Consider the following 561,213-nt stretch of genomic DNA (forward strand, 5'->3'; position numbering starts at 1 on the left):
AAAACCCTCTTTTCTTCTGAGATTGTTTCAAGTAATCACTCATGTAAGGTACCCAAACCATTAGATTTTTCTCAGGTCTTATCCATAAATTAGAACTTCCCAGAATGAATATCCAATCCTTATATCATATACCTGCAATGCACTTCACTGCCCTTAAAAATATAACAGCAATGTCAAGAGCTCCATATTTTCAACCATTTTAATGTAGCTCAAAATGACAACTGAAACAAATTTCAAATATGTAGTATATTGCATTATTTCTTTGATTGACAAGATTCCCTTGATTTTTTTCCTTACTTGGTGTTTTCAGATAATTTCTTAGATGTGTCTTACATATTTCTTTTATTATTGTTACTTTGAAATCTTTGTTTGGAACATAACATATCACAAACACACTATTAAAAACTTGGACATAAGCCATGTAGACACTGCATTCAGGATGAAAGGGAAATAGAAGCTACCACTAAATTGGGTTTCTACTTTATAGGGCTTCCTGCCCCATTTAAAGAAATAAAAATTATTACACTCAAGATGTATAAATCACAGCCAATTCTCATTCTGATAACAACTTTATGAATATTAACATATTCTTACTGATAGATATTTTTAATTATATTCTTCTTATTAAGCATTACTTATAAACAAGAGTTTAATATCCACTTGCAACTTTTAAATCCCATATATTCTGTGCTTTTATGTTAAACATTATATCACAAATACATAGAACTCTACCTTTATATACTGAAGAACCCAAGTTGGCACTTTCAAACAGTCACGTCCTAGGATGCACATTCCTAATCAATGGAAACCATGCAAAAAGAACACTGCTGGCTGAATAAGTACAGGCCTGCTTCCATTCAAACTTTCCATAATATACTGTTACATATTTGGAACTTAACATTCAAAACTTTACTCCATTAAAATGTCCTTGGTTGTTACCTGAATGAAAAAGATTTCCTATTAATCATGATATAACTTCATGTACCAATGGTCATCCCCGTGCCTAGGGCAAAACCCACTGTCATCTAGACCTAACGCATAAATACGCTTATAGCCTCTCGTTTACATTTTTGCCCTTTTTCCTTTGGAACTCTTACTTTTCTAATTCTCCATTAGTTTTGAACAGTTTCATCAGAGCCAAGTAGACAAAAACCACATAAAAATAAAAACAAATTTTAGTAAGTAAAATGTACCCTACGATCCTAGTATCACTGTCTAAGGACTACTTTGTAAATACTCCCACAATTTTTAAGTTTTGGCTAGAATTCAAACTACCCATCCCCTCACCCCCACCCCAGGATATCATCTATGATATTTGGCTAAGTGTCTTCCCACCCATCTATTCCCACCACCGAAATATTTTCGTACTGATTAGAAATTTAGGTAATGCCTCTATTTCCACGGATATGATTGCATTCTAAAGCTAGCATTAAAGAAAATACACAGAAACCTGAATGTTAACATTTATCTTCTTTCAGGCCCAATGCCCTGGCTGGAGGAATGATAAGGCTGTTTATTTAAATGCCCTCACTTAACTAAATAATTTCATTTTATCTCCAAATATGAAAAATGTCATGAAGTCCAGTAACTGACTCTCAACTCCAGACATGGGTACATTGCAGGCCAGAAGTTCTGTTCTCCTTACTATTATTCAGCATCAGTACCTGAGATTATGTCTACTCTTTTGAGTAGATCCATGTAGAATCATGGAATCATATCATCATGTTTTAGGTTTCATCAAAAAAAGAATGAGGAGAGTAAATCCTTATAGGTATGCTATTATGCACAATAAGGAAGAATTCAGGGTCTGTGTAATGTGAATATTTCCTATTCAATATTAAATGTTCCTATTATAAATATAAATGAGTATACTTTTATGGTAAAGTATTAAAGTTGCCTATATTTGCAATCAAACAGCAGATCTTCAATAACTGCCAAATGGACTCCTAGTCAAAGCAGACGTTCCTTAGTCCAAGGTCTGTGAGGATCCACAGATTGGGCTTCAGGAACTCTGGTTTGCTTGAAATATTATTATTGGTTTTATATGGCATGTTGCATAGGTACATCGTGGGGAGAGACTCCACAGCTTTGGTGAGGTTCTTAAGGGGATCACTGACCCAAGAGACACTGAGGAATCCCTGATTTTGAGGAATTTTGTGTCTTTCAATATATATTTAGATTCAGCTGATATTTCCTCCCTTAGATCCAAAGGTCTGAAATAATTAAAATTTAAGTATTCTTTTTTCCCTAACTTATCACCCCTTTTTCTCCTATACATCACTTTTCAGAAATTTGGGTAACATTTTTTTTTTTAAAGAACTTAAATGAGAATTCCTCTTAGACTTTGTGGTCATACATGTATGCCCACAGGTTTTCAAATAAAATCACTTAAGTATCATTTTGTGCCACACATGTAAGACCTCTGAAGATTTTTTTTTTCTTGGACTATCTGAATATCAACTACTAACATATGAAACAAGATGTTCTGTTAAGAATGCATGCTTTGTGAGAATATAAAGATTAATGTCTGTGTTAACTGCTATATCCAACGGTCCCGGGACATAGTAGGTGCTGGATAAAATATCTGCTGAGTAAATAAAAGGGGCTTCAGTGTTTAAAGAAAAAAAAACCTGATTTTTTAAGGACAGTTCTGCAGTCTGGATAAAGTGTCATGGTTCATTCATACATTCCTATTAGGGCTCTAGTTTTAAAGGCTAATACATGAGCGTTTTCATTTTTGCCACTTAAGTAAAACAACATTAGAAGTTTTTCTCTACTTTTCTAGGCACAAAGTAGTTCTGCCATCAGTACCCTAGAGCAAAATGAACATAAAAGGGTACTTTTCCATGTGATTGGTGTTGGCTTACAGCATCCAGGTTCAAAAGATACTTCATATAGGAAAGTTTAAAAGTAAAAAAGTAACAAAATCAGGTCAGTAAGTTTAGTTCTCAATGGTCTTTGATTTAAACTTCAAAACTGAACTGTAGTTTTAGTTTCAGGAATAATTTAATCCCCAGTGATAACCACAGAAGAAATACGAGCAGATGGGCCAACCTAAGGACATGTTCAAATTTCCAAAAGCAAAGACAGCTGCAGATACAGATGGATCAGAGTCCAAGGACACTTCTGAAAGGTCGGGAAACAAGAGGCAGAGAAATGTATTTGGGCAAAGGAGCTGAGGGTGTAACATACTCAGAAAAGAAAAAGGAAAACCAAGCCTGGCACCTGACCTAGAAGCTCTTAACAGGCAAGGGGCCAGCCTGAGCAGACACTCAGAGTCCCTGGGAAAAGAGCATCCGAACACGTTGAACAGAACACGGGTGAGGCCAGAAATTTCAGACGAGGCTTTCCAGATAGGCTCAAGAATTTCACCCAACACGGAGTAGCAAACATCGAGGCAGGGCGTGGAGAGCCAAAATTCGATGCCAGGGAAAAGGCAGCCCACACAGGATTACAGAGCTCTGAGTGAGACGGGGATTCCGGGGTAGAATCCCTGGAGGGATGTGAGATGGTTCTGACTGTCTGAATTAGAAGAAAGAAGGAAGTTGGAGGAGTTTGAGGGAACAAATCCAAAGCCCCCCGGTCTCCTCCTCCTTATCCTCAAACACACAAAACACACGCACACGCTCCTCTCGGTCCCTAAAATTACCCAACCTCCGGGCTGCAAGTGAAGTGAGATCAAGGTTAGCTTCTCACTCCATCCCTGCCAAAACCCTTGAACCCTGGAAAAGCCGGGGCTGTAGCGGCTAGCGGGAGGCGTGGCTCCAGGCTCCCGGCCGGGAACAGCCTCCGCCGCCGGCGGTCCTTAGGAACCTGCGCGCCCAGGTGACGGCCGGGGCGCGGTCTCAGGAGGGAAGAGCGGTCCCTCCCGGCCCGCACGCTGACTCCACCGTCTGGGTTCCTCGTCTCCTTCCTCCAACCCCCCTCCCCCCGGCTCTAAAATCAAGTCAGAAGTTGAGAATTCGATGGAGCAACGGAAACGGTCCTCCGAGGGCCGTCGTCAGCGGTTTGCCAGCGGCCGGCCCCACGGGGAGAGCCTCCGCTGGCCGGACAAAGGCGCTCCGGGCGGCGCGCGAGTAGGAGCCCGGGCGGCGGAGGAAGCGCTGCCCCGGCTGGGAAGCAGCTGGGGACCTCATCCCGGGCCATTTCCTGAACGGAACCCAGCCCGGGCGGGGGGGAGCAGAGGAGAAGCGGGAGGGGGTGGGCGCGGGCGCTGTACCCACCGGTTCCTCCCAGGCCGGGCTGCGGGCGCCGGGCGCGGGGCGCACGTGCTGCGGCTCCATCGCGCCGCCCGCGCCCGCCGGCCGCCCGGGCGCGGGGACCCGGGCCCCCGCCGCCGCCGGGGCCGCTGGATGCGCTTCCCTCGCCGCGGTCCTCTCGGCCGCTGCCGCCGCCCCGGCTCCTGCCCGGGGCCAGCCACCGGCGCTCCCGCCGTCTCCGGCTTCCGCCGCGCTGCGCTCTCCCGCCCCCGCGCCGGTCCCTTCCTCCTCCTCCACCGCCTCCTCCTCCTCCTTCTCCTCCACCTCGGTCCAGCTCCAAGCGGTCCGCTCCCCGCCGCCGCTGCCACCGCCTCCCACGGCCACAGAATCCGCCCCTCGCTCCTTCCTCCGCCCCCGGCTCCCTCCCCTTTTCCTCCCCGCTTCCCGCCCCTCCCCCCCCGCCGCCCCCTCCTCCCAGCGGGCGGCCCGGGACGCACGTGACCCCCCTGTCAGGCCTTATAAGGCGCGGAACCGAAAGCGGCCGCCGGGTGGTCACGGGCACCGGGCGGCCCGGCGGGCAGGAGCGGCCGTCCCCGGGGCCGGGCGCCGAGCCGCGGCCGGGCGCGCCGGGAGCGGCGGGGAAAGCCCGGGCTGGGCGGGCCGACGCGCCGGCCACGGGAGCGGCCGTGGCTGAGAGTCCCGGGAGACGCCTCCCAGCGCCCCTCTCCCTCTCTCCCTCTCCCGGTGCTTGCAGCCCGAGCCCGCCTCCCTCCGAACGCCGGCTGCCGGTGCTGCGGGCACCTCCCCCTCCTCCGGGCGCCGAGGCTGGAACGAAGCCACACTGGACAGTTACCGACTTCCACAGAGCAAGGGAACTGCACTCCAGAGCCGCTCCTGAACCAGCTGTGCAGGGATGGTTTATTCTCTGTGATGTTAAAGAGATTGCAGATGGGTTAGCATCTGCAGGAGGGTTGAAGCTTGAAGGAGTGCTTCTTTTACTCATGTTTAATGATTAACGGTTTCGTGGAAAGAACAGGCTACGGAGTCGATCTGCCTTCCAATTCCAGCAATACATTCAAATTTGGGAGAGGGACTGGCTCACAGTGAGTGCTCAATAAATGGCAAGTCGCCTCCTCCAGCCTTTGAAAACAACGTTACAAATGGCGTTTCTGATCATCTTTGTGGCGTAGAAATCGGTTTCCATCTAGTTCCAAGCCAAGAATGGCTTTTCACAGGTTATTCCCTAGCTTGGACTTCAGGCTCCTTCTATCAGCATCTTCCCAGGGCTCTTAATCATGTCAAACACATTCACGCATTTTAAAAACAAACTGCAAAAATTAAAAAAAAAACACACAACAACAACAACACTTACTTGATCCAGTCCCCACCTTCTCAACAGCCAAGCTCTTTTGGAGATAAACACCTGTTCTCATTATTTTCACATCCATTTCTTAATCTACCACTCATTCTTCCCTGCAGACCAACTTTCACGAGGTGACCCTGACAAAGGTCATTTATGGCTTTAAAAAGGCCCTAAACAAGTATACTGTTGTTGTTTTTATTTTCAATTCTCTTCTTAATTAACCTATCTGTAGTGTTTGTCATTGGGGACCAGACTTGAAACTATCCCTTCCATTGGCCCCTATGACACTTCCGTCTCTAAGTTCTCTGTTTCATGCTCAGCCTTCTTGCCACCTCTTACATGTTGGAGTGGCTAAATAATCTGCCCTTGGTCCGTTTCTAACACTGCTTGGTCTTTCCACACAGCACCCATGACTTCAACTACCAACCATGTGCTGATAACTCATAAACACCCACCCCTATCCCAGATCTCCAGTTCTGTAAAGCCAATTTCTTACCAGAAATTTCTATCCAGACATCCCATGGGCCTTAAACTCAGCTTGACTAAAACAGAAGTTAATTTTCCTGCCATCTGGCTTTTCTCTGTAGTCTTATGCTCTCAATAAATACCTTCACGATCCACCCAGTTATCTAAAGGAGAAATCTGAAAATTGTCCCAGCTTCCTTCTTCTCTCTCCCATTTGCCCCCTCCACACACCAGAGGTTCCTGTATATCACCTTCCCTCCAATGTCACTGTTCTTGTCTGGTTTCAGATCCTGTGTTTCAAGCCCCTGAAACATTGCATTTCTTCCCTTATTAGTCTCACTGCCTCAAAGCTGGTAGGACCTTCACCCCTGCCATCTCTCACATTGTGGCCAAAGTAAGCCTTCTAAAATACAAAACTGAGTGGGTCATTCCCTGGATAAGCCCTTCAAATGACTCCCCATTACCTGTAAGATGAAGTCCTAGTATCTTAGCCAGTACCTATTTCTCCAGTCTTATCAAACAACTCTGAGGTCCTTGCATGCAGTTCCCTGTAAGGCCACTTAATTTTATGCTGTGCTCTCTCATGGGATGCCCTTCCTCTTACTCAGCCTGTCCAAACACCTGCTCATCTTTCAGGATGCAACCTAAGGGCCGCTTCGTTATGAAATCTTTTGACACTGCTGCAGGTTAGAACTAGCCACTCACTCTAGATGCAATGCACATCCCCTACCCCATTGCAACGCCTCGGAAGATTTTATTAAACTCATTTTTTAACATATAATATCCCTGATGACAAGTATTATGACTGATTTATCTCCATCTTCCTAGTTCTCAGTACAGTTTCTGGTGCATCAAAGGTGCTCAGTAAATGTTGAATGAATTATGTGATAGAATTTGAGTTTCATCTTTTAAGGCTATAGAAAATCAGTTTCCTGGGCAACTGGGTGGCTCCCTCGGTTGAGCATCCAACACTTGATTTCAGCTCAGGTCATGATTTCATGGTTCTTGTGAGATCCCGACCCAAGTTGGGCTCTGTGCTGACAGGGCAGAGCCTGCCTGGGATCTCTCTCTCCCTCTCTCTCTGCCCCTCCCCTGCTCTAAATAAATAAATAAACAAAATTAAAAAAAAAAGAAAATCAGTTTCCCATCATTATCTCATTTAATTCTCACATTTCAGCAAATAAAATATCATCAACTGTTATAGAGATGGAAATTGAAACTAGACAAGAATAAAGCAATTTGCCCAAGGTTTCACTGTATAAATCGCAAAGCAGGACTATAATCCAGTTGCCTAGGCAAATTCATTACATGCTTATCTGCCCATTGTTTTTCACCTTAAATTTATTTTGCGTGATACCATAGCTTTCTTTTTGTTAGTGGTCGCCTGGTATATATCTTCTCATCTCTTTATTTCCAACCATTCTTAGTCACTATGTTTTAAGTATGTCTTGTAAAAAACAGTTGAATTTCGGTATTATTAACTCATTCTGAGAGTCTGCCTTTTATTTTAATCAGTTTTCATTTATCATGTATATTAATTAGGGTAAAGGGTTATTGTAAGAAAGAGATCTTCCTCTCTGACTCCTCTGAAACATAATGTTTATTTCTCTCTCCTGAAACAGTCTTAGGATAAGTGGTCCAGGTTGTCAGGGTGGCTCCTCTGTTCCATATCTCTATTCCATTCCTCAGAGCATTGCCTTTATCTACTTGGTAGAAGCTTCTTAAGGCCTGGATCCAGAAGTGACACACTTCTCATTTGCTCATATCCCATTGGCCAGAACTTAGCTACTTAGTCACACCTGGTAGCAAAGGAGCAGGAAAATGGAGCCATTATCTGGGCAGCCATGTTCCAACCACAACTCTATTACTATGGAAGACAGAAAACAGATTTTAGTAAAAACTAGCACTCTCTTTACATCATGAATACCCTCTTTGGATTTATTACCACCTTCTTGTTTCATATTTATTTAATTTTCTTTTTCTTTCTTTTTTTCTCCTTTCTTGCTTTCTACTGGATTAATTGAATTTTCTTTCATTTACTCTCTTTTTCTAAACACTCCTAGTGTTTTGGAATTTATACCTTTTATTTCAATCCTCAGTGATTACCTTTAAAATATTAACATTTATACCTAACACCCAAGATTCCATCAGTATCTTTAACTCCTTCCTTTAAAGATAATCTTAAGCAACAAAAATAAATAAAATACTTTAACTCCCAATTCCCCTCCTATAAACTATGTATTGCTATCTAGCATTGTTTAATTTCCTATTTATTTTTCAATTCTTTACTAAATTAGTCATCACCATTACTACATTTATAATTATTTAATTAATTTTCCCAACATATTTCATCAGTGTGTTTCCTTACTATTTGCTCTTTTTATACCATTCTCTCCTCCTGGGCTCAATTTATGTCTTGGTGAAGCATGTTCTTTAGTATTTTTTTCATCATATCTGCTAGTAAAATTCTCTGTTTCATATAATCACTCTCATTTTATTTTCTCTCACATTCTTGAATCAGAATTTCATCAGCTAAGGAAATCTAAGTTGACAATTATTGACTTCAACACCTCGATGTTTCTATTTCATGACTTTCTGGCATCTACTGTGGGTGATTAGAAGTCTGGTCGGTCTCATTGTTATTCCTTTACTATAGATTCTTTTTTCACCATAGTAACAATATTTTCTTTTTTTCCCCCAGTTGATGTTTACATTAGTGATTTGTGTCTAGGTGGATTTGTTTTTTAGATATCTTATTTGGGACTTGATATGCATCTTCAACCTGAAGACTCAAGTCCTTCTTCAGTTTTGGACAATTTTCAGCCCTTATTTGCTTCAAGTATTCCTCCCCCGCACCCCAACTCCCACCCCATGCATTTTTTTGTCTCTATTTTATCTTTCTGGAACTCGTATTAAATAGGAGCTTGAGTTTCTCTTTTTCTCAGGTCTTCATTTTTCTTTCATATTCCCCTCTTTTTCTCTGTGCTGACCTTGGGTGATTTTCTCAGATCTCTCTGATTCTCTTGCTCAGATTCCCCTTGCGGTTGTATCATATAGTCTTTAAAATGGACATTGAATTTAATTTGTTTACATTTCTAGAATTTTTGTTTCTTTTCTTTTCAAATCTACCTGTTCTTTTTTTTTCATAATATCTTACTTTCGTATTAGTCTATCCTTTTCCTTTATCCCTTTGAACATTCTAAACACATTTACTTAAAAGTCTTTCAAACTGTTCTAATATAGCACACTTATCATGATGAGTAAGGCATAGAATTATTGAATCACTATATTGTACACCTGGAACTAATAAAACAATGTACATTAACTATACTGGAATTAAAATTAACAACATAATTTAAACATTGTTCTAATATCTATAGTTAATAGAGTATCAATTCTCCCATTTGTTGCACTTACTGAGTCACAAATGTGGTGGCCTGTTTCCTTGTGTGCTTTATAATGTTTCGCTGTGAGTTCCTCTTCAATGGGACTTGTTTTCCGTGATGGTTATGCACACCCCATGAGGTGTTACATTTGACTCTGCCAGGGACCTGTAGGTTGTCCTGGCTCACTGTGAATAGCAGTGGATGCTAGAAGACTCAGGCAGATGAGGGCTGGCACAGCCTGGGGCTCCTAAGGTCTCTCTCACTCTTTCTAATAGGCTTCTCCACTACTCTTCTCGGTATGGTGGCTTCAAGATATCTGGTTTGACTTCTTATATATAGGATCAGGGTTCCCAAGGTGTGTGGCAAGAGGGAGCAAGCCAGACGGATGCTATATTCTATTATGACCTCACCTCAGAAATCACATAGCATCACTTTCACCAAATGAATTGGAGTTGTCGCAAAACCCTGCCCAGTTTCAAGGGTATGGAACGTACAGGTCTCAAACTTGTCAGTGGGAGGAGTATCAGAAACACTCGAAGAGAAAAGTTTGGGATGAGACATACATACTTGTGCAGTCCTCTTTGGAACATACAATCTCCCATAATGGTAGATCTCAGTAAGTTTCAGGGTCGTGTTTCTCGGCAACCAGAGGTTCATTCTCAAGTTAGATTATATTCATAGAGGGATATTCCTCGTCTCTGACCCAGCACCTGGAGGACATGAGTTATCATTCATGAGGAATACAGCCAACTAAAATGCAGGCATAGAGTGCTCTTCACATTGAAGAAACACAGAGCAGATCTTTTATGGAGCATATTGGAATCTAACAAAACTTCCCAAAGAAGTAATCTGATAAAGATTCTCTGCTTAAGGATTGTGCTTGAGGGTTCCCTGGATGGCTCAGTCGGTTAAGCGTCCAACTTCAGCTCTGGTCATGATCTCATGGGTCATGAGGTCAAGCCCCACACAGAGCTCTCTGCTATCATCACAGAGCTCACTTCGAATCCTCTGTCTGTCCCCCTTTCTTTCTGCCCCTCCCCTGCTTGTTCTCTCTCTCTCTCTCTCAAAATAAATAAACTTAAAAAAAATAAGGATTGTACTTGAAGCAAGTCTATAAACAGATTACATCTTAGTAATACTGTACCTACCTAAGACAAGAAATAGAAACCGCAGCCCTCATTCCACTTTATCAAAGTAGTGTGGGGCGCACAAAAAGAAGAGCCATAATAAACCCAACTCTCTGTGGGTCACATTGGCTGTTATACCTGCTGCCTTAATAAAAGCACCCTTCATGGTTCTTCATGTAGCAGGGTGCTGGGGGGTGTTTTCTGTTTATTACAGACCACAATTTAAGTGTACAAATTATACAAATGATTTTATCTCATTCTTCTGCCCTCATCCCACACAATATCAAGAGAAAAACATTTAAAAATAATTAAGCATTTGTTGACTGTGAATCTAAGGATACTAAAAATACAAGTGAAAAGGTAGGTTTTAGGGGCACCTGGGTGGCTCAGTCGGTTAAGCGTCCGACTTCGGCTCAGGTCATGATCTCGCAGTTTGTGAGCCCGAGCCCCGCGTCGGGGTCTGTGCTGACAGCTCGGAGCCTGGAGCCTGCTTCGGAATCTGTGTCTCCTTCTCTCTCTCTCTGCCCTTCCCCAACTTGTGCTCTGTCTCTCTCTATCAAAAATAAATAAATGTAAAATAAAAAAAAAGAAAATGTAGGTTTTAAAATACAATGTATAAATAAAATGTAAATATTATGTGAATATGTATTAAGAAGTTTGGCAGGATATACCTCAAGGTGTTTAGTGATTATTCTCAGGCAGTTGGATTCCATAATGTCAGATATTTATTCTTTCTTTTTGATGTCTGGTAGGATTATGCATATTCTTTGACTTTCTTATTTTGCCCACAATAAGTATTTATTGCTTTTTAGAGAAGAAAATTGTTAATAATTGATCATATTTAAGTTAATAAAAATCAGTATATTTAGGGAAATATAAATCCTTAAATGCACAAAAAGAGGTATACTGAGACTAGGGAATAAAGCAGAGGAAAAGTGCCAATTACAGGGGCCTAGGGCTATGTCTTCTAGGCCAGATGAGGGTGAAGAGTTGGGTCTAAAAGTTAAAATAAAATGTGACAAATTTCATTGTGACTCAAACTGGTGAATTGTGGGGTTCCCACCAAGTGAGCAGAGCTGAGGATGGGGCTTTTGTGATCCCTGAGAATACATTCAGTGGACTTCACCTGGGTGGTGGCAGGTGCCCAGCCCCTTTACATTCAAGGTCAGAGTTCTAGATCCCAGAAGGAGGCTGTCAAGAACCAAGTATCAGAAATCAATCAAAGCAAAATGCTGGGAACTGGGGCAACAGACATGAAGGGAACGCTGACCAGGCGGCCCAGCACCCAATTCAGTGGCCCTCAGGGATGTGCGATCGGGGGCCAACAGGCTAGAGAGGGCAATGGGAGCCAGTGGTCAGTGGTGGCCTTCAACACTGGGGATACAAGCAGAGAACCTCAAGAAAGCTACCCCAGATTAAGGGACTAATATTTTTACAGTGGTTTTCTCAGAGCAGATTAAGAATATAGTAAAACCTTGGACTGCAAGTAACTTGTTCTGTGAGTGTTCCGCAAGATAAACAAACATTTCTAATAAATTTTAACTCAATAAACGAGCCTATGTCTTGCAATTCAAGTAGTACGTGACGCGGAACCTCACATGATTACAAGTGAGCCAATGGTTCCTTCTCTCTCTCTCTCACTCTCTCTCTCTCTCTCTGCGGGATTGTGGGTGATTGTCTCCCATGCTTGGATGCTTGCTCTCAGGCCGTGGTGTTTGGCAGAAATCAGTGATTTTTCAGAGTGTTGGAAGGTGCCCAAAACTGGTACTAGTGTATTTTTTTTTTTTTTTTTTTTTTTTGTCACTTCAAAGCACCAGTGGACAGTCCTTTGCTTTTCCAAACAAGAGTAAGCTTAGGAATGATTTGCTTCTTTCTTGATCAGGCATCCAGCAGATACAGACCCTTTCCTCTGCTGCCTTATTACCAGTTACATTAAATACACTGTATGACCAGAGTTTACTAATTCTGTACTCTAGTCAGCATCCGTGTGAGCATATACAAAGGCCCCCATGCAGAAAAAGATTCCATTGAGCTAATAGATAGCAGTGATTCTGTTAGTGATAGTGAAAGTTGTCCTACACAATAACCCTCCTCTCTCTCGTCTCCCTCACACCAGCCACAAAGGTTTTCAAGTGTAAGTGCAGGTTAATTTGTTTATTTTCTTTATATTTTGTATTTTCTTTATTATTTTGTATTATAGCATTAAAATCATTTTTATATGAATATTTTTGGGTTGTGGAATGAATCATGTAAGTTTCCATTGTTTCTTATGGGGAAATTCACTTTGATATATACAAGTGCTTTGGATTACAAGCATGTTTCTGAAATGAATTATGCTCCCAGACCAAGGTTTTACTGTACTTTCTTTTGGAAAACTATACAAGGAAGAGATGAAGGCAAGGAGAGTGAGGTTTGGCACCTTGTCATTTGAGGAGCACTAATATTTAGTGGAAAGCACGTGCCATCTGCTGTTAAAGAGAACCGTGCTCAAACTCCTGCTCTTCTACTTACTAACCGGAGACCTTGGGCAAATTGTTTCCTCCATTGTGAAAGGAGCACAATAATACCAATTTCTCAGTACTGTTTAAGGGACAAGGGAAATCCTGTACTAAAAATGTCTGGTATAGTATAGGTGCTTTTTACACACGTGAAAGTTCCAGCTGAAAAGGAAAAGAAATAAGGGGAAAACTACTTTGCTAAATCTACGTCACCTAGATTAGATGGGGAACATTGTCTTTCATTCCTTCATGGGGGATGTCATACAGTCTTCGACATCAGCAGCTACCGGAATGAGAAAACCATAGATTTTTCAAAAGTTTGCACATACAGGTTTTTAAAAGTGCCTTTTAGGTACGTGACACTTGGCTTTGATCATCACAACAACAACATGAGGTAATTGTCATCAGCCCCATTTTACAGATGAGGAGAGTAACGTTCAGGGATTGAGCAATTTGCCTGAGGTCACAGAACTTGTCAGAGCTATAGAGCTGGCATGTGGAATTCTCACCATGTAAAGGTCCCATGAAAGAGGTGGAAGAAGGATCAAGAAACAGAGATACAGAGGAAGGACCAACAAGGACCATGGACTACATACACCTCAAGAATTTTGCTGGGGGAAGTTAGCGCCATTTTACAGCATGGGGAAATAAACAACTGTTTATAGAGTGGGCAGGAATTAGTCCAGGGGAAATGATGGAATGCCAGAGAGAGAGAGACTAATTCCTGGGAAAAGGTCTGATGCACAGGTTGAGGAATAAGGCTTCTGAAACCCTGCTTCTTCAGGGCCAAGAATAAAGGAGTCAAGGAAGAAAAACACGCCATAAATGTTGACTGTTATGAGCTGACTGGAATCCAGGTCTAAAGTGTGTATTTCTTTCCTGTCACCCCAGGGTACAGCACCTGCCCGCAGTACAAAGGTCTTAGACTGGCTGGGTCCATTCTTGGTCCTTTTCCCAGACTCTTGCACATCAGGCCCACTTTCCTAGACACTGCTTTGACTCTGTCTCCGGCTCCACCACCTTTCCACCCTGCCAGGGGCCTGGCCAGTCTACCTTGGGTGCCCCTTCCTCTCCTCCACCTTTCCAACTCTAGCCTTTTTAGTCCAGAAAGGGACCTGCAGAATCACAAGCAGATAATGGGATGGGAGCTCGGGAGCCTTTCCTGACCCAGCTGGCGTTGCCTTACGTCTCTGCCACAAGTGGGTCCCAGTTGCACCCAAGCCCAGAGCAAAGTACCTGCCATTCTGTCTGCCCAGTCCCGCCTCTCCCCCTTACCTGGCCCCGCTCCTGTGAGGCTGGCAGCAGTCTGGGAATCACAAGGATGGTGGCCAAAGGTGTAGGGAAAGGGTGGAAACTGGAGCTTGAGGACTGGGGCTGTTTGCATTTAATCTTCATGGGGATGGGGGCCATGTGCCCTGCAGCAAGTCAGGGAGGATATCTTGGGCCCCTAAATCTGATGTGAAAATCATTTAATGACACCTCTGCTTTTTGTGTCACCAAGGAAGTGTATCAATACCTTACGTTTTAATTTCTTTACCAATAAGAGTTCATTGAACACTTACTTTGTGCAAATCATTAACATTGGCTTGTTCAGAATCATGTTAAACAGTTCTCATTAGGTAAGTGTCTCTGGTCACAAGGTGTGGAACTTTTAGAACTTTACAAACTGTTAGACTGAAGTTAAAGTTACAGTTCATTTCGTGTCTTATTTACCAGTGCAATGTGTTTGAATGCGTTAAAGAAAAATGTTTTTTAAATCATGGTTATTCCATGCATGCACGCATTCATTCACTCATTCATTCATTCAACAAATATGTGTTGAGAACTTACTACACCTGAGGCCTGGTACCAGGGAGACATCTGTACTTTTATAAAATAGTGTGGTAAGCGCCACGATGCAGGGAGTACTGGAGCACATAGAAGCGATGCGCAAAGCCATCCTGAGTCATCAAGGGAGGCTTCCTGGAGGAAGTGACATGGAAAGTGAGACTTAACTCTTATGAATTAGCCAGACCACGTTGGATAGGGAGGGGCTGTGAGGCAGGAAGCCGTCCTGTGGGGGAAAAGGAACTCTTTATAAAAGTCTAGAGGTAAAAGAGAGCTCTGCTGGTTCTTTCAAGTTCTGAAAAGAATGGTAATATTATTGTTAACTATAGCATGAGGCAGTGAATGTGAGATGACACTGAAGAAGTGAGCATATGATGGATCATGAAGGGCTTAATACAGCGGCAAAGACTTTATGGGTTCACATCTTTAACACAGTAATAATAGCAAGCAGTGAGCACATCAGTTGATTGACTAATTAATCCTTTTAACTCCTAGAAGGCAACGGAGGTTGGATTATCACAATTTACTATCTTCCATCTCGAACACCCTGATATTATGTCTTCAAAACTAGAGGGCACAGGTACCATTTTAAAATATCTACTTCTCTTCTCTGATTTCTTTTTTGAATAAAGGCTGAAGGAGTGGAGAATCACAGGAATGATGATTGAAGGGGGAGGGAGCCATTTTGAACAGGCTTAGAAATCATCTGACTAACCAGTCTGGCATCTTTGAAGATCTAGAAATTAACCGTCTCCTCCAGGGCAGAGTAAGAAATACATGCTGGAACAGGCTTTACCCTTTGGAGAGCGGGTGAAGGATGAGGTTGGAAACTTATTTCAAACACAAGATTCTTATAATTTCATTTTTTAAAGCACACTGCTTTGAATAAAGAAATCAAAATGAACAAACAATTGCAGGTTCGACTGGCCTATTATTAGAATATGATATTCTTGCCTCACAATCTAAAAAAATACCCTGTCTATGACTAGACATCAGATGAATGTACCTTCAGAGTGAACTTTCCTGAAGAGAAATTTCCTGTTGGAATCAGTCAGTGACTAGGCCGCAGAATTAGTCATGTTGTTTAATTTGTTTAAGCATATCATTAACAAGATTAAAAGCTTTCCAAAAGCCGGGATTGAAGGTCAAGGGTCATTAGCATTAAACGCTTACACTCCAAAAAAATGAAGTGGTGATTTATGATATTAATATTCTAATGTTTTGTTGTCAGTATTGAGGATAGGCATAGGTTAGGTTTCTCAGTGAACAGAGAGAAAAACAGACCAATTATCCTGCCCCACCATGGCCAGCCCTCCCCGAAGCTTCTTCAGAGATTAAAAAAAAAAAAAAAAAAAAAAAAAAAGGGTGAAAAGGAGCAGTGTGCCTCTGAATTACTATGAAGCTTTGTCCCAAACTGTGATGAGGTCCTTTGCTAAGTTTTGGTGGGCTAAGGCAGGTCTAGAGTCAAAGGCCTTCTTCCCTTGCTACTCTAATGGTGAGGAAAGAACAGTCCAAAGAAAATAGTCCCTGTATCCTCACCTCTCCTTAACCCATTTCTAATCCAGCTCTCTGTCTTTCCCCCACGACAGAAGCTGGTCTTGTCAAGCTCACCGTCATCCTCCATGTTACCAAATCCAATGGACACTTTTCAGTCCTCACCTCACTTAGCTTTTCAACAATACTTGACCTTTCAACACAGTTGATTACACCCTACTTTTTAAAATACTTCCTTCTCTTGACTTCTATGTTTACAGAGAACCATGAAACTACCCTCGTTTCCTTTTCTTCCCACCTCACTGGGCATTCTTTCTCAATCTCCTTGGCTGGCTCCTCCTTTTTAGCTCAAACTCTGAATGAGATGAGTCCCAAGGCTCAGTTTTAGGCCTCTTTCTCTTCTCTATCTATACCTTCTTCCCAGGTGCTTTTGTTGGGTCTCATGCCTTGACTTTTAAATTATATGCAGAGGACATCTGTATTTATATTTCCAAGCTGACTCTTCCCCAAGCTCTGTTCTTATACACCCACCTACATACTTGACATCTCCATTTAGGTATCTAATATGTGCATTAGGTTTAATATATCCAAAATAGCTTTCACCTATAAACTGCTTCTCTCTCATACCAGTAAAAAATACCAATATTCACACAGTAGCTCAAATAAAAAGGCCTAAAATGAGTCCTCTTTTCCCCCTGACTCCAATATCCAGTCCATCAGCAAGTTCTGTCAACTTTTCCTCCAAAATTGATCTATCCATTTCTAGCTGTCCCTACTTTCCTTTCGTGTGAACCACCACAATCTCTTACTGATTATCGTGCTGGTCTCTCAGCGGGCCTCCCTGCTTCCACTATTACCCCTCCTGTACAATCCACATTCAATACAACAGACAGAATGTTTTTGGGTTTTTTTACAGCATAAATCAAGTCATGTCAGTTATCTGCTTAGCATTTACTAATGGTTATGAACACTACTCCGAAGATATTTGAAATTCCAAAATTCTCAGCATCCTTTTACTGTCACCTGCCTACTTTTCTGATCTGATGTCATACCACTTTCACTTCATTCTCTGTACCCCAGTTATACCGCCCTTCTCGTTCCCCAAACATGTCATGTCCTGTCTTGGCATTTTTTTAATTGAAGTATAGTTAACATACAATATTCTTTTAGTTTCAGGTTTATATCATAGAGATTTGATATTTTTATATGTTATGAAATAGTCCCCACAATAAGGCTAGTTACCATCTGTCATCACACGAAGTTATTACAATATTATTGACTATATACCCTCTGCTGTACATTACATTTCCATGACTCATTTGTTTGACAACTGGAAGTTTATACCTCTCAATCCCCTTTGCCTATTTCGCCTACCCACCCCCAAATGTCTCTCATATCTGGTAACTGACAGTTTCCTGGATCTATGAGTCTGCCTTGGTTTTGTTTGTTCATTTGTCTTTATACTCCATCTATAAGTAAAATCATATGGTATTTGTCTTTCTCTGACTTATTTCACTTAGCATAATACTCTCTAGGTCTATCCATATTGCTGCAAATGGCAAGATTTTACTCTTTCCTAAAGCCTATTACTAGGGCCTAGTAATATTCCATCACATATATCTCACATCCTCTTTATCCATTCATTTAGTGATGGACACTTCGGTTGTTTCCATATCTTGGCTATTGTAAATAATGCTTCAATGAACATAAGGGTGTGTAAGTACCTTCTCAGTCTCTCTCGATCATTCACCCTGTTTTATAGTCTTCATAGCACTTATCACTGCCGATTACTTTATTTGTTCATTTGTTTACTGTCTCCCTTCCAGAATGTAAGCATTGGACAAACACACACCTGGTCCTGTTCATTGCTTTCTTCCCAGTATTTAAGTGCCTGACACGTAGTAGATGCTCAATAAATTATTGTCGAATAAAGACTTTACCCCAAGGCTTACCAGCTAACACTTGTATAGCAGCTGCTATGAGCCAGAGGCTGTTATAAAAGTTTTACACATATGCCCTCATCTCAACCCCAAGCAACCCTAGAGCAAGGTACTGCTACTTCTGTACTTTCCAGATGAGGAAAATACAGCACTGAGAGGTCACACACCTAGCAAGGAGCAGAGCTGGGATTTCACCCAAGCAACCTAGCTCCAAAGCCCATGCTCTTCAATACTGTATGACATTGCTTGGCTTAGGTTGCTCACCTGTGGCCTTCTCAGGTCAGGAAAGGACCCTCTTGCCTGTCAACCCTAACATCCCTGAGGGAGAGAGAACCCTAAGGCAAAGTAGTAAGAGCTGAACACTGTTAAAGAAAGAACACGCCAGCCTGGGCTAGAACTTTATGGCTTTTCTTGACATAGTGGGGTGCTCTAAACACTGTGTGCTTTGATACAACATGCAGAGTGTATGTGCATATGGGCATTCACCCCCACCACACTCCACTGCCAGTGCAGAGAGGGAGGAAAGGTGATCAAGAGCCAACATTCCTCTGATTTTTGCTAAGTCACAGCAATGGTAAGTCAGAGTGGAGGAGATCGGTACAACAGCTGAAGAACCCTACCTGTATCTTCAAGAGGCTGCTGCTCATCTATGTCTTTGCCCATGAGTTATCCACCCAGGATCCATGAAATGGAGGGACTCAGCTTCTCAGGGTCCCCATATGATCTTTCCATAACTCTCAAGCCACAGAACTCAGAGGCCACCTTTCATCTTTCGAGGGACCTGAGATGTCTCTTCAGCAGGGATTCCAGTTTCCTCTCTGAGATCATCCTTCCCCCTCTAGAAACCATGCGCAGTCCAGTCACCAGCCCTGACCGCAGAGCAGTTAAGTGCCACTGCTTCTACCAGGTCTCATCTTGAAAAGCGGTTGGACCCAGATATGCATTCTTCCCCCTTTCACACGGGACAGCCTGACCACTAAGATCTCGAGCCATCACCTCTCTGGATCCTTGTCTCCTGTGGTGATGTCTAAGGCTAAGATCGTTTCCTGGGAAACAGCGCTCTGTGCATTTGTAACACCCAGTGCCACTCTGCCAAAGACATCCTGCAGTTTCTGTACCAGCCTGGCTCCTCATAGGCAAGACTTTCAAATACAGGGTCTTTTTTAGTAATATTATTGATGGCTAGTTTTTTCCATGGTCTAATTAGTCTTGCTTCTCCCTAAGAAGAAATTACTTTTTGCTACATGGCAAGTCTGCCTATTCTTTTGTATCTGATCACTGATGGGCTTTATCACACTGGGACCCTGAAATCCATGCCCACAATCTAGGTTGACCTAACACCCATGAGGACCTCCGTGAATCCTGATGTCAAATCATATGGACAACCAAGACTGGCCTTGTTGCTTACTTCTCTGACTAGCTCTCCTCTTAATTATAGAGAGCAGAGGTCTGTAACTAGACCCACCTTGAGAACTTACAGGAGCAGGTTCAAAGAGACCAGTGATAAGCCCCAGGTATTCCCACAGTTGAATACTACCCTGGCTCCTTCCTTGATCCTGGATTGGCTCTAAGATGTTGGCGAAGATAGGAAAATGGTAAGGAATATTTATAACAAGGAGCATGACCCAGAGCAACCAATCCAGAAGCATATGGAATTAACAATTACAAGGTCAAAATTCTCACACACCAAGACTGTTTATCTGAGGGTGACCTATAGCGATCACATGGAATTTTACTACTACTGCATATGGCCAGCAGTAGGTAACATGCGGGCAAGACAGACAAAATTAGATAAAGGGAAAAACCTGACTAGAAGACAGAATTTCAATTTTGTCTGTGGACATACATATATATTCCAGTGAAATTACTTTTCTCCTTCAATGGCACACTATTGCTCACCAAATCAAGTTCAAGTTCTATCATGTGGTATCTGAGGTCTTCAATAATTAAGCTTCACCCATGCTCCCTTTTTAGATTATTATTTGCTCACCAGAGTTCCCAGACTCTGGAATTTCATAAATGAGAGAAATTTTTAGTTGAGAGATCAATAGGAGGATGTTAAAGTGAAGAGCACTCATTCATAGCTGCCCCAAATCTTTTGAATAACCTTTCCACAGTGTGATAATTGTATACTTTCCCTCCCAAAGTCCATAAAGCTCCATTTCCCAGCGTCTCTGTTCTCTAGGCTTCAGACTTTAGACTGATAAGACATATCCCCAGGAGACTTTGATCCAGGCTCGTTCAGAGGGTTGGTTCCAACTAGGCAGTGTGGTCCGTGTCAGCAGCCTGTGATGGTGGTGGTGCCTGACTGGATTCCTGATCCTGAGAGAAGCAGCAGTTCATTTGGGAGGCCAGTTCTGCAAAGTGGTTCTGGGAGTTCGAGCTAGAGTTCACCTGTTTAGGCTTCAGGACAAGCTGTCTATATAACTTAATAAATCCCTTTGTACTTAGATTAGCTGGAGTGAATATTTTTGTTTTCAATCAAGAATATCATTCAAGAGAGGTGTTTATTATTTTAGTTTGCCAAATGAAAGTATTCTTTTTTACAAATTTTTTTAAGCTTTTATTTATTTTTGAGAGAGAGAGAGACAGAGACAGAGACAGAGTATGAGTGGGGGAGGAACAGAGAGAGAGGGAGACACAGAATCTGAAGCAGGCTCCAACTCTGAGCTGTCAGCACAGAGCCCAATGCAGGGCTTCAAACCACGAACTGCGAGATCATGACCTGAGCCGAAGTTGGATGCCTAACAGACTGAGCCACCCAAGTGCCCTGACAAATGAAGGTATTTTAAGAACAAACCAATTTTGCCTTCCATTCAGTTGGCAACATAGATTCATGTCTGTTTATGACTTTTGTTCTCTGGGGACATAAAGGCCAAATGGCAGTTATTATTCAGAAATATGTAAGTTGGAGGATGTAGTGAAGTGAGATGTGATCCCGTATCAGTCCAGGGAGAGTTAATAAACATGGCACCAGAGAACAACATTAGCTTCTTTTAGACAGTTTCAATAAAGGCAAATAGCACAGGCATCTCACTTCCTCTATTTTTCCCTTACTGCTGTCCTATGAATAATACCCAGCCTGAGTTCTGCAGCTGAGCTCCCAAAGAAAAGATCTCTACAATGAAGACAAGTTGTCACTACCAACTGTCTGTATAATCTGTTCAACTGCTATCGTAGTTTACCGTTACAATATTCTGAATCCATTACCCTTGATGATTTGGACATTTATTTTTCCATTAGTGTCTTTTTCTCTAAGATCCTTGTCTTAGACAGAACAAGAAAAAAAGAAGAAAGAAGCAGATAGATCATAAGGAGAAGTTAGAACTAAGGGGGTTAGGAGAGAAGAACACCGAGAAAGAGAAGGAAAGAACATATTTCAAGTCTAGAGAACATCTAAAACCTAATTCTCTTTTCTCTTTGCAGAGCTAACTTATATTTTCATGTTTGCCTCCAGCTTCTGGAGGATTGGGTCCACCATTTGCCACCTGGGATGGGAAATGAGCAAAAATACTGCTTGTGGGGTACTATGTTGACATACTTAATTCTAATAACCATCATTTAGGTGGTAAATGGAATTTGATTTCATAGATCCCACCTAAATGAGGCCAGTGGATGTGCCATTTCCTTGAGACTGCCTTCCCTGACCCCTGAACTCAGGTTGGTCCCTCTTTACAAACTCACATGGTACCGCATCTGTCTTCATTTTAGTACTGATCATTACTTTGAATAAATAACCAATTGTGCAGAAAGACACTATCTACTATCACTATCACTTAATAACAAGATATTTAGAAAGAGACAACTTTATTTTGAGAAGATAAAAATGTTGTCAAATGTAGAAAAATCATACTATAATTTAAAATATACACTTTTTGTAGTAGTTTTTTGATACAAGTTTGTTGACTTTGGCACTTTATAGACACTGCAATAAGGAAGAAGAACTCAATGTCCACCTGGTTTTAGTAGTGTGGTTTTTAATAGGTTTACCAAAGGATTTCAGTCAAATGGATGTCATAGTCTCACATGATCCAAAAATATTCCGGGTGGAGTGAGAAAGGCTATGGAGCAACAGTCCCCACACTTTTCACTGCTGTGTCTGTACTGTCCTCAGAGCATCAAGCCATGTGTCTGGCTGGTCAGGGCTGCAAGAAATATTCTGCAGAAGACTCTCTGCTTAGGGCTGTCCAGCTCAAGCCTCTCATGGCCCTGAACAGTCAGAAATCCATCCCAGAGAGATTCTGTAGGCCAGAAGATAAGGGGATGAACTGGCATTCGTAGGGGACCAGCATTTGAAGACTACCTTGTTCAGTCCCCCTAACTATTCTCTACACATGCACCTTTCACTTCATTCTCCCTGGGTGTTGAGTTAGGAGCTTGTCTTTTATTCATATATAGTTTAGAAGTATTTAGACATGTTTAGTGATTTTTCATCTTTGTCATTTGTCAGCCATACTGCATAACTATGCTATTTTCCAATATAATTTCAAAGTTTAACTGAGGTATTTATAATTTACTTTGGCAGATGCTCTGTAAAGATCATAAGGCTGTTCTTAGTTTGTGCATGAATTTATAAATGGCTTTACCATTTGTTGGAAGAAACATAAAAACAATCTCTCTTAATTCCATATTACTATGCTTTCCATTCTATGCTTGACTTCTGTAAGGCTTGGTTGACTTCCATACATCAATTTGGTAGAATTAATTCAAACAGTAAGCACAATATACAAATCAGGTGTTACTAATACATAACTAGCTCTAACCTTAAGATTTATCAGAATGATGTTAAAGGGCTTCTTCAATAAATATAACAATTTTACAACTGTCAATTGCACATTAGTATAAAGATCCAAAAGATAATGATTGAATCGGATGTTAGATTTTCACAATCAAATTTCTTGAGAGAAATGTTCAAAAAATCATCCCAAAATTGATGTGCTCAATAACCGTTTGATAAACTTCAACACCCATTCCCAGCAACACTCTGCATAAGCTAGGAAAGGAGGGAAACTGCCCAACTTGTAAAACGGCATCAATCAGAAACAACAGCAAAAATCACACTTAATATTTATCCATTAAAGCCAAGAGAGCAAGACAGAAAATGTTCACTATTACTGCTACAGACACTCTTTTACAGAAATCAATAGCAATAATCAGTTGTTTTTTTAAAAAAATCTATTCATGGGGCATGCGGGTGGCTCAGTCGGCTAAGTGTCTGACTTTTGATTTCATCTCAGGTCATGATCTCACAATTCGTGGGGTTGAGACCTGTGTTGGGCTCTGCGCTGACAGCATGGAGCCTGCTTGGTATTCTCTGTGTCTCTTTCTCTCTGCCTCTCTCTCTCAATAAATAAATAAATAAATAAATAAATAAATAAATAAACGTTTTTAAAAATCCTATTCATAATGGTAACAAAAGACATAAAATACCTAGGGTAAATAGAAACAATTAAGATTTATATGAAGAAGACTATAAGGGGCAGTTAAGAAGATATGGATATATCTAATTCCTTCATGGTAAGACTTAAAAATATTATATATTTAAATATTTATGTTATTATAAGTTATTTATATAAATGTTATATAATGTTAATTCTCCCTCAGTTGATATATAAAATCAGTTCCTAAAACCATTTGACTACATCCATTCATAGACATTAACATGCAAAGATGTACCTAGTATATTTAAAGGCAACTAATGGGACAATATATACAGTATGGTGCCACAGTTAAAACAAACAACAAAAAAACCTCTGTGTGTACATATAGACATGCATACAAAAAAGCTTGGAAGGTTGCACAGTAAACTATTAGCAGGGTTTTATTAATTCAAGAAAAATTCTAAATATCTATCCACATCAATACAATTAATAAAACCAAATCTATTTCTATATATATAAAATCTATAAACTTATTATATCACATATAATCAATCAATATAACTAATATTAATTTACCCAATAAATCATGTACTAAAATTTTATATTCATTAAGTATCCATTTCATAATATACCAAAAAGTTGAAGCTCCTTTTAAGAATTTTTTTTAAGATGAACCTTCCTTTTTTTTTTAAAGTTTTTTAAAGTTTATTTATTTATTTATTTACTTATTTATTTATTTTGAGAGAGAGAGAATAAGCAGGGGAAAGGCAGAGAGAGAGAGAGAGAGAGAGAGAGAGAGGGAATCCCAAACAGGCTCTATGCTGTCAGTGCAGAGCCTGATGCAGGGCTCAAACTCATGAACCATGAGATCAGGACCTGATCCAAAACCAAGAGTTGGACCCTTAACCAACACAGCTACCCAGATGTCCCTAGAATTTTTTGCTTAAGGTTTTTACTTTTGAATACTTTGAGGATTACTTAGCTAATTTATTTAATATATTTTAGGCAAACAAGTAGATTTCACACTACTAATTGGAACAAAGACCAATACTCTTATAATAATAAAATTAATCAGAGCATTTACATTTCTTTGTCATCTCCTTTATCTTTTTGTTTTGTTTTGTTTTGACACAATGATGAAGAGGAAACAGAGATTGAGTATAAATGAGGCAATTTTCTCTGGTAAACTATAAATGAGCAATTAGAATCATAGTTTATGGCATATTACAAAATGAACTTGGGTTCATTGGGGAGTTGAATGAAAATAATCAATTTTGCAATTGCCTCTGACCAAGAAAATAATTTTACAGCAAAAGGAGTGATACAATGGGTTCATGTCCATGGAATTCACTGATCTTCCCAAGTCTGCATCATCTAGATGCCCCTAGGGAATGCTGATATGGTACAAGGTTGGAGTGTGGCCCTATAGGATGGAGTACATGCTTTGAATCCATGATCAAAGTGATCAATATACAGCAGTGTGTCTCCCAGAGCCAGAATGCCCAGCCCAGGAATCAAGGTTTGGGGATGGGGATCTATCCTTTCACTATCATGTGTAAGGACCCACAAATGTTTGCCTCCCATCCCTGCAACTTTAGGTTCTGCTGGTTTAAGGTCATGGTTCTCAAGGAAGTAACACTCTCTTCAAAACCTACAACTACATTTCTTCTATTGAAATGGAAGGTGAGACTGTCACTTGGCCATTGGGAACTCTACTGAATTAACCTGTAAGGAAAAAATGAACAACATAGGGGCCACCTCCATCCTAAGCCCACTAAGACAGCAGTAGGTATCTTTAAAAGTTCAGCAGTTATAGAAAATCAAATTCTAAGAGAGATGATTTTAACATTTAAAGCAGTTCAAAAGAAACCTATTGACCTAAAGAAACATCTCGCTAATTCAATCTGTGAATAGTGTTGCCAGAGAAAAAGAGGAGAAAATTATCACAGAGATCATATGGAAAGAAATCACCGAAACTAACTCGTCCTCAGTTTTGAAAGAGCAAGAATATCTGAGTCTCTGAGTATCTTGAATATCTGGAGAATTATTCCTGGGTATCTACTTGTCAAATTCTTGAGCTATAGAGACATGTGACATTTAATGGAAATAGATAAAGAGGAGAGAAAGCTATCATTCAAAGATTCAGAGTAAAAGATGTTTGAATTTATGTAATAGAATATAAGCAAGTCCTAAGAATAAAACTGCCACGAATCTCTTAAAAACACTAGATTCTCACTACAAATCCATTATAATGCACTTTAAAATATATATATTAGTTGATTTCTTAGGGCTTTTAGTTGTTTGTTTTGGTTTAAGGCAGACAAAATATTTGGCAAACGTAGAGCCTGAAGGCATATTTTAACACAAACTGCATCTACAAAATAAACTACAGAACATTGGGGTTATCTGGAGGAACAATAAACTTAAGTGATTTAGATGACTATCATAGCAATAGTAATTAAGTACCTTAAGTAAAGTATTATTGTTATGAAATCCAGGACACAAAAGGAGAAGAGTGTGAAAACTATTTCTGAACCAAATTTAAAGTATGAAAATAACACTAAGGGAAACATAATCTTGATGTATACTAAAACTTGGTACGTAGTAGAGAGCTCAATAAATGTTAATTTCCTTATTTTTCTATACCAAAAGTATTTGGAAAAACAGAAAAACAAAGCAGAGATGGGGGAAAATATTGGTTTTATAAAAAAATAAAGACATCATATTGAGAAATTAGAAAGCAATTTTATTGATAGACTGAAGCAAGAGTGTTTTTTTTTGTGTGTGTTACCAAAATTATTCAACAACTAGCAAAACTAGGCCAAAAGAGAGAGAAATCAAATTTAAAAATCTAAAATAAGGGGAAGCCTGGGTGGCTCAGTCAAATAGGCATCCAACTCCTAATTTTGGCTCAGGTCATGATCACATGGTTCAAGTGGGTTCAAGTCCCACATGGCGCTCTGTGTTGACAGTGTGGAACCTGCTTGGGGTTCTCTCTCTCTTTCCCTTCCCCACTTACCTTCTCCCTCTCGCTCTCTCTCAAAATGAATAAGCATTTTTTAAAAATGTGAAATAAGGAAGGATCTACAATAACTGATATGAAAAGTGAGTAGAGACTATCATCAGCAATTTGTACACTCATTTTTAAACCTAGGTGAAAATTCCAAATATAAAACTGCCATGATATAAAACAGATAATTATCCTATTGTTTCAAGTCTCAAAAAATCTTTCATTTCCAGAAGTCTGAGATAGAGTCAATTACATTGTCTTCTCTTTGTAACCTAAGTTACATTGATTCTTCTCAGGTCTCCCAAAGTTTTGGGATGGTCCCCAGAAGGTACTTCTTGGGAGGTGTAGTCAGTCCAAGGTGTTGTCACCTTTGCTTATTGTCAGGTTCTGCAGATCACATTGCCCTTGCCCTCCTGAGGTGCACATCTCCTCAAAGCTCACATGTTGTAAGAAACTGGTGTGTTTGAGTGAGTGGCAGCTCTCTTCCACCTAAGTGAGGTGTGTTAAAGGGATCCTACAGTAGATTATTTGGGTGTAGAAGTGTTCCAGAGTTTGTTAAGTTCCCTCTTTTGGTTTACACACAGCTTTTTTTCCCCCTCAGGACCCAAATTATCCGACTTGGTTGAGACTCACTCATGTTGTGGCCATTACTCTCTTTTGACTCTCAGAGTCTCTTCCTCATGGCACCTGACTCCGTTTTTATGGTGGACTCTCTGCCACAGGGTCCATATTCTTCTAGTAATTTATCACCTCTCATCACAACCCCTACCCTCATAACCCACCCACACATCAGTTCTCCATGTGTTGACATCTGTGTCTACAAGGCAGGTAGAAGCGAGATTTCATGTCTCCGCAGGAGTCTCTTGGCTTCCGTAAAAGTCAGTGATGCACGTAGAGGTGGGCAGGGATAGTAAGCACCACCTATCTCCACCTACCCAGTGAATTCAAACTTCAGTCATGACCTAGCTGTTGTACCTTGTGTATTAACGAGAGCCAAATCAGGAACACAGAAACCACTCTAGGTATTTCACCAGACAGGGCTTAGTACAATGATGAAACACACGTTAGAGTGTTTATAAACACCACACACAATGGACCCAATCTTAATTAAGTCACCAATGAACTCTTAAATGCCAATCTATCAGAAGTTGATAGCATTAACATACTTAATCTCTTTGCAATAGCTGATGGACATTTGCTACCTCCTGAAATTTCCCCTTGCTTTGGTTCTCTGATACTTCTCTGTTCCCTTACCTGTTCAACCACTCTCTCAGACTCTTCACATGGTCTTCTTCTTCCACCTACCTTATTATTTGAGAACTATTTGCTGAGCAAATTAAGTCAGCATTGATCATCAGAAAGATTCATAATTTAATATAAACAACCTTTTTACAAATCTTTCACCAAAAAAATTTAGGCTATCAATGCTTAAGCACTTGGCCCCAGAGGGAGTGAGTGAGCAAGTGAGCAAGGGAGCAGTTTGTTTGTTTGTTTGTTTGTTCATTTATTTTACTTTGCTAAACAGGAAACCTGGGCATGAGGGAAGTCATGCATTTATATCTACCAAGTGATTGAAAACAAAAGAGCCAGCAGCATTTATACCAGCCTGATCCCTGGTTCTGATCTCTCATTTGAGACAATGGGGACTCTTCAAATAATAAGCAAATAAGTATTGCCAGGGAAGTGACACAATTCAATCAGGCACTTTTTCCCTGTCATTATATTGTTTCTGTTTTAATTTACTTGTTTGTTCTGTGAGAAAGAAGTTAAGAAAAAGCCATATACATGCATATTTCTATCTTGCCCACCTTTTTTCCTCCTCCACCCTTAATACTATTTTTGGTTTTGAAAAGTAGTTTCATTTAAATAGGTTTAATTTAGTGAGGTTATGATATAACAAACTTCTTCATCTGGATATGTTTAGTTTACTCAATAGTATATTTATTTAATAGTTTAACATTGGATTATTTCACTGTAAATACCCATCCTATTTTGTATTGGATAACATTAATTCCCAATTTGATTGACTCTCCATGAGTTACTTAAATGAACCATTTTAGTGCGAGAAGGATGGGTTTTTAATAGTCTTTTGGACTATGAAAAAAAATAATTAAAAAAATTAGGTGTGATGGCTCCATAATTTGAAAGTAGGCTTTCAAGGGGCACCTGGGTGGCTCAGTCGGTTAAGTGACTGACTCTTGATTTCTGCTCAGGTCATGATCTCAGGGTTTACGAGTTTGAGCCCCATGTGGGGTTCCACACTGACAGCACAGAGCCTGCTTGGGATTCTCTCTCTCCCTCTCTCTCTGCCCCTCTCCCACTCATGCTCTAAATCTCTCTCTCTCTCTCTCAAAATAAATAAATACACATTAAATAAAAAAAAGAAAGTAGGCCTTCAAGGCCCCACATGATCTGTGCCTACCCCAACTCCTTAACTCTCTGGCCTTTTCTCCTTCTACTTTCTCCTCATTTATGTTGCTCTTCGTTGCTATACCTTAAAGCCCAGTCATGTCCCACCTGAGGACCTTCACAAGGGCTGTTCCCTCTGTTTGGAATGTTCTTTACTCAAAAGCCCTTATGACTCACAATGTTGCCTCTTACACACCTTTGTTCAAATGTCACTTTTCGAGGAAGCCTACTCTGACGGCCCTATTTAGAATTGCAACCTGTCCCTCCATCCCCAAGCATGCGGGGTCTCCCACACACCCTATTCTGCTTTGCTTTTGTCCTTAGCATTTGTTATCCTCACACATTCCCTGTAACATTTATGTTCATGATAAGTTTGTGGGTTTCACGGTCACTGTGAAGGAATTTGGAGAGAAGCTGAAGGCTCACTCCCACTCTTGAGAAAGGTGAGAAGACATCACCACCTGTTTACTCTGCTCAGAAAGTGAAAGCCAAGGAGGAGGGAAGGTGCTTTAGGCTCGGAACTCCAAGGGGTGTATTTTCCGCATTTTCAGGGCAAGCATTTTGGCTATAACTTGCTCAGAATTGCGACACTGTAGAAGTCATGCAACCTTCCAGCAGAACAGCCTGCTACGTTACTACTAACACCTGTGGCTTTAGCAATAAGCCTTACACTGCTAACAGAAATTGTGAACCTTTGACAAGCAGGACCTTTCTGGGGAGCATCCATCTGTATCCGTTCACAGGAGCTCCTGTCCTTTGGGAGGAAGGAGAGGCAAGTGCTATCATTAGGTTTGGTCTCCTCTCTTCTCCTCTCCAGACACACATAAAAGCAAATACTACTTCTGTCTACCTTCTGGAAGAAATTATATTCTGAAATATTGGGAAAAAGGAGGAAGAGAAGACACTGACCTTGATTACTTTAGATACTCCAAAAATTATTAAGACTAGATTATATAGGGGTACTTGGGGGACTCAGTCAGTTGAGCGTCCAACTTTGACTCAGCTCATGATCTCCCAGTTCGTGGATTAGAGTCTCGCATCGGGCTGTATGCTGGCAGCTCAGAGCCTGGAGCCTGGCTCGAATTCCGTGCTTCCCTCTCTCTCGGCTCACACTCTGTCTCTTTCTCTCTCAAAGATGCATAAACATTAGAAAAACTCTAATATATAACCAAATTTAGTACTTCTTCCTGAAATATACAAGATATATGATATTCAATAAGTGGGACCAAAACATTTGGAAAAAGATAACATTATAGCCCCACCTACACCTTATGCCTTACACCTGAATAAATGCCAATAAAGTCTAAAATGGGGAAACAAAAGAGGAATATAGTGGTATATAAATTAATATTCATTTATTATGAGAATGGAATATGCTGTTCCTTGGTGTCATGAAAGGTAGAAATGTACAGATTTGATAGATTTCATAGATTTTACTCTAACAAAACATAAACTTTTTATAGAAAAAAAAGACATAAACAGAGTTAAAAACAAAGCAAAAAAAGAAAACTATTCAAAGGCATAATTTCCTTCACATATAAAGACCTTGTACAAATCAATAAGAAAAAAGAATGTTTAATAGAAGAAAATAGTTTCAGGAAATTAATGAGCAATTTACACAAAAAAAGAATCCCCAAAGAAACCAAGAACAATCTCTAGTTCAACAAATGCCTAGTGCTGGTAAATGTTGTAGGGAATTAACATTCTTAAATGCTTTTGGTGGGAATGTAAATTGGCACACATTTTTAGAGACAGTGTGGCAACAAGAACCAAACTGTAAAATTGATATGTTCTGTGATAGAGCAATTTTATTTCTAGTAAAGTATACTATGGGTATCTCATATAAATAACCAGATATGTATTTATAAGTATGCTCATTGTTGCTTCGTTTGAAAAGCTAAAACTTGGAATTACTTAAATATCCATCAACAGTGGACTAGTTAATAAACAATAGCATATATTGAGGCAATGACATAGATGCAAATGTGAAAAGGTATGAGGTAAACATACATGTACTGATTTGGAAACAGATACCTGGTATTTCATTGAGTGGAAAAAGCAAATTATAGAACAGTGAGAATGGAGGGATTGTACTTGTGGGCAAAATAGGGCTATCTATAGGTGTGGTGGGATAATCCTTCAAAATATTTACGATGCACCCCGCCCCCTGTCATCACCACCAGGCCGTGCCCCTCCACCCACCACAGGCAGCACTGGGGCAGCCCAGGCCTCAGGGGAGCGAGGCCACATGGAACAGAGAACAAAAGAATCAATTCTTCGCTTTTTAGTTTCAAAATAGACCTTCTGGAACTCTTGGCAGAGACAATAGGTTAAACAATAGTTTTGAAAAAATGAATGTTGATTTAAGAGCCAATTTTCCTGCTTTAAACTGGATAAAATACTCCAAGAGAGAAAGGAGAAGCAGAGAGGAGAGCTGGCCGGAACATACAGTGATGAGGGTCAGTCAGCACACTGCCCACCTTGGCGTGAGACCCGCAGCGTGGGGGGCAACGAGAAGGAAGAGCGGTGCCCAGTCTCCTGTCTAGGCCTCCTATAGAATTCTCTTTGGTGTCAGGACACAGAACAGGGGAGAGGCAGGTATAAGTTCTGCCAGGCAGATGGGCCTGGGACAGCTTCACTCACTGGCTGGGACCAGGGAGCAGCCTCTGGTTTCCTGCAAAAAATCAACTGCCAGTTGAGACCTCTGGCCGTCAAGAGACAGCCCCATCAGCAGCTGCCGCTTCAGCTACCTGGCGTGTACCAGATGCCAAGATGGAGGACTCATAGGCGGCAGCAGCCGGGCACCGTGGTGGGTAACATGGTAAATGCCTGCGTGTTCAGAGCTGGCTGATGGCTGGCCATCTCTTCTGCAAAACTTCTGTTCCGTCCCCCTGTGATCTAGAACAACAATCCAAGGCAGGCAAGCAGAGAGGAAGCTCCTTACTTGATTGAGAAAACCTTCAAATGCCTGCATTTCCCTTGCATTGACGAATATTTTCTGCCACTTGATGGAACTGATACTCAAAGCTTACGATGTTATTTGTTTGTTTGTTGTTGTTTTAGATGTTATTTTTTTAAGTTATATTTTTGCACCCCTAAATGTGGTATCCTGAAATCACGCCTGCTGTGTATAGACATATGCTTGTCTATAAATAGAGAAATTCAGAAAGGCATTCCAAAATTTAACAGGGGACACCTTTGGGGGGGTAGATGTGAAGGGATGGAGATATAAGGGATTTTTCACTTCTGTACTATTTGAGTTTTTGAGCATGTACTAATTTTATAATAAATCTTAACGACCCCATCTAGAAAGCACTCAGAGTGTGTGAGGTCAAGCAGACAGTTGAAGACAAACTTGCAGCAGAGTGTGATACATGCTCTCTTCCAATGCCCACAGAAGCACACATGAGACAGAACAAATGTTCCTTAGAGGTAACTATGCCAGGTTCGGATGAATCTTTGAGGACCCCAAGACATGTAGTAGGTGCAGCCTCCATTAGGACTATTTCAGATGTTCCCCGAGGACCAATCTGTGAGAAGAGGGTGAACTAAGAATTACATTTTTGACCTAAATCCAGGAAGAAAAGAAAAGGATACTTGAGCAGTCCAGATGTTCCAATTCATTCATTCCCTTACATTGATCCATGCAAAAGCTTGCAAATCTAACTCTTTTTGAAGAATATTTTTGGAGTTAGTTTTAGGTTCATAGAACATTTGAAGGGAGGTTAGAGAGTTTTCCCATCTACCCACTGCCCCCACACATGCACAGCCCCCCCATTATCAACATCCCCCATGGGTGGCACATTGGTTACAACTTAGGAATCTACACTGACACATCATGATCGCCAAAGTCCTTAGTTTGCCTGGAATTTACTCTTGCTGTTGTACCTCCTATGGGTTTAGACAACTGCATAATAACATGTATCTATTCATTATAGTATCATACAGAGTATTTTCATCAAATGTAACTTTAAAAAAATATCTAATTAGAACCAGTTTTGCAAGTAAGTGACCCCCAAACTGTATCCTCGAAACATTTTTCATCATGTGAATTCCCCAGGGTCGTACATGTGAGACAGTAAAGAACATGTGTCCTTAACTACTGCTTTTACACAGTTTAAATCACACTGAGTGGAGGTACCATTTGTAGAACTTTAAACAATGGCAGGAAAGATAATGTTTTTATTACTATTGTTATTATCATCAATATTCTTCTTCTTACTGGTGGAACTGGGGAAAGTGAAAAAATGAAAAGTATCATCTCAGCAAATTTCAGAGAGATACACGGGAGAAATTAATTCCAAGTTGAGGGAATAACAAAAGCCACAATGTGGGAGCCTGAGGCATTTGAGGAGAGCAGGAAGCCACACTGGTCAGAAAGCTTACAGGGAGCCAGGCGTGAGCGTGACATTTCAAGGACTCAGGTTTTACCCTGACTGAGACAGGAAGCCAAGGAGAGAGATGGCTGTGCAAATACAATTTAAAATCATCACTGGGCTGCTATGATCCGAGTGGACCATCGTTGGCAGGGGATAGTGACACACACACATTCTGGGTAAGACAAAGCATTTGTCTTTCCCCTTTGGTGCTCCTAAACTGCCTCCAGGTGTCTTATTTCTCTTTTTAAGGCAGGCTTCATTATTCACCATGATTTAATCTCATCAAATAAAAATGGTCAAGGTGGGTGATTAGCCCACAGAATCTTTTACCCCTGTAATGTTCATAAAATAACCTCTCTCAGTTATGACTGAAAGCTATAGACAGGGAGACCAGAAAGATGGTAGTCAAGGCAGCAGAGAATGAGGCAATTAGGAAGGGACCAGACAGCCTTAAGGGATGAGGCAAAGACTGAGGAGTCTGAGTTCACCAACTAAGTCTGTGTGGATAGTTAGAGGAGTTCAGAGGCACTGGCTGACAATTCAAAAACTTAACGCCATTTTTAATCAATGTATTATAACGGCATTTGGAAAGCACTGGGCTTCTGTGGAGATTTGGGGATGGCCCTTTGTGCATCCTGACGTTGCTTCAGCAGTAGAATTATAGCAAGAAATCATAGTTACTCAGAACAGGAGGAAACACTTTCCTCAAGGGCTGCCCTAAATAGAATAGGTAGTAAGGAGTGAGTGTTATGTTCCCTGACACCGAAGAGCTTCAGGCCAAAGCTGCAAAGATCACTCGGAATCCATGTGTGTTCGCCTGCTCTGGCCGCCATAACAGAATACCACAGACTGGGTGGCTTAGACAATAGAAATGCATTTTCTCACAGTTCTGGAGTCTGGAGTCCCTGATCAAGTATTGGCAGGTTTGGTTTCCTCTGAGGCCTCTTGGCTTTGCTGGCAGATGGCTGCCTTCCTGCTGTACCCTTGCATGGTCTTTCCTCTGCATGTGCACATCCCTCATGTCTTGGTGTGTGTCCAAATTTCCTCTTCTTATAAGGGCACCAGTCAGATTGGATTAGGGCCCACTCGTACGACCTCATGCAACCTTAATCACCCCTTTGAAGACCCTTCTCTAAATACAGTCACATTCTGAAGTATTGGAAGTTACAGCTTTGACATATGAGTTGCCAGGGAGGGGGGTGTCACACAATTTAGCCCAGAACACAATGATTCTGTATGTTTTCAAGAACCACAAAGACACATAACTAAAAATGGATTTGTACTCCAAGGGATACATGTAGAAGAATAGAGATGAAATTTAAATGTGCTAAAACACATTGAAAAGCAAAGCAAAGCAAAAAAAAAAAAAAAAAAAAAGCTTAGTAGTAAGTTAAAGAGAAGCATTTCCCCAAAGAGTTAAATCACTGTCAAATCATTTCAAGCCAGTGGTAAGCTGGGTTAATTGTCAAATACTTCAGCAAGATCTAGTGGGGGAGTTAACTGCAGTTATTATCTTAAAAAGAACACATTTCTTTGAAATGCTATTATGTTTTAGAAGCACATAAAAGGTTTCCAAGGAGAGTCCCTTTTGTGTAATGATGCAAATTGAGCTGAGTGGTATGCATCATTTCTGGGGTGACATCTGTGGGTAAAGTCAGAGAAATCCAAAGGCTGCACACGATGTTAAGGTAAATCTTCTTGAACTGGAAGAATTGAGACCACTTCTGAAGATGGGACACACAAAGCTTTGTAAAATAGAAATAATAAGAGGGAAAATAGCAGGTTTTAGAACCTTGCAGGTTTCCTGCTGTTTATAGATCACAGATCCAAATATAGATGTATTTTAAGTTTTTAAAACATTCATTTTGTGTGAAAATCCTTCTCTGCAGATAGTCTGCTTCAGTGAAATAGGCCAGGAAAGGAATATATCTGTTAACCTCACAGATCTCTTTAAAAGGAAAAGGCTTGTGCCAAGGAGCCCTGGCTCTCTCGACTTTCTGAATATAAACGAAAGAACTAGAGAAAGAAGGGCAGAATGAAAAACATGAAAGTAGAAGAAAGGAAAACGAAGTCACAAATTATTAAAAATTAAAAGGAAAAAAAGATCAAACAAGAAATAGAAGCATGTGCTGTGACTAGTTCTTACTTCTCCTAAATTACCATTTTATTTCCTGGCACTACTCCCCTTCAGAGACCAAGAACTTCTAGCCCACTTTTTTATGCTCTATTACCATTATTTCTCCTGAGATTTGGTATTTGGGTAGTATGAAACAAGTGAGCATTTGCAAGTGCCTTGGCAGTGAGTTTTTTGTTGTTTTTTTTTTTTAAATGTGAACCCATTAAACATCTGCCTTTATTACATTTGTAGATGCACCCTGAGTCTAATAAAGCTCTCGGTGCATCCAGGCCACACATCCAGTATCTCGGAAGTGTTTAAGTGCCAGTGTGAAAACTTCATAAATAATTATATGCTAGGTTATCACATTATTCACTAATGAAGCTTGCTCTCTTTAAAGCAAGCTTTAAGTGGTTGTGAAGAAATCATCTGTGAAATTCCAGTAAAAGATTCATCGGGCTTTTTTTTTTTTTAATACCCTCTAAACCCAGCCTACTTTGGCTCTGGTCTCCCATACTCCATCTTGCTTACAAACATCCTGAGGAGGTTGAAAAGCGTTCAGTGGTGTCGCCTCTGTTGATTCCATCTTTACCGCTGTGTCACAGGTACTTTATTAGAATTGCATCCCCCAAAGAACCATTGCTCTGTTTTGTTCACAGCAAGTCTGAGACAGTGTATCACAGTTCCAAGGAGGGGCTTAGCCTCATAATCACCTTAACATGAATGAAAAACAAAACAAAACAAACAAAAAGCCCACCCTGTGTCTGGGTCTTACTTTGTGGGTGATTTTTCAACAATATTCTATATTGGCAATGTGCTATTCAAATTTTGTACTTTCATAAAATGAAATGTGTAGCAGTAGGACTAATCAGCACCAAGAAGAGCGATGTTGGCCAAAGGGTCTGTCTTCCTCCCTTTCTTCCATATTTCTTTTTCCTCTTTCTTTCTCTCTCTCCCCTCTCTCCTCTGCCTCCCCCCGCCCCGCCCCGACTCCATCTGCTTTTACATATTTTCCATAATGTCTATTTTAATCCAGGCTCTATATAAGGGCACTGGGCATTAACGATGCAAAGATGATTAAGGTAAAGCAGCAATGGTAATATAATGAATGTGATGGCAGAGGGATAGACTGGATACTCTTAGAGCATGTCTTAGTTTGGGTACCCCCACCCTACTAAATCAGAGCCTACGAAAAATATTTGGGACAGGTAGTTTATTTGGTGTCATGCCAGGAAGCAGGGTTGAGGAAGTGTGGAAAGTGAGCAAGAAGGAGAAAAGCTAATACGGGACAGCGGTGAGCAATGATGACCTGGGGTCCAATCCCACTGGAGACCCTCAGAATAGAAAGGACCTGAGATCAGCGCTTGGAGGATCTACTGATTCCTGTCCCCTGTTAATTGGGAGCTGGCTCTGCAGGTATTAGCTTCTGCCACACTTCCACGTTGCTCCTGCAACCAGGCTGAGCAGTTAACTTCCTGTCGATTCAGAGAAAGCTGCAAAGCAGTTAAGTGCAGAGACACTTCAGGGATGATTTGAAGTGAGGAGTGGGCACAGCACGTACAGCTGTCCCCAGGGAGGCTGAGTGGATGCGGCACAGTGCACCCGCGTACCTGCCACAGAGAGCATCAAGGGGCTCCTAATTTGATCTTGGAGGAGGTATAGGAGGTTTCGTGGAAACAAGGTCTCAGCTAAATCTCAAAGAAAGAGTAGGAGTGCGCAAAAGAGAAAAGGGCATCCCAATCTACAGAGGAGCTTGAACAAAAGAGGGAGATAGCACACTTGTTGAAGTGCAGGTGTTTTGGTTGGCTGGGATAATGTGAGACAAAAGGAAGAGATAAATCCAATGAGCTTTAGGAAGTAGACTGATAAGACTTGTTAAGGACAAATAGTGTTTTAATAGGAGTAAAAGGGAGGAAGAAGTTTCTGGTTAGGGTGACAGAGCAGGTGATACAGACGGAGGCATAAAGAACCCACTTGTAGGGTGAGGAATACGATAAATTTGCTTTGCACAGGAGATGTCTAAGGTGCCTGTAGAACATACAGGTGGATATCTGGATCTTTAAAAATATGAATCCATTAGATACTTGCCTTTATTGCATTTATGAAAGCACTCTTGAGTCTATTTAAGCTCTGGGTACATCTGGCCATACATTAACTATCTCTGAGCTCAGGGGAGCAATTAGGGCTAGAAATGCAATTTATGTAAACCTACCTTCAGGGATTACCCAAGAATGTAGATGTAAGTGAGATTGTGAAGGGATAGTATGTGAAATAATGAGAGAAGAGGGTCATAGGCAGAGCCTTGATGTTGAAATGGCAGGCAGAGGAAGAAAATTTTTGATGGGTATTGAGAGCCTATGATTAGAGGTATAACATGAAAACCATGAGAAAGTGGTAAAATGGAAGTCAACAGAAAAGAGACAGTTAAAGAGAGAGAGGTCAACAATGTCAGACATCCCAGGAAGGTCAAGGAAGATAAAGGTGAAAAGTAGCCTTTGGGTTAGTGACCAGGAAGTTGGTGGTGGTCACAGCACGGTGAGAAAACTGCTATTCCTATTTTGTACCAGGCCCAGGGGTAGGTTCTCTGTGTCCATTCTTTCATTTAATCTTCAAATCCACCCTCTCAGTTGTTACCACTATTTTTGGCTGGGTTTGACAGATGAGCTGGGGCGGGGGGCGGGGGCGCACAGAAAGATGATGTCATAAGCCAAGGAAATGGTAGAGCCAAGATTGACATCTAGGCCATCTGATTCCCAAGCCCAACATTATATTGTCACACCCCATAGATGGCATGACGTGGAGAAAGGGCACCTTTCCCATTGAGACAGAAGGAAAGAAGGTAAGAGATGGATAGAAGCAGATGTTTGTTGTGTGGAAGTGGAGAGAGCTTTTGTAATTCACATCAGCCTCTGTTCTTTTTATTAAGATGCCCTGAGGCAAAGAAGAGCAACATGAAGATATGGTGGGGACAAAACTTTGGGATAACTGGTTGAGGTAGGAGCAAACATGTCTAAATCTGGGACCTCAAAGCCCTTCAGCTTTTGAGAAGTATCTCATCTGTCTTGCCATCTTTCCAGCTGCAATTGGGTCAGCCATGTTATGATTTTTAGCCCACATAACATAAATGCTTTAGTAGTCATAGGTCATCCACTTAGGCCGATGGGTGAAGCTATTCACCCATCAGGTGAATTCAGATATTCAGGATTTGGCATCAGGTTCAGTGCGGTGATTCTGATAGGGTAAGCTGTTGCCCTCACACACTGGGCGATGCATGTTTTAGATGATGGGGCAGTCGTGTCATGTATGAATTCCATGCACACTTGTAAGCACTGTCCCTGATAGCCAGTCTTGCCCAGAAATTCGGTGACGCTTGTTGGACTTTACAGGGCTTGTGCCCACAGTGGCGGCACAGCTCCAGTGGGATGGAGATGCCATGTTACAATTGACTTAACCTTCTGAAACCATCTCTCTTTGAGCATAAAGACTGTGACATATAAAAGCCTGAGGGATGTTGGTGGCTGTGGGGTTTCAGGAGAATCGATATATAAAACATATCCACCTAAGCTCAGAACCAATTGGGAAATAGATGCAGGACTCAGATAATCAGAGATCAAGATATCATATTTATGACTGATCAAAGCCAGCCTGGAGATCAAAGCAGAGTGTGTAACACACAGTCCTGCTCATGCTCCACCCCTAAATTAAAGAGAATTACCCACCCAGCCACAGGCACAGCTGCATGCGAGCTGGCTCCCTCCATGTGTCTAATCCTTTAAAACTTATTGCTTGGAGGAGTGGAAAATGTGTGCTCCCTGCGGGCTGACTGATCTCAAAAGGAAAGGAGGAAGGACATAGCTGAGCCACATTTATCCAATCCCTTTCCCCAAACTCACAAATCACACATTTTGGGGGGGAGGCACTTGAGGAGTCAGGCTGCAGAGAAATGGAAGGAGTGTTAGTTACAGCAACGCCACCCCATGGAAACAGGAAAAGGGCTGAGAATCTCCCCACCTCCCACCCGGGCACTCTCTTTCCAGGTGAACCAGAGAAGCAGATGAAACTGAGAGAGACAGAGGCAGAAACAAAGCAGATGAGATGCGGGGAGAGCCCTGATAGTATTTGACTCTCTGGTTTCAGTAGTTCCTACTACCTATGGATTTTTCCATTTTGCTGTATTTCACGAAAATCATAACAAAGTGCTCAAACTCAGGTTTTGGCTTTGCTCATTTGGCTGTAATATTATCTTCCATGCATTTTCCCCCCCAGCAGTCACTGAATTGGATCATCATCAGAACCACAGTATTGTATACTGGAGGCTGTCTTCATCTGAGCTCCCCATAAAGCAAAGCCTCAAGCAAACACTTAAGTTCAAGTACTTTACAGAGGAGTGTGATTTAGAGAGTAGGAGTGAAGGACAGGGGAGCAAAGCAGGGAAGTGGGGAGAGCCAACACAAAGATGGATTCCTGTCTGCTCACTCACTCCCTTACTGGTGATTTGCCTTGTGAAACTCAGGGCTACACAACCAGGGCAAAAAGCAGGAAAATCATTTATTGATAGGCTCCAGTCCATCAAAAGTTTGTCTCTGCCCTTCCAGTTTGTTGCATGCTGTGGATTCCCACTGTGTCTCTGCCTCAGCATCAACAACAACCCCTAGAAGGGGAAGCCTGTGCCTGTCTGGTTGTGTTTGTAGGAAAATGGAGCGTGCCCAGAACTGGCTGCCACAGTAGGGGTTGGAATAAGAGATAGGTGGGGCCGAGAGAACTCAAGTTGTGCCCAAGAATTATCAGATACAAAGACCTTCTATCTTCATGATGAAATAGACTCAACTGACTAGTATAAAAAAGTAACATACTTGTCTCTTAAAGATATGCTATACATCTCTATTTGGAAATCTAAAAAACCCAACACAGTCCTCATGCAGTTGTAAACAGACTCTTCTTTTCTGATAGGTTAAAATAAAACCATTCATAGATTATCATTGTAAATTATCTTATATTTAATAATATGTCAGGCTCTTCCCCCATTCTCTTCACCCCCACTGCCCCAACCAGTCAAGCAAAAGTTAGGTCTTTTTTGTCATCATGCAACATTTACCAAACAAGAAGAGTGTATCTAAAAACCAACGAACCAACCAATCAAAGGATTGACATTAAGATCCTTTCCCTGACACAATCTACTAATTCCATTAAATGTACAATAAGAATACCAGTACATTGCCATTTTAAGACCACCCCTCAGCCTAATGGGAGTCCAAAACAAGCACATGAAAGGGATATTACGGTTGGAGTATGGAGTTTTTAGGATTCATCCTTGACAGATCCTCTAGCAGGCCTGGTACCACAGCAACTATGGACTCTTGGTTAAATTGCTTTTTCTTTTGTTCCATTAAGTGTTCCTAAAGTTGTCCACCATTGGGTAAATTCACCTTCCCTGTTTGGCTGTGCAACAATTTTTAATAGTCCCTATATTAAATCTCCTCTGTTTGAATACCTCAAATATTCTTCCCCCTACCCCAAAAAGGACACTGACTAGTGTGTATATATATATATATATATATATATGTAATGTATATGTAATGTACATATATACATGTACACATGTATACATGTAATGTACATGTATATACATGTAACGTATATATGTATACATACATGTGATATATATTACATGTATGTGTATTACGTGTATGTAATATATACACATACATGTATATATACACGTATGAGTGTGTGTATTTGTGTGTGTGTGCATGTATGGTTAAGATATTTTTTTTGAGAGAGACAGAGAGAGGGAGAAGTCATGGGTAAGCAGGAGGGGGGTAGAGGGAGAAGGAGAGAGAGAATCTTAAGCAGGCTCCAAGGCCAGCATGGAGCCTGATGCAGGGCTCAATCTCACAATCCTGAGACATGACCTGAACCAAAATCAAGAGTGGGGTGTTTCAAGTGGCACTCTTGACTGAGCCACTCAGGTGCCCCCACGATATATCCTTTTATTTGTACTGGTGATATCAAACTATTCCTATTGTCCTCTATTTCAATGTTTTAATTAATCATACACTTTGGAAATCTTTCCATATCAGCTCATCTCGGCTAGGTGCCTCATTGATTTTAAGAGCTACAAAGTATTCCCTTGGTTAGATACACCACCATCTCTATAACTAGGACCCCCACTGTGAGCATTTAGTTGTTTCTAAGTTTTTCACCATTACTAATGGCTGTAACTAACAGCGTTGCATGAATATATTTGCATACTTATGCAAGTAGATTTGTACAATGACATGGAATTTTGGGTTTGCTTCCTGCCTGTGGCCTACTTCTGGTAATTGGGTCACAGATTTGCTTTTCCACTTGGGAGTCTTGCCTTTCTTTTACCAGTACTCCAATCTCTAAAGAACCAAGACCTTGCTCTGCTTTTGTCATTTCCCCACCAGAGACCAAAATCCTGCATCTGAACCTCTAGATATCTCGCTATCTTTCCACCTCCTAACAGATTTCTCTGATGTCTACTTGAATCTTGAAATATTTTCCATACCCCAATTTTTTTTCCATGCTTTGTCTGCCTATTGGGATACCTGTTGTATCCCATTGATGCTGTTTACATTGACTACCATTTTTTTGCTTTAGTTTTTGGATACCCCTTTATCTACTGAGCTGGATTATTTGTATCTGCAAGTGAACTTTTGAAAACACAAAATTATATATTATCTTTTTGTTGTCTGCAGGCCTGTCTCATGATAGGGGTTTGTTACATGCAACGATGCACTTGTGAATCTGAGGATTATCAAAGATTAGAGGATACGGCGCTTGTGAGTACAAAGGATATACTGTAATTAGAAAAATGAATTTAGGATTAGGATACAAAAAGGAAGTAGAGAGGAGTGCAAAAATAGAATTCTTGTAATTCTGGGGGCCAGAGAAATGAAACTGATGGTGTTCATGTCCTGGTTTTAGTGCTACAGTCAAAGGAAAGGCAGAGCTCAGCGGGTTGGAAGGAGAGAGCATAAGAGGATCTGTGGTTTGGTATGAAGTGATCAGCAAGGTTATATAACCTCTTGGTACCGGGGAGTGGTTTGAGGAACACCTCCTCTGTTCCTACTGTTCTCTGTGCCATCCAAGTGGCACTCTCTGCAGAATAGGAGAATAGGAGGCAGGAGAAGAGTCAAAACCTCAGAGTTAAAAGTTATAAGAATCCTGGACTATATAGGGGAATACACACACACACACACACACACACACACACACACACACGTGCGTGCCCACAGGCACAACCTCTGGAACAAAACCAGGAGAATTTTACAAGCATCTCACTAAAATTGCAGAGGAAGGAAATCCTTAAAATTTTCTACTTAGCAAAGCGTGGTAAATACAGAAAGCAGACTGCCAATCATTAATCGCTGCCAATATTGTGTAGAATATAATTGTTAACTGTCTTTATCTGATAAACTTCGTGTGTTATTTCAAGGAATATAAAACATCGACGAGTACTTTTATACATGTATTCTCACAATTTCAATCTTTATAATCTTATTTTTGTCCCCATATAATCTTAGGATTGTTAATTGAAAATTCTTCCAGTGGAATTTATCAGGGCACAAATTCCTACAGTCAAAAGGACTAATACACAGTAAGTCTGCCTCGGGAGGATAGTGACATTTTCTGGCAGTAATGCCTGAGATAGATCTTGAACATGAAGAGTAGAGTTTGTCCATCTGAACAGGTAAGAAAGGATATCCTAGGTGAGCAAACTTCATGAACAAAAGTATGCAAGCCCGACAGCAAGCTATGTTCAGGAAATGCAAGTAGAGAAGTATTGTTGGAACATAAAGGGGCAGTGTGCTTGTTATCTATTGCTGCCTTACGAACTGCTCCAAACTCAGAGGCTTAAGACAACACCTGCTTATTATCTTAGTTTCTGTTATTCAGGAGTCTGGCACATTTTAGCTGGGTCCTCTCCTTAGGGTTTCCTGAGGCTAAAATCAAGGTTTTGGCTGCTGAAACTTCACCTGGAGGCTCGACTAGGGAAAGATCAGTCACCAAGCTCTCTCAAGTTCTTGGCGCTTGTAGGTCTGAGGTCTCCGTTTTCTTGCTGCCTCTTGGCTGAGGACCACTCTCAGTTCCTAGAGGCCACTCTCAGGTCCTCACCATGTGGCCCCCTCCATTCTAGCAATGGAGATCCTGTCTTGTAGTGGATCCCTCTCACTTTGAATCTCTCTGACTTCTCCTTCTGCAATGGGAAGGAGAAATCTCTCTGCTTTTAAAGGGCTCACGTGATTAGTTTAAGCTAACCTGGACAATCTTCCTATCTTACTATTAAGTGTTTAATAAGCTTGATTCCCTCTGCTGTCTTAGAATTCTGCCCAGCACAGTTAGAATCTTAGGAAACGATGCTGAACAAGCAGCAGTTTCAGATGCCTCATTTTGAATGGATATTGACCACCTACTAGAGAAGAAGACCACATAAAATAAAGTCTGTTACTTCAGCAAAACTGAGGTGTTTTGCCTCAAGAAGAGGAGACAAAGTCAAATGTTAAAAGGCTGTCAAAGAGGATGGATTGGCTTTATCTCTGTAGCAGGTAGCAGTGGGTGGAAGTCACAGGTAGAAATAGCACAGTGCAGTGCAAAGAAGAATTTGTATTCTCTGCATTCTTTGCATTTGTTTAAAAAGGCTCTTAAAAAATATTGATTGTGAGACCTTACCCAAATAGGTGGACTCCAGAATCTCTGAGAGCAGAGCAGATAACTTTAACCTAGAGTTGAAACTGCCTCTTCATGCCTCTCTCTATACTTAGCCCACCACCACCGCTAACACTACTCTGTTTTATTGGGTTTCACACCCTAGGCAAACTTTCTAAAGTCCCTTAGAAGAAAATTGATATGAAATATTATATAGATATAAAAAATTAAGTGTTTGGAGCTGCTTTCTTTTCTGCTCAGCCACCAAAATGGGAGACTGTAGACACATCGTACAACATGCATGAACCTTGAGGACATTATGCTAAGTGAAATAAGCTTAACACAAAAGGATAATGTATGATTCCATTTACATGAAGTACCTAGGGCAGTCAAATTCATAGAGACAGAAAGTAGAATGGTGATTGACAGGGGCTGGGGGGAAGGGAAAATAGAATTTCAGCTGTATTGGGTACAGAGCTTCCATTTTGCTAGATGAAAAAACTTCTGGGGATGGACGGTGGTGAGGGTTGTATACAATGTGAATGTACTTACTGCCACTGAACTGTGCACTTAAACATGTTTAAGATGGTAAATTTCATGTTATGTATATTTTACTGGAATTCAAAAAAATGTTTTAAGGGAGACCGTACCAAGGAAAAGTTACAAGAGTTCCTTAGCAAGCTTCTTTCCCCGAGGATTCCTACTACATCCTCATAGAACTAAAACACTTTGAGAGAAAATAATTTCTCGCTCAATTTAATGATTATAAGAACCCAGAGCTTCAGTCATAGGATAGCCATGTTTTGGAGCGTGGCTCCTTGAATATAGCAACATTTAATAAATTTATTTCATTTTATTTGTGTGGTATAGATTATTAAACAGGCACTTGATTAGACTGTGATATAGAAAGGAAACACAAACACCAGGACTTGTTTTCAACAGGCAAGTCTTCACAGAGTGAGAATAGGGTGCATAGAATAGGACCACTTCCTCCTCTGAAATAAATGTACAAGTAAATAAATTTTAGAGTTCCAAATTCCACCTACTTCCATATTTGTGTCTAGGTGCTGAATTTGCCTTGTTCTAGTTATAGACAGAGGGTTAAATGTCATACATACTCAAGTCCTATCTTGAAACAAATGCTGTTGTGCATACAGTGCTAATCATTATTTTATCAGGAGAACTCTTATTTTATAGTCCATTTCTACACCATGGGTTAATCTCCTTTTTATTTTTTATTTATTTTTTTAATGTTTATTTATTTTCGAGAGAGAGAAAGAAAGAGTGCAAGTGGGGGAGGGGCAGAGAGAGGAGAGGGAGACACAGAATCCAAAGCAGGCTCCAAGCCTCCAGGATCTGAGCTGTCAGCACAGAGCTCAATGTAGGGCTCGAACTCATGACCACAGGATCATGAGGACCTGAGCTGAAGTCAGACGTTTAACCAACTGAGCCACCCAGGAGCCCCAATCTCTCTTTTTAAAAAAAAAATCCTTCTTCCTTAAATTTTCATATGTAATATTAGATTTTAAAACGTCTACCCTCAAGCAATTATTAAATTTGACATCAGCATAGTGTTTGAAGTTCCATTCTTTCAGAAGCCATCAAATGTGTCATGAGACATACTGAAATTCCCCTTCCCCTGCTTCCCAAGCTCATCTTTCCAACACTCACAAAGATTTTTCAGCAAAGAACCTCACCTTATTGGGCTACATGTTTTCTACAAGAGCCTTTCTTATTTTATAAGACTAAGAAAAGAACACCAGTGTTTTGTTGCAACTCATGAATAGATCTGATAGTAAGAATAAATAAAATTTTAGTCTTTCCTAGGGAAACTAGATGTAAAATAGCTACTAAAAGTCAGTAAAAAGTTCACATAAAATCATGTATATAAATGATGACATCAATACTTGTTTGTTTCTGTGGCAGGGGTTTAGAGTCATGTATTTTCTGATTAATCATTTTGGCTCATGCCTAACTCTGCTGTAGAGGCTACTTAAATTCTCCACCCTTAAGTCAGAGAGACTGCCTTCTACGAGTTAAATATGATACTGTGGTTAATTGCATTCACAGAAGCCACCCTCTTCTTGCGCCCGATCTGTTGGCAGTCACATATCCGCATTGTGGGTTTTGGGGCCAAGGCCTCCACTGCTTCTCCAATGTCATCATGAGGATAGCCGTATTTGGCTATTGTCCTTGTTGGGTGTTTCATCACCATGACTCTGCATGTGAATATGTGTACATGATATAAAATTAGTACAGGCTTAAGGTACTTGAGAATGTTCTGCTCACTGACCAAAAATTTTAATGAAGCATATAATCTGAACTTGGGTTCTGTTCAATTATTTGATTTCTCAAAGTCGTTTGCCTCTGTGGAAACTTGTCAGAAGTTAAGATGCAATGGTTGTTTTTTTTCTTTCTCCCCCTTGGCTATATGCCGAAGCTACTGATTTCTTTTGAGTTCGCATCGGTAGCTTACAGCATCATAAGCTGGTTATTTCCTGCCCAGTTGTGGCATATTTAAAAAAAAAATTCTTCTCTGTAGTATCTCTAGATGTTTCTAAGTTTACTTTTTTTATTATATTGTTTTCATTCCTTAAATATGTGCAGTTATTATTCCTTTTTTTAAGAAATCAAACTGTTTGGGGTGCCCGGGTGGCTCAGTCGTTTAAGCGTCCGACTTCGGCTCAGGTCATGATCTCGTGGTTTGTGAGTTTGAGCCCCATGTCAGGCTCTGTGCTGACAGCTCAGAGCCTGGAGCCTGCTTCGGATTCTGTGTTTCCCTCCCTCTCTGCCCCTCCCTGGCTCATGGTCTGTCTCTCTGTCTTTCTTAAAAATAAAGATTAAAAAAAAGAAATCAAACTGTTTTTTATTTTAAAAGCTTTGCTATATAACTAAAACATTTTTTCTTAATTAATCTATATGAATAAGAAATTACAATATGGATTTTTTGTTAAAGGGAAGGGCTTGAATTAATAAATGTTCAAATTAATAAATTAATAAAGGGGTAAGGCAAAAACAACCACTTGGAAGGGTGTTAAACTGAAAGCATGGCCTTACATGTATTTTATTATTTATATTTCACACTTGAAAATTCAAACTGATAAGCTTAGTTGGACAACACAGCTAGAATTTAACACAAGAAAAGAGAATGTTGGCATTTTCCAAAGTGTATTCCATAGAACCTTAGTTCCTTAACATGTTCATGGCCAAAAAGTGATGGATAACTTTTCATAGCATAAAATGTTCTGCCTCAAAAAATTCTTTTATCCAAAAAAATTGGGAAGCAGTGGGTTAAACAGAGTTAAACAAGCTTATTTATAGTGTGCCTCTTAGGAATATTTATTTCATTAGTTTTTTTTAAAGATTTTATCTTTAATTCATCTCCACACCCAGTGTGGACCTCAAACACATAACTCTGAGATCAAGAGTCACACACCCCACGACTGAGCCAGCCAGGCACTCTTTGGGAACATTTAAAATGTCCATGTGCACTGTAGAGCTCTAAGGGTCCAGTATAACAGGCAGCATCTCTAACATGTGTTTGTACCCGTGTTTTATCTGATAGGACTGGTGTTCTATAATGCACACTTTGAGAAATTTTGGAATATGGAAAAAATTCTTAACCTAGAGAACAGTCTGGCATGGTACAGACTTAGTTGAAGTCATGTTCTAAACCATTTTAGTTGCTTTTTAGAAGCCACTGAAAAACTTCTTAAAAAGTCTTAAAGTCCTAAATTGTCCATTTAATTAGTTAGCTTCATGTTCTTATTCACACAAAGACAGGTGAGACATGAAGGTGTGTGGCCCACGTTGAGGGTGGGACACAAAGAGAATGGACAACAGTCAGTGCTGCCCGGAGAATATCTAAGTTAGATTCTACACCGTAGATGTCCTTGTGATACCTCATGGGAGAATCCGTTTCAGCTTGGACAGCTTGGACCAAATGGAGAGCACCCTCCCCACCCCACACCAGTGACTCACTGCAGGCAGTGCTGGTGGAAGGGATTTAAGTATAAATCTGCCGGTATACCTTTTCTCCTTCTTCCTCTGCACACAATACTGACCTGTGGCTGGGCCAGGCAATAGCCATACAGTGATCATGAGATACTTAAGAATAAAAGCTGATGAGGTAAGGATGGCAGGGCAAGGTGGGGGACAGGGGGGCGGAGAGAGAGAGAACAAGAGCGCATATGGGTCCTTGACAGTCTCCTTGAGCCACTGCACTGGCCCCAGCCTGCTATGTTTGAATGTTTTGTAATGAGACACAAATGAAATCCTATTTGTTTAAGCTACCATTCATTAGTCAGGCTTCGTGTTATCTGCACTGGGAACACCTCCTTAACCAAACCAATGCTCTGTCTTGGCTGAGAAAGGGCTACTGTGGAAATAATGTATCTGTATAGCTGAGAAACTGAAAATCAGATGTGTCTGAACATATTTGACAAAACAGTGGGATGAGTCTTCCAGAAGCACAGTTTCCTGTGCTCTGAAAAGCCTCTTGGGGGAAACTCATCCTGCACAAAGCAGATGCTAGACATTGTAAGAGCTTGACTCCAGTAAGAGAGCTTTGGTTGTTGGAGGAGGGGACTTTATGGAAATAGCCTTGATCCTCAAATATCAATCTCAAATATCCAATACTGATAATGAAATGTGTTTCCTGACCCAGAACTCATTAGAGTTTACACTGGGTTATTAGGAGGAGGGAGTCTGTAAAAGAAAAGGAATGGCGATAACCTCATGGGACAAGCTTAGCTTTCCAGCCCCTGTAAGGGTATAACACGTAAGGGGCACAGCACTCTCCTGCTTTGGAACACAACACTGCAGTGTTTTAACATCTCAAAAGCTCTGTGTCCTCAGCTGTTTCAGGAGGTGCTAATGCCCCAGTAAGGTGGCAGATGCCACGTGTGAGAGGGAATTTGTTTGCAAAGGCATATAAGATTGTCTGGGGGCTCCCAGAAATATCTAAAGGAAGCTTTGCAGGACTCATAGGTAAACTGGATGGGGCAAAAATCCATTTACCGAAAGAAATTTGGTAAATGCTATTAACATAGCCTTATCTATACCTGTAGCCTGGTGAAACTAAGGCAATTTATGTTATAGAATGTGCAAAGGTGTTAGCCCCCACAGCTTTACCCCTTCATTACAGCCTCCTCAGAGAGAGGCTCCTCAGGGTGGAAGGCTACAGCACCCAGCTGGCGGAGAGACAGGATCACAAACGTCATCTTGCTCTCTCCTTTCTTCATGCTTTTTCTCTTGCAGAATAAGGCACGAGCTGTACATGCCATCTTAGCAGTATCTTTGATTCTGGAATTTTAAGAGGAAACAAGGTAAGGTCAAAGAGAGTAGGATTTACTACTCTCTTAGTAAGGCTAAGGTTGGCTGCTTAGCGCTGGCCACTGGCTTAGGAAGAGGATACACTGCATGTCAAGTATGTATATTCTCCAGCTAGTTCAACAGGATAGAAAAGCAGGCGAAGATGTAGGGATGAAACTCTAGAAGAGTGCGCTTGGGCTGGAATAATTCCCTGTATTGTATATCTTATATATCATAGCACAGCAATAGGCAACAGGCAGGATTCAGGCTCATCTAAGTTGGGAACCTCGATAATTTATACTCAGAAACTGAATGGGGAGGGGGCATTGAGACGGTTTCATTTCTCCTTCCTCCTGAGTGTGTGTGTCTCCTGCCTCGGATTCTATCTGTTGACGTACATAGGATGCTCACACACTTGACGGTTCCCCAACTCTGCTAAGACAGCAGCTCTGCCCAGTGGGTGGGTTCCACTCACCTTGATTTTAGTTTCCCTGAAAATCCCTGTAGGTGGTGAAAACCTTTGCTGCTGCAGGAAGGCAACTGGAGCTGATGAGAACTTAAGCTTGGAAATGGAAATGAATTTAGTAGTTTTTCTATTATTTTACTTTTCCTCCCAGAAATAAAGTGAAATCTAGGCTTTCGATTTGTCTCCAGTCCACTAAATGATAGCTTTCCTTTTTCCTGTAACTGATTTCTGTCTCTAGAACTCACACATGATCCCTGTTTTTGGAAGACGCACTTGGACTTGCCAAATCGAAAGAATGAGAAGAGCTATATTGCTCCCAATATTGTCCTGGGAGCTGCTCAGTCAATGGGGGTGGCCCTGTTTCCCTGAGGAAATGGCCACACTCTTATCCAAGGGTTTTTACATCCCTGCAATGTAAGAAAGTCTTTTTTTTTAATGTTTGTTTATTTATTTATTTATTTATTTATTTATTTATTTATTTTTTATTTGTGAGAGAGAGAGAGCATGAGAGGGAGAGCGGCGGAGAGAGAGGGAGACACAGATTCAGAGGCAGGCTCCAGGCTCTGAACTGTCACAGCACAGAGCCCGATGCAGGGCTTGAACTCACAAGCTGGGAGATCATGACCTAGCTGAAGTCAGATGCTTAACTGACTGAGCCACCTAGGTGCCCCTGTAAGAAAGTCTTAATGTCTCCATATCCTTGCCAAGATTTGTCTTTTTTATTATAGCTATCCTAGGAGTGCGAGGTGATATCTCTGAGTGGTTTGATTTGCATTGCCCTAATGACTAATAATGTTGAGTACGGTTTCATGGTTTTATTAGACTTTTAATATCTTTTTTTTTTTTGAGAAATGTATATTCAAGTCTTTTGCCTATTTTTAAATTGGATTATGTTTGTAGTTTTTATCTTTAGGTTGTAAGAGTTCTTTAGATATTCTGGATACAAGTCTCTTATCAGTTATATGCTTTGCAAATATATTCTCCCTTTTTTGTGAGCTGTGTTTTCACTTACTGGAAGGTATCTTTTGAAGCAATAAGTGAGCATAATAGCAAGTTAAAAGTTAAAATTGAGTATAGCCATCAACAAAATTAATAGCAACCTACTCAGTAGAAGAAAATATTTGCAAATCATATACATGATAAGGGATTAATAACCAAAATATATAAAGAACTCATACAACTTAATAGGAAAAAAAGTCATCTGATTTTAAAATGGGCAGAAAATTGAATAGACATTTGTCCAAAGAAGACATAGCAATGAGCAATCAGCACACAAAAAGATGCTCAATATCACTCATCATTAGGAAAATGTAAATCAAAACCACAATGAGATATCACTTCATACCCATTAGAATGGCTATTATCAAAAAGACAAGAGATGACAAATGTTGGCAAGGATGTAGAGAAAAGGGAACTCTGAGTACTTATCCAAAGGAAATGAAAACACTAAGTTGAAAAAATACATGCACCCCAATGTTCACTGCAGCATTATTAAAATAGCCAAGACTTGGAAACAACTTAAGTGTACATCTAGATGAATGGATAAAGAAGATGTAGCATTACATGTATAATAGAATATTATTCAGCCATAAAAAAGAAGGAAATCTTACCATTTGCGACAATGTGGGTTAACTTTGAAGGCATTATGCCAAGTGAAGTAAGCCGGACAGAGAAAGACAAATACCATATTACCCCACTTACATGTGGAATCTAAAAACAAAACAAAACCAGACTCAAAGACACAGAGAACAGATTGTGGCAGCTGGGGTGGAGGGGTGGGGAGTGGAAAGGTACACAGGGTGTGGGGGGCAAATGGGTAAAGGTGGTCAAAAGGTACAAACTTCCATTTATAAAATTAAATCCGTCATGAGGATATAATGTACGGTGTGGTGATTATGGTTAATAATACTGTATTGTATATTTAAAAGTAGCTAAGAGAATAGATCTGAAAAGTTCTCATCACAAGAAAAATTATAATTTTTTGTGGTGATGGGTGTTAACTACACATATTGCAGTGATCAATTTGCAATATATACATATATGGAATCATTACGTTGTACACCTGAAACCAATATAATGTATATGCCACTTATACCTCAACAAAAATTTAAATAATAAAAAACAGAAACAAAAAAGAATGAGTATAACTTTGCACATCACATTTAAGAGCATCATTCATGAATTAAATAAAGTGGACAGATATTGTAAACCATAAAGAATGGCTGAAGGAGGAGTCAGTGCTGACCATGGAAGGAAGTAAGGAGATATGTACCTCAATGGTTAAATATATAAAGGGCTGCAAATGTCCATTGGATAAAGAAGATGTGGTATGTGTATATATATATATATATATATATATACACACACACACACACACACACACACACACACACACACACAATGGAGTATTACTCAGCAATCAAAAAGAATGAAATCTTGCTATTTGCAACTATGTGGATGGAACTGGAGGGTATTATGCTAAGTGAAATTAGGCAGTCAGAGAAAGACAGAAATCATATGACTTCACTCATATGAGAACTTTAAGAGACAAAACAGATGAACATAAGGGAAGAGAAATGAAAATAATATAAAAACAGGGAGGGGGACAAAACATAAGAGACTCCTAAATATGGAGAACAAACTGAGGGTTACTGGAGGGGTTGTGGGAGGGGGGATGGGCTAAATGGGTGAGGGGCACTAAGGAATCTACTCCTGAAATCACTGTTGCACTATATGCTAACTAATTGGGATGTAAATTTAAAAACAAACAAAATAAATAAGTAAATATAAAAAGGGTTGCCATAAAAACCAGAGAACAGACATGATATGAGTTACTCCCGAAGGAAAAACTGGTACCAAAGATGGAAGTACTAGAGCAGATTCGGGTTCAAAGATTTTAGATGTTAGACTTGTTCAACAAAAACGGGGTTTCAGAGGAGCTCTCTACAGTGGACACATCCAAGTTAAAACGGTCACACCTCAACGACGTATTAGAGAGAACTGAACATTCTCTGGGAAGTTAAACTAGATAATCTTGTGGTTTTCTTCTTGTCTAAATTCTATGATTCTTTTAAAGTACACATTTTCAAATCATAAGAGATCATACTGGTCAACAAAAAGAATTTTTTCACTTAATCAAGCTGTGTGAGAATTTTGAATAGTCATGTTAAAATTATACTAAAAATATCCATTCTCCCCCCAAAAAGTCATCCAGTAGAAGCCATTCTAGAAACACTGCTCAAAACCTTAAAAGTTTGAAAGTTTCAGGGGTGTCTGGGTGGCTCAGTCAGTTGGGCATCCGACTTTGGCTCAGGTCATGATCTCACAGCTTGTGAGTTCGAGCCCCACGTCGGGCTCTGTGCTGACAGCTCAGAGCCTGGATCCTGCTTCAGATTCTGTGTCTCCCTCTCTGTGTCCCTCCCCTGCTTGCACTCTGTCTCTCTCTCAAAAATAAATAAAGATAAAAAAATTTTTTTAAAGTTTGAAGGTTTCAGTATCTCAGTAAAAACAGTGTTATACAATTAATTATTTCAGAGTATAATAGTGCCTGTCACATGTTAAATACAAATAATAAACATAAAAGACAAAAATAAACACGAATCTTCCCCAGTTAACTTATTATTATTATTATTATTATTATTTTTGCCTCTTAGTTGCAGAGGTCAGGTCAAATTATCTTTATAGAACAATACTACTCCATTTTCCTTCTGTGGTCATGACAGGTAGAAGGAAATTGCTAAACTGTTCACAGAGCATAACAACCAGGGAATAAAGTTCCAGAAAACACTGGTTAAAATATTTCCTGGCTCATGATACAGAGAATAAAAGAAAAATTCCTTTAGACACAGAGTGGTATAAAGAGCTTGCAGCACTATAAAATTCAATAACATCATTGTTCATTTTCCTTGAAAAAGATAAAAAGTCCAGGAGAAAATTGAGCATGAAAAAGAAATCCAAGGATAATTATTTTTACTCCTATAAAGCAGGCTTAGCCATAACCACTCAGTTGTTTGCCCAGGGCAGCTGAGAATTTATACCAGATGAAGACATAATGAAGAATCCGGAATATTTTACTCTGCTTTTCTTTAATGTTTATTTATTATTTTTGAGAGACAGAGAGCACGAGCAAGGGAGGGGCAGAGAGCAAGGGAGACACAGAATCCGAAGCAGGCTCCAGGCTCTGAGCTGTCAGCACAGCGTCCGATGCGGGGCTTACACCCAGGAACTGCAAGATCATGACCTGAGCAGAAGTTGGATGACTAACTGACTGAGCCACCCAGGCACCCCTGACTATTTTACTCTTATGGGAAGGCTTAGGTAGCCGAAACAAAATCAGAAATTTGTAATATTTTAAACATTTTCACTTTTGTGTAAGAAAGATGTGACGGCAGAAAAAATAAAATTCCCAGAGGAGCTAATGAAAGAAAACAAGTTACAACTTAAAAAACAAAACAAAACAAAACAGAAAACAGAGTGTGAGCTAGTAGAGCACAGACCCTTCCAGGGTTTAAACAAAGGAGATTCACCACAAATGTTAAAATGCAGCAACAGCGACACAAATTGGGACAGTCAAGCAAAGAAAAGCTAACCGAGTAATGGAAAAGCAACGAAAAAAGCGAGACAAGTGCAGCATTACTTCTAACAAGTTCACCAGAAAGGGAAAAGGACAAGGCATTCCTTACCTGTAAGGAAATATTTGTTGCAGGAAATAACGGATTCTGAGGGGAGGCCCGAGAGTAGGAGGAGTTACGTGGATCAAAGGGAATCAAACAACTGGGTTCAAAAAACTTAGAATTACTGGGAAAAAGGATTTTAACCTTAAATTTCTTTTAAATAATAAACATATTTAAAAATACCTGCTCATTTAAGTCTTTCAACAGAAAGTCCTTTCATAAGATGGATGAGAGTCAGAAATAAAACCATGGGGGAAATGCGTACTTTTTCTTTTTTTTAACTTTACTATCACAGACTCTTGCATCCCCTATAAAACTTAACTTACTGCGGTCTTGTTTAAACAAACAAATTCACTTCCTGGTAACACTAAAGGCATCCAATAGTGAAAGAGTGCCATGGTGCTGCTCTTTAGAGGACTGACTGCCCCACCTAAAACATTAAATTATTTCAGACCACTGAGATGCCCTTTGACATTAGACTCAATTATTTAACAGGAAATGGTGACCCGAGAGTTACGCTGTTTTGAAAAGATGGAGGGGGGGGGGGCTATTATGGGATAGTGAAAAGAATACCTAATTAACTTCCAGAATGGTATCTCAATTTTTTCATCTGCAAAATGGAGATAATAAAATCTATCTACCTTTTGGGTTCTCATGGTGCAAATCTAGTGGACTGCAACCCAGGACTGATGGCATAAGTCACCCCTGGACTTATTACTGGGAACAGAGACCTTCAGAGTGACCCTAGCTGTCTGTGAGGGGCCCCCACAGGGCTGCATAGGTGAGCTTTGGATCTGAGCCCTTGGGTCCTCCATTCCAACCTCTTTGTTAAGCTGCCATCCTGCTGCTACAAGGATCAAAGCTCTCCTGAGATGTTCCCTCTCTGCTGTCCCAAGGGGTGGACTGTTTCCCCTTCCTCACAACATGGTGGATACTGGCATGTGCCTTTTAGTGAGATTTTCTGACATTTAAGGGAACTTAGAAAGTATGACACAGAGAATGATCTCTGCACAGGCCCAGAGCCATTCCAGGGCTGCTTAGAGTGACCACTCCCAACTGTCTCCTAGTTGGCTTCCTTGTGGTGGTGTGTGTCAGATCCTTTGGAAAGCAGATGTGGGCTTGGAATTGGCAGTGCAAAGACTTTACTGGGGAATAAGACCCACAGGAAGATTGGGATTGGGTAGAAGAGCCATTAGACTGGGATAGAGATCTGACAAAGTCTCTCTTGTCCAATGGGAGCTCCAGAGCAAAGACTGTCTTTGTTGAGGGTGACCTGAAGGAGCTAACAGCTGGAAGCTATCAGCTGACCATACTCCTCACAGCTGGGCAATGAGTCTTTCTTGAAGGGGTCTCTGAGCAGCGTACATTCCTGTGTCTGCACACAACTCAACACCTCTAGGTATTCACTCCACATCATCAGAAAGGCCACTGCATCACTTGGCCTCCCAAGTGACCAAACTGACCCCTCACCCAGAAAGGAGAAAAAGTCTGAGACCTGATTCCTTTATCTTCAGGTCCTGCCTCATGCCCTACAGACTCCCCCCTCCACCCCCACATGACTGACAATGGAAAAGTCTATTCCACTCATAGAGACATACTGCCATCCACAAGAGTGTGGCTGGTCTATGGCCCTAATAAGACAATCACACAGATATCTAGTAGTAGTATATTCCCCAAATATGGGCTATTCCATCTTGAAAAGTACCACATGTGGCATTTCAGCAGCTAATCCAAATGGCACTGTGCCAACCTCAATAAAGATCCTTGCCAGTCTCTTTTCTTCAAGGTGCCATAATCTTGGAATCCAGTTGTATCCAGAGGCACCTTATTTAAAAAAACAATATATGTCTAAAGTGCTTTGAGACTCATTTTCTATGTAAATGCAAGAAATTATCCATATAGTGCCAAATATTTATGGATGTATGAAAACATTCTTGACTGAATTTCTCACTTTCCTTCTAAATATAGCTATCATGCACTTTCAAATAGTGAGTAATCAGCAAGAACATGCCAAAGTTTAAGAAGAGAGCATTTAAAGCATTTTTTGATTTTCCTCTTCAGAGCATATACTTAATATGGTTAGTCTCAAGCTCAAATACAGATTTTTTTCAAAAGTTAATTTTAAGACATGTGTTTGAAACTCAGAACATATTTCCCATTGAAACAAGATGACATCTACTTTCCTGGGTGAACCCACAGCAGGAAAAGTACCTGGAACTGTAAGGACTTACCTCTTCTTCAATTATACAATATTCTTAGGGGTATGATGCATATCAAAACATTTTTAAAAAGACAGATCATTCACCTCCTTCACCATTCAATTCAACCTGGCAACTTACAGTGTAAAGAAGACTCAAAACATTGGAACAGAAACTCAGAAGAGAGGAAGAGACAAGGCTTTGGAAGGTGGACTTGAGGAGGAAGGCTAAGAGGAATTACCCCCTCCCCCATGCCAATCTCAATTTGTCTTGGCTTTCACCATTTCTTACGTCCAACATAGAGTCCATCCCCTAGCAAACACAAACCCGTGCTTCCAGCAGTGGCGTGAGGGCAGTGATGAGAAGTCCCTCCCTCCTTTTCTCTCCACGCCTCTGCTCTTTCTCCCTATTCTACCTCTCACCTCCATTTTTCCTCTTCATTCTCCTCCATCTTCTGTCTCCCCCCTCTCTCAAAAGTCTTCTCTATTCTTCTTCCTCCCTGAGCCACATGTCCCATCATGCCTTATGTTGCCTCATTTCCACCTTTAAATTCTTCTCTGGTCTATCTCTTTCTTGTACCCATGGCCACTGCCTGGATCAGGCTCTCACCATTTCTCCCCTGCAACCCAAATGATTCTCCCTGTCTCTACTGTCAGGTGTCCCATCCATTCTCCATCTTATAGGTACAACACATTTCATCACGTTGCTCTCCTCCTTAAGGACCCCAATACTTTGGGGGATCAAATCTAAATCCCTCATAGCTGGCTCCTGCCTCCTTTTGGGCCTCATGTCCTTGCCACACCTGCACCCATTTCATCTGACTGAGTCCTTCCTGACCCCTCAGGCTGGATTGGGCAGGCCTCCTTGAGCCTTCCTTAGTGTAACACCTTTAACTTAGCATTGTTAGTTGCTTCCTTCTGTTTCTCCTATGAGATGGTGAGCACTTTGAGGATGGACACTAAGGCTGTTGTCTGTAGTGCAGTGTTACAGAATCAAATCCATTCTACTACCAGTTTTGGGCACAGTGATAAGAGGAGTGAGGCCCTGGATGAGACGAGAGGTGACCAGGAGTGATGAGTTTAAGGAACAGCAGCACACGTGACAGTCATGTGTCACTCTGGACTGCAGAGGGCCTGCTTTAGCATGAGGGAAAGGATCCAAGTGAAGGAGGGAAATTCTCAGCAGCTGATGTAAGAGAGAGCCACTTTTACAGCAGGCGGCTAGAGCACAGGCGAGCAACTTGGACTAAATTGAGCACAACTAAGTCAGGAAATTCCTGTATTCTCATTTTAATATATCATAGCATCAACAAAAGCAAATGTTGATAATCAGTATCACAGCTCAGATGCTTTAGACGAGATGTCCCATTGAAAATGAATGCTAAATATCTATCTTGTTTTAAAAATTCTTTGAAATGCAGTAATTTTTGTGAAAAAAAAATCTTCCTAGGATACTTTTGTAAGTCATATATATTGTGAATAATGTACACAATATTGTGTATATGAATAATGTACATTCTGAACCAAACCTTGCTGAATGGTGCTGAATGAGCATTATTAATAAGGAGTATTAATTAAGATCCCTTTTTGTATTAGAATGCCCTCCTTCAATCTATGAAGCTTCTTCCTCCCAGGCAAATCTTGTCTTTAAAAATAGTACTTTTGGGGTGCCTGGGTGGCTTAGTCGGTTAAGCGTCCAACTTTGGCTCAGGTCATGATCTCAGAGTTCGTGGGTTTGAGCCCCGCATTAGGCTCTGTGCTGACAGCTCAGAGCCTGGAACCTGCTTCGGCTTCTGGGTCTCCCTCTCTCTCTGCCTCTCCCCCGCTCACACCCTGTCTCTTTCTCTCTCTCAAAAATGAATAAAAACGTTAAAAAATTTTTATGAAAAAAATAAAAATAGTATTTTTGACCAGAACAACATAAGTAGCCCCAGATTCCTGGTAACACAAACATTTGCCAAGAATTTTTCTTCCTTAGGAGTTGAGAGTGGCTGTGTGTTAACTATGTCAGGCTACAAGGGAAACACTAACTTGCTAATTCTGGAGCAGAAATTCCTTTCTCATTGCTGTTTTTCTATCTACACCTGCCGATGCACAGCAGCAACAACAGAAATCAGTCAAGGGATACACAAATATGTAGCTTAATACAGGTTTTAAAAAGAGAAAGTGTTCCATTTCATGCTTTAGTACAATAAATATTTAATAAACAGAGCAAACAAAAAAATGCTTTTGTACTTTCTTTGGGTGACAGGGCAGGCAGAGGAGAAGGGAGGAGGAGGAAGGGAACAGAATTAGACATAAACAAGAGGGAAAGATGAGAGACAGATAGGCACTGAGAAATCAATATACAAGCGGGAAGATAGATAAAGACAAAAGCAGAACCAGATAGGTAGAAGGGCTAAATTTCGGTGGTTGATTGAATGAGAGGGGTAAAAAGAGAAGACACAGAGGTTTCAAATGTCCGCATAAGGTGGTACCACTAACCCTGGTGAGACAGACCAAGAGAGGAACAGGGTAGCGATGAGGCAGAATACTGAGTTCTGTCTCAGGCATAACGTGTTTGAAGGACCTGTCCCAAACCAGGCTGAGGTTGCCTTTCAGGAGTTGGAATTACAAGACTCAGAGAAAGGGAATTAAATTCAGAGTTCATCCCTTTCGAGATGGCAACCAACGGTGTGAAACAAAAGGAACAAAGTGGTAGGTGGAGAGCAAAGGCAGAAGAGACCCACAGTGAATGCTAAAGAATGACGTTGTTAAACTCTTGTTAATAGCTTTTTCCAGCGAAAGCCATGTGATGGAATATGCTGCATTATTGTGCAAACATTTGGGTTTGACATTTTGTGATACGTTGATCTAAATGTCTATTGCTAATTTGATTTGTGGCTTTACTCTGTTTTAATGGTCCAGGATCTCACAAAGATACACAGAATCAAAAGGAAGAAGCAGCACTTCCTAAATAATGACACTCATTGTCTATCCTATACATTAATTATGCAGAAGTATTTGCTGAAATCCAGGTGGTCGATTTATATCTTCCCTGATATCAATTGGTTGCTCTCTCAAATTGGAAAGTGTATTTTAAAATTTGTAACAAATGGGTTGAAAGCCTACTGAAACTCTTCATTGGGTAGATGTTTAAATGGGTTAGAAACTTATATTACCAAGTTTTCCCAAATATTTTTGGTGTGCAGATACGAAAGTTTTAGCAGGTGTCATGTTTACATGGATTAGACAAGAGAGTCACTTAATGGTGGAGACATTGCCAAACTTCTGTTTTCAAAATGCTCTCTACATAACACAAGTTTCTTGTGAAAAGGAATTAATTTCTCTCTCTTTAGTTGACTTCATTTCAGATCTGTTTAGTATGTGATTGCTTACCCCTCCCAATGTGGCTGATGAAAGAGCACTTACTAAAAGGTCAGTTCTGCCATTTCATAATCTCTTGGCTCACAATATTAGCACCATTTTTAATCAGCAGCTTCTCTGCAGTGATTTTTTTTAATTTTACTTAAATTCCAGTTCGTTAGCACATAGTGTAATATTAGTTTCAGTGGTAGAATTTTATGATTCATCACTTACATACAGCACCCAATGTTCATAAGAACAAGTGCCCTCCTTAATGCCCATTTAGCCCATCCCCTACCTACCTCCCCTTTAGCAAACCTCGGTTCTCTATAGTTAGGAATCTCTTATGGTTTACCTCCCTCTCTGTTTTTATGTTATTCTGTTTTTCCTTCCCTTCCCCTATGTACATGTTTCATTTAATTCCACATATGAGTGAAATCATGGTATTTGTCTTTCTCTGACTGACTTATTCTGCAGGCTCCATCCACATGGTTGCAAATGGAGAGATCTTATTGTTTCTTTATGACTGAGTAATATTTCAGTGTGTGTGTGTGTGTGTGTGTGTGTGTGTGTGTGCATCACAACTTCTTTATCCATTTGTCAGTCAGTGTTTGGGCTCTTTCCATAATTTGGTTATGATGATAATGCTGTTATAAGACATTAGGGTGCATGTGTCCCTTTGAATCAGTGTTTTTGTGTCCTTTGAGTGAATACCTAGTAATGCAATTGCTGGATCATAGGGTAGTTCTATTTTTAACATTTTGAGGAAATTCAATACTGTATTTTAGAGTGGTGGCACCCCTTTGCATTCCCATCAACAGTGTAAGAGGGTTTCCCTTTCTCCACATCCTCTCCAACACCTGTTGTTTCCTGTATTGTTAATTTTAGCCACTCTGACCTGTGTGAGGTGATATCTCGTTGTAGCTTCGATTTGTATTTCCCTGATGATGAGTGATGTTGAGCATCTTCTCATGTGTCTGTTAGGCTTCTGGATGTCTTCTTTGAAAAAAATGTCTTATTCATGTCTTCTGCCCATTTATTAAGTGGGTTATTTGTTTTCTGGGTGTTGAGTTTGATGAGTTCTTTATAGATTTTGGATATTAACCTTTTATCAGATATGTCATTTGCAAATACCTTTTCCCATTCCAAAGGTTACCTTTTAGTTTTGTTGGCTGTTTCCTTCACTGTGCAGAAGGTTTTTTTTGGTGTTTTTTTTTATCTTGATGAAGTCCCAATAGTTCATTTTTGCTTTTGTTTCCCTTGCCTCCAGAGACACATCTGGTAAGAAGTTGCTATGACAGATGTCAAAGAGGTTGCTCCCTGTGTTAACCTCTAGGATTTTGATGGTTTCCTGTCTCACATTTGGGTCTTTCATCTAAATGATCAAGACAGTATGGTATTGGCACAAAAACAGACACATAGATAATGGAAAAACTGGAAATGGACCCACAACTATATGGTCAACTAATCTTTGACAAAGCAGGAAGAAATATCCAATGGAAAAAAGACAGTCTGTTCAACAAATGGTGTTGGGAAAACTGGACAGCGACATGCAGAAGAATGAAACTGGACCGCTTTCTTACACCATACACAAAAATAAATTCAAAATGGATGCAGTGATTTTTTTAAAAATGATTTGTCCATTTTTTGAGGGTTGGTTTGTTTAGAGGTGTATATTATAATCCATAAATCCATGTAAACAGTGGTTTGTGGTAGTATGCTGAAAGCAGGTGAATGAATGAGATCACAACGGTGAACCTCCTCATTATGCAAGATGTTACAACCTTCCCTGGAACATTTTGTGTACCCACGTGACACAGATGGAGTGGAGGCAACAATGTTATTCTCCATATAAATATCGGGAAAGCCTTTAAACTGAACTTCCAAATGTTAGGAAAGCATAATTTCCTTCTCATCTGGAAATTAAAAAAATATATAGATAGGATTTCCATTATTTTTTTCCTATACCCTAGTGGTTTTGTCTTCCAAAACCCAGGGGGACACGTGTTACCACTTCAGAGACCACTGCTTCAGAGCCATGGTTCTCACACTTTAGGGTGTCTAAGAACCTTTTGGAGGTTATTTATTCATTTATTTAGGTAGTTTATTGAGAAATAATTTACATATAGTAAAACTTACCTATTTAGGCATATAGTTCTAGGTGGTATGGAACTGCCACCATAGTCAAGATATGGAAACATCAGCAGGTGATAATCCTAGCATCTGAGAGACAGAGAGAGAGAGAGAGAGGCAGAGAGAAAGGGAGGGAGAGAATCCCAAGCAGGCTCCTCACTGTCAGTGTGGAGCCCTATGCAGGGCTCGACCTCACCAACTGTGAGATCATGACCTGAGCTGAAATCTAGAGACTGACACTTAATCAACTGAGCCACCCAGGTGCCCCAGCCCCAAAGAGGTTTTTTTTTTTTAATGTTTATTTATTTTTGAGAGAGAGAGACAGAGTGCAAGTAGGGGAGGAACAGAGAGAGAGGGAGACAGAGAATCTGAAGCAGGCTCCAGGCTCTGAGCTGTGAGCACAGAGCCTGATGTGGGGCTTGAACCCAGGAAACGTGACATCATGACCTGAGCTGAAGTCTGATGCTGAGCCAAGCCAGGCGCCCCACCCCAAAGAGGTTTCTAAGCAGAACACTACAGTATCCACTACAGCCCACTTTTTATGCCCCTCATACCCATATGCGTTTTAATGGCAAGTTCCCTTGGTCTGTAAACAGCCTACCCGGGATTCTGGTAGGTCTTGTTTCCTGTGGAACTTAACAAAAAAAGGTCATTGGGAAGAACAAAAGCCTCTACTGCCACAGTTGATCTGGAGACGGTACTAATACTTGATACCCACCTCTTCCTTTGCCCATTCCCCTTAACCTCAGCCAGGAGCTATGCCAGTCTAGGTGGCTTGCCTACTACAATGACCCAGACTCTCATTCTTGAGGGGTCTGAGCTCCTGTTACCATGATCCTGCAGCTTCTGTATCTGTGAATTTGTTATTAAAGTGGGGCAACTGATGCTTTGATTTCTGTGTTTCCCTTTCTTTCTGCCCCTCCCCAACTCATACTCTGTCTCTCTCTCAAAAACAAAGCATTAAAAACATTTTTTTAACGTTTATTTATTTTTGAGACAGAGAGAGACAGAGCATGAACGGGGGAGGGTCAGAGAGAGGGAGACACAGAATCTGAAACAGGCTCCAGGCTCTGAGCTGTCAGCACAGAGCCCGATGCAGGGCTCGAACTCACGGACCGCGAAATCATGACCTGAGCCAAAGTCGGCTGCTTAACCGACTGAGCCACCCAGGCGCCCCAAAAATTTTTTTTAAAAATGGGGCAACTGAGAACCAAGAGATGCTTCACATGGATTACTTGAGCACCAAGCATATTCTACCCTGCCCTCCGTTGTGTAGCAACAACTCATAACCACCCCTGCAGCTCAACGTCAACTACCCACCCATCTTGCTATAGCAGGGAGGGGATTTCGACAGAAACTATTATAATATTCCTTAAGTCGATGGAGCCTTAAGAGACTGTGATGTGCCTTGAAGATGGTATAATGTATAACTTGTTTACTGGGAAAAAATAATTTCTGTGGAAAGGAAATAATTTGGCAAAATATTTCTGAGCTGCTCTGTCCTGATACTCCAAGCCTTTTCCATTCAGAAACCAAAACTCTTCATTGATTCTGAATCCTTGTCTAGCAACTTCCCACCCCTTACTTTTTTTTTACAGCCAAAATCTTCAAAAGATGTCTCTGCCAGCATTTTCCAAAGCATCCAAGCAATACTAGTTCCATGGTATTAAAAAGCAATTTTAGGGTAAATGTATTTGGAAATTTTAATTATCACTAATAGCTAAGATTCGCTGATGGCTTGCTACAAAGTAGGCACTATGCTAAGAGATTTCAGAGTATTAGCTCATTTACTTTATTCAGGCATTCATTCATTCAACAAATATTTACTGAATTCATACTATGTGCCAGTCACTGTAATAGATGTTGGGAATATAATAAAATAGAACAACCACAAAAGACATAGTTGTTACCCCCACAGGGCTCACACTTTAGTGGGAAGACAGGTATTAATCAAAGAATCACAAATAAGTGTAAAATTGCAGTGTTGTTGAATGCTATAAAAGAGAGATACATGGTAGTATAAAAGAATATCATCAGGAAACTGACTTTGTCCAAAAAATTATGGAAAACTTCCCCAAGAAATTGGAAATTGGGCTGGGGTTTGAATAATGAATATACATATACATATGTACATATGTGTGTGTATATGTATATGTATATGTATATGTATATGTATATGTATATGTATATATAAAGGTGTGGAGAAGAGATGAGAGAGTGACAAGATTGGGGAGAGAAAACTCTAGGAGGTTCCTGCAGCAAACAGAAAAGGCAGCATTGAGGTCTGAACCAGAGCAATGACAGAGGGACTGAGGAGAGGGAAGAACAGATGGCTAGGAGAGAGGTAAATTCAACAGGATTTGCTTATCATTTGGATGTAAGAGGTAAAGGTATAAAAAGGTTTAAGGGGTACCTAAGGCTTCTAAGTTGGTTTGAAGGTTAAAACGGGTTACTATTGACTAAGATAGGGACATAGGAGAAGCAAGTTTTGAGAGAGATGGGATGAGTTCAGTTTTGAGTCTAAAATACCTGTGAGTCCTTTAGATTAAGATTATTCCATTTAGACACTATTGGCATTTTACGCCAGATCATTCTTTTTTTGTAAGATCTTGTCCTGTTCACTGCGTGATGTTTAGCAGCATCCCTAGCCTGGGACCCACTAGATGCCAGGACTACCCTATCCCTGGTCCTGAAAATCAAAAATGCCTCCAGACATCATCAAGTGTTTCTTGGGGGACAAAATCTGTGTTGAGAGTCATTGGTTCAGATGGAGGCTGTTCCCAGGGTTTCAACTGCCTTGCATATGCTAACATACTCATATTTGCATCTCAGCCCACACCTTCTTCTGAGCTCTGGACTCAGACAATAAACAGCTTACTAGACATTTCCAGATTGGCTGGACAGGATGAGGGCCCCATTCAGTGCAGGATGATATTTACATCCCATCTGCACAAAGTCCATTCAGAACCCCATTCAAGGTGCCAGTTCTTTAAAATGCATAAGAGGCATAAACTTGTCAAATTCTTGTCTGTAGAGAGAAACAGACAGAAATAGAGGAAAATGAGAAAGGAAAAAAAATTTTTGGAGCTCTCTTTTTTCCTGGGAGTAATGGCCCCTTAGTAGCTAAATAGGTGGATCTTTCAGGACCTTAGGGAAATCTATGAATTCAGAAACAGACTGTTCAATTGGTGAGATAATAGGGTTGTCCTAAATTCATGGATTCAAATGTGTCAAGGAGAATTCTTTCTACGTGGGAACAGACCTGATTCTTTCCCTCCATTTTATTAGCTTCTCCAATAATACAATGAATATATATTTCTTGTAGAAACATTTTAAAACATAAAAAGGATAAAAAATTTACAATTATTCATGAATTGACCATTCAGGTGTATTCTAGATTTTATATCCTCATTATATATTTTTAAAAATTGGAATCATGTTGGACATATGGTTTTGCTTTCCAGCATTTTAAACATTATATTGCGAAGATCCTATGATCATATCATAGATATTCCTATTGAGCAATTAGCTTTCAATATTTTAAAATTATAAATAATACCGCACAAAACATTCTTAGGCCAAATCTCTGATAACATCCCTGTATATTTCCTCAAGCCAGAGCCCTAGAGGAGCATAAAATGTTTCTAGGTTCCTAATCCATGCTGTCATATTGCAACCCAGAATAACTGTGCCACTTTATGCACCTTCCTGTAATGTGTAAGATGAGCCTCTTACCCCATTGTCATGTTTATCATCAAGGCTTAAAAAAAGATCTTTGCTGGTCTGATATGCATAATCATTCTTTTCCACCTTAAATTAGGCAATAAGATTTGTGTTATTCGTTGTTTCCTAAGGGGTACAGCACTCATTGTTAAAGCAGGCTCATCTGCTGCTGGAGAGCCCAGGCCAGGTCACTGTGAGCAGGGCAGCGAGGTGAATTTGCACCCCCAAACTCCTTTAAGCACAGGTGCCTCATCCAATCTCACCTGTCTTGGGGGCATCCAGCATCTTTATGCTTTTTTCCTCTATCAGATTTTGCTCTCAAAAGGAATTCATCAATGTTGGGGAAGGCAAAATGTCTTAACCATTGATGGGTATTTGAACTTCAGTTTTATTTCTTTTACTTACAAACACAATGATATATTTCTTCTGTCCATATGGGGTCCTACGAGCCTTGGAGGGCTTAAGACAAGATCCCTGTTCCTGGAAGACTGCACTGGTCCTGAGAGAGTGAGATCAATGCCTGTAGGTTAAGTAGCTATTCCTGAAACCTGTCGCCAGTGTCTGAGAAGAGGGAAGGGAGTGAATATTTCTGCCTTCCGTGGCTGGCAGACCCGTAGACGGAAGCACTAGCTTATTTCATTGACTTGCTCCTTAGGTTTGGGATTGTGGGGATGGTGGTGTGAGAGATTCCTTCTTGTCTTCCACTTTCTCTCACTTCGCTCCCTTCCTTTTTCAAATTACAAAAACAACACTCTTGTTTGAACCTGCATTTGTTACAACAAGCATGTGTTGTTTTTGTAATTTAAAGTAATATCAAGGGAAATAGCAAAAGTTTTTCTATTATCCCTTCATCTATGCCTCTGAGGCATTTATGTTAACAGATTGGTATGTGACTCTCCACACCTGTCCCTGCTCTTACAAAACATGTACCAACATGAGCATGGGTACGTGCTTTTCCTTTTACTATTATGCCTATTGTTATTATTACGATTATGCCCATTACTCTGCAGCTTGCTTTGTTTACTTAACGCAGTAAGTAAACTGTGCTGACAGCTCGGAGCCTGCTTCAGATTCCGTGTCTCCCTCTCTCTCTGCTCCTCCCCTTCTCATGCTCTGTCTCTCTCTCTTGCTCTCTCAAAAATAAATAAACATTAAAAAAATTTTAAAAAGCTTTTAAATGAATAAAGTAATAGATGCATATGGTACAAAGTTCAAACAGTACAAATGTATATAGTGAAATGTTTGCCTGCCTTCCACCCCAGACACTCAGTCCTCCTCCCCAGAGGCAGCAACTGTATATAATAACTGGGAGGTTAAGAAGGATTTTTCCTTTCTCCCTGGAATTGGCACGTAGGGCCCAGAGCTAAGGACAAAGAGGCAAAATGACTCCACATTCTAAAGACTCCTACCGGGGCGCCTGGGTGGCTTGGTCGGTTAAGGGTCCGACTTCGGCTCAGGTCATGATCTCACGGTTCGTGAGTTCGAGCCCTGCGTCGAGCTCTGTGCTGACAGCTCAGAGCCTGGATCCTGTTTCAGATTCTGTGTCTGCCTCTCTCTCTGCCCCTCCCCTGTTCATGCTCTGTCTCAAAAATAAATAAACGTTAAAAAATAAAAAATAAAATAAAATAAAATAAAATAAAATAAAAGACTCCTACCAACATCTGGAGCAGGACACTTTGTCCAGAGCGGGCAGAAGGTACCTTTGCACCACCAGCAGGCACTGGCCCAACTCCCTAGCGTGTAAGAGGAGGGCAGGAGAGGTGAGAGGAAATGGGAGCTTTGGCACTGTCCACGGCTCAAGGGGAGAGAAGACAGTGTTCTTCTACGTACTACCCCTCCCGCCTCCACAGCCAAGAGAAGAGGGAAGGGTCCAAAGGAAGGACAGTGACTGGAGCTGGCAGTGACACAGTCATTTCCTCATGACTTTACTCAGTGAGGGTGCTGGAGTTTCCTGTGAGTCAGGGACATTGTTGCATGCAGCTGAATGAGAGCCATATGGCTGTTCCACCCCAGAGGGCAACCCCAGCTGCAAAGGCTGTGGAATGTGCCACGCGGCAGGAGCTCAGCTGGCAAGGGCTGGATGGTCTCCTTGGGACAACATGTGGCAGAGAGGGGCCTCTGAAGGAGCTGGGCCTGCGGCACTTTAAGTGCCTGCATTTGGACAATAGCTACGCAGGGCAGTGATGACCACAATTTAGCTAGAACCACTGATAAGCAACAAGGAGAGTAGATGATAATTGTACCAGGTAAATAAAAAGACCTTTGTTCTTTGCCCTAGATGTCTTCTCTGTCTGGGAAGCACAGAGCAATAGCTCCTATCTGGAGTAGTAGTACCTTACAAGGTGTAGCTTGGAAATTTGTGGAGGTGGTTTTTGGAGTTTCCACAATGACAAGGAACAATTCCTGGCCCCGTTGTCAGAGACTAGGGATGCTAGATGATCTGTCGTGCACAGATGCTATCCGACTATAAAACTTGTCCCACACAATTATCCAGTGTTTGGCTCATTCATGTCAGAAACCTACACAGAATTATCTGAGCCTAGGACCTAACTATGCTTTAAACAGAAATATTTTTATAATTTCATTTGAATATGTAACTGTAGAAATATTAAATACAAAACCAAAGGTTATTTGCAATGTCCTAATATATGCCGAATTTTCTCATGCAGTGATTATGGGTTGTGATTTAGTGTGACCCTTCTCTGAAAATCCTGAACTTTTAGCTAGGGTACATGAAGCACACTGTAGCATTTCTGCTATAATTACAGTATCTCATGGGGGTGGTAAAAGGGTCTTAAAAAACAGGGTAGACACTGAATAGGCTCATGTAGTTGAGTTGTTGTTTTGGGTCCCCGATCATTTTTCCTTTGTGCTCTAACTGTGCACACTAGGGAGAAGGAAAGGGGATTATTATCTGTTGAGAACCTGAAGCGTGCCAAGATGATGCTGGATAACTAACCTGGAGTCCTCGGGTCACTAGCTCTCCACTTTATCGATGGGGAAGCAAAGGCTTTAATGAAGAGTAAAGAGCCTTTTTCCTTACTCCCCCTTTTCGCTCGCATTTGAACTTTAAATGTTTTTGTTTCTCTTTTATGCAAAGTAATCACCTTTCCTCAAAGTGACATCCTTCTTCTTTTGTGGCTTCCCATGTTCCCAAACACTGGTTTCATTTGGGCGACAACCTTAAGTTAGCTTTGGCTCTTCTTTCTCTTTTGATTTTCACAGATAATTAGCCACCTGGTAATTTCTCTTCCACAGTGGTTCTTGAATTTAACGTTTTCTTCATGACAGTCAAGCCCCTAGCCATTTCATGTTTATATATGGGTAAGTTATTTATCCCCTCTAAGCCTCGGTTTTCCCATTTGTAAAACAGAAATAACAGTGAGTGAAACTAAATAAGCACTCAATAAAGGTCACTCAGGAAGCGAATAAGAAAGACAGGATTTACAACTAGTGTGGAGCCTCCCTCTCCTCCTCTTCCTTTGTAGCCCCCGAAGGGGCTCTCTTCTGACATCAACTGGTGTACTACAATCGAATTCTGACACCAACCACCGGGAGTTAGCCCAGACCCCACAAGCTGAAGGATACAGTCCACAGCACGACCATCCTCACCTCACATCAACTACCTACAAATCTGGAGGATTTGCATGACCCCTCTGAGGTATGATAATTTGCTAGAATGGTTCATAGATCTCAGGAAAGTGCTACATTTAAGATTAGGGTTTTATTCTAAAGGATACAAATCAGGAACAGCCAAATAAAGAGACGTAGAGTGAGGTCTGGGAGGATCCCGAGCAAATGGATTTCATGCCCTCTCCCTATGGTACCAGGATGTATCAACCTCGCAGCTCATCAATGTATTCACCAACCAGGAAGCTCCCTGTCCAGAGTTTTGGCCATGTGACTTGGTGATCAGTTTTTATAGGAGCGTTGACTCCATTATTAAACTCAATCTCTAGCCTCCCTGCCGCCCCAGAGGTCAGGAAGTTGGACTGCTATCATGTGGCTCAAAGACACAACCCTCCAATCATACCATTGGTCTTTCCAGCATGGCCAGCCACCATCAGGTTATTGAGGGGCCCACCGTGAGTCTCCTTATTAGCATAACTCAGATGCAATTGGAGGGTGAGTTTAACATTTGAATCAGCAGAGTGAGTAAAGTGACTTGTCCTCCCTGATATGAATGTCCAGTCAGTTGGAGGCCTAAATAGAATTAAAATGTTGACCCTAACCTCTGAATGCCTGATTCTTTGAGCTGGGACATCAGTCTTCTCCTGCCTTTGAACTCAAAGAGAAACATCAGCGCTTCTTGGGTTGTGAGCCTGCCAGCTTTTAGGCTGGAACTGCATCATCAGCTCTCCTGGATCTACAGCTTACTAACTGCAGATCTTGGGACTTCTTGGCCTCCATAATGGTATGAGCCAATTCCTTATAATAAATCTCTTTGTATCTAAATCTAAACCTATATCTATACCTATGTGTATGTCTACATATTCTGTTAGATCTGTTTCTCTGGAGAGCCTTAATACATATGAGGTACCTAGAGTAGTCACATTCATAGAGACAGAAGGTAGGACGGTGGTTGGCAGAGGCTGGGAACAGGGAGAATGGGGAGTCATTGTCTAATGGGTACAGACTATCAGTTTTGCAAGATGAAAAGACTTCTGGGGATGGATGGTGGTGATGGTCGCGGAACAATGTGAATGTACTTAATGCTACTGAACTGTATATTAAAACATAATTAAGATGGTAAGTTTTATGTTATGTGCATTTTGCCACAATTTTTAAAACTTTTAAAATGTTAAAAAAAAACCAACTAATAGTTTTAACTATTAAACATACCAAAGTTAGCCGTGATGACAACCAAATGTAGCAGTGTGACTGTCTTTGTATTATTTACCAACCTCATTATCCATGGTTTGTGTTATGAAATCTGGTATTGGTGGGTGTGATGGCAGTTATTATCAGCCTTTGCTAATTTCTTGAGATTTGTTAAGAATGTAGAAAAAAGAACATTTTCATTTATTCAAAAAAATATTTAATGAGCACTTAATCTGCCAGGTCATGTGCTAGCCACTTGGGAGAAAATGCTCAGCCAGACAGCCTCCTGCAGCTTAGGGCCCAGTGAAGGACAGAGACAATGAAGGGCATACAGCACTTACAGGTTGTGTTAAGGGCAATGGGATATAAAATAAGGAAGGAGGTCTCCCTTGACAGGGAATAGGGAAGCTTCTCTGAGAAACAGCTCTTTAAGCTGGGACCTGAGACAGAAAGAAAAGCCTGTAGAAGTATGGGGGAAGAGAATTCTGGGAGGAGGGAATAGTGATAGTAAAAGCTCAGCAATCACTGAACTACTGAAGAAAGTGGTACTTGTATATGTAGTTGCGTACCTTGAATGGTGCTGAACGAGGGGGACTTCCATAAGGTTAGGAAAAATAAAATAAGAGATATGATGTTTTCAGCTATAAGATATGAGGCTAATAATATTCTGTGGTAACTAGGTTCTTTGGAAGAAATTTAAAAATAAATTGTGTACAAAAGAAAAAATATCTAAAATAAAGAGAATAGTTCTTGAAAATATGGACACATGTTGATTTTTATCAATTGATTATATACACCATGGATTGACAATTTTAAAGGAATCTTACAGATAATACTTTTATTTCTAAAAAACATTTTTTAATGTTTATTTTTGAGAGGGAGACAGGGCATGAGCAGAGGAGGGGCAAAGAGAGGGAGACACAGAATCTGAAGCAGGATCCAGGCTCTAAGCTGTCAGCACAGAATCCGATGGAGGCTCGAACTCATGAGCTGTGAGATCATGACCTGAGTCGAAGTTGGAGGCTTAACTGACTGAGCCACCCAAGTGGCCCTATCCTTTTATTTTTATTATTTTTTTTAAGTTTTAAAATTTATTTTGAGAGAGCCAAAGACAGTGCAAGTGAGGGAGGGGCAGAGAGAGAATCCCAAGCAGGCTCTGCATTGTCAGTGCAGAGCCTCATGCAGGGCTCGAACCTATGAAGCCATGAGATCATGACTTGAGCCAAAACCAACAATTGGATACTTAACCGACTGAGCCACACAGGTGCCCCTATATAATCGTTTAAAATAGTGAAAATTGGTCTCTAATTTAATTTCTTGATAAGCTCATATATGGTGAAATGAATTTATGATTGTGGTTCTCAGACCAAACACGATATTAGAACAATTGATGTAACAGCTATTAAATCAGAATCAAAGGGTAGTTCTGGGAAATTGGGTTTGTAGAATGCTGGACAGTGTGGAGCAGGGACACTTGGGCTCACTCTGCTCTCCCTGCTGGCCTTTGCTAATGCAGGAATGAAGTCAAGGATCAAAAAAGCTTGACATAAGTATTTCCTTTAGCTTGAAATATATAGATTGATAACATTTTTCCTGAATAGGCCTTGAACATAATGAGAATTATGGTGCTACAGGAATTGAGCTTTCCACACTTGGCAACACCCTACCTCGAATGAGCGGTTGTGCTGGAAGGATGTGCCCCCATTAGGGATTTTGGGGGCCAAAGGAAATACACATGTATGGCCATCTTGCTTCCACCAAGATCTTTTTCCTTTGTTAATAAATTAGGAGCTTGATGTGACTTACATTTATAATCTACAGCGCACCATATTTTCCCATATAGAGAGAGGTACTGTAAAGTGGTTGATACCAAGGACAGCCACATCTCTTAGCCAAGCCACTCCTGCAAGGCTTCTGGGCTGGAAAGGGGTGGTGGGAGAGCTGGCATCAGTCAGAACTCTTGAAATCACAAGTAACAAAAGCTAAGTTAAAGTTACATTAAATAAACATTTATTGGCTCATAGACGTCTAAAGGGGTGGTTCAGATTTGGCTGATTCAGAATTCAAAGTATATTGCCAGGACACCTTGTTCTTTGTTTTAATCATTTGCTTTGCTTTTCTCTTGTCTCAGGCAGGCTCTCTGAATCACAGCAAAGATGGCCTCAGAAGTTCTTGAATTACAAGGGGGATATAAGCACCTGTAATCTGAGTAAGGAAGAGTCTCTGTACCCATTGCCACCCCTGATGAAATTCTCTGACTGGTGCTGGGTCAAGCTCTATGAGCATGAGTCATATGCCCAACCCTCTGCCTGGTGAGGTAGGATAAGGTGCTTCACAGCCTTACCAGGTCTGGAAGATGCAGGTGCCCAAAGGAAAAGGGATTACTCTCATTAGAAAAAGTGGAAGGGGAGTTCTGGCAGGCAAATATAACAGACTATCTAGCAGAGAAAGAAACCAAGAAATTGTTCCTTTGGAGGAAAAGGGCCAGAAGACTGTTGTACCCTTTCATATGCTTTGAAAAAAAAAAAAATATATATATATATATAAAACAAAAGCTACTTATCATAGTAATCAAGACTTCTAGATCTCCCCTCCCCTTAATTTACATTTAATATCTACTTAAAATTCTTTAAATTGTCAAGTTGCCTCATGTCCAAAGCTTGGCTACTCAAATTGTAAACATTTCCTGAAAACCTACCGGTGATCTGCTAGACACTTTGCATTTATTAGTGAATTGTCACAATACTCTATTAAGTATTATTTATATTTTATAGATAAAGATATTGAGGCTCAGACAGTAATTTTTCCAGTATCACACAACTAGAAATGAAGTGTAACCAGATTTGCCTGGTTCCAAAGCCTCTAGTTTTACTACTTCACATTCATTCCTTAGTTCAATGTATTTGTTGACAAAGATTTGAGGATTGAGCTAGATAATGTAGTGGAGGGAAAGAGCTATGTAACTGTATCGACAACCTACTAAAAAAGTGTCAATATTCTTAATATGGAGAGCTCTTAAAATCAAAACAATATTTCAAAAAGTACATGAAGAATTAGACCAGTTAGTAACAAAAGTGCAAATGACTTTTAAACGTATGTATAAGTGCTCATCCTCACTGATGACCAAAGGCATAAACATTAAAATAACAGTTTCAGTTTGGGGGTACCAAATAGATAATGATCTTCTTTCTTTTCCTTTCCTCCCTCCCTCTTTCCTTCTTTCTTTCCTTCTTTTAATTGTGATATCCTGTGTAGGAAAGGGATCAGGGAAGCAGAGACCCTCATACAAACTGATGAGAGTAAATATTGGCACAATCCCTTTATCTTCCCCAAATCTAGTTTTTGTGATTGCTATGAGAAAACATCCAGTCCTGAAGCACCCTCCCCATCAATCCATTTCCCACATGGTGTTCATCTTAACTCTTTTTTAAAATTTTTTACTTACATCCAAATTAGTTAGCATATAGTGCAACAATGATTTCAGTAGATTCCTTAGTGCCCCTTACCTATTTAGCCCAACCCCCCTCCCACAACCCCTCCAGTAACCCTCTGTTTGTTCTCCATATTGAAGAGTCTCTTATGTCTTGTCCCCCTCACTGTTTTTATATTATTTTTGTTTCCCTTTCCTTATGTTCATCTGTTTTGTCTCTTAAAGTCCTCATATGAATGAAGTCATATATTTGTCTTTCTCTGACTAATTTTGCTTAGCATAATACCCTCCAGTTCCATCCACGTAGTTGCAAATGGCAAGATTTCATTCTTTTTGATTGCTGAGTAATACTCCATTGTGTGTGTGTGTGTGTGTGTGTGTGTGTGTGTGTGTGTATATATATACATATATATATATGTGTATATATGTATATATATTTATAAAATTTGTTCTTCCTATCCAGGAGCATGGAATCTTTTTCCATTTTTTTGTGTCTTCTTCAATTTCTTTCATAAGCTTTCTACAGTTTTCAGCATATAGATTTTTCACCTCTTTGGTTAGATTTATTCCCAGGTATTTTATGGTTTTTGGTGTCATCTTAACTCTTAATATCTCTTACAACATGCTTATATTGCTACTTTGTGAGTTTTCAATTTTAGGTGTTTTCTTGAGTTTTCAGTTTTAGGCATTATCTATTGATTTTTTACTTTAATAGATGGGAATTTAGCTCGGCCCTCACCAGTCACTATCCTCCTATCTTATTAGTGCAGTTATAATTTCAGCTAGCTTAATATTCAATGTTTATATTATTATCATTACTAAATATCAGTCACAGTTAAGCCACATACTATATCATCCTTTACCTTTCCTGCACATTTCGTTTTCCTTGAAATTTATAATTTGTTCATTTAGTTTTTCATGGCTTCATTATTAACTCATTAGCTAGGGTTGTTTTCTATTTTCTTGATAATACTAAATGACTTTGATTTTCTTGAAGTCTCTTTGAACGCTCTAACCAGATCCTGTGGAGACTATGGCCTTTTGGCCTGCCACATAGCCATCTCCTTTGGATCTCTCTTCACTGTCAGTTAGGAATCTCCTTTTCCTTTTCCCTGTGCTACATCTTTATCTCCCAAGGTCACATGTCTTTCTCTTTCTTGGCTTCCTCTCTCTCTTCCTGAGAAAAGGTGCATTGAAATACATTGTTTTTGAGATTTTTACCTGTCTGAAATGTCTCTCTTCTACCTTCACTCTTAATTGACAGTTTGGCTGGGTATATAATTCTTGAAAATAATTTTCTTTCAGAATTTTGAAGGCATTGCTTCATTGTCTTCTGGCTTCCTCTGTTGCTATAGCAGGCAAATATCTCCCTGGGGACAGATGTAATGTATAGAGAGTATACTTTTTGCTCTAATGTACCCATAAATAAAAAATACACCATGTATGCATTCAACATTCAAAAAATTTAAGTATTTTAACTCGGCGCAAAAGTAAAATAAAAAGTTACCTTATTGCCATCCTAGTTATGCTTTAATAAACAGGCACCTGGAGTTATATTGTCTCCCTCTTTTCCTTTTGGGTATGACTTTGGAAGTTCAATGTTATTTTGATTCTTAATTCTTGATATAAAGCCTGATTTTTCTTCCTGAAAGCTGGCAAATTTTTTTCTTTCTTGTCAGTTTACTGAAATTTCACAAACAGCTTCCTTTGGCTAAGCCCTTTTAATTTGAACACTTGCTTCCTTCATTTGTGGGAAATTTTCTTGAATTTTGATGATTTCCTTCCCTGTTCATTCTGTTCTTTATTTCAGAAACCCTTGAACTCTGAAACTCATATATTAGAACTCCTGGAATGATCCTTTAATTTTTAAACCTTTTCTTTTTCTTTTCTTAATATTTCTGTTCCTTTTTCTGGGAGACTTATTCAACTTTATTTTCCAACATTTCTCTTGAGTTCACTTTATTTCTGCTACAAAAATTAGTCTTTACACATAACTAAATTTTGTTTTTGCTTATTCTTTTATCTTTGCTTTCCATGTCATTAATTTTTGTTTGTCTTTAGTATTCCTTCTTTCAACTTCCTTTGGATTTAATATGTTATTCTTTTTCATACTTTTTAAGTTGAAAGGTTAGTCCATTAAATTTTTAGCCTCTAAGTACAGGAAAACTTTAGCTGCACATCACAGGATTTAATAGGAGGCATTTTCATTATTGTTAAGTTCCAAGTGTTTTCTAATTTTATTTTCTTTTTTGACCCATGAGTACACAGAAACATATCTATATCTGAAAAAAGTCATAAAATTGATTTCTCACTTAATTGCATTAAGATCTGAAATTGTGTTCTCTGTTCTTTGATTTTTGTTGAAACATGCTTTATAGCCTTTAACATAACTCATTTCTAATGTTCTATTTATTCTGGCAGATAATGTGCACCCTTCAACTTATGCTTGCCATTTTTTTGTACATTAGTCAAATAGAGCTTATTAATTGTGCTGTGCAAATATCCTATATAATGACTGAGTCCATCTAAATTAAAATTATGGCTTATATTTTTCTTCACAGCAATCAAATCCTGTATATTCAGGCATCAAACCCATCTAAATTTCAGGCAGAAGCCACAAAGTCTTAAGGAAAAAAATCTATCTAGAATCAAGCAGATAGATGTGATGCCTTTTTGTCTACCTCAGCAATTTCCCCCCTAGTTTACCATTTGTGTAGACCTTTTCCCATCCTGGTTTATGCTGGGGTCTTTAGTCCACTCCCTGTCCTGTGTGTCACCTAAAGCTATAGGCACCTGGGACAGTAGAGGTTTTCAGGGCATCCAGCACCTTTGGTGATTCCTCACCCTCCCAGACTCTTCCAGATTTACTCGTTGATTTACAGAATTTTCCCTACTTTCTCATAAGCTTCCAAGTTCACTTTAAGTGCTGTTTTAAACTATTTTTTCCAGCATTAAGTGTTTGCAGGGGGTGGGGGTTCTTCTAGTGTATCTTTCTTACCCTTTCTTACCCTTTTCATCTCTCTCTCTCTCAACTTCTCATGTTCTTGCTCACTTTTATTTCATAAAGGCTATGTATTCTTGTATCCTTAACCATGGCAAGTGGCATTTCCCCCCTCAGCAGGGTAATAAATTTTGAGTGATTTATGTACCTCCTAAATTGACATGCTACTTTATTTTCTTTGTTCCATAGTATACTATTTTTAAAATGGATTCCATTATCCTCTTTTTTTACTTAATTTTGGATACAGAATGTTCTACCTAGCCTGACCTGGTGTTTGCCAGCAGACAGACTGGTCAAATTGTCTTTGGCCCTCGTTTGTCCACTTGTGTGCTGGTGGAATCCCCTTCACAGATCTTAAGATCTAGCAGGGTATGGATCTTGTGGTTCTGTTGGGTTCCTTCCCATTCTCTGAACAAATGGGAGTTCAAGAACTCTCCAGTTTAAAGTCTTCTCAGGGCTGCTATTCTTGCCATGTCTTTGTCTAAAATCATTTCATGATGTAAAGGGGCCATCACCTGTTCTTTCCTCTCTTCTCCAATTCCCTGTTCAGATTTTATTTTATTTTATTTTATTTTATTTTATTTTATTTTATTTTATTTTATTTTATTTTATTTTATTTTACTGTGGATAAGGGGAGAGCACTCACAAATTGTTTTAGAAAAAGTGCTGAAGAGGATGAACAGGTGGGACAGACATAGAGCAAAACAAAACAATGGAGAGAACTGTTATCTAGTTTTATGACTAATCATGTGTGGCATGCAGGTTATCTCTTATAGGTATTGCCAAGAATGCACATTCTTGGGCCTTTTCAGACCTACTAAGTCAGAATCTCAGGGTGGGGAGTGAAGCCTGAGAATCTATAGTTTAACAAGTTCTCCAGATGATCAGGATGCACACTGAATTTTGGGAAGCACAGGTGCAGACCTGTGATTGCCCAGGAGGGTGAACAGTAAGGAGGGATGAAGCACCTACCTTTTAAAAATAAGACATAGCATTATTAGATTATTATTATTAATTATTAATATTATTAGCATTATTAGATTATATTATATATTATAGATTATAATATATATATTATAGATTATTAAATGAATTTTCCAATGAGTTACATTAATATGGTAGGAAAAATATTTCTTCTGGACTCTGGAAAAAGGTTAACAATCCCAGTTTTTGGTAGCTTGGCTTTTTTTTTTTTTTTTTTTAAGTATGTGACCAGTTATTTTAGTGAGAATTTGAGAGAAATTACACAGAGGTTGTGATAGACGTCTTTTTAAATCAAGGACCTTTGGTTTATCTTTCAAACATTGCTGAGGTCTACTTTTCCCCATTCAGACTCATTGCCACCAGCTGGGGTTCACTGTTTCAAGCAGAGACTATTTTTACTGCCACATAGCTAGAATTTGATGCTTCCTTTCTTACTTACTCAATTCATAATTCATTTCGTATCTAAACCATGATCAAAACAACCAGGGGACCCAATCTACCTATATGATGAAGTCCAACTTTCCAACCTCATCAAGCCATTCAAGGTTTTTCATTGTATAATCTTTTCCTCCCCCACTCGTGCTCTCCTAAGATTATGCCTTTTTCACCTGGCTGGTCTCTTTGTCCCTATAAATTGACAATGCTTATCAGGACTCCAAGCCCCTGCTTCTGCTCTATACCCACTTCTTTGTTTATCCAAATCTAAAGTGGAATTCAACATAAAGCTCAGGTGTCATTTTTTCTCTGGCTCAAATTTCCCCTCATATTGCAGATCTGTCACTCTAAAATATCTTCATTTTCCCATTTCCTGGAGGTTAATATGTAAACTCTTTCACCTCACATACAACATGGCCCCAATTTCTCTTTCCAGGCTCATCTCTACAAACTTTTATGTACTTGACCTCCAGACACAGCAAATCACTGATTCTCAGTCTTGCCATGTATATTCAGCTTTCTGTACCTTTGTCCATGCTTTTCCCACTGCCAGATGTGACTTGCCCTTTTCTCCACTTGAAAAGATCTCAACTATCCTTCAAGACCCATTTTAATCATTAAATTCTCTGTGAAACCTCACTGACCTCTCCCTGGTGAAGCACTCTAGCCCAGAGTACCTTGAGTCTAAACATCCTAAACATGTAGTATCCTACACATTGTATTATAACTCATTTGTGTATTTGTCTTCTGCACTTGATGTGAGCCCATGACTACATAGTACCCAGAAGGGTACCATTTATACCACAGTTGCTTGAAAAATGTTGTCTGTAAACCTGTATTGATTTCCCCATTGCCTCGACTCCAAGAGCTTTTAGCACTTTGCTAAATTACCTTACATTGTTTTTCTACTGTTTCAAGTGTGCACTGGATTCCAGTAAGATTAAGTAGAGATGTCCTAATCAAGGAACTTAATTTCTCCAGCCTCAGTTTCTTCACCTATGAAACAGGATAGATAATAAAGGCCTGTGTGAAATGAAGTAATGCTTTGAAGTATTTAGCATAATACCTGGCACACAGTATGAACTCACAGTGGGAAAAACATTTCATAAACTCCTACATCTTACATTTCTGTCTTTTTCTCCTAGCAGTCTCATAGGGCTGTAGTGAAGATTCTACGAGAACATGCATACGAAACCATGTTGCAATGTACTATGCAAACATTTACCTTGATTTTCAGCCCCTTAACTAGGTTAGAAGCCTGTTTCGGCCTTCACCGTTTAGGTCCAAGGCCTCGACAAGATGCACAAAGCCTTATCCAGCACTGCTTTTCTTTTACAGCCACCCATCACCTCTCAGCACCTGTCACAGGGTTATGACACGGCAGGTGCTCAATATAGATTTACAGATAGGGACAACTCCAGAATTACCAAGGCCTTTAACTGCAAGTGAAGCCTTCTGCATTCTTTTGGTTTGCTGTTGGTTTGGAGTAACCTGATTTAAACATTTTGCGTTGGCCAATTCACTCCTGACATTTTGGAGATGCTGTGGAGACATTTGGAGATATTAGGCTTAGTCTGCTTTGTGGTAGGACCTCTTCTGCCTTTGGCATGTGTGACAGGGAGTCAGCTTTAACCAGTGTCCTACTTTTTTCTCTTACTAACGACATAAATTATGTTTATATAACACTTCCACCGCAGAATGACTGAACAAGCACTTGATTTGGGTCCTTTCTGACATTTTGACAATTTGTATAAATCACCAAGATGTGAGTTTTGCCTTTAAAATACAAGACAACAAGCATACAGGGGGAAAAAAAAAGATAAAGGACAAGGCTTTCAAATGCTGTATGGAAACATAGGTATGGTTACAATGCATCGAAATAGGTGAAAGTTCCCACAATCTCCAGGGTACGGACTCAATTTCTGAAAAGGATTTGAAGCAGCCTACAGGAAAAGGGCAATATAGTAAGACTGGGCCATTAACCAAGAAAGGAAGGGAAGACTTGGTAAAAGCATCTGAAGAGCCACACCATTAAACAGTCCTAGTACCCGGGGGCATTTCCTGAACTCCGAGTTTACAGGACTACAGGGGAACGACTGGAAGCCGGCCTGGTGAAGCCAGGTGAACCGACGCAGGTGCGGGCGAGGCCCGCACCAGAGCCAAGTCCCCCCAGCTCCTCCGCAGAGGCACCCGGGCGGCCTGCAGGACTCAGCGCTCAGCCGCACCTGCTCCGGGTCGTCCCTCGGCGGCGGGTGCGGGCTTCCCGGGCTCGCGCTTCTCGGGCTCCCTCAGCCCGCTTGGGGTCCGGCCGGCCCGAGACTGCTGAGCCGGCCGCGCCGGGGGAAGGAGTTTCCGGCGGACGCAGCGCGGAGCCGCTTCCTGTCCCGCTCGCCGCGCCGCCTCACGCTGCCCGTCCCGGACGCGGCTCGCGCGGGACCCGCTCCCCTGCCCCGGCAACACGTCCGGCCCCATGCAGTCCCGGCTCCTGCTCCTCGGGGCGCCCGGCGGCCACGGCGGCCCGGCCGCGCGGCGCATGCGGCTGCTCCTGCGGCAGGTGGTGCGGGGCAGGCCCGGCGGAGACGGGTGCGGGTCGGAGGTCAGACTGCTGCATGCCGGGGCGGGGGCCGACACAGGTAACCCCGGGACGTCCCCGCCGCACCTGCGGTCTGTGCGGGGCCCCTGCGGTCCTCTGCACCCCACTCCCTCCTGCTTCGCTTGGGAAGGAGCGCCGCGCGGGAAGCCAAGACATAGACATTCTAGTTTACATCTCGCGGCTAATGCTGTGTATCGCGAGGCAAGGCGCTTGCACTCTCTGGGCCTCATTCTGTAGTCCGAGGGATCTGGGCTAAGGCTTATGATGACCTGGAATAGTGCATTCGCCTCCCCCCGCCCCCCGCTGCTTTTATCCCTGGGATGCTGATTTGGACTGCAGTACACGCTGGGGTTTAATGTAGGAGCCCTCAGAAATTGTTGAAACCTGGGATTGACCTTGCTCTCAGAGTGTCAAGGGCCTAGAAGCCAGTCTGTGTCATGTTCCAACCAGGGCTAGTGGCGGCTTAGAAGTGTACGTTCTCGCCAAGGATCCCATCGTTAACAGTGTTTTAAATGTATACGCAAGCCTTTCTGAATTTTCCAGGAGTTTTCCTTTCCCAAAGTGTTCACATCTTATTAGAGCTGAAAATCACAACTTAATTTTAAAACTCCTGACTGTACCAATGAGATAATTTAGACCCAGAAGGGAAAACTGGCTTGCAGATCACACAGCTAGTGACTGCTTTAGAATCACGTGTCTGATTTCTTAACTCAGGCTTTTTTTTTTTTTTTTTTTTTTTTTTTTTCCCTTTTGGTTATACTAGAGCTGGTTTTCAGAATCTTTTTTTGTTACATGCTGGAGTTAGAGCATTTGTGCTGGTTAAGGGGAAGGGATGTATGTTGTTGGCTGTTCTTAAACGGCAAAGTGATTCTAGGCAAGATTTTGTCAGTGTCATTGCTGCTTAGAATACCAGAGGTTTTTACTTGGAAGTTGTAGGTTTCATTGTTCTTGCAAAGACTGGCCCCAATAATTTTCCTTGCCAGGTTTAGGTCCCGTATATTCCATCCATTCATTCATTTACTGAACAAAAATTTTTTTTTCGTTTTGTGTGGAGTTGTGATTTCAAATTTTGCTCCTTTACCAGTTATTGTGACTATTGTGATATTAAGAGTTTTTTGTTTGTTTGTTGCTTCTTTGTCCTAGAAAGCAGGGAGGACAAGGGTGGAAGTGCAGCATAATCTGTAACTTGGGCTTTGGAGTTAAACAGTATGGGTTGGAGTCCATTTCTGCACCATCTGGATATGGAGATCTGAGGGTGGGTTGCTTAATTTTGTGTCCCAGTTTTCTTAACTCAAATGAGGATAAAAAGAGTATATTTGATAGGATTATTATGAGGATTTAATTAGTTCATATAATTCCTGGCACATGTTAACATTCAATAAAAGTTAGCTTATTATTCTTAGTATATATATTTTTAGCTATGGGAGAATTGTTCTGTTTCCTTGGCTTTAGATGAAATGAAACCAGTTACTTTAGGTTTAAAACTATCAGCTAGCTGGCTAGGCATACGGGAAAAAGTTAAGTCATATGACCTTTAAAAAAATTGGTCTTTGTACATGAATAATACGTGGTGATTATAAAAACATTAAAACTGTCCTCAACACTATGTCCAACAAATCAAAGTACAGGCTTTGCTTAAAATGTGAGACTCATGAACACATTATAGACAACATATTAACTTTAGACTTAGTCATTGACTGGCAGAATCAGACCACAAGGAGTAAATTGTGCTAAACTTACTTGCCTTGCTGTTGCAAAGATGCCCAATGTTGCAGGTGTGAAGACTGAGTAAATTCATTTGGAAACTTATGAGAGATCTGGACTCTATTAAGAACAGCTGAGAGCCAGGTAAATCGGAGGCAAGCTCTTGGCTACCCCGGGACATAATGTTGGTCATAAAGGTTGGAGTGTCTCATTTTGAACCAGAGGTCATACATAGACAAAATAAAAGCCACAAATAGCACTGTGATGTAATGAATTACAATTTAGATTGGAAAGATGCTCCCAGCTGCATATACACATGTGACCAGTAACTCATCTCTGCATGTAATTGACCTTGCTTCCTTGTAGATTGGAAAAAGAGCACTGGGGTACATAAGCAGTAGATTCATGTTCTATACTGTTCTTATCTTTCCTGGACTGTATGTATGTCTTATTTATCTTTATATTCCTTTGGTACCTGTCAACACTTTGTATCGTGTTGACACGATACAAGCACTCAGTGACTTATAATACTAAAATTCATACAGAGAAGGAAACCAGGTACTGTAGGTTTAAAACTATCAGAGTTTTAACTATCTCCTTCCAGGAGAGGCTGGAATTGCCTTGTTGGCTTTCTTTTTTTTTTAATTTTTTTTTTTTTCCAAAACGTTTTTTATTTATTTTCGGGACAGAGAGAGACAGAGCACGAACGGGGGAGGGGCAGAGAGAGAGGGAGACACAGAATCGGAAACAGGCTCCAGGCTCCGAGCCATCAGCCCAGAGCCTGACGCAGGGCTCGAACTCACAGACCGTGAGATCGTGACCTGGCTGAAGTCGGACGCTTAACCGACTGCGCCACCCAGGCGCCCCGCCTTGTTGGCTTTCAAGATAGGAGCTTTATAAAGCCTGGTAAAGAAGAGAGGGTCATTTATGTTAAAAAAAAAAAAAAAAAAAAAAAAAAAAACAAATCCCAAAACCCACTGCCTTTTGTCCTTTGCTATTGGATAGTTTTAAGTATCGATAATTTGTAAATTCTTTGTATCTCTTTATGCTTCAATTGGTAGTGTTGTCTCTTAGTTTTAGGAACAAAGAGGCTTACAAGGAGGTTAGCTACTGCAAAGAATTTTCAGTAAAGATTATTGCAGGGTTTCACAGATGGAGGCAAGTAAATTGGCTCAGTGGGACTCTGACAGTAAACTGTTTAGATATACCATGGAGCAGGCTCAAATGATAAACCTGGAAGCATAACTCTATGTAATCCACCATGACATGTTTAGTGCTGTCATTTAACACCATTGTTATTAAAGGGACTCTGTTTTATCTTTTATGACTTTTGTATATTAATAAATTTGATCAAGGAATCTTTAAAAATACTTTTTGTATAAGAAATTGTGTTCATTGTTGAAAAGTAAAGTGCAGACAAATCCCCTGAGATATAATCTCCCATTCAAAGTCATCATTGTCAACTTTATGGTGTTACTATTATCAGATTTTGTGAAATACATATAATATTTATTTGTACAACTGCACATTTCTTTTTTAAAAATAGGATCATGTATTTTTTATAATTCTCACTTAACCATTATTGTAACATATTAACAAAGTGGTAAATATTGCTACACATGTTCATTTTAAGTAGATACTAAAGTCATATATTTATTCATATAATTTGTTTTACCAGTTTTTCATTGTTGGACATTCAGGTTGCCTACTTTTATTTCTATTTTTTTAAAAGAAATCTCTACACCCAATGTGGGGCTCAAACTCATTACCCTGAGATTAGGAGTTGGATGCTCTACTGACCTGAGCCAGCCGGGTGCCACAGGTTGTCTGTTTTTAAATATATAAAAAGTGCAATAGACATCCACCCATAATGCATTTTTTTGTGATTTTATTCCAGAGCTACAATAGAAGTAATGACTTTGGGGAGGGGAAGTAGAGAACTCCTGCTTCATGAAGAATAGAGTGTAAAGGGAAAAACTACACTATGATGGTTCAGGTCTTAGCTCTGTATTTACTAGGTATTGAACTTTGGGAAAATTATTAACTACTTTAAACTTGCAGTAGGCTATTTTGACCCTGAGGACATTGTGGCCCTTCTATATTAAAGCATTTAGCAGTAAAATCCCAAAACAATTGTAACTTAATAAATCATTGGGAAGACCTGTGTTAGGAACATGCAGACTAATCTGGAAATTGCTGATATATTTGGTTTTCTCTTGGGTCTAAGTTTTGTATTAAAAAAAGTGGTGACACTAAACCAGTGGTTTTTAACCAAGAGTGATTCCCTTCCCCCAGGGGAAAACGTGCATAGAAAAACATGGTGATGGGTTCACATAGGTGGGAGATCTAATGGTTTCAGGCTAGATGTAGGATGTTCAAAGATCTTTAGGGCTTGGACCCTCTCTGCCCTTCCCCGTGCCGCGCCCCCCCCCCCCCCCCCCCCCGGCCTCCTTTCTACTCTCCATTTGTTGGATTTGATTTTTGCTGTATTGGTTTCAACAGCTGTTGGGATTTCTTCAAGTGGTAGCAATGATAGCCTTACTGACAGCCCCAGATTTTGATGGTCCTTACACTTCACACTGTTAGAAAAAGAGGGGGATGCCTGGATGGCTCAGTTGGTTAAGCAACTTTGGCTCAGGTCATGATCTCACTGTTTGTGGGTTCAAGCCCCACACTGGGCTCTGTGCTGACAGCTCAGAGCCTGGAGCCTGCTTCGGATTCTGTCTCCCTCTCTCTCTGCCTCTCCCTGGCTCACACTCTGTCTGTCCACCTCTCTCTCAAAAATGAACATTAAGAAAAAATTTAAAAAAAGAGAAAGAGAGAACATCTTTTCCTTGAGCTCTGACAAAAATTCTTGCGAGAACTCTTACTGGCCAAGCCTGGATCATGTGTCCATCTCTAAAACAATCACTGTGGCCAGAGAGTGGAATATTCTGACAAGTTTGTGCAGGATATTCACTTCTGGAGGTTTTGGTGCAGGGGTAAAGGTTGGGATTAATGGTATAAACTCTACCCAAACAAGATGGGGTGGGTTCTCCACTGGACAGAGGGATTCTGTTGTCAAAAGGGAAAGAATATTGAGTAGGTAAAACAAAACAGCTGTCTACTAAAACTCAAGTGTGTAATATCCAAAGGGGTTTTACAAGAATAAGTGTTATTTAGAATACACTATTGGGGCGCCTGGGTGGCTTAGCGTCTGACTTTGGCTCAGGTCATGATCTCGCGGTTTGAGTTCAGGTCTCATGTCAAGCTCTGAGACTGGAGCCTGCTTCCGATTCTGTGTCTCTCTGTCTCTGTCCCTCCTCTGCTCACACACTTTCTCTCTCAAAATAAATAAATATTAAAAAAATAAAATACACTATTAATTATTATTTGAATATAGAGATTATTTTCCTATAAACCTTTGGGAAATTCCTTTAAAGTAGGATGATTGCAAGTGATAAAATCAAACCTTATTACTTTAAATGAACCTTAAAGTTAATTTCATTTGGAAGGTTTTATCTTTCGGATTCTTTTCAGGGCTTTTAATTTTCAAATCGATACTTTCCATGCCTGAATAAAATATATATCAGTTTATTGGTGGTAGTATTTGTGTGAGAGTTTCTTTGCTGTATACAGGGATTTAAGTAATCTGAGTTACATGTGGTTGCTTTTTTGCATTATTTGTAATAAATGTAATTAAGTGTTAAGCAGTATATTCTATAACAATCTGTACTTGTTAACCCATTCTAGTTATTCTAGTAGTTTCCATTATGAGTATCTTATATCATTAACTACAGTGTCTAAAAAAATGATTGTATTGAACCAAAATAGTGTATTTGAAGAAAGGTATACCTTAGTTTCTTCTAAGTTGTATTACCTATTGTGTTATATAAGTATTTTCACTTCCCTTTAGAACATACTTACACTACTTCATTTAAATCAAGTCTTTACAAATGACTTGATTTCTGAGCTTTTTGAAAGATAGGCTGTTCTCAGTGCAGAAAATCAGTGAACTAGGGCTTAAAACAACACTTAATTAAGAAAACAGTATTTAATTAAAAGCTGTATTCATTCACATATTCATTTACCAAACATTTCTTGAATACCCAGTTGGTTTAAGATATTATTTTTGGCTCTATGAGTACAAAGGTGATTAAAACATAGGCCCTGCCCACAAAAGGCTGCACTTTTACAGACTGAACAGTGGTCTTCAAAAATTTTCACACTTACCTCCTAAAAGGATTTTGAACATATGTATCCCTTTGTATATTTTGAAGTTGATATCTAGAAATTTTCCTGAAAAGAATAAATAATTGCAGAGTACAGTGTTTCCAGTGTGTTGTAAATATTGACCTTTAAAATAAAAATTTTTAACAGTCTTGAAAGTGTATCTTTTAAGTGAAATTAGAATATCCTAGTAATATGTTAGCCACTATCTCTGTTTTGAAAAATAGATTAAAAAGCTCATGTTTAACTATCAGGAAGCTCATGTTACTTTTTTTTATCTCCTTGAATTTATATTTCAATTACCACTACTCATCATAATTTTATCTTAATATTTTTACTCTTAAAATGTTTTGTCTTTAGATTTCTCTGCACAAAAATGTTTAAGTGTTAAAACATACCTATCACTACAATTATTAAAGCATAATTGTTCAAAAGAACATCAATATGTTTCAAATTTCTTAAAAAAATGTAAAATTTTGCGGAAATATACCTGTTAACAACATGAGTGGTGCTTTTCCCCAGTTAAATATTAATGTAATTAATAGCTCCTAATTGAGTACTAATTTTGCTGCAATGTATATAATTTTGATATAGAAATATCACTCAGTTCTTTACAGACTTTTTATATATGAGCCAAAAGTAATATGTTGATTAATTATCAAAAATGTTATTTTTAGTGGTCTATCAACTGACAACTTGATTATAGCCTTTTCAGTTTTATTCATAGCCAATAATTGGAAACCACTTGACTGGCAGGTAGAGTCACTGACCTAACCAGCCAGTACCATCACTCTGCCTCAGTTTCTGGAAGATTCACCAAAAAGGCTTTACCAAAATTTATCAAAAGGTTATGGTTTTTTCCTCATGTAGAGGCTGCTTGTTTAATGTACTCAGAAAAGAGGTGATAAAATGAACCCTTCATTCAGCATACCTTTGCCAGTATAGTATTTGAGAAAATGCTTTTATCATGTTTAAATACTTTTTTTTTAATATATGAAATTTATTGTCAAATTGGTTTCCATACAACACCCAGTGCTCATCCCAAAAGGTGCCCTCCTCAATACCCATCACCCACCCTCCCCTCCCTCCCACCCCCCATCAACCCCCAGTTTGTTCTCAGTTTTTAACAGTCTCTTATGCTTTGGCTCTCTCCCACTCTAACCTTTTTTTTTTTTTCCTTCCCCTCCCCCATGGGTTTCTGTTAAGTTTCTCAAGATCCACAAAAGAGTGAAAACATATGGTATCTGTCTTTCTCTGTATGGCTTATTTCACTTAGCATCACACTCTGCAGTTCCATCCACATGCTACAAAAGGCCATATTTCATTCTTTCTCACTGCCACGTAGTACTCCATTGTGTATATAAACCACAATTTCTTTATCCATTCATCAGTTGATGGACATTTAGGCTCTTTGCATAATTTGGCTATTGTTGAGAGTGCTGCTATAAACATTGGGGTACAAGTACCCCTATGCATCAGCACTCCTGCATCCCTTGGGTAAATTCCTAGCAGTGCTACTGCTGGGTCATAGGGTAGGTCTATTTTTAATTTTTTGAGGAACCTCCACACTGTTTTCCAGAGCGGCTGCACCAGTTTGCATTCCCACCAACAGTGCAAGAGGGTTCCCGTTTCTCCACATCCTCTCCAGCATCTATAGTCTCCTGATTTGTTCATTTTGGCCACTCTGACTGTGTGAGGTGATATCTGAGTGTGGTTTTGATTTGTATTTCCCTGATGAGGAGCGACGTTGAGCATCTTTTCATGTGCCTGTTGGCCATCCGGATGTCTTCTTTAGAGAAGTGTCTATTCATGTTTTCTGCCCATTTCTTCACTGGGTTATTTGTTTTTCGGGTGTGGAGTTTGGTGAGCTCTTTATAGATTTTGGATACTAGCTCTTTGTCCAATATGTCATTTGCAAATATCTTTTCCCATTCCGTTGGTTGCCTTTTAGTTTTGTTGATTGTTTCATTTTCAGTGCAGAAGCTTTTTATCTTCATGAGGTCCCAATAGTTCATTTTTGCTTTTAATTCCCTTGCCTTTGGGGATGTGTCAAGTAAGAAATTGCTGCGGCTGAGGTCAGAGAGGTCTTTTCCTGCTTTCTCCTCTAGGGTTTTGATGGTTTCCTGTCTCACATTCAGGTCCTTTATCCATTTTGAGTTTATTTTTGTGAATGGTGTAAGAAAGTGGTCTCATTTCATTCTTCTGCATGTTGCTGTCCAGTTCTCCCAGCACCATTTGTTAAAGAGACTGTCTTTTTTCCATTGGATATTCTTTCCTGCTTTGTCAAAGATTAGTTGGCCATACTTTTGTGGGTCTAGTTCTGGGGTTTCTATTCTTTTCCATTGGTCTATGTGTCTGTTTTTGTGCCAATACCATGCTGTCTTGATGATGACAGCTTTGTAGTAGAGGCTAAAGTCTGGGATTGTGATGCCTCCTGCTTTGGTCTTCTTCTTCAAAATTACTTTGGCTATTCGGGGCCTTTTGTGGTTCCATATGAATTTTAGGATTGCTTGTTCTAGCTTTGAGAAGAATGCTGGTGCAATTTTGATTGGGATTGCATTGAATGTGTAGATAGCTTTGGGTAGTATTGACATTTAAACAATATTTATTCTTCCAACCCATGAGCATGGAATGTTTTCCATTTCTTTATATCTTCTTCAATTTCCTTCATAAGCTTTCTATAGTTTTCAGCATACAGATCTTGTACATCTTTGGTTAGATTTATTCGTACATATTTTATGCTTCTTGGTGCAATTGTGAATAGGATCAGTTTCTTTATTTGTCTTTCTGTTGCTTCATTATTAGTGTATAAGATTGCAACTGCTTTCTGTACGTTGATTTTGTATCCTGCAACTTTGCTGAATTCATGTATCAGTTCTAGCAGACTTTTGGTGGAGTCTATCGGATTTTCCATGTATAATATCATGTCATCTGCAAAAAGTGAAAGCTTGACTTCATTTTTGCCAATTTTGATGCCTTTGATTTCCTTTTCTTGTCTGATTGCTGATGCTAGAACTTCCAACACTATGTTAAACAACAGCGGTGAGAGCGGACATCCTGTCATGTTCCTGATCTCAGGGGGAAAGCGCTCAGTTTTTCCCCATTGAGGATGATGTTAGCTGTGGGCTTTTCATAAATGGCTTTTATGATGTTTATGTTCCTTCTATCCCGACTTTCTTGAGGGTTTTTATTAAGAAAGGATGCTGAATTTTGTCAAATGCCTTTTCTGCATCAATTGACAGGATCATATGGTTCTTATCTTTTCTTTTATTAATGTGATGTATCACGTTGATTGATTTGCGAATGTTGAACCAGCCCTGCATCCCAGGAATGAATCCCACTTGATCATGGTGAATAATTCTTTTTATAAGCTGTTGAATTCAATTTGCTAGTATCTTATTGAGAATTTTTGCATCCATATTCATCAGGGATATTGGCCTGTAGTTTTTTGTTTTTTTTTTATTGGGTTTCTGGGTCTCTGTCTGGTTTAGGAATCAAAGTAATACTGGCTTCATAGAATGAGTCTGGAAGTTTTCCTTCCCTTTCTATTTTTTGGAATAGCTTGAGAAGGATAGGTATTATCTCTGCTTTAAATGTCTGGTAGAGGGGCGTTTGGGTGGCTTGGTTGGTTAAGCGTCCGACTTCGGCTCAGGTCATGATCTTGTGGTTCGTGAGTTCAAGCCCCGCGTCAGGCTCTGTGCTGACAGCTCGGAGCCTGGAGCCTGTTTCTGATTCTGTGTCTCCCTCTCTCTCTCTGACCCTCCCCCGTTCATGCTCTGTCTCTCTCTGTCTCAAAAATAAATAAACGTTTAAAAAAAATTTTTTTTTAAATGTCCGGTAGAATTCCCCAGGGAAGCCATCTGGTCCTGGACTCTTACTTGTTGGGAGATTTTTGATAGCTGATTCAATTTCTTTGTTGGTTATGGGTCTGTTCAAGCTTTCTATTTCCTCCAGTTTGAGTTTTGGAAGTGTGGGGGTGTTTAGGAATTTGTCCATTTTTTCCAGGTTGTCCAGTTTGTTGGCATATAATTTTTCGTAGTATTCCCTGATAATTGCTTGTATCTCTGAGGGATTGGTTGTAATAATTCCATTTTCATTCATGATTTTATCTATTTGGGTCATCTCCCTTTTCTTTTTGAGAAGCCTCGCTAGAGGTTTATCAATTTTGTTTATTTTTTCAAAAAACCAACTCTTGGTTTCATTGATCTGCTGTACAGTTTTTTTAGATTCAATATTGTTTATTTCTGCTCTGATCTTTATTATTTCTCTTCTTCTGCTGGGTTTGGGGTGTCTTTGCTGCTCTGCTTGTATTTCCTTTAGGTGTGCTGTTAGATTTTGTATTTGGGATTTTTCTTGTTTCTTGAGATAGGCCTGGATTGCAATGTATTTTCCTCTCAGGACTGCCTTCGCTGCATCCCAAAGCATTTGGATTGTTGTATTTTCATTTTCGTTTGTTTCCATATATTTTTAAATTTCTTCTCTAATTGCCTGGTTGACCCATTCATTCTTTAGTAGGGTGTTCTTTGACCTCCATGCTTTTGGAGGTTTTCCAGACTTTTTCCTGTGGTTGATTTCAAGCTTCATAGCATTGTGGTCCGAAAGTATGCATGGTATGATCTCAATTCTTGTGAACTTATGAAGGGCTGTTTTGTGACCCAGTATGTGATCTACCTTGGAGAATGTTCCCTGTGCACTCGAGAAGAAAGTATGTTCTGTTGCTTTGGGATGCAGAGTTCTAAATATATCTGTCAAGTCCATCTGATCCAATGTATCATTCAGGGCCTTTGTTTCTTTATTGATCATGTGTCTAGATGATCTATCCATTGTTGTAAGTGGGGTATTAAAGTCCCCTGCAATTACCACATTCTTGTCAATAAGGTTGCTTATGTTTGTAATTGTTTTATATATTTGGGGGCTCCCGTATTCGGCGCATAGACATTTATAATTGTTAGTTCTTCTTGATGGATAGACCCTGTAATGATTATATAATTCCCTTCTTCATCTCTTGTTACAGCCTTTAATTTAAAGTCTAGTTTGTCTAAGTATGGCTACTCCAGCTTTCTTTTGACTTCCAGTAGCATGATAAAGAGTTCTCCATCCCCTCACTTTCAATCTGAAAGTGTCCTCAGGTCTAAAATGAGTCTCTTGTAGACAGCAAATAGATGGGTCTTGTTTTTTTATCCATTCTGATACCCTATGTCTTTTGGTTGGTGCATTTAGTCCATCTACATTCAGTGTTATTATAGAAAGATATGGGTTTAGAGTCATTGTGATGTCCATAGGTTTCATGCTTGTAGCAATGTCTCTGGTACTTTGCCTCACAGGATCCCCCTTAGGATCTCTTGTAGGGCTGGTTTAGTGGTGATGAATTCCTTCAGTTTTTGTTTGTTTGGGAAGACCTTTATCTCTCCTTCTATTCTAAATGACAGATTTGCTGGATAGAGGATTCTCGGCTGCATATTTTTTCTGTTTATCACATTGAAGATTTCCTGCCATTTCTTTCTGGCCTGTCAAGTTTCAGTAGAGAGATCCGTCACTAGTCTTATCGGTGTCCCTTTGTATGTTAGAGCATGTTTATCCCTAGCTGCTTTCAGAATTTTCTCTTTATCCTTGTATTTTGCCAGTTTCACTATGATATGTTGTGCAGAAGATCGATTCAAGTTACGTCTGAAGGAAGTTCTCTGTGCCTCTTGGATATCAGTGCCTTTTTCCTTCCCCAGATCAGGGAAGTTCTCAGCTATGATTTCTTCAAGTACACCTTCAGCACCTTTCCCTCTCTCTTCCTCCTCTGGAATACCAATTATGCGTAGATTATTTCTCTTTAGTACATCACTTAGTTCTCTAATTTTCCCCTTATAGTCCTGGATTTTTTAATCTTTTTCTCAGCTTCTTCTTTTTCCATAATTTTATTTTCTAGTTCACCTATTCTCTCTTCTGCCTCTATAATCCGAGCTGTGGTCATCTCCATTTTATTTTGCAGCTCGTTAATAGCATTTTTTAGCTCTTCCTGGCTGTTCCTGAGTGCCTTGATTTCTGTAGCAAGAGATTCTCTGCTGTCCTTTATACTGTTTTCAAGCCCAGCGATTAATTTTATGACTATTATTCTAAATTCACTTTCTGTTATATTTTTTAAATCGTTTTTGATCAGTTTGTTAGCTGTTGTTATTTCCTGGAGGTTTTTTTGAGGGGAATTCGTCCGTTTAGTCATTTTGGATAGTCCCTGGAGTGGTGTGGAACTGCAGGGCACTTCCCCTGTGCTGTCTTGAATAACTTGCATTGGTGGGTGGGGCCGCAGTGAGACCTGATGTCTGCCCCCAGCCCACTGCTGGGGCCACAGTCAGACTGGTGTGTGCCTTCTCTTCCCCTCTCCTTGGGGCGGGATTCACTGTGGGGTGGTGTGGCCCATCTGGGCTACTTGCACACTGCCAGGCTTGTGGGATCAGGCTGGGGATCTGGTGTATTAGCTGGGGTGGATCGGCAAGGTGCACAGGGGTGGGAGGGGCAGGCTCAGCTCGCTTTTCCTTCGGAGAGCCACTCTGGGAGGGGCCCTGCGGCACCAGGAGGGAGTCAGACCTGCCGGAGGGATGGATCCGCAGAAGCACAGCGTTGGGTGTTTGCGCGGTGCAAGCAAGTTCCGTGGCAAGCAAGTTCCATGGCAGGAACTGGTTTCCTTTGGGATTTTGGCTGGGGGATGGGCGAGGGAGATGGCGCTGGTGAGCGCCTTTGTTCCCCGCCGAGCTGCGCCCTGTCTTCCGGGGCTCAACAACTCTCCCTCCCGTTGTCCCCCAGCTCTCCTGCTCTCTGGGCAGAGCTGTTAGCTTATAACCTTCCAGATGATAAGTCCCGCTTGCTGTCCAAACACACTCCGTCCGGCCCCTCCGCTTTTGCCAGCCAGACTCGGGGCCTCTGCTTGGCCGGCGGGCTTCCTCTCTGCCCTGGCTCCCTCCCGCCAGTCCGTGGAGCGCGCACCGCCTCTCCGCCCTTCCTACCCTCTTCCGTGGGCCTCTCGTCTGCGCTTGGCTCGGAGAATCTGTTCTGCTAGTCTTCTGGCTGTTTTCTGGGTTATTTAGGCAGGTGTGGGTGGAATCTAAGTGATCAGCTGGACACTGTGAGCTCAGAGGCCTTCTACGCCGCCATCTTCCCTCAGGTCATTTTTATCTCATGCTCTTCGGGCATTTTGATCATTTTACCTCAGTGCTGAGCCACTTATGGATCTCTAAGTTGTTTTGAGAGAGAAGTGTAAAGTGAGTTTACAAATAGCAGCCAGTTGAAACATAAATTCTTAAAAAAATTTTTTTTGTTAGTGTTTAATTATTTTTGAGAGAGAGAGAGAGAGAGCGCGTGCCTAAGTACTTTTTAATCAAATTTTAGTTTTCATAATTAAAAAAGGTAGCCTGTATTATCAATTCAATCAGCTTAATTAGGCTTTCTGACAGAAAAAAAACATTTTTCCTTTCAATTTGAATGAATGTGTTAGTATGTATAATAAGGAATGTTATAAAAACCACTGAATGAGAAATTGCAGGCCACATTTTATAGGCTAGATTACTAAATGCAGTAAAATTTAGTGGTCACATATTTAAGTCATCGATTTCATAATGTATGCTTTGCAGTTTTATTTTTTAGTATAATTTATAAGTAATGTAATAGTTAAAGGAAGTTATTTATGTAGTGAGGTCTCTGATAGAAGACATGATATTGTTTTATTAAATGTGTAATAAACTTTGTTGATGCGTCTTAGAGAACAATTAAAACCATGTATAAAAATCAGAAATAAATGCATCAGTTTGTTTAAACCTCATGATCCAGCTTTGACACTGTATTTAGTGAAATGAGAACTAACTGGTTCAGAAGGTAGTATGTCCTTTTCACCGTAAGAGTTAGAAAATAGCCATTTTATAAGATGAGGAATGACTGTAATTGGAATGAATGGTTCATGATGACATTCGAGAAGAAATTTTTAGCAGGCTTTTGAAAGACACATATCTGATCTGAAACAGACATTTAAAAGTTTTTTCTGTGGTTTTTATCCACCATATTGTGAAAATCTTGGTAGTACTGACAGTTACTTCAGTGACATTAAAACTGAGCAGCGTCAATTATGTGTGCTGCTTCAGGTGTTCAGAAGTGCCTTCTTGTGTGTGTGTAGGAATAGTATGTGTTCTCAAGGTAAGAATTGAGGAGAGCTAAAAAGCAGCTTGCCTTTAAGTACGTAAAAAGCAAGGTTTGCACTCTGAGCTCTCCCATCTTGGATTATTTGACAGTATTAACTCCCGCTTCCCTACTCTGCAATATACTGTATCTGACACAGGCCAAAAATACTTCAGGCATTTCTAAAGCTACTCTTCACTTTTAGTAGGAATATGGAAGACATGGAGAAACTATTCTGAGGCAGTTTATGTTGACTTGAATAATCTTTAAAGGAAGCTTCTCCTAGACCATAATTGAAAATGCCTCATTTGTTTAGTCCACTGGAGCAGTGCACCATCCACTGTAGAAATGTAAGGGGGAGGGCTTCTGAAAGAGCCTCTGGGAACGAAGGACCTGCAGGGCCAGTTCTGTCAGGTCAGCATTCGGGAAGAACGGATCTAGAAACTGATCTCCTTAAGACTGCCGTGCTCTGGACCCTTAGGAAGTGTGTATCCTAACCTAAAGAGAATTATTGCAGAGGAACAATAATCAATACTTGTAATACAGTGTGAGAAATGCTATTACAGAAGCATGAGCCAGATACTGTGCTAGCAGAAAGACAGGAATGAGAGGATCAATTCTTGATGGAGGTGGAGATCATGCAAAAGGAAAAGTTAGGGAAAGTTCAACGGGGAGATGAAGAGATTTGAGGAGTAGGGGTCTGAAGGGAAAGGGTGTGAGAGAGTTGTGGAAGAACTTTCAGGCCAGGGAATAAAGCATCAATCACTGAGATAGGAATAGAAGAGGTAGAGCTGGTCGGACATAATTGGACAACACACACAGAAAGTAAAAAGTTCTGATTTTCTCATGTTAAAGTTGAATTATCTCTAGAATATCTAAGCATGTCCAGTAGCCTGCTGATAGATACGGATCTCAGGAGAGAGATCTGAGCCAAAGGGGAGGTTTAAGACTTTAGTGTACAGAGGTCAGAGTTGGGCCATTAGCAGGGATTAGATGACTCAGGAAAAGTATAGCATGGTAACAGAAGGTGGCCAAGAACATCAGCTTTGAGGCAGGAAGGTCAAATACCTACCGCCTATGAATGTCATTTTCTTCTTTGCCTACAGCAGGCATGACTAGATCTCTATCCTTATTTCTTCACAAGTCCAATTTTCATTGTGATTGCTTCTTTGGGTTTTTTTAGAAGCCTTTGGTTTGATTTCCAAATGTTGAGAGATTTTCCAGTTATCTTTTAGTTATTGATTTCTAGGTAATTACATTCTGATCAGAAAACATATTTTGTATGATTTCATCCCTTTGACATTTATTAAGATTTGCTTTGCGGTCCAGCCTAAGATCTAGTTTGGTGAATGTCTCATGTGTATTTGCAAAAAATATGTATTCTGCCCTTGTTGGGTGCAGAGTTCTGTAAAAGTCATTTATGTTGAATGGTTAATCGTGTTTTCAGATCTTCTCTATCCTGTTTTCCAGTTGGTTTTAGCCGAAGGCTGAGGAAGAAATATTCTTATTTCTATATCCTTCTATTTTTTTCTTGCTCTTCATGAAGTGCTGAGATATATTAAAATATCCAAGTATGATTATGGATTTATCTAGTTCTACTTTTAGTGCTGTCAAGTTTTGTTTCCTGTTTATTCCCCAGCCTCCTCCTTGCCAGGTCACCACCATAGGTTTGCTGTATTCCTCCACAAAGGGTCACAGTTCACTTAGGAAGCTTTCTAAATATACTTTCTCTGCAGGCACTGTCCCCTTCTACTTGCACTAGGTCCTTACAGGCCTAGTGGTGGCCATGGCTTCCTATTATTGCTAGTCCCAGGATACTGCACTATCCTTGCCCCATCTTCACAAATGGTTGGGCCCTGATTGCTAAATGAATATGTGTGGGCAGAACATTTCAGTCAGTAGGAAAATCCAGTGCAAAAGCCTGAAATGAGTATGAGTCTGATATGTTGATGGAATAGGGAGGAGGCCAGTGTGGCTGGAGTAGAATAAGTCAGGAGGACACTTGTAGGAGATGAGGTAAGAGGAAATGGGGGAGTGAGATCAAAATAGCCTTTTGGACCATTGCAAAGATGAGGATTGAGCAAGGACTTGCATTACTTGACTCCTATTTTATTATGATCACTGTGGCTGCTCTGTTGAGAATAAACAGGGTGCAAGGGTTGAGGCAGGAGATGTGTTAGGTGAGAGAAAAGAATGGCTGCAAGATTTCTGGTTTGAGCCCCTGGAAGGAGTAAGTTGCCATTTGCAGAACTGGGGAATACTGTGAGTAGGGCATATTTTGGTGTAAAGATCAGAAGCTCAATTTTGAATATGTTAGGTTTAACATATGTTAGGCATCTCAGTGTCTGTTGGTATCCATGTTTGGAGTTCGGTGGTCTGGGTTAGCGATACAAATTTGAGAGCCAGCAATATATTAGTTGCATTGAAAGATGTAAGACTGGGTGAGCTTGTCAAGGAGAGGTGGTAGGTGGAATAGAAAAGAGGCTAGAACTGGGCCTCTGCACACAGTGTTAGGAAGTTGAGGAGAAGAGGCAGAGCAAGCAAGGAAGACTTGGGGTCATGGTGAGGTAGGAAGGAAAGAGAGGAGGTGATGGGGCTAGGAGATGGGGGGAGAGGGAGAAAGTGTAGAATCCCCTATGGTGTAAGTCTTGAAAGGAGGCAGCGCTCTGACTCTACCCCAGAAATCACAGTGGTCAGCTCTTCCTCCTGCCTGCCTCCTGCAGCCAGGCTGTGGGTAGTAACCTTGGCTCCGCCAGTTAACTGCCCTGCCCAGGACTCTTGAGTCATGAGGGAATTACGCAGAGGCTGTATGAACAGTTTACCTGTGGCGGTGTCCTTATTGTTAGAAGATGTATCTGAAGACTAGATTACAGATGAAGAATCATGATTTCTGTAATTTAAGATAGTGTTTTTCCAGCTTTCCTACAGGTTTAAAAATTACCAAAATGAAATGGGGGAAAAAGTTGTCCTCTGGTCATGATGTCCCAGGTGTGGATCTAGTGGTACAAGGGACAGTGTCTCAGTCAGCTTTTCCTAAGATGTGACTTTGTGTGACTTCTGTTTCTCCTTTGCCTTCTCTACCATGCTGTAGACTAGTAACTGAGTCGTGGTCTCTTCAGTAACCCATGGCTCCTGTGAGCTATTTCCTATAACTGCTGTAACAAACTCCAGTGCCTTTAAAAAAAATTATTTAAATTCAAGTTAGTTAACATACCGTGTAGTATTGGTTTCAGGAGTAGAACCCAGTGATTCATAACCCAGTGCTCATCCCAACAAGTGCCCTCCTTAATGCCCATCACCCCCACCCACTTCCTCTCCAGCAGCCCTCAGTTTGTTCTCTGCATTTAAGAGTCTTTTATGGTTTGCCTCCCTCTGTTTTTATATTATTTTTCCTTCCCTTATGTTCCTCTGTTTTGTTTCTTTCCACATATGAGTGAAATCATATGGTGTTTGTCTTTCTCTGACTGACTAATTTCACTTAGCATAATACCCTCTAGTTCCATCCATGTAATTGCAAATGGCAAGATTTCATTCTTTTTGATTGCCGAGTAATACTCCATATATGTACCATATCTTCTTTATCCATTCATCCATCAATGGACATTTGGGCTCTTTCCGTACTTTGGCAATTGTTGATAGTGCTGCTATAAACATTGGGGTGCACGTGCTCCTTCGAAACAGCATACCTGTATCCCTTGGATAAATACTTAGTAGTACAATTGCTCGGTCGTAGGGTAGTTCCATTTTTAATTTTTTGAGGAACCTCCATACTGTTTTCCAGAGTGTCTTCCCCAGTTTGCATTGCCATCAACAGTGGAGAAGTGTTCCCCTTTTTCTGCATCCTCGTCAACATCTGTTGTTTCCTAAATTGTTAATTTTAGCCATTCTGACAAGTGTCAGGTGGTACCTCATTGTGGTTGCAATGCCTTTTTACTATGCTAATTTGAGGTGGGGTTTCTGCTGTAGCAGTTATATGAAATAACTCCAGGAATCACAGGTTGCTTAGAGCCAAGATTAAATGAAGTAACATAAATAATGTGTCTATAACAATATTTGCCAAATAGCCAGTATTCAGTAAGTATTAGCTGATGTCTAGACTAATTCACAGGAAAATTCCTTTGATTTACACTCTAAATATACACATATTCTGTACGAAAAGGTACACCTGAGTTTTACATGATGTTTCTACTTTTCTCTCAACTTTTCACGTAGCTATAATACATTTCTTCATCTATAAAATCTTTTTTAGTTTTTTTTACAGAGTTGCCGATTTCCTCATTTGTAAAGCCTCTGTCTCATATGGTTATTCTGGGAATGTATAAAGTATTTAGCAGATAGTAATCATTCAACAAATGTTGGCAGTTTTTGTTATTACGATGATTTAAGGCCTTAGTCTCTGGGACACCTAACTAGCTCACAACTGGCAATGTTGAATTTGTGTTTTGCACAGCTACTTTTCCTAAGTATCATTGAGCCCTTTACAAAGGAAGTACCAGGTGCAGATGGGATCAGTATGTCTATTTTGCTGTTGGAGAGAGCAAAGCAGAGATTGTTTGGTTTAGTCCTGCACTTTAGAAGATCAGCCACAGCCACAAATTAATGCTACTTAAAATTAGAACCATGTAGAATCTACTGAGAACTTTTGCCTGTTTTGTGCTGGTTTCATGTAGAAATTCTTGGCATATAGGCTGGGGCTTTCCTAGAAATACTGAATTTTTGGATTATGTTGCTGGGGAACATGTTTATAGAAAAAATAGGAACCTATAAAGATGTAATAAGTTTGTAATTTGTATTAAAGATGCCACCTTTTGGATGCTTTGGATGATCTTAAAATGCATTCTTCTGTATTGTTGACTTTATTAGTGTTGCTATTAGTGAGAAAATAATAAATTGATAAATTCTGTAGTACCTCATCTTTTTTTGCTAATGTAGCATTTAAAATCTGAATTTCCCCAGTGCTTCACTTCTCCATTATATAACTTATACTTTGGATACAAGTTTTAGAGCATAGTGGCTGACATAGGTGTGTCGATGGGGCCTAACATAGGCAGGCATGTGCATTTCTATAAAGTCCTCAGGGCAGTCATTGTTGGGAAAGGCATAGTGTGTTGTTTTATTGTCTCTTGTAAAGGTGTGTTTCCTTTTTCTCTTTTTAGGTGATACAGTTAATATTGGAGATGTATCCTACAAGTTGAAAACTCCTAAGAGCCCAGAACTTGTGCCACAGAATTACAGTAAGAAATACTCATTTATTTATGAGTGAATGCCTTTTAACTTTTCATTATGGGAATTTTCAAAGATATCCAAAACTGGAGAGAAGAGTGTAAACGTGATGTACTTATCATTCAATTTTAACGTTTATCAGTGTATGCCAGTCTTCTTTTAACTGACTCTTCTAGTCTTTGTTCTGGAGTATTTAAAACTTATCCCAGACAGACATCCTATCACTTCACCCCTGAATATTTCAGTAAAACATTTATTTTTCACATACTTTTCTTTCTTTTTTTTCAATTGGGATCAAATTTACATATAATAAAATGCAGAGACCTTAAGTATTCATTTTGGTTAGTTTTGGCAGTTTTATAAACTTGTATAACCACCAAGATTACTTGCATTACCTCTGAATATTCTTTTGTGCCCCTTCCCCTCTGATTTGCCCTGGAAGCCAATGGTCTTTTTTCCTACCATGATGGATTAGTTTTGCCTGCTCTTGAGCTTTATGTAAATAGAATCATATAGTATAGTTTTCCTGTGTGTGTATTTGGCTTCTTTCCATCAAGGTAATGGTTTTAAATCCATCCATGGTCCTGTACTGATCACTTTTTAATTGTTGAGTAGTGTCCTGTTGTATAAATAACAGCATAATTTATCTGTTCTGTTGATAGGCATTTGGGGGTTTCCATTTTTAGATTGTTGCAAATAAGGTTCTATGAACATTCCTGTACAAGTCCTGTAGTCATGACTTTTCACTTCTCTTGAATAAATAATGAGGAGTTGGGTTGATGTGTCATTGGGTGGATGGCTGTTTCGCTTCATGAGATACAGCAAACTGTTCTCCAAGGTACTTGTGCTGTTTTAGCCTTTGACCGACGGTGATGTTCTGTATCCTTGCCGACATTAGTATTTCTAATCTTTTTGATTTTACTCGTTATACTAGGTGTGAAATAATAACTAGTCATGGTTTTTGTTTTGTAACAGCTTTACTGAGATACAATTAATATACCATAAAATTTACATTTTTTAAAAACTTATCGTCTTAAAATGTACAACTCAGTGGTTTTTAATGTATTCACAGAGTTGTGCAACCATGCCACTCTTTAACTTTTGAACATTTTCATCACACCAAAGAGAAACCTCGTACCATTAACTCCTTGTTTCCTTCTCCAACAACTTCATACACCCCACACCCCCCCATCCTTCAGCAACCGCTACTATATTTTCTGTATCTATAGATTTGCCTACTCTGAACATTTCATATAAATGAGATCATACAATATGTGGCCTGTGTCTGGCTTTCTTCACTTACAATGTTTTCAAGGTTCATCCACGTTGTGGCCTGTATCAGTACCTGATTCCTTTTATGGGTAAATAATATTCCATTGTGTGGCTATACCACATTTTGTTTATCCAGTCATTGGTTGACAGACATTTGGTTTTTCTCTATTTTTAGGTTGCTATGAATAATACTGTTATGGACATTCATATAAGTTTTTTGACAGACACGGGTTTTCAGTTTTCTTGGGTATATATTTAGGAGTGGAATTGCTAGGTCAGATGGTAGCCCTCTGTTTAACATTTTGAGGAATTATCAAACTGCCCTCCGCAGAGGCTGCCCCATTTTACGTTCACACCTGCAGTGTCCGGGGGTTCCAGTTTCTCCACATCTTCACCAGCATTTATTATTACCTGTTTTTATTACGGGAAGTGGTATCTTGTTTTGATGTGCGTCTCCCTAATGCCTCACAGGCAATTTTTTGCTCAAAATCATGCCACTTCTTTTCTCACAATTCCTTAAATGAATCCTAATACTTTAGGAACAAAGATCATTCCTTACCTTTCATGATCTAGTCTCAGCCTCATCTCTTATGACTCCCCTTCCTTATTTATGTTCCAGTCATTGGACAAAACGGCTATTTTTTTTTTTTGGTTCACTTTTCAGATTCTTCAACTAGACTATGTGCTCCTTGAGGGAGAATGTCTCACTTTCATCTGACATAAGTTTCCAATGACTCTGCCTCCTGAATGGCTCTGCAGACTGTCCTCTCCTCTTTGCCTCACTTTTATTTTACTGCATTTTTTCTTTTTTTTGAGTTATTTTCTCAGTGGTCACTCCAGGGATCACAATTACCAATTTAGCTTAAAACAAACTTGTTCCTATTAATAACTTAATTTCAGTTGTGTGCAAAAACTTTTTCTAATGTAGCTCTTTTCCCTTCTACTTCCTTTTTGCTATTATACAAAATAGGTCTTTAAAATTTTTTTTAATGTTTATTTTTGAGAGAGAGAGAAAGAGAAAGAGAGAGAGAGAGAGAATGGGGGAGGGGCAGAGAGAGAGGGAGACGCAGAATCTGAAGCAGGCTCCAGGCTCTGAGCTTTCACTACAGAGCCCCATATGGGGCTCGAACTCACAAACTGCGAGATCATGACCTGAGCTGAAGATGGACGCTTAACCGACTGAGCCACCCAGGCACCCCCAAAATATATATTTGTACATTAAAATCTATCATCACAATTTTATAATTATCACTATATGAATTTGTCTCTTAAGTCAAGAGAAAAAAGGAATTACGAATAAAATATGTTCATACTGTCTTTATATTTACATATTTACTAGTATTCTTTGTTTCTTTGTGTGCATTTGAGTTACCATCTAGTGTAGTTTCATTTTAGCTTGAAGGAGGGACTCACTTTAGTATTGCTTGTAGGGTAGAGCTGCTAGTGATAAATTCTCTCAGTTTTGGTTATCTGGAAATTTATTAATTTTACCTTTGTTGTTTGATGAATTCTTGATTGACAGGTTTTTTTTCTCCCCAGCACGTTCAATATGTCATCCTACTGCCTCTGGCCTCCATAGTTTCTTTTTTTATTTACTTAAAAAAAATTTTTTTTTATGTTTATTCATTTTTCAAAGACAGAGACAGAGCGCAACCAGGGGTGGGGCGGAGAGAGAGGGGGACACAGAATCTGAAGCAGGCTCCAGGCTCTGAGCTGTCAGCACAGAGCCCGACGCAAGGCTCGAACTCACCAACTGTGAGATCATGACCTGAGCTGAAGTTGGATGCTGAACTGACTGAACCATCCAGGTGCCCCAGGCCTCCATAGTTTCTGATGAGAAATCAGTTATTGATTTTACCAAGAATCCCTTCTGAGGATGAGCCACTTCTCTGTGCTCTCATACAGTCCATTTATCTTTGTCTTTTGATGGTTTGACTATGATGTGTTTAAGTGTGGTCTCTTTGAGTTTGCCCTATTTGGAGTTTGTTGAGCTTCTTGGATATGCATAGTAATGTTTTCCATTAATTTGGGGGAGTTCTTTGTAATCATTCTTCATTATTATTTCTTCCCTCCTCTCTGTCTTTCTGGGACTCACATGATGTGTGTGTTAATATACTCGAAGGTGTACTCTAGCTTTCTGAGGGTCTGTTAATTTTTCTTTATCCTTTTTTCTTTCTGTTTCTTGGGCTGGATAATCTCAATTGACTTACTCAAGTTTGCTGATTATTCCGCCTGCTTACATCTGTTGTTGAGCCTCTTTGGTGATTATTTTTCATTTCACTTATTATAGTTTTTAACTTCAGAATTTCTCTTTGAATTTTTTATAATTTGTATTTATTGATATTTTTTAGTGAGATATCGTCATACTTTAAATTTTTAGACATGATTTCTTTTTGTTCTTTGAACATGTTTGTCATAGCTAATTTAAAGTGTTTGTCTACTAAATTCAGTGTCTGGCTTCCTCAAAGATTTTTTTTTTTTTTTTTGACTGCTTTTTTCCTCTGTATATACTATACTTTCCTGTTTCTTTGTGTTTCTTATCATATTTCTTTTGAAAAGTAGAGCTGTTAACTAGTATAATTGGACGACTCTGGAAATCAGATGCCCCCTTCCCTAGGCTTTGGTTTTGCTCCTGTTTGTTTAATGACTTTTGTAGACTATTTTTCTGAAGTCTATATTCTTTGCCATATGTAGCCATTGAAGTTTTTACTCAGTTAGCTTAATGGCCAGCCAGTGATGGAAGAGAGATTTCTTAAATGCCTCAAAGAAATCAGTTCTCTTAGCCTTTGACTAGGGTCTCTTGTGTGTATGCTGGACATGATTTCAGGGCTTCACAGGCAGCTTACAAGTTTGCTTGTGTCTTCCTGCTTGTGCAAATCTTCAGTGTCAGCTGAAGGTGAGCGATTAGGCCCTTCTCAGAACTTTCCCAGACATGTGCATGGCCTTCTAGATTCCTAGTTGTACACTGTATGCCTTGGACATCTTACTCCCAGTTTTTCCTTTTAAGTTTTTTGTTTGTTTGTTTGGTCATCCTCTTGTTAGCTCCAACTAGTTTTGGTGCCTCCAACTGTGATGTTAAACAGTTGTTGATTTTTTGTTGTTATTTGCACACTGGGAGCTCCGAGTGGGTCACATGAAGTCAAATTCTAAAAAATGGAGCTTTTCGGCAAGCTGTTAGATAAGTCAAGTAGGGATAGTTTTCTGGGGGTGGGACTCCTAGGAAGCTGCAACCCTGTTCTGTCCCCTCCAGTGGTTGCCAGGCTGCTCGTTTTCACCAGCATTGTAGACAGTTGTTTTTCAAGGTTTCCAGAGAGCTGGGGAGAGAGATGGGGAAAGGGCAAGTTAAAATACCACAGAACTTACTGTTCATACTAAGGGTCACCTATTTTTCTTGGATAAATGATCGCCAGATTGTTAGAAGTCTTGTTAATTTCTAGAGTTCTGAAAAAAAATTGATTTTGACAGTTTTTTGCAGTGTTGCCATTGGTTTTTTGGAGGAGTGGATTTTCAGAGGTCCTTACTCTGCTATTCCAGGAGTGCATGTCCTCTCACTGTGGTTGTAATTTGCATGTCGCTGATGAGTAATGGTGTTCAAGATATTTTCCTATAATTAATGGTTATTTGCATATCTTTCATGAACTATCTTAAAATATTTTGCCTATTGAAAGAAACTGAGTTCACCTTCTTATTGTTGATTTGTAACAGTTCTTTATATACTCTAGACACAAGTCCTCTGTCATGCTTACCTATTATGAATACTTGTTTTCAGTCTCTGCCTTGCCTAATCGTTTTCTCAGTGGTATCATTTAGTTGGCAGAAGTTTTGGTTACATACAGTTTATCTTTTATTGTGGCTAGTGCTTATTATGTCTTAGAAATCTTTGTCTACTTCAAGGTTGTGAAGATAAGTCTGTTGTTTTTTTTTCCTAAGAACTTTAGAGCTGTGTTTTATTTGAAAGGGATAGGTCCATTTCATCTCAGTTTTAAAATTTATTGGCAATTTTTTCATAATGTAGCCTTTATTATTCTTTAAATATCTGTAGAATCTGCATTGCTATTCCCTTTTTTATTCCTAATATTGGAATGAGGGTTTTTTTTTTTCTTTCTCTTTAATCACCCTAAGGAGTTTATCAGTGATATTAACTTTCAAAAAAAATAGCTTTTTGTTGATTTTTCTCTGTTGTTTGTCCATTTGTTATTTCACTGATTTCCACTCTTTAATACTTCCTTACTTTTATTTACTTTGGTTCCTATTCTTTGTCCAACTATTTAACATAGAGGTTCAGATTTCCCCCCCCTTTTTCCCCCTAAATTAGATCTCCAAAGCTATAATTTTCCATTGAAATAGTGCTTTTGCTCTACCTCATAAAAGTTGATATGTTATGGTTTCATTATTATTTCTCTCAAGATATTACTAAAAAATCACAAATTTTTTCTTTGGTTAGAGTTATTTAGAAGTGTGTTTGCTTCATTTTCAGTATTTGGTTTGTTTTTCTTTACCTTACAGTTATTGATTTCTAATTTAATACTATTATGATCAGAGAATATTCTCAGTTCTTTGAAATTGAAATTATTGAGACTTATGATCAGCATATGGCCTCTTTGAGTGAGCATTTCATGTAAACTTTGAAAAGAATTAATGTTCTGCTGATATTGGCTGTTGTAGTCTATAAATACAGATTTGGTCAATGTTGACAATATTGTTCAAGTCCTTTATGTTTTTATTGATTTTATCTACCTCTTCAGTCAATAAAGTGGTGTTAAACTGTCTGTTATGATTGTAGATTTGTCTGTTTTCCCCTTTATCCTACTCATTTTTATTTTGTATATTTTGAACCTCTATAATAGGTATGTACACATTTATAATTGTTATGTCTTCTTTGTGAATGGTCCTTTTTATTATGCAATGCTGTCTTTTTCTGGTAACACTGTTTTTCTTAAAGTTTATTTTGTCTGATAATAATGTGAACCATACCATCTTTCTTGTGCTGTTTGTATGGTATGTTCTTTTTCATTCTTTTACTTTCAGCTAGTTGTGCCTTTATATTTCAAGTGTGTCTTTTGAACAGCTTGTTCATCCATTCTGACAAGCTCTTTCTTTGAATTGGAATGTTCAGCCCATTTACATTTAATATAATTATTGATTTAGATGTGTTTAAGTCTGCCATCTTGATGTTTTTTTGCTCTTTGTCCTGTTTGTGATACATCTTTTCTTGTCTTCTTTTCAGGGACAATATATCCATGTTGTCTCTTTCATAGGCTATCTCGTTATGCCTCTTTTTCTAGAGTAGCTCTGTCCAATAGAATTTTCGGTAGTGATGGATATGCTTTATATTTGTGCTGTCCAATATAACAGGCACTAGCCACATGTGGTTAGCCATTCAAAATGTGATCAGTGCAATCAAGGAAAATAATTTTAGATTTTATTTCATTTTAGTTAATTTAAACTCAAATTTAAATAGCAACATGTGACTAGTGGGTACTCTATTGAACAGAGATGCTCTAGAGATTATAATATGCATCTACAACTTACCATAGTCTACTTTCAAATAATACATCTATTTTAGGAACAATGTGATCACTTTTCAACACTGTGCTTTCATTTACTTCTCACACCTTTGGTAGTCTCGTTTTCATATATTTTAATTTCGTTAAAATTAAATATGCTAAAACACTATGATATTATTATTTTTTTACTTTAGGCAATCAATGGAATTTTAAAGAAATTGAATATATATATGTAAAATGGAGATGGTTTTTAAAGTTTTTAATATTTATTCATATTTTGATGCTTTATGCTTCTTTTCATTTCGTTTTGCAGATTCAGACATCTCTCTGAAGGCATTTCCCTTCAGCCAGAAGAGTTTCTTTACCACTTCTTTTAGTAGATTTGTGATATGAATTCTCTCCTCTGTTGTCTATCTTTTTTTTTTATTTTTATGTTTTTTTTTTTAATGTAAGCTCCATACCCAATATGGGGCTCAAAAACTCATGACCTGAGATCAAGAGTCTACTCTGCTCTACTGACTGAGCCAGCCAGGTGCCCTGTATCTCTATAGTCTATCTTAAAATGTGTTTATTTTACTTTCATTTTCAAAGGATTTTTTTTTTTTTCTGGATACAGAATGCCAGGTTTTTGTTTTGTTTTGTTTTTTATATCTTCTGGTTTCTGTTGTTTCCAACAAAACACCAGCTGTCATTTTTGTTGGGCTCCTATTTGCAATTTGTCCTTTTTCTCTATCTGCGTTTAAATTTTTTTAACCAAAAATTTGGCTTTGATGTACTTAGCTGTGGTGTTCTTTGAATTTAACTTCTTTGTGTTTTTCTGAGCTCCTTGAATCTCTGGGTTAATAACTTTAATCAATTTTGGAAAATTCTTGGCCATAATTAAGTTAATTGATTTTCTTTTCAGCTTTGTATGATCTTGTGTTAGTCCCTTTTGATGATTCATTCATTTCTGTTAATACATTTTTCATTTCTATGTCCATTTAGCTTTTCTTTATATTTTCCATCTCTTATGCTGGAATATATTCATGTTTTCCTCCTTTTCCACAAGTATTTTAACATATTTTTTAGGGTCTAATAATTCTGGCACCTAGACTATTTTTAGAACTGTTTTTATTGATTTTTGACCACGGATCACATTTTCTTCTCTGTCTCATAATATTTTATTGTATGCCAGATATTGTGTATAAAGGAACAGTAGAGATTGAAGTAAATGATATTTACCCCAGAAAAGGGCATGTCTCTGCATCTGCTAAGCCCCATGTAGGGAGTTGGAGGTGTGGTGGAGGTGGGGGTGGGAGCATGGGAGGAGGGAGTGTGAGGTGAGTTGGTCTAATATGTGCTTGACTTGGGACTGGCCTTTGTTTTAGCTTAGTTGCATTCCATTTATCTCTACCTTTAAAGGTTTTGAGAAAGACATCAGGACTTTCTTTATAGCAATGTTCAGGATGTGAATTCTGGTGAGATTCCAGAGCTTTCTTTATGGTTTATAGCTGAATCTCTAGCTCTACCAGCCATGGCTAATCTCTCTTAGCTTTATAGCTGCATCTTTGGATTGCTGGGGAGTTTAGTCATTTAGTCCTGTATTCTGCTTTCTCCAACCCAGATCTCCTTTATCCTGTTGCCCTGCCTCCAGCCTCCAGAGGACATGTCAGTGAAGGCCAGGAGTGCCCCAACAGGATTTATCTCAGCTCTTCTGCCCTAATGCCTTGAGTGTGACTGCTCCCTAATACCGTATAAGGCCATGAAGTGCCTTGGAGGGATTTCTGTTGCTTCTGTCCCACTCCCAGCCTTCAATGGGTTGTTGCCTTGCACTAAGAAAAGGTCCAGCATGCTTCAGGAAGAATCCTCTCAGTTCTTGCCCTGCGCCTGGTTTTTAGTGTGCACTCCTGTGTACTCAGTGAGGGCCAATGGGAAAGAGTTGGTGGGTAGGTTTAGACTCTCTTTGTGGCTAAGGCTTCTCAGTAGACTAGTTCATCGTGTCAGCTCGTGTGAGGCCATTGTAAGTTTTAAAATTCAGTTTTAAAGTTCAGCTTGCTGGGGCGCCTGGGTGGCGCAGTCGGTTAAGCGTCCGACTTCAGCCAGGTCACGATCTCGCGGTCCGTGAGTTCGAGCCCCGCGTCAGGCTCTGGGCTGATGGCTCGGAGCCTGGAGCCTGTTTCCGATTCTGTGTCTCCCTCTCTCTCTGCTCCTCCCCCGTTCATGCTCTGTCTCTCTCTGTCCCAAAAATAAAAAACGTTGAAAAAAAAAAAAAAATTAAAGTTCAGCTTGCTTATCCTGATACACCTATGGCAGATTCTTCCTTCTCCTGCCAGTCTACTAGGGGGAAAATTAGCTCTGGGTCTCTTCTCTTCTTGAAAGTACTCATTACTTTCTAGAATTTGGTTCATTCAGGTTTCTTTGTATTCTTAGCTGTATGATGGGTTTTAAGAAACTGTGATTTGGTGGGCCCCCAGGGTGGCTCTGTCGGTTAAGCATCCAACTTTGGCTCAGGTTGTGATCTCGTTGTTCATGAGTTCAAGCCCTGAGTCATGCTCTCTGCTGTCAGCACAGCATCTTCCTCGGGTCCTCTGTCCCCCCCTCTCTCTATGCCTCTCTTGCATGCAGTCTCTCTCAAAAATAAATACACATAAAAAATTATTAAAAAAAAAAAAGAAACTGTGAGTTTTACAGATCTACTGCCTTGTTCTGGTTGTTAGGTTGAAAGTAAAATTCTGTTGCAATTCTCTTCATCCTAACTAGAAGTGGGAGTCAGGAACATTTATTTTTAATATTTATTATTTAATGATTATACCTAATCATATTATTATACTTGATAGGTTTTCTGGGGGTAGGACTAGGGACTTAAATCTTGAACAAGTTGTTATGTTTACCCAGAGAAAAATTAACAAAATAGATTTAAAACACCTTACATGATACTGGTATGTGATAATTGAAGAAAACACTCATTTTTTTCCCCCTGATTCCTGGATCTTATCTTATTATGAATGTAGCTAACTTTTACAATTAACTTTTAAAGTGAGGAATAATATCCACTCTTGATAGATGATAGGAAGACTGATGCATAGTTTGGGTTCTATATGGAAACATCTATTTGAGAGGGGGAGGATTAGGTTTAAAATTTTGTGTGTACTGTTTCCTAGATAAGAATTTCTTCCCTTCTTTTTCTTTTCTTTCTTTATGTTTTTTTTTTTTTTTTAGATGTGTGAATTTCTGTAGTCATTTAACTGCTCCAGATTTCCTTGACATTATGGGAACGATCATTTCAACCTTATGGGTATACTGTAAGGATTGAATGAAATAGCTTATGTGACATGCATGGCATCGTGCCTGGCACATGGTGCTCAATAACTATATGAGTCCCTGACACAACCATTTCCTCAGTCTCCTGATTCTGTTCCTTCTCATTTCCCCATTATCCCATGTCTGTAACACAGTTGTGTATGGTTATTACTAAAGGCTGCTATGATTCTGCTTAAGAGATATGCTAAAAATATTTTCATTGTCATTTATAGTCTTACCCTTAAAAAAAAATGAATCTGGAATGCATCTTCTCTAGATTTGATTTTGAATTTGCTCCTACTTAGGTTGTTTCCAGAATCACACGTGGTGGTGGTAGGCTCTTCAAAAAAGCTTCAATATTCTTTTAAAGGCAAACACTTCATGTGTTTACAGTGTGGAAAGAATGTTGGCCTTTCAAGTCTCACCTAGACAGGAAGCATCGTCATTGCCTGACAGCTCTCAGCAGGGGATAGCACTATCCTTCTCTTCTTTTAACTTAAACTAAGATGCCATAGTCTCCCTCCTATTGGGGGTCTGCTAAAATATTTTATTGAAGCCCAAATGCTAAGTTATTTGGGGGATCTTATTAAGTAAGAGAATGTATAATAAGACTATACTAGCTTTAAGGATTCAAGGGATCTCAGTAATAATATCAATTTTAAGACTTACATGCTTTGAATGAATGTATTTTCATATTTTGCAAATGACTAGGGGGCAATACAGCAGTGGCTGGCTCAAATCAAGTTCCAGGTATAAACGATATCTGTTTTTAAATATAGCAAAACTATAAATTGCCACCAAAAACCCCAGAAAAGCAAACAAAGAAAAACCCTCAACATTTTATGGCTTTATATACTTATGATTTTTATTGCTGTTTTCATACATCTCTTATGTAGTCAAAATTTTTCATTTCTTTTGTGTTTAGTTATTAGTAGCTTTCCCTTTGAAATTTATCAGAAGAGAATTTATATTGAAAACTGTTGGATGGTGTATAGGCTCCAACTTTCATTTTCTGTGCTTGCTATCCATTCATCATTGTTCCCACCATATTCATAATACAAGTATCCTTAGATATATTATTGTTTGTATATCAAAATGACGGTAGCACGTTTTACCCACTAGGAAATACTAACGTTGTCTCTACTAGTCTTTTGTATGAGCATCGGTACCCAGATGTAAGGAAAAGACTATTTGGAGTTTGTTTAACTTGAAGTAGGAAAAATGGCTGAGCTAATAAGTCAACCCAAATCTTACATACCCACATAAGCATTACATGTTGCTACATATTTATTAGGTTAGATATATTTATTTATTAATGAAACATGTTTTTGTGCATCTACTTACTATATTAGGTTCAAATATCATATTCTTTAAAATATTTCTCCCTCTCTCAGACTATTTCCAAGATGGGAAACTTATAATTCTTTGACTTCACTCTTGCTATTACATGACTGATTAGAGATTATGGGTTTTTGGCTATGAGAGAACGTTGATAGGTTTTTTTTACCTCTTTTGGAGTTACTTTTTATTTTTATTTTTATTTATATATTTTTTTAACATTTATTTTTTGAGAGTCAGAGAGAGACAGAGCACAAGCAGGGCAGGTGCAGAGAGAGGGAGACACAGAATTGGAAGCAGGCTCCAGGCTCTGAGCTGTCAGCACAGAGCCCGACACGGGGCTCGAATCCACAAAGTGTGAGATCCTGACCCAAGCCAAAGTTGGTCGCTTAACCGACTGAGCCACCCAGGTGCCCCTCTTTTGGAGTTACTTTTTAAAATATTTTGGGGCACCTGGTGACTCAGTTAGTGAAGCATCTTACTCTTGATTTTGGTTCAGGTCATGAACTTGCGGCTTGTGAGTTTACGCCCTGTATCAGGCTCCACGCTGATAGTGCAGAACCTGCTTGGGATCCTCTCTCTTTCCCTCTGTCTCTGCCCCTCCCCTGCTCGCTCTCTCTCTCTCTCTCTCTCTCTCTCTCTCTCTCTCACACACACACACACACTCTCTCTCTCTTTCTCAAAATAAATAAATAAACTTAAAAAAATATTTTAAAATATTTTGACAAAACAGATGAACATAGGGGAAGGGAAGGAAAAATAAGTGAAAACAGAAAGGGAGGAAACCATAAGTTCCTCTTAAATACAGAGAACAAACTGAGGATTGTTGGAGGGGAGGTGGGGGGGGGGTGGGCTAAATGGGTGATGGGCATTAAGGAGGGTACTTGTGATGAGCACTGGGTGTTATCTGTAAGTGATGAATCACTAAGTTTTATTCCTGAAATCAATATTATACTATATGTTAACTAACTTGGATTTAAATAAAAATCAATAAGTAAATAAATAAATAATATTTTAAAATATTTTCAAAACAGTATTTTGTTGAAGTTTGATACCCTCTTACTTTCCTATCCATATTTATGCTTCAATTCAGCTCTTCGTGTTTGGGTATTCAATATTTTGTTAAGGAAAGGAACTTTAGCTATTATTATCCTCTCTAAAACTCATTTCATAACCAGGAAAATAGGACCACAAGAAAGAGGTCAGAAGACTAATTAATTAGTAGCAAAGCCCAGATTCCCTGACTTCCGTTTGGTTTTCCTTTTATAGTTTGCCACAGTATCTCTGGCTACTTTTCTTTAGAGGAAGTCCTGTAATGAAAAGAAGAATGGTATGTTAGATAATTCTTTTGGAATTTAAGAGTGTGAAAAATATTGAAAAAATTGAAATCACTGAGACATGGCAGTCATATTTTATTTCTTTTTCAGAGTTATTCAGAGCACTGAAAATCAACTGTTGTCTTTTAGTAGTGAAGAAATAAAAATCACAATGTTGGACCACGAACCCTGATATTCATATATAACATCTATTTGATAGAAGTAGTAGAAATCCTGTTAGCTGGCAGAGATGCAATAGACTGAGAATATTCTTAAGTGGAAATCTAAAATTCAATTTATGTATTTATTTAAAATGTTTATTCATTTTTGAGAGAGTGTGAGTGGGGAAGGGGTAGAGAAGGAGGGGGACGTAAGATCCGAGCAGGCTCTGTGCTGATAGCAGTGAGCCCAATGTGGGGGTCGAACTCAGGAACCCGGAGATCATGACCTGAGCCGAAGTCAGACCCTCAACCAACTGAGCCACCCAGGCGCCCCTAAAATTCGGTTTAAAACTACGTGAAAACAGCATTACTTACGAAAGCAAAATTTCTTAATTCCTTGGCCATCTGATTGAGCTGACAAATATATTTTGTAGTCTGTTGTCTGCTTCTCATTGAACTATTTCTGTCTTCACAGTGTTGGGCACAGCAGGGTGTCTTTCTAGCTGCAGCATCTAGCCCAGTCCAGTGCCTGGCACAAAGCAGACAAAGGAGTTGTACTGTTCTTCAGTTTTATTATCTAGGTCTTGTCACCTCCTGCCTTGACCATTATAACTCCCGCTTATCATCTTAGTCTCTAGTCTCTTCCCTGCAAGTGCTGAAGTGGATAATTGAAGATTTTTGCTTTTTTTGTCTGAAAAGTGAATCTCAAGGCTTAGATGAAATTGTCAGCTGTTGAAAAGGGGTTCCTTCATGTTTTTGTTCTTGAAGTTAAACTATATTGAGTCAAGCTGGTATTTCTTTTAGTGTTTGCCTTAAGAGGTGACGCTCCAGGGCGGCGGGTTTTCAATAGATGCCTTCAAAGTCGACTTCAGAGTTGTATTTCTGCTTCCTTACATAATCTTCTTGCTGCAGTCAGCGGACCAATTATATGTGAGGTCATTTAAGGTTTACTGGACACACTGAACTTTTATCCAAGCAATTAGCACCCACAAAGGTTTTCTGCAAGAATTACAACATTGTACTCTTAAAATGATGGTTTTTGGCATAAAGTCAACAGTGTGAAAGGTTTTATGGGGGAGGGGGGACATTTGTAAATAATTTTAAGAGGTTTGAGAAATTCATCAGCATGTAAATGACAGAATAGCATGGAGAATCTATGCCATTTTTTTGTCTGTAGATAATGTGGAACAATCATTGTGGCACTCGTCAGTTTTAATGAATGACTGACAAAGCTTACACATAAGGCCTCCAGGAAGGTGTTAACTAAGGTTTCCTTACAGAACAGAAACTTATTATACAGAACTTAGCAGAGCCTCCAGTCCTTAAGATTTACCCTATTTTCAATAGCACAGTAATTGCCACTCATTACATGAAAATTTACTTGGAGAAAAGGATTTAATTTGAGATTTCTTTATATAAAATAGAGCCTTCAAAGGGGAGTGTCCCATCAACTTTTCAGGCTCTGTAATATGACCTGAAGTCTTCTCCAGCTTGTCTACAGCAATCTTTATTCAGTGCCTAAATTTTCTTTAATCTTCTTTGTCTTGGGCACCACACTGAAGATAACATTTCTTGATGCATTTTGTTGCTTTTTATTTTCTGTTTAATGACTGTTGTTGCTTTCTGCAACTTTCATTGCAGATGTACAATTTTTGAACTGTGTAATATATAAATAGTCTTCTTCAGGTGTATGTGGTAATACTTTAACCGTCACTTATGACATTATTTGAATGAAAAAATGAATTCAAGTAGTAAACCCCTAGCTTAAAACTCACATTTTAGTGGATATCTAACACATGTGATAGAGGATTAATACCCTCAATAGACAAATATATCTTACAAATTGATGAGAAACACCATATCATCCAGTGGAAAATAGGCAAAGGATTTAAATAAGCATGTCACAGGAGAGGAAATCCAAAGGACCAATAAGTATATGAACATATGTTCTAACCCTGCTTAATAGTTAGAGAGATGTAAATTATGCAATATCAATTCTATGCATCACCTGGGCCAAAATTCAGAAGTATTATAATGTCAAGTAACTACAAGGTTGCAGGGAAACAGTGTTGTCATTCGTTGTTGGTAGAAGTCTGAGTTCATATGGCTTCTTTGGAAAGTAATACTGTGGTAGCTATTACAATTAAAAATATTATATACCTTTGGATGTAGCAGTTTCTTTTTCAGGTTGTATTCATTAAAGAAAAAAGTCAGTATATAAAGGATATTTGTACATAATATATATTCCAGCATTTTGGTGTTATTGATAGTGACCAAAACTAGAGGCAATGAGTATATCAGTAGAGAATGGTTGAATAAATTATTGCTTACCCATATTATGGAATCTTCTGCAGCTGTTAAAAAAGAATATATTTATATCTGTGGACCTTGAGATGTCTATACCATATTATTAAGCAAAAATTGTAGATTGCAGAGTAGTATGTAAAGTATGATACTATTTTTTTTTTTAAACAACTTAAACACCTTTTGCAGGTGTATTGCATGTCTTTCTGTATACAGAGAAAAGTGTGGAAGGCTATACTCCAGGTTCTTAATTTTGAGTTTTATGGTGGGGGGGGCATTGGGTTAGGAGTAAGGCCAGGAATGATAGGGATCAAGAGAGATAATTTTTCTTTTTACATTTTTGGATTTTTTTTTCTTTGTTATAGTAAGCATATATTGGATTGTAATTTTAAAAATAGTTAATAAAACCCTCATGTTTAAAGTGAAACCTGATTAAGGAATACATCTATTATAACTGCTTTTTCTGTAACCTGACTCATAAAAATAAAAAGTTCATGCTGTATTCTTAAATAACTTGGACTCATTTGACAGGACCTAGAAATTCTTGGATCTTCTGAGATGTGTTTATAACTAAAGGTTATTCCTTTGGTTTCATTTTATGTTTTTGGTTGTTGTAAGTCTTGTGATGAATATGACTAGCTACACTAAGACCAACAAAGATGTCTTCAGTGAATTATCACAGTGTAACAGTGTCTTATCGATAAGAACTTTATAAGAAGCTGAGTTGCAAATTGAATTTTGGGGTTAAATTGTGATGTATTGATTAGTCAAAATATTCTAATATATGTTATGTATCATATTACAACTTATCCTGTGTATCACAGTTATTCTCTGCTTCCCGTTTGGCTGTTATTACTTTGCAATGTGGTTTTTCAAAAGAAATATAATTTTTTGTTCCTATTACAAAAATAAAACATCATCAATACAGAGAACCTGGGATACTGAGAAACGAAAGGATAAAACTGAAATCATTTATAAGAACATTGTTGACATTTCAATGTGTTATTCTAGTCTTTTAAAAATAATATTAGTAAGTATAATTTACATACAATAAATTTCACATAGTTAAATGTACAGTTTCACAAGTTTTGACATAAGTATGTAACCATGAGACATCACCGTAGTCAAAATATTGATCAAATAAATTCATCACCCCCCCAAAGTGTACCTGTGCCTCTTTAGAATATCCCCTGGTTCCTCCTTTTTCTGGGAATGGCTCATCTGCTTTGTAGATATATTCAGATTTCCTAGAATTTTATATAAATAGAATTCTGTAATATATACTCAATTTTTGTCTAATTTCTATCACTTCGCATCATTATTTTGAGATTCATGTTGCGTGTGTCAATAGTTTATAACTTTTTATTGCTGCTTAGTATTTCATTGTATGGAAATAATTGCAGTTTGTTCATTCATTCATCTGTTGATGGACATCAGTGTTATTATTTTGAAGCTCTTGAAACAAAGCTGCACTGAGCATTCATGTATAAGTCTTTATATGGCCATAGTACTTTCTTTTTTTCTTGTGTAAATACCTAGGAGTAGAATGGCTGTATCACACAGAAGATGTTTAACTTTTCAAGAAACTACCATTCTGTTTTCCAAAGTAGTTGTGTCATTTTCTATTTCTGCCAGCGATGTGTGAGATTTCCAGTTCTTCCACATTCTTGCTAGCTCTTGGTATGGTCAGTCTTTTTAATTTCAGCCATTCTGATAGGTGTGTAATGGTATCTCATAGTGATTTTAATTTGCATTTCCTAGTGACTAGAGATGTTGAACACTTATTTATGTGCTTACTTGCCATCTGTATATCTTTGGTGAAGTGTCTGTTTAAATCTTTTGCCCACTTTTTTATTGGGATGTTTGTGTTCTTTTGAGATTTGAGATTTCTTCATACATTCTGGGTAAAAGAAATTTATCAGATATAAGATGTACAAGTATTTTCTTTCAGTGACTTGTCTTTTGATTTTTTTTTAATTGAATCTTTTGAAGAGCAGGTGTTTTAAATTTTAGTGAAGTCCAATTTATCAGTTTTTACCTTTATGTATTGGGGTTTTGGTATCATACCTAAGAAATCTTTGTCTAACCAAAGATCATAAAGATTTTCTTCTTTTTTTTTTTTTTTCCTAAATGTCTTCACAGTTGTATACATAATTTACATTTTGGTCTATTATCTATTTTAAGTTAATTTATTATATATGGTATGGGTCAAAGGTCATTTTATATAAGTATGGATCAAAGTTCATTTTTTGCATATAGATACCTAATTGTTTCAGCACCGGTTGCTTAAAAGACTATCATTGTCCCACTGAATTGCCTTTGTACCTTTGTTCAAAATCAGTTGTCCATATATATTGTGAATCCGTTTCTAAACTGTTCCATTGATCTCTTAGTGTGTCTTGACACCAAAGTCTCACTATCTTGATTAATATGGTGTTACAATAAGTCTTCAGATCAGGTAATGTTCGTCTTCCATCTTTGCTTTTTTACAAAGATGTTGGCTATTCTAGGTCCTCTGCATCTATATGATTTTAGAATCAGCTTGTCAGTTTCCACAAAAAAGAACTGTTGGGATTGGGATTGCATTGAATCTATTATCATTTTGGAGACACTTGATATCTTAATAATATTGAGCTTTCCAATCCATAAAGGTGTATCTCTCCATTATTTAGATCTTCTTTAATTTCTTTCAGCAGTGTTTTGTTGTTTTCAGTGTACAGGTCTAGCATATATTTTGTCAGAGTCATCATTCAAGTATTTATTTTTTAATGTTATCGTAAGTGGTATTGTTTTTTAATTTCAACATAGAAGTACAATTGATTTTGTATATTGATCTTGTATCTTGGCACCTTGCTAAACTCACTTGTTCTAGAACTTGTTTTGGTAGATTTCATCACAGTTTCCGTATAAACAATTCTGTTATATATAAATAAAGGAAATGCTACTTCTTTCTAATCTGGAAGGTGTGGTTTTTTGTTTTTTGTTTTTGTTTTGGCCTTACTGTATTTGTTGGTACCTCCAGTAAATGTTGAATAGAAGTGGTCAGAGGAAGGAATATTATTGTCTTATTTCTGATCTTGGGAGAAAGCATTGAGACTTTTACTCTGACGTATGATAGGCATAGGTGTTTCACGTTCGTTGTGTATCAAGATGAGGAAGTTTTCTCCCATTTGTGCTTTGCTTAGAGATGATTTTAATCAGAAAGCTATATTCTATTTTGTCAAATGTTTTTTCTGTGTTCTTGGACACGATAATGTGGTTTTTCTTTTTTAGTTTGTTAATATGATGAATTATATTTGATCGATTTTTAAGTGTTAAGCTAACTTTGCACTACTGAAGTAAATCCCACTTGGTTGTATTGTGTTGTTGGTTTTACATATTATTGGTTTTAGTTTAAGAAAATTTTGTTTGGAATTTTTGCATCTGTATTTCTGAAGGATATTGATCTGCAGCTTTCTTTTCATCTTAGATCCAGCTGCTCTAACAAAGCATCATAGTTTGGGTGGCTTATAAAAAAACCTGAAATTTATTTCCCATAGTTATGGAGGCTGGAAGTCTGGAATCAGGGCACCAGTATGGTAGGGTTCTGGCAAGGCCCTCTCCTTGGTTGTGAACTGCTGACCTCTTGTATCCACACATGGCCCAAAGCGTGGAGAGACAGAGAAAGCTTCTGTGTCTTTTCTTATAAGGGTATTAATCCCATTATGAGGGCTTCCAATCACCTCCCAAAGGCCCCGCCTAATACTACTGATCATATTGGGAGTTAGGACTTAAACATGGGAATTCTGGAGGAGCACGAACATCCAGTCCATAATACCTTCCTTGTGATATCTTTGTCAAATTTTGGTATTTGGGCAATGATGATCTTATAGAATGAATTGGGAAGTATTTACTTCTTTCCGTTTTCTGACTGAGTTTGTATAAAATTGGCATTTTTCCTTAAATGTTTGGTAGGCTTCACCTTGAAGCTGTCTTGACTTGGGGTTTTCTTTGTGGGAAGGTTATTCACTAATTCAGTTTCTTCGTTAGATATGGTTATTGGGGTTACCTTTTCTTATGTTAGCTAAAAAAAAGCTGACTTTTTAAAGGAATTTGTCTTTCAAGGAATTTGTCCATTTCATCTAAGTCTTGGAATGTATTGGCATAAACTTTTTCACAATATTCACTAATTCTCCTTTTAATATCTGCAGTATCTGTACTTCATGTCAACCCCAATCTCATATTCCTGATTTTGGAAATTTGTATCTTCTCTTTTTCCTGATTAGTCTTTCCTGATTGGTCAATTTTATTGATTTTTGTCAAAGAACTTTCTTTCGGTTTCACTGATTTTTTAAAAATTATTTTGTTTTGGGGCACCTGGGTGGCTCAGTCAGTTAAGCGTCCAACTTTGGCTCAGGTCATGATCCCACGGTCCATGGTTCGAGCCCTGCATCAGGCTCTGTGCGGACAACTCAGAACCTGGAGCTTGCTTCAGATTCTGTCTCTCTCTCTCTCTCTCTCTCTCTCTGCCCCTCCCTTGCTCATGCTCTGTCTCCCTCTATTTCAAATATGGATAATAAAACCTTAAAAAAAGTTTAAAAATTATTTTGTTTTCTATTTCATTGATTTAAGTTCTGATCAGTAGAATTTCATTTCTTGGGGTTTCACTTGCTCTTCTTTTTCTAGTATCTTAAGGCAGAAGCTGAGGCCCTTAACTTGAAGTCCTCCTTTTTCTATTTTTTTTAATGTTTTTTTTTTGATAGAGAGAGACAGAACGTAAGGGAGGGGCAGAGAGAGAGAGAGAAACACAGACTCTGAAGCAGGATCCAGGCTCATAGCTGTCAGCACAGAGCCTGGCTCAAACCCATGGACCATGAGATCATGAAAGTCAGACGCTTAACTGACTGAGCCACCCAGGCTCCCCAATCCTTCCTTTTTCTCAATACAGGTATTTAGTACTATAAAATTTCCCCTAAGTACTGCTTTAGTGGTATGCCATAAATTTTGATACATTGTGGTTTCACCTTTGTTCAGCTCAAAATTCTTGGCAATTTCCCTTTGGATTTCTTCTTTGACCCATGCGCTATTTACACGTGTGCTGTTTAGTTTCTAAATATTTGGAGATTTTCCCAAAGATCTTTTTATTATTAATTTCCAATTTAATTTAATTTTGGTCAGAGAACATAATTTTATGAGTCGAATCTTATAAATATACCCAGTATTTTTTAAAATGACTATATTTTGGAGTGCCTTGGGCTCAATTGGTTAAGCCAATGACTTGGTTTTGGCTCAGGTCATGATCTCACAGTTCATGAGTTCAAGCCCTGTGTTGGGCTCTGTGCTGAGAGCATGAAGCCTACTTGGGATCGATTCTCTGTCTCTTTCTCTCTGCCCTTCCTCTGCTCTCTCTCACTCTGTCTCTCAAAAATATAATAAACTTCAAAATAAAAATAAAAATGACAGTATTTTGTGGGGTACCTGGGTGGCTCAGACAGTTAAGCATCAGGCTTTAGCTCAGGTCATGATCTCACAGGTTGTGGGTTTGAGCCCATCATCGGCTTTCTGCTATCATCACAGAGCCTGTTTCAAATCATCTATTCCCCTCTCTCTCTGCCCCTTCCCCCCGCTCTCAAAAATAAAACATTTAAAAAATGACTATTTGCATACATCATTTAAGAAAATATTCTTTGTTGCTATTTTGTGACCACTTCCACAAAAACTATATATGATATAAATTTTCTTGTGTCAAGTATTTTCTAAAACTTGACTTTAAAAAAGTAACTTAGCTTTTTGTGTGTGGAAATAATACATTTATATGGTTCAGAAGTCAAAATAATATAAAAAACTGCACATTGAGGAATCTCAGTTTCACTCCTATTTTCATCTACATTACTTGCCATGTTATTAGTTTTAGGGGTATCTTTCCTGTATTTTTCTATGCAAGTACAAGAAACACATGCATATATATTCTAACATCTCAACACAAAAAGTAAACAACTTGACAATCATTGTGTATGGATATGCTTTAATATATTTAATGTATATTGATGTGTTTTTCTAGTTTTAAGAAAAACTGAATAACTTCTCTATGCTGAGTACTGTGCTGGCCAATATTGTACTTCTCATTTAATTTTGATTACAGCTGTATTGGATCAGACTCCTCAGTCTACATTATAGATGAGTGGCTTTATGTAAACTGAGGCTCTCTATGTATGCAGTGGTTTCCTTTGACACATTCAGAGGACCTTTTGTATTCATTTTGCTGTTCTTGGTGCTAAGCATATATAGTAGATCCTTAATAAATGCAGCTGTGTGAATGATGTAATTTCTTAGTTCAGTTAGCCCGTGTGGTAAATAACGAGGACTTAAGTTCTAAACATAACTGTATTGTGTCCCCTCCTCTCATGTTTTCTCCCTTGTCCATTATATCCAAGTACAGAATGATGTATGATAGGTGACAGTTTAGTAAATGAGCATGTACTTGCAGTGAGATTCATTGCGATTCTTTTGAAATCTCTCATTGTGATGAGGTAGCAGGAGTGAATGCAGGGGAGTGTGGCAGGCCTGTGTTGAGATTCTTTCTGAGCTATTTTGTAGGACGACTATGGTGAATAAGATGAAATGCCATGAGAAGGTACCTGACATAAGCTCTACTAGTCAGGGATATGGTAAATATCGGGTTCATTCTCCTTTATCTCTTCGGGGTGGGCTGTATGTAGGCCCAGAAGGTAGTTTGAGTATAAACTCGGAAGCCCATTCATTACCACCGAGTCCACACTGTACATACAGCCTGCTATCTAGGACACACACCAGGTAGAGGACTTTGCAGGCGAGGATAAGTCTTCAGTATCCTTCCATTCGCGGTTCTCACTGGCTGAGGGGTTTGACATGGTGCTTTACCTGTAATCCTCATACTAGCCGTTCTTGTTAAGTATTATTACCTTTATTTTGAAAATAAGAAAAGCCCGGAAGATTCAGAATTCTTGTCCAAGGACACTGATAAAGGACAGGATGAGAAATCACAACTAGATCTGTTTGGCTTCAAAGGCTTTTTTGTTTTGTTTTTTTTTTCCTCCATTATATTATGTTTCCTCTTCGGATGCTTAGGAAACACCATTAGTTTTAAAGGATTTATTATAATGGGATGAGAACTTAGCATAATTTTCTGAAATGTTAATTTTAATCTTTATATATATGACAAATTGAAGTCTGTGGAGGGAGAAAATTATAATTTGGATTACTTTGATAGACTTATTTTAAAGTCCTTGAATACGCCCGGGCAAAAATAGTACACATTTTTTTTAAAACAAGTATCGGCTAGGGATTGAATAAGGAATGTAGCCCAACATGAACCAGATGTTTGATTTTTACATAGAGAAGGAAATGTTAGACTATAGGATCAAGCTCTCCGGTATTATTTGGACATCAGTTTATCATTATGTGGACTCCTGGAAGGTAGCATCTTGTGCCTGAAAACAATGAAGTCAGGGATTTCTCTTGCGCACAGGGCTGTGTTTATATTAGGTTATGCGTGGCAGTTTGGCAGTTTGTTTTGCAGATGTTCGTAATGTACAGTCTTACATCTTGTTTCTATTTCTAGAATGCTTTTAAGTATGACTCATGTTTTCTTGAGGCCATCCTAAAAATACAGCTAGTTTCAAGCATTAATGTAAAATACACCACAGACACCACACGGCACTACATAATGCGTTCTCTCAGTAGTTTAATGTAATTTTTTGACAAATTAAATATTTTCTTTGACAAAATATACTATCCTAAAATATGAGCAAGTGGAAATGGGAGGCTTTTTAGAGAAACAGCCCTCTCATAACATAATATAAAATAAAATGAATTAGAAATTTCAATAAAAGGAGAAAAACATGGTATCGTTGACATCCTCAAAAACCAAGAAATAAAATTGATGGCCAGAAAAGCAACTCCATTAAGTTCAATGGAGCCCCCATGAGGCACACACTTGTAGGGAAATTCTTGGATCTGAAGGTAGAGCCTGTTAAAAAGATTTTGGAGGGGCAATAGGACATAACGGCTATAGTGCAAACTTTGAACTCAAACACTGAGATCTAAGTCTTGGTTTATGCACATACCAACTCAAGACTGCACCTCAAGAACTTTGATTTTCTTATTTGAAAAACATAGGGAATGAATATTTAATGAAGTGCTTATATGACACTTAACTATTACCAGTCACTGTTCTAAGTGCCTAACTTAATCCTCATAATAACCTTATAAGTAGGTATATTTATTATATCTGTTATACAGATGGAGAACCTGAACACAGAGAGTTTAAATAGCTGATTAAGTTTACATAGCTGGTAAACAGCAGAGTTGGGATTTGAGCAGTCTGGCTTGATTCCATGTCTGTACACAGTATAGTCTGCTAAATCCCAGGGTTGTCATGAGATCCTGTATGAAAAGTCATTTGTATTTTGTCTGGCACATGAAATGAATGCACTAAATTATAACCATTATTATTACTGTTTATTGGGTAAAGAAAAATAAGGGAAAGGAAAAACTGTTCTTGAAGATATGGCATTGACTGCAAGGCCAGCCACACGATTCAGAAGCTGCTTATACATATTAAGAAAATTATGTAGAATTGGAATGTGATGATGAGAGCCTTAGATATTCTGACATCTAACATCTCAGTCTACAGGTAGAACTTAAATCACTCTTGAGTTGCCTCCCTAACAATGTCATCTTTCAGAAAATAGGGGAAACTAAGGGGAACTCTTCCTCTGGGCTTACTTGTGACTAAATAGAAATAATGCATTTGTGGCATGCAAGCAACAGAAACCCTGAAAAAAAAAAAAAACCCACACATGTCAACCCAGGCACAGTATTTCTCAACAAGGGTGCCATTAACATACTGGGCAGATGGGACTGTCTTGGACATCATATGTAGAATCACTAAATGTCAGTAGTGCACCCAGTCATCCCTCGTCCCCCAAGGCTTTGCAACAACCAGAAGTACCCCGGACATTTCCAAATGTCTCTGGCGGGCATAGCGTGATGGCGGTATTGCCACTAGTTGAGAACCACTGCTGAGTGGCAAGAGGAAAGGAAGGGATTGCTGAGAATTGTCAGATGTGCCTTAGGCCAGCGGTCCTCAACACATTAGGATCACGTCGAGTGGAAGAACACCTATGAGCATCCTCGCAATTATACTCAGTTCCTAGAATTCCTGCTTTAAATAACTATGCCTTTCTCTCCTACTTAAGAAAGTACGTGGTATACAAACTGCTCTGTAAATACAGGCATAATTGATGCTTCTTGACTTTGCTAAAATATATATATTATTCCGAAACCTCAGCACTTTATCGACACTGACAACTTAGGAGAGGCAGACCTCACATTTGATTAGGAACTGGTGCCTTCAACTTTAAAAAAGCCTTGAAAATGTATACAGTTCCAAGGTCAAGGCATTCAAAATGGAATGGAGCTATATAGAACTAAATGGAGACTCTGTAATTATGAATAGTTACAACAGTTATAGATAATAGACAGTGGAAGGAAGTTGAAGAGACCAACTTGGCTTTACCTTCTAGAACTTTGGAAATGTCATATTTTAAGTAGTCAAGTCCAGGTAATGGAAGGTCAGGCACATTGCCAAAGCTGAATACAAAGGAGTGACACTGAAGTGTAGAGAAGGCCTGTGGCCAAAGTAAGTGAAGATTTGTAAAAATATAAAGAAAGAAATCCCAGAAATGTTTATGTTTTTAATTATGTATTTGATACCAGTGTAAGAAGAGATAATAGATCTGCAGGATAGGGAACATTGTGTAATTTATGATAGAGAAGTTAGAACTTAACTTTTATCTTGTGTCATCCTTAAACAGCAAGCAGACTGACTCATCTTGAAATAAGAAAGAGTAGACTATATATCACAAAGGTGGATTTAAGCCTGAAGTAGGAAAGGAAATAGTTAAGTGGACATTTGATAGTTATAAATGAGGTTGAATCTCCGATCTCGGGTGAATTGCTTCCATTGCATCATGAAACTCCTTGATAGATTCTCAGAGGTCTAGGTCTCAGAGCAATGTTTCTCAATATGTTTTTCATTATTGCTCTACTAAAGACATTTACCTCCCCCCTCCCCATTGTCTTTCCCCAATCTCATGAAACGTCAGTACCACAGATATACCGTATATCTTTTATGCACAGCATCCCTTTAGTGGACAACAGACCCTTGTCATATCTAAGAATTCTTTTCAACCCCTCTTTAACTTCAGATTTTGCCCCCTTGGGGTGATATGCTCCCTATGCATGTTGTAGAGGATTCATAGAGGACAGGAGAGAAACCAAGCACCTCTGATCAGGTGTTGAGTCTCCTTATTTTTAGACATAGAGGCACTTGATTTGGGGAGATTACAAGATGCTTTGGTGTGATCCCAGTGACATGATAAACCAAGCAGGCTGCCCCAAACCTTGTTCTTGACCGTCTCACCCTGATAAAGAAAATCAGAAATTTATCTTTATTTTTTCCAATGATTAAATGTTAGCTTTGGGGGATGGGTTAGGGGGATACTACCCTTGTAATGTGCTGTTGAAGGTGGTCGGGGAAGCATAGCTTTAGCCTTGGCAGGTGTTCTTAGTTTGAATTCTTTCATGGCCTCACTGGGTGATTAAACAAAGTGTAAAAAGTATGGAATATATTCAGTACATGTAAAGGACTTTTAGGATACGTGTGTGTGTGTGTGTGTGTGTGTGTGTGTGTGTGTGTGTGTTTATCTGTAAAATGCAACACAATAATAAAGCAAACACTATAAGCCATGTCCAGTATAGGAACTAGAATATTACCAAAATCATTGAAGCTATCTGTGAGAATCTCTGATTCCATGCCCAAGTGTCCATTATTCTCAGTTTATCATTCTCTTGATTTTTTGCTTTTCAAGCACTGTTTTATTACATGTGTATGTATTTCTAATGAATTCAGTTTGCTAGTTTACTGAGCGTTATCAAAAATAGCATCATATGGGATTTATTCTGTGACTTAATTTTTTCGCTCAATACTATACCTTTAAGGAATTAATATTGTTAGAAGTAGTGGTAGTGCATTCTGTTTTTGTTGTTATGTAATATTCCTTCATGTGTATTTTATCCACTAACAGTCTCCAGTTGTATTTTTATTTTTTAAAGAATTAATAAGCTATATTTTTCTTTGTTGTATTCAGTTTGTTTTGAATAACACTCCATGATTATTCTATATGTCTACCAATGTACAAGGGCGAGAGTTTTTCTTATGTACCTAGGAATGCACTTTCGGGGTCACTGAGTGATTTACAAATGAGCAAACACAAATTAATTGTGTTAATTCAAACATTTATAAAATGCTTAGGCAGATGAGCAGATTGACAGATTTAATAGTAGACTTAGAAGGGCATTGAATGAAGTAGTCTTCTATTCCCAACAGTTGCACACGTAAGTCTTCAAACCTTCTAACTGTGAAGTTTGAGAGATCTCACAACCCATTGCCAACTTAAGTTATAATATAGTTTTCTTAAAATTTTCAAGACTGTGATAATCATTAATTGTCTGGGATGATTTAGTCATGTCCCTTTTAGAACAAAAGCATTGGGCTATAGAATTGTGATAATGATTCTAATTCCTTATATCACCCTTGAATATCACTTGTATTTCTTTAGTGACACTTAAACGTGACCATTCGAATGTTCTTGTAAGCTTTTAAATGTGATATCAAAGGCACCTGGGTGGCTTATTAAATTAAACCTCTGACCCTTGGTTTTGAGTCAGGTAGTGATCTCCCAGTTCATGGGTTTGAGTCCTGCATCAGGCTCCATGCTGGCAGTGCAGAGCCTGCTTGGGATTCTCTCTCTCTCCCTTTCTGTTTGACACTCGCCTGCTCATGCTCTCTTACTCCCTCTTTCTCAAAATGAGTAAATAAAGTAAATAAATAACAAGTGTGATATTATGTGATTCTTTGTGATATCATAAGCTTTGTCCTGTTTTAACATTGGTAACAATGGTTTTAAAGCAGTAAAGCAGTGTGAGAATTCACCAGGTCAATGTATTGATGAATATGTGTGTTGTTCATGTATATAGAGAGATAGACACACTTTTTAAAATATAATACACTATACGCCTTGATTGCTTAGAGGTTTATAAGTAGTAGTCTGATTGGTATTTCACTTCATCTTGTTTTTTCGTGCTTGAAGTTTCAGACTCTCTGGCTCAATCTGTAATTCAGCATCTAAGATGGATGATGCAGAAGGATCTTTTGGGGCAAGATGTCTTTCTCATAGGACCTCCTGGGCCTCTTCGACGCTCTATTGCTATGCAGTACCTGGTAAGCAATCAATTCTTATGGATTCCTAAGGGTCTTAACTTTGATTGATTGTGTTCTAACATAAATTAAGATTAAGAATTTACAAAAATATCAAGATTGTTCATTACTTGAAAAAAATTTTAATGTTGAAGGATGCTTTCTTTAATAAGGAGTGTGGAATAAGTTATTTGGGAAGCAGATGTATATTGTTCATAGCTTTAGCAAAATTTTGTTGTCACTAGAAAGTTCTCAACTTCTGGTAAAAAAGAAATACAAATTCAGGCAATGAGTAGCAGATAGAATCAGCAGCTATGAGGTTACAAAACAAAACTTAGTTTTATATTACATTATATAATATTATATGTTGTATTACATTATTATATGATTTTATGTTATATTAATTTCATATTATATATTTTATATTTATATTACTCAAGAAATATCCTTTTTTCTTTTTTAAATTTTTTAAATTTTTATTTATTTTTTTAAAATACAATTTATCGTCAAATTGGCTAACATACCGTGTGTAAAGTGTGCTCTTGGGTTTTGGGGTAGATTCCCATGGTGCATCGCTTACCTACAACACCCAATGCTCATCCCAACAAGTGCCCTCCTCAATGTCCATCACCCATGTTCCCTTCTCCCCCATCCCCCCAACAGCCCTCAGATTGTTCTCTGTATTTAAGGCCCACATTTTAAAAAGCCAAATAATTCTCTTGACTTTTTGTTGTTATATGGTCTTTAAGGAGAGCCTACAGTTTGTCAAATATCTCTTATATGTTACACAGTTTTTTCCTTCACATAGATGAGAAAACAAGTTTATGAAATAACTCACTCAAGCTTTTTTCCAGCTAGTAAATGATAGAGCTAGACTTCAAGTCTTCTTTCTGACCTGTTATCCTCTTACATGTTTGTAGTTTTCTGAATACAGTTGTGAAGTGAGTTGAAATATTAAAATCTCAGTCCAAATAAGAAAAAATTGTATAAGACCTTTTCCCCCAGTTTGCCTGCATTAATAGGCATTGCTGTATTGATGGGAGGAAGATTGCCATCAGGTGAAGTTGTTCTGTCTGAAGATATTTTTTAGGATGAAGGGGAAGAACTTTACTTTAAGCTTCCTTGTGTTACTTGATATTGAAGAATTGATTTCTGTGCTATTTGAAATATGCTTCATGTCCTCTTTTATTTCAGTGGTGAATTTATTTTGGTACTTCCAAAATCATGTAGGGTGAGGATGATCAAAATACAATGGACAAATCAGAACTTAACTCTTTCTAGCCCGTACCTTCCATATCTTTTATTTGCTTCTGGAATGAGCTTGTGAGGTATAAGGGGTCATCGTAGTATTATCCTCATTTTATTGATAAATAAGGCAAAAGCGGCTTGCCTAAGAATGCAAAGTCAGCTACCGAGAATCCATTCCGCCTGGTTCATTTCAAAGACCATAATATCTCACTCTGATTTTGTTTCTGGGCAAGATTCTGAAGCTTGTTAGGAATGTGGAATGAGAAGGGCTAGGACATTATAGGTGTCTTGTGGGTTCAAAGATGCAATATAACCTGTATCTTTAAAAAAAGAAAACAGCAACAAACTTTAAATTGTGAATCAGAGCTAAGGCAGCTTAAGGATGTGGAAATACACATAAGAAAACAGTAGCCTAAGCTGCCTTGCAAACTCTGCCCTGGGTACTGTTGCTGTTAGATATAAGATCCCATGCTAAGTAATATCCAGAGTAGATGAAGTCTTTACAGGCAGAGATTTGGGGGCATAATTTGATAGTTGTGTTTACTTTATATTTAATTTATATAGAAGGAGTTGTATAGATAGCTCAACAAACTCAACACACCCCTGCTGCCTCCTCGATCTGCTGCTCCTGGTACTGTTTGAACTTGCTCATACCATTTCTGGGAAGCAGCATCTGAGGAGACGTTGGCGTTTGTCTTGCCTGAGGAACCAGGATTATATCTTCAGTGTGGCAGTTCAGGGTGTTACTAGGTACAGTTTAACAATAAGAGGCATCGCTTTGTCAACCAATTTTGACAGGGTTTTTCAGTGATCACATTCAGCCAATCAATGAAATAGACATGAAGGTACCAATGATATGTTAAGAAACAAAAAGGAGGCATCTGCTAAAAAGAGAAATTGTGTCTTTAGTCCAAAATTGTGCTTTCAGAGGCAATTCATTCTTATTTAGAAAAATATTGTTTGGTATCAACACATCTTTACCACTATGGCGTGTGTTTTCTCTATTTAAAATGTTTTCTACTTTCCATACATACTTAAATTTATAGCGCATGGGAACAGGCATATTTTATAAAACCAAAATGACAACTATGATATATTTTTATCAACATTATATGGCAGAGAAAAAAAATTCTGTTGCGTGAAATACCCTCTTTTACCGTTAATGGCGTGCTCATTCAATTTTTTCCCTTATACTTCAGTAAATTAATTTGTTCTCCCTGTTTAATAAGAACATATTGTATGCCTTACTCAACTGGAGAACATCATTGTTTTTAATTCAATGTTATAAAACCAAGGCTAATGTTAAAACCTGTTTGTATATGGTTGTCACATGCAGGGAAAAATGACGTTAGGGATGGATAAATTATTCTAAAAGAAATGGATTCTGGATGATTTCTCCTTCAAATCAAAAATGTTTGTTTTCTATGAAAGAATTCTTTTTTTCCCTCTCCTCCTGCTTTCATCCTTCTTCATCTTTCTCCCCCTGCATAGCTATCTATGTATGTCTTCCTTCTCTCTTCTGTTGACCTGACTACTGGTATTTACCTTATTTTCACACTCGGTAAAGTGTGATCTAATGTATCACAGACAGTTGGTAAACATTGGTTAATGGACTTAATGTAGATCACCCTTTAAAAAGAAGGTGAACATTACTTACTAAAATGGCTATCATTTGTAAAAAAACAAAAAAACACCAAGTTGGCAAGTTATTACTCGTGATATTTGAAAAGAATTCTATAGAAGACATTAAGATTTATAATATCTGATTATAATAATAATTGCTAAGGAAGTACATAATTATCAAGTAGTCAACTATTGGTGCAGTAGAGCTCTGAGGAGAGGTACATACATGTTTTGATTAATGCTCAATGTTTTGCATTTTTCTCAAAGCTAAGACTCATGATTTCACTTAAAATGCTCATCTCTAGGGCAGTGGCATTGTCAGATAACTGGCTCCCAAGAATATGTTGAGAATTTGTTTTAATTCTGGAACAATTTCACTCTCTGCTCACAGGAGCTGACCAAACGGGAAGTTGAATACATTGCCCTATCAAGGGACACCACTGAAACTGATCTCAAACAGCGACGAGAGATCCGCGCAGGCACGGCTTTTTACATTGATCAGGCAAGTTCTTATCACACTCCAGCACATGAGTGTTTACTCCAGGGCTAGGCAAAATTGATTTTTAAAGTAGAAAGAGATTAGCTCACATAATAGTGAAAGAAAGATGTACAGTGCTTTCTCTAGGCAGATTTAATTTAGATTTTTCGTTTCCTTGTTCTTAGAAATGCCTTCTGGGTTTAGCACTAAATAAAAAACTGCAGATGAAATTAGTGGTTCTAAGATGTTACCTAAAGAACACGATGCTGATTTCTTAATTTTTAATTGTTTCCTACTACTTGCACATAGAAATTTGAATTTTTTTTTTTAATTTTTTTTTTTTTTTTTAATGTTTATTTATTTTTGAGACAGAGAGAGACAGAGCATGAATGGGGGAGGGTCAGAGAGAGGGAGACACAGAATCTGAAACAGGCTCCAGGCTCTGAGCTGTCAGCACAGAGCCTGACGCGGGGCTCGAACTCACGTACTGCAAGATCGTGACCTGGGCCGAAGTCGGCCGCCCAACCGACTGAGCCACCCAGGCTCCCCAGAAATTTGAATTTTTAACAAAGAATTGAGATTTTAATATAGGAAATTCTCTAGCACATTTATAACAGTATTCTCATTTTAAAAGTCAAGGAGTTAAAGGTATACTAAACATAATGAAACTATATACTTTCAGGAACTATAGCTTTGCTTGAGGGAGGGTTTCTTAGGTACAGATTACCAACTATAATAATATTTTATGAATATTATAATGAAGTTTATTATACATTTCTTCAAACACATAGCTTAAAATATTAAATATTGTTATCCATTAGGAATACCTAATAGAAAAAAGGACAGAGACCTTATATAAGCAACTCATAGAGGAAAGATTTCAAATGTCCAATGTATTCATGACAAGATAATAATGTGTAATGTGTATTTAGGAAACTAGTTAAACTAAGTTAAATAAATAATGGCAAGTAGAATTCTTTATAGCCATTAAAAAGAATGAGATGAATCTATGTGAATCTATATAGATTACTATATGTAGTAATAGGAAAGAAGTCCAGGATAAAGCATAAAAAATAAAGTTGCAAGACAACATAGATAATATGATTGTATTTATGGTAAAAAGAAAAAGAAATATATAAATGTGTATGTGTTGGAAATTTCCCGAAGGATGCACAAGAATCAATTAAAAGAGCTGACTTCTGTGGAAATGTGACAGCATCTCGGGTGGGGCGAGGAAGGAATTTTCGTAGTTCTTTAAATTTGAAGCTTCCTCATGAGCACACTATTACTTTATAATTAAAAGAGTATACGTTTGACCTTTGAGCAATGAAGCAGTTAGGGGTGATGACCTCTGCATAGTCAAAAATCTGCATATAACTTTTAGCTCCCCCAAACTTAACTATTTACTGATAACTTATTGTTGACCAGAAGACTTACCAATAACTAAGTCAATTAATGTATTTTGTATATTATAAGTATTATATACTGTATTATTACAATAATGTAAGAAAAAATAAAATGTTATTAAGAACATCATAAAGAAAACACATTTATAGTACTGTACTATGTTGACAAAAATCTGCATATAAATCATCCGGTTCAGACGCATTATTCAAGGACCACGTGTAACTATAAAACAAAACAAAACAAAACACAGAGTGAAAGAATTTTTGGACACCAGAATATTCATATTGTCTCATAGATTACATATTAATTAGAAAAGAAAAAATGTGCTTAAAATGGAGACATTTGGCCGTCACCACATGAAATGATGGTGATCACATTTAGCATCCTGTAGTGAGAAAATCTGAGAAGTTCATGTTTCCAATTAAAAAGTAATCTTTTGTAGATGAAACACACAAGTACATTTTAAAGAACTCTGTTTTGTTCACATAATGCCAAGGTTCACTTTATACATAGTTTCTAATTACTCCTGGGAAAAGATGTACCTTTACAATGCCTGCTTCTTTTCTGAACCCGTGAGGCTGGGAGTAAGGAACTGGGGAGAGAGCTTAGAAAACAAGACTACAGCCTAAATAGTGCAGAGGAGATTGGGATAGATTTAATGACACCGAAAGAATTGGCTTTGTTTGGTATAGATTTTAAAACATACTTTTTGAATGAATTTTATATCTGGATTGATTATTGCAATGCAAATAGTGAGGAAGAGAAAGTGGACTTTTATATGCTTATTATTTTAAAGGCACTTTAAGACTTTGTATTTCTTGAGGCATAAAGTAAATTATTTATGTAACACTGTGTAATATACTCTTCCCTGCTGTTCTAAAAAGCATATTTTTAGGTGACATTTATTTTACAGTTTATAAAATATTTGAAGTGCTATTATAAATGTATGGTAGTATTTTTTCTTTGTTTTCTTGGCAAATCCTTCTTGTTATGACGAAAATCAGTTGTTCAGGATGTAATGCATTGACACCTTCAGAGCCTGTGATCATGGTATAGGAACATCGGTCCTTTTCCTGTTACTTCAGACTTGAGACTGTATCTGGTTTTCATATTTTTTCTTTTGTCTCTTAATAATCTTTATTCTTTGTTCATAATCAGATCTTAACAGTTCCTTGCTTACACCTGTGCAGTCTCATCACACCCAGAATAAAATCCAATCCCTTTAATATGCCTACAGTATTCTACAGGACTTAATCTTGTCTACCTCAGCTCCTTTCCCTCTTTCCCTTGCTTTCTAGGCTCCTGCTTACATGGTCTTGTTCTCTTAAAAATAGATTGAATGCTTTCCAGCTTCAGAACCTTTGTACTTAATGTTCCCTCCGCCTAGTATGATCTCCCAGATTTGTATATTCCTGCTTCCTCATCATTCAGATTATAAATTCTCAGAACATTTAACTAATCACTGATGATGCCCACCCCCCTGCCATATATATAGCCCTATCATATTACACAATGTGATCTTCTGAGTATCCATCACTATTTGAATTTACCTAATTATTTCTTTGTTTCCATGTTTATTGTCATATTCCCCACTAGAATGTAACTTTCATGCTTAACTCTGACATCTAAAAACTGTCTGGAATATAATTGACACTTATATTTAATGACAGATTTCTCCTTTGGATAATCAATGTTGTTAAATTTTCAAGTAAATTAAAAATTAAATTTTTAAGTAAATTTTTTTTAAGTAAATAGGTTCTGGATAAGACCAGGATGCTCACCAGTGGAAAAATATTTGTCTTTTTGACGTCTGTTTGGAGTCCTCAGAATGAATAATTCCCATCTGAATTCTAGATGAAGTTGCCAATTGATTACCAGCTAGTCATATATTTGTTAGACTGAAAGGTCTTTATTTAGAAATTTCTTTCATTTAATATTGTTAACCATAGTCATAGAACAGTAAGAATAATAAATATTCTTAAATTGATGTCTGAGATCAAGGGAAAGGCAGTATCTTCATTCATCAGTAGGTGATGGCTCTAACTTAGGTGGGCCAACATAGTTGGGAAAAATACCTGTGGCCATCAGGTGGGTGCTGGGAGAGGTTTGGATTTTTCAGTGTGGTCAATGTATGCACATATGACTGATGTTCAAGTAATTACTAATTGACATTTCAGCCAGAAACCTTGCCAAAACCTCCGATTCCAATTGAGGGTCATGACCATCAACCTAATCACTTATTTTCCTGCAGGATTAAAGATGATTAATGATAAAGTAAGAGGTTAAACTGAACTGCTACTCTTGAAGGTTGGAATTAGGTTAATAATTCTATAGTAGGGAATTTGTATTATTTTTTTCCGATGATATAAAAAATGTGGGGCACGTGGGCACCTCAGTCGGTTAAGCCTCCGACTGTTGATTTCAGCTCAGGTCGTGATCTCACGGTTTGTGTCTTAGAGCCCCACATGGGACTCTGCTCTGACAGTGTGGAGCCTGCTTGGAATTCTCTTCCTTCTCTCTTTCTGCTCCTCCCCTGCTCTCTCTCTCTCTCTCAAAATAAATAAATAAATAAATATTAAATAAATATTAAAAATGCTTTTTGTAGCTATATGTGTGTGTTTATATATATGTATAGTATTAATAAATATCAAAATGACTCCTATGTGTCAGGCACTATTTACGGACAGTGAGCAAAAGAAACAAATTCCTGTCATTATGGAGCTTATGATTCAGTGGGGGAAACAAAAACATAGTAAAGAAGGATGGTATGATAAGGTAAATGCTAAAGGGCATTAGGAGGAATATAAAAATTACTTTTTAGGGACGCCTGGGTGGCTCAGTCAGTTGAGTGTCTGACTTGATTTGGGCTCAGGTCATGATTGTAGGGTCATAGGATCGAGCCTCCTGTCGGGCTCTGTGCTGACTGTGGAGCCTGCTTAAAATTCTGTCTGTCTGTCTGTCTGTCTGTCTCTCTCTCTCTCTTTCTCTCTTTCTCCCCCTCCCCCTCTCCCTCTCCTTCTCCCTCCCCCTCTCCTCCTCTTTCCCCCTCTCCCCCTCCCTCCCCCTGTCCCCCTCTCTTTCCCTCTCTCTCTTTTCCCTCTCTCTCTCCCCTTTTCCCTCTCTCTTCCCCCTCTCCACAGCTTGCGTGCTCTCTCTCTCTCTAAAATAAAATAGTAATAATAAAAAATAAAATTACTTTTTATCTTCCCCTTCAAGACTGACAGTGTAAACATTTTTTCTTTTTTTAAATTTTTTTAACGTTTATTCAATTTTTGAGAGATAGAGAACAGTGAGCGAAGGAGGGGCAGAGAGAGAGGGAGACACAGAATCTGAAGAAGGTTCCAGGCTCTGAGCTGTCAGCACAGAGCCCGAAGCAGGGCTTGAACTCATGAACCATGAGATCATGACCTGAGCTGAAGTCAGCTGCTTAACCAACTGAGACACCCAGGCGTCCCAGTGTAAATATTTTCTATATTATTTTCTGTAATGCCTATATGCATATCTATTTATCAAGTACAATAATTTTTACAAAAAATGTATACCATGTATATAAAATTTTATAGTCGCTTTTTTAAAAACCTGATATTTTATAAGGAGCATCTTCTTATGACATTAGATATTCCTCAAAAGTATAATTTTTGGTGTCCATACAGTATTTCATCAAATAGGTGTGCTATTATTTATTGAACATTCTCATTTTATCCACATTCCCATTGTTGGTAATTTAGGTTCTTTCTAAGTTTTCACTCTTCTAAATAACACTTTGGTAAATATCATTGTACTTCTATCTTGTAATCACTGATTATTTTTTAGCTTGAATGCTAGAAGTGTAATTACTAATCAAAAGGTCTAGACATTTTCAAGAATAATTCAAGAATAATATATATTGCCCAGTTGCTTTCCAGGAAGTATGTTCATGGTTTCTTGTCAGTGTTGGGTCTTTCTTTATATGTACTTTGCCAAATTGATAGGTTTTAATTTGCATTAAAAATTACTAAGTAGGCTGAATCTTTTTTATATGTTTTTTTGGCTATTGCTTCTGTAAAACATCAGTGAATTGAGTGGATTTGGGAAAGGAGAAAGGGACTGATGAAATAACTTACAGTCTGTCGAGAAAATGTTGAAATTTACACTATGCTTGTCTATGTAGATATTTGCCAAAACGTATCCAATTGTTGATGTAAAGATAATTTAAATATTTTTTATATAATTGCCTTGCTAAGCAGATTATAGATTAAGCTTCTTAAAAAGAATTGGTTAGCTGTTGTTTAATATAGTGCTAGAAGTTCTAGCATCAGCAATCAGACAACAAAAGGAAATCAAAGGCATCAAAATTGGCAAAGATGAAGTCAAGCTTTTGCTTTTTGCAGATGACATGATATTATACATGGAAAATCCGATAGACTCCACCAAAAGTCTGCTAGAACTGATACATGAATTCAGCAAAGTTGCAGGATACAAAATCAATGTACAGAAATCAGTTGCATTCTTATACACTAACAATGAAGCAACAGAAAGACAAATAAAGAAACTGATCCCATTCACAATTGCACCAAGAAGCATAAAATACCTAGGAATAAATCTAACCAAAGATGTAAAAGATCTGTATGCTGAAAAGTATAGAAAGCTTATGCAGGTAATTGAAGAAGATATAAAGAAATGGAAAGACATTCCCTGCTCATGGATTGGAAGAATAAATATTGTCAAAATGTCAATACTACCCAAAGCTATCTACACATTCAATGCAATCCCAATCAAAATTGCACCAGCATTCTTCTCAAAACTAGAACAAGCAATCCTAAAATTCATATGGAACCACAAAAGGCCCCGAATAGCCAAAGTAATTTTGAAGAAGAAGACCAAAGCAGGAGGCATCACAATCCCAGACTTTAGCCTCTACTACAAAGCTGTCATCATCAAGACAGCATGGTATTGGCATAAAAACAGACACATAGACCAATGGAATAGAATAGAAACCCCAGAACTAGACCCACAAACGTATGGCCAACTCATCTTTGACAAAGCAGGAAAGAACATCCAATGGAAAAAAGACAGTCTCTTTAACAAATGGTGCTGGGAGAACTGGACAGCAACATGCAGAAGGTTGAAACTAGACCACTTTCTCACACCATTCACAAAAATAAACTCAAAATGGATAAAGGACCTGAATGTGAGACAGGAAACCATCAAAACCTTAGAGGAGAAAGCAGGAAAAGACCTCTCTGACCTCAGCCGTAGCAATCTCTTACTCGGCACATCCCCAAAGGCAAGGGAATTAAAAGCAAAAGTGAATTACTGGGACCTTATGAAGATAAAAAGCTTCTGCACAGCAAAGGAAACAACCAACAAAACTAAAAGGCAACCAATGGAATGGGAAAAGATATTTGCAAATGACACATCGGACAAAGGGCTAGTATCCAAAATCTATAAAGAGCTCATCAAACTCCACACCCGAAAAACAAATAACCCAGTGAAGAAATGGGCAGAAAACATGAATAGACACTTCTCTAAAGAAGACATCCGGATGGCCAACAGGCACATGAAAAGATGTTCAACGTCGCTCCTTATCAGGGAAATACAAATCAAAACCACACTCAGATACCACCTCACGCCAGTCAGAGTGGCCAAAATGAAGAAATCAGGAGACTATAGATGCTGGAGAGGATGTGGAGAAACAGGAACCCTCTTGCACTGTTGGTGGGAATGCAAATTGGTGCAGCCGCTCTGGAAAGCAGTGTGGAGGTTCCTCAGAAAATTAAAAATAGACCTACGCTATGACCCAGCAATAGCACTGCTAGGAATTTATCCAAGGGATACAGGAGTACTGATGCATAGGGGCACCTGTACCCCAATGTTTATAGCGGCACTCTCAACAATAGCCAAATTATGGAAAGAGCCTAAATGTCCATCAACTGATGAATGGATAAAGAAATTGTGGTTTATATACACAATGGAATACTACGTGGCAATGAGAAAAAATGAAATATGGCCTTTTGTAGCAACATGGATGGAACTGGAGAGTGTGATGCTAAGTGAAATAAGCCATACAGAGAAAGACAGATACCATATGGTTTCACTCTTATGTGGATCCTGAGAAACATAACAGAAACCCATGGGGGAGGGGAAGGGAAAAAAAAAAAAAAAAAAAAAAAAGAAAAAGAGGTTAGAGTGGGAGAGAGCCAAAGCATAAGAGACTGTTAAAAACTGAGAACAAACTGAGGGTTGATGGGGGGTGGGAGGGAGGGCAGGGTGGGTGATGGGTATTGAGGAGGGCACCTTTTGGGATGAGCACTGGGTGTTGTATGGAAACCAATTTGACAGTAAATTTCATATATTAAAAAATAAAAAAAAAGAATTGGTTAGAGAACAAATAACAAAATTTATATGACTGGTATTTTGACACCCATGCAGAAATAAGGAGACTAAAAAATATTTTGTTACCATATTAACTTTCCTTTGCCTCAGAAGATGAAATAGCCTGAAACAAACCCCTAAGTCATTGATATTCTAACTCTTTAAAATTCGATTACTGTATTTGTTTTCTTACCTTAGTTGTTGACATTCTCTTTATTAATTCTGTGTATTGCCATGTGACTCCAAAGAGCTGGAGTGGAAGACTTTAAGTCAATAGAAGATTGCTTGCATTACCGAAGTGTGAGCCAATACAAATTAAGCTACAAATAAATTACATTTAAACTTTAATGTCTGGCTGGGAGGAGACACTCAAGATAATCTGGGGAGTAGAAAGGCAGGATGGGAAGTTCAAATGATTTTCTGTAGCTTTTTCTAAGCCAGGAACCCTTTTCACATTAGAATCTTGTTAATTTGTTTGACACGAAACTGCAGTTCCATAATGTGTGATATATGTGTTTAACGTTAAGCATAAGAATGCATTTTAAATAATTATATAATATTAAAAATTTATTTTTTATTTATTTATTTTTTTTGAGAGAGAGAGAGGGCAAGGAGTGCGTGCTCATGTGAGCAAGGGAGGGGCCGAGAGAGGGAGACAGAGGATCTGGATCAGGCTCCATGCTGACAGCAGAGAGCCTGATGTGGGGCTCAAATTCACGGAACCACAAGATCATGACCTGAGCTGAAGTCGGATGTTTAACCGATTGAGCCACCGAGGCGCCCCAACAATCATATAATATTTTAATGTAGTCTCTTCTGTTTTGGCTTATTCTAGAGTCTCCCTTATTTAATAGAAAAAATTAGGGTTAACCTTTTTATAACGCACTGCCTGAACATTGTAGGTCATTGAAAGCAATTCCTAATAAATTGAGTAACAGTGCTATTGATCAGAAAATAAGATTTCTATTTTGTGAAAATGCATTTTACTTATGTTAGCAAATGGGGAAAAACATTTACTTGTCAACTTAATCCTATTTGTGGATGCTGAAGCCACTTACCCCACGTAATCACTGTTAAAATTACAAAGTTGTATTTCAGAAGTTCATTGATAAATGAAGTATTCCGAATAAAATATGTATTTAGTATTCCAAATAAATATTTATTTCAAATAAGCTATCTGGAATTTGGAAGGCATCACCTACAGAAACAAGGCTATTGAGAGTGGCCGAACTCTGTTACTTGCCCCAGGCCCTTTGTAACCATATGGTTATAATATGTTCTCATTGTCACTTGGATTGTTGGAAAAGGTCTCCCTATGTTCTGGCCTCTGTGTTAGAACTCAGGCCTCTGCTTCTTACCGTGTTGCCATCTTGCTCAGGCCAATTTTTATGTACTTATACGATGTTAACTGCTTGGCAGATTTGTGTAAGTCATTAAAAAGATCAAGGCACATAATATAACGCTGTAGGTTAACTATAATGGAATTTAAAATAAAATATAAAAATCAAGGCATAAAAACAACTTTTACTGAGACCTCTGTGCTTCATGTGGCTGCATCTAATCCTCAAAACATCCTTAGGAGGGAGGTGACTTCCCCGTTTCTAAGTAAAGCAACCGAGTCTTGGAGGGCCATGGTCACACAACTGATAAATAGCAGAGGTGGGATTTGAACCAGGATCTGTCCAATTCCAAAGTTTAGGTTCTTTTGTACCATATACTGTTTCCCTGAAAGAACAATGATGATGATACTGCTAATGGCCACAATGACTACAAGGATTATAGTATTGCTAGTAATAACAGCTAATCATTTTGTAAAGCTTTACTGTGAGCCAGAGGTTATGGTCAGTCTTCCCCATAATCTGTGAAATAAGCACCACAAATAGTGTAACTTTAGAAAGAAGTGGAGGCTCAGAGAGGTAAGGGACTAACCTAAATTACCCACAGCCTGTAAGTGGTAGAGCAGTGAAAAACCAATTTGATCCTATTCTGATACTTTAAAATAAAGAACCTAAAATGTAAGTGTTTTCGTTTTCCTTTGGCTTCATCAGTGCTGTTACACTGTAGCCATTCTGAGTCATTTGGAACCCTTTGGAGTCTATTTTCATTGAATTATGTCTATATTAATAATAATTTCTATTTATAGATTCGATCGCTTTAAATTTCTTTTTCCAGTACTGCTTTCTTTCATAAATAGTGACATTGTGCCGTACCCCTTGAGGATATTCTCATTTAGTAAATGAGGACACAGACCTCCAGACTAATTGTTTGCCTGAGGTCTTGTATCAAATCAGAAGCAAATCTAGAACAGGGGCTTAGACAGTTTTTGATTTTTAGGTCATACAGCATCTTTTATCTTGAAACCCTTCATGCCTATGTGTTGGGTTGTTTAAAGCTGTGATATAAGATGGTTTGTCCAGAAGGATTCTTGCTGCATTTTTCTGGTTTCTCTTTGAGGAAATTAGGTCTCTGGAGGTTCTGTAGCTGGAAGGGCAGGAAAGGATTCTATGGTTGATGTATTTTCTACTTTGAGTAACTATCACAAGTATTCACTCTACATAAAATATGTATGCATTGCTCCCTTTTTTTTTTTTAGATTTCAAGAGAAAAAGTATACCACAATTATTTTATTTAAAAATCTGTATAGAAAAATTTTGAAATATGTAGCCTAAATCTCTCCTGCTGATAGTTAAACTTGTTCTGTTCTGTTCTTGTAACAAGTGTGGGCACGGATAACTATTATCCTTCATATAAAAATTCTTCCTGGGGCGCCTGGGTGGCGCAGTCGGTTAAGCGTCCGACTTCAGCCAGGTCACGATCTCGCGGTCCGTGAGTTCGAGCCCCGCGTCAGGCTCTGGGCTGATGGCTCGGAGCCTGGAGCCTGTTTCCGATTCTGTGTCTCCCTCTCTCTCTGCGCCTCCCCCGTTCATGCTCTGTCTCTCTCTGTCCCAAAAGTAAATAAAAAAAAAAAAAAAAGTTGGAAAAAAAAAAAATTTTAAAAATAAAAAAAAAAATTCTTCCTAAACTTACATAACAGCATCTTTTAACTGAGCCATTACATTTTTATTCCATAAACACTAAAAGCCCTCTGTGAGCCACTTTTGCTCCAGCCTGACATAAAAGGCAGGGTTCTCACCCCCTGAGGACCTGAGAATCTTGCTAGGGAGATGAAACAGGCATATGGGAGAACTAGGAAAACTTCAGCATTGTGGTTCCTCACATATGTGCTGAGCAAACAGAGGGCAAAGAGGGCACTAGTGTAAGGAGGGTAAGATGTTTGGATCTTTCTTGGGCACAAAATTTGTAAAATCTTTTTTTTTCTCATGCATCTCCAATTAAGTTTGAGACTGACAGCAGGGTACAGTATGTACTATTACTTAATGGATTTCCTATGTAGCTGTTTTTAACATTCTTCACCGATGTGATGAGATTGTATTAATAAAGTTTGACAGTACTTATTAAAGTATTTTCATCATTCTATAGACTATTTTAAGGAAGGCTACAGGAAGCAAGATGATACTGAATTAATAACTAGCATAATTTCTATAAATTCAGTGATTCAGATTTTGTTACTAAAAAGCATCTTCATAAGGTTTTCTCCTTTTAGCCAGTGTTCTTGCCTACATTAAAAAATTTTAATTTGCATATATATACTGGGTCTATAACCACGTAAATACAGGGCAAGTTGAGAAGAAAGTTAAAAATCTTGGGTGATCCTTTGCATGATAAGTTTTTTCTTTTCTTTTTTTTTTTTTTTTTTTTAAATACCACTCTTACACATTTATATTCCTCTTCTTATAGTCCTATCTCCTATAGTCCTATAGTAGCCATTCTCATTGCCACTTAAATTGTGTGTAAAATAATTAATAATTTAACGTTGAGTTAATAAGAAAAAAGCTTAGGAGGATTTTTAAAAATAATATTCTTAATAATGTTGAGGTAAGTTGTGCAATCATAGTTCTTAGTGTTGAAATAGAATTTACAGATTGCATGATTCAGTTTCTCACTTCCAGCAGGTAAAATACCATCATCTTTAGGACAACTGAGAATTAGAGATATTGAGATATGGTGCCTGTTCCAATTGACTCTTTTAGTAAAGCGAACAGGAAGTGAATGAAGGCTCCTGTTGGGATGGTGGATTGTGGATGGGAAGGGTGATGGATGCATGAGATATTTAGAGGTTATACTTACATTGTTTGAGACATGAGAAGTAATGAATTCTGTATGGCAGAAGAATCAATGAAATTTTAATTGAAAAAGATATCAGGAAAAAGGCCTGATTTAGGAAAGAAGTCATGATTTGATTCAGCATGTTGAGTTGAACACCTTATGGAGATGTTAAAAACAATATTTGGAAATGGGAGTGTAGAGCTCAGGAGGAAGGTTAGGATCTCACAGTATATTTCTCAAGAATAAGGAAATAAAGAAAATGAAACAACTGTTACCTGTTGTTGTTGCTGTTTAGTTGATGTAGCACATAACATAGCACCTGCCATATAATGGGTACTAGATGAGTGAATGAGGATTTGTGGGAGTAGGCTAGGTCTTTGCCAATGAAGTAACAAATGAGAAAAGAGGAGGGGAAAAGGTTAAGGGTAGAGCCTTGGGAAATGCTTGCTTTTTTTCTTTTCTTTTCTTTTCTTTTCTTTTCTTTTCTTTTCTTTCCTTTTCTCTTTCTTTCTTTCTTTCTTTCTTTCTTCTTTTTTTTTTTTTAAGACAGCAGGAGTCAGAGGAAGGGCTGGGGAAAGGCAGAGGGGAAAACCTACTTAATAAATGTTTAAGGCAGAAGATGAAGCATAAGATAAGATCAAGGGAAGAGGGTTGGAAAAAGGACATGAAGATCAAGAAAATACCTGATTTTTGGCTGTTTGATTTTCAATGCTTGCAAGTGAACAGTTTGAGTAAAATAAGGGTAATGGAGGCTTATTAGAGGCAGTGTGTATGTGGACTGTTTTTCAAGGGGCTTGAAGATGAAGAGAGGATCTTAAGAGGTATCAGGAGACTGTAGGTTTATTCAAGTACAGACATGTTTGTAGAAGAGAAAGAATTTGAAAATGCAATTAAGAGGTCATATAGTTGGTGGAAGATTTTGGAGGAGGTGGGAGGGGCTGCCACTAAGCTCAAGGTAGGTAGAGGTAGTCTTAGAGCCAGGGTGGGGGGTGGGGGGGAGGAGTGATTGTCAAGAACAGAAATCAGAGTAGAGTAGAAAGATGAGGACACAGAGGGGCTGTGTGATGGAGGGAAGAAAAGTCATGGAATCTCAATTCAGATGACTTGAATCATCATGGGAAAGTACTGGACAAAATCATGTGAAAGAGTTGAAAAAGACTGGCAGCTTGGCTTGGCAATAACTTTTATAGGATGTGAAGGAAATTCTTTCTAAATAGTAGTGAGGATTTAGCTGAAGTTGAGCAATGCGAATTTGTAGTGGCCTCTCCTCACGTTTTATCAGAGATTTGTAATAGAGCTAATGGAAGGAACAAATGTTCCATCTCTAGAACATTGTGATTGTCTTCCCCAAATCATCCCATGGCCTTATGAATTAAGGACTTTTAAAATAAGGTTCTTAAAAGAAGAAGCATATTTACTTGGGGTTTAGTAATTAGGTAAGAAATTGCATAGTTCTCTTATTCTCTTTCTTTTATTCCTTAGTCCTAGACAGGGGATTATAGCCTTTTCAGTATATGACACATTGTGGACCTTTCTGTAGGTTAGTAAAGATAGGGCTAACTCATTATTTTTGATAGCTGTGTAGTAGTCCATCCTATTGATTTATTAAGGTCTTTTTTGCCAATCCTCTAGAGTGGCATTTGGGGATTTTTTGCAATTATAAAATTGTTTTCATGTATCACTGTATATTTTCCTGACTATTCTCTTAAGATAAAGTCCTTGAAATAGAATTGTTGGATTAATGAACATAGCCATTTACAATTTTTAAAATATTGTGCCAAATTATTCTCTATAAGGTTGTCATTTTGTACATAGACCAACCACAAATGAAAATGCCAGTTTCCTCCTAACCTTACCAACACTGGGTATTATCATTCTTAAATCTTTGCCAGGTTGAAGTTCTAAAAACATCTTGTTTTACCCTGTAGCTCCTTGTTAACCAATGAAATTGAAAATATTTTATTATGATGTTCATTGGTATTTTATAGCGGTACTATTCATTTCTTAATAATCTGAAAAAATCTTTTTATATTAAACATTTATTTGGCCTTTGTTATATATGTTGCAAACATTTCTTCTAAGTTTTCAGTCTGTGTTTTAATTTTTTTGTTTACTATATGTAAAAATTTTAATGTAATAATTTTGTCTTTTTCTTATTGGCATCTGCTTTTGAATTAGCAGAAAGAATTTCTGTGCTTTAAGATTACTTAAAAAGTCATATGTTTTCACGTAGTAATTATGTGGTTTTACATTTACCATTATTTTTTTTAATTCATTTGAATTCCTTTTCCAAATTCCTAATTTCCACTATTTTGAAATGCCATTTTTCTCATATATTAAAATCTTTAAGAATTTTCGTTAACTAGGTTTTAAATATGGAAAAGGTAGTCCATGTGATCAGGCAAAAAAAAAAAATGCACGTGGTACACAGGATTCACATGAAAGAATCTCTCACCCCTTATTCTCCTTTCCTAGTGTTTCTTGTTCACACATTAAATTTCTACATATACTACATCATACCATTTTATTCTATTCTGTTCATTTGCCTATGTATTCATTTTTTTCATCTATTTTTTAAATTAAAGTCTCCCCTTTATTCTTTTACAGACCTTCCTGGCAGTGTTTCTAATGAATTATTAAGGGGAAGTTAGAGACATTTAGAAGGCACTGTCAGAAACTGGATCCTTGCCTGATTCGTTTTTCTTACATTAATATTTAGTTGGGGAAAGAAAGAACTTAGGTAATTTTTTGTAAGTAAAATAAAAAAAACAATTTTGTTAGTGAAACAAACAAAAAAAAAAGAAGCTTAAACTAGAGTTTGTTATATTTTCAAAACAATTTATCAAGAAGTGTCAGTTACTGGTTGCATCACATAGGGATCATAGTACAATAATGGGTTATGTTGAACCACCTCTTTCTCTAGGTAAATTTAGGCAAAAGACTAGTTCACTGCTACTCGGTTCCAGAGATTTCTTTGATTTGACAACGTACTGCCACTAGGATTTGTAGTAGTAGTCATGGGTTTTCTGCACCAAGCAGTTCTCCAGTTCCCTGCAGACACCAGCTGGGTATCCCATAATTTAATTCCATTCGGACACTAACTACCTGGAGTTAACACAGACCCCACAAGTTAGGGGTCAGTCCAAGACTGGCCCCATTTCAAGATGCCAGTCACAAGTTTGAGTCATCCATACTTCTGACTGTTGGGCTGTATGTAAGTGATTCTCACAACCCCCTCCTCCAGTTTAATAATTTGCTAGAATGGCTCATAGGACTGAGGGAAACACTTCTATTTACTGGTTTGTTATAAAGGACATAGTAAAGGATAGAAATGAATAGCCAGATGAAGAAGAGCATTAGGTGAAGATAGGAAGGGTCCTAAGCGTAAGAGCTTCTGTCCCTGTGGCATTTGCAGTGTGCCACCCCCCTCCCCCCCCCCGACATGTGGATGTGTTCACCAACCTGGAAGCTCTCCAAATCTTACTGTGTAGTGCTTTTAAGGGGGTTCCAATACATAGACATGACTCATTAAATAAATCAGTGGCCATCAGTGATTAATTAAATCTTGCCTCTCTGGGGCTGGGGCCTAAAGTTCCAGCTCAAACTATATGGTAGGTTTTTCGGGCAACCAGCCCCAACCCTAAAGCTATTTAGGGGCCATTCAGGATATGTCTTATTTGCATAAACTCAGATGTGTTTGAAAGAGGTTTATTTTGAATAAAAAAGACTCCTCTCACCCCTATCACTCAGTAAATTCCAAGGGTTTTAGGAGCCTGCAGCAGGAACTGGGGATGAAGACCAAATATATATTTCTTATTATATCACAATATCACAATTGATTTGAAAAATAATATGAATTTGGGGAAATGTGATTGTAGTTACCTCTAGAAGTCTTTAGGACATGCTGCAGAGTCACATAAACTTTGAGTTGAATGGAATCGCTTGTGTGTGTATAAATGTATTGTGCAGATTTTGTTTTTCTAAATAGGCACACAACAAATTCCAAGGCCTAGTAAAACTAAACTCCGAAGTTATAATCATCTGCGTTTGCATTATTCATTGACCTCTTCTTCATCGACTCCATTTCTCCATCACTTAAGGATAGGTTAAAATTTTAGCATTACCATTTTCAAACTATATAACCTGTCTTCACTTGAACAACTAGGTAAGATATTGTGTACTTTAATTTTTTTTAATGTTTATTTTTGAGAGAGAGAGACAGAGCAGGGGAGCAGGGGCAGACAGAGAGGGAGACACAGAACCCAAACGCAGAATCAGAGGCAGGGTCCAGCCTCTGAACTGTCAACACAGAATCCAGTGGGGGGCTCAAACTCACAAACCCTCAGATCTTGACCTGAGCTGAAGTCCAACGCTTATCCGACTGAGCCACCCAAGCACCCTGATATTGTGTACTTAAGAGGACTGTCATGAAGATTAAATTAAATAACATAAATGGAAGAACTTGATACATACATGCCAGTTACTACTCTGTAGAGACCCTACCACTTTCCCTTTCAGTAGTTGGATCAAACTATCTCCAACATCAAGTACCAACTTCTTCAATTTTATTTCAGTAATTATGCACTCTCTTTTCTGTCTTTCTCTACCAGCTCTTCCTCATCACCATTTGAACGTGTTCAATTTCTTGCTTCATAAAAAAAAAAAAAAAAAGGCTACCATCATCCACACTGTCCCCAGCTGGCAGCAGCCGGCCTCTCCCTTCTTTTCATGGCTAGTCATTTTGTAGAATGTTGCTCAACTTGGGCTTGTCTTATGTTTCCTCATGAGTTGATTGAGATCATGCATTTTTAGTAAGGATACTGTAGAAGTGATGTTGTATCCCTCTCAGGGCATTATATTAAAACTTTAGTACGTGAAATTGATACATCTCTTTAGTGGTAATGTTAATTTTGATCACTTGGTTAAGGTGGTAACTACCAGCTTCCTCCACTGTTGCATTATTTTTCCCTTTGTCTCTTTGAGTCTCTACAAATATTCCATTTCTCGTCATACTTTTACCCACTAATTTTACCATCCATTGATGATTCTTGTTTCCAGTAGTTACTGTTATGGGGATTTTCTATCAGTTTTTAATAGTAGAGGTTCTTAACTTGCGGTTTCCGTGGTATACATATTTTGTATCCATATACATATATATTTCGTTCATGCATTTTACTCGGAGAAGAGGTACAGCATTTGTCAGGTTTCCAAGAGGTCTTTAGATAGTATTTTCTTTTTTCATCTATCACTACTTTCTCAACTTTATGGTCACAGCACCTGTATCCATTAGAGCAGATGAAAGGAATTCCTTATGTATTTGGCTTCTGTTTCTGGTCTTTCACTGTAGCTTATTCCACATCTCTCTGAAAAGATTCTGTACATAAGAAACCAAAATATACCTGAGGTGAATAAAAGCAGTATTTGTTGTTGTCTTATGTTGTCTAGACTTTGTCTTCCCTGGCCCACAATTGGGAAACCATTAAATTTTGATATCTGTATTTCTAGTTTTATGTCAGAGAACATGTATTTTCATCTTTATGAAGTTTTTAAAAGTCAGATACAGAATTTAGCCTGTCTTGTAACAAAGGTTGATAAAACTTTTTAAAAGAATATTGCCACAGGTTGTGATAGCTTAATTGTAATTGTTTCTCTTTTATTGCAAGTTATGCTTTCTTGGAGTAAATAGATTCTCATGAAAGAAAGCTTAATTGAGACCTTAGCTGAAACATGAATTTTTATAAGAAGTAGTTTATGTTTTTATTTTTAATTCCAAAAACATTTCTATGGTTTTGTCTTTTATGCAGCTGGCAAAAATGAGATTCTTATATTTTTGTTTTTTAGGAAATACTATATCACTTATATGCATGCATTTTTTTTTAAATAAAGGTATTACCACAAGATGGCTAGTTTGGTAGAAAAGAATTAAAATATATGTGATAATTATAATTCTGAAGGATTATGCATGAATTTATGTTATTTAATGGGATTATCATGTTTAGTCTAATGTAGTTTTCACAAAAGTTTATATTTAAACAAATTTTTTTAATGTTTATTTATTTTTGAGAGACAGAGAGAGACAGAGCAAAAGCAGGGGAGAGGCAGAGAGAGAGGGAGACACAGAATCCGAAGCAGGCTCCAGGCTCCAAGCTGTCAGCACAGGGCCCAATGCAGGGCTTGAACTCACAAACCATGAGATCATGACCTGAGCTGAAGTCGGTGCTTAACCAACGGAGCCAGCCAGGTGCCCCTAAAAGTTTATATTTTTAAATAATACATAAATATCTTACATAAACTAAATTCTACAATACATTGTAAAATTCAACATTTTGTTGCAACAATGCTTGATTAAACAATGTCTGTTTTCTTTTCCACACTTGGAAAGTCAATGCTTTGCTGTTTGAGAAATTTCTTAGGAAATTTCTTGGGGAGCTTGGACTTAGTAGGGAGGAGATCTGAGAGGTAAGGGGGGGCCTGAAGTAGAGAGGTGGTAGAAGGGATGAGTTCAAGAAATATTAAAGAAGATAAATCATCAAGGACATGGTGATAAATTGAATACAGGAGGTAAGATAGAAATCAACGATCCTGGCATGGGTGAATGGTCTTCCCACCTTAAATAGAAAGTATGAGAGGAAGAGCAGATTTGGGGGAAAAGATGATGTGCTCAGTGTTGCACAGGGAAGGCTGAGGTGAGCTTGTGGTTGGGGACATCCATGTGATGGGGGACTGTGGTCGAGCTTGGAGGAGCTCAAGATTAAAGAATCATCTGCATAAAGGTGATTGGAACTTTGTTACTGAGTGAGATTACTCAGGCCAGACCTCATAGAGTAAGAAGAGTTGTGGGTTAAAGATGTGATTCTTGGATTACCTACATGCAATGGACAGGCAGAAAAAGAGAAACAGTTTTGTAAGAGAATGCAGTGGCATGGATGCCGAGGAAGGAGACTTTGAAGGAGAGAGTGAGAACATACATTTAGCACATTAATCCTCTGCCTGTTGTTGAATGAGCAGGAGAAATGTCATTGAGGTTTTCGTCCTCTTTTTCTTAAATCAGATTTTCAAGGGTTTTGACCCAAAAGTAGTTTTTTTCTATTTTGTTCAGGATTTATCAATTAAAGAAAGATACTTTTTTCACATCTTTAGTACGTTTTTGTATTATAGTTTTCCTGTCTCTTACCATTTGGGACCCACTTTATTTCCTATTTTTCTCTATTACTAATTTTTTTAACTTTACATGGAAGACTTACAGGACTATGGTTATAACCAGTCTGACGTAAAACCTGACTCTTTCTGGTTTGGTAAGTTTGTAATGTTGTCAGCATTGAACATTACACTAAAGCTGAATTCATTTTGTTGGTGACTCTGTTTAAAAGCTCACAATCCCTGCGAGTGCTCACCTACCTGATTTGATCCTCACCAGAAGCTTATGGGATAGATACACCAGATTGTAATCTTCATTTATTTGTTCTAGTTAAGGAATTCATTTTCTTGTTTAATTATGTGACTGATTCAAAGACAGCTCCTAGTTGTCTATTTCACCAGGCATATGTCTAAAGTGTTGCAGCTGAAAGAAACCTCAGAGATCATTTCTTCTCATCTCTCCATTTTATTACTAGTGAAACTAGAGAATCACTTGCCTAAGATCACATGGGCAGATAAAGCAAAATCAAGGTCTGGAACCCAGCTTTCCTGATTTCCTGGTCCCTATAACAACGACCACAAGTGTAATTTGCATTACAAGTAAAATTAGGCCATGCTCTGGAATCTTCAATATGCTCATGTTGCTTTTGTTTCTTGGAAATAGTGTGCGGTTCGTGCAGCCACAGAAGGCAGAACTCTCGTTTTGGAAGGCTTGGAAAAGGCGGAGAGGAATGTTCTGCCTGTTTTGAACAACTTGCTGGAAAATAGGGAGATGCAGCTTGAAGATGGACGCTTCCTAATGTCTGCAGAGCGTTACGACAAACTTCTCCAAGTAAGAAAAGAAAACTCTGGCTCCCTTATCTTGGCTATTGAGCTATGGATGGTGCTGTTTGTTGCGAAAGACATGATTGTATCAGAGTGAGGACAGTGTTCAGGTGGCTCATGTCTGTGGTGAATTGCTGCAGTTAACGGTCATGAGTTTGCAGTTTCACAAGGTTCTTCGGTTTGCAGATCATATTAGACGACCTCTCAGATTTTTAGTTTTTTTTTTTTTTTTTTTTTTTTTTTGCCCATGTAATAACTATTTTTTCTTTTTTCCCTCTCCTTTAAATTCTGTCTTCTCTTTTTCCCTCCTTTCCTACCTTCCTTTTCTGTCCTTCAACAACTATGTACTGAAAGTCTAATGGCTTCTAGACAGTGCTGGGAAGACAGAGCTGAATAAAGTGTAGTTCTTGCCCTCCAGAAGCTCAAACTCCAGGAGATATTGCCAGAATTGAATATGATATTTAAAAGATACCTAGATGATCCAAGCTATCCATATCTGATGCCTGGATAATTGTAAGAGCCTCTTAAAAAGCCCCAATTTCATTCTGGCTGCCCCACAGCAGTCAGTGATCACTTTAAAACATGGGACGGATTAGGTCAGACTTCTCTGTTCTAAACCCTCTCCTCGCTATGAAAAAAGTTTTACAATGGAGAATAGGGTCTTGTCTGATCTGGGCTCTTACTGCCTCTTTGGGCTTATCACCTGCTATCCTTTTTTATTCCACTCCAGCTGATAGTATTCTCTTTACTAAAACTTAAACCTGCTGGGTAGGCATTCTCCTAGTGCTTTGCCAGTCACTTTGCTCTTCCAGAATGGTTTTTCTCCAGATATCTGCCTGGCTCACTTCTATACTCCTTCAAGCCTTTGCTCAAATGTTACGTTATTGATGAAGTCTGCTCTCACCTCCTATTTGACATTGCATTGTCCTCTCTGCCCCCATGCTCCCTGACCCTGCTCTATTCATTGCCTTAGTCTTCTGACATCCTACATGATTTACTGACTTGCAATGTTTTAGTTCATTCACTGCCTCCCTCCACTAGATTGCAACTTTCACTAGGACAGGGCTTTTTGTCACTGATGCTATTTCAAGCTCTTAGAACAATGCCTGGCACTTGGTGGATGCTCAGTAACTATTTGTTGAATGAATGGATGGATAAGTGCAATACTTTAAATGCTGTGATGCCAGTTGATACAAAAAGGGCAACAATAAGAGAGTGTGGGGCCCTTTAGAGGCTTTGGAGAAGGGCTTCACGTGACGTCACAAAAGGACAAAAAAGGGCTCATAGAGCCCTTGCTCTAACCGAGAGCTCTGCCTCTGTATTCCATGACTTAGAGTCTCTCTGACACCTGTGCTGTCATGTGTGAAATACATATGTATGCTAATTTTATTGCCCCAAGTTGGCTACAGATTGCTGAAGAGCAGAATCTGTGTCTTATGTTTCTTGTAGATACAGCTAATACAAGCCCAGGACACACTAGGCACTAAATGATATGTGTTGACACCAGAGGGTCTGATTGACCTGCTGCTCCAAGGCTGGCAGGACCGGAAATATCTCTTTCTGATTTCCACTGTGCAAGTCTGTTTTCTCAGAAATCTGTCTTGCTATCCTTTTAGCACTGTTTCTTTACTGTTTATGGGAGTTTCTAGATGCTGTTTTCATTGTGCGGTATAGTTGTCTTGTTTTGTACCTCTATCTGAAGATGGCATCATGCTAATATAATTAGAAGGGGATAATTGAGGATTTAATTGGTAAGAAAAGTTAAATTTATTCATTCATTCATATTGCTGTAGTTAATTTACTAAAAGATGATTCTTTATTTAAATTTATTTTAAATTTTAATTAATATTTTACAAATAAAATGACTTCAAATAAATATATTAATTTATATTTATTACTTTTAGAGTAGGTACATATTGGTGTATGCAAGACATTTTCTCTTTAGATACTTTCTAATTATAAAAGAACTATTATTTGCCCCTGTATAGTTATTTGCCATTTTTTTAGTTATTTCCCATTTTTAATAGATTTTTAAAAAAATATTTATTTTTGAGAGAGGGAGAGAGCACAGGAGAAAGCAGGGGAGGGGCAGAGAGATAGAGAATCTCAAGCAGGCTCTGCACTGTGAGTTCAGAGCCCGATGGGGGCTCAAGTTCACAAACCATGACATCATGACCTGAGCCGAAATCAAGAGTCAGACACTTACATGTGCCCCGTTATGTGCACATGTTATTTTTAGTAAATGATTTAGAATTTAGTAAATGCTTTCATATTCAGAAATGGATTTTTTTTAAGTATAGAAGTTACTTCACAATAAAAGTTTGATATATTCTTTGTGTGAGAATTTTTGCAGAGTTATTGAACATTTTACTTTATGTAAGAATTTGAGATACGGGGTCAAGAGGGTTTTAGTATACAAGGAGTGCTTGTTATTATTGAGAAGGATGTATTACATTGTTTTTCCCAATGTAAATATCAGTATAAATACATAGTTTTAATTCATAATTGTCATTTCTATATTTATAGAATCTGTCTCATAGGAATGTCATAGAATATAGGCAAGATCCCTTCACAGAACATCACCACCTTAAGACAATTTCTATGATAAAAGGATTTCAACACCATTTAAGTCCCACTTATTTCTAGCTAGATTCAATGTACTAAATTTGAATGTCTCAAAATGTTAATGGTTTCATAGAGGTGTTTGTAGTAGAATTTTGTTATTATGGAAAAACGGATATAATCAGTCTGTATAAATTTCATTTATATCCAGATTATTATTTTTGGGTAAGTGGAAAATAAAAATATTTAGCTCTCTGAAGATTACACTCTTGGCTTTTCAGATGGTCTAGATCCAGACTCTTGTTTTCTAGCACATGTGACATAGTATCACTGTTAGTCCTGTTAATTAAATGTGGGGTCATACGTTTGGTTATGTTTTAAATTACTTCATGCAATCAAAAAACATTTGTCCTATTATGTTTAAGAGGTAATAAGTCCTCTCATGAGCCTGGATCCAGCATGAGGTGGTAATGAACAGAAGTCAGTGCACACATGCATAATGGTAGAAGCTTGCATAGGATAGAGCGGAGGGGTACAAAAATGGTTCTGATGGAGGGAGGGGTTAGAAAGAGGCCCATTTTAGTGACGATGTTCTTTGTGCTGAGCTTTAAATGACGCTTGTATTTCTGCTGTGCGAAGTGGAAAGGCGTTCCAAGCAAGTGGGGCAGTGTTGGTGAAGTATCATGGTGTGTCTGGAGAGCCACCATTGTGACATGAACTGGAGCACAGGGTTGGGGAAGGCAGGCTAGGGGGTGGCTATGCAGTGGTTGATGAGACTAGGAGATTCGGACATGAATCCAGCCAGGAAGGGCCTTGAGTGTCCATTAAGAGTTTCTACACTGTCATATGGGCTGCATCCCCCGACCCCCTGAAGATATACTGGAAACTGAGGACTTGTCTCTCAGAATGAACATGTACACGTTCTTATAAACTTTATAAGTTCCAACAGCTGAGGACAGTGAAGAGCCATTGATAGGGTCAGGCAGAGAGGGAAGGCATGACATCTAACCGGTGCCTACTGTGGACCAGTTGCTTTCACATACACTGTCAAGTTGAGTTTTTATAATGGCCATAGTAATGCTGGTGATATTATTCCCACTTTATGGATGACAAAGCTGAGGGTCAGAGGGTATAATAAAATGCTCTTGGTCACTTCACTAGAGTTTATGCTGAGCGCTAGAGCCAGGATTTATCACTCCAAACCCTGTGCTATTTCCATTCTCAACTCCAAAATATGCTAGTTGCTGGACAATGGGGAGTTATAGAATTCCTTTGAACATCAGTTTGCTCATCCATAAAAAGGAATTAAGTGTTTATTTGCATTCTGATAAAAATTAAATGAGTAAAATTCTTTGAAAGTACTTACCGTGTAGTGAGTTTTCAGCACATGTTGGTTGTTATTATTAATATGCTTTGGCAGAAATGTACCCATACATGTAGTTGTCTATTTGAGGTCCACGGGGCAGTCTCTTCTCTGCCAGTAAGCGGTAAGTCTGTCTAGGACTACCTTTTTACATTCTCTAGTCTGAACCAGTATATTTTCTGACTCTCCTCACTCAGTTTCTCTGTGTTAATGACTACAGCTTGAAGGTCTGACCCACATTTTTCTTTGTTCCTTGATGTGTTAGCTACTTGTCTGTTCAACACCAGTTTTCATGTCATGAGCCTTCCCTGGCACCCTTCTCCTGATTTGACTTTGTTTCCTTCCTTGATGGTTTGGTCTTGAGGTTGTTCTCAGATACACTTTACTCAGCAGTCAGGGCCTAAATTCCGCAGCTGGGCAGCTCTTGCAGTTGTAATCTGCATCATTGGTGCTGTGAGTTTTGATCTCTTTCTTTTAGGATCATACCAAAACAGAGTTGGATGCTTGGAAGCTTGTTCGAGTTAGTGAAAACTTCCGAGTCATTGCCTTGGGTTTGCCAGTGCCTAAGTACTCTGGGAATCCCTTAGACCCCCCGCTCCGTTCTCGATTTCAGGCCAGAGATATTTATTATCTACCCTTTAAGGTAAGTACAAACAAGAATAATTTATTTTTTAAACAGTTTGTCTATTTGTATTTGGTTACTATAAAAATGTTACTAGGTTTGTATGTCCCTCTCAGTAGTTAATGGAGAGAAAAGGATATGGGGTAAAGAAAATCTCTGGAAATTCAGAAGAAAAATTATTGGGGCATTACTTATCTGATGGGCTTAAAAAGGCTAATTTTTAGAAAATGATGTGTATCAAACAATGTTTTTTTTTTGCTATTACTTACATAGTGTCTGCTTAATTAAAAGTATGAAGTGTGTCTATAAAATTTGCTTTTGATTTGTTACATTCCTTATTGATTTGGTATGTTTCTGTGTTATTTTAGGACCAACTTAAACTGTTATATTCAGTTGGAGCCAATGTTTCTGCTGAGAAGTAAGTATTTCTGCTACATACACACACACACACACACACACACACACACACACGCACACACTTTTATATAAATATCTGGACACTTAACATTGAATTTGTTTATTTGTTTTGCACATTGATTAATTCATCCATTCAACAACTATGCTTTGAAGAATTTTTTAGTAACTGTGGTAAGTGCTGATGATAAAGTTAATAAGACATGATCTTTGGAGACAAGAAACTCAAGATCTAGTAGAGTTTAAAGATATGAGAATACATTAGTTTAGCATTATATAGTAAGGGCCATAATTTCAAAAAGGCATTGGCATTTGAGAAGCATCCTAAAGAATGAGTAGGCTTTTGCCATATAAAGAATGGAATTAACGAATCCTAAGAAATTATTTTTAAAGCATGGGATATGAGAGTGTATGCCTTGTTCTTGCGGCTATAAAAAACTCCTGGTGGCTGGGGTTCAGGTTTGGATTGAGAAGGGAGGGAGGTGAGGCTGGCAGGATAAATTTGGGCCAGGTTGTGAAAAACCTCACATGTTGTGATAGATTTAAGAAATATGTCTGTGTATCTAGTCAGCCTCTGAGTTTTAAACAGAATATTATAATATGAAGCTGTTGTTTCTTAAGAATTTAATAGTAAACGTCAGGGTGCCTGGGTGGCTCAGTCAATTAAGCGTCTGACTGGCTCAGGTCATGATCTCACAGTTTGTGGGTTCGAGCCTCATGTTAGGCTCTGTGTCGACAACTCAGAGCCTGGAGCCTTCTTTGGATTTTGTGTCTCCCTCTCTCTGCTCTTCCCCCACTCATGCTCTGTCTCTCTCTCCTTCAAAAATAAGTAAGCATTAAAAATTTTTTTTAAAAAAGAATTTAATAGTAAATGTCATTTTGTATCAATTAAGATGCCTCAGCTATTTTATGTTTAACAAGTGAATGCATTTTATGCATTAAAACTATTAGAATAGCATTTAACATTACTTAATTTTTTCCCCTAGAATCTCTCAGCTCTTGTCCTTTGCCACCACTCTCTGTTCCCAAGAATCTTCTACTCTCGGACTTCCAGATTTTCCTTTAGATAGTTTACCAGCTGCAGTTCAAATCCTGGTATGTATAAAATAAATTAATGACTTGTATACCCAAATGTGGCAAAGAGAACTTAAAAGTTAATCCTTGGGGATTCATCATTTCAGTTTGCCTTGTCATATTCCTCTAAAAATATTACAAGACCTGAGATTCGCCGACCCATGCCGTGCAGTATACTGTACGGAGACCAGCAATGTGTTGTGAGCCCTTACTGAGCTCATAGCCTAGGAGGGAGGTAGGTAGACATGCAGTTCAGGTAAAAACTCCACAGAGAGAAGGATGACTCAGCCTGGAGAGGCCTGAGGAGCCTGCAGAGGCGGCCTGCAGCCTGAGGCAGGGAGCTGGGGCTTTCGCACTCAGGCACCAGCAGTCATTGGTCAGTGGGTCATCACAAGGGACACAAATTTCCAGGCACTAGCTGCTTTCTTGGCTGTGAGCAAAGCTGGCTTTGGGAGTTCAAAAGTAGTCTTCTTTAAAAGCCCTGCAGCAGCTAGCTGTTGAAAGGGAAAGGTGGGAGGCTCAGAAAAGATAAAAACAGATCCGAGGTGTTTGGTAGAGTGTAAACATTGTCCACTACAGTTTAACAAAGGTTGTGACGGTCATGTCAGGATTGGTGGAAATGCCCTCCAGGCAGAGGGAACAGCATGCACAGAGGTGTTGAATCACAAACGGGCTTGGTATGTTTGAAGAATGATAAATTGTATCGTTAGAGCAAGCGTGTAGGGTGAAGAGAGAGGTGAGAACTTTATCGTGAAGTGTTTTGCATGGTGAGTGAAGTTGTCTGGATTTCATGGTGTGGAGGAAGTGGCCTGTTAGATATTACTAAGTAGGTGAAGCGTGGAGTAATCAGTTCTATGTTGGAGGAAGATACCTCTGTGGGCAGGGAGGAGGGACGGGGAGAGCCTGGTTGCATACGGACCAAATAGGAAACTGTTGTAACAGTCAGTGAGAGACTGTGCTAAGGAGAGCGTAATCCCAGGTAGTACGGATACTGCCGAGACAAGAGACTTATTTTTAAACTTTTGTTCCTATTCATTTAGGTTTCCTGAGACTCAGTGAGTTAGGTTTCACAGGTATTGTTCGCACTGTCCTCTGTGTTTAGAACAGCTTTTCTCTTCCTTTTTATCACATCTGCTTTTTGTTCTTTTTGTTTTTGCTTGGAACATTTTACTTTGATAGTTCTCAAATCTAAAAATAAAAGTTCAAAAACAGTAAAATGAACATCTATAACCCCTTCAAGTAGAATCACCAATTTTTAACATATTGCCACATTTGTTTGCTCTCTCTCTCTCTCTCTTTTCCGAACCATTTGAAAGTAAATTGTGATCAGTATTTTTATATACTTTAGTATGCAACTTGGAAAAAGTCGTAAGACCTTCTTCTGCATAACCAGAACCATTATCACACCCTTCAGTATGTTGACAGAAATGCTATAATATCATCTACAGGACAACCTATGCTGAAATTTCTCTAATTGTCCCTGTTGGGAAAGCAGTTTAACTTGGAGAAAACTTTTGAGAATAATAAACACTTTCTAACTTTGTAGTTATAACTATGAAACTAAGTAAATGTGGATGTGATTAACTCAGATTAGGAATAGCGGCGCCTGGGTGGCTCAGTCGGTTATGCATCCGACTTCAGCTCAGGTCATGATCTCACTGCTTGTGGGTTCAAGCCCCGTGTCAGGCTCTGTGCTGACAGCTCAGAGCCTGGAGCCTGCTTCAGATTCTGTCTCTCTTTCTCTCTTCCCCTCCCCACCCATACACTCTGTCTCTTTCAAAACTAAATAAACATTAAAAAACAAGGAATACAAGTGAAGAGCGTACTTTGGGATGAATAGGGTAGGGAAACATGTTCAGACATGTAGTTTCAGGCATGTTGAATGGAGGTCAATGGGATATCTAAAGGGTCACATTTGGGCAATTGAGAATTCGAGTCTATAGCTCAGGACCAGATACTGAGACATGGGAGCCATTAACAGATAGATGGTAGCTGAAAGATGGGGGTGGGTAGGCTTACCCAGTGAAAGGGTGTGGAACAGGAAAAGAAGAGGGAGTAATGAATATTTTTTGTGGACTTGTGGAAAATATGAGAAACCTCTTGGTTATTTTTTATAATCATATATACATTTTGGATATGTCATATATGTCAAATATGCATTTCAGATAAATTTTTTGTGATTATTTTGGATGTTCTTCACGCCTGTGTATTTTTGCTCCTAAATAGGATTCCTTTCCTATGATGTCAATCAAACATGCAATCCAGTGGCTTTATCCATACACTATCTTACTAGGACATGAAGGGAAAATGGCTGTGGAAGGTGTTTTAAAAGTAAGTATCTGCTTTACTTTTCTTTCTTTTTCCATTTCTCTTCTTGTCCCTTCTTTTCCTTTCTTCCATTTCTCTCTTCCTCCTCTTTCCTTCTTTTTCTCTTTCTGTCTTTCCCATGCCTTCCCTTACTTTTCCTTCCCTTTTTCTTCTAGTCCTGGAGCCACTGGCATGCCAGTGACAGGGAAGCAAGTACAGAGGTGGCTGCTGTGGTTGGGAGACTGGTTATATTGAAAAAATGAGTAAATCAATTGAGAAAATGAGTGAATAAATTGAGGATTATAAGAGCTATGTTTCTTACCATTGGGAAAGGAATTTATAAGCATAGAAAGGGAGAAGAAAAGAAAGACCCCTGAGGTGTTAGATTGGAATTGGAGGCATCAGTATGAACTCATGTTTTTTTTTTAAATATTTTAATATATATAAGCAGAGTAATAGATATAGATACTGTGTATGTATGAATATACAGACACATATTTTCTAGCTCTGTCCCCTTAAGAGGGCCTGAAAACTATGACATTCCAGTGGCAATGATCATACCAAGTGCCAAGACATTGGTTTCTAAATACCACACTTCCTAAAAGGAATCAGGATTCCTAGAAAGTAGTGCTGGTTCAAGGCTCAACACAGGGAAAGTACATGATGAACCTGGATCATCTTATTGTGCCCAAAAGTAAGGAAATGTTTAACAAATGATGTTGACATACCAAAGTGACAGAGGAGCCAGCTTGAGGTGGCCCCCATTGGCCAAAATGTGGGACAATTTTAGCATGAAAATAAACAAAGATAGCAATTGTTTATAAACCATTAAACAAAATAGGAATCCCTGAGTTCATATTGATACAAATGAGTAAATAAAGGGGGAGAAGAAAAATCTCTTCTTAATATAGAACACCTATGAATAAATGCAGAAAAGTCACCATTTGGCAGCCACCAGTGTGGAAGTTGATTTAGGTAGGAGTCATCAAAGGTTTTAAAACTGGTGGGTGGAGGGTCTATGAAGAATAGGATATTGATGTAATCTAAGAATATCTCCTACCAAAATACTCACTTGACTACAAAACAAAAAAATGGCATTTTTATAGTAAATACCAACTTGACCAGGTAGGACAAATCGACATTATGTGTCTCTTGACTGTTGAGCTGAGAAGGGCTCAGCCTCATTTCAGGATATTCTGGATAAGAATTCACTGCATGAATTTGGCCATGAGAAAGTATTGTATAGACCTAGGTTGAGGGCCCTCTTACATAATGAGAGGCCTGTATTCTTTAGAATTGTCCCGTTCATAAAAGAAAAAGAAAAACTGAAAGACTGCTTTAGATTGAAAGAGACTAAAGAGATATGACATGTGATCCTGTGTTGGATCCCGGACTAGATAGGAAAACATGACATTGTTAGCACATTTGGTTAAAGTTGATATGGTCTGTGGATTGAATGACAGTGTTCTATTAAAATGATTTCCTGATTTGGAAGCTTATGTGGTGAATATGTTGGCCACAATTCTTGTTTTAGCAAATATGAACTAGAATATTCAGGGATGATGGAGCATCATATCTGTGGCTTGCCCTTAAATGGTTCAGAAAAAGACCAATTATAATGGGTGTGTTAGGGATGCTGGCGGCAAGAGGGAGGTAATAAATATGCTAAAATGGTAATCTTTGAAAAATCTGAGTGAAGGCAAAATAGAAGTTCTTTCTACAACTGTCCTGTAACTTTCCTGTAAGTTTGAAATTATTTCAAGATAAAAAATTTTACAAAGTGAATATTCATTATAACTCATTTCAAAATAAAAAAAAATTAAACGAATATAACACTTAAAATTTATCTGCCTGTAACTTAAATTATTAACTTGAAAAGTAAGGACTTCATATAAAACTATGGAAATTGCTTGTAGACCTATCATTTAAATTGATGAAGTTCTTATTTTTGTCAGAGTGGTTCATAATATATGGAGTTGATTTTCTTTCAAAATACAGATGCCATAATTTCCTCATTGTATAGTTAATGGTAGTGTTTTCTAAAGGGCCAATCACAATATATATCTTATGACTATATATTTAAATGGGTTTAACTCCTGGCAGGAATTTATTGACTTACCCAAATTGCTTTTTACAACAGACAGTTTTTGTTTTTCTTTTGCAGTTTGGCTCAAAGAGCAGATTTCTAAGGAGTAGGTAGAATGTGAACACTAAGCTGTTGGCTCTGTGTATAGGCCCTTCGTTTCCTGGAGGCCAGGAGTTTACAACCTTACACAAATGGAGTGGTATTTGTTTCTCCCTTATTCCAATATCTACAAGGGGAGTACAGAAAGAGGTATTCTTTATGCAGCTACTAATAGTGAGAAGAACTCGGAAGTAGATGCTAGGTACTTCAGCAGGTGTTTCCCACATACCAGCTAGCCAAAGAAACATTATTTTCATTTATTGGTGATGTCAATAATGATAACAATAATAGTAACAATAAAAAAATAAAACTAATGAAAAGTTCTTCCCCATAGATGCTGAGAAGTATCATTGGGGATAGAATCTAAATGAAAAGCATAAAGAAGCAAGGAGAAAATATAACCATATAGTTCACTTTAAGTTTATTCTAGACATTGACAAAAAGAACTAGAATTCGTCTTTGATTTAATCAACATCTGAACTAAGTTGGCATTGGTCATTGAATAGAGCACCTAGTGTTGATGAAAAAGGCTGTAATTCCAGATGTGCTCCCTCATTGCCCCTCAGCACAATGCCCAATGCCTGGAGAACAATGGTAGGTAGATAGGGATGAAGAAGATGTCATGGGAAGGGCTGATAAAATGAAGCAAAGTAAACTTTTTCATGACAGAGCTGAGAGAAGATATTCAGTGCCTAGAAAAGTCAGTTATGAACCAAGGCCTTTATTTTTATAAAGAAGCCACTTCGATGTGCTTCTGAGGTCTTATTTAAAAAACTAGTCACACAAATTAGACTTCCAGTGATGATAGTGGAGTAGGAAGATCCTAAGCCCACTTTGTCCCACAGATACAACTAGATAACACCCACATTCGTGTAAGTAACCCAGAAAACACCCAAAGACTGGGAGAACACACTATCCACAGTTAAATGAAGAGAAGAGAGCACATTGAAGTGAATAGGAAGGGTGAAGATGTGGTCGGGAGCTAAATGGCGGGACTGTCTGTGGAACAGAGGGATGTCTTGGGCACAAAAGAGGGGAAAAGAGCAGACCCTCACACCAGGCATCCCAGGCATGGGAGACCAGCAAAGGGAAGATGAATCTCCATAACATTTGGCTTTGAAAACTAGAGGGGCTGAATTTTGCAAGTTCTTATAATTAGCAGGGCTTACCATGTGGAACTTTGAAAATCTGTGGGCTCAGCTCTGGGAGGGTGATAGGAATCTAAGTCCCCACCATTGTAGAAACAGCATGACAAATAGCCCCACAGAGATACAGCATAGAAACAGCAGTTTGGAAAATGCTGGGGTATATGGGAGGATTTGTTTGCCAATTTCAGAGCACATGCTGGAGGGGTAGGGATCTTTGGGAGACTTCCTCAAGAACAAAAGAGCTGGCAAATACCATTTTCTTCCCCCACCCTCCCAGCCTAGATACATGGCCATCTTTAAGAACCAGCACAGCACCAACATGCCCTGCCTAACTTGCTAAGAGTGCACCCAGGTCCTGCATTCTGCGGACACAACCCCTGCAGTGCATCCTTGGCCAGAGCACACCCAGAGTGGTGCCACAGGATGGCAGTGTGCATGCAGTCCCAACTGTGAGCACCACTCCAAAGTGACTCTTGCCCCAGAGAGAGGAGAAGATAATCGCACACACTAGTCCAACTGCAGTCCCAGTCATGGTCTGGAGGCAGACATCTGGTTGATTGCGGACTCTGCCCACCGACAAAAGCTTCTCAAGGGACAACACAGGGAAAGCACTCTGCAGTTTGGTGCCACTGCATCTCTGGCAAATCCCTGGTCTGACTCAAATCAAGCCCAAGGCAGCCTCAGGCTGGCTCACTAACAACACAGGGATCCAACCCTGCCCACAAGGCAAAAAGACACATTGCAAATGACTGGATTGAAGGCAAAAGTAAAAGTGGCTCAGCCAAAACAGTAGGGTGCACACAACACACATAGGAGACACCTGAAGTGCCAGGTCTTGGTAAATAGGGGACATTGCACTGCAGAGCACTATAGATCTTCTTCATAAGTCCACTACTTTCAAGAGTAGGAGATGTAGCTGAGTTTCTTGACACGTGAAAACAGACACAAAGAGTTAGACAAAATGAGTAGACAGAGGAATATGTCCCAAATGAACAAACAGGACAAAATCACAGCAAGAAAGGTAAATAAAATGAAAATAAGTAATATGCCTGATAGAGAATTTAAAGTAATGTTCATAAAGATGGTCACAGGACTTGAGAAAAGAGTGGACGACATCAGTGAGACCCTTACCAAAGAGATAGAAAACAAACAAAAAACAATCAGATGAAGAACTCAATAACTGAAATTAAAAATACAGTAGGTAGAATAAATAGTAGATTAGAGAAGAAGAATGATCAGTGACCTGGAGGACAGAGTACTGGAAGACAATAACACTGAACAGGAGAAAGAGAAAAACATAATAGAAATGAAAATAGACTTAGGGAAATCAGCAACACCATCAAGCATAATAACATTTGCAACATAAGAAAGAAAGAAAGAAAGAAAGAAAGAAAGAAAGAAAGAAAGAAAGAAAGAAAGAAAGAGAAAGAAAGAAGAAAGGAAGAAAGGGAAGAAAAGGAAGAAAGAAAGAAAGAAAGAAAGAAAAAATGAAAGAAAGGATGAAAGAAAGAAAGAAGGAAAGAAAGCAAAGGGTCAAAATTTATTTGAAGAAATAATAGCTGAAAACTTCTTGAATCTGTGGAAGGAAATAGAAATTCAGATCCAGTAAGCACAGAGAGCCCCCAATAATACATTAAAAAAAATTATTCACCACGATCAAGTGGGATTTATTCCTGGGATGCAAGATGGTTCAATATTTACAAATCAGTCAACATGATACCTCACATCAATAAGAGAAAGGATAAAAAACATATGATCATTTCAATAGATACAGGAAAAGCATTTGACAAAGTGCAACTTCCATTCATGAGAAAAACTCTCAACAAAATAGGCTTAGAGGGAACATACCTGAACGTATTAAAGGCCATATCTGAAAAACCCACAGCTAACAATCATATTAAGTGGTGAAAAACTGAGAGCTTTTCTTCTAAGATCAGGAATACAACAACGATGTCCACTCTTGCCACTTTTATTCAACGTAGTGCTGGAAATCCTAACCACAGCAATCAGACAAGAATTGGTAAGGAAGAAGTAAGACTTTCACTATTTGCAAATGACATATAAAGAACACCCTAACGACCCCACCAAAAAACTACTAGAACTAATAAATGAATTCAGTAAACTCACAGGATACAAAATCAATATACAGAAATCCTTTACATGTCTTTAAGACTTAAGAGCAGAAATAGAAATTAAGAAAACAATCCCATTTATAATTGCACCCCAAATCATAAAATACCTAGGAATAAACTTAACCAAGGAGGCAAAAGACCTGTACTCCGAAAACTATAAAACACTGATGAAAGAAATTGAAGATGACACAAACAAATGGAAAACATTCCATGTTCATGGATTAGGAGACCAAATATTGTTGAAATGTTCATACTACTCAAGCAATCTATAGATTTAATGCAATTTCTATCAAAATATAAACAGTATTTTTCACAGAACTAGAACAAACAATCCTAAAATTTGTATGGAACCACAAATAGCCAAAGCAGTCTTGAAAAAGAACAAAACTGGGATCACAATCCCAGATTTCAAGATATACTACAAGGCCATAGTAATCAAAACAGTATGCTACTGGCACAGAAATAAACACATAGATCAATAGAATAAAATAGCCCAGAAATAAACCCACAATTATATGATCAACTCATATTTGACAAAGGAGGCAAGAATATGGAATGGGGAAAAGACAGTCTCTTCAACAAATGGTGTTGGGAAAACTGGACAGCTTGTACATGCAAAAGTATGAAACTGGATCACTTTCTTGTATCATATACCAAAATAAACTCAGAGTAGATTAAGGACCTAAATGTGAGATCTGAACCATAAAAATCTTAGAGATCATAGTCAGTAATTTCTCTGACATCAGCCATAACAACATTTTTCTGATATTATCTCCTGAGGCAAGGGAAACAAAAGCAAAAATAAACTATTGGGAACACATCAAAATAAAAAGTTTCTGCACAGCAAAGGAAATAATCAAGAAGAAAACTAAAAGACAAGTTACTTAATGGTAGAAGATATTTACAAAATGCATATTCAATAAAGAGTATCCAAGATAAAGAACTTACACAACTCAAAACCAAAAACACAAATAATGAATTAAAAAATGACCAGAAGACATGAATAGGTATTTCTGCAAAGAAGACATACACACATGGTCGACGGAAGTATGAAAAGAAATGCAGCATCATTCATCATCAGAGATATGCAAATCAAAACCACAATGAGATATCACCTCAGACCTATGAACATGGCTAAAATCAAATACAAGAAACAACAAGTGTTAGTGAGGATGTAGAGAAAAAGGAACACTTGTGCAGTGTTGGTGGGAATGCAAACTGGTGTAGTTATATATACACAATGGAATATTCAGCCATAAATAAGAATGAAATCTTGCCATTTGCAGCAACGTGGATGAAGTTAGGGAGTGTAATGCTAAGGGAAATAAGTCAGAGAAAGACATATACCATATGATTTCACTCATATGTGGAATTTAAGAAACAAAACAAATGAACAAAGGAAAAAAAAAAGACTAACCAAAAAACATACTCTTAACTATATGGCACAAACTGATGATTACCAGAGGGAGATGGGTGAAATAGGTGAAGGGGATTAAGGGCACACTGAATAATGTGTAGAATTGTTGAATCATTGTATTGTACACCTGAAACTAATGTAACATTGTATGTTAACTGTACTGGAATTAAAAAAGCAAAACAAAACAACTAGTACAAATGAGTTAAAGTTATAGAATACCTTTAAGGAATTGAGTTTTTTAAAGAAAGTAGCTAGTATTGCAGTGTTTTGTTTGGCCTTTATTTTGCCCTTTATGATACAGGGGAACATAGAAAAATGATTGAAGGACTGTATTACAGACAGGAAATAATTTAAATTTCAGAGTCTAAAAAATTGAAAAAGGAATGGTATTACTTAGATAAGATTAGAAAAAGTGGTTATCTTTTCTTACGTGTGTGAAGAGCTAGTTAAGGAATAGTTAACTTCTTTTTCTAACTCCTCAGTAGATAAATAAGGGTGGGTGGGGACCTTAAATTCATTCATCTGAACCTAAAGAAAAACTTTCTTTTTGTAAGATCATTGTGATACATACAACCAGATTAGAGTGTTAAATTGTTCTCTTTAAAAATGGTGACAGTCTAGTGATTGGTATAATTTTTTTGTAATCTGTTCTAGGACAGTCCATGTGGTTCATTTGTTATTCTAAGTGTCTCTATTTTCTCAAGCTAATGTTCACAGATGGACAAAATTTTATGTATCCTCAAATGATTTTGAATTAAGAGAGGTGAAATTGAAGGCAATATTGTCGAATGGGAAAAAATATTGAATGAGGGAATAGCAATATCTATTGTAATTGCAAACCAGGAAGATACATATATATGTATAATAACTTTTCCTTGAGAAATAAATCAACCTCTCAGGTCCCTGGGTGGCTCAGTGAGTTAAGCATCTGACTCTTGATTTTGGCTCAGGTCATGATCTCACTGTGAGTTTGAGTCTCGCCTCAAGCTCTGCACTGACAGCGCGGACCCTACTTGGTATTCTTTCTCTCTCTCCTTCTCTCTCTCTCTGCCCCTCCTGTGCTCCTGTACTTTCTCTCTCTCCCTCTCTCTCTTCTCTCCCAAATACATAAGTAAACATAAACAAAAATTTTTAATTAAAAGCAATAACTTCTGACCTACATTGTCATAGAAATTCATAGATATTTGCGTATGAATTAGATATCTGTTTGAATTTTAGTCTAATCCCTTAATTAGACTATTTTAAGGAAAAGTTATTACTCACTGAAAAATGCAGTAAGCTAAAATTCAGAACACCTTTGTTTCCCAAAACAAGCAATAAAAACGGTTAAAATGTCTTTCATTCCTAAGATGGTACTTGTCGTATGATCTTGGTACTCTAAAAACATGTTTCTGTGGTCATATATTACTTCTAGCTTTTAGTTAAGGATGTCTTAAAGAAAATACTCTCACTCTGAATCTGCTCTACTTTGAGAATAGTACGCTTTTGTTACAGGATAGTGACAAGTACATTTGGTCTCCTAGTAGCATGTCTTGGCTCTCTGTTCTTCTTAGGTAGGACCAGTTGGGTCTGTCTAGTACACTTGAAAACATGGATGTGGATCTGGAGCTATTTTGATATTAGAGATAAACACTTGGGAGCTAGTAATAAATATATGGGTGTTAGTTGAATTGATCACGTAAATGAAAGAACTGAAGAGGAGTGTATATGGTGAGAAGTATTGTCTGAAGACTAAACCCTGCAAGAACCAACATTTAAGGATTGGACAGCACACAGAGAACCTTCAAATTAGAGAAAGAGTAGTCAGAGCATGCAAATGGTTCGTAGTCTGAAACTGGATGAGATTACTTAAAAAGTGAACACCAAGCAAACATATAAAAGATCCACTCCTGAAGTACCCTGATGGGCACTGGTCAGGTAATTGAAGAAGAACCTGCAGAAAAGACTGAGAAGAAGGGAACAGTAAAATAGGAGGAAAACGAATTTATTTATTTAGTTAATTTGGTGAGTAGGGTATTATTGGTGAACTTAACGGGAACAAAATGTTAGTGGAGTGGGGGGAATGTAAGCCAAAAATCAGTCAGCTGACTGGTAAATCAGAGATGAGAAAGCAGAAACAGTGATTATATACTACTTGTAAAATAAGTGTGATGGTGAGAAGCGAAAAGATAGTGTTCACTCAAGGATTATGTAGAATCAAGAAATGACTTTATTTGTTTCTTGAAATGGGAAGACAAACATCTTCATAGGAAGAGGGGATGAAATCTGTGGAATACATGGAGAATATTTATGGATACAGCCTGAGAGAGGCAGGAAAGGACATTTCCAGAGCGCCATTCTGCCTTGGTTTGGAATGATGGAAGACCATATTTTTCCACCCTGCAGCTGAGGTGATGGAATTATCATTAACCGAGATGGAGAAAGCAGACTTCCAGTGGCTTTCCACTCACTCATAATTAAAGCAGAAGTCCTTTCTACTGAGACACTGGGAAAAGAAGTGAGGATTGATGAAAATATAGAGGATTTTGAGGACTAGGGGGAAAGAATTTTGTGTGTTCATTTAACAAACCTCTGTTGACCGCCGACTGTGCCCCATGTATGATTCTAGATTCTGGAGATTTGGAGTGAGCCAAATAGATACATTATGATATTATCCTAATGGGGTTTATTTTCAAGCAAAGAATGGAGGAGTACGTGCATGAAGGCTCTGTTGTGGGTGGAGGAGGCAGCTAGATGACCAGCTGAGATAGGAATGCATTGGTTCAGAGGACCCCTAAGGAGAGTGATGTTTGTTGGCATTGGTTGCTGATTGGCACTGGAAAGAGAGCCCAGCAGAGACTGGGGGCTGCCTACTTTTTTGGTAGTTAGGAAGTATGGTACGGAGACTTTCTTTCTTAGTTCTTCAGAGCCTAGAAAAAGGTATGAGGAAAATGAATAGCTTAGAGGGACAGGACTGAGAATAGTGAGGGTGAATATGGAGGCCTTGCAGGCCAACACGTAATTAACATTTTCTTTTATTACATTATATTTCACAGTTCAAATAATGCAATCCCAAAGAAAGTATATTAAAAAAAAAACATTAGTATTGTTTAATTGAAATTCAAGAATCAACAGGAACTACTCATTAATGTAAAATGGTGAGGCAAATAAACTTTGATTTTCTACTTCTTGCTAACATATGGTCTATGAGAATTATATATGTATTTTGTTTCTTATTTACCTTTTTGGTTAACAGTTCTTTAAACTTCCCATGCCAGCAGATGGTAATTCATCTTGCAACTTGAGTTCTTTTATTTAGGGTGTTCATAGGGTCTTCTAGCCTACTAGGTTGATTCTATTGATATATTTTAGCTTGAATTATTTAAAATGACATAACCAGTTATAGCAAGAGGTTTGAGGCATTAGTATTCATTTCTGGAATATAATTGCTCTGCAGTCAATCCTGTATCAGGTTAGACTGACGTTATTATAGCTGGAGTTAAAAGCATACCTTTAAGCTAATACATTTGTTTTCTTAGAATTTAACGACTCTAGATTCTAAATTCTAAAGAACTTAATTTAATTCTAAGGCTTACTCCTTTCCTGTTGAACTTCCCTTAAAATACAGTGTAGCATTTTTTTTTGCATGAAATTAAAGTGTCAATAATTGTTATTTGTCTACAACATAGAAGCAGCTCCTACCAAATTATGTAATACTATGGGACTTTGCATGTATAAAATGCATAAAACATAAAACATATTTTTAAATGATAGCACAAAGAGACAGTTTTTCTTAGGTTTGAGGAATGGAGTAAGTGAGTGTCTTAAGTACTTAGGACACCAAAAAGACTTGAATTGGGTTCCTATGCTTAGAACATTGAGTTTGAAAATGATTTTCTTCCCCCAAATCTATTTTCTGGAGTTGTGGCATTCTGTTGAATAAGCAGCGATCTGCCCTTGCATTGAGGTTCAACTCTTTCACAATAGTGATAATGTTCTAAAACTGTGGTAGGATTTTGAGGGGTTAGTTTCTGTCTGTTTATACTGAAAATGAATTAAGCTTTTCATATTGAACATGCTGCTAATCTAGGGCATAGGATTTAATTAATTTTCTATTAGTATTCTCATTTTCCATATACTTGTTTGTGTTCTTTGTGTGCATTTTTATATAACCAGCTGGTATGAGGTGTGTAAACAAGTGTTAGAACATTGATAATTGTTCTCTATGGAGAAAGAATCAATGGTCTTAGTCTTTATACTCAGTTTGACAAGTACTGAGAACCTACACCATAGAAGGCACTGTGCCAGATACTGTGGAAATATCTGTGATTGTTGTCATATATTGTAATCAGTTAAGCTAATCACACAAGCCAACAGCAGAATGGTGTCCAGGAAGTTTGGTTTCATGAATTTCAGGCAACATCAACATCAGTTGATTTAAGAAATCAACCAAAGTAAGTTTTATTTAACTTTAACATGCTGTCGAGAGTCTCATCATCCTTTCCTGGAAACTGGAACTTTTGATCAGCAAGAAATGGAGGCTGTGAACTTCTAGCAGTTCAGGAATTAAGTGACTTCATTACTTGTCATTGAGTAAATCTTAGGAGCGATTTGCATATCACCTTTAGTAATTGGCTTAAGTAGAATGACTTTTGTAAAAATAGGAAAAATTCTCATTAATTTTTTACCTCTACTTTTTAATATAGAGTTTCAGTTCTAATTAAGATGAATCTTCCAGATATCCAACATTAATACTAAAATAAAAAGTAAAGGGGCACCTGGGTGGCTCAGTCGGTTGAGCGTCCAACTTAGGGCTCAGGTCATGATCTCATGCTCATGGGTTCACGCCCTGCATTGGGCTCTGTGCTGACAGCTAAGGGCCTGGAACCTGCTTCGGATTCTGTGTCTCTCTCTCTCTCTACCCCTCTGTTCATGCTCTGTCTCTCTCTGTCTCAAAAATAAATAAACATTAAAAAAAATTAATACTAAAATAAAAAGTAAATTACATGATTTTCTTGTAATTTTGCAGCGCTTTGAACTCCAAGATTCAGGAAGCCCTGTGCTTCCTAAAGAGGTTGTGAGAGTGGAGAGGCTGACTGAAAGCCATTCCCCCCAAGCTTCTGTGACTGTCCGGATTGCAGAAAAAGAAGTGACCATTCAGGTAATGGATAAAGTTTATACTTTCTGAGATGTGCTTTGTTCTGCCCATTTATGATCCCCTTTTAAATCTTCTTTGGCTCTATAGTGTCACATCTGTATATCTGTATCTGTATTTATCCATGTATCCACAGTCATGTATGTTTGTAAACTGGAAAAGTTCAGGAGAAACATAAGCGTAGTTTCTCATAAAAAACTAAAGTTGATCTCTGGGAAAATCAAATGAAGTACCGAATAAAGTATTTTGTATTCTGAGTCCTTGATAAGAAATAGTGTTTTCAAACATATTTTAGCGGCTGTGGAACACTCTTTTCAAATAAAATCTTTTGTAATCACATGCAACAGTTAAAAGAGGAGCTGTTCTGGTTGGAGAGGTTTTAGAAAAGGGAAGGATATTTGGTCACAGGGCTCTATATGCTTGCTCTGCCTCCCTTTCTTCCAACCCTTTGAGAGCCCTGAGAACCCCTAGAGGGGATGGGAAACTATCACAAGGAAACACAGCTTGAAAAACACAGACTTAAATGAATTGTAAGTGAATGTGGGGAAGAAGAAGGCTTGCCTTCTTATGTGCCACAGCACACTTTAATTATATAGACTTTTTATGTGCTCTAATGTGATATTATTAATACTTATTAATTAATGTTGCTGCATTTATTCATTTATCAAGCTGAACATTGATTAATGTCTACTCTGAGCCAGGCTCTGTATTAAAAATTATTAGTGTCTACTGTGTATTAGTCACTATATTTGTCTCTTGACAAATATATAATACCATAAATACATTATGCCATTAAATCCTCCAATAATCCTGGAGGCAAGTTTTATGATCTGCATTTTATAGATTGGAAAACAGATGTAAAGAGGATAATCAGTTCATTCATGGTTGCTAGCTAAGAAATGTCACAGATAAGACTTCTAGACAGGATCACTTTCCACTACACTCTTCTGTCTACTTCAGATGAATGACCTCATTAAGCTGATGGTCTAAATAGAGGCAGATAAGTAAGGACTGCATTGGAATGGCTGTGGGGATATAGAATGAGCTGTCTTCAAGTATGACATAGGAGTTTTCCAGTAGCTCAGGAGTGGAAAGGTGATAGGACACTTCAGCACACTTCAGACATGTCCAAAGGCATGAAATGGGAGCAAGCTTTCATTGTTTGCTTCTTTTTTGGTGATGGCTTTCTGACTTCATTGCCTCCAGTCCTTCCGGTCAGCCTTCTATGTTACCACTATGATGATCTTTCTTAAATGCAAATCTAATCTTGTCACTTCCAAACTTATAATTCTGTAGGGTTCCTGTTATGATGGGCCCCGAGTCCTCTGCAGAACATGGAAATCTCCTAGTGGAGTCCCCAGGAGACAAATGAGGAGGAGATAGAAAATAAAAGAAGCAGGTGTGAAGGATGAGAGGAGAGATTTTAAGACCAGATACTTCCGAGTTGTAAACTAAGAGTGGAAAAGGATTTGTGGACATGGATTTTAGAAATCAGGACATCATTGGTGACTTTGGAGAGTCCCAGTAGACTGACTTGAAATTCTGTACTGAGCACTGGAACTTGGACAAAAAACTTCATTCTCAAGTAGTGACATTGTTATTATAAGTTATAAATAACCCCCAAATGACATGATTATTATGAAAATGTCTGACAGCACAGGGCTTTAATTTTAGAGGGATGATTGATTTGGAGGGTTGATGATAATGATAATCAGATCTGTGAATAAGAAAATAGTTGCTGCTCTATTGAAATATCAAAAACAGTACAGAATTGAATTGAGCAAGGGATTATTAGGGGCTTCTAAATGGCAGTTATGTTCTTTCATTTACTAATGTTTTGAGAAACACATATGCATATTATATTTACTTCTCTTTAATTATAGGTGCCAGCTGGGACCAGGCCAATAAGTCAACCTTGTGCATCAGAGCGTTTTGTACAGACTTTAAGCCATAAACAACTACTGGCTGAGATGATGCAGTCACACATGGTTAAGGACATATGTTTAATTGGAGGAAAAGTAAGAATAGCAGCAGTCTCACTGCGGATTTCTGTTTCCCAACTTTTGGTTGTTTTGACTTCTCCCTTGAATGATTGTGTTTCCATTTGTAGGGTTGTGGAAAAACGGTCATTGCTAAGAACTTTGCAGATAACTTAGGATACAACATAGAACCCATCATGCTCTATCAGGTATGATGTTCATTTTTAGTACTTGGACTATAAACATATATATTTAGACCATCAGTAGAAGTTATGGATATTCTTCCTTGAGTTATGTATGACCTGTTAATTTTGGTCTACATAAATAACTGAAATAAAAATCAAATTGGAGTACAATTGTAATTACTTGCAACTTTTGAAAGTGCATTTTAGACTGTTGAATGTGCACACCATATCAGCACCTGTGTCTGTTTTTCAAGAGAGATTCAATTTACCTGCATGTGCGCACATACACAGACTGCATTTAGTAGTAATTTGGAAATCGAAATAAAATGGGTTTTAGCAGCAATGGGAGATAAGTAGGTATTCACTGAATAGAGTATTTTCTTATTGTGGAAAAATACACACAACATGAAATTTGCCATTTTAACTGTTTCTAAGTGTACAACTCACTGGCTTTAAGTATATTCACAATGTTGTGTAGCCATCACTACTATCTATTTCCAGAACTTTTTTGTTTCCTTCCTGCATCTCTTGTTCCCTTTGACCCATTTTGTCCATCGCCCTCCCTCCTCCCCTCTGGCAACCACCAGTTTGCTCTCTGTATTTATAGGTCTGTCTTGGCTTTTTGTTTGTTTTGTTTTTTAGATTCCACATATAAATGAGTTCATATGGTATTTGTCTTTCTTTGTCTGACTTATTTTTAGAACATTTTGTATTCCAGATAGAAACTCTATATTCATTAAATGATAACTTCCCATCCCCCACCCCAGACTCTGGTAACCTCTATGGTACTTTCTGTCCCTATGAATTTGCCTATTCTAGGTACATCATTTAAGTAGAACCAAGCACTTTTTTGTCATTTTGTCTCTATTTTACCTGGCATGATGTTTTCAAGGTTCATTCATGTTATAGCATATATCAGAATTTCATTTCTTTTTATGGCTCAATAATATTCTGTTGTATGGATATACCGGCTTTTGTTTATCCAAATATTGGTGAACACACAGTTGTTTCTAGCTTTTGATTTTTGTGAATAATGTGACTATAAACATTGGTATATAAGTATCTGTTTGAGTCCCTACTTTCAACTCTTATTATATATATACCTAGAAGTGATGTTACTGAACCATATTATATTTCTATTTTAACTTTTTTGAGGAACTGCTATACTGCTTTCTGTAGCAGTGACACCAATTTACATTCCCACCAGCAGTGTGTGAAGTCGTAACTCATTGTAGTTTTGATCTGCATTTCCCTAATGACTAATGAAATTGAGCATCTTCTCATGTACTTATTGACCATTTGTATGTCTTATTTGGAGAAAAGCCTATTCAAGTTCCTTGCTTGTGTTTCAATTGGGTTGTCTTTTTGTTGTTTAGTTGTAGGAGTTCTTCATATATTCTGGATATTAACCCATTTTCTGTTATGATTTACACATGTTTTTTTCCCCTTTCTGTAGGTTGTCTTTTCACTCTCTTTATACTATCTGTTGATGCACAAAAGTTTTAAATTTTGATGAAGTCTAATTTATCTTTTTGTTATTGTTGCCTATGCTTTTGGTGTTATATACAGTAAATCATTGCTAGGTCCAATATCATGAACTTTCTCTGTTTTATCCTAAGAGTGTTAATAGTTTTAGATCTCACATTTAGGTCTTTGATCTGTTTTGAATTAATCTTTGTATACAGAGAAAAGTAAGGGTCCAACTTTAAATCATTTACATGTGGATAGCCAGTTTTCCCAGCACCATTTGTTGAAAAGACAGTCTTTTCCTCATAGGATGGTCTTAGCGTCCTTGTCAAAAACCAGTTCACTATATATGTGAGGGTTTATTCTGAGCTCTCTCTTCTATTTCATTGCTCTGTCTGTCCTTATGTCATTCTCACACTGTTTGGATTTCTATAGCTTTATAGTAAGTTTTGAAATAAGGAAGTGTGAGACCTCCAACTTTGTTTTCTTTTCCAGGGTTGTTTTGGATATTCAGCATCCCTTGGGTTTCTATATGAATCTTAGGATAGGTTTTTCTATTTATGAAAAAAAAATGCTATTGAGATTTTTATAGGAATTTCACAGAATATATAGATCACTTTGGGTAATATTGTCATCTTAATATTTAAGTCTTTCAATCTGTGAACATGAATGTCTTCTCATATATTTGTCTTCAATAATTTCTTTCAGCAATAATTTCTTTTATAGTTTTCAGTGTACAAGTCTTTTATCTTCTTGGTTAAATTTATTCCTAAGTATTTTTGAATAGATTGTTTTTGTGAATGTCCATGTTGTATATGGTATGATTAAAAATCAAACTTACAGCTGGTGTTTTTACACAGTAAATTTTTCTCTCGTGTATTTGTTTGTAATGATCACTCCTAAGACATTTTCATACTGCGTAATTTATCGATTCTATATGTTAGTCTTTGATTATAGTATCTTTTTACTTACGGCAGAGTTTCCATTTTTATTTTTGAACAGTTTGGGGAGTGGATGTGATATTATTTACTTACATTTTAGATTGTAGTTTGCCTTTTTAGTTTGTTTTTTAGTTAACTTTGTTATTATTACTGACACTAAATATACTTATGTTAAAATGTTTTTATTTTTGAAAAATGATGTTTAAACTAGTTACTTATTATGACTTTGGATTATAGAAAATGTTAACAGCTCATACTTTAAATGATTCTGTTGAGAAGATTCCTTTCAATGCTGCTTTAAGGTACTTTGTGTCTATTGGTTAAATTGGCCAGAGTTTACATAAAATCTGTGAAGAAGCATATGATTTATGAAATCACTAAGAAAAATTCAGGTGAAGAGATTAAACTAGTAGTGATATCCTTGGTCTTTAGATATACACGTGTAGGGAAAAGAATGAATTTCTACACTCTATAGAAGGTGGCAAGTCTTGGAGCTCACTGAAAATATATTTTGAAATGAGTTTTTATGATTTGATTCTAGGTCTACTGGCTTTTTAAAGATAGTTAAGGAAATTGAGAGAGAGTATATCTTAAACTTAATTTATGGCAGATGCCATGAAGAACACCCTCCCCTCTTATGAATCAGTCCTCTTGGTGTCTTTGTCAGAGATCAGAAGGCAGATGGTTAACTCAGTATGCTACTTCATCTGTCTATATCCTTCCGTTAGCTCTTTAGAAGTGATCTGAGGATGATATTTTATCATCTCACCAACCTGTTAATTATCAACTTTTTAATTTCCAATGAAAATACTTTTCTACCAAGTAATTGGGAGGGGGGGGGGAACACCCAAATCATCGATATATTTGTAAAATAAGTTAAATTGTACTATAAATATCTTATATTCCATCTATAGATTAAGGATAAATACAAGCACAGTGTATTTCCCAAGTGCCACTACTTCGAATCATATGGAGAAGAACTTTTGAGGACAATATTTCTTTTCTTTGTGACTCTAACTTAATTTGTTAATAGTATTATTTCTAGAATTATACACATGATTATTTTCTTCATGTTAAAATAAAAACACTCATTCTAATGAAAGCTGGAACTAATTTATGCCTCATCAATTTTTCCACACAATACGGTTTCAGGTTTTTGTAGTCACTTTATGGTGATTTGGTAGTGGTAAATCATCCTAAAATTATATGTTTGAGCTGTGTGAAAATTATGGTCACCTCATTCTTCCCTTCATTAAAAGAAGAACCAAACAAGAGAGTATGTATGTATCCATCATCAGATCTCAGCTCCACTGGAAAAGTACCCAAAGTATCCTGCCATTGAGAATGTTATCTGTACATTTGAAAGCATTAGTTTAAGAGGCTGAGAACAGACTTCTTATATATTATTGGAGAATGACAGCAAATTAACAAAAATACTATTTTAATGTGGTTTTTTTACTCTGTTGTTAAATTTGTTGATTTATGGATAAACAAAGGTAGGAAGATGCTACCATTGAGGATTGGGAAAACTGGCACAGAGATAAGCAAATAAACCACATATTCTGAAACTCCTTTTCCAATTTTGCTTTTCTGCTCATTAGTCTTTATAGGAATATCTAGAAGAAAAGTGATTTTTGAAAGCATAGACTTCAGAAAGGGATAGAGAAGTGTAAAAATGTAGGTGAGTTTGTTTCTGTCTGTCTGCATGAACTGGATCAAAGAATCAATAGATACTGTATTGACATTTGCAGATTTTTTAAACTGTTAATCAGTTGGTTTTCATGATAGAAACCAAGCCCCTGAGATCAAATATAAGACTCTTTGTTCATACTTTCATATTTATTAGTAGAGCTCATTGAGCTCTCTGGGACAGAGGAACTAATTTAATAGAATTCAAGACAGGTTTGGGTTTTATAATAATACAGTCCATATTAATGAAAAATATGGAAAAAATTCTGGAAGTTTGACCCAACATAGAGAATTTAGTGGGAATAAGTAACCCAACATCTGTTTTCCTAGAAGATGTGGAGATTTCCCTGTTATTTGTACATGTATAAAGCTACACTTAATCTGTGGGTTTTGCTTTATTTTTAGACTTGACTATTTTTAGAACTGGATTTCATATGAAGAAAAAGAAAAACAGAGCCTTAACACAGATTTGTGGCAGTACATAAAGTAAGTTTTATAATAGGTTATAAAAATCTTAAATCACTTGGCTCAAGTGTTAGGTCAGATTCTTTTAACTGGTTATTCTTTTTTTAGTGTTGAAGCCAGTGATTTCATAGTGTCAAAGAAATCCAAGTTATTATTCTTTTCCTTCACAACCAGATAAGGGCATGTTTCCAGATTTCTTTCCACATCATCATAAACAGCATCAGATCTGAGATATCTTTCTTTTGTTAAAGTACTATTTGTATAAAAGCCAAGTCAGCTCCAATAAGAAATTTAAGCACAAATAAGTTCATGGGACCTGTAATGAAAATAATCACTATCTAAAACAGATCTTAGAATCATTTTGATTTTTCAGTTAAGTTTTTCTTCCTAGAGCTAAACTCAAACCAAATTCTCTTCTCTATCTTTAATCTACAATTTCTACTTCTTCCTGTTCATCCAGATACAGAAGTATCTTTATTTCTTTCATTCTCTCTCCTTTGTTTTCATTGCTGTGTGTCTTGGATTTATTTACTTGCTTCTTGTCTTTGCCTTGACTTTGTACTTTTCTCTCATCAAGATTGTAAGATAGCTGTATTTATTTAAATGGTTAATGTTCAACCTTGGAGGCTGACTTTCTGCATGATTCTGTGTAACTCATCTTGTTTTCTTGATTTCTTATTTTGCTGCAATCTGTGATCCTTCCTGTCTTCTTTATATTTTTTTCTTTCCCCACATAGACTAACCTTCATAAAGCTAAGAATTTAAGTAGTTTGCTACACTTTAAGAATTTACTTACCTCAGCTCCTTTAAATTTCTTACATTATAAAAGTTATTTTCAAACAACAATGTATGTCATCATCATCAAAATTGTTGACTTGAGCAATCCTTTTCAAGTCCCAGGCTCACCAAGGCTCCTGTCTCATGTGTTTTTCAGTTTCTCCTTGATAATGAGGTTGTCTTGTCTCCTACCTCCTTTGTGTAGAATGTGCTTTAAAATTTATTGTAGTTCATCAAAGTTTAAAATTTAGTGCAATTATAAAATTTTAATTTTTTTTAGTGTTTTATTTATTTTTGAGACAGAGAGAGACAGAGGATGAGCAGGGGAGGGGCAGAGAGACAGCAAGACACAGTATCCGAAGCAGGCTCCAGGATCCGAGCTGTCAGCACAGAGCCCAACACCAGGCCCGAACCCACAAACCATAAGATCATGACCTGAGCCGAAGTCAGACGCTTAACCGACTGAGCCACCCAGGCGCCCCAATGCAATTATAAAATTTTAAAAGTTAGCAGAATAAAACGTCCCTTCTAATTTGAAGGGACATTTTTATTAAATATGATTTCATATTTCTTGCCTATAATATCAGAGTCATGCTAGGAGGACCAGTAACCATAATGTTCTTTGTCATAATTTCATAGATAAGTTATAGTGCATAATGTTATTTATAATTATAAGATTATAAATATTATACATTGTATAATTGTATGGAATAGTTACCTCAGTAGATTTCATCAGGGTGCTACTAAGCATGTGACAATTGCACACATAGGGAATTTTGCAAATTAAATTGTAAAGCCACAAACTACAACCTCATTCCAAGTTGCTTCACAAATATACTTTATTAGAACCAAGAGAGTATAGATAACTCTCTGTAATGTATCACCATTATTGGAAAAGGTTATTCAAGTTTATACTCAACTAATTTTAAAATCATCATTGTGATTATTGCCTATGCATACTAACACTATTACATTTCTTCATTTTAAATATTAATAATGAAATGAGTGCAACTCATATATATCAAAATCATTTGTAGGCATCTGGCATAATTTTTTTCCTTACCACATTTTTAAATTTTTCACATAGTGCCTGTGCTTGATTTTTATGTAAAAATGCCACAAGCTTTGTTATCCATATTTTGCAGCTTAAAATGAGAAGTGATATCATCTCTAATTATTTGGATGCACGCTTCACACTTCAAATACATGGGAAAGCTAGTTGTTTCATGTAGAAGTTATATAAAGAAGCAGTTTTATAGAGTGTAGCTAATTACTTAAATAAAAGCCAGTGTCATGTCACTTCAACAAGAAAAAATATTGGGGCTCCTGGGTGGCTCAGTCAGTTAAGTGTCCAACTCTTGACTTCAGCTCAGATCATGATCTCACAGTTTATGAAATCGAGCCCTGCATCGGGCTGTGTCCTGACAGGGCAGCTTCTGTCCTGGGATTCTGTCTCCCTCTCTCTCTGCCCCTCCCCTACTCACTCTCGTTGTCTCTCTCTCAAAAATAAATAAACTTGAAAAGAAAAAAATAGGAGGGGCACCTGGGTGGTTCAGTCAGTTAAGCCTCCGACTTCAGCTCAGGTCACGATCTCGCGGTCCGTGAGTTCGAGCCCCGCGTCAGGCTCTGGGCTGATGGCTCAGAGCCTGGGGCCTGCTTCCGATTCTGTGTCTCCCTCTCTCTCTGCCCCTCCCCCGTTCATGCTCTGTCTCTCTTTGTCTCAAAAATAAATAAATGTTAAAAAAAAAAAATTAAAAAAAAATAGGAAAAAATACCCAACAAATACATAATTTAAACAATAGGTTGAATTGGAAGATGCGGGGATTATAACATGAGGATTTTGTGAACATTTATAAAAAGAAATCTGTGGCTATTATTTAGAACTGAATATATACTCTTTCCTTTTGGGAGATTTAATTCAGGATCTATTTAGAAAACAACTCATTTCTTGGGCGCCTGGGCGGCTCAGTTGGTTAAGCGTCCAACTTGGGCTCAGGTCGTAATCTCATGGTTCATGAGTTCGAGCCCCGCATCTGAGCTGTCAGCACAGAGCCTAGAGCCTGCTTTGGATTCTGTGTCTCCTTCTCTCTCTCTGCCCCTCCCCTGCTCATGCTGATGCTCTCTTTCAAAAATGAATAAACTTAAAAATAAATAAATTTAAAAAAAGAAAGAAAGAAAACAACTAATTTCTTTCCTCCAGTTAGTTTGAATAGAGTATTTATGCACATTCTGTTATTGTCTTCCTTTTCGTTTTATGGACAATTAAGTTTTGTTTTGTTTTGTTTTGAATGAGAACCATACAAATGGCTGACAATACTCTATAACAGGGTTGATGAACTTTTTTTAAAGGGCTGGATCATAAATATTTTGGTCTTTGTGGACCATGTGGACCTTGTTGAAACAATATGATTCTACTATTGTAGTGGAATAGCAGACGTTGGCAATATGTGAATGAATGAGTGTGGCTGTGATCCACCTTATCACATTTTTTTTGTGTTTATTTTGAGAGAGAGAGAGAGAGAGAGCGAGCGAGAGCACTTGCACAAATGTGTGCAAGCTGGGGAGGGACAGAGAGAGAAGGAGAAAGAGAATCCCAAGCAGGCCCTTAACATCAGTGAGCCCAATGTGGAGCTCGATACCATGAACCCTGAGATCATGAGCTGAGCCTAAATCAGGAGTCTGACACTCAACCAACTGTTTTTTCTTTCTTTCTTTCTTTCTTTCTTTCTTTCTTTCTTTCTTTCTTTCTTTCTTTCTTTCTTTCTTTTATTGAGATATAATTCATGTGTAGTAAAATTCAGTTCATTTTGACAGATACATTCGGTTGTATAACGACTACCCCAACTGAGGTAATAGGACATTTCCATCAGCTCAGAAAATTCCCTTGTGCCTCTTTGTAGTCACCCCCTCCCTGCCACCTGGCAACCACTGATCTGTTTTCTATCCCTATTTTGCCTTTTCCTGAATGGTGTATAAATGGATTTAAATAGCCTTTTGAGTCTGGTTTCTTTCACTTACATAATGCATTTGAGATTCATCCACACTGTTGTATGTATCAGTAGTTTGTTCTTTTTAATTGTTGAGAACCTTAACACATTTTTATTGGTGTTTATGTGAGTACTTCTCTATGTTCCTGCTACAGTAGCTTTACTTCTGGAGCTCAGCCCTTTTCACCTCACTTATCAAGCCTCCTAGGCTTTCCACCTGTTTCCAGCCTGGGTTTTTCCCAATCCATCCTTCCAGCTCTGAATTTTGTTTTTTCTATTTTCCCCCTGCTTTTAGCCTTTGAATCGCTTTGTGTAGTTTGTAAGATAATATTCAAATTCTGTTGCTTAGCACAGTGCTTTTTTTTTGTTTGGTGTCCCCCCCAGGCCTCTCTTAGCCAGGTTTGAGGCTTCAACCCATACAGCTAACATTCACCTTTGAACTCCAGTCATAAAGAATGATTTGTGGTCTCCTCAGCATGACTTGATGTGTTAGGCAGCCATGCTTTCTTGCACCATTCATGCTCTATGAACCTCCTTCTCCTGAGGACCAGTTGGCTTGCTCTTCAAAACTTAGCTCCTAGGGTGCCTGGGTGGCTTAGTCGGTTAAGGGTCCAACTTTGACTCAGGTCATGACCTCATGGTTTGTGAATTTGAGCCCTGCGCCAGGCCAGGCACGGTGCTGACAGCTCAGAGCTTAGAGCCTGCTTTGGATTCTGTGTCTCCCTCTTTCTTTGCCCCTCCCCTGCTTGCTCGTTTTCTCTCTCTCTCTCACTCTCTCTCTCTCTCAAAAACAAACATTAAAAAAAAAAAACCAAAAGAAAAAAAAAGCCTTAGCTCCACTGCTACCATCTCTGTGTTTTCTGTTAAGTCCCCAGTTTGATTTATATGTACTCCTTTGTTTCAATGGCCCTTAAATGTCCTTTTGGATAGCACTTATGGCTCTGTCCTGTGATAATGACTGTATTTCATTAAGTCCAATGTGCCATCAATTATAAGACATGCCATTATTTTGTGTTCCAATAAGAAAGTAGTGCAGCAAATTAAGTTATGACATAAGACTATCAGTTAGCAGTTTTATTTTATTCTTAATGAAAGAACTCTTTCAGATTTAATTTAGATTATCTATCTCTTGTGCATGCAGAAAAAAGAAAATACAACTGGGATGAATGGTTGAAGCATTTCTAAAACTTCTTTACCTTCAGAGTATGACTTTTTTTGGTTCAGCTGTAGATGTTCATGTCACTTCACATACTATTGTCTGCATCCTGTGTGCTTTGTCAACAACAGACATTTCCAGGATATTCTTCCAAGCTACTGATAGCCATTTAGGTTTCAATACTGGTACTTTCTTGATTTTAACAGAAGGTGTTGACAGAAATGTTTTAAGGCAATAGCTGTGATTCCTTTTCCCAAGTGGTCTTTAATTTGTTGACTAAACCATAAATGGGTTATAGTTATCCCTTTTTGCTACAGAGAGATATACAAAGCCAGGTTCAGACATGGTCAGAGAATAATTAGCTGGCCAGCAGTTGTAAGATTCTGTCCACTGAAGGTGCATCCTGATTTCAGAGATGTAAAATGTATTTTGGAATTGATGGAATTTAGCTGTTTGTCTCTCCCATCCTTTGTAAACTCCTTGGAGGCAGGGACAATGTGCTGTTTAACTCTCTGTTCCCTTAATGGGCACATAGTAGATGTTGGGATGAAAAAGTGAAGCTTGCAAATTCTGTGTCCTCTATGAATTTTGTAACAAATTGTAAACTGAGGGAAGTTGCTCTTTCCTTTTCATAGTGATTGTCCTCATACTTCATTTGTATTTGCCTATTATTAATGCCCTCATATGGACATACCAGAGTTTATCTAACCAGTCTCCTAAATATTAGTTTTATCCCCAACATTTTATAATTACACACGAAGTTGCAATGAATAACCTTGTGCATACGTGTTTTTATATTGTTAGAAGTATATCTTCAGGATTAATTCCTAGAAGTGGGACTGTGAGGTTACTAGGTAAATGCATATGTAGTTTTGATAGAAATTGCCAAATTTTCTTCTATAAAGATTATATTATTTTGCATTCCCATCAACAATGTCAACAGACAGGGCTACCAAGCTTTTTAATGTTTTCCAATTTGATACTTAGAAATGGTATCTAAAGAGTAGTTTTAATTTGCATTTCTTATATTGTGAGAGAATTGAAAATTTTTTCTATTTTGAAGGGTCATTATATCATTATATCATGTCTTTTCTTACTGAATTATCTACTCACTTTTTTTGCCTGCTTTCCTGTTGAGTTTTTGGCCTTTTTTCCCATCAGTTTTTGAGTTTATGATGTATTAGCCATTTTGCTTTTGTCTCTGATATATGCCGCACGTATTTTCTCTCAGTTTGTCAGTTGTCCTTTGGTTGTATGTATGAATAAATTATTTTGTGCCCCAAAAAATTTTAAAAAAGATTGTTTTGTAGTTAAATTTATTAATATTTTGTCTTATTATGTCTAGATTTTGAGTCATGGTTAGAAAGTCTTTCCTTATACCCAGGTTATGGAGGAATTCGCCTGTGCCTTTCCTGTTTCAGCTTCTAGATTGAACTCTCTCCAGTCCTTGCCCAGAGCCCTTATGTTTCAGAACCAGCAAGGGAGCACTGAGTGATCATGCTGCCCTCTCTCTGACCACAGCTGGGAAAGGTCCTGCAGCTTTATAACTCATGTTATAAAATTGGGCCCACATGGGTAATCCAAGATAATCTCCCCTTCTCAAGGTCCTTAATGTAGTCAAATCTGCAAAGTTCCTTTTGTCATGCAAAGTAATGTATTCACAGGCTCCTGGACATCTTTGTTTGGGGGCATTATTCTGCCTACCACACTGACCATTTTAGAAGATCATGTCACTGAAAGCATTGCCATTCATGGTATTTGAGTTACAAATATAGCACACCTGCATCAGCCTATACTGTTTTCATATCCATAGTGGTTCTATATCTGTAGCTATAGACATCTGACTTCATCATTATGTGTTTTGGTGTAGTTGTGCCCATATATCTGTTTGAAGTTATGTACTACTTTATAACAAGTTACTTTCTCCATACTGAAGTTTAGGCATTATCCAATGTTTTTATTTGAAATTAGGTGTGTAAGTACATTGTATTACCTATGATTTTTTCAGGCTTATAAAGCAAATGTTACAAAGTATTGTTTATAAAATAGGGGTATTGAGCCCAGCAGAACTGAGAACCGGTGGGCTAGACCACAGCACAGTGTTTGGCATGAAGAAGATACTCAGTTAAATATGCACCATCTTTGAGGCTTGGGAAATCTAAAAATATTTTAAGTAGAATGACTTTTATTTTTATGCATGTCAGGGATAGGTGTGATTCTTCAGACATTGTTCTCATTCTCATAAAAACATTTCAGAGCTTCTCTATTTATAGCATTCTGTAATATAGAAAAAGGGAGATTATTTAGATCGACTTCTGATTTCTGAGAATAAGTTCTTATAGGATAAAGCAGGAGACTCTATTCTGAGACAAACTCATTTTGGTTCTAGAGTTATAAGTTTCTATGTATTTCCAATGTTTTTCCAAGATAAAGTTTTGTGATAATTTAATAATCTCTTTTTGCAGCCTCTTTGAAGTGGTCAAAGTTATTTACCAAAAGTTAACTGACTAGTTACTCTAAAATATGCCAGTGAAGTGGAATTTCCTGACTTTCAAAATTAAGGATGAGAAAGGTTAAGTGCCAGAGTTTATACCTCATATTAGCCAAAGCTTGTACAATGGTTTCTAGCTTATTAATTTTCAAGCCATTTTTTTTTTTTTTGCCTGCTAGATTGTACATCTTTAAAAACAATAAGCAGCAGACAATGAGGCTCACTCTGAGATAACAGGGAACTGGGCTGAGGCCCTGCACAACCATCTGTTTTTATTTGGAATGCTTTCTTTCACATTAGCCTCATTTGCTTTAGCATGCTAGGATTCTTGTCACATCAGTTTGGTTTTCAGTATTGGTCTGTTTTTCCACTTGCCAGCTTTTTAAAAACAACATAATGGAATGGAGGAATTTCAAAAAATTAATGGTTGTCTTCAACTGACAGAAGTCCATCTCAAGAGTGTGTTATTTTTATAACTGAAACCTTATAAAATGTACCTTAGGCTCTCATTTTGACAGAGACAGAGTCAAAAGTTGAGGGCAGTGACGCTTACAGTGTTTTACCTTAAGCTCACAACTAGAACTACTTGGACTGTGTAGATGACAGGATGCAGCACAAAGTTAATGTGTTGAAAAGGCTGGATATTTGCTGGCTTAACTCATAATCTTTTAAACTTGTATACTGCAAAAAGGCAAAGTGTGCCTTAATGTTTAACTGGGCAATTATAAAGGTTCATCTTGAAGAACTGCTTTTGTTACACAAATTTTCCACTTAAAAGACAATAGATTTTATATATATTTTTTTAAGTATCCAAATTTGATATTCAGATCTTTTATAATTTTTTTAAAACTCTGCACTGGACTCCTTTTTTTAATTGAAACCATGTACTTCTTAAATAATGGACAAAATCTTTTGTGTTATCTTAACAAATTAAGTTATCATGAGGTATTTATTAGATTTCTAAAAACGCACTAAGGAGGCCTTTGGGCATGTGCATAAAAATAAACATTACAATAAAACCAAATCCATTAGCCCAAGGAAGAAAACAAGTGACCAAGGAATCCTACCAAATAAGGAACTTTAGTCTGACAGGTATTTCATTTACCATCATTGGTGATCCAAAAACATGAGATCCGTAAACTTGAAGAGGGAAGGAATCTCAAATTTGGGGATTCTCTGTGGAATGGCTCCAAATTTAAGGACACTGTGTAATAAAATCCGGTACTATTGGTAAGAACACATTGTTATACTTGACCCTCTGTGTTAGCCAGTACTTTGGTTTTAAATTTACTTTACAGTAATTTTGACTAGGGTCTTGAGGTAATCTTTTTTTTTTTCTTTTTCTTTTTTTTTTATTTGAGTATAATTGACACACAATGTTATATTAGTTTCAGGTGTACAACATAGTAACTCAACTTCTCTATGTGTTATGCGGTGTTCAACACAACGTGTAGCAACCTCTATCACCGTACAACGCTAGTACAATATCATTGGCTATATTCCCTGTGCTATGCCTTTTATTCTTGTCACTTATACTTTCCATAACTGGAAGCCTGTATTTCCTACTCTCATTCATGCATTTTGCCTATCCTCCCTACCCGCCTGACAAGCATCAGTTTGTTCTCTGTATACATAGGTCTAATTCTGCATTTTGCAGGTTTGTTTTGTTTGACATATGAATGAGATTATAAGGTATTTATCTTTATCAGTCTGACTTATTTCACTTAGCATAATACCACCTAGCTCCATTCATGTAATAGCAGGTGGCAAAAATCTCATCCTTCTTTATGGCTGTGTAATAGTCTATTGTGAGCGTGTATGTGTGTGTGCATGCACACCACATCTTCTTTATCCATACATCTCTTTACTGATGGATACAGTTTGCTTCGATTTCTTGGCAACTGTAAATTATTGGCAATTGTAAATACCACAGTAAATGTAGGGGTGCATAGATCTTTTTAAAATAACGTTATTTAGAGAGAGAGAGTGCAAGCAGGGGAGGGGCAGAGAGAGAGGGAGAGAAAGGATCTCAAGAAGCCGTGCTGCCAGCACAGAGCCCAACACAGGACTCAAACTCACAAGCCATGAGATCATGCCCTGAGTCAAAACGAAGAGTTGGATGCTCAATCGACTGAGCCATTCAGGTGCCCCACATATATCTTTTTGAATTGGTGTTTTCATTTTCTGTGGGTAAATACCCAGTAGTGGAATTATTGGATTGTATGGTATTTCTATTTTTAATTTTTTGAGGCACCTCTCTACTGTTTCCTACAGTGGCTGTACCAATTTCCCACATTTCTGCCAATAGTGCATGAGGGTTTCTTATTCTCCATATCCTCACCAATGCTCGTTACTTCTCGTCTTTTTTATTTTAGCCCTTCTGACAGTTAGAAGGCGACATCTCCTTGTGGTTTTGATTTGCATTTCCCTGATGAGTGATGTTGAGTATCTTTTCATGTGTCTGCCATCTGTATGTCTTCTTGAAAAAATATCTGTTTGGGTCCTCTGCCCATTTTTTACTCAGATTATTTGAGGGTTTTTTGGTGTGGAATTATATCAGTTCTTTATGTATTTTGGTTATTAACCCTTTATCAGATATATTGTTTGCAAATATCTTTAACCATTCATTGCATTTTTTTGATTGTCTCCTTTGCTATGCAAAAGCTTTTTATCTTGGGGTGTCTGGGTGGCTCAGTCTGTTAAGCGTTGGACTGTGGCTCAGGTCATGATCTCACGGTTCATGGGTTCAGACCTCGTGTCAGGCTCTGTGCTGACAGCTCAGAGCCTGGAGCCTGCTTCAGATTATGGGTCTCCCTCCCTCTCTGCCCCTTCCCCATTCACTCTCTGTTTCTCTCTGTCTCTCTCTTTCTCTCTCTCTCTCTCAAAAATAAACATTAAAAGACTTAATTTAAAAAAAAAAAAAGCTTTTTATTTTGATCTAATCCCAATAGTTTATTTTTGCTTTTGTTTTTCTTGCCTTAGGAGACATATCTAGGGACAATGTTGCTAGGGCCGGTGTTAGAGAAATTATTGCTTGTTTCTCTTCTAGAATTTTAATGATTTCAGGTCTCACATTTAGGTCTTTAATCCATTTTGAGTTTATTTTTGTGTACAGTATAAGAAAATGGTCCAGTTTCATTCTTTGCATGTAATTGTCCACATTTATTGAAGAGACTTTTCCCTACTGTGTATTCTTGCCTCCTTTGTCATAGATTAATTGAACCTATAGATGTGGTTTATTTCTGAGCTCTTATTCTGTTACACGGATCTGTGTGTTTTTGTGCCAGTACCACACGGTTTTGATTACTACAGCTTTGTAGTATGTCCTAAAACCTGGAATTGTGATATTTCTAACTTTGCTCTTCTTTCTTAAAATAGCTTTTGCTGACCTACCCTATGACCCAGCAATAGCACTGCTAGGAATTTACCCAAGGGATACAGGAGTACTGATGCATAGGGGCACTTGTACCCCAATGTTTATAGCAGCACTCTCAACGATAGCCAAATTATGGAAAGAGCCTAAATGTCCATCAACTGATGAATGGATAAAGAAATTGTGGTTTATATACACAATGGAGTAGTACGTGGCAATGAGAAAGAATGAAATATGGCCCTTTGTAGCAACGTGGATGGAACTGGAGAGTGTGATGCTAAGTGAAATAAGCCATACAGAGAAAGACAGATACCATATGGTTTCACTCTTATGTGGATCCTGAGAAACTTAACAGAAACCCATGGGGGAGGGGAAGGAAAAAAAAAAAAAGAGGTTAGAGTGGAAGAGAGCCAAAGCATAAGAGACTGTTAAAAACTGAGAACAAACTGAGGGTTGAAGGGGGGTGGGAGGGAGGGGAGGGTGGGTGGGTGATGGGTATTGAGGAGGGCACCTTTTGGGATGAGCACTGGGTGTTGTATGGAAACCAATTTGACAATAAACTTCATATATTGAAAAAAAATAGCTTTTGCTATTTGGAGTCTTGTGGTTCCAAAATACAACTTTTAGTATTATTTGTTCTAGTTCTGTGAAAAATGCTGTTGGTATTTTGGTAGGGTTTGCATTAAAGCCGTAGATTGCTGTGGGTAGCATGGACATTTTAGCAATATTAATTCTTTCAATCTGTGAACAGCATGGAATGTCTTTTTCCATTTGTGTTATCTTCAGTTTCTTTCACCAGTTTTCAGGGAACAGGTCTTTCACTTGCTGGTTAGGTTTATTCCTAGGTATTTTATTCTTTTTGGTGCAATTGTAAATAGGTTTTTTCCCTTAATTTCTCTTTCTGCTAAATTGTTATTAGTGTATAGAAACACTACCAATTTCTGGGTATTAATTTTGTATCCTACAACTTTACTGAATTCACTGATCACTTCTAATAGTCTTTTGGTGGAGTCCTTAGGATTTTCTATGTATAGTATCATTTCATCTGCAAATAGTGACAGTTTAATTTCTTCTTTACTAATATGGATGCCTCTTATTTATTTTACTTGTCTGAGTATGATGGCTTCAACTTCCAGAACTATGTTAAATAAAAGTAGCAAGAGTGGACTTCCTTATCTTGTTCCGGATGTTAGAGGAAAAGTTCTCAGTTTTTCACCATTGAGTATGTTAGCTGTGGGTTTTTCATATATGGTCTTTATTATGTTGAGGTATGTTCCCCCTAAACCTACTTTTTTAAGAGTCTTTATCATGAATGGATGTTGTACTTTGTCAAATGCTTTTTCTGCATCTAATGAGATGGTCATTATTTTTATCCTTTATTTTGTCAATATGTATCATGTGAATTGATTTGCAAATATTAAACCATTCTTACATCCCTGGGATAAATTCTACTTGATCATGGTGAGTGATCCATTTAATGTTTTGTTGGATATTGGCCTGTAGTTTTCTTTTTTGTGGTATCTTTGTCTGGTTTTGGTATCAGGGTAATTTGATGTCATAGAATGTATTTAGAAACTTTCCTTCCTCTTCCCTTTTTTTTTTTTTTTTTTTTTGAATAGTTGGAGAAGAATGGAAGAATGGGTACTAACTCTTCTTTTAACTCTTCTTTAAATGTTTGGTAGAATTCACTTCTGTCAATCCTTATGGTCCTGGCTTTTATTTTTTGGTAGCTCTTTGATTACCAATTCTATTTTGTTACTAGTAATTGGTCTGTTCAGATTTTCTGTTTCTTCCTCATTCAGTTTTGGAAGACTATATGTCTCTAGGAATTAATCCATTTCTTCCATGTTGTCCAATTTGTTGGCATATAATTTTTCATAGTATTTTCCTATAAACTTTTGTATTTCTGTTGTGTCAGTTGTTATATCTCCTCTTTGGTTTCTGATTTTATTTATTTGGGTCCTTTCTCTTTTTCTGAATGAGTCTGGCTGAGGGTTTATCAGTTTTATCTTTTCAAAGAACCATCTCTTGGTTTCATTGATTTGATTTTTTTTTCAATTTTTATTTAATTATTTTTGGTCCCTATGCCATTTATTTCTGCTCTGATTATTTCTTTCCTTCCACTCACTATAGGTTTATTTGTTCTTCTGTTTCTAGTTCATTTAGGTGTAAAATTAGATTGACTTTTTTCTTGTTTCTTGAGGTAAGTCTGTATTGCTGTATATTTTTTAGAACTGTTTTGGCAGTATCCCAACAATTTTGGACCATTGTGTTTTCCGATCTTTATTTGTCTCCATGTATTTTTTTAAATTTCTTCATTGGCCTATTGGTTGTTTTAGTATCATTTATCCTCCATGTGTTTGTGTTTTTTCCAGTTTTTTTCTTGTGATTGATTTCTGGTTTTATACCATTGTGGTCAGAAGAGATTTCAGTCTTCTTACATTTATTAAGACTTGTTTTGTGGCCTAACATGTGATCTGTTCTGGAAAATGTCAACATGTGTTGAAAAGAATATGTCATCTGTTGTTTTTGGATGGAATGTTCTGTTGTCTCTGTTAAATTCATTTGGTCTAATGTGTCATTCAAACATAGTTTCCTCACTGATTTTCTGCCTGGATGATCCATCTATTGATGTAAGCGGGGTGTTAGAGTCCCCTACTATTATAGTATTACCATTAATTTCTTCCTTTGTATTCAGTAATATTTGCTTGATGTGTTTAGGTGCTCCAGTGTTGGGTGCATAGGTATTTACAATTGTTATATCCTCTTGTTGGAGTGATCCCTATATCATTTTGTAATACCCTTTTTTTATCTCTTGTTACAGTCTGTTTTAAAAACTATTTTGTCTGGGATACCTGATACTATACTATACCTATTGCTACCCTGGCCTTTTTTTTTTCATGTCCATTTGCATGTTAAATGTTTTTCCATCCCTTAGCTTTCATTTTGTATGTATCTTCAGGTCTGAGATGAGTCTCCTGTAGGCAGTATATAGATGGGTCTTTTTTTTTATTAGAGCATTTCGGCCATTTATGTTAAAAATTTTTTTTTAATGTTAATCTTTGGGAGACACACACACACACACAGCATGAGTGGGAGAGAGGCAGAGAGGGAGACACAGAATTGGAAGCGGGCTCTAGGCTTTGAGCTGTCAGCACAGAGTCCGACGCTGGGCTCGAACTCACGAACCGTGAGATCATGACCTTAGCCAAAGTCAGACGCTTAACCTACTGAGCCACCCAGACACCCCTCGGCCATTTATATTTAAAGTAATTATTGATAGGTATGTAGTTATTGCCACTGTGTTCATTGTTTTCTGGTCATTTTTGTAGTTCTTCTCTGTTCCTTTCTTCTCTTGCACTCTTTGTGATCAATGAGTTTCTGTAGTGGTATTTGGCTTTCTTTTTCTTTATTTTTTGTGTATCTGTGATAAGTTTTGGGTTTGTGGTGTCCATGAAAGTTAACTTACAACACTCTATAGCAGTCAATGTTAAGTTGATGGTCATTTAAGTTCAAACACATTCTAAAAGAAAAAACAAAAACTTTTTTATTCCCTCCTCCATGTCTCATGTATATGCTGTTATTTTTTATATATTTTTGTTCCTAATTTTCTTATATCTAATCATGGCCATTTATTTTCCACTTAAAGAAGTTAGGGAAATCCTTAGGGCAATCTTTTAAGGGTCCTGAGGCATTTATAGTCATCAAAGATTACGGTAAGAATGAGGAGTTTGCTAGAAGTTAGTGAATTTAATGATGATGTTATATATCTATATTCTTTTTATGAGGAATATGTCAAAAAAAGAAAAGAAAGAAGGATATAACTTTGATTTGGTTTTGAAATTCACAATTTTTGTATGTGCCAGTGTATTTTGTAAACATTTTATACCTGGAAATAAAAAGGAAATATATCCTTCTAATCTTTTTTGTCTAGTTGCCTTTTTTGATTCCTAAATGCTTTGTTTGTCTGTTTTTCCTCTGTTCAAAAAATACATGTACTTAGGATCCAAACCACTTTCTGAATATGTAGAACTTTATTGCTGATTTACAAGCCAGTCTCATCGTAGAAACAGGGCTTTCTGAGGTATTTGAAATAAAAGCCACTCGACAAAACTAGAGAGATAGTGAAAACGGACAGCAAAGGGAAAGGTATTCTTTACCAGAGCTCATTTAGTGCCATTGGGGCCTTAGAATTGAAGTAGCTGGGGATTTAAGATGGTAAAAGTTGCCACATTCCTGATTTTATGTTCTGTGGACTCCTGTTAAGAGATTAACAATCTGAAGGGGGCCTTTGGCAGTTCCCAGATCCTGTGATGCTTCCTGTGGTTCCCTTAAACTCTTTCAGAATTAGGTCGCTGCAGGCAGACACGCTCTACACAGGAGAGGAGTGATATCCATTAACGCCCTCGCCCAGGTGAGAAGGTGAGCCACGTGAGGTTGACCGCTATTTCCATCAGTCTGTCTCTTTCCTCTTGGCAAGCCTCCTTCTGTGCTGCTTCGGGCAGGAGACTCCACATTGATCCCTAATGACCCTCCCTGAATCCATCAACTCTTCCCTGTCTCTCACCTCATGAAGAAGTGCTTGTTTCCCTGCTGCACAGTGTCTCTCCCATGGGGATCAGTTTAGAGAGAGCAGCTCTGGTTTTGCTGGGAAAGTGCCACAGGGTACACATTAAGCTGATCAAAAGAGTTGTCAAGTAATGCAGCCATAGCACACTTCTTAGCCTGCTCCTCATCCACCCTAACCCCCACAGCCAGGTAGCAGTCTAGCATCATTTGCTTTTGCCAGGATCTACTATAGTGATGAACATCTCCAGTAGCTCCAGCCCACTATCTGTAGACCCATTGTTGAGAATTTGGTGGAAAACGTATTTGCCATGTGGAATTTTACTTCATTGGATTTTTAAGAACACATCAGTTATGTTGGTTGAATATTTGTAGGTATTTCTCTCTCTGTCTCTGTCTCTCTCTTTGGATAAAAACATTGAAGTTCTACTCTTTTCACAAGTATCAATTATATAATGCTATAGTCATCACATTTTACATTGTATCCTCAGATCTTATTTATTTTATACCTGAAAGTTTGTACCCTTTTACCAGCCTCTCCATATTTCCTCTCAGCCCCTGACAACCAAACCACTTTTCTACCCTCTTTTTCTAAGAGTTTGACTTTTTTTAAAAGATTCTACATGTAAGTGACACCATAGAGTATGTATTTGTCTGTGTCTGATTTATTTTACTTAACATAATGCCCTCGGGGTCCATCCATGTTGTCACAAATGGCAGGACTTCCTGCTTTCTCATGGCTGAATAATAGTCCATTATATGTGTAAAAACATATTTTCTTTACCCATTCATCTGAGGATGGACACTTAAGTTGTTTATCTTGGCTCTTGTGAATAATGTCACAGTGAACACAGGAGTGCAGGTATCTCCTGCACTAGGAGTGGGATTGCTGGATCACACGGTAGTTACATTTTGAATGTTTTGAGGAACCTCCATACTCTTTCCATAGTGGCTGTACATTCAATTTACATTCCCACCAACAGTGCACAAGTGTTGCCTTTTCTCCACATCTTTACCAGCATTTGTTATCTCTTGTCTTTTTGATAATAGCAGGTATGAGGTGATCTCATTGTGGTTTTATTTGCATTTCCAGATGATTAGTGATGCTGAGCACCTCTTCTTGTACCTGTTGGCCATTTAGAAAAATGTCTGTTCAGGTCCTCTCCCCATTTTAAAATCAAATCGTGTTTTTTTCCCCATTGAGTTGTATGAGTTGTTCATATGTTTTGGATATTAACCTCTTATCAGATATATGACTTACAAATATTTTCTTAATTCAGTAAGTTGCATTTTCATTTTGTTGGTTTTCTTTGATGTGCAGAAGCTTTTTCTTTTTAGTTTGATGCAGTCCCACTTGTTTATTTGGGGGTTTGTTGCCTTTGCTTTTGAAGTCACATTCAAAAAATCCAATACTGGGGCATCTGGGTGGTTCATTCAGTTAAGTGTCTGAGTAGGATTGAGCCTCATGTTGGCTGTCGGCACAGAGCCTGCTTGGGATTCTCTCTCTCCTTCTCACTCTCTGCCCCTCCCCGCTCATGCTTGCTCACACTCTTTCAAAATAAATAAATAAACATTAAAAAAAATCCAAGACTGATGTCAAGGAGCTTACTATCTATATTTTCTTCTAGGAATTTTGTGGTTTCAGGTCTTAACATTCAAGTCTTCAGTCCATTTTGAGTTGATTTTTTATGTATGGTCTAAGATAGAGGTTCAGTTTCATTTTGCGTACAGCTCTACAGTTTCCCTCATACCATTTATTGAAGAGAATATCCTTTCCCGAATGTATGTTCTTGACTCCTTTTGTTTTTTTTGTTTTTTTTTTTTTGACCCCTTTGTTATAAATTTGTTTACCATGTATGTGTGGGTTTATTTCTGAGCTCCCTATTCTGTTCCATTGATCTATGTGTCTTTTTATGCCAGTATCATATGGTTTTTATTACTTTAGCTTGAAATGAGTAAGTGTGATATCTCCAACTTTGTTCTTTCTCAAGACTTTTTGGTTAATCAGTGCCTTTTGTGGTTGGTTCCATACACATTTTAGGATTGTTTGTTTGTTTTATTTCTGTGAAAAATGCCATTGGAATTTTGGTAGGGATTACATTGAACCTTTAGATTGCTTTAGGCTTTGGAACATTTTAATAATACTAATTCTTTCAATCCATGAGCATAGAAGATCTTTCCATTTATTTGCCTTCTTCACTTTCTTTCATTAATATTTTACAGCTTTCAATTTATTTATCTTAAAATTTATCTCTTTTGGTGAAAACATTTAAATTATACTCTTTTTTGTAGATATTAAACATGTGTAGGTATTTAATTAGAATATATTGCATCCCATAATCTATTCTGTAAGGAATAGGAGAAGTAAATCAGATCATGTCATTTCCCTGCTTAGAATCTGTCAATAGCTTCCTGTCATACTTAGAATAAAACAAGAATGCCTTACCCTCACTTATGAGCCCTCCATCACTGCTTTTCAACTTTGGCTGCCTACTAGAATCACCCAAGGAACTTTGAAATCCTTCCAGGGGCGCCTGGGTGGCTCAGTCAGTAAAGTATCCAACTTTGGCTTAGGTCATGATCTCACAGTTCGTGGGTTCGAGCCCCACGTCAGGCTCTGTGCTGACAGCTCAGAGCCTGGAGCCGGCTTCAGATTCTATGTTTCCCTCTCTCTCTGCCCCTCTCTATCTGCCCCTCCCCTGCTTGCACTCTGTCTCTCTTTCTCTCTCTCTCTCTGTCTCTCAAAAATAAACATTAAAAACAATTTAAAAAAAAAGAGAGAGAGAAAGTCTTCCAGTGTCTAGGCCCTATCATCAGACAGTCTGATGTATTTGGTCTGAATGGAACCCAGACTTCAGTATTTTTACAGAAGCTAGCTGGTAATTCTAACAGACAGTCAAGGTTGAGAACCACCGCCCATTTCTGCCTCTCCAGCCTCCTGGCTCCCTGCTGGACCCCCTGCTGATTATGTTTCACCCTCTTGCTACTTTCAGTCCCTTATATCTGTCTAGCTTCTGCTTTAGGGCGTTTGCACAGGTTGTTGCCCAGGCCTCTAACCCCTGATTTCACACGGACTCTTGTCATTCAAACTGGCAACTTAAATATACTTTGAGAAAGCATCCTTGACCCAACAAGTCATTTGCTATCACATTACATGATATTTTCTGTATAGCCCTGACCCACTATGTGATCTTTGTCTCCTCCCTCCCTTCCTTCCTTCTCGTCCTCTGTCCCTTTTCCTTTGTCTATTTTTGTTCTTTTCCCCCTGGAATGTAAGGACTGTTTATTGTTCCACTGTTGTATCCTCAGTACCTGGAACTGTGCCTTGCATGTAGTCAGCAGTCAATATATGACGGAAAAGATAAATAAATTTGGGGTAATTCACATCACTTTTAAGAGACCAGCTCAAATTTGACCTCTGTCAACTTTTCTTTACTAATTCCTACTCGTTTTCCTGTTATGTTTTCTTTAAATCCTAAAATAAGAATATCTTCTGTCATATAGCATTGTTTTATGACTCCTATTAGTATCCTGAACTGTTAACTTAGGTTAAATTTTAATGTATTTGTATTGTTTTTTCTCCACTTGGTTCTAATTCAGCTGTTATGTATTAAATACCCACCAAATGCCAGACATCTCATTTAATTCCAAAGATATTTTACTCACGTCATCCATTTATCGCAAGGAAGTGGCAAATTTGGAATTGAAACCCAGCCTTCCTCATTCTGTACCTGCTGTTTCCATGTTGGCTGATCGGAAGGGATTTGAGTGTTGAATGAGGCCAAACCTGTTCCAGCTGTCTTTACTGAATACGGAACTGCTTGTTAGTACTTAAAACAACAAGATTTTATGATCTTGTGACTTGCTTTTAAAAACTAATTTAGTAAAAGGCAAATATTATTGCAAATATTTAAGCTAGAATTGATTGCACCTTTCTCACCTGTTCTTCTAACGGAGTCATACCCCTGTGATAAAATGCAGGAAAGTTTGCCCTACCATTTGGATAAAATGTGGTTCTTCAGTTTGTGTGTGTTGGGGTTCTACTCGGGAACATCTCTGCCTTTTACCTTTCTTTTTTGAAAGTCTTCTCATTCTCTGTTATATACTTAGTTGTCCATGAGCATTTCTGCACGAGCTTTAATAAGTTGCTCATTCTTAAAATATTGTTGTCTTTAGCTTGTGGTTTTTGCTGCGGACCATGGCATCCATCCTAGCTGTCTAAAATGGAGAGGGATTTCTCACTGGGTATCAGGTAGCATACAAAATTTCTGGGAGAGACAGGGAGCAGTGTTTAGATTTTACCCAGATGGAGATGACGGAGCCAGGAGAACTGCAGCTGTAGCTACCCTAGTCCCCTCTAGCTGGCTGTCACCTAATCTCATTGTTCACTGCAGTTCCTAGTTGTGCCTATGCAAGAATGCTTTAGTTGCATAGTTAGAACTTTAGTTGCAAAGCATCTAAGAAGTAATGTTTCCAGTTTTCTAGCCTCTGTAGTACAAGAAGGATAGAAGGGTATTTGATTGGGTATCTTGACTGAAGACATATGATATCTTTTATACCTACAGTGACCTTGACTTATGTTTTATTTTGCAACTCTATTAAGATGTTCTTTTGTTGGGTCAGTTGTTAGTGAGACAGTGGGTTTGACATCTGGTTAGCTTTAGTGAGAAGAATTTTGTTCTGTGTTCATAGAATAAGTCTTTGACCAGAGGAGATCATCTTGTATAGATCCCACTGGTTACAGTGAATAGAGCTATAAATTATTCAAATCGACTTTTTCCCAATGCTAGCAGAGTAACTTAAAACAATCATGGTAGGCTTGTAAGGCCATCATTGTGTACATAAAGGAGGTATTTATTATACGTGTGATGGGTTAAAAATAGTTCTTTAAGAGAAGAACTTGGGGGAGAAGCATGGAAGGGTTTATAAATAATTTTACAATATGTAAAACGAGAGGCTTCTTTGAGATCAAACATAAATGACACTAAAGAATGTTGGCAACATGCCTTGCATTCTGTTCAGTGAGCATGCTTAGACTGTAAATAATGGCTTCATTTCTATTCTAGGACCTAAAAATTATTAACATTCTGTGTTTATACAGTATTTATGCACTATGCTGCCACTAATAGGTATGGACATAATTAATCCCTTATTGCAAAATTGATGGCTTACATCAGCTAGTCTTGGTGTATTCTTTTGTGCAGTTAAGTCCCAGATTTTCTTGGTATTTATACTCTACTGACAGGTATTTTTTGGCAGGGTATTTTTACTTACTTGAGCAAAACTTATTTCAGATAGAGCTGGAAAGCCCACAGAATTTCAGCTAGTTTCTTTTGGGGAGAAAAATCATTAATACTACTTACCCCAATCAAAAAAAATTAAATGCCCATAGTTTATAAATATATATGAATATATATAAATAAATATATATATATACATATATATATATATATATATATATATATATATATATATATATATCTTTATTTAATTTTGAGAGAGAGAGAGTCAGAGCGTGAGCAGGGGAGGAACAGAGAGAGGAGACACAGAATCCCAAGCAGGTTCCAGGCTCTGAGCTGTCAGCACAGAGCCTGATGCGGGGTTCGGACCCACGAACTGCGAGATCATGTCCTGAGCCGAAGTCGTACGCTTAATCGACTGAGCCACCCAGGTGCCCCTCACAGTTTATATTTTTGATTCAGAAATAAGAAAGTGAAGAATTATGTAATTACTGTTAACTAAAACATCTTTATTATAATCTTTTATACATGTATTCAGAGATATTTTTAAACAACAGTGTAGACTAGCTGTGTTTAGGGACATCTTGGGGTGTGGAAACATCACAGTCACCAATTTCTGACTCTTCTCAAAGAACTTGATTGAGAAGCAGCGTTTGTGGAGGGTAGGTAGCCTGAGAGGTGTACAGTTGCTACGTTCTTATATTATCTCTGCAATATATCCATGTACTGATCAATCCAAACTAGCCCCTTCTCTGTGGAACTTCTTTCACTGATATTTATTGTAATATTTTTGAGGACAACCTAGCTCCTCTGCTTATTAGCTGCGTGTCCTTGATCGGGTGAGCTAACCTCTTCATACCTTAGTTACTTCATCTGTACGATAAAGGCAATAATTGTTCTTATCTCTGAGGGTTATAAGATTACACAAGTTAATTTATGTACAGTTCTTGGCACCTAGTAAGCTCTCCATAAGTACTGGTGGCTATAATTATTGTTATTTCTATTTTTAAGTTCTTAACATGTTGTTCTTTATATGATGACCTGACCCATGGAAGAAATTTTCCTCTGTCTCATCACCAAGAATTATAGTACCGCTTCTTTTTGGTGTCAGTGCTATGGTTATTAGGACTTACATAACTTTTTTTTATGTCACTTGTTTTGTGTGTGTGTTAGATATTAAAAAGATTAGATCCGCATTTTAGATTCTTCTTACAATGCATGCTTTGTGTATTATCTTTACCTTTCTTCATTTCATCTTCCCTTGTTTAGTTTTCTGTATCCACTTATTTCAGATTTTATAACATACATCATACATATTTTTGCAAGCCAACTTTTAAACCTTTCTGAAATTCTGGGTTCATATATGTGGTGGAAACGTGTATTTTTAATCTAATTAAAGCCATATTCTATATATGCTTTGAATACTACATTTGCAATAATTTAAATTTTCCATCAGAAAAATTACATATGCTTTTTACTGTAAAATTTTACTTGATTATCAATATTTGCATTTCAAGACAGGTAACTTTGGGCTCCTGGGTGGCTTAGCTCGTTAAGCATCTGACTTTGGCTCAGGTCATGATCTCACGGTTTTTGAGTTCAAGCCCTGCATTGGGCTCTGTGCTGACAGCTCAGAGCCTGGAGCCTGCTTCAGATTCTGTGTCTCCCTCTCTCTCTGCCCCTTCCCTGCTCACACTGTGTCTCCCTTTCTGAAAGAAAGAAAGAAAGAAAGAAAGAAAGAAAGAAAGAAAGAAAAGAGGAAAGAAGGAAAGAAGGGAGAAAGAAAGAAAAAGGAAGAAAGCTCAAATTCCTTTATATGCTGAAAATTTACTATAATATTTTTATATATCTTTCTGAATGATATTATGCCTTGGACAAGTAATTCTAGTCTTATTCTAGCTCCTTGACACACAGATGCTTTTGGAACTTATTCCATCTAACTAATGACTTACATCCAGGTCTCTCAAGGAAATGTCAGAAAATTAGCATATATCATTCAAAGGTGCTAAAAACCTTAAGGCATATAATTGCCTTAGGGTTCAGATCTATGTTTTATGATACATTTCATGCAGTTATGCTTCTCATTGTAATAAAACTTTTTTTTCAGTAGGGTTTTTCCCTACTGAAAAATGAAAAGAGCAAAATTATTAATAAAAAAAAAGCAAAATTTCAAGTGACCCAGAATCTTAAGAGATATTCGGATGTTTTCCAGGAATCTGAATGAGAAGGTGAAGTGTTGAAGGTTAGACAATGGTAGCTCTAAAGGAACTGGATTTCATGTCCTGTTGTTTTAAAATTTTTAAGGAAATGCAGAAAGAGGAAATGGTCCGGGCTCTATGATATCATTAGTACTATTTTTATTCTCTTAAGTTCAAAAGTTTCAAGGATAAGAAAAATATATGCAAAAACTGGGATGTGCATCTTTTTTTGGTTTTTATTAGTGTACCTTCAAAATAATCATATGGAGCAAGCACATTTTCTTTTTTTAATTTTGGCCTTCCACTTGCTTTGGGGATGTGTGAGTAGGCAGGAAGAATAAAGAAATGATATATTTTCAACAATTTCATGACCCAGTATATGTTAAAATAAATACAGATATTATAACAATTTCACGGTACTAAAATCCAAATATTCTATTGACAGGAACACTTGAAAATGCTGTTACTCTATTTTAGAGATTAGCCTGTTGTTGAAATTAATTCATATCACTGAGCAATTCAGACTATGCTGAAAAAAAGCCTATCAATATAATTAGGTTTGATTAGTTTGAGTTGGATGAAAGTTCAGCTTTATTTTGGTGTTCTTGCACTCTTGCACAATCAAAAATAATTTCTGATTTTAACTCATATTATGGAAAGTGGGGACAATTATCTCTTTAAGGAAAAGCTGGAATCTCCCTCTTTTCTCCCAGTATAGGCTTTTAATTATGAAAAGTAGAAGCTTGTATTAAAAGGAATGTTTTCTTCTCTTTCTCAGGAGGATTTTTATTTTAATGCTAAGTCATACTAGAAGTGAAGAATGACTCTTGTTTTGCATAGTAGTGTAAGAGAGTTTAGGTGGTAAAACTGAAGTGAGCTAGTCTTCCAAGAAATGCCAAGTGTTTTCCATTTTTTTACTCCTGTAAGGATTGAAGAAAGGGAGAGTATTTCTGGTCTGTAGTTGTGGCTGGCTGGCATTAGCAGCACTGAGCTCTGTTGATCTATGACTGCTCCTTATGTAGCAGCAAATAATCTTGTTTTACTTCAGTCAGCGATGGCTGTCTTACTGGTAAATATTTACTCATTTGAATGAGGCAAGTTTTGGTAGGCATTGAATGAATTAACAAGATGTGAAAGTATTTTGGAATCCTCATCAAATGAAGCAGTGCTTTTTTGTAGCGTTCACAGAATGGTGATTGAGGGTATCTTGGTATGACAGTAAGGAATTTTCTCTACTGAAATTAAAAAAAAAAAAAAGTTACCAGTTGCCAGCCTCAGCCACTTAGGAGTCTGAACATCCCATGGCACCGTCCCATTCCTCACCTCCTTTTCCTGGGCCCACGCAAAAAGACTCAAGAGCTCAAATGGGTCAGGATACCGTCTATTTGCAATATGAAGCTGGCATTTTCAAAATTAACACCCATCCATTCCTTTAAAAATATAGTATCAATGGGATGTTCTCTTCATCCCCTCTGAATACCAATAGGAACACCTGAAGGAAACAAGGCCTACTCCTTCCTTTTTTTTTTCCTTCATTTTTTTCACCTCTTAATTTATACTCTTTTGCTACACATTTTGTACGTCCTTGTATAATCTCATAATTCCTACTAGAATAAGAAAGGGGTATAAATAAATAGGATGAGACAGACTTTCACATTGAGTCAATGTTACTATTTTAAAGCAGTTTCCCACTTGAGGGGGCATTTAAGTTACCATGTAATTAATGTTTAATTAAACATTATAAGGTAATGTTACAAGGTGGTGAGCCCCACCTTGGATCTGCTGAATCCAGATCTTCAGGGTGAGAGGGGCTTATGCTTATGCTTATGTATTTTCCAAAATTTCCCCCAGCTATTTCTGATATATATCTTTGACTTAGAAGTACTGTGCTAAGACATGTTTTCTGTTTGTTTTATTCTCTAGAACAATACATGATGTAACTCTATAGTGAATATTTTTCTGAAATAATTATTGCCAAGAATTTTTTTGAATTTACCTATTTTATATTAATTTTAGAAAGATTTATTTGTGTATTTGGTTGTTTTTCAGAATTTGATTATGAAAATGACCCACAACGATTTATTTTGATTTGTCCTATTTTTATCCATTTCTTGTTCTTACATGGCATACCCATGGGTAGGAGTGATCTCATTCTCACTCTGAACCATCTCAGTAAATGCTGACGATGGTGATCAATTTAGTATTGACTATTGCAACTATCACTGGCCACATAGAATGCCATGCTCATATAATTTGCATAGAACTTAAAATTCATAGTTGAAGAATTAAATGAAATTAATGAGCTAAGCCAAATTTTGATAAGGTGTCAATGCCAGACCTTTAGGGCTATGGGGACTTGGTGAGTTTGAATGTTACTGTTTTCAGGTGCTTTTATGATTCAGTATAGGCCTATTCACACTTCCTAAGTCAGTACTTTTTTGATAGTGAGAAAACTGAAATGATGAATACTTACATTTTCATCTTGGCTTCAGTGTAGATCTGTTGCCATTGTGAATATAAGCAAATGTATTAGTTTTCTGTCTTCTTGAAACTGGAGTCGGATATCAAAGAATTTACAAAAGACTTTAAGTTTCAGGATAAAATCGATTGTAAAAGTTGAAATTTTGTTTGCTATAAGTTGCACAAAAGTTATCTGAAGGTGATAACAGAAAGCAAACTATTATCTTCACCATTAATACATGTAAGAAAAAATTATTCATGTTACATGGCACCTCGAATTTTTTAAAGTAAGCAGACATTTATATGCCACTGCTATTATAGTTTGCTTAAATCTGTTACACTGCTTTAACACAAGCGCGTTGCGTGTGTGCTTTGAAGACTTGCTTGTGAGTGCCATGCTATTGTTTGTCAATTCCTGTACCTCATCTGACGACTGTCCTCCTTGGCTTCCTCCATTTTCAGACCTCTTTAAATACACTGAGTCATTGTGATGGGTTCCTAGCATGGTTTTTCAGGAGACTTTAACTATAAGACAATGCACATTATTGATAAGCATCGCCTCCCATTGAGTTTGTATGGCCTCTACTTCTTAAAAAGGAATCCACACATTTTGATCCTTGCAAAAATAAAGCTGATTGAATTGAATTTCATTACAGTCAAGTGGAAATGAATGCCATCTAAATGAGCCAAATGAACATTTCAAGGGAGGAGGAAAATGCTTAATAAGAAGGAGAGGGGGAAGAGCCCTCACTCTTACTATGTTATGTGGATGAGTAACAGGACCAACCTCAAATAACCAGGAGAAGCTTTTGGATATCTCGCTCTTTACTGAATTGGAGAAGACGACTTCCCAGTTAGAGTGTGGAATGTTATGTTCAGAGAGGTACCTAACTCTAAAGCTAAGTAAGCCACCAACCTTAGTTTCAAAACTAATTCTGCATTTTCTTTGGTGGGTGGTGGCACTTGGTTCCAGGATATGACAGCACGTGATCTGCTACAGCAGAGATACACTCTTCCCAATGGAGACACTGCTTGGCGGTCCTCACCCCTTGTGAATGCCGCTCTGGAAGGAAAGCTTGTCCTCTTGGATGGCATTCACCGCGTCAACGCCGGCACACTCGCTGTATTGCAAAGGTTTGCGTGAGTCACACACACGCAGAAAAACACACCATGGAAACAGTGGGTGGGGACTCTATCAGTCTTTTTAAACTGGGTTATGTAGAGACTGAGAAACTTAATTCTGTAACCACCCAGAACAGAAGATGTTTCTTCGTTGTAAACAGTAGCGAAACTTCAAATAATGAACATTTTGGGAAAAACCACTGTCAGAGCAGCAGTCTCTGTATAAGAGTGGGAAAAAAAAAAGCTGTCAGGTAGTAATTTTGAAAGACCTCGTATATGCTGGTTGATACATGCAATAAGTTACACAGCTGAAGTTTCTACGATTTGTCAGTCACTGCTTCACTGTTTATAAACTCCTTATGAATCATAGATCTAAATTATTCGTTGGTCATGTTGGAATTTTTTTTGAGAGAGAAAGGGTAGTTCCTTATATAAAATGTGTAATAGGTGTTTGATGATATTTTATATAGACTAGAAAACTCACTTTGTGGTTATAAACTTGAACATTTATGTAACTATTGTTTCCTTATTTCCCTTTAGGTGGGGAAAACATTTCTAATTAACTTCTTTAGAGTGTAATGTTAAGAGAAAACTTCATGTGTAACTTTCATGGGAAATATGTCTATCCCGTTATTTAAGAAGATGAATGATACCAACTTTTTGTTTATTCTGTCTTGATTCTGTCATTTGTAGATTTTTTTTAACTATGGCATAAGCCATTTCCCCAACTAAATATTCAAAATTTTTTGTCACATCCTGAGTATAATTAAAAATTCCAAAAATAAGGGTGCCTGGGTGGCTCAGTTGGTTGAGTGTCCGACTCTTGATTTCAGCTCAGGTCATCATCTCCTGGATCACTAATTCAAGCCCCACATCAGGCTCTGCGCTGACACCACAGATTCTCTCTCCCCACTCTCTCCCCACTTGCACTCTCACTCTCTCTCAAAATAAATAAATTTTACAAAACTTTCCAAAAACATTGTTAGTCCTAATTAGGTTTGAGAGCATTTGAAAATAATAATCACAACCTTTCAGTGATTTGCCATAAATATTCCATAGATTTACAGTATTTTTTTTTCTTCTGAACGGATAAATACAGACACAAACAAAATAATAGCCCTCTCCTTTTATTGGTTATCCCTTGCCCTTAGGCCAAGCACTTAAGAGGAGTGGCTATGAGTGCTTACTCTGTACTGGGCATTGTGCCAGGCCAGTGCTTCTCAGGTTCTCAGCCGTAAGCACCTTCCAGGGATGGGGCTTTAAAACTACTGAGGCCTGAGCTCTGCCTCCTCAAATTCATATATAATTGATCCAGGGTGAGGCCCGGAAATGGGCATTTTCAAACCCTTCCTAGGGGATTCTAATGTGCTGCCAAGATTGACAACAACTGTCATAGCGTCTGCCTTACATTAGGTGTTTACTTTTCACAGCGATACTAGGAGGTTGGTATTATCGCCCTAATTTTATAAAAGAGAAAAATTTAGAGAGATGGAGTAGCAGTTCTCCCCCTCCCCAGGCAGCTTATAAGGTGCCGAGCTGGATTTGAACACAGATCTGACTTGAGTCTGCTGTCCATGCTCCTGACCCCTGCGTTATGCAGTCTCCCCTCTCCTTGGTGTTCACCGAGTGGAGGTCCTTGTGGGCCAAGTGTAATGCAGGCTTCAGGAGACTTCAGTGGTTGGTGCTTTTCACCTTCTGCAACATCTGGAAGGGAGTGCTTTTGGTGCTATGGATGGTCAGGTCACCATCGTAGTTTGTAGATAAAGCAGCACCAGTTATTTCATTATAAAGATCTTTGATATTTTAAAATCCTATAGTTCCAAAGATAGAAATTTTTTGGAAATACTATCCCTTAAAGACTTAAATTAGAGTCAGAGCATGTACCACTTGCCTTGGTCATTAATATGCACCTCCTGATGGTCCTGAGTCGCTCATTCGGCTGTTTCCTTGCATCTCCTTCCTCCTTCCCCTTTCCAGCTTCTCCTCGTCCTTCTCCTCCCCACTGTCCACATCTCGTAACCATGACGACCGCTCTCCAGCACAGAAACCAATAGTTTTGCCAAGTACAGCAGTACTAGCCAACTTGAAGTTTCAAAAGGCGCCGCTAACAAAATTGTTAGACTCCATTGCCCATAAGAATAGACGTGATTAAAATGTTAGCTGATTCTACCTCCTGTAACTTCAGCATTCAAAACAGATGAATTTGTTCCCTGACTTTCGCCTCTCCCATTAGGTTGATCCACGACCGGGAGCTAAGCCTGTACGATGGCTCCAGGCTGCTGAGAGAAGACAGGTATATGCGCTTAAAGGAGGAGCTACAACTGTCTGACAAGCAGCTGCGGAAGAGGTAATGTTGGGTGCACTGCCCTCGTCCTTGTGGTCAAGTGTGCCTTCTTTTTATTATCCTTCTAAACCGAGGGCCAAGCCAGGCTAACTTCGAAGAATTTAATAGTTTGCTGTCCTGGGCATGCTCATAATCTGGCATTTCTTAAAACTTGGGTTTACGACCCAAGGTATGTTCTGCCCTCTCAGCCGAACTTTCACCTAAGTGTTTGAACACTTCATAAGCTGCTTAGTGCTCAGAAGGTAACCCCTATTCATTGTCCTGGTGACTCAGTTTTTGTCCCGTACTTTGTTTCCCTTCAGCAAGACAAAAACAAAACAAAAACAACACAAAAAACTCTCGTAATTTACTGGGTCCTCCCTCTCAGGAAGTGATGGGTTATTACTGAGGTAAGCCACCTGATACAGGTGTACCCTTTGTGGCTTATTTATATATTCCCTCCTAGAAATGTCACAACCAAATGCTCTGTGTGAGGCTTGCTCGGATCCTGAATCAGGAAATAAAATGGAAACAGCTATAAAAGATACTTCAGGACAATTGGGAAAGTTAAATTTGAAATATATACTATATCATATTGAATTAGTATTAATTTTCTTAGATATCATAATGGTATTCTGGCTTTGAAGGAGAATATTCCTGTTCTTAGGAGATGCACACTGAGATATTGAAGGGATAATGTAAAAAAATGTCGGTGACTTACTTCCTGACGTTCCAGGGGGAAAAAGACATGTACGTGTGTGTACATGCACACAACACACACACACAGAGAAAGAACAAGTGGGAATAAGAACACAAAGTGGTAAAATCTTAATAAGTGGTGAAACCTAGGTAAAGGATGTATGGGTGTTCATATTCTATTCTTTCAAATTTTCTGTGTGTTTGAAAGATTTCAAAACATTTCCTCCAACTACACACTACTTTCCTTCAGAGGAGGTTTGGCAAATATAAGTTTTCTGTCTCATTCCATTTCCATGGATATTTTGACATAATTAGAGATTGCTACCTTGGCAAATATGTAGTGACTTAATTGAATCTTATTTAATTAAAGCTTCCCCTCCCCACAAAGGGCTTGCTGACATACTGAAAACGTTAAAATTTTACAAATGATAATTAAGTGTGTTTCTTATTGTGTTTATGTTTTAAGGAGAATTTTGTTCAAAAATTTTCTTGGAAGTTTTTATAGAGAGGAAATATTAAATTCCTTACTGCTTCTGTGTAAGTTATTAAAAAATGCACTTGATTATACACAGCTATTTATGCTTCTAGGATAGACATCCTTGAACTCCTCTAGCCCAGTGAATAGTTTAGTTGAGTGTCTAGGGAGGTAAGTTTTAAGCATTCCTCTCATTTCATACCTTTTGTATTTTGTATTTTCAGGGAGCTGGATCAAAACAGTGGGGCAGTAGCAAGCCTGCTTGTCAGGCTCCCTTAGGACTTCAGGAACATTTGTATTTGTAGTCAAATGTCCAGGAAATGACAGCCCTGTTTCCTGAGAAGGACCCAAGTTCTCCCTGATGGTCACAAGCGGTTTTACAAATGAAAACCATTTCAGGAACAGAGTGGCCTGTACATCGTGTTGAGGTTGTGGCTCAGACTGGTCACTAGGACTTCCTTCTCAAAGTGTCCTATCTTCATCACTATTGATTTTCATCACTCCCATGAATACAAACCAGGCTCAGTTCTATCTCAAGAGGTTTCTCCGAGTAGGTGGAAACAAGTCATAAGAGTGTTGCTTGGTTTCTGTCATTTACTTTTTATTTTTGTTTGAATTTTGTGTCATTGTTAACCATGCATGAAACTTGAGCCAGATAGTTTTTCAAGGCATCTGGCGAAAAATACCAGTCCCCTCTCATCGATCCTCAGACACTTTCCCATTTCCCACACCCCAGAGACTACTACTTCTACTCTGAGCTGTTTCTTCAAGGTACTTACCTCCATATCACTAAATAATATACTTTTTTTTTTTTTGTAGTACAGTTGACACACAATGTTACATTAGTTTCAGGTATCCAACATAGTGATTCCACAAGTTTCCATATTATGCTGTGTTCACCACAAGCGTAGGTAGATACTATCTGTCCCCATACATCACTATTGCAATATCATAATGTGCTTTCATTGATACTTCTTTATCTTGCAGTATTTAGAACTTCACTCAATGTCTGCATTATTATCACAGTATAAGCACTGTATACAGTCGAGTCATTTAGTAAAATACAGTTGTTTTTCCTGTCTTGCATACATTTTGTTTTTCCTAGAGTTATCGATTGTATACATATGAAGAGAGGCAGATATGTAGGTAAATAATTACAATGCAGCTTTTTTTTTTAAGTTTATTTTTGAGAGAGAGAGACAGAGCAAGCAGGGGAGGGGCAGAGAGAGAGGGAGAGAGAGAATCCCAGGGAGGCTCTGCGCTGTCAGCATGGTGCCTAATGTGGGGCGCGAACTCACAAACTGTGAGATCATGCCCTGAGCTAAAACCAAGAGTCAGATGCTTAACCAACTGAGCCCCCAGGTGCCCATTACAATGCAGCTTTTAAATGTTAGAACAGAGATCTCTACAATAATGCTATGGGAACACAGAGGAGGAAATGACCCTGTTTTCCATGTATTTATCACTTTTTCATTCCAGATATTTCCCCTCTTGTCTCAATCTCCTCTCGTCGTGTGCAGGCACATCAGGCTTTTATCAGGTTTCCATCTTGTCTTTCGTAGTGCATCCTGACTAGCCCTAATCCGGACCTGCTGTCCTTCATACTTACAGCACAAATGTCATGCTAGATCTCTGTCCACTCCCACTTACCCATTTCCTCCAGTTTCTCCTTCTGCAACTTTGATCTGTTAGGTGTTGAACCTCTTGGGCTGAACTTTTAATTTTCTCTCTTATGTTCAGCCAGTTTGTCAGGACTTCATTGACTTTTCAGGGGCAAAATGTCTAGGAGTTGATACTTCTCTGTCTGAAATATTTCTACGAGTTGAAATCCTAATTCCTTTCCTTATCAGTATTCCTCCTTTTTTGTTTTGTTTTGTTTTGTTTTTTTGTTTTTTTGTTTGTTTGTTTTTTGGCCTGAGAAACATGCTATTTATTTTCTTATGAACATAAACAGTTTTTCTCTATTTCATTGTTAAAGAGTCATGTTACAGAATCTTCTTTACTCTGATGGATGTGGATTGTTAGTAAATTTCTTTATCTTTTCCTGGCTAAACTTGATTTAATTTTGTGGCCCATTTTTGTCTTACTGAGAATAAATATGTTCTCTTTTAGGGTCATAATAGGTTATAATAGGGTAGGTTATAGTATGTTAATGCCATTGACAGTATTTCTTTCAAGCCTGTGTTTATTAGGTAGGAAGAAGACAGTTTGACCAAAAAGAATACAGCATAGTATAAAGTGGGAAATTTGTACTCAGTGAGGAAATTGATTTATTTCATGAGTTGTTCCTATAAGTCATATGACCCATTATCTAGTGTGAGTTGATCCTATATGCTGTGCATATCTAACATGTTACTCTTGGCATTAGTATTTGAATTCTACATGAGAAACTCAGCGTCTGAATCATCTATCCCTTTATTTCTCTACCTAAGCACAGACTTGAAGTTCAGTGAAATCATTATTATATCTGATAGCCTTTAAACAAACTCAGCTATGAATGCTTTGTTTCCTTGGGGGATTTTGAGATAGAGGAAAAGTCAATGTAGAATGAAGGGAAGGCAGATTTAAGAGCATCTTTGCCTCTGGACCCACTTTGATAAATTTGGATACCTGTCTCTTTTCAGATAGGACCAATTTTCATATTTGTGTTTAGCAAGACTTCTTTAGTTACAGGTAACAAAAAAACCGTAAATTTTTGCAAATCATGTGTTCAAAGGAGAGGCAAGGATGCAGTTGGACCTCAGGAAATAACTGCAACCCAGGACTTGAATGTTGCCAGGACATTGTTGCTCTGTACTTCATCTCTTTGTCTCTAACATCACAGCACCTGGCACATAGTAGACCACTTAGCAAATGTTTTTGGGCAAGTGAGTAAATCTTAACCTAGTATAAATTCTAGGAAACTCAAGGTAAAGGTAATTCCATTAATCCAGTTTTAGACAACCTTCTGAGCTAGCAAATGTTTCTGATACCACAGTGCCTAGTAATTAACAGCTACTAGCAGTGGGTTACTGTGCCTGTCAACTTCATAGTGTGAAACCCAGTTTCTAAAGAATTGTACTTGACTCCTTTGCTGACCTCTGTTGTATTCTAATTCTAATTCTTCATGAAGATCATATGTCTTGATCTGAATGCTCTGCAGGCATTGTCCGCAAGTAACTACATAGCTAATGTGCTCTTAAATATGGTGTAAGAAATGTTAGCAACTTTCCTTCCCTTGCTGCAAGACACCAAGAATACAGTGGACGTGGTGGTTAGAAATAGCATGATGGCCATGCACATCAGACACCATGCCTGCATTTCTCACAGGAAACAAGGACCAAAATAGAATTGCTTCCTTTGATGAGAAAAACTTCTTTGGGGAAAGGGAGAGTACAAATACTATAAGCTGCTAAATATGTCCCTTCCTGCCATCGGTCAGAGCCTAGATGAGGGGGCTGAGAGTTTCTGTGCATTACTAATAGTTTGTTTTGCCAAGAAAGGGTTTATGGTTATCTCAGGGAAGCAGTAAAGATTAGTGGCCTAGTCTCAGTTATAATTATATATAGTCTGGTGTTTTGCATTTTTATTGAATATTTTATTAGTATTAATTATGAGTGAACATCGAAAATGGTTTACAGTCTCCAGTTTTTCTAGGTCGGTATTGAACCATAACTGGACGTTGGGCGTAATCCTTGATAGATTAGCTTCTCTAGACCCTTTTATTTTTACTCCTGTGTTAGAAGATAGGTAGGATCTCAGCATTCTCTCCGCCTCCCCAGAAACCTCAGCATCTTTTTAGTAGCAATGTAGGCCACGTAAATTTTAAAATTCAAGATAGACCCAGGATTTTCTGCCCATGTCTTTGTGTTTGATTCTCAGCAGATTCTGATTTTGAAAAATTACCGTTTTGTTTTTTTTTTTTTATGGTCAAGGAAAAGTTCTAAACTCTGTGTCTATAAAGAATCTAATTATTATTGTATGTTGTGGTTTTGTCTTTTTGATACAGAGGATGCACCTTCTCTAACAAATTAATTCATTTAGATGAGCTGCTCTGCTTTGGGGTAGAAAATCATTATTCTCAGTCCTTATCAATTACCTCCATTGTCCTTGACATCAGAGGTCTTCAAAAAGTTTCTTGCTGTGATGGTTCTTAACAACAGTAATATATTTATTTAGTTATTTAGCATCTGCTGTCATCCAAGTACCACCCTAGACCTCGTGTGCCATAAAGAAGAGCAAGAAATGTGCCCATGCAGTTTGCTACATTGCATCGGGGAAAAAAAGGTGAAATATGGGCTGTAGATAGAACTACATAGCCTGTAGGTTCAGCACTAGTCTTATAGTACAGAAAGCCAATTACAAGATCCTCTTCTGGTTTATGATTAATGTCTTTATAAAAACCTTCTATGTCATTCTCAATATACACATTTGACAAAAATGTACTGTATAATTTCCTTCCAAAGATTAGACTTTACTGAAGTCTTTCTTCTTTTATTAAATGAATAGCTTTTTTTGACGTATAATGACATATAATAAACTGTGAATATTTATAGTGTACAGTTTGATAATTTTTATATTTATATATACTTATGAAACTATCATCACAGTCAGGATAATGAATACATCTGTGACCACCACCCCAGAGTATCCTCAGATCTCTTGGTAATCCCTCTCTCTCTTGACCCTTGTCACCCTCCTCTGCTACCCTCAGACTCTGCTTCAAGTTACTTGATTTCTCTTGTATTTTCTAGAACTTTATATAAATGGGATCACACAGTATATACTCTTTTTGATCTAACTTCTTTTATTCAGCATACTTATTTTGAGATCTTTCATGTTGTTATGTATATCAATACTTCATTCCTTCTTATCGCTAAGAAGCAGTGGAAAGTGCTTTTCTCTCTAAAACTTACGTGCCCAAACATGTTGACCCCAATACTTCTATTTCTGAAATCTTTTTAAAAGAGCACTTTGCTTTTCTCATCTTTAATTCTTATGAAATAGTTATTTATCTCAGTCAAGCCATATCTTTAGTTTCATTTGTTATTTGTTGTTGTTAGATTGTAGTAAAATGAACATTAATCTTAGTTTTAACTTTTGATAGTGCTTGTTTCCTAATTCTCAACTATTTACCACGTATTCAGCCTTTGTATTACACACCAGTGTCTTAAAGCACCTGAAAGTACATGGCAGATCTTTAGGAGTACTCTACTCAGCGGCTTTCAGAGGTGGAGATCCTATCACCATCAGGAAATGACTTTCCATATGACCTATTTATATGTAAGGAAGCCTTTGGGGTGACCTAGCAACAAAATGGTCCTTATCCTGTTATTCAGTAGTTTGCTGGCTGTTTTCATAGTCAGTATACACTTCTCTGTCTGATACATCAACAGTCTCGGAAACTGCCGCTCTTTAAATTGGGCCAGCTCACTTGGGTGTACCCAGCTAGAGTCAATACCAAAAAGCAAGCCACAGACAATGTATGTTCCAAGCAATGATCATCACCTATTTAAAGTCAACCCCCCTAGCTTGCTCTCATGTTGCTTGTTCTCATGTTAATTGCTCTTCTGGTACTAAATCCACAGCTCAGCTGTGGTCCCTGCTTCCTGATCTTTTGGTTGAAGGATATAAATTAGACTTCCTCTTTTGGCTTACTTGTTGGATTTTGGCTTTGTTTATTCCCTGATTTAGTATCCCTCATTATCTTGAGTAAGAAACTGCATCTGCAGATTTAATTTTGTGCAGTGAAAGCACAAAAAAGCAGCTCTGTCTCTCCCACCTTCTTTTGTCCCAGCTAGGAAAGAGGAGGAGCAGGGATGAATCCAACATCTGTTGTTGGGCCACGAAGCAGGAGTTTTCTGGATTGTAGCAAACCACTTGGCAGGAGTGGAAAATGGAATAACCTTCCCTTTTAGCTTTTAGATGACAGGATTCTCTGTGTCCAGGTTCTCTTGTGTGACTGTCTAATTGCTGGCGGTCCTCAGTGATCATGTTATCCTCAGGCCTTCCGGGCACTGCTCATGCTGCTGTTCTTTCCTGTTTTCCCAGAACAACTCCTTTGGACAGATCATTCCCATGCCCTGCTTGAATATCTGTAAATAAGGATTTTTTTTTTCCCACCTGGAGAAATGAAATGATATCTGGTAGCTTTCATGAATTCCTCTAGACCTTTCTCATATGACCATTTCCAAAAACTGCTTTTCCCTGGTTTACAAATCAGGGAGTGGCCTCTAAATGTACAGATCACATGGTCAGAGAGTCCGTGGACCTACCTGTTTTATTGGGAGGACATGGTCTTATCTGAAATCTTCAGAGTACTTATCTGATTCTCTCCACACATTTCCTACCTCCTGATATTCTAGCCGCCTAAGCACTTAACTATTGGTTTCTATTATAACAGTTAATGGCAATGAGTATTCCATTTCTGGAGAAATGCCAGTTATGTACCTATATTTTTGTTTTTGTGAAGATCTTGGCAGGTGTTTGAGTTTCATATCTTCTTTCACATAACAAGGATGATACTACCCTCTAAAGTTGTATTTCCACTGGGGTTTAGAGTACAGTTCATAAGAACTGACAGTATCACCCCATGATTAGATCATGATAAGGGGTGTCTAGTCCCTTCTCCAAAATATATTAAGTCATTTCATAAACCAAGGCAAGTCTTATCTTCTTCCTCTGTGTCCCCTAGAATATTTACATCGTCAGATTCCCTAGCAGAGATTTATAAAAGATCACTTTAAAAAAATCACAATATTTCCTAAAAAATGACAAAAGAGTGAATGATCTAAAAGTTGAATTTTCTCTACTTTTTGAAGACTATTCTTATTGTCAATTGCAAATTTTAAATTTAATCCAGCCCCTGTGCTGCTTAAATTTTCTGTGTTGTAAAAAGCCTTCTCATCCTGGATCATACTTCTTGGTCTTTCTACGATTTACGTAGAGTGGGCTCCTTGCAAGACAGGAGATTTTGAGGGGATTTTGAATAAAGAAAAGGAAGCTGTGTAATGAATGTGAATTGGAGGGGATTTTGTTCTGAGGGACTTTGGAGAAATTTTGCTGGATATGTAACAGCATATCCCAAACGGTGGTTTGTGCAAGGCATGGAGACCATCAGTGGAAATAATCCAACATATTTTAACAGTAGGTGATTCTTTTTTTGTGTTAATAATAGGTTCTTAGGATGTCCTGATTTTTTTCAAAGCTTGTTCTTTGGATAATAGCTTTGACTATATTAACAGCAACATGATGGGGTTATCACTGCCTAGGCTTTAGCTCCCATGACCTAATTTCTAATATGAATGATTATGTTTGTTTGTTTTATTTTTCCCCCCCTTAGATCCATTTTTCCTGTCCACCCCTCCTTCAGAATCATCGCCTTGGCAGAACCCCCTGTCTTTGGAAGCACCACACAGCAATGGCTGGGACCAGAATTCTTAACCATGTTCTTTTTCCATTATATGAAACCACTTGCCAAAAGTGAAGAAGTTCAAGTGATTAAGGAAATGGTAAGAGTGAGGCTAGCTTTAGCCTGTGGCCTTCAACTGTTCCTTTTTTAAGGCACTCTGACACCTGCTGGAGCAGAGTTGGACATTCCTGGCTTTTTCTTCCCATTTACTCCCACATTTCCTGATATAACGGTCCTCATACTTCAGCATTTTTTCAGAAACATATGGAGGGTCTGATAAAATACAGATTGTTGAGTGTCTAGGTCTGGGGTGGTACACGAGAACTTGGCATTTCTTAGGTGATGCCGATGCTGCTGATCTGGGGAACATACTTTGAGAACCATGGATGTAAGCTAGCTCTTCACTTTCCTCATATGGAGGCAGATTTGGATTCCTTTTCCTCTTCTAATCAGCCAAAGATGATCATTTTAAGTTCCTATACAGGGAGGCCAAATATATCTTAGTTCCTTAGATTTTAGAATATATAAAGTAATGCTGTTCCCCTCGATACTGTAATATATCCTGTACTTACCTGACCAGTTACCTGGTGGCTTGCAGTATACATAATGCATTATTTCAATGTCTGTCTTAACCAAGTATTGTGCTTAACCCTTGTGGAACTCCAGAACTTCACTGTTCAGTGTAGCTCTAGCCACATTACAGATATTTTAAAAGTTCAGTTTCTCAGTCATGTTTCAAGTGGTCAATAACTATATGGGGCTTCTGGTTACCATGTCAGACAGCATAGGTAAAGAACATTTCCATCATCATAGAAAGTCCTCCTGGGCAGTGTTGTTCTGAGCTGTCAGCACAGAGCCTGATGTGGGGCTCGAACTCACAAACTGTGAGATCATGACCTAAGCCGAAGTCGGATGCTTAACCTACTGAGCGACTTAACCCAGGTGCCCCCAAACAGCTTGCTTTTAAATGCCAAATCTGCTATTTATTAGCTCCCAGATCTTGGGTAAATTACTCAACCAAAGTTGGGGATATATCACAGGACTGATTAAAAGAATAAATGAAATAAAGTATATACTGAAAAGAACTTAGAATTTTCAAGTTCCAGTCACTTAAAAATCATCAAAGGAATCCTGAGCAGTTTACTTCTGAAATGGTTGCATCATACCAGTCATTGTTCTAACATCTCTGTGATATTTTTATTTATTTCAAATGTTTATTTATTTTGCGAGAGAGAGAGAGAAAATGAGAGAATCTGCAGTGTTAGTGCGGAGACTGATGTGGTGATCTCACAGTATATGACCTGAGCTGAAATCAAGAGTCAGATGCTAAATTGTTACAGTTCAGGCAACAAGTGTGTGTTATTTGGGCCATTGTTCTTCACAGTTCACTGATAAACTGATTATACCCCTTAGGTGTGTGGTTTAAAAGCCCTTGAAAAAATGAACAGCTTGAACATCCAGTCTTTGTACAAGGATACCTTATGTCACTTTGTAGATACAAGATGATGATTAAATGAGGGAGTTTGGTTTCAGTACGAAAAAATGCTGAAATTAGAATTAAAAAAATCATGCTGAAGCTAACAAACAGGGAGATCATTATGAAAAGTTTTTTTATGGGCACACTTTATGCCAGTTTTTAATTGAGCAATTCCTTTCATCTTTTATCCTCGTGATGGAAGTGTAAATGAAGGGCGGCTTCGCCTCAGTTACCTGATCCTTAAAGAGAAAGTAGAGGTATAAGTGTTTCCTGAGAAAATGAATAAGCAAATTTATCTAGGAGTTAAACATGTTACCTATCATCAGAGACTTTCTAAAAATGTAATTCTAATATCGTTTGCTAACTAGCCATAATTTCTGGTTGATTGATCAGATATCCCAACTTATTCTTTCTTTCTTTTCTCAATTCTCTCATAAAATAGGTCCCAAATATACCTCAGGAAGCTTTGGACAGATTGTTATCACTTGCACACAAACTCAGAGAGACACAGGATCCCACGGTAAGTCTGGGCTTTTTCCCATAGGATTTTTCGTTGTTGACATGCTGCTGCTTTATGTTCTCAGAGTTTAATGCTTAAAAATCTATTTTTCGAGCTGGTATTTTTATCTCTTATGCTGTGCTTTGCCCTGTGCATATATTTCACTCTCTTGGTGGTTTGAACATTTACTCCAGCCACTCGTGGCTGGTATCATACAAAAACCAGTAGCTCTAGAGGAGTGCTTGATGTTCTTAGGGGTTTCACTTCTGCTACCCTGGTCTCCTGTGCTGAGTGGTCTCACCTAGTCCTTTGGCTTCAAGTATGACCTCTTATGTTAACGCCAACATATTTCTCTTCAGCTTCTAGCTCTTCTTTTCTCATTGATTCTCTGTTTCTAACTGTATTTCCATCTTGGGATGGTATAGGGGCAGAAAACTTTCCCTTTCCTTCCTTCCTTCCTTCCTTCCTTCCTTCCTTCCTTCCTTCCTTCCAGGTTCTTTGGTCAGCCTAATGATTAAATGGACATGAGACAGATTAACAGGAGAAAACCCAATTTGATGTCATATGTACGGGAGCCCTATAAAAATATTAGACTTAAAGAAATGACCAGGGGGGGTTCCGGAAGATGGCGGCGTAGGAGGACGCGGGGCTCACAGCGCGTCCTGCCGATCACTTAGATTCCACCTACACCTGCCTAAAGAACACAGAAAACCGCCAGAGGATTAGCAGAAGGGAGTCTCTGGAGTCAAGTGCAGACCAGAGGCCCACGGAAGAGGGTAGGAAGGGCGGCGAGGCGGTGCGCGCTCCACGGACTGGCGGGAGGGAGCCGGGGCGGAGGGGCGGCTCGCCGGCCAAGCAGAGCCCCCGAGTCTGGCTGGCAAAAGCGGAGGGGCCGGACGGACTGTGTTCCGACAGCAAGCGCGACTTAGCGTCTGGGAGGTCATAAGTTAACAGCTCTGCTCGGAAAGCGGGAAGGCTGGAGGACAAAGGGAGGGAGAGCTGCTGAGCCCCCGACGGCAGAGCTCAGCTTGGCGGGGAACAAAGGCGCCAGCGCCATCTCCCCCGCCCATCCCCCAGCCAAAATCCCAAAGGGAACCAGTTCCTGCCAGGGAACTTGCTCGCTCCGCGCAAACACCCAACTCTGTGCTTCTGCGGAGCCAAACCTCCGGCAGCGGATCTGACTCCCTCCCGCTGCCACAGGGCTCCTCCTGAAGTGGATCACCTAAGGAGAAGCGAGCTAAGCCTGCCCCTCCAGCCCCCGTGCACCTTGCCCACCCACCCCAGCTAATACGCCAGATCCCCAGCAACACAAGCCTGGCAGTGTGCAAGTAGCCCAGACGGGACACGCCACCCCACAGTGAATCCCACCCCTAGGAGAGGGGAAGAGAAGGCACACACCAGTCTGACTGTGGCCCCAGCAGTGGGCTGGGGGCAGACATCGGGTCGGACTGCGGCCCCGCCCACTAACTCCAGTTATACACCACAGCACAGGGGAAGTGCACTGCAGGTCCTCACCACGCCAGGGACTCTCCAAAATGACCAAACGGAAGAATTCCCCTCAGAAGAATCTCCAGGAAATAACAACAGCTAATGAACTGATCAAAAAGGATTTAAATAATATAACAGAAAGTGAATTTAGAATAATAGTCATAAAATTAATCGCTGGGCTTGAAAACAGTATACAGGACAGCAGAGAATCTCTTGCCACAAAGATCGAGGGACTAAGGAACAGTCACGAGGAGTTGAAAAACGCTTTAAACGAATTGCAAAACAAAATGGAATCCACGATGGCTCGGCTTGAAGAGGCAGAGGAGAGAATAGGTGAACTAGAAGATAAAGTTATGGAGAAAGAGGAAGCTGAAAGAAAGAGAGATAAAAAAATCCAGGAGTATGAGGGGAAAATTAGAGAACTAAGTGATACACTAAAAAAAAATAATATACGCATAATTGGTATCCCAGAGGAGGAAGAGAGAGGGAAGGGTGCTGAAGGGGTACTTGAACAAATTATAGCTGAGAACTTCCCTGAACTGGGGAAGGAAAAAGGCATTGAAATCCAAGAGGCACAGAGAACTCCCTTCAGACGTAACTTGAATCGATCTTCTGCACGACATATCATAGTGAAACTGGCAAAATACAAGGACAAAGAGAAAATTCTGAAAGCAGCAAGGGATAAACGTGCCCTCACATATAAAGGGAGACCTATAAGACTCGTGACTGATCTCTCCTTTGAAACTTGGCAGGCCAGAAAGGCTTGGCACGATATCTACAGTGTGCTAAACAGGAAAAATATGCAGCCGAGAATCCTTTATCCAGCAAGTCTGTCATTTAGAATAGAAGGAGAGATAAAGGTCTTCCCAAACAAACAAAAACTGAAGGAATTTGTCACCACGAAAACAGCCCTACAAGAGATCCTAAGGGGGATCCTGTGAGACAAAGTACCAGAGACATCACTACAAGCATAAAACATACAGACATCACAATGACTCTAAACCCGTATCTTTCTATAATAACACTGAATGTAAATGGATTAAATGCGCCAACTAAAAGACAGAGGGTATCAGAATGGATAAAAAAACAAGACCCATCTATTTGCTGTCTACAAGAGACTCATTTTAGACCTGAGGACACCTTTAGATGGAGAGTGAGGGGATGGAGAACTATTTATCATGCTCCTGGAAGCCAAAAGAAAGCTGGAGTAGCCATACTTATATCAGACAAACTAGACTTTAAATTAAAGGCTGTAACAAGAGATGAAGAAGGGCATTATATAATAATCACAGGGTCTATCCACCAGGAAGAGCTAACTATTATAAATGTCTATGCGCCAAATACCCGAGCCCCCAGATATATAAAACAATTACTCATAAACATAAGCAACCTTATTGATAAGAATGTGGTCATTGCAGGGGACTTTAACACCCCACTTACAGAAATGGATAGATCATCTAGACACACAGTCAATAAAGAAACAAGGGCCCTGAATGATACATTGGATCAGATGGACTTGACAGATATATTTAGAACTCTGCATCCCAAAGCAACAGAATATACTTTCTTCTCGAGTGCACATGGAACATTCTCCAAGATAGATCATATACTGGGTCACAAAACAGCCCTTCATAAGTTTACAAGAATTGAAATTATACCATGCATACTTTCAGACCACAATGCTATGAAGCTTGAAATCAACCACAGGAAAAAGTCTGGAAAACCTCCAAAAGCATGGAGGTTAAAGAACACCCTACTAACGAATGAGTGGGTCAACCAGGCAATTAGAGAAGAAATTAAAACATATATGGAAACAAACGAAAATGAAAATACAACAATCCAAACGCTTTGGGATGCAGCGAAGGCAGTCCTGAGAGGAATATACATTGCAATCCAGGCCTATCTCAAGAAACAAGAAAAATCCCAAATACAAAATCTAACAGCACACCTAAAGGAAATAGAAGCAGAACAGCAAAGGCAGCCTAAACCCAGCAGAAGAAGAGAAATAATAAAGATCAGAGCAGAAATAAACAATATAGAATCTAAAAAAACTGTAGAGCAGATCAACGAAACCAAGAGTTGGTTTTTTGAAAAAATAAACAAAATTGACAAACCTCTAGCCAGGCTTCTCAAAAAGAAAAGGGAGATGACCCAAATAGATAAAATCATGAATGAAAATGGAATGATTACAACCAATCCCTCAGAGATACAAACAATTATCAGGGAATACTATGAAAAATTATATGCCAGCAAATTGGACAACCTGGAAGAAATGGACAAATTTCTAAACACCCACACTCTTCCAAAACTCAATCAGGAGGAAATAGAAAGCTTGAACAGACCCATAACCAGCGAAGAAATTGAATCGGTTATCAAAAATCTCCCAACAAATAAGAGTCCAGGACCAGATGGCTTCCCAGGGGAGTTCTACCAGACATTTAAAGCAGAGATAATACCTATCCTTCTCAAGCTATTCCAAGAAATAGAAAGGGAAGGAAAACTCCCAGACTCATTCTATGAAGCCAGTATTACTTTGATTCCTAAACCAGACAGAGACCCAGTAAAAAAAGAGAACTACAGGCCAATATCCCTGATGAATATGGATGCAAAAATTCTTAATAAGATACTATACAGCATATAAAAAGATATAATAAGATACTATACAGCATATAAAAAGATATAATAAGATACTATACAGCATATAAAAAGAATTATTCACCATGATCAAGTGGGATTCATTCCTGGGATGCAGGGCTGGTTCAACATTCGCAAATCGATCAACGTGATACATCACATTAACAAAAAAAAAGAGAAGAACCATATGATCCTGTCAATCGATGCAGAAAAGGCCTTTGACAAAATCCAGCACCCTTTCTTAATAAAAACCCTTGAGAAAGTCGGGATAGAAGGAACATACTTAAAGATCATAAAGGCCATTTATGAAAAGCCCACAGCTAACATCATCCTCAACGGGGAAAAACTGAGAGCTTTTTCCCTGAGATCAGGAACACGACAGGGATGCCCACTGTCACCGCTGCTATTTAATATAGTGCTGGAAGTTCTAGCATCAGCAATCAGACAACAAAAGGAAATCAAAGGCATCAAAATTGGCAAAGATGAAGTCAAGCTTTCGCTTTTTGCAGATGACATGATATTATACATGGAAAATCCGATAGACTCCACCAAAAGTCTGCTAGAACTGATACATGAATTCAGCAAAGTTGCAGGATACAAAATCAATGTGCAGAAATCAGTTGCATTCTTATACACTAACAATGAAGCAACAGAAAGACAAATGAAGAAACTGATCCCATTCACAATTGCACCAAGAAGCATAAAATACCTAGGAATAAATCTAACCAAAGATGTAAAAGATCTGTATGCTGAAAACTATAGAAAGCTTATGCAGGTAATTGAAGAAGATATAAAGAAATGGAAAGACATTCCCTGCTCATGGATTGGAAGAATAAATATTGTCAAAATGTCAATACTACCCAAAGCTATCTACACATTCAATGCAATCCCAATCAAAATTGCACCAGCATTCTTCTCGAAACTAGAACAAGCAATCCTAAAATTCATATGGAAACACAAAAGGCCCCGAATAGCCAAAGTAATTTTGAAGAAGAAGACCAAAGCAGGAGGCATCACAATCCCAGACTTTAGCCTCTACTACAAAGCTGTCATCATCAAGACAGCATGGTATTGGCATAAAAACAGACACATAGACCAATGGAATAGAATAGAAACCCCAGAACTAGACCCACAAACGTATGGCCAACTCATCTTTGACAAAGCAGGAAAGAACATCCAATGGAAAAAAGACAGTCTCTTTAACAAATGGTGCTGGGAGAACTGGACAGCAACATGCAGAAGGTTGAAACTAGACCACTTTCTCACACCATTCACAAAAATAAACTCAAAATGGATAAAGGACCTGAATGTGAGACAGGAAACCATCAAAACCTTAGAGGAGAAAGCAGGAAAAGACCTCTCTGACCTCAGCCGTAGCAATCTCTTACTCGGCACATCCCCAAAGGCAAGGGAATTAAAAGCAAAAGTGAATTACTGGGACCTTATGAAGATAAAAAGCTTCTGCACAGCAAAGGAAACAACCAACAAAACTAAAAGGCAACCAACGGAATGGGAAAAGATATTTGCAAATGACACATCGGACAAAGGGCTAGTATCCAAAATCTATAAAGAGCTCATCAAACTCCACACCCGAAAAACAAATAACCCAGTGAAGAAATGGGCAGAAAACATGAATAGACACTTCTCTAAAGAAGACATCCGGATGGCCAACAGGCACATGAAAAGATGTTCAACGTCGCTCCTTATCAGGGAAATACAAATCAAAACCACACTCAGATACCACCTCACGCCAGTCAGAGTGGCCAAAATGAAGAAATCAGGAGACTATAGATGCTGGAGAGGATGTGGAGAAACAGGAACCCTCTTGCACTGTTGGTGGGAATGCAAATTGGTGCAGCCGCTCTGGAAAGCAGTGTGGAGGTTCCTCAGAAAATTAAAAATAGACCTACCCTATGACCCAGCAATAGCACTGCTAGGAATTTATCCAAGGGATACAGGAGTACTGATGCATAGGGGCACCTGTACCCCAATGTTTATAGCGGCACTCTCAACAATAGCCAAATTATGGAAAGAGCCTAAATGTCCATCAACTGATGAATGGATAAAGAAACTGTGGTTTATATACACAATGGAATACTACGTGGCAATGAGAAAAAATGAAATATGGCCTTTTGTAGCAACATGGATGGAACTGGAGAGTGTGATGCTAAGTGAAATAAGCCATACAGAGAAAGACAGATACCATATGGTTTCACTCTTATGTGGATCCTGAGAAACATAACAGAAACCCATGGGGGAGGGGAAGGAAAAAAAAAAAAAAAAGAGGTTAGAGTGGGAGAGAGCCAAAGCATAAGAGACTGTTAAAAACTGAGAACAAACTGAGGGTTGATGGGGGGTGGGAGGGAGGGCAGGGTGGGAGGGAGGGCAGGGTGGGTGATGGGTATTGAGGAGGGCACCTTTTGGGATGAGCACTGGGTGTTGTATGGAAACCAATTTGACAGTAAATTTCATATATTAAAAAATAAAAAAAAATAATAAAAAAAAAAAAAAAAAAAAAAAAAAAAGAAATGACCAAAGCAGGCAGCTTTTATACCTTTCGGACAAACAATAAATTTGTGAAGAATTGACAAGACAAAAAGTTGGAGCTTGGGAAGGTAAATTAGTGACAAAGTAACAAAGTTTGTTTATATTGCCATCTTAGCCCTTTGTTCCCTATTTCTGGCATTAAGGATGCGCTCTACCCTCCTGGGACAGACAGGGTGCCTTTCAGGTGGGAGATTTATTTCCTGCTTTTGGGGGACAGAGGAGGGTCAGAGTGTCCTTCTCACACTGACTGTTTCTTAAGTGACTTTAATTCAAAATAATAAACATGTCAAAATGGCATACTTTGGGGTGGCATACTGTGTTCCCCCACCCTTTTTAAAATTTCTTGCCCAACGTTTATTTCAGCATTCACAGCTGAAAACATTTTTGCACTGTTACAAAAACTCCCCCCTGTCAAAAGTCCAATACACTCGGTATAATTCATGCGCTATCAGGGGTGAAATGAAAAGGTGATTCGTTTTTAATCTGAAGTCTTCAAGCAATAGTTAATATTTTAAATAGACCAAAGCAAGTTGTATATTTTCCCACAGAGGAATAAAAGGACTAATGAAAATGTTATTGGCTTTGGGCTGGAATTTTAATACCTAAGCCTGGTTATATTATGCCAATCAGAAACACGATTGGTGACTATACATGCATTTGAATAGCAAAAAATAGAGAACCAATTCTTTAATAAATGCAGCTTGGTAAGCAAAACCTTTTAAAACACAGGGTACAGGGGGCACCTGGGTGGCTCAGCTGGTTAAGCATCCCACTCTTGATCTCAGCTCAGGTCTTGATCTCAGGGTCATGAGTTCAAGCCCCACACTGGACATGAAGCCTACTTAAAAAATACACAGGGCACATGGGGAATAAAAATAAGGGACTTGGTGCTTAAAACATTGGAAATCACTGTGTATGTTGGAAGGATCAAGGACTGTCACTAACTCTATGAATCATCTGTAAAATGGGAAGTGCCATCTACTTCATAAGGATGTTGTGATGATTAAACATGAAAATGTATGTGAAGAATCCTTTTCTTGGTAGCTGCTTAATAAATGTTCATTTCTTTCACTGCTCAACGGGATACTCTGGGATTGCTGTAAATTCAACCTATTTTATACAACTGAACTGTCTTTCCCCTTTAAATCTATTCCTACTTCCTTTTTTAATCCCCCGACTTTGTTAATAATCTGTCTCCTTGCTTTCCCACTATCTCTACTCTCCCTGAAAGAAAATCTCATCAATTTAGCATCATGATGTCTCATCCATTCTCTTACCTATTATCAGAATTGTCCTGGTATTTGGTTTCATAATCTTTCTCCTGGAATATCGTTATTTCCTTTTGACTGCCCTCATCACCAACAATTCATTCCTAATATGACCCTGTGTTACTTTCCTGTGCCTGTTTAACAAATTACCATAAATGGTTTGTAACACTGGAAATTTATTTTCTCAGTGTTCCGGATGCCAAAAGTTTGGAATGCGTATTACTGAGTTGAAATCAAGGTATTAGCAACACTCCCTCAGGGGCTCAAGGGGAGAATCTGTCCCTTGCCTTTTCCAGTTCTGCTGGTGACCAGCATTCCTTGACTTGTGGCCTCGTTATCTTAACCTCTGCCTCCGTCTTCACATCACCTTCTCTTTTGTGTGTCTGTGTCAGATTTTTCTCAGCCTCCCTTTTATGAGGATATGGGTGATTGCATTTAGGGACCACCCAAATAATCCAGGATAATCTCTTCATCTCAAAGTCTTTAATGTGGTCTACAAAGTCAGCGTTGCCATATAAAGTAAAATTCACAGGTTCCAGGGATTAGGATGTGGGTATCTTGGGGTATAGGGGGTGGGATCATTTTCTAGCTGTCACAGGCCCCCTATTAATAACTCCTGGGACCTCATCTGCAACTCTGCTTCCTTATTTGTTCTTTTCAGCTATACCATTCTCTTTCTTGTTCCTTAAACCCACTAGTGTCTGCCTCAGGGCCCTTGCCACTCAGCATTTCCTCTGGCTAGATTGTTCTTCCCCAGATAACTGTAGCTTTGCCCCCTCCCCCTTTTGGATTTGCTCAGATGTCACCTCTTCAGAGAGGCCAACCTGAAGCACTCTATTTAGAATCACACTTTCCGCCCTTTTCATTCCCAGCTCTCTTTGGGCTTTCAAGTTCCTCCTGAGGCTTAACCCTTTGACATAATATATGTTGCACTCACTTTTTTAAATTGTCTGTTTTCCCTGACTCAAATTTATGTTCCAGGATGACAGGGATTTTTGTTGTGGTCCCCGCTATATCCCCAGCATCTGGAACTTGCCTACTGTGTAGTAGATGCTCAACAAATATCTATTAAATAAATGAATGAGTGACTCTTCCTTGTCATCTCTGGAGTGGCCTTTCCTGAACTGTTAAGGGCTGAATTCTCCGCGTATAGACTGAAGGACAACCGCTAAAACATGCATGCCTGCCAAGTTCCATTTGGCTGTGTGCTGCCCTCCTCAGCCTCGCTCTCTAGAGCCTCTCTTGAAGCACCCTCAGGCCTCCTGCACTCCTCTTCTTACTGGTTCCTGAGCCCAGCACATAACCAGATGCCTCCACATCAGGTGATGCCCGAAATGTGCTTTCTCCCTGTCTGCTCTCCCACAGGTCCTTGTTCCGTCAGGTCTCTCTCAGCCCCTCAGGCAGAAGTAACCTCAGTCTGCAGTCTGTTTTCGTGACACTTGATGTAGGATTCTCTTACGGACCTGTGGTGGCTCTATCTCTGTTTATTTTTATCTCCCCAACGACTGTTTGAACTCCTTGTTCATTCTTTTAGTTAAAAATTTTTTTATTACATTTATTTATTTTTGAGAGATAGAGCAAAGTGAGAGTGGGGGTGGGGGGACAGGCAGAGAGAGAGGGAGACACAGAATCTGAAGCAGGCTCCAGGCTCTGAGCTGTCAGCACAGAGCCCGACGCGGGGCTCGAACCCACAAACTGTGAGATCATGACCTGAGCTGAAGTTGGACACTTTACCGACTGAGCCACCCAGGTGCCCCAGTGTTCATTCTTTTATTCCCGTTTCCCAGCCTGGTGCCTGGCACATAAGAGACACTTAATAAATGTTTGATGAATGAATGAATAAAATGACTAATCAACTAATTACTAATTTATTAACACATTGTCCCTAGAGTTTTCTCTCCCAGAGAATGTTACATTTTCATAAAAGAAATAATTCTTTAAGAGGAAAAAGAGAGAATTTATTTGAAAAAATTTCTGATCAGAACCTTCATATTTTTAAGCTGAATTACTGGTACTAATCATGCTAATACAAAAAACCCTTGAAGTGTGCTCTTAAACTCCATAACCATGGTAACTAAGAGAATGTGCTCATATCCTCACATTCTTTTTTGCAAGATGAAACTGCACTTAGAAATGTAATGTTTTTTTTTCAATGTATGAAGTTTATTGTCAAATAGGTTTCCATACAACACCCAGTGCTCATCCCAAAAGGTGCCCTCCTCAATACCCATCACCCACCCCCATCAACCCTCAGTTCTCAGTTTTTAAGAGAAATGTAATGTTATAAACGTTAAACATGTTAGGAATTTTGTAATTAAAGTGCATTCTCAATTTCTAATTGATAATGTGAGAGAAGAAATAACCAAACCCTTTATTCAACACTTAAATGACTCAACATAAAGCTTTGTTCTGATTTTTTTGACACTGGATGTTGTCATAAAGCATTTCGGTATTATCAACTGAGAAAGCTCGTGTTTTTCAAATTCATGAGAAAGTCCTTACCGATCACTGGAATGAAATGTGAAGCCTGAATTCAATGTCATTCTTGGATGAGATTAGAATATTGTATACTAGGAAGTTACTGTACTGTTTATTGGGACTCTTGTCATGAGAATGCTCGGGTTGGAGTCATTAGTCATACATTTTCCATGATGAAAATAGGGATTTTTGTGGACCCAGGTGTTAAGAATGGGAATTGCTGAATCATATAAGGCTTCTGATACTTTAAATCATACTGGCTGAAATAACCTTATCCTCCCTTCTTCCTTCTTTCTCATATCCATCAGGTGCCAAGTTCTCTGAAATAGTTGTTGATTCCTTTTCTCTCCTCCTTTTTGCCAGTGACCTTACTGTAGTACCTCATCATTTTATAGACAGATCATTGAAGGAGCTTTCTGTTTCCTATCTCAGTTCCCCCCGTCCTTCACTTATTTTGCATGCTCCTGCCAGATTAATCTTTCTAAAATCATATTACCACTTTGTGCACAAAAGAAGTCCTATTGCCTTTCGGGGTAAAGCCAAACTCCTCCAGGAGTCAGGTCTTTGTTACTTAGGAGCAAGTTCTCCAGCAAGACCCTGTGATAGAGCTGGGCTGGTTTCCTCACAGTCTGCACGATTTCTGTTTCTTTTGCTTTCATGCCTTTGTTCATAGCCTTTCTCCTGCCCACTTGAACAATTTAATTTTAAGCCCCTATAGCAGTTGTCAAGTGCTTCACTTGCTTTGGCATTAAATTATATGCTATTTTGAATTGCAATTTCTACTTTCTTATATTTAAATATTGCCTCCATGTCTAGAATGCAAATTTGTTGAAAACAAGGATGAACCAAATGTTTGCTTACAAATGAGTTCTTTGAGACATCGAATGTGTTTTTTAATAGAAAAAAGGGTACATTGTAAATGGTGATCTTGCCCCCAACCTAGTCCCCAGAGGACTATTTAACCTATGTTGTAGCTGAAATATAACTCTAGTATTAGCATAACAGCATCTCATGGAGCCGTGAAATACCCAAGGGAGAGAAATCACTTCCTTTTGTTCTTCCTTGGAACATGCAGAAATCACCTCAAGTGAAATGTTGAAACAAGCAAATAGACTGTGTCTCTGGCATTGTGGCATCCTACCACCATCCATCCTGAACCCTCTGTTCACTTCTTGGGGTCCTCTTCTGTGTTCCCTTAGGGGCTCACATGTGCCCTCATTTCACCCTGGCCTGTTCTTTAAAAGTTCTTCTCTCTTCTGATTTTCAGTGAAAACTGCTGTTTCCTAATGCTGCTGATCTAAATCCAATAATAATCTGATACATTAAATTCATACTAAAGTGTAGGTCACATCACCTTCCTGTTAGATTTTCTTCATTTTGAAGAGGCTGACTTTTAATAATAATTGGTGACATTTGTTGAGCATCCATGTGACTGACCTCTGCTAAGAGAACAATTTTCTCTTTTTTCCTTTTTCTTTCTTTTTTGTTCTTTCAAGTTTTTATTTTAATTCCAGTTAGTTAACATACAGTGTAATATTAGTTTCAGGTGTAGAATTTAGTGATTCATCACTTACATATAACATCCAGTGCCCATCAAAACCAGTGCCCTCTGTAATACTTACCTATTACTCATTTTTAACCCATCCTCCTCCCATCTCCCAGCAACCCTCAGTTTGTTCTCTATAGTTAAAATCTACTTTATGATATGCCTGTCTTTTTCCCCCATGTTCATCTGTTTTGTTTCTTAAATTCCACAAACGAGTGAAATCCTATGGTATTTGTCTTCCTCTGACTGATGTATTTTGCTTAGCATTATACTTTCTAGCTCCATCCACATCATTGCAAATGGCAAGATTTCATTCTTTTTTATGGCTGAGTAATATTCCATTGAATATAAACACCACCTGTTCTTTATCTATTCATCAGTCAGTGGACATTTGCATTCTCTCCATACTTTGGCTAATGTTCATAATGCTGCTACAGACATTGGGGTTCATGTATCCCTTCAAATCAGTATTTTTTTATCCTTTGCATAGGTATCTGGTAGTTCACTTGCTGGATCATAGAGTAGTTCTATTTTTAAATTTTTGAGGAACCTCCATACTGTTTTTCAGAGTGGCGATACCAGTTTGCATTCCCACCAACAGTGTAAGAAGGTTCCCCTTTCTCCACATCCTCCCCAAGAGTTGTTTTCCTATGTTGTTAATTTTAGCCACTCTGACCAGTATGAGGTGGTATCTCATTGTAGCTTTGATTTGTATTTTCCTGATGATGAGTGATGTTGAGCATCTTTTCATGTGTCTGTTAGCCATCTGGATGTCTTCTTTGGAAAAATGTCTATTCATGTCTTCTGCCCATTTTTTAATTGAATCATTTGTTTTTTGGGGTGTTGAGCTTGATAAGCTCTTTATGGATTTTGGATATTAAACCCCTCTTAACAATCTTAAAGGTAAAGGCATTATTATCGCCAACTTAAAGATAAGGAAACCGAGACTTTAAGGTGTTAACTAATCCACCAAGCTAATACATGGGAGGGAGCCTGATTTGTCTGATTCCGAAGCTTGTGAACTTTATATTATGCTGCCCACTAAGATAATTTCAAAATCAACAACAAATATTATTGGTACTCACATGTCTTGATTTCTATACTAGCAGCTCTATTAATTTTAAAAGTGAAATTATTCTGACAATGTAGGGAAAGGATTTCAAACTGCAAGCTGCTGCCCAGGTGATAACACTGGTTGACACCTCTGTGATCAGCAACCTGAACTGTCCACATTTTCTTTTCTCCCTTTTAGAAACCATCGATTTACTTAAAGCTCTAAGCATTTTCAGGATATCTTAACAGTGCAGCTTTGTGTAGGCGGTGGGGGGGGGGGGTTGGGGGGGTGGGGGGGGGAAAGAACAAATAATTCATGGCACAGAAAAGCTATTTGTAAGTCAGGTGTGAACTGTATTATGTAACATCTTTCCTTCCTCCAACCTCTTCCCCCCCAACCCCCAAAACGTGTGTATACAGCACTTAGCTCAATGAAAACACTTCTATCGAATTTAACTTATAAACACTTTTTATAGATTTTTTTTAAAAACCTATCTTTAACAATTTTTAAAAATTTTTTTTGAACATTTATTTATTTTTGAGACAGAGAGAGAGCATGAACAGGGGAGGGTCAGAGAAAGAGGGAGACACAGAATCTGAAACAGGCTCCAGGCTCTGAGCTGTCAGCACAGAGCCCGACGCGGGGCTCGAACCCATGGACCGCGAGATCATGACCTGAGCCAAAGTCGGATGCTTAACCGACTGAGCCACCCAGGCACCCCTCTTTAAGGATTTTTAAAGTGTAAATCGGCTTTTGTTTATTTTTATTTGTAATTCATTAACAGTACATATTTATTTTAAGTCTGGCCTTGTCCATCAGGAATAATGAGCTGTGCCCTGATACTCATCTAAAGGGACTTTCAGCAGGCAGAAACAAGACTGTCATCAGGCTGTCCTTGTCTTTTGATAGGCCCAGTCATTGGCAGCATCACTATCTACCAGACAGCTGTTGCGGATTTCTCGTCGGCTGTCACAGTACCCTCATGAAAATCTTCACAGTGCGGTTACTAAAGCCTGCCTTTCCAGGTAACCATATTCCCCTTTCTCACTGAATTCAAGCTCCTGGGTCTTTGCTAAAACGATAACGTAAGTTTAATTGGTAGTCAGTTCTCACAGGTCTGGAGAATGTATTGTCTGAATATGTAGCTATTTCAACCTTGTGTTCAGTTTTTAGAACATATTTTATCGTACACATAACAGCAATTTTAAGAGATAGTTTACAGATAAGAAAACTAAGTCACTTGCTCTAGTCAGAGTAGTGAAGAAGTAAAGGTGGATTTGGGATTCAAATGCTGTGTGTCTTCTGAGCTAGTGTTCTTAAGCACTACACTGAGCATCTCCCAAATTAGCTTGGGAACCTTCCATGCTTGATATACTGTTCTGTTGCCTAAATTTAACAAAACTAATGTCTTTTCAGTCTATGCTAATAATACTTTTATACCTGTTTGGAAATTATTATAAAATACTGGCTTAAAGAATTTTCTTACAAAATCACACTTACATGAAATCATTTAAAAAAAAAAATTTTTAACAGGCACCTGGGTGGCTCAGTCAAACATTCGACTTTGGCTCAGGGCTCAGGTTATGATCTCACAGTTTGTGGGTTCGAGCCCTGCATTGGGCTCTGTGCTGACAGCTCAGAGCCTGGAGCTGCTTTGGATTCTGTCCCTCTTTCTCTCTGCCCCCCACCCCAAAATAAATAATAAACATTTAAAATTTTTTAAAAATTTTTAACATTTTATTTATTTTGAAGAAATAGAGAGGGACAGAATGTGAGTGGGGGAGGGGCAGAGAGAGAGGGAGACACAGAATCCAAAGCAGGCTCCAGGCTTTGAGCTGTCAGCACAGAGCCCTACACAGGGCTCAAAACCACGATCTGTAAGATCATGACCTGAGCTGAAGTTGGGCACTCGAACCAACTGAGCCAACCAGGCACCCCTATTTTAAAATTTTTTTTTTTAACGTTTATTTATTTTTGAGACAGAGAGAGACAGAGCATGAATGGGGGAGGGTCAGAGAGAGAGAGGGAGACACAGAATCTGAAACAGGCTCCAGGCTCTGAGCTGTCAGCACAGAGCCCGGCGTGGGGCTTGAACTTACGAACCGCGAGATCATGACCTGAGCCGAAGTCGGATGCTTAACCGGCTGAGCCACCCAGGCGCCCCCAGGCACCCCTTTTTTAAAATAACAATAAAAAAAAGGATTAATAACAATACCCAATAAGCCCAGAGTTTTCTTTTAGGCTCTTTTCATATAATCTGGCAATTATTTTTATGGTGGTTCTGACTATTGTCCATTCATTCCTTGATATATAAAAGGAATTAAAAGAATCTATTTTCATCTTACAAGAATTTATAATTGCCTTCTATCAATCTTCAGTTTGGTGGACAATTTTTCTTATAGTTTAAGTAAGCTTACTGCATTGCAACTTAAATTTGTTCTCTCTATGCTGTATCCAGCTAAAATAAAGCTCCTTTCCAGTGTCTTTAATTTTTTGAAAAACTGGTAATCCAAAGCATTTTACAGACCATTCCACAGAACAGACAAACAGCAATTCACTTTTAATCTAGTATGATTTTGGTAACTGAACCAGACAAGAATAATGTATGAAAGGAAAATTACAAATCACAATCATGGAATAGGTGCAAAACTTTTAAAAGAAATGCTAACAAACTAATTCTAACTAATTACATATATACATATATATATGTATGTGTATACATATATATATAAAATCATGAGCAATTTTGAATTATCTCAAGAATGTGAAGGAAGTTTAATATACTGTTTTTTAGTTCATTATATTAACAAATTAGAAAAAATATTATTTTAATAAATGAGTAAAAAGGATTTGATGAAACCTAACAACCAAACCTAAAAACAAACCAAAGCAAAAACACCATTCTTAGTAAACCAGGAATATTCTTAGTAAACCATGAAGAAAAGGAAAATTCTTCAATCTGATAAAAGGTATATACCCCAAATTTAGAGCAAACATATTTATGATAAAATACACATATTTTCTTTAGAATTAGGAACAGAACAAGAATGTCACCTATCTGTCCTTTCAGTCAGAGCATTTGCCCAAAATTATCTAATTGGCTACATAAAAAATTCAAAAGGAGCACCTGGGTGGCTCAGTTTGTTAAGCATTCGACTCTTAGTTTCAGCTCAGGTCATGATCTCATAGTTCATGGGTTCAAGACCCATGTCAGGCTCCACACTGGCAGTTTGGAGCCTGCTTGGGATTCTCTCTCTCTCTCTCTCTCTCTCTCTCTCTCTCTGTACTTCCCCCTCTCAATCTCTCTCTCTCTCTTTCTTTCAAAATCAAGAGAAACTATATATAAATCATTAGAACAAATAGAGATTAGTGAGATGACTTATAAATCCATATCAGTGACTTTTCTATATTCTACTAACAATCAACTGAGGAAGTTTTTTTTTTTTAAATAATCCTATTCAAAATAATAGTAGAAATCTTTGAGCACCTAAGAACAAATCTAATGATATGTAATACTTTTATGGAGGAAAGCATAAATCTTTATTGAAAGCCATAAAGACTTAAATAAAAGGGAAGCTATACCATATTCATGAAAAGGAAGATTCAGAATTATAAAGCTATTATACTCCAAACTTATATATAGTTATTATTTGGTCAAATTCCACCAAGGTTATACAGAATTTGACAAGCTGATCTCAAAATTATCATGGAAATAATAACAAAGGAAGTTTTGGGGAAGATTAAGGAGTTGTACTTTATCAGATATATCAAGATCCATTATGAAGCTATATTCATTATTACAGGATGGGATTGGTACAAGGAAAGACAAATGGACTATTAGAATAGACTATGGAGCCCAGAAGCAGACCCATATATTTGTGGAAAGTTAGTATATGTTAGAAGTAGCATTATAAATCAGTGTGGGAATGGACATACTTATCAATAAATGGTTAAAAATTAAAAATACCCATTTTATCCCTTACAAAAAAGTAAAATATGTATATATGATATAAACCCTATAAGCCAGTCTACAAGTTATGAGCCACAAACTAAGAGATGTTTGATAAAATTTATAATCACAAAAGGATTGGTATTCAGGGACTATAAAGTATCCAAATTAATGAGATGAAAGAATCAACCATAAATGGGCAAAGGATGAATAGACATGCACAGAAGTTAATTCAGATGACCAATAAATATTTGAAAAGATGTTCAACTTTATTATTAATTGGGGAAATGAGATTTTAAAATAATAATCAGCTATCATTTCATACTTTTATAATTTTTACCTGTAAAAATTAACATTTTTTGTCAATAGAAGAAAATGGAATTCTATTAAAGCTGTTGGGATGGAAGTCTCCTCACTTTAGAGTTGCCTCACATTATCTTTATACTTAAGTATATTAATACTCTATGATTTGGCAATTCTTTTTCTTGATATCACCTCAGAGAAAGACTTAAATGAATGTATAGGAGGCATATGTAAGAATGTTCACTGCATCATTGTTTGTAACAGTGAAAAATTGGAAACAACCCATCTATCCATCAGTAGGGAATGAATATATAAATTGACATATTCACATAATGAGATAGTACACATTAGTTAAAATGAAGTAGGTCTGTCTGTAATATCAGGCAGAAAATGGGCAGTTTGCAAGAAGAAATTTGGGATATGTTGCCATGTATAAAAATGCTAAATGTGACAAAAATGCAATATAGTTTTATTCATACTAATATAGCAAAATAAAAATGTGGACAGGAGAGATACATAACACTTTCAGCGTGAGAATTACCTCCAGAGATGAAAAGAGATTAATAGACTATTTAATATCCTCTGTAACTTTTTATATGCTTGCAATATTTCATAGTTAAAAAAATTCAAAACCTTAAAATTACTTACTTTTAACACTCATAAATATTTTACTGAATTAAATAGTCAACTAATTTTTCCAGTGTTATCACCTGACCACAATAAAACTCTCTTTGTCACCACCCTATGGCACTTTGCAAAAAAGTAAAACAGCTATCTTGTTTATTCATTATCTGTTGACTTTAGCAAGGCTACAAACTCAAAAACCTTTTTTACTAACCACCTATTCAAGATAGCACAATTGCAGGAAGGAAAAAAAAAAATTATGGGCACATAAAGTTTTTTCCTTTTTTTAGTGACCTCATTCCATATTGAAGCACTGAAAAGAAATTGAGTTTCGCAAAAAATTTTTATTTTATTTTTTTAAATATTTTTATTTATTTTTGAGACAGAGAGAGAGATAGAGCATGAGCAGGGGAGGGGCAGAGAAAGAGGGAGACACAGAATCTGAAGCAGGCTCCAGGCTCTGAGCTGTCAGCATAGAGCTAGATACGGGGCTTGAACTCAGACCATGAGATCATAACCTGAGCTGAAGTCGGACGCTCAACTGACTGAGCCACCCAGGCACCCCCCCAAAAAAATTTTTGAAAGTTGACATAATTTGGGGCACCTGGGTGGCTCAGTCAGTTAAGCATCTGACGTTAGCTCAGGTCACGATCTCATAGTTCATGAGTTCGAGCCCCATGTCGGGCTCTGTGCTGACAGCTCAGAGCCTGGAGCCTGCTTCAGATTCTGTGTCTCCTGCTCTCTCTGCCCCTCCCCCACTCAGGCTATGTCTCTGTCTCTCAAAAATAAAATAAATAAACATTTTTCTTTAAAAAGTTGACATAATTTATATTAATGAAATCTATTATTTAGCAGACACAATCCAAAGAAATTCTCTAGTTTAAATTTGTTAAACATTATATTTATTAAGTATTAACTTGGCTTTTAAAAATCTTGTTAATTTTGGGGTGCCTGGGTGGCTCAGTTGGTTGAGTGTCCAACTTCAGCTCAGGTCATGATCTCACAGCTTGTGAGTTCGAGCCCCGCGTCAGGCTCTGTGCTGACAGCTCAGAGCCTGGAGCCTGCTTCAGACTCTGTGTCTCCATCTCTCTCAGCTCCTTATTCACTCACGATCTGTCTCTCTCTCTCTCTCAAAAATAAATAAACATTAAAAAAAATCCTGTTAATTGAATTTTTAAAATGCTTTTCATTTATTTGGGGGTGCCTGGGTGGCCCAGTCAGTTAAGTGTCTGACTGTTGATTTTGGCTTAGGTTGTGAGATTGAGCCCCATGTTGGGCTCCTCACAAACATGGAGCCTGCTTGGAATTTTCTTTCTCTCCCTCTCTCTCTGCCCCTCCCATGCTTGCATTCTCTCTCTGTCTCTCAAAATAAATAAACTTAAAATTTTTTTTTTTATTTACTTGTGTATGGCGGTTGAGTTCAGACTGGAACATTTCTTCATCTGAGGGAATGGTTCGCTAAGTGCCTTATCCTCATATCCTATAATATATACACCAAGTCTTGGAGCTAGATGTATATTTAATTTTCTGGATAGTTGAAAACCTAAGAAGCCAAAGGAAAGAAACTTTAGAAGATTAGGAAGTTATTAGGTATTTTACATTTTAAAAGTTCTTTTATTGTGGAAGAGTTAATCAGAAGTTCCTATAACAAGGGTTCTACTCCATGCAAGTATTTTGTATTCCATTACATTATCTGCTTATAGAAAATCTTGGGGTAATGATCCTTTAGCATAGAAACTTTAGGCAGAGCTATAAGAATTAGAAATGAAGATTAACAGTCTCTGACATGGAGGTAATGAGGAAATTTTCCCAGTCACCAAAAACTCAGTTTACAGACAATATTTTTCAAGAATTCCCTGTAACATAAAATGAATGACATCTATATAAAATTTCCACTCTTTTTGCATTATTAACCAATTAGTTTTTAAAAAATCATTAAGCCTGATAGAACTAATCATACACAGTGTTAAATGATTATAAGGATTATCGTTGATGTGTATTTTTTGTTCTGAAAAATTATTTTTCTTTCTGGAGAGACTAGCGATTTATTTCTGGCTTTACAATTGCTGTTCAGTGTTTTAAGGGTATAATTTCAAAAATCTAGATATTCTTTACGTGTTTCTATTATTCAACTTACTCTTATAAGCCTAGCAGATATGAATTATTTTTATAGGCCTTTGAAAAATGTTTGATTCCATTTATCTTCCAAATATCTTGGCTAAATTAACTGTCTTCAAATATTTGAAATTTCTCGATAAACTTTATGTATGCTATTTCCTTTTAAGTACTTCAGATAGCTTAATTAACAAACAAAACCTTTCCAGAAAAGTAAATAACTCACAAAGATAATGAACTAACTTTATAAATAGAATGAGCCATAAGTTACTTTAAATATTCAAGTGCTGTTTATAAACTTAAGATTAAAATCACAGGTATCAATTAATTAATTACACACTCTAAATAGAAATCACAGTCTACCTGATAGCCCCTGACTCCCACAGTCTTTTTCTCCCTCTCTTACTACTCATAGTAATACCTCTCTTTCCTGCACTGGTAATTTGGGAACATCCCTGTCCTTACTCTAGCTTCTCATACTACCATCCTGAGAAACCCTATCTTACTCCTTAATCCAAAGATTGTATCTCACTTTCAGTTAGCCTAGGGAAACTACCTCTGTTTTTGTTTCCTAGAATGTGGTTGAATATTTCTTTAGTTTTTTGTTCAACCAAGACCGTAGAGACTGGAGACTTTCCAATTCTATTTTTACTGATAGTAAATGAAGATAATTTCCAATTCTATTTTTACTGATAGTAAATGAAGATAATGACAATAATGATTTTAAAAAGGCATTATGGTGCTCCTAATAGTGATAAATACCCTTGAAAACTTTACAGCAGAGTATGTGTTTGTTTTTGTTATAGGGAAGTAGGACAGAAAGAGTGATGTTTCATTCATTCACTCACTTATTCTGTGAAAGCCCACAGAAGGAGAGGAAAAAGCAGGTAGAAAATATCAGTGAGCAATGGGAAAAGAAGCTGTTAACTAGAAAAAAATCAAAACCTAGAAAAAATTAAGGTTGACCTAATACAACCTGACACACTTTATTTTCTTCATTTGTGGGATGAGCCAGTATCTTTTTTTTTTTTACATTTATTTATTTATTTATTTTGAGAGAGGCGGAGACCGCACAAAAGGGGGAGGGGCAGGGAAAGAGGGGGAGAGAGAATCCCAAGCAGGTCCGTGCTGTCAGCACAGAGCCTGGTACAGGGCTTGAACTCAAACTGTGAGTTCATGAAAGCCGAAACCAAGAGTCTGACACTTAACGACTGAGCCATCCAGGTGCCCTGAGCCAGTGTCTTTTAAAATGTAGGTTCTAGAAGTGGGATATTTTCAACTTCCATACTACCTCTGATTATTTGGTAGTTGTATCTGGGTGTGAGGTTGAAAACAGTTCGGAAACATGTTCAGTAGAAAAGAGTATCACATTGGCAAGCAATGCCTGCCACTGCTATTGGAAGGGAGACATGCATACCTTTTGCAGTTCTCTACAGGCTTTGGAGGGCAATCTAGAAATGTTTCAGTACAGGGGCAAAGGAAAATGTGTCGACAGCAGACTGTATAGATGAAAGGGGTTTGGGGGGATGGTGATGGAGTCTCAGCTTGCAAGTGGTTATTGTCAATCACGATGGTCTGACAGGAAGTAATGGAGATGGAGCTGCAGGGCCTAATGTTACCAGGCCAGACTCCAGTTTGTGGTGTAGAGGAGAGAGGAAAGGGGGGCATGGTGCCAAGATAAGGGCTCAGGAAACAAGATAAAAGCCCAGTTATTGGGTCTGAGAGAGAAGGTGAGGCCTTGGTTTTGGACACAGTCTAAGAACTGTGATGAAAGGTCAGAGGTGAGCAACAGTAAGTCCTACTTGATGCTGAACCAATGAGCTACTGACCTAGAGTTATAGAAATCCCCCTGTCATAGCCTGGAACCAAAATGATGCAGTAGGTGGGAGATAGTGTCAGATATGTGGATTATATCACAGGGTCAGGAAATCTATCAGTTCTTCACACGCTCATTCATTTGCCTTCTCACTCACACCAACATCTCTTTTATTCGAGCGCACACTCAAGGCTGTGGGAACCACCACCAAGGATTTAGAGCTATGGAAAGCCTAAATTAGAAGTGTTACGTTCTTAGTATGTTTATTTGGAATATCGTGGCACACAGTGGTTAGTTTATAGTAGTATAACACAGGTAATGGGTTAAAAATGATTTCTGTGGGCTCATTTGGGATCATAAGTTCCAGATATAACTTTATTTGTGTGGCTGGGAAACTCCATTTTCATCATCCAAGCTCATGATGTTCGTACAATCTACCTGTAGATGAAGAATGCCTCTGTCACTCACCAGATTATTATTTTGACAACATTCATATAGTTTAGACAAGCAGGTGTATTTTTTTTAAATGGAAGGAAAGACCAAGCTGGATAACCCTAAATTGAGTAATTTGTATTAGAAAGTAAACATCATTAATCCGCTTCCACTAATTTGAATTTCTGATTGCCAGGTTGGAGCAGGTTAAAGCGTTATTTTATCTATTTAAGAAAATTTGATAATCCAGTTAAACAGTTAAACAAGATTTATGAGGCACACTGAATCCATTTTAAGAAGTAAATTATTTTAAGTCTTGTCCTATAAAATATTGTATATAAATGAATACTGCTAATTACACATAAATTTTACTTATTAAAGGAGTTCAACAAACATACTTCATCTTCACAGGTGCTTGAAATTTATATTCCAAAATTTTTCATGGGTTTCACAGAGCAAGACTGACACTCCATAAATGGTTATATTGAGATAGAGAGGGAGGAGAGAAAGAGTTTGCGTGGGTACGTGCCAAAAGATATTTAGGAATCACAGAAACCTTTGACTTTACATTATATCCTTCCCCACCCCCTCCCCCCATCCACCAGGTTCTTACCAAGCCTTGCAAGGTCGGCATTAGAAAAAAACCTGGCAGATGCTGCAATAGAAATAAGTGCTGATAATAATCAGGAACCAGAATTGGAGGATTATAAGTGTAAGTATTAAATTTGTTTCTTAAGTGAAATAGTAATTATCGGATATTTGTATTATTGTTTTAATTTCAATAGAAAAATGGTTTTGTTTTCCATCTACTTTGTTTTATGCGTTGGGTTGAAGAAATGAATCTTTCCTTTAAAAAAAAAAAATTGAAACCCACATACAAGTTAGATCTTAGAATATTTCCTTTGTTTCAATGCATACCAGATACCGGTCCTTCAGTCACAATTGAGACAAACCTGTTCAAGGCCCTGAGAATCCCTGCCATAAATAAACTTACGTGATTTTGTTTTACCTTTTTTTCCAAACGTATTTCACTGTAGAATCTAGAATTCTGTTTCCTTTGCACAACATTTACATTTTGAGGACCACTGGTGCCCTGCAGGATATGTTTGGGAAACTGTTCTAGTTTGATGTAGACTAAAATATTCAGAGTACCATTTCATGCCTTCTTATCTTTCCATTTCCACCCTTACTGTCTTTTGTGATTCTCTTCTTCTGGATAACCATTTAAGTATAATTTTAGGGAGGTTTACCCCTTCCTATAAATGTTCCCTGTTCTTCAATTAAAACACAACAAAAGGTTCTCTATTTTTAAAGGTAATTACCTGTTGTATGAAAAATTCATGTGACCACTGTCTAATGAGGGCTTATTGTGACTCTCTTTGTAATAGATGTTTTTAATAGTTGGGGCTACACCGAGACAGGAATTTGGTGTTGAAGAAATGAGATGACTTTTTTAGAGTAAAATTATAAACTCCACATACCAATGGATCTGGGCACAGATAGGCCCAGCCACCTCAAGGAGATGGAATAACTCTGGGGCCTGGAGACTCATATGTTACTTGACTAAACCTTTTAACATATCCAAAGAAAGCCCGTGTCGTTCTGACTGTAGATTCTTGTTCAGTCTTGGTACCAGGTCAGTGTCAGCAGTTCCCATCTGTGCCTTGCGTAGGGGATAAAGAACCTAAAAGACTTTTGACTCATATGGTTCCATTTATCTTTGATGTCATCTCTCTTGAGGAGAATTCATTTAATGTACTCTCCTTGTTCGAAGGACAAGGTTCACCAAATAACCTTCTGATGAGGATTTGGCTTTCCGTGTAGGTCTCCCCCTCTGAATAATATGCTGCTATGGCAACCAGTGTACCCTGTGGTCCATAGGAAAGTTGCAGTTTTCATTGTGTTGTAGTATTTTCAATTCTTATTTTATATATCAGAATTTATGTATAGATCAGAATATGTGTGTTTAATAATATTCTCCTGGGAGTTAGGTTTGTGTCAGTTGACATGACAAAATCAGGTTTTGAGTCTACGAGACTGAGGACCTTGACAAATGGACCAAAATAATGCCATCCTATGAGATTTCTTAGCAGACACAGCTAGCCACCTTTCTCCTAGGAAGTATAAGTATGACCATTCTCTGAGTGCATTTCCCTTTTCAAGCTTCAAATTTTAACAACCAACGTGAGTTGGGTGAATTACATTGTTCTAAAGCCCAAAACCAAACTGAACAGATGTGTTCCATAAACTAAACCATAGATAGTTTCAGATGCTACTTGATTCTGAAATTATATTTGTCATCTCATCATAAAAGTATATAGTTAAGTCACTGCCACAATTCTGGTCTTTCTCTGTACGGTTTTATATTGGGTCTGTTTCAGAGACCTGATGGTAGTAAATAAACAATAGATTCTCAGCGTGACATCTCATCGTTCTTCTCTATAGAACTTGTAAATAAAAGGGAAATGTCAAGGATCTATTGGAGAGAGAGGTCTACTTTGCTTTGGCAAACGTGTGGCACTCAGCACTTGATTAAACAGGGTGACAGTTTCATTATTTTTAGCTCAAAATAGTTCACAGCACTGCAAAACACAAATGTTGCTTTCCCCCCACCCCCCTCCCTGGTCTTTCAAAATGCTTTAGCACAAAAGAGCAGTTTTCTTATTTGAAATGGGACGGGGTCAGGAAGAAGACAGGTCAGTTGTTTAGGCATTGTAATTATCTGTCTGCTTGCTCCAGTATTTCCACAGGATGGAATATTATTTGGAGTCAAAGGAGTAAACGTACCCCACTCAGCAGAAAGAACATTATACTTAGTTCTATTTTTAGCTCTACCCATGTTAGCTGGGTGGCTTTAAGCAAATTACTTAATATATGTCCTTAGCTTCCTCATAATTCTTGTCTCATTGTTAAGAGAATTACATGAAATTATATGAGAAAGCATTGAAGCTTCTAGTTTGAGATCTGGACTGTAGAAGGTCCTCAATAAATTATGGCTTCTGTTGTGATCATCGAAGTTACTTTAACAACTACCACTATTAATGTTATGATTGGTAATCTTGGAATATGTCAGGCAGTGAACATGTATATCTCTTTACTATAGAAATACATATGAGATGTGTTCCGGGACTTCAAATTTATTATTATTTTTAAGGAGCTCATATTCTATTCCAGACCAACTATATAAAGCAAATAGAAGACAATAAAATAGTAATTATCACGGAATAACAGTGTGACACATGGGGTTCTTACTTGAAAATACAGATCTCCTGGACCATCCCGGAAAATAGTAATTTGAGAGGTCTTGGGTGGGGAGGTTGGTTAATCAATATTTTTTACTAAAACTCTAGGCAATTCTCATTTGGAGTTTTTTCAAAGGGTAGGTTCCCAAATATTCAAAGTACTTCAGAGCTTTTGAACGTGTATTCAGCCTTGTTTATGTGATAGTCTCTGATAAAAGAAGCTTATGAAGGCGGCTTGACTGAGTTCTGGTGGGGGGAGCAGTTCTTCTGTAATTGTGTCTATATGCTGTTTGCTACATACTTTATTTTAAATAAGTTTTATTATATTTTGCAACATTTTAAACATTTTATGTAGAGCTTTGGTGTTTTATTACCACCTTCAAGCTTACTTCATTTAGATGTTAATTTAGAAGTCCTTAATGAACCCACAAGATGTTAAAGATGCTGTATTGCATTATGTCACATTGGACTTGGTTCCTCTGAAGACAGTGCTACGAGTAATCCTCTATCCTGTGGGAAATGTTTAGGTGAAGTAGCTTCTGGATCTCTGAGGATTGGAGCTGTTACTGCACCGATCTATAATGCCCGGGAGAGAATGAAAGTGCCTGATGTTCTGTTCTATGACAACATCCAGGTAAGATCACTGCTTTGCGTTTATGGATAACACCTCTTACATTGTGGTAATCAACTCCATGGTGAAGCTGATATTTAATTAGTTTTATAATTTGCCAAGTTCAATTCACATGATGCAAAATGAGATGTTGAAACTTTTTTTTTTAATTTTAATGTTTATTTATTTTTAAGAGAGAGAGAGAGAGACAGATAGAGCATTAGTGGGGTAGGGACAGAGAGAGAGAGGGAGACACAAAATCCAAAGCAGGCTCCAGACTCCGAGCTGTTAGCACAGAGCCCAACGCAGGGCTCGAACCCACAAGCCATGAGATGACCTGAGCTGAAGTCTGATGCCCAACTGACTGAGCTACCCAATTCCCCCGGAACATCTTTTACTAAGGCATTGTAAACTTTTCAGTTCATTCCAAAGACACTTGAAAATTGGAAGAGTTGCTGCTGTGACGAGAATCATATGTTTTCTATGTGCACATGCACTACACTCCAGGTAAATAAAATGAATGTATCATGAAATTAAGAACAAAAGGAACTGATACTCATCCTCTCCTTTGCTTTCCTGTCAGTTAAATTATCTCAACAGTTCAAAGAGGATGTGTCCTATGTATTCTTTTTCTCATATTCCTTTTCTTTTCCCTGAAAAGTCCTAATATTTTCCTATCCTTTTCCTTTTTTTTTTTTTAAGGGAGAAAGATAATTTCTCACTTGTAAACTAATCAATAATTACAGACCTTCCACTAAGCCCCCAAAATAAGTGTATACCCAGAAAGCTTTACTGTAGACATTCACCTTAATAAGAATGTTTTCCAGAGAAAATTACCCATACTATAAAAGGAGATTTTCCTTTTCCAGATTTTATGTCAAGTGGTTATATATTTAAATTTTTCTCTAATAATTTGTCCCTAATCTGCATGTAGATAATAACCTTACATTATGTTAGAAGAACTTCTACTTGCTGTTTTTACTATATTAAGGAGTTAGAAAAATTAAAAGTTTTTTTGCTGCCATTTCCCATATTTGTTGTTCAGTTAGTACCGTAATTTATATCCCTAGATGATATTAACAATGCAGAAGGTATCTGGGAAAATTTTTCTTCCTCAATAAAAATCTTGATTAAATATTTTGAAATCTGTCAAAACTGTAATTACTATCTATGACAAAGACAAAAGCATAACCTGAATTTATTTTGTATTCGTTCTATGGCCCACTAACTAATAACATAGGTCTGATTTTTCTTCTGAAGCATTAATACTCTTACGCAATCAGTAGACAAATATGCAGACAAGAAAGTTACTTTTAGGATACAGAAGGAAAGGAATCTTGCCTATCAAGAAAGACAGAAACATGGTTGTAAAGAAAATATACTATTCCCAAGCATTGATAGTAATGTACTCTGTTCATGTAGTCAAGAGGAATAAAGACAAACGAATCAGGAAATCTTATAAGTGACAATTTGAAAAAGTCCGTGGTAGCAAAGGTTGAAAAGACTTCCCAGCGTTTAAGAATGTAGAAAATTCAGTAACAGGGAGGGCCATTGTGCCCTTGAACACTGTCTGTTGCCATGGTATTTGTGACACAGACTTTGAGGACCACAGGGCTGCTATGAACTTTACACAGTGGCCCTGAGGGATTTTCTGCAGCCTGTCTCCAAATGTACCTTTTCTTCATAAAGCATTGTGAATTAACCATTAACAAAAAATTTTAGCTGTATCAATTCAAGGAACCATGGCTTTTGATCAAATTTGCTTTTATTGCATATGTTACTTCCTTTTATGCTGTACTTCCATTTTGAAGCAGTAATCTCCACTGTCTCTTAAATATTTAGGGGCTTCTATACCATTCTATTCTATGCCCTGAGGTCCCTTTGCCACATTGTATTGAAATTGATTTTTTTTAAGTTTATTTATTTATTTTGAGAGAGGCAGAGACAGTGCAACTGGGGAAGGGGCAGAGAGGGAGAGGGGAAGAGAGAGAATCGCAAGCAGGCTCCACACTGCCATCATGGTGCCCGATGCAGGGCTCAAACTCACAAAACCACGAGATCATAACCTGAGCTGAAACCAAGAGTTGGACATTGAACCCACTGAGCCACCCAGATGCCCCTGAAATTGATTTTTTAAATATGGTCTCTATACCACTGAAGTAAAGTCTATGTTTTCTTTAGTTTGAATCTTCACCAAATATCATGTGCCCAGCACATTGGGAATGCTGAGTAAAATATGTGTTGAGTGGATTAATAAAGAAAGAGTAAGATTTTGAATGTTCATAATCAGGAGTATTATTCTATTAAATGGGTCATTAAGAAATGTTACACTTCCAGTAGTAAGGAGAAATGGGAGGAAAGGAAAATAATAGCCTCTTAAACCTAAGGAACTTTAGATCTGAAAAAATGTTTAAAATATCTACCATGTGTCAAGCCTTGTTTAAGGTATTTGGATAAAGATATTAAAATACCCACACATACGCAGCTACACATAGGTAGCTCCAGGGCCCACATTGCCTAGGTCCATCAGCAGAGAAAGAAAAGAAAGGACACATGATTACTGGATAGTGTGACGAAAGTGCACACAGGTTACTATGGTAGCATCGATGAGATGATAGTCCCAGATTGAGCCACCCAAGTGCCCTGAGACATCTTTTACTAAGGCATTGTAAACTTTTAAATTCTTTCCAAAGACACTTGAAAATTGGAAGAGTTGCTGCTGTGACGAGAGTCATATATTTTCATAGAAATGAAAATACATCATGGAAAATGATGTGAACCCGGCAAAGTTGAGAGACTCTCTCAGGCAGAGAGACTAACATTTGCATATGTGACTTAGCATATGTGACTTAGCTATGTGTAGTTAGGAAACTACATATAATTAATTATCACTGGCACAGAGCTGAGGTTGCAAACAGAAGAGTGACAGGCGATGCAGCTGATGAGTTAGAAAAGGGTCAAATCATTTTGGCCTTCTAGTTAAGGAATCTGGATGCTATTCGTAAGAAGTGAGGAAGCCATTGGAAGATGTTAGGCACATTTCCACTAGCTAACTTTGCATTCACTCTTTAATGTTGTCCATGTGTTGGAACCAAGACAGAGAGAGACTTGTTAGGCGGCTGTTGCAATAGTCCAGGTGCAATAGTCAGGTCCTTATGAAGGATCTGAACGAAGAGGGTGACAGTGGGGATAGAGTGGAGAGAACAAATAGCAGGGCTCTTTAGGCAGTAGGTAGAGTCAATGGAACTATGTGTGAGATGAAAGCCAAGATTCTCCCTCAGGGAGCACATAAGCCTGGTGGAAAAGTAAACAGAAGAGAAGAGAGTAAATTATTCTAAATTTTTGGCTGAATATAGTGTGGGAGGAGAGTGACAGGAGAGGAGGCCAAGACTAAATCAAGAAGTTGAGAAGGGGAGGGCGGTTGAGGGGAGTGGCTACATTGGTGAAAGGAGTTAAGTACAGACTTCCAGTTATAAAATAAATAAGTCATGAGGATGTAATGTACGGCATGGGGGAATATAATCAATAATATTATATTAACTTTGCAATGTGACAGATGGTGGTGATCATTTCACGATGTATACAAATGTTGAATCACTATGTTGTACCACCTGAAACTAATTTAACATAATGTCGATTATATCTCAACACATAAATAAATAGCCTTTAGCAAAGAAAAAAAAGGGAGGGAGGGAGAAGGGAAGGATGAACCTTTGTTTCAAAGGTATTAGGAGTCATTTAAGGAATTTTAAAAAAAGAAGTGACTTTTTTTTTCCTTCCCCTCCCCCATGGTCTTCTGTTAAGTTTTTCAGGATCCACATAAGAGCGAAAACATATGGTATCTGTCTTTCTCTGTATGACAACAACAACAATAAAGTTAGGGAGGGAGCCAAATCATAAGAGACTTAAAAACTGAGAATAAACTGAGGGTTGATGGGAGAAGAGGGGTGGGAGGGAGGAGAAAGTGGGTGATGGGCATTGAGGAGGGCACCTGTTGGGATGAGCACTGCATGTTGTATGGAAACCAATTTGACAATAAATTTCATTAAAAAAGAAAAAAAAAGTGACATGATTTTGAACAAAGAAGTGATTGTCAGTACTATAAAGAGCACATTGCCTCAAGGAGAGACTGAAGTTAGAGAAGCCAAATTGGTGATAAAAATCTAGGCCAGAGATGTAAAAACCTAAATGAAAACTGGGGATAGAAAGAGAGGGATAAATACAATTGACTTTTGGGTGACTTAATAGCTTAGACTTGGTGTTTAACTGGCTCTTGATAAGGAAGGAGTGAAGCGTGCAAGATGATGGTAGAGGTTTGGTCGGATGGTAGGAAATGATGCTATTAACAGTGATAAGAGATACAGGAGAAAAAACAAAGTTGAGGAGAAAGTAATGAGACAAGTTTTGGACGCGGTGAGTTTGAAGAGACTGGGAAATAACCAAGTACATGGTTTGATAATTGCTCAGAATATGAGGCTGGAGCTGAGGAGGAGTCTTGCTGTTGAAGATCATCATAGAGTTGGTAGCCGAAGCAGTGGAATAGGTGAGAGTATTTAGGGAGAGTAGTCACACGTAGCTCTTCAAGCACTGACATGTGGGTACCCAACTCTGCACACAGCCCTCCCTCCCCCTTCGGTGGGTGCCCGTGTACAAGTAGGCATGAGCTACTCTGCCCTAAACCTTGACCCCAGGAGACCATGTAAAAAGGTACTGAGAGTGATCAAATGAAGGAATATGGAAGAAATCAGTATCCAAGGAATTGCTACAACAAAAAGATCCAACCTGAAAGACTGTGGAGAGAAATTGTTAGAGAGGTAGGAGGGATTCAGGAGAGGTGAACAAGTGGAAGGGGCAACTTTTAAGAAACTGTCTGTGGTACATGAGTGGGCCAAGAGGTTAAGAGAAGAATTACATAGGCAGTGTGACCTTAGCCTTAGCTAATGTTTGTTGATTTGAATACTCTAGTTGGATGGAATGAGGGCATTAAGTAGGAGAACATGAGTACACTATAGAAGAATACAACTATAGTTTGAATTTTTCAGTATTTACATGGCTTTTCTTTATCTGGTGATACAGGTGCTCCTTCTAACTTTTCTGTCTATTCCTCATGTGGATTAGCCCTTTTGTTACTGGAAAACTTTAATGTCTGGAAATTGGCACTGAGTTTTCATCTTAGAAGGAAGAGGTCTCCAGACCACATTACCAGTAGAACCCAGATTAGAGGGGTATTCTAGGCCTCCCTAGGGTAACCACACACATTGGCCTGCTTAAGATAATCCCTAAAATAGTCCCTGTTTACATTTGTTGCCCATTATTATTAACGATATCTCTTTTTAGTCTTAAAAGTGCCAGGGTGGACAATAAATTGATGTGCCCACCCTACTTCAAGCTTTGTTAAAACTCTAGTGCAACAGCGTATCTGAAAGCTTTTTAAAAAATAAAAACTACAAAGGTAAACTTTAGGAAATACTCATCTGTTTTTGAAGGAAAGAAAAAACTTTCTCAGTTTTTCTAAGAAAGAAACTCTGAAAGAAAGTATGGCTTAATTTGACAAGTAAAAGGAAAATATTCAAGATGTCAAAAAAAATCCATAAGAAGTTAAAAAAAGAAAAGCAAGCATAAGCTAGAAAAATATCTGCAGTGTGTATTAAATGCAGTTAATTTGCCTTTTTTACAAATGAGGAACTTCAGTAACTCAGTACTTATGAAGCTGTTATTGTTTTGATACAGAAAACCACGAGAAAGAAATAAGGATATTAATTGTTCTAGGATATATTTCTTCCCCCCAACCCCCGCCCCTGAGCCTTCGTGACCTACTTATGGTTGTCCTATTTTGCAAGATACAAAAGAGCAATGTAATTTCCTCTGTGGCTATTGTGAGCAACCTTAATCTTGTTCTTGTATTATATTGTGGCCTAATTCAAATAAAAAACATGGAAACTAAGTCATGTATTTCTAATTCTAAAGTTACGCTTCCTCTGAAGGTAATCGTTAAGAGCAAGTTAGTGTAACATGTTCCGTGGAAATCTCCAATTATTTTAGAGAGCCTTTGTATATTTACATTATTAGCAAGTGTTAATTTAAATATTATATTAAATTATAAGCCAACCCTAATAGAGCAATAGCTAAAATATGTTAGGGTTAAATTATGCAAACTCTGAAATAATGGTCAGTGGCTTAGTCTTGCTTAGGTGGACTGTTGCAAGCTTTCAGTGTCAGTGACCTAATTGGTTATATAATTTACAACCAACATTAAATTTTTTTAAATCAAATTGAGTATTGTCGGTTACAATAGATGTTTTACTTTCTTTTGTATTCAGTTTGTTTAAACTAAAACATAAAAATTTACCCATTTCTCCCACCCCTACCCCCTGCCTCTAGCAACAGCCAGTGTATTTTCTGTACCTATGAGCTTGATTTTTTTTAGTATATATATGTTAAATGTATTTTATTTACATATTATAAATATACACATATTTTTTAGATTCCATATGTAAGAGATCATACAGGATTTGTCTTTCTTTGACTTAAGCTTCTTCTGCATCTGTTGAGATGATCGTCTTCATATCTACATTAGCTCATTTGCAGATTATTCTTATTATTATATTATTATTATTATATTATTATTAATATATTAATATATTATTATATTATTATTATATTATATATATTATTATTCTTATATTCTCTTCTATTTTTTGTTATTTCTTTCTAGTTACCATGAGGCTTACATATATCTACAACAGTCTATTTTAAGTTGATAACAACTTAGTTTAATCCCATTATAAAGCTCAACATTCTTGTTCTTCCCCCTCATGTTTTGTTTCTGCTGTCACATTTTTTATCTTATATGTCAATTAATTATTATAATCAAAGATGTTTTTACTACCTTGCCTATTAACCTTCATACTATCTTTGTAAGTGATTAATCCTCTATCTTTACTATATATTTACCTTTCTGGTGAAATTTATTTTCATGTGTGTCCTCGTTACTAATTAACACCTTTTCTATTCAGCTTAAAGTCCTTTTAATATTTCTTGTAAGGCTCAGTTAGTGGTGATGACTCATTTAGCATTTGCTTGTCTGGAATACTCTGTTTTTCACTTCTGAATGATAACTTGCTAGGTAAAGTATTCTTGGTTGGCAAGGTTTTTTTTCAGTCCTTTGACTACCTTGTGCCATTCCCTCTGGCATGCAATATCACTGCTGAAACACCTGCTCATTGCTTTATGGGTGTTCCCTTCTATGTAACAAGTTGTTTTTCTACTGTTGATTTTAATATACTCTCGTTGTCTTTAACTTTTGACATTTTGGGAGCACCTGAGTGGCTTGGTTGTGTAAGTGTCCAACTCTCAATTTTGGCTCAGGTCATGATCTCACAGCTCATGAGTTCAAGCCCCGCATCAGGCTTTGCGCTGACAGAATGGGAATAAAATTCCAAGACCTTTATATATGCTTTCTCCCTCTTTCTCTGGTCCTTCTTCTCTCTTTCTCTCTCTCTCTCAAGATAAATAAATAAACTTTAAAAAATGACATTTTAATTATAATGTGTCATGGTGTGGGTCTCTCAACTCCTCTTCTTCGGAACTTGCTGGGATTCTTGGGTCTGGATGTTGGTTTCCTTCCCCATGTTAGAGAAGTTTTCAGTTATTATTTTTTAAAGTAAGATTTCTGCCTCTTTAACTTCTCTTTCCTGGGGCCCTATAGTTCAAATGTTAGTTTGTTTGATGTTGTCCCTTAAGTCTCTTAAACTATCTTCACTTTTAAAAAAATTCTTTTTTCTTTTTGATGCTTTAATGGGGTTTGTTCCACTGCCTTGTCTTTGAGTTGACTGATCCTTTCTTCTACTTCATCTGTTCTGCTGTTGAACTTAATTAGCTCAGTTACTATATTCTTCAACATTGTGACTTCTATTTGATACTTTTTATATTTCTCATCTCTTTGTTGAAGTCCTCACTGTGTTCATCCATCCTTTTCAGTTTTGGGGGGTGGTTTTCCTTATGACCATTACTTTGAAATTTTATTGGGTAAATTATTTATCTCCATTTTATTAAGATTTTTTCCCGAGGTTGTATCTTGTCCTTTCATTGGAACATATCCTTTGTTCTGTTTTTCATCTTGCTTAACTCTATTGGTTTTATACAATATATGAAATAACTACCTCTCCCAGTCTTAAAAGAGTGGCCTCATGTAGGAGATGAACCTTATCATTCAATGCTGCCTCAGCTCTTGATTGTCTCTTAAATCTATATGCTTGTTCAAGCTGCCCATTATATTTTTAATAATTCCCAGTACCTGAAGATGTGCCAAGACCTCTTGTCCCATAGGGGAGGATCTCAGCACTTGGACTCAGGCTGACTGGAAGCCACACCCTCAAGCATTAGCTTTTAAAAGTATGCAAATATATACAGTCCTGTGTACCATAACTATAGCCTCTCTGACCATGAGAACCAGGTGATCTAGAGGTGTCCACTGGATGACAGCCATAGAGATTGGGGCTACAAACAAGTGTCCAAGCCCTTTTCTAAGTGATACTAGGGAATTGGAGCAAGGCCAAGAAAGAGAAAGCCAAGATGGCATCCATAGCCTACATTTCTTGATAGTGCTCCATGGGCTTCTAAATGTGTGCCAAACTGAAGCTTGTTCCTCAGGCTGAAGCTCCAGGACAAGCAAAGAGGCCTCCTTCACAGAAGATTGAAGAGTATGCCTCAGTCCGCTGTCTTGCAGTGTCCTGGGCTGGTAGCCTCCCAAGCACCATCTTTATGATAGCCACAGTCTCATGGGACCCAGAAATGCAAGCCCCCCCAAGATACCAGAGCCAAATATTAAGGAGTGTCCCTGGGTGACAGCTGCATTAACCAGGGCACCAGACACAAAAACTAGGGCACCAGATGTGTGTAAAGCTCCCTTCCAGGAGACACTGGTGCTTTGGAGCATGATAAAGTGTGAGTACAAAGATAGCGCCTGCCCTCCAAGGTCTCTAGACAGGATTACAGCCAACCCTAGGATGCATGTTTTATTAGAATACTGCCCCCTCAGGCCTCAGTCATGATGATTAGCTAATAGTCCTCCTTCCTAGAATAACCGAGCTCCTGAATTTGTTGCCTATTGCTATGCCCTAGGGGTGGTAGCTTTTTAAGACCTCTCTGTCCTTTGGTTACAGTCCTGTGGGACTCACTGTATAAGCCCCACTGGCCACCAGAGCCATGTGATGTAGAGGTATCTTCTGGCAGAAGTCACAAAAATCAGGGGCCACATAGGGGTATGAGCTTCTTTCTGGGTGATGCCAATTATCAGTTGTATGGGACCAGGAATGCAAACTCCCCGGCCTCCAGAGCCAGGTGATCAAGAGGTGACTCCCAGGTCGTAGTCACAAAAATTGAGGCACCAGACCCATGTAAAAGCTCTCTTCCAGGAGATACTGGTGTTCTGGAATATGGGAGAGGGAGAGCATGAAGATGGCCTGTGCCAGTCTCCATCCCCAGAGAGTATTCCAGCAGGCTTCTACATGTGTGTATTAAGTTAGATGCCTGTACCTCAGGCCAGTTCTTTAATATAAGCAGGTGAGCCTCCTTCACTTTAAGTCTGGGCACAGTCAGCTGCCTCTGAGCTGGGCCCCGGGGCAGGGGAGTCTGAGCGCACAATCCTCTAAGAGCAGTTTCTCAGATCACTAGAGTCTTGTGGGTCTCAGGATGTAAGCCCTGTTGGCTTTCAAAGTTAGATGTTTTGGGGGGCTCATCTCTCAAGTATATGTCTTAAAAGTTGGGATGCTCAGTGTGGGGTTCGGACCCTTCGTTCCTCAGGGTGAAGCTCCACATTTTGAGATCCCTCCCAGTTACAGGATGCTGCACTGGGGGTGAGGTTTATGGTGAGACTGTGTCCCAGCCTCTCCTCCCTGCTTTGATGGTTTTCTTCTCATTTGCCCAGTGTGTAATCATCAGGCAGCTAGCCTTTAGATTTTTCTAAAAGGAAATTATTTCATCTGATGCTGTACAATCTGTGTGTCCACGGGGGGAAGTGAGTTCGGGATCTTCCTACACTGGCCATCTTGAATTGTCACCCTAGATGTTTTACTTAGCACAAAGAGGTATTTATTGTTAACTTTATTATTTCACCTTGATTATGCAAAACACAATTAACCTCTAGTTCTTTTCTCTCTAGCACATGATAGTGATGGAAGACATGCTGAAAGACTTTCTTCTTGGAGAACACCTATTATTGGTTGGCAATCAGGTGAGTTATGGCTGGAACTCAGGTACTAATGAATAAATGATAGTAACAGTTTAAAAGCAGTAAGTCTCTTCTTGTTGGAATATGTTTTTAGAAGTGATTCTTCTTTTTCCTACCAAAATGACTGATTTAATTAGGCAAAGAGGGCCTTCTACCTTCTAAGTTTTAGAATTATGTCCGGGCTTAAATCCCCATTCAGTCACCCATCAAGTTCTGTCCCTTCTACCTCCTAAGTATCTACTCTTCTTTCCTGTATCTGTCACCCTAGCCCAGCTCGCCGTCGCCTGTCACCTGGTCTACAGCAGTACTTTGCTAACATAGCTCCACATCAACCTTACTCTCACTCCGATCTACTCCTCACTCTGCAGCCAGGTTGATACTTGTCAAATTAAAATCTGATCAGGTCTCCCTTTTTCGCTTAAATTGGCTTTCCATTGCTCTTAGGTATAGTCTTCAGTATGGCTTACAGTGTCCTGCAGGATCTGGCCTCTGCCCACCTTTCTAGTCCTAAGCCTTGGCTCCTTCCTTTCTCTCACTCCGTGTTAGCTTGAGCCACTCTGAACTTGCTTCAGTTTCTTATCTCTGCCCTGGTCCTTGCTGCCTGCCCTTCTGTCTACAAGGAGCACTCCCAGTCCTCTTCCTCCGCCCCTTTCCCCTAACTCCTGAGAGGTCTCCCCTTGTCCCTAGCTGAATTCAATTTATCCTCCTTCTACACCCTTCTATGTTTCTGTCCTCACACTAGTCATGTTACTGTGTCTATGTGTAGAATGACTGTCTTTCCAACTTGTCTATATGATCTTCAAGGGCAGGGACCATGGTTTTCTTGCTTCTCTCTGTGTCCTTGGTTACTAGAACAGTGTCTGCTACATTGTAGATACTCACCATGTGTTTATGGAGGGACGGGATGGATATTTTCTGTTTAGAAGGTTCTGATAATGTTCCCCAGTTGAATTGTCAGATTCACAGTGAACAGCACCTTTGGTTTTTTTAAATGGGTCTTAAATTAATGATAAACTTTCAGAAGGAGTTTAGCCTTTATTTTTCCTTTTTTTTTTTAAACTTATAAAGACAACACACGTTCTTCATATATTTAGTCCCTCAAACTTATAATTTTAAAGTGTTGGGTTTTTTAAGTTTTTATTTATTTATTTTGAGAGAGAGAGAGAGAGAGAGAGAGAGAATACACGTAAGTGAGGGCAGGGCAGAGAGAGAATCCCAAGCAGTACAGAGGCAGATGTGGGGCTGGATCCCACGAACCGTGAGATCATGACCTGAGGTGAAATTAAGAGTTGACAGTTAACCGACTAAGACACCCAGGTGCCCCAAAGTGTTGATTTTTTTTTTTTTTTTTTTTTTTTTTACTAAACGTGGGCCAATCGAATGGCTTACTGATCGAGTACATAGGTTTAGAAGTTAACTGGTTCAAGCTGCAATAGCAACCCTGTCACAGATGGCTGTGACTGTGGGAAAATTGCTTATCTTACCAAGGCCCAGTGCCCTGATATCTAACCTGGAAGTGAAAAGAGTATGCACTCAAGTAAGAACCACAGGAGGTAATGCGTGGAAAGTACCTCATGCAGTGCCTGCCTCATAGTAGGTGCTCAGTTAAAATTAAATCTCTGTATCACTGTGCTGTTAAAAATGACTTTAATATTTTCTTGTTTCATTTTTTTCTAAATAAGAATTACAAGAAGTGTGATAAATTATTCAGGTTTTTTTTTCCCACTGTTTAAAAAGTCCTGCCTACCTTTATGTATTGAAAAATCATTTTCCTCCCTGAGTAAGGATGGAGAGCAATTATCCAGTATTCAGTCCTTGATTTCAAGTTTTTCATCTGTCTCTGAAAAATGGTGACTCTCTGAAAATTTCTGACTATCTAGCCCAGAGTATTTCACAAACATTTTATAAGTGGTTAAACCTTGGTGCACTCAGTGTGTCCTTTTTGGGACTTCTGCCATCACCTGGATGACCTTAGACAGAGACTCTCCTGGCATCTCAGCAGCAGCAGGCCAGACCAACAATCTACAGAACTGGGACTTGGGGAATAATTTTGCCGAGAAGCAGCTTTTCAAAAGGAAGGTCCCTAGAGGTCAAGCTGTGAATTCAAGCAGCACGGAAATATCCTAGGTTATACTGATGCCCTAAGGGTTTAGTGGGTGGGATGGAGTAGAAGTGTCTTGCTAAAGGCAGAGTTGACAGTTGAGCAGCTAAGAGAGTCAGGGTTTCAGAAGAGTTGTCTAGGTTGAAAGGTTAAAGTTAGAAGCTAGCCAGTAACCAGAAAGACAGGAATCACACTCTAATCTCTGGGAGGGGAGGGGGGCTGAGGAGAGCTACGCAGGACGAGGGTGAGGTGGAACAGAGGTTTGCTTTTACTTTGTGGTAAGTGGAAAAGAGGCAGTGTGCTTTGAAATGACGCTAGAGTCATGTTGGTGGGAAATCCGGTAGGCTATCTCTAGTTGATTTCCAGTCCCAAAGAAGAGAACAGGACAGTAGGACACAGGGCCAGCCAGTGGGGTGGAGGCAAGAGCAGCTACCGCTCTGTAGGCATGTGCCTGGCATCACGAATGTCTCTCCATCACTGCTGTCACAAACCGTGCCTGTCATCAGCGGGTCTTGCCTTCTTTCGTCCTTGTTCTGCACCCACTTGGGAGAAAGAAAAATTGACCAAGGGAGATTGTATTCAGTGTTAAATTTGGTATGTTTAACTGGCCTTGTTCATATCAGAAGGGTTTTTCTGTTCATCATTATATACCTTTAAGACCATCAGTCTCATATAATAAGACTCTTAAATACAGAGAACAAACTGAGGGTGGATGGGGAGGCGGGGGAGGGGGGAATGGGTGATGGGCATTGAGGAGGGCACTTGTTGGGATGTGCACTGGGTGTTGTATGTAGGTGATGAACCGCCAGAATCTACCCCCAAAACCAAGAGCACACTTTACACACTGTATGTTAGCCAATTTGACAATAAATTATATTAATAATAATAATATTACCAATGTTGAAGGAACTTTCAGATTTCCCAAGTCAGTTCTGCTTCTGTGTCCATTAAATTATCTAATGAACAAAACTAACTCTCTTAGTCTGTTGTTTGATATCCTCCTGTCATTTGTCCATTATCTATTCCTACCCTGCTTGCAGCCTACTGTCTCATTCCTCCCCCTCAAACTCTTGTCCTCAGATAAATATAACTGCTTTCCAAACATACCTTTGTATCAGTGTCATATTCCAACCTTTGATCTTATCAGCCTGCTCTCTTATTTCCCCCATCTTTGCCTTTTGAAATCCTTCCAACCCCAGAGTGGCAATGTGCTATCATAGAAGAGCGAAAGCTGGGAATCCAAAGACCTACCTTCTTGTCCAGACTTTACAATTCTCTAGGTGATATTAGGTAGATTGCTATTACTCCTTAATGGGCTTTGTCTTTTTTCTTCTCTCTCTCTTTTTTCCCTTATCTGTTAAATGATAGGATTGAAATGGGTATTTTCTTTCTTTTTTTTTTTTTAAATTTATTCATTTATTTTGAAAGAGACAGTGAGAGAGAGTGAGAGAGGAAGGGGCAGAGAGAGAGGGAGAGAGTGAATCCCAAGCTGGCTCCATGCTGTCAGCGCAGAGCCCAATGAGGGACTCAATCCCATGAACCATGAGATCATGACCTGAGTCAAAATCAAGAGTCAGACGCTTAACCAACTGAGCCACGCAGACGCCCCTGGAATGGGTATTTTCTAAGGTCCTTCTGGCTATAATATTCTATAATATGTTTCTTTAATAAAGTCTTCCTGAACACAAGCCTGAAGCTTTGGCCCTATTCCTTGAACTGTTACAGCAGGTCAGTTATTGATTTCTTTTGGCTTCTCTTAGACTTATGCCTCTACCTGCCATCTCTCTACTAAACCGAGAGAGAGTCCCTTGAGAAAAGCCTTAATTATTTTTGCCTTGCATACATAGATAGTCAACAAATATTTGCTGAGTAAATTGCTGGATTGTAGAAGACTAAGAATAAATTCCCAATGAGTAGTCAAAATGATTTAGAAGTAGTATGAATTTAAAATTCAGGTTAACTCGGATTATTTTCAGGAGAGTCTAAGACAGATGGACTGAATTCCTTATTTTGTAAATTTGTAACTATCAATGAAGGAAACAAATTAGGTAGAATCTAGGGAGTGCCTACTTAAGAGAGTAAATAGTTAAGTGGCCCATTCAACTGGATATGTTTATATATACTGATGGGATCAGAGACTGGAAGCATTATCACTAGAACAGAATAATGGAATAGTAATCATTTTTAAATTTCAAATAATAATTAAATGGTGATTAATATTTAGCTAATTAAGTGACATATAACATTGTGCCTGCTTACATTTACCAGGTCAAGGAGTAGAGATTGAACCAAAGTGGCTAGTTAAAATTTAAACAGAACTTTTTAAATACTTTAGCTAATTTCAGTTCCTCTCACACTTGTTTTCAACCATTGGTGTTAAGATCTGGGGCGCCTGGGTGGCTCAGTCGGTTAAGCGTCTGACTTCGGCTCAGGTCACGATCTCGCGGTCCGTGAGTTCGAGCCCCGCGTCGGGCTCTGGGCTGATGGCTCAGAGTCTGGAGCCTGCTTCCGATTCTGTGTCTCCCTCTCTCTCTGCCCCTCCCCCGTTTATGCTCTGTCTCTCTCTGTCTCAAAAATAAATAAACCGTTAAAAAAAAAATTTTTTTAAAAAAAGATCTGAGCAAGATTCTACAATTTGACTCTTTTTCTCTCCCAGCCTTATTGAGATACAATTGACAAAATCATAATATATTTAAAGGGTACAATGTGATGATTTCATATACATATACATTTTGACAAGATTCCTCCCACCTAGTTGATTAAACATTCCACTGCCTCACATGTTTTCTTTTGTCATACGAACATTTAGATTCTACTCTCTTAGCAAATTCTATTATGTAATACAGCGTTATCAACTATAGCCACCATGTTATACATTAGATCTTCAGAGCCTGGTCATCTTATAGGTGAAATTTTGTACCCTTTTCCCAACCTCTCCCTATTACCCCACCCCCAGCCACTTTTCTATTCTGAGTCTGGCTTTTTCTTTATCTTTTTCTTTTGTAGATTCCTCATATAAATGATATCACGCAATATTTGTCTCTCTTTCTCTCTCTGGCTTATTTCACTTAACATAATGCCCTCCAAGTTCATTACAGTTAGACTGTTGACTGCTTCCATTTAGTATGTACAAGGGAGTGTAAAGTCACCTACACGATTTGTTGGCAAATAAATGCAGAGCAAGTACGACCCAGAGATGTGTTTTGCCAAGGATGGAGTTGTGTGTTCTCTTTCCCTGTGCTTTCCTCAGAATTCTGAGCATCTAGGAGGTTTCTTTTTCATGAACGTACTTTTGCAGTCATACTAACAGGCCCTTCATCAATGGCTTCGAAAATGCCTAGCTTCATTTATCAGTGGTATTTCAGCACCTCTGAATATTTTATGCACCTTCTCATCTTCACCTTTATTTCTATCTTGTAAAACAAAATAATAAATAAAGGAAAAAGGAGAGTGAAGGCATAGCTGGTAGGTTGAGGACTACTGACAGTAGTGGTATCATTGTTTTTATTAGTGTTTTTTTCCTAAATGCAAAGTGACAAGTGGGAAAATGCCTATTTTAATCACATGAATTATTCTGAAACTAAGTAAACTATTTGTAGCAATTGATCAGGCTCCTTTCTTTCTTTTTTTTAAATGTTTATTTTTATTTTTGAGAGAGAGAGAGAATGAATCCCAAGCAGGCTCCAGGCTCTGAGGCACAGAACCCAACACGGGGCTCAAACTCACAAACCAGAAGATCATGAGCTCAGCCGAAGTCAAGACACTTAACCGACTGAGCCACCCAGGCACCCCTTTCTTTCTCCTTCTAAGATATTACATGATGACTACTCCAAAAAAAAAAAAAAAAAAAAATCAAAAGTGAAGCTTTGAGGATTAAGTATTGGCAGAGAAACCAGCAGTGGGCTGGCAATAAAGTGTGATGAATGCTCTTAATACAAACTATCTATGGATACATTCAGTCTACCCAGCCTTCTGTTTGCAAACTAGAATCTGGCTGAAGTCCATGAAAAAAACTTTTAAATAGTTGAAGTTGTAAATTTGGAGATGCCTTGAAAGATTTCTCTGTCACCAGTAGCAGCTTTTACAGTGAGGAAGTTAAGGAGTAAATGTTGATTTTGAGATATCTCACGGTTTATTGTCTTTATAAGCCCAAATCCACCTTTTCTTTCCATATAATACTATATTTTCTAAGAAATCTGATATTAGACAAGATTTTATAACTGTTGGAAAGCTGAAAACAGTTCCATAAGTGTCACTTATCGTAGCAAAATTAAGTAACCCACATCTTATTTTGGTGAAGTGAATTGATTTTTGTTACCCTTTCGATTTTCTATGTAGGATTTTATGGCTCAGTGCAGCAACTTTCCAATAAGAGAAGCAGAATGGCTGCCTGTTAGCCAAAAGGGACAGGTGCCTGAAATGACACTAATCTGATGGTCCCTTAGTACATAATGCTGCAGAGTGTAGAACCACTTTAGTATGCCGCCACATGCATTATTTTCTACTTACTTTAATTATAACATTACATGTGCCTTTCGTGCAATTAGGAGTTTTCGTGAAGGCTTTTTCTTTTTTTTTTTTTTTTATCCTAGCATGACTTTCTATTTATTTAAGCTTGACTGAGAGGGAAAAAAAGAAATGCCTATTTATTTTTGAGTCAGTGATGCTTCTTCTGTCCCAACTCTACTGGAGAATAAGCTTCTTTTCTTCCCAGATTTTCTTTTCTCTTGATTTATAGAGCTATATTCTATTTGATAGGCAAAATATTGATTGTGGGTGTTTGGTGTTATAGAATCAACCTATAGGTGCGTAGTTTTTATTGTTTTTTAAAAACTCCCTAAGAATAAACTTACATTTTTGTGTAAGAACCCTTGAGTTTTGAGAGACAGTTGCATTTTATCAGATATTAAAAGGAAGAAATATTTCAGCAATATGGTGTTCCAAAGTGCTCAGCTATCCCTACCTAAGAGTGTTTTTCTAATATGCAGTATTTTAAGAGATGAAAATGTAATCATCTATATATAATGTGAGATAAAATTGCAAAGCAAATCATCACATTTTGATTTATGTTTAATGAAACATAATAATTTGTAGTCACTTCTAAATGAATATAATCCAGTAATTTGCCAGATCTTTCTTTTTTCTCTTTCTTTCTTTCTTTCTTTTCTTTCTTTCTTTCTCTTTCTTTCTCTTTCTTTCTTTCCTCCCTCCCTCCCTTTCTTTTCTCTTCTCTTTTCTTTCTTTCTTTCTTTCTTTCTTTCTTTCTTTCTTTCTTTCTTCCCTCCCTCCCTTCCTCCCTCCCTCCCTCCCTCCCTCCCTCCCTCCCTCCCTCCCTCCTTTCTTTTCTTTTCTTTCTTTCTTTCTTCATTTTAAACTAGCTTTTTGTATCATTTTACCAATAATAGTGGTCTGGTGAAAATTTTATACTTAGGCTCTCCTTGTATTCCACAGCCCATACTTTTGCCCTTATCAAAATTCTATTGTGTTATGTCTTCCTTATAAAATCAAAAGTCAGCTCTGGCTGATTTTTCACATAGGATGTCTTCTCTATCCCTGACTTTCATGTGCTTCATGTTTTTACAGTACTGATTCTTTAGATATTCTTTTCACTTCCTTGACAATTTCTGATCGATCAGCAGTGAGATAAATCTTAGAAAGTATCTCTTAATTTTATTTTCCTGGTAAAAGTTGTAAGTGGCTCTTCCTTGCTTATCAGATAAAGTCTCCGAGGGAGACACTTAAAACGATCTGTAACCTGGCTCCAAACTCCTTGTATAATTTTAAGTCTTCCAGATTTGAGTTTCTTAGCCTCCCTGAGTAAACCAGGCCCTTTTGCTCCCCCAGCCATTTTTCATATTGTTGGCTTCACACAGTACTTCTCTCATCTTTGCCGATGAAAATCCTGCCAGTTTTCAAAGCCCAGATATTTCTTCTTCAGCAAAACCTTTCCTAGTCTTTCCCAAGTAGAAATCATCTTGGGGTGCCTGCCTGGCTCAGTAAGTAGAGCATGCAACTCTAGTGTTGGGGTTGTGTGATCAAGCCCCACGTTAGGTATACTGATTACTTAAAAATAAAATCTTTAAAAAATAATAATAATCTTTTTTTCTGAAATTTTATAGTATTTTTCACTATTTTGATACTTTTTTTAAGTTGTGATGTGTATTTGATTTTATCTACAACTGTAGATTTCATCTACAAGTTTCTTACGAGTATGGTAATATTTGTACATTTTACAATTTCCAATATCCTTTTTTTTAAAACCATTTCATTTAGTTCTACACCAGTCTTTTGAGGTAAATGTTTTTAGGTTCCACATTTTACAAATAAGCCTTCTAAAACTCAAAAAAGTTAAAATATTTGCTCAAGATCACATAGCTAGTTAGTGGCAGAATTAGGGCTCCGACCTCAAAGTTCACACTTATTTTTCACCATACCACAGGAATGCTTACCCTAGGAATAATAATGGTAACAGCAACAAGAATAATAATATGTAATTGCTAACTTTGGTTGAGTGCCACAGGCTAAGGAGTATGCTTTACATACAGAGTACAGGGCGTTTTGTAATTTTCTATAAAAAGCGGAGTATGTAACGAACCCTTTTACTGGTTACTTAGCTTTAACAATTAATAGCATTTTATCTAACTTGTTTTATCTATTCCCCCAACGCTTTTTTATGTTGTCTTTTCAAGCATTATTCTTTTATTTTTTTTATTTTATTTTTTTTAACGTTTTATTTATTTTTGAGACAGAGAGAGACATAGCATGAACGGGGGAGGGGCAGAGAGAGAGAACACAGAATCAGAAGCAGACTCCAGGCTCTGAGCCATCAGCCCAGAGCCCGACGCGGGGCTCGAACTCACGGACCGCGAGATCGGGACCTGAGCCGAAGTCGGACGCCCAACCGACTGAGCCACCCAGGCGCCCCAACATTATTCTTTTACATAATGCGTTTTTCTCATAGCCATCCCAGTATTTATTTCTAATATAACCACAATTCTGTACACCTAACAAATTAATAATAATCCCTGAATATATTCTGATACCCTTTTTTCATTTTTCCACAGCTATCTCCAGACAGTCATTTTACACTTGGTTTATTCCAATCAGCATTTAAACAAAGGCTGGAAATTATATTTAGTTGACGTCCCTCCCAAGTCTCTTTGAAAAAGGAATGCAATACTCTCCTGTCCTCTTTACCCTGAGCAGGGTAACAAATTTTCACGAATGTAAACATTTTATTCAGAACTACACCAGTGTTGATGAACGTCTGAGGAAATACTGTCTAGAATAAATTTTGTTAAGCCAGTTTAAGTCCCTCATTAATTTGTACAACAGTGACCTCAAACCATATCCATTTTTTTCCAGGTTAGAAATAACTGCTTTCTTTTCTTGATTTTCATAGCCTTTGACTTTGAGATATTTATACATTATGAAAATCAGTAAGCGTATCTTTAGTGCCAACTAAGCAGAACTCTATGCACGTTGTTACTACATAACCGTATATAATCCTTTGTATCTTACTCCACCCATTAATCATAGGCTTCTTGTGATCATGGACTTAGTTTTTCTCCTGGTAAAGTCATGTTTGTTGAATTATTTAATATTGAGATGCTGTGAATATTTTATTGCCAAAATTAAAGAATGTGTGAATTTTGCTAATTAATAATTTGAACTGAGCCCTAGCAGATTGCTACTGTGCAACATTAGAAATATAGCACGTTGCTATGCCAGCAGAATTGTCTGATATCTGTAACGGGACTGAACAGTTTGTCCAGAAATCTTGTCTGTAGTCCCCAGCTGGTAGTGGCAGCAGGGAATTTGATAACTAAATGTGCTATGATTCTAGGAGCTCTAGCAGCCTGGGAGTCCCAAGGGTATGAAATACTTGGGTTTATCAAAGATAAGGACAGTCATCTTTATTTTAGATTGTATTATGTTGTGTCCCTTCTCCAACCCCTTGCTTCCTAATGAAGTTGTTTGTATTACGATCTGGAAATTCTTGACCATTCAGTGTTTCTTAGTGAATGTTCTTTTGCACTTATTTTGAATTTGCATGTTGTTCTTGCACACATATTGATTTTTCTTTTCCCTCCACAAGATTTGTCATGGTTGCTTTGGTCATACCTAATGACCAAACTACCTAAGAGTATACCTTTGCCATTTATAGCAGCACAGTATTTCAAAGAGGAGTTGCAGGGATGTGGATTTCATCATTCCTGTTTGAAAAAGAGATTATGACTTTGACAGAAAGCTTTATAAGTAAGTGTGTTTTCAAGCCATGCAAACTCATAGTGCAGTTGAAATGTATGTCTTTCCGTCTGGCTTCTGGGTATGTTTATTGGCTCTGTTACGAATAAGCCACTTGTGCACATGTTTAGGATTGTTTACTATTCAGTTTTAATAATTTTTTTCTGATTACCTAAGTAGTGCAGGTTCACTGAGAGAATTTGGAAAATAAATTTCCGGTGATTTATATAGCAGTAATCTCACATTTTACTATGCGATTACAGAATATTAGAATAAAAGTGTTTAGGGATCAGCATGTCTAGGCCCTCTTTATTCAAATGAACAAATCTAGGCTCAGATGGTGGTAGAAACCTCCATCTGGAGAGAGATAAAGCAGAGATCATAATCCAGGTTTCTTAACTGCTAGTATATTAAGTATATTTTCAGGCAGAAGCAAAGAATTAGAAGGTTCAACATTTGATAGAACTTTTAAGGCTTAAAAAAAGCAGCCACAATTTATTTCTCTCAATTTACTGTAATATTAGTCTCTTTGTTATTTTTTTTATTGCAGTTGGTATTTGTTAATGGCATTCATATAGTAGCTTTTTTTTTATTCTTTTTTTTTTTAACGTTTATTTATTTTTGAGACAGAGACAGCATGAATGGGGGAGGGCCAGAGAGAGAGGGAGACACAGAATCAGAAACAGGCTCCAGGCTCTGAGCCATCAGCCCAGAGCCCGAGGCGGGGCTCTAACTCACAGACTGTGAGATCGTGACCTGAGCTGAAGTCGGACGCTTAACTGACTGAGCCACCCAGGCGCCCCATATAGTAGCTTTTTTAAAAAGGAAATTAGGACACTGTGCAGAAATTATCTGTAAATATTATACAAACTGGCCTAACTGTATGAATGTTATTAAAGAATTAGGGAGAACTGGAAGGAATGCCCTAAGTTGAGGGAAACACATGAGAGAAAGCAGAGCACTGGCAGTGGTAAACACTCACTTGGAGTCGATTTTAAAAATTACTGCAGAAGGAAAGATCGAACTTGACTTTCTCACTGTTCTCCCTCCTGAACCTTGGATTCTATACAGGGAGTTGCTGGACACATGTTTTAGTATATCATAACTGTGGAATGACTGATCTTGACTGATGTATGACATCAGGGTATAAACTCCCATGTAAATCAGTTCAGTGAGGCTACCTCCTGACATTTTGTTTTGCAATATGGTGAAACAGAAAACAGCCCAATCTGTTGAATCAGAATGGATATGCCTTCAAATCCCATTGTGTGCTGGGTTCTTAACCACTTGAAATTTAAGTTTGCTTCTCTCCAAGCAGGTACATTATCTCCCGCTCACATGGGCTAGCGTGAGGATTCAAGTGATTAAGCACTGAAAGGGTGTGTATGCATACAGCAGAGGGCTCCATAAATGTTAGTTTCCTCCTCTTTGTTTGCACAAAGGGAGCAGAAGCTTCCTGGAACAGCTTTCTACCTCCTTTTGCAAGAGCAAGTCGCATCACTTCCCTTTCCTTTCTTACTTTCTTCTTTCCTCAAATTTTAGTAGTTATTCCCTGCAGGTTATACGTGAGGTGAGTGAGGTGTGCGAACTGGGGGACCGATCCTGACCTCAGGGAGGGAGTTTTCCCTCCCAGGCACCAGACCTGTTGCTAAAGTACAGTGTAGTGAGTGCTGTAAGACAATGGCTTGGGAGCCCAAAGGAGGAGATTGTTCTGATGCTCAGGGAGAGAAAAGAATGGGAGAGTCAGGCAAAGCTTCCGAGAAGCGAGACATTTGATCAGAACACTAAAGAGTGAGTGGAAGAATTTGGATAGATGGGGGAAGGATGGGCTATTCTCAGAACGAACAACGTAAGCAAAGCTGTGGGAGCGCGAAGGTTCAGGAGACTGTTGGTTGATTAAGAACACATTTGAGTGAGGGTTGCAGAGGGCTGCCAGCAGCTTTCAAGTTTACCTGCTATGACATATCCTTCAACATCTGGACTGGCCCAGGTCTCATCCCTGGATTCATTTTCTCTTACCTGCTCTCCATTCTGCTTTAGGTCTTTTCTCCTGCTCCACTCCTATCTCCCCCTCCCCGCTTGATGGATACAGATGGAGTTTCCGAAATTCTACAGCCTTTTCCTTTAAAGGATTTTACCGCTAATCTCTCTGAGGAAACAGGATAATTAAAATAAGAAACCTGAGGAATGTATAAGAATTCCAGAATCTTTCAAGTCCTTTAAGTCATGGTCCCTGATGTTTTCTCTCACAGAAACTGGAAGCATGTTCACTTCCTATCCTTGGTTTGATTCGTGTCTGTGGGACGTAACATGTTCCCTGCTTCTCTTAACCCTGTAGTTGAAGGACCATCAGACTCTTACATCTGCGAAGGTCCTTCTCTCCAGGATATTGCCACAAAGAACACAGTGAGACGGAACAGTAGTGATACAAGAAAGTGCATTCTCATGAGACATTTTGTATTTTCTCAGACTTCTCATTCCACAGCTTCCTTCTCCCTTTTTAAATTTTCAACTCACTAAATATTATCCCTAATATGAGTTAAATATGATGTAAAAACTGTTAACTTCATGCTAATTTCTATTAGAGAATACACATTTTATTTACAGAATAATGACAACTGAACATAAATTCTCAGAGGCACAAGATGAAAATGGTAGCAGGTTTGTTTTAGCAGCTGCACGTTGTATAACGTTTTGTTTTTTACATTTCCCAGTGAGAAAAATGAGTGTGTGTAACTTTTATGATGGAAAAATAAGAGACTATTTATGTATTTATTCAATTAAAGTAATCCTGAGGATTTTGTGTTCTAGGCAAAAACTGATTGGAAAGCACAAATCGCTGTAACTGGTCCTTTCTGCTCCGCATATTTATAGAAATTCCTTTTGAGGTTATGCTTTTAGCATTTCCTCGAAGGAACCATCAGAGCTTTCAAAATGAAGTCAGAAATGACCTGATGAGATCTCTATTTTAGAAAAATAACTAAACAAATTGTGGGCTGGCCTATTGTGAGTCCAGAGGAGGGAGACCAAAAGACTCCTGGCACAACGATGGGCTGCCCTTGAGTAGTGACAGTGAATTGGAGAGGAAGGAGCAGATATGGGAAGCAGGCACTTCAAAGTAAACAAATCCAAAATTAAACTGCCTTTTTTAAAAACTAGGCTTCCCTCCTCCTCCCAGCAAATCCACTTCTCCTCCCCTGTTTCATTTGTCAGTAAATGGCACCACCTTCCACCCTGTGGCCCCAGATAGAAACTGACTCCTCTGTCTCCTCATCTCCACATCCAGACCATCACCAGATCCCATTAGTTCTTTTCCCTAAATACCTCTTAAATCCATCCATTTCTTCTGCTCCTTAGTTTAAACCACCATCATCTCCTGCCTGGATTTTTTTAAGGCATTTCTAGGCTGCTTTCTTAGGCTTTCATTCTTTCTGTCTGCCAGATCATTCTACAGAGTGGTTTTCCAAAAATCAAAATCTGATCCTATTACTCCTCTACTCTACTTCTACTTTTGGGAAACAGCCCAAACTCTTTTAACTGGCTTCCAAGGCTTTGCCAGAGCTAGACCCTGCCTGCCATTCTTGTTTGATTTCTTACCATTCCCTTCCTCATTCCTGCTCTAGCCTTTGCCCTCTCTCAGACCTGTCCAGCGCTCCAGCTCACGATTGCCCTCAAGTCTTTACACATACTCTTCTCTCCATCTGGAACACTCTTCCGCCTCCTCCTCCTCCCCATTACCTCCTTAACTCCTTGACATCCCCACTAAACAATATTATGTGTGGTGGGCCTGCCTGAGCCCTTTGCTAAAATCTTCAGGCATCTCGGATATCCCATAGCATAACACTTATTATAGGTGTACTCGTTATATTTGCTTAATTGTCTTTGTTTCTTACTGGATGGTAAGCTGTGAGTGTGACCATGGGCCATGGCTATTTTATTTACCATCATATCTTGCTCAGCTAGTACATTACCTGTAACGTTATGTGTTAAAATAGTTGACTTATTGGACAAGGGAGGGAGGGAAGATAGGAAATAAGGAAGAAAAGGAGAGAAAGGAGTGAGAAGAAAGAATAAAAACATTTTGCAGGTAGAGACTACACAGGTTGTAGTGACATTGAATGGGGTCATAGGAAAAAGTAGACTAGTCAAAAACGTTCCAGGGTTCGTTCATTGAGTAGCAGGGTACATGGTGATACTCTCTTATACTGGGATTAAAAAGAAAAAGGAGTGGGTTTCGGTGGCAGCATAATGAGTCCACTATGAACATCTGGTGCAGAAGTTCAGTTGACAGGGATAAGGGATCTCAGCTGGAGCTTCGGAAAGAGGTTTGAGCCCTATGTGATGACTCCAGTTATGGGAGTGGGTGAGATTGCCCAGGGAGAGTATATGGAGCAAGAAGATAGCTGAGCTAGAAGTTCTGAAGTTCTAAAGACTCTAACATAAAGAAAAAGAGATCCCCGGTGGCAGCTGGGGATTTCATGTCACGTCCCACATCTCTGGGACTTGTAAGCCCCTAAAACAGTGTGTTGCTCCAGAGCAGTTTGAAAAGCATGGCTGATTAGGTAACTTTGGAGGTGGGCAGGGAGCAGGAACTCCTGGTAGTAGCTTTCCATGATCTGTTTCTATCAGGAGATCCTTTGTATTTCTGACATTACAGTGCGTTTATGATACTTGCTTTCTGTAGATTCTTTGAAGTTAGCAGACTTGATATGTTAACAAACACATTTTACTCTTCTGAATGTATCTATTTAAAATTTTATGTTTGTTAGAACATGCCATTTAAAGCTTACAGAGCTTTGTAGTATATGTGCAAATGTGAAAATATTTTCCTTCTCTTTGTTCCTGTGTTAGACTTGGAACTATCTGGGGAGAAATCCAGTTAGATATCAAAAAGATTCCTAGAAGATGAAATGATCCATTGTTCTTACATCAGTGAATTTGTCAGTTTGACAGCTCTAATAACGTTGAATCTTTTGTAGGTGAAATGTGTAAATTGGATCATTGCAAAACTTGGCCAGTTTTTACTAGTCTGGAACTCATCACAGTTTCCAATATTCACTATCTTTATTAACATGATCACAGTTCATATCTTACTGGGATTTTATACCCTTTTCCAGTACTTTCCAAATTCTTTGTATTCATTCATTGGACAAATGTTTATTGAATGCATTATTGTGTCAGGCTCTGTGCTGGGCTCTGGGCAAACCAGCAATAAATAGTCCTGGACCCTGCCCTCAGGACATTTTCAGTTCACAGAACAGTGGATGAGAGAGACTTTATAAACAAGTTGTCACCCATATAAATCCTACTTATGCTTAAGAAGGAAAAATAAAGGGTAGTGTGGGAGGTGAGGAAGAGCCTAACTTACACTGGGAGGTAGGAGAAGCCTTTGTGAAGAAGGGAATTAAGGTAATGAGTGTGAATGACTAAGATGGTGAATGATAGAAAAGCTCCCCAAGGAGAAGGATGTGCATGTGCAAGGCCCCTGAGGTAGGAAGAGCTTGGAATCTTTTAAGGACTGAAGGAAGCTGAGTGTGACTAGAACAGTGTTTGGGTGGAGAAGAGTGGACACTGGAGGCCTGGAGGAATGAGTGGAGGCTAGAGCATGTAGGACCTTACAGGCCACAGGAAGAATTTTCACACTTACTCTAAATGCAGTGAGAAGCTACTGAGTGGGGTTGAGCAGAATGACATAATCTAATTTATCTGTTAAGAACATTACTCCAGCTGGCAGTGTGGAAAATACATTCAAAATAGCATGAATGAATGAATAGAATGAACAAATGAATAGAGTGAATGAATGAATGAATGTAGGGAGCTCAGTTGTGAGACTATTGCAGGTACATATTCTTGCTGCACAAAGTCTGTGGATGAGCAGTGTTGGTGCCACTTGGAAGCATCTTAGAGATGCAGAATCTCAGACTCCAGCCCAGACCTACCAAATCATTCTGCGTCTTGTTAAGATCTGAGAGGTGATTCATTTGCTCATCAAAGCTTGAGAACCACTGTTCTAGACAAGATAAGATATTCCTTTGGTTTAAGATGATTCCAGAGAAATTTGACAGACTTAAGATCTATTTTGGAGATAGATATGAGAGGAATAGTAATGAATTGAGAGGGAGTCAGAAGTACTGAGGATGACTGGGGTCACTGCCATAAACATCTGGGGAGATGTAGATATCATTAATTCATTAGACAAATTAGCTGAGCACCTATTTAGTGTGAGCACCGTTCTAGACACTAGCAATACAGTAGTGTACAAGACAAGCTTCTTGAGCTAACATTTCCAGTCCGGGGTAAAGGTAACACACAAGCAAATAAATTGACGGAATGTTAAATGATAATAAATGCTTTGGAGAAAGATAGGGTTAGCTCTTGATTTTTCCTCCTGAAAAAGGTCTTCCTCCCCTAGTCTTTCCTATCCATTTGCTCAAGGAATTATCTAGAAGTAACCTTTGATCTTTCTTTTCCTTTACCTTCCCTTATCCAGTTCGTGAGCCAGTTTTGTCAGCTTTACTTGCAAAACAAGTTGAATCTGTCTTTCTCCACTTGTACCTCCCTAATCTAAGCCATCACTGTCTCTTGCCTGGATTCTGGAAGTAGCATTCCAACTGGTTCCCAGTTTCCATCCTTACCCCCTCCCTTATAATTCACTCTCCATACCTATGTATTAGTTCATGTCACTTCCCTGCTAAAAAATCTTGTAATGGGGGCTCCTAGGTGGTTCAGTTGGTTGGACGTCCAACTTTGGCTCAGGTCATGATCTCACAGTTCATGAGTTCAAGCCCCACATCAGGCCCTGTGCTGACAACTGAGAGCCTGGAGCCTGCTTCGGATTCTGTGTCTCCCTGTCTCTCTGCCCCTTCCCTGCTTATTCTCTCTCTCTCTCTCTCTCTCTCTCTCTCTCTCTCTCTCTCTCTCTCAAAAATAAATAAATAAATATAAATATATATATATATATATATATATATACACACATATATATATGTGTGTGTGTATATATATATATATATATATATATATATATAAATGGCTCCCTATCGAATAGAATAAAATCCCACTTCTTCACCTTGACTTGTAAACTTGGTTGGTTAGACCCTACTTACTTTTATTTCTTTATCTTGTATATTCTTCTCTTGCCTACAACACTTGAACACATGGGCTGCTCCTCAGATATCCTAAGCTTATATGTACTTTAGGGGATCAGCTGTAGCAACTCTTCTCCTGGAATGCCCCTTCTGGAATCTTGATAGCACTGGCTCCTCGTCATCTAGATCTCAGCTTAAAGTTACCTGAGGAAAGGTCTTGACTTCTAAATCAATGTCAATAACCACCCAGTTAGTATTACCTCACCCTATCTTAACTGTGTGTAGAGAACATCACTGCTTGATAATTTTCTTTATTTTGTTAGTTGTCTAGCTATATGTTGCTGGCTTTCTACCTACTTTTCTAATCTACCTTCCAATCCTTCTGTCTCCACACTTCTGAAATGGGAGTTCCAGAAGAGTGGAACCCTTATCTGTCTTGTTCACTGGTCTCTCTCCTGACATGTGCCAACACTCAGTAAATGTTTGTTTATATGTTGAGTGGATAAACAATCAATCTCCTGGATTCCAGTCTCTCCTCTTTCAGTATAGTTTGCATATTATCGTCATATTGTCCTTCTTTAAATATTGATTTCATTCTGTTTCCCTGAATTGAGGGTATACAATGGATCTTAATTGCTTGCTACTGTGTGTTTCTGTGTGTGCTTCATATCTCTGTCGTATTTATTAATTGGTAATCATTCCAGCCCTCTTAGTCTCTCTTGCATCTGTCATCTTATGACATATTTAGTGGGCCAAAGAGAAGAGAAAGATTCTAAGGTTATTAGAATCTATGTCATATAAGTTAGCAGTTATTTATCTACACTGGCGACTTGTCTTCTGTGCTCCCTGTGTATGTATCTTGCCTCCTTTTGAGAACTGTGAGGGACAACTTCTCATATTTTCTTTGCGAATTTGTTTATCTTAGAGGAACTGTCACAGTTCTTGGACTATGAGAATGCTCAATAAATACTCATTTGATTGATTTGAATTTCTATCCTCTGTACTTGTAGAATGCCTTTCTTTACAAGATATTTGAGCGTGTAGCAGAAATACCAATGCCTGCTTCCTTCTATTGGGGTCCTGCTCTTACTGCTTAGCGCCATGCATTTTCCTGATCTGCCTAATGATTTCCTTAGGATGGACTCCTAGCAGTAGGGGAGGAGAAAATTCAAGGCCCCATTTCCCTAAATCAATTCCAAAGTGAGAGAAATATAATCCATAATGTTGGGACTAAAAGCATGAGCATCAGAATCAGACAGACCTGGATTTGAATCCTGGCTGTGTGACCACGAACATGTTGCTTGGCTTTTCTGAGACTTGGTGTCTTGATTTGTGAAGTTGGAATAATCAAAATACTTACCTCATAGAGCTGTTATGGTAATTAAATGAAAGAACACAGGTAAATACCTAGCATAGAGCTTGGCAGGGAGGGTATAAGATATCAGTAAGTGTTATTTATCGCTATGACTACATATGACTATGGAATTTAGCTTTTTGACGACTTCTACTCTTCCCACACAAGTTACTTGTTAAAAGAGTCACATTCCGTTAATAGAGTATTCCACCTCTAAGAGAAAACTTTAAAATGGGGAACTAGCAGGGGAGTGGTTTCCATTTTTAACAGTCTGTCTTCTACAAAAGGATGGCAACAACTCTCAGCATCAATAAGTGGTAAGGACATGAGGACGTTCCTAACAAGAGCAGATATAGTTGAAACTTTTTTTTTTTTTAAGAGAGAAAGAGTGCATAAGAGCTGAGAAGAAGGGAGGGAGAGAGAGAATCTTAAGCAGGTTCCATGCTCAGCACAGAGCGCCACGTGAGGATCCATCTCATGACCCTGAGATCATGATGTGAACTGAAATCAATAATTGGACGCTCAACTGACTGAGCCATCTAGGTGCCCCGAGTTGAGACTTATTAATAAACCTTGGTTATAATTTAGGTTTCCAAGGTTTTAAAGGACTGAAAGGGGGATAAAAGGAGAAAAATAAATGAGTGATTAACACCGAAGTACGGTGTTGTATTCATCTGTCTTCAAAAACCATACTTCTGAAGAACCACTGGCAAAATCGTTGTTTTTATACTTAGTTTATTGCCTTTGATGCCATTCTTCAAATTTGAAATAATTAATATTGTACTATAGCATCTATATTTAAGTGTAAAACTGTAGAACAGAAAAAACAAGCTGTAGAAGGCTAAAAGTTATTATGAAGTTCTTGTAAATAAAAAGAATGCGTTTAGTGTATTTTATGTAAATTAACCTAGTGTACTTAGAAGTAACTTTTTAAAAAATCTTTCTGTCAGAAGTTGTGCTGTATTTGTTTGCTGTATGTAAACATATATACATATATATATATATATATGTATATATGTATATATGTATGTTTTCATTAACAATAAGCTGAAACAGTACAACTTTGAGAAAGTACATGTTGGCAAAAGATTCTTCTGGTTTGTTTTACCTCCACAAAAGTCTCTTTTTGTTTAACGCTGCTTGTGTAATTACAGGGTGTAGGAAAGAACAAGATTGTTGACAGATTCCTTCACCTGCTCAACAGACCTCGAGAATACATTCAGCTGCACAGGTAAAAGTGTAAGACCCACAACCTCTTGAGATGTAGTTTAATTATTTATTTTTCTCCCAGTACAATTTAAAAATACTTTTTTAAAAGCCCATTTTATAAGCCAGTTTTATTTCTGTTCCTCCTGTCCTTATCTTTCTCCTCCTTAAAAGGCAATAAAACATGGCAAAATTTATTTTTAAAGTGACTAATGCTTTATAAACATGAATAAATAGATATTTTGTGGACAGAGAGTGATGAACATTACATTCTAGGAGCAGATTTCATCAACATAAAGGCCCTTAAATTGGAATAAAAATATTAGAGGCTAAGCCCATTCACTAACAGGAAGCTAAAATAGCTCACAAGGAGAAACAATATACTATATGATCTCAGGAATGAGGTAAGAAACCAAAAATATAGAATAAGTTATTGGTCTCCTTGCCTTCCTTATAAACACTTTGTGGATTATTTAGTTTTGTGTGGTCAGAATGCTGGTTCAGGGATAGCTTTTAATCAAATAGATTTTCTTGACATGAATTGTTTTTACCTGTATCAGCCAACCTGCTCTAAATCTTTCTAAAATAAAAGTAAGTAGCAGATTCACCAAAATAGAGACAGAGACAAAGAGATGGGGAGAGAGAGAGAGAGAGAGAAATAGAGAAATCAAGGAATGTACCAAGTAATAAGCAGGTTAAAACTAGATTTAATTGTTATTTTAATCCCAGGAGATAAAACATATTGTGTAGTGGGTGTTACTCAGTTACTCACTTAAGCATCTGACTCTTGATTCATGCTCAGGTCATGATCTCACAATTCATGAGATCAAGTCCCACATTGGGCTCTGCACTGACAGTGTGGAGCCTGCTTGGAATTCTCTTTCTCCTTCTCTCTTTGCCCCTTCCCCACTCACACTCTCACTCTCTCAAAATAAACATTTAAAAATATGTATATATTGTGTAGTGGAAAAAACATTGGATTGAGTTGCAAGAATTAGTTTCTCATTTGAGTCCTTCTATTAAATAATATGTTCTTGGGAGAAAAATGTAAGAAAAAAGAAAGCAGAATTAATGAGTCATGAAAGAAAGAGAAGAGAACCAAAGTAAAGCTGAGAGATAGTAAAAAACAAAAAACAAAATCTCCCTCTTGGGATTTATACCTCTGGCTATTATGGAGATGGAGTAAGTGGTACCAGATTAGTCCTACCATAGTAAAGAATTATAAAACTGCACAAGACTCACAAATACTGGGAAACTTACAACTACCTGGGATCTGTGAGCTAAACAAGTACCAGAGGTCCCACATGATTAGGAGCCTCCATTAAACACTCCTGGCATTTGGAAGATATTCTATAGAGTGTGTGCTTTAGAAGTACAACCAGTCTGTCTGTAAAATAAAAGCTGCTTTATGCTCATCCTTAATAAGTTTAACTGGGTGTTGTATGGAAACCAATTTGACAATAAATTTCATATTAAAAAATAAAATAAATAAATAAAAATGAAAAAAAAAAGCCTTGAGAAAACAAGGATGCTTGCTATTTAGCAGTATTTTTGGACGCTTTTCTCATGCACAATGACTTTAAAAATTAAAGGGATGGATGTTAGGGGGGAAATGTCTTTAAAAGATCCGTCTAATTCACAAGTACATTAACTGCCTAGCCAAACAAACTTCACATGAAATGAAGGAAGACTGTAAAATCCATTCAACAATATATAGCATCCATAATGTCAAGCATTCAATAGAAAATTACTAGACATACAAAGAAGCAGGAAAATTGGTCAGTAGAAATAAAACCCAAAATGACAGACGGTGGAATTAGCAGACAAGGACTATAAAACAATTGCCATAAATATATTCAGGCATTTAAAGGAGAAAAAATGAGTATAATGAGGGAATACTTAGGAATTCTCAATATAGACATGGCAACTCTAAAAAAAGCAGTCTCACATATGAGCAATCGGAGTCTCAAAAGAAAGGAGAAAGAATGAGTCAGAACAATATTTGAAGATATAATGGTGGAAAAATTCCCAAATTTGATGGAAAGCATAAAATCACCAATCCAGGAAACTCAGTGACTTTCAAGTAGGATAAACAGGAGACCTCAACAAAGTACACTATATTTAAATTGTTGAAAATTGGAAGATAAAAATCTTTAAAACTGCCAGAGAGGAAAAAAGACATATTACAGGGGAAAAAACATTACAGAAGGAAAATGATAAAAATGACTGCTGATTTTTCATATGTAGTAAATACAAACCACAATTCAGTGAAATGATTATTTTCAAAGTGCCAAAAGAAGAAAAAAAAGTGAGAAGTGAGTGTCAAATAGTGTGTTTGGAAAAAAAAATCTTTAAAAATAGATATTTTCAGATAAACAAGAGCTGAGGGTATTTTTTCAACAGCAGACCTGCATAATATAAATAAATTACAGCGCAGCATTTTCCATGAACATAGATACAAAAATCTATAAACAGTATTAAAAAATCAACTTCCAGAATATATAAAAAGGATAATACATCGTAATCAAGTGAGTTTTATCCCAGGATTGTAAGGTTGACTTAACATTTGAAAATCAAACAATGTGACTCATTCAATCTATAGCATAAGGGAAAAGCTATGTGATCATCTCAATCATTGCAAAAAAAAAAAAAAAAAGTATTTGGTAAGATTTAATACCCATTCATGATAAAATGTTGTAACACATTACAAATAGCAGGAAACTTCCTCAACTTAAGAAGAGACATTTATGAAAAACCTGCAGCTAACTTATATTTAATGGTGAAAAGCTAAATGCTCTCTTTCTATAATGGGGGAAAAAGCAGAGATATTCACTATTCGACATTATGCTGCAGGCCCTAGTCAGTGCAATAAGACAAGAAAAAACTAAAGCTAAAATACATATTTAAATGAAAGAAGTAAATTGTCTTTATTTAAAGATGACATGATTGTATATATAGAAAATTCTAGGAAATCTACAAAAAAAAAAAAGCCATCAGAATAAGTGAGTTGAGAAAGATCACAGGATACTAGGTCAATGTGGAGCATCAGTTTTATTTTTATATAATAGCAATGGACAAAGAAAAGTAATTTTTAACTATTATTTATAATAGGATAAAAACATAAAATACATAGGAATAAATTTAACAAAATATGTGCAAATTTTAATTTGCTGATTTTAATAGGGCATAGCAAGGCCATCTCAATCCCTTAACTTGCATAGGTCACCTGCATAGTTTTGGAAATTTTCTAGCCTATTCCTTCATCTTCTCATGGTTCTTCTTTATTTGAATAATAACTTATATAAACCTAGGAATTTCAACTCACCTTTTTTAGGAATTTACTATGTCAAGATTATAGAACTATGTGTTTTAGGGGATTTAGAAAGGAATAAGAAACATGATTTCTATCTTTAAAGAGCTATAATACTGTCCTTGTTTATAGTTATTTCAATATTTTATGTTCCCCTGAATCTGAAGAACTACCTTTTCCCCTTATCCTTAAGCTTTAAAACAAGTTTTTCTTCCTACATGGACAAAGTTTGAAGAAAATAATGAAAGAATCAAAGTTTGACTAGTTTGCTAGTTCTCACCTGAATAACTTTTGTTTATAACATCACAGTTCTAGTTTTTGAGCCTTAAAGCACATGGCAAGACCCATATTTTATATTTTTAAGGATGATAGAGTGAGCATTGCAGTTGTTCATTCTTAGAATTTGTGCTATTTTATTTTGGTTGCATTGTGTTTAGTTTCTACTGTTTAGTGATGCCCTTAAAAATATGTAATTACTTGGAAGTTTTAATTAGTGTATATTCCCATGCCACTTAAGCATACAATGTCAATTTGAGCAAAAACATATGAATTTAAATTTTAGATTTTAAAATAAGCAGAAAGCCAACTTATTTTAAAGATGACATCAGGGCGCCTGGGTGGCTCAGTCGGTTGAGCGTCCGGCTTCAGCTCAGGTCATGATCTCGCAGTCTGTGAGTTCGAGCCCCGCGTCAGGCTCTGTGCTGACTGCTCAGAGCCTGGAGCCTGCTTCGGATTCTGTGTCCCCCTCTCTCTCTGTCCCTCCCCTACTCGTGCTCTGTCTCTGTCTCAGAAATAAATAAACATTAAAATAAAATTTAAAAAAAAAAAAAAGATGACATCAAAGATTGAAATTGGCTCACAAATTTATGCCCCAGAAATAAGGAAGTCACTTTATGTGAGAGTCCCTTTGTATGATGGGACAGTTTTTCCATTTCTATATATTGGACACCAAAATACTTTAAAAGAAATAGGCTGTGTTAGGCTGAATTATATCAATTAATTTTGATTGTGAATTATGGAGGTTACTTAGCACAATCAGTAAAAAAGAAGACAAAGAAATAAAACAGGTACTTAGTAATTATTCCTGGGTGTATGTCATCATCACACTGATTGTAAACAGGCCTTTGTTTATTATTCATTATCTTCAATAGTTCTAAGAGGTTTTGATCTTATTTTTCTAGGAATTATTCATTGTCTTCTAATTATTGGTATAAAGTTGTTACAATATCATCTTATGATATTTTAATGTCCTTAGGCTCAGTAATGATGTCTTCATTTTTATACCTGGTATTGGTTACTTGTCTTCTCTTTCTTTTATTCGTGATCAGTTTTTCCAGGAGGTTATCAATATTATTGGTCTGTTCAAGCAACCAACTTCTGGTATTACTGAACCTCTCTTTTGTGTGTTTCTTTTCTAGTCAGTATTTTCTGATTTTATCTTGATTATACCCTTCCTTTTATTTCCTTTGGATTTAATCTGCTTTTCTGTTTTAAACTCTTTTATATGAATGTTGAAGTAATTGATTTTTTTACCTTTTATTTATGTATGTTTGAGGGTATCTATCTTTGGGTCTCCCTTTGGCTCTCAGTTCCTTCATCTCTGATTAAGAAAGGTAGACAAGGTAATTTGTAGCATCTTTTGGCTCTATATCCCAAAATCTTTGAATAAGCAAGAAGAAGATGGTATTCAAGGTACTTTAGAAAGCTGGGAAGATTAGCGGTGCCTGGGTGGCTCAGTCAGTTAGGGTCTGGCTTCGGCTCAGGTCATGATCTCACAGTTCATGAGTTCAAGCCCCATGTTGGGCTCTGTGCTGACAGCTCAGAGCCTGGAGACTGCTTCAAATTCTGTGTCTTCCTCTCTCTCTGCCCCTGACCTTCTCACTGTCCCTCTCTCTCTCTCAAAAATAAATAAGTCATTTTTTAAAAAGTTCGGAAGATGAGAGAGAGATACCACATGCATTTTCTGCCTACAATACATTTTATACCTACTTTTTGTCTTAAGGTAACAAATGATCCATAAATAGTAAAGAATTGTGTTCTGCTTATTTGTGTTCTGTGGTAAATTTGACATTGGCCACATAAATGTATAGATGTGTTATCTATGAAAAAACTTTCTAAATTAAAAATGTAATAACAATTTCAAAGCCTAATATTTGTATAATTTTTGTTGATAGTACCCATTGCTACATTACTGACTGATGATTTATTATAAATAAAATATCTACTCACTATAACAGGGACTCAGGTATCTCTATTTTGCAATATTTGATACTGAATTTGTTATATAAAGTTGGAAGTAAAAACTCTCCATTTCTATTTAAAATATGTAATATTAATGGATTTTTATTAATTAAATTTGACCTTCTCACAAAGTTCAATGTGGGGAGTTTTTTCATTATACACAGCTTTGGGGCTATATTTGACATAAAATTTAAAGTCATAAAATTGCTTTAAGAGAAACATATGTTTTAAAAGACCTAAAAATAGCAATCAAAAAAATATCCTGGACTTCTCTGATCTACGGGTGACCTACATAACATCTTTACTTTGTTTATTTTAGATTCCTTTTAATGGATTTGTGCTATTACCATCTAAATAATAAGTCACATTCAATTTAGTTTATAGATGCCATTCCAACAAAATTAGTTATGGGCCACTCAAACATAATCTTGATAAGCAAAAGCATCACCAAACATACATGAATAAAACCTACAACCCGTGTATTTTTTAACTATTACCATCTTATGTTTTAATGATCAGATCCCATAAAATGAGGAAGCTGGGCAATTTAATTCATGTCTTTAGTTAAAATCAGGATGTTGTCCTGAGTATGATTTAGGTAATTTAAAAGATTAATGGATATAATTACTTTTACGGTGCGTATTGCAAATAGAAGAGACTACATGGCTCATATTTGTGAAGTACATCTGTTTACTTGTTTTTCCACAATGTCATGTTACTTTGAGGTTCAAGAGGACACTTGATATGTCACCTTTTGCAGCTGTATTTCCTCTGTGGATAAAAGTACACTTCTATATTAAGAATTATCTTAAGGCTTTGAAATACTTATTTTACCAGGTTTTTTTTTTTTCATTTGCTAACTTTCATATATGAAGATGATGGCACAGATCATCATTAGCATGACCTATATGCTCTTGGTTATTTTTTTTAATAGTGACGCCCATTGTAAATATAGAGATCCCAGGTTCTCTGTATAGTTCAAACTTTCTCTTTAGTAGGATCTTCCTCATCTATGCTCACCTTATTTCAGACTGGACCATTCTATGTCCTACTCACAAGTTTTGAACTTGTAGCCATGCCTGTCTTTATTTTGTCATCTAAAATGCACTCTTTCTCATGGGGCGCCTGGGTGGCTCAGTCAGTTAAATGTCTGACTTTGGCTCAGGTCATGATCTCACAGTTCATGAGTTCGAGCCCCACATCAGGCTCTGTGCTGACAGCTGAGAGCCTGGAGCCTGCTTTGGATTCTGTGTCTCCCTCTCTCTGCCCCTCCCTTGCTCACACTCTGTCTCTCTGTCTTTCTCTCTCTCTCTCTCTCTCTCCCAAAAATAAATAAATATTTTTAAAAATTTTAATAAAATAAGTAAAATGCACTGTGTTTCTCTCCTAATCCTTCAGATTGGGCCCAGTTTTACTTCTACATGGAATCTTTTCTGATTTGTCATTCTGGGTGTAACCATCCCTTCCTTTGAAACTTCATAGTATGGACTAAATGTGTACCATTGTGAAAGAAAGAACGTGAGTTTCAGAGATCAAGTCCTATCTTTACCACTAACTTTTTGGTGGCCTTGAACTTCTTGAGTCCTATTTTCCTTACTTACCAAATTTAAATAATAATATTTCAATATTATTATTACGGATAATATTCAATAAGATTATTATGGATGGTTGTGAAAATTAAAGGAGAGAATGTATGGAAAGGAGCGTTCACATGTCTGACATATTTTAGGCACTTAAATATGTAGGCAAGCTAATAAATATTAGTTTCTTGCTACATGCCCCACTTTTTTTTTATCTCACTCTGATTTGCATTATAGTTAATTTCTATATCTCATTTCCATCCACTCCACTTTCCCCAGTCAAGCCTCCCCATCTAAATAGGGAATTTTTTGAGAGCAGGAGTCTGGTTTATTCATTAGATATTAATTCATTTATCTAATATGTATTTATTAGATTCTTACTGCTTGTCAGTGGCTGTCTTAGCACTGATGCCCTATAGATGATGATACTGATCTTGACCTAAAGGAGCTTGCTTGCTTGTCAGTGGGTAAGACTACAACATTTGCCATACAGTGTTGAATATAAGCTATGAAAAAGGCACTTGCAGGTTCTGTGGGAACCTTGAAGAGAGGTGCCCAACAGTCTGTGTACCCGTGTGTGATATGGGAAGGTGTCTGGAGAAGGTGGCACTCAAACTGAGTGTGAAAGGAGAAGTAGGAGTTTTCTAAGTGTAGAGCAGAGCATGGGACATCATGGTTATTAAAAACATGCTATCTAAAAGCCAGGAGGTGAGAGAGGCAGCGTGGTATGGCATGGGTTGTATGTGCATAGATGCAAGAGTTGTTGCCAAGAGGAAGATACGGGCACAGCATAATTGAACATGTAAGACTTATCCTCAGGCTGAAGAAAACTGAATATGACAGCATAAATTTAGAAATTCACAAAGTCCCAGAGGGAAAATAGATGTATCGACAGAAAATAGAAGAACTGAAAGCTTTTCTAAGTCTCATAGAAAAAATTATTTTTGAGCCATCAAGCCATCCTTAGCACTGATAAGAGCATTAGAGAATTGGAGGCACGTCACGTGTCAGCTGCTACGCAAAACCTTCTGAGATACTCCTGTCTCACCCTACCCATTATGAATTTGAAAATCTATTTTAGAAGCTGCTATTTTATCAGCAGTTGGACAGTAGTTCTCCCACTAAGAATGCCTTCTGCTGCCTCTTTTTCACTAAAGGATTTATGTCAGTCCCTCCAACCTTTCCATGTAGATCTTTAGGCTTGTAATAATTTTTTACTCTTTTCCGGATGATCTTCAAATCCACTTATATTTCCATATTATTTTGGTTTCTTTATTTAACAAATATGTACATAGCAGCTACTCTGTACTGAGCATTGCTGTAAACTCTTTTCAGATTGTAACTCATTTCTGCCCACTGCAACTCTACAAGATCAGTACTATTCCCATCTCTGTTTTGCCAGTGAGGACACCGAGGCACAGAGAAGTTAAATAACTTGGCTGAGGTTACAGAGCGGGCTTCTTACAGTCTGGGGTCAGCCATGTGTTCTAATCACTGCACCATGTTGCTTCTTGACTTTGTTGTGCTAATCAAATAGTATTTTAGGGATGATAGTGTTTTAGTAAATTCCTTACTAAAGTACCAGCCATGTGGAAAACTGTCATATAAGTCTTACTTTCTAGTCTTACTTTCTTACTTTCTAATCCATGTATATACTAGCTTGATTTTTTTACTTCTACCATCCTATTTCTAATCCTTGCTCAACTTGACCCCAAGTTCTTTCCTTTGGCCAGTTTTCCATATTTTTCCATTTTTTCAATAGTAATCTCTTAATGAAATTTCTTTTTCTGTTTTCTTGACCACTTTTCCAGATTATTAAACTGACTTTGCCTCCTCATCACACCTCCCCTGGGGTGTATCATCAACCATCACCCAGGTAATTCATAAAAACATTAACCAAATTAATTCTCGTGGCCTTTTACGTGATGTCCCTCCTGGGCCGACACTGCTTCTGACCTCTCGTGCTCCCGCCGCAGATTGAGGGTTAGAGAGGTGGCTGAGTCCAAGCTGCACAGACACCCCTGAAACTAGGAGAATCAGCGACCAGCATGCTCTAGGCTATTTTGGAAGAGAAGACTGGAAAGAAGGAGGAGCTTTCATTTCTACTTCCTAAGTCCCAAGCTAAATAAGCTTGAGAACCACCAGTGCCTTGTGCATTTTTTCTTAGTTCTGTTCCATCCCTTGCCATTAGAGAAGAGCTACATTCCTTTCAAGTGTTATGTACTTTTTTTAGATTGAGAAAAACTTTAAAAATCCAAAAAATGTAAATAGAACTATGTAACACCTACCCAAACTTACCCCTGAGATTTAACAACTGTTAATATTTTTCTCAAATTTGATTCTACTCTTCCTTTTACAGAAATAAAACACTGTGATTAGAGCTAAAGTCCCCTTCAGCCACCACCCCAATCCTATCTCCCCTTCTTCAAGTCAATCACTAATGTCAGTTTAGTCTATAACCTTCCAACCCTTTGTGGGTGTTTTTCTTTTAACTTGTAAAAGACATTTTTGTTAAGAGAATTATTATCTCACACTGACTTCCATTATAGAATTAGTGATACTCTGATGGGAGAGAGATCAAAGAAAGTTTCAGTCCTTAGCTGTAATAAAAATCAACTCAAACTTACAGTTGTTTCAATATCAGATTCTCTGAACATGCTTACCATCACATCCTAACCACTTAATCTGCTCTTCTCTCTTTGGGCCTCTCCAGCTAGCATCAGTGGCTGGTTTCTCACAGCACCCTGAGAAGCAGGGAGAGTGAAGAAGTATCTTGAGCTGGTGCCTTATACTTCTCACCAGTCTTTTTACTTATTAAAATCTAAAATGCTTCATAAAGCGTGGCTCCTCATAAGGAAGGCAGGTATTGCTGTGGCCAGACACTCCAGATGATGCCAACAGTGACAACATGAGCAGACGGGGCTGGCATGACATGTTTAGATTAAGTAAGCCGATTTGTGTGTCTCACTGGGATTGCTCACTTCACAGCTCCATTAAGTAATTTCTATTAACTGAGATGTAACTATAATATTTCATACAGGAAGAACGAAGAACATCGCTAGAAAAATCTAAGAATTGTTGTTTGCATTTTTACATCATTCATGCCTTCAGGCCGTCAACAAATATCTAGGCTAGGTATTCTAGAACCAGAGCCAGAGATGGAAATGTTTGTGTAAGTAATTTTAGAGGGAGAGCTTTGAGGTAAAACTTGCAGGGAGGCCAAGGAGTTAGGTAGGATACAGCTGTGGAAAAGAGAGGTTTTAGGCCATCTGGCCTCAGCCAGAGAGCTCTGGAGCATGAATGGTACTGCTCAGCTATCCCATTTGGAAGCAAGATGGGCCAGCCTTTTTTGCCCCCATATCAGTAAGTCATTGGTTACAGGCTGTCCCCTAGGGGAGGTTAAGGGGGACCCTCTAACTCCCAGGCATTTCTGGGCAGAGTAGCTCCCCAGTGGTGGAGGGCAGTTCTTTGGAGAAGGGTGCAGCTATGAGTTGTCAGAAGTCATGCTGCAGTAGCCGGGGGCCAGGTGTATTTGGTGGTAAAGGAGATCTGTGCAGGGTGCCAATGGCATATACTGTAAGGAACCTTTTCTGAGGGACAGCACAGTCCATAGCACTGTTCTAGGCCTTGAGAAATACAGCATTGAACAAGACAGCTGAGGTCATTTCTGTCATGAAGCTTTCTAGTGGTAATGAGGAAACATGCAGTAAATAACACAATAAACAGGGAAGTATCAATGCTGTGAAGGAAATTATGTGAAAATGTTTTAAAGGCTGATGTGATAAGGAGTGAATGGGTAAGCTTGGCAGCAATGACCATCTTCATAATTGTGGTGGAATTTGCAATAAGACATTCCAGCATTTCAGTAGCTTTGTCTGTTCTAGAGATTCAGTGGATGAATTGACCCAGTGTAAGATGAATCCATAAAAGATTGCAGATGACCGTGAGCTGTGAGAACATGGGCTAGTGATAGGTTGGAATAACACTCCAGCCAACAGCCTGAGGTCCCAGGCCTAGCTAGGGTCTGACCCAGGGTGATAGGATTAGAGGAAATAGGGTACCAGGGATACAGATACCAAGGGGAGTATTGGTGTGATAATCAGAAAATGGAGAGAACAGAGGCAGAAGTATATGCAACTTGTTATAAATCCCCAAATATGAGATTTATAACCTCTATGGACAATACCAGTGAGTCATGTGTCTTATCCCCTGATTAGAATAGGAAGTCAGGAACTGAGCAGGGCTGAGCCTATAGCCAAGTGAAACTGAATAAAGCAAGGGACAGGACTACAAGCTTTGCACTCCGTACCAACAAAGGTGTCTTCTGTATTATATACACACACGCATTCTGAATGTGAGGGTTTTGTTTTATTTTTAACCAACCTTCAGGGGCAGCTGCATATAATTGAATATCATTTTCCACCGAGGACTTCAGTTCTGCTGCTGCATCACTGGAACTAGTAGCACTTTTTACCGGTTTCTGCTCATAACTGGTTAAATGACAATAATGCTACAGTCCAGGCTATGAGTATGTTCTCAGATACAGTTTTTAGGAATGCCTTGTGTCAAAAATCAGAAACCATTTGTTATACAACTGGGCTAAAATAAAATGGAAGCCTCACATTTTTGAAGGAAAGCATGAGTTTGGGTAACTTCTTTGAGCCCAAAGTTTATCAGAGAGTTATTATAAGGATTAAATGATATATGTCACATGTAACTAGGACAGTGCCTGGTATGTGGTAAGGAGCCAGTTAAAATTAAACCTCCTATCTATAAGTCTGTATCATCTTCTATCCATATATAGGTGAGAGCCACATCTTCTGCCCCTTCTTCTATTCTTAGCTTTAGATCTGCATTTTTCTTTTACAAATATCCACGTAAGTATCTCTGGGGCATTTCAAATCCAAAATATCCATCTCTTCTTACCAACTCTTCTTTTTCAATGTTCTCCAGCCCCCTTTCTAGACCTGGTTCATGGCAGGTGTCAATTATGGAATTGGTGAAGGAAAGAATAGATGTTTCCTCTCCGTGCTTACAGAGCCCTGTATCCAGTCACCTGGCCTGTAAGCCCGGTACCTTTTGTCTTTCCCTACTCTTCACCTTGACAGTCATTCATTATGAAATCATGTCTTCATTTTTTAAGGTCTCCTAAATATCTTCCTCTTTTCCTTTCCCACAGCCACAGGCCATGCCCGGACTATTACATTCGTTTATTTTCCTGCACTCCAGAGTTGTAAACAAGTCCTTTCAATTCCATCCTTCTAATAGATATAGTATCTCCTTCCCTCCTTCTCTGGGCCATAATTCCATTCCTCTTCTCTTGCTTAGATTATTGTGGTAGTCTCCTGGCTAAGAACTCAGCCTCCAGTCTATCTTTCTTATGTTTCCCATTGTTCCAGCCAATGAAGTTGATAACTTATTGTCCTGCTCAGAACCCTCTAATGACTCCCATTGCCAACAGCATCCAGTCTGTACTCCTTAGTTTGAGCCTCATCTGCTTCACTGGTCTTACTTCCAGCCTTTTTCTCCCACATACTTATGCTTAAGCCAAATGAACTGCTTATGATTCCTGAGTATCACGTGCAGCTCTTATAGCCTGGAGTGCCTTTCTCATCAACTCTGCCTGGGAAAGTCTTACTTAACCTACTTTTAACTAAGCTAGCCCTCGCATAATGGACAGTGGTTTTAAAGATTCTTGAAAAAGAACTCCAGTTTGAAAATAGTATTAACAATATAAGCATAAATGAAATGAAACCGACAGAAAATTGTGTAAGTAAAACCATCAGATGGTGCATCTGATTTGATTGAAAAGAGAAAAGACTCTGGAGTAAGGTTACAGAGGACACCACACATGAATAATATTCTCTTCATAATGATTCAAAACAAAACATTGCTGCAGAGAAGTTGAAAGTGGACTTACACGAAGTCCTACAGGATGACACCAGCTTGATACCATATTTAAAACCAAGACTTTTAAAATAAAGCCATGGGGCACTCTGGTGGCTCAGTCAGTTAAGCATCCACTCTTGGTTTCAGCTCAGATCATGATCTTGAGGTTTGTGAGTTCAAGCCCCATGTCAGACTCGGTGCTGACTGTGCAGAGCCTGCTTGAGATTCTCTTTCTCCCTCGCTCTGTGTCCCTTCCCCACTCGCTCTCTCTGTTTCTCTCTCAAAAATAAACTTAAATTTAAAAAAAAAGTAAACTAAAGCCAGAATTATTTCAATATCTTGTTATGAGATAGGAACTAACAATGAAAATCTTTTATACTACAGTCTCACTTAAAATTTTATCGTAAAGTATTTCAAGGATCTGCCAAACCTACACATTCGTCTCTTACAAAGTCAAGAGGTCAGCTTGTTGATGTGTGTTAAACGACTGTCAGAGAGATGCCCCATAAACAAATATTTTAAAAATGAAAAAAAAAAAAAAAAACATTTAATTTGGTCCTTCAAGGTAAAGGTCATGCTCTAACAGTAAAGTAGAAAATAATTACTTTAAAAAATCTCTGGAGAGAGCATTTTAAAATCAGATGTTTATAAGTGTTTCAGTTGCTAGGCTTTTTTGTTGCTGAAAATAATACATATCACCCTGTGATATTGTGATGTAATAAGAAAAATATATTTCATCTTCATTCTCATTTCTGCCACAAGAGCTTCTAAAACCCCTGTAATTTCCTGAGAAATAAGGGTTATCTTTCTGTTATGACACTGATCTTCTTTCCCAGTTCTAAAACCCTTGTAATCTCTGGAGTGAGAAGACTCTTTTTTTATGCAAATAAGGTAACTCTTGGGGCCCTGGATAGCTTCAGACTGCCCCCCCCCCCCATTTCCTCAGGAAACCATGTGATTGGAGGGTTGGAACTTTCAGCCCTGCTCCCTAGCTCTGGGGAGAGGAAAGGAGGGGTACTGAAGATTAAGTTAATCGCCAATGGCCCATGATTTAATCAATTGTGTCCACTTAATGGAACCTCTGTAAAAATCCCAAACAGTGGGGTTTGCAGGGCTTCTGGGTTAGCAAATACGCTGAAGTACTGGGAGGGTGCTGTGACCAGAGAGGACATTGGTCCTCTCAATGCACAGCCCCTCACGCCCCATTACTTGCCTTCTGTATCTCTTCCTTTTGGCTGTTCCTAAGTTGTAGCCTTTGTAATAAATCAGGAGTAGTACATAAAGTGCCTTCCTGCGTTCTGTGAGCTGTTCTAGCAGATTATGGATCCCGAGGAGGGGATCGTGGAAACCCCTGACTCAGAGCTGGTCTGTCAAAAGTAGGGGAGGCCTGAGAGTTGGAATTGGTGAGTGAAGTGGGGACAGTCTTGTGAAACAGAGCCCTTACCCACTGGGATCTGTGCTAGCTCCACCGTGTAGTTAGTGTCAGAATTGAATTACCTTGTAGACAGCCAGCTGGTGTATGCAGAAACTTAGAGATTGTCGGGTCTGGAAAACCCACGTTCGGTGTCAGAGTGCTGAAATGTAGAAATAGATCATACGGTCCTAAAAGGTCTCTTCTATGCGCTAAAACAGTTTGAAATACAATTTCCTCAAATGATTAAAAGCCTTATAAATGAAGATTTTCAATGATGTTTGAACCCATTGGTTCAAAATATAAAATGTGGCACTGATTTGTTTGCCAAACCACTGATAGACTTCAGGAAGGATGGAAATTCCCAAGGCTAATAGTACTAAAATCCTTTGTATGTTTGATAAATGAGTGAAAAGTGTATGTCGTGCTATAGGGGTGCAGTGAATGCTGCATTTCTATTTGGATCTGTATGTCTTTGTGAGCTCTTTTTCAGCTATAATAACCATTAAAGCAGACATTGAAATAAACTGAACTTAGGACTAGACCTTTTAATCACACAAATAATAATAAAGTATATCAACCACGTTGTTCTCCCAAACATGTATTTTATTTTATTTTATTTTATTTTATTTTATTTTATTTTATTTTATTTGTTAACGTTTATTCATTTTTGAGAGACAGAGACAGAGTATGAGTGGGGAAGGGGCAGAGAGAGAGGGAGACACAGAATCCGAAGCAGGCTTCAGGCTCTGAGCTGTCAGCACAGAGCCCGACGTGGGGTTCGAACTCACGAACTGTGAGATCATGACCTAAGCCAAAGTCAGACGCTCAACTGACTGAGCCACCCAGGCGCCCCCAAAAACGTCCTTTAATTTTTAATAAGAATGAAAGTTGTTTGTATTATCAACAAATAAAGTCCAAGAGCATTTTTTAGATATTGTTTTCCATAGTTGGCTCAGTTTTTGTTACTGTTTTCATATATTTTACAGTGTATCTTCTCAGAAAAAAACTTTGATAGTATATTTAGAGCTACTGACCTAGAACAGTCTCCGCTATTGTACATGTCATTCTTTATCACAATTACGTGTTCCCACTTCTGTCTCCCTGGCTGATCAGTGAGCTCTCCCTGAGGGCAAGGATGGGTCTTTGAACTGCCTCCTTCCAGCACAACGTCTGGAACATGGTGGGTGTTTGATAAACATTTGTTAAACAAATGAATAAATGTAATATCTCTTCCTTCCCACCCATCTTTGAGACATCTGCTTAGAGAGTCCTCTCTCGGAAATGAACAGGTGATTGGTTCTTCGTTTCCATGAAATGAAAATCAGCCTCTTGAGCATGATATTTAAGAAAACTGTGCACTCTGGCTCACCTCACCTGGCCAGCTCGACTGCCTTCTGTGCAACTATATTCTAGACATACTCTTGTTCCCTCAAATTTCTCTTGTATCTTGACCTTCTACATGTTTGTCTGTTTCTCTGTCTGGAAGCATTTTCTACCCATACCTATCAGTTAAAATCATATTGAATCATCAACACTCTGTTCTCTTTACTCAGAATTAATTGCCTTCTCCTCTGTGTTCTCACTGAACTTTTGATTTAATTTCTATTATTGCCCTTATCACCCTCTGACATGGATTATATTTGTTTTACATCTATCTTTCTGTCATGTGTGCTTCCTGAGAACAGAATCTCTGATCTTTTATAATCGTCATACCTAAAAGTCTGCCTTATACATTGGAAATATGTAATATTTGTTTAACACACTCTTGCCTCATTCATTCTTTGAGTGAACATTGATTGCATGCCTAGAAGGTATGAGGTGTGGTGACAGGCACTAGATATATAGGTGATACCCCCTTGTGTATAGATGGTATGCCTTGTCCTCACAGTGAAGGACAGTCATAGGAACAACTAAAAAGTTTCTTAAGTATAAAGTCCTTTCGAGCAGTTAGTTCAAGTGGAAGGATAGAAGTGAGAAACAAGTTATCGTTCATTTATTTGAATTTGGATTCAAGAAATATGATAGATACCAGAAGAGCCAAAGTGGCCAGGGGCAGAACTTTCTCTGCAGTGTCCACTGTCTTCAGCTCAACCCTGTTTCCTGCGGGTGTTGGCTCAGCTCCTTGTTGCTGTCTTCCTACTGGTGACTGAAACATTTTGGTATTGAAATACCTAGGTATGTTATGGAATAGCTTTCAAAATCCCTAGCAAATTTTAAGATAAAACATAAGATCGCAAAAAAAAAAAAAAAAAGAAGAAGAAGAAGAAGAAGAGCTTAGAGCTCTGCTCCAGTCCCCTGACCTCTAAGTCCTTGGAGGTGTTTGTTCCTTCTCTGCCATTCAAATAATGCTGGAAAATGACTGTGACTGAAATGAATGAACTCTTTAACTTTTGCTTCTGAATGTTATATATCTCATTTTTCTTATGATTCAGTAGTGTCTTCCTTTAAGAAAATCTATCATAAAAACTTAATAAAATAGGTACATTACAGAAAATTTAAACATGGCTCTCCTTGAAGAGTTGTCCAAATATGCTTATTTACATACTATTTTCTATTTGACTTGAGTAGTTGAAGTGTGATAAATTTAACACTGAGCATTGTGAGTTTTTTCAAGTTGATGAACAGTCAGAAATGAGGATAAAAATAATTCATGATTATAATATACCAAATAATATTATGATATATGTAAAATGCAACTTACATAGTGAGTTTTAGGCAATAAGTGTTACACGGAAAATGTATTTAGGGTTGTTAACCATGAGAGACGTGCTAAGCCGGTCTCACGGAGAGCTGGTGGACTTAAGTCCTCTGATGGATTTCCTTAGCAGCAGGCTATTTCTCATTTGTCTTAGTGATCAAAAATAGGTATTTCAGGGGTGCCTGGGTGGGTCAGTTGGTGAGGTGTCTGATTCTTGATTTCAGCTCAGGTCATGATCTCAGGGTCCTGAGACCCAGCCCCACGTCGTCGGGTTTCACACTGAGTGTGGAGCCTGCTTAAGATTCTCCTTCTCTCCCTCTGCCCCTCCAGCGCGTGCTCTCTCTCTCTCTCTCTCTCTCTCTCTCTTTGAATTGCCTCTGGTAAAATATCTTTCGATATTTAATCTCATGCAAGATCTAGTTCATACTGTACCAAAGATGGTACATTATTAGTATGATGAGTTAGGTTCGCTTAAGTATATTATGAGTTTAAGCTCATCAGGGGAAGGAATGTCTACCTATTTTGTTCACAGATACTTCAGCATCCAAAGCAATGCCCATGAATAAATGCTGAATACAAATTTATTGAATAAAAGAGTAGATAATATCCTGATATGAAAAGATATTCACATTAATTTTTGACTCTCTCATGCTTTTCTGTTGTGACCCAATTAATGAGACTTTTAAAAACTATAAACTACTCATTACTGTATTTTCTGATAAAGCTTTACTCAGTGGACACAGTGTTCCCCAGCCTCGCGCTCTGGTTTCATCTGTGTGTACATCTTTGCCCACTCATTAGTTTTGCATTTAATCTGCATTTTTGTTCTTCTATTCCTTTTTTAGAACTGATTAGAAAATGCATTGTTTAATGTTAGGAGCAAAGGGTAATAAAGGACCTGCATACTGTTTTTCTTTTGGGGTCTGGAAAAGAGGAAATGAAGTTCCCACAAAGAAATTAGGTCATCTTGAGTTCCTAAGATTTACCAAGCCAGAAACCTAGCTTTCAGAGGAAAGACAAAAGATCCAGTTTTTAAGTATATCATTTTAGTAGATTTATTTTTAAAGATTAGACAACTCACATCTTTCAGATTTTGTTAAGAGATTTGATTATCAGCATGGCTTTGAATATTAGAGGAGTTTCTTTTTAAATAAGTGTTAATACAGTGCTAGGAGATGTGGGGAGGGAAGTAGATTTTGAAAACTAAGCATATTTTGAAATGTTTAGCTTCCATCAGATGACTACTTTGCTGTGGCTATTTTCTACCTGTTGTTCCCAGTAAGAAGCTACCCCTGAAGAGAACAGTGTTGCATCACAGTAGACTTCCTTCCATAAATATTATCCCCCTAATGTCTTCCTTTCTTTTATGGTTTGTTAGGATTTTTTGCATCTGGACACATTAGTGATGAGTGATTGACTGCTAAATAAACTATTTGTCCTCCAAAACAGCTATTTTAAGAGCTGGAGTCTTTTCAGTCACTTTGGCAGAAATAATATTTTGCTTATCTTATTAAAAAGACTTTTCCCTCAAAGCATTCAAAGCACATATAACAATAATATTCTTTCTGTCTCCACTTTATCTTCCTTGCTTTTTACTCTACTCTGCTCCCTCATTTATTCTCTTTTAATTCCCTCTTTAGACACGAGTAATCTTGAGCTTCAAGAGGTGAAGTGATTGACCAACGTCCAAATCTGGACTCAGAGTCAGGCCAGTGGTGGTTTTTAACAAACACTGCAATAATCACAGTTAATTTGTGTCTTCCTTTTTTTGTATTGTATGGTAACACTGCTTATATTAGTGGCCCTTTCTGTTTGACGTCCTTGAGAAGTTTCTCTTCCAACATGGCAGAAATACATTTGCCTTTTACAGGCAAGAGTAAGAAAGGGTGTGTTGCTATTCAAGAGAGAGCCCAGACCGCTTGTACACATTGTTTACAACTTAACGTTTGTTTGCCTCAGCTATGTCTAAGTAGCACTCTGTTTTATTTTTGAAAATTATCAGTGCCCCTTACCTTCATTTCATTGATAGTTAAAATAAGCCTTTGGAAATGATATTCTTGATGATGCCATGAACTCTTTTCCACTTGGCAATATCATTCAGCAGCGTTACTTCTCAATGGGTAATGTTATGCTTATCTCTTATTGGCCGAAATTACTATTTACTTCTATTTTCAGGACCTTCCCTCATTTAGAAATATTTGGCAAATATTTGTTAAGTGTCTCCTATGTGCCATGGTCCAGCTTTCCTTTCCCACGTTTGACTTCTATTAATGACTAGTCTATTCCTACAGCCAATTTTATTTAATGAACCATAAAGTTAGAGATAATTTTTGTTAGCTATTTGAAACTCTTATATGTCGTCTTTCTTCTTTCACTCTTATGTTTAACTACTATTGCATTTCTAAAAGAAAGCTAACCATAAGCCAATTTAAACACAGCTTACTAAAATATCATTTTTAAAATAAACATCACTATTTTGAGATCATTTGCTCTTCAGTAAATTAGCAGATATTAGCTTAATGTACCTTTACAAGCAACATTTCAAGAACAGATTGTGCTTGCTCTCCAGAGGCCAATTTTCTTTCCTTATTTTGACAAAAACCTAGTCTTTATACAACTTAATTATTTTTATTGCATGTAGAATGATTTTAAATTACTATCAAGACATTAATAACTCTATTTAAAAAAAACTTTAAAATTACAGGATTAAGGGGACTCTAAGGTGACTCAGTCAGTTAAGCATCTGACTTAGGTTCAGGTCATGATCTCACAGATAGTGGGTTTGAGCCCCGCGTTGGGCACTGTGCTGACAGCTCACAGCCTGGAGCCTACATCAGATTCTGTGTCTCCCTCTCTCTCTGCACCCCTACCCTGCTCATGCTCTGTCTCTCTCTCAAAAATAAATAAACATTAAAAAAAATTTTTTTAATCACAGAGTTAAAAAAAGAATAGAGTTTAGCACCATATTCCTTTGAGTAGCTCCTTTATCTACACAGGCTTTAATTGATAGAAAACTTTAGTTTGCAAGATAGTGAGAAGTGAGAACATTTATGTCAGCGATTAGCTAAACATTCTAATTAATTCAAGCATTACAGATAATAGTTATGTACTGAAAACCATTTTTTAAATTAAACCGTAGGCTAAGAAAATGTGATTTAGATGTGTTTTAAATTCCCTTCTCTTCTCTATTGTTGAAATTACTAGTTCTATTTAAACTTTTATAAGCTTATATTTCAGAGATGTTCTTGAGAGGAACAAATTGTAATAGAATTGAAATTGTAGCAAATAAAATACTCTCTTAGGGTTATTGCCTATTTGTGTGGAGAACTAATATCTTTTGATCCAAGATGCTCCTAAACACAGAGCAATGATTTTAATCAACTTTTCAGAAAAATAATCATTATATTGGCTTTAAGAGTCAATTCATATGCTGCTTGTGACAATAATGCTTATCACTTCACTAAGTTGAAATTTATGATATTGTAAGATACCTTGAAAAACCAGCTTTCTCTTATTGTATTAAGTACTATGCAAGGATAGTAGGTTATTTGCCACCCTTACATCACCAGTGAAACTTAACTGACATATAAGCCAATCCATTTTTTAATAGCATATCATTTTACACATTATACTAACCTCTGCTTTTCCTTTGATGTATATGATGAAAGATCAATAAAAAGAACAGAACAAAACCACCTTTTTTCTATAAATTCCTCTTTCTCACAGACTACTCCACTGAAAGCCATGATTTCCATTTGTGTTTATTCTCATTTGTAATCCTTTTTAGAAATCATCTGATTTGTGCATGTTCCCTCAAACCTTTGGTTTTTAATTCTAGCACAAAAGTCTTTTGATAAATCTAATTTGGCAAGTTGTATCTTATCAGAATTCAAGTGTTATAGAACAATTTCATTTGCCTTTTTAAAATTGGAATTCAGCTTGAATTTCCTTCCCACTGACAATGATACAAGAGTTCCTTTTTCCATTTTGGTGCTTGAAGGTGTCATGTTGTTGCCCATTAAATATGTGACAAATGAAGTGAGAAATTCATTATATAGCTATAAAAATCTGTGTGAACACACTCTTTCTCTTCCTCACCCAACCCCCCTTCTGTATTGCTAGAATATTAACAACAAATTTAAGGGAAATTAGTTAAACTGTGTTCTTGTTTGCTTAAAACTCTAAAAATTAATTTTTTAGCAGAAGATAGCATGAAGTATGTCCTATAGGAAACTTGTAAGACCCAGGAATAGAGAAAATGGACATATGACTAGATATCATTACACTGCATAAGAAACATTGTGTTCATACTAAAAGTGGATAAGCACCAATAAATTGTCACCGTATGTTTTGTTTTCACTTTTCTTAACATCCTCAAGGCTTTATTTCAAACACATCTGAATTTGAATTTTAGCCAATATTAAAAGTAGTATCTGATTCTTTGTAAAGTGTTAGTGCTTGGGCTATAGGAAGCAGTAGATAATAAGGCAGGTATCAGACCCATGAGAGCCAGAATCATTGGGGTGGGAGCTTGGAATAGAGGTCAGGAAGAGCAATAGACCAGACTCCAGGGAATTAGCTCAAGAAGCCACTTGCCGTTTAGTCAAATTAGAGGGAAAAGCCTTTCAAGCTAGGTGCAGATAAGTTAGGTAGTCTAGAAATTATAAATGTCAATAATTGTATTGCCAACGTACCTGTTCAAGCCCTGGTAGGTGAGGACACTGATGGAGGAGTTACTCACTACAATAAGTCTAAATTCAACTCAGTTGGAGTCCATGATGGATGTAAACAAGGTCTTCCATACTCCCTTGACTAGTCAACTGCAAGTGTACTTCTCAATATGACTGTACTTTCTAATAAACACTTATAAATTAATAAAAAAGATTTCTTATATCTAGTAGAGTCAGCCTTAATCTAACCCAACATTTACTGAAGTGGATTCTATAGTTCCAGATTCTCTGTTTAAAAAAAAAAAAGGGGGTCCCTGGTCCAATAAATTTGGAAATCCACATACTATATGTTGTGTTATAAGCCACAGTGTTGACTTTTAACTTTTAGCATTTTTGTCATTTTATTCATGCATTCATTTATTCAGAGAATATGTATTAAATGCATTCTATGTGCCAGATATCCATTAGATGCAGGGAACTGGATGAGGGACAGATAGATATGGTCTACCTTCTTAAATCTTACAGTCTATGTAGAAAGATATTAAGATAAGTAATTAGAATATAGTGTGTTAAGGGTTGAAATAGAGGAGATCCAAGGCTCAAAGGGAACATGCAATAGGGTCACCTAACCTGGTCTTTTTAGAAAGGGTCATGGTGGGGATTTCCAAGAAACACCGTCTACACTCAAGACCTGAAGATCAGGTAGAAGTTAGACAGGCAAGAACTTTCAGTCCTAACAGCAGAAATAATGATAACAAACTGGTAAGGCTGATGTGTAGTTACACTCTTTATATCTGCCATATGCTGTGCTAGGTACTTTCCAAGTGTTCTGTCATCAATCCTCCTGGGTGGATTGTATTACTTACCCAAGATCAGGTGGCTAATAAGTGATAAGAACTAGAATTTGAATCCTGATTGGTCTGACTCCAATGTCTTCTTTCTACTACCCCACTGCTGCCTGTCAAAGCAATTCACTTATTTTGATTAAATTTGTTTTGCTAAAGCAAAAACTTACTTGAAAGATATCTTAAGTTTGCTTGGTTTGTCATTGTCATATAGTATTTATCAGTTTTTTAAATAAATACACATTTTATAATTTTAATAGATGGTGATAAATGTTAGCATTTGGGGAGAAGTTTCAGAAGCATATTATAACACTAAGGTCTGAAGTTCACATTCCAAGTATGGCCTCACACATAGTAGGTACTCAAAAGAACACAGGTATAACTCCACATATTACTTGGTAAGTGATAAATTTGAAAAGGCAACCTTCAATTCTTATAAAGAAAAGTGCTACTCACATTTTAAAAGTAATTTAATTCTCTACATGATATGATCAAGATGGCCATAGAATTTTTTATTTTAAAGAGAGCATATATGTAGAAGATGAAGATATAGAATTGATCCCCTTAAATGTGTCTGGACCTGCCTATCACCTGCAGCTTATAAACACATTTTTGGTAAAAGTAATTCATAGATGATATGAATTTCCTATCTCATCATGTGAGAACGTATATAACATCAAGAGAGCTCACTATTAATAATTTGAATATTCTGATCTAAAGGAAGGTCTGGCACACTCTAGCAAATAGATTTAAGAAAATGGAATGGATTGTCTTAATCCTAGCAGAAATGTTCAAAAGCCTATGGTTGCTGGAGGGAGGTAAGACAGTCTGGCTTTTTGCACATGCTGAGGGCAGATTAGGCCAGAATGTGGAATTCATACACTTGCCTTAATTGGTCATGTCAGGATGCCAGTCATCACCAAAGTCACCATCAAAATTCCTCTCAAATAATATAAATATTATTTCTCTAATGCAAATATATATGTTTTTAATTTCTCCTCCTCACCCTCAGGAGGTGATTTTGAGGAGTGAAATGGTCACAAAGGAAATTACTAGAAAGGAAAGGAGAAGTAAAGAACCTGGATAATCTGTAAACCTGGATTGATTTCCAAACCCTATAATTCATATTTACATCCACAAAATACTGTTGCTAAATGGAATTTCATTTGTTATTATTCATTTTGAGAAAAGTGGGTGGTGAATAAAAATTTAAAAAGAAGTCCTCCTGTGCTATATTTTTATTCATGTCTGTTTATTTTCTTACTAACTATAAAATGTTTCGGTTTAACTTCAGGGACACCACAGTACAAACCCTTACTCTTCAGCCTTCTGTTAAAGATGGACTGATTGTATACGAAGACTCACCTTTGGTTAGTAATCCAACTATATGAATATTCTCAACTCTATTTTTCTGAATGATAGTTGTATTTCAGCCTTTGAGAGGGATTTGTAAATATCCCATAGATTTCAATGAATTTCAGTCTTAACTGGAAAACACTCATTCATATGTCATTTGGGGAGTAGATATTTAAATACAAATTATTGGAAAATAAAATGTTTCCTTATTCTGTTCTTTTCTCTTCCAGGTGATTTAGGGAATGATAGAAATCCTCTAATGGTTTCTTTATCATTCCAGAATTAAGGAAAAAAAACTTTGCTGTTTTCAAATGTGTAGTGTTTAAAATTAGATAATGTTTCTAGAATTTTTTTTAATGATTTTAATGAATAAAATATAGCCCAGTGTTTTGGGTAGCTGGAAAGACCCATCCCTCAACTTCTTACATAAGACCCAAAATAATCCTGGCCTGCCAGGCCTGTCCGTCTGTGTAGATAACTCCTTTGTGGTAATGGCACAAATATGCCAACATAAGAACCTCTCTGGTCCAGAGCTTTTTGAAGTGATTGAAGTCTTTAGAATCTCACTCCTGAATTCTCCCAGGTTGGGTCTGACTTTCCCTGAACAGAGATGTGAAGGCTGGAGTTGGATTAGTGTTTGAAAGCTATATGTTTTCTCCCTCTTTTTTAATTCAGTTCATTTTTGCCCTAAAATTAAATGGAAGAACCCTTATCAGTTTTTTTAGAATATGAATATTCATTTGTGGTAGAGGCAATCATCTGTTTCTCAATCTGTAAAATTATTTGTCAAAACTATGTAAAGAGGAAAATTTATTATATGGTTCATTAAAAAAATAAGCTTTGGGTTTGTATTTAAATTCATTGAGTATTTCCCCCATCTACTCTCTTAAAATGTTTTTTTTTTTTAAGTTTACTTATTTATTTTGAGAGAGAGAGGGAGAAAGCAGGGGAGGGGCAGGGAGGGAGGGAGAGAGAGAGAGAGAGAGAGAGAGAGAGATTGAGAGAGATTGAGAATCCCAAGCAGGCTCTGCACTGTCAGCCTGGAGCCCAGTGCGGGGCTCAGACTCATGACCCATGAGATCATGACCTGAACTGAAATCAGGAGCTAGATGTGTAACCAACTGAACCACCCAGGTGCCCCCCTCTTAAAATGTTTTTAAGAGTTTTTCCTAGCTTTTATTTTTACCTTTCTCTTCATAACATCACCACTTATTCAGACACCTAAGACCTAGGATTCTTTCTTATTTTTCCTTTCCTTACTTCCCATGTAATCAGTTGCCAAGACTATAGATTATATGTCCAAAAAACTTCAGATCAAGGTGCCTGGTTGGCTCAATGGGTTAAGCATCCAACTCTTGATCTCACCACAGGACATGATCTCACAATTCATTAGATCGAGCCCCACATCAGGCTCTGTGAGCCTGCTTGGGATTCTCTCTCTCCCTCTCTCTCTCTCCCCCTCTGCCACTTGTGCCCCCATGTGCACTCTCTCTCTCAAAATAAATTTTAAAAACTTAAAAGAAGAAAACTCTTCAGATCAATTTAATACTTTTTATTTCCACTTTTCCATGCCTCTTCCCTTAAAACCAGGTCCCTCAAACTGCTTTTTTACCAGATTATTATGGTAATCCCCTTTTAGTCTACTCTGCATATCGCTGCAGGATTAAACATCCTAAAGTGTAGTTCCAGCCTCCATTCCTATCATGCCTAAACTCATAAATCTTTACGAATTGATTACTTAATGAGATAAAGTACATATTTGTCACTCTGGTGACAAATTAACAGAGACCTGATCTACTCTTTCAGACCCTGTTTTCTTTTTTCTTTCTTACATTTAACCTCTGCTTCAGCCAAGATAGACTACTCATATTCCCTCTTCCCTCAATGTGCCTCAGGATTTCTTGAGTTTGACCAGTGATTCCCTTTATATTGAATACCCACCTCTTGACCATCCATTCTGATCTATTGAAATCCCCCACTCCTTTAGAGCCATAACAAATGCAGTGTTCGGATATCCACTCTTGATTGTGATGTCTCAGTCTTCTTAACCTCCATGGAACTCTAGTTTCTGTATTTGTTTCGCTTGTTTTAAATCTCCCCTACTCTGGGGTGTAAAATGTGGACATTACCAACATAGGAATAATTATGTTGCCAAAGGGGAATAAATTGATTACTGCAGAGTTAACAATTTGGTAACTATGTGAAGCTTTTAGAGGTGATCTATAAATTTTGTTTCCAGCTCTGCTACACATTTTTTTTTTGTGATAGTGTATCCATAACTTAAGTAAAACTAGCTACTAGTATAAAGCCAAAGCAATGAGTGAAAAAATTTTAAAGACATTTGCTTTTATTTTTTTGTTTATGATAAATGTTCTGTCTTCAAAGGTTAAAGCAGTAAAGTTGGGTCATGTTCTGGTGGTAGATGAGGCAGACAAAGCCCCAACAAATGTCACCTGTATTTTAAAAACTCTAGTAGAAAATGGAGAAATGATTCTAGCAGATGGAAGACGCATTGTTGCAAGTGAGTATAAAAAAGCTTTCAATATATGCAAATTTCACATCTTTGGTATCAAATCACACACTTAGCTGGCCATTTTTCTACAAGTAACAAACATAAGTTCCATATAACCAAAGTTGTCTGCATTGACAGTCATTTATAAAACTCAATACATCTGAATCAATCTCTGTCTCACATTTTTATAGTCAGAGAGCATCTGTGAAAATTTTCATAGTAGTTTTAGGTCAAATCAGCTTTATATTTTTCTACTCTGAGAATACTAAGATATAATTTTTTTAATGTTTTTTAACATTTATTCATTTTTGAGAGATACAGCGTGAGCAGGGGAGGGGCAGAGAGAGAGGGAGACACAATCTGAAGCAGGATCCAGGCTCTGAGCTGTCAGCACAGAGCCTGACATGGGGCTCAAATCCACGAACCATGAGATCATGACCTGAGCTGAAGTCGGGCACTTACGTGACTGAGCCACCCAGGCACCCCTAACATATCATCTTTATTATACTCATTTGTCCATGATTTGTATGTAATTTAATTTCCTTCATCATTATCTGAATTTTTTAAAAAGCTCTAGCATGTTCTATTGCTTATAATGTTAAAATTAATGTTACTATTACTCATTATAATTAGAAAAATTGCCACACATTTTATTATATATATATATTTGTCATACATACATGTGAATATGTGTACACACACACACACACACACACACACACACACACACACACACTCCTACCACGGGAAGAAGTTATCCTCTGTTTTGGACTACCTTCTTCCTTTTATTGATTGATTGATTGATTGATTGATTGAATTTTTTCTTGTTAGCAAAAATGTAGATCGATGAATCTGATCAGTCTGTTTAACCTACAAAGAAAAACTGTCTAATGTAATGTCAGAATATTTTCTAGTTTCTAAATTTTTAAATTTTTTTTTACATCTTATTTATTTTAGAGAGAGAGAGAGAGAGAGACCGAGCACAAGTGGGGGAGGGGCAGAGAGAGAGAGGGAGACACAGAATCTGAAGCAGGCTCCAGGCTCTGAGCTGTCAGCACAGAGCCCGATGCAGGGCTTGAACTCACACTGTGAGATCATGACCTAAGCCGGAGTTGGACGCTTAACCGACTGAGTCACCCAGGTGTCCCTTTTCTAGTTTCTAATTTAATTTTTTTGTGTGATGAGAAGACTTGAACATCTATAACTAGTCACTGAAAATATATATAGCTGATAGCAGGGTAATCAAACAAATTGAGACTAATAACTAAAACCATCAGTATGCAAAGTGAGGATGTAAAGAAAACCCCATTAAAAATGTGCAGGTGCATCACCAGAGGGGTTTTTCTTAGATGTTAGTATTTCAAGATGGCTATTTCTGAGCCTAGGAAACTCAGCACTAATAAAGATATTCTAATATTTCAACTTCACAGTGAATTTGTGGGAGAAATGAGCATTTGAGTTAGACAGCTTGAATACGAACTCCTAGATCATTCAGACTTTCAGGATTAGAATTCTGCCTGACTTTTGGGGTGCCTGGGTGGTTCAGTCTGTTGAGCGACCGACTTCAGCTCAGGTCATGATCTCACGGTTTGTGAGTTTGAGCCCCACGTCGGGGTCTGTGCTGACAGCTGGGAGCCTGGAGCCTACTTCAGATTCTGTGTCTCCCTCTCTCTCTGCCCCTCCCCCACTCATGCTCTGTCTCTCTCGGTATCAGAAATAAACAAACATTAAAAAAAAAAATTCTGCCTGACTTTCATAGATGCATTTTGAAAACAGTAAATGGATAACAAGAAAGAATTGCTGAAACAAAATTGTAGTTAAAGAGTAATTATCTCTTGGTAACCCTTTACATTATCCAATACATTTTTGGAGAATAGTCTAGAAGAAAAAGAGTCGTCCTAATTTTTAAACTCAAATTTAATTGTAGACAACATTTTAAACACAAGAGCCCCTGAAGCTCTTCTGAACATGGTTTCATAAAGCATCACTTCTCAGGCTATGTTTTCCATTTTCTTTCCTTTTTAAGTTTTTATTTTTTATTGTCATTTTCATTTTAATTAACTAACTAATTAAATTTTGCCTGTGACACATACTGGTTTATTTACCACTGCTAAATTAATGGAGATCAAACATTAAGATTGTTGATTGTATTTAGTACACGAATATATGGCATATTTGAAAGATTATATTAAAAAGTAGAAGTGTAGGTTCGTACAGGCTGATCTCAAATAAAACTGCAGGTGCTACATAACTATTCATTTTAAAAGCTGGAATTTAAATAAACCCAGATGACAAGTGTTTCTTCTTAAAATAATCACAATAAAGTTTTTACCATCTGAAATTATTGTCCAGACTAGCAGTTCTATCTGAAATGTACATCAGCCAGGAGAATATCATATTCAGTTTCCTTAAGACAAAGAAACCTTCAGTCAACTTGAAACTATGTATTTTAGGGGCGCCTGGGTGGCTCAGTGGGTTAAGCGTCCGACTTCGGCTCAGGTCATGATCTCACGGTCTGTGAGTTCAAGCCCCGCATCGGGCTCTGTGCTGACTGCTGAGAGCCTGGAGCCTGTTTCAGATTCTGTGTCTCCCTCTCTCTCTGACCCTCCCCCGTTCATGCTCTGTCTCTCTCTGTCTCAAAAATAAATAAACGTTAAAAAAAAAATTTAAAAAAAAGAAACTGTATTTTAAGAACTAAGGTAGAATCCTTTAATTAGAAATAAATCAACATTGCACGAATGAGCTGACTAGGTGTTCAAGACCTTTATTCTGTGTTAAGTTTCAGGGCACATAGTCTAAACCAGGAATCACTTCCTAGCTGCATGATGGCAGGCTGTTAGCAAAGTGATGCAGCTACTGATTTGATGAAAATAGAAGGATGTTTGGATTATCTTTTGGGTATCCTTTGGATTATCCTTCGTTATAGATTCTTACCTCTTTTTTTTTTTTTTAAGGAATAATGTATCTCAAGCCAAGTTTAAATACTGTAAGATAATATTTGGGCAAGTTTGCTTTTTAGATTTACATTGAATTTACATAAAAATATAAGTTCCTGTAAAATTCAGTATATGCGTAATCAGTGTTCTGTTCTTAAGCAAACTTTCTCAAGGAAGTTTTTTTTTTCCCCATAACCAAATTGACACAACCAGATTTTTAGGGTTTTTTTTAATTGACTACTTATATTATTTTAAATGCTGTAACGAAATTCTTAAGAATTATTAAATATCAATAAAGACTAAGGAGAAATTATGTTTTTCAGATTCTGCTAATGTCAATGGAAGAGAAAACGTTATTGTGATTCATCCTGATTTTAGAATGATTGTTCTGGCCAACAGACCTGGATTTCCTTTCTTAGGCAATGATTTCTTCGGCACTTTAGGTAAAATAATAATGATAACAATAACAAAAACAATAGCAATAACAATAATAATATTGTCTCAGTAACAGTATGAGGTGGCTGTCGCTGAATGCCACCATGTGCTGTGTCATCATCACAAACACCTTGTGAGAGTATGTGTTATCTCCTTTTGAGAGAAGGAGAACATCAGATATTCAGAGAGAGTCACCTTTTCTGGAGTCACTTACACAATGAATATGAGAATTGGGCTTCATATCTAAGTCTGTCTGATTCCAGAGCCTGTAACTGCTCAAACAGTTATACTATGTTTGTTGCTTGGGGTCTCTTAGAATAAAACACAAAATCAGAAATGATTTTCAGTGTTTGGTTTTTGTCACATCCCCGTAAGTACGAAAGAGTTTGAGACCAGCTCTGAGGAGACTGATTAACACGGATCAGAGAGGCCCTGAGACAGACTTCATCAACAAGAGCCTTTAAGAAGGAATTCACTTCTCTATGGCAAGTAGGTGATTCTAGATACCAGTAATTTTCATACTCAACATGGAGCAGGCTCAGTAGGATTTTTGATCTAGTAATTCTGTATCAGTGAATTTTTTCAAGAGAATTCACCCATGCAATGATTGAAATACAAAGATAGGCAATATGGCATTGTTTATGGTAGCAAAACAATGGAAACAACCCAAATGTCCATCCAAATGGGACTGGATAAAGAAACTCTGTGCTGTCCACACACTAGGGTGCTATGCAGCAGTTTAAAAAAGAATGGGGTAAGTTTACCTATGCTGATCAAAAAAAAAATCTTTAAAATATATTAAGTGAAATAATAAGTCAGAAGAGTAGTCTAACATTTGTATTAGTTAAAAAACCAAAAGGCAAGAGGGATATGTATATATGAATATGTTTGTACCTGTGTAGAATTTATACAGAAGAGCATTCAATATGTCTCCCACATCCTCTTATCTCCATGACTTCATGTCGGTTCTATTCTATGATGCTCTTCCCGTCACTCATTCTTTTTCAGCCATTCTGTTCTCCTGTGTCTTCCTTGAACGTATGAAGTATGCTTGCCTTGGGGTCTTCACTTTAGCTGTACCCTCTGCCTGAAGTGCTCTTTCCCCACCAATAGCTGCATTTGCTTAGATGTTACCTTCTCCACAAGGACTACCTGACTCACCTCCACCATCATTACCATTTCTGATATCCTATAGTATGACTTTTTTCTTCTCTGAAACAAATGGTTTCTAATATTTATACTTTCTGTTCATTGCCAGAACATAAACTTCATGAGGACAGGAACTTCTGTGTTTTTGATCACTGATGTATATAAAATAGCTAGAGTAGTACTTGGCTCATGGAAGATACTTAATAATTACTTGATGAAAAAATAATAATAATTACTTGATGAATGAATGAGTGGTTAATTATCATTTTACATTCATGTTACATTTGATCTTCAGCAAAAAAATATACTTTGTGTTTGTGTTTGAACAGGTTTAGTCTATGAGCTACAAGCTTGAAGTTATCATGGCTTGTGTTTTATTCAGTTACTTTTATAAATATGTAATAATGATAAATTATGATTTGAATGATTTTTGAGAACTAGAAAGTTCTTTCTAAAATGAACATATTGGGGAACCTGGGTGGCTTAATCAGTTAAGCACCTGGGTGGGGAACCTGGGTGGCTTAATTTCAGCCTAAGTCATGATGTCATGATTCATGGGATCAAGCCCTGTGTCAGCTCTGCACTGACAGCATGGAGCCTGCTTGGAATTCTCCCTCTCCCTCTCTCTCTGCACCTCCCTGACTTACATGTATGTGTGCACACGCTCTCACTCTCTCTCTCTCTCTCTCTCTCTCTCTCTCAAAATAAATAAATAAATAAACTTAAAAAACATAAAATGATCATATTAAATAATGCAAAGCTATTTACTCTAACTTCCTTCGGCCCCCAATCTCTTGGTTTGTGCATCAGTAGAATTACATGAACTTTTAATATGAGAAACCCATCTCTCTTGAGCATAGATTATATGGTACTAGTATAATTTCAGTTGCCTAAATTATGGTTGAAATATTTTGTGTAAGTTCTAGCAATCTGCGCAAGATATAAATTGCATATAGAGCAGTGATACTAATTCCCCCATCTTGGTATACATAAAGAAACATGCATATGAGATAGATGTATGTCATTTCTGAAAATGTTCAACATGTGTTAAAATTAAAAATTCCAGAACTGTATGAAGAGTATTTTCATACAGTTCCAGAACTGTATGAAGAGTATTTTCCAATTAATAGAAAATGAATAAATCACCAAAATTGTGTTTGTATGTATGTATTTTTTAATTAATTTATTTATTTTGAGAGAGAGAGAGAGAAGGAGAAGACATGCACACATGGCGTGTGCACAAGAGGGGGAGGGGCAGAGAGAATGGGAGACAAAATCCCAAGCAGTCTCCACACCATTAGTGCAGAGCAGGATGTGGGACTGGAACTCATGAACTGTGAGGTCATGACCTGAGGTGAGATCAAGAGTCTGATGCTTAACCGACTGCGCCACCCAGGCGTCCCATGTATTTTTAAAAAGACTAATGCAGTTATGGAAGAACAAATACTGAACTGTCAATATTGGGTGCCTGTGGGGGAAAGGAGTGGAATTGGCAGAGACACAGGCCTCTCTATTTTTGGCTTTTATATTTGAGCATCTCCCAGTGAAATTGTATTTAAATATTATATAATTTTTAACAGAAATCTATGAAGAATAAATCACACATCTGTCAGTTTCCTTTTCTTTTGTTCTAGTCATTTCTTCTCTGTACCGTTCTATCATTGGACGGGCTTTCTGTGCAGTTTTATATATTTAAAAATAGAAGTGCTTTGATGAACAACCAAGGTCTCTTTAAACGACCATTCTGTATCTCCTATGGCATTATAATGGATTACTTGCATACTGAATGTGAATCTTTTTTTTTCTTACAGGTGATATCTTTAGCTGCCATGCAGTTGATAATCCCAAACCCCATTCAGAGCTTGAAATGCTCAGGCAATATGGACCAGATGTGCCTGAGACCATCCTTCAGAAGCTCGTGGCTGCCTTTGGAGAACTGAGGAGTTTAGCTGACCAGGGGACTATTAATTATCCTTATTCTACCAGAGAAGTCGTCAACATAGTGAAGCATTTACAGGTATGGCACGTGCCTGTGCATAAAGATTTAAAAGAAACCATCAGTCTTCTTTTTTTTTTTTAGACTGCTTAATTTATACCAAGTCTTTTAATTTCTAAAATATAATACCGATTTAGGTGATATAATAAGAAGTATTTGTAATCTAAATTTTAAATCTGGAAGACTGATGAACATTTTATGTTTAAGCCTTTGAATTGATGTAAGTGAAGGTCTGTGCCATAGCCATTACCAAGGAGCTAGGAAATTTGGTGGAGGTTTTTTGGGGGGTGAGGGAAGACAGAATGAGACAAGCAGGGAAACTTTACCACTATTTGACTTGATACAACAAGCATGAGGTATCTGAGTGAAAAATATTTTCATTTTGAAAACAAAAGATGTGAATATAGAAAACACAGTAAGAACAGTATTTATTATATGCCTGTAAATACTGTAAGAAAGTTTTATAAGATAGAATAAATGGGCAGGAGAATGTAATTCTTTGTAGCTGTGTACAATATATGGTCCACCTTCGTAAAGAAAACAAAAAACCCAGGTCAGGTCTACTTTTATAACAAATAATGGTCTTTAAGCTAAAAGTCACAACCTAATGACTCTTGACCTCTGACCCATCCTCAACTCGCTAAGGAAAATCTAGAAAGGGAAATAGAAAGCTTTATTCTGCGTATTAAAACCATGAAAAGTCCAGCTCAGACCCCAGTGCCTAAAGAAAATCAAGACACAGCCAACAAGGGACCCAGAGTGCACAACCAGTGTAAATGTAGCTGTTAGTAATATTTCTTTCCCTCTGCCATTTGGTTTCTTTATTCACTGTACTTTTTATATTCTTCTTCCCTTCTTTTCTTGCTCCTTTATCTATTCTTTCATTTATTCATAGACCTGTGACTTCTCTAAATACTTCTGTACAGATATTCAACACTTTGCTCTATCTATGTAAATAGCATTTTTTTTTTTTTAATTTGGTCAATCTGCTACTCATTTTAAAGGCCGGAGGTTTCAGAAAGCAATGGAAGTCACCAAACAGGATCTGAGCACTGATTTAACATTTGAGGGAAAGAACTGTTCCCCTTCAAATTCTAATATTTATTTGAAAAGGAAAATACCAAGATCACAGCAAACATTAAAAAGAAAATGTATATATTACCTCCTATCTAATTATCTGACCAGGCTAGTAAACATCTGTTAAAGTTTATTTGATCATTATTGTTCTATCAGTTTTATAAATTTTTATAATACTGTGTATTTTATCACATGTGTAATAAGGAAATTTTTTTTTAATACAGAAATTTCCCACGGAAGGTCTCTCCAGTGTGGTTCGGAATGTGTTTGACTTTGATTCCTACAACAACGAAATGAGGGAGATTTTGATTAACACTTTGCACAAATATGGGATACCTATTGGAGCAAAACCGACCAATGTGCATCTGGCAAAGGAGTAAGGCAAACTAATTATTGATAAAATACTCTTGAGGGTTATTGTTCTGATTCTTAAATGGTGACAATTCTGAATCTACTGTTACATGCTGCTAAACTGACCTGGTGTGGAAATTCCATGAGTAAACTTTTCAAATGCGTGTTGCTATTTGCTGACTGGATTTCAGTTAAATAGCATTATTTGTAGGCCTGTAAATTGAGAATTTCAATTACTTTGAATATCCCATGAGTAGATGTAATGTAATCAAATAAAGGGAAATATTTGTTTCTTTAACAGTCTCTGTCCTTTTGTTGAATTACTATGACTCTCATTATTTCCTAGTCTAGTGCAAAATCATTGCACAAACATGGAAACTACTTAAAGGGCTAATATGTATTTAGTTAAGATGTTCTTATTTGTGTCACCATATATTTTTCTGTTATGATAGTTTTCTAAATTTATAATCATATTAACTGAAGAGAATGTTGGTTACTTATTTCAGCTCAATGGATGAAAGAGGTAGTGAAAACAAGTGGGTTTGTTTCATGTAGGCCAGTTGCCTTTTATTTTGTAATTGTAGACTACATACTTAACCTTAGTAGAGAATTCTTGCAAATATGTTATTTACCAGAATGATTGTTGATGTAGTTTACTAGTAATTAAGTCAGTGAAAATTCAACAGTTTTAGATACGTATCACTTAATTGATAATGCATTTAATGCCACCTTTGTCTATAAAAAATAGTTAATTACCATAATTCTTAAGGGACAATAATTACTTTTAAATTATTATTTAAATTTAATCTCATACAGGAGGTACTCTCTACCCTCCTTAGAAAAAATTGTTAAATATAAATTGATGATTAGTCCATCTATACACACACACATATATACATTTACATCCTAAGTTTAAATATCATCCTTATTTATTTCTTCTTTGAAGTTATTATAAAAACTTGTCAGGATAAGTACCAATAAAAATAAGTGGTTAAAGCTTTAACAGTTTCTTCAAGGATTCTTAAAGAGAAACAAATATTTCCCTTTTGTGGTAAAAGCACAAGATGCAGTTATGTTTGAAATTATCGGTGAATTGGTTTATATTATTAATGAGTGAGTAAATTTTTCTTTTTGAAAGGAGTGATTTGGTGTCACTAATCACTAAGTTGCTAATACAAACAATTTTCTCTAAACTATTGTTTTACTGATTGATTAGCAGTGTTTGTAGGCATTTTGAAGCTCGTTTGCTAATTTAAAAGCATACCTTCTATGTTAGAGTTCAGGAAATTATCTTTAATATGGAAACCTCTGTAAGCACTCATGTTTTTTACTTCCCTTTTTATAAACTGGATCTTTTTTTTTCAATTGGAAATAAGATGGGTTTGTTGTTGTTTTTTTACCACTAGCAAATTTCTATAGAGTTCTGGCTTCATGGAAACAAGGCTTATGATTTTAAAATAACATCTTTTGTACACTTGTACAACTTGAAATAAAAATTAAAAGAGACATCAGTTGGTAAGATCAATCAAAAGGAAATAGAGAGCATTTTAAGTTTCTAAGGAAGACAGATAAAATGATTTAACTTATGCATTACAGTTCTCACTTCTAAACTGAAAAAATTCTTCATGGCAAGTTAATTCCAACTCTAGTACTTGTGAGTGGAAACAGTATATTGAGCCTAGAAACGAGATGGTCATGCTCATGCCTGACATGGGGATGGAAACATCTAGCTGTCCACCCACTGCATGTAGCTAACAGTAGACTCAGAGATGTGGAGGATGAGTGGATTTTCCCTTGTGGTGGAGTTAGCAGTAGACCACAGTTTGACATTCAGGGCATTGTTTCCACGTTGGTAAATTGCAGTGACTCGGGCAGCTCTAAAGTAGCTATGTCATTTTGTTGCCCTCTAACTGAAATCCACAGCTTCCATATGTCTGTTTCTACTGAACAGTCAGTCCTGTACGTTGATAGAGGAGAATGGTAAAGTGACGAAGCAATGGCCTGGGAGCTCAGCAGTTATATATTCAACCTGTGTGGTTGGTCAGTGACGGAGAAACAGATTTTTGGCCTGTTGGTAAAATGAGGGCATTTTATTATAGACAGCATAACCATATAACTTATCTAATGAGTACATGTTTAACAATGGAAGGGGGTGCTGTTAATAATAGCTCTGTAAAAAGAGGTATAAAATAAGACTGTCCTAGTGAGGCTAGAATATAAGGTCCTTTTCATAAAGTTAATAAGGTTAACTTTATTAATAAGATTCCTTCCTATTCTAACATCCTTTGCATTTTAACGTAATCTTATTTTTCTCTCGTTGGAAAAACAAAAACGAATAAGAAAGGAGTGATGCTAATGTTTTCTTTTTCTCTCTAGAGTAACACACTGTTAATAGTAATCACATAGCCCTCTGAAGATTTAAAGTTGTCCCCATGCAGTCTTATGATTTGCTTTGACTTTTGTAGACCTTTTGCTAAACCTCGTACTAATTACCTAGACCTTTTACTAAAGCTCGTACTTCACTAGACTTTTTGCTAAACCAGCTCCTGCCCACCTCTGCATATATACTATGTCAGTGAAGAAGCTCCACAATGGGTTTCTGTTCTGAAGAAAGAAAGACAAAATGTTTTACTTATTGTTAATATCCTTTTGCCCCAAATGAAAAATTCTTGCTACAGCCTCTTAATTTTCTTGTTCTCTAATCCAATCATAGTGTTTATTGGTTAGGACCAAAATTCCACTGAGTCCGAATAGGGTGTTCACATTCACATTCAAGTTGGGGATGGAAGAATAACTGGCCACCCACTGTATATAACTAAAAAGAGAGGTATGGCAAAAATTGTAGAAGGAAGTTTTCACCTGGGCAGAGATGACCGCTGTTGTTACAGTCTTCTACAGCACCTTCTTCCTCAGCTGAAATCAGGATATACTTTGGCTGTTTGGTGGTGTCCAATTAGTGATCTTTAGTGAGTTCCCAGAAGAGATGCTGTCACTTCCCCTTTTGTTCTCCTAAAGAGTACAGTGATAGTACCTATCTCATAGGTCTCTGGACATTCTTAAAAGGCCCAGTGTCATATTATGAGGTGAATATGACTTACCTTCTTTACTAAACCTTTGCTAAACCCACTATTAGGCTGAGTCTTACCAGGTGCTTATTTTACCTAGCTCGGGCATGCCATAATGCAGCTCTTCTTCCTGATCTACAACACACTCCCAATTCTTAGTGCTGAGATCAGAATTGGCCACCTAGACTCCCACACGACATTGGCCTCTTCCCACTGGTACTTCCTGAGATTCTTTTTTACTGTTCCCTTTTCAGTTTCTAATATACGAGATAGGATAGGCCAAAGAGATGGCAAACACAGCCGAATAAGGAGGCACACTGGGAGAAATTTAGGCAGAGATAGGAAGATTTGGGTTAAAATCTGAGCTCTTTAAAAATAATCTGAGCTATTGAGTTTCAAATGTCGTGGGGGGGGGGGCGGAAATGAGTGCAAACACACATAATTAGGTCCAAACATCCAACCAAAGGCGTATCGATTATCTACTGTAGTAGAGATAGGTAATAAATTTCAAAGTAAAGTTTTTTTGTTTTTCCCTAAAATGAGCTTTTATTTCTGAAGTTTCTTTTATCTGAGAGTAAACATACAGCTAGTGCATTAGTTCTTCTTAATTTAAAAGTGTGTTTCAGAGCAATTTATGAGCTCTAACATGCAGGAAAACATTTGTTTTAAAGGAAGAAAAAAAATCTTATTTTTTGTAACATAATTTTAAGTGACTTGTATAATATTTTATCTTAAATATGTATGCCACTTTCAATTTGACATTTCTTAAGATGAGAGAATTGTCATTTCATAAATTCACAGGAGAGTATACTCTACCTGTGAACATCTTAATTAATAACAATAATGATGATGGTAATACAAGCAACTTATAGAAAACTACATGCCCAGCACATTCCCAAACACTCATTTTACATGAATTTAGATAATCTTCATAACAAACCCATAATAGGTAATGTTTTATGTATACGTATAATATTAGTATTACATTTTGTAGATGAGGAATTTAAGACACAGAAAGGTTATGTCACTTGCCTAAGATTAGAAAGCTAATTGGCAGTGGGGTTGGGGTTGGGGTTGGGGCACCTGGGTGGCTCAGTGGGTTAAGTGTCTGCCATCAGCTCAGGTCATTATTTCACAGTTTGTGGGTTCGAGCCCCACGTCGGGCTCTGTGCTGACAGCTTAGAGTCTGGAGCCTGCTTCGGATTCTGTCTCCCTCTCTCTCTGCCCCTCCCGTGCTCGTGCTCTGTCTCTGTGTCTCTCTGTCTCTCTCTCTCAAAGATAAATAACGTTAAAAAAAAAAAAAGCTAACCAAGATTAGAGCTGTAATATAAAGACTAAAATAAGCACATTGATATGCAAATTATAGGTAATTTTAAATCAGTTACTCTTTGGATACTGAAAATTACTGAAATTGGTTTAAAAGGGCCTTAAGATTTGAGGTAAGCACCTTGGAATCATTATTGACTATGATGTCCTACATGTATAATGCACAAATTCTTCACAGAGTTATGAAAGATTCAGGTAGGGGGGAGGGGGCTGGCCCCCAATGATATTTCACAAAGAAAAATGAGTCAAAAAGTGGATTAACATAGACTTTTGGCATACAGAGATCATTTTAGAGACCTCTTCATTTCCCAGTTAAGTTTTCTCTTTGTTCTTTGTTGTTTTGTTTTGTTTTTTGACATAGTGAAGGATCATGAAATAAAACACTAGGTAATTCATTTAGAAAAATAAAAATAAATTTGAAAACTTTATTTGGCTGCCATATATAAAAAACATACTAGCCATTATCCTTTCCTGATTTGGAACACAAAACTAATTTGTGAAATCTTCTCAAAGGTTGTGGTCATTTTTAAATAAATAAAACATTAGAGAAATTATCTCTACCCTCTGAAGTTATTGTTACGTGTTTTTCTCTCCCTGTCTTCCCTAGGAGACACACATCTACAAAATATTGAAATGATCATCCTCCTTACTCTAAATTCTTTGTCCTCAACTCTGTTGATTTCCTTTAAAAAATTTTTTTTAATGTTTATTTATTTTTGAGAGAGAAATAGAACGTGAGTTGGGAAGGGTCAGAGAGAGAGGGAGACACAGAATCCGAAGCAGGCTCCAGGCTCTGAGCTGTCAGCACAGAGCCCGACATGGGGCTCGAACCCACAAACCGTGAGATCATGACATGAGCTGAAGTCAGACGCTCAACTGACTGAGCCACCCAGGCGCCCTGTTCATTTCTTTTTTAATGCTGCTTAATTTTTTCTTAAGCTAGCATCTTTTTTTCCAAAGCATTTACTGCCTATTTGTCACTGGCAAATTATAATCTACCAATCATTTATTTGTATTAGCCAAGTGGAATAAAAAACTTGAGGAGATTAAAAAGGTTTTATATGTAGGATTTCTTTATGATGCATTTACAAAATGAAAAATAATGTCCCATTCATTTTTAAAGTAAATTAGCAAAAAGGCAGAACACTTACAATTTCACCATCCAGAAATAACCATTGTTAAATCCTTCTAGATCTTTTCCTATGATTCTATGTGTTATTGCACACACACAGAAAATATTCTTTTCAGTTTTTTTCTTTTTTTTTAATGTTTATTTATTTTTGAGAGAGAGAGCATGAGTGGGGGAGGTGCAGAGAGGGCCAGAAGATCTGAAGTAGGCTCTGTGCTGACAGCCGAGAGCCTGATGCAGAGCTCAAACTCATAAGCCATGAATGAGATCATGAGCTGAAGTCAGACACTCAACCGACCGAGCCACCTAGAAGCCCCTGAGTTGTTTGTTTGTTTGTTTGTTTTTCCTTAATAAAAGAGACATTGAACAATATGGGGATTCGTGGCACCAACACCAAGCATGCAGTCAAAAATCCACATATAACTTTTACTCCCTCTAAAACTTGACTATTAACAGCCTACTGTTGACCAGAAGACTTATCAGTAACATAAACAGTTGATTAACACATATTTTGTATGCTATATGTATTATTACTGTGTTCTTAAAGTAAGCTAGAGAAAAAATGTTCTTAAGAAAATCATAAGGAAGAAAAAATACATTTACAGCACTGTACTTACTGTATTCTTTGAAAAAAAACTGCATGTAAGTTGGACCCATACATTTCAAACCCATATTGTTCAAGGGTCAACTATATATCTATAATAAATTAGATTTGAGAATGTATGACACTCCTCCCCCAATCCCACTCTTTCTCCATTCTTATTGTTTCTTGAGATTTTAGGCCTACTTATTCATTTATTCTAGGCTTAATGAACACATTCATAAAGCATGTAAGATATTCTCATAGAGAATTGATATCAACAACTCTCTTTATATATGTGTTTAAACATCATTATCCTGTTCAGATATATAAAAATGCTGTTGCCAGACAGACTGCCCCTCTAAAAGTGTTATGTGTGACTACACGTAAAGATTGTCCCATAGCTGGGGCACCTGGGTGGCTCAGTCAGTTAAGCATCCCACTCTTGATTTGGGCTCAGTCTCAGGTTACCATCGCACAGTTTTGTGAGTTTGAGCCCCACGTCGGGCTCTATGCTGACCCTGCAGAGCCTGCTTGGGATTCTCTCTCTCTCTCTCTCTCTCTCTCTCTCTGTCTCTGTCTCTCTGTCTCTGTCTCACTCTGCTCCTCCCCTGCTCATGTTCTCCCTGTCTGTCTCAGAATAAATAAATAAACTTTAAAAAATTATTTAAAAAAAAACTCAGAGCTGATGAAGAAGCCCTATTGGAGTCTTGAATTACTCTTCTGATGTCCTATTGACATCTGTATTCTCTCTCTGCTTTCAAATGCTTAAATTTTTTTAATTTTATTTTTCAGGCAAAATAAAGTAACTTTGAATTAATAAAGTTTAGTTCCATATTAGCCAATATTTTTATTAAACTTCTTAAATAGGTTCACAGTTTAAACAATTTAAAGATACCATTGTAGCTATTGATAGTAGTTGCCTTTGAGAGAGGCCCTGGAGTAGAGAAAAGAGGCTCTACTTTCTGTACCCTTTTAATATTCTAACATGTTTTTATTTTCTATATTTTATTTTTTAAATGTCCACCCACTATCTGAGCACTGGAATTTTGCATTTTTTTTTCTTATTTAAATAAAATAAGAACGATAAAGTAAAGGTCTTTTCTGAAATTGCTATATTTGGGGACCTTTGCCTCTGGCACAGCAAAGCTTACCACCACACTGCAATGCCTACTCTAAGGGCAGAACATTGGCTCCCTTACCAATGGCAAAGGAGAAATCCAGTTAACTAGGCTTTTTTTTTTTCAGTTTATTTATTTTGAGAGGGAGAGAGAGAGAGAGAGCAAGCGCACGAGCCAGGAAAGGGAAGTGAGAGAGGGAATCCCAAGAAGGCTCCACCACAGCGCAGAGCTCGACATGGGGCTCAAACTCACAAACTGTGAGATCATGACCTAAGTCGAAATCAAGAGTCAGACGCTTAACCAACTGAGCCACCCAGGCGCCCAACCAGGCATTTCTATTGCATTTCCACACAGTATAAGTAAATTTATACATTGGTAGACATCAACATAAACGTATCAAGTGAGGAAAACACTTTTAAAGCAGCAGAAATAAAAACAGTTGTGTGCATTTGCAGACAGAACAGCTTCATCTATAGTGAATGTCCTTGAAAGAGTATTTGCCTAGAATTGGTTTCCTGCTTTAAAAACTTGTTCGGTGTAATTGGGACATCAATAGCAGTGGCTTCTGCTCTGACCACGACCAACCATGGGGTACCAGAGGCATCGAAGAGAACGTTCCAGCCGGGGCCTCTCTTTGGAGTAACTTCATTAGGTTTGTCTTTGAAACTAGGAATGATTATTAGTTTACTGTTTATCGCATTAAGACTCTCTTAAAGTTTTGTGGCTCACGTTCCATTTTCCAAGCTATAATATGCTATCATTTTCTTTTCATGTCTTGGTTTTTACAAAAGAGTACATAGTACTCATCATGGAGTTCTAAGGTGTGCAATTCCACTCTGCATGATGATGGACTTCCATTTCATAAAAGAGCTTAGTTTTCAAAAATAATAAGATTTACATAATGACATTCCAGAACTATCATAAGCAAAAGATGGTATTAGATTTTATAGTTTCATAGCCCTTTGCCCTATATTCTCTTGGTATATTATTAAAGTAGCTTCACAGCCATTTCATTTGTTTTTAATTCCTTTATGAAGGTACAGAAAAATTTTAAGTATAACCAATCTGTATATAGAAATTGTCAAGAGCTATGAATCTTCTATCATACTTACCTTAAACAGTCTCACAGAACTATCCTTGGATTCCCTTAAGCATCTGTAAGTGGTATCTGTCACTTGGCTGCATAGACATCCCCAGTCCCTATCTATAACCAACTCTTCCCAATATACCTGCCAAAGTAGATTGCATCATCTGTTGAGGGTAATGTAGTCAGGATGCAATGGGGGAAGAATGAATGCTATGGTGGTTTGCATCTTGCCAATGAGATGAGAGATAAGTAGGTAAGTGAAGATGTTGACCGTTCTAATGCAGCCAAGCATTCACTTAGCAAACACTATTGAGCATTTATGTGGTAAACACTAGGTAGGGAGTCAGAATTAGAAAGGTGAATGAAGGAAGGCTTTACCTCCACCTTCAAGGAGGTCACAGTTGAATTGGAGAAGCACCCAAGTAAAGAGTGACTTGTGTTAGAGCCACACTAGAGAGAATCAAAGAGGTAGGCTTGCTGCCTTCTGCCCTTGGGGGGAGAGTCAGGGAGGATAACAGGGCTGAATGCTTAAGGGATTAAAGGAGAAGAAAACATTGCAAGCAGAGACACTTTTAAGAGGCTGTGGTGCATTTTGGAAACTGCAAGTAGTTAGGTGACTAAAACAAAGGGTTAAGTGAGGGCATGCCCCATGATGAGGCTAAAAAGGGAGAGAAGAGTCAGAGGGAATCCCAGAAGAATTTTAAGCCTGACAGTAGCATGGTCAAATTCATAGTCTCTTGGTTTGAAAGGCAGTCTCTTGGTTTGAAAGGCGGTGAAGCTGGCAGCAGGAAGACCTGTCGGGAAGCAGCTGCAGTAATCTTAAGTGACAGTCAGGGAGGCCCTGCTGGTGGCAGTGGGAAGGAAAGGAGGCCCACGAGCAAGAGAGATTTCAGTGGCAGAACCGATGGGTTCCGAGTGCCAGAGAGTCAAGGATTCAAGTAAGATGTAAGCCTTACCCTCAATGAATTAACAGTCTTGCGGTCTTTTTGTCAGAAATAACAGAGGTTTCTTGTGTATGGTGTGGGGGGAGGGTAGGAGGGGGTTAAGTTTCCAATTGGGAAAGATTCAACCCCAGTCATCATTCTTGATGTGGATAATTAGAAAAGGAAAGAACTTAAGGTTAGAAAATACTCAGATGTGGTTGGTAAAGCAGATGGCAGAAAAAAGCGAGGTTTTTGCAGTAAAATTTCGTGAAAGAGGAGAGAAAGGAAAGCCAGGCCCCAGAACCGTACTCAGGCAACTTCTGTGAGGAGAAGGAAAGCCAGAGATGTGTGGAGCAAGCTGACAATATCTGCTTTAGCACAGAGTGACGCTAGGCACCAGCTCTAAGACAGCACAGTGTCATTCTGGATCTTGGGGAGCATATTTGAGAATTGTCAGCCAAGAATAGTAGGGTTCCCCAAATCTTTTTCCATCTCATGCATCCAAATGAGTCATTTCAGTGGCGTCAGTGGGACCTGGGTGGCTGAGGCGTATACGTCTAAGTTATAAAGTGGAAACCATCATGTCTAATGCAGAGCCACCCAAAGAAAGGAAAAGCATACACATATTTGTTGTGTGCACATCACTTACAATGAAACAAAGTTAATTTACCAGTAACATGTGAGATTATAGGGAAGGGAGATTCAGAAGCTTCTAGCAAACAAGGGAGGGTAACTGGGAATAGTAATACCCATTATCACCAACTTAAAGCGTTTTGAGGGTTTTTTTTCTATTTTCTCTTTTTAAGTATGCTGAAACTGTTTATTTTAATAAATATAAATATTTGCAAGAGACTCACTTCTGACCTTGCCCCCTAAAACTTTATTTTCTATCAGGCCTTAAACCTGAAAATTGCAAATTTCTATAAAACTGTACCCTAAGAGTTTCTAACAGTTCCAAATGTGCAAATTTCCATGGAAACACAGAAGAGCAAGAGATTCGTTCTGCCCAGAAAGAAATCTGGGCAAGAGATGCAAGGGGAAGTAATGTTTGAATTGGGCCTTAAGAATGAGAAGGATTTCATCAAAGAGGCAGTAACAGCGAGGAGTTCTGGGCAGAGGTAATGGCCTCATGGAAGCATGAAAATGGGTAGCATGTTCAAGAAGAGCAAGTAGCAGTTCAAGGTGGCTAAGGCCTAAGTTGGCTGGAGAGTAAGAAGAAGGCATAGGAGCCAAACGTGGAAATGCTTGTCAGGGTTATTCTGTGAAAGGCTCTAGCAAACTCAGTTGGACAGTCGAACCTAATTTTTACCAGAGGTTAGATTTAAAACATTAGGAGTGAATGAGGACTGCTAAAATCGGAGCTGTTCTTTTCTTTTCCAAGATGGTAGTAATTGATGAAGTTTGGGGAGTTGGCGGAACTACCCTGAGAGGTTCCACTATTCCCGTGAAAATTAGTAGTTGTTGTGGTAAGGAGATATTTTAGGAATTGTTGACAATAGGTACGTCAACAACTTTTAATTGCATAATGCCCCTAGAAAGATCCAAATCTTTTTCGTGTGTTTCTTTCCGACTCCAGAAATAGTATTGGCAAATGTTCAGAGAAGGCAGAAATTTGCCAGAACATACTCTTCAAAACCCCAGCTCACCTCTTTATGGAAACAATCTTAGACAAATCGCTCGTGTGTCATTCAAACTGTATTACTCGGCTTTGGTGTCCATATGCATCATGTTATGAATTGTATGCATGCTTAGAAAGAAAATTTTTTTCTTTTTGTAACTTGCTCAAGTGCTATAATTTGATCTGAGTCATAATTTTGGTGTCCACCTTTCTTTTAGTTAAAACTTTTACTTCCAGGCCTTTATTAATACTTCCACAAGGGATTAAGAAACATCACAACATATGAATTGAAATACTTCATTGTTTTAAAAAACATAAATTCATGAATGACATTGAAGATAAAAAGTAATGCTATTTATAGGCCTTAAATTCATCCTCCTCCCCCTTCAAATCAAATCCAGACATCAGTCCAGCTAAGACTTTAATGGAGTTAAATAATACAAGTGTCAGGATCTTAAAATCATGGAAAGTATCATTGTCATTTCTGTCACATCAGTGTGGTTAGAGTTAGATGACAGATTTCAGTAATGAAATATAGGGCCTTTTGTTTAGAGTTAGGTCCAAATTAATGTTGATTATGTTTCTAATTCCAAAGCTTGCTCATTCACCCAAATACAATGCTTCCCCTGTCTCCTGGCTATTAACTTATTGAAGGGGAAAGAGTTAGTAATAGATTTTTGCACAGCTTACTGAGAGTACTTAGTCATGAAAAATAAATGAGGGGCTTTGGTTTACCTCAGCTGGCCAGTCTGGGGCCCACAGGAAAAGACTTAGAACAACACTTCGTATTACCAAGGAGCAGGATGGATGGAGTCAGTTTGTTGTACAACTCCAGAACACCCCACATGTGTCTTTCTTTTATAGCTACTATTGCATTTGCAATTTTGTTGTGTGGTTCCAGAATCGTTTCTATATGGGGTACCTGAAGGTCCTTCCCATACCCTGCCAACCAGTTAGTGCTATATTTAGATGGAAACAGGCAGCCTGTAATTTCTGTATTAATGTAGATTGAGTTTGTAAGTTCAAACCAGATTTCATGAGTATCCCAGAAACTGTCCATAAAAACTGGAAGCTGAATAAAGTTACATTTTCTCAAAGGGATGAAGTGTTTTTTTAAGCGTCTGTATTTTTTGTGAGATTATTAAGGGATATTTTAGATCCATTGTTTAGGGTAGATAGCAACCTGTCAACCAAGGATCATTTTGTAAAGCAATTGTCCACTTCTAATTAGATTTCAAGATGTGTAACTTTTTCTGTTGTCTTCAAAGAGCTAATTTGGGGATGTATTTAGAGTCTCTTTTTATAAGCTTTAAAAAAGCACATACCTGTCTATGAGGGCACTGATTCTATTTGTAGGTATAGGTATTTTCACTCTGATTACTTTTAACTTCAGAGCACCAAGGTGATGCAAGACTATTGAATCTAACACTGAGGCTTGCCTCTACTCACTCCAGTGATCATCCAAGATTCCTCAGGCTGTGAGGACCTTGCAGATGACACCCGTCATTCCACAGAGGAAGAAATTAACACTCAGAGCAGTTAGCTGACTGTTCCCTTCCCGGATTTGTAGAGCTGATTAATAAAAGAACTAGAACTAGAACCCGGGTCTCCTGCATTTTGTTACACTAAGTCTTCTAGGCCAGAGGGAAATTAGGTGTGTCGTTCCTCTGTTTTCTCCTTCTCTATTTGAAAATCTAACTCTCCTTTAGTGAACTGCCGAAAGCGAGTGAAGAATACTGTTTGTTCCCTAAACAAGAAGAGAGAGTTTCTAGTCTGCAAGATGTTTTCAGGATCTGCCCCTTTGACACAGAAATGTGTTTTTATTACATTTAAAAGAGAGAACACGAGAGCCACAGGGTGGATCAGTCGGTTAAGCATTTGACTCTCGGTTTTGGCTCAGGTCATGATCTCACGGTTTGTGAGTTCAAGCCCCACATGGGGCCTGCCTGGGATTTCTCTCTCTCTCTTTTCTTCTGCCCCTCCCCAGCTTACTCTCTCTCTCTCTCTCAAAAAATAAACATAAAAAAAATTTTTAATAAAATAGAGAACACAATAACCGTAAATCCCATAACTCAGTGCCCCTCCCACCTCATTTCCAGTTAAGACAGGGAAGTGGGTGACCAATCAGGATAATTGTCCAGACACTTAAAATGTTATTTGAGGTGATAGATAAATAAGCACATATGTCCTTTTGAGAGATTTATGTCATATGAATTAGAAGAATTTCACTGTAAATTTCTTTTTAATTTATTTTGTGTATATGTTAAACATTAGCATTTCAAAGAGACAAAACATATTCCACCAGAATGTTTGGTTCTGTTATTTTATGTAAACAGTATCTGAACCTTACATGGTCTTAGTATGCATATGGAAATATTGTGTATTTTACTGAAAATAAAATAATTTCTAAATATAAATCTATACCCTTTTAATGATTATCAAACTCATTCTGAGCATGCATTTTAACTTATAGCCATACATGCATTATTTTTAAACAACTTCTTAACTGTGAATCATTTTTTGCTTTATTCCTTACCACAGAATAAGAAATTTATAATAAATTAAATGACAAATTAATGGTTCTTTTTTTAAAGATTTGAAGAAAATATAGTATGATTAAAATGCAAAGGCTTTCTTCTCAAAAATTTGTCTGTGGTTTTATAGTTTAGCATTGCCATATTTTGACAAATCACTTTATTTAAAAATCACTTTAAATAAAAAGGAATCTAAACACAGAATAATTCCATTAAAGTCAGGACAATAACTCCCTTGGTGGAGGTAATGACCTGGATACACAGGTGTGTTCAGGGCTAAGTGACACATTTATATGAACGTTTCTGTATGTATATTATACTTCAAAGTAGAAAAAAAAGTTTAAAGAGCTAAAATACTCTCTGAGACTTGCCTTGTACAACTTACAAATATGTGATTGGTAGTTTTTTTACTGTTTATTATTTGATGCCAAATTTAAAAGAATAGAAGTGCCTGGGTGGCTCAGTTGGTTAAATGTCTGACTCTTGATTCAGCTCAGGTTATGATCCCATGGTTCATGAGTCCGAGTCCCTCATCAGGCTGTGCTCTGATCGTGTGGAACCTGCTTGGGATTCTCTCTCTCTCTTCATCTCTCTCTGCCCCTCCCCTGCTTGCACGCTATCTTTCTTTCTCAAATAAATAAACTTAAAAAAAAAAGAATAGACTAAAAATATGGTTGGATTGCTTCATTTTTTTCTTTAAACCCTTCCTATACTCTGCTAGGAACTAAGATGTTAAATTGCTAAGTATTTTACCCATTCAAGGAAAAATATGTAAACCTTAATTATGTTTGTCATCAAGATAAAAACCAAATAGGACCTTAGCTTCTGAGTTTCAGAAATGTGAAGTCTTTTTTTTTAACTTTTTATTTTAATTCTAGTTAGTTAACATACAGTGTTGTATTAGTTTCAGGTGTACAATATAGTGATTCAATAATTCCATACATCACTCAGTGCTCATCGTGACAAGTGCACTCCTTAATCCCCATCACCTATTTAGCCCATACCCCCATCCACCTCCCCTCTGGTAACCATCAGTTCTCTATAATTAAGAATCTGTTTCTTGATTTCTCCCCCTCTCTCTGCTTTTTCCCTTTGCTGATTTGTTTTGTTTCTTAAATTCCACATATGAGTGAAATCATATGGTATCTGTCTTTCTCTGACTGACTGAATTTTGATCGGCATTATGCTCTCTAGCTTCATCCATGTCATTGCAAAGAGCAAAAATGAAATCTTCTTCTTAAAGTATATTCCAAGTGTTGTATCATAGACTTTCTTTTAATAAAATAAAATATAATTCACTTGTAAGTAAAACATTCTTCAAATTTACTTGTATAATAGATAGGTTGGGTTTTTCCTATGACTCGGAAACAAGAAATGTTTACTTTTCAAATCATCCTTGACAGGTTGCCTCTGCCAGAGCAGACGTTCATGGGCTTCTGGACGTTTGGTCAGTCAAGAAATGGAAAGCAAAAACTGTTGTGTCCAGCAGTAACTCATCACATAGACGTAAAGGTTGACACCATCATTTCTTCATTCAAATACTGAATGTTACAACTTTTTCTATATGTTTCCTGGGGAAAACTCCATACAATCTCCAAAATAACTTGTTCTGAGGTTATTTTAGATTTAACTTCCACTCCAACTCTCAAGCCAGCCTGGCCTCTGAGGAACTCAGTGTAGGTCATTGTCAGTGACTAGTAGAATTCCTAAGAGCCAACGTGAATTAGAGTCAGGTATGTTGTGTGTCCTCCTAAAAGAGTTACTCCATGATCCTTGTTTTCATGTAAAAAGGCAAAGGAAAGGAGTATCAGTTGTTAATTACAACAGAAACTCCTTTAGGTATTCAAGCAGAAAGGGATTTACTGTGGGGAATTGGATGCTTGTAATATCATTGGAAAGGACAGAAGAAACAGAAGTCAAGGGGCCACCACTGGACTTTTAGTCTCAAGTTCAGTGTGTCTGCTTCTACTACCATCCCTGCTGCTGGCAGTGACACGGCGAAGCAGGATCAGCAAACTTTGTCTGTAAAGAGCCAGATGGTTAATGTTTTAGGCCATACAGATTCTGTTGCAGCTACTCGACTTTACTGTGATAGCATAAAAGCAACCATAGGTAATAGGCTAACAGATGAATGTGGCTGTGTTGTAGTAAAGTTTTATTTACAAAAGCAAGCAATGGGTCACACTTGACCTGTGTGCCATTTAAGTGCATTTAATTGGCAGAACCGAAATCACATCCAGAACCCTTACTGCAAGGGAGTTTGAGGAATGTTGTTTCTAGATTTCCAGCTCCAGAGATACAGACTAGATAGAAAGGGGCAGGATGGAGGATGGCAGGGATGCCACAACAGTCACCATCTAACCCAGACATTTTTGATTAATTAAGGACTGGGGGCACCTGGGTGGCTCAGTCAGTTAAGCATCCAATTCTGGATTTCACCCGAGGTCATGATCTCACAGTTCATGCTGACAGCATGGAGCCTGCTAGGGATTTTCTCTCTCCGTCTCTCTGTACCCATCCCCTACTTGTGCATGTGCTCTCTTTCTTTCTTTCTCAATAAGTAAATAAACTTTAAAAAAAGGACTGTATGGCATGGGAATATTGAAAGTGTAGTTACATCTATATAATTCTTCTATATAGTTGTTTTCTTTAAGTACCAGCCCTAATATCAATAATATTATTAAATTAGATTCTCTGCTTATGTTTATATTGAATAATTTTCACTATGTGTATAATATTCTACCTTTTGTAAACAACAGTAGTTATCAACAAGCTTTTTTTTATTTCAAAGACTGAAGTTTAGCCATTATATTCTATATAATGGTATAATAATCATTCTTTACAATGGAACTATATAAGGCCCTGATTCATGCATTTACAGATTATTTTCCTAGTTTGGCCAGCTCTGGGTCCCAACACTTGGAGTTCAAGCCTTGACCATTGTTTAGGAAGGAATAAAGTAATCAGAAATCCTATGGGGTTTTTCAGCTGGTGTACCTTGTGAGTAAAAAGAAAAGAAAGTGAGAAATTAAGATAGGACAATTGAAAGCATTTATAAATGCAAGTATATGGCATTATTATTGTTATAGGTACCATGATAGTCAACAAAATAAGAAGAGGTATATCAAGATGTTGGGTATTTGAATTTAAATTTCATATTTTAGAAAAACTTCAGTTTTTCTACATTTTAGTAACTATCCAAATTCCTTAACTCAGACAACTACTTTATTATAGGGTCCAGCACTTATAAACATACAGGAATATCCAATAGAAAGATATGAAGAAAGATCCCAAACCTTTACTGAAGAATGTGCCTCCTGCAAATTACCATTGGATGAAATTAACTTAATCTGTGACATTGCTACGTCATGTGGTATGTCAATTTATTCTTTTGATTTTTCCTTCCTGTACTTACTTTTTTCTAAAAGAGGGATTGAAAGAATCTCTAGACATCAAAAAGTCTATGATAGACTCAGTAACTGTGTCATATTGGATTGGATAGTAATTATATGCAATTTAGACCTAATTTCCTATAACAACCTAACAAAATACTATTGTGGAATCCACATAAGCACTGCTAAGTTTGTATGCATATGTCTGTTTCTCATTACAACTGTAGCACAAAGTTAAACACACCCAGGCATGTGCTAAAAATAGAAGGGAACAAGAAAAAGAGAAACATTGGATTTGGGGGCTGGGATTCCAGTTTGATGATGGCATGAACCACCAAAGCACGGCTGGAGTGCTTTGCAGTCATTACATTTATTTTAAAGAATGGCAAATGAAGGACGTGAATTTTTGGCATCTACATTTCTGGACTGCTGCCATTTCCTACTGACTCATACAGTGTGCCCTGGGTAGTTTTTGGCAGAAGTTTTCAATCGAGGGCAGTTCCTAAGGTCCTATTAAACAGAGGTGATGACAGAAGAAAGGGAGAGAGTTTCTAACTTGCCTAGGATGGGGATTGTTGAGGGGAAAATTCAGAAGCAAGTTTTTGTTATCTAAGTTCTATGAATATTATTTATTCCCAAAATCAGCTTTGTGGAATAAAAATATATGCTTTAAAAATATACAAGGTTTTGGGGCACCTGGGTGGCTCAGTCTGTTAAGGGTCTGACTCTCGGTTTCAGCTCAGGTCATGATCTCAGGATTCACCAGTTCGAGTCCCACATCGGGCTCTGCGCTGACAGCCGGCTTGGGATCCTCTCTCTCTGCTCCTCCACCCCACCCCCATCAAAATAAGTAAAATGAGGGCAAAAAATTATATATATATATATATATATATATATATATATACATATATATATATATATATACACACACACACACACACACATATATGCACATATATGTATGTGTATATACACACACATATATATATACGTGTATATACACATATATATGTGTGTGTATATACGTCTTTGTGTGTGTGTGTGTGTGTGTGTGTGTGTATATGTATGTATGTATGTATGTACATATACACAGGGGTTTTTGGTAACAGACAGGTGCTCTTATGAAGATATTTTACATTCACCAGTAGAGAATAAATACGGATTTTATGCATAAAGCTTGAACTTTGGCCCTTGTCCCATCTTTCAGAATTGGAAATAAGTATGCTGTGATCCTCTGCCCCATGCCAGTGAGAGGCATTGCTAACCAGGAGCGCTTTTCTGGTTAAACCTTGTCCTGGCCTCATGGTTCTCAGAACAACATTCCAGGCAGCTGCCATCAGTCAGAATTGGCCCATAAAAATAATGCTGCCCTTTCTGTAATTGAACTCTCTGTTTCAGTATTGTCCACTTATGCAAACTAGAGTTTTAATTGTTTTTTGTTTCTTTGTTTTTATACCTCTTCTGTATTTTTGGGAGAAAAGAGCATGTTGGGAGGTTAGAATCAAAGTTAATTGATATATATACATAACGTATGTATATCCTAATCAATCCATCTACAGTTTGTCCACTGAGTTCCAGCTGTGTGCTCAGTCTCATGATTCAGATTTCACTGGACCTCTTGACCATTCAGAAAATCTACTGCAGATCACACAGTTAACACCTTTTTGTCATTACAGAAAATGAGGAAAATACCCTCTATGTAGTTGCATGCAATCCCATCACCTTATACTTTCTGAACATGACGGGGAAAAGTGGCTACATGGTGGACCTCTCTGACATCTTCCCAAGAATGGCCAGTAGAATTTGGCACCCATTTGTGACAGTGGCACCACTGGGAAATCCCCTCAAGGGTCAAGTGGTTCTCCACGAGCAGCAGGTAAGGCATCCCGGGCTACTCACATGGTACAATTACGCCAAGAGTAAGCTGTGTGAAGAAAAAGGCAAAGGTGATTCGCAACCTACAAGTGAAAATACGTGCTTTCATAAACATCAAGGAGGGATCAGAGCTGTGTTTTGTCAGTACCACAAAGGCAGGCTAATATCTTCTCTGCGGAGACTTCAACATGACCTATAATTCTGGAAGCATGTAAATTAGGGTTTCTCAACGTCAGCACTAATGACATTTGAGGCCGGATAATTCTTTGTTGTGAAACTTGCATTCTCTTTGGGGAGACAGACCATAAAGTAAGCCAACAAATAAATATGCTGATTTCAGGCGGTGATAAGTGCTGTATAGAAATGAGACAATGTCCTGGGGAGTGATAGGGGTGGGGGAGGAGGAAGTGGAAGGTGGAAGTAACAGTATGAAGGGGTGCTCCCCTTAGGAGATGCGTTTTATTTGAAACCTGAATGACATTCTTAATGTAGACACAGCCACAAACATATAGTGAATGGACTTGTCTTGGTCTTGTTTGGGCTACTATAACACAAGTAGCATAGACTAGGGAGCTTATAAACAACAGAAATTTATTTCTCACAGTTCTGGAGGCTGGGACGTCCAAGATCAAGAATAAGCAAATCTGGATCTGGTGTCTGGCGAGAACCCACTTGCTAGATAGCTGTCTGTTCATTGTAACCTCACGGGGCAGAAAGAGCAAGGGATTGCATTGGTGTCTCATTTATGAGACCGCTAATCTCATTCAGGAGGACTCCACCCTAATGACCTAATCACCTCCCATAGACCCCTACCTCCTAGTAATCCTAAATGCCAGGGTTTAGGATTTCAACATATGAATTTTGGGAGGACATAAACCTTCCGTTCACTGCAAGATGACACTGAACTCCTTTGGTATGTAATGAAGCTCAAGTTTTAACCATCACTACTAGTGTAAGATAGCACTAATTAAAAGTACAGGTGTTTAGGGGCGCCTGGGTGGCGCAGTCGGTTAAGCGTCCGACTTCAGCCAGGTCACGATCTCGCGGTCTGTGAGTTCGAGCCCCGCGTCAGGCTCTGGGCTGATGGCTCGGAGCCTGGAGCCTGTTTCCGATTCTGTGTCTCCCTCTCTCTCTGCCCCTCCCCCGTTCATGCTCTGTCTCTCTCTGTCCCAAAAGTAAAATAAAAAACGAAAAAAAAAAAAAAAAAAAGTACAGGTGTTTAGAGTCAAGCTTAAAATAATTCCAGGGGCACCTGGGTAGCTCAGTCGGTTAAGTGTCTGACTTTGGCTCAGGCCATCATCTCACACTTCGTGGGTTCAAGCCCTGGGTGGAGATCTGTGCTGACAGCCCAGAGCCTGGAGCCTGTTCAGATTCTGTGTCTCCCTCCCTCTCTGCCCCTCCCTGCTCGTGCTCTGTCTCTCTCTGTCTCTCAAAAATAAATAATAAAAAACACTGATTTAAAAAAAATAATAATAATTCCAAATAGAAGGTATAGATCAAAAAGCAGGCTGTGTCTCAATTAGTGAGAATTCTGAAGGTCTAAGTTAATCTGTACCATACCAATAGAAAGGAGTGTAATGCTTTTGCATGTTTATTATCCACCTAGTATCTACCAAATACCATACTATTCATTCAAGCATATTATTCATTCAACAAATTATATCATGTGCCTATTACTGGGGATGCTGCAGCAAAGAAAACAACAATAATTTTTGTCCTGAAAAGCTTACATTGTGGTACAGGAAGACAGACAATGAGCAAAAGAAGTAAATTATATCTCAAGCTAGAAGAGGAGAAGCAAGGCTGGCAGGAAGATTTCCATTCAAAGTAGGGTAGATGGGCAGGGATCGCCTAACTGAGGAAGGGATATTTAAGCAAAGGCTTGAGGGACGTGAAGGGGAGAACAGATATCTAAAATAAGGGCATTCCAGGCAGAGGCCCAGAGGCTGGAGCATGCTTTTGTTCCATCTTTAAAGAAGTGTGGTGGGGAAGATTGAGCAAGGGGGAGAGAGCATAAGGAGGTGAGATCACAGGTTACTCAGCTAGTTGGAGCAGGGACGTGGTGCAGGGAGTGAGGAAGCAGACTGTGCAGAGCCTCGTAGACCATTGTAATGTCCTGGGCCCTGACTGTGGGTGGAAGAGGAAGGTGTTAGAGCATCTCAAGCAGAGGAGTAGTGTGACCTGACTTATATATTTAAAAGATTTCTCTGGCTCCTCTGCAGCAAATAGTGTGTAGGTGGTAAGGCAGAATGAAGGAGACTAGTAAAGAAATTTTTGCAGTGATCCAGCAAGAGGTAATTGTAGTTTAGGGTATGGAGGTTGTAAGTAACGATGGGTTCTGGATATATTTTGAAGGTAGAACCAACAGGATTTCCTAACAGATCAGATGCATGGGTGAGAGAGGATGGAGCTAATTAAGGGCAACTTCAAAGTCTAGGGCATGAGCAACTGAAAGAACAGAGTCACCATCAACTGAGATGAGGAATTGATTTGGGAGAGGGTAGACCTTTGATTAAATGTGAGATGCCTGTTAGACATCCCAGTAGATGAGCCTGGAGTTCAGGGGAGAGATCAGAACATTTGGGAGTCTTGGCATGTACATGTTACTGAAAACCATGAGGCTGAAAGAGGTCACCAAGGGAGTGAGTGTGGGCAGAGAAGTCCAAGCCCTGGGGCAATGAAATATTAAGAAATCAGGGAGATACGGGAGAATCAACCAAGGGGATTGACGATGAGTGGCCAGTGAAGTAGGTGGACAGGGCAGGGAGTGTGGTATCCCAGAAGGCTAAGTGATGAGCCTCGCAAACAGAAGGAGCAGTTATTAAATGTTGGCAGTGTGCCAAATGAAAGATTACATACATCATCCCATGCTATTCTTCCAGTAGCCCACTGAGATACCTGTCAGCCAGATTTACATTTGAGAGAATGGAGGCTCAGAGAGTTTCATAACCTGCCCGGTAGCTACATAATGAACTGAGATTCAAACCAGATTGGATTGGCCCCCCCAGAATTAAACTCCATCCACCATCTCACTCACTATAGCTACTTGGGGAAAAGAATAGTGTGAAAACTTAAAAAGTATTCATAATAGGAAAATATTAAAGAAATGCAGTGTTGCTATTTACGAATACTTAAAGTCACTAGGAGAACAAAGTGTTACCAAGAAACAATACTTTTAGACTGTGTCTAATCAAGAGGAAATGTTGCATAAATAACATGTCAGTGTTTCACTGAGTAAATAAGTCAACTTTAACTTTAGGCCTTGCGTAAATAATTATCATGAATTCTGAGTTAAATTTTTTCAGGTTTTCACTTTTTTTTTCATTTTCACTTTCTCCTGCAAGCAGAGTTTATAAATATCCACATATTGCTTATAAAAGTTTGTATCCATCACATGGAATAAGGGTTTTGCTTTATAGGTTCTTTTTTTTTTTTTTTTAGTTTATTTATTTTGAGAGAGACAGAGAGAGAGAGAGAGAGAGAGAGACCATGAGCATGAGCAGGGGAGGGGCAGAAAGAGAATTCCAAGCAGTCCCTGCACTGTCAGTGCAGAGCCCAACGTGGGGTTTGCACTCACAAACTGAGATCATGACCTGAGCCAAAACCAAAAGAGGGATGCTTAACCGACTGAGCCACCCAAGCACCCCTTGTGTTATAGGTTTCTAATAAAATATCAGTGGCATTGAATTGAATTCTACAATGAGAAGAATCTGTCATAAAAAAACACATGCTATCTTGATGATTTTTAATTCAGCAAGTCAATTGAGTAAGAATTTAAATTTGGAGTATTTATTCAAACAATCCTGCCAAATTTTCAGCTGTCAAATTAACTTCCAATTTTACATATACCAATTCTTGGAAAGTACTAGATTTTTAGATTCTTAGCAAGTATTTTATTTTCTCAGAAGATCCGATTATTTGGCAACATTGCCGATTAATACTCTGTTCAGTGTAATACTCTGTTCAGCATTTTACAACTGTCGTGGCCAGACTGTCAACTTCCATGGCCAGCACTTTGTCTCCTGACATTCTGACTTGTCCCTTTGACCACAGCCTGAACAGTTTTCTAGAAAGCTACCTCAGCACCCTGAGAAGGCATGCCTAGCTTATAGGAATACTCCCACTGTACCCTCTGAACTGCCTCTTCTTTTCCCAAAGAGGGTATCGTAGCCATCATATTAAAACCCTGTTAGGAGGTAAGACCTCTTTAATTTCAAATGAACAGCATGCGTCTGTAAAATTGGACAAATGATAAATAATTCTAATCAAATAACAAATGTGTGCACTGCCATCAGTTCCTCCTTCCCCATCCTGCCCTCACTGAGAGCAGAGCTAAAATATTGCAGAGAATCACTGCCATTAATTCCACTATCCCTTGTCTAAAGCTTGCTATGGATGCATTTCCCTGGTTAAAGAAGTTGTTCAAAGCTTCCTCGCTAAAATAAAATCTTAAGTGAGGAAAGGGAAACTTGGCCATGCCTAAAAATAAAGACCCTCCACCCTTCCCCCTCTCCTGCCATGAGATTACTTATTACATCTGTACGAAGTTTAGAATTTCAGACTTTAGGACATTGAGGTCATCCAGAGGTTACTTTTCTCCCAGTCAGATACAAACATAATAAAATTGCTCACTTCTTCTCCCTGCCCCCCTTAAAGGAGCACCAAAGCCACAGTTACATGTACTCGTGTGTGACGCAAAATTCTATTTTTAAACTCAGAATATATCATTAGTCATTTACAGAAGGAAACCATTAACATCCAAAAGGATGGACCAACAGAACTCCTTCATGTTGCCAATTGTTTCTAAAACTAATTCTAAGTCCAACGATGGCTGCAAATACATATATGCTTTCTGTCGTTCAGAAAGGCACAGGTTTTCAATTTGCTTATGCCAAGTTATGAGTATATAAGTATTAGACCCTAAAAAGGAAGAAAAATGCAAAACCATACTTATTTTTCTGCTTAATCGTATCTGTTTAATCATCTGCTTATTCTTCTGCTTAATTATATTTTGGAATCAAACATTATTTTTAGAACCTTCTTTTGCTTAGAAAAGTTAATATTATCCCAAACTGCTAAAGCACTAAGAATTCATGTTAATGTTGTTCATATTTATCACACAAGAAAGAGTTTCTCCTTTAAAAAAATACTTTCTCAAAAAAAAGATTTAATCTAGAATGGAATAAGACTGTCACTTTTTAATTTGTTAGTTAATACATTTTCTTAAGTAACTTTAAGGTACTTTAAGGTACTGCCATCCTTTTCAAACTTTCAAAGGCCAGAAATAATACCTCTCGTATGAAATGATTTTAAAAAGAATATCTGTAACACACGTCCTGAATGGAAAATTGCCTGTCATACCAATGATGCATTCTAAGAGTGATGTTTGTGGAGAAGTTTAAACTCTGTCAACATGTTTAATAGAATTTTTTAACAGCCAGGATTCAGTGAAGGAAACTGCACGGTACAAATACTACTTTAATTTTTGAGCACTTCAGTACAATTAGCTGGTAAAATACACTTGAAACCGCACTATGAGATCCCAGGTTAGTGGATGAATCATCAATCTTTCTGCCTTTCTTTTTATTTCTTTTTTCTAACTTTAATATAATTTATTGTCAAGTTGGCTAACATACAGTGTATACAGTGTGCTCTTGGTTTTGGGGGTAGATTCTCATAATTCATCGCTTATATACAACACCCAGTGCTCATCCCAAGTGCCCTCCTCAATGCCCATCATCAATCTTTTTGCCTTTCTTTTTATTTCTAACTGTACCACATAAGAGAGGGCAAGGGTCATGGTTAATTCATTATTGTGTTCTCCTTTGTGCTTTAAATATAAGCTACTCAGTAAATACTAAGATACAAGCCAACAAACATTTTTTATTTTGTCTCCTATATTTCACAAACTATACAGTAATTCTTTGGGTGCTTTATGACTTCATTTTCCCCAAAGAAAGTTTTTGAAATGAAAAGTTCCTAAGGGTTAGGATAGCTGGAGAAGCCCCAAATTTGAAACAAAACAAAACAAAAACTTTCTAGAAAAAGACCATTGCATAACAATGAGGCCTGACAAACAGCTTGTACGTGCCTTTTTGCGAACCTTTTTGGGGCTCTCGGAGTTTTTTTATTTTTGTTTTATTTTAGAAAAAGAGTGTGTGTGAGTGGGGGAGAGAGCAGAGGGGGAGAGAGAGAAAGAAAGAGAGGGAGGGAGGGAGAAAGAATGAATCCCAAGCAGGCTCCATGGTCAGTGGTTCAGCATGAGTCCAACATGGGGCTCAATCCCAAGACCCTGGGATCATGACCAAGAGTCAGACGTTCAACCAACTGAGCAACCCAGGTGCCCTGCAAACCTTTTTGTCTAATCTTCAAACATGTTTAAATTTTAACTTAAAAAAAAAGCCAAGCTAATAGCATCTCTTTAAAATATTTAATCTTTTCTGGCTTTCTCAATTTTAAGTTCTTATTCATGTATTTCTGTTCATTGATTGTAATGCTTGAGATTTACTTAAATTTTTTTTCTTGAAAAAACACTGCTAATTACTGGGAGATTATTACTTCATTTGCAAAACTGTGATTAATACCGCTGGAGAGAAATCTCTTGTTTGTACATTATTACAGCACCAACTGTGAGTTTTGAAATGAAGACACATTCATTATGAATTAAGTTCTTGAGATCCTGATATTTTCTTGCTAACCCATCTATTTATCATGTACACATTTTCTGAAGTAAGTCTGGATTTGTGAAAAGCATGAGTGAGATTTAGTTATGCACAATGTAAGACAATTTTCAACAAAACACTCTTGACATGTAAGTTTTGATAGTAAATGGACTTTAAAAAATATCAATCCTCTTAATTTCAAGTATATAATAAAACAGAACCATGGTTAAAATAGCCTGTGTATAGAAGGGGATGGTTTTAAGATAAAATCTTCAAAGAGACTCCCTCTGCATTACATAATTGAAATATTTTCACAAAACCATCTACTACCTTAAATTGTGTATTAAGGAAAACCATTTAGTATCTTTATGTTGTCTCTTAAGTATTTCAATATTGTCATCTTCCTTTCGGTTTACCACTATATGTTTTATTCCCAGGTTGTCAAGAAGCTGCTGCTTAAAAAAAAAAAAAAAAAGAACATCTTGAGCTTTTTACTGTTCTCTTTATTTCCAGAGTAATGTCATCCTCTTGTTAGACACCACTAGCCGAGCCCTTCGACGTCTCATCCTCCCTTCCGAAGAGGTTACACCTAAGAAATCTTCCTGGTGGAACAAGGAGGAAACTGTAAGGAATACCCAACTTGTCCAGCAAGTTGCCAAGGACTTCTGTAGTTTTCTACCTTAAAGATGCATGCATGCCCATTCTTCTCAGGGCCTTTTATTTACAGCACAAGAGAATTCTCTTGTTGTGCGCTTGTAGATTTTAACGCAATATGAAAAGACACTGATACACATATAACTAACACCAATAGCTTTTTTTTGTATACATCATACTCACATGAAGACTTGTCAGGACTGAGCTATAATAATGATAGAGCTTCGTGGGCTTCTTGAGGGTGATATTCATGACAAATTCCTAATCATGCAGTCACTGAACTGTTTTTGAGTTAATATGTTTATGTTTTGGATTTATATGATAAACTGACAAGTATGACACTCGAGTGCACCTACTAGATGAATAAACATTTGAACTTATTAACTAAATTAAACTAGTAAATAAGTTTCAGGCCAACCCAAGAGAATTTATTCTGCCATTCAGAGAAAGGTAATGGATATAAAATACGACTTACCTTCTGCCCTGCAATACATAAGTCTTAAAAGACCATGGAAAAAAAAAAGAGATGTTTTAAATGCCGTAAATACATCCAAATCTACAAAAAGCAGTATTTCCTTTATGTCTATATTATCGTATAAATTCCACAGTTACTCGCCAGATAGCATATTTATCTCTAACCAGTATTTGGCATTATTTTTTAAACTTTTATCCTAAAAGATGTTTTAGCACATAGTTCACAATAAATTTTGAATTATATTTAAATCCACATCACCGTAAGAGCCTTGGAGTAAATAAAGAGGCGGCTTCTCACAGAATTACATGTTTTACACGTTGGAGAACTCTTTTTAAGGGAAAGCAACTAAAGAGACATGACTGCATCTCACACATTTAATGTGAATATTTTGTTTGGTTTTGTCTTTAGGAAACTTACAAAATGTGTAAAGAATTTTCGCACAAAAACTGGCTAGTATTCTACAAAGAAAATGGGTGAGTGCTTTGCTATAGAAGATTTAAACTGGGATCCTTAGTTTGCCCATTCTGTTTCCTCATTTAATTATACTTGCTTATTATAAAACCAATATAACCACATTACAAATATGCTATTGTAAAAGCAACTCATCCCACATTGCGAGAACATTTAAATCCAGACCTAAGAAAAGACAGTGCTCTTAATTTCAAAGTACCACCACTGCCAGCTTGGTGGTTATCAGCATCCATTATTTCTTCTTATGCATACCCCTACAGAGTTTAGAGTTTTATAGATCTGTTTTCTCAATTAACATTTCTCTTTATTATTATTTAGTCTTGAAAACATTCTCTTTAGGGTTGCATGAAGTATCATGAAATGACTGTGCCATCGTTACTCAATCGTTACCCTCATCATTTCCTTTCAGATAGTTTTCTTCTCCTCTTTCAGGAACAGCCTGACTGTGCTGGATGTTCTCGAAGGGCGAACACACACCATCTCACTTCCCATCGACCTCAAGACAGTCTTCCTTGTAGCGGAGGACAAGTGGCTTCTGGTGGAGAGTAGAACACACCAGTGGGTGGATTTACGTAGCGTCTCATAGAGCATTTACCCAGCATCCTTACTGTTCTGTCTTCCAGTCTGTCTTTTCACAGTTTCTGAATTTGGCATCTCTATAGGTGAAAGAAAAAGGGGAGGGAAAAAATGAAAACCAATTAAATATCACTTCACGGAGTAATCATGAAAGTGTTTCAGAGAATGACATTGAAATGAACAGTAGAAACATAATGACTTTTATGTCTGATCCATATTTCTTTGGATTTTTCCTATTAGTACATTGAGAATCCACTGTATTCTTACCAAACCAGAGATGCTTCAAAATAGATTTTTATTTTATCCTCTCTTCAGAGGATCATAGTCTCTGCCCTAGAGCTGTTGCCTTTTTGGAACTTCACAGAATTCACCCCTTAGAAGTTTCTTCTTCATTCTATCTTGATTGCTCTTAGTTATGTTCGTGTTTGTGTTGCCTGCCACCATTGGACTATATACACTTCTTGATGAAAGGGCCATTATATGCACTTGACATAAATAGGGTGCACAGTAAATTTTAAGTCCCCCTCCCTCACACATTACCTCTACTGGCTAAATACAGACTCTTCCCCTCGGGTCACAAGCAGAAGTAGCCTGCTGCAAAAGATTTCTGCCTATTTATACATCCCTATTTTAGAAATCTTAAAAATAAGTAGATCAAGGGGATTACAGTGGTTACAATGGTTAGGGCTTCTGTCCCTCAGCTGGTCAGAAATCAGAGACCAGGCTCCCACTTGACTGACTGACTGATGAAACAGTCATGTCAATAGCGGGTCCCATGATACAGGGGTGGGGGTAGTTTCTCATTAGAATTGCTTTATTTATTTATTTATTTATTTTATTATTATTATTATTATTATTATTATTATTATTATTTTTGCAGCCCTTCCTCTTACAGGAAGTGTTAGATTTTTGTTCATATTTATTAGTGCATTGTTATTATGCGCTGCTCCTTATACACAGTGTTGAGAAGTTATTTGTTAATTCATGAGGTAACTCAGAAACTACAAATTTTACTCTGAATATAAAAAAGAAGCCTTGGGGGAAAGGGGTAGAATTCTGATTTTTCATAGCCTGGACTCACAATTATTAAAAAAGAAGGGGCGCCTGGGTGGCTTGGTTGGTTGAGTGTCTGACTTCGGCTCAGGTCATGATCTCACAGTCCGTGAGTTCGAGCCCCGCGTCAGGCTCTGTGCTGACAGCTCAGAGCCTGGAGCCTGCTTCCGATTCTGTGTCTCCCTCTCTCTGTGACCCTCCCCTGTTCATGCTCTGTCTCTCTCTGTCTCAAAAATAAATAAAAACGTTTAAAAAAAAAAAAAAAAGAAGAACTTTTTTCACTTAGATGTTTTGTTTGTTTGCAGGAAATATCTTTTAACTAAGCCTGCACACATCAAATCTGAGGACAGCGGGGTTTGCCAGTTGTACGCATTGAAAGAGGAGCTGCCTAGCACAGGATTTGGAGTCATACAAGGTAAATCCCATGTTCTTTGTGTTTATGACCGTATGGGTACGTGCTTACAGTCCCCTAGAATCCTTTTAAAGCAGTAACATCAACATATGTTAAGTTCATACTAAAAGGGAAAGCTTAGTAACTACTTTAGAAATAGTAAATGAGAATCTACTCTTTTTTTAAGTTCTGTCATTGATTTTTCTAACTGAGAAATCAGAATTTTTATATACATTCAGGTGCCAAGTCTAATAGTCTTTTAGGGTAGCATCTTTTCTTTTTTTACACAGACCATCAGATGTCTACTTAATTCATCACAGTTTTGGGGGGTGAATAGTACTTATGGAAAAAAATCTAAAACATACCATTACCAGCACTGGTTGGGGCAGTTTCACATCATTTCTGCAGGGTGCTATTAGTGATAATATGCATCGCTAATAAATTTTTTTAATGTTTATTTTATTTATTTATTTATTTTTAATATATGAAATTTATTGTCAAATTGGTTTCCATACAACACCCAGTGCTCACCCCAAAAGATACCCTCTTCAATACCATCACCTACCCTCCCCTCCCTCCCACCCCCCATCAACCATCAGTTTGTTCTCAGTTTTTAAGAGTCTCTTAAGCGCTAATAAAATTTTGAATTCAGTAAATACTTGCATTCACTTAGAGAAGATGCCTTGACTGTAAAAACGGAGTTTTCTCAAACAAAAGGCCATGAATATAATTAAACTGTTTTCTCTTTTTTAACTTGTGCTTTTCTATTTGAGTTGGCAAGAATGAAATCTTGCAAAAATTAATTCCTGGAGCATTGTAGGGGCATATGGTATCTAATGTTTCTCTGCCACTGCAGAAACAGATTTCAGCATACCTCATAAAATTTCAAGTGATCAACTATCATCTGAAAATCTAAGTTCAGCAGTGGGACAAAAGATTGCCTCTCCTAACCGAATTCTCTCAGATGAGACTAGTTATGCTACGGTTGTTGTTGGTTTCCCAGATCTCATGGTAAGCACCAATATTTTCAATTATTCAATAGATGTTTTTTTTCTACTTGGTTTAGCCTCTAATCTATAAGGCTAGTTGAGGAGTGATTAAAAATGTAATGATATTCTGGTAAACATTTTAGATCAAGACTATATTCCAAATCAGTCATTAAAAAATGCATTCTACATAAAGAGTTTCATTGCTTTTTTAAAATTACCATTTATAGGGTAATGTAATTATATTGGTTCGTAAGGGAAAGCCCGTATTCTCCATACATGGAAGTTCATGTGATACAGTTAACTGCTTAACCTACTGATGGTAATTTTATATCATATTGTCTTGTTGTGTGCTCGTGTAATCTGTCAAGAGGAACATTGGAAACTTAACAAAATAACATGTCTTCCGGAATTTTTTAAAGTTAAATTTGTTGGGGTCTCATTACTGTCAATTAAATTTTTTCAACACTCACGAACATCTATTCACCTTCCGCTGAGTTTTGCTCTGACTTATTGTGTCTTTGCAGCATCCAGATTATGGCGATAGTCTCAACTTAAATCTGCCTTAGATGGTCCCTCCTACCATTATGTACTGTTATCTGTAAAGAAGGGACTATTTGTAATTGACTTCAGGTGAAGCTAGGTCCCATCTTCCTCTGATGGAAATGTGGGAAAATGAAATATAAAGGTGATTTAAGTCCATGTTGCCATCTAATAACCTTAGAGGTAGCTCCATGTGTTTTGATTAAACATTTAATTTTCATAATTTCCTTTGTAGCTTTTGTTTTTAAATAGAATCATTTAAAGATAAAAACATGGGCTCTGCACGATGGTACACCAATCTCACATAAGCTCAACTTTTTAATGTAATTAATGAATGTTGAGTACTTCAGGGTACAAGGCATTTGAAATCCAAAACCCAGTGGATAATATCTGGCTTAGGATTTTGCCATATGTCTTCCTAATTATCAAGGAGAAAGCATTTGCTATGGTATTATGTAACTGAAAATGAAACATGTTGTTGGAATATAATATCTACTGCAGCCTTGACTGAATGAGAGTTGTGTTTAGTATGCTTTCTTAATGAGTGCTGTCATCAATAGAGAAAATACTAGAGCTATTTTTCTGAAGGTGGAATCATTTAAAATACTGATCTTCCAATTGAAGAAACTAGTATAGAAATGTAATGTCACTATAAAGATTTAGAAAGTAAAAGTATTTTACACTGAGTGTAAGACACCATTTGTATTAACCTTATAGGAATCCTTTATAGCCTGTAGGACTAGTAACCTTGTTAAATTAAAAGCTCTATCCCCACTTCTCCCTCTCCTCTCTCTCTCTGCCCCTCCCCCCACTCAGGTCCTCTCTCTCCGTCTCTCGAAATAAATAAATAAACATTAAAAAAAGCTCTATCTCCCCCTACTTAATATGGCACACAACATACAGGAGGTGTTCAGTGAATATTTGTTAAATGAAAGACTAGGGTCAGTTAAGGAGCCTTTCAACATTTTATGGTAACAATCATACCTTTTAGGACCTAACACAAAAGTCAGGCATTGCACTATTCTAAAACCTTTCATGCATGATAATTAATTTTTAAAATAATTTTACAAGGTTTTATAGATGAAGAAACAAACAGAGAAGATATATCTCCTGGGCCACACAAATTATGAGTGAGGGAGCTGGGATTTGAGGTCAAGTGTGACTGACCCTCAAATCTGTATCCTTTCTCTTGTATCACAGTGCCTTCCTGCTTTTATGTGAATTTCTTTTAATCCTTCATAAAGCTATCAATAAGGGGGTATGTCACCTCTCATTAACTTTTTATAGCATTATCAGAGGTACCTAAATTATTATAAGCTTATTATCACTTTCCTAACTTAATGCCACATAGCCACAAAAACCTATAGCAAACATCATCCTCAATAGTGAAACACTAAAAGCATTCCTTTTCACATCAAGAATAACACCAGGATACCCATTATCGCCACTTCTATTAAACATTGTACTGAGAATCTTAGACATAATCCATAACAAAATTTTTGATCAATTGAATTTCATCAAAATTTAAAGTTTTAGCTCTGTGAAAGACACTGTTAAGAGAATGAAAAGATAAGGCTGGGAAAAACTATTGGCAAATCACATTTCCAACAAAGGACTTGTATCTAGAACATATAAAGATTTCTTAAAACTCAAGAGCAAGTTGGAGCACCTGGTGGCTCAGTCGGTTAAGTGTCTGACTTCAGTTCAGGTCATGATCAGTTCAGTTCATGAGTTCAAGCCCCGCATTGGGCTCTGTGCTGACACTCAGAGGCTGCAGACTGCTTCAGATTCTATGTCTCTCTCTCTCTCTGACCCTTTCCCGCTCGTTCTCTCTCTCTCTCTCTCTCTCTCTCTCTCTTTCTCTCTCTCTCAAAACAAAACACCTCTAGAGCAAGAAAACAAATATTCCAATATAGAAAACAGGCAAAGTGGCCCAGTGTGAGGTATCAGAGGTTAGAGACTGAGCAGGTGAGGACATCCGTGATGGGGGAGGGTGTCGTCACTCGTGATGGGAATTCACTCCAGGCAGGATGCAGACGGTGCCCATGAAGATGTAGAAGTAACATGGTGTAGGCGCCCAAGTAAGGCAAGGAGGGCATCCTTTCATGAGCGTAGCCCAGTGTGGACTGTCAGGACCAAGGAGAGTAAGGAGGGCATTTGCTCAGGAGGGAAGGTTAGTAATGGGATGGGATATGACTCACATACAGTAGAAGTGAGCAAGAAAGTAAATATATTAAAGATAATGAAATCTAGTTTCTCATTAGAAGGGGGTTACAGATAAAGAAAGGAAAAAAACTAAAATGAATCTCATAGTTGTTGAATTGGAATTGGATTTATTTGTGTGAACTTACAGTTTTCAATATATTTAGATAGATATAGAAATAACTTTGGAGGTAAATGTGAAAAAAAAAAAGGGCAAAAGACTTAAACAGAGACTTTACCTAAGAGGATACAGAGATTAAGTACATGAAAAGATGTTCACCATCATTAGTCATTTAGGAAATGCAAATTAAAGTCATGATGTGAGGGACACCTTAACTGACGCAGTCAGTTAAGCATCCGACTTTGACTCAGGTCATGATCTCACGGTTCATGAGTTCAAGCCCTGCATTGAGCTCTGTGCTGACAGCTCAGAGCCTGGAGCCTGCTTCAGATTCTGTGTCTTCCCCTCTCTCTGCCTCTCCCCCACTCACACTCTGTCTCTCTCGCCTTCAAAAATAAATATGAATTTTTTATTGACAATAAATTATAATAAAAATATTAAAAATAAAAAAAATTTTTAGATCATGATGAGATACTATACACGCCTTTGGAATGGCTAAAATAAAAAAAATACTGACAGTAACAAGTGCTGACAAGGATACAGAGCAAATGCAACTTTCATACATTTTTATGGAAAAGCAAGGACAAGTAATAATCAAGACGTTGCTGAAGAACCTACTAAATGTCAAGGTTTATTATAAAGCTTCAGTAACTAAGTGTGGTATTGGCGTGGGGGAAGAAAAATAAATAAGAGAGCAGAATGAAGTACCCAGCAACAGATGCATGCATATATAGAACTGTATTTTATGATAGCAATGTTAATCAGTGCCATTTAGTATCTGGTGGTATTTGGACAATTAGCTATCCATGTGAAAAAAGGATGAGTATGAATCCCTGCCTCATGCCATTCACAAAAATAAATCCCTAATGGGTTAAGGATTTAAATGTGAAAGACAAACTTTAAAATGTTTAGAGAATACATAGGAAAATGTCTATGATCTTGGAGTAGGAAAGGACAAATACATATTTGGTAAAAATTTGAAGTCAAGCAAGAGGGAAAAAATAACACAAAATTCCAGAAGAGTTATAAACATCTAGGGCAGACAGGAGATATGAATGGGATACAGCATTCAGGGCCCTCAGAATGCTGGTAATGTCCTGTTCCTTATGCTAGAGAATGAGTGAACCAGATATTTGTTTCATTTATTTCAAGGTAATATATATATATATATATATATATATATATATATATATATATATATATATGTTATGTGTGTGTGTGTGTTTTATATTTCACATTTGCCTAAAAATTATAATTATTGGTGAAGCAGCTATTTTCTACACCAGAAGGTCAAGAAATAATTTGGTTTTCTTATACTTGTGAAATACAAGTTTACCACCGGTATCTGCTTAAAGGGCTGCATTGTAGCAGGTATGGTGAGTATAGTTTATAGTACCATAGCCCCTTGAACAACAAGAGGGGATTTAGGGTGCTGACCCCCTTCACACAATCACAACTCCACAAATATAACATCTGACTCCCCAAAACATAACTACTAATAGCCTACAGTTGACTGGAAGCCTTACTGATAACATAAATGATCAACACATATTTTGTATGTTATATACATTACATATGTGCAATAAAGTGAGTTAGAAAAAAGAAAATGTCATTAACAAAATCATAAGGAAGAGAAAATACACTTATTGCAATTAAAGAAAGAGAATCATAAGGAAGAGAAAATACACTTACTGTAATAAAAATCCACATGTAAGTGGACCTTCACAGTTCAAACCTGTGTTGTTCAAGCGTCAACTATGTTTCGGTACTTTAATCTTTTTTTTTTTCTTTCAGTCACCCAGTGAAGTCTATTCTTGGAAAAGGCCATCATCTCTTCATAAACCAAATGTCACTGACACAACATTCTATGGAGGAAAGAAAACAAGTGAAAGTCCAAAGCAGAGCAATTGTGTGACTCTTTTAGATACTAATCAGATAGTCAGGATTTTGCCCCCAGGAGAAGTCCCTCTAAAAGATATCTACCCAAAAGGTAAGAAACTTACCAATTCCTAATTTGCCAAAGTAGTAAACCTAGTTTTCTTTTGGTAGGGATATTTAACTTATCATTGTCATTCTGTATTTATAAATGTGGATAAGTCTACCAGGATCTAGCAGCTTAAAAAGTCCGAGGTGTGGGCTCATAAAGCTTTCAGTCAGTTTCTCGCAGTCTCTGATTGAAGCCACTGCTGTTAGAACTCTTTTTCCTTTGCTTTATAATCTGAACAATAACTTAACTTAGAAGATGTTTTCAAAGGGACTTTTAAAAATTCTTAGACTACTAGGCATAGAAAATGGGGCCCGACTTATGATGAAAGACCAGGGACTCATGCAGACTGATTCACTTAGTAGTTCTCTCAAAGTCGTCTTATATTTATTACCGCAAGATATATGCCAGGTCCTGTGCCACTTTTCCTCATATACATTTATTTAATCTTCAAATCCCCATTCTGTAATCAGTGTACTCTCTAGCTTATATGCAGGGAAGCTGACAAAGGAAGGCAAGATGGCGTGCCAAGGGCCACACCACCGGTGGCTGGTAGAGCCCAGATCTGCACTAAGGTCTTCCTGTCCCAAGTCTAGAGCTACTTTTGCTGGACCACACAGGCTTTCATCATAATGGATAATTATGAAAATGTTTGATCTTTGAGCCACAGATTATTATTTGCATCGTAGTGGTAGTAATATGTTGTCCTGTGTTTACATTCATTATATCACCGTGAACTTAAGAACTATAATGCTACATGTATTATAATCTATTACTGGGTTTGGAAGTCCTGGTTATATGATAATATTTAGAATTCACTTCTTCCAAATAAATCACCATTTCCTCAAAATGTTTTTTACGGTAGAAGAGGCAGGTGAAGAAAGTGACAGTCTCAGTACAGTGCCATGGTAGGAATACTCACAAGGTGATCTATGAAAGGGGAGGCTTACAGTCCAGACTGGTGATGATGAGCTGACCCTTGAAAGGATAAATGGGATTGAATCAAATGAAGGAATTGTTTCAGGAACAGGGAATCCTATGTGAAAGGTACAGAGCCATGAAGTCATCCCAGGAAATACAAGAAATTCTATACCAGAATTTAGTGTTACCTCCAACTACCCAGAAACCTGGGAGTCAGCCTTGATACTTCTTCTTCATCTTCCTCTCTATCTAATCCAATTACAAATCATCATGTCCTTTTGATACAGCCTGACTACTGTATTTTGTATCTACCCACTTGACTAGAGTTCTATTACCAACATCCGAATCACTGCCATCTTGCACCAGAATATTGCAACAGCCTCTTGAGAGTTTCCTCTTCCAACTCTTTCCGCATCCTACCCATTCTCCACACATCAGACAGAGTGATATTTTTAAAGTATGCATTTGTTCTTATTAAGTTTCAGATTATACAGAGTAACATTCACCCTTTTTTGTATATAGTTCTGTGAGTTTGACAAACACATACGGTTGTGTAACCATCACCTTAACTGAACAGAGGACAGTTCCATCTTTCCAGAACCCCCTCCCCCTCCAGTGCTTCTTTGTGGTCAACCTGTCTACCTACTCCCTAACCCCTGACTGATCTGTTTCTGTCCTTATGGATTTGCCTTTTCCAGAATGTCATATAAATGGAATCATATAGTATATGGTCTTTCAAGTCTGGCTTCTTTTACCCAATATCATGTATTTGAGAATCGTTTATATTGTTTTGTGTACCGGTAGTTCATTTTATTGCCAAGTAGTAATCTGTTGTGTATATGTGCATGCTTTGTTCATGCTTTGTTGGTAGATAGTTGGATCATTTCCACTTTTTGACAATAATGAATAAGCCTACTCTGAACATTTATGCACAGATCTCTAAGTGAACATCAGTCTTTGCTTCACTTGGGTAAATATGTAGGAATGGCATTTTTACATTATATGATAAAACTGCCAACCTGTGTTCCAAAGTGGCAATCATTTCGCATTCCTACCAGCAATGAATGAGAGTTCTAGTTGTGCCTCCTCACCGGTTCTTGGTGTCGTCAGTCTTTCCGGCAGGTGTGTAGCAATAGCTCATGATGATTTTAATTTGTATTTTCCCTAGTGCCTAATGATGTTGAGCATCTTGTCACGTGTACCTTCTTTAGTGAAAGGTCTGACTGTTTGCCCTCAGGTTATTTGGTGTTTTTGTTTGTTTGTTTGTTTATTTGTTTTAGGAGTTTTGTGTGTTCCTTATATATTCTGGATACAAGTCCACTATCAGATATATTCTTTTCAAACATTTTCTGCCTTCTTGATGAAGGGAAAATCTTCCCTTCTAGAAATTTTATAGTTTTAGATGCTCCATTTTGAGATAATATTTTTTTAAATGGCACAAGGTGTGGATTGAGACTCATAGTTTTGTATGGAGATACTCACTGTTCCAGCATCATTTGCTGGAAAACCTGTCCTTCTCCATTGAATTGCAGCATTCAGACCTCTGCTGAAAATCAACTGACCACATATGTCTGGGTCTGTTTCTGTATTTTGTATTGTGTTCCATTGATCTCTGTATCTATCCCTTCACTAACAGCACATTCTTGGTTATTTCCCAGCTTTGTAGTTTATAATGAGTGTCAAAATCAGGTAGTATAGATCCTCTAACTGTTGGTAGGGATCAGTGGATAGAAAATTACTAAGAGGAAATCAGGGATAAGGAAACCTATGGGCTAAATCGACCTAACAGGATTCTTGCTGAAGTCAGGCCAGGGTGATCAGACCTTACCTGGGGGGAGTAGAGGATGAGGAACCTGATCACATATTGAGGCGGGGGAGAGGATTCTTGCTAAACTTACTTATTAGCAGGACTCTCGCTGAAAGTGGACAAGACAGAGATGGACACAGAAGCCCAAAAGTCGGGGTCTGTTTGGGAAGAGGATCCAGAAGAGCCTGACTAGAGTTTGGTCAAAGGAGATAATCTTTGTCACCATCCATGTCAATAGCACTTTCATTTACTTTCACTGCTGCACATATTACAGTTTATTCATCTGGTCTTTGTTGATGCACAGTTAGGTTCTTTCCAATTTTTGCTGTTACAGATAGTGGGCAATGAATATTCTTATATCCCTCTCCTTGTATATATGCTGAGAATCTGTCTATCTATCTATCTATCTATCTATCTATCTATCTAAAAGTAGAATTATCAAATTGTTTCCCAGCATTGTTCCAGCAACATAAAAGGGTTCTTGATGCCCCAACCTTATCCACTCTTTTTTTTTTTAATATATGAAATTTATTGTCAAATTGGTTTCCATACAACACCCAGTGCTCATCCCAAAAGGTGCCCTCCTCAATACCCATCACCCACCCTCCCCTCCCTCCCACCCCCCCATCAACCCTCAGTTTGTTCTCAGTTTTTAAGAGTCTCTTATGCTTTGGCTCTCTCCCACTCTAACCTCTTTATTTTTTTTTTTCCTTCCCCTCCCCCATGGGTTTCTGTTAAGTTTCTCAGGATCCACATAAGAGTGAAACCACATGGTATCTGTCTTTCTCTGTATGGCTTATTTCACTTAGCATCACACTCTCCAGTTCCATCCACGTTGCTACAAAAGGCCATATCTCATTCTTTCTCATTGCCACGTAGTATTCCATTGTGTACATAAACCACAATTTCTTTATCCATTCATCAGTTGATGGACATTTAGGCTCTTTCCATAATTTGGCTATTGTTGAGAGTGCTGCTATAAACATTGGGGTACAAGTGCCCCTATGCATCAGTACTCCTGTATCCCTTGGGTAAATTCCTAGCAGTGCTACTGCTGGGTCATAGCGTAGGTCTATTTTTAATTTTCTGAGGAACCTCCACACTGTTTTCCAGAGTGGCTGCACCAATTTGCATTCCCACCAACAGTGCAAGAGGGTTCCCGTTTCTCCACATCCTCTCCAGCATCTATAGTCTCCTGATTTGTTCATTTTGGCCACTCTGACTGGCGTGAGGTGATATCTGAGTGTGGTTTTCATTTGTATTTCCCTGATAAGGAGCGACGTTGAACATCTTTTCATGTGCCTGTTGGCCATCCGGATGTCTTCTTTAGAGAAGTGTCTATTCATGTTTTCTGCCCATTTCTTCACTGGGTTATTTGTTTTTCGGGTGTGGAGTTTGGTGAGCTCTTTATAGATTTTGGATACTAGCCCTTTGTCCGATATGTCATTTGCAAATATCTTTTCCCATTCCGTTGGTTGCCTTTTAGTTTTGTTGGTTGTTTCCTTTGCTGTGCAGAAGCTTTTTATCTTCATAAGATCCCAGTAATTCACTTTTGCTTTTAATTCCCTTGCCTTTGGGGATGTGTCGAGTAAGAGATTGCTACGGCTGAGGTCAGAGAGGTCTTTTCCTGCTTTCTCCTCTAAGGTTTTGATGGTTTCCTGTCTCACATTCAGGTCCTTTACCCATTTTGAGTTTATTTTTGTGAATGGTGTGAGAAAGTGGTCTAGTTTCAACCTTCTGCATGTTGCTGTCCAGTTCTCCCAGCACTATTTGTTAAAGAGACTGTCTTTTTTCCATTGGATGTTCTTTCCTGCTTTGTCAAAGATGAGTTGGCCATACGTTTGTGGGTCTAGTTCTGGGGTTTCTATTCTATTCCATTGGTCTATGTGTCTGTTTTTGTGCCAATACCATGCTGTCTTGATGATGACAGCTTTGTAGTAGAGGCTAAAGTCTGGGATTGTGATGCCTCCTGCTTTGGTCTTCTTCTTCAAAATTACTTTGGCTATTCGGGGCCTTTTGTGGTTCCATGTGAATTTTAGGATTGCTTGTTCTAGTTTCGAGAAGAATGCTGGTGCAATTTTGATTGGGATTGCATTGAATGTGTAGATAGCTTTGGGTAGTATTGACATTTTGACAATATTTATTCTTCCAATCCATGAGCAGAGAATGTCTTTCCATTTCTTTAAATCTTCTTCAATTACCTTCATAAGCTTTCTATAGTTTTCAGCATACAGATCTTTTACATCTTTGGTTAGATTTATTCCTAGGTATTTTATGTTTCTTGGTGCCAACCGTATCCACTCTTGTAGGCATCTGACCCCGTTATTGTGGTTTCAGTTTATCTTTCCCTAATTTCTAGTAACTTGAAGAATCTTTTTACATGTTGCAATTTACTCTTCTGAGAATTGCTTGTTTATATCTTTTACCATTTTTCTCTTAGATGCCAGGAGTTTTGTTTCCCCTCACTTGTTTAAGTAGAATTCCTTAAATATTCCAAACATATATAAAGTGCTTAGCATAGTGTCTAACACACAGGAGGAATTTTATAAATGTGGGCTGTTAAAACAAAAACAAAAACTAGGAGAATGACAAAAGGAGATACCAGGATGATAGTTGTGCACAGATCTAGGGATCAACCCATTCAGATGAGAACATATGAAAAAAGAATAAATATGTGACTAACAAGCATTATCATAAGGGATAAAAAGTAATGAAATTTTGTGAAATTTTAAGAAGCATATATCAAAACTATGAGATAATTATCATCCACAAGTTAGGAGAGGAGTAACTGATGTTAAAGTGTTCTAGTGCCTTACATTGTTCAGGAAGAAGGCAATGATACTAAGTTGATGTGTTGGTAAGTTAGGAATTGAGTATATAACTTCCAAAGTAGTAGTGAAAAGATCATAGCGTCAAAAATACTTTTGCTGGTATAGCACTGCTAGGAATTTATCCAAGGGATACAGGAGTACTGATGCATAGGGGCACCTGTACCCCAATGTTTATAGCGGCACTCTCAACAATAGCCAAATTATGGAAAGAGCCTAAATGTCCATCAACTGATGAATGGATAAAGAAATTGTGGTTTATATACACAATGGAATACTACGTGGCAATGAGAAAAAATGAAATATGGCCTTTTGTAGCAACATGGATGGAACTGGAGAGTGTGATGCTAAGTGAAATAAGCCATACAGAGAAAGACAGATACCATATGGTTTCACTCTTATGTGGATCCTGAGAAACATAACAGAAACCCATGGGGGAGGGGAAGGAAAAAAAAAAAAAAAAAAAAAAAAAAAAAGAGGTTAGAGTGGGAGAGAGCCAAAGCATAAGAGACTGTTAAAAACTGAGAACAAACTGAGGGTTGATGGGGGGTGGGAGGGAGGGCAGGGTGGGTGATGGGTATTGAGGAGGGCACCTTTTGGGATGAGCACTGGGTGTTGTATGGAAACCAATTTGACAGTAAATTTCATATATTAAAAAATAAAAAAAAATTAAAAAAAAATTAAAAAAAAAAAATAAAAAAATAAAAAAAAAAATAAATAAACGTTAAAAAAATTAAAAAAAAATACTTTTGCTGGTTAAGAAGCGATCTTTGAGCTGATGCTGGTATAAAAAAATAGATAATTTTTTTTAAGTAAATAGAATCCAACCATCTATCTGATTAGCCAGGAACTAATGCATATCAGCCTTTTATTAAAGAAATCAATAGAAACCGTAAAGGCTACTCTCTTGGTGGCTTTTACAAAGATGGTATAGCTTTTGTTTAATGCAAACGAGGAGAGATTTACTGCTTTCTTCCAATCATTTTTCATCTAGGGAAATGTTAGCTGTTTTTGGTTTTTTTTGTTTTTTTATCACAGTTCTCGGCTCTTTAAGCACAAAATAATGACTCTGGATTGAAATTGATGCCTGTGTTTTGAACTTTGAGTAAATTCAAAGATTTGGCATTGGCACGATTGCAGGGCACACATGACTCTTAATCTGTAAACACAGAAGTGCGTTAAACCTGGCAGTTAACAAATGTCCATCAAATTACATTGCTAGAAGGAGTGAATTTTTTAATATAATTTCATCTTCCCTCTGAATGTGTTCGTGGTTGTTTTGTCTGACAGCTTTTATACCTCCTCCTAACCTTGGCACTGTGCACATAAGCTGTCCCCACTGTTTGCGGGAACTATGCAGGAAGCACTGCAGCCGTGACTTCCCTTTAATCATTAGTGAACTCATCCTCTCGCATAGCTTACACCTATCTTGGAAATCCACCTGGATTATAAATGTAATGGAAATTTACTGAGCCTCCGTCCTCTCTACAGCGTTGAAACATTTAAAACGGATTGACAAGGATTTGGCTAAGTTTGTAGGGAAGTCTGGCCACGATTTTCACTTCCTTAATTCAATCATGTATTCTAAGCTGATTCGTTTTCAAATCAGTAAACATCAACTCTGATCATTTTTCAAGCACTTACCATTATCACCGCTACCATTACCCTTAATATTGCTTTGATATGCTTTATAACCATGAATTGCCTTTTCTAATACATGAAAATATTTTTTAGCACCAGGAGTAAAATTCTTGCTTTCTCCTTCTTGAAATAGACACAGTCATTATTGCATTTTCTCACCCTCTTTATGCCATGGAATTAATTTGCACAGTGAAAGAAAAAAACGATGTAGGGAAAAAAAATATTTTAAAATAAGTTGACTTACTTTGTTTTCACAGGCCATCTAAAAGCATTGATGGCCATAGCTCAGCTTCATTCTGCTATGTATGAAAAAAGTTCCCATGAGTGACAAGCCAAAAATATAAGTCTGTTAACTAGACAGCTCTAGGCATCCCAACCTCTTCAGTAACTGGTCATTTTTGGCAAAGAACCTGGGTCCATAAATAATTCAACCTACTTCAGCTGGGTCTTAGCCGCAGGAACTGTCAAAAATGATAGATGGTGCAAAACTTTATCCGAGACTGACCGTCTATCCTAGGCAGCATTTCCAGTGCAGGCCTGTGTGACAGATGATAAGCATGCTTGTTTTCTGTAAATGGCCATCAGGGGACAGCCAATTGAGCTGGGTGGTCAGATTACCATAGTAACTCTCTTGTCTTACCCTCTGTTATCCCTGGACATTACCTCCATTTCCTCCTAAACCTCTGACCCCTGGCACTCCTTCTTGCCTTGCTCTGCAACTCATACCTGGCCCCAGGCCCATGAGTCTCACCCTGGAGTCTTTTCCAAGTCCCGAAAGGCCCTCGGTGGGTTGGATTCGGTCTGGTTTGGTTAAAAGGAACTTTCCTCATTGTGCTGTGGGCTCCTTGAATAAGGGAGGAATCAACCTCCTTCTTCTCTATCCTCAGTGCTTTGTATAGTATCTGGTGCAAAGTGAGCTTAACCATGTTTGTTGAATAAATAAGAGATATTTTGAGTTTTGAATTTTTCAGATGGTCTAACTCAGAAATCTTCAGCTAAAAACATGAAATAAAAATGCCAAGTTTTTAATTTTTTTGTAAACTACATTGGATAAATCCAGTGTGAACATCCTGGATATCTCATTCTAATCTGGAATTGTAATAAGATATAGACAACCGAAAAAATCTTTTAGAGTAAGGGTTCTGTAGAGGCGCCTGGGTGGCTCAGTCAGTTAAGCATCCAACTTCAGCTCAGGTCGTGATCTCCTGATTCATGAGTTTGAGCCCTGCGTCAGGCTCTGTACTGACAGCTCAGAGCCTGGAGCCTACTTCAGATCCTGTGTCTCCCTCTCTCTCTCTCTCTCTCCGCCCCTCCTCAACTCGTGCTCTGTCCCTTTCTCTCTCTCAAAAATAAACATTAAAAAAAAAATTTTTTTGGGGGGCGCCTGGGTGGCTCAGTCGGTTAAGCGGCCGACTTCGGCTCAGGTCATGATCTCGCGGTCTGTGAGTTCAAGCCCCTCATCGGGCTCTGTGCTGACAACTCAGAGCCTGGAGCCTGTTTCGGATTCTTTGTCTCCCTCTCTCTGACCCTCCCCCGTTCATGCTCTGTCTCTCTCTGTCTCAAAAATAAATACACGTTAAAAAAAAAAAAAAAAATTTAAAAAAAAAATTTTTTTTAAAGTATGGGTTCTGTGTAAGGGAGATTTTTTTAAGAGACACTGATAGCCAATATTTTGTAAAACAATTTTAAATGTTGCCCTAGGGTCAGCCTAGGTAGGAGCTGTGTAGAGTGGTGGACAGAGCAGAGACTTCAAAGCTGGAACGGCCTGGTTTGAAAGCTGCCTACATCACCCTCCAGCTATGTCGCCACAAGCAAGTCACATTATTACCATAATTCTGTAAGCCTCAGCTTCCTCATCTCTCGAGCAGGAATCATAAGTCTTTGTTGTCAGTATTAAAAATACTACCTGTAAAGACTAAGCAGAGTCTGGGGCACCTGGGTGGCTCATTAGGTGAAGCGCCGACTTTGGCTCAGGTCATAATCTCACAGTTGGTGAGTTTGAGCCCTGCTTCGGACTCTGTGCTGACAGCTCAGAGCCTGGAGCCTGGAGCCGGCTTCAGATTTTGTGTCTCCCTCTCTCTCTGCCCCTTCCCCACTCCCACACACTGTCTCTCTTTCTCTCTCTCTCTCTCTCTCTCTCAAGTATCAATGCACATTTAAAAAAAAAAAAAAAGGGCTAAGCAGAGTTTCTGACACAGCAGTGGCAGCTAGGGATGATGGGTGGTGTAACTCAAGGCTTTGGAAAAGAAATCAGCAGGCCCCTGGAATCCTCCTGGAAACACCTCCAGAACTGGAGATGGGAGCTCTGGCCCCTCTATGTCATTCCCCTCTTCTTCCCCCACCATTTCATAGCTTCCGTGATCCAGAGCCCTCACCCCACTGGCCCATGCTCACCTCACCCTCTCCCGTCTTGCATGGCCCTCATCACTACAGGCACCGTGTGTTGAGCAACTGCTAATTAAGTGCTTTGCAATTACCCAATTCATCTGACCCCCCAAATAATGTTTATGATGCTCAGATGCTGTTGTTACCCCCATTTCACAAATGACAAAAGCAGTGAGATCATTAACTTGACCAGCCAAAAACGCAATTAGGACATATCAGAGCCAAGATTTTATACCAGGCCAGTCTGATTACAAAGTGGGTACTGATTCCACTACGTTATACTGTCATTGTGACTTCCCAGGAAGGAAAAACAGAATTCACGTGATGAAATAATTTCATATAAACTCTAAGTGCTGAAACTTTTCATCTTGGGAAGCTAGCAAAGACAATGAAAAGAACTTGGGTAATTTTCTGACAGTAAAGAATCATAGCCTAATATGCATGTATTTGACAATCTTTGTGTTTCCTTGACAAAAACATAACCTAGAGACTAGACTTGGCCCAGGACCTTGTCAGGTGGGTCTCAGAGTTTTGCCTGAGTGTACTGGTAACTTCATTCCACTTTTAGCAACATTCATGCTTTCTTTTGGTCTTATTTTGCTATCCTGCTGTAATTTAATACTCTGCTCAATGCTGTGACTTGTTTGCAGATGTTACCCCTCCACAAACAGCTGGTTATATGGAAATCACTGACCTTCAATCAAAGAAACTCCGATACATCCCTATTCCCAGGTAATTCACTTTCACCTTTGTCCTCCGTTTGTATGTCAGATAGAAAGTGAGCCAAGTCTTCCCAAGTGCTCTGAATAAATGTGTGCTTTTGCTTCCTTAAATAGCAAGCTCTTTTTTCCCCCCAGTTGCACTTGGCTTATGTCTTGCTGCTGTTCTGCATGGTTTACTGCTATTTTTATTTTCATTTGGGAAAAATGTCATATAGGTATAAGTCTAACAAACTTCAAGGCTTCATTTCTCTTTTTTGATCTGTCCTAATGATAAGTTTTTCTGTAACTGAAATAGCATTTTCAGTATTGCAGAAATCTTTGGGGTTCTTAAATGTTTTTAAGTTTTTATTTAATTCCAGTTAGTTAACCTACAGTGTAATATTAGTTTCGGGTATAGAATATACTGATTCAACAATTCCACATATCACCCGGTGCTCATCACAAATGCACTCCTTAATCCCCATCACCTATTTAACCCATCCACCCACCTACCCCCCACCTCTGGTAACCATCAATTTCTTCTCTACAGTTAAGAGTCTGTTTCTTGGTTCATCGCTCTCTCTGTCTTATTTTTTTCCCTTTGCTTGCTTGTTTTGTTTCTTAAATTGCACATGTGAGTGAAATCATATGGTATTTGTCTTTCTCTGACTGTCTTATTTTGCTTAGCATAATACTCTCTAGCTCCATCCACCGTATCTATTAACTTTACATATTAGTTTTTGGAGGCAAATGTGTTCAAAATGTCAAAGGAATTTAAATAGCATTTGTTTAATATTGTTTTTAAATGTGCTACTGTGCATCTGTGGTTGTGAAGGCTATGTAGTAGCTAAAGGCTTCCAGAGATTTAGAATGAAACTCGTGATCATTCACTGCTCTTATTATTGTCCAATGATGGAAGCAAAGTATTCAAACCAGTTGGATGGACGATACAGAAGGAAAACAACGTGTTTGGTGTCTACCCTTGAGGAGCACAGGTGTCCTCTCCAGTAGCCCATCCCTTTCTGGATGCATCCATGCCTGATCTCCCTCTCTCAGCCTAACTGAGCCCCTGCTCTGGTCCACCTGGCCTAGATTCTTCCTTACATTGCCCCCCCGGGGCCAACTACTCCTTCTTCTAATTTTTTACTCTGCTTTGGCCTAGATTGACATCACATCCCCTACTAACATATACTTCCTGACAGGCAACTGAGACCTCACAACACAGGGGTGAAAGCCTCAGCTGAGATGCCAAGCAGAGGACCCCGGAGAGCCATCCAACAGGAGAGAAAGGCCAGCCACACCAAGGCTGTCAGTCATCCACGGCACCCGCAGGCCACCTTTGCACCCATTCCTCTAACCCCTAGAAGTAAATAGCTCAGCATGACAGTACACAGTAACTCAGAAGCACAGCTTTGTTTCTTAGGACCCTTACTCAAGGTCAATAAATATGAAGAATAAAAGCATTACTCAAAAAAATAGGTTTACTTGTTCCAACATATAGAAGTATGGCTTCTTAGAGCATCTCACCTTGTCAATTTCATGGAAAATGGCTTTTGGTCATTTGGGAAATTCCTTACTCCATATGAATTATATGCTTATTAAAATATACTATTAGTTCAAGCAACAGAAGCAAAGAACAACTTTTTGCTTTTTACATTTCTAAAGCATTAATAATCTTTTCCAATATTTCTCTTAATTTCTCCCTCATTGGCCCTAGGCTTTATTTTGTTGTTTTTCCGTTTTAACTTTCTATGTGGACCATGTTCTACCTGCCATAGGAACAACATCTGGAAGAGCAGCTGTGTATATAGCCAGTGCCAACTGGTCACTGTAATGCATTCATTTAGAGCTGTACTGTCCACCGGAAATATAATGCAATGTCATTTTATGTTCCTTCCTAGCCATATTCAAAGAGGAAAAAGAAATCGGTGGAATTAACTTTAACTAAACATTTTATTAACCCAATGTATTTAAAATGTCATCATTTTGACACATATTCAATATAAAAGTTTTAATGAGATATTTTACATTCCTTTTTTCTTCTAAGTCTTTGAAATCAGTATTTATTTTACACTTTGGGAACATCTCAGTTTGGACTTGCCATATTTCAAGTGCCACGTGATTTAGAGTCTGTTCATTATCAGTATATCCTGAATTTCTCTTGAGATTAGCTATTGCCATTTTTGGCATATATGCAGTCCAAGAGAACAACCCATCTGGATTTCAGTTTTCCTGCTAGTTGCTTAAATTTAGCATTCTGCTAGATAGCTGGAATTTTCCATCTGATGGCTAACTTCAGATAACAGAAAATACAGTGACACTGCATGTAACTACAGAACCAAAATGAGTACATCACTTTTGCCCCCAGTAAAATTTGAGTATTTTTCCTCAAATTTTTGTATTATTTCCATCTGTAAAATGATACTGCCTACCTCTCATGTGTGGGTGTATGTAAATCTGGGCTTCCCTCTACTATGATTCTATGTGTTCCTTAAAGACCTTGCTATTATGTATAAAAGAGAATATGCATTTAAAACAAGGTGAAGAAGGGGCGCCTGGGTGGCTCCGTCAGTTGGGCATCCGACTCTGGATTTCGGCTCAGGTCATGATCTCACAGTTCGTGAGTTTGAGCCCTGCGTCAGTCTCCACAAACAGCACAGAGCCTGCTTGGGATTCTCTCTCTCCCTCTCTCTGCCCCTCTCCTGCTCATGCTCTCTCTCTCTCAAAATAAATAAATCTTAAAAAAAAAAAAAAAAAACAAGGTGAAGAAGAGATTCTAGAGCAAATTGCAGTAAATGTGATTTTTTCACCCTTTTTTTGACATATTTTGACATTAATCAAGTTTCATACTATGAAGAGTTAAACATTTAGCCAGTAGATACAGTACTCAACAGTCATACATCTTGAGTGCTCTTGGAAGAATTACAAACATTATTGTTTCACGTAGAAAAATTTCATTATTCTTGAATAGCCCTTTACTTCACCATGTGTACCTATTAATTTTTTTCCTAAGGCAAATATTTCTGGCAGAGCACCGTGAGATAAATCCTGTATTATGTCAAATGTTGCCTTCTTTGAGTCCTTCTATTATTGTAAAGTAGCTCTGAAACACTGAAGCAGTAGTTACCATCTTCTTCATGTAAACATATTTTAAAGCTTCTGTGTCCCAGAGTAGCTGGCTGTGTCACCTGTGTTTAGTATCTACTAAGGCAGACTGGGAAAAAAAAAAAAAAAAGGTCAGGTAGTCTCGGTTTATTCTTTAGGAGGTTATAAGATTTGACCCAACACATAGTGGTTTTGTGGTTTCCCAAATCTACATTGATAGTTTATTATGTTTTTATTATCTGATGAGACTCCGCCTTTAGACCATTTATTTTACATAGAAAATATCAGATGTATTTAGAGAGCCAACGCTGGTAATTCGAATTTCTAATCTGTTTCTTTTGTATAGTGAAGGCTATGCCTAGAAAAAGGAAGTGTGCAGTTGACTCATAGAAGCAAAACTGCATTCCTAGAAATGAATATATAGCAAAGAAAACATGTATATGTATGAAATATATATAATATGACAAATATATAAATTCCTTGTTATAAATTCTTGTGACTTCCTAAATTAGAAAATGCAAAATATTAAATATAAATGCAGGTAAAGCCCATAGAAAAGATATCAGCTTTAGCACTTAGACTGAAACTTAGACCCCTGAGGAGTGAGTCTAACATTGCAGGTGCATGAGATATGAGTTGGTTTAGAGTTCTTTTCTTTCTGACAGTGAACGCCAATACAATCGGGGGTCCACAAATACAGAAAAATGTAAGTAACCAATAGATATCTGTGCATTTTTTTTCTTACAGATGGATCTCTTGGTATCTTTTAATATGTTTACTATTAGAATTCTTTATAGCAAGTTTAATGAACCACAATTAGGTAAACTAGCTTCGTTATTACCAACTGATTGACTACTGTAATTTCCTTTTCAGATCAGAGTCTCTCTCACCATATACCACATGGCTGTCTACTATTTCGGACACAGATGCACTGCTAGCTGAGTGGGGCAAAGGTGCTGTTATTACTGTCGATATGGGAGGTCACATCAGGCTTTGGGAAACTGGACTTGAACGTCTGCAGCGATCACTCATTGAATGGAGAAACATGATTGGACAAGACAGTGACAGACATATGCAGGTACCACTCTAACCCACTTTCCCTCTTAAAGGTGCATATTTACGTATAAGGTTAGTTCCAAATGGAAGTAAACCTCTGGCCTCAAAACTTAAATATAGTTACTTAAATACCTAATTTCTCATAATAGAAAAAGACGTGTCTTTTTCTAGATAGTGGGAAAGTTAAAAGGTGCCCTTTTTGCGGTCAGTGCTTAAATATACAAGTTCCTCACATCACAGCATGAGAATACAAGACAATTGCTTCTGTTTGACCCCAAGCATTAATCAGCTTCTAGCATCACCTTTGCATTTGTTCTTTTACTACCATCATCTTGGGCATCTCTGCATGCTATGCTACCAAGGAGGCAGAAATACTGATATAAAACGCAGCACATTACCATAAGGTCAAAACCTTTAGACTAGAGAAGATACGTATATTATGCATCCAGCAAAGATGTGTTTTTACCAACTTCCTTATCTCCAGATAATGCAAACTTAGCAGTAGATAGACCCAGCCCTGCCCTGGAAAGAGATATGGAAATAGGTCACCAAAGTGAGAGGAAACTCCAGAAATGACTCAGTCACCACCTAATCTAGTTGGTCTGGAACCAATGAGGAAAGCTGTGTACCCATAAATACTAAAGCATATAATAAAAGGATTTATTTGTAATTGATTTTAATCTTCAGAAGAAAACTTCTCTGTTTATGCTTCATTCTTATCCAGCAAGATGGTAAAGAAAGGCGGGTTCCTGCCAGCTGTGTTGCTCTGCAGAGAGCCAATTAACAAGATAAATTTCTACAAACTACTCCATTGATACTTGATTAATAATTACTATTTTGTGTGGTTATTTTTCTGATTTCCCTTAAAGGAGAATAATTGTGAATGAATAATACATATTTCTCTTAGATTCTTAAAACCTTATAGGAACATTCTGAAAATTCGACACCAATGTAGGCAAGCAACTTCAACTTCTTTTGAAAGGGTATGAATATATTAATTTAATTAAGCTAAAACAAATGTATTGCTCTAACATAAACATGCCATTAAGTGCAATGAATCTATCATAGCAACAGACTGAATGTTGGTCACTATCCATAACAATAATTAGAAAATTAATTAACTATGGTTCTGATTCTCTTATTATCCTGAACATTAGTTTCTTCTCCCTTTGACTTAAGCTCCTCTTTTCATTACAGAGATTGGTAAATACTATTGTATTTAAATTTCTTGTATTTTATTTCAATTCCTCATGTGTCATAGAGATGAAAGGTCATATTTTTCCTATGGTCAAGAGTGTGGCCTAAATTAAGTGTCTTCTACAACAGAACTTTAAAAAAGAATTTTACACATGATTTTCATAACTAGTCTTGACTGCTACAAAAATTAACCCCTATTTGTAGTTTAGCCATACACTCTTTTTTCCCAGCGACTTCCCTGACTCTGTTGTTCATCTTTCTATTCCCAGCATAGTGACTGATACACAACAGGCAATTAATATATTTGTGTATGCTCATACTCATATATCCTAATTGCACTAGCCTTTGAAGCTATTTGACAAAAAATGGAACTGTTCTTTTAAACTGTCACAAGTTATTCATTCGTTTTTGTGTAACTGAATAAATATTTATTGGATGAATATATATAGTTATTAAGTTAGAAATGAACAGAAATATATTATCTAACATCTCAAAAATAATCAAAAGGTTTGGCTGCAGTATGCAGAGCAACATCTGATCCTTCCCAGACCTAACATTTTCCAGAAAATGCATAACTTTATGTCTCCTGTTCAAAGTTCAGCTATAACAGAAATAAGACTTATTCAGAAAGAAAGTTACACAATTCAGAAGTGAATGTTAGTTTCATTTGGAAAATTAGAATAGCTGTTATCCAACCTTCTCCTAACATCTCTGATGTTCTTTGATCCATTTTGGTCGATATTGAAATATATATTTATCTACATACTCAAACTGAGAAACAAATTGTAAGCATACGTCTTTATGTCTAAAGAGACAGGATTAATTGCCCAGATGGTCTGACGTCGTTTTATTTTTTGGTCGGATCTGTCCTCTTCTCCCTGCTTGGTCAATAACGAGACAGCACAGGGACGCCTGGGTGGCTCGGTCGATTTGAGTGTCCCACTTGGGCTCAGGTCATTATCTCACGGTTCGAGTGTTCGAGCCTCGCGTCAGGCTGACAGCTTGGAGTCTGGAGCCTGCTTCGGATTCTGTGTCTCCCTCTCTTTCTCTGCCCCTCCCCCGCTCATGCTCTGTCTCTCAAAAGTAGATAAACTTTAAAAAAAAATTTTTTAACAATGAGAGTATATTTAACTGCTCATATGCAGACCAGTTCTTGTTATTATTTACAAGTAGTGTACACAACCAGACCTAAATGGGAATCACTGTGGAGCAGTAGTAATAAGAAGCAAAATATGTCTTTTACAGTTTCCCGTACGGTGCGATCCCTCAAGCTCTTCCTCATTTATGGGCCTTTTATTCAGCATATGTCTCCTCCTGGTTCAGGAGCTTGAAAAATGCCTTTCTAGAAATATTGAGAAAAGAGAATATGTTCTTAGTACCATACTTCTCGCTGGCTAAGTTCCAGCCCTCTCCCTGTTCCTGGCAGAGTAACCCGATCTCCATCTAGTGGCAAAATGGACTTACTTTACATCGTAGAAATTAAAAGACCTGCTTTGCATTCACTAGTTTAAGGAGGTTTACACACACCTGTATTGTTTGGTTCCTGTTGGTCACGAGATGCTCCATTAGGTCAACAGTGAAGGCTGGGCAAATACCCCACCACTTACTGACCCACTTTTTTCCTTGAGTCTTTTGAATGATAGCAAAAGAACTGTTTATATTTAGATTAACTATGTCAGTTACATGCTTTACCACTTTCCTTTATATCTTGCTTCACTTCAGCCTTCTAGAGTTATCAATTCTGAAGCCATTGTTGCTTTGAATTTTAGTTTTTGCTTAATGAATTCATTGATAGTTCTCCTTCATGAGTAGTTTGCAAGAGAGTGTTTATTGAGCTCTTCATATAAAATGTGTTCATTAATTTTACATGCTATGATAGGAAGTGTGTTTTTCTTACAGCAAACAACTATAACAAATTCAAAGTGTCACTGTAGCTGTGGTTCTAAAAGCCCATGATTAAGAATTCATATTTATTACTTTTAGACTTCATATTTTCAGAAGCATGTGTTAATTATAAGCCAAAATTTTTCTGACCATGCTTCATAGTGTTCTCTCTAAAGCATATTTTTCATATTTTTATTTAGTTACACTTGGATTCATCCCAAGAAGGCTGTTAAAGCTACACCACAGGTTTCTTCAGAAATCAAACCATCTTCTTTAAAAAGCTCCTGGTGACTATTCTTGTGGGAACACAAAAGCTAAAAGGTTATAGCTTTCAAGCGTTATTGTCTGATTACAATAAACTAATTCGAAAGTAAATCCTCTGTATGTTACTGGTAGAATCTCTTTGAGGCCCTTGAATAGTACTTCCTTATCTGTATACTTTTAAAATGGATAGGATCTTTGAAACACAGTGTGGGACTACAACTTACTCATTCTTACAGTGAAGATAGTGCCTGGTACACAATAGATACACAGTAGAGGCATCAGAAAACATACTTAGAAAAGATAACTAATTTATATTAAGCACCACTAAGACTTTCCCCCTTTTAAAGAAGATATTCTAGGAATATGAGTAAAGGTAGTTGTTGTACTTTGGTAAACAAGACTGGCCTTTTCTTTAACTACAAGCCCAACAGTAAGGATTTTTTTAAGATATCAGTAAGATGGTAAGTCCTTCTTCCGGTTTTGGAAACCACTAGATCATTTCATTGGAGCTGTATTAGTACCTTTAGGTTTTCACTATGCAGACTATGTTTTCTCCACATACGCTGAGAGGGTTTACAATTTTTTGTTCTTTTTTTAAAGAAATTTTTTTAATGTTTTTTTTATTTTTGAGAGAGAGAGAGAGAACAAGTGAAGGAGGGATAGAGAGAGAGGGAGACAGAATCTGAAGCAGGCTCCAGGCTCTGAGCTGTCAGCACAGAGCCTGATGCGGGGCTCGAACCCATGAACTGCGAGATCATGACTTGAACTGAAGTTGGACACTCATCCGACTGAGCCACCCTGGAATACAGACGAATTCTTTCTTCTTTTTAAGGGTAGCTTATAGTTTACTCTTGCACCACGTTCTTCACTTTGGCCAGTAACTGAAAATACTTAGCAGTCTGATTCAGTGGGTCATTATCATTATCGTACATATAACAATGTATATTTCATAGGATTGTTATATGTACATGTATCTTTGGGGATATTCCTTGGCCCAAAAAGGCAATGCTTTTTTTTTTTTAATTTTCATAAAAACATTCGGCAAGATGGTCTAGCCATTTGCCTATGCGGTAGCATTTGAGCAATGCCTCTAATGATTTTCCCATGTTTATTCCTGCTAGAGAAATTCCCAGCCATGGAAATCCATTTTGAATCTAGATCTTAAATAAGGTTTTCAGACTTGAATAAGGTACACTGGGAGTGTACTACCCGGTGGTGTGCTGATAGACCAGCCCTCTGGTGAGGTAAAGGTGGGGCAGTTTATAATGTTTGCCAATTTCCCTGGTGTAACTACTCCCTCCGTGGCCGATTTCATGCTTCCAAAGGTTAATAATCAACTTGCTCAATTTCTGAGTATTTAGCAGCCATCAGAGAAAGGAAAGAAGTACTAGGAACACAGACAAGATGGTGCCATCTTATCTCTGGGAAGTACTGAAGCCCATAGTTGTCCCAGTTACAGACTGGCGATGCTCTTTTTGAACCACGAATACAGTTTGAGCAAAGAATTAGAAAGAAGTCTGCAGTCAAGTAGGATGACACTCATGAGTTCACAAGTACAAGCCTCCTTTCTTATAAACATCATTTCAGAAGGAAATTACCAGATTTTTACAGTCCTCCAGAAGCCGTGCTTCCGTTAGATCACAACTTTGTCAGTGATTGCTAAATATAACTAAAATTAAATGAGCAACCACCTCCCTCAGACAAGCAGATCAACAAGCTTATGACTTTCAGGGAGGCCATGAGTTTTCATTAGCCTTTTGTGCATATCCAACAAAAATAATAATCCTACAAATTATAATAATTGGAGGTACTATAGAGTCTTAAACTAATATTAAAAACAGAAATAGCACCTAGCTTTCTCATTATAGAAAAGACCTAACCTTAGGAAATTGCTTTTCAAATCATCACTGACAGAAGCATTTCAACTCCTTTCTCTCATGACAGGCCTTAAGATCATTCTTTTATATGGTACTATATCTTCAGTGCGTGTTATTTAACAATATATCAGCCAGTAAAGAAGTAATCTTAGGAATATTTAAAGTATAAGGAAAACAAATTAATTCTGTAATATATCAGTTATAAATTGAGATGTCAAATTCAATGAATATGTTGACAATTAATGGCTCTAGAATTTTTATGATTCTGAGCCTATTATGTATATAGTTACATGTAATCAACACATCACATTGGCTACAGAAATAAAATCCTCCTGTTATATTTATAAATAAAATTGTAATTTTATTCATAAGCAGGCATAGCCTATTGGCTATGCTTTCCAGTTAAAATATAAAGATAATACCATTGTACCTTACAAAGTTGTCGTAAGACTGAAATGCATCAGTACCTGGCACAGAGTAAGTAAACAAATAACAACTAGAAACTTAGAATTTAGAATTTGGGCCATAGAATTCTTTAATGCTTATATGGAAATGCAAAGCCAAATTAAAAGGAAGCAGTGTTACCCAGTCACCTAATATTAAATCATGACCCAATGAGTTACATAATGCATCATCTATCTTTGTGTTATAAGGTGTGAGGTTTGTTTATAATCCTATTTAGGAAAAGTTTTGTCAGGCCCATAAAAGGAATTTTGGTCTGTGCCTAAACCTGTCAACTTGAGGAAAAGCAGGAAATGAATGATAGGACAATTGTCAGCAGAGGATTATAGTGTTTAGCCTTATTCAAAAGACAAATTAGAACAGGACCAGAAAACACACAGCAAATATATACATCATCTTTAGTCCTGAGTTCTGAGAACAGTGAAAAGAGCAAGTCAAATTTGGAGTTGTCTCTCTTAATTTTTCCATATGCAGTACTCTTTGGTCTCTCCTTATAACATTCCAAAAATGTCTCTCTTTTTATTTTCTATTTCCTCACAAGGTCAGGCCACAGGTACCATTCTCTAACCTCTCTGAATAATCCCACCCATTCTTTCATTTATTTAATTAACATTTGCTTAGTACCCAGAATTGCTAGGATAAAGAAATAAATAAGATACAGGTGCAGACCCAGGGAACTTACAGTCAAGTAGAGCTATAATGAAATAAGTTGTAGTGCAATATGGCAGATAAACTGATAGGAGCATGATCAAAGGATCAGAAAACAGCCTAACCCCAGTTTTTCAGGAAGGGGGAAGGAGCTCTTGATAAATCAAACGCATGTGACTAGTTTTGTCTCTTGCCAAAATCCCAGTAAAAGAGCAATAAAGGATCAAAAAACAGTCCCAACCCACCAGGGCAAAGAGAACTACAGACGCAGCAGCGCTTTGGAGGATAGAAAATAAATGGGTGGGTGATAACGGAGTTATCAGCTGGAGAGAGCTGAAACCTATTCTTCCAGAGGGGGAAGCCAATAAGATGCAAGCTGCCGTACTCTGCAGAAGCCCACAAAGCATCAGGGCTTGAAGGCACCATGTACCTCTGAAGGTTGGAGTGCAGGGTGGCACCAAAAATTGGGAGATGAATTGAAATTCTGTATAGAGACCATTTAGATAGCCAGATTTTCTCCTCTATTTTGCACCTGGGCCACTGGCTCTTCTCTAGGCTTACCAAAGACAGGAGCTGTAATGGAGATTTGTACAATTGAGGACAAGAATGAGACCACGTAGACAGTGAGAAGATAAAGTGAAAGTTTACTTTTCTTACATAGATTCCATGAAGCTGACTTCCACATTTATACCCTTTGAACAGAAGAGTAGAAAAATCCTTTCTAGAAACTGACATATCCAAAAGAAAACCTTTCTGATCTAATATTTGGAAGTTTCTCCCTAGTAATCTTACAAGAAGACCCACTTATTGTTGAGACCAGCCTTTATGCAAAAACTTCAGTCCACTTTTTAATGCCTTCTTCTTAAATATTAATGGATAGCCTCTTATACAGAAAAAAAATGGAAATGAAAACAAATGAACAGAGAAAATAGAGATGATGCAGAAAGAAGAAAAACATGTCACAAAGTGACAATTGACATTCTCAGACAGGCAAGAGAAAATATGATGATCATAAAACAAAAATGTGATGCTTTTTTAACATAGGAACCTTCAAAGAACAAGAAAGGTGTCTTGGAAATTTAGCACCGAGTAATGTATAGAAGTGTTGAATCACTATATTGTATACCTGAAACTAACATAACACTGGATATTAACTGTACTGCAATTAAATAAACAACAAACCAATCAGACATGGTATATGGAGAAATAAAAAGTGGTAGCAAAAATAAATTCAATAGGAGGCGTTGGACATTCACTGGCTAGTGCTTCGCTTAACCAAGTCAACTTTCAGAACTGCATTCATTCAATGTGTTGTCTCACATCTCTATAACACATTTTAAGTTTTAAAAGTTAAGGGGCACCTGGGTGGCTCAGTTGATTAAGTGTCCTACTTCAGCTCAGGTCACTATCTCTCAGTCTGTTGAGTTCGAACCCCTCATTGGGCTCTGAGCCCAGAGCCTGGAGCCTGCTTTAGCTTCTGTGTCTCCCTCTCTCTTTACCCCTCCCCCACTCACACTCTGTCTCTTTCTTTCTCAAAAATAAACAAACATTAAAAATATTTTTTTTTTAATTTAAAAGTTAAAAGACACAAGGCCTGATTGGGGGTTAAAATGATTTTCTAGGGGCACCTGGGTGGCCCAGTCAGTTAAGCATCCCACTTCGGCTCAGGTCATTATCTCACCATTGGTAAATTTGAGACCCGCATCAGGCTCTGTGCTGACAGCTCAGAGCCTGGAGCCTGCTTCAGATTCTGTGTCTCCCCCCCTTCTCTCTCTGCCCCTTCCCCACTCATGCTCTGTCTCCCTCAAAAATAAACATTAAAAAAAAATGCAATAAATAAAATGATTTTCTAGAACTAGTTTCATTTGAACCTCTGTAGGACTTGCTGATAGGAAGATAGGGGTAGGAAAATGGATCTTCTCCCATGGACTTCTGCTCACTTTCCAGGCAGAGCACAGCCCATGTATTTCCCCCTTGACCTATATAGCCAAACAACAGAGCTGTCGATACTCTCTGCTTCCATCAGAAAACTGCTAAAAGCATTGGATCCCATGGAGAAAAGCACACTGTATCTGGAACAGGAGTGTGAAACCTTCAAGCTATAGGGCAGAGCAGACAACCGGCTGGGACCCAAAAGCCAGAGGAACTAGACTAGTTGGTCTGTCCTAGAGGAAGCAGGCATTTTATTCATTTAGAAGTTGCTTTTCTTTTCCAAACTGCTGTGTTCTCATGATTTTATTTAACCAGTCAAGTATCAATCTTATTTCAACCATGTTTGTATACCCACAAAAAACGATCACTGCATCTTTTCGATTAATTGATTTATCAGTAATTGTCTGCATATAAATATAGTGAAAACCTTTAAGTATATTCTCAATAGGTACTAGTGAGTCACCTCCCAGCAACAAATTTCAACCAACATTTGACAACTACAGATACAAATATAATTACATATTTGTCATCATAAATACTTTTTTTAGTGAGGAAGAAGTTTTCCTGTCATGTCATTATATCTATAATCTAATGGCTGTATTAGTTGAATCTCAGTTCCTTAAAAGCTCTGTTGGTTCCCCCACCTGCATCTGGTATTTCTAGTTGATTTTCATATCACAACAGTGTATATGCTCTAGACCTGGCTTCAGGAAAATAGCAAACCATAATTTCCTAGGGAGATGGTGGTGATCCAAGCTGTAGAATTTCTTTGTGGGATAGGCAGGTGGTCATCTATTGAATTACAGCAATTCTGGACAAACAATAGATATTTGAGTCCCTTGGGAACTCAAATATCTATTCCCATTTGAGAACCACCATCCAGAATGTTCTTGTGGAGCACTTGCTCTGTACCCACCAATGAAGGACCTGTGGGGAGGTGGTGGAATACTAAAACATAAAGCATGGTTTCTACCCTCAGAGAGTTTATTCTATGTGATTGGGGAGTTGAGGATGATCGTCATGAAACAGCAGCATGTAGTACAAAACAATGTGTATTTCAATGGTAAATTGGGGAGTTTTGACCCTGTGCTATAGTAGTTCAGAAGGGAAGTATATATGTATGATGAAAGTTGTAAGTGAAGGAAATGGGGCTTGGGTTGAACTTTTATTTTTGTCTTTAGATAGTTCAAAAAGAGAGGTCAGAGAATTCTAGACATTCTGAAAATCATACCACAGGCATAGATATAAATGAGCACTGTGTGTTTCCTTAATAAGAGGATGATTTGTGCCATAGGCATGGATCACAACAAATCCAAGAGTGACCTGATGCAGATACCAGAGGAACAGTAAGCAAATATCACAGCCAGTGTGATGCTCGCACAAAGCCCAGGGGGCAAATCCAGGTTGAATACCAACTATCCCAAGGAGACAGTGGAGGGGATACCAGAGCAGGGGTGGGTATTAAGAGCTGGGTCTGGGACCACCAGACACATACCCGCTGGAGGATCTTAGAAGACAGGGTGCGATTTAGTTTCAGCACAGTCTTGCTGGCACAGGACACTTTTAAAAGCAGTTGAAAGGATTTTGGCCTGTTTAGGCATATCTGTAGCATATTCTAAGACAAACAACTAAAAGCAAAGGGTATCTTCTGGGGAGTGGTGTAAGAAGGAGTCACCCAAATAGGAGAAATTAGGATGTGTGAAGATCCAATGAGGCTTTTAGGTTCCCTACTCCTAGGATTTGCGGAAGGTCCTTGAGTAGGAAAAATATAATAGTGGCGGCTAGATTAGAAAGAGGGACTTGGTAGTGATGTGCAGTCTGGGAAAGAACCCCGAGTGAACTAGGGCAACTGTGAGGGCGGGTATGGTTTGGTGGGGAAAAGCTGAATACGGGTCATGGAGGCAGACATTATGGACATTTCTAGTTTGGATATCTGGCAAAATGGCAGATCATTGTAGGAACCAGGAAAGTTGGAGAGGAGATAGGATTCAGGCATTTTGTATATGCTGAGTCTCAGGTAATGGTGAGATACTTCATTAACAGTGTGCGGTTAGTAATTGGAAATAGATTATTGGGCCCAAGATCAAAGCTAGTGAGAGTTACAATGATGTTTAGCATGGAGCTTTTAGCTGAAACCATGAAAACAGTTAGATGCTAAGGAGAATAGAGAGAAAATGAGCAGAACAACTGAGCTTTGTTTTTAGAAAAACGTACAGTTGTTTTTGAAAGCATATTCTCAGAACCCTCTTTAATAAGGAATCCATGTTCAAGCTGTTGGAAGACACTATAACTTACTAGCCTCTTAGAGATGAAATTACAATTAGTGAATATCTGGCTTTGAGAAGTCCCAGTAAAGAAATCTCCTTAATTTATTTAACTGAGTAGTCCCCAAATGTATTCAGAGTCTTTTTAATACTTCAACAAGTTGCCAGTCTTTATATTCCTGGTTTTCTTTGCTTCAGTTCGCCATGCACGCTGTGTAGTAGATCTCTTAGGACAAGACCTTTATGCTAATTCTAAACCTGACTCAGGATACAAGCATGTTGCATGACATTTATGACTTCAGAGAATAAATCTGGAATGCTAGGGTTGACTGTTAAAAGAAGAATGTATCCCTATACCTTTGAAGAGAGAACCTAGGCCTTAGGCTCAGCTCAAACCAAGGGCTCAACGTACATCATGTGACCTAGTCTCTCTCCTCTTGGCTCTGCTTTTTTCTGGCTTCATTGTTACAAAGCCTTTCTCCATTTAGTGGCAGCAATAGCCCTGATGGCGCTAGGTAATACATGGCTCTCACAGCTGGCAATCTCAGTAAAAGGGGCACGTCTCTCCGAGTAATTTCAACACAGTCTTTAGGGGTATTACAATAGGCCCATGAGGTCACGTGCCCATCCTGAACCAATCACTGTGACCAAAAGGACAGAATACTCTTAATTGGTCAGATTTTGGTCATGCATGTCTTCACTCCTAGAGTTTGGGATGAGCAAGGGCTGTATCAATCCCATCCGAACTACAAAATTATGAATTAGGAATAGGGGAAATACCCCTAAAGAAATACTGAATAAGCAAAAAATTTGACCATGTGTTTTGGGGGCGGGGGGGTGTTGTTGTTTTTGGTAGTTTTGACAGCTAAAGCCACCCTCTTGCAAGTGACAGCTGATAACCTTTCTAGGTTTGGGCTTCCTGGAGACCAGAACTATCATCAGATTCATTTTGTTTTGCACTCAGCACAACATTCATAAAACATGACTTTTACCAGATGCAATATGAAGGTAATTAGACCAGTGATGACCTATAGCATTCATTAATTTCATCTTCCACTTAAGTCCTGGAGTGAATACTTCAGAAACACATACTTAACTTTCTAAACACATGTAAGGCGGACATAAATATTCTAGTTACAATTGTCTTATGAGACTTTCCAGTTGCAAGAGTTCTGAATAAAATTGTCAGGTCTGTCTTGACAGTGCTCTGATGGCATTACGGTGGGTTTTTCCCCTAATGAAAAGAACTTACTAATATTGGATCATTTTCATTTTTTTTTTTCCTTTAGATATTTCTGTTTTAAGAAGCAAACACAACACTATTAAAGGCCCTACATTTCACATTGCTGGTATGGGTTGAATAATCCTTTCCATAAAGAGGAATGACATCTATAGAGCCCTAATAGGAAAGTCTAAAACTTAATAGGTTTTGTGCTAGCCAAAGGGGAAAGTGCTGCATTTGACTATGAGTCATCATTACCTCAACCACTCTGCCATCATATTTACATATATAAGTCATTGCTCAGAAAGGGAAAACCCTGACATAATATCAGAAACAAATTTCACGTGTTCTGAATCTGGTTGGAGTTAACCCGTAGAACTCCCAACAAATATATAAGGACTATTTAACAGCAATAAATAGAAGTTATTATTGTTACTATGACTCTCTTAATACTAAAATATAATATTTTTCCTATCCTATATTCCAAATTACTTAGAAGTTTAAAAATCAGTTGATTATAGGGATAAGCTTCTGACTGCTCCCAAGATTAAACAGACTTCAGACTTCTGAATATAATTCTCCTCACTCAGTTTGAGAAATATTTAGGCAGGTAGGTACGTAGGTAGATAGGTAGGTAGAAATATTTAGGTAGGTAGGTACGTAGATAGATAGGTAGAATAGAAAGAACGTTTATATTTATTTATTTTTATGTTTGTAAATATGAGACCTATAATATGTCTTTATATATATGAATGTGTATATATATAAAACCTTTCTAAAGTTGCAATAGAATATCTTTTACGAAATAGGCCTTGATTCTTCCACTCTGAGTTTTTCACTGTTTCTTCTAAACTTTGGTGAATTTGAAAGAAGCATATTGTTTGTTTAGGACAACTGCTGATAAAAACAATAGAAAAGTGAGGCCTCTGGGTAGCTCAGTCAGTTAAGCATCCAACTCTTGGTTTCAGCTCAGGTCATGATCTCATGTTTTATGAGTTTAAGAACCACATAGACTGCCAGGGATTTGCTCTCTCTCTCTCTGCCCCTCCCCCACTCATACTCTTGTGCATGCTCTCTCATAAATAAATAAGTAAATAAATAAATACTTTTTAAAAAAACAATAGGAGAGGTGCCTGGGTGGCTCAGTTGGTTAAGCGTCCGACTTCAGCTCAGGTCATGATCTCGTGGTCTGTGAGTTCAAGCCCCGCTTAGGGCTCTGTGCTGACAGCTCTGAGCCTGGAGCCTGCTCCTGATTCTGTCTCCCTCTCTCTCTGCCCCTCCCCCACTCATGCTCTGTCTCTCTCTCTCTCTCTCTCTCTCTCTCTCTCTGTCAAAAATAAATAAACATTAAAATAAATAAACAAACAATAGGAAAGAAAAGCATTCCCTTCAGAGCCTTAAATCCATGCCTATTTATAAGTTCTGTCTTCAAGTATAGACAAATAATTTAATTTTTTATTTTTCCTCACCAAATCTAATTACATATTTTAAAACTGTTTATCTTTCTCTCCATATATTTTTTTCCATGAACCACTTGAAAGTAAGTCAGAGACATGATACCCCATTACCTCTGAATGCTTCAGGGAGTATTTCCTCAAAACAAAAGCACTCTCCTACATAACCACAATACAGACCTCAAAATCAGGAAGTTAACGATGATACATCATTAATGTCTAATCCACAGAGTTTATTCAAATTTCACATGTCCCAAGAGCATCCTTTTAGCACAAAGAAGCAATCCAGGATCATGTTCTCTGTCAATCCAAAAGTTTCTCATCTTTCCTTGGCTTTCATGACCTTGACATTTTTGAAGAGCTTAGGCTAGTTACTGTATAAAAATATCCCTCAACTTGGGTTTAACTAATGTTTCTGCATTGTAGATCCAGTTTATGCATCTATGGCAGGAATATCACAAAAATGATGCTATATTTCTCTCAATGTGTCCTATTAGGTGGCACAGAGTATTGGTTTGTCCCATTACTGGTGATGTTAACTTCAAATATCTGGTTAAGGTGTTATCTCCACTGTGTTTCTCCACTGTGAAGTTAATATTTCTTCCTTTGATAATTACTATATGTCTTTTGTGGGTTTACATTTTGAGACTATGTAAATATCTTATTTCTCATCAAGCTTTCTTTCATTAATTTTACCATCCATCAATGATTCTTATTTGAATCAATTATTATTACTGTGGTTGTCAAACAGTGATTTTTTTTTTCCAATTGCATCATTTCTTCTACATTAACAGTTGGCATTCTAAACTAAGGAAGGACCCTCCCTTCTTATCCCTCTGTTTTTTTTTATTAGTATTACCTCATGGATTTCTACCTTATTTGATGGGTGATAGTCTATTGCCACTCTTATTTATTTTGATGTTCAGATTGTTCGTTTAGCCAGTGGGGACTCCTTCAAGCCAGTTCCTTTGTCCCTTTGACATGCTTCAGTCATTTTTTTAGTACTTCTTTAATTTGTGGCATAAAAAGTAGATCCAATTTCTTTTGTCTCGATTTTCTGTGCTGGTATAAATACTGTTTCATTAGGCGGTTTCTCTGGGTATTATCTGTTGACTTAGATCACCCTGTTAATAAAAAAGAAGCATTCTAACCAACTTCCATTTAACCAACTCTCCAAATTAACCTGCTCTCTTGCATGGATGTCCAGAGCACCCTGAACATTCACAGCTCATCAGCTTCCCTCCAATATTCCCTCATACTTCTGTTCCCACTAGTTGAATTGTGCTTACATTTGACAGGAAACGTTTTAGCAGAGCCTTCAGGTTGAATGACCCATGCATAACAGTTATATTCAGAGAGTCTCAGAATGTTCTGTCGCTCATAATCATGTATATTGGAGAAAAATCAACAAAGATGTGAGATCATATAGCCACCATATATGTTGAATATTTTTCTTCATGTTATTACAGAGTTAGGTTCTGAATAAGGCCTAAGAAATCATCCATTATAATCTTTCAGTCTCATTTGGTCAGAGAGAGAGAAATAATTCTTCCTCTGGCCATTGGCCAGGGCGTAAAATAATATTATTATAGGGACTCCTTATTATTGTTATTTGATGCCTATCTACCCATCTTGCTACACTTTATCATTAACTTTAAGTAGCTTCAGATTTTTCTTGTTCATTTGGCTGGAATTATTATTTCTACTGACCACACGAGGGTGTCTGTGAGCTTAGAACAGGAATATTTCAGGTAATTTCAACAACTAATAGAACTTCCATAACTAATAACTGTTGTCCTTTCACTATATTTGGAAGTTATAATTTAAAAAGTAGTTGAGGTAGCCAGAAGACATGAGTCAATGCTCTCTCCATTCGAAGACCTTTGGCTATTACATGAACGGCATTTATGAGAAGAATTCAGAACTTCTAGTGAAGTTATGCTCACAGAATTTTCTCAGGTCAGGAATTAAGAGATCCAGATCCTCTTCCTGGTTTCACCACTAATGTGTGACTTTAAGCGGTCACGCTGTCTCTGGACCTTAATTTCTTGTTCTATAAAATGAGATAGATTGTAAACTGATCCTTCAGCCTTTCCACAAAAGGCAACAATGAAGATAGGATCTAAAAATAAGACATACATCAGGGCATCTGGGTGGCTCAGTTGGTTAAGCATCTGACTCTTGGTTTCGGCTCAGGTCACGATCTCATGGTTCATGAGTTCAAGCCCTGGATCGGGCTCTGTGCTGACAGCACAGAACCTGGTTAGGATTCTCTTTCTGTACCTCTCTCCCTGTCCCTCCCCTGCTCGCGCGCACGCCCTCTCTCCCTCTCTGTCTCTCTCTCTCTCTCTCTCAATCTCTCTCTCTTTCAAAAATAAATAAATAAACTTTTAAAATTTTTAAATTAAGGTATACATTGAAGAACTTCTCCATACTAGTGATTTTCTTTTAATTGACTGCTTAGGATATGCTAGGTGCTATCAATACATAACCACCATTATATTGTTCTATTCTGAGGTTAGATTAAGTACTTTGCCCCAGATCACTCTCCTAAACAACGAACAAAGCTGAGATTTCAGCCTAGCTCTCTCCAACTCAGAAGCCCATGTTTTTATTCCTCTTCACCACATGGCTTCCCTAGGTCCAAAAGACTAGTTTCAGTGGAGATTGTACCCTTAGAGGAGAAAGTCATTCTTTGTCTGTCCTGGAGACCAAATGCTTACAGGTGCTGGATAGGGAACACAGATCTGGAGGGTCTGAGGTAAACAGGAAGTCATGCCCCTTCGAACTAAGAGGGCAGTCTCTACTTCGCTGTGGCCATGTGAGAATGCAGGCTCAACTTGGACAGTTTCAAGAGAAGACCAAAATCCAGACTTTTAAATGAAATCTCATTAATTTGAAAATTTGGCAACAACTCAGCATTTTTTTGTGGATAGAGTGATGACAGAACACTCCAGGACCCACAGATCTCTCTTTCTTCTCACCAGGTTGGGGATGTATCAAGAAATGAAACCCCATTCGCTTACAAGCTTTTTTCAAATAACTTACCTATGTTGGTAAATTCCCTTACTTGCTCTATAAAGTTTTTAAGTTCTCCTAATGAAATTAGGAGAATTCTAAACCCCCAGGTTTAGAATAAAAAGCCAAAAAGATGGGCAATCTACTGCCATGTTGTATACCTACCCTGAAATTTAAAAAAAAAAAAAAAAAAAAAAAAAAAAGGAATCTAGCTAAATCAGAGGAAAGGAAAAGGGGGAAACAAAGGGAGAAAAGTAAACATAAATATCTCAAAATATTATCCAGGCATAAAGAGATAAAAATTATGTTTCTTCTTCCTAAGTTGTGTGCATATCCTCTAAGAAAAGCCATAGTATATCAAATGTACTTTTTTTTTTTAGTTTGTATGCTGTTTAAGTTATAATGAGGAGTAATGTAGCTCTTGTTTTTTTTTTTTTTTAATGTTTATTTATTTTTGAGACAGAGAGAGACAGAGCATGAACGGGGGAGGGTCAGACAGAGAGGGAGACACAGAATCTGAAGCAGGCTCCAGGCTCTGAGCTGTCAGCACAGAGCCTGATGCGGGGCTCGAACTCACAGACCGTGAGATCATGACCTGAGCGAAGTCGGACACTTAACCGACTGAGCCACCCAGGCGCCCCATGTAGCTCTTAATTGTAAGGGGAGGAATCTAACTGGTCCCAGGGTGGTTTTGTTTAATGCATTTTATGAGTGACAAAGCAAAATTCTCTACTCATGACAAGAATGAGAAGGATGAAACTAGAAGGCTCTCCACATAGCTCTTCCACATGCATTTTCATGTCCTGTGTCTTCCCTCACATTGTCCCCTCTGGCTGGGATGCCCATCACCCACTTCTGTGTCTCACCCTTCAAGGGTAAGCACACATGGCTCCAGCCTATCCACCCCCAGCTGAATTCATCCCTCCTTCCTTGGTATCGCTGTGCCCTGGCCGCATGTGATCTCTAACTGCTGTGTGTCAGAAGGGCAAGCTGCCCCACAGCAGAATTTGTGTCCCATTGAGGCATCTGCCTGGTAGCCTGACATGGGACCAGAGCTCAATAAATTTGTGATGAATCAGTGAACCAATAAATGAATGTATGATTAATTGGGGCATTAAAGCTTTTATAAGATCCCTGCGAGGGGTCATAAAAGCTGCACACTCCTTTGGTGTTTCTTAGAAGGCTACATCTTTTGTTTCTGTAAATGAGCTCACTGTTCACAAGCCAAATATTGCCTAAGTTGGCAGAGAACCAAATGGTAATAAATCTCCCACCCTTCCTTTTTTCCTACACTTGTTACTTTGTGGCTGCATAATGAACACCTGTGAACCAGGTGGCCAAAACTGAGTTTAATTCCCAGTTGTGTCCAGTCCCTTAGGCAAGTCATTCAACTTCTCTGGAGCTCCATTTTTGCATCTGTGAAATGCAACTACTCAGAGCAGCTACCTCACAGAATTGTTGTAAAAACCAAATGAGATAACATATGTTCAGGCGCTCTGTCTACAAACTGTAAAGTAGTCTATGAATGTGAGATGTATTATTTATGATAATTAATCTGTATGATAAGTAAAGGAATGAGTATAGAGCATGGGGAACTAATTTTAAACTTCATAAAGAGCTATTGAATTAAATTTGAAATTTTTAGGAATCCTGTTGAGTATATGTAGTAACCCTTTTATTGGAGGGAGAGGGTGATACATTTGATCCTAAATTAAATGGATTGAGATGAACAGTCCAAGGATTTAGGTTCTTTCCTGTCCCAGCCAGTTTTGTGGAGGCATGATATTTGTCTCAGTGATCATTTTAATTTACCTCTCGCTCTTGCAAGAACCACTGGTAGTAGAATGTCTTCCTTGTGAGATGTGAGGCTGAGTGTATACATAAAGCATTCTAGTATATCTCCTTGACCTCTAAATTCTATGCTTCAATATGTCTTTTTACTGGAAATAAATTTTTTTAACACTAAGAAAAATTATAAAGTTGGAAGTGCATCTTGGTAGAAATAAAATGCTAATTTTATTAATTAAATTAATAATTTTTGTAACAGAATATATTTTATTATACAATAAATATATAACATATGTAATAATTTAATAAAAATAATTTTATTTTATTATTTTATTTAAATTTTCAAATTAAAAAAATTTTTTAATGTTTTTATTCATTTTTGAGAGAGAGAGCATGAGCAGGGGAGGGGCAGAGAGAGGCGGGGACAGAGGATCTGAAGCCGGCTGTGTGCTGACAGCAGTAAGCCCAATGCGGGGCTCAAACTCGCAAACCACAAGATCGTTACCCAAGCCAAAGTCAGACACTCAACCAACTGAGCCACCCACACACCCCACCTTTGGTAATTTTAATATTGACGGAAAAACAATAACCTGGTAATTAAATACTAACAATAAAAAAAAAAAATCCTTAACAATACTCAAAATACTAAGAACAAAAAACCTGCTATACTTAAAATTATTCACAAAAAAACATAAAGTAAAAGTAGCCCATAGGAAATACAGCTAATATGATTTTCTGCCTGACTCTAACTCATAGGTTGTTCATCTAATACAACAAATGTGCCTCGCTAGCATTCTATCATAGTATTCTCGAGTAACTAAAGAGTTACATCACAATATCTAATCCTTGCCTAAAAATGGAAATGTGCTTGAGGTCCGGAGTCCTCCTACTCGAATCCATTCTCCATAAACTGCTGAATTAAATGCTCATAAATAGTAGCTCTGAACATGTCACTCTAGGTCAGAAACCTTCAGAAATCGCATCACTGTCAACCTGAGGTAGAACCCGCTCTTGCCGGGGTTCAGGGCCTCCACAGCATGCTCCAGCCTAGAAGCAGCCAGTTTCCACCACATGCTAAACTAGTGGCTATTTCCCAATAGAGCCCATCCTTGTTCCTTCTGTGCTTAGGCTCATGCAGACTTTCCATCCGCAGCACACTCCCTTCTGCCGTTCTTTCTTTCCTCTTTCTGTGGGTCACAGCCATCCAGTCTCACAGGTCCATCCCAAATGCTACCTCCCCTGACCCACCCCACCCACTAGGTCCTTTCATATGGTACTTATCACGACCTACCTTGAATTGCTTGTGAAACTGCATTACTCTTCTTGGTAAGCTTTTGAAGTATTTGAAGCCAGGGATTGTGTTTTCCTCATATTTATTTTTTCTAGATCCTGGTATGTATTATACTTAACAAATTATCAATAATTTTAAAAATTAAACCACTTAATGTCCAGCAATGATTGGTATTGGCGGTTTAAGCTGAGGTGTTTCTCTTTAATGACAACTTTATTGAGATATAATTCACCCCTTAAAGTACACAATTCAGTGGTTTTTAGTATATACTTGGAATTATGCCACCATCAGCACTAATTCCAGAACATTTTCATCACCAAAAAGAAATTCTGTACCCAGGAAGTAGTTGTTAGCCATTCCGTCTTCCCCTCAGCCCTGGCGACCATTAATCTACTGTCTATCTCTGTTGAGAGTCTGACTCTTGATTTTAGCTCAAATCATGATCCCAGGATTGTGGGATCAAGCACTGCATTGGACTCCATGCTAAGCGTGGTGCCTGCTTGATTCTCTGTTTCCCTCTCCCCTTGCCCCTTTCCCAACTCATGCTAGCTCTTGCTCTCTAAAATTAAAAAAAAAAAAAAAAGGAATCATACAGTATGTGGTCCATTTTCACTGGCTTCTTTCACTTAGCGTATTTTCAGGGTTCATCCATGTTGTAACATGGATCTGTACTTAATTTCCTTTATTGCTGAATAGCTTCCATTTCATATATGTACCATATTTTATTTATTCCATTCCTGGACATGTGGGTTGTTTCCACTTTTTAGCTACTGTAAACAATACTGCTATAAACATTTGTGTACAAATTTTTGTATAGATAGATGTTTTCAGTTCTCTTGCATACATATCTATAGGAGTGGAATGGCCAAGCCGTATGGCAACTTTATGTTTAACTTTTTGGGGAGCTGCCAGACTATTTTCCAAAGTAGCTCCACCATTTTATATTCCCACCAGCAATGTATGAGGGCTCCAATTTATCCACACCTTTGTCAACAGTTGTATGTCTTTATTATGGTCATACTAGTAGATCTGAAATGGACCTCATTGTGGTTTTGATTTGCATTTCCCTAATAGTTAAAGATGTTGAGTATCTTCTCATGTGCTTGCTGGCCATTTGCATATCTTCTTTGGAGAAATAAGTATTCAAATCCTTTCTCAATTTTTTAATTGGGTTGTCTATTACTCAATTATAAGAATTCTTTATACATCTGGATGCTAGACCGTTATCATATATATGATTTGCAATTATTTCCCCCGTTTTTAGGTTGTCTTTTCACTTTCTTGCTAGTATCTTTTGAAGCTTAAAAGTTTTTTAATTTTGATGAAGTCCAATTTATTGACTTTTTTCTTTGGTTGCTTGTGCTTTGGGTATCATCTCTAAGAAACTATTGCCTAATCCAAGGTCCTGAAGACATAACTTTTGTTGTCTTCTAAGAATCTTATATAGTTTTAGTTCTTATATTTAGGTCTTTGATCCATTGTAGTTAATTTTTCTATATGGTATGAAGTAGGGTTACAATTTCTCGTTTACATGTAGATATGCAGTTTCCCCAGTACTACTTGTTGAAAAGACAGTTCTTTCTTAATTAAGTTGTCTTGGCATCCTTGTCAAAATTGATTGACTGTAAATGTATAGGTTTATTTCTGGACTACCAATTTCATTCCAATGATCTATATGGCTATCCTTATACTACCAACCACATAGTTTTGATTACTATAGCTTTTTACTAAGTTATAAAATTGAAAAGTATGAGTCCTCCAACTTTCTTCTTTTTCAAGATTATTTTTGCTGTTCCAGATCCTTTACATTTCTATATGAATTTTAGGATCAGCTTGTCATTTCTGTGAGAAAAAAAAGAAAAACACCAGCTGGGATTTGAGCAGGGATTGAATTGAACTTATTGCTCACCATTCTGGAGTCTGGCAAGTCCAAGATCAAGGAGCCATCCTGGTGAAGAACCTCTTCATGGTTCATAGCCAGCATTTTCTCATTATGTCCTCATCTGGTGGAACGGGGTTAGCAAGTTCTCTGGGCCTCTTCTATAAAGGCACTAATCCCATTTATAAAGACTCCATTCTCATGACCTAAGCACCTTGTAGTGACCTGGTCTCCTAATGCCATCACATCAGGCATTAGCATTTCAACATAAGAATTTGGAAGAACAGAAACATTCAGATCATAGCACAATCTAAACATTAAGCCTCCTGACCCATCAAAATGAAGATACTTCTATTTATTTAGTTTTTCTTTAATTTTTGCAAGAATGTTTTATAGTTTTCAGAGTTTAAGTTTTACAGTATTTTTTGATGCTATTGCAACTGGAATTGTTTTCTTAATTTTATTTGCAGACTGTTCATTGTTTGTGTACAAATGTATAATTGACTTATTATCGATCTTGTATCCTGCAACTTTACTGAACTTGTTCATTAATTCTAATATATTTCAGTGGATTTCTTAGAATTTTCTAGAAATACAAGATCATGCTATCTGCAAACACAGATGCTTTACTTCTTCCTTTCCAATCTGGATGTTTATTTCCATTTCTTACCTAATTGCTCTGGCTAGATTCTCCAGTAAAACATTAAATACGTATGTCATGGACATCCTTATCTCGTACCTCATCAAGAATGAAAACACTTGTCTTTCACCATGAAGTATGATGTTAGCTGTGGGGTTTTTGTAGCTACCCTTTATCAGGTTGAGTAAGGTCCCTTCCATTCCTAGTGTGTTGAGTGTTCTTATGAAGTAGTGTTGAATTTTGTCAAATGCTTTTTATGCATCTACTAAGATGATAATGGTTGTTTTTTTTTTTTCCTTCATTCTACTAATGTGGTGTATTACATTAATCAGATTTCATGTGAAACCAACCTTGCGTTCCTGGGATAAAGCCACCTTGGTCATAGTGTGTAATCCTTTTATAATACATTACTGGACTCAGGTTTGCTATTATTTTGTTGAGGAGTTTTACATCTATATTCATAAAAGGTATTGGTCTGTAATGTTCTTGTGATGTCTTTTTTGGTTTTGGTACCAGAATAATACCAGCCTCATAAAATCGGTTGAAGAACGTTCCTTCCTCTTCAAGGAGTCTGTGAAGAATTGTTACTAATTCTTTAAATACTTGTTAGAATTTAATGGTAACGAATCGGGGCCTGGACTTTCCTTTGTGAACAGTTTTTAAGCCACTAATTCAATCTCCATACTTGTTATAGGCAACCTGAGATCTTGAAGGTATTAGATATTAGGCAAAGATTTAGGAATGCCTTACATATTGCTTACACTTTCTGTCTTCAGGATTCCCAACCAAGAGATCTATAAATACAAGAAAACTAGCCAAATGGGACACCAAGTACCAATGTATATGATTTAATTTGTTAGTAAATGGACCAGCACTCAGCTATCCTCAATGCAGGAATAGTTAAAAACAAAGAAAGCAAAACTTGAGGCTGCAGGCTGAAGTGGGTTATTGCTTCCTCCCCTAAACTTTAAGGGGAGAAGCACCAACCTGATCTCCCCTCTCAGATGCAAGCACGGAGAGGTAGAGCAGAAAGAAAAAGATTGGTTGGATCCCCATGATGGAGATAAGTCCTTTACCGGTCAGCTCACTTCACCAAAGTAGGAACTACCAGGGAGCCTATTACATGTTTAATGCACAGTGACTCTGCACACTCAAAATGTAGCCCAGTGGATGCCCTGGTCTTTGCCAAGTCAGATTGGCAATTCTTCCCAGGGAGATATGGCAGACAAAACCTGAAGGAAGTTTTGCTCTTACAAGGAGCAAACCTGTAGCTTATGTCTAGTTTATTATTCTTGTAGAGAAGTAATAGTTCCTTTTCTGTAACAAATGACTCACACCTGTTCATTATTGTGAAAATCATGGAATGGGGCAATCTGGCATAACGCCTAAAAGGACCAACTCTGGAATTGAACAGACTTTGAATACTGGCTCCACTCCATACAAGCTATGACTGTGAGTAACTTACTCTATTTCTCCAAGCCTCAGTTTCCTCACATTAAATGAGAATGACAATACTTGAAAGAGGAGCTATAAAGGTAAAGGAGATAATCCATACATAGAGTCTGTTTCATCATATGGCAAATATTAATGCTTAGTAAATGTTTAGTATTGTTACTGACTCCAGGAACCTCAGGGATCATGAGGCACTCGAGTAAACTGAGCCCCAGAAAGATTAAGTGAATTTCCTGAAAGTATACATTTACTTCATGGCAGAAGCTGAAAAGGCAATTCTGTATTTTTAGGAAGCTTCCTTTCCTTAAGAAAAGGGAACTGAGGAAGAGGGAATCTGAGGGATTGTTCTTTCTTACTGTTTTTAGGACATGAACTCTATGACTCCTCTGCCTAACTCAGTCCATTCCAGGAACCTGAAATCACATGCTCCTCCCCCAGGAAGAGCACTGGACCCACTCAGGCCAGGGGTGGTTTCCAGGAGATGTCATCACCGTTTCTCGATATCATACTCTCTTTCGTCCACAAGGAGTAAGTCACTCAGGATCTCCTCAGTGTCCCCTACTCCCAGGGACTCTGAGGAAGCACCAAGCCCCTGTCTCAAGGATTTGACTAAATGACACATTCCTTCCATGATCCTGGTTAAGAACTGCCATGGCACAGACCCATGGGAGTGAGGGTACAGAGGGAATGTCACACAGAGGCTGATCTCTGAGGCACAGTAACCTTGCCACTGCCCCCACTCTCTCACCCCAAACCAGAGGGTCCCGGAGAACATCTTATTGAAATTTTATACTCGTCATTTGAAAATAGAAAGCCCTAAATAGATTCTCCACATCCTCTGACCCTGAGTTTTACTCCTTATAGATCATTTACTAGAACTTGTCCAACCCTCCTGTAACGGTGGGAGAGAGAACTCCAGCAGCTGGCTACAATAGGATTTGGACTGATAATAGTAATAACCATTTGATTTAAATAATTTAAAAAAATAAAATCTGCAGATAAGGAAGGAAAGATCTCTGACCTTCCCATAATAATTCTATAATTTGATTATAGCATATAGTTCTGTTAAATATTGTAAACGTCATTATCAGGGTCAATTTTAAATTTATTTATTAGAACCCAGAGGTTGGCAAAGAATAAAAGTTTAATAAAAGGGAAAGTTGAATATTTACTTTAACTGATATCTCATGATTTCTGTCAGTTTAAAATATTAATAAGTCCTCTTCTATGATCATAACAAAATCTGCTTTAAAAATCTAATACCCTGTAAGTTTTAAACTCTTATGCTAAATGGAAAATATCAGCCTATTATTTTAAACTTTCTCCCAAAACATTTCCTTATTCCTAAAGACTCTAAGCATAGATGATGTTATTTGTAATTTATAACATTACTTGCCTTTAGCAGTACTCTGATCTACATGTTATTATTGCTGTTATGAAGGTAATTGTAATTGTATCACTCCTGAGACGATAAAAAAGTTTTTGTAGGTCTGTATGCAAAGTGTCTGAAGAAAAGATTATTTTACTTGCCTGCCAAATGTAGCTTCCAGCAAGAACTATTGTGCAGGACCTTTTATAGACATAGATGAAATTCCTTTTGCCATTTGAACAGTATTTACATTCAGGAAAGTTCACAGTTGAGTCTTTGACATACTGTGAAAGGATCTTTTGTTCTCTAGAAAAACATACTTCCTCATCCTTTGAGTCACCTTGTTTTTATTCCCTTGTTTGCTTTTCGGGGGGGAAATAATGCCCACCTCCCAAGTAATGTCAAGGGAAGAGCTGCTTCAGAAATCAAGGTTGTTCTCTGTGAGGAAAGAGGGCTTGGTTGTTGGCAGAAAAAAATCAGAAATATTTTTAAAACCCGAAAGAGATAAATAATGTAATCTCAAGCTTCAGAAAAGTTATTTGGATGGGATGTTTTCCAAGGCTAAAAAAAGGGAATCTTTTTTTATTGTCATAATTAACAGTGATCAGGCTCAGGAAATAGGAGACACTTTACTTGGGGCTACATAGTCCAAAAGCACTTTTCTATTGTGTCGGGAAAGAGCCCCTCTGCTAATTGTGTTGATGCTGTAAGATATTCATAGGTCCATGTTTTCTCCTCGTTGGTGGGATCCAGAACTAGTTTTATGATCGATTCAGGCTAAGACCACTCCAATCCGAATTCTCTATGTTATTTATCCAACCACAAATACTGTGACTGATCCCGCATGTATGTGAACTGGCTTTGAAAGAGACAAAACATTGCTGTTTTACTCATCACCATATGCCCAATGCTAACACAGTGCCCTGAGCTTACTGGACACCCACTCGACGTTTGTTAAATGAAGGAATGAAAAAACTACATCCACTTTCAGGATGACAGTTTCAAATTACAGTCTTTTAAATGAACATGTGTTTGTTTGTTTGTTTTTCAAATCTTATTGGTCCAAAGGTATACTCTATGTGTTTATCAGACCTTACCTCATTTGCATAAGTGGGAGATTACTTGTGCTTTAGGGATTAGCCATTCAAATCCTTCTTCAGTCACCCTAAACCTGAGTCATCTAGAAGCAGTATCCTAACAGCTTCTAATCCTTATTTATGTCTTCTATTTTACCACAAGCAGGGCATCAAAGGCAGTGATCTTCATACTCTGGCACATTTCCACTGGAGGTGTTTTTGGTCTGTAAATGCTAAACAGGGGTATGCTTTACTAGCATTGTTAGAGAAGCTGAGATGTTGTGGTGGGGGGCGGGAGGGAAGAGGCTGAAGCATGCCCACCACTGTTAAGCACTTCACGTACTTTCCTCCACTTACTCTTTGTAGCTCTCCATGTGGTAGGTAATGATATCCCCATTTTACAGATGAAGAAACAGAAGCTCATTATGTAATGTCCTGTGGCCAGCAAGTGACACTATCAGATTTGTGCCACCAGAGCAGGCGTTGAGTTTGCAAGTTATGTTCAAGATTGCCTGCTGTAAAACTGGCTCAGACAGTATGTACATACTATATTTTGCTAGCCTTCTGAAAACCATACTAGCCCTTTGATCTGGTGTCCTATTTCCTGATACTCATTGTTTTCTATAAATCTGATGTATATGATAAGGGAAAAAGCAGTTGCTTTTGAGAAATATTCCTTGCTTTCTTAAACTGTGAGATGCTTTATAAAACACTGAATTCTATGACTTTCAAGAACCCATTTGTTATTTAAAGCTAGTGTGATATAATAAAAAGAATCTAGTAAACCTGGCTTTGGGAATGAGACGGACTGGGATCTGAATCCTAGCTCCACCGCCTGAGAGCTTGGTGACACTAAGTTGTTTAACTTCTCTAGGCTTTAGACTGCTGGCCCACAAAGTCAAGGTAACAATGCCTAATATGGAGAATTGTGAGTATTAGGAATAATATGTGTGAAATACCTAGATTGTGAACAGCATGAGGGCAGGGATCATGGATGTATCATCCACATTATCTTCCTAATGCATGGACAGGCACAGGAGGCCCTCACCACCAGTATTCACTGAGTGAAGGAGCAAGGGAATGCGTGAAGTCTCTTCAGCAACCAGATCAGGTAGTTTCTGTTGTTCAACTCCACGCATATTAATAAGGGAAACTTCTATAAGAAGTTTTAGCAAGAGGAAAAATAGTACACATTTTCACCTTTGCGTTGTTGGAAATGCCTTTCTGTCCTCCGGATGCACTCAGGAAAATAGGAAGTCAATGCAAAATTCACACATAATATCATCTTATCTTACTTTATTTTATCTATAATATCATCTGCTTTTAAAAGAGAAATGTTTAATCTAACAAGTGAACAAATAAGGTACACTGAAGTGAAAATCCTAACTGGAAATTTGTAGGCAAAGAACTGCCTTTTCCTTGACACTCCAGCCCATTTTATTCTCATTTTCTAAGGTATCCATTTCTCTCAGGTCTTGCTTGGAGCAGCTTCATGGCTGGAAATGTGAGTCCCCTTCATGTCATATCTTTTGCGGCTGAGAGCAAACATGTTTTGGGGAGCTCTGAAGGAATCGAGTTTTCATTCTAGCTGCCAGAGCCATAAAAGAGGCCTCTGCATTCTGGGCAGAGCACTGCACTAGGAAACATCAATTTGGTATTTGTAATACTTGAGCAGCATTGAACTTCCTGTGTGAGATCATGAATGAACAGCAGATCGTGAGTGTTAGTATAAGAATCGGACAGTGTTGAATTCTCATTCAACTTAAATTTCAGAAAATATCTTTGATTAAAACCCTGAGTTACTTTTTCCACAGTGCTGATATTAACATGATATATATCTGGCACATCTCTACTGAAAAATAAATGTTTTATACTGAGCAATACCTTTTTCACTCTCAGAAAATAAAGCAGGGGTAATAATAGCTAACCTATATAACACTTACTATGGCCAGGCTCTGTTCTAAGTGATTATGTATACTAATTCTTTTTAACCCCCATAGTGACCCTATGAGGTAGGTACCGTGCTTATCCTCATTTTACAGATGAGGTGCCTTACCTAGCTAGCAAGTGTTAAGAGCCAACGTTTGAATCCAAGCAATCTGGTTCCAGTGTCTATGCTCTTAACCACTACCTCAGAAGACATTTTTGAGTAGTAGTAATAGAGAGCTCTATTAAGATTGGTCTCTAGGGGCCTGGGTGGCTCAGTCAGTTAAGCATCTGACTCTTGGTTTCAGCTCAGGTCATTATCTCATGGTTCATGGGATCAAGCTCCGCATTGGGCTCTGCATTGACAGCATGGAGCCTGCTTGGGATTCTCTTCTCTCTCTCTCTCTCTGCCCCTCCTCTCTGTCTCTCTCTCTCTCAAAATAAATAAATAAGTAAACATTAAAAAAAAAAAAAAAAAAAAGACTGGTCTCTATTTGACCATCCTAGCGAAGTGCATATGGGCAGGCAAACCACCTCCCTACACTCTATTTTTCTTCACGTGGAACATGCCTAGGTTTCACGTGTAGATTAGAGGCTGAAATGAAGAGAGCCTACCAAAGAGCCCTTCAAGGGTTCTCCCAAGGCAAAGAGTGTTCACCTTACTTTCCTGGGAAAAAGATGCTTTTATACAATTGGCACAATAAAAACATCTGAGTTAGCTATCACACTGAAGTTCTTTAAACTTGGATGGCGTCTATCTTTATGAACTTTCCAACAAAGCAGTCAGGTTTTACCTATAATAAGAAGCAAAAAAAGGAGATAATAGACTCACTCCTTCACACGTGCTTGTTCCTTAAGAGCTGCCCTTGCCAAAACTCGGGTCAAACATTTCTTCGTGGAAGTGAGAGCCCTAAGAGAGCCTCTTCCAGCACACCTGGTCCACTGTATACAAGTGGACAGAGGTTTTCCCACAGGGAGGATGGATTGCCAAAGGGCCATCTCTGGACAAACCAGTTAGGGGAAAAACAGAGCCTCCTTCTCTAGGCTGTCCTCCCATGCCTGGAGCTGGCAACACGACCATGGTGTGAACCTCAGCCCTGCTCACACTGCCTCAGCCGACACAGCAGCAGCCCAGTGAGGGACCAGCCAACCACCCGGGCCCCGGCATCCTCTAAACTCTGTGTCTGTCTTGTCTCATGCAAGAGGAATAGATACAAACAACATTAGCTCCCTGAGCCCTGTTTAATGTCTATTTATTTTTGAGAGAAAGAGATAGAGTGTGTAAGCCAGGAAGGGGCAGAGAGAGGGAGACACAGAATCTGAAGCAGGCTCCAGGCTCTGAGCTACCAGCACAGAGCCCAATGCGGGGCTCGAACCCACGAACTGTGAGATAGGGACCTGAGCTGAAGTTGGACACTTAACCAACTGAGCCACCCAAGCACCCCAGAGCCCAGTTAACGATGGAGAGAGCCAGGGTGGAAGTGGCCCTTGTAAGGAAACACAGGCTCAGTCAACAAGAAGAAGCTGCAGCATTCATCCATCCTTCATTCACTTAACAACTGTTTGTGGAGAATCTACTATGCTCCAGGCGATGCACCAGATTCCAGCTCTTCAAAGGTGACAAGTTCTGAATGTCTAACCTTACAGTCAGCACAAGCAAAGTAGAGTCAAGAGTGTGGTGCCTAACAATGGCTGGGAGTCCAGGTAGGAAAGGTTCAAGATCACGCAGAGAGATCCCTAAAACTCCAGAGAAAGGAGAAGTCAAGGAACCAAAGCAGAGGTTCATACAGTAGGAAATGGAACTGGAGCCTGGTTACAAGACGAGGGATTCAAGTCGGGGCTTGTTCCCCAGGAAAAAGTCAGAAGGTTGGTTAAGACTTCAAGTGGAAAAAGAGAAGGGACCTGCGGCAGGACTGGTCTGAGGCTGAGTGGCATCTGGGGCTGAGTGGCCAAAAGCTGTCAGACCACCTTAGTCTAGAGCCTATAGCATTATCTTAAAAAGCTGGAATTTTCTATTACCTTTTCATAAAGAGGCACTGTAAGAAACATACCAGAAAATTTGTCTGTAAATTTTGAAGACAAATTTAAAACTTTAAATTTTTTTATTTCAAAATTCAAAAACTTCTGCATTCAAAAAAAACCTGCTATTAATATGAGCCTGGAATAAACAGATATGTATAGACAAAGATAGACAATCACGTACACATTGTTCTATCAAATGGCAAGACATGTATAATCCAGTATGACCCTTGGCAGTTGCTGTCCAGAAACAGAGTTTAAGTCAATACCCAAATGGAGTCATAAACTCCTCCAAGGGGCTAGGTTATATGTACAATCCTCAGTTATTACAGGATGATTGTATAATTCCACTTATGAGACTAAATTGGTGCTATTAATAATTACCCTGGGACAGCAGGCATTAACTGGGACTGTCCCCACACAGCAGGACATATGATAAACTGGTTATTAGTCATTTTATTTCCATTTGTTCTATTTTATTTAGAATGCAGTTTTGTAGGATTCCTCTGGTATTTTGGAAATATGAATCCAGAACATAAGATCATATAAGACATTTGCATACCAAGAAAAGATTTTGCCCACCCCTCCCACTTGCTGCTTTTTTAAATAAAAGTCTTCTTTGCATTATAAATCTATAATGCATTCTAGAACACTACACAGTGTGAATACAAATTAGCTTGTCTAGCTCACCACCTAAGATCCTGAAGTTGCCAGGGGAGATATCAATCCCATGTTCAGAATCTCCCAAGATTGATGGAAATTGCTTTCTTTTAATAGTAAGAGAACATGGAGCACCTGGGAGGCTCAGTGGGTTAAGCATCCAACTTTGGCTCAGGTCATGATCTTGCGGTTTGTGAGTTCGAGCCCCACATCGGGCTCTGTGCTGACAGCCCAGAGCCTGGAGACTGCTTCAGATTCTGTGTCTCCTCTCTCTGCCCCTCCCCGGCTCACACTCTGGCTCTCTCTCTCTCTGTCTCTCAAAAATAAATAAACGTTAAAAAAAATTAAATAGTAAGAGAACATAACAGCCATCTTAAAACTAATAGCACCACAGCAGTACTAGCCCCTCACTAGTATATAGATGTTATAATAACTCTTTTCAAAAAAGCTGAGCCAATACAGATAAGGAGGTTCAGAATTCCAGACAAACTTGACCTTCTATGTGTGACCCTAAGCAGGTCCCCCAAAAATTAAATTTCTAAAGAGATTCCAAAGCGAAATAATCTACCTGACTTTGGCATTGTAATTCTCTTAAAAACCAGTCATCTCTAAATGCTTTGAAAACTAATTGTTCATCATAAAATTAATATTGTAGTTGGCACTGGTTTTGCTTTATGAATATTTAATATTACCTTTTTTCTAAAAGAACTGTATTTATTACTTTACTTTTACACTCTGGTATATACTTTCCCCCAGAAAATGCCCCCCCCCCACCCTTTTATCTGTATCTTGTCCACAAACAACAACAAACCTCCCCCTCCCCTTGCTATTCCTCCTTATCCTTTGTCTTCATTCAAGCTGGTGCTTGAGATTTTTTTTAAGTATGCATGTATAACTTGGGGGAAAGAATGAGGGTTCTTTAGAACGGAACGTGTGCTGTTCAGTATCCACAAGCTGTTGATAAACTCAGTGGTTATCAGAGATAGAGACTGGATAGGAGGACTTCTCAGACCGTTTCCCTCCTGCTTCCTCCAACCTGTTCTTGTTTATTTTGTCCTCTTTGTTTTTGTGGGGGTTTTTTTTCTTGTTTTTTATTAAGTTTTTAATTTTAATTCTGGTATCATCAGCGTATTTTTTTTTCTTTTAAAACATAAGAATAAAGCAATTAACTGTTTGGATACTTTGCTCCAATAAATTAGAAATACCCCTTTCCCCCCAAATCTAAGATTTTCATCATCATCAGAATGATCAACTGGATTAATTTATTCTCTGGCAATAATTGCCACCAACCAATAGACAAATCTATAAGAAGCCTCGGATTCTGAAATTCACTCTACCTTCTATTTTGAGTATAAACAAGACAGAAGCTCCAGTTGTAGCATGAAATGGCCAAATCACTAGAGAAAGCTCCTCTGGTGTGTTTTAAAATAGGCAGAAAACTAGAAAGGGAGATTTTTAACTAGCAAGCATATGATTTTTAAATCACTGAATTTGATCTCTTATATGTTTCAGTTAATCTACCAGCACTTTGAATGATTACTTTTTCTTGCCACATTGATTTATTTTCCCTTGTAGTCAAGCTATCTTTCAAGTTTAAGGCATTCAGGTTTATTGAGTAAAGGGAATATCCTTAAAAAAATCACTGCATCTTCGTTTATGTAAGTCTACCAGCAGGAGAATTTTATCACTCCCCGGGGGTGAGTATGAGCCATTCGGGTCTGGCCGCCTGCTAAACTATGCCTATTTATTTATGGTCTATGTAACATGAGGGAGAACAAAAGTTGGCTCCTGTGAGCATTCTCGAAGCCTGGACATGGCTTTGCTTCTGCTAAAAACACTGACGTGAATAGACTCTGTCACAGACTCAAAGGTCACTTTTCCATTTTGTTCATATTGAGAAACAATTTAGATAATTATCTGTCTTTTGTATCTTAGAAGAATAGGAGCAGGGGGAGGGAGTTGTTTCATTTCCTTGAATTTTCTTTGCAAGGCTGCATCAGGCTCTTGAAATTGTAAAATGGAGCAGAGATGTGGCCCACGTAAAGAGCACATTGCTTCCAAGTGTGGCCCACCCATTTGTTATGTTGCTGTTTCTAGAAATCCTTTGTTCTTACAAAGATACCTGACTTAATGCCATGAGAGTCTTCTCCAACATGTAGAAGGCCAGTTTGTATACATCAGATACCATTTCCTCTTGATTATATAACCATTTCAAAGTTTGCAAACATGTACTGAAAGACGCACTGTACAGTTAAGCTTTGGCAAGTGGGCTTTTGCTTTTAAAGTACCTAGAGGTTGGCATGTGGAAGGGACACACATGTGTTGTCAGATCGTTACGGCACAGAGGAAGGACAGTATAGTGAAGGAGTGCTACAAGAGCCCAGAGGAAGAAAAGCATTTTTTGTTTGGGAAATTCAGGAAGGAACAACTTCTAGAAGGAAGCATTTGCAGGATCGCTCTCCTCATGGCCAGATATTTGCAGTTTGTCCAAATGATAGCTTTAGATTTCACTAATCTAGCCTCCTTATCTTTTTTCCACAACCAACATATCTGTCTAATACTCAATCTCCAAACAGATGGTTATACTCCACAAAACTCCCATTTAAAGGATCATATTTGGAAATCTTAAAATTCTTTTGAGATGAAAAAAAAGTCTTTTCAGCCTAATCTCCATAATGACTTTCATACAGTCTCTACTTTCTTCAAACTTGAAGCTACTCTCTCCCAGGTTCTCAGGCAATATTCTAGTCTCATGCTTCCCAAGTATAACAGAAGCCACCAGAATGCAGCTCTTCCTACTTCCCAAGCTCAAATGAGCAAGCCCATCTGCAGATGTACCTGCCTCACCTCCCACCTTCTCGGGTACATGGCTCCATCCTGTGACTCCTTTTTCTCAGGTATCCTCCTTCTCTCTCCCTCCGGATCCTTCTCATCAGCATTGAAACCTGCTCTAATATTCTCTGGACCCCACAGATCTTACTTGCTAGTACTCGAACTCTAATCTGCAGAACTCTAATCCATTTCACAGCAAACCCTCTTAAAAGAATCATTTCCATGCACTGACTCTACTTCCAGACCTCCACTCATTCCTCTCTCCTTCTCACATGAATTCTGGCCCCTCCTCCCCATCTACAGAATTGCTCTCGCTAAAGTCACAAGGACCTTCAATGTTGCTAAATTCCATGGGCCTTGCTCGGTCATCACCCTATGTAGCCCTCACTTGCTCTGAACTCCGCATACTCAGAGTTGAAGCTCAGTCTTCCCTTGGCTTCATGATAGTCACAGTCTCCCCCTCGCTTCCTTCCTGCCTCTCTGCTTCCTCTCAGTCTTGTCTGCTGTTTCGTTTCCTGGGCCACTGCCCTTTTCACTCCACATTCTCATTCAAGGCAACTTCACTTCCTTCCATGATTTCAGGCGGTTGGTGCTCGTAAAGAACCCTAACAAATGAAGAAGCCAGCGAAATGGCAGGAATTCCTAAAAGTGCATATTAAAAAAGAGAACGAATTCTCCCTTCTCGTCTGTTTTATTTGGGAACAATAACAATACGTCTCAACTGCCTCACATATTTGAATGGGACTTTACATTTTGGGAAAGCGTCTTTGCATAGACACCCACATAGACATAGACATAAACGACATGAGGGATCAGGTCTGAATCAACCCCCTTCATTCCGTTGATGCAGAAACTGAAGTCCAAAGACAGTGAGTACGTCTCCTGGAGTCACATAACTGCTTCACACCTTGTTTGAACTTCACAAGAACTCCGGGAAGGCATGTGTACTTCTTCCTATTTAAGAGAGGAGAACACTGTGGTTCTAAAAGTTTGAATCTTGCCCACTGTTGCACAGCTCATAGGTAGAGACCAGAGACCTAGAACCAGGACTCAGGTCACCTAGTTTCTCAGGCTACTGTGATGCACCGTACTGCTTCCCCACATTCCTAACATGGGTGCAGTTAAATAGCTATACTTTTAGATTGGATTGTCTCTAAATAGAGAGAGGCAAACCCACAGCAACAACAAGTGCACTGTGTACTACTGTAGCACGGTGTGATTACGGGGAAGAGAGGCAGGGAGGAGGAGTTTCACATAGTAAAAATTCTAAGTGTTTATCCATGCTCAGAGACTCAGTTAGGCTATTTGTTTATTTTTTTAATTATTTTTTTAATGTTTATTTATCTTTGAGAGAGACAGAGCGCAAGCGGAGGAAGAGCAGAGAGGGGTGAGAGGGAGACAGAGAATCCAAAGCAGGCTCCAGGCTCCGAGCTGTCAGGACAGAGCCTGACACTGGGCTCGAACTCACAGACCGTGCAATCATGACCTGAGCCGAAGTAGGATGCTGAACCAACTGAGCCACCCAGGCGCCCCTGTTTGTTTATTTAAATGTACATACTGAATACAGGTGAACTGATTCCACAACTATATATACATTCCTGCCTGATGTTCTTCAATAAAGGAGAATAAGTATAGGTAGGAGTGATGATGAGCCCTAACTTCTTTGGTCAGTAGGATTTTCACATAAACCTGTGTGTGCTCAGATTCGTTTATTCAACTTAGACTTGGCAGAATGGGTGGACTTTAGGAGGAGGTGTTTCATCATCATAATCCTCATGAATATGTATTACACAGGTGGATGGTCCTGGCTGCTCAGCAAGAGCTGTATTAGCATGAACAAAGGGCTCTCCAAGGCTGCTATCATGTAACCCCCCTTGTTTTTCAATCCAGCGCCCCTACTGCCTGAAATCTCCAGCCTCCTTACACTTCCTTCAAGATTCTCCTTGGGCATTACCTCTTCCAGGAAACTTCCCCTAATAGTTCTCCTGACCCTCAGTCTTAGGAGCCCTTCCAGTATGTTCTAACACACTGTGCTTACCCCCAAACCCCCACCGGCATGGGGCTCCACCCACTCTCTGCGATGATTGATGAGCACAGAGGCTGAAATCTCCCCAGGGTACAAAACTGGGTCACGGGTCTTTGTATCCTTAGCCTCTAGCAGAGGGTCTGGCTCATAGTCCTTGCTTGCTGAAAACTACTCCAGGCAGGTAGACAGTCTGACAGGAAAGGAGGAAAAGGAGGGAACTGAAAGTTCATCTAAGCTATATATATGTACATAGATTTTAAAATCAAATTTAAAAAACTTGTGAAAAATGGTTCAGAGACAAACACTTTAAACTCTTTTTGCTGACTTATTTTTTTGCCCTCATTATCCCTCAATAACATGTTTCTTCTTGATTTTTCCATTTTAAGTATTATCTCTTCACTTCAGCCACGGGAGTTCAAGTTTGACACTCTCACGCTTTCCCATCCCACTCCGTGATGCACAGTCCACATCTCCCTGTCCCTGCTGTGTGATACATGCCTCCCCCAGCAAACTTGTGCTGGAATTTGGGTTAGACCATCATTCAGGTTCCATGTTCTACTAACTATGTAAAATGTTATCAGACAGAAGAACTATGTAGTGTACTTGAATTACATGTCTGCTAGTCACCGCCCCCCCTCCTTTTCTGGGTACAGAAAGCTAAGAGAAAATAAGTAACTTTAGCCAAAACCATTCCACCAGTTAGTACCAGAACCAGGATCAAAAGCCAGCCTTCTATTTCCCAGTAAAATGGTTTTTCCATGACATCAAGCTGCCTCTCAAAAAACTTTTTTTTTTTATTTTAAAATCTTAGTGAACCGATGTGAAGAAGAGCCTAGCGTTTATGTGACTGTATCAAAGTATTCTTTACACTTAACTGGCTTTTGTCAAATTGATCCCTGGTGACAGCTTCTATTTCTTATAAACTAGAACTAGAGATAAATGTAGATAAGGGCCCACGTAAAGAACTTAGAGCTAGAAAGAATTTCGTCTTGTTTTTCATTTTGAAGACAAGAAGACTAAGGCCCAGAAAAGTTAAATGACTTGATGAGTATCACACGGCGAGTTTGGAGCCCCACTGGGCTGAAATTCCAGTTCAGCTTTCAGCCCATGCTCCTTGGGCTGGGGACCCCCAACCCCCCAGACACCTCGTACCTCCTCTTGGACACTTTGCTTCGTTTAAAATCTCTGTTACACATGCCCAAGCCCATTCTCTACATTAAACTTACTCATCCCCAAAAGCGACATTAAAGCCTGTCAGAGTAAGACAAAAGTGAGGCACCTGGGTGGCTCAGTTGGTTAAGCATCCAATTCTTGATCTCAGCTCAGGTCATCATCTCCCGGTTCCTGGGTTCGAGCCCTGCATTGAGCTCTGTGCTGACATTGTGGAGCCTGCTTGGAATTCTCTCTCTCCCTCTCTCTCTGCCTCTCCCCTGCTCCTGCGCTTGCTCTCTCTCTCTCTCTCTCTGTCTCTCTCTCTCAAGATAAATAAACATCAGAAAAAAAATCATTCAAAGCAAGTAAAAAATGGGATATAAAATACATTTTTTTAATTTTTTTTTAACGTTTTATTTATTTTTGAGACAGAGAGAGACAGAGCATGAGTGGGCGAGGGGCAGAGAGAGAGGGAGACACAGAATCGGAAGCAGGCTCCAGGCTTTGAGCGGTCAGCACAGAGCCCAACGTGGGGCTCGAACTCACGGACCGCGAGATCGTGACCTGAGCTGAAGTCGGCCGCTTAACCGACTGAGCCACCCAGGCGCCCCTAAAATACATTTCTTAAAACCAGGGTTGTGTTAGGCTACCTCGCATGGCTGCACAACTAGAACACCACACTGTGTGAGGACCCGGAAGACAATGATGTCAGAGGATGGAGACCGACATGAAAACATTCCTAAGTGTCATGAACAATTAATTTCATGAATAGAAGACAGTACCGGCACCGGGAAGGCACAGAGGAAGGACTGGCTGCCACCCCGCTCACCCCAGTTCAGCCCCAAGGCCCCAGGTTAACTTAGTCTTTACAGTGTTCCCTCCTCTCCCTTCCCTGTGATTCCCTTCATTTCCTGGGACCCTGTTGCGGCACCCCTGGAACATACACAGCTTCAGGCTCCGGAGTCCGTGCTGCCTTCTGCCGTCGGCCTCCAGGCCCGCTGGAGGAATCTTTAGATCTGGGGCACAGAGCAAGGTGCAGGGAGAGAGGGGGAACCACGGGAGACAGGAGCACAGGGAACTTGTTGGGAAAGCATTCAGGGCTTTTGTCTTTTGGGGCATAGGAGTTTGGGGTATAAATGGGAAACTGACAGATTCACACTGTTGAAAAAACTGGAAAACTAACACAAAGAAAATGGCAAACTCGTGTTTGATGATATCAGCCCCTAATTAATTATAGCCCTTATAGGAATCATTTGTTTGTATCTAATTACCATGTAGCTCAGTATCGATGAAACATAACATAATTTGTGTCCTATAACTATGCCTGAAATTTCATAAGCCTTACCTGTCAGTGCTTAGCGTTCTTAGTCTATTGCTCACGTCGCCAGCACAATTCAAGTTAAAAGAATGTTTCATAAAGCAAAATCCAATCGTATTCTTTTCTCCTGCCCCAAAGTTCCTGCTTTGCAACCTGCCTCCTTAAGTTCCAGGAGAGCAATCATCAGGATTATATATTATCAGAATTATATACTCTTGTGGCATATACACCACTGGAGCTGCCCTGCAGCTTTGAAATGGCCACAGTGGCTGTGCCAGCTGCAGAAGACGATACACACAGGTTATTACCTAGTCCTGCCCTCTGCATGGCCACAGCATAGAATCCACACCAGTTTACCTGTCTGGCCACACATTCCAATATGCCCCAAGTGCCGATTCACTGTAATGCTATTTATCACTTAAAGAAATCTTTTCTTTTAAAAACGTACTATCACAAAAATGCACATCACAATCACTTAACATGTGTATTTTGCCCAGGTTCCACATAGTGTTCTACACTCTCAGCCCATTTGAGCTAGTGCAGCAGCCTGGAATGTTCCCTTGCTCAGTGAGCCTTAGAGCCCCAAACCATAAGCGCCCAGCAAATGAGCAACATAACACCGCATCCTGAGTTTTATGTGTGTGCAGCGCGTGCAGCTTATTTCTCTCTGGCCTCTCTTGGTGCCGTTGATTTTGCATTCTGATGACTGCTTCTGGCCCAGAGTGGCTGTCAAAGTGTGTGAGAATGTTGGTCCTGTTGGAAGCAAAGGACGATGCGTTGCCAGATGTCACAGCGCAGGTTCCACAGGAACCGCATGTGCCTGAGGAAAAGGTCAAGGAAGCCCAGGGTAAACGGCAGTAGGCAATACCATAGGAACATTATGAGAGCCTGAGATGTGGAGCCTGTCTGCAGGATAACTGGAAGAAATAATCGGCAGAATGCGACTTCAGCGGAAACAAAGAAAATGGAAAACCGGTTGCCAGTGTTTGATACTCCACAGGAAGTATGCTATAAGGACCTGCCAGCACTGATTCACTTAGCGCTCCTCTTTTCAGAGAATACCTATGTCAAGTGCATTTGCATGAGGCTGTGATCATTGCTTCCAAGAACTTTTAGAACGTAGGTCATATTAAAAGCCCCTTTTGCTTCTAACCACTCAGTGGTAGGAATGGCTTTTCTATCCATCCTTCCGGTTCCTTAGCTACACAGCACCTCAGAGAATCCTGTTGACATGGAAAGCACAATAGCTTTAAAAATTGCTAAATAGATGGTGTGTCTTAGAACACAAAAGTTCGGTCTAAGACTGAAATCACCTGGCCAGGAAATGGCACGAGAGATCACTTCGCGGCAGTAATGATAAAGTCCACGGCAGTAGCTGTCTCTTGCCAGGACCACCTCTCATATTTAACAAAACCAAAGCAGCTGCGCACGATTTGCTGTAGTTGAGGTGACCTTGCATCACTAACCTTTGCCTTGACTATGGACATCGGACGACCGGGCTTGAATTTACTCTAGTGTTGAATGTTAACCTGTCGAAGCCTCCTGAAAACAAAAGAGGCAAAAATAGAAAGGGTGGAACATGTAAAGACCTGACGGTTTGCCCTGCCTCTGCTGTCTCTGAATTGAATTAGCACTTGATTCCGTGAGGACGCTCAGATCACTGGATGTGCTGGCAGGTGGCAGCAGGAGGGGGTGCGTTTCCGTGCCAGGCAACTGCCGCCATGCCAATTATTTGTGGTTTCTCAACATGTGTTTTTGACACTCACCTACGCACAATGATAACATTTGGTTTCCCTTAAAGATTTGTTTGTAATTACAGCCTCTTTTCTCATGAAACATCCTCCCAACTCCCTCATGTGCGTTCCATATTCTCACATTTTCCAAAAGCCTCCTTCATCTCAGGGCACCGGGGTGGCTCAGTTGGTTAAGTGTCCAACTCTTTTTTTTTTTTTTTTTTTTTTTTTTAATTTTTTTTTCAACGTTTTTTATTTATTTTTGGGACAGAGAGAGACAGAGCATGAACGGGGGAGGGGCAGAGAGAGAGGGAGACACAGAATCGGAAACAGGCTCCAGGCTCCGAGCCATCAGCCCAGAGCCTGACGCGGGGCTCGAACTCACGGACCGCGAGATCGTGACCTGGCTGAAGTCGGACGCTTAACCGACTGCACCACCCAGGCGCCCCAAGCGTCCAACTCTTGATCATGATCTCGTGGTTCATGGGATCGAGCCCCGTGTCAGGCTCTGTGCTGACAGCTGGAGCCTACCTGGGATTCTTTCTCTCTCCCTCTCTCTCTCTCTGCCCCTCCCTTCCTCCCTCATTCTCTCTCTCTCTCTCAAAATAACCAAATAAACTACACAGTTTAATTTCATTATTTATTGAGAGAGAGAGAGAGAGAGAACATGAGCAGGAAAGCATGGAGCCTGACGTGGGGCTTGAACTCAGGAACTCCAAGATCATGACCTGAGCTAAAGTCAGATGCTTAATTGACTAAGCCACCCAAGTGCCCCAAAATAAATAAATAAACATTTTTTTAAAAGTTTTCCTCATCTTTTGTTTCTATTTGAATTTAAAGAGAAGAAAGAGATGAATAAATACTCTAAGTAAAGTGAGAGGTTGCTTTGGATGGATTCTGCAACCTTGTAATTTTATTTTGGAAGGCCATTCAAAGAGCTCTATCTGGGTCAGAGAGCAAGGAGGCCACTACCCACGACAGGGAGTCATCCCAGGCCCAGTGACAGGTCCAGCCAGAAACTGAGCTGAGGCCTTGCAGGGATCAGAGTCAAGCGGAGGGAGGTGCAGGATCAGGAGTTAAGAACAACCCCGAGCCCACAGGGCCATGTGTTTCCTGCCTCTATGAGGAGACGGCTCTCTGTTGCCCATGGCTGAACCCTGCTGTGCTATTTGCCAATTAGAGGCTGGCAGGAAGGAGCCAGGAAGAGTCCCAGCAGACACCCAGCTGACAGCTTATTGTGGAGAGGTTTGTACACAGAAGATTAAACTCATTTCTGTTGCGAGCAGCCTCACACATGTGCATTTAACATATTTATTAAGCATCTATTATGTTTAAGGATGTACGTATAAGCCACTGTGCCAACTACTGCTGTCGGGTAATAAAATGTAAAATAAAACAGTAAACTGATACGTGGCCCCCCCTTTTAGCTGAAGCTGTGAAATCTTTACAGTGTCATTTATTTTAATCAGACTGGGTATTTTTGTTGCATAATAATAGACTTAGTGAAGAGGGGCATTTCAGTGAGAAAGTTCTTTATCAGAAACTGTAAACTCAGATAAAGAAATAACATAGGATATATATAGGTATGTGTTCCAGAACATCATATCAGATAGAGGAAGAGAGATGTTTTAGATTATCATTTCAAATGTTTAAAAATACTTACCAAGCACAACACTCATGCCGGAAAACAAAATACACCCAAGTCTCTAGGAGTGGTCAAGCAGAAAGGAGGAGGGTAAGACAGAGTTTGGTTGAGTCTGGGGAGGTGGGCCAAGTGGTCCAGCCCACAGTCAGGAGAAAGGAGCTGCTCGTTGGCTTGAAAAAGCCCATGAGAAAGGACGGGAACCCTTTCTATGCCAGAAGACTCCACCCACCCCATCAGAGCAAGAGTGTCTACAAGATAAGACCATAGACCACCTAGTCTGTGTCTTACATGTAGTATTACAATCACCCTAAGAGGCATTTGTCTTCAGGGCCAGGGAACAGACTTAGTATAACCCCACCCTTGCCCCATATGTTCACCTGCCACCTCTGCCTATTTGCTTCTTCCTAGACTTTCAAACAAAAGAAAGACCTAATTTCTCAATTAGGGACAAAGGCACTTAAAATGTGAATACCCTTTGGGGTTATTCAGTATGGATGTATATCAGCTATAGTGTAATTTCTTAACATCAATGAGAAAAAATCAGGCCCTTCCCTGCTTTGTGAGAATGAACAGGGATTAAAGAAGGCAAGGGGTCACTGAGTATTTGAAAGCAAATGTTGCCACCAGCCAGGGAAGAACTGAAGATAACTTCTTCAAAGTTGATGGCTTGCCAGAGATTGAAATTGAAACCCATAGAAGGTACCTATGGACAAAGGGATCTTTGTCATGCATTTCATTATAGAAGCTACATGTTATTTATGAAAATTAGGTGAGGGTCACCTTTTTTTTTAAGCCAGTTATCTTCATATGAAAGACCATCATCATTCCTCAAGACATAGTAATGTGTCTATCGTTGTGTCTATCAGGGCAATTTCTAATCTGTAAGAATAACCTCAGACAGTAATACGTTTTAGGCTAGTATGCTCAGTGCCTTATTATGGCCTGTATCACCCTGTGCTGTGACTTTGTTGCCCTTTATAAGTATCCTTCTAGAAGCAAAGATCCTGTTTCATGTACCTCTGTGTCCCAGTAAATAGCAGATGTACCATAAACATACCCAGAAATGTTGGCATAAGAGAATGAATAAATCCGTTCATTCAGTTGCCTGTGAATCAATCAAGAAAATTGTAGGCAACTATATTAAGTAGGATTTCTGTGCTGATATTATTATGACAATTTTGACAATTTTGATTCTTTGCAAGAATGCAAATAATGTCTTCTTGTTAGAAATAGGACATCCTCCAAAAGGTCAGGACAATAGCTTCCGCCCTGCTGCCCGTCATTCATCCTTCAACATATGAATTTATTAATGTGCGTGCAATTGACTCCAAGTAGCAGAAAACCCAACTGACAGTAGCTTAAACCATAAGGACATTTATGATTTGCTTATGTGGAAGACCAGAGTTACATGACTCCGGGCTGGTTCAGCAGCTCAACAGTGCCATTTGGGGACATTAGCTCCTCCATCCTTCCATCTGCCACTTTCGACTTATTTCCACATGGTTTATCAGATGTAGGCTGCAGCTCTGGGCATCACATCCTGACTCTGTTTCCCAAGGCAGCAAGTGTGTGCGTGTTCCAGGGCAGAGAAGGGCAGTGCATCCGGGGCAGCGAGAGAGCTCTCCTTTTACCTGGGAGGAAGATCTTTCCCAGAAACCTCCTGATAGACTTTCTCTTCCATCTCAGGTCTCATGCCTTTCCCTAAACCAGGCACTGGCAAAAGGGAATGCTATGTTTAATCCCAGTCAACAATGATTCATCTGACTCCCGTTTAAAAAGAAGAAAGAGGGAGTGGATGGGTGTTGGGCAGGCAGCTAAAAATATCTGCTGTGCCCCACCTAGTCTCCCGCTGGAAAATGAGAATCAGCTATGGTGGCCAGTCATACCTCCAAGGGCTAACTCTTCTTCCAGCATTATAATCTGACTATTTATATCATTTTACTGATGGTTTTTAAAAATCCTGAACTTGAGGAGGAGCCTAAAATATATGAGCCTTGCCCAGAATTACAAGGTTTTAGTGAGTCATGTCCCTTTCCTGCTCTGACTTTGGGTTGCTTTACTCTGGAACATTTTTATGAGTTATATGTTACAAGATTCATGGTTTTTTTCCAATCTAATTCATATGTAAGAGGACTCGTAGGATTACAGCTTTTAGGATTACAGCACACTTCCCTAAACGGAAGTAGATTGTGTCAGCCGTGAGAAACACATCAGAGGTCTTGGCACATGCATCAGTTTGCATCAAAAGCTGTAAGGGGCCATGATATTTGTGGTTTGGGGGAAATTTTGATCCATTTAATGAATATAGTAATGTCTATTTCAGTAATTGGAATGATTTACTTGAGCTCTTTCTAGGTGAAACCATCCCTCACAGGAAATGTATTCCAAATCCTCAACACAAACTTCAAAGTATTCAGTAGTTTATCAACTTTCAGAATGACCAGTGGCTCCATGACACATGTCTGTCCCCAGGAGACAAGCTTCCTCAAATGATAGGCCTTCCCAAGTATCTGTTTCAGTTTCTGTCCTGGGTTGGACTGACCTAGACTTCCTGCCTTGTACTTATTATGAATCATTGTCAATTCATGTAAGAGATGCCCTAAAATGCCTTTGAAAACCCCTTGGCAGATATGCTAGAGAAATATATTCCTGTGAGTCTAATAGCATTCATAAAGTGACACAAAATTAGATAAACTTCCCAAAATGCCTTTTTTTTTTTAAGCAAGTGTCCTGGAATTTTGTGGTATGTATTTCTCTGGAATAAATCACGTTTGGGCTGATAATTATTGTTAAGAATTTGTCAATTTTGAAGCATCTCTAGACTCCCACTTGGGATTGGTGTATGGCTGTCTTCTTAGCAATGTACGCAAGGCCATCTCCCTTTCCCAGCAGATGGCCTGGGAAGACACAGGCGGCAAAGAACATACCAGTTCCTTTCTCCCCGGGAATTTCATAGCCAATTTTCTGCCTCCATGATGGCCCATTTTGATTGAGTGTCTTTGCAACTCCAAGAGCATGATTTCGGAGGTCACAGAGGGACAATTTGCAGGGCTTTTCCTTTTATCTTGTGCCATCATTTTTAGTATTTGTTCTTAAAAGACTGTTCTCAAGGCTCAGTTGGTTGAGCATCAGACTCTTGCTTTTGGCTCAGGTCATGATCCCAGGTTGTGGGATCGAACCCCACATCAGGCTCCATGCTGAGCATGGAACCTGCTTAAGTTTCTCTCTCTCTCCCTCTGCTTCCTTCCCCACTTGCACTCTCTCTCTCAAATAAAAGAAAATAATAAAAAAAATTAAAGACTATTCTCTTACACTAGAATATCTGGATTGTAGGAAATATCTAAAGAAGATAACTAATTTTTGTTAAAGTTACTAGACACATAGGAATTTGCTTTCTTTTTCTCTTCTGAAGTTTTTTTATTGAATTTTTTTTTACATTCATTTATTTTTGATAAACAGAGCACAAGTGGGGGAGGGGCAGGGAGAGAAGGAGACACAGAATTCGAAGCAGGCTCCAGGCTCTGAGCTGTCAGCACAGAGCCCGATGCAGGGCTCGAACTCACAAACTGTGACATCATGACCTGAGCTGAAGTCGGACGCTTAACTGACTGAATCACTCAGGCGCCCCTGAATTTTTTTTATTTTTAAACAACATACCTGAATACACATGCGTGTGCGCGCGCACACACACACACACACACACACACACACACCTAAAGTGAAGAATGATATTCAGAACAATTTTTCCAATAATGCTGTCATTGCTGAGACCATTTTTGGAACTTCATCTTTTAGAATTGGCCTAAAGAAGACTCACAACTCTTATAAGCAAACTAGTCTCATCATTGTGTAAGTGTACCTTGTTTTGACTAAAGCCACAGATTGATCACCTTATTTACAAGGTTTGGAATCACTGAAATCAGAGCATCTCAACACTAGGCAAAATGGCAGAAATCATTGAGTTCAACTCCCTTAGTTCTGATGAGAAAGTTGAGGGCCAGAGAAGTCAATTGACTTGCCAACAGGTACATAGCAAGTTAGAAAATAGTTTATACCAGAAATCAACTCCAAGTCTCCTTTTACTGTTTATTAAAAATCAAACCTAGTTTTAATACATATTTTCCACCATTAAAGATATTAAAGAAGAATCTGTCATGGACTCTGTAGATCCTTCCAGAACCAGTCCACAATTTGTTTTGAGCAGTGATAATATTGTAATCAAAGCATCTTTTAAAAAGTTTATATTATTATTATTATAGTAATAATAATATGTAAGTTCCATTGTATTTGTTTTTTAAAAAAACCTGTTAGACTATAGGTTTAAAAATATTTTTTAATGTCTTTATTTTATTTTGAGAGAGAGACAGAGTGCAAGCGGGGGGAGGGGCAGAGAGAGAAGGAAACACAGAATCTGAAGCAGGCTCCAGGCTCTGAGCTGTCAGCACAGAGCCTGATGTGGGGCTCGAACTCACAGACTGTGAGATCATGACCTGAGCTGAAGTCAGACACTTAACCAACTGAGCCACCCAGGCTCAGCTAGTTACAGCTTTTATATAGATTTCTTAAATTCAAAACAGAATAAAACACTATCCCAGTTTTTAAATGTTCCTTGTTTTTCTCATTTCTCATGGAGAACGTCTACAGAATGCTCCAAAGTGCTCCAAACAGTATCTGCTGGGCTGAGGCAAGCTTGTCCTTGTGCTGTGCTGTCCAGTGAAAAAGCCGCTAGCCACATGTGGCTATTTAAATTTAATTTTTAGTTAACTAAATAAAATGTAAACGTCAGGTCCTCAAGTACTCAGTGGCCACATTGGGCTACTAGCTACCATATTACACACTACAGCTGTAAACATTTCTATCAACATAGAAAATTTTATTGATTAGCGCTGGTCTAGAATTCTTACAGTTCGTAAGTATTTTAATCTACTGTTTATCTCTTATATTACCTCTGGATAAGTTAGAAGGTGGTGACAAGTTCTGGGAAAGTTTTTTAAATGTTTATTTGTTCTCTGAATGTTTCTAGCTTTTCTGCATAGTTTAATTTTAAAAAGGAGAAAATATTTACTTTCCCCCATTTTTAGAGCATGATTGTGTGTGTGGAATTCATATCAATTGTCTTGTCCCGGCTGCTGAATTTTCTTAAAGTATGCTAAAATTGTGGCCAAAACCCTGTTAATGCTGCCAAAGCTATTGGCAGAAATCTCTTTACGATGGTCTAACATTTGAAATTAACTAGTCTGGACATAGACAAGGGAAGTTATGTTGAATTCATTCTTAATAGCCATTTTACTTGCAAAGACTCTATATTACCCACCTACCTTCATTAATCCAACATCTAGAATGAAAGTCCAGGCACTGACAAGGAATGGATCAGCTCTAAAGACTGATCTGGCATCATGCTTCTGGTCCAGGTGCAAGCCCCACCCTGCTCTACCCTCAGCAATTAGAGAGCAGTGACCAATTCTCCATGGCTTTCTACTTCGTACGATGTCCTGCCAGAACATCTTCCAGAAGACTTTTTGAACAAACAAATGCATATTTGATTTGGTCTGCCCTGAAAACCATTACATTTAACAGCAGACTCATAGGATTCATGAAGTGTGACTGCTTTGAGTTCTTTTTATTGTGGAACGGTATCCACTGAATGAACTTAGTACGACTGGAATTCTTGGGTGATTTTCAGCCCTTTTGCTGAATCTGTGCTGAGTGAAATTAGGGACCAGTGAGTCACAGGCTATCATGGAAGAGGGCTAAAGTGCAGCTTATTCTGTTTGCCATTGCAGGAATAGTAAATCCTGTATTAAAATAAAGGTGAATTAGGAAAGCTACAAAGTACCATAATAAATTAGAGAGGGTCCAGAAAATAAGTAAGCAGTTTTTAGTTTCTGTGTGTATAACTTTAATATACCACTGCAGCACACACAGATACATTTGCTATTTTTGTTTTCCACATGTGTTATACAAAGTATTTCTCAAAAGGATCGAATGTCTTTGAAAATTAAATAGGTAAATGTGTATCTGCTGAGACTCAGCTGGAACAGCTGGGCAGTGATCCTTTTAAACCGTCCAGAGAGTGTCAGTCTCTGGTGAGATCCACTTTCCCTGCTTCTCGAAGGTGTTTGTTGTTCCTGGTGTGGTTGCTCGAGGCACGTGCTGCCCCAAGAGAATTCTGAAGCTATAACTCAGCCCAGTTTCTTTTCTTTTTTTGCTTTTTCAAAGAATTTTTTTTTTTTTAATCAAATGTCTCCTTGCCAACTGAATGGATGTGAAATCTGATGAAGTTGTTTGCCAAACTCTAAACAGCATCTATTGTGTCCTGTTGCCTGAGGTTATTCTTCTTTCTGTCCTGCAGTCTCTGGGGTTGCTCATGAGATAGTGATAATGTCTCAATTCTCCGTTTGTAGATAACAATCAACAGAGATAGTGGTGAAGACGTGAGTTCCCCCAAACACGGGAAGGAGGACCCAGACAACATGCCCCACGTGGGCGGGAATACTTGGGCTGGTGGAACAGGTTGGTAGCACCCGCATCCTCCTGGGTCGAGCTTCCCAAAACCTCACAAGCCCAGGTAGAATGCACACCACCCCTGAGAAGGCGCAGGGACCTCTTCCTTTCTCTGCCTCCCCCGTTGGTCAGCAGGACTGTGCTTTTGCCCTGAGTCCCAGTGTGACATCAACACGTGACAAAGCTCTAGCCTTTGGAGCCCCACAGATGCTGCCACCTTGTGACGGGAGACCATTCTGACCCTCCCAGGGTGGCTTCATCAGTAAATTGGAAAATACTACCTGCCTTACCAGGTTGTGGTGAGGATTGAATGAAATCACGATTGTAAAGTGCTGCGCACAAGCCCTGGTCTGAAGAATGTATTCATTAAAAATGTTAACCCCTTCTAAATTCCATGCCCTTGGGATCATGCCAGCAATCTATAGTAAATTCTTTCTTGACCAGCTGACTTGGAAAAGAAGTGGTCCTCGCCTTCCACATCTCAGAAGTGAGTGTGTTGAGGATGCAGGATTTTGAGATAAGAGAGTCGGCTGCAGTTTGAACTGATGGCCGTGGTCCGTTCCTTCCTCTTGGCTGCCTGATGAGAGCATTGTTCCCATGACTGCTGCCTTCCTCTTTCCTCTGCGGCAGCTGGACACACACATCTGCTGGGCCTCAGGAATAGGGCCAGACTGTGTGTGCACCGTCTGATCTTATCTCTGTCTCGTGTTGGCACGAGCTCCATGCTTCTCCTTCCCGAAGGATGGTGTGTGCCTCTTGGCCTTGACAGCCTCGGGAGGAAATGGGTTTCTGTGCTGAGACAATGTGCTATCAAATAGGCCCGCAGACTTCTTGCCTGTTCTGTTTATTCATCAAGCATCAGCTTTAAAGAAAGGGTATTTTTAGAAATGTCCTTTGATCTCGAAATCAGTGTCAACGCAGCACGATTTAATCCATGTGGAATGCGTTGTGAAATGAGCTGGCCCGACGTACATTTCCCAGCAGTGGACTACTCTGGAGCCGAGGGTCTCGCTTGTTAATCACATTGAACAGAGTCCTGACCCAAATCACCTGATCCCTCTTTCATCATCTGAGCCCCTGCCTTTCTTGTTCTCCCCATACCTTAGGAGCTGATTTAAGTTGCCTGAGATTAGCTTCAAGATGATGCCTTGAAGTCTAGAACCTCTGACCAGTGTTTTCATTTAAGTCATACAAGTTAAAGGCTCTCAGAAGTAGAGGTCATGAAGAGCTCCCCCCTGTTGCCCTCTCCACCCCCATGGGACTTCCCTGAGGGCCCCTGTGACTCATGCTGACTACTCACACCAGCCTCTGAATGGTTGTCATCTCAGCACCTAGGAGGTGTTAAGCTCTAATCATGATCCACCCATGCCTAAGGAGAACCTGTAGGAAGGGAGTCAGGTCACAGAAATAGCTTTTCTACCTCTGTAGCTCATCGTCATTGTCCAGTTACTGGTCCCCTCTGCCTACAGGCTGTCGCTGAGTGAGAACCAGCAATCACACCATCTAAGAAGAAATTTTCCACCATCAGTTTCCAAATAAAAATGAAGTCAGATATTCTCAAATCAAAGGGTAAACATACTGTAATTAATAGGCTGTTGTCATGGTGCTTCCAAAAGGAAATGACCTACCTGGACTTTGGTCAGGGAAGCAGTACATGCTGAGTTCTTACTTTTAGTTTATTATACCAGTTAAGGCTCCGAGGGGGAAAAGGTCAATGTAACATAATTTAACAAAAGCCTAAAAGCTTTCAAAATTTCCACTTTGTGAAACTTAGAAATGACCTCATTCTATGTGATGAGAGGTTGTCTAATTAATAATAGTAACAGCAACCACTTCTATATTTTCCACCAGATACTGTTCTAAGCATTTTAGCTTCATGAAAATCCCAAGAAGTTAAGTAGTATTAGTATCTCCATTTTACAGATGAAGAGACTGAGACACAGAGAAGTTAAGGGACTTCCTTCAAGGACACATGACTAGTGCATTGGAGCCAGGATTCAAATTCAGCCTGTCCGCTTAACTGTACAGTGTTGTATTATATAATACGGGTATACGATACGACACGATGCGATACTGCACTGCCCCTCCCAATATTGAATTCTCTTCTGAGTGCCCAAGTTATGTGTGAGTGAACAAAAGAAACTGATTACTAGTATTTTCATCATTATAAAACAGAGGTAGCCCAGAGGCCGAATCTAGCCAATACATGTATTTTGAGGACCAACACGATATTTTAAATAACTTGAATTTGAATGTATTTAGACAAGGCAAGTTTGCTCTAGCTAGCCAAAGGCGTCACCAGTTTTTATAGTATTATCTACCTGGTCCTCTAGGCATTTAATTTATATTTACAACACAAACAGTTTCTGTAATATTACATAACACACACTTACAAGCATGCAGACTTGGGTTTATATTGGAAAGCTGTCCTGCTGCTGACAGTGTCTAAAGCTGACTGGATCTATATCCTGGCTGTCTTTCTCTTATTTTAAGGAAAAGTAAGGTAACGTGCAAGGGACAAGGAGCGGTGCTCATTTAGTTGACAAATACATACCAAGTTATCTATGGTGCCCAAGCCACTCTTGTAGGTGCAAAGATTTAAAATTATGTAAGATATAATCCCACCCATCATTAACAGTTGGTGAGAAAAGAAAAAATAAATATTAAAGGGTAACAAATAGTGGCCAGGAGTGATCCCTGTGAGGTAGTCATCGGACGAGATGTCTTGAAATATGGGTAAACTTTGGCTGGACAGAGAAGACAAAAGGCACCCTAAACAGGGGGAAACTCTTTGTTTCCAGGAGACAACTCATTTGAACATTTAATCACTAAGTGGGTGCCATTCATATGCTTCACAGGACTGCTTTAAAGGTACAATCTGACTTTTGTCTTGTGGTCTGCATCAGTCTTGTCACCTGGACTTTCATGGTTTCCTTCCAGGGGGAAGAGACACCGCAGGCCTGGGCGGCAAAGGAGGTCCTTACCGGCTGGACGCGGGCCATGCGGTGTACCAGGTGTCTGAGGCCGAGAAAGACGCGGTTCCCGAGGAGGTGAAGAGAGCCGCCAGAGAGATGGGCCAGAAGGCCTTTCAGCAGCGGTGAGTGGGCCGCCGCAGTGAGAGCAGGGCGGCTGCTGGGGTGTGGTGTGGCGGCAGTCCCCATGTAGATCCCGCGTCCCATGATTTTCCACCTCATGCAGCAGCGGCGACCACAAACGGACACCCCCACGCCTGCCTCCCGGCAGAGGCCAAATGAACATACTCCCTTGTTCTTTTTGCTTGATGTGAATATGTTAAATGTATTCATTACGTACAATTGTGTAGGAAAAGGAATTGAGCACATTGGAAAGTCAAACCAAAGATACTGCTCTGAAGAGGGGCGCCTGGGTGGCTCAGTGGGTTAAGCGTCCAACTTCAGCTCAGGTCATGATCTCTCAGTTAATGCATTTGAGCCCCGTGTCAGGCTCTCTGCTGATAGCTCAGAGCCTGGAGCCTGCTTCAGATTCAGTGTTTCCTCCTCTCTCTGTCCCTCCCATGCTTATGCTCTGTTTCTCTCTGTCTCTCAATAATAAATAAACGTTATGGGGCACCTGGGTGGCTCAGTCAGTTAAGCGTCCGACTTCGGCTCGGGTCATGATCTTGCGGTCCCTGAGTTCGAGCCCTGCGTTGAGCTCTGTGCTGACCGCTCAGAGCCTGGAGCCTGTTTCAGATTCTGTGTCTCCCTCTCTCTCTGACCCTCCCCCATTCATGCTCTGTCTCTCTCTGTCTCAAAAATAAATAAACATTTTAAAAAATTTTAAAAATAAAATAAAATAATAAATAAATGTTAAAAAATTTTTTAAAAAGATACTGCTCTGAAGAAAAATTAAAGTTCAAATCACTCCATCCACATCTGTTCTGTTCCTAGGCCCCATAGGAAATTTAGAAAACTCTACGTGATAGTCGATAGTGCCTTCCTGCCCTCGGGAATCTTGTAGATGTGGGGATAGGACTAGTAAACACACACACACACACACTCAAACTTGCACACTCATGCCCACATACACTCCGGAAGTTAAGGTTGCAGTCACGTGGTACAGAGCTGTGCCCCTGCCAGTACGGAGAAGGGTGAGGTCGGTGAGGTGGGGCCTGAGCTCAGCCAGGATTTGGCTCTTCCAGGAAGGGATAACACCAGAGTAGAATGAACATAGTGTCTATGGCAGAGAGAGCCAGCTTATCTATCCAGCATAACGGGGTACCAGCTGGGGTGGAGGGGAATGAGGTTGAATGTGGAGTCCCTCTCAAAGGGCAGAGGCCTTGAAATCCAGGCCAACGAGCCTGTGGCTTTTACACGATCCGGAACCATTCTGGGCCACTTTGATTGGAACCATCTAAAAAGTAAGAATCCACATGATGCTTTCACTAGGCATCCACATGTCTAAAAGCAAAAAATACCAAAGGACCCGCAATGTCTCCTTCATGTTTGAGGGAATTGGTAGTGGTTCGGGAGGCTGGTTTACATTGTTGTGCTCACTGAAAGGGCTGGGTACAGTCGGAAGAAAGCACCCTCAAGTGTATGTGAGTAATGAAATTCCTCCCACGTAGAACATCTGGTACTACGTTACATGCTGTGCTTACACATCCTGCAAGTAAACAGGACAGAACAATAGGGACAGAAACGCAGGCCCCTCCGGCCGCACCCTCAGGAAACCCTGCCAGCAGTAGGACCCTCATATACCCAGGAGGTCAAACAAGGCAAAGTGTTCCTCGCAGCTGTTCTGCTGCCATCTCTGGAGGCCTGGAGCAGGTTATTTATCCTCACCGGGCCTGACTTTGCTCTTCTGGGATGGGGGACTTTCTTCTCTCTTCCTCTCAAAAAAGCTATGGGGGACAGATAACTATGTTAGATGTGAGAGCAGTTTAGGGGCGCATGGGTGGCTCGGTCCATTAAGTATTCCACTCTTGATCTCAGTTCTGGTCACGATCCTACGGTTCATGGGATTAAGCCCCAAATCAGGCTCTGTGCTGGTAGCAGAGAGGAGCCTGCTTGGGATTCTTCCTCTCTGCCCCTCCCCGACTTATACTCTCCCTGTCTCTCTCAAAATGAATGAACTTTAAAAAAAAAAAAAAAAAAAAAGGAAATGAGAGCAGTTTAAACTTCTTAAAAAAAAAAGTGGTAGGAATGCTACATGGAAAATCTTGCTGGGATTCAAATACTGCTCTACATTTCATACAAACAATAAAACATCCATTAGGAAAAGAACCAAAACCACATTAGGAACCAAAACCACATTAGGTATGCATCGACTAATAAGTTCCTATTGTTGCTACCCTCAGAGCCTCATAAGTAATTATCCCGTCTCAAGTTTTGCCTAAGTGGACAAATAGATTACTTTGACACACACATAGTTCATGGGAGGAGGCAGAAAGACCTTTCAGTAGTGCTTGGGCACAAGTATACAACCCCCTCTCTAATCTCTGTAATAGGGAGAAGGAACCTGGTTCTGTTAACCACTGCTGACAGGGAGGGGAAAGAAGCATCTGTGATAATAAGGCAACTAAATGTAGTAGCTACAAGAGAGGAAAGAGATGAAATGTGGAAGAGAGTGAGAAAACCATACACGTCTACTCATTACTGCAGAGAAGAATCTAGTCCATGTAAAAGAGAAATCCATAAGGTGGTTGAAAGACGAGAGGTGGACAAGAGTACGAGAAAGGAGAGGAAGAAATAAAAACACATGAAGATCCTGAGAAAGACAGGGCATAGCAAACACAGGAAAGAGGGTGCTTTCTGCTTTCATGGAGTAAATACTCCTATCTGGTGAGTATCCAGGTTAGTCCCGCTAAAGATTTTCTTTCGCTTTTTAGTATGAAACTCTCAAACATAAACAAAAGTGGAGAGAAAACTTTAAGAACCCTAAGTACCTGTTCTCCCAACTTCAAGAAGAAAAATCTGGCTCCACTCCTAGTCCCCACCCTTGGTTTGTTTTGAAGCTAATCCAAGATGTCCTATCCTTTCATTGTAAATATTTCAGAGTGTATCTCTGAAAGATAAGGATTTTTAAAAAATAAAAATAAAAACACACAATACAATTATCGTGTCTTTAAAAAGTAATAATTCTTGGGGCGCCTGTGTGGCTCAGTTAGTTGAGCAATTGACTCTTGATTTCAGCTAAGGTCATAATCCCAGGGTCATGAGATCAAGCCCCCACGTTGGGCTCCTTGCGGGGCATAGAGTCTGCTTAAGAGTCTCTCTCTCTCTCTCTCTCTCTCTCTCTCTCTCTCTCTCTCTCTCTCCCCCTCTGCCCCTCCTCTGCTCACATGCATGCACTCTCTCAAAAAAAAAAAAAAAAGAAAAGAAAGAAAAAGTAATAATTCTTTACTATCATCAAATAGTCTGTTTTAAAGCTATTTTGCAATGCTAGGCATATGTGGAATGAGGTCAGGTCCCTCCATTTATGCTTTTATATACCCTGGACCTTTTCTCCATAGTTCTTATTCCTCTTTCCCTTTATATTATTATTTATATGAAAAGTTGATTTCTCCTCCACTGGCTTTAAGTTCCTTGATGGCAGAGTATTGTGTTCTGTAATATATCCCCAGTACCTATACCCCAAACCTAGTGCATGGCAAACACTCGTACACTTGTGGAATAAATAATATGCACAAATAATGCTTTATTCAAAGACGGGCTGATACTTAATTCAGAAACTGGCTAAAACTAGATGGAGTGGGGCAATGGGTTAAATAGGTGATGGGGATTAAGGAGTGCACTTGTGATGAGCACAGGGTGATGTGTGGAAGTGTGGAATCACTATATTGTACAGCTATAGCTAATATAACACTGTATGTTAAGTAATTGGAATTAAAATTAAAACTTAAAAAAAAAAAGAAACTGGCTAAAACCAGACTGAAAGCCAGACTCATCCATCAGCCTAGAGGTCCCCCATATTACCTTGAAGAGCCTAATACTCCTGATAGGTTCTTGACATCATCAACATAGCCTCTAGTTAGCATTCATTTGTATCTGGATTCCAGTTCAATACCTGTTCCTATGCATCAAGAATTGATTGATATTGTACACTGAAACTAATATTATGCTGTAAATTAACTGGAATTTAAGAACTTTTTTCTTTTAAAAAAAAAAAGATTCATTCAGGAAGACAAGCATAAGACATGCAGAAGGCAGAACAGAAACATTAAAGCAACAAAACCTGAATGAAATCGATGGTGAGGTATTTCACGTGCCTAAAAGAGTATTTAAGGTGGGTGCCGGCTGTGGAATGTACCTACTACCATTTGTAAAACTCATCAGCCTCACACCATAGATCTCAACTTATGTTTGTTTTCCTCATAACTGATCCAAAATTATAGTATTTAAGGCTGACCTATAAGAAAAGTAAAATGAGAACTAAAATTCCCAGACTGTTACGTAACAATAAATATACCCTTTAAAAATATAACGTGCCAACAAAATGCAGTTAGTCCACATAGATTACTAGGATGTGAAGCAGCTGTGCCCTGCAGTTTTGATCAGTTAAAGCAGCAAAAAGACATATTTCCAGATAGTTTTGTGGGCTTGAGAGTATTAACACCAGGAAGCTTATCTGGTCCAGAGGCTAAGATTTCCTATTTTCTTTCCCCTTCCCTGCTTCGGTCTTCATCTTTCAGAATTTATCAGCTTTGAGCACCTTGTAGGCGATCTTTCTGAAAGCTGAAACAACCTGGAATATGATTTCCAGACTTCTTCATAATTAAAACAGCATGTGATGTGTTTTAGGGTGCAATGTGACCGTGCCAGAAGTAGCCCTATCACTGGAGCGGATTCTGATCTCACTACAAAGACCAGTCCGCCCAAGGTGACTTACCAACTGCCTGACTCCTTTCCGTGTGTGTGTGCGTGTGTGTGTATGTGTGTGTGTGTGTGTGTGTGTGTGGGTTTCTCCCTGCTAAGGGCAAGCTATCTACATTTTTTTGTACTAACCTCCCTTCTTTGAAAAGTATTAATCTCCCTTCTATGGGACAGAGCGTATTAGCTTCCTATGTATGAAAGAGGGGAAGTTGCATGTCCCACAGTATTCATGGTGCCCAGCTTCTGTCAGCCTTGAGACTTGAGACGTAACTTAATCTAATGAAAATTTATAGAGAGGTTTAAGAGATTGCCAAAAAGCAAACATAAGAGGTATTGTTAGGAGGTCAAGTGCTATACTCGTATTCCTAGCTGTTCTTCAGAACAGAAAGTAAATTAAATTTAGAAGGCCCCTTGGCATGTCACCTTGGGGAACACCACTCAGTTATTATTTACCTTTTGATAGTCAGTGCTTTCAAATTGCTGTCTGATGGCATTTATTGAGTGCTACCATGTGCCAGGCATTGCGCTAGGTACTGGAGATTCAAAGAAAAAATAAGACTATTTCTTCTCTCAGAGGAATAGAAGAGAAAATATCCATGTAGTAAATCACATGTAATAAATGTGTTTTTCATTGTATTTTTGGTTTAGTTATACACACACGTGCATACATACTTGTGTGCACTGGATCTCAACGTAAAGCATATTTCCTCCTGTGGAAAATAAAGTTTGAGAGACACTATGATAGAGGGAAATAGACCTATGTAGTAAAAGCAGTAATGTGCAGAGGTTTCATAGTAGATAGCTGTAGAAGATTTATGAATAGGAATGATCCGTTTTACCAGAGGGATCAAGCAAGACCTCATTGGATGTGGCCTTCAAGCGGGATCTTGAAACCTGAGTTAGTGTTAGCTGACCCCTCCAGGTGGTTGGGCAGGAACTGCAGATCTGCCCTTGGCAGTGTAGCCCTAATGTTATGTGATTCTAGTAAGCCTCCAACACTCTGCCCCATGATGGCTGGATTCTTCCCGGTGCTTGGCCTGACATGGAGGAAGAGACACCGTTCATTCTCATCTTGCATCTGGGGTTTCTGTTCCAGCCTGAGATAACAAATCTAGATTTTAGATAAGAGTTTCAGCTGTGCACACAGGATCCACACCTGCCAGCACTACACACACGTATACACGCCCATGCACACATGCAGAGCAGTTTAGAAGACTGTGCCATTGCTAGGCTTTGTAGACATGCATTCATTAGTGCCTGTCCTAGTATCAGAACCCTTTCATTTATAGAAATTTCTAGAAACGTGATCAAATTAGCGTATTATGAATGCAACACTGTAAAGTCCAAGAGAGCCTCATTCCGTGAAGGAACCTTCTCCTTATGATTAGTTTGAGATGCTGCATTTTAAATAATCCTGAGTCTTATTTTTATTTCAGTCATTCATTTGATTTCATTTTGAGCACCTATTATGTGCTAGGTACCATGGTAGGCACTGCACATATAAAAATGAGAAAGACTCAATCCTTCTCCTAAGGGAGCCTAGTTGGGGAGACAGGTGGCAGACACATATAGCATGAGTAGTAAATGCTCTGATAGAGGGAAGCCCAAAATGCTCTGAGGCTACAGAAGACAGACCTGGGATCAGTGCAGGCTTCCTAGAGGCAGTCCTTATTGAGTTGAGTCTTGAAGAGTAAGTGGGAATAGAGACAAAGAGGCAGAGAAAGGAAGTTCCCAGTGGGGGAGAAGCCCAAGCTCTGGGTGTACAGTGTGTTCAAGGATTTGTGAATGTCCTGCTGGGGCTACAGTGGAAGCTGATGATAAAGAACAATAAAAAGGAGCACCGTGCTGGCAGGTTAGAACCTCAAAGCCACAATAATATGAAAACATAATTATCCTATTAAAAGTACACAGCAATTGCAGAAAACTCTTGTATTCTACATAGCAACACATTAAGTTACATTCTTTGGGCCTGAACTGTTATCTTGGTCAACCAAATATATGTCCTTGGTCTCTAAAAGCAACCCACGGAGCTCTTCTAGGAACCTGCCACATGAACTGACCAGCTGCCAACATCGTGACACGTCTTTGGGATATGGCAGTGGTTTGCTATAGAGCTGACTCACTGGCTTATGAGAGCCAGTTGCGCACATTCTTTTCCAAGTCAGTGCTTGGTGATCTTACTGTTAGTATTTTGGAGTTGATCATGGTGGGAGTATCTACACCACAGAAATCAGCAAATACTATAAATCAGAGTTTTTTGTTGGTTTGGTTTGATTTGGTTTGTTCTAGAAACCTACTTGTTAACTTTTTACCAGCCTACCACTAGACATTTTCTTCCTTAGACTCTCCTAACTGGAAACGTTGCTTCTTGAGTTTTCTCCTTCAAGGCAACATCAGATACCAAGGACCTTGCTATAGTTCTAGCAGAAGACGAATGGACGCAAGGGACCACATACACATGATTTCAGCTACTGTCTTTTTCACGCCCTCTGATTACAGGCTAAAGGAGATCCAAATGAGTGAATATGATGCCACAACCTATGAAAGGTTCTCAGGTGCTGTTCGACGGCAGGTGCGCTCCCTCCGAATCATCCTGGATAATTTACAGGTAATCTCCAATAATGGGCTAAGAAAATAATCTGGGCCCAAAGCTGGGCCCATCCCAAAACTACTGGAGAAAAGTTACCTAAACCCTAATCAACCAGTCAGAAAAAAAGTAATCAGTGCCAAAATGTTTGTGTAAAACTGCAGATCACTCCCTGGCCTTCTTAGGTCAGTTCTCCAAGGAAAATATTTGACCTCTCCTATCCTGTCCAAGAAGCAATAATTTGACCAGCAATCCTAGAAGACCCCAGACTCCCTGATTCCCCTATATATAAGATCTATGAGCGTCCCACCTCTACTAGAAATCCACAGATAGAATTCTTTTCCTACAAATCATTTCACTGTTGTTGACTATAGACAGAGGAATATTTCTGATCATCCAGACTGTGCACTCTCTATGTCTCCTGGCATCTCCTCCGATGCTCCCCCTGCCCCTGCATTGCCTGCCTGTTTTTTCAGTTTTAGACTGTGGTTTCCTCAGAATAAGTTAATATTTGCTCTTGCCCCTTAAAATACTAATTAAGATGCTTCAATATTTCCTAAGCAAAGACTTGTTATTTGGAGAATTTGCTTTAAAAAAATAAATCCATATGCAAATTGTGTGAACAAAGTAACATTGAATGGTTGGATTTTTTCCAGTAAAGGCACTCACTTTACCAGTGCTCATCACCCTGGGCATCGAAGGCAACTTCTAGGTGGGCTCTGATCTCCATGGCAAGGCAAAAGGTGAATAAGAGCCAAAATGAGTGGTTCACACGAGATGAGGGCAACAAGAGATAGTGTTTATATTAAAACTGAAGAATGAGTGGTTTAGTCAGTCATTCATTTCTTAAGTTCTTGATGCACACCAGACATTAGGGATAGAAAAATAAAGTGCAGGGGCTCCTGGGTGACTCAGTCGGTTGAGCGTCTGACTTCGGCTCAGGTCATGATCTCACAGTTTGTGGGTTCGAGCCCTGCATCAGGCTCTGTGCTGACCACTTGCTCAGAGCCTGGAGCCTGCTTCAGATTCTGTGTCTCCCTCTCTCTCTGCCCCTCCCCTGCTCATGCTTTGTCTCACTCTGTTTCTCAAAAATAAATAAATGCAAACAAAAAATCTTTTAAAAAAGAGAAATAAAATGCAGCCCCTGCCCTCAAAGAAGGATTTCAAAGAAGACAAATAGGCAAATGATTTCTTACATTCGTAGGGAAATATGTGCATGATTCTATGGAATGAATGAAGAAGGGCTTCGTGGAGAATGTAATGCTTGAGTTCACACTTGAAAGAGGCTAAGGATTTTCCAGATGGTTGAGGAATCAGGGCATTCCAGACATAGGACACGTGATGTACAAGTGCAGGTTGTTCAGTTTGACTCTGAAGCACATGTACGTGGTGGGGGACAGTGGCAAAGGAGAAGGCTATCAAAATCACAAAGACCAGATCATGATCTGGCCCTGGCTTCCACGAGAACATGCAGACAACACTGGGTTTTACCCTGTGTACAAATAGGCCATTAGATTACTCATAGTACTGGAGAGAAATACAAGAATACATTTTATTTTATTTTATTTATTTAAAAAAAATTTTTTTTAATGTTTATTTTTGAGAGAGACAGACAGAGTGCGAGTAGGGGAGGGGCAGAGATGGAGGGAGACACAGAATCTGAAATAGGCTCCAGGCTCTGAGCTGTCAACACAGAGCCTGATGTGGGGCTTGAACCCACAAACTGTACAATCATGACCTGAGCTGAAGTCAAACACTTAACCGACTGAGCCACCCAAGCACCCCGCGAATATATTTTTAATTGAAGGAACGAGAATCCTCATCTGGTATTAGTTCATGTCTTGACTGGTATTCATTGGGCACCAGGCTATAGTTACTTTTACAGACATCGCCACATTCAATCCTCACATCAGCTCTTTGAGATAAATGATATTATGTTCACCAGATCAGCCAAAGGACGAAAAGGCAGACCCACTACTGTGACTTCTTCAAGTAGGAATCCACTTATACCTGGGTTAGAATTAGGGTTATCGTTAAGGAATGACCCTTCTGCTAAAGTCCACAGCAATGAGACCAGCATCAGAAACTGCCCAGTTTTGCTTTCCACCCTCAAGAGAGAGGTGAAAGAAAACTGTGAAGGGCTCAAAGAAAAGCAACAAATAAGATGAAATGGATGGGAAACAAGAAATTGGCACCTATTAAAAAAACCATAAGGGGATCCATAACTTTCTAGATATCCTCAAATAGAGTAATTATTTCAGGGATGTTTTTCTTCTCTTCTTCCTTGGAAATCTGAAAAAGAGAAAATAGGCTTAAATAATAGCAAGAAAGAGTTTTAAGATATAAGAAAGGGAATAAAAGTGATGTAATCCTTGGATGAGGACCTAAAATGGTTGTAGAACTACCATCCCTACAAATCTTCACAAATAATACAAGCATTTTAATAACAGCAAACATTTACTGAGCAATTACAATGTGCCAGAGACTCTACTAGTTGTCTTACATTATCAACATCATTATCAAGATCTCTTCCATCACCATCACCACCACCACCACCACCACCACCATCATCATCATCATTGTCATCACTTAGTGACTAATAGTGCCAGCCCTGGAGCCAGACAGCCTGGGTTCTATAAAATGGAATGATAGATAATAGGGCAGTTATGCAGATTAATTCAGATGAGACATGTAAACCATTTAAAACAATGCCTGGCACATAGCGTTCTCTACAGAAGAATTTGTTTCATCATTACTTCCGTTGTATTTGCTAATATTCATCAGCGTGGACTGCAAGCCAGTCAAATGCTTTACATTCATTATGCTATTTAATCCTTATGATAAGCAGTAAGGACTATGTTGTACATTTCTTCTGAAATGTAGATATTTTGTTCCTGCAATATCCTGTAGATATTTTGAGGAAACGGAAGACTAGAAAGATGATGTAATTTGTCCTGGGTCATGTGGCTAGTAAACCAGGTATCTGGGCCCAGAGTTTGGGTCCCTATTACCTGTGAGGCCTCTGTTATCTGCTGCCAACTCTACAATTCTGTGAGAAGTATCATGCTCACCTATGCTCACGACGCACTTTGCATCATTATCCTGATGCCGACGTAGCATTGTCAAGTGCTTCCCTTATTGCATGTAGGTATTTTTGAAACCCACAGGAGTGTTATTCTCAGGTGAGCCTTCTAGTCCTCAGTTTAGAGAGATGTGCTAGCTGAAAACGCAGCTACCGGCCAAGGACAGACAGGGCCTCCTGCAGAATATGAATCTTCAGATTGTTACCAAAACAAGATGGCTTTGTTTGGTCCCCTTTTCGCCATCTTCTGACAGTCCTGTGTGGCTCTGATTGACTAATAGCTCCCAGCTGTGTTGAGGTTGCTGTGTAATCCCAGTAACTATGGGTGTTTCCTTGGTGAACAGCAGAAAGTCTGGCCAGGAACTAGCAAATCATCATTTGAAATGACTTTTCAAAGTACATTTTCAAGCCCACGCATTGATTCCGGGTGGCTGTGCTGAGATTTGAGGAAAAGGAATGTTGTTGCCACTCCTGCTAATGTCTGCTTCAGTGAGTGTGTCTTTGCAACATGTGTCCTTCTTCTCAGTTGAGATAGCCATCACCAGTGACCTCTCTGCCTCTTGACTAGATCATGGAATATCATAGAGTCCTGGTTTTATTGGACCTTTTATGAATCAATAGCAAGAATCTTCTTATTAGAATAGAGTTTATAATAAATTCAATTATACTTGGTTCAGAATCTGAATCTCTTGATTCCAGCATTCCCTAACAAAAGAAAATACCCATTCCACAAGAAGCCACTGATTTTAATCATATCTTCTCTCCAGTGTTTTGCTGATCTACAATCAGGCTAATTTCATTCTCAGGCTGAACGAAATTAGCCTTTCCCTGACTGCTTTCGCTAGCATGATATCTACGTGAACCAACAATTATGTTCCTTTTTTTTCCTTTAGTAGTTCAAAATGAACATTAACATTTGGCATGCACTGTGTTTGGCACTGAGGGCAAAAAGATTCATAGGATACTGTCCTTGTACTCAAGAGGGCTGTAGTTTTGAGGAGTGGGAAAGACAGGTACCTGAACACATGGTTTCAGTTGAATATGGTGTCTTGGTAGACAGATGCATAGAATGCAGTGGAAGCCCAGAGGAAGGAGATTCCAGGATGGATTTTTCAGGAAAGGACACATGAGCTGGCTCTTGAAGGATACACAAGTATTAACCAGTTAAAGGAAAGTGAAAAAGTGCCCCAGCAGAGAATATGGCATAGACAAAAGCATGACACTGTGCAGTCTCAGGGGTATGCTGAGGGCTGGTCTCCAGTATGAGCAGGATTCCATTCAGCCTAAAACGCATACAGAGACTTGGGGCTAAGAGGCAGGTAGATGCCAGGCAAGGAATTTAGACTCTATTCTGAGCACCCACTTCGCTCATATCTAAAGAATGGAAAGCATTTCCCCATTCCTTTTATTTAGTTGATAATAACTGTATTTCATCCAGTAGACATTTATTGGATATCTCTTTTGCCTAAGGGTTCTTGCCTTCAATGACTGACCTAGGAAAGAAGATACATGTGTAGTTATAATAGAAGACACAATATGGTGAATGCCACAGCAGTGTTTTAAATAAAGTGCTGTGTTATGTAGACAAATGTGTGTGCAATTTCTAGGCTGCACAGTTAGGGAAAACTCAGAGGAAGTGCCGTTTGAGCTGGACCATGAAGGATGAGTATGGTTTTAATTGGTAACTCTTCTAAGGATTGGCATGGAAGGACAGCCTTGACCAGAGCTTCTCAAACCTTCTGTGGAGAGAGGCCAAGTATTTTTCATCAATCATGGGCTGAGGCTTTTATAAAATAAAACAGAAATGAACTACTGAAAAAAGAAGATGTAAAAATTAGCATACAAGATACAAACCCATATTACTTAATATGAGATTCAGCAAGCATGAAAGCACTTTTTCAAATTGCCGTATAGGTTTTTAAATGCTTACTGTTCATTTCTGTTACTGATTTCATCATGGACCAGTAACAAGTGTTTACTCACCAAAGGCAGTTTGCATAGCTCCGGGCTGGACAGAAGGAATCTATGAGCAGAGGAAGAAGCCTTGAATACAAGGCTATTTGGAGCGTGACAAACTGCCTAGAGACTAGAGCTCAGAGTTTGGGGATGAGGCTGGGGGTAGTGGAAGAGAAAATGAAGGAGAAGGTGAACCCCCAAGGGCCTAGAGCACCATGCTAACTGAATTCTCTAAGCAGTGAAGAGTGTGAACATGACTGAGAAAGGGAGTGGTATAGTTAGTTACATCTTCTTTAGGAGGCTTCAAAGCCATGGAAAAAGAAAGTGTCAGAGAAAGAAAAGAGAGAGGTGGGGGAACCTGGAAACCAAATTATTAAAATTACTTCAGTTATCCAGGTGACAAGTGATAAGAACCCGAACCAGGGCAATCAAAGTGAAAAATAGAAAGGGTGGGACAGTTTGGAGGCTGGACAAGAAGGTAGGTAAGAAGACAGTGACTGATCGAATGTGAGGTAAGGGGAACAGTGAGGTTTTCAAGCCCTAGAGGCCAGAAATAAGGAAGCCAGGAAGAGGAGAGGCTTGTGGAGAAAGCAGATGTTTGCTTTGGACGTTATCATGTTTCTCTCACTACTGGGACTCCTACGTAAAAATGTCAAGCGTGAGATTTGAAGAGTTGAAGATGTGAATCTGGAGTTCAGGAGCAAGGTGAAGACCAGATAGTGTTGCATATCCACATGCATATCTACATCTGCGTTCTTATCATCATCTGTGTAGAGCACCAGCCCACGCCAAGAGAGAAGGTGTGTTGACTAAGGTTGAGACTACGGAGCAGAGAGAGGAAAGGTAGAAACAGCATGTCAAGGAACATCTGCATGTTGGGGAGAACAGTAAGATGCCAGTTACTCTTCTTAGCACCTGAACGGCTCATCACTCAGCACAAGGCATCCATAGCCACTAGGGGACAACATGGACGAAGTGCAGCCATCAAATACAGTCCTGACTTCTAGGCTACTTGAGCACAGGCATCTAACTCGGTCTTCACTGGATGACCATGAGAATGTTAAAATAACAAAAAGCTGTAAACAGTGAAAAACCATATGACAGCAGAAATTAGGGAAGAGTGCTAGTGACGTGCAAGAAGCTTTGAAGAATATTTGCTAAATGGATGGTGATGAGCCCCTGTGAATGGTAGCACTAGCAACAACTCAAAAACCTCCCTAAGGAATGGCATTACTAGGAAGGAAGTGCATGAAACCCAGCAGAATCAAACTGACATCCCTTACTTGGCGAGGTGGAGAGTAGACGCGAGAGCCCTAAAGCTGGTGGGAAGCAGATGACTTGACCTCCATTTTGTCACTGCCAAGCAGAAGCAGTTGAAAGTAGCAACACTGGGAGCAGTGGGGCTGGGGAGATCTAGATTTTATGCAGTGGCTACGACAAACAGAAAGCTGGAAGGGGAATAACACCGGGAAAGGGGCCAGCCCAGCCTTAGCTTATACTTGGCCTGAAGACAAGATGAAACAAATGCCAAGTGGCCCCATTGCGATGGCTTTGCCAAACAGTAAGAAATGATGTGGAGATGAAGTTCTCATGCTGTGACTGTCCACAGTTCCAACTCCTTCCCTACTGAGTTCCTGAGCTAAGTAGTAAATAGATTTAGTTCCACTACGGACACCAGTTCAAAATCTTCAAGGAGAACTCTAATAATAACAAAATGGTAAGTGAATACAAGAAAGGAGAGTCTATCCAGTCTGTTCCTAAACAGTTTTATGGGGCCATCTCATCATTCAAGAATAGGAACACCCAAAAATGAAATGACGTGGGATCTATGAAATGATTCTGCAGTGAGATAAAGTAACAAGCATCCAAGATGTAAAGGCAGAAGGTGCCACTGGGCTAGAATATTTTCTTCAGAAAACACTGGATTTTTAGAAAACATCTGCTTTGTGTTCTCACAATTCAAAGAAACTTGAAGTATGTGAAATGAGACGTAGATTTAAAAGGGTCTGGCTAAGAAGCAAGCAGAAATAATAAGGGAGTTGAATGCAATAAGGAAAGATTATTTTAAAAACTAAAAATGCAATGCCAAAAGTGAAATCTACATTAAAAGTAGAAGGAACAGACTCAATCCAGTCCTAAGTCTAAGTACTAACATGAGTGGAAACTTGGAATTGTTATTCCAGACTGTAGAGGAAATAAAGAGATAAAACACAAAAGAAAGCTGATCAATAAAAACAGAGCAGAGAGCTAACACACAGAACCATGATCCATCCCCAAACGTAGAACCTTGGCACGTAGAAGTTGTGCAGTAAATACACGCTGTATGAGCCAATGATATTCCCAAAGAGGACCAAAAGGAACACATAAGCAATAATCAAAGTAACAACAACAACAACAACATAAACTGCACTGAGCTAAAGACCGGCCTAAATCTATGGAGGAAAACAACTTCACTGAGTACCAGGCAAAAATAATGAAAAGAGGTAAGTGCCTTTTTACAGCTTCATGGAACGTTAACATCTCAGAAACAAAGAAAATATCCTAAAAGAATGCCAGCAGACAAAAACCAAGCTATTATTAGAGACAAATTAATCTTACATTAGTTGTCAGAATGTTTGCAAGATCTGGGGGACAAGGGAAAGTTGTGACCTGAGAATGCTATACTCAGCCAAAGTACAAAGAGATAAAAAGACATTTTCAAATATCGAGAGACTTAAGTACTTAAGTACTCTTTTTGAAAATGATTTTGAGGTAAATATATATACACACATGTGCACACACATACGTATGTAAGCACATATGTATAAATATTCCAGCCAATTAAGAAGAGAATCTGAATTCTTTAAGAATGGGAAATTCATGGTGTAGAAGGACTAGCAATGAACCTCAGAAGTCAGTTAAACACAGAATCAGTTCTAAATAATTGTGGAAAATGCATTTCAAAGAAAACTCAAATATCAAGAATAGTGCTTTGAAAAAGATGCACAATATTAAAAAGTGAATTTAATGATAATAGTAATAAGTGGGGCCTAAATTCTCATGGTACCTCAAAAATGAAACAACAATCAAGAAGTTGTTACAGATGAGGGACAGAAGTAAGTGAAAAGTGTGATCATTTGTACTACGTGCAACAGAGACAAATACTACTTCGTTCCTGAAAATAACTAGAGAAAGAGAAGTTCAGTTGGGCTTTTAAAAAATTTAATCATGCCGGAATTTTTTTTTTTATGTGTTGCCTGCAAATTACAATGTGTTATTCTAAAGATTCTTCTGATTCCTGTGTTGAGAGAGGACCATGGGGGCCAGGAGAGAGGCAAGGAGGCAGGGAGGCCAGGGAAGAGGCTACGGCAGCAGTCCAGGGAAGAGAGAAAGATGTTTGCACTGGAAATAGGCCCGGCCACGGGAAGAGACGGTGGGTACACGGGAAGCCACGGGGGTTGGCCGGCCCACTAGGCATGAGCTATGAAAGAAAGAGGAAGCAAAGATGCCTCTGTACATGCACACTGACGTGTGTAGGTCCCAGTTTCTTTATTCATAAAAACAAATTATAAAATGATGGTAAGTGATGACTCAAAGTCATAGTTTAGTTCCACATCGGCATCCAAGAGAACAGACTCTTCTAACGAAGGTCGTCTTTGTTAAGTACATGAATCACTAGTTAACCTTGCCATGAGATGTCCCTTCAAGAACTGGGGGACTCCTTAAAAAAGAAGGTCTGCATCTTCTCTTGTCTGGGCAACACTGTTTCCACCATTTAGAGCAGCCAGCAACCTAACGGGTATTTAGGAAAATATTTTTTGCTATGTCAAAATACTAAGAACCACAGAGAAAATTTTTTATTGTTTTTATTTTTTATTGTTTCCATTGATTTATAATTTGTCATTTTATAAATACTATATAAAAGTTTACCTCAATCCAGCATGTTATTTTTTTTAATTGTGCAGATTAATAACATAAAAAGTATATCTTGGTGGAACATGACTAAATGTTAAAAATAATGGGAGCTAATAATGTTTAATAAAAGAATCATTGTTCCCAGGCACGTATCCTCAAACACCCATTACATTTATTCATTGACACAATGTTTATTGGTGAATATCTCTATGCTTTATTCTATAGAATGTATGTGCTTTCTACAAAAACTGCTACTTAAATCTTTCTAATCTCTTCATTAAATTTTGAAGGAATAAGAGAAAACTGACTTACCTGTAGAGTTTATAGGTAAAGGAAGCCTTGAGTAACCGTAACCCAGATAAGTGAAGACTTAAGATTAATCAGAATACTTTCAGTGCCAAAATCACAAGATCGAGTGTCACAAACCACAAGATAACTGGTTTTTGTCAAGTGTATTCCTCCTAATGTCCTCACTGCTACAGATGAGTGTGTGTGTGCTTTCTGGTTAACCAGTTTTTTTCCCAGAAAATGAATTAACCAGAATACGTCATCCTCTGAGCATTTCAATTAGTCTTAAACGTCCCTTACATGAACATAATAAAACTATGTTTTTTTTTTCTAGAAAGCCTGTAACGTATATTTTTACTAGGGAAACATAGCTTTATGTATAATAAGTTCTCATTAGTTTGGATGTATTGCATAATACAAAACAGATGGACATATTTATAAGAATATTTGCAATAGGAATATACAATAAAGATCATGTTTGGCCCTTTGTTATAAATGAAAGCATATATTTAAATACAATAGGAACTTACTTGTTAAGTATGTATCTCACTGAGATACAATACACAGTCTATAATAATAAATATTTCTGTTCCATCCCACAGTAAGTTTTTCAAGTGCTCCCCCACTTGCCCCTTGCTTCCAAGAGTATCCATTCTGACAGGCCTCTTCCTGTTTTGAATTTCCAAATATTGGCGGGCTGGCTAGATGACAGATAATAAATTATCTGCCCGTATTTATCTGCAAGTTCTAGGCTTGAAAACTAATGAATAGTGCTACTATTATAAAAATGTCTTTGTGCCCAGTAGTTCTGGATCAAAAGGCTAGCACATATTTTCACTTCTCAAAATCAGAAACTACTGGTTCATGTTCCTTAAAAATACCAATGACGCGCAGAACCAACATTCATTTTTCCACAGATAAAAATAAAAAGGAAGGGAATATGCTATATACCCACCAGAATGGCTAAAAATCTTTTTTAAAAAGCCACCAGTGTCAAGTGTTAGTGAGGGTATAAGCAAATGAGACTTGCTTATACACTGCTCATGGGGATGTAAATTGGAAAAAACACCTTAGAGAACTGTTGAGCAGTACCTACGACAGCTGAATGTATCCAGGATTCCTACCCAACAGAAATACACACACATCTGCTCCAAAGACATGTTCAGGAACACTCCTGGCGCCATGATTCGTAATAGCCCCAAACTGGAAACAGTGCCATTGTAGAATGGATAAATTACGACTAAATCATAGGATTGAATATCATTAGAGCAGTGAGAGAGAATAAAGGGCTGCTCCACAGCTACATAGGGAACCTCACAGGAGTTATGTTGAGCCAGAGAAGCCAGACAGAAAAGAACACCTACTGTGTGATTCCATTTTTATGAAGTCCAAAGCCAGACAAACCCAATCCATGCTGATAGAAGTCAGAATAGGAGGTCACCTTTGGCAGGAGGAAAATAAATTCCAGAAGGAGCCCTGGGGGCTGTGGACATACAGGTGGTTACATGGGGTGTTCACTTTTATTTTTTAATGTATATTTTATGTATTTTGAGAGTGAGAGAGAGAAAGAATGAGAAGGCGTGTACAAGCAGGGTGGGGGCAGAGAGAGAGAGAGGGAGAGACAGAATCCCAAGCAGGCTCTGTGCCATCAGCACAGAGCCCGACGCGGGGCTCGAACTCACAAACCATGAGATCATGGCCTGAACCAAAATCAAGAGTCAGACACTTAACCAACTGAGCCACCCAGGTTCCCATGTTCACTTTTAAAGTTCATTGAGCTCTACATTTAAGAATCATATACTTTACTAAAAGTGTGTTATAATTAAATTTTAAAAGCTGACCCCAGGGCACCTGGGTAGCTCAGTTGGTTAAGCGACTGACTCTTGATTTCAGCTCAGGTCATGATCTCATGATTTGTGAGTCCGAACCCTTCGTTGGGCTCGCTGCTGACAGTGCAGAGCCTGCTTGGGATTCTCTTTCTGTCTCCCTCTCTCTGGCCCTTCTCTCTCTCTCTCTTTCTCTCTCTCTCTCAAAATAAACTTAAAAAAAATAAAAGCTGACCCCAAAAAAGAAGAAAGAGATAGCATATTAATTGGAAAAAGCATATTCCTTCCCTCACTCTCACCCCAAATTTTACTAAGTTTTTTTTTTCCTTCCATTGGCACACATAATGGAAATAGTCTTCAAGCTAGAGAGCACATTACAGGATGATAATCATATATAGGAAAAGAAGCAACATCGGCCTAAGAAAATTAAGACCTAAAATCCCTAGGTTCTTACATGATGCTGAATCCAGACACAGCAGACAAACATAATATTCTAAGAGAAAAGTAAGCATTTTACAATTCTGTAGCCTCCCTACCAAGGGCATTAATAGGTCTCCTAAAAAGGACCCCTTTTTATCATTTTTACTAATTATTAGCAAAAAAATTCTGCAGTGATGTTGGACCAGTTATTTAACAAAACCTACTGAATCAAAAATTGCATTTTGTGGGCCTCCTGGGTGGCTCAGTCGGTTAAGCATCCGACTTCAGCTCAGGTCATGATCCCACAGTCCATGAGTTCAAGCCCCATGTCAGGCTCTGCGTGGACAGCTCAGAGCCTGGAGCCTGCTTCAAATTCTGTGTCTCCCCCTCTCTCTGCCCCGCTCCTGCTCACACTCTGTCTCTCTCTCTAAAATTAAATAAAACATTTTTAAAAAATTTGTAATTGCATTTGGTCAAGATCTGTAAGTTATTTGTATGCACATTGAAGTTTGAGAAGCCTTGCTTTCCATAACTTGCAAACTGGTCTCAAAGATAATATTTCATTAAAATATAAAGGAATTGTTTTAAAACTTTTGACAAAAAAAGAACTCATTTTTGCTTATTTCAGATTATAAAACTCACGAGTTCATTATATGAAAATTAGAAAATACAGAAATTAAAAGGGGCACCTGGGTGGCTCAGTAGGTTAAAGCGTCCGACTTCAGCTCAGGTCATGATCTCACAGTCCGTGAGTTCCAGCCCCACATCACACTCTGTGCTGACAGCTCGGAGCCTGGAGCCTGCTTCAGATTCTGTGTCTCCCTCTCTCTCTGCCCCTCCCTGCTCCTCTCTCTCTCTCTCTCTCTCTCTCTCTCTCTCTCTCTCTTTCTCTCTCTCAAAAATAAACATTAAAAAAAATAAAAGAAATTAAAGAAAACAGTTATCATCCATAACCTCACAACCCCAAAATAACCATGGCTGTTAATGTTTTGTTTTCTCCTGCATATTTTTCTTTGCATGTATATAATGTACATGCATACACAATTAAGATAATACTGTATAGACATGCTTTTCTATCATATGCTTATCACTTAACATTTCTTAGTGGTAACTTTCTGTCAGTAAATTTTTATTGAACACCAACTATGTATCAAGCAAGCACTGCTCTAGATGCTGCAGTTACATAAGGGCTCTTATCCCATACACCTTACTTTCTAATGGAGCAGAGAGCTAATAGAGATAAAGAGATAATAATACATTTGTAAACAGTGATAAGAATGAAGAAAGTAAAACAACGATGAGCTAAGAAGTGACACAATGGTTTTTTTTTTTTTTTTACTTTTTTAATAACCTATGCTCATTATCTGAACCTCTTTGATTCCTTTAGGTTTGACATGTAACTTTTAGCCTTATCAAAAACTGTGATATTTGGTATATTTGATATGCTATTTGGTTAAGTTGAGAGTTCTATATTGTACTTAATTGAGTTACATATCACTGGAAATGTAACAGGTTCCCTTGAACTTCTTCAATGTCATTGCCTTGTCAATGTATTGATGAAAGTTTGAAAATCAAGACTAATGATAACAGTGGCACAGCTGTTACATTACATGCCACATAATCTTGTTTCTGTTGTAATCCCATATTCCTCTTAACCCAGCTCTAGAATACAACCTCCATGTCACTTTGATGACAGCTAAGTATTGCTCCCACATTCTCTAGTATTTTTTGCAGTGCTTATTTTCCCAGTCTAGACTGGTCTGTGAAAGTCTGTCCTCATCTATGAAAGGCATTAGAAGCCAGTGCTCTGCAGTTTCATATCTCCAAGAATCATAGAATCTCAGAATTGAAAGGTAGCTCAGTGCTCACCCCCAAACGCATTTCCCAGCATGAAGTATCCTGGAAACCTGAGGAATGATCCTACTCCAGACATCAGGAATGATGGGGAAGGGGAAATAGAAGCTGAGAAGAATAATAGCCTGAGAAGGAAAATATCCTGAGAAGGATAGCACTGTGTGGTCAAACTTGTCTGTCTGATTCATAGCCCAGTGGGAAAGGATTCTAGAAGACTCCGTTCACCCCTTCCTCCTACCACCTATAGCTGTGTATCTCACAGAGTTGCATGAGCACGTTGAACTATACTCCAAGGAATCCCATTTTCCTATAAGATCATGGGGTTCTTACCAAGAACACACATTAGAAAAAAAACATAGTCCCGAGGGGCACACGTAAGATAATTCCTGGAATTAACTGCCCACCAAATGGTGGTGACTTTATGCTGCTTAGGACTTTCTCTCTCTTTGTTTCACATTCACATTAATATATTTGTATTCAAATGAGGGAATTTTGCCCTTGTTTGCAGCAAGGCTATCAGGAACAAGAAATTAATATTATATAGCCCTGCCTAGAGTAAAACTGTGTGGAGCTTCTTTGTGTAGTGGTTGGTCTATGCCTAAAGAAGCCTGCCTAAAGCTTGGCTTTGTATTTTCTTTCTTTTTTTTTTTTTTTTTTAACGTTTATTTATTTTTGAGACAGAGAGAGACAGAGCATAAACGGGGGAGGGTCAGAGAGAGAGGGAGACACAGAATCTGAAACAGGCTCCAGGCTCTGAGCTGTCAGCACAGAGCCCGACGCGGGGCTCGAACTCACGGACCGCGAGATCATGACCTGAGCCGAAGTTGGACGCCCAACCGACTGAGCCACCCAGGCGCCCCGTGGCTTTGTATTTTCAATGACAGTACTGTCATACAGGCACTCCCAATGAAACCGTGATGGAAGTATGCTTAAGTTAACGTGCACTTAGTTGTCCCTAATGTGTCTCACTTGATGATAATGGCGATGATGATGATGATACCAGCTGACATAGATTGCCAGGCTCTTTCTCAACCAGTTCCATGTAGTATCTCATTTACTCTTCACAATCACTCAAAGTAGGAACTAGTGTTATCTTTATTTTAGAGCTGAGGACACTGACATGCAGACAGGCTAAGTAACTTGCTTGAGGTCAGGTATCTGAGCATGGGGAAGGGAGGATCGGAACCAGGCTATCTGACTCCAGAGCACATGATCTTAACTACTACTCGCATTTGCACACATAAAAATATTTCAGATATTCTTCCCACTTCTTTTTTTTTTCATTTACTTATTTTTTTTAATTTACACCCAAGTTAGTTAGCATATAGTGCAAAAAGGATTTTAGGAGTAGATTCCTTAATGCCCCTTACCCATTTAGCCCATTCCCCCTCCCACAGCCCCTCCAGGAACCCTCAGTTTGTTCTCCATATTTATGAGTCTCTTCTGTTTTGTCCCCCTCCCTGCTTTTGTATTATTTTTTTCTTCCCTTCCCTTATGTTCATCTATTTTGTATCTTAAAGTCCTCATGAGTGAAGTCATATGATATTTGTCTTTCTCTCACTAATTTCACTTAGCATATTACCCTCTAGTTCCATCCACATAGTTGCAAATGACAAGATTTCATTCTTTTTGATTGCTGAGTAATACTCCACTGTGTATATGTGTGTGTATACACACACACACACACACACACACACACACACACACACACCACATCTTCTTTATCCATTCATCTGTCGATGGACATTTGGGCTCCTTCCATACTTTGACTATTGTCGATAGCATTGCTATAAACATTGGGGTGCATGTGCCCCTTCTAAACAGCACACCTATATCCCTTAGATAAATACCTAGTAGTGCAATTGCTGGGTCATAGGGTAGTTCGATTTTTTTTTTTTTTTTTTTTTTTTTTTGGTATTCTTCCCACTTCTTAATGTAAATAAAGTCCTTGGCTGTAATAAACCTATCTATGTCTTGATTGGGATATTGTCATTCTTTATTGTTTAACTACCTTCTCGGTCCCCCTGGCATAGTTATAAGTTATTGTGGGAAAGTATTACGTGGAAATACCTTTGGGAAAGTAATTCAGAAGATTTCTGATCAGGGAGACATGGGGGACACAACATGTTCATGAACTATTGTTTTCAGCTGTTTCCACTTGCACGCTAAGTCACAGAGAGCTCAAGTATCAACTTCTCTTCTAAAAGGAAGAGTTCTGAAGATCACATTTTCTCTGCGCTTGCAGTCATTGTTAACAAGTTCAAGCTGATTATTTTGTTACCTAAGAAATCTGCTAGGTGTACCGTGACAGAAAATGCTTAAGAAATGCATCGCCACTACTACATTTCTGGATTTTGCACATCTCTCCAGGGGCCCATTTGCATACTGTTTTCCCACTCGTATGTGCGTTGAGTTCATTTTATCATTCCATGTGTTAAAACAATTAAAATTGACAAAATCTACACAGAGGGCATTCTTTGTCAGCAGAGCGGAGACCAGTCCATTTGTGAAACTGTGTTCATGCAGAACCATCACTTATTTAAAAAGATCCTGTGTGTGTTTCCTGTTTATCATGCAGAAAATGTGTCACGTACCCTGCAGAAGTAATTAAAATAAGGAGTTGTGTGTGTGCATGTCGTTGTAGGCTAAAGGTAAAGAAAGACAGTGGCTAAGACACCAAGCTACGGGGGAACTAGATGATGCCAAGATCATCGATGGGCTCACTGGAGAAAAAGCCATCTACAAACGCCGGGGTGAGCTGGAACCACAAGTAAGTAATGGTGAACTAGTAGCCTCAGGTAAAGTTCAGTCTTCTTTACAGACAAATGCTTTCCAGAGTTGCCATCTTTATCAAAACACCATAAACCCTGAATATGGCAATCTGGTCTCCTGCCAGGGCCTCCCCCCAGCAGAATCCACCAGAAGCTTGCAGCTGAGCAAGAGGCTGATGCTTGTCCCTGCAGATCAGCTCCCAGGACACAGAGCAGGGTGCCTCTGGGGGGAGGGGAAACTGAAGACACTCAGTGTCCATGAATCCTGGAGGACTGTGCGAGTAAACACTGGAACACTCTTGGTGGTTTTCTGCTATCCTGTTACTTCAAAGATCTGTGCCCATCCCAAAACTGAAGAAAATTTTAGAAAATAAGAAATTCTCTCTTAAATAATTCCAATTGTAGCATGTAAAGCTTTAGACAGCCATAATATTAAAGTGTTTGCAGTCCCATGGCAAAAAAAAAAAAAAAAAAATGGCAGCAGTTGAAATACTGAGTCTCTTGGAGGGCCCCGTGGCTTCCTGTATTCCTGAATAACCAAAATTGCTGAGTAGCCACTGAGAGCTGGGGGTGCAGTGACTGGTGGGGAAAAGCAGTCACTTACTCCATTTAAATGTTTATTCAGAGAGGATCTTTTGGTAATTTGGGCAGTACTCACTTCTGTGTCACTGGCATGAGTCAACAACTACTTTCTATACTGACTCATTGCGGTCAACAAATGTGTTTAGATATATCTGAATTGTGAGTGGTCATGGAATCATATGTGGCTCTGTTCTTAATTTAGGCAGACACAAGTTTTTAAGAAATATACTGAATTCTGTCTGAAATCACTGCACTCCAATACCCACACAATCTTTTTGAAATTACTGATTCTGCTCATTAGCCTTCATACCTGACAGCAAGCATATAATAACAGAATAATCTGGAACTTTTCTTCTTCCTTTTTTCCTATAAGTAAAACTGACAAACGTACTTTTGTGTTTAATTCTGCAAATTGGCAGGCATGAGTCCACAATCAAACTGAAACTTAAAGGAGTTTTATGTTTTAATTGACAGTTGTTGCTAAATAGCAGTTAGATGCCACTTGCACGCTTTAACTGCCAAGAAAAGGAAAGAGAATTAGAAATGCAGCGACTGGAAGGAAGCAGAAACCGAAAGCTTGTAATGACAAAAGACACTGATGAAATCTATTCCCTCTGTTCTTTGCCAGACGCCCTCTCACAGAACCTTGTTTTAGGAATCTAACATTTCTCACAGGCTATGTGGAAAATGATTTGCAGGACACTACATAAAAGGCACTAGCAGAATCAACGTGGCCTTCCAAAACAACTCAATCTTGCTAGTGTAACTGACTCCGAGGCATGACATGAAAATGACATGTTGGGGTTTGTATCTTTCCAGATTATTATTTTTAAGAATAACAGCCTCAGCAAGGCAGTTTTACTAGACTAGGTTAGGCCTTGGAAGGCCCATATTCTAAAGGAAAATCTCTCCCATATGGCCCCAGCACAAATGTGAAATTCCATCTACTGAAATATAGTCCTTTCCACCTGCCAGGACAGCCTCGAGCCACACCCAGCCTCCAGCTGATCTGCCTGCCTCATGGCCGGCACGCCGGGGCCGGTGTGGGACCCTCAGAACTCCAACCAGGGGTGGTTTCCTGGCTCACGAGGCTTTTCTGTTGTTCCTCCCTCAGCTGGGCAGCCCCCAACAGAAACCCAAGCGCCTGCGCCTGGTGGTGGATGTGTCTGGCAGCATGTACCGCTTTAACGGGGTGGATGGCCGGCTGGAGCGTTCAATGGAGGCCGTGTGTATGGTCATGGAAGCCTTCGAGAACTACGAAGAGAAGTTCAAGGTATGGCATGAACTGAGGATGATGAGGGGCACCACTGACCACTTATGCCCACAGGTCACTCCGGGTTAGGGCACGGTGGTGGTAAGGGGGATGCAGGCTCCACCGGAGTGAACAAAAATCTTCATCTCCTCATCAGCTCACTTATCAGCACGGAGGAAGAGAGCCTTTTGTTTCCTCTGCCCTAACCATCAGAAAACGATAATACCAGAATTCAAAGAACCCATTATCAGAAGAAAGCACTGCACTTTGCCAGTGTGTGATGTTAGCCATAATGTTAGGGGCAATAAGCAGGCATTTAGAAATACCACAGATCGGGGCGCCTGGGTGGCTCGGTCAGTTAAGCATCTGACTTCGGCTCAGGTCATGATCTCGCGGTCTATGAGTTCGAGCCCCACATCAGGCTCTGTGCTGACAGCTCAGAGCCTGGAGCCTGTTTCAGATTCTGTGTCTCCCTCTCTCTCTGCCCCTCCCCTGTTCATGCTCTCTCTGTCTTAAAAATAAATAAGCGTTAAAAAAATTTTTTTTAGAAATACCACAGATCTCTTCCACAAATTTCTAGAACCGCCATCCTCATCCCAGTTTCCTCCACAGCCCATTCATCCCCATCACCGAGCAGACAGCCTTCCCAAGGGTTGAGGACACCCTCAAAGAGCACTATTCTCAGCCTTGCTTTCCCTTTCCATGTGGGCGAAGATTAAACAGTAATAGATGACCCTCCACTGGGAATGAAGACAGCAACCCTGGGAGAAATGCAGTTGCCCGTTTCAACTGTGTCCATTTTGCTGCACCCTCCTTCAGAGGCCTGAGTGTGGAAAGGGGATCCCCTAGAGCCATGTGACTGCCCAAGTTGCCCATCGGTCCACTCTTAATCGGCCACAGGAGCACCTGCACTTCTGGCCCTTTACTAGAGCAAATAACACAGTCACATGCTGGGTAATTATTATCAAAAGTGCAGGGGGCAGAAATGGTATATGTGCAGACATGTATAGAGGGTGCTCAGTCTATCCATAGGTATTCTAGATCATATGCAGGATCCAACATGTCCTTCAGAAATAGGCAATCGTAGATCATTATTTAGCTTGACATCCCACGTAGAGGATTACTATCTGTGTATTACGGTCTCTATTATCTTTTTACTTTAAAGATCTGTGCCGGAATGCACAGCAAGCAATAGATCAATGTAGCCCATCATTGCATTTACTTCAAGCCCGTTTTTGAGCTCCAACTCTCCCAGGGTCCCTTGCATGAAGCTCTGTGTGAGAGATTCCTTTTAGAATTAAGTGGTAGGAAAAGGCAGCTTTGGTCAGGGAGTGCTGTGGGTTGCCAGGCTCTGTACAAGTTCAGGATACAAATACAAATAGGATGTAGACTTTCACGGTAGGGAGCAGCTTTGTTTCCCTCCCAGAATGAAGAACAGGGTTGTGATTAGTGAAAACCATGGAACTGTTCAAGATTCCCTCTTGGTTTCCGTTGCCAGAAAGGTCAAAGCCAAAAATCAAAGACCACTCTGGCAGCTTTATGTCCTGTGGCTTGTGCACTAGTATTCAGCCTTTTCCTTCCCCTGACCCTCCCTCCCTTCAGATGTAAGTGTGTCTTCGTTTTAATTTTTGTTTTTTTATGTTTTAGGGGTCTCTGGGAAATATTTATTTTAAAATATTTTAGATCTTGTCTAGTAGGAGTTTGAGTATAATTCCTAAATCACTTGGACCATGGATGACCAGCAGATGGTTAAACATCTATCCATCAAATCAGCATAAGTCTCATTGAATGTTTTGAAACCCTTGGGTTCTACTAATATTTGGATCAGCCCATCTGCCTCTTTTGTGAGTCTTGAAGGTCAGCGTTCCTTAGCTTCTTTTGACTTCTATGGAAATTGTGATCCATTATAGATGGTAACCAACATATCACTATTAAAATTGGTATACATACTCACATTATCTAGAATAAAATTTCCAGTTAGAGGATTTTTATGCCTTTGAGAACAGAACCGCTCCGATAGGTGAGACTACTTCTTCTAAGTTTTTAGGAACATTTTTAGGAGCTAACCAAGAAATTGGTTGACTCAGCTCCCCAGGACTGTGTAAAGAATTAGACAGAAGGTAGAAGGTGGCAAAGCTAATACGGAAATCTGAGAACCATTCCAACAGCCTGCAGGTGGATGATGTGACTATCAGGAAGCGTGTTGACTATTTCATTTCATCTCACACAGCGGAGTGCACAGAGAGATTGGTATTTCTCCAGTTCTCACTGTTAAAAGGCTGGCATTTGGGACAACATTAATGAGACTGGACATGTCACACCAAAAAGAAACAATATCAAGGAAAATCAGCCTTTCACAAGCTGTTGTTTTGTTTTGTTTCTAATTGGCAGTTACAACCCAATTGTGGCCATATAAGTGGATTTTAATAAAATTACAAACATAAATTGAGCACTTGCTAAGAGGATAGTACTCTGCTAGGTACAGAGTTCCCTGCCATCCTTGAGCTTATAGCCTAGTGAGGGAGACACATAAAAAGTACCAATTCTGATAGAACATTCAATGAGAGATGTGCAGTAACAGAGGCACATAGAAAGCATGCTCATCTCCAGACACCCCACTTCAGCACATATTTTGCTTATAGTCTCGAATTCCCACAATAGTGTAAATAATTTCCCCAGTCTTTATTAGTAAAACCACAGATATATTGAGAAGATAACCATGGTAATATATGACTAACAAATCCAGTCAATATTTAGAGCAAGAAATTATAGCAAGACACCAAGATAAGATAAGCTTTATTCAAGGTTTGAAGTATCTTTATTGTTTTTTTTATGCTATTAGATTCTTAATTTTTTTTAATATTTTATTTTATTTTTTAAGAGACAGAGCACAAGCAGGGGAGGGGCAGAGAGAGAAGGAGACACAGAATCTGAAGCAGGCTCCAGGCTCTGAGCTGTCAGCACAGAGCCCGATGCAGGGCTTGAACCCATGAATATAAGATCATGACCTGAGCCTAAGTCGGACACTCTACCAACTGAGCCACCCAGGCACCCCTATGCTATTAGATTCTTAATAGCACTTTTATGAAATGGATTTTGTGCATTTTCTTGTACTTCTAAACATACTCCCTACCTTCACTATAGTTCCTTTAGAACTTTTTTAAGAGCATAGAAAGTCTCCACTCCATTAAAATCTTTCCAAGAAAAGACATCAAGATTTCACAAAACAAGCTCTGTGAGGAAAAATGGCTTTGGGCGAGTATCTCGAGGGCTAGGGAGGGATAGGAGACGGGGAGAACATAGGAGTCCTGCTCCTGCAAATTCATTACCATGTCCATGGACTTCAGAATTCACAAGTCAATACTCAGTCTCCCCAGTCCTCAGACAGGAAACTGAGACCCAGGAACATTAAGGACTTTTTCCCAAAGTCAGAAGGCTGTTGGAGACAGGACTCCTCTCCTGTTTGTTATTCCCTTTTGGTATTTTGATTTGTTTTTAAAATTTCCCCTTTTTATCCCAACATTTTTATTCTGAAAAAATTGAAACCTACAGAAAAGTTGAAAGAGAAGTAAAATGAACACCCATATGCCTTTACTTAGATTCGCCAAATGTTAATATTTTCCCTTGTTTGCTTTATGTTTCTCTCTAAATATATACTGTCTTCCTTCTTCTAAATCATTTAAAAATAAATCATAATGCTTTACTACTAAATATTTTATTATGCTTCTCCTAACAGGACATTCTCTAGCACAACCTCAATACCATTATCACATCTAAAAATATTGTCAGTAATTTCATAATATCTTCTAGTGTCTAGTCCAAATTCACTTTTCCCAACTATCTCAAAGGTGTCTTTTTTTAAATGAAGTAATTAACATACAGGGTTATATTGGTTCCAGGTGTACAATATAATGATTCAACAGCTCCATGTATTACTCAGTGCTTACCACAGGAAGTGTCTTTTCTAATTGGTCCCCCCCCCCCCCCGCCACAATCCAGGATCCAAAATCCACACTTCATTTTTGGTTGTAATGTCTCGTTAGCCTCTTTTCACCCAGAGCGGCCACGTCACATCCACTGCCACTACCATCTTTGCTTGTCCTGATGCTTGCTCTTGAGAGCTCAGAACAGTTGTTCTGCAGAACGTCCTTTATTCTGGATTCATCTGGCTATTTCCTCATGGTGCCACTTACCTTATCCCAATATTCCCCATGTTTCCAGAACTCCCGACAGCTTCTCCCCTGCACTGGGTGCACTGGAAACTTTGTATAATGTTCTCACCACCCCTGCCAACATGTCTGAGTTTAGAGTGGCCACTGGCCACCCAGTCTCTGCTGGGGTCTCTCCAGCCTCCTTTTGTAGAGTGTATGAAAAAAGTGGGGTGGAGCCACCTGACATTCTGTGAGAGCATTTAATTAAATACGTTGGGGTAAATGTGTAGAAGGTTCAAAAAGGAGCGAAAGTGAAGCCCTCTGTGTAAGCCTCTGACCCCTCTCAGCTCCCACTTACCCCTCCGGTGTGGATTTTTTTGTGGTGTCTTCTCAGAGATATTTGACGCGTGTACATCAAATGGCAGCATTCCATTCACTGTGTTCTGTATCTGTACACCATCTGGTCACGTCCAACTCACTCTATCTGTGCTTTCATTTTCCCATTTGTGAGAGACGCATAAGGACTAGGAATAACTAATGAAAGTATGTAATTTTCTCAGCAAACATAAAATGATGCATGAACAAATGACAGTTTTAGGAGTTCCTAGTGAAAAATTTATATTCCGTAGCCCAGGATGGCATCGCGTGTGGTATCTTTAGGAATTCGGCAATGTGCTCTGAGACTTCCTGCTCCACAGTTCCAGATGGCTTTTAGCATGGTCTTCTTGCAGTTGGATCCCTCCTTCGTAAAGGTGTCTAGTCTATATTTGCTTTGAAACCTTCAGAAGCCACCGACCTGGCCCAGTGATCTGGACTCTTCCCCGAAACCTCTCTTTTGGCATCTGTGTTGTATCTTGTTTGGCTTGGGCTCAGCTCCCAGGCTCTGGGTCATTACAGTCCAGGTCCAGGAGGCTCATTTGGAGTCAGCCTCCACTTTCTGTTCCATCCTAGCATGAGCCATGCCAAACCACAGGGACCCTTGAGTAAGAATTACTGAGAAGAAAAGGTAGTTCAGTGGCAGGACACATTTCAAAGCCATCTGGAGTTTTTAAAGTTTCTCATAATTGGTCTACCAATAGAATTCAGTTATTCGCAGAAGCAGCATATATAGTCTGGTCTCTTAAGATGAAAGTGACATTATTTGCTAATAATCATCATAAACTCCTCTAGTCTTAAGCAGCAAAATTTTTAATGTTCACAGAGCACTGAAACACGGGAGTGAAAAGTGGAATGGTAACTGTTGTGCGAACCATTTTATTTCAGTCAAGGAACATTTTTTCCTTCATCTCATGATTTCTTGTTTGTTCCTTGTGATTTCTGCAAGCCCATGGGAATGTTTTACTAAAACCCTAAAGTAGACCTCCTTTTCAAAAGCTCTTCATGCCTTTATTTTTTTTCTTCAAAGCACTCCATAACATCAAGAGTTAGGTGACTGTCTCTCCACTGAGCACTCAAGTGGCGAGTCCAGAGAAGAGACAGATTTATTTAGTTTTTGAGAAATGGGACTTTGAAAAGTAGTGTTCAAATTTTTTTTTTTTTTTTGGTGGAGAATAACTCCTATTTTAAGGCCATGGTTTCCTAACAGTGTAACAAGGAATGCTTGAAGGGTGTTGGGGGTTTGATGACGAGCAGACAGGACTTTTTACCCTTTCCCCTTCCATCTCCAATTAAACCAAAACAATTCCATTTATATTAATTTTGTGTGATGTTTCATAATCTGGGCTTTTGTGCAGTGTTTCCATTGGAGAAAGACTTCCACTAGAGCCAGTACTGGATTGTTATTTCTTGTAGACTCTGAGAGCTTTCATTTTAGAAAAGACTTCATCAATCCTCAGGTAGATTTAGGTGATTCATTCCTTTGACAAGAGAAAGCAAGGCACAGATTTTCCTATGAGAAGGGAAGCAGACTTTTCCAGTCTGTTTCTAGAGTGAACCATTGACTTTTCATAGAACCTTAGGAGCAGGAATGGTCTTGGCAATTATTTTCACCAACTTCTTTGTTTTACAGATGAGAAAAATCAGGATCCAGAGAGGTAACATGCTTTGCTCAAGGGCACACAGCTACACGGTAGAAAAAAACAAAACAAAACAGGACTTCTGACTCCTACTTCCAGGCCCTTTCTTAAGAAGTTGATGTTTTATCCCCGTTTTTTTGCAACCATTTTACTTCTGCCCAGTCAGTATTTTTACAATGCTGTAATTCAGGAGCAAATGTACCATTTACATAAAAGACTCTATATTTTCCTTCCCTTAGCACTTCTTCGTCCAAGTGAGGTATAGTAGGCATAACTTTTCTCAAAGATATCTTGGTCAGAAAGGCTGGGTTAATTCTCAGAAGGATGTGAAAAGATATGATTCACAAAACTAGCACCTGCTGGGAAGATTCCTTCTATCAAAAACTTAGCTCTGTGTCTGTAATTAACCTTTTCCCCATGCCTCAGGAATGTTTCACACATTTAGAAATGGAAACCACTTATCTTATCAGGCTTAGGCTTTGAATAAACTCTTCTTGGTACATGGAGATAAGACCCAAGAAAGGGGTACAGAGTTCTCTGAATCCATTCACAGTGAAACAAGAATTCAGAATTGACCCCGTTGTTGCTATGGAAGTACTGGCCAAAGAGACTGGGGAGGGGGATAGGGAATGATTATTTCTCTACAGAATCAGGGCACCTGGGTCTGGCTTCCACCTCTGCCAACACTACATCTCTGAGCTTAGGAAAGGCTGTTGACCTCTCCAAGCATTAATTTCTTCATTTGTAAAAAGAGGTAAGTAATTCCCACCACAAATCCTGTGAAGAGAATCAAGATGAGTTGAGACATGAAGAACTGTACAAACATTGACATTATACTCATTAAATGTATTGTCCTATACTTTCAGTGACCCTGTGAGGTTAGATAAAACAGAGATTATTCCTATTTGCCAGAGAGGTTAAGTGACTTCTAAGCATATAATGTTAGAGGTCATTTAAACCAGCATTATTTACAAGATAGAAACAAGATTTACAAAAGTTAAGTGACTTGTGCTAGGTCAAAGAGGTTGTTAATATCAGAGCTAAGCCTAGAATCCTTGACCTTCAGAACATTATTTTTTTGTTAAGTTTATGTATTTTGAGAGAGAGCAAGAGAGAGGGGGAGAGAAAGAATCCTAAGCAGGCTCCATGTGGTCATCACAGAGCACAGCTCAGGGCTCGAACTCTTGAACCAAGCCATGGGATCATGACCTGAGCCGAGATAAAGAGTTGGCTACTTCACCAACTGAGCCACCTAGGTGCCCCAGAACAGTATTCTTTTTACATTGACTTCTAAGATACAAAGAAAGGTTAGCTAGCTACTACTATAGCTTATCGGCTCACTAACACCTTAGGGGTTCTGTTGGCACTTCTCTTGACTCTTTTGATCACATATTCATCTTCTAATCCTTTGCTGCCCACTGTCAGTGGTGCCACCTTAGAATGGTGTACTTGGATTTGTAGAAGGAGATTAAAATTTCACACATCATCAGTCTTCAGAAATAGCCTCAGACGATTGTCTCATACCTAGTTATAATGTGGATGCACAATAAAGCATAGCCTTTCCTAACTAGCAGATGATTATCCTTCCCCACAGAAATCTAAACATAAATCTCACTTGTTAAAAAAAAAAAAAAAAAAACACCAATAGCTCTTTGTTCTAAGCAGACATTTCTTTGCAACCTATCACAAATCAGCCTTCTTATTTCCTAATACATCTTTGTGTCTTAGACTGAAACTCAGCATTCGTTTTCATTTGTAAGACCTTTCTCTAAGTGAATGCGATTTTCAAAAGAAAATACAGCAAGGGGGCATTTAAACAAGTTTCCAAAGCAAAGAAGTATTAAAATTGATCTTCTATAGTCAAAGTTTTTCTTACAACTGTGGTTTATTATTTATGTTTATGCTGCAGTGCAAGACCCCACAAGGACTTATGGGAGGCCGTGAGAAGCGGTCATTTTCGTGACCATAAAATTTTGAGCTGCTCAAAAAAGTTATGATCTGAATGTTAGGTGGTTTGGTAATGACAGTGAGGCTCTTGTTTAGTGACTTTGTGATTCCTCCACAGATGCGTGCTTGAGACCCTGTCAAGTCTGATTTGACGGTGGTCACAGCAGAAACGAACCAGACTGGGTGAACAGTAGGATTAAGTATCAGAGAATGGAAAAGAAGGAGTTTATGTACCTTTTTTCCTTTAGCCCAGCCCGTTTTGAGGATTAGCAAATCTCTGCCTGTAAAACGTGTTGGGATCCTTGGATAGCAGATACTAGATAATTATGACATAGAAATATTGTTTTTAATGGAAGCTTACACTGATCTACAGTAACACCAGGGAATGTTCCACACTTGGATGTGCTTTGGATTCCTCTCAAGCATTTTATTTACTTTGGGCACAGAATAATCCCCAAGCCTGTCTGGAAAATGAAAACCAGAGCCTGCAAACCATTTTATAAGCCTCATCCTGTCCCTTAGGTGTGTCTTCTCAGCCTTTGCAATGCTAACCAGGCACAGACAAAGGCAGATCGTTCTGCAAATAGAAATTTCCTTACTACAAATAAAGAAAGGAAGGAGGAAAAGGAGAAAACAGAAGAAGGAAGAAAGGGAAGAAGGGAGGGAGAAGAAAGGCAGATTGGCAACTTACCTTTCTCTTACTTGTATGAAAAAGTATAGTATGCTTTGTTCTCCTGGACAAATAAAGTGGTTGGTAGGTAGGTAGGTAAATCAGTCCAGGGAATGATAGATGGATAGTAACTAAAATGTTCCCGAAGCCTTTAATCAGCCAGTATCTGTTTTTGAGAAAGAGCTCATTTGACTGCTATTTGTGTAATAATCAACTTTTTTCCTCACAGTAACCAGTTACGTCAACCCTGTGAGCAGACCATATGGTCAAAGATGTATTCATATAGTCTCATCCATGGTCATCTGATTAGTAAGAATTTGCATCTCCAGTTAAAGGGAAGGAAAAAGCTTAATACATTTATAGCCCTCTTGCCTCAGCCAAAAAGGAGAAACCTACTTCTGTTTCAAGGAACTGATCTTATCCCCTCCTGTGTAAGATCCTGTTTAACAGATTACTTCACCAGCCCCGTAACGAAAGCAGTCTGCCTGGCACCTTCTCAGGAGAACTTTATTCTTGGCTTAAAATAGTTCCGGCCGTGACCATTGTCAACTGAGACATGATAGGGCCTCGAGCATGCTTCATGGAGGAATCCGACAGGCTTTCTCCATACCCGCCCCAGCACTGAACACGTGGGTGACCTTAGACATCTACTGAAGCCAATACTTTACTAGTTGCCATTGGCAAGAGCTGTACAGCTTTTAGGGTTCAAATTCTGTTACCTTTTCATAAGATGGATAACAAACTATCCAAGGAGATTTTTTTTTCACATATGGAATTTATTACATCCTCTTAAAAAGCATTTATTATCAAGCCTTTTTATTGTATTGGTAAATTTCCCTTACAATTCTTTTGTATCATCCTTTGCATAAATTAAAAAATCTGAAAACCACACCCAAGATCTCACTCTGGTCCTCCCCTAACCATGTCCCTCCCATGAGGTAAAGAGCCTATGGGGCCAAGGGGGTATACTCGGTTAAAGCCAGTTTCTGGATCATGTTCCCAGTTTCTGGGCTCCCCAAGAAACCTCTGATGACCCCCCAAGCCTGCTTCCTATGTGGTCCCCTTTCTTATGCCCATCTTCATAGGGCAGACTGGCCAATGGTATAAACACCCAGGTCTGAGGTATGGCCAAGGGGCAACTGTAGGAAGGAATATGATGGCTGGGTGTCCATACATATGTGAAGCGCCTCATGGAAATGGGACAGAGCCGACTATAGCAAGCCAGGGGCCGGTGCTGCCCACACCATTCTGTTCTTGCACAGAACTTCAAGGACTCCTGGCTCTCCAGGTCATTATAATCTGTATTTACTTATCAAAGGAGGACAGAATATATTTTATTTAACAATTTATATCCTGATTTACAGGTTTTAAATATTTAGGCATCTTACATCGGCCTTCATTTGTACACTTGTCCCTTCCAATTACACACTTATCTCTGTCCATTCCCATTCTTTCTGCTCGTTTTCAGTCTCAGAAAAAAGAGTGTCCTCCTTCCTTCTCCAGACTAGACACTCTGACTCTGACCATGATCTCCTTCCTGACTGCCTCCTCTCTGCCACCTGTAACATGCCCAGACACCTCCCCGCCAACACCCCTCTAGATGCTGTTCCATTTTACTTTTTATCCCACAGACTTTTCACTAACCTTGTCCCCACAAAGGTGTCTGTTGATTCTGAGGCCCAGAGGTCACTAGTCCCCATTCTCTGGGATGGCTGACGTTAGTGTGATTCAGCACACTTGCACAACCACTTCCGGAGACCCTCCACACAGATTCCCCAGGGCCATCCGCTTATCCTACTTTGGCAAGTGCTGTCTCCCCTGTCTTCCCCACTCAGCTCTGTGTCCTTCTTCCACCCACCAAAGAGGATACTCCTCAAAGTTCAGGTGAAGTGTTCCTCTGCTCTTCTCTGTCTCTGCATTTGCCCTTGGCAGTCATGTGTCCCTCCTGGGCAGGGACAGCCACATCTCTGACTCCATGAAATACACTTCTACTCTGATACCTCCCTGGATGCATAATTTCAGCACATCCAAAATGGAACTGATCTTCTGCAAATAACCCAGCTTCTCTCCTGGCTCCCTATCATCGCATAAAAATTATTTCAACAGAAATTCTTCCACTTCTTTTCATTTTTAAATACAATGGTTTTGGTTACTGTATGGGCTTTTTGGTCAGCCAGCTTGGGCTAACCACCATTTATCACATGGTGGCTATGGGGGGTGGGGGGTGGGAAAATGCATTCCAGCTTCCAAGCAGCTTATTTGCAAAAGAATGTAGCCCACATGGGAAAGGAAACCTTCTTATTGCCCCAACATGATTACATTTTTGCCATAAACACACCAGGCACACTCACAGATACTAAAATTTGAAGATGAATAAGATATGGCCTCAAAGAGCTCAACAGTTAAAAAGAAATAGACATGAAAAGAAATAAGTGCATTCCCCTACAATGCCTAGAGTCATGTTTTGCACATGGTTGGTGCTCAAAAGATAGCTGTTGATTGATGGGCAGTTGGTGAATAGAAAGCAGTGATTCTAAAGCATTTTGTCCCTCAGTAGTATTCCAGATATTCCTGAAAATCTTTTGCCCCAGGCCCACACTCAGAATTTTCTTTCCAGATGCCCCAATTGCCCAGATACCCTAACATCTATTCTAACTTTCACATCAGAATCACAAAAATTCTTAGAGGGACGTGGAAGGGGAGAAGGGAATTGGGGAGCAAACCCCAATAGTTAGAACCACCTTGCTCCAGTTATGGGGTTGCTTCAGGTCCCAAACTTCTTTCCAGATTCCATTCAAATGCTGCACCCCACACTCAGCTCTAGTTTTCTCATGTGCATTGTGAGATAGAGAAATAGAAAGGTAGTTCCTAAATTTTAAAAATACATGTCATACACTAAAGTAGAAAAGCAGAGGGGCACCTGGGTGGCTCAGTTGGTTAAGCATCTAACTTCAGCTCAGGTCATGATCTCATGGTCCATGAGTTCGAGCCCCATGTAGGGCTCTGTGCTGATTGCTCCAAGCCTGGAGCCTGCTTTGGATTCTGTGTTTCCTTCTCTCTCTCTGCCCCTTCCCCTCTCGTTCAATCTCTCTCTCTCTCTCTCTCTCTCTCTCTCTCTCTCTCAAAATAAATAAACATTAAAAAATGTTTTTTAATTAAAAAAATAAAGTATGGGAATGCACACTGGTGCAGCCACTCTGGAAAAAAGTATGGAGGTTCCTCAAAAAACTAAAAATAGAACTACCCTACGACCCAGCAATTGCACTACTAGGCATTTATCCAAGGGATACAGGTGTGCTGTTTCAAAGGGACACATGCACCCCCATGTTTATAGCAGCACTATCAACAATAGCCAAAGTATGGAAAGAGCCCAAATGTCCATCGATAGATGAATGGATAAAGAAGATGTGGTATATATATACAATGGAGTATTACTCGGCAATCAAAAAAAAATGAAATCTTGCCATTTGCAACTAGGTGGATGGAACTGGAGGGTATTATGCTAAGTGAAATTAGTCAGAGAAAGACAAAAATCATATGACTTCACCCATATGAGGACTTTAAGAGACAAAACAGAGGAACATAAGGGAAGGGAAACAAAACTAATGTGAAAACAAGGAGGGGGACAAAACAGAAGAGACTCATAAATATGGAGAACAAACTTAGAGTTACTAGAAAGGTTGTGGGAGAGGGGATGGGCTAAATGGGTAAGGGGCACTAAGGAATCTACTCCTGAAATCATTGTTGCACTATATGCTAACTAATTTGGATGTAAATTTTAAAAAATTAAAAATAAAATTAAAAAAATAAATAAAGTAGAAAAGCAGATTATAAAACAATGTTATCCATTGCAGTTAGAAGTTATGTTGATGTAGATGTGTGTGTGTGTGAATGTGCAACCTTTTTCACATGTAGTGAGAGGAAATAAAAGCCTCAGAACTTCTACAAAACTTTGAGAGATGTTAGCTTTGAATATGGGATTATGACTAATTTTTACTTTCTTTTTTGTGCTTTACTGTAATTTCGATGGTGAATACATTTCACTTTGTGTGTTCAAAAAAAAAAAGTTTATGTATTAGTTTTGTACTGCTGTGTAACCAATTACTGCATACATAGCCTTTCAAAGCAATACCCATTTACTAGGTCTTAGTTCTATAGTTTAGGGGTCTAGGAAGGCTCAGCTGGGTTCTCTGGTTAGGGTCTCATAAGGCTGAAATTGCGATCTGAGCCAGACTGGACTCTTACCTAGAGGCTCTGCTTCCAAGCCCATTTGGATTTGGGCAGAATTCAGTCCCTTGTGGTCATAGGACTGAGGTGCCTGTTTTGATGTTGGCTGTCAGCCAGGGTCCCTCCTAGATGCCACTCTCAAGGCCTCACCCCATAGTCACCTCCATCTCAGCCACAGATAATTCCCACATGTCACATCCCCCCAGACTTCAAGTCTCTCTGTCTTCCCCTTCTACTACCATCCAGAAAAACTCTGCTTTTTAGGGCTCATGTGATTAAATTGGGCCCACCCAGGTAATCTCCCTTTTGATTAACTCAGAGTCACCTGATTAGCGGCCTTACATCTGCAACATCCCCTTTGCCACATAACATAATCACAAGTAAACATCCTACCCTATTCACAGGCCCTGCTCACACTTAAGGGGAGAGGATTATGCAGGCCATGTATGCCAACGGGCAGGAATCTTGGGGGCCACCTTGGTACTCTGCCTACCACAGTGCGTGTGTATGTGTGTGATTTTTTTTGAACTCTCCCCTGATGGTTAAGAATGGAAGTCTTGGTAGCCCATGAAGCCCCCATCATACTTTCTCCCTCCTGCTAGGGCAGAAATCACATGAGGATGAGCCAGAAATGAAGGAGCCTGGAATTTGTCTGCCTTTGTTGATAAGCACACATCCATCTCTCTGGACTTCTCCATGGCCATCTGTTGAGCAATTGTGTATGGTGGCAGACCAAAGATTTGGAGGCCAAAAGGTCTGATGACAATTCTCTAGTGGGCAGAGGCTTCTAACTCTGATTCTCTTATCTATAGTATGACATCGCTGGACACTCTGGAGATGGCTACAACATTGGTCTGGTTCCAATTAACAAAATTCCCAAGGACAATAAGCAAAGACTAGAAATTCTGAAGGTAAATACATTAAATCACCTCTATATTGTGAAAACTTCCACCAGATTAGGTAAAGTATCTTCTGATGACTGGAAAGATTCACTGAAGCAGCAACAGATACAGGAAAGAAAAAGACTTTCTGTTTTACAAGCATTCAAGCCTTAAACTGAGAAAACGCTCCTGGTGCCTAAAATCCTCTTCTCCACACTACAAATTTTAAACTCTGTTCCCTACATATTTTTAGTGTACTCAAGATTATGTCAGGATTCCACAGCCTGAGTCCCCCTCCTAAATCCTATACAGTTCTTCTCAGTCCCTAAGTATTTCAGTAAAAGGAAAAGAATGACCCCTTTCAGCGTACTCTCCCAGTTTTATGTACTTCGTAGTATTTTCTAATGATAACTTCAGTTTCACATACTCAGATCTACAATAGAAACACACACACCTTATGAGGTTAAAGTAAATGTCCTCCATTGCTATTGTTGTAAGTACAATGTTTAGTGTTACAACTTTGTTTATTAGAAATTCAACCCATTTCTCATTTTTCTCTTGGGTCACATCCATTCACAGGTCTTGCCCACATTTAAGGGGAAAGGACTATGCAGGCTGTGTTTACCAGGGGCAGGAATCTTGGGGGCCACCTTGGAATTCTGCCTACCACAGCGTGTGTGTGTGATATCAAGTTTTATGTTTTCTTACATTTTCTCACTTTAAATGGCAGCTTGAGTTTGAGGAGTAAGTGCCAACTGGGAGAGTTTGGGAACATTTCATGTTTCTAACAAAAGTCTTAACCGCATACAAATATCACATGTACTGTTGTCACTCTGAGGTGCAAATGAAATAGAACTTGCTCAGAGATTTCTTATTCACATGGAATAATTGGTATTTGTGCATTCTCATGGTCAATAGAAAAACCATTATGAGGGGCGCCTGGGTGGCGCAGTCGGTTAAGCGTCCGACTTCAGCCAGGTCACGATCTCGCGGTCCGTGAGTTCGAGCCCCGCGTCAGGCTCTGGGCTGATGGCTCGGAGCCTGGAGCCTGTTTCCGATTCTGTGTCTCCCTCTCTCTCTCTGCCCCTCCCCCGTTCATGCTCTGTCTCTCTCTGTCCCAAAAATAAATAAAAAATGTTGAGAAAAAAAAAAATTTAAAAAAAAAGAAAAAGAAAAAGAAAAACCATTATGTTGGCTTAAAAAGTTTCTCACCTGTGGCTTTTGTGCGACATCTCTTACCTCCAGACAATGCATGCCCATGCTCAATTCTGCATGAGTGGGGACCACACGTTAGAGGGGACAGAACATGCCATCAAGGAAATTGTCAAAGAAGAAGCTGACGAGTACTTTGTCATCGTCTTAAGTGACGCAAACCTGTCACGATATGGAATACATCCTGCCAAGTTTGCCCAAATCCTGACAAGCAACCCTCAAGTAAATGCTTTTGCCATTTTCATTGGATCTTTAGGTGATCAAGCAACCAGGTAAGGGTCTCCTCGGGATACAGCAAAGGACAGGTATAGGGACCTACCTGGCGCATGTCATTTCACGGGATTGGCATCAGGCGGGGCAGTGGAAGAGAAAAAGGAGGAATGGCCCGTAGGGTTGCTGCTGTCATGGAGCTGATAGTCCAGTTGGAAGGATATAATGCTCCGGCTTATGTTTGGATGAGCAGTAATCATTTGAAATTAACGGTTTTCCATTGTGTGTTTAGACCAACAATAGGATAATTAACAAATTGATTTGTCCACAAATAAATTAGACAGTATTTTATATATTTTCACTTAACATCAAGGTCTCAAGCTCAGTTCTAATCAGTTCATGTTCAAATCATATTCAAAGTTAGCAAACATCTATTTTCCCAGCATAAGAGATTGCGTATATATATGTTTGTGTCTGTAAAACCTGTATATAAATAATATATAAAATACACACACATACACATACACATACACATACACATACATATAGCGAGACATATACATAAATATACATGGACAGACATACATGGATATAGATACATAGATTGTAGATAAATATCACTTCTTAAATATCTCCCTTTGTATGTGTGTATATCCCTTTTTACTGGGGGGACAAGCAGGTAAAGCACTTGGAGACAATGTAAGAGAGTATATGTGGTAAAATTCTACACTGAACATGCTAAATATTTAGTAGAGAAGGTGTGGTCAGATAACAAATACCATTGTGGATGAGCTAAAAGGAGAGATCTGGAAACACTTTCATTTCTCAAATATACTAATGTTTATTCTTTTGAATTATAAACAGAAAGAACTTCTGATTTTTCTTTGCTTGAAATATTTGTATGAGGCAGAAAACACAAATGGAAGTATATTTTTCCCACCCCCAAAAATAAATTTCCTGCCTAGAATGCATACCTTTTTATTATTCCTGTCTCTTACCTGTCATACTCTGAAGTATAGAGTCCTGTATACACTACAAAATGCTTTAGTGTCCAAAGAGCTGGCATCTTTTCCTATTCCCTTCGCCTTGCTGCAGGATCACCAAGTGAGGTTAAGAACAGCCTGAATATCATGTAATTACAGTCACTTTATTACAACTGACTTTGCATTCTTCCCAGTTTTATACGTTAGCCTCTTCTAGAACTTCCATGTCCTCGAATGCAAACTGTGCCTTTTCTACCCAGATTTCCTTCAGGACCAGCCCAGTATTTAGCAGACGGCAAGTTCAACAAATACTGGTTGAGCTGAAATAGCTATTTTGTCTTTCTAGTGAACAGATCCTGTTTGAATACTTAAGAAAGTACAATAATACCCTTGTGGTTTCCTAGGGAAATGGTCCAACATCCACTGGCAAAAGATACGTTGCAGAATTAGCTGGTCTACCAGGCATGCCAAATGTATGATACTACACAGGACGGTTGACTTTTATTAAATGTCATTCCAAAACCAAACTTTGTTGGCACAGTGAAAGAAGGCGTTCTTTTGGATAGAACTGTGTCTTGTCCTTTCATTGCTTTCAAAAAATGGCCCTTTGTTCCAGATGATAAATTGCCATTTAAAAAAATTATCATTAGCCTGTATAACCTTGGTGTCATCAAAGCTGCAATTGCATAAGTCAGAGTGTACTTCATGCTGTATAATGTGAGGCAAAAAAGAACGAGAGAGCAGGGAAAGAAAGAAAGAACCACCCGGGGTTTGGCCAGGCAGCATTTTTCGGGGCCTGTTTTCTAAGGCAGGAAAAACACTTAGTACAGCATATGGATTTGCTGGACCTAGGTGAGCCAATCTCCAATGCATCCCTAGCGTTCTGTTCTACCAAGGGAATACTAGAAAGTGACAGTAATAAAAGGAAGGAAATTTCTTCTTTTCCAATTAACTGATTTTCTCACCGAAAAGACCTTTCTCTGGGTTCACTGCTTTCAGTGTGCCTCGCTCTGTTTTGTTGCTTTTCCAAGCCTTTCACTGCCCAGTGACAGCCAGTTCAGTTGCCGGCAGGGGCAAGGTATTAGAAAGTAAAAACTTCTTTTCCTAAGAAACCATCGGGACAGTGTGGTTTGTGGGGGCAGGAGGTGGAAGGGGAGCCTCGATTTGCAATGGTAATTTTCTCTCCCCTTCCATCCTGGCAGGCTTCAGAGAACTTTACCAGCTGGCCGGTCTTTCGTTGCCATGGATACCAAGGACATCCCTCAGATTTTACAACAGATCTTCACCTCCACCATGTTGTCCACTGTTTAAGCCGTGCCCTTCGTCACCCTGGTGCCCCCGGGATTTGAAATAAGATAGGGATAAAGAGTACTCTGAAGAAAAGAAGACATCTATAAAGGGAACCTGTGCAATGACTGGATAATTCTGGCATTCCTGGGTCCTCCTGTGCTTGCTCAGCAATCCGAATTCAGGAAAGCAGCCAGAGGGAGGTTTGTGCATGGAAACCGACAACTGTTGATGGGTTCACAGGGAAGTGAGTTGACCTGCATTTTATAAAAGGTCAGGGTTAAAGGAAAGTGGTTTGAGAACTGTGGTACTTGGTTTATATCTAGAAACCTGAAGGAAAGAGAATTCCTTGCTTTTGCCTTAACATCTGGTCACCTGAGGTAACAGAAGCGACCCCATCAAACTAAGCTTTAGTTGCCGTATTCTGACGTTGAGTTACAAGTCTGTGCAAACCCACCCAACCTGCTCCTATCCAGTAATTAAGTGTATTTTCTTCTCCACTCTTGGTTGCCCAGAAGACAATGATTTTATAGTATATAACTCACTGGAAAGCTTTCTAACAGACATATTTTATAAACAGGTTTTTTTCAATAATTCCATTCTCTTGGCAAAAGCCAAAAGGAATCAAAAGATCCCTGCATTGCTATCTTTCCCACCTGACTTTTTAAAGACTCTTTAAATAATAAAGAGCAAACCTCCCATCTTCCATGCTGCCAGCGTGGAAGGATAAAGGATGTCTTGCCTTGAACTTCCTGTTTCCTCTTGTTCTTCCAGTGCTTCTCACAAGTCTCACGTATTTTGGTGTCCAAAATGTAATGTTCAAAACAACAAACACTTATGTTTTTACTTAAAGCAAAGTAAAAACAAGGCGGTATGTTTGAATTGAATGGTAACTGGAGATCTCTTTAGCTGTGTGTGTGTGTGTGTATATATATATATATATATATATATATATATATATATATATATGCTTTTTTTTGTCAAGACTCCTCTTTTCTTTCAAAGTGTACCTCATTCCCACCTACTCTTGGGCTGACCTTCATTTACCAACAGGCTCATTGTCCCTTTGTTTAAAATCAAATGCCACAGCCAAAGTCAGGGTCTGTGCAAGCACCTAAGAAGCTAGAGATGCAAAGTCAAAATTGCAGGGGGCACCAGTGTGTGCGTGCTTTCTTGTCATGAGTTGGAAAAACTAGTCTTGTTAATGAGGTTACCCTGTTTACCCATATGTAATGGAATTATACAGATCCGTTTCTTTTTAATCAATTGTAGAGAAGAAAAGGTATCACCCATTTGTTCCACCACCCTCGATTCCCCATCAGTTGTCAAAGAAATAAAAGTAATTAGATTTCCAGTGCAATCCGGCCCAATGAGTTTGCATAGCTTCTCTTATTTTTCCGGCCAGATACTTGCTCTGTGTACTGAATCATCCAGCCATGCAGTTTCAATCCAACGAGTACCTTTAAAAATGTAATTGCATTAATAACAGTAATAATAACAACAACAGCAGCCGGTAGCACTTACTGATTATTACCACATACCAGGTATGTATGCTAAACGATTTCATGTATCATTCCATTCAATCCTCACAAAGATGCATGTAAAATAGAAGCATTTTTTTTTTCTTTTTTTTATCTCATGTTACAGATGAGGAAAGTAAGTCACTTCCCAATACCGGACTACTGACTATTCATACTTTTCACATCCTCCTTGATAAATAAGGAAACTGAGGTGTAAGGAAGTTCAAGAAAACGGGCCTCAGTCACTGGCAGGCAGGGGCGGAGCTGGGCTGTGCTGGCCTCCCTCGTGATGTACTCAAGCTCTCGTTGCCTTGACTCCTTTCTCTTCTTGCAACCTGACCACAGTTCACAGAGCTGTCTTCCTCTCCCTGGGACTCAGAAGCCACCTGCACACATCCGGGCACTCAGAGGAGGATGTGGGGAGCAAGGACACAAGACACTGCTGGAGGGACATCTCTAACCAGCCCTTCCTGGGCTCAGCAGCAAACTGAGGAAGTGCCCGTTCAAGTGGCAGCTTAACCCCTAGGAGTGCCCCTCTGAGGACAGTCACAGCCCCCAAAGGCTTTGGACCAGAATCCGAGAATCATTAACACAATGGCCATGTAACAAATCCTGCCTGTGCCCTGACTACCTGAGTGAGCAGAGGCCAGTTTTCCTTCACATGGGAAGAATGTTCTCCTGTAATTTAATTCACCTCTCCTCACTGGCCAGACATCCTTGCAGTTGTTATTTAAAACAAACAAACAAACAAACGTGTAACCCCTGACTTTGCCTTTTTGTAAAAGGGAGAGATGATGGGGTGGGGGGAGGGGGGTGGCCAAGAGAGGAGATGAGAAGGGTTTATTTTCACTTCTTAGAATACCTAAGAAGTTTGTGCCTTTATTATGAAATGTACTTAATTGTAGGCCACTCCGTGCTGTTCCCAGGCCCTTCTTGGGGCCAAGACATTATAATAAATGCATTATTTGCCCCAGGGAGGGAGCTCCACTGAAAGGCATCTAAACCAGCTTGTCTCCGTAGTGAGCCCTGTAATGCTGAGAAGGTTCATTGTTACCCCTGAGCAGCCAGGAGGAATGAACGCCATGAATGGCCGCAGTATATGGTGTATTCCCCCTGGAATCTTTTGTGTGCCCCAGCGAGATGACCTCATCACACACGGGGCACCTCGAACACTGCCGCAAGAAGTGGATCAGAGCGGGACTACGTGAGGCTGTCACATGTGTGGAATGAATCATCTAATTCTTTACGCCCTTTCCTGTGAACTGTCAGAGGAGGAGAAATCCATCAGTGCCAGCGGGATTTTCTCTAAACAAACTCGAGGGCCTTGAAAGCCATTTAGAAGTAGTTTTCCGTGGACACCACTGTCAGTGTTCTTAAAAGGGCAGCTCCAGAGCCTTCAACCCTTTCTCTGCCTGGCTCCTTCCTGTGCCTGTCAGATCAGCCAGAATTAAATTCCTCCTCAAACAAAACAGAGAAGTGTAGGACTAGAGGAGCAAGAGGGTGGCGGCCTGTTGGTTGTGTCTCCATTGTGGCGCAACAATGGCAGTTAGAGGGATTCCACAGTTCTTTTCTTTTTTTTTAATGTTTATTTTTGAGAGACAGAGAGAGAGAGAGAGAGAGAGAGAGATCATAAGGGGGGAGGGGCAGAGATAGAGGGAGACCGAGAATCCCAAGCAGGCTTCTTGCTATCAGCACAGAGCCTGACATGGGGCTCGAACTCACAAACTGTGAGATCATGACCTGAGCCGAAACCAAGAGTCAGATGCTTAACCGACTGAGCCACCCAGGCACCTCAGATTCCACAAGTTGTCAGCCAACATCTCCTGCCTGGAAAACTTTTTTCTGGAACTGCATCAAAGAACAGCCAAATGTCCACTTGTATTTAGTAAATTGTATATAACTTTTTCATCCTAAGCAATAAAATGTCCGCTTTTAAAAAGTTATTCCAACCAGTAACATATCTGGCTTGTTCAATGAAGCATCTAATTTGCTCCCACTTTCTGGTTAGAGTCATATCATAAAGTTCTTACCATTGCCTTTCCTTTACCTTTCTTTCTAAGACTGGCTGTGGCAAGAGTCCTGCAGGTAATAGAAAGGAATTCCAGTGTTCCATCTTGTGGTGGGAGAATTTACAGACTCTAAGTAAGTACAATTAGTAGAAAGGAAGTTCTAGATGCTGCTTAGCCACCTGTATGAACTTGGGCTTGTCACTTCTGGGTCTGAATTGCTTCACCTATTTAAAATTAACTTCAAATTTAAATTTCAAAAGTTGAACAAAATTATCTCTAACACTATAGTCCCTCTTTCTATATCTCATACAGCAATTGACTCTGTCCCTCACGTGTCTTACGAGAACAACATCATTTTCATGTATTTTTGTCGCCTGAACCCCACAAACAGCTCCAATTATACAGAGGATTTTAGCACCCAAAAATACAGTGTTACAACTGAATATGCATTGTAAAAGCTACAAAGACATCATTAGAATTGGACAAGCAAGCTTTCCCCCATCATCTGGACGGGTATTTCTGTTGGATAGTAATTCACAAGATTTCTACCCTTTGTCTCTTACTTTGCATGTTGCTACCTTAAAATAAAACTCCGTATCTGCTGATCTGCCCAGTGGATCAAAAAGGATCAGGAATTGGAAAACTACTGGGTGCCGAGAGCTGACCTTTGTGCCCCGAGCTGAACAATGCGCAATTGTGTGTGTGAGTTTTTTTAATTGTTAAATCCTGTAAACAAAAATCTCCTCCAGAGGGGAAAAAATGCTTGCCGAGCAAACCTCTCAAGCTGAAAATGATTTGACACTCTTTTTTGACACTGAGCACCGTCTGGGGCTTTCACCTTCGAACACTGCGTCTGTTCCTGCAGCCAGGCACGTCAGCTCTGGAATGCCAGGGTTACATAATTTTTAAATTGACTAGTGCTTGTGGTATTTGGCCACGGGGAGCAAAGTAGAACACTCTTTTAAAGGGGTTTGGATCCGGATCGTGGTGGGAACATCATGTTCATCTCTAAGAAATCTCATCAAGGGACACGTCCTCTCTAAGGAACCTCAGCCACCACCCGAGGTCCTCCTCCTGGCAGGCGCCAGAGTCACCTTGAGGCTCCCCCCTTCTTACCGGCTTTGTGAAAGTGCTTTGGAGCAGCCAGCTTTTACCCTGAAAAAAAAAAAAATCAGTATTTGTCAATAAACTCGGACCCCAGAGATGGTGGGTGTGATCCCATAGGAGTTTCAGAATATCAGGATGTATTAAAGTTCCCCGCAGCCCTGAAGCATTAGTAATGGCAGCGAGAGTTTGACCTGTGAAAAATGTCTGTCTGAACATCCCAAAGGGTCTGTCTCTTTATGCACGCCACAGTGGGGCAAGAAAAGAATGAGCCTGTCAAGAGTACTTTGTGTAATTGGTCCCATGATACCATACATGAAGCCTTACAAATTTAAATGAAAAATAAGTATATTTACTCAGGACATTAAAGGCAGCCTTTTACGTGCAATGTGTTTATATTAACAAATACTGATGCAATGTAATGACACTATTTACTTCTTCTTTCCAACGCTAATTAAGAAGTCTTCTATCATCAGGGTTCCAGGAATAGAGTGAGTCTTAGCAAAGCTAGTTGGTCCATTTCCTTTTACAAAATATTTTCTGGCCCGTATCGCCCCTGAAAACACTGGCCCAGAAAGGAGCACACGCGGGCCCAGTGGAAATCAAATGGCAACAGTGGGGAAGCAGCCTGCTGACCAGCCTTCGCCTTGGCTCCTGGGGGCAGCTCCCACAGAACCCAGGGCTGGTGAGGACACTGAGGGTTTCCACGGCAACCAGGATGCTCAGATGGCAGGGTATTCTCCGCATAAAATAGAGGGCAGATGACAAGGGATACCTGGGAGGGTCAGGGCTTCCTTAGTTAACTGACACACGGTCTGGAAAATATACCTGTTTATTTCGCAGTTGACAAAGGGATTTTTATCTGAAAAGTGTCCTCTGGGGCTTCTATGTTTTTGAACAACTGTTTTCAAAGCAGATAGAATGTGCATGTCCATACCTTGCAGCCTCAAGTACAAAGATCTGCTATTCGATACGTAGTGCCCGGACGAAAGAATCTCTTTCAGTGGAGACGGGAATGGGCACGCAGTCTGCAGAGGTGGGAGTTTGTGGCGGTTCCACAAGACCGCCTGAGAGCAGGCAGTCAGTCACTTGGCTGGAATACAGCCCCATGCAGCTGGCCTGGCTCCTCGCCCCCTGACATCTGAAGTCTGTCTTTAGAGTGGCGTTTCCCAGAGAGAGGGGCTTCTCTTTTAAAATACAAATAGCCCTGAGAGGCTATCCATCATGCTCATCTTGGTTTGAATTCCTTCATTCACATGCTTTCGTCCAGGCCCCAGCTGAGATGAAGGTTCCAGACAGGGCCTGTGACTGGTGAGGAAGTGGGAGGGGGTGGGGGCGCTTGCAGCTTGGAGCATCACCCAAGCAGGGGCCTGGGCCCGGGACATGGCGTGCAGGCATGTGACATGCACACATTGGGGGTGACATTCTTGCTTGGGGCTGCATATGTGGCCTCTCCGTCCCCTTGAGAGAGCGCTCAGTGAAGGCTTTGTCAGGTGTGGATGGACGCTGGCTTGGTCCTCTGAAGCCCCGCTTTTTTAGAGACACCCAGACTTCCACTTGCATTTCGCCCTCCGTCTTGTGGAAGCTCCACCCTCCTGGCATCTGGGTTACGGGAGTCAGGAGCCATGCACATGTCAGGGAGGCAATTCCCCAGCAAGGCCTTTCACCACTGGGCACTTGCCTCACAGCACCCGGGCCTTGTTTCTGGTGAAGTAAACAAATCAGATTTTTTTTTTTCCAATTTGCCAAGCGGACTTTTACCCTGTGCTGTAGGCTTTTCAAAAAAGAATTAAACCCCTGAGAGGCCACAACCGTTATTGGAAGCCACCTCCCTCCCCTGCAGGAGCAGGCCTGGTCCACACCCCACAAGGCTGCTCCACAAGCCCTGGGGACGGTCCTGAGGAGGGAGCTGAGAAATTCCTGAGTGCCTTCCTGGTAAGGACTGGAATGACGTCAGCGTGAGCCTCTCAAACCCAGAACGTTCCTCCCGTACAAGGAGAGTATTGAGCATACTTACACTGGCAAGTTTTCTGAAGCGTCTGTAATTCAGACTTTTGGAAGAAGCTATTGTCTAAGTTTCTAAAAACATTTGTATATTGGGATGCCTGGGTGGCTCAGTGGATTAAGCCCCTGACTCTTGGTTTGGGCTCAAGTCAGATCTCATGGTTCGTGAGCCCCACGTCGGACTCTGAGCTGACAGTGCGGAGCCTGCTTGGGATTCTCCCTTTCTCTCTGCCCCTCTCCCACTCATGCTCTGAATCTCTCTCTGTCTCTCTGTCTCTCTCAAAAAAAAAAATAAACTTTAAAAACACTTACGTATTATTAGCGCTAAAAAATCAGGTACCTTTGAAAAATGAGCATGGCTTCTTAAAGATAAAAGCTCCTTTGTTTTTCTTTGAGACGGCTCACTTTTTTCCTCTTCGAAAGAGAACCAGTTTTTTAAATAAAGGTATAATTGACATATAACATTATATTACTTTCAGGTGTACAACGTAATGATTCAATAGATGTATAGATTGTGAAATGGTCACCACAGTAAGTCTGGTTACCATCCATCACCACACATTTAAAGAGAAACAGCTTTGCATTTCCTGAGCCCACCAGTGACCGCGCCCCCCCCCCACTTCATTACTGCCATTCCCAAAGGGCTTCTAGAAACCATGACATCAGTGTCTCTCTTAAAACCGCTTCAGCTCCTCCTCATGACAGTCTCATTTGTCCTGTCATTTGGGCATCATTCAATGAGACTATCCCAGCAAGGTCTGACTGAAAGGCCACGTGGCTGGCACCCTGAAAATATGACATAAGTCAGATGAACAACAGGATGAGCACAGAAGGCAGAGACGATGAGAAGACTCACCCCAGTTTCTGTAGTCAGATCCATTCCTGCCAGGGCAAGAAAGTCCAAATTCCCCCTCTGCATGGGGCAGGCAGAGTCCCCATGACTTCAGAAGCATTTTCTGGCCTCTCTGAGCACTGTTTTCTCACCTCTGAGATGAGGATAATAATCATATATCTCGGGGTGTATGTGAAGATCGAGATAAAATAATGAGGGCACTTTATAAACAGAAAGTGCTATCCAGTTCAAGTGGCATTTTCCCAAGAGGGACGTGGCCCCTTGGGAGGTGAGGGACTCTGACCAACTTTGGGGACCAGGACACTCTTTGGTCTGGTCAAACACCTCAGAATGGATGGAGAGCCCAGAGCATCCTCTCCATCAGGGTGAACGAAGTGGGGACCAAATACAGGAAAATAAAAGCAGAGTGGTCTGGGGTCTGGGGGCAAGTGATGGGAGGCCATTCAGCTCCAGGGTTTTCTGTCCCTCCAGGACAGCACAGAGCCCATGCTCTCTATTTGCAGATGTGGTTGCAATCAAGAGTTTGTCTCCTGGCTCTGCCATCGCCTGTCTCCGGGGGAGACAAAATGGCCCTTCTTAGGAGTGGCCCCAAGCCATTCACACTGCAGCCACAGGCGTCTGTCCAGGAGGCTGTTAGTGCTAGAACTGTATTAAAAATAAAGACTATGGGCCGCCAGCGTGGCTCAGTCAATTGAGTGTCCTATACTTGGCTTTGGCTCAGGTCATGATCTCAAGGTTGTGGGATTGAGCCCTGCATTGGGCTCTGTGCTAAGCGTGAAGCTTGCTTAAGATTCTTTCTCTCTCTCTCTCTCTCTCTCTCTCAGTCTCTCTCTCTCTCTCACCCCCCATGCTCATGTTCTCTCTCTCTCTCCTTAAGAGTAAATAAAGACTATAGTGAGTCCATCTGGATGTCTTCCTGGCCTGTACCCCTTCCTCAATCCAGGGAAGAACCCCCAACTCAGCTAAGTATTCAGATAGCCCTTGAAAGAATTGCTCCCGGGACGCGTGGGTGGCTCAGTCGGTTGAGCGCCCGACTTTGGCTCAGGTCATGATCTCACAGTTCATGAGTTCGGGCCCCGCATCAGGCTCTGTGCTGACAGCTCAGAGCCTGGAGCCCGCTTCAGATTCTGTGTCCCCCCCTCTCTCTGCCTCTCCCGCGCTCATGCTCTGTCTCTCTCTCTCAGTCAAAAATAAACATTAAAAAAAATGTAAAAAAAAAAAAGAAAGAATGGCTCCCTTTCAGTCGGACCCTTCTGGAAGCAGTGACTGAGGAGTCTTAGAAGGCTATGCCTAAGGTGCCATGTTCTGTCACATGCAGGGAGAATAATAAAAATTATTATTATTATTATTACACGAAATAATAATAGATCACTATTATTTAGCATTTTCCATGTGCCAGTCACCTCCTAAGCATTTTGCATAAACAAACTCATTAAACCCTCACAACAACTTCATGAGACAGGTACCATTCCCCCTCTCATTTTATTTAAAAAGCAAAGACCACCAGTCTACCCTAAAAGGGAAAAGAAAAGGCCAACTTGCTGCCTGAGGGCGAGAGAAGCGCATATGGCACCCTAAAAGTCAGTAGGAATAGCTATGAGTGCTTAGTACGCTGTCCCATAATTGTTTCCACATCTACATTCCTTATTGTGGGAAGGGCAAGGATCCAGTCTTATCTGTCTTTAGCCTGGCCCTGAAAAACTGCTCCATAAACTGCTATTGCATGAGTAGTTGTAGGATGCAGAGGCTCTGGGGTCCCAGAGGCAGGACTCCTACTGGCTCTCGAGGATGAGCGAGATTCTATGAGCCGAGAGGTGCGGGAGTTTTGGGGGAAGGCAGGGGTAAGAGTGGTCTGAGCAAAAGCCTGAATTTGGAATGTTCCAAGGGGTAGCTGAGATGGGAGTTCTGACAGGATTCTTCTCCCATCCTTGGCTGCTACTGACCAGCCAGGAGTTTCTAAGTGAGGCCCAGCCCTGAAAAACAGCCTGTTTTCAGAGCCTCCGGGGTGGCCTTCTGGGCTGTCCAGTTGGCTAACTCCAGCCCTGACTGGCCAGGGTGAGGTGGAAGGCCAGGCCCTCCTGGAGCCCAGAGTAATGACAGCTCAACAGAGCAACCTCATTACATGGAGGACTTCATGATATGTCTGTTTTGTTTTGCTTTGCATTTTTTTTTCTCTTTGAAAATGAGTGGAGAACCTTCTTTTACCCAAGATTACAAGTTGGGTTAGTGATGAAAGGTCTGTGCCATGCAGAAGGAGCCCTCGGGGAGGAAATTTTACATTTGCAAACCCTTTTATTGAAAATGGCTTGCTCTGTGAACTCTGTGAAAGAGAGAGAGAGAGAGAGAGAGAGAGAGAGAGAGAGAGAGAGAGAGAAAGAAAGAGAAAGAAAGAAAGAAAGAAAGAAAGAAAGAAAGGAAGAAGGAAGGAAGAAAGGAAGGAAGAGGAAGGAAAGGAAGGAAGAGGAAGGAAGGAAGGAAGGAAGGAAGGAAGGAAGGAAGAAGAAGGAAGAAAAGAAAGAAGAGAAAAGAAAGAAAGGAAGAAAGAAAGAAAGAAAAAAAAGGAAGGAAGGAAGAGGAAGGAAAGAAAGGAAGAGGAAGGAGGAAAGAAGAAAAGAAAGAAAAAGAAAGAAAGAAAGAAAGAAAGAAAGAAAGAAAGAAAGAAAGAAAGAAAGAAAGAAAAGAAAAGAAAGAAAAGAAAGAAGAAAAAAATCAGCCGGAAGGATCAGAATTATTTCTGCCTTTGTGAGGCTGCCTGGGACCCCTGGCTGATCATCATGGCCGCCAAGCATTTCAAGCCTACACACAACCCAGAAAGACAACCCCCTAAACTCACAAATCACTAGAAGACTTAGAAAAACTCAGTTGGCACATGTTCCTAAACCTAGACAAATCTGTGCTTCAGCAAGTTGCTTTGGAAAAAGCCTAGCACAACATGGATTGGTCAAATTGAATGGATGGATGGATGGATGGATGGAAGGATGGAGGGAGGGAGGGAGGGAGGGAGGGAGGGAGGGAGGGAGGGAGGGATGGATGGGGTGGTGGGTGGGTAGGTGGATAGATTGAAGAGAAGAAAATTTACCCTATTTAAAATACCTAAAATAGGGGTGCCTAGGTGGCTAAGTCAGTTGGGCACCCAACTCTTGATTTCGGTTGAGTCATCTCATGGTTGTGAGATCAAGCCCCACATTGGGCTCCAAGCTGAGCATGGAGCCTGTTTGATATTCTTTCTCTCTCTCCCTCTAACCCTCTCCCCCACTTGTGCTCGCTCTCTCTCTCTCTCTCTCTCTCAAAAATAATAACAACAAAATACCTAAAGGAAAGGAGATTAGCACCCACAATAACAATATTGTAGCAGAGATAGAGATTAAGCTTTAGTTTAAGCAGGAATTCTGTCACATCTGCTAGAGTGGCAGCATAGGCCCACCCCTAATCCATTTACATGAGAGATGAGGAACCACAGGGAAAGATGTCATCCCAAGAGAAGAATAAATCAGACACCCAAGCTTGACCTTATAACAAAATATTGGAAGTGGGAGAGGCAAGTATGCTGTGTGGTATTGAACATGAATTTGTGTCCAGGTCAGCCCCTGGTGACGAGGAGACATCTAGGTAGCTGTGCCCAGAAGACACCACATCACCCAACAGAAACCATGTTTCTGTGAGTAACCGAGTCGGTTCCAAGGGACCACATGCTGCTTACCAAGGCACAGAGGACTTGGCAACAAATGTCCTTAAGCTCTTGGGCATTGGATTCAAATCATGACTACCATACTAACTAGTTTTCTGTCCTAGGGAAGTTTTCTAAGACACTTTTTTTATTGAGATACAATTCACATACCATAAAATTCACCCTTTTAAAGCATACAATTCAGTCAGTGGTTTGGAGTATATTCAGAAAGTTGTGCAAATATCACCACCTAATTCCAGAATATTTTCATCACCCCAGAAGGAAATCTCATATTCATTAGTAGTCACTCCCCACTGCCCCTCCCCCATCCCCTGGCAACTGTACTCTACTTCTCAATGAATTTGCCTATGCTGAATTATTTCATGCAAATAGATTCATACTCATGGGACCTTTTTTTGCTTCTTTCTTTTACCATAATGATTTCAGGAGTCATCCTTGTTGTATCATGGATCACTACTTCACTCTTTTTTATGCCAAATATTATTCAATTGTCTCAACGTACTACATTTTGTTTTTCCATTTATAACTTGATGGATATTTTGGCTGTTTCCACTTTTTGGCTAATATGAATAATGCTGCTATGAGCATTCATGTACAAGCTTTTATGTGGACATGTTTTCAGTTCTCTAGGAGTAGAATTGCTAGGTCATATAGTAACTCTATGCTTAACTTTTCGAGGAATTGGGCAGCTATTTTCCAAAATGGCTGCACCGTTGAATTCTCACCAGCAATATGAGGGTTCCAACTTCTCTACATCCTTTCTAACACTTGTTATTTTCTATCTTTTTGATTATAGCCATCCTAGTGGATGTGAAATGGTATCTCATGTGGGTTTGATTCTCATTTTCCTAATAACTAATGATATTGAGCATCTTTTTCTTAGCTTATAACCATTTGTATATCTTCTTTAGAGAAATATCTGTTCAAATCCTTTGCCCATTTCTTTAATTGGATATTTGTCTTTTTGTTGTTGAGTTGTAGGAACTCTTTATATATTCTGGATATTAGACCATTATCAGATATATGATTTGCAATTATTTCCCCCATTCTATGAGTTGCCTTCATTTTCTCAATAAGGGTCCTTGAAAGTACAAAAGTTTTTAATTTTAATGAAGTCCAATTTATCTATCTTTTCTTTGGTTGCTTATGCTTTGGGTGTTATATCTAAGAAAAAATTGCCAGGGCACCTGGCTGGCTCAGTTGGTAGAGCATACTTCCCTCGAGCTTGGGTTGTAAGTTCAAGCCCCATGCTGGGGGTAGAGATTACTTAAAAATAAAAATAAAAAACCTTAAAAAAAAAAAGAATGAAAACATTGCCTAATCCCAAGTCATGAAAATTCATGCTTACATTTTCTTCTAAGAGTTTCATAGTTTAACCTCTCACCTTTGATCCATTCTGAGTTAATTTTTGTGTGAAATAGGGTACAACTTTTCTTTTGCATGTGCATATCCAGTTTTCCCAGCACTACTTGTTGAAAAGACAGCTCTTTCCCAATTGAGCTATCATGGCATCCTTGTCTAAAAGTAAATGACGGTAAATGTTTGGGTTTATTTGTGGACCATTAATTCTATTCTAATGATCTATATGACTATCCTTATGCTACTGCCGTGAAGTCTAGATTGGTAGAGTTTTGTGGTAAGTTTTGAAAACTATGAATCCTACAACTTTGTTCTTTTTCAAGATTATTTTTGCTGTTCTTTACATTTCCATATCAATTTTAGAATCAGCTTGTCATTAAAATCCCTACCAAAAAGCTGGGATTTTAGTTGGGATCGCTTTGAATCTACGGATCATAATGGGGAGTATTGCCGTCTAACAATATTAAGTTGTCCAATCCATGAACACAAGGTGAGTTTTTATTTCTTGAGGACCTCTTTCATTGCATTCAACAATATTTTATAGTTTTCAGTTGTCTAAGGCTTGCACATCTTTAATTTTTATTCCTAAGTGTGTATGTGTGTATATTTATTTATCCCTAAGCATTTTCTTCTTTTTGATGCTATTGTATACGGAATTATTTTCTCAATTTTATTTTCAGATTGTTTGCTGCTCAAGGACAGAAATACAACTGAGTTTTGGATGGTGAACTTTCATCTTCCCGTCTTGCTGAGCTTGTTTACTAGCTGTAACAGGGCAAGTTAAAGCACCACGAAGCTCATGGTTCTTAGTAAGATTCGGCCACTTTTCTTAAATATATTCTCTGATTGTTGCAAGTCTTTAGTTAATTTGCAGAATTTTGAAACAATTAATTCTGACTTTTTTTTTTTTTTTTTTTTTTGCCCGTGCTGTCAGGGCTTTTATGGAGGGGAGGATTTCCAGAGGTCTTGACCCCACCATTTTCACTCACATTACCCCCCTCTCAAGGAAGTTTCTCATACCTCCATTTCCTCAACTGTATTACTATCTTTCCGTAGTTTTGGGTGTAAAGCACCTAACACCACCTGGTGCTAGCAGTTAATTAGGAAAGTTATTATCACCGGAGAAATAGATGGCAGTGAATGTGCTGGGGCTGCCTAACCTTGTTCGGGAACACACAACCCAATCCTCTGGTGACTCCATTTATACCCAAATAGCTCTCCACATAGCCCCACCTAGTCTTCCATTCAATTCCTCACAAACCAAACATCTCTTTCATTCCCTTTCCCAAGCTGTACTCCCCCAGTGTCTGATGTGAGCTAGCTGGCAATGTGCTAATTACTAACACACCACTTCTCCAGGTAACTCAGGGTCTTACTGAGTTCTGCTCACGGATCTCAGGGAGGTTCCCGAGCCTGAGTCAGCCACAGCCAGCTCAGGCCACAGGAGCCTAGGGGAGGCAGGAAAACCTTGCTCCTCTCAAACCCACCCCAGCTCCATCCACCTTCACTTCAGGCCAGCCCTAGCTAGGAAGACTTCCGTGGTTTATGAATGGTTCTAAGAAGACTAAACTCGGAGGTTATGTGGCCTGTGGTATCAACCAGGAACAGCAACTAAGTAATCGCAATAAACCTCCTCTCTGTGCAGAACCTCTTCCGGGCTGCGCAGGACTTCCATCGTCCCAGCCTCATGGAAGCCCTGCAGGTTACTGAGTTAGCAAGGTGCCACGCCCCTCAAGGACACAGTGCTCCTCCAGCCTCCTCTCCAGATGGTCCACCCATGCCCCTCACTGTAGTCTGCCATAGCTCCTGACTGACCGTGTCTGCTGTCCCCTTTGCTGGAAACCCCCTCCCACTCCATCCCCCATGTGACCACCTCTCAGTCCTTCAAAGCCTAGTCACAGGATCTTCAGAGAGGATTTCCCAAGAATCTTCTTTGCCACTGCTTCGCCTCAAATATTTGTTGAGCACTTGCTATGTTTCAGGCCCTATCCTAGGCTGGGATACAACAATGAACTTATTCTATGAAACACACATTCTAGTGGCAAGACCAAAAATAAACAGAAAATATGCAGGTAGTAATAAGCTCTCACAATAAAAATAAAAGAGAGTTAAGGTTGGGTTGGGGGGGGGGGTGCGCTATTTTAAATAAGGTACTCAGGGGAACCTGAGTCTGATAAGACAACAATTGAACAGAAACCTGAAGGAAGTAAGGTCCTGGTCCTGGGCTGCACCAATATCAAAGATAAGAGCATTCCAGCCAGAGAGAATAGCATGTACAAAGGCCCTGAGGTGGAAGCGGGTTTCACAAGCTTGAAAAACAGCAAGGAGACCGATATGTCTGAAGTGGAGTGAACAAGGGGAGAGTGTCAAACGATAAGGCCAGAGAGATATCACATCCCATACTATATTGGGCCTTATAGATCATGGTAAGGACTTCGGATTTTACAGGATGTAAATCTGGAAGCCAATGGAGGGTTCTGACACAGTAGTGACGTACTCTGAATTTCATTTTGAAAGGAGCACTTGGGCTGCCATATTGAGAGACCATGGAAGGCCCAGGATGAAATTAGACCAGTTAAGGAGCTCGTTGCAACAGTTAAGACGTGGTGGTAAGATGGTACAGGGACCTGGGTGAGCAGTGGAGTTGGTGAGACGTGGTCAGAATCTGAATATGTTCTGAAGATGGAGCCAACAGGATTTGCTGATGGATTAGATGTGGAATGCGACCCCTTCTGCTGCAGTTTCCTGAACCATCTACAGACACTACAAGTTGTAGCTTTTGACTCTCCATGGTTGTGGATGGGAGGCACTTTGGCTGTCTCCAACTAAGATCCTCTTTCTGCAGGTCACACTGTGTGACTACACTGGGAACTAGCAGAGTGTGACCAGCTCCCAGCAGCTGACAAGAGGCAACGCCACGGACAGCCATACGAGCAGCCCCCAAGCTGAGGCATGGACAGGTCCCAGCAGGGCTGGCAGAGGAGAAGGAAAGGACATCAGAGTGGGAGTTTGCCACCTTGTCTGTACGTTGGCGTCACGTGGGAGAGTTCTCGTCCAGATGGTACTCCAGACCAATTTGTCAGAGTACCTGTGGGTGGGAGCCTGGCATCCGTGCTTTTCAGTTTCCCAGGAGATCCCTAACATTCAGCCAAGGTTGGGAGCTACTACCTTGAATCAACAAGTGCTTTTTTAATGCCTCCTGGTGTTGCTGATTCCAGTTGTGCTTAGCAAGGGGCTAAGTGCGGGAGGGGGGCATGAGAACCCCCAACACACACCATCCTTGCAGAGTAAGGGGAACCACACAAGGGCTGCAGAGCGTTCTTCTGCTCACAACTGAAACCAAATCAATCTCTCCAAGAAAGCATTGCAAATCAACCCGACCTCACTCCACACCTCCACCTCCAGTCCTGTTTTGAATATAAGTGTATTTCAGAGACTTTTTTTAATGCTATCCAGCCAAGCTCTGCCCAGGAATGTCTCCCAGCAGAGCCCACCTGTGTGTGGAATGCGGCAGAGAAGGGAGAGAGCCCGGGGCTGAGCCCAGCATGTTGAAGTGTTCATTTCCCACCTGGGCACTGGGACAGATGGGGTGGTGGCCAGGAACCTGAGGAGAGTGAAAGAATGAAGGATTTCTCCAAGACATACGGACTTGGAAACAGGTCAAATCTCAATTACAGACCCAGGAGCCAGAGCGACCTGCTCCCCTCTGCCCCCCTGGTGAAGCCCCTGGGTCGGCCACTCCAGAGCCAGCAGACAGAGGAGCCATTCATTGCACAGACCCTTTCCCATTTATCCAAATCCCCAGACACTTTGTGGATAGAACCCAAATAACTTGATTAAGGTAAGGTGAAACGAGACACGTTCGCTGCTTGAAAATTGAGAACATCTGTCCTGGGTAGCAAACCAAAGCCAAGGCTCTTTGTAACTAAGGAAAGGGCATCCCCGAGGAGTCCAGGCATGAGAGCAGGGCCGGTTCTCTCTACATCCTCCTCCTTGCCCACCCAAAGGGCAGCCAGGGGGATTGTGACTCAGGACTGCGGGGAGAGGGTGAGTGCAGTGGTCAGGCCAACCTGGACTTGACCCTTGACTCCACTACGACTGCTTACGTGCCCTTAAGGTCCATGTTTAACCTGATAGCTACAGCGTCCTCACAGGCTTGCAGGAAGATTAAGCAGATGCTGACATGTGAAGGTATTCTGTTATGTTGTCTCCCCTAGGCTCCCCTTGGCTGCCCACTGGACCCATGATTTGGCAGACTCAGTTAAAGCTGAGTCAGGCTCTCATTCCCATGCCCTAAAGGCCTCTTTTCTGTGGGTCCAGAAGGAGGAGAGTAAAAGAACCAGGTTATAGACAATGTCTTTTTCCCCCCAAAATTCGTATGTTGAAATCTTATCTCCAGGACTTGGCATTTGGGGATAGGCCCTTCGGGAGGCGATTGGGTGATTAATGCCCTTATAAAGAGATCCCAGAGAGTTCTTCCACTGCTTCCATTTGAGGACACAGTGAGAAGATGGCCATCAGTGAACCAGGAAGTAGGACCTTGCCATACACAGATCTGCTGGCACCTTGATCTTGGACTTGCCAGCCTCCAGAACTAAGGGAAATAGGTGATTTTTGTCTAAGCCACCCAGTCTATGGTATTTTTGTTATAGCAGCCCAAACAGACCAAGGTAGGCCAGGTTGTGGCCATGCTGTCATAGAAGAGGCCCCCAGCATGTGGGGAAAGTTCTGGCTCCAGAGTCATGTTGGGTGAATGACTTTCAAGAACAGTGAGGTGGTAGCCCCAGCACTGGTCCCAGAGAAAGTTCATCGTGACACCACTTCATGAATGATGACATGAGGTCTAGAGAAGCATCTAAAGATGTTACAGTCATCCCCACGACAAAATGGGGAAGGAACAAGGGATAGCAATGCTGGGATCTCCCCCACCCACAAGGTGGCTTCGCTTAATATGACTGCAGCTCACGCCTTCTTCCAAGCAGACTCCAAAATAGGGTTCCTGTAGGGGATTAAAGGTGGCCGCAATTCTTCATCATTCTCTCATCGGGAGGTGAAGTTTATTTCCCTTCCCTCAAGCCTGAGTTGGCTCATGACTGCTTGAGTATCAGAAGGTGGTAGGAGTGATGCTGGACCAATCCAAGCCTGAGAGCGCTTCTGCTGTGACACCTGTGACATTTTTGGGAGACCTGAACCTCCATGTTGAAAAGCTGAGCTCCTCTGCCAAAAAGTCCACATGGAGACGTCACGCAGAGGCCATATGGGAAGCAGATGCCTTGAGATGACATGGAGAGGCCAACTGTTCTCGGGCCCCAGGAGCCTCCAGGTGACTGCAGCCCCAGATGCCACCTGACTACAACCACGAGTGAGCCCAAGAACTGCCCCGCTGAGCCTGAGAAGCAACAAAATGCTCACTGTTTTAAGCCATTAAGTTTGGAGGTGGTTTGTTGCACATCGATAGATAACGGACGAGAGTGCTGCTCTTGAGTACCTTCCTGCTCCCCCGTCTATGAGACAGGCCCCACAGTCAAACTCCCCCACCCCTTGCACACAAAGTGTAGGTGCAGAGGACCCCAGGATGGGAAGGACATCAGATTGTGAGATCTCGGTTGCCTGTTTCTGTGTTACTGTCAGCAGGTTTAAAACACGAGAGTCCTCCTCTGATCCGATCCCCTATTCACCATCTGCTCACTGTCTCTGCCCAGGGCCCACATTGAAACCCTGAAGGCCGACTCACCCTCCCCCGTTTAACCAGACCCTCCTGCTTCAGGGTGGGCAGTCCTAAGGGGTGGTCTATCCCATCCTCACCAGCACATCCTGACAGACCCTCCCTCTATCCTCCCTCTTCTCCGACTCTGCCAGCCCTTCCGCCCAGACCCATCTACCTGACAGGAGCTCTAATCTTCCACATACACAGGACGATATTAAAAACTCTCAGGGCTCCTGGGTGCATCCGTCCATTGAGCGTCTGACTCTTGATCTCGGCTCAGGTCAGGATGTCATGGTTTGTGAGTTCAAGCCCCTTGTCGGCTCCATCCTGACAGCGTGAAGGCTACTTAGGATTCTCTCTCCCTCTCTCTCTGCCCCTCCCCAACTCACGCTCTGTCTCTGAAAATACATAAAGTTTAAAAAAATAAAAAGTCTCATTCCAAACCCAAGCCTGCAGTCAGGAATGAAATCAAATAACACTCTCTGAAAGAAAACTGGAAGGTCCCTTCACAGACTTGGCACTTACCCTGTGCCTTGCCCTGCTGTGAGGGTCAAGCGTGGCTTATAGAGATTTTATGGAAAATTCCAAACAGACATAAAAGTACAGTACACCCCCATGGACATCACCCAGGGCTCACAGCAAATCTTTTTTCTTTTTTAAGTTTTTTATTTATTTATTTTGAGAGAGAGAGAGAGAGAGAGAGTGAGGGAGGGGCAGAAAGAGGGAGAGAGAGCATCCCAAGAAGCCTCTCTGCTGTCAGCACAGAGCCTGACATGAGACTCAAACTCATAAACTGAGATCATGACCTGGCCTGAAATCAAGAGTCAGAAGCTTAATCGACAGAGCCCCCACCCTGGGCGCAGGCAAACCTTGTTTTCTGTCACCTCACCCCCTCTCCCCTATGCCCACCTTCCAGATGATTCTGATACAAATCACAGACATCATATTGCTTCATCGCTAAATACTTGGAGAAGCCTCTCTAGAAGCAAGGACTATCCTTTCTCACCACAATACCGTAGTACACAGGCTTCGAGAAGTCTAACGTGTGCCAGACCTGACCCAGGAATGCGTCCCCGTAGGTAAGGCCCACCTGTGGAATGTGGCAGAGAGATGACAGAGCACCAGGCTGGCCCCAGGGTATTAGCTGCAGTTCTGGGTGCCAGATGGAACGCGGGGGACCTAGGAGCCTGAGGACAGTGAGAACCACAGACAAACAGGAAAGAGGCTCCCCAGAGCTGACTGGACTTGGAGGCAGCCACAGTGCTGCTCTGCGGTCACACCCACTCTTGTCATCTTCCTCCATCAGGGCTGCGTCTCACGGCCCTGGCGTTCTCGGGTGGGCTCAGAGCTGTGGACCACCTGAAGGGAAAATGGGTCTAGTCGTTCACTGTCACCCTGAGAAGAGTGCAGATTCCAGTGGCTGCCAACCATAGTAAGTCACGCCCGTCGCCTCAGCCCCAGGCTCTGCCGCTCGGGCCTTACCCAGAATGCCTGGCTCAGGAGCATGGCGGGACTCCTGTCTTTTCCATGAATCTGAAACAGGGACCAGAACAAGGAAAGACGTGGAAGATTAAAGTCTATTTCTGTTATGCATTTTAAAAATGCTTTAGTTGGTGAATTCCTAAAAAATAGTAACTGTGCCTCAGGCTTCTTTATCTCTCTCACAGTTTCTGTCCCACAGTTCCTCACCCTCGGCACTATTGAATTTTAATTCTTTATTGTGGGGACTTAGGGAAGAGCAGTCTGAGCATCGAAGGATGTTGAGCAACATCCCTAGCCTCTACTCCCTGGGAGCCAGTACCAGCCTCTCTCCTTGTGACAACCAAGAATGTCTGCAGACATTGCAAATGTTCCCTGGGAAGCAAATCTGCCTTCGAGTTGAGAGCCACCCATCTACACAATAGTGAGTAGTCAACTTGTTCATTTGTATCTTTATTCCTGTAATTCGTGTTAAATCCCTTCTAAAAGAGATGTTGACTCACTGTGTTAGATAAATTAGAAATGAGTGGATAACAGGAAATTTTCTTTAGAAGCCTCTTATCTGTCTTAAGGATTTTGATCAAACTTGCCAGTTTCTTGGTCAATAATAATTGTTATTTAGATTTCAAATATCTAAATTATATTTAAGTCAGAAGCACCTCAAGTAAGTTAAAACCAAGCCATCAAAGCAAATAACTGTGGCATGTTAAGTGACTGGGTTCTGTGTAAATTTTTTTTTGTTCGTTTTTTTCTGCTATTTTTTTTATTTTTTTTTTAACGTTTATTTATTTATTTTTGAGAAAGAGAGGGGGAGAGAGAGCACATCTGGGGAGGGGCAGAGAGGAGGAGAGAGAGAGAGAATCCCAAGCAGGCTCCACACCATCCACGTAGAGAGCCCAATGTGGGGCTCGAACTCACAAACTGCGAGATCCTGACCTGAGCTGAGATCCAGAGTCGGATGCTTAACCAACTGCACTACCCAGGCCCCTATTTATTTTTACAATTAAAAAACAACAAGAGACTGTCTCTGGGGTTGGGGCTACAAATAAGTCTACATATCATGACATTTTTCCTGTGGACTCTGAGAACCTACATCTTAGTTTTGTAAGCCTTGAGTAGGAGTTCCAATCACCTTCATATTTTATTTCTTTTTCTTTTTCTTTTTCTTTTCTTTCTTTCTTTCTTTCTTTCTTTTTTTTTTTTTTTTTTTTTTGCATTCCTAAATGAGGCAAAACACCCTTCAGGATGTCCACATTGCAGCAAAAACCACAATAGCTGTGGAACAATTTACTTCCGGCTGAAAATTTAGACTTTCCTCACTTATTATTTCCTCACAAATTTAGAATTCGTCTCACTTCCACTGATGGTTCCAGTTGATTATGATTTCTCTCTGACTCTACTATCTGAAAGTTGCCTTATTTGAACCCACAGACGTTAGTGCCAGAGAAGTCCCCCAGGTTAAAATATCTTCAGACCAAAGATAGGCTGGCCTGAGTCACCGCAGAAACACTCACCATGAGGCCCCAGACACTCTGCAAGTCAACTCAGAGCACACGTTTTCCCAAATCTTGAGGGCCTCGTGACCATGAAGCACTGCTCCCCCATCTCAGGGTCCGCACCCAGCTGCAGGCAGTTACTTCAGAACCCTGGGCCCCTATCCAAAATAAGAGCCTGGATGCCACAGACGTCCTGTGAGAAGCCTCTTAGTTTGAAAAATTAAAGTAAGGGAAAGCTGACCTGAAGCCCCTGCTGGGGAAAAAGTCCTTATTTCCCAAGAAGTCAGAGTGAGTGAGAAAGCCCAGGACCAGAGGTACTCAGACTCCTGGGGGTCGGCCTCGTCAATGCCCTGGAGGCCCCAGAGCCTTCCAGGGTTAAGGTATGGCATCTCCACAAGTCCCCAGCCACACTGCAAGGCTTTCTCTGTAAATGAGCTGTCACCTGGGAAAGCAGAGAGCAGAGCCATGAGGTAATGAGGGAGGGCAGGCCGGGCTGATGAAGAAATAGAGCAAGGGAGGGCGAGTGTCCGTGGTACCTTGCAGGGAGGCAGAGAGACCGGGACAGGGATGCTGCCAGGCTCACCTGCTTCTCCAACCTGCATGAGACCAAGGGTCTCTCGGGCCCTGGGCCCAGGGCTGCCTGTCCCCGTGGCCACATTGGGGTGGAGGTGGCAAAATGGCCTTGTCCAGCGACACATCCAAACTGCTCCATGTTGTCAGCCTCTCTGCTTTGAATCCCCAGCTCAGACTCCGCCCCGGAAGGTGGGAAAAAAAGACTCCTGTCAGAGACTGAGTCACAGCAGGAATTAAGACAGAAGATGGAAATTTTAACCTTTTCGATTTCCTGAGCAGGGCAGTGAAAAGGAAGACTGTTCTGAAGGAGGCAGACTCTGGGCACACACTGGGCTTCAGTTTGGCAAGGGATGTGATGTGCCCTTGACCAGGGCTCCCAGGGCAGGGGGTGGGAAGCACTGACCCCCTGGGACAGGGGAGGCATTCAGGCCCCTGGGATCCCACCGGGCTGGCAGGATCAGCCCCTCGATGGATGCCCTGGCCAGGCTGGGGGCTGCCCCTCTCCCATGGTGGGAAACAAGGCCAGGCCTTGGGGGGCCGCCCCTGACCACGTGGTAAACCCCACTTGCCGGGCCCAGCTCAGTCCACTGCAGCCACAGGGACCCCCGGGACTTGAACAGAAGCCCATGTCTTGCAACAGAAGGAACTTTGTTTCCTGGACTGGGCTGAGCTTTTTTCTCCTCTCTCTTCAGGGGCTGTCGGGGCTACTGAGGGGAGTTTACTGTGATTTCCAGCTTGGCAACGATGTAAATGTGAGGGTTCACGCTGACGGGAAAGAGATGGCATTTTCTCTGGGGACTGGTTGCTCAGCCATCACCCACTGCTCAGACCCAGGCCCCTGAGAGGGTCTGAGGCTCCAGGAAGACGGTTCAGCCAGTTCTCCTCCTCTGAGGAGATCCATACCACAGTGGTGGCTGAAACTTCACACAGAGGTCAGAAGTGAGGAGGCCCCTGCTGAGGTGCTGCCACTGGTTTGAGAAGCACCTGGAGACCTCCCCGCAGTAGCCAGGCTCTCCCACTGCACCAGATGCTCAGACCTGGGCCTCTGCCCACCCACCTGTCCCAGACGAGCTGCTAACGGCCCATCCATTTCCTTCCCCAGATGAAGTGTCCCTCTGTGCCTGAAGTTTTCACAGCATCTTATTTAATTATCATGACAAGTTTTCTCTTTCTTTCTTTCTTTCTTTCTTTCTTTCTTTCTTTCCTTTTTTCTTTCTTTCTTTCTCTTCCTTCCTTTCTTCCTTTCTTCCCTTCCTCCTTTCTCTTTCTTTCTTTTCCTTCCTTCCTTCCTTCTCTCCCTCCCTCCCTCCTTTCCCTCTTTCTTTCTTTCTTTTCTTTCTTTCTTTCTTTCTTTCTTTCTTTCTTTCTCTTCCTTCCTTCCTTCCTTTCTTCCTTTCTTCCTTTCTTCCCTCCTTCCTTTCTCTTTCTTTCTTTTCCTTCCTTCCTTCCTTCTCTCCCTCCCTCCTTTCTTTCTTTCTTTCTTTCTTTCTTTCTTTCTTTTCTTTCTCTTCCTTCCTTCCTTTCTTCCCTCCCTCCTTTCTCTCTTTCTTTCTTTTCCTTCCTTCTTTCCTTCTCTCCCTCCCTCCCTCTTCTTTCTTTCTTTCTTTCTTTCTTTCTTTCTTTCTTTCTTTCATCAAACTATATGTATTGACAATCAGGCTCTGGAATCAGAGAGGAGGATGGGACAGAAACAGAGCAAGAAGCTCCTGGGGAAGACAGAAAGTAAACAAATCATTACAAACGGAATGAGTAGGCAGTAGCAACAGCAGTAATAACTCCCAATTATTAAGAACTCATGGTGTGTTGGCCTCACTTATGCTCCCGGCTCCAGTGCCAGAGGACTCAAACCATCCCAACTGTACAGAAAGGGCTAGGCCACACAGTTGGTAAGTGGCAGAGGTGAGGTGACAGCCTCAGAAATGCCCAAAGGCTCTTCCCCCAAAGATAGCCCTCAGCTTTCAGAAGCCGGGCCTGTCAGCTGTGAATAATACTCCAAAGCTTCAAAGCAGAATGCACCAGATGCAGAAGCCTGTAGGGCAACCCGGGAGCCCCTCTGGGAGTCAGGTTGTTTGCATAGCCCTGGCCTGTTCTGCAGGACCAAAGCCCAGTCCTCTGAGGAGTTTAAGCTTACTGGGAAGGACTGGTCCTAACAAGGTGCTTCAAGAAGTGACTAGGTAGGACTGCCAGCATGCGCACGGCCAGTGCCCAGGTCTTGGCCTGAGAGGACAGGGGGACAGAGCTCGGGCAGTGTGGCTCACGGAGCTGAGGGGAAGGCCGAAGTGCCTGGGGGCATTACACAGGGCTGGAGACTGGGAGATGAGCGGCGATGGGTAGCACAGGGCAGAGTGAGAGTTGAACAGAAGTCCCATTTGAACCCAGAGGAGAAAGTCTCCCTTTGGTTTTGTCTGCTAAACAAGTGAGATTAAGAGAGAGTGACCCAGCATCTCCAGAAAGCAACCATCCAGGGACAGAACCAAAAGTCAAAGTCCAGCATGTCAACCAAGGTCGATAGCTATGAAAACCCCAAGTCTGCAGGGACCAGAGAAGGTATGAGGGTGCCACCATGGTCACTGGTCCCCAGGCCCTTGCCGCACCTGGGAAGAGCCAAGGGGAGCCGCCTGAACCCGTGGCTGCTTGTGCAGTCCCCGCTCTGAGATAAGATCAGGTTCAGAGAGGGCCCTCGGCCCTCTGTCCGTCACTGACTTTGGTGAAAACTCTCTCCCATTTCTCATAATCTCCTGCTTTGCCTGGCAAATCAAACCAAACCACAAACCATGGCTTTCTCGCACATGAAGCCCCACGTGAGTCATCTCCACAACCACTTTTGAATCCAAGCGCTGGGAGGACGACCCCTTGCTCAATAGGGAGAAAATCCAGTGGAAAATCACCCCCAGAACCTGGGCTCCTGTTGAGCCACCGCTCTGGGAAAGTCATGTGGTGAGGTAGGCAAGGGCAAGTCAGCCATGTACCTGGGGTGTTAAGTGTGTGTGGGCCCCCTACAGCACCAGCAGGCCCGGAGGAGAGCAGTGGAGATGTGGCCAAAGAGGCTGCAGAGATCCGGAGGCTGTGCCAAAGGGCGCAGTTTATTCTAGATGCAACGAGAAGCCGTCACAGGGTTTGAAGCAGGGGAGACACATGATCTGATTATAATTTTTTTTAAACATCACACTGGCTAGTGTGTGCAAAGGAACGGGAGGGGGCATCAGGGCAGTGGTGGAGTAGGGAGAGATATTGTAGCAGTTCAGGGGAGAGATGAGAGTGGCAGGGATGCGAGCCATGGGGTAGAAACAGAGACGGGGGGGGGGGGGGTGGTGGCGGGGGGCGGTGGTGGCTCAAGATGTATTTTGAAGGTCGACCCAACAGAACTTGCATATGAATTAGGTGTAGAGGCTGAGAGAAAGGCGAGAATTGAGGATGACATCTCAGTTTCTGGCTTGAGTAGCTGGGGGGCTGATGGTGACATTTCCTAGGACAGGAAGACTAAGATGAAGTTTTTTTGCGGGGGGGGTTCATTCATTTGTAGTGGGAAACTGAGAGTTCCATTGTGGACATGTTGAGTTTGAACTGTGTGACAGCTAAGTGAGTGCATCAATGAATTACAAACCATTGAAAAACTCATGTGTTCATACCAGTAATAAGTTGATAAGGAAAGAGGGAGGGAAGGAAGGGAGGGATGGATAGGGGAGAAAGACGACTCTCACTCATAGCAGAATGTCAGGGGTTGACGGGGCAACATGTAGGTGGTGCCTGGAATTAGAAAAGGATCATTTTCTTGGGGCTCCTGGACGGCTCAGTCGGTTAAGCATCCAACTCTTTATTTCAGCTCAGGTCATGATCTCAGTTTGTGGGTCTGAGCCCCGTGTCAGGCCCTGCACTTGCAGCATGGAGTCTGCTTGCGATCCTCTCTCTCCCTCTCTCTCTGCCCCTTCCCTGCTTGTGCACTCTCTCTCTCTCTCTCTCTCTCTCTCTCTTTCTCAAAATAAATAAACTTTAAAAAAAAATTATAAATATAGGGACACCTGGGTGGCTCAGTTGGTTAAGCGTCCAACTCTTGGTTTTGGCTCAGGTCGTGATCTCACAGTTTCAGGGGTTCAAGCCCTGCGTTGGGCTCTGCACTGGCAGTGCGGAGCCTGCTTGGGATTCTCTCTCTCTCCCTCTCTTTCTAGCCCTCCCCCACTCATGCTGTCTCTGTCTCAAAATAAATAAATAAACTTAAAGAAAAATTTTTTCAAAATTATAAATATAAACTAAAAGCATCATTTTCCAATCATCCCAGCACAGGATGAATCAGGCAAGAATCATCAGTGGATATTAAATCTAGAGGCAAATTTTGATGGAGAACAGGATATTTGCATGGTTTGAAAATGTCTCCCCATAGACCATGTGTTAGTTACAAGGGAAAGAAAACAAAACAAAACAGTAATTGCACAGTGGAGCAATCAGACAGCACCTTGACAAGATGGTCAAAATTAACATCATCAGCAAGGGGTACCGTGTGCTCCCAGATGTGATACTCTGAGAAAAACACAGCCTAACCGAGGCAGTATTCCAGCAGAGTATAAATAACCTGACGCTAATCCTGAGAAGACATCAGGCAAACCCAAAGTGAGGAATGTTCTATTTAAAAAAAAAAAAAATAGGAAGGGGACTGTTTTCTTCAAAAACGTCAATGTCGTAAAAGACAAAGGCTGTGGAAATGTTCCAGATAAAAGGAGGCCAAAGGGGCATGACAATCCAGTGCCAAGTCCGCCCCTAGACCAGATCCTTTACTGAAGGTGAAAAAAAATGCCATAGGAAATATTTTTGGGCTAAATGACAAAACTGAAATAGGAATGGTAGGTAGATGAGATCAAGGTACTACAGCAATGTTACATTTACTGAGTTTGAAAACTGAATCTGGGTAAAGGGAATACAGGTGTTTTGTGTGCTATTTTTATTTTTGCAACCCTTCTGAAAGTTTGAAATTATCTCCAACTAAAAAGATTTATTGCAATTGAGTATACAAGTCTGGCGTTCCAAGGAGAGAACTGGACTAGAGACACAAATGCAGGAGCCATCAGGACGTAGATGGTGTTTAAAGTCCTAAGAACAGCTGAGCTAATGGAGGAGATATCAAAGATGGAAAGAAGGGCCAGGACCGTGTCTGGGGAACACCGATGCTCAGATATCAGGCAGAGAAAACAGAACCAGCCAAGACGTCAGAGGAGGAGGTGGGTGGAGGGAAACCAGTGGGGTGAGGTGTCATGGAAACCAAGAGAAAACAGTGTTTCAAGGAGTGACTAACTGTGGCACATGTTGCTAAGAGGTTGCCCAAGATGGAGGCAGAGATATGACCACAGATTTTAGCAAGATGGAGATCAGAGGAGACCTTAACAAGAACAGTGTCAGTGAGCTCAGAGTGAAAGAAGCCAGATTATAGTGGTTCCCAGGCGAAGAAGTATGACAGCATCAGAAGCCCCTGCAGTCATTTCCTATCCCTTCATGACTTAGAGGGAACAACCATCATCTGTGTTTGGTCCCTAAGGACCTGCACCTTTTTCTGTGCCTGTGCCCCCCACCCACCTTGTGAGGCAGAGCCCACACGTCATTATAAAAACCAAAAAGGCCAGACACTGGCTTCTCCAGCTCCCTGATAGATAGGCAAGGTAAGTGGTCTGGGCTCTGTCACCTACGAGGAGCAGCTGGAAGAGCTCAGAATGTATTCTGGCAACGGGTGATGACGGTCATAGGAGCAGGGCCTCCAGTTTCTAGAGGCCGCAGGGGCTCTGTGTCCAGCCAGCACCCAGTGCCCAGTGTTGAGGTGTTGGCTGTGGGCCCTTCAGCAGAGCAAATGTCTCTTCATATGCAGGTCTTACGGCAGGAGTTGTGGTGCTACCCCTGGTGTGCAGCTTCCAAACCAGGTGCTCCCGGAGATGCTGTGAGCTCCTCAATGTCTTACTCATGAATTCTCTCCCCACTTAATCAGCCAGGGTTAGTTGCTTTTGCTTGCAACTATGAACACTGACTGAAGGAGGCTCTTGCATTTTCTTGCCTAGAGGGGGAATTCCTCTATGGCATCTTCCCCAAAGTCTGCCTCTCAGGGGTGTATCAAGTATCCAGTGTCCTTAGCCAGTGGACAGTGTAGACAGAATGGCCTCCCAGTGGTTGCACTCTTGAGGATCTCCCTCCACCCTAATACCTGATACCCTATCTCCCCTTTTCAGATCTCAAGACAGTAGCCACCTTTCTGCCATCACTGAAGCAAAATGTCCCAATGTGGATGTGTGTGCCTGCTCCCCATTTTATCTTGGCTTTCTAGAAAACAAGCTCTAACCACCACCACTACCCCCTCTCCAGAGACTCCTTGGAGCCTGTGGTTTTCTAGCTATTTTGCCATTGAGTATGGGAAAGGAGATAAGGGAAGAGCACAAAGTTGAAATGCTTCCAGAAGCGTCTAGTAGGTTTCTCTCTTATTAACACTGGTTTGTTGTTCCCTGCCTGAAATCAGACCATGCCTGTCATCACCCTGGGCTGGGGCAGGATGAATCAGACCCTGTACATCTAGGGAATCCTCAGGGATCTCCCCAGCCACCCTTGGCACAGAACCCAAAACAACTGAATGAACCAGGGTGAATTTCCAACCATGACACTGACAAGAGCCAAACCATGCATGAGAGCCACCTCCTCAGTCCACTGAGTGTCCACATTGTGGGACTTTTCCTTCACTTATGACTGGTCTAGAAGCCTGATGCCTTCCCAGAAGCCTCCCCACCCCAGTTACATGTCTGGTCTCTGAGGGAGATTCACACTGACTGTGGGGCTTGGAGACAGTCAGCACTAGACAGCAAGACACGCTGTGCTGGTCCTGCTCCCCTGAGTACAAGATTGCCCAGTCAACATTCTCTTCCAAAGGGCTCTTTTGCCACATACCTTAACCCACTGATGTACCACAACTTGCTTTGGGTGGAAAAGGCAGAGATTTCATAATCCAGCTGGGAAAAATGAGACTTGAGAAGGCAAGAAGGACTTTCAGTGTGACAGAACCATGCCAACTGAGGGCTACAGGCGCCAGCCCTGGTGATCCATCCACATCAGCTGTTGATGGCATCATCCACCGGGCTTACCTTTTGGTAGGTAAAGGTTCCCATATGCTCCCTTCTATTCTTCCTCTTTCATCTAGTAAATACAGCATTTGGGGGGAAGTGCATAGTTCTCTGGAGATTCACCAAGGCAAAGGTATGAGCACTAGAATATAGACCAATGAAAGGATGTTGTTGCTTTGCCCTCAAGAAGTGGCTTATTCTCCAAACAAAATTTGTTCATTATCTCCTGGGTTGTTGATCTGCTTCTCTTAGTGGGACTGGTCTATACCAAAGCTTGTGCATCTTCCCACCCATGGAGCTGCCTTAAAGGAGGCTAGACAGAGGGTAGGGGTTGGAGACCTGGAATCACCCAAGACACCAGAAAAATGCCACCTGTGTCAGGCTGTGAGAGATGGTCACCCGAGGCTAACTTTGCCCATCTTCCTCCACATCCTTTTGCAAGGTTGGGCTAAGGGTAAGAAGCCCTCAAATGCTCTGGCCTCATTGTTTCTGGCTCCAAAAATCTCTCTTCCATGTCCCTTTCCCAACCACAAGCCATGGCATTTGGAAGCTGTAAATCTTTGAGACTGTTCCCAACCCGTCATTTTATAGTCAAGGTGACCTTTGCTCCAGACGTGCTGCAAAGGCTGAAGGCAGAAGACATGTTCCAGGCTGCAATGTGGAGAATACATTCGGGATTCATGCATGGTACTCCTTGGCCCGGCCAGAAGCCCAGCATGTGGCAAAAAGGAGGAAAATGGCTGGAAATCTCCCCAAAGCTGACTGTGCAGTTCTTCTGAATTTTCCCACCACAAACCTAGCCAAGTGTCCGGAATGGATGAGAAACAGATCAGTGGCCTATTGGTGTTAGAGTCCAACTCTGATGCTCATATTCCCTGAGAGATGCCCAGGCACCCTGATCTCAGACTTTCTGGGGCTCTGACGTCAAAGAGGGTCCTCAAAAGCAGTGAGTTTCTAAGGAAAATCTGAACCTCATTTAAGCCATCTGGTAGGCCTCTGACAACATCTTTTTTAGCTTGACAACACACTAGGCCTCTATTTCTCTCCACTTTGAAGTAACTGAAGTTCACTCTGTATCCACAATTCCTGTGTCTTTCTGACTCAGGCTCTCCTCTCCCACCAGGAGCAGATACTAGACTCAAGCAGAGTCTCCCTAGTTGGCGTTGGGAAATACCAGGTGAACAGGGTTGGACTGGCGGTCTGTGCAAGTCATGCCCTGGAGGGGGCACCACAGGAACGACCATCATCTGTGGAGCTGCGAGGGGATGTGTGGATCACCTTTGATGAGAGAGAGTGTTAGGCTGAAAAACATCTTCCCAAAGATGTCTATGCCCCAATTGGCAGAACCTGAGAGGATGTCACCTTGCATGGCAAAGGAGTTCAGTAGATGGGATTAAATTAAGGATCTTGAGATGGGGAGACTATCCTGGATTATCTGTGGGCCCAACTCAATCACAAAGGTCCTTACAAGAGGGAGGCGGGAGGTCAGAGTGAGCAGCAGGAGATGTGATAAGGGAAACAGAGATCTTGAGTGATGGGAGGAAGGTGTCACGAGTAAAGGAATGCTGAAAAGAGCAAAGAACAGTGTTTTCCAGAAGCCTGCAGAAGGAATACGACATGGCAACACCTTGATTTTAAACTTCTGACCCCCAGGGGTCCCAGGGGCTTCTGTCAGTTAAGTGTCCAATTCTTGATTTCAGCTCAAGTCATGATCTTGTGGTTTGTGGGTTTCGAGTCCCGCATTGGGCTCTGCACTGACAGTGCAGAGCCTGCTTGGGATTCTCTCTCTCTCTCTCTCTCTCTCTCTCTCTCTAATAAATAAATAAACCTTAAAAAAAAAGTCTGACCTCCAGAAAGGTAAGAAAATACATCCGTTTTGTTTTAAGTCACTATATTTTTGGGAAGTTATTGTAGCACCAATAGGAAACGAATACAGAGACCTGGGGTGGGGATTCATAGGACAAGGAGGGAGAGCTAGGAGTGGCCCCAGCAGGTCATAGATCTTCTGGCTTTGGGTGATTCAGTGCCAGAGAGTAATAGAAAAACCCAATTCACCTGGCTTACACACAAGGGAAGGTCCAAAGGCAGGTGGCTGCAACCAAGCTGGGTTGGTTTGGCCACTCAGTGATGTTACAGAGCATGTTGATTCTTCCTATCAGTCTGTTCTTTTTTTTTTTTTTTTTAAGTTAGCTCTATATGCAACATGGGGCTGGAACTCAAGACCCTGAGATCAAGAGTTGCATGCTATGCTGACTGAGCCAGCCAGGCACCCCACCCATCAGTCCATTCTTATAGGCTCACTGTTCTCAGTCACAAGATGGCTGCCAAAGTTCCAGATATTGCATCCAAGGCACTCCATTGCCAAGATTCAGAAAAGAAAGCCATTTCACCTTTGAGTCTCTTTGAGAGTGAGGAAAACTTTTCCAGAACACCCACACCCATCTCTAGAGGACTACTCCTCACATCTACATTGTTGGCCAGAATTGTACCACATGCCCATGCTTAAACCAATCCCTGGCAAACAGTATGGGAACATAATATGGCTCCCAGAAACCAGCCTCCCTGAAGCATTTGCCTTTTAGACTTTCTAAAGTTTTATTTATTTATTTTGAGAGAGAGAGAGCATGAGCAGGGGAGAGGCAGGGAGAGGGAGAGAGAGAATCCCAAGCAGGTGCCACACTGCTTGGGACAGAGCCCGACGCAGGGCTTGAAGTCACAAACCATGAGACTGTGACCTGAACCTAAGTCAAGAGTTGGTTGCTTAACCAACTGAGCCATCCAGGTGCCCCTGCCTTTTAGACTTTTAGCCAGGGAGCAGAGACCTGAAGTAAATCGGAGTTGAGTTGGCAAGGAGGAAGGGTGTAAATCCATGTTGGGCAGGCATCCAGAAGTGTCTGTTCCACTTCTGTGTGGGGCGGGCTTCACAGAACGCCAGAAGTGTCTCTCCCTGTTATTCCACACAGCTCTGGAGCTTACACAGCCTGTTCTATGTTCACCTGGCTTTCATCCTTCATCTGTGCATGGAATGGCGTGGTTAGCTTGTTTCAGTCACCTTGGAGCACACACTCTGAGTGACAACCCCACCATACCACCTTGGTGCCTGAGCTCTCCCTCACCTGGTCAGTTGCCTTGAATTACAGCATGGAGCCTGAGTGAACCATCTGGCTCTCAGGTAACAGGGCCAGTGTTCTGCTGTCTCACAGGCACACTCCACCTGCAGCCACGACTGAGATGGGAATAGTTGGGGCTACTGTCCTCAAGAAGTGGCTCCTCAAACTTCATGGGTTTCTCTGTCTTGTTACTCCCCAGAGGCAGACAGCTGCTCTTTCAGCCTGCCCAGCTTCAGCTTCCTCTGCCTGCTCATCATGGGTGAGCAGGTTCCCCAGGTCCCTCTCCATCTGGCCACATTGTGGACTTCTCTTCCTGCAGTCACTGCTCACTTCACAAAAGGCATCATGGGAACTTGTCCCCAATACAGAGGACTCCTGCACTCACTTCACTGTCCCCTTCACCTACTTTAGTCTCCCTGTCCCATCCACGAGATGGGAGAACCAGGAGGGACGGGGACACACACACACACACACACACACACACACACACACTGAAATGTGGGGTGGGAGAGATAAGGAACGAAGAAGGAAAATGACCTAAATGTCATGATGTCATGTGGTGTTACAGATTGGGTCCTGAAACAGAAAGAAGACGGAGTAGAAGAACTGGTGCGATGGGAATGAAGTCTATAGACAGTCAAGTGTACCCTTGCGATGTTCATCTCTTAGCTTTGACAAAGGTACTGTGGCATATGTGTGAGACATTAACATTACGGGAAGCTGGGTGAAGGGCATATGGGAACTGTCTATCCTATCTTTGCAACTTTCCTATAAATCTGCAGTTATTCAGAATTAAGAGGTCTTTTTTTTTTTTTAAGGGAAAGAAAATAGTGTCAGGCCCACCCCATGCTCTTACAGTGTTTCCCACGGCCGGGCTGCTGCCATAGCCTCTGTCCCAGACCCAACCCTAAGACCGACGCTCTCCAGAGGAAGCAGGAAGGTGGAGAATTTTTAAACCAAAAAGGCTCTGGCATGGATAGTTCCTGGGGTTGTTAGTAAGTACTCTGGGAAAGGGGGGAAGTGAATACGAGAACCAGTGAAGCTAAAAAGGCTCCTGAACTGCAGGACTCTAACAGCCATTAATAGGATCGAGGTTTTAGAACTTTGCAAGAAGGAGCCATATCATGCAGTGTTTCCCTCCAAATTTATTTAACAAGACACCTTCCTGACCCTGAGGCCCAGTTCTGACCTTCTAGGCCCAGGCCTCACTGGTGCCTCGGCTGGAGAACCCAACCTGCGCCCTGCTGCAGGAGCAGCCTGTCCGGAGCCCAGGCCCGCCATCGCTGTAACCACCTCACCTCAACGGGAAGCCCAGTCAGGTGCAGAAGAACATAGCCATCCTTTTGCGGATGACGAAACTGAGGCTGGAAGAAATGACATAATTCTCCCACGCTCACCGCGGTCAGCTGATGAGGCTGTGCCTTCCCTACCTGTGCTCTCCTCTGAAACCTGCTCCCAGAGAAAGCCCTCGTACCCGTCACCTGACTCACCCCTGTCACCTGACTCACCACCACCATCCTGCTATCTCCACACCAGCAGGAATCACTGGAACTTCATGGTTTTTGCCCACTGCCAGCTGCTCCCTGCCTTGTCCTTCCTGTTCCCACACCTGAGGCCAGATTTGCTGACCCAAGAGTCTGAGCTCCACCAACTGGCCCCTCTCCCCACCGCTGCTACAGTTAACCTGCCCTTCCCTCAACCAGGTGATGACCAGAGACAGGATTGGGGACAGAAGGGAGCGGGGAGGCACAGAAAGCAAGGATCTTCACTGCCGGGTGCCTGTGCTGGACCCCGAGGGACAGTGAAGGGATGGTGAGAACCCAGTGTGGGGCCTGGTGTCCCAGACCACAGGGCACCGACCTTCCTTACCTGCCACTCTCCTTTAAGCGACCCAGATGTTAACTAGGAGATATGACGGGACCCTCTCCTGCAGATTTTAAAGCTCAGAGGGCTGGTGGGTGTGGGCCTTGTGTGACACTCCACTACCTGCGAGCCAGTGACACTGTCCCCATAGAACTCTTGAAATGCTTCTATGCTCCGTATATTTATTTTGCAGAGGGAGGTCCCATGCAAAGGCACTGACCTTTCTCTGGTATTTACTTTGAGTTGCATTAAAATTGAGGGGCACCTGGGTGGCTCAGCCAGTTAAGCATCTGACTCAATTTCAGTTCAGGTCATGATCTCACGGTTGTGAGTTCGAGCCGGTGTTGGGCTCTGTGCTGACAGCGCGGAGCCTGCTTGGGATTCCCTCTCTTCCTCTGTCCTTCTCCCACTTTCTGTCTCAAAAATAAATAAATAAACCATTAAAAAAAATTTTTAATGGTTTATTTATTGTTGAGAGAGCGAGAGATGGAGTATGAGCTGGGAAGGGGCAGAGAGAGGGAGATAGAATCCACAAAGCAGGCTCCAGGCTCTGAGCTGTCAGCACAGAGCCTGAGGTAGGGCTTGCACCCGTGAACCACGAGATCATGACCTGAGCTGAAGTCGGACGCCCAACCGACTGAGCCACGCAGGTGCCCCAATAAATAAACCTTTTTAAAAAATTGGGATACTTTCCCTTTCCACTCACAACCCATCCCAGAATGATAACATCAATGATAAACTGATGATAAACTTTTCTCGAGAAAGACCAGTAGCTTTAGGATGCTTAGCAGAGCGAATATTATTATTCAAAAGTTATGATTCTTTGTTCCCAAGGGATCTCTTTTCGAGTATAAGCAGTAATACATTTAATGATAGAATAAATGCATAATGAAATAACCAGACTAAAAGTCTGACATCACTGGACAAATGGGGAAACGATTCTTTTAAAAACACACCTCAGGCTGCAGACTGTGAGCGTCAGGTGCTTAGGGTTGTCTTAATTTATGAGGTACCTGTTGGCCTCCGAGCCCCCAACTGCTCATTCATGCAGTCATCTGTTCAGTGAGTGTTCCCTGAACTCCTCTCTTGTCCTCCTCTGTCACAGCCTCCTGCCTTAACTTTCTATAGCATGTGTCACTCTCTAAAGTTATTTTTTGATCTATTTGTTGTGTGGTTCTCTTGTCTATCTCTCCACTAGATTATCAGCCCCACAGAGCGGGGACTGTGTTGCTCCTGTTCAGTGCTGACTCTCCAGAACCCAGAACAATTCCAGAATAAACCACATACCACGTGCATGTTAATGTCATCGTCATTATCTTCCAGTGTCACTGAGAGGCAGGTACTGTCAGATAGCTTGAGTTCAAACCCTGGCTCTGCTGCTAACAAGCTGCGTACTAGGGAAGTTACTTAACCCTCCCATGCCTCAGTTTCCCTAAGTAACCATGGGAGTGTATTGAGTTAATGTATGTGAAACACTTTGGAAGGATTCTAGCATATAAACGCTTCATAGCATTAGTTATAATTATTTAGTCAAGGCTAGCCCCAGGCCAAACTGTCTGTCTCCAAACCCCATCATCACTCCCACGCTGCTGGTCTGCTCCCCCCCACTCATTGTCAGCCCCGTTTGATAGAGGTCCCTGACGTCCTTAGACTTCCCCAGCCTCTGAGAGCCTCCAGCCACACACCCACCAGGAGTGCCCTCTGGGGCCATGCGCCATGCTCCAGAATGAGCTTCTGGCTCCAACACCCTATCATCACCTCTCCACAGAACGTTCTCCATCACCTCTCCACAGAACGGTCTCCATCCCGTTCCTGAGGACTAAAACAGCCGATCGACCGAACTGCATCTAAGTATTTAAGCACACTTGCCATTTCCCTTGACAAAGTAGTCCCTGGATGGTCCCACATTGGCAGAAGAGTAAAAAGCTCATGGTGAGTAGACTCGGCTGGAAGGCCCAGTCCCATGTCCTCCAGAACTCCTGCTCCTTGGGGACCTCTCCGTAACGACCACAGTCACCACGCATGGGCTCAAAGGGAATGGCCCAGGTGCAGGCACCGGATGCCCCATTTCCCCACAAGATAGCTGAGGACAGGTTGCAACGTTTATCAACTCTCCTCAGGCTCAGGGATGATTAGCCTCTCAGGCCCTCAGTGCCACCCTCATGATGCATCCTCAGCTGTATAGAGAAGGAATAATTTGGGGTGCCTGGGTGACTCTGTCAGTTGAATGTCAGATTTCTGCTCAGGTCCTGAACTCACAGTTCATGGGTTTGAGCCCCTCATCGACCTTACTGCTGTCAGCACGGAGCTCACTTTGGATTCTCTGCCACCCCCCCTCTCTGCCCCTTCCTCGCTCACACACACTCTCTCTCTCTCAAAAATAAATAAACACTAAAAAAAAAAAAGAGAATGAATAATTTCCTTCGGCTCTCTTAAGGTGGAGCTAGGAATTAAACTGACGTAAGATCAGTAGGAGAAAAGCACACACATTTTATCTGATATTTTTACATGTACATGCAAGTCCTCAAAAGGAAAATAAAGACCTAAAGAAGGCATTGGGCCCCAAAGCCTGACCAATTGTGGGAATGTGGTAAGACAAGGTGCCTCGGGCTGGGGACAGTAAACTGTGCGGCAGTGACTGGGAAATACATGGGGGAAACCAATAAAAGATAAGTTATTTTAGTGGGCTGGTTTGTACAGAGCCTTTCCAGCATTAACTCTCTACACTCTCCAGTGATAAGAAGGTTCTCATCCTGGTACAGGGAGGGCATTTCTCTCAGGGGAAATTTTATCGCCCGCTTTTAGGTAGAAAGGGGAAAGTCAGGGAGCCCTTACTGCATTCGCTATTGAAGTGCCTTCAGCTGAGAATAATCTGTATACTAAAGCTGCATATGACAAGTGAGGGGGATATCTTCTGATCCCCTGCAGCTGGAACACTCTTTCTTCTCTCCTTCTCCTGGCTGTATCCACTCACAGTATCTGTCTGCAAATCTTTGGGTATATCCTCTTCCTCCAGGAAGCCTTCCCTGATAGCACAAGCTGGAATTCCTTTCCTGCGCCTCCTGTCCAGGCCCCTGTTCACACAATATCACCTGATGCCCTGTCTGATCCCCTGAGAGGGGCCACGGTAATCTTATCCTAATTGCTATCTCCAGTATGGGGCCTGGCATAGAGCGAGCCTTTTCTTACTATTTGTTGAGCTGCTAAAGAAAAATTTATTTCAGCTCCAGTGCTCAGATGATGTGTTTCTTGCTTCTGGTTAAAAAACTAAGCTGCTGGGGAGCCTGGGTGGCTCAGTCGGTTAAGCTTCTGACTTCAGCTCAGGTCATGATCTCGCGTTTCGTGAGTTCGAGCCCTGCGTCGGGCTCTGTGCTGACAGCTTGGAGCCTGGAGCTGCTTCAGATTCTGTGTCTCCCCCTCTCTCTTCCCCTCCCCTGCTCGCACTCTGTCTCTCTCTCTCAAAAATAAACACCAAAAAAAAAAAAATTTTTTTTTTTTAAATTCAGCTGCTGACGTACTGTTGGAAAACAGATTTCTGTGAAACATGAAAAAGTGAAGAGCATTAGGGAAAAACAGGAAGATATTTGTCTCCATTGTCCTACCTGTGGCTCCCAGGCTCTACCCCCAGACTTTTTCCCATAGCCAGTGCTGCCCTGAGAGACGTTCAGGAGGTGAAAATAGTCTGCAGTGGGTTGGGCGGCACCATTCAGCTCAGGTCTGCGGCAAAACATGTCATCTCACTTCATCTTTATTTGATAGATATTTTTAATCTGAATGGACGATTTTAATTAAATATTAAATAAGTGTCAATGAAACAAGTATAAAGTAAAAGTGTTCATTCTCTTTGAAAATATTAAGACATGATAAAGACCTTAATAACATTTTATGTTTACTCCTCTCTTACCCCTCCTTCACCATCTTGTTCCCCATTATGTCTGACCCCTCCTGGGATAGTGGGTGGGGGGTGGGGAGGAGGGGAGAAGTGAGGCATTAGGGGGGAAAGAAACCTCCTTGTCAGGTACTGTCATAAACTGACATGGCTCTCTCTGAGACGAGAAGGTGTTGGAAATTGAATCTTCCTCTCGTGGGGCAGGAGTGGGTTCGTAGCAGATACCCCCAGTCAGTGGGGGCACTCTCTTGTAGTCCCCTTGACAAGAACACCTGCATCTATCCTCTGGTTGATCTGTTACTCCTCTCTGTAAAGGCCTTTTCACGGTGGCCCCTTCCGGGACACCCAGGAAAAGAGGCAAAAAGGAAAGGAGGCTAAAGCAATGAGCTAGCTGGGGAAGAACACCCTGACTGCATAAACAGTGAGCATAAAGGCCCTAAGCTGAGCATGCCTGAAGAACAGCAAGGAGGCCCATTTGGCTGGAGCACAGCGAGCAAGGGGGCGGAAGGAGGAGATGAAGGTAGAGAACAGCAGGGACTGGTGGGCACGGGGCCTGTAGGCCAGGACCTTGGCTTTACTCTGTGTGGGGTGGATGGCAAGCCATGGGAGGATTTTGCCAGGAGGAGTGACATGATCTGAATTTAGCTTTAAAAGGATGAGTCAGCCACTGTGTGGAGGATAGATGTGGGGAAAAGGGGGAATGGGAAAGCCGAATGATGGAGATTACCCGGGAGGCTTTGCAGTCATCCAGGTGAGAACCAGTAGTGGCTCAGACCAGGCTGGAAGTGCTGAAGGGAGTGAGAGGGGGATGTGGCATCCTTTGGAAGTAGAGTCAACAGAATCCCTGGCAGACTGGATCAGAAGTATGAAAGAAAGAGAAGAATCAAAGCTGACTCCAAAGTTTTGGGCCTCAGCAAATTCGTGGAAGGAGAGTGTTTGCCTGAGGAAGACTGCGTATTGATGATAAGGACGGAATCAGGAGATTGTTTGGATGTGATAATTTTGAGATGTTAGATTATCAATTGGCAAAGTCACGCAGGCAGTTGGATGCATGAGTCAGGGGCTCAGGGAGAAGATCATGCTGGAGATAATCAATTTTGGAGTCATCAGGATGTAGATGTCATATAAAGTCATGAGACTGAACTGGTCAAAAGGCAATGAAAGTAAATAAAGAGGAGAGGAGGTCCAAGGGCTAAACCTTGGAGCCTCCAACCTTAAGATATGGAGATACAGAGAAACTGCAAAGACTCTGAGAAAAGCGCCCAGTAGGCAGGAGAATCAGCAGTATCTCAGAAGCCAGTATGAAGCAAGTCTTCAGGAATGACCGACTGTGTCAAATGCTACAGGGGTGGAGAAGATGCGTTGACCACTGGCAACATGGGATCACTGGGGACCTTGACAATGGCCCTTTGGGCAGAGTGAAACCTGATTAAGTGTGGCCAAAAGAGAATGGGGAGGAGAGGAAGCAGAGACAGTGGCACAAATCTTTTGAAGACTTTGCTGTAAAGGACAAAAGAGAGGCAGTAGCTAGATGTGGGAGGGAGATGTGAAGTCAATGGAGGTTTGGAGGTTTGTTTTGTTTTTAAGATAGGAGACATTAGAGCGTGTTTGTTTGATAACTGGAATAATAATGTAGGAGAAAAAGAGACTTGCCAGAGTGAAGTGCTTAGGTGGGCAAGAAAGGATTAAATCTAGAGAGCATCAAAAGGGACTGATCTCAGATCATGGGCATCATGATAGAGTAGAGTAAATGGGCATCAATACAAGCAGGATGGCCAGGGTAGCATGTGGGAGCTCTATTCATGTTCTCAATGAAATATGGACTGAGGTCATCAGCAGAGAGTGAGGAGGGAGACGAAGGTTGGAGGAAAGAGGAGAAGGTGTGAAATAGTTTAGGAGAGTGGAAAATGGAGGCAGATTGCCAGGCAAAAACAAAAGCTCACTTGAGATCACTAGTTATGGAGTTGAGTGAAACCAACCAGCATGGTTGTTTTTCCAGCCAACTGAGCAACCCCAGAGGAGGCATGGAATCGACACAGACTTCAAAGAATTGTGATAAAATACCTTTTTTAAAAAATTTTGTTTTAACAGCAAAGATGTTTAACACATCCGCAAAGTATATTGGGAAAAGTGAAATAGAAACTCTCAAAAAATGAAAGTAAAAATTTAATGTAACTTCATTTAACTTAAAGTTAAAAAAAAGGAAAGAAACTCTCACATATATCAGGTAAGACTGTAAATTGGTGCAATTAACTTCAGAAATTATTTCCTAAGTCTTCAAAATATTCATTTTGCCCTTCTTCCGTGAAACAGATGTTTACAAAGTCACAACATGAAAAAATCCTCAAGATATAATGTCATGTGCTAACAATAAGTAGGATAAAATACATTTTGAAAAGTCACAGGGAAAATCCCCAAATGTTGATTGTAGTTATCTTTGGCTAGTAGGATTATAGATTATTTTCATTTTTTTCGTTATTGCTTCTTGTATTTTCCAAAATGGGATGTATTTCTGCCAAATCAGAAAAAGAAAATACTATGTTTAAAAATATGATCCTTCCTGGGGCACCTGGACGGCTCAGCTGGTTAAGCAGCTGACTTCGGCTCAGATCATGATCTCATGGTTCATGAGTTTGAGTCCAGCATCAGGCTCCCCACTGACAGTACCGATGGAGCCTGCTTGGGATTCTCTCTCTCTCCCCCTCTCTCTGCCCCTCCCCCATTTGTGCTTCTCTCTCAAAATAAATAAATAAACTTAAAAATATATATACGGTCCTTTCTGAAAGCAGGAGGATGGATTTGAAGGCAACAGAGTTTTTCCCAATCCTGAGATTCATGTAGAGTCTCCACAGTCTGGTATTCCAGACTGTGCAAATTCCAGGCACATCCAAAAACTCCCTCTCAGTCTGTTTACCTCATCAGAGTTAAACACCCTAAAGTTTTAACCTAAAGATAAAAGGAGTATTTCATGTACAACGAACTATTTATTCAAGGTGTAATAACAGATTCTTATTCTAGAGTGATCAGCGTCTCCCAACTCCTTCCTTTCCAGACTTGCCCCAGCCCTCGCCAGAATGTAGAGAAGGCTTTCTGAACTTGGGAACATCTAAATCCAGGAGGTATCCTGCCCAAGGTTTGTCAAATTATTTTACTTATAAATTCACCAAAGAAAGCATTAGAGTGCATTAAAAGAAACTTCTAGTAATGTATCAATCAGCTGTTGATAACATGTTGGTAACATAACAAACAACCATAGAATGTCAACAGCACACAATAAAAAGCATGCATTTCACTCGTACATTTGTGTATTGGCTGGAGCCAACCTGATACAGGCTGAGCTCATCTGGGCAGCTCTAAGCTGCAAACTGGGACCAGATCTGCTCCATGCATCTCTTATCCTCCTTAGACCAGTGGGCTAACTTGGCATATTCTCATGATGGCGGGGGGGAAATGTATGAAAAATTAAGCCCAACCATGCAAGTAGATGTCAAGTGCCTGCTTGGATGTCTGTTAACAGCCCATTGGCCAAAACAAGTCACATGACAACAAATAAGTTATCTCTAGTGGGAGGAACTGCAGAATCACAGGGAAAAAGCATGTGAATATCTGGGAGGAGTGAAGAACCTGAGCCAATAAATCAGCCTACCATTAGCAGTAAAGAAAGAAAAATTTAAAAATGCAAACATGGAAGGTAGAAATTAATTTACAACGACTTAATTCCTTAATCAAAATCTAATTGTGGATAGCTCCTATTCCTAGTTACTTTCTCAACACCCCTGTTGAAACTCTACCCCCAAAGCCCCTGTATTCAGTCCTTGAGCGGCATTTCTTATACCCATCTCTTCCAGAGGAATGAGTTGAGCCAGAGACCCAGGCTAGATCGGTCAGCAGGTTAATGGACATCAGCCTAGGGAAAAAAAAGAAATCTTGGTTTTACTATCCTGGGTATACCAGCGTCTGAAGCCCCTCTAAGCCCTCCAAGCCAGTCTCAATGCCATCCAGTCTGCCTGGCATTCCAAAGCCCCATCAAGTGACGAGGAAACAGGTCTAAAGGGTCATTTCTCTAATCTTTCCTGGAGGCTGGAGGCTGAAGCCTGAGCTACATACTATCAGGTTCCTTCAGTGGGAGATGAGGTTTGGGAATTCTGTCATCATAGGGAGACCACCATTCATCTGAAACACCCAAAAAGAACATGCCTTCATGGGCATTAGAATATGCTTAATACAGCCAGAAATTGTCTCCCTCCACCTCCCCCACCTCCTCCCCCCCCCCACCACACTCACCCCACTCTTTCTCTTTCTGCCTTTCCTTCTCCTTCTTCTTTTCAAGCCCACTTCCCAACTGACCTGAACCTGAACCTTCAACAAAGGCCCAGCGTCAGTCCAACCACACAACCTGGGGCCCAGAAGTGCACCACAGTAATGATTTCTATCCCAATGTCACACTCGTGTCACTCACACAAGTCAAGAGTTCCTTGTTCTGCTGTGAAACGTGGTGGTGGCCAGTGCTGGACTGTGGGGTCAGACAGACCCGAATGGAAACCCGTCTCCCTCCTCTCACCTATCATGTGACCTTAGGCAAATTGCTTAACCCCTCAGCGGGCTTTTGCGGTCTCAGCAATAACATGCAAAAATGCAGGTGTCTGTGGCCAGTGACCTTAAATGTGAAACAACGGTCACCCAGCAACAAGTCAGAAACACCTGGTGGTATCTGTTAGATGTCACCACATGGCACAAACCAGCTCTTTCCTTCTGCATCACTGGTGGACCAACAAACTGTTTCGTGCAACTGGTTAAGATACTAGTTGCCCTCACAGCTCCACGTTTCAAATAAAGTGTACCTTCTTTTAGTCAATTTAATGTATTTCCTAGCACCCTTGATTCAATTCAATAAAGACGATGTGTGGGGTGTTTACACTGTGGCAGATATTGTGGGTGCTTAAAAGGCAGAAAGAAAGAAAACAGGCACTTTTTTAGTTCTTGCTGTGATAAACAACTTTATGGGTATTTATAACCCCTGCGCTACTCTGTTTAACGCAGGTGGATCCAGAGGAAGATTACTTGTGTGACTAGGAGTAAGGGGGTCAACTGGAAAATACTAATGTTTCATGTAAGGAAAATGAGGCCATTTCAGCAGACTAAGACAACAGAAGTTGATTTCTCACTCCTGTATCAGCCCAGGGTGATGTTCCTGGTCAGCGAATGGCTTCCTTCCACATGGTGATTCCAGAACCCAGGTTCCTTCCATCTCGTGAACCTGCCATCCTTTACAGCCTCAAAGTCCCTCCCTCTCAAACTACAGAGGGAAAGAGAGAATAATGGAGAACACCCACCCACTCCTTAAAAGCTCCACTCGGAAGCAACATACATCACTTCTACCTACAGTCCATGGGCAGGAAGTAATCATATGGCCACTCTTGGATACAAGGAAGGCAGGAAAATGTAATCCTCGCTCCTGTTGAGACGGTAACAATTCTACACCGTACAAAGAGAAGCATAGGCTTTGGGCAAATCGCCAGCTACCTGTGTATGTGTGTTAATACAGCGCCCTATTTCCGTTTGCCTATTTCCCCCACTCTGACATGAGTTCCATAAGAGCCGGTATTTGGGTGGTGACCGCAGAAGAGAAAGAGAAGGAGAGATGAAATAGAACACGACAAAACTCTGCTACAATAACCGGACTTATTCATTGTATTTTTTTCAATAGCACAAAAATTGTCCACCTTGTGGCTCCCGTTTACAAGTATTTTCATCTGTGTGATCTCATGCAATTCTCTTAATAAGCCTCAGATTAATTAGGACACATATTTTATGCCAGAAACTCAAACTCAAATGGATTAAATAACTTGCCCGAAGTCGTCCAACTAGGAAGTAGCAGAGTCACTACTCAAGGCAGTTCCCCTAAGTCGTAGTTCAGCCGTATTCTCCCTATTCCATGCTAGTTTAAAAATAAGGAGCTATTAGTTTCATCTTCTAACTACCATTTGCGCCAAGAAGGCCTGGGAAGCATCTCTTAGCTGCTTCTAACATGAACTCCTTTCTCAGTTTAGGCCAAGCCTCAATTTACCAGGTGCCAGGCCGAAACCAGCTCCCAGGGGAACCTGGTGGGGGGACACTACTCACACCTCCCAGCAGCTAATGGGGTAATGGAGGAGACAGGTTGTACAAACCTGGTTGTGGCCAAAGCAGAGTGAGACACGGGTGCTATGCTAGGGAGACAGATGTGAAGCTAAGGCGGCAGTCATGGCTTCCAGTTGGCATGAATCTCATCCCAGTAAATTTGGCTACCCTGAGAACGAGGCTGGGGGGCTGCCAGATTAGCTGTCTCTATTGCTTGGCTCCTGAAGAAGCTGGTTCGATGCACTCTTCAGGTACTTTCTGTGTTTCTGCTTTTCCACATTTGCTCAGGGCCTAGCCTGGGAAGCAGGGCCCCGGAGCTCCACTCATCAGCCCCTTCCTTCCCTGGAAGTCAGATGTTAACCATGGCAACACTGACCTTGGTTCTGAGAGTGTCAGCCATTGGCTGGAAGATGAGTGATAAAGAGCAAAGTCTCTGAAATTTCTGCCTAATCAAAGTCCCAAAGAAGCCAACCTCTGAGCCTTGAGTGGCAGGAGACGAACTGACCCAGAACTTTCCTTGGGGGCTGGCTGGGATGACAAAAAAGAGCAGGCATTTAACCCCAAAGGGCCCAGACGTGGTCCTGCTCTGCCGCTCTCCGCCGCCATGACCGGGAGCCTCAGTTTCTTCGTCTGTAGACTGGCAATGATAAAGCCTGCTCATCGGGCTGCCCTGAGAATGAGGAGAGGCCACCCATGGCACAGGCCCCACATGTGGTACTGTTAACATTGGCACTGAATTCCTGCCACAAAGAGCTCTTACACAGCTTCTCTTTATTTTTTTAAAATGTTTATTCATTTTTGAGAATGTGCACGAACAGGGTAGGGGCAGAGAGAGGGAGACAGAGGATCCGAAGTAGGCTCTGCACTGACAGCAGAGAGTCTGACGCAGGGCTCAAACTCACAAACCATAAGATCATGACCTGAGCCAAAGTCGGACGCTTCACCAACTGAGCCACCCAGGCGCCCCACGGAGCTTGTCTTTAAAAGCTCTAGAGTGGGCTCACTCCAGCATTGCGTTCACGGAAACATCCCTCCTTAAGTGGCCTTCTTTGAGGATTACTTCACACTCCTTAAATGCCAAACTTATCTATTTAAATCCCAGAACAGGATGTCCTTGCCTCTGGAAACCCCAGTGTGACCTCTGAGGCTATGGTGCTACGCTGGAAACAGCGCCCTTCGCGTGACAGTCCCCTCAATCCCATGGCCAAATGAGACATAGCTGAAATGGTGATTCTAGGCGGGGCCCACATCAGGTTCTCATTGTTAACCTGCCTCACAGCCTCTGTGCACAGAGGCACCAGTTCATGCACTGTTCAGCTGTCAAGGTGGGATTGAGTACTCGAAAGTGGAACAGCTCAAGAGGCCCACAGTGAGGACCGGAGGGAAACCTGGAAGGAACAGCCACAGGACCGGAAAAACCTTGTTAGATCAAAGACACCCCCCTTCCTTCAGAAAGACTCTTCCCTACACCCTTTCAGGCAAATGATTATCTAGCCTTTAAAAACAAAAAAGCCTCAGGAGAAAGCAAACCCCAGCCCTCCCACAAACTCACCACCGATTGGTGTGTCCAGCTTAGCCCAAGATCCCTAGTCCAACCTTGGTGATATGGAAAGCAGGCAGCCTCCCTTAAGTGGCCTTAAATTCCCATTCAGTCGTTCGGGACAGCAGGACAATGTAAGCCCAGCCCTTTGAAAGGAGAGTTTTCTTTCCTGACACCTCATACCTCCCCTCAGACCATCTCCACGTTCCCTGTGTCTCTCCTGGACCGTGCAGCCACTAAGAGACTCAGAAAACCAGTGTCTGAGCTCGGGCCAAGAAACGCAAGCCAGGTGCTTCTCATCTTAAGAGAAATAAAGTAGTGATTGTGTAGCACAAAGTCTTAATTATCAGGAGAAAATGCTAATCCAACCTTTCAGATCATGGTAGTACATCTGTCTCTTTATTTCCAAGGAGGGAACAGTTTTACCTTCCAGAACAGGGCTGAAGACAACACGAACAGAATCCTAAACCCCAGGGTGTGGCAGGATTGAAAAGGCAGAATTCGCACAAAGAATCGCAAATTACAAACGGTGCAGCCTGAAAAACACCCTGCAGCAACCTGCCAAGGAGAAGCCATCTCTTCACCGTCTCAATCAAGATTTAAAAATCAGAGAAGGATCGAGATCTCATTTTCCCACGTGCCCTGGGACCCGTGAGGCTGTGGCCCCGAACCAGTGCCACGGCCCCTCTGAGGGCAGGCTCTAATCTTAGCACAACGGGCCTCCTCAAATCAGAGTGACCTCCCTTCCCAGGCGGTTTCCTTGTCTGTGTGCTCCCTGGCTCCCTAGCCTGCCGCCGGCCTTATGCAACTTCTCTTATCTGTGCACAAGCAATTGCAAACAAATGTCCTTCCGGGCACAGCTAATCTCTCTATCAGTCCTGGATCACTTGAGATTATGATGGTTAATTATAATGGTTTGGGGAGCTCATTTTCCCCGTGGTACATTTACGTCTCTGATTTCCCCTTCCTGAAACTTGTCGTCTGAGACTTTTGTCTAAGGGTCACTTAAACCTTTGACCCCAGCGTCCAGTTTCTGATGCCTAAAATGAGGCAGCCTCATTTTAGATGAGGCTTTTTGTGTATCAGCCCAAGGAAACAGAGCCAGTCAGGGGCAAAGGTGGGACAAGGGATCAGATGGCAGCCCTTGTTCCATCTGAAAGGTGTGCTGCTGACCCGCCTTCCCGAATGATCCTGAACTCCGTGTTCTTTCAAGATTCCTTTCCTTTGAGTCTGCTCACCTACCGCCACCCTCACTGGGTAACTCATGGGTAAGAATGTTTCCCACATTCCTCTGCGGCTCCCTGAGTTATCCCAGGAACTGACTCCACACTCCCACTTTCCTGAGCAGGGCAGCTTCTCACTCAGAATCCCTCCTGTCACAACACTGCTGCTCCCTTCCCCTCCCGTGGCTCTCAGGGCCTCCTTCCGGCAGCACCAGACCCTGCCTGCCAGATACCCTTGACAAGTGAGGGGTCACACTCTGGTCCTCCCCCTCCCAGACCTGTTCTTGGCTGAGCATGGGCTTCCTTTGGCTTAGAATCTACAACCAAGCCTTGACTCTTCTGATTCCAGAACAGGCTTTGGCCCTGGGCCTAGGACAACAGGTCAAATGCCTCCTGGGAGCACGTAGGAATGGGCCCTTCCCCATATGTTGCATGAAACCTCAAATACAAAGGTGATCCTGTTTTGAAATGTTGATAAGCAAGGACAAGCCCATAGGCGAGCAGGCCAGTCCAGGCCTAGGAAGCAGAACTGTCCAGTGAGCAGCTCAACACCAGATCCTCCAGGGATCTGGAACAGCTCTGCTTTTTCCCCTGGGCCTTCCAAACCAGAACCCACATTTTCATCTCTTTCCTTCCAACTAATCCATAACATACACATGCACACACATGCACATACATGCACACCCACGCATACACACACGTGCACATGTACACATATATGCATTCGTTCACATGTTCAGATACACACAGTATGTTAACAATATTCTGTCACCATGGGGCTCAGAAGATTTTACTGACTTGGGAATTTTTGAGTTCTAGGAAAAAGTATTAACACTGTGTCAGGATCAGGGTCGGCTTAACATCAGACATCTCCCTGGAGAGACTAGGACGTCTGCCTCTTCTCCCTACTATCAGTGAGGGTGTCTGAAGTTCCACCACTAAAGATTTGTTTCTTTGGGCCTCAAAGCTCTGTCTTCAGAGGTCCCTTCTCCCCCTATAAATGATAGGAAAGCTGGGAAAGGCCTGTTATGGGCCCTCCAGCTGCAATCTTGGTCCTGGATCAATTCTTCAGATGCTTTGGAAGGGTGGGAGCAAGGCCCTGGGGAAGGGAAAGCAGAAAAAAACCTACAAGGGAAGTGAGAGGACAGCACAGACAAGACAAATGAGCACCCACGGACACTGTCTCACTCCTGATCTGCCTGGGCTGTGCAAGAGGTGAGAAATTTCACCCATGCCCTCAACAGGTATAGACTGAGCACTTACTATGTGCCAGGAGCCATGTCAAGCACTGGGGATACTATGGCAAGCCAAACCAGAGATGGTCCCTGCCTTCATGGAGTTTATGGTCCACTTGCAGGAGGGTGAGTAGAAATCAACCCCCAAAATCACACTAATGACCATTTCATTACAAACCAGGATGAGTGCACTTAAAGAGGGCTCTATAAGAATAGCAGTGAGGAACCAGCCTAGACTGGGGAAGGGGGTATGGGCAGGAAGGCTTTCTGAGGACATGATGCTTGAGCTAATTCTAAAGAAGTAGAATTAACAAGAAAGGCAGAGAAGAGTGAGCACCCTAGGTAGCGGGAACTGCATGTGCAAAGGCCCTGTGGTAGAAAGAAACCACCTAATACTGCCATTGTGCATAATCCCTAACCTTTAGTAAACTTTGAACTTGAAGGAAAATGCTCCTTTCTAAAAATGTGTTTCCCTTTCCCTTTCCCCTTCCACTTAGCCCTGCACCTAAATCAACACCAAGCAATGCAGAGGTGAGCTATGCAGGAGAAAGCCAAAAAAAAAAAAAAAAAAAAAACCAGAATTGCAGACAGCAGCTATGACAGCCATTTCCTGTTTGGTGTCTGTCACCACAAACCTTCTTAGCCAAATAAATTAGCACAGGAAAACATTTGGAGAAGGGTGTGGAAGAAACACATACTGAAAAACCAAGAAAAATAGCCCATCTGCTTTTCAGAGAAGAGCTGCAAGTCTGAGGTAGGGTCAGAGCCCACTCAACCGTAGGGGCTGAACCTGGAGGAAGCTGAGGCCCAGAGAGGGGCCAGAATCCAGTCAGTGGCAAGGCTGCGACTTGAAGCTTCTCTCCCTGCCCTTTTTCCTGTGCTCTCTCCCTGCCTCGCTCCCTCTGGCCCTATCAGACTAGATCTGCTGGCTTTCTTCTATCAGATGAGGAACTGGGTGGTTGCAACTGGCCTCTGGGACCCCTGCAGGGTAAGATGGAGCTTAATTTTGCCTTGGGTACAGGAGCCCAATGTCCTTGTGATATGAGGGGGTGGGGGGAGGAAGAATACTAGACGCTTTACATCTTCTATATTTGATCTTCACAAGGACCCTGGGAGACACAGACCTACACTCCCATTTTATAAATGAGGAAACAACCTCTGAAAGGAGATAAACATGCCCAAGATTGCCCAGATGCTGCATGGTATGGTGAGATTTAACCTGGTCTAGTTTGAAAGCCCATACTCTCTCTTCCTTTGTCCCATCCCATACCCAGAAGGATATTTCTGTGGAGAAACTCAGGGTCCCCAGTCTTGACTGATTGCCAGTAGGCCACCCATCGCCACCTTCTGTGGTGATGTGCCTTCTAACACTTGGGGCCAATGTTCTGTGTAGCCAGGCTCCGTCATAATTTCCCAATAAGTCATGTCCATTGAACCAGCAAGGCACTCACCCTGCACTGCTCACCTGTTAGTGAGAAACTTCCATATTGTTTAAGCCACTATAATTGGCTTTGCTGATTCCAACAGCTTAGACTCAACCCTACCTAAGTATTTTATGTACTAATGTGCATAATTAATCTCAAAGTAGGGTACATATCATGCAGCGTTTTTCAAGTACGTATGATCTTAATACCTATTTTTCAAAACAGGTTAGGAATGTGTTCCTTAAAATGCATCTTGGGAAGTATTGAAAACACTCTTTTCAACATACCCAGAGCCCCAAGCTGCGACATGACCCACAGCTTGCTTGTCTCCAGTTATTCATCTAACAGAGGTTTATAAAATATAAACTACCCTCACCCCAACAATTCCCTAAAGGAATTCACTTCTTTTTTTTTTTTAAGCATTTTTTTAAATGTTTATTTATTTTTGAGAGAGACAGAGTGTGAGCAGGGGAGGGGCAGAGAGAGAGGGAGACACAGAAACTGAAGCAGGCTCCAGGCTCTGAGCAGTCAGCATAGAGACCAAACACAGGGCTCGAATCCACAAACTGTGAGATCATGACCTGAGCCAAAGTTGGATATTTAACCACCTGAGCCACATAGGTGCCCCAAGAATTCACTTCTTTTCCCCAAACCACTGACCCTACCCTCACAACAGCCCAAAAAACCAGATACCCTGCACTTCTAACTTTGGGAGTCCCGGTTCCAAGAGACCATAAAGAAAGAGCTGACAAATGCAGATAGGTCCACAATTCTGGAAGAGGCTAGTAATAAAAATGACAGTGACAATGAACAGCCACTGGTATCCTGATGAAAAAGATTTATCCAAACGTGAATAAGAAACAGTTCCACATAATGGAGAAGTTATGTTTAGACAACAAGCCAAGGGCTTGTTTGATTAAAAAAGAAAATATTCCCGCAACTACCATCATACTTAATGGCAAAAGACCATCAGCTTTTCCTCCAAGATCAATAACAAGACTAGGTGTGCCTTCTCACCACATATTTTCAACATTGTGCTGGGAGTTCTAGCCAGGGCAGTGAGGCAACAGAAAGAATGGAAGATGCATTCAGACTGAAAAAGAAGTGAAACCATTTCTATTTGCAAATGGCATGATTTTGTATACAAAATCCGCACACAAAAAACTACTCAAACTAATAAACAGTTACAGCAAGGCTGCAGGATACAAAATCAGTATGCAAAATCAAGTGTATTCTGTACAATAACAAAAACAATCTAAAAAAATTATGGAATAAAACAATTCTCAAATGTTTTCTTACGTTGTCATCAGAATGAATAAAATACTTAGGAATAAATTTGACCCAAAAAGGTGCAAAATTGATACAGTGAAAACTACAAAGCAGTTGAAAGAGATTAAGAAGACCTAAATAAACTGAAAGCTATTTCACATTCATGAATTAGAAGGAAGACATAATGTTGCTAAAATGGCAACCCAAACTGATCTAGAAATTCAGTGCAATCTCTAGGAAAATCCTAGCTGCCTTTTTTATAGAAATTGACAAGCTGATCCTGAAATTCACATAAAAATGCAACAAATCCAGAACAGCCAGTATAATCTTGCAGAAGAACAAAGTTGGAGGACACACACGTTCTGATTTCCAAAATCTACTACAAAGCTACAGTAATGTGGTCTGTGTGGTACTAAAATAAGGGTAAACATGTAGATCACTGGAAGAGAACTGGGAGTCCATCAATCAACCCATACTGATTTTCAACAAGGGAGCCAATACAATTCAACGAGGAAAAAAGTGTCTTTTCAACAAATAGTGCAATGACAACCGGATATTTATACGTAAAAGAATGAAGTTGGACCTCAGCTCACATCATATACAAAAATTAGCTCAAAGTCTTCAAAGACTTAAATGTAAGACTTGTATAATGTAAGAGTTGTAAAAAATTATGCAACTCCTAAAAAAAACCATGAGTAACTCTTTGTGACCTTGAATTAGGCAATAATTTCTTAGATATGACACCACAAGCACAAGTGACAAAAGAAAAAATAAATTACATGTCATCAAATTTAGAACTTTGGAGCTTCAAAGGACACACAAAAAAGGTGAAAACATGATTTACAAAATAGGAAAAAATATTTGCAAATCATATATCTGATAAGGGACCTGTATACAGAATACATAGAAAATAGAAAACTCCTACAACTCAATAATAATACAGACAACCTAATTTAAAAGTGGACAAATGAGGGGAGCTTGGGTGGCTCAGTCAGTTAAGCATCCAACTTCAGCTCAGGTCATGATCTCACAGTTCATGAGTTCAAGCCCTGTGTCGGGGTCTGTGCTAACAGCTCAGAGCCTGGAGCCTGCTTCAAATTCTCTGTCTCTGTCTCTCTCTGTTTCTCTCTCTCTCTCTCTGCCCCTCCCCTGCTTGCACTCTCTCAAAATAAATAAATAAATAAACTTTGTAAAAATGGGCAAAAGATTTTAATCAACATTTCTCCAAAGAAGATATACAAATAGCCAATAAGTACATAAGTAGATGTTTGACATCATTAGTCATCAGGGAAATGCAAATTAAAACCACAATAAAATACAACTTTACAACCAATAGGATGCCTTTATTCAAAAATACAGACAATAACAAGTGTTGGTGAGGATGTGGAGGAATGAGAACCCACGTATGTTACTGATGGGAATGTAAAAGGGAAAAGTTTGGCAATTCCTGAAGAAGTTGAATATAGGATTATCAGATGACCTGGCAATTCCCCTTCAAGTTATATTCCCAGGAGAAATTTTGAAATATGTCTACATAAAAATTTGTACATGAATATTCATAATGGCATTATTCATTAGCCAAAAAAGTAGAAACAACCCAAATGTTCCTCGACTAATAAATGGATAAACAAAATATGGCATATCCATACAGTGATTATTCACTCATTAAAAGGAATGAAGCACTGATTCATGCTCAACATGGATGAACCTGCAAAATAGCATGCTAAGGGAGAGAAGCCAGACCCAAAGGGTCACATACTGTATGATTCCACTAATTCCAAACATCCAGAATAGACGAATCCAGAGAGACAGATAATTAGGTACTGGCGATGGCTGCACAACTCTGTGAATATACTAAACGTCACTGAATTGTACGCTTACAGGGATGAATGTTAAGGCATGTGAATTATATCTCAATAAAGAAATAAAGAAAATATTTGGGGCTCAACCCCAAAGTTTTCCCAGAACCTGAGGAAAAGACAAAGGTTAAAGAAAAGGCCATGGAGTTTTCTGATGCCCTAAAAAGCAGATCAAATATAATAGTTACCTCTCAAAGATATAAATAAAATTCCAAGGAGTTATGTTTTAGATTTGTGGCCTATAGAAACAAAAGGATTGAGTTTGTAACTACCGTGATTCTGATTATCAAAGTAATGCTTGGTTGTTTTAGAGGTCTTAAAGATAGAAAAACATAGATAAGAAAATTATGAACTTCCCTGTTTTGTGCTCTCTCCATCCTCCCCAAAAGGCTGGTGGTGGGAAGTAGGGGTGGTCATTGCCTTCCACATGCAAAGCCCACCCTGTGGAAGACCTTGCGTCTGGACCCTCCAGCTCCACAGAAGCCACCTGAACCTAAGTATCAAGCCAGTGCCATCAGCTCTTGCCTAACACACAGATCTGGTAAGAGCACCATAACTTTCAAGTCCTCCAGCTGCCCCAACGTTCACTCCTATTTCAGTCCTGAATTTTGAGTGCAAATAGTGTTTCCCTTAATTGAAGGAAAGAGCCCACGGCACCTAAAAAGGTGGTAAGATTGAGGAGAAGAGAGGTAGAAGAGAAACCCAACTTCCATCGAAACCACAATCCTCAGTCAATAAAACAACCCATGGCCCTCAAATTAAGATTCTCACGAGGAGAGCCTGTGTAGCTCAGCGGGTTAAGCATCAGACTCTTGACTTCAGCTCTGGTCCCCATCACACAGTTGTGAGATCGAGCCCCGCATCAGAATTCTTTCTCTCTTCCTCTTTTCCTGCCCCTCTCCCACTCTCTCTTTCTCAAAATAAACAAGCCTAAAAAAATAAATAAAACCAAATAAAATAAAATTTCCCATGAATCGCATACCAGCATTTCCCTCTGGAGTACTGAATGAGGGTCAAAGTCACACTTCCCCACCCTATTGTCTAGAGTGATCTGGAGCATTCAATGCCCTCATTAGGCATCAAGAGGGGTGTTATTCCCACTAGAACATTATTTGAATGAGAATACATTGAAAGATATTTAAAAAAAAAAAAAAGTTTACAACATACAGACTCCAGTTCAAATTTTATTTGCATACAAAAATATATTATACTGGGAAAAGCCTATTACTGTTTCCAACTATATATAATTAATTACAAATATTTCCATAAATGCACTTTAAATTACAGGAAAGCTATGTGTTGAGAGAAAATACAATATTAGCATGGGTCGTCTGTTCTAATATGCTGCAAGCTGGTCAACAAAGTCAGTTTCACTCTCTAAATTGCCCAGAGATGATCAAAGGCTGGTTTCAGAACGAGTCTGAGAATGGCCTGCTGGTAGGTGAGTTCTCATCTCTGTCTGCTCTGGCAGCAAATTCCGTAAGCTGATTTTACCAGGGTCCTCGGAGCTTTCTGAAGCTTCTCCCTTAGGATGAAAGGACCCAGAACTTCTCCTTGTTTCACATACCTGTTAAAAGGAGATAAATAAGGTTATCATGCACTCATAAGAGTTTCCAATTCCTAGGCTTAACCAGAGCTTAACACCGTCGCAGACAGGCATCAAAGCATCACACTTAATGGCAGGTTTCCCACGTAATGTATGTCTGATTAACTGGTACAACCGGGAGGCCAGCTGCAATTTCCATGAAGTAGGCAGGCTTGTTCCACGGGACTCGTACAAATTGTGCTGTAATTACAATAATCTCTGTCAAAACAGGCGTGGGTCTTCTGATGTGGGATGGTATAGCAGGTAAGAGAACGGGCAAGAGAAGGTAGAAAAAACACAAGGACTTTCCACTTGAGATTTACGTCTGTCTGAAACAGTATGAGGAACAGGGTCATTTTTACATAATCAGCTTTGGATCTAATTTTTCAGGTTACACCTGGCTATTTAGCAGAGGATACCATAAAACATTCCTTATGGAAAATCAACTCTTTCATTAAAAAAATTAAGACCCTAGGAAAAAATTCTTCTGCTCTGTGACTGAATGAGACCCCCGCCTCTCCCCCAAGAGTAGAGCTGCTGAAACTTTTATCCCAGAAGTCCTAGCTGATTCTTCTGGCTCCTGTAATCCTTTCCTCTTGAAACAGAGTGGGTAGATTGGTTCTCAGGGCCCCGTCTTCTGGACACCCCCCACCCCCATTGTAGTTATGGTCTGATATCTTCAGTTCCCAACATTTCCAGTCACATAAAGGGGTACCATTAGTGTAACTGCCAAATGGGACACAAAGTAGTGTGTACTTAATCCAGGTTTTTCACTAATTGGTGTGAGCCTTTGGCTATGGGGTCTCCCCAGGCCAATTCTTTCTTTTGGGATTCAACCCTTTAGAAGTCAGACCTCCCCAAATCCTTGGATCTAACCTGGGAACACTTCCTTGGCCCATGGGATGGAACCATCTGGCTTGTTAAAACATTGGTTTTGTAGTCAGTCGGCTCATTTCTCCTCCAAAAAGCCTGCCAGGACATCGTGATGGTAAAGCTCCAATCTTGCTCTAATAACTACTCTGCATTTTTCAAACAAAATGTCATTGTTTGCTGGTAACCTGTTCTCACTGTTTGGAAAGGCACACGGTCTACATTAATGCAAACTTGTCCTCAGAATTTCTTTCTGAGCCACTAGGGTCCTGTTTCTGAACCTAAAGAAGCCCAGTGATGTAACTTCCTGCCCCCAGGCAAGCTGGTAACTATTATGGCACTTTATCAGCGGTGTTGGTTGGTTTTCTGTTTGATTTTTTTAATACGAGGCGCGTACTCACTCGCTAATGTTCTGTCAAGATCAGCAATAAAGTCTTCTAGCTCTTTCGTGTCTCCTAGTTTAGCTGAAAAACAAGAGTCGACCTTCAGTTTCCATATCAATGACAGCTCAAGAAGCCCTCTGTTCCCAGGATTATGCGACCCCATTTTGTATCTCTGGATCTTCAGAGACGTTATTTCAGACTGTCCCGTACCAACCCCAAGTGTCTGCTCCAATGTTTATTTACAGTCAACTCAGACACTGATTCTGAAGATTAACCTAGACGTCCCCTTCTTGTGTTTTTTCAGTTCATCATCCCCTGTGCCACCCTCACCCCAACAACCTAGAAGAAGAATCTCCCTTCACTACCTTAAAAGTCTGAGGGGCAGGGGAGAGGAGAGGCTGGAAAGGAAGATGAAAAGTTTTGATTTTTTTGACTCTGTAGGTTTTGAGTTATCAGTCAAAAATGTCCGGTAAGTGTGGCACAGTGCAGAGTGGACACCCAGATTCAATATTCCCACTAAGCCTCGCCTTTGACACATTCTTGTTTGTGCCACCACCCCAGGGCAATACCACAGCCCTCGGTATGAAACGAAGGAGGAGCCACTGTTCTTTGTCAAAATGGTACGGAAAGGCAAACTGAGGCCTCCGGGTCTGGGACAGCCTCATCCCATCCAGCTATCAGGACAAGGCAGCCAGTCCTTGTCTTGATTTTGTTCCCTCTATATCCTGAGACATATACTCGTACCTGTAGGGTTCGTCATTCATGCCTTGTCCGAAACACATGCCTGGATATTTGTATTAATTAACCCTTGCTGGCTGGCTACAAATGGCTCGTTGTTCTCAGCTTTTAAAGTCAATTTGCCACTAGGGCTTTTTCCTCCTTCTGTAATTCCTACCTCTTAAAGATCAGGTAGCAAATCTCGGCACGTTTTCAGCCACTTCCTAGACTGCCCTGTCTCTCTGAATTCAATAGCTCCGTTTTGCAGAGAGCTGGACAACAGCAGAGTCCCTAGTGACTGCTCAACACGGCTATGTTGAGAGGAGAATTTAAAAATCAGTCTTTTGAAAAAGAGGGAAATTCTGCCTTTAATGCCAAGAGTGAGAAAAGTAATAGAATCTTCATATTTCTTTTTAACCATGTTCCATTTTTATTGCATTCTGCAACTATTTTCAGCAAGTATAATGTTTCTTGAGGAGAAAAACTCCTTTTGTTTTCAAGAGGGCACTTGTCCAATGTAACAGAACATTCAGCTCTCTAGCTGGAGACACTTTACAAGTTCCAAAAAATAAGAAACTGCTCATGCATCTTTAAAAACTTTTTAGGTCTATTAATATCACAGTAGAGACAGGCTGGAGCTGCTATTTTAAATCATGTGAGATCATGGCCTGCCTCATGATGATGACCCCCTTGAATTGCTAAATTGGTAATCTGAAAGCATTGGTTACATAGTTAATGCAATAAAAAGGATCTCACTTTCTGCAAACCCTAACTGCTGAGTTTTCAATTCTCGAACCAACCAGTCTGAGAGAGCACTGTCATTTGGCATGGTCTTGATTACACCACGTGAGAGAAAGCAGAGCGTAAAGACAAGTGTTCTTTCTCCCTGCGGATCTGGTTCCTTGCCCCTCAATTACCTGATTTCATTTTTACACCGATCAGAATCCTGAGAAAGGACAGTTCCACCTCACACCATAGGAAGATGTTAGTTTTATCTATTTATTTTGCACATTTGGGAAGGGTCGGGGGTCAGGCGGAAGAGACAAGAGACCGGGAAGGGTGAGAGAAGAAGGAAACCAAAACCCTCATACCACCACTCAAGAGCCTACCTTTCCGAGGAGGGACGGTGGGGGAGAGAAGAGCTGGAGCAGCGTCTGTTGGAGAATTCAGTTTTTCATCACTGAAGCTGAAGCTGTTCCTATAGAGCGAATCTGCACCTTTCAGGAAAGAAAATGTAACTCGTTCGAGATGGTTTTCAGCTCATCTCCCAAAGGAGCAAAGTCGTAAAGAAAACAGGTTGATTTCCAGATTTTATAGTCATGCCCCAAAATGATTTGAGATAGGGGTGTGTGCCTGTGTGTGTGTGTGTGTGTGTGTGTGTGTGTGTGTCCAGTCAGGCACACTGAAGGCCTTGCTTCCCTAAAAAAAAGGAGAGTGTGACAGGATGATCACGACCAGACCAGCCTCCTTTGCAACACACAGGATCCCACTGCCCAGGAGTCTAACTGACAGCTGAGCCGATGCTTGGCTATTGTGGGGTGGGGGGCTGGTTCAGGATTTTAGACCTAAAGAATCGTCTCTCCTGAAAAATGTCCCTTCTGCCCTCTGAACTCCCCGAAATACAAACATAAGGTTGGGTCCCATTACTTCAGAATCCTCCCTGACTGCTCAAGACTGTCTTTGGCCTGGTTTTCCTGAGAACCTACATTCTGAGGATAAATAAGCTAGAGGGTCAGAGACAAATATTTCTTCTAGACGTTGTCAATTATAGACACTTGGAGTGATCCTGTGGCTTCTTCTATTGCCGTACCCCAAAGACCAGAGCAAGAGCAAGAGCAAGGCAAGGTCCCAGAAGCAGAGTTGTGCTGGGAGTCAAGGGAACCAGCTCAGCTACTTAGATACTCGGGCGCCCTTGGGCAAGACTGCATCTCTGAGCCTCGGCTTAGCCATCAATAAAATGGGAAGGCTACATAATCCTTAAAGTTCCTTCCAGCTCTGAAGTTCTGAGACTCTACTTCTCTAAATCCTGCCAAAAATGAGGAAACCAGCCCACAGCCAGTTCAGCCATGTGGCCATGACACCAAAAGGGAGCTGGTGGCTGAGCTCCACCCCCTCAAAGGGCTCAAAGGCAGAGCAGCCAGCGGAAGCAGGATGTGGCCTGTGAGGTCACAAAGTAACAGTCTTCCTGGCTAAAACAAAACACAAAGCCAGGCACACTTGTAGCAGATATGACCTCTGGAAAGTCTCTGCAGGTGACGGAGGGCGGCTGAATCAAGAGGGCCTGGCCAGGGCTCTATTCCTCTTTGGGATTCACTCACTTGAATCCAACGACCTCCAACTCAGGAGGAGGCAAAAACTTCTTTCTTTGGTCCCCATAACTCAAAGTGAACATGAATAAGTTATAAAACATAAAAAGCGTTTTCCAAAGCAGAGGTTTCTCATCACACAATAATTGAGCTTCATCCCTAAAAGACTACTGCAAGTTCTCAGACCCTACACCTGGCTCCCTTTCCTCCCACCCTCCTCTGACCAGGTGGCCCCAGTGCCATCTTATCTTCCTGACCTACGCATTCATCTTGTTCACTTTTCCAGACATGCCCAACTCTCACGATCTTTTCTCCCCTCAGAGGTCCAGCCTAAGTCACCTAAAAGGACCACAGTCACTTTTCAGGGCTTTGGTGATGAACACCTAATGAGATCCAAAATACCAAACCCCACACATAATATTTCCCCCCAAAAAATGTTCCTCAGAACACTGGTCCTTGGGAAAGAAGAACCATGTATGTGATCAACTAAGTTTGAGAAACACTGAGCACCTTTGGAGACTCCTACTGGGTCTTCCCGCTTCAATGTCCCTGAGAAGTCTTGTTTCTCCAGTTTAACTATGGGACACCTTTTTTGTGGCAGCCCATTAACATGTCTCAGGACACTTGCACAGGAACTCAAATGGGGAAGCCCTTCTGCTTGCTTTTCCAGCTGAGCCCACCCCTAGAGCAGTCTGGATTTTCTCAAGGAAAAGCCTTTCCCTTACATACAGGAAAGCGGCCGTGTCCATGGCAGACCTACGGCAGGGCGTCACTGTTTGTCACCACGCAATAGGTAGGAGAATCGCCACAAATAGAACCTGAGAAACTTGTAGGGGAAAAGATGAGGTAAGACCCAGGGGCAGGAAAACCACAGAGAGCCCTGTGGAGGCCGGCTTCATGCCCAAACCCCGGAGCCAGAAGGAAAGAACATGAGGCGTTTGGCACATTATCTTTGGCTCTGAGGACACCTGACAGCATCGCTCCCATCCCTGGCCCAGACCGCCGAACCCAGAGACTCGCTGGCCCAGGCTTCCATGGCCACACCTCTGGTCTCTATCTCTCAGAAACACTTGGCCCTTGAGAGCCAGTTTCACCAGCATACCTCACTCCACCCAGCCCTGCACCACTGGCCCTTGCCCTGACTTTGGACTTCATCCCTATTCTGCTCCAACTTTCAGCAATTTTACATCCACATACAGCCATCCTTTGGGGGGGGAGGGACACACTCACACACAGTTTGTTTACCTCACAGGCAAGTAGACCAAATGTCATTGAACTTTCGGGGAAGGAATGATCTAGACAGGAAAAAGGCCATTGCAAAATGGTAGGAAAAAAAGAATCCAGTGAGGATTCAGGAAAAACTCAGGTGGTTTGGAGACTCTGTAGAGAATGAGTCATGGTACTGGGATGTTGTCACTGTGTACCTCTTAGCCTTTACAGCCTGGTGCTAATATGCCTTTTTGATCCAAGTATTTTCTTCAAACTCAGAAAATATATAGACAAACTGGCTGTTACTTGCCTAATAAATTCAGTTGCAAATCAAACTTAACATAATCAGAAGTTCCTCTTACTGCTAATGAATGGGGGAATGCTACTCCCCCAATGAGGGAGAGAGAGAAAAAAAATTCTGGCTACAATATCTATCTATATATGCATATATATATATAGGTATACCCCTATATAGATATATAGAGATAGATAGATACACGCAAACACACACACACACACACACACACACACACACACACACAAGCATGTCAACTTAGCATACACTCACTTCCCCACTTCCCCTCTCCCCCACACCTCCTAACCAACCACACACACAAGTTCACACAGAAGCTCATTGCCACACCTTGATTCCTCTCTCTTTCCATGAGCTTCTGTGCACAACCTGAGCCAGACCTAACTCCAGGCTCCAAAATATTCAACCATCAACAGGAAACGAACCCTCAGCATCCTGAAGCCAAACCTGCCCACAGTTCAGTCCCACCCTGTGGTAATATTCTACATACGTCATTCATGAAAAAGATGAAAAAAAGTTACTTCAGGAAGCCCAAAGCTACCACAAGGCCCAGCAGAAGCTGCCACAGTAAGGCCGTATGGGATAAGGGGCCATATGACAACCGCGTGGCCCTGTGCAAATCACTTCACCTCTGAGACTTAGTCTCTTCCTTAGCAAAAGGGAAATAATAAGCTAGCCACTCCGTGTATGATATGTATGATTTTCATGATTTTTTTAATTAATTATTTTAATGTTTATTTTTGAGAGAGAGAAAGATGTGAGCAGGGGGGAGGGGTGGAGAGAGGGGGAGACACAGAATCTGAGGCAGGCTCCAGGCTCTGAGCTGTCAGCACAGAGCCCAAGGCGGGGCTGGATCTCATGGACTGAGAGATCATGACCTGAACTGAATGAAGTCAGACACTTAACCGACTGAGCCACCCAGGCGCCCCTGGTTTTCATGATTTTATTCTAAAGTTCCTAGTTAAATGGAGGATAACCTGTCCAGGAGAGCAAAGGGCCCCACAGCGAATGGTTAACAAGCAAGATTCTGAGCCTGGGCTTCCTCCTCTTCTTTAGATAGCAGCAAAATTCTCAAGAGAGGCTTATCTTCTGAGGCACCCTCGAATAAACCTCCCTAAAACAAACCACCAACACAGAAGTGCCCCCAAGCTGTAGACATCACTTTCCTTTATCCCATAAAATTTCACTCCATGGACTTTTATTAAGCACCCTCAATGAACAAGACTTCACGGTAGGCATTAGGGTAGATTAAAAGGTAAGTAAAGCCTAACTTCCTGTTCTTTTCACACCTCTGGAACTCTATCCCTTGCAAAACAACAGCCTGTTAGTCTGATAAAATGATAGCGATGTGTTGCTGGCTGATAGCATATTAATGTATTATGGCCCCACCCCAATATCAGGTGGTGCCATTAACAGGGGTTCAAGGACACAATCAGTGATGATTTGGGGAACCTTAGCAGGTGATAAGACTACATTTCAGGGCTCCACAAAATCTACTTCAATCAGCTCTAAAGCCCCATCTCACAGGCATCTCAAAGGCCCATTAGAAATGTCCTTGGCCGGTCAACTTGGCGTGCGGAATCCAGGAACCTCAAACTTAGGTACCAAGTTCCCTAAGACACCATCAGAAGAAATGTAAGCATATTCAATATACAAAGATCTAACTTTAAGAGCACCAACAGAGTTTGAGAAACTCAGCTGTAAAAACAGAATCTTGTTTAAAAGGTAGTTGTGCTCTTTTAGTTTGGGGGTGGGGAGAAAGGTAATTTAGGGTTAGCACCAACATGTGCTACTCCAGAGGGAAGTAAAACCACAGACAGTAAACCTTGCCCAGAGCTCCTGTAAATATAGAACAATCCCACACGTTGAAGACAAGCAAACTATAGTAATTAACTGAGAAAAAGAAAGCCTTGGACCTCTTTCCCTTTTGCCACAGTGAATGGTGGTGGGGAGGGGTGAATCTCCTCCACAAAATCTAAATCCTGAAAGCCTCACTAAAAGTAGGATAGAGTAAGAAAGAGCCCTTTTCCCTTTCACCAATATTGTCCCAGCTTCCCTGACCGCTGGGTCCCTTTGGACACCTCTCGAGGTCTCCGCCCGAGTGAGACCTGTCACCCATCTGGAATTCCTAACAGTGCCAGGGCAGCCCGAGAGCTCCTAACTTCTCGTTCTCTCAAGGCTTGAACAAGTTCAGATTCCAGTCTCTGGATCTCCTATGCCAAATCAGCCAATATGCTACCTGTCATGCTAACACCCACTGTCCACAAGGTACCTTCTCCCAGGGCCAAGCTGGAGCAGACTAGGAAAAGATATACAAATGTTCTGGTCTTGCACCTGCTGAAAGAAGCCAGTTCCTCATTCCCTAAAACGGCTCCACAACATCACAATATCTCTTGCAGTCCCAGCAGCCTTCAGACCCTTCCTGTTAAGTAGCAAAACACTTCCTCTCTTCAAAGGAAAAAAGGTAAGTGAAATCCCAATACAGCAGAGATAGTTCATACCACCATTTAAAGTTCAAGGTCATACTGTAAACTTCATATAAAATCATTCAGTGGAAACATAAATTAACACATTGGCTAAAACTTGGTAATTAAAGGGGCGCCTGGGTGGCTCAGTCAGTTGGGCATTAGTCTGACTTCAGCCCAGGTCATGATCTCAAGGTTCACGAGTTCAAGCCTGCATCAGGTTCTGTGCTGACAGCTTGGAGCCTGGAGCCTGCTTCGGATTCTTTGTCTCCCTCTCTCTCTGCCCTTTCCCCACTTATGCTCTGTCTGTCTCTTCCTCTCAAAAATGAATAAACATTAAAAATTTTTAGAAAACCAGTAATTATGAGTTAAAATTTCATTAAACATATTTGAGAAATCATGGTGTGCCTTTACAATTTTGAAAATACTGAAAACAATATATTTTTTTAAAAGTTAAAACCAAAGAAGTTTACAACCCCTAAAATCCCTCTAAGGGTGAAGTTTGAACAACACTGCCCTTCCACTGCTGATGTTAAAACTGCTCCCACTAAAGTGTCTGAGATCTCACCTGCTGGACCGAAGTCTAGGGGAAAGGAACCAGCCTGTTTTGATCAACCCCTATTTGAATGCCATCCTTAATGTGGAGTTATCTTGCAATTTTCATTTTGGTCTTCTTCACATCTTTGGAGGACCTCCCCCTCCCACCCCATCAGTAGGAACAGGAAGGAGTGTTTCTTTTTTTCTTTTTCTTTTTTTTTTTTTTTTGAGAAAGAGAGAGAGTGTGTGTACAGGGCAGGAGGTGGGGAGCTGAGAGAGAGAGAGGGAGAGAGAGAGAATCCCAAGCAGCCTCTATGCCCAGTTGGATCTGACAGAAGGCGTGATCTCACAACCATGAGATTATGACCTGAGCCACGATCAAGAGTCAGACGTTTAACCAACCGAGCCACCCAGGTGCCCAGGAAGGAGTATTTCTTTTTAAATGTCCATTCTTCTCTCCTATCTAAATAACTTGCTTCTTTGGGTGGAAGGAATATCTATGTTTCTCCTTTGTATGAAAGCAACCCTAATTTTTTTTTTTTTTCTAATGAGAAAAGGAAGGGTTCTTCAAAAAACAGAACTGCTACTTTGAGCTATCTTGGAAGGTGGATCTTCTGAGTGATAGAGCAGTAAGTAGCAGGCAGAGTGAGAATCAAGGTGCTGCTGGTTTGTAGCTCATATGTAACATTTGCATGCAAGACACTGGCTCAAATACATCTGACTTATGTGATAGAGCCTGGTGTATGCATTTTAATGTCTTCTTGAGAGCATGAAACAGTGATTTTTTTCTTCCTCATCATGAGCTTATGGATATTTCTAACAGTACTACTAAATAGCATCCTTTCCATTTTACAGGTGTAGAAACCAAGACCTTCCAGACCCAGGCTGATGACGACTGCCTTGAAGAGACACAACCACTGTTGATAAACAGGTGAATGATTTGGGTCCAACGGGACTTCAGGTCTATTCCTGAGGACCTGGTTCCCATTCCAGCCAACCATCCATGGTGACAGAGCAAGGTCTTAGAGACAGCTCACGCGGTTCTGCTGTCTTATCAGAAACATGGAGATAACAGTGCCTATCTTATAGGACTGTGGTAGAGGTCATATGAGATAACACAGTTAAAGCCCAACAAAGAAATCACTACTGATAAGAGCTAATAAATAATAACAATAATCATAGTAAGGGCTTGGTAAAACTGAGCTGCTCTTATTATCATTATCCTGGTATGTCTCCCTTTTGGCGGCCTAAATCTCAGTAGGATCTACTTCTCTCAAACATTCTCTTCCTCAGAAAAGCATTGAACAGACAAATACGCATAATAAATGTCTGTGCTCAGTACTTGGTGGCAGTTAAGATACACACAGTATGCTTCCTTAAGAAATTACTGTTTAGATATACACCAATTCTGCCAAGACTATTTCTAACCAGTCTTATGGGGGATAAGCTACACATTTATGAAAAAAGACAAATATCATCTGAGCCTTCTTTATACCCTCCCCATTACTCTCTAGCCACCAAACTAAGGGTTAGCTGAGCAGTTAGCAACAAGGGCAGAAAGCAAAATGCATGCACGCACATACACCCCAAGAGAAACTATAGATTATTCCAAATTTCTCCCCCAAAACCATTAAGGATGGGTTTCTGAGTACCCTCTCTTTGAGGCCCCTGAAAACAGGTCCCAGATCTGAAACCCTACCCAGAGGGAGCTGCAATCACCCAGGATGGGCAAGTTCAGACCACATCCTAGCCAAATGAGGCCCTGTGTCAGAAAGGACTTGTTCTTTGCAACAGTGCAGTACTGGACAGTCTGTCCCAGCTTTCTTTCTTGTGGGAGAGAGAATTTGCACTTGATGAATAACTTGCTCCATGACCCAGCAAAAGAAGACATATTTAAGTTTGGCCACAGCTTTGAGACAAATTTCAGAAGTTTTGAGATTTCTCTTTGAAATTGAAAACAAGCGGTCTGGTCATTAGCAATCAAGTCCAAAAATGCAAAACAGAATATTAGCAGCACACTATTCCATCCCTGTTCACTTCAAAAGCTTCAATTAAATCTAACCCTTGGGCAGGACTGCCAAGGAAAGTCATGATGGACCTCAGGTTTCTGACTCAATCCCTGAACAGGGTGTCAAGCACTTTTATTCATTCTCAGGAGGACAGCTCACATGGGGTCTGGGACTATATCTTTGCTCTGGAACAAGGAAGAGCTTCAGATTTCAAAAGAAGAGAATCACAAGGAAAGGTCCTTGGGTCATTGCTTTCACTTCCAGAGTCAAGGGCAGCAAAGGGAGTGACATTCGTGCTGGTAACCCATCTAGAGAATGAAGTCTCAAGAATAAGTCAGAAAAATTTAAATTCACTTTGAAAAATAGTAAGTCTTCCAGAATTTGAAAACCAACAATTTGAAAAGTTACCAAATTTTCTATCTGATACCTAAACAGATACCCATATCTGTTCGAACAAGACGACTTGTTCTCGAATTAAAAAACAAAAACAAAAACAAAAAACAAAAAACAAATTGTCCAGCTACTTGCAAGGTTGTTTAAGACAAAGAGACCCTGCGGTAGTCTCCCTTCTGAGAAAAGCCGCCAGGAAGCACCTCTGTGCCCATCTGCCCTCTGGCTCCTTCTCCAGCCTGAGTGGGGGTGGGGGGAGCTGTGGAAGCCAGTGGTCCCGGTGGTGGACCTGCCTGAAGAAGGACACTTCCGAAAATACTCGAGCCCCGCCGTGCCAAGGAGTCTTTCAAAAACCGCATGCAGGGCACCAGCCGGTCTGGGAGCTCGGAGCCAGAAGAAAACGCAAGAAGTTATTTCAAAAATCCCAAGAACAGCCGCTTATGAAACTTCTGGTTTCACAAATTTTTCGGTATTGTGCCCTCCCATGTCTCCCTCCACCCCCATTCCTGTGGCACTTTCTACACATACTCTGAAAAACATGCAGAGAGAGAAAAGGGCAAAGGGAAGGGAGGGGAGGTAACGGTGGGAAGGCCTGGCTTGCGTCCCGGGAGCCCGGTCTGGCTGAGTCCGGGCAGCTGCTTAAACCCTCCGGCCTCAGGACACCTGCAGGCAGCAGGTAGACCCGCGTGCCTCCAACAGCCTTCGCGTGACAACCCGGGGGTTTTGCCTGTCTGCGGGCGTCCTAGGGACTGCGCGGAGCCTTAGGGCTCGCTTGGCTGGGCTCCCCACCCCTCGGCTTCCAGAGAAGCAGACTGAGACTCGAGCCCCTAGGACCCCTGGTTGGGAGTTCCCGGCGCTCCCGCGCCTTCCCCGGTGGGGCCACACTTACTGTCGGAGTCGCTGAAGCCGCTGCTGTCGCTCACGCTGGCGCTGCTCCGCCGCTTCATGCGCTCCAGGTGCTCCTCGTAGTGGAAGTGGCGCTCGTGGAAGGGCGACGCGAAGTCGGCCAGCACCGCGTCAAACTCGCACAGCGCATCCGTCAGGTCCCCGGCGGCCGCCGAGTCCAAGGCCGGGGCTGGGGACAGGGATGACGGACTCAGGTGCCGGGGCGGGACGGCTAGCCCGTCCCCGGGCCTGGAGGGGGCCGCCACCATTCCCCAAGATAACTAACATTCAGCGCGCGCCTGCCGAGTGACAGCCACGCTGTCACTGCCCGTTGCTTATCTTTTCATACTCCCAACCAGCCCCTGAAGCGGTGGTATGAATCGTGCCCGTTTTAGAGATGGGGAAACTGAGCCTCCGCTGAGTGAAGCTGCAGACCAAAGGTCACCCAGCTAATCCACGCGGCCGAACTCTTTCCCACGCGCTGTAGGGTACTTGTGCCCACGCTCGTCCCTCGGGGGCGCGTGCGAACGGGTAAGCGGTGGCAAGACGGGGTCAGGCTGCGCCCGTTAAGTGGCCCCAGCCAGGCGCGAGGAAGGCAGCTGAAGCCCGCAGGGGAGGATGGGGACCCGCGGGTAAAGGGACGCCCCCGGATCCCCCGCCTTTCGCCCCCCACCGCGCCCGCGGGGCCAGGGCTTTCAGGGTCCCGCACTCACCTGCGGCCGCGGCCGCCGCGGGGCTGCTCTGCGCTGCGGGCGGCTTCATGGGCAGGCTCGGCCCCGCGCGCGCGGCGGAGGGTCCTAAGAGGTGCTGGGCTCGGAAACGGTGCAGCCGCTCGCGCTCGCGCTCGCGCTCGCGCCCACGCCGGGGCTGCTCCGGGCCGGCTCTCGCGCTCCACGCACCCGCTCTGCCGGCCGCCCTCGCCCGGCCGCGCTCCCGCCGCGCCGCCTGCAGTACGGTGCGCACGCCCGCTCTTTCTCCCACCGCCGGCACCCTCCCGCTCTGCCGTCTTATAGCCGCTGGCGGAGGCGGGCCGGGGCGGGGCCGCGAGGTCTGTCCCAGCCGCCACGCGGGGACGCCCCTGTCCCCCAGGCGCCGCCCTCGCCACGCGCCCGCCGGGGAACCGCAGTGACGGTGAGTTGCCGGAACCCGGGTTACAGCCCCAAATATTTACTCGCCGCTTCGCCCGCGCGCCCTGACAACCCCAGTCGCCAGTGTCTCTGTCGCCACCGGAGCCCCAAAGAGTTTACGGCTGGGCTGGAGCTCCCCCGCTTCCTGCCGCGCGCCCTTAACCTGGAGCCTTAGTTTCCTCAGCTGTGAAATGGGAAGTGCCGAGCCTCTAGCGTTTGATGCGAAGAATACAGTAGCCCTAGGAGGCCCAGACGGGTGGCGGAGACGCAGAGGGAGGCTCCCGTGTCCCCACCGCATTTCACCAGGGGACTTACTGATTGTAGGCAGACTGGAGAGAGTAGGGGACGAGGAGGGACCGAAGTTGTGGAGTCCACGCGGTTACAAACCTTAATTGCTCCCATCCCGGAGCTCGGAGTTTGACCTCAGTCCTGGGCTTTCACGCCAGCCCCGACTTTATTCAGGAAGAGTTTTTTCAGGGGAAGAAATGACTGCGTAAATGCGGCGCATACCCAGCGCCTTTCAGTGTCCAGACCAATGGGCCACCCTGCCCAGCCGCCTGGCGGGGGAGCAGTCGTGCTCTCTTGAATAACTCTCCTTGCACTGCCCCTTGCGGCAGCCAGCAGTCACAGGTGACTATGTAAATATATAACAGCTGAAATAGAATACAATGAAAAACTCAGTCCCCAGGGCTCACCAGACACCTATCAAGTGCTCAACACCCATCATCTCAGAAAGTTCTATTGGACATCCCTGCCAGCGTCTCTGACCCACAAAACTGACCTCAGAGGGAAGAGAGGCCTCTTCTTACCCCTCTCCCCTGTTATGAAGAGCCTCCTAGGTCAGGTCCTGGCATTCCCCATTTCCAGCCCCTACATCGACCCTGAGAGGTGGAATTAATGCTTGTTTCACCGGTGAGGAAAGGGAGGCACCAGAGGTCAAGCAGGTTGCCACTCAGTGACAGAAAGGCAGGTCTGTCTGGTTTCGGAGCCACTTTGGGCTTTACCACACCCTCCCTTCCTCCACAGTGTAAGGTGAAGAGCTGAGCCCATAGGAGAAAGAGGCTCCAAAGAAGGAAGCAGATAACCCACCCAGGTCCTTGAAGCTGCAGGGCAAGGCATATGCATCTTTCATTTTACCTCTTTTTCTTATTTTTCCCACCTCCTTAAATTCTTTGTACCTCTCTTTTCCTTCCTCTTGACTTGCCATGCACCCAATATGGGTGATGCCCTGGGCTAAATGGAGCAGCAACCAATCTGGAAGCTGAGGCCACGGAGCTGCCCTCCAAATACCATTCTGCCTTCTTTGCGGGGGCTGGGGTGCAGGGAGGCTGGCGCTCTAGTCCAGCTCATGCGTGATGGCTCAGGGTCCCTGTCAGCTCAAGAATCAGCCACACTGACCTTCAAAAGACCCTACAAAACACCCCACTTTTTAGCAGCCACACCAATTTCCTGAGAGAGTGACCATGAAGATAACCTTGTCTCCACTAACACAGGCTGGTTGGTTGTTGTCATCTGTACCCCCTTATAAGGGAACTCACCCCCTTGTTGGGGAGATGGCTGGGCAGAGGGCCCCTCTAGGATGGGTGTCACTTTGGCTATGGAGAACTATTGCTCTCTCTCTTTCCTGATTGTAAATTTTAACGTAAAGAAAACATAGAGAATTAAGTAATAGCACTCTATACCCACCACTGAGAATTAACACATGTTAACTAACATATTGTTATTTTTGCCTTGGATTTTTTTGTATGTGTGTGTCAAAACTGACATACAGTCAAGTGCACAAATCTTGAGTGTATAGTTGATAAAGTTGCCCTATGTATACACGTGTGTGATTACCAACCGGATCAAGATACAGTATTTTGTCAGCACCCCAGAAGGGTCCCTATGCCATTTTCTAGTCAATAGCACTCCGTTAGTAAACCCCTATGGTAACTCCTATTCTGAATTCTGTCACCAGAAATGAGTTTCGCTAATTGTGAAACTCCTTAAAATCACACCGTATGTGTTCTTTTATATCTGGCTTCTTTCACTTAACATAACGTCCTTGAGATCCATCCATATTGTTGCAGTAATAAGCCGTTGTCCTGCTGGTGGGCAACTTGCATTGTTATTTTGCTGTTGTTGCTCCTGTAAGTGGCTGTACAATAAGTATTCTTGGGCCTCCTTGTGTACATGATGAAGAGTCTCTAGGATATATATCTAGAAGTGGAATAACTTAATTGGTTTGATTATCTCTAGTCATCCACTAACATAAACAAAGGTGCTATGAACAGCCTTGCAGATTTCTTTTGGGGCCCCTCCTCACTTCTCTTGAGCTTATACCTCGGAGTGGAATTTCAGAATCACAGGATAGGCATATATTTAGCTTTCAAAGATACTGGGAAACAGTTTTCAAACCAACAGTGATTGAATGAATCTACACTCCCCGCAATGTGTAAGAATTCCAGTTGCTTCATATTTGTGTCCACATATGATATTGTTAGACTTGTTAATTTCAGATATTCTAGTGACTGTGTTGTGGTACCTGACTGTGGTTCTTCCTCTCTACCTCCTCCCCCTCCCCCTTTTCCTCCTCTTCCTCCTTCCCCCTCCTCCGCCCTCCTCCCCCTCTTCCTCCTTCTCCTCCTCCACCTCCTCTTTCTCCTCCTCTTCCTTCTTCCTCTTCTTCCTGTGGCTTTAATTTACACTTTACTAATAAGTAATTAAATTGACCACTTTTTCATATGCTTCAAGTACATTTAATAAGAGAAATATAACAATATAGGTAAGGTCGATATCCCCTTGGTTGTCCTTCGAAGCCCTATCCCCTTCCCTCTCCAGAGACAACCACTACCATGAGCTCAGTAAGCACCCTCCCAGTCCATGTTTTTATAGTGAAACTAAATTTACTTATATGTTTACAGAAAAAAAAATGCATAGTATTGCTTTATGTGTTTTAAAATTTACAGAACTACTTTAATGCTGCAACATGTTTGTTTTCACTCAACATTGTTTTCACATATGTTGATACACACAGATCTAGTTTCTCCACTGAATCTGCCAAATAGAATTCCATTGAATGACTGCAGAACAGTTTGTATATCCAGTCTCCAGTTGATGGACATTTGCATTGTTTCCAATCTTTCTCTGTCACAAACAATGCTTCAGTTAACATGCTCTTACCTATCTCTTATTGCTTACATGAGTCCACCTCTGTGTTTTTTCCTTCTGTAGAACCAGACAAAAGACAAAGGTTAAACCTCTAGTCCACTGAGCCTTCTGGCTTGTTCCATTTTCTATTCCAGGGGCTCCCACGGTCCCAGCCACATGGCCATATTGACAAAGATGATAAGTGACCTCACTGTTCAACTGTGATCTTGTCCCTTCCTGAGGAGGGGTGGGGGATATGTATTTCACCAGCCCTGAACCTAAATTAACCATACAGCCTTACACTAGGATTAACACACTTTTCTGGTTCCAGAAGGCCATTTGGTCACACAGGTCTCCTTCTAGAAAAAGACTTGAGGCAGCTTTTTGTAAAGCAATCACAACTGGATGTCCCGTCCAAATCCCCATAGTAATGTGCCAAAATGAACATGATGTGATGAAGGTTAAGGGTCTTGAGGTGAAGAGATAACTCACACAAATCCTTAAAAGCAGAGAACCCTTCCTGGCTATAGTCAGAGGGAGATGTGACTAAGGAAGAATGATCAGAGATACTGACTTTGAAGATGGAGGTCTCTGGAGGCTGAAAATGGCAAGGAAAGAGACTCTCCCCTAGAGACTCCACAAAGGAGCACAGCTCCGCCAATACCCTGACTGTGGCCCACTGAGAATACTTACCGGATTCCTAATGCACAAACCTGTAAGATAAAACATTTCTATGGTCTTCAACAGCTAAGTTTGTGGTAATCAGTTACAGCAGCAAAGAAAGAATCTTCTCTGATTTTCTTTTTTTTTGAGAGTTGATTCAAGCTTACATTTTTTAAATTCCTTCAAACGAATATTGTCCTACTGTTTTTGTTGGTTTGTTTTTGTGTTTGTGTTTTTACTCATAATCTTTCTATCTCTGCCAATCTGTCTGTGCTCTGTGGCTGTCCTGTGGCCCTCTATTTATGTGTGCTGCCTTTTCTCTTCTGCTTGGTGTATATCTCTCCAGTCTGTTTTCTTTAGGCATACATTGGTGCATATGCTTTAAATAGAATCATGCCTTATATGCTGTTTATAACCTGTGACCATAAGATCAGTCCCCATGTCTTCAAATATTGTTTCTCATCATTTTAATGGGTATGTGCATAGACTACAATTTAATCAGTTCCCCATTTTCCACATTCAGATTATTTTCACTTTTTCATTTTTACAGATGATACTTTGATGAATATTTTAGTAGCTATATATTTAGGCTCATTCATGATTGCTTCCTTAAATAAAGTTATGAATTTACTCATGGAATAAATTCATAAGTTGCTGGGTCAAAGAAAAAACAAAATTCTAAGTCTCTTAGTATGTAATTTCCAACCAACCAACACAAAGATTATACTAATTAAGTTATAGCTTCTGCAGAAAATACAAGGTAATATTAGCACATCCGTTTCCTTTAGATACTCCCCTCCTGACCAGTCTTCAGAAGTATTAATATCCTGAGCTGTTTTCCTAAGCAAAAAATTGTCAATAAAATACAGTGAGCTCACATGTTAACAATCTGATGCAAACGAATTACCTCCTCTCTAAAATGTCACCTTTATTAAACTAGTGCTGAGGTCACCTTATAATATAGTGCCTGTTTTGTAAGAGCACATTTGTTTGATTTCAAGGTCCCTATGTGGGGGTGGGCCCTGGGGGCATTCCCATCCGCTTTTGTGCTCTGATTCTCCCTCGCAATGCCGCAATGCCGACTAAGCACTTTGTTTTCAACCACAGGGTCTGGGCTCTGCATAGCTATACCATGCCTTTTAGATTAAATCTGAGTTCTTCCTTCGCGTGGATGCTTTATTCTTATAGCGAACAGGGCACAGAGTTCAGAGAAGGAAGGTCACGTTTTATAATGTTTCTTAATGTCTTAAAACTATGTGCCCCATCTGTTCCAAGTCTGAAAGAAATCAAAGTTAGGCTTACAGAGAACCAGGCACAGGAAATCAATCAATTAATTAACCATTGTTGAATGCCAACAATGTGTAAGGCAACAGGAATAAGCAAAATCAGAGTAAACTTAAAATACATTAGTAAATATTTTACTTTCCTTGAGTTTTACTTTTCCCTGAGTATTAGAGGAACGTTTAAGGTTGTATTGTGTTTTTCTGGATGTTTGGCTTTTGCTTAGCCTGGAAGAAGACTATAGTAGCTTTTATTTTTTTTTTCTTTTATTTTTTTTCAATATATGAAATTTATTGTCAAATTGGTTTCCATACAACACCCAGTGCTCATCCCAAAAGGTGCCCTCCTCAATACCCATCACCCACCCTCCCCTTCCTCCCACCCCCCATCAACCCTCAGTTTGTTCTCAGTTTTTAAGAGTCTCTTATGCTTTGGCTCTCTCCCACTCTAACCTCTTTCTTTTTTTTTTTCCTTCCCCTCCTCCATGGGTTTCTGTTAAGTTTCTCAGGATCCACATAAGAGTGAAACCATATGGTATCTGTCTTTCTCTGTATGGCTCATTTCACTTAGCATCACACTCTCCAGTTCCATCCACGTTGCTACAAAGGGCCGTATTTCGTTCTTTCTCATTGCCATGTAGTACTCCATTGTGTATATAAACCACAATTTCTTTATCCATTCATCAGTTGATGGACATTTAGTAGCTTTTAAACTCTCCTGTTTTCGCTCAAAAGATGCTTTTCAAAATTGAGGAAATTGAGTTTGCCACATGAGTATTGGCTCTATGTGTTTCCTCTTCTATGAAAATGTCTTTTGCCTATTTTTCTACTGGGTTGTTGTCCTTTCCTTTTTGATTTTGTAGCAATTCTTAAGCTATTTTTGATAGGTTCTTCGTTATATGTGACATGTCTTCTCTCAATTTGTAGCTTTTTACCTTCTTTACCATGTCTTTTGATGAATACAGGCTTTTGATTTCATTCTAGTCAAATTCATCACACTTCTTTTTTATAGTGAGGGTTTTTTTTGGTGTCCAGTGTTTAAGAAATCCTCCCTTTCCCCCAAGATCTAAATATATTTACCCATATTTTCTCCTAACAATTTTCAGGTTTTTGCTTTTGACATTTGAATCTCTAATCCATCTGGAGTTGATTTGCATGTCTGATGTGAGATAGGATCTGACTTACTTTTCACATGGATAATCATTTTTTTCTGTTCCATTTATTGAGTCCCTTGTAAATAATCTAGGAGATGCAAATCAAGACCATAACGAGATATTACTTTACGTCCATTCGATTGACAAAAATTAAGACATCTGGCAATACCAAGTTCTGAAGAAGGCAGATCAATAGGATGTCTTACATGTTGCTGGTGAGAGTAGAAATTACTACAACTGCTTTGGAAAACAATCTGGCATTGTTTTGCAAAGTTGGATTTCATATACCCTGCCATCATCCCACATTCCATTCCTAGGTATAAACCGTGGACAACTCCAGCAGGTGCGCACCAGGAGAGAGAACCGCATATGTGAATCTCCACTGCAGCTCTCTATTACAGCAAGAAATGTGAAAGCCTAAACTCCAGTGTTCAGGAGACCAGATAGGTAAATGCTGGTGTGTTCACGTGATAAAATACGACATAGCGGTGAAGATTAGTGAATCACAGCGGCCACAACAAATGGATGACTCTTAGTAATAGAAAACGAAATGGGAACAGTGTCCCCGAAGATTATACATGGCATAATGTCTTTTCTATAAAAGTCATAAACAATTAAAACTGATCATTATATGGTTTGCATGCATGTAATGTGTGATAAAAAATAATTTATATCAAGAATGAACAAAATACAAAATTTGGAATTGTGGTTACATCATGTGGAAGGAGTCCAGGGTAGGGGGTAAATGGGCCAGGACAGCGCTGTATGGAAGATGGAAGTTATGGTCGGTGTATTCCTTCTCTAATTGGATAATGAGTTCATGGGTGTTCATTATGTTATCAACAAATAAACACCCAAGTAGATAAAATAAAAAAGGGCCATGCATAGACCAGAGAGCAGTGGGAGGTAAACTGAGGGTGGTGAGTTCAACGTAGTGCCTGAGTCCATTGAAAATACAATTGGGGCAGATGCGCCTGAGTGGCTCTGTCTGTTGAGCATCTGACTCTTGATTTCAGCTCAAGTCATGACCTCATGGTTTGTGAGATCAAGCCCCACTTCAGGCTCTGTGCTGACAGTGCCTGTTTGGGATTCTCTCTCTCTCCTTCACTCTCTGCCCCTCCTCTCACTCTCTCCTATTTGGACGCATGTCTAAATAAATAAACTTAGGGGCACCTGGGTGGCTCAGTTGGTTAAGCGTCCGACTCTTGATTTCAGCTCAGGTCACGATCTTACTGTTTGTGAGTCTGAGCCCTGCCTTTTTCGGCTCCACACTGACAGCATGGAGCCTGCCTGGAATTCTCTCACTCCCTCTCTGCCCCTCCCCTGCTCATGCTCTCTCTCTCTCTCTGTCTCAAAATAAATACATAAAACTTAAAAAAATAATAATTCTAAATAAATAAATAAATAAATAAATAAATAAATAAATAAATAAATAAACAAACTTTAAATAAGAAAATACAGTTTGGGGAGAAAATCCCCCCAGACCCTTTGTAAAATGAGCTGGCTTACAGGTGTGAAGTGACAGTGCTCGAAAACAAAGATCAAAAGCTATTTGGTATAGAGACACCAGAAACTCATTAGGGTGAGCTTCTGACTTCAGCTCAGGTCATAATCTCACAGTCCGGGAGTTTGAGCCCCACGTTGGGCTCACTGCTGTCAGTGCAGAGACCACTTCAGATCCTCTGTCCCCCTCTCTCTGCTACTACCCCACTCATGTGTGCATATGCACGCGCTCTCTCCCTGCCTCTCTCTCTCTCTCTCCCTCCTTCCCTCTCTCTCTCTCTCTCCCTCCCCCTCTCTCTCTCTCTCTCTCCCTCCCCCTCTCTCTCTCCCTCCCTCTCTCTCTCTCCCTCCTTCCCTCTCTCTCTCTCTCTCTCCCTCCCCCACTCTCTCTCTCTCTCAAAAATAAATAAACATTTTTTAAAAACCTATTTGGTATAAACAACAGGTAGTAATAAGTCAAAATTCCTCCCCTAGTAATTTTTTCACTGGCTCCAGATTAGCTTTAATAAATATGCAGTCTACCTAAATTCCATGTGCTTTCAGGTCTGTTTGGACCAGAAGGACAAGAAAGATCTATAAATCAGTTCTCTAGGGAGGTGCCAGATAGAAAGAGAACACTCCAGATTCTTTACGGACTGCCATTCTATCACAAGAATAAGGTAAAGACTGAGTTAACTAGCTTTTATAAGTCAGAAGATTGGCTTAAACTTTTCCATGATTTTACGATTTGCACAGTGTGCTCATATAATGCTTGGTCATGGGGCAAGAAGCCTGAGAACTTATAAAATCAAGGCTGTCAGATGTTTGTGACAAAAAAATAACATTAAAAATAAAACTGAGTTCTGATGTTATTTCAAAACTGATTCTCTGGATAAAAGTTAACTAAAGGCAACCGAAAAGTAGAATGGAAAATACCAGAATGATCTTTTTGTGCTTCAACTTCTTTAAATCTTCATCTAAACAGGAGGCTATCTTACTGTTGTTCTAAAACCCCAGTTCAACAAATATTTGAGTTGCCAAAATATGCAGGGATCATGCTTGGATCTAAGAACAAAAAAATGAACAAGAAAGACAATAGCCACGGAGCTGTAGATGAGTAACATTGAATATAATTAATATATTTTTAATGCCTCATGCATGGTATCTTTTATGAAGCTTTATTTGGCGTTACCGCATCCAGTAAAGTTGATAACCCCTTCCATGTCCCCAGTGGACCTTGCTGTGTTTCCTTTATCATACCCATCCATCATGCGGACTTACAATTATTTGCATACATGTCTGCAGCAGACATCTGTTACTTTTGTTCTGTCCAGGATCTTTTATTTTCAAAAACTCCTTCCTCCACCTTCTGAGGCTGTCAGTTACATGGCCCCACCTCTCCCACACACAGGGGAGGCACCAGATGCAGGCTGGCCACACAGAGAGGGTGGATCTGACCCTGGGAGAGAAAGAATTCATCTCTCCTCCTCAAATACTAGCACTAGTAGTATTTATCACAGACACCTAGAACTTGGCCTCCATAGGAAAATCTAAGAACCCATTGGAGAGCAGAGTTGTGGGATGGAAAAAGACTCAATCCTGATGATACACTTGAAGCCTAAATCTGGAGGTGCCTGAAACCCACAATCCCTGACATTTCCAGTTAAAAGAACCAAATATATTGACTTTTAACTTGTTTGTTAGATTCGTTTTTTATCACTTAAACCTGGGAAAGTCCCAGCTAACACTGTATGTGTCTCCTCTATGAGTGAACTTCTAGAAGCAACTATGAGTAAGGCCTGACTGGTACCGATGTTGGCCACTGCTCACATAGCACGCATAATGCCGAGATGAAATTGCCTAGCCTCTAGAGCAGGTGCATGTAATCCTAAATCCACAAACTCCTGGAAGGATCCACGAGAGGATGTGGATGTGTGGATTTTCTAGATGAAGTTAATACCTATCATCAAAGTATTGCTTCAAGTATCAAAAATGCTCAAAGGAATCCCAAAACACAAAAATTCAAGAACTCTCACTGGTGGAAAGGCTCTGCCTAGCAAACTCAGCCCGGTTTCAGTGATAGCAGTCATCACATCTGTAGACATAGAGCCAGGGAAGAAAGAGCTTTGCTGGAGCTTTCCAAGTCTAGAGGATGCAGAAGCTTGCTCTATTCCAGATAAAATCATGCCATATTTGTTTGGTTAGTTTGTTTTTATATGGGAGGGATGCCTTCTGGTTTGTTCTTTTAACCCCACTGAAGGATACAGATGGGGAATGTAAGATAAGACAAGATATCCAACCCCTCTGGAGCTCAGCCCCCACCCCACATCACATGACAGAGTCCTCTTGCACACATCGCCCCCCCAATCCATGGGATCCCTTGAGGACTGACTAAATCTAATTCTGTTATTAATCTCTAGCTTCCATTACTTTTTCTTTATTTCTACTTTGTTGTGGTGGTAGTGGTAAATATAAAATTTACCAACTTAACCACTTTCAAGTGCACAGTCCAGTGACATTAAGTACATTCCCACTGTTGTGCAACCCTCACCACCATCCTTCCCCAGAACTTAGTTTCCTGTGGCTGCCATAACAAACATTACTGCCAATTTGGAGGCTTACAACACCAGAAGTTTATTTGCCCACAGTTCTAGAGGCCAGGCGTCCAAAATCAAGGTGTCAGCAGGACGTGTTCCCTCCAAAGGCTCTAGGGGAAAAATCCTTCCTTGCCTCTTCCAGCTCTTGGTGGCTCCAGGCATTCACTGGCTTGTGGCTTTGTCATTCCTGTCTCTGCCTCTGTCTTCCCATGGCCTTCTCTGTCTCTGTGCCTTCTTTTCTTTCTCTTATAAGGACATTTGTCTTTGGATTTAGGGACTCTTCTCTGGTAATCCAGAATCATCTAGTCGTGAGATTTTTAACTTAATGACTTTTGCAAAGACTCTTTTTCCAAATAGGTCATATTCATAGGTTCTGGAGTTTGGAACGTGGACATATTTTGTGGGGGCTACAGTTCAACTCACTGCAGCTGGGTTATCCCAGAAGCATTGCCAAGGTCAAGAGTTGAGGGCAAATGCAATATGAGGGAAGTGATCCCAGGAAGCATTAGCAAGACAGTGAGAAGTGACAGGGAAGAGAAGGAAGCCAATAGAGAATGCCCTAATGAGCAAGTTACCACTGAGAAAAATGCACTCACTTCCATAGGGAACCTTGGGAAGATGATATAGAACACATTCAGGACTATCCCACCTGCAAAAGCAAGGAAGCTCAGGATCTCTTGTCATTGACTGAAGGCTGTCCTCAGGGGCATTAACTCCCTGACACTTGTCTCCCTCACACTAAGGCAAAGGGAAAGCTCTTGGAGACAGTCATACATATTTGTAATAAGACACCATTTTTGTATCCTGAAATGCTTGGTGTCTCAGAGAAGTGGGTGGGGCACTGACAGTATCTGCCACTAGGCAAGTCAGAAGTTTCCATTTTATTGCTTATATCAAAATTGGACGAAGGAGCTACTAGAATTGTCCACTGATAGATCATTAAAATAATATTTGCTGGAAGATCACTAAGGCATTTGGGGCATAAAGCTGAGAAGAATGTCAAAGAGTTGAGTTACATTGATATGCAAATTACTTCCAGTTTCCTTTGCATGTTATTTGAACAAAGTCAATCATTATATATAGTGATTACAGATACATAGTTATAGATAGGATTTTTTAAATGGGGATAAATAGGAATATGTGATATTCATCAATATGAACTATTTATCACTGAAAATAGGTAGCATATTTACTTGTTTTTAACACACTTAGAGCTTTATGGTCACTGCAAATTTTTAAATTTCTTATTTCAACTTATGTAAGTATTTTTCTTCTGGAGAATTAAGATACTATGACTAACACAAAATGGAGAATTTGGAAAGTAAACATCGGTTTAAAGAAAAGAAAAGAATGATGTATAATGTCCTGTTGTTGATAAAGTACTTGTTCTTTTTTTATGGATGAATTTAGATATTTAGGTAAGAGTGATATGATTATTTTATTTTAAAATGTAAGAATTTGGAAAGCCCAGGAAATAACCTCCTTTGCAATTCCATAAACATATATAATGAAAACTTGCATAAGTCACTCTAAAATTCTTTTAGGATGCATATGAACTAACCTCTATATCCAATTCCCAAATTTCCAGGAAGGAGAATCTGATGGCCCAGTGTGGGTCAGACATCTGCCCCTGGTGGAATCCACTGTGGCCAGTGAGGTGGGGTCACAACCCTTGCTGTCCACTCAACAGGGTCTACGTGGGGGTGGGTAGTACATGATCAATAGTTTTCAGAGAAGGGATTGGTACCTAAAAAAAGCTTGACTACCTGATGAAGGCTTTTATTTAATATGAAAGTGTTGTTGTTTTTTTTTAATACATAGACTCCTAGAGAATTGATTTGTATGTTTAACCCATTCTCTAAAAAAAATTTTTTTTTTGAGGGAATGGACTGTGGCCACTCAGGAATATATTGGCACCAGCTCTCTGAAGAATCTCTGAGGCATGCTGATTTTCAGAGATAATTGAAGGCGCTGGATGTGCAGCCGGCCCCCACCACCTCTGTCTCCACGTAAGGTTGAAAGCAGGTCAGCTCTTTGTTCATGGATGGAAACACTCAGAACATGAAGTATCATTTAAACCTCCCTCATATAATAAATTCCCATCCTCCTTCTAGGCAGTGGTCCAACGTGTATTTTAGACTCTTTCCTTAGCATCTGTCAGCGTCTCTACCTCTCACTTTATAAGCCGACCTATATTTTGCTCTTATATTTTTTAATCAGGTTGAGTAATACAGCTACCAGTCTAGGACAAAACTGGATTGATTTGCTGTGACTATGAATAACACAACAGGGAGCAAAAAGGAAACATGTACAGACAGTGTGTCTCCAGAGAGGTTCACAAGACTCTCTGAGGAACATCAGGCTCCAATTCAGCGTTTCCCAGAATTTCAGACGTATTTGTACTTTCTTCATGAACTCTGTTGTATCTGCCTCCTACCTAGAGTAAAAACAAAAATCTGTATTGACATATAATTCCCCTATTTAAAGTGTACAGGTCAGTATTTTTAGCATATGAACAAAGTTGTACAACCATAACCATAATCTAACTTTAGAACATTTTCGTCCCCCTGAGAAGAGAGTCCACATCCACCAGCGGCAGCTCCCCATTCCCAGCACCCGCCCACCTTCAGCCCTAAAGAACCATTAATCTACTTTATGTCTCTATGGATTTGCCTGTTCTGACTTTTCAGATAAATGAAATCATAACATTTGTGACTGTTTTTTTTTTCACTTACATCATGTTCTCAAGATTCATCCATGTTGTAGCATGAATTAGTACTTCATTATTTTTTATGGCCACATAATATTTCATTAAAGGTATATACCACTGTATTAGAACCAACAGGATGTGTGTGTGTGTGTGTATATATATATGTGTGTGTGTGTGTGTGTGTATATATATATATGTATATATATATATATATATATATACATATATATATGTATATATTTATTTTTAATAGATTGGCTCATGTTTGTGGAGGTTTAGTGAGTCCAAAATCTGATGGAGTAGGCTGGTAGGCTGGAGACCCAGAGAAGAGGTAGTTTGCAGTTTGAGTCCAAAATACAATCTGCTGGCAGTATTCCTTCTTGCTCAGGGGAGGTCAGTCTTTTGTCTTATTTAGGCCTTCAACTGATTGGATGAGGCCCACCTACATTCGCGGTGGGGGGGGGGGGGCGGGCAGTAACCTGCTTTACTCAGAACCCACCAATTTAAATGTTAATCTCGTCCAAAAAATAGCTTCACAGAAACATCCATAATAATGTTTGACCAAATATCTGGGCCCTATGTCCCAGCCATGTTGACACATCAAATTAACCATCACAATCACGTTTTATTTATCTATGCACCAGGTGATGGAAATTTGTGTTCGTTTCCACTTTCTGGTCATGTACAAATTTTTGTGTGGACATATGTTTTCATTTATCTGGCAGTGAAATTTCTGGGTTAAATGGCAACTCCATGCTTAACATTTTGAGGAACTGCCAAACTGTTTCCCAAAATAGTTGCACCATTTTACATTCCAACCAGCAATGGATGAGGGTTCCAATTGCTCCATAAGTTGGCTAGTACTTGTTGTTATCTGTCTTTTTTTAATATTATCTGTCTTTTTTTTTTATTATAACCATCCTAATAGGTATGAAGTGGTATCTCATTTTCATTTCCCTGATGATTGATGATATAAGTCTCTTTTCATATACTTATCGATTGGCCTTTTGCATATCTCCTTTGCAGAAACAACTATTCAGATTCTTTGCCCATTTGTTAACTAAGTTATTTCTCTTTTTATTATTAAGTTGTAAGGGTTCTTTATAGATTCAGAATACAGGTCATATATGTGATAGATAATTTGTAAATATTTTCGCCCATGCTGTGGGTTTTTTTTTTTTTTCATTTTCTTGATAGTATCATTTGTAGCACAGAAGTTTTTACTTTTGATAAAATTCCATTTATTCATTTTTCCCTTTGTTGCTTATTCTCTTGGCTTCATATCTGAGAAATCACTGCCTAACCCAAGGTCTCAAAAATCTGCTTTGATATTTTCTTCCAAGAGTTTTATAGTTTTAGCTCATATATTTGTGCCTAATTTTGAGTTAATTTTTGCATGTGGTGTAAGAAAGGGATCCAACTTCATTCTTTTGCATGTGGTTTTCTGGTCAACCCAGAACCTGAACTTATAACTTTATTTACTTAATTTTTCCTTAAATCAACTCATCTTTTTATGTAAACAAGTTATTTAAAATGTTATAGCAATACTGTAAATGAAAAACAATCATAATTTGTCATAAAAAGAAGAGAACATAAGTATAAATACTGAGAAAACAAAACTACGAAAATACTGAGAAAAAATAATAAAAATGTTTGAAAACACTATAAAATTTTAGGGATACAGATGACTACTGAAGGCCTCCTTTCTTGTGAAAAAGGGGATCAGCAAATGTTGGCAAAGTAGTAGAGATACACTAACACCAAACCGAGTTGTTCCCTGTAAGTAGGATTAAAGGAAGGAATTAAAAAGGAAACAGTTGTCTCGTTGAGTAGTTTGAGGTGAATTAGGGTCTCCCTATGAATGAATAGGCGAATAGGGAATTCCCTTGGCCCCTCTTGGATCCCACCCAGTGGGAAGCACTTCTCTGCATTGCTAGCATCAACGGTAATGGAAAGAACCTGGGGTGGGGAGAGGCCATGGATTTGATCCCAGGCTTCTCACTAATTCCTGAACCTCAGCAAGTTACTCAGCCTGCTGCACCTTGTTCCTAAACTGTAGACAACCTCTTCCTAAGGGGCGGTATGAGGATTCAATACTACGGTACGTGGAAGGCAGTCCAACACAGGGTAGGCATACAGAAAAGTGAGAGCCCTCCTGGCATTCTTGCCACTTCCAGAAAAACAGAGAATCCAGTACCCAAGCAGTTTGTCCCAAAATGTGGCTGGAGGTCTAGCAACATCAGAAATCCCTGGAAGAGGAGCCAGCCCCCACCTCACTGACTCCACTGCACACAGTTTGGAGATTGTTCCCACAGACCTGCCTTGGGTCTCTATGGCTTCTGCCACTTCTGCTTTGACAGACTGGCCTTGGTGAATTTTCCCAGCTGAATCTGAGTCCCGTCTGTTCCTGAAGACACAACCTCTGACAACCATTCCCGAGGTCATTTTGAGACTTGGGAAATTTGGTTTAACGAATGACAGGGGCAAAACAAAGCTGAAAGCACAGAGAATCCAAACACACTGCCAAAGTTCAACTTTCCTAAAGGCAGTAGCAGCAGCTGTGGTCTGTCCCATTCTCTTCCTCTTCCCAGCCTCTGGCAACAGATACTAAAAAGCAGACATGAGATGCAAACACCATCCACGGGCTGCAGAAAGGTGGCAAGGGCAGGCAAAGCTGGAAAATCCCAACCAAGAATAATCAGTCCCTGAAAAGCCGCACGCTGATTCATACCATGAAGAGCTGCTGAGCCCTTCCGAGACTGTGCCAGGAACTGTGGGTATAGATGCATGAGAGGATATAGGAATCCCAAGCGAGAACCTTTCTGCGTGGGTAGGGAGATATACTGCACATCACATTAAGTATCTTCACAAGAGAGGTCCCAAGATGTGGCTTCTGGTGTGAGTTCGGGGAAAGGGTAAAGAACTAGCGGCTGGTGCACTTTCCAGAAGGAGAAGAGGGAGCAAACATTCCAGGAGAGGGATGGGTGGGGAGGCTGGAGCACTAAGTTTCTCAGAGAGATTGAGGGTTGGCATGAGGAGGGAGAAAGCAGAACGGAAGCAGACATATAAACACCTTATAACCTTGGTGTTTTCTTTCTAAAAAATAAAGTAATTCCTTTGTCCCCCTTTGGGTCCTGTATTTCTGATTCGGGGTGGCAGGTGGTATCCTGATGGTAGTCTTGAGCCTACATGGTCTCCTGGTTGGCATTTGTTAATTAAGATAGACACTGACAGACAAGAGCAGCTGTTGATGGAGGAACATGGAATAGACAAAATGCTAATCAGAGCTGTTTAAAACCGTCTAGACAGGGGCGCCTGGGTGGCTCAGTCGGTTAAGCATCCAACTCTTGGTTTCGGCTTAGATCATGATCTCACGCTGACAGCATGGAGACTGCCTGGGATTCTCTCTCTCTCTCCCTCTCTGTCTCTGCCCTGCTTGTGTGCTCTGTTTCTCTCTCAAAATAAGTAAATAAACTTAAAAAAAGTCTTAAAAAAAACTGACTAGAAAGATCTGAGGGCTGATGATATTCAGAAGAAAACCCTCTACCAGTTTGTCTTTCCACAGGGCCTTGCCTGGAAAGTATCTACTTGTACCTGTGCTGTTGTGCATTTTGTATCCAGGAAGTTATCCTTATGGGATCCCCTGTGCCAAGTTCCCTTGGAAGCAGGTGGCCTTTTAAAGTTTACTACTCTCAAAAACTAAAAAAAATAAAGTTTACCACTTTCTTCTGTGTCATGTAAGCTTTAATCCCAAAACATTACATGTGGGGTGGCAATGCTATGGTGTTTAGAAGGGAGAGAAAACCCAGGTGAAAGGACAGGATATCTGAATCTGGAATTTCCTTTATATGTTCTAGAAGATAAGAGAACAGGTAAAATGAGATTGGCAGCCACTGGGGCCAAGTCAGATGGACATGGACCCCATTTTTCAATTTATTTCTCTCAGTTGAAGCTGGGCAATCAGTACATGAGGGTAGTTATCCTATTCTCTCTACACTTATGTACATTTGAAAATTTCCATAGTAATTTTTAAATTGCCTGACTCATGAAGCCGGATATACTAAATTGTATTTAAACTGTATTTAAGAGTCATCTGTTACTGCTTTAAATTATTTCAAGTCTAAATTATTTTGTTCAACAGGAGATCCTTAAAACTTCATCCTTTCCTCTTAGCCAAAGAAAATTAATAAATTGATTGCTCTGGTACATTCTCTGTTTGCAGCGATGAGTTGAGAGATCATTTTACCTGTAACATCTTGGAGCAGAGAACTACAAAGTGGAATGTGAAGGGGTGAGGTTGAATGTGGAAGATTGGGGCAGAATGTGGAAGTCAGGCTGAATTGTTTGGATTTTTATAAGTTTGCAAGAATAAGTTGATGTTCCAAATTGTAAGATGATATAACAACATTACCAGGTTTTTTTTTTTTTTATTTTAACCTTTTTTAAAGTTGGGGCGCCTGGGTGGCTCAGTCGGTTGAGTGGCCGACTTTGGCTCAGGTCATGATCTCACGGTCAGTGAGTTCAAGCCCCACGTCGGGCTCTGTGCTGACAGCTCGGAGCCTGGAGCCTGTTTCAGATTCTGTGTCTCCCTCTCTCTGACCCTCCCCCGTTCATGCTCTGTCTCTCTCTGTCTCAAAAATAAATAAACGTTAAAAAAAAAAAAAAATAAAGTAGACTCCACGCCCAATGTGGGGCTCGAACTCATGACCCCAAGATCAAGAGTTGCATGTTCTACCGACTGAGCTAGCCAGATGCCCCAACACCACCAGCTTTTAAAAGGAAAAAAAAGTCACCCATAATAATACCACTGCTTTCTGCTGACACCTTCCAGACCTCCACCCCCAGACAGACATGAACAGAGCAGCAATCAGAACCTTTGCCTTTTTTTGTTTGTTTTTAAAATGTTTACTTATTTTTGAGAGAGAGAGAAAGAGAAAGACAGAGCATGAGTCGGGAGGGGCAGAGAGAGAGGAAGACACAGAACCTGAAGCAGGCTCCAGGCTCTGAGCTGTCAGCACAGAGCCTGACGTGGGACTCAAACTCACAAACCATGAGATCATGATCTGAGCGAAAGTCGGATGCTCAACCAACTGAGCCACCCAGGTGCCCCTGTACCTTTGCCTTTTGAACAATATGCTAAGTGTATTCCAGTGATTCCATACAGCCTTCATAATTGGAATCTTAATGAGGACATATGATTCTACTTTTTTTTTAAGTTTATTTATTTATTTTGAGAGAGAGAGACAGAGAGAGAGAGAGTGCGCTTTCCATGGGGAACAGGGGAGGGAGAGAATCCCAAGCAGGCTCTGCACTGTCAGCAGAGAGCTCGACACTGGGACTCAAACTCAAGAACCAGGAGATCATGACCTGAGCTGAAAACAAGAGTCAGACGCTTAACCAGCTGAGCCACCCAGGTACCCCCATACAATTCCACTTTTTAAACAATTTTCCTGCTGTCAAATATTTCAGGTTGTCTTCAGGTTTGAATTTTGGTTTTGTAGTTCTTCTGGCTATTATAGAGATCAAGTATAAGAAACATTTAGCATAGTGCCTGGGTGTGTGGTGCTTGAGGGTTAGTTTTATGTGTCACCTTGACTGGGATACCCAGATGGCAGGGAAAACACTATTTCTGGGTAAGAGATTAACATTTGATTCAGTAGTCTGAAGAGATCTGCCCTCATCAGTGTACATGGGCATGCCCCAACTCTTCTTGAACTGGGGCACCCATCGTCTCCTGCCCTCAGACAGCAGAGCTCCTGGCACCGGGGCCTTTGAATTTGTACCAGCAGCCCTCGGTACCGGCCCTTTGGCCAGGATTTGTACCAGTGGCCCTCGGGTTCTCAGGCCTTCAGCCTCAAGTGGAATGACCCCACTGGCTTTAGACACTGGCTTTAGACACTGGCGTTAGACTCAGTGCGCAGACAGCAAGCTGTGGGACTCCTCAGCGTCCATAACCAGGTGAACCAGTTCCTGTAATAAATCTCCTCTTTTATCGATCTGTCTATCCTATTGGTTCTGTTTCTCTGGGGAACCCTGACTAATACAGTGTTCTCTAAATATTTTCTATTATAATGTTATAGTAACTATGTTGATGAATGCAGTTTTTATAAAATACCTATTTATAATAATAATCCACGTTCACTATAAATAAAACAATATGGAAAAATACAAAGTAAACATTATCCAGTGCTAACACACATAGATGTGTACATGTGCATACTTAGAGGTGTACAAAGATATAAATGGAGTGTTATATATGCTATTACGACTTATTTCATTCAACAATAGCAGTGGAACTCTTTTCTCATCCGAATAATTGTCCATATCATCTTGAATGGCTACATACTGTCCCACTGTACACACCATCGCTATCCTACCAATTCTGTATTGATCAATATTTAGACTGCTTCTCTTTTCTCAATTTTATAAAAATAAGTTTAAACAGCTCTCTTTTTTTCTGATTAGTTATTCATGATAAGTTCCCAGGAGTGGAATTCATGGGTATTTGTGTCACAAGATCATTTTACACAAGAGTAAAAATAGCTGGTGGGAGGGCGTCCCTCTACTGAAAGAGAGTAAGCCAAGTTCCGGCCATCTTTAGATGGCAGAAACACACCCCAACACTGTTACTCTCTCTGTCTCTGTCTCTGTCTCTCTGTCTCTCTCTCTCTCTCTCTCACACACACACACACTGTTGGTGAGAAGAAAAGCACCCTGCCCTCAGGCCAGCATATAACCTGCAGAGCAGCTCTTATAATGAACTCCATTGTTAATTTGGACTCTCACAAGCTAGTCTTGAGGATTTCATAATACGCTTTTAGGGAGCATCGGTGGTAACTCTAAAGACCAGTAGGAAATTGGAAGTGAAAAAAGAATTATTAGCAATAGACCATTTATATCTCCAACAACAGTGACTGTGGATAAGAGAGAACAACAAGCCAGAAACTGAGAGCCTTGAGATCTTTACCTGTCTCCATAGATCTCTGAATTTGGTTTCTTTCTTGTTTTCATTTTCTGAGCACCCAGGTGCTGTGAGAAATATAACAGCAAGGTTAAACATGCAAGGTTAGAACCCGTGACTTGAATTTTCCAGACTGGCTCCAATTTTACATAGTAACATACTATATAAAAACCAGAAATCTATACATACTTGCATTAAAAAATATGAAATATTACCTAAAGTCATTGAAATTTCATCCCTTTATAATCTTTTCCTCTAAACATTCACAATTTTTAATATGCTTTATAAGGTTTAGTCTGGCTCTTTGATTCAGGAAACATGGTTGCTGTATCAGGGACAGTCCTGATCCCCAGCACTTGTGGGGATCAAAGGATTGCAACCCTCACCTCATGTGCAAAGGGCTTTGAAGAAGCAATTGCCTCTAAGGGCTCAAAAGCTATCTTGCAGAGACATGAAAAAGAGGAGACTCAAACATTTACTAAAGATAACAGCTCTCATTCACAGAGTGCTTCTAGGCAGGTTACGATCAGATCAGGCTCTCACCTTAGCACCAAGGAGGCACAGCGGGTAGATGACCTGCCCAAAGTCACCCAACTTTGGGTGGATTGCCACGCCTGTCTTACACCAAAAGCTGTGTTCTTTCCTCCATGCGCTGGTCTCAGATCATGTGCTGGGAAGAGATTTATTCATGTACTAGGAAGATGTTGTTCTCACATAAAGGCATGAATGGTTTCCCATGATCCTCTTGCTACTTCCCTCCAGCCCGGCCACCTCCCCCTCTGCAGGCTTATCATCTCCCATCCCACCCTGCCTTGTGGAGAGCAGAGGATCTCAACATCAAAAATAGGTGGGCTTTTGTTTTTTTTTAAAGGGAGCTTTTAAAAAATGCCAGGGTCCAGGCTCTACCCAAATCAATGGAATTGAAATATCTGGAGGGAGAGTCTGGAGTTCTTTTTTTTTTTTTTTTTTTAACATTTAATATACATTTTATTTTCAATTTTTTTTTTAATTTACATCCAAGATAGTTAGCATATAGTGCAACACTGATTTCAGGAGTAGATTCCTTAATGCTCCTTACCCATTTATCCCATCCTCCCTCCCACAAACCCTCCAGTAACCCTCTGTTTGTTCTCCATATTTAAGAGTTTCTTACGTTTCATCCCCCTCCATGTTTTTATATTATTTTTGCTTCCCTTCCCTTATGTTCATCTGTTCTGTGTCTTAAAGTCCTCGTATGAGTGAAGTCATCTGATATTTGTCTTTCTCTGACTGACTAATTTTGCTTAGCGTAATACCCTCTAGTTCCATCCACGTAGTTGCAAATGGCAAGATTTCATTCTTTTTGATTGCAGAGTAATTCTCCATTGTATGTATGTATGTGTATATATATATATATATATATATATATATATATATATGTGTGTGTGTGTGTGTGTATATATATATATATATACACACACATATATACACATATATATATATATACACACACATATATATATATATACACACACCACATCTTGTTTATCCATTTATCCATTAATGGATATTTGGGCTCTTTCCATACTTTGGCTATTGTTGATAGTGCTGCTATAAACACTGGGGTGCATGTGCCCCTTCGAAACAGCATATCTGTATCCCTTGGATAAATACCTAGTAGTGCAATTGCTGGGTCATAGGGTAGTTCTATTTTTAATTTTTTGAGGAACCTCCCTACTGTTTTCCAGAGTGGCTGCACCAGTTTGCATTCCCACCAGCAGTGCAAAAGAGATCCTCTTTCTCTGCATCCTTGCCAACATCTGTTGTTGCCTGAGTTGTTAACATTAACCATTCTGACTGGGGTGAGGTGGTATCTCATTGTGGTTTTGATTTGTATTTCCCTGATGATGAGTGATGTCGAGCATTTTTTTTTTTTAATTTTTTTTTTTTAACATTTATTTATTTTTGAGACAGAGAGAGACAGCATGAATGGGGGAGGGTCAGAGAGAGAGGGAGACACAGAATCCGAAACAGGCTCCGGGTTCCGAGCAGTCAGCACAGAGCCCGACGCGGGGCTCGAACCCACGGACAGTGAGATCGTGACCTGAGCCGAAGTCGGACGCTTAACCGACTGAGCCACCCAGGCGCCCCTGTCGAGCATTTTTTCATGTGTCGGTTGGCCATCTGGATGTCTTCTTTGGAGAAGTGTCTATTCATGTCTTTTGCCCATTTCTTCACTGGATTATTTGTTTTTTGGGTGTTGAGTTTGATAAGTTCTTTATAGATTTTGGATACTAACCCTTTATCTGATATGTTGTTTGCAAATATCTTCTCCCATTCTGTCAGTTGCCTTTTAGTTTTGCTGATTGTTTCCTTCACTGTGCAGAAGTTATTTTGATGAGGTCCCAATAGTTCATTTTTGCTTTTGTTTCCCTTGCCTCCGGAGATGTGTTGAGTAAGAAGTTGCTGTGGCCAAGGTCAAAGAGGTTTTTGACTGCTTTTTCCTTGAGGATATTGATGGCTTCCTGTCTTACATTTAGGTCTTTCATCCACTTTGAGTTTATTTTTGTGTATGGTGTAAGAAAGTGGTCCGGGTTCACTTTTCCGCATGTTGCTGTCCAGTTTTCCCAACACCATTTGCTGACAAGACTGTCTTTTTTCCATTGGATATTCTTTCCTGCTTTGTCAAAGATTAGTTGGCCATACTTTGTGGGTCCATTTCTGGGTTCTCTATTCCGTTCCATTGATCTGAGTGTCTGTTTTTGTGCCAGTACCATACTGTCTTGATGATCACAACTTTGTAATACAGCTTGAAGTCCAGGATTGTGATGCCTCCTGCTTTGGTTTTCTTCTTCAAGATTGCTTTGGCTATTGGGGAGTCTTTCCTGGTTCCATACAAATTTTAAAATTGTTTGTTCTAGCTCTGTGAAGAATGCTGCTGTTATTTTGATAGGGATTGCATTGAATATGTAGATTGCTTTGGGTAGTATTGACATTTTAGCAATATTTGTTCTTCCTATCTAGGAGCATGGAATATTTTCCATTTTTTTGTGTGTGTCTTCTTCAATTTCTTTCATAAGCTTTCCGTAATTTTCAGCATATAGATTTTTCACCTCTTTGGATAGATTTATTCCTAGCTATTTTATGGTTTTCAGTGCAGTTGTAAAGGGGATCTATTCCTTGATTTCTCTTTCTGCTGCTTCATTATTGGTGTATAAGAATGCAACCAATTTCTGTGCATTGATTTTACATCCTGCGACTTTGCTGAATTCATGGATCAGTTGTAGCAGGTTTTTGGTGGTATCTTTTGGGTTTTCCATATAGAGTATAATGTTATCTGCAAAGAGTGAAAGTGTGACCTCCTCCTGGCCAATTTGGATGCCTTTATCTCTTTGTGTTGTCTGATTGCTGAGACTAAGACTTCCAATACTATGTTGAATAACAGTGGTGAGAGTGGACATCCCTGTCTTCTTCCTGACCTTAGGGGGAAAGCTGTCAGCGTTTCCCCATTGAGGGTGATATTAGCAGTGGTCCTTCATATATGGCTTTTATGATCTTGAGGTATGCTCCTTCTATCCCAACTTTCTTGAGGGTTTTTATCAAGAAAGGATGCTATATTTTGTCAAGTGCTTTCTCTGAACCTATTGAGAGGACCATATGGTTCTTGTCCTTTCTTTTATTGATGTGATGAATCACATTGATTGTTTTGCAGATATTGAACCAGACCTGCACCCCAGGTATAAATCCCACTTGGTCGTGGTGAATAATTTTTTTAATGTATTGTTGGATCCGGTTGGCTAATATCTTGTTGAGGATTTTTGCATCTATGTTCATCAGGGAAATAGGTCTATAGTTCTCCTTTTTAGTGGGGTCTTTGTCTGGTTTTGGAATCAACGTAATGCTGGCTTCATAGAAAGAGTTTGGAAGTTTTCCTTCCATTTCTATTTTTTGGAACAGCTTCAAGAGAATAGGTGTTAACTCTTCCTTAAACGTTTGGTAGAATTCCCCTGGAAAGCCATCCGGCCCTGACTCTTGTTTTTTGGGAGATTTTTTATTACTAATTCAATTTCTTTACTGGTTATGGCTCTGTTCAAATATTCTATTTCTTCCTGTTTCAGTTTTGGTAGTGTATATGTTTCTAGAAATTTGTCCATTTCTTCCAGATTGCCCATTTTACTGGCTATAATTGCTTATAATATTCTCTCATTATTGTTTGTATTTTTGCCGTGTTGGTTGTGATCTCTCCTCTTTCATCTTGATTTTACTTATTTGGGTCCTTTCCTTTTACTTTCTGATCAAAGTGGCTAGTGGTTTATCAATTTGGTTAATTCTTTCAAAGAACCAGCTTCTGGTTTCATTGATCTGTTCTACTGTTGTTGTTTTGTTTGTTTGTTTTGGGTTTTGGTTTTGGTTTTTGGTTTTGATAGCATTGATTTCTGATCTAATCTTTATTATTTCCTGTCTTCTGCTGGTTTTGGGTTTTATTTGCTGTTCTTTCTCCAGCTTTTTAAAGTGTAAGGTTAGGTTGTGTATGTGAGACCTTTGTTCCTTCTTTAGGAAGGCCTGGATTGCTATATACTTCCCTCTTATGACCGCCTTTGCTGCGTCCCAGAGGTTTTGGGCTGTGGTGTTATCATTTTCATTGGCTTCCATGTACTTTTTGATTTCCTCTTTAACTGCTTGGTAGCCCATTCATTCTTTAGTAGGATGGTCTTTAGCTCCAAGTTTTGTTTTCTTTTCAGTTTTTTTTTTCTTGTGGTTGATTTCGAGTTTCATAGTGTTGTGGTCTGAAAATATGCACGATATGATTTCAGTCTTTTGTACTTGTTGAGGGCTGATTTGTGTCCCATTATGTGATCTATTCTGGAGAATGTTCCATGTGCACTGGAGAAGAATGTGTATTCTGCTGCTTTAGGATGAAATGTTTGAGTATATCGGTTAAGTCCATTCAAAGCCATTGTTTCCTTGTTGATTTTCTCTTTAGATGATCTGTCCATTGTTGTAAGTGGGGTGCTGAAGTCCCCTACTATTATGGTATTATTATCAATGAGTTTCTTTATGTTTGTGATTAACTGATTTATATATTTGGGTGCTTTCACATTTGGAGCATAAATGTTTACAATTGTTAGGTCTTCTTGGTGGATAAACCCCTTAATTATGATATAATGCCCTTCTTCATCTCTTGGTACAGTCTTTATTTTAAAGTCTAGATTGTCTCATATAAGTATGACTACTCTGAATTTCTTTTGTCGACCATTAGCATGATAGATGGTTCTACATCCCCTTACTTTCAATCTGAAGGTGTCTTTAGGTCTGAAGTGGGTCTCTTGTAAACATCATATAGATGGATCTTGTTTTCTTATCCATTCTGTTACCCTATTTCTTTTGATTGGAATCTTTAGTCCATTGACGTTTAGAGTGAGTACTGAAAGATATGAATTAGTTGCCATTTTGTTGCCTGTAGAGTTGAAATTTCTGGTGGTGTTCTCTGGTCTTTTCTAGTCTTTATTCCTTTTTGGTCTTTTTTTTTTTTTTCCTTCTTTTCTCCCCTCAGAGAGTCCCCCTTAAAATTTCTTGCAGGGTTGGTTTAGTGGCCACAAACTCCTTTAATTTTTGTCTGGGAAACTTTTTATCTCTCCTTCTATTTTGAATGACAGCCTTGCTGGATAAAGAAGTCTTGGCTGCATATTTTTTCTTATTCAGCACAATTGAATATATCCTGCCACTGCTTTCTGGCCTGCCAAATTTCTGTGGATAGGTCTGCTCTGAACCTGATCTGTCTTCCCTTGTACGTTAAGTACTTTTTTTTCCTTTGGTGCTTTCATGATTCTTTCCTTGCCTGAGTATTTTGTGAACCTGACTATGATATGCCTTGTTGATGGTCAGTTTATGTTGAATCTAATGAGAGTCCTCTGTGCTTCCTGGATTTTGATGTCTATGTCTTTCCCCAGGTTAGGAAAGTTTTCCCCTATGATTTGCTCACATAACCTTTCTACCCCTTTTTCTCTCTTCATCTTCTGGGACCCCTATGATTCTCATGCTGTTACTTTTTAATGAGTCACTGATTTCTCTAATTCTTAAACTGTGCTCTTTTGCCTTAGTCTCCCTTTTTTTCTGCATCATTATTCTCCATAAGTTTGTCCTCTATATCACTGACTGCTCTGCCTCATTCATCATTGCCACCATGACATCCATACAAGATTGCAGCTCAGGTATAGTATTTTTTATTTCATCCTGACTAGCTTTTACTTCTTTTATCTCTGCAGAATGGGATTCTAATCTATTTTCAATCCCAGCTAGTGTTCTTATTATCGTGATTCTAAATTCTGGTCAGACATCTTGCTTCTATCTGTGTTGATTAAGTCCCTGGCTGTCGTTTCTTCTAGCTCTTTTTTGGGGAGTGAATTCCTTTGTTTCATCATTTTGAAGGAAGAAAAGGAATTAATAAGGCAAAAAAATTAAAGTTAAAAAATTAAAAACAACACACAAAAAAAATCAAATAAATGATCCTAGATACTAGGTGTATTTTGGTCTGGTTGTTGAAAGGAGCTTGATAGATTAGAGAAAAAAAGGGAAATATAAGAAAAGAAAAAAATTTTTAAAAGAGAAAAAGAAAAAAAGGAAAACATTTGAAAATTTGAAAAAAATGAATACAATGAAATAGAATAAAATGAAATGATGGAAGTAAAATAGAATTTGAAACATTTACAAAAAAGTAAACAATATAGTGGAAAAATTAAAGAAAAAGATTTCTAATAAAAATTGAGAATAAAAATAAATTTTTTCTTTCTGTATTCAAGAAAAGAAAAAAATTAAATAGATGGACCAGCGAACAGACTGAAATGCTATTGCAATTACCTCAGTTTTCCCTTGAAGTCAAACTATGAAGCACTTTGTAGCCCGTAAATTAAGCAGGCAGAGAGACTTGGGGTGTTCCTGAAGAGCGAGGTTGGCCCAGCTGGGCAGGTCTTAGTGTAACAGCTCCGTTCTCCATTAGATGGCGCTGCTTTACTTACTGGGGTGGATGTTGTTTCGCTTGTCGGTGTGTATGCGCAAGCGCGGGAGGAGTGAAAATGGCGTCCCCCAGATCTCCAGTCTCTGGTACCAGAACTCTGTTCTCCGGGATCAGCCATCCGCACCTGTCCTTTGTCTCCAGCTTCCGTCCACTCCCCGTTTTTACACTGTCCGTGACCAAGCCGTCAAGCTGCCGGGCAGCACCTCTCTCCTGAGTTTTATCTCAGATGCGGCTGTTTCCCGACTCCTCACTTCTGAGGGACTGCGGCTTTGACCGGCTCAGACTCTCTGCAGGAGGGTCTCTCTGAGCAATGGCTGGGTGCCGGCCACCCCCAGGAACATTCGCAGGACCATGCTGCTGCTGAAGCCCAGAGACTGCGACTGGGTCCAGCCCATCCCAGGAAAAGTTCACACAATCATATAGCAGCGGTTCAGGGATTCTGGTAAATTGCAACACATATCTGGTGCCTTAACGTCCTTGTTCCAGCACCAGCGAATGTGGTTTTTCCCTGGAGTCTGCTGGGACATTTTGCCTGTGAGGTTGCTGCACAGCCTCTACCAGATGCCCTCCCAGCAGGGGAACCACCTCTGCCCATGACCTGAGAACCCCGAGGACCTCGCTCTCTGCTCCTGGGGAGTTGCCCTTCCCACCAGAGCTCCATCAGGTAAGGAGCTGTGGAGTTTCAGACTCTGTGCTCCCCCTGTTCATAGAGTCTTAATGGAATTTAAACACTCGTCTTTCTCCTTTCTGCCTGTTCTGTTCGGTCCCTGCGGCTGTTTCCACTTTTCCACTTTCTCTCCAGATGCTTTGGGGGGGGGGGCGTGCTTTTCCTGTACTCTCCCCCCCCCCACCCCGCCCCCGTCTCTGTCCTCTCTCCACAAGCAAAAGCAGTTCCCTGCCCTCTGTGGTTTCCTTCTCCCCCAGCTCACCATTCAGTACCATGTACCTGCTGAGTTCTGTGGTTCAGGTTATGCACATTGTTGTGTTAATCTTCAGATCAGTTTTCTAGGTGTGCAGAATGGTTTACTGTTGATCTCGATGTCCCGAGTGTGTTTTATAAGCTTTCAAGTGATGAGCGGCTGAGGGTAGAAAACCATTGTCCCAGAGGCACACATGGCGATTCTCTGCCCAGGCTGCACAGGTTCTTAAAAGAAATATTCCCCAGCTTCCGGCCCAGGCCAATCAATCTGAATCTCTGAATGTGGTCTTTTAGATGAGGTCACTGTACAGTCCGATATCGGGTATTGTTAGAATTGCCATTCTTTGTAAATCTGTTTGCATGAGTTGACCTGTGGATATATTTAGACCATTATTATACTGTGATAACTAAGAAAGAATCTCTGGGGTTCCTGCGTGGCTTGGTTGGTTAAGCATCTGACTTCTGCTCAGGTCATGATCTCAGAGTTCGTGAGCTTGAGCCCTGCGTCAGGCTCTATGCTGACAGCACAGAGCCTGCTTGGGATTCTCTTTCTCCTCTTCTGCTCACTCTCTCTCTCTCAAAAATAAATAAACACTTTTTAAAAAAGAAAAAAGAATCTCTGTGAGGGGCCCTGGATGGGTTTCTAAAGCTCCCCAGATGAGGGCCATGGGCTGCCTGGTGGGGAGTTCCTGAATGCAGCACTCAGCTTCCTTCAAGGTAATAGCACCCTAGAGGCCTCAGAGGTCCCAGGAGAGGTGCTGGCCAAAAGTTCCTGTTGTCTAAAAATAAATTCCTCAAGGCACAGTGGAAAGCCATCTTACTCTGTAAAATCCATCAGAAGCCCAAGTCCCGGTAGGAAGCCCTCCCAAAGTGCTGCAGGAAATAGGAAGACAGCGATAATAACAGCAAATACTGCTACGGCACTGAACTGTGCTCAGGCACTGTTCTGAGCGCTTTGCTTGTGAACTCATTTAATCCTCACTGCAGCCCCATATAGAAGGTCCTATTGCCCCACTGTGCAGATGAGAAAACTAAGTCATAGAGAGTCTAACTAACTTGACAGAAATCGTACCACTGCTCAGTGGCAGAGTAGAGACTTGAACCCAGACAGTGAGGCTCATCCCTGTACTCGAAGAGCTTACAGTCCAGTAGTGGTGATGAGACATGCATCCAAATAAGGCCCCACCAGGTAAAGCACGATAAATGCAGCGTGATAAGTGCTGTAAGGTGGCTCGATGTATATTTGGGGTGCATTAACTTCGCCAGAGGAATCCGGGAAGCACTTAGGGAGGGGTTGCAACCATAGCCGAGCCTTGAAAGGTTAGCGCTCCTGGGAGATCTGGACACAGTGTCATTGTTTTGCCGCTGAAATGGAATAATGTCAGCCTCATACCATTGGTGAGAAAATTAAACAACTCATGGTGTTTTTTCCACTTCAAGTTTTTCTGCCACAAATTTTCCTAAAGCTTTGATGCCTGCTAACATGCATGTGCTCGTAAGTGAGAAGAAGTAAAAAAGAATATGTAACCAATGAATATTCACAAAAGCCACCGTCAACCCTCAGTTCTCCATCTTGTTTTGTTTGTTGTTGTCAGGGGTTACCATTTCACATTATACAGATAAGACAGTTATTATATCTGCTAGTAAAACGATTCCTTTTATGAAGTATAGAATTAAATAGCTGACAGTGTTGCAGTGCTCTCGAAGTATTCTCTGACTCCAGGTGCCCCTCCCTGAGTTGAGCGCCTGATGGAGTGCTGCATGCTGCTGACTAACCTCTCCCCCCACCACAAAGACAGATGGAAGACGAGCTGAGGGCATCTCAGAACCCACTGAATACAAGTCACCGTGGTGATAGTGACTGATGGACATCATGCTTGAAAGAGGCTGTGTTGGGTTCAGATGCCCTGGGGACTATGGGAGAACGTGTGTAGTTGTGCCATGACACATTCCTCAGGGTCTGCAGATGGAGGCCTTGTGGCGAAGCTTAAAGGCAGACCCATAGGTGCCTGGAGACAACCTGGAATCTCCATGTGCATGACAATAGGCAGCTAGATTTGCCTATATAAGCTGCCATGTCGTTCTCAGATGTGGAATAAGTTGGACTGGTGCCATTAAAAGTTCACTTTTGTCCCACATTCAAAACTCCCATTGTCTAGACTTTTGAGCCCAGGAAGAGAGCCAAGTTCACTAAATGGTGCCCAGAACTATGGCTGCTTCTACCCTTTAATTAGGAGAAGCCTGCTGAGCATAACTTCCCCAGTGCTCCTGGGGACTTCCTCTGTGCCAATGGAGGTAACTGTGGGGTAAACTGAAATGGGCCTGATACAATCCTGGATTCTGAGGGCCTTCTAGCCTGAGAGTCCTGAGCCATGGGGCACTGGTGCCTTGACAACCCTCCTAACTGCAGAGAAAGGAGGGTGTGACCTGCCCGAGAGCGGCACCCATTCTCCCACTCTCCACCCAGGGCCCTCTGCCTCACAAAACTCCACGCTGACAAGCCACAGGGCAGTGTAGCCTTTCCACTTAACAAATGCTGCATCTGGACTGTGTGTTCTCTACAGAAGGCAACTTATTGAATCAGAAATGTATATATTACACAACTTCTAACACACGGGAACCATCTCATTTCCCTGCAGCAATTAAAGCACAGAAAACACCTCAGGCCCTTGTACAGTGCTTCTTGTCATTCTTAAGAAAGCAGAAAAGTACATAAAACTGGACAAGTTTGCCCTCCAGTGGGGAAACGGTGAACTAACCACATACTTCAATAGTTGTAGCCTTGAAACCACACGTAAGTGTGCAAACTGGTTAATAAGTATGTCAGAGAACACGGAGTGGGCTTAGCCTTGGCATGGCCCTCAAGGAACTGCTCTCTTGCTGAGCTGACAACACTTTAAACACAAAGAGAGCCAGACCAATCCGTAAGATACATGATTACTGAGCATCACCACCAACAGGAAGCAGCATGATGCAAAATTGGAAGAAGTAGGTTTGAATCCTGCTCTGCTACTGAAAAACTGCGTGGCCCTGGGAAAAGCTAGTATCCCTACTGGTTTTAGTGTCCTGTAAAATGAGGGTGATAATACCTCTCCCACAGGGCAATTGTGAGGGTCAGATCAGCGACAGCACTTAGTGACTGTAAGCATCTATCAACAACATTATGGGTACTTACTTTGTGCTCAGCTCTGGGTTTCATACTCCGGACAGACCAGGTAGGTGACCTTAAGGAGCTTAAAATCAAGCTAAGTAAATAGAGAACCCAAAGAAGTCCACAACTGCTAACACACATAGCTGTCTTAAAAAGAGATTTGGAAAAGGCATCCCTCTGGATGGATAAATTGCCAAAAGATGCCCCTTTGGGAAGAACTGTTAGACGGATGTCACTAGTATGGTAGCCACTAGCCACCTGTGGCCATTTAAATTTAAATTAAATAGAATTTAAGGTCCAGTTCCTCAGACACACTAACTGTAGTCCAAGTGCCACATGTGTCTAGAATTACCGAATTGGACATTGCAGATTAGACAGACAATAGATGAGAGAGAGAAAGAGAGAGAGAATAGGTAGAAACTGTTTTGAACTCATTGCTCCTGTTTTGTTTTTTGTTTGGGGCTTGTCAGGGGGGTATTTTTTTTTTTTTTTTTTTTTTTTTTTTTTTTTGGTCTTCCTTGCCTTCTCTGGTTTTATTTTATTTATTTATTTATTTATTTATTTATTTATTTATTTATTTATTGGGTTTTATTTATTTGGGGGGAGGAGAGGCAGAGCATGGGAGGGGCAGAGAGAGAGAAACAGAGAGGATCCCAAGCAGGCTTCTCACTATCAGCACAGGCCCCTGATGCAGGCCTCCATCCCATGAACCTGTGAGATCGTGACTTAAGCCAAAATCAGGTGTCTGAAACTTTTCTGAGTGAGATACCCAGGTGCCCCTGCCTTCTTTGGTTATAATTGAGCATTTTATATGGTTTCATTTTCTCTCCTTTCTTAGCACATTAATTATACTTCTTTTACCATTTTTTTAGTGGTTGCCCTAGTGTTTGCAATATATATTTACAAGTAATTTAGCTTTCTGTTTTTAAAAGTTTTTATTTTTAGTTTTGGTGTGTATACATTATTTTTACGTTTATTTATTTATCTTGAGAGAAAGAGAGAGTGTGTGTACATGTGCGAGCAGGGGAGGGGGCAGACAGAAAGAGAGGGAGAGAGAGAATCCCAAGCAGGCTCCTCACTGTTAGCACAGAGCCTGACACGGGCCTCAGTCTCACAAAGCATGAGATCATGACCTGAGTCAAAATCAAGAGTTGGACACAACTGACTGAGGCACCTCTAAAGTTTTTATTTTATTTTATTTTTTATTTTTTTCAATTATTTATTTTGAGAAAGAGAGAGCATGAGTCGGGGAGGAGCAGAGAGAGGGAGAGAAAGAATCCCAAGCAGGCTCTACACTGACAGCATGGAACCTGATGGGGGCTTGAACTCATGAACCGTGAGATCACAATCTGAGACTAAGAGTCAGATACTTAACCAACTGAGCCACCCAGGTGGTCCCTAAGCTTTTTATTTTAATTACAGTTAGTTAACATATAGTTACATTAGTTTCAAGTGTACAATACAGCGATTCAGCAATTCCATATGTCACTCTGTGTTCATTATGACAAGTGCACTCCTTAATCCCCTTCATCTATTTAACTCTTCTCCCAACCCTCTTCCCTCTGGTAACCACCAGTTCTATATAGTTAAGAGTCTGTTTCTTGACTTCTCTTTTTCCCCTTTGCTTGTTTTGTTTCTTATATTCCACATGAGTGAAATCATGATACTTGTCTTTCTCTGACTTATTTTGCTTAGCATTATACTCTCTGGCTTCATCTGTGTTGTTGCAAATGGCAAAATTTCATTCTTTTTATGGCTGAATAATATTCCATTTTATATGCATACCTCTTCTTCTTCATCCATTCATCAAATCACTGGACACCTGGGCTGCTACCATATCTTGGCTATTGTACATAATGCTGCTATAAACACAGGGTGCATGTATCCCTTTGAATTCGTGTTTTTGTGTTCTTTGGGATAACTAATCTAACTTTCAAGTAACACTGTACCACTTCATGGGTATTTTATAAGAAAGTATTCCTAATTACTCCCTCTTGTCTCATGTGACATTGTTGTCATTCATACCACTTATCCATATACTATAGTCATCCAATATGTTATTGCTCTTATTATTATGAAAAATTGTTATCAGATCAATTAAAGATAAGAATTAAGAAATAATTAATAAGAAACAATTCAGGATAAGAAAAATAAAATACTGTGTTTTACCTTCATTTATTCCATCTCTAATTCTCTTCCTCTCTTTATGTAATCTGAGTTTCTAAGATATCATTTTCCTTCTCTGAAGAATTTTAACATTTTATACAAGAAAGGTCTACTGGTGACAAGTTCCCTCAATTTTTGTTTGTCTGAAAAAGTATTTCTTCTCCACTTTTGAAGGATAATTTTGCTGTATACGGAATTCTTGACTGGTGGGTTTTTTCTTTCAACACTTTAAATATTTCACTCCATTCTCCTCTGCTTGCATGTTTTCTAAAGGGATATCTGATGAAATTTTTATCCTTGTTGTACAGATAAGGTAGGGTTTGTTTGTTTTCTCTGACTTCTTGTGAGATTTTCTCTTTGTCTTTTATTTTCTACAGTTTGAATATTGTTTGGTTAAGTGTGGTTTTTTGGTATTTATCCCTCTTAGTATTCTCTGAGCTTCCTGGATCTGTTGGTTTGTTGTCTGTTATCAATTTTAGAAAATTCTTAAAGAAAAAGGGAAGTGAAATCTTACAGATGTGGTAGATATTAATCCTACTTTATCAACAATCACTTAAAATGTGAATGATCTAAACATACCAATTAAAAAACACAAACTATCAGAATGGGTTTATAAAAACAAGACCTTACTATTTGCCGTGTATTAGAAATCTACTTTAAATGTAAATACACAGATAGATTAAAAGCTAAGGGATGGAGAAAGATATACCATGCTAACACTAACTTAAAAAAAATCTGGAATAGCTACATTAATTTCAGACAAAACAGACCTCGCATCAGGAAAAATTATAAGGGATAAAGGAAACATCACATAATGATAAAGGGGTAAATTCTCGAAGAAGACATAAAAATCTTTAAGTGTGTGTGTACCTAACAACAAAGCATCAAAATACATGAAACAAGAACTGATAGAAGTACAAGGAGTGGGTGCCTGGGTGGCTCAGTCAGTTAAGTGTCCGACTTTGGCTTAGGTCATGATTTCGCAGTTTGTGAGTTGAGCCCCCGTCAGGCTCTGTGCTGACAGCTCAGAGCCTGAAGCCTACTTCCAATTCTCTGTCTCCCTCTCTCTCTGCCCCTCTCCTACTCACACTCTGACTCTCTCTCTAAAAAATAAGTAAACATTAAAAAAGAAAAAAAAAAAGTACAAGGAGAAATAGACAAATCCACTATTACAGCTGGAGACTTCAACCCCACTCCGTCAGTAATTGACAGATCCAGCAGCCAGAAAATCAGATTCTAGTTGAATTGAACAGCATCATCAGTCAGCTGGATCTGACATGTATAGATTACTTCATCCAGCAACAGCAGAATACACATTCTTCTCAAGATGACATGGAATATTCACCAACATAGATCACATTCTGGGTCATAAAACAACTTTAATAAATGTAAAGAATGAAATTCACACAAAACACACTCCCAGACTATTAAATTAGAAGTCAATAATGGAAAGATAGTTGAACAATCTCCAAATATTTGGAGACTAGCAAAACACTTCTAAATAACACATGAGTCAAAGAGGAAGTCTCAAGCGAAATATGAAAGTATTTTGAGCTAAATGAAAATACAACTTATCAAAGTTTGTGGGATGCAGCAAAGCAGTACTTTGAGTGAAATTTATAGTACTAAATGCGTATATTAGAAAAAAATCTAAAGCAAATAATCTAAGCTTCTGATAAAACTAGAAAAAGAGCAAAAAGAAAAAAATTCAAAGTAAGCAAAAAACCAAAAACAAGACATAATGAAAATTTGAAAAGTCAGTATCATTGAAAGCAGGGAATCAATGAAACCAAAAGCTGGTTCTTTGAAAAAAATCAATAAATTGATAAACTCTAACCAGGCTAACCAAGAAAGAGAGAAGACACAATAATACGAACATCAGAAATAAAATAGGGGCCATTACTACTGGTCTCATGGACATTAAAAGAATAATAAAGGAACACTATGAATAATTCTGTGCCCACAAATCTGATAAATTAGATGAAATGGACCAGTTCCTTAAAATAAGTAGATAGATGATAGAAAGATAAAGGACCATGTGATTTCATTTAGACTCTACTCTAGTAGTCCAGAATTATTTTCCCATATCAAGATCTTTAATTTTTTTTAAGTTTATTTATCTATTCTGAGAGAGAGAGAAAGAGAGCAAGCGAGCTAGCAGGGAAGGGGCGGAGAGAGAGAATCCCAAGCAGGCTCTGCACTGGCAGCATAGACCCCAACTCTGGGCTCAAACTCACAAACCGTGAGATCATAACCTGAGCCAAAACCAAGAGTCAAACGCCTAACTGACTGAGCCACCCAGGTACTCCACCATCCCAAGATCGTTAATCACACCTACAGAGACTTTTTGCCATATAGACAGGTTTTGAGGTTTAGGACATGGACATCTTTGGGCAGGGGAAGGGGGCTAACAGAAAAGGCATACTGAGAACTGAGTGGAGAATTTTTTAAATAGCTAAGTAAGAGACAGCCTACTGGGAAACCAAGAATGAACTCTGTGAGATTGGAGCTCACTAATCAGTCTATGATACTGGATGATCCTTGTTCGCAGTCTTGGTGTGGCTAAAGAACAAGCTGAATTCAACCAAGGATGGGATTTTTTTCTTGGCCTATGGAATAGAAGAACAATGGAATGAGGAAGTTGTTGACAAGCGTTTTCAACTGATGGAACTATAAAAGCAAAGATAGAAATGGGAAGTATTAAAGACTGGTGGTAAAAGTTATTTGGGAGAAAGTCATGGGAGGGTTAGATGAGGTGCAACAGCTATGGAGGAATAACCAAGTGAACACTTTAAAAGAAACAGGAGAGGGGCGCCTGGGTGGCTCAGTCGGTTAAGCGGCCAACTTCGGCTCAGGTCATGATCTCGCGGTCCGTGAGTTCGAGCCCCGCGTCGGGCTCTGTGCTGACAGCTCAGAGCCTGGAGCCTGTTTTGGATTCTGTGTCTCCCTCTCTCTGACCCTCCCCCGTTCATGCTCTGTCTCTCTCTGTCTCAAAAGTAAATAAAACGTTAAAAAAAAAAATTTAAAAATAAATAAATAAAATAAAAGAAACAGGAGATCAGAGTCAGCATGGCTTTTGTAAGTTCTTTCAGAAGTGAAAGTTTCTACCAATGACAAGAAGTGGATATGGCCTGGCGATTGGTTAATTTGATGAGGATGAAGATGAAAATCACTGAAGCAAGGGGGATCAAGGAACTGAGAGGCAGGTATTGAATGTGCACCAAATATATCCTAAAACCATCCAGAAGTTCAGCATGATTGGAGAGAAGAGAAAGTCTGTGAGTCAGAGAGAGGACAAATGACAGCAATAAGGGGGGGTCTAGGATAATACAGTCCAGTGGCATTCATCTCAAAGAAACATAGGGTTTTGTACAATTGTGGAAGAGTAATGGGCTGGAAGCAGTTGCTGTGAGTGAAGATAATGTGAACTGTCTCTCCAAGCACATGGTGAGAAAATAAACAGCCCTCCAGTTGAAAGGGCTGCATAATGGAGATCTCAATTACAGTTATCAGTTAAGGTTAAAAGATAAAGGGAAAGTGTTAAGAGCAGAGACAAGATGTGTAGAACTGTGTTGACCATGAGTGGAATACTTCCAGAAGATAAGTTGCAAAGAATACAAGGAAGAGACATAGAGGGAGGCTTGACTAAGGAAGAGAAAACAGATGCGGTTGAGAGTATGGGAGAGAGCAAGCCAGAGGGATTTATGCCTTAAGTGGTCACTAAAAGACTGGCCACAGATCTGCCAAAAGTATTAGTCCTAGAAGATCCCTGGTGGATTAGAAGCAGGGTGAGGATAGGGGGATAGGCTTTCAGGCTTTCAGAATTCAGCGATAGCCCAGATAGGATTTATTTTAAAGGTATTCCTGGCCTTTGATAATTAGAACTCCAGCTAGTCCTAAATCACCTGTGGGGTGTACTGACCATCTGGCTGTAGGTTCAGAGTTTCCCAAAAACCAAAGGCAACATACAATCCAATTTAGGTGCCAACAAGACACTTTAGCTACTTAAAGATAAAAAATGTCCACTTGCCAACCTTACCTTGATCCCACAACCAAAAACAACACTAGAAAGGAGAACTACAGACCAATTTCCCTGATGAACATGGATGCAAAACTTCTCAATGAGATACTAGCAAACTAAATCCAACAACACATTAAAAGAATTATTCACCAAGATCAAGTGGGATTTATTCCTGGGCTGTAGGGCTGGTTCAATATTCATAAATCAATCAGTGTGATACATAACATTAATAAAAGAAAGGATAAGAACCATATGGTCCTCTCAACTGATGCAGAAAAAGCATTTGACAAAATACAGCATCTTTCTTGATAAAAACCCTCAAGAAAGTAGAGATAGAAGGAACATAACCTCAAGATCATAAAGGCCATATATGAAAGACCCACAGCTAACGTCATCCTCAATGAGGAAAAAGTGAGAGCTTTCCCCTAAGGTCAGGAACATGACAGGGATGTCCACTTTCACCACTGTTGTTCAACATAGTGTTTGAAGTCTTAGCCTCAGCAATCAGACAACAAAAATAAATAAAAGGCATTCAAATCAGCAAAGAAGAAGTCAAACTTCCACTCTTCACAGATGACATGATACTCTATGTGGAAAACCCAAAAGACTCCATCAAAAAACTGCTGGAACTGATACTCAGCAAAGTTGCAGGATACAAAAATCAATGTACACAAATCTGTGGCATGTCTATACACCAATAATGAAGCAGCAGAAAGAGAAATCAAGGAATGGATCCCATTTACAATTGCACTGAAAACCATAAAATAGCTAGGAATAAACTTAACCAAAGAGGTAAAAGATCTGTATGCTGAAAACTATGGAAAGCTTATGAAAGAAATTGAAGAAGACACATAGAAATGGAAAAATATTCCATGCTCATGGACTGGAAGAACAAATATTGTTAAAATGCCAATACTACCCAAAGCAATCTACATATTCAATGCAATTCCTATCAAAATAACAGCAGCATTCTTCACAGAGCCAGAACAAACAATTCTAAAACTTGTATGGAGCCAGAAAAGAACCCAAATAGCCAAATCAATCTTGAAGAAGAAAACCAAAGCAGGAGGCATCACAATCCTGGACTTCAAGCTGTCTTACAAAGCTGTCATCATCAAGACAGTATGGTACTGCCACAAAAACAGACACTCAGATCAATGGAACGGAATAGAGAACCCAGAAATGGACCCACAAAGTATGGCCAACTAATCTTTGACAAAGCAGGAAAGAATATCCAATGGAAAAAAAAGACAGTCTTGTCAGCAAATGATGTTGGGAAAACTGGACAGCAACATGCAGAAGAATGAACTTGGACCACTTCCTTACACCATATCCAAAAATAAACTCAAAATGGATGAAAGACCTAAACATAAGATAGGAAACCACCAAAATCCTAGAGGATTAAACAGGCAACAACCTCTCTGACCTTGGCCACAGCAACTTCTTACCAGACATGTCTTTCGAGAAAAGGGAAACAAAAGCAAGGACCTCATCAAGATAAAAAGCTTCTGAACAGCAAAGCAAACAATCAACAAGACTAAAAGGCCAGGAAAAGTTATTTGCAAATGACATATCAGATAAAGGGTTAGTATCCAAACTCTATAAAGAACTTATCAAACTCAACACCCCAAAAACACAAATAATCCAGTGAAGAAATGGGCATAAGGCATGAAGACACTTTTCCAAAGAAGACATCCGTATGGCTAACAGACACATGAAAAGATGCTCAACATCACTCATTGTCAAGGAAATACAAACCAAAACCACTATGAGATGCTACCTCACACCTGTCAGAATGGCTAAAATTAACAACTCAGGAAACGAGATGCTGGTAAGGATGCAGAGAAAGGGAAACAGTTTTGCACTGCTGGTGGGAATGCAAACTGGTGCAGCCACTCTGGAAAACAGTAGGGAAGTTCCTCAAAAAATCAAAAATAGAACTACCCTATGACCCAGCAATTGCACTAACAGGTATTTATCCAAAGGATACAAAAAATGTTGATTTAAAGGGGCACATGCACCCCAATGTTTATAGCAGCACTACTGACAATAGCCAAATTATGGAAGGAGCCCAAATGTTCATTGACTAATGAATGGATAAAGAAGATGTGGTGTATGTGTATGTTTATATATATATATGATGTTTATATATATATATATATATATATATATATATATATATATATATATATGATGTTTATATATATATATAATGTGTATGTATGTTTATATATATATATATACATATATATATGTATATATATATATATATATAATGGAATATTGCTTGGCGATCAAAAAGAATGAAATCTTGCTATTTGCAACAACGTGGATGGAACTAGAGTGTATTATGCTAAGTGAAATGAGTCAGTCAGAGAAAGATAAATATCATGTGATATCACTCATATGTGGAATTTAAGAAACAAAACAGATGAACATAGGGAAGGGAAGGAAAATTAAGGTAAAAAGAGAGAGGGAAAAAAAAGAGAGAGGGAGGCAAACCACAAGAGACTCTTAAGTACAGAGAACAAACTGAGGGTTGCTGGAGGGTTCTTGGGGCGGCGGGGGGAAGAGCTAAATAGGTGATAGGTAACAAGGAGAGCATTGTTGGGATGAGCACTGGGTGTTATATGTAAGTGATAAATCACTAAACTCTACTCCTGAAATCATTACTACACTATATGTTAACTAAATTGGATTTAAATGAAATTTTAAAATAAAAAAAATGTATTATTAGCAATCATCCTTTTCAGAAATAACCGTGAAATCATTCCTACCCTTATTGAGTAAATCAACAAATAGGTGCTGAATGCCTACTAGGTGGCTGGCATATATGCCAATTGCATAATTGTGAACAAGATGCTCACAGTGTCTCTGGAGGAGGTACATAAAAACCACTGAGCTGATAAATAGTGTAATGATGGGAGGTGCACAGTATTGTGGATGCATTTGGAGGGGGCACAAAACACTTTTAGGGATTTAGGGATCAAAATCATGAATAGGAGTTAGTGTGGGAAAGATAGGGAAAGAAGGAGCTCTGCACTTTCAGAAGAATGTGTTCTTTTTATTTGTTTTTATGTCTTGTTCTGATCAGGTTGTTGGTTTTAACTGGTGATTATGAATGCTTTCGGATCATTTGATCACATTTTCTGAATGCAACTTCCTGTCTATCTTCTTCATTAAGCACTTCTTTCTCTGGGTCAAAATTAAATAGAATCAGTTTTTTAAAAATGTTCACTTTATTGCAGTAGTTATCCAAAAGTGCAAAATCCCAAAGTATAGCTATAATACTAACAGAAATTTGTGTGCTAGGACTAACAGCTACACATTCGGGGGAATGAGGTAGGTAGGGCTAAATAGGCATATGGTTAGTGATTCAAACAATTTTCTTTTCCTTTTTTTAATGTTTACTTATTTTTTGAGAGAGAGAGACAGATTGTGAGCGTGGTAGGGACAGAGAGAGAGGGAGACACAGAATCCGAAGCCGGCTCCAGGCTACAAGCTGTCAGCAGAGCCCAACATGGGGCTCGAACTCACAAATCGTGAGATCATAACCTGAGCCCAACTCAGCCACTTAACCGACTGAGCCATCCAGGTGCCCTAAAACAATTTTCTTTAATAAATAGCAGAGAACCAAATCTATTACTGAGACTATAGAAGTTGAAGCTATTTCACAGTTAAAAACTTATCAGACCTAACAGTCTTCTTAGAGGACAGGGGTCAGTAGGCACTGAAATCTGTTATTCTTTTTTTTTTTTTTTTTTTAATGTTTATGCACTTTTGAGAGAGAGAGAGAGAGAGAGTGAGCAGGGAGGGGCAGAGAGAGAGGGAGATACAGCATAGACACAGCCTGAAGCAGGCTCCAGGCTCTGAGCTGTCAGCATAGAGCTCGACACGGGGCTCCTACTCAAGAACTGTGAGATCATGACCTGAGCTGAAGTCGTAGGCTTAACCAACTGAGCCACCCAGGTGCCCCATGAAATCTGTTATAATTCTTATACTAAGCTTCATAGTTACTTAAATCTACACTGTCCAAATGTTTTTATTCTATGACATATTAAAGAACTTAGAGACACACTGACAATCAGTCCTTTATTAACAATTCTCACCTCAAGACCTGGAAGGAGCCTTTCTAGTCCTTCTGGAATGCTCTTTGCCCAAATATCTGATCTGCAAAGCCATTCAAATGTCATCTCATTAGAAATGCCTTCTTAGTCCTTCCCAGTTAAAAACAGTATGCCATTCTCAATCACTCTGTTTGGTGTAGAGTTCTACATACATAATAGCTCAAGGGAATTGTACAATTTATGTTCAATAACTGCTCTCTGCTTCTCTTTCTCTCTGCTTCAGTTTTTGAGGGGGAGAAATGTGTATTAAAACCTCTAACTATAATTGTTGATATTTCTGTTTCTCCAGTTCACTGCTTTTGCTTGATATAATTTAAGGGTATGTTAAGTGCATATAAGTTCAATAATAGATATATACTTAGTATTTTTTTCCAGATAAAATTGACATATTAGTCTCAGGTGTACATGATTCAAGATAGATTTATACATTCATATATATATATGTATGTGTGTGTATATATATATATATATATATATATATATATATAAATGATTGCAATGTTTAATTAGCATTAAACATAATTATTAACATTAATTAATAGATACATACTTAGTATTTTTTTCCAGATAAAATTGACATATTAGTCTCAGGTGTACATGATTCAAGATATATATATATATATATAATCGCAATGTTTAATTAACATCATCACCATATAGTTAAACATTTTACCATTAATTTTTTAGTTTAATTTTCAGCATTAAAAATTCATTTTTAAAAAAATTCATATTTTTTAAACCAATATACAGTTGAACAACGCAGGGGTTAATGGTATTGACCCCCTACGCAGCTGAAAATCCTGAGAATACATATATAACTTCTGACTATCCAAAAACTGCTAAGCCTACTGTTGACCAGAAGCCTTACCAATGACAAAAAATTGATTAACACATATTTTGTATGTTATGTTATACATTGTATTCCTACAATAAAGTAAGCTAGAGAAAAGAAAATGTTAAGAAAATCATAAATAAAATACTTCTACAGTACTATACTGTATTTATAAAAACAAGTCAATGTATAAGCAGATCCATGCAGTTCAAACCCATGTTATCAGGGACCAACTGTGTAATAATGTCTCTGTCATTATATTTTGCATTAAATTCTCTTATTTGAACTACTATTCCACCTTATTCTGGTTCATTTTAGCCTGCTATATCTATTTCCATCCTTTTATTTAAATTTTTCTGTTTTTAGGTGTCTCTTGTAAACGATTAATACAACCAGAATCTTCTATTTGGTTATTTAACCCATTCATATTTACTTGTAATCAGTGCTACATCCAAATTTCTGCCACTTTATTTTCCATTTACTATAATCTTTCTCTGTTCACTCTTTCTGCTTCCCACTAGACAAACTGAGTTACTTCTCATTTTTGTTTTACATTTTATTTGTATTCTTACAGTTTTTATAACGAAATTCATGTTTGTTTACTCAATTTCTTAATCTTTTCAATCTCTGTAACTTCCTTTTAACAAGAGGCATTACAGGGGCACCTGGGTGACTCAATCAGTT

General features: G+C 39.7%; 2 protein-coding genes and 1 long non-coding RNA gene across 7 annotated transcripts; 2 read left to right on the top strand and 1 right to left on the bottom strand.

The window, feature by feature from the left end:
- The first annotated feature begins 81,176 nt into the window (after window positions 1–81,176).
- VWA8 (von Willebrand factor A domain containing 8) lies at window positions 81,177–452,071 on the top strand. Of its 2 annotated transcripts, XM_042927013.1 has the most exons (45): window positions 81,180–81,421; window positions 100,602–100,679; window positions 128,019–128,149; window positions 131,388–131,498; window positions 151,204–151,371; window positions 155,768–155,932; window positions 156,280–156,329; window positions 157,312–157,420; window positions 159,626–159,730; window positions 171,597–171,728; window positions 173,606–173,740; window positions 173,833–173,910; window positions 204,670–204,830; window positions 207,052–207,165; window positions 215,637–215,805; window positions 217,625–217,702; window positions 231,606–231,721; window positions 240,541–240,647; window positions 243,705–243,811; window positions 253,950–254,021; window positions 273,963–274,039; window positions 297,956–298,031; window positions 300,403–300,538; window positions 303,789–303,908; window positions 306,861–307,066; window positions 308,347–308,498; window positions 323,260–323,368; window positions 325,091–325,229; window positions 326,925–327,124; window positions 334,299–334,409; window positions 335,323–335,387; window positions 335,818–335,943; window positions 337,320–337,429; window positions 338,262–338,416; window positions 343,052–343,247; window positions 353,474–353,555; window positions 357,503–357,707; window positions 405,118–405,226; window positions 408,158–408,314; window positions 415,546–415,654; window positions 431,598–431,723; window positions 433,421–433,579; window positions 447,381–447,479; window positions 448,695–448,933; window positions 451,057–452,071. In XM_042927013.1, exons 1-45 carry the CDS (start codon window positions 81,259–81,261, stop codon window positions 451,163–451,165), a joined length of 5,721 nt encoding a protein of 1,906 aa, XP_042782947.1. In that variant the 5' UTR covers window positions 81,180–81,258; the 3' UTR covers window positions 451,166–452,071. The 2 variants fall into 2 exon arrangements, with proteins under 2 accessions (XP_042782938.1, XP_042782947.1); XM_042927004.1 differs by lacking the exons at window positions 405,118–405,226; window positions 408,158–408,314; window positions 415,546–415,654; ... (3 more) ...; window positions 448,695–448,933; window positions 451,057–452,071 and adding an exon at window positions 360,967–361,076 and having other exon boundaries at window positions 81,177–81,421.
- Window positions 452,072–504,879: 52,808 nt separating this feature from the next.
- Window positions 504,880–518,327, bottom strand: RGCC (regulator of cell cycle). The gene is made up of 5 exons (XM_042927026.1): window positions 517,930–518,327; window positions 517,221–517,406; window positions 508,212–508,319; window positions 506,404–506,466; window positions 504,880–505,114 (listed from the first exon to the last, which is right to left on the bottom strand). The coding sequence occupies exons 1-5, from the start codon at window positions 517,976–517,978 to the stop codon at window positions 505,107–505,109; spliced, it is 414 nt and encodes a 137-aa protein (XP_042782960.1). The 5' UTR covers window positions 517,979–518,327; the 3' UTR covers window positions 504,880–505,106.
- On the top strand, window positions 514,180–531,316 carry LOC122212991. Of its 4 annotated transcripts, none has more exons than XR_006199381.1 (4): window positions 514,180–514,863; window positions 524,887–525,016; window positions 530,530–530,673; window positions 530,869–531,316. It is a non-coding gene; the product is annotated as an uncharacterized LOC122212991 (long non-coding RNA). The 4 variants fall into 4 exon arrangements; XR_006199383.1 differs by having other exon boundaries at window positions 530,530–530,657; XR_006199382.1 differs by lacking the exon at window positions 530,869–531,316 and adding an exon at window positions 530,237–530,305 and having other exon boundaries at window positions 530,530–530,761.
- Window positions 531,317–561,213: the final 29,897 nt, after the last annotated feature.

The sequence above is a fragment of the Panthera leo genome, chromosome A1 (assembly GCF_018350215.1).
Source record: "Panthera leo isolate Ple1 chromosome A1, P.leo_Ple1_pat1.1, whole genome shotgun sequence".
Lineage (NCBI taxonomy): Eukaryota > Metazoa > Chordata > Mammalia > Carnivora > Felidae > Panthera > Panthera leo.

Excerpts from the sequence above, each read along its gene's own strand:
- VWA8 (XM_042927013.1), top strand. The coding sequence starts at position 81,259 with ATGCAGTCCCGGCTCCTGCTCCTCGGGGCGCCCGGCGGCCACGGCGGC. Across the intron at positions 298,032-300,402 it reads TATACGAAGACTCACCTTTG|GTTAAAGCAGTAAAGTTGGG; the intron begins GTTAGTAATCCA and ends CTGTCTTCAAAG. Across the intron at positions 323,369-325,090 it reads CTCATCACATAGACGTAAAG|GGTCCAGCACTTATAAACAT; the intron begins GTTGACACCATC and ends ACTTTATTATAG.
- RGCC (XM_042927026.1), bottom strand. The coding sequence starts at position 517,978 with ATGAAGCCGCCCGCAGCGCAGAGCAGCCCCGCGGCGGCCGCGGCCGCA. Across the intron at positions 508,320-517,220 it reads CGGCTTCAGCGACTCCGACA|GTGCAGATTCGCTCTATAGG; the intron begins GTAAGTGTGGCC and ends CTTTCCTGAAAG. Across the intron at positions 506,467-508,211 it reads CACCGTCCCTCCTCGGAAAG|CTAAACTAGGAGACACGAAA; the intron begins GTAGGCTCTTGA and ends CTTGTTTTTCAG.